Consider the following 576,716-nt stretch of genomic DNA (forward strand, 5'->3'; position numbering starts at 1 on the left):
ATAGAAGCCTTAGTCCCTTTGGGACCCTGGGAGATTGTCTCTGGATCAGCAACAGGGCTTTCGTAAAGGAATTTGTGTGAGTCAGGCACTCTATAGCATCTATCTGGTTTGGCTGGAGCAAGAGGCAGAGAATCTGGATTTAGACTAGATTCTAAATAAACATCATTCACAATGTCTAAAACTGGGGGGATAGCAAGTGGTCTGTGCTGGGGGAGTAAAAGAAACTCAGAGCCTTTTCTTTGAGTCAGAGTAGTCCTGACCTTCCCAGTGGAAAGGAGTAATCCTGTTCCTCAGAGGAGCCTGAGGAAATAGACACTTGATCAGAGGAGGCATAATCCTCATCTTGTCTAGGCCTTTTGTCGGGGGGGGGGGGTTGGAAACCCCTGATTAAAGAAATCAAATCTTCAGCCATTTTAAGCATCTGTTTCTTAGGCATGGGGCCTTGAACTGGAGACTGAAGTGCAGTCTTTTTTGGTTTTAGAGGAGTCTTAAGATAGCATAAGATTTTATGGTAAGAGTAGTCGGTCTGAAGACACCTTCTGAAACCAAAGGTGTTTCTACAGCACCGTCTTCTCCTTCTGCAATGTCATTGGTAGGGCCTAAAGAAAATGGCTGCGTCGGCCTAGAACTCTCTGCTAGAGAATCCGAAGTGGTCTGGTGTTCCGATTCTGCGGTAGCCAAGGGCTGCGTAGGCGCCTCACTGAAAACCGGAGGACCGGCCCAGCCGAGGCCTCTGAGTCTGGCTTGGATCTAGGCTGCCTGTCTTTATCTTTGCATTTTTTATGCACGCCGGTAGTCGGTTGCTCCGACGGCATAGTGTAATTAAATTTCCTACCGAAGTAGTGTCATGCAAAATCAAAGCGTCGCTTTATAGTTCGCTTATTGAACCTAGCACAAAACCGACAACCAGTGACATCGTGGTCTGGGCCTAGGCAAGGTATACAATAAGAATTAAAGTCCTTACGAGGTATTTGCTTCCCACAAGAAATGCAATTGTTAACTTTTTCTGACATTGGACTGAGGCAAGAAAAGGTTCCCCAACGGGGTACTTAGCTTTGAAAACTTCGGACTGAAACTCGATTCGAAAATCTCAGGTGTCGGCCAACTGACACTTGCAAACTGCTTCTGCTTCGGGCACCGCACGGCAAGAAAGACTGAAGAAAATGGCGTTGGATGCCTCATATACCCCTGATGTCAAGGAAGAAGCGACAGCAACCGACGCCGGACCAAGACTTTGGAATTCAGGCCAACTGCGGGACCGCCTGACGGCAGGATAACCCAAGTGTGATGACTGCAGCAGGGTAACACGATGAACATCAGGGGGCCACATGTAAAGAGAAATATAGCAGGATAAAGACTGCCACCCCACTAATTTACCCAGGACAGTTGTGCTTCAGTAACACTGAAGGACATCTAGTGTCAATACCTGTGCTGGCTGCCCACTCAGACTGCCAAGACTGGCACTGTATTACAACTTCCTTCAGTTTCAGCAGTCTGTCTTACCTCTGCTTTTCTATTTCCATGTGTACTTTCAGGAATGGAAAGAAGGCATCACAGGGGTAACCTCACCTATTATATCTTGCCATGACCTAAATACTCTTCTTCAAGAAACAGTCACAGCGCACTACAGACAGGGCACATATAAAAAGAAAAACAGGGCAGGGACCACCACTCCATTAATTAATCCAGGACAGGTATGGAGTTTCAGTGATGCTCACAACCATCTAAAGTGTCCCATACCTTGGCTGGCTGCCCACTCAGACTGCCAAGACTGGCACTGTCTGACACTTTCCTTCAGTGCCAGCAGTAAGCCTTATTTCTCAATTTTCTGTTTGCATGTGTCCTTTCAGATATGGAAACAAGGATCACAGGGGGAAACAGACCTAATGTATCTTGCCCTGACAAATACTTTTCCTGAAGGGAGACTGACAGAACTATGCAAAGGGCAAACATGAAAAAAAAAAAAAGCCTCACCTCTTGATTTTTCTAAGCGTCCTTTTAGGAATGAAAAGAAGGCACTGGAGAAACTAATGGAATCGGTCTTGCCCTGACCTAAATACTTTTTCGGAGGGCACATCTGAAAATTGAGAGCTTTACCTTTGCTTTTTTCTGTTTCCGTGTGTCATTTCAGGACTGGAAAGATTTCCTCACAGGAGGAAACTGGCTTAATGGCACTTGACCTTATCTAAATACTTTTTCTGAGGGAAGTGTGTGACAAGAAATCTACGCAAAGGGCACATGTGAAAAGGAAAAAGCCTTCCCTCTGCTTTTTTTTTTTTTGTTCACGTGAACTTTCAGGAATGGAGAGGCAGTATGACATGGGAAATTGACCCAACGTGTCTTGCCTGACCTAAATACCTTTCCTGAAGGGAGACTGACAGGAGAGCTACGTACAGGGCACCTGTGAAAAGAAAAAACCCTTAACTTTGCTTTTTCTCTCTCAACGTGTCTTTTCAAAACAAAGAAGGCATTACTGGGGGAACTCAACTGACCAAAATACTTTTCCTGAAGGGAGTGCAAAAGGATACAACTACTCATAGGGCAGGTGGAAAGAAAAAAAAAACCTTACATTTGCTTTTTCCATTTGCATGTCTCCCATGTTTTTTTTTTTTTTTTTTTAAACCATGTAATTTGTTCCTACCCTTTTCTAAAGATCCCAATTCTTTTACGTACATTCATTCCTTCTAATACAGTTGGTTTACTCTGATTTCAATTTGCCTGTAATTGCTTTTTGGTAGCCACCACAATTAAACTCGGCGAAACCTTACCATATCTAAGCAATTCAGATCCTGTACCCAGCTCAAAAAATCTTTTCCTTAGTCACACCAACTTGTTCACCCAGTATTTCTGAAAGAGTAGTCTGCAGGGAATTGTTTAAGCCTGACAGTTCATTACAGTCCTAAAAAATATATTACCAATTACCGCTTTCTTCCCAATCCAACCTGCAACATTTGCAATCTACTGGAGGAAAATTTCTTTCTGAAGTCTGCTTGGCATATAAAAATAACTACACAAATACTTCCAAGCCAAACTCCTAAATCTTCTAGACTTTGTTGCAGATTTGGGAGCCATACATAAATCTTCCCATTGTTTCTTTCTGACTTGCTTATCCAAGTCTCTCTTCTCAATCCTTTCTAAACTTCTCTGATTGATTCCTATAGTTATCATACAATATTTAACATACCTACTAATTATCCCTTTTTTAACAGCAGCTTCTGCTCTAGATTCAACTAAAAACTCTACCAGTGCTCGTCTTTCACTTAGGATCCCCCTATTCCTTTTTCTTTGCCTATACTCGGATATCAATCCTTGATGGGTATAACTTTAGGTTTTTCAAAACTACAACTGTGTTGCAGGAATAACATGCCCGGTGTGTGATACATGCTGGTAGGCTGCTACTTTCATGGAACATAAAAGCATTAATTATGGCCACATTGTATAACAACCAGAAGAAAATGTATAGTCTCCATTTGTGGGCTTTCCTTGCTTTTGGGTACTGTACCCTGAGCTTTGTGGCTCAGTTCACGCCATTCATGTAACTGATGTACATGTTTACAGCTGGTGGATATGACACCAGTGTTCTTGTTCCAGCATGCTTTTGCCTGCGTATGCTGGAGACTGACAAGGTTGGGTTACTATTATTTGATTGCAGAAATACTGGGTTGCTATGCTTCCATTCAGTAGCCAACAATGGGCCACTCTGCAACTGTATGTAGAACACTCAAGGTGCTTTACCAATGGTCAGTCCATTGAATATTAGAGGCCATCCTGACCTATAAATATGTGTGCATGGTTCCACAGCAGTAGAGGCCATCTTGCAGCAATTATTATGCCTGAGTGACAGAGCTAAATAAGTTAAGTAAATGTGACACTTCTTGTCAATCAATCCCCTAGTTACGTCTATTACAACTTGGTGTGCCAGCCCACCCTCAGTACCCAGCTCTGCCTTCCAGTGTACACCTGGAATTCATGTATGTATCCATTGTGAGTCTGCCTGCACCCATAACTTAATGGCACATCTCTGGCTTACCAAGCATAAACTATCTAAATGTCAAACAGACACAAAACATTGCTTCATCTTCTGCCAACTCACAATGCACATTGTACTGTGTCCTGTATGGAACGTACATGGTGTAGCTTGTCATGACCAAGGAGCCCTGAGGTAGGCTCTAGCAGTCGTTCCCAGTGAAAATTCTGCTGAATTTTTTTTTTAAACCGGTCTCGGGTTATGCACTCCTCCTATGAGAAGCAGCCATAAACATGTTTTTCCCAGTACTATATTTATTCTAGAACATTTACAACAGACATGTATATTCTCATGCCCAACAAATGTGTACGTCTCTAGGACATACAGGACTCCACAGCTTATCAAATTTGTTTGCTGCTGCCTGCTACTGTGCAGGACAGCAATTAGCGTCATCAGCAACAATGCAGCACAGCTCCTCTGGAAGCATCAAATTCATGAAGTAAATCACTTTACTACCTGAACTCAGGTTGATTACAGGGCTTACTAGACCCACAAAGTCATCAATGTGGGCTGCTGTGCGGAATTTTTCCCATATGATGTTCTCACATGGTGGGAGTGCTTGATGTGCCTTAGTGGGTAGCCTGGCATACTTTGGAATAGGATGTCCTGCATGTTTCATAGAAGGTGCTCTATGACCACTGGCAGTACCAACTGTATTGCATGTACTTGTCAGTGAAGTAACGCAAGACATTCTCGGCCGAGGCACCATCTCATCTCTGCTTGACAAAGAGCTACTTAAACTCTGATCTAGTGGGTTGTCTCCATCCCAATCCACATATTCTGGGCTGCTTTGCACAGTAGAAGAAACATCCTCAACCTTGTCAGTACTTGGACTGTCACAGACTATAGAGGACTTCATAGGTCTGTCAATAATACCATGCCCATTTTTGGGCACAGAGAGAGGCAATTTATGTGTAAAAATCAGATGGAGCTTGGTGTCTGCCCCAGCATTCCTTAAGAGTGCAAGTGGTACCTCATCTTCAGTCAGTTTTATCCTCACTTGTCCAATCTGCTGTGGCATGGTAACACTGATCTTTCTGGAATCAGCAGGACACAGACATCATCTTTACCAGTGGCAATATCTTTGCATAAAATCGTGAAAGTTAAATTTCGTCTGAGACAGTCTGTCTTCACTCTGCTTCACATTACATTGCGGTAGGTCTATATCCATGTCTGAACCACTTACATTACTATCAGAGTCCATTTCCTCTCCCAACAAGTAGATTTTGCTTGACTTCTGAATAGATGGGCATCTTCACTGAATGATGTCAAGATAGGTTACTTTACACGAACTTCCAGATGAAAAACAACAGCATAGAATCAAATGATATTCTACCCCTGGAGACCAGATCTAATTTGTAATGAGTAATAGAAGTATGGGGAGTAGTCCAAGTTGCTGCTGCACAGATGTCATCTATGGACACTCTGGATAGAAAAAATAAATAGGAAAACTGAAGTTGCCATGGACCTAGTTGGATGAGCTTGTACCAGTTGTGGTACGGTAATACCCAATTTGTTATAAATAAATGGCTAAAGTTACTTTGACAACTGGCTTTCCTAATTTCAGTTCTGCAAAGGAAACAAATTGGTCCGTTTTTCTAATGGCTTTTGTTGTATGCAGGTAAAAATAATTGTTTATGAACATCCAATAAATGTAACATATTCACCCTTATTTGCAAAATTAGGAAAGAATACTGCAAATTAATGGACTGATTGATACTGGATTCAGACACCACCCCGGGAAGGAAGGAGGCATTTGGTCGTAGCGTCACTATATCAGTGTGTGAAAGATCAAGTACGGAGGTTTTGAAGACGAGGCTTAAATCTCTGAAATTCATCTAGCACAGGTAATGGTTACTAGAAAAACAGTTTCCAAGTAGGATACCCAAGGTCACATATAGCTGCTGGTTCAAAGGGGGAATGCATTAGTGCCTGCAAAACCAGACTGACATCCAGATCCCATGGGAAAGTAGGGTCCTTAAACAGAGGTCTCAAAAAGAGTGCTTCGCAAAAAAAGCTCTGCACAACTTATGACAGGCTACCGAAGGACCTTCGAATCCAATGTGAAAGTCTGTTATCGCTGCTAACTGAACTTTAATGATTGAAGAACTAGCCCCCTCTTTAAAAGGTATGGTTAAAAACTCAAGTATGCTATGTATTGTGGCTGAAAATGGCTCAACATGATTTTGTGACCAGTAAACACTTTTTTTCCCATTTACTTGAACAGAGTTTTGTGTTGAAGGTTTACAGGGAAGAAAAAAAGGATATGTCAGACAGGGGAAGCCAGCACTGGTTGCTTGGCTATCAGCAGAATTGGAAAAACCAGGCCATCAGCCTGAGGTTTGATATGTCAAGATGGATCATGCCTATCACGTGAGACAGGAGGTCTAGAGTCGGATCCAGAATCCAAGGGTGGAGAAGTAAGTGAAGCCAAACGGAAACCAAATCTGTCGAGGCCAGTAAAGTGCAATGAGGATGATTTTTGCTCTTCAACACTGCAGCTTTCTGCAGAAATTTCAGAATTAATGGAATTGGTGGGTAGGCATAAAGTAGACTGGGGGGCAATTGTGAAGTACAGCATCCCTCTGTGATTCACCATATGAGGGGATTAGGGCAAATTAGCTGCTGCATTTGGTGTTTAGGGGAGAAGCAAAAAGATTGCAGCAAGGCTGACCCCACCGACAAAAAAATATTTCCTTCATGTTCTTGTTGAGAGACCACTTGTAAGGTAGAAGAATGCACCTGCTCAGTTGGTCCATCACACTGGACATCCCTGGAATGCACATTGTTATGACAAAGCAGTTGGATGATATTGCCTATTGCCACATTCTGTGCACTTCAACACAAGGGGGTAAGATCTGGTCCCTCCTTGTTTGTTGATGTACCAAACTACTGATATTGTCCATTTGAACTGCAATAGCCCCGAAAGAAGAACATCCTGGAAGCTCTCCAATGCTAAGAACACTGCTGTTATCTCTAGGACACATATGCCAAGTTATTCTCTTCAGGGAACCAAGTGCCTTAGATCGCTTCCCCCCAAAAATGCCCCCCCAACCCGAACTGGGAAGCATCTGCTGTCACTATCACCTTGGGCTGTGGGGGGGATGAAAGTACAGCCTTGTAGAACCTGATCTGATGGAATCCACCACCCGAGATCTCTCTTGCATATGAGTGATGCTTACTTGGGTTGATATGGATTGGTAAAGTATTGACCACCGAGTTGCTAACATCCAATGGAGAATCCTCATATAAAACCTGGCTAAAGGTAACTAATGCTATTGATGCTGGCATTGATCCAAGAGCTTGAAGGACCAAGCAGGCTGAAATCTTGGCATTGCAGATTATTTTCTGACCTGTGAAGAAGGCAGTGAAGCTGTCATTGACCGTGTTGAAAACTGCTCCTATAAATTCCAAATATTTTGAGTTGGTTGCAATGGAGAGACTTGTCATAGTTTATGGTTACTCCCAATGAGAACAAGTCTGGATAAAGAATAGTTCTGCAAAAACCTACCATAACCATAGATGTCCTTCTCCTCCCAAGGAGGAGGAAATGGTTTCCTTGGGGGTCTAATAAGAAGGACGCCTTTTAAAAAAAGTTTAACTTCCAGCATGGAAGCAAGTAGAGGAGACAGGCAGACATGTTATGAATACTGCAACATATAAATAGGACATCCTGATTTCTTGCCCTTAACTGATGTCTGGTCGGGGCAGTAATGAGCCAGTCATCTAGATTTGGAAACACTTGGAATCCCTGCAGTCTCACATGAGCTGCTATGACTGCCATGCATTTGGTGAACACCCTGGAGGCTGTGTCGAGACCGAAGAGCAGAACTCTGAAATGGTAGTGACTGAATCATAGCTGGAAGCACAAGTACCTTCTGGATCATCTGTTCATCTGTGTGATAGCATGGATCCCTGAAGGTATATAGAGCACATCCAGTCGTCCTTGCCCAGAAAAGGGGAAATGGACTTAACTGTGACCACCTTAAACTTGGTATGTTGAAATGACTTGCTCAAGTTGTAGAGTTCCAAAACGTGTTGCCAGTCCCATGTTTTCTTTGGCACTAAAAAGAACCTTGAGTAAGTTGTGGATTCTATTTTGTCTGGTGGGACCTCTTGGATGACTCTTTTCTAGCAGATTTTGTATTCGAATTGCTGCTTCTTCCATCTGACTGGGTGGAAAATCAGGGATTTGTCTTGAGATTGGAGGCGAAAGGGAAAAGGGCACTGTACAACCTCTGCAAATAACCCTCTGCACCCAAGTATCTTATCTCTAGCCAGGCTCTCTGGTGCAGGGATAAAATCAACCCCAGTTTGCTTCCAGAGGTGGGCAATTGGGGCTGCTTTCAGGAGCACTGGTAAGGTCGGTCAAAGAAAATATCTGGATCTCTGGTGTTGCAGGCCTCCTCTGCCTCGGGGGTAGCATCAACCACTAGAGTTCCCCCCTGCCCCTGGGGGAAATTCCTCCGAGTGTGACCTGGATAGGACCCATCTTCTGGTCACCTCTGAGTCCTTGAAAATGATCTCTGAGGGGGTTAAAAAAACATATGCCCACAGCGATAAAGTTTGTGGGGCTGAACAAGGAAGTGCCATCAAAGGGAGTATTAATGATGACTTGAAGGGCTCTGCAAATCACATAATAGCATCCAGGCATGCCTCCTGATGGAAATGCCTGAACCTGCTGCGCTTGAGGTTCCTTCAGCTACATGTGAAATCACCCTCATGGATGAATTTGAAATAGATTGCAGGGTTGCCATCTGAAAAGTCATGGATGCTTGGACCTCAGCAGAGACAGACCCTGAGAGGGTATTTTGAAAGTTCCTTGATCAAATTCCTCCGCAACCTAGCAGTATGTGCCAAATTATTCAGCGACCTTATGGTGAAGGTAGCTGCAGCACTGACATTTCCCAAACTTGCCCATTGCCATAGACTCTTAGGGAAATGAACAGTGGAACTCTATTCGGAAAGTTCCTTTTTGGTGTACGCTGCCACAGCCATGGCATCAACGGGCACCCTTTTAGCCCAAAACTATTTCTCTGAAGGTGGTGCCAGAATCTTCTCCAGTCTTCTGGGTATGGATTGAACTGTCAGGTTCCTTCCATGCCCACCAAGAGACCAACTCAATGAGCTCATTGACAGAGTAACCCAGGAGGTAGATGGGCCAGTACCAAACGCCTCCAGGAATATTGACTCATCAGATGAAGGGTTGCTGAGGGTCCAACCACCTCTCCTAATGAGACATCTTCTGTAGGTGAGTGTGGGGACACTTCAACTTCACTGAAGTCCATATCTTACGTGACAAGACTCTTGAGGAGAGTCCAACTGCTTCCTCTTGTACTTCTTCCTAAGGACCTCCCATGGGTGTTACAGGGAGATATAGGAAGAAATTGTAATACCCTGCTGGGAAGCCTGGTGCTCTCAGACTGGCTGTCCCTGTGGCCAAGAATGATGAAGCTCTAAGCGCGGAGGCATTAGGGTAGAAGGTTGAGGATCTGAGGGGGCTGGATCTGTCCATCCTGACGATGCAGAGAATACTCTCTTCACCACCTTAAAGGATGATCACTCGAGAGAGAAGACCCCAGCGCCGAGAAGGCAAGCTCCTGGACCTCTGTCCTCCCCTGTTCCACAGCAATCTCCCCAAGGAGGAAGCCAGAGCCGAGCTATCCAGTGATGAGTCCCCAAGACACAGAGATGGCTCTGACAACTTTGGAGTCAACTCCAACACCTTGGATCTGACAGGGCTTTGGCTCAGAGTCATTTGGAGCCAAATAAATCTGAACCTGAGCACTCAAGAGTAAGCTTCGGATCAGAAGATAAAGCTAACTTGGGATCTGAGCCAGATGGACATGGGAAGCTCAGATCCAGGGACTCAAACCACCACAAGGATCAGAAAAGGAGGCTGCAGTGGTGGTGTAGTTGGGCAGGTCTCCTGACCGGAGGGAGTAGGAGACAGCAAAACAACCATCTGAATCTGCGCCAAGATGAACTTCCGCATCATTCCTTTCATATCTTCTTCCGTAACACTTCTGGATGAATGATTTGAGGCAAGAGAAGGAGGCCTGGACCAATGACATTCCAGAAAGGGTAAAGGCAGCCTGGAAGGCACAGGGTCAATGGAAGGTGAGTATCTAGTCCTGGGGAGAATTAGAGGGCTTGAAGCAGTCCGAACCAATTGTTTTTGAATTAGATCCAAGATAGGTGGATCCATGATCTTTTTCTTCCTCAGATAATTGGATCCATGACTTTTTTCTTCCTCAGATCAGAGGGTGAAGAAAGTACAGTTGTGTACACTTACCATAAATGGAGATGTTCGAGTGTATTCACTGTTGCAGTCATTACATTTGGGTAATCTGCTGGCAGGTTGCCCTCAGTCGGCCTGATTAACAAAATCTCGGGTCCTGTGTCGGTTACTGTCCCTTCTTCCATGACGTTAGGGGTATAAAACATGCAGCCAATGCCATTACATCAGTTTTTCTTGCCCCAGATGTCAGGTGCCCCCAAATGGGGAGCAAAATAAAATTAAAAAATACAAAAATATACCTCCAACCAAAAGCAAATACACCAAAAAGGCTTTTAAGCATAGAAAAAGAAAGTAGAGGTATAGACCGAAAAAAAAAACAGGGCTGGAGGAAGGGTAACTAGGACTGCAACAGTGAATACATGAACATCTACATTTATGGTAAGTGTACACAACTGTACTATGTTCTTCATGTTTCACTGTTGCAGTCATTACATTTGGGTAGATTCCCAAAGCTATGGTTGGGAGGAGAAATTTATACAGCATTAGAACCAGCTAGAAGGCCCTGCAAGACAGCAGTGGCAAAGCCAGCTCTGGATTTAGAGAAAATTGGTAAATGATAATGCTTGGTGAAAGTATGTACAGAACTCCAGGTAGCAGCTTCTAGAATATCCCTGGTAGGAACACCTCTAAGAAAGGCTGCAGAAGTAGATGCAGTCCTGGTGAAAAGAGATCTGATCCCCTGGGGGATAGGTTTTCCATGGTGCTTATAGCAGAAATGAATGCAATGGCTTATCCATTTAGAAATTGTTTGTTTTGAAATAGCCTTCCCCTCTGCCCCAGCAGCAAATGCTACTAGCAATTGTGCAGATTTTCTTCGAAATTTAGTTCTGTCCAAGTAGAATCTAAGTTGTCTGTGCACGTCCAAGGAATGCAGAATCCGTTCCCCTTTGTTCTGTGGATTGGGATAGAAGGTTGGCAAATGAATGGACTGATTAAGAGCCACACTGGAAACCACCTTGGGCATGAAGGATGGATCGGTCCTCAGAGATACCCTGTCCGCATGAAAGATGATGAAAGGCTCCGCTGCCATACGGGCCTGTAATTCAGATATCCTTCTAGCTGAAGTGATTGCGAAGAGGAAGGCCGTTTTTCCAAGAAAGAAATTTTTAAGTCTGCAGTAGCAGCTGGTTCGAAAGGAGGTAGAGTGAGCTTCTCTAAAACAAAGAGAAGGTCCCAGGCAGGGGTAGGGGCTCTCCTGGGTGGTCTCAAGTTCTTTGCCCCTCTGAGATACTGCTTGAGTAGAGGATGAGAAAAGAGGGGTGGTTCTGTGTTACAGTGAGCTGAAATAGCTGAAGCGTGGATTTTAATAGAGGAAAAAGACAGGGCCCTTGTGAAGCATCTCAGTTAAGTATAGCAAAATCTGAGGTAAATTGGGCACTGCTGTGCTCATCCCTAAAGACTGGTTCCAGACACAGAATCTTTTCCATTTGTCAGCATAAGATATTCGAGTACTAGGTCTTCTCGCCTCCAAGATGACATCATCACAGGTTTGCTGAGGGATGCTAATGGTGATTTTAAGTGATTAGCCAAGCGGCAAGGTTCAATGTTGGGAGCTGAGGGTGCAGCATTTGGTTCTCCTGCAGCAAGGAAGGTGTCTGAGGCAGGTGCCATGGAGATATTTGTGACACAATGCACAGGAGTGGGTACCAAGTGTTGGCGTGGCCAGTCTGGAGCAATCAAAATCATTCTTGGTTTTTCCTGTTTGATGTTTAGCAGGACTTTGGAGAGCAGAGGGGGAAAGGTGTAGACTGATAGGTTTTTCCAGCTGAAGGACAGAGCATCCACTTTCCATGCTTTTTTGTGGGGAGTCCTTGTGCAAAATTTGTCCAACTGGTAGTTCTGGAGGGAGGCAAATAGATCTATGTCTGGGCTCCCCAATTTGCTTGTCAACATGTTTAAAATCCGTGGTTCCAGTTTCCACTCGTGTGGTTCTATGAGATTTCTGCTTAGTCCGTCTGCCAGTGTAGTCAATTTACCTGGCAGGAATTGAGCTTATAGATGCACTTGGTAGCTCAAGGCTGTGCTCCACAATGCCATGGCTAGTCTGCAGAGGGGATAGGAATGTGTACCCCCCCACACTTGTTTATGTACCACATAACCGTGGTGGTGTCCATCTTTACCATTAATTGTCCTGGAAGAATGTAGTCCTTGAAGGCTGTCAGAGCATTATGTACAGCTTACATTTCTTTTTGATTGATATGTAGGTGCATTTGGTTTGGGTTCCATTTGCCCTGAATGCACTTTCCTGCCAGGTGAGCCCCCCATGCATAGTCTGATGCATCTACAGTTAGGGTATGGGCGGCAGGGGGTAGTGTGAATGGCAGTCCCTTGTTTTGGTGGCAGGCCTCTACCCACCATAGGAACTCCAGCCATAGGCAAGGTATCATAGGAATCATTGTTTCCAGGCTGTGACAATGTTGACTTCATAGACTTTTTAAGTACCACTGAAGTTTCCTCATATGCAGTCTTGCATATGGAATTAGAAGAATGTAGGAGGCCATGAACCCCAAGGCTTGCAGTATTTGTTTTGCAGATAAGCAGGGTTTTAGTGGCCATTTGTTTGAAGTAAGTTACCAAATGAATTTGCTTTTCTGGCGTGAGGAAAGCCATATAGGCAGTTGTATTCAAGCTTGCACCTTTGAGAGGGTACCAGTTGAGATTTCTTTTCGTTTATGGAATATCCCAGACAAGTTAGAACCCTTTTTTTTACAAATGCCAGATGATTTAGAAGTGTGGCCTGGTTTTCTGCCTGAATTTGACAATAGTCCAGGTATGGATATATTTGAATATTTCTTTGCCTGCAAAATGCAATTACTGGAGCCAGGCACTTTGTGAATACCCTGGGCGCAGTAGACAAGCCAAAGGGCAGTGCAGAGAACTGATAATGCAAGTAGCCTGCTTTGAAGTGTAGGTATCTTCTGCAAGATTCCCTGATTGGGATATGCAGGCAAGCTTCTTTTAAATCTAGAGTTGCTAACCAGGCATCTTTGCCTAGCATAGGAAGTAATTGGTGAAGAGTCAGCATCTTGAATTTTGGAAGTCCAGAATTGGACGCCATGATTTGTCTTTTCTGGGTACCAGGAAAAGCCTGCAATAGAAACCTTGTCCCTTTTCCTCTTCTGGTACCGGTTGAATAGCCCCCATGTTTAAGAGGGAAAGCACTTGTTTTTGAGCCTCTGCCCACTGATTTGGGGGGGGGGGGTCTGGCCACCCATTTGGTGTTGGCAACATGTGGAAATCAAATCTGTATCCCTGGGACACTATATTTAAAACCCATTTGTCCTGGGTTATGAGTTCCTAGTTTTTTGCATGAAGAGCAATCTTTCCCCCCAAAGGGGCGGCTAAAAGGTAAGTGCTTTGTAATTTTAAAGGAAAGTCATTGAGACTGTTTACCATAGGGGGGGGTGTGTGTTGTTATTTCCAGATTTGGAAGTGGAGGCCCCCCATTGCTTAGTTCCGAGAGCCCCCTGGGACTGAAACCTGGTGCTTTTGGTGTGTCTGGGTTTGGCTTGAGAGGATCTGGAAGGAGCTGGAAAGGACCAATTCTTAGTAGGCCAGTGCCTACTAAATCTAAGAGGTTGCACTTGCAAGAAATCTTTTACAGTTTGCATAGATTTAGCTTTATCTTCCATCTTTTTTAGAACTTCTTCAGCCTTATTGCCAAACAGGCGGTCCTGATTTAAAGAAGCATCCAACAATTTTGCTTTAACATGGTCAGGCAGAGATTGCTCCTTAAGCAAAGCATGCCCTCTAAGCACAGACCCAGTAACAGCAGGCCTACAAGAGTCCTCTAAAGAATCAAAACCACATTGCAAAGTATGTTTCCAACTTGTTCAGCAGAATGCAATAAATCCTGTAAATTTTTATTTTCTACACAGAGATCAACATCATTTTCTGTTTAAGCAGTCCAATAAAATGCTGTTGATATTTTAACATATGAAATTGGCAGTTTAAAGCCCTGATTGCCAAGGTTGAGAAGTATAAACCTTTTTACCCAATCTGTCCAGCGCCCTGGTGTCTCTATCAGAAGGGGTAGGATTTTTAGCAGTAGAAGCCTTAATGCCCTTAGGCCCCTGAGAAATGGTTCCTGGATCTGCAACAGGATTTTTGAAGAGGAACTTGTGGGACTCAGGAACCCTGTAGTATCTGTCAGGTTTACTAGGAGCCAGAGGCAAGGAATCAGGGGCCATACTGGATTCCGAAAACAGTCAACAATGTCTAGTACAGGAGGTATAGCCAAAGGTCTATGCTGAGGTAGAAGGAAATCCCTAAGCCTCTTTTTTGATTCAGAATATTCCTGACTTTCCCAGTGGAAATGCTCCCTTAAGGTATGTAAAGTTTCCCCAAAAGAAAAGTCCTCGGGGGGGGGGGCAGAGGGAATGGAATCCTCAAAGTAGGTATGGACAAATCCAGGTCATTAGAAGAATCAGAAGAAACAGAGTCCTGATCAGAAGATTCATAATCAAGCTCAGCCCTAGGCCTCTTAGAAGGGGGGGGGGTTGACTACCCCTTATTAGAGTAATAAGATCTTTAGCCATTTTGATAATTTGTTTTTTAGGCATAGGGGCCTGAACATGTGGCCTGGGCGTCGGTTTTTTAGACAGATCGAGATTTAGGCCTTGGTATAGAAGGTGAAGTTGGTTTAATATGCAAGTCTGTAGGCCTGAATACACCCTCAGAAGCCAGTGCCTGCACAGTGGCTCCAGACCCATCCAAGGTAGACACATTCGCGGGTTCCTTAGGTGAAGTATCTCACAGCATACCGGACTCCAAATGGGTCTCAGTAGAGGCCTGCGAGTCAGTAGCAGCGGATATAAGGGGCTGCGAAAGCGCCTCACCGAGTACCGACGAACTGGCAACTGGCTTAGAAGTGTCGTCAGCAGTTTTGGACCTAGACGGCCTGTCTCGGACTATCTTTGCATTTTTTTGAAATCCCGGTAGTCGGATGGCTAACAGACGTCATTTCTGGATAATTAAACCGAGAACCGAAATATTTAGAGGCAAAATTGTACCGACGACGGATAGTGCACTGATTAAATAAAGCGCAAAACCGACAGTAAGGTACGTCGTGTTCAGGGCCTAGGCAAGGAATACAGTACAAATGAAAATCTTTATGAGGTATTTGCTTTTCACAAATAATGCAATTATTAACATTTCCTGACATCGGTAGGTAAGGAGCAAGAAAAAGTTTCCCCAACGCTTTAAGTTGAAGACTTCGGTTCTGAAACTCGAAAACGAAAATTTCAGGAGTCGGCCGACCGGCACTTGCGAACTGCTTCTGCTTTGGGCACGCACGGCAAGAAAGACTGATGTAATGGCATTGGCTGCATGTTTTATACCCCTGACGTCATGGAAGAAGGGACAGCAACCGACGCAGGACCCAAGACTTTGTTAATCAGGCTGACTGAGGGCACCCTGTCAGCAGATTACCCAAATGTAATGACTGCAACAGTGAAACATGAAGAACATCTCTGGGACCTTCTAGGATCCAATTTAGGTTGTTTCTTAGAGTGCTCCGAAGCAGAGGTGGATGAAGAAAGGCTTATGAGGCAAAACTTCATCCATTAAGGTTTATCTTTGGGGGATTAATCCCCAGATATAGTCTCTCCAAAGGAAGTCTAATAAACCTTTCAATATTTGCTTATTTTTTTCTTTCGTCTACAGGTCTGGGGTTGAAAGCTTGGCATATAGAGCAATACTCCTGTAAATGCTGGGCCCAGGCAATAAACACCATGTGTGGGCATCTGATAGTGGTAGTTTGTGCCCACATGACACATTTTTTAAATCCAGAAAGGCCTTTCTCCGCCATTATGGTAGAAACTACAACTAAAATCAAAGGTTAAGTAATACAGGCTTTTTTCAAATATACAGATTCGGCAAAGACAGGAAAAATTTACCAACAAGGGTAAAAAGGTACTACACCAAAGTGTAGAAAGGTAAGGGACAGAATAATTATATTTAGTGAAGACGGAAAAGAAAGGGAAATTACCAACTATGGTAAATCAGAGAACTATGCACTTGTATGAGGGCAAGAGTTAAAATGAGGTAATATAATAAAGATGTTACATTTTAGGAGATTTTAAAGAAAAATCACTTCTCTTTGAAAGCTCGAGAGCTAGGCTAACCACGTCTTTTGCGAAAAACGGAAAACAAGATCTGAGGTAGCTTAGAGTTGGTTCATTACAGGTAAGGGAGGAGCTCTAGAGCTTTTCGGTTACCACGAGCATTAGCAGTGGCTGAGTCGGATCCAAGGTTTGGACCCGAACCCATCAGTTAAAGATAGGATGAAAACTGACATCTGATCTATTGCATGGTACGATGTTCACTTGCAGTAATTCACAAGAATATGAAACCAATATCAGAGGCCATCATCAAACGCTGTACCTTGTCTCTGTGATGTAGAGGCAAAGTACTTGTTACCTTACCATGTTCCCTTACAGTTATTCCAAAAAACATGGCTAATCTGCAGCCACCTTCATCACTACTTACAATGGTCTACAATAAGGGGGGAAATAAAACCTTTGGCATGACTCCAAACTGACACCAACCAGACAGTCTAGGCACTATTTCTTGCTTTGAGTAACAGTTTAGATGAGAAGAATGGATGGGTGACATTCATGTTATTCCTACTTTTATGTAATGCTGGCATTGAGTAAAGTTGCAATAAATGAGCATTAGTTTTGCCGGTGACGAGTGGGTTGAGGACCCAGGCTACTACGACCTATACCAGGGATCCATGCCAACAGTGGAACGGGTATATGTGCCCCTATTGGCCAGTGGGTGCCTGCTATAAAGACCAGCAGCCCTGTATCAATAAGCTACTGGCCAGTCAGTGTCAGTTGCCCAGCCTGATGAAGAGCAGCAACTGAAGACAAAAACAAAGGTTTAACTTCTAATAAAGCAACCTCCAAAGTAATAGGTTCAGCAATCAAAAACTTACATTTGAGGCATGCAACCTTATGCCCCCCCTCCGCATTCTGCACATTTCTACAACCTTTTCTGCATCAAGAAAATAAAAGTTCTGCTTTCTCAGTCTTGCACAGTTACCAAATCTAGTGGAAATTTACAAGACTGAAAATTATCCTCTTCTTGACATAGCAAAGACAAGCAAGTTGGAAGCCTTTATGTGCAATCGGCCTAGCCTAAACATACTTACAAATTTTTTTACAAGGGGAAACTAATCTATTAGCAAACATATCTGCATCTATGTACGTATGTTTGTATGTGTACATGTGTGTCTATGCAAGAGAGCATGTAAAATATATACACAATCATGAATCTCAATTCAGTCCCACTCTCCAACTCAGTATAAATACCCCGCTTCCCACCCAGCCAAAAAACAAATTTGATATTATATATACATGTACATATACACACAAACACAGAAAAATAGTTATTTTAAGAGATATATGGAAAAGACAGTTCTATTACAACAGGCAATAAGGGATGGATATTTACCACTACTAGCAAGAAATAAACGCCAGCAACAAGGATGGACTGTAGATGGTAGTTTATTAAGTTATGAATAAACTACTCAAACACCAAGTAAGTTCCACATACCGGTTTCGGCCCGGATTCAAACCAGCCTTCTTCAGTGTATAACCATAGAACCAATCAAAAATAGAGGTGTTTATATATGACATACAATTCCATGATTGGTTATATAAACCAGTGACTCAAGCTAATAAATATTAAACATAATATTATGTTTAGTACACATGGATACTAGAATATCCCTAACATATTACCAAATTTCTAAAAAATACAATGACATATCGTGCTCAAAAATGCAATCAAAATATATATATCAGTAAATTTACAATATTTTATAAGTATTCATTTAATCCTGGATTGAGTAGAGCACCAAGTTTGGTGATCCACTTTTTTCTTTTAGATCAAGTTTGGTGTGCCAACCCCCTTTGTTGGTTCTGTCACCAATAATTTTGTCAATTATTGTAAAACAAAATTGTGCCTTATTATGTATCAGTGTGTGTTTATATAGTGCATTAGATGTTTTTTTACATGTAATGTCTCCAACATAAAATGAATGGCAGCCATATAAATGGCCCAATCTGTGTTGCAATTGGCAAAAAATTTTATATCAAATACCTTATTGCTGTTTCTGCTGGTAAACTCTTTTGTTTTTGCTATGAGTTTACAATTAACACAGTGACCAAGGGAAACAACCTATAAGTCTATCACCCAAAATGGTTGTTTGATATATGTTTGATAGAGAAGATTCAAAATGGTGTTTGTAATGATTGAAATAACCCGCTAAGTTTTTACCTTTTCGAAATGAAAATGAGTTGGGAACAATAGATTTAGTTTTAACATCTGCTTCAAGTATATTCCAATTTGCCTTGATGATGTTAATAAAGGTATTTGTGTTTCTACCATATGTGGTAGTGAAACGTAATGTGCTAGTCTTATTTGGTTTTTGCTTATATTTTAACAAGTTTGATCTATGTAAACCTGAGGCATAATTCAAAGCCATTGTAACATAACCTGAATTATATCCCCTATTTCTAAACCTGGTACACAAATCTTGAGCATGATGACCAAAACTAACATTGTCAGAGCAATTTCTTCTCATTCTAATGAATTGAGATTTAGGAATGTTTTTAGCAATGTGTTTTGGATGAAAGCTGGGCGTGGAGAATGGTATTATACTCAGGAAACTTCCTATAAGTTTCAGTTTTTAAAGTATTGTCCATATTCCTTGTTACCAAGACATCCAAAAAAGTTATAGATTTTTGATCATAACTGATGGTAAATTTGATTCCCCATTTGTTATCATTCAGATATTCTACAAATTCAAGGAGATATGGGATGTCCGATCTCCACACCATCCAGCAATCATCCAAATATCTAGATGTCAATATCAGGCAAAAAAAGGTTATGAGTAACATCATAGATCATAATGTGTTCCAAATAAGCCATAAATAGGTCAGCATATATGGGGCAAAGATGCCCCATAGCTGTACCATTAATTTGCAAAAAACATTCCTGATTATAAAAGAAAACATTTTTGGTCAATACATGCTCGGTTATGTTTAACAATAAAGTATTGAATCCTGGTTGATACATATTGGATTGATGTAACCAGAATTCAATAGCATCAAGTCCGGCCCAGTGTGGAATACTTGTATACAATGAGCTCACATCCAAAGTACAGAGCCACCAGTTTGAATCTAACTGCATTTCATCGACAATACTCAAAAATTGGGTAGTGTCCTGTATGCGAGATCTCACATAAGGTAATAAAGGTCTTAAATACATAGTCAAAAACTCAGAAAGTGGTTCTGTGAGTGAGCCCATGCCCGACACAATAGGCCTACCTGGTGGATTGAAAAGGTCTTTGTGTATTTTTGGTAGAAAATAGATGTATTGTCTAATGGGGTCAGGAATTGTTAAATGGTTCAATGTTTTCTTGGATATGATGCCATTATCAAAAGCTGAATGTAAAAATTCATCAATTTGTTTTTTGAAAACTGGTGTGGGGTCCAGTGGCATCTTGGTGTAATGAGGCATCATTTAACTGCTTATAAGCTTCATTATCATAATGACTCCAATCTAACACAACCACTGCCCCTCCTTTGTCTGCATTGATAATCACCAAATCCTTGTTTAGTTCTTCCAAACAAGACTGCTCAACATCTGTCATATTATTACACATAGGCAAACCATGATTGTATTGTAAATGTAATTCATTTAGAACACTGCGTAAAAATAAATTCACAGTAGGGTGCATGGGGGGTGTAAATGATGAACTATGGTATTTAAAGAAATCCAATTGTGTTGAACCACCATTTTCTTTGTCCTGAAAAAATAACTTAAGATTCATTAATCTACAAAATGAAAATAAGTCCTTTGTGAAATTATCCTCAGACACAAAAAACCCAGGAATGAAAGACAGTCCTTTATTTAATAATGATGTTTGTTCAGCTGTTAATGTGATTTTAGAAATATTATGTACATTGTTTACTTGTTCGACAACATTTGTAACAGGTTTTCCAGACTTGTAACTTTTTTTGTGCTTCCTGCCACCCCTCCTCCCTCTATGTTCCCTAAAGGGGATATATTGTTTTCCGTTTGGGGTTTGGGGAATTCAAAGTGGACTGTGTCTCCGTGTCTGTCCCTGATGATGTATCATAATCTGTTGATTCTGCATTGATACCCTTTGTTTTAAGTATGGATCTCGGGCGTTTCCTTTTAGATGAATATCTATTATTAGTTTTAATATGCCCTTCTTGAAATTTGACATGTCTGACATTTTTGAAAGGTTGCCCTTTTTCATAGTCCATGAGATCACAAGAAAATTTTTTGATTTTTCTCTCCTTCAAAATAGTTTCAAAACTCAATAATTCACTACTTAGTTTTGATAACAAAGTTGGAAAAAATGTCTCATTTTGATAGTTGCATTCTTGAATGGATTCAAGAACCAAGTTGGTCTCTTTATCAATAGTTCTGGTATAATAATCAGATAAGGAGCTAACAAACTTCATTGAATATTCCTGTTGAATTTTAGACCATTCAGTCATAAGGTTATCATCAGGATCTCCCACAAGTGGTTGAATTTTGACTCTGAGACCTCTTGGACAAATTCCCTTGGCTAAATATGCCTTCAGTAATTTGTGATGCCAAACACTAGATCTCAAAGCTTTCATATTTTTGTTTAAGTTTGCAAAAAGTGTTTCACATTTTTGTTCTGGTTTGATGGAAATAGTACTACCAGAAACCATGGTTTCATTGCCAATGCCAAAAGGTGCAAGGTCATCCTTATCTGATGATAGATCCAAAAGTATTTGGTTTAGATCCATAATTTTAATCTGTTTTTTAATATAAGTTATTACCACGTCCTATAAATCCTAGACAATAATGGTCATTATAGTGAATGCATAAATAATGCACACTATCTCCACGTCAGATACAGGACAATAATGGTATAATAAAATGAACCAAAGTCCTAAATGAAAAGAATGTTTGGCACCCAAATACCCAAATAGACAATCAAGAAATCCTATAAAAAAAATTTTTATTAGTGGTCTCAAAGTTCTAATATTCCACCGTTTTGTAAAAGCTGAAGGAAATTCAATGAAGTTTCAAAATTTAATCAACTCTCTTATAGATATTTTGAGACCAAATTTGTTGCTAAGAAATAGTATGTCAACAAGCTGGTGTTATGCATTATATTGGTGCTCATAAATAACATCTACCCCCTCAAATAACCTCTATAAGTACCTGGTGTATGGACAGTAATGTAATATAATCAGTCATTGTAACAAACAAATTATTAATTGTCTGATATTTATCAACTGATTGTTGACATTAGCATACATATACACACTACTAATCCCAAATTATTCTTGTATAAAAAAGTGGATTAACATGATTCATATTGTTTGTTGGCATAGAGAATTGGTTATATGTAAAAGGGCAAAATATATATAAAAATATATTTGCTTGTATGTCCCTAAAGTAACCACTAATGAGGCATAGTATATAAATATGGATGTTTGAACCCCAATACTTATGAAAAACACAGAGTTCACAGTATTCATCAGCTGGTGTTTGAGTTTACATGCTGATAGCAATATCCAAAATGTTGCTCATCACTAGTTGTTGTTTAACAAAAAGTAGTGATTGAAAAGAACATACAATAATACATCTCCAACTTATATTAATAATAAATATAAATGAGAAAGTGCCAATATAGTTTTAAATTGTTATAGAGACTTATTGCATTTGTAATGTTTTAAACATAGGCTACAAATAATATTCATTTGCATACCATCAGAACAGTTGTATAAATGCACTTAATGTTCATATACATGTCTTTCAGCAATGATCGCTAAAAAACAAAGAATACATATAACAAATAATGGCACTGTTGTAAATAGTAAATGCCCTGAATAATACTTTATGCCATCAATTACTGTGCCTGAAAGAAGACCATAATTAGGTAATAATTACATATAAATGCCATTGGTAACAGATAATAAAGCGGCCATGCAAAAAAATCCAACTTTCTTAATGAATGATAGTAATGTATTAACTGCCCATAAAAATGATTCACCATATAAATATTTTAACTATTCAGTACGATAAATTCCATACAACCAATGATGATATAAGGTGTAGATAGATATCAAATCACTTTACGGCCCCTTGAAAAGTCAGCATCATCATGTGTACTAAACATAATATTATGTTTAATATTTATGAGCTTGAGTCACTGGTTTATATAACCAATCATGGAATTGTATGTCATATATAAACACCTCTATTTTTGATTGGTTCTATGGTTATACACTGAAGAAGGCTGGTTTGAATCCGGGCCGAAACCGGTATGTGGAACTTACTTGGTGTTTCAGTAGTTTATTCATAACTTAATAAACTACCATCTACAGTCCATCCTTGTTGCTGGCGTTTATTTCTTGCTATTTAATTGTTCTCAGCCGTGCAACTCCCTACGTGCAGGAAATACTTGGTTGGTCTCATGGTATTTACCACTACTGCCAATAACCTGCAGAAACATGATAGAAGTCTTAACACAGCAAACACTGCACAGTAAGAACAGCTGATCACTGCTCTCGCTATTTAAATTAAGCATGCACCTAGACTAATGGCTGGGAGCTCCCAGCAAGCACAGGCAGGTACCACCAAAAGGGTAGCAGGTGTCTGCCAGTGAAAACTTGTCAAAATACCATGTGTCATATAAAGGAAACCCACAGACATTTATTAAATATATATAGATTTTTTATACACGTTATCATAACATTTCAACAAAAGCTTGGCTGAAATTTTATGCAATAGACCTTAAAAACTGAAGTAGCAGACAAGCATACAATTTTTATAATATTTAATGAACAAAGCAACAGTTGTATTTTCAACTACCTTTAATAATTGTCACTAAAGGACTATCACTTCAAGACTATGAAGCCCAGAGATGCAGCTTGTATTTTGAGTTCTGTGGTTTGTCTTTAAATCTATAAAAAACACCATACTCTTTTTGAAAGAGGAAATAGGGCCTTGAATATCTGAACAACCCCCACTAATGGTAAAGGGCACCAGTAGGATGCCTCATAATAAAAAGTATACCTCAACAGTGTAGCCAGCATTCATGTAAAGGTTCAGTGGCAGCCTTCAACCCTTAACGTAAGCATTATTTCTGAAGAAAGAATTTGCTTTTCAAGCTTCAAAGCTCAGGTTTTGTTGTAATGTGCTGAATCATTAGCAATGCATACATTTTATGCATTGATAATTTGGGAGTGAGAAAACAAAGGCCATTCGTGCAGTACACTGTAAAGAGATAAGGAGCATGTCTTCAGGATTAGGTGGTGCTACAATGTTTTAGCCATCATAACAGCACAGACAAACATGAGGGTACTGGCCACCTAAAGAAAGAATAGATGTGTATCATCTAATAGAATCCTAAACTGTAGAGCACATTAGAGGCCAGGATTATTTGCATGCGATGCCAGTGTACATTATGACATCTATTTATACTAAAACTCAAAGGACACAGGTAACAGCACGACTGACTATCATTTCTAATCAGCTGCACAGACATGTTATACAGTAAAAGTAAATGTTACTCATTTTCTTTAGCATAAGGACAACCATGCTTCATTTATCATCCAAAAAAGAAAACTCCCCACTTGTGATCTACCAATACTACTCTGTGCTTTCTTATATAATCGTTTCGGAAGTCTTGGGCACTTCTTGGACTACTTGCTCCATTCAAAAATTATATATATAAAAAAAATCACTGTCCAAAAAGTAATAGTACCTCGGGGCGCACATAAAGCTTAAAATGAAACTTGAAATACATTTTTTCGTCAAAATTCCGAAGGACAAATTTAAATGGCACCACATTCAGCTACCAGTGCATGTCAGGCTAGTAGCATTTAAGAAACAATGCTTCACAACACAAAAGAAAGAGGCTGCTGAGACTTGATTCTTTGGTATGACAGGGTACCAATTACTGAGAAGTTCAGAAAGCCTTATATTTATTCACAAACAGCCAAAGCAACTAATGCCACGAAAATAATAACATGAGGTACATGAAGATGTGGACTGCCAAGATGAAGTCTATTGCTCAGAGAAACTGACACTTGTCCAAGATTCCGAAAAGTTCTGAAAATAAGCAGGTCCGTGGCACTTTCCAAAATAAATTGGCACATGAATATAACAAATTACTCATCTTATTATATAGCTGTATTTACATGTATGGCAACTGTCTTCGTGTACACAACATAAAATACATTAAAACATTTTAAAATTGCCGATCTTCAAACCGCTAATTAATATGCATGAGCTGTTAGGAAACAGAACTAAGAAATTACAGTGCCAATTATTCAGCTGAAATCATCTGCCAGTCTCTTGAATACACACTTTCTTTGCTCTGCTGTCATGTGTTCACATGATTCCAAAACATTGGCAACTACTAAAGTTTGCTGAGTGGTTTTGGCCTTCACCCAAATTCTGCCATTCATTCCTATCACCATCTCAAACTGGTGAACTTTACCCAGTTCTGAGATAATGTCACAACTGGGAGACAAAAGTCTAAAAGAAAAAGAAAAAAATGTTAAACTGAATAAGAGCACATATTTTTCCAGAATCAATGTTCCACTCATTTCCTGCAGTCAAAAGAAAATTAAAATCATATATTCACTGTAATTTTATACACAGTACCACCATTTACTACTGTAGGTTTCAAAACCCAGTCATTTGCCTACACATCTGTAAAACTTGGAAAACTGAAAATGGGGATGGCAGCACCAAGGCTTTAACCCAGGAATGCAAGATCCCACAAAAAAAAAAAAAAAAAGTAAATGCACCCCAAACATCCCTCTCTGTGTCCTCATATCATGGACAGTTCATATTGTAAATAAAACCATAAAACAACTAAAGTAACCTGGGAAAATCAGAAAGTAGGTTTCATTTATTAAACTAGCTGGCAGAACCAAATCTAACAAGGCAGAAAAATACAGCAGCCTTCAGATGCAGTTTCATTAACATCACTCGAGGTAATTCTACATGCACACTATCAAAAAAGATACGACTACATGAAGCACATCAGCAACTACGCGCACATTTTTTGGGAGTACATTCACTAACTAAAAATAACATTATCTTTGACAAAATAAGAAGTTATGTACTCACCATAACGTTCCATCTGAGTAGATAAACTTCATTTGTTAGCAACCTATGGGTATCGGATCAGACTTTGGATCCGAGCCGGCAGTTTTCAACAGCTTAGATCCGAGCTCCTAGCTCCTCCCCCTACCCATAAACCCATGCCAACCCTGACTGACCTCAGATCAAGTTTGCCCCTAAAACAGCAACCGCTAAAGATAGATCAATATCAAAGACCATCTCTGAAGACAACAATGTGAACAATCAAGGGTCAGGGGGAAGGAGGGGGGGACAGTTACTAACAAATGAAGTTTATCTACTCAGATGGAACATTATGGTGAGTACATAACTTCTTAATCTGAAGTAGCTAACTTCATTTGTGTAGCAACCTATGGGACAGAGTCCCCAGCTACCTAAACCTTGGGCGGCCATCATGGAAGGATGTTCCGGAGCACTGCAGAGCCAAAGGATGCTCTCCCTCTGGAGATAATATCCAGTTTATAATGGTTGATAAAGGTATGAGATGAGGCCCAAGTGGCAGCCGAACAAATATCATCTAAGGATACCCTGGACCTAAAGGCAGCAGAGGTGGACATAGATTGTGTAGAGTGGGCACTGACTCCCTGAGATGCGGGCCTACCAGAACTTTCATAAGCCAAAAGAATACACTGCGAGATCCATCGAGACAATGGGACTTTAGATACCGTTTTACCCAAATTTGTTTTGGCAAAGGAGACGAACAACTGGTCGGATTGCCTATGACCAGATGTCCTGTGAATATAAAATCGAAGTTGTCTACGCACATCCAAAAGGTGTAGTTTGTATTCCCCTTTGTTCTGATGACTGGGGAAGAAAACTGGCAGGTTAATGGACTGATTAATATTTGACTCGGAAGCAACCTTAGGGAGAAAGGAGGGATTGGTCCTGATGTAAACTATATCCTTGTGAAAGGTTAGATACGGGGGTTTCACACACAGGGCTTGAATTTCAGAAACTCTTCTAGCTGAAGTGATGGCGACGAGAAAGACCGTCTTCCAAGACAAATACTTTAGATCCACTGAAGCTGCAGGCTCAAAGGGGGAAGCTGTCAAGGCCTGAAGCACTAATGTCAAATCCCACAGAGGTACCACTTCCTTTACCGGAGGTCTGAGCAGGAAGGTGCCCTTCATAAAGGTCTTGCACAGTTTTGAAGTGATCAAAGGACGCAGATCATGTCTGACATGATAGTGAGAGATAGCTGCTAGTTGAACCTTGACGGAGGAACAGCTAGCCCCCTGGTGAAACAGTCCTGATAAGAAGTCTAACACAGCAGGTAAGGGAGCTGTGAAGGGATCCAAGTTTTAACGCTCCGCCCAAATCGAGAAACGTTTCCATTTGCTACTGTAAATCTTCCTAGTAGAAGGCTTGTGGGCTGCTACTAGAATGGCTTTGACTGGGGAAGAGATGCTGGGAGTCATAGCTACGAGTGGAACTGGAGCAGCCAAGCTGTGAGCTTGAGACTGACCAGGTTCGGGGTTGGGAGACCCAGAGGGTGGGAGATCAGATCCGGGAGGGGATCTAGAATCAAAGGAGGATTCACCAGATGAGACCAAAGTTAAGGAAACCAGGTTTGACGAGGCCAGAATGGGGCAATGAGGATGATCCTGCTCCCCAACCGACTGGCTTTCTGTAGAAAAACTTTAGCATCGGGGAAGAGGCGGATAAGCATAAAGCAGACCGGGAGGCCAAGCATGCACCAGAGCGTCTCTCGGGGATTCCCTGACGTGGGGAATTAAAGCGAAATAGCTGTTGCATTTGGTGTTTGAAGGAGAGGCGAAAAGATCGCAACAGGGCTGCCCCCACTTGGCAAAAATCTGATTCGCTACCTGTGGATTGAGAGACCACTCGTAAGGGGAAAGGATGGTGCGACTGAGTCTGTCTGCCAGGATGTTGGACCGTCCCGGAATGTGCGTTGCAATGTGAAAACGGTTGGTGATCGCCCATTCCCACACTCTCATGGCCTCTCGACAGAGTGGGTAAGACCTGGTTCCCCCCTGTTTGTTGATGTATCAGGCAACCGACATGTTGTCCGTCTGGATCGCAATAGTCCCTACAAGAAGAAGGTCCTGAAGTGCTTGCAACGCTAACAGCACTGCCCTCATCTCTAGGATACTGATATGCAAAGAGGTCTCAGTGTTGTTCCACGTGCCTTGGACAGTCCTGCCCAAAGAGTGCCCCCCCAGACAACCCGAGGAGAGAGGCGTCCGTGGTCACAGTGGCAAGGGGAGAGGCCATAGAGAAGGGGCGTCCCGTGTGGAGGTCTGGAGATTGTAGCCACCATACGAGAGCCCTCTTGCAAGCCCTACTGAGGGGAATGGGATGACTCAGAGGGTAGTGACGAAAAGACCACTGGACTTGGAGGGTCCATTGCAAGACCCTCATGTTCAGACGTGCCATTGGCAATAAGTTGATTGCCGCTGCCATTGAACCTGGAGCCCTCAGGACCAATTCCGCAGGAGGAGCTGAAGATAGAAGGATGGCCCGCACATGAAGCCTCAGGGTTCGAAGTCGTTCTGGGGTTAAGAAGGCTACAAGATTGATTGTGTTTAACCTGGCCCCGATAAAATCTATGACCCGAGTCGGGGTGAGAGAAGATTTGTCCATATTTATTGTGATCCCTAGCCAGGGAGCAAAGCGAAGAAAATAGTTCCTGGCTGTGCAGAGTAGATGCCTTGTTGGGGCGGTCAGGAGCCAGTCGTCCAGGTACAGAAAAACCTGAATTCCCTGTAGCCTCAGGTGGGCCGCTATCACTGCTAACACTTTGGTGAACACCCTGGGGGCTGAGGTGAGACTAAAGGGGAGAACCCTAAACTGGTAATGACTGGCCCCTAGTCGGAAGCGGAGAAACCTCCTGGATAGTCTGTCCATGAGAATGTGGTAGTACGCATCCTTGAGGTCTATAGAGCACATCCAATCGTTCTCCCGTAAAAGGGGGAGAATGGATTGAAGAGTGACCATCCGAAACTTCTCTTTGGTTACTGACAGGTTCAACAGGGAGAGATCGAGGAATGGCCTCAAGTCCCCAGTCTTTTTAAGCACCAAAAAGAACCTGGAGTAATAACCCGATCCGAGCTAGTCTGGGGGGGGGGGGGGACTGTTGGATGGCTCTTTTTTCTAGTAGCTGCTGAATTTCCGCAGCTGTGGCCTCCCTCTGATCGGGTGGGACACCGGGGAGGTGCTTGGGGAAGAGAGGGGGGTAAGAGAAAGGAATCTGGTAACCTCTGGATATGATGCGAAGCACCCAGCGGTCTGCTGTGATGGACTCCCAAGCTGCCGGGTGCCTCGAGAAACATCCCCAGAGTGCCTCCAGAGTGGAGCAGTCGGGCAGCCCCTCAGGGCTGCTGCGTGGGCCGGTCAAAGAAGGGTTCTCTGGACCCAAAGTTCTTCGGGCCCCCTCTGCCTCTAGGGCGGCGTCCTCCCTGTCCTCCTCTGCCACGGAAGGACTGGGGATCTGGAGCGGGCTGGGACTGTTGCGACTTCCGGAACCACATCTTCTTCTGTCCCTTTTGGTTCTTGGAGAAGGACCTCTGGGGAGCAGAGAAGCGGACTCAGACGGCAGACAACGTCTTCCCATCCTTTTCACTCTGGACCAAGGTGTCGCGAATGGTCTTCCCAAATAGGGTAGTACCATCAAAAGGGGCATTTGTGAACGACGCCTTAAAGGGTTCCGCGAAATCACAATGCCGGTGCCAGGCCTGACGCCTCATGACGAGGCCTGCTCCGCTGGCTCTAGCGGCTCCCTCTGTCGCATGCGTAGCTGCATAGAGGTATTGGAAATGGACCTAAGAGTGGCCATATGGGTGGAGTACAGCTGTTTGTCCTCCGCCGACATGGACTCCGGGGGCGATGCAGCGTATTCCTTAATGAGATCCCGCTGCAATCGAATAATGTGTGCCATATAGTTCAGAGACCTAACCGAGAAGGACGCTGAACTAAACACCCACTTCCCTAAGCAGTCCAGCGATCGGGACTCCTTGCCCAGGGGCTGGACTGAGGGGCTCTCGAGCTAGTTCCCTCTTAGTGGCCACCACCACCAACATGGCATCTACCGGGGGACCTTTGCTCCAATGGGGCCTAACCGCAGGGGGACTGAGGATCCTGTCAGGGCGTTTCAGGACTGGCTCCACAGTGTCCGGCTCCTTCCACACCCTGGTGGTAATCAGGTCCACCAGGGGGTCATCCGGAGGGGACACCCAAGAGGTAGAAGGGCCTGCTTCAAATGCCTCCAGGAACACAGACTCGTCCAAGGACGGCTTTGGGGTAAACCACCCACTTCTGATCCTGAGCATTTCCATGATGTCTCCAAAGGAGATATCCTTGGGGGGTGACCTTGGGGAGCCTTCCCCTTCCTCCAAATCCGTGTCTTCAGTCAAGGGACTCAGGGGAGTCCACGTGCCTCCTCTTGCACTTCCGCTTGTGGGGGATCTCCTCGGGGGGCTGTCCGAGGAGGCCTCACCAGCAATATCCTGTTCCAAGGGAACGACCTGGGACAGTGAAGCAGGCTGTCCCTGGGGCCGGGTGATGGAAGTCGGATGCAACAGAGAAGGAGTGCGGGGTGGAGCCGTGGCAAGGACTGGGGGCCTGGAAGCAGTCGACAGGGCCCTCTCCACCACGAACGCAGAGGGAGAGCTGCTCTCTCTGGGATCAGAGAGCAGACCCTCACACGGATCCGACAGGTGGACTGAGGCCGGCGCCGAAGCGATCGGATCAGACGGACCAGTATGCTCAAACCTGGACGGCGCCGAAGGCATACTGAAACCCTCGGATCCAAAGCTCAGCCCTCGGCTCAGAGAGCTTGGATCCGACAAAAACGGACCCGACAGGCTTGAGGGAAGCGTTGAAGTATCCGAGAATGTCGGCACCGACCCACCCCCGGTTCCAAGGCTGCCCGGCTCCAAAAGCTCCGAACCCGGGAAGCGGGATGGAGAAGGAGCTACTGGGGCAAAGAAAGGGGTCGAGCTCCCCCCCAGAGGGGGGGGGGGGGGCAGGAGCACTCTCATCTGCAGTTGGGCCTGGAGGAACCTTCGCATCATCCGGTCCAAATCCGCATCAGAAAGGCTACGAGTGGATCTCGACGAGGCCATCGAGGCAGGACGGGAGTGCCGCCTCGATGACCTCGAAGGAGATCGGGTCTCCTCCTCCTCAGGACCCGGTGAAAAACATGGAGCCCGGAAAGCCCTGGAGGGAGAAGACCACTTAGCCAGGGGGGCCGACGCGGAGGCATCGGCCCTCCGCTTGTGGTGCTTCTCCCTCCTTTTGTCTTTCCTGGCCTCCCTCTCCTCCGGGCCTACAGCGGGAGGTTGAGTCCTGGTCAGGGGGAGAGAAGCAGGAGTGGCCGCCGCGGTGGAAGCTACGGTAGGACCGGAGGCCGAAGCCGAATCCGGGGGCAAGAGACCCACCAGGATCAGCTTGGATCTCCAGTCCTTAAGTGCCCTGGGGTTGAACGCCACACAGATGGAACACCCAGAGGAAAGGTGTCCAACCCCAAGGCACAGAACACACAGTGTGGTCATCAGCCGGTGAAAGCTTATTGCCACACTTGGTGCATTTAGAAAAAGATTGGTTTTGGGGCCTCAGACATTTAAGCTAAGGAGGACACACTCGTTAGGCCCCAACACACGCACACAGACCCTGACGAACCAGCGAGGGAGAGGGAGGGAAAAAAATATAACTAAAAATAGAGTTAACACTAGGGTTTACAGACCAAAGGGATCTAAACACAACACACTCACACTAAAGGATAGAAAAGAATAAAATTTTTCTAATTTTTTCCTCACAACTAACGACCAAGCCTGGAGCTCGAAAACCCAGCTGCTGACGACAAGCACGGCAAACTAGATCGGAGGTCAGTCAGGGTTGGCAGGGGTTTATGGGTAGGGGGAAGAGCTAGGATCTAAGCGGTTGAAAACTGCCGGCTCAGATCCGAAGTCGGATCCGATACCCATAGGTTGCTACACAAATGAAGTTAGCTACTTCAGATCTTAAATTCTCTCCATATAAAACATACTCTGAAGGAGAGCCATGACTTAAGAATTCTTATCCCTAGAGTCTGTGCCCAGTCCAGTGACAGGACTAATGTAGTTTAAGTTTACCACGGAACCTTCATCTTTCATAGAATGCAACACTGGAAATGGTGGGAAAGATGGCTTTTTTTCTATTTTTGGCTAAAGTTCCTGAGGTTCATACGAGCTGCAGAAACCTAAGTGGCTCACTGCAAAGTGATGTATTCCTGTACAAAAGGTTTTATAATCTATATGGAAGCATAATCCAGGAAACAATGAAAGAAGATCTCACAAATTGAACCAAATGAGCCTCGGGGAAAAAATGCCACCCACAAGGAAAGCACAGCAAAGAGAACAGCAAAATCTAAATTCAAGGTATAGTGGAATACTTCAATCAGAAACAAAATCAATGGAATGAAATAATCCAGAATCGGCAACCAAATAAACAAACAGTTTATTGATCTAAACGCTTTCATCCCCACCAAATAAACTGGGACTTCAGATAAAAAATATTAATGTCACTTCCTTAAATAGTTTAGTGGACCATATCAATTAAAACATCGCCACTAAAAGAGAAACACATCAATAAAAATTCAACGATGACAACACAATAAAGAAGTGTGTGTGTGTGTATGTATATTAGACAGACACACAGACAGCCTAAAATATAATACATAAAATTATTCACAACTAAAAGATTTCAACTTTAAAATTTGTCCAATGGAACTAGTGTTATTCAGCCCAAAAGGACCAGAGGCATGTAATTTAATCTGCCAATGCACTTCTTTTACTTCAGGCACAGTTTTCCACAGACCACCCCTGAAATCCTGCTTGACGATGTCTAAAACAAAAAACCTAAAGAATGTCTACAGAGCGCATTAGTTAAATTATGTTTTAATTGCATATAAATGCTCAAATATACATTCTTTAAGTAATCTTTCCATTATACTTGCATAGAAAATCAAGCTCATTTGGCAACTAATGACAGATTACACCTTTAGAACATTAGCATGCATCCCACCTTTGACATAACCAAAGTTTTGAATACAACCCCCCCTCTCCTTCATAAATAAATGAACATTGCAATCATCGTCCGCATTTGTATGTGCCCATTTTTTTGTATTATTATTATTGCTACTTCTGCTGTGGGGAACAGGCATCAGGTATACCCCATACACCAATAATTTCAAAACAATATCTGGACTACTTCCCACTGCTTGCATGTTTATCTACCCCATCTCAAAAGTTTTCCAATTTCTTCTAATAATCTGGGAGACACCATCAATGTTCCCATTGAAAGTAAGTATAAGGCTGTTATTGAGCCTAGTGTTTTGGACCTTACTTAGAATTTTCACCAAATATTACACCCCTAATAGTGAACAAGAGAGAAGATTTTGGTGAACCTCCTCAAAAATATTAGGGAGGAATTCTGTTGGATATCCCCTTCTCAAGAGCATGGATCTCAGTTTATCACTTTTCTAAACAATTCTGAGCTAGAAATCATACGACAAAGCCTAACCACCTGTCCTTTTGCTAAAACTTTCTTTTGATGGTAGGGGTCACAACTGCCAAAATGGCTGTTTAAATGCATAGATTTTTCTATATTCACTGGATACAAATTGCCAATTGTTAAAATCTTTAAATTATCTCTATGTACAAATTATTGAAGTACTAGTCAAAAAAATCCATCATGAATTTTATGAACAGTTGTACTGTTGACATATGAAAAAAATTCAAATAACTTTTCCTTGGTGTCCTGCCAAAAGATAACTACGTCATCCAGGTATCTACCAAACAGTGACCAAGTGTTTTGGTGTCCTGACTGCAAAACAAAAGTGTGCTCCCAGTGTGCCATAATAATAGCAAAAACTGGGGCACATGTGGCACTCATGGCAACACCCGTCTTCTGTTTATAAATCATACCATCAAAGTAAATGCAGTTATTATCCAGAAGCAATTCCATGAAGGTTCTTAAAACATTAACTAAATTGGTGTCCAATGTCTTAGCATCACTCAGATAATTATAAAACCATGATAAACCTATATCATGTGGAATCACCAAGAAAGATCCTTAAAATCAATTATAACTAAAATTGTCTTGTCAGCACATGTCCTGTCTGATACTTTTCAAAAAATCTCATGACTCTTTCTAAATGTATTTCTCCTGGCTAAGGACACCTTTTAACTTGACAAACTTAGCCACACCACAGCTTTTTAACCCCTTAGCATCAACTGTGGGTCAAAGGGGGTGGGGGGGTTCTGTCAGATTTTTATGCATCTTGGGAATACTAAAAATACCTTGTATTCTAAGAAATATTCAATGCGGACAGTTGTAATCATGTAAAGAAACCTGTTCTTGCAACAATAAGTCATTCAATAAAAAAATATTACTATAAGCTACATTCAACTGATTTTGTGATGCCTCTTATTAATCTATCAACAACAACATTTACATTTTCATAATCTGTACTGCTCATAATAACTAGGCCACCCCCCTTATCGAGTTTCATCAACCGAATGTTCTTATTCCTACAAATAGTTTGCAATATACTCATTTAACTCTTTGACTGAGTGTATTGAATACATCTATTTGTGTTTTGTAATGCCAAACAAATGTCATGTTCACAGTTTCTCAAAAAGAGAAATGACTGTGTGCGGAGGGGGGTTAAACGTGCTGGATTTATGTAAATCCTGATGAATGTCTAAATGCTGTGCATTAAAAAATAGAACTGAAAAGTTCAATTTAATAGTGCATAGTTTCACAACCAATATTGTTTTAATCAAATCAGCCTTCTTAGTGGGCACAAAAGTCATGTCTTTCTGAAATAAGTAAACAGTTTGAAGAGATAACTTGATTACTAAAATTGTAAGTTTTGAAATCACCATGATTAGTAATAACCTGAAAAATGTTACTACTAAAAGAATTGTTTAATTCATTTTCCTCTGGTAAAATGACCTCCCATTCAGATTCCTCCATTGTTCCTGTATTGGGGAATAATCCTTTGTTTTCTGTTTCTGGTTGATTAGTCTCTCAGATCTTCTCAGAGCCAGAGGTTCTAAAGGGTGTGATGTGGAGTCAATGGAAAGGTCATTGTGTTCCCCACCACCTACACCATCATCATGTTGATCATTATTAGCCAATGTTGGTGGTCTACAATATGCTCTAGTTCTCTCATAATCTACCATATCCCTCCATATTTTCTTTTCCTTCCTATACATGACTAGAAAACTTTACCTACCTTCTCTAACAGTTTGCCATATTCAGCTCTTTGAAAAGAAAATGCCAAATCCTTTTTAATGTTAAAATCCAAATGATTAATTTCTGCCTCTAAAAGAATCCATACGTTTCTGGTTGGATTTCATTAAAACTTTTATCAATTCAGAAATTGGAAAACTTTTGAGATGGGGTGGATAAACATGCAAGCAGTGGGTAGTAGTCCAGAAGTAGTGATGTTTAATATTTAACTGACGAAGTCCCACTTTATTTGGTAGGGATGAAAGCGTTTGGCTCAATAAACTATTTGGTTGCCCACTGTGTGGGTTATTTTGTTCCACTGATTTTGTTTCTAATTGAAGTATTCCACTACACCTTGAATTTAGACAACAGTTTTCTTTGCTGTGCTTGCCTTGTAGGCAGCATAGTTTCCAGAGGCTCAGTTGGTTCGACCTGTGAGAATCTATAGAGAAAACAGGAGATGTTTCAGCTATCCAGAAGACTACTGATCTGCCCCAGAGACACCAATATTGGGGATAGAGTTCTATTTCAACTACAACACAGTGAGTCAGCAGCAATACAGTGCGTTTGGCCTACAAATACCTAGTGCTCAGACATCCCAACTACAAGCATTGCAAAATCAAACAAAAGGAAAAAAGACTAATCACAAAAAACAATGAGGAAAAGGACGAGATCCAAGACTATCAGCAAACACAATGGAAGAGACAACTGGACAGTGAAATTTTCTTTTGACTAATGTAAAAAGATCTAGCACCAACTGCCATTTTACCTACAACAACCAGCATCACTGGAGCCTCTCCCATTACCGCAAGAACCTTGTGCTGAGGAAGTGAAGTGGTATGGAAAAAGGAGAACAATGACTGGAGATCCACCTATGAAGTGGGCAAAAAGAAGTTGTGTACCTACCATAACCATTCCATGTTTGTTGTCCTTCATCTCATCTTCCTTCTTACTGGTTGGGTTTGGAGCCGATCCTCGACTCAGACTCAGATTTACTAGCTCGAGAGCTTTTACTGGCTCGAGGCTACCCCTTATCCCAACATGCCTAGTGGCAGCTACCCAGATCTCATTTGTAATGGCCCACACTAGACATATGTAGTAAAAAAAATTTTTTTTTTTACTAAGCTCTTGTACATCAAGGTAGGAAGGAAAGAGGAAAAGACAATGTATGGTTAACTAACCTGGTATGTCAGCAGGAAACTCGGCCAGTATAACCAATAAAGAACTCCTCTCGAACCTCCAGGAAGGGGGGGACGCACGAAGGAAGGTGAGATGAAGGACAACAAACATGGAATGTTATGGTAGGTACATAACTTCTTTATGTTATATTGTCCCAGCTAGTCTTCATTCTTGCTGGTTGGGACCGCGTCCCCAGCACCTGGCTCTCAGGTGGCTCACTGGAACAAACTCTTCAGGACCGTGGAACCAAAGGATGCCCTATTCCGGGAGACCACATCCACTTTGTAATGAGAGATAAAGGTATGAGGATTTTCCCATGTTGCTGCTGCACAGATTGAATCTAAAGGCAATTTAGCTTGGAAGGCAACAGAGGTGGCTAAGGCCCTGGTTGAATGTCCTCTGGGTCTTCCTAGAAGCGTCTTTTTACACAAACCATATGAATAAGTGATTGTGTCTGACAGCCATTTTGATAAAGTCACTTTAGAAACTGTATAAACTTGCTTATTGTCAGCAAAGGATATGAACAATTGGTCTGATTTTCTGAGGTCTTTAGTCCTGTGTAAATAAAAACGTAATTGTTTATGAACATCCAATTGGTGTAATCTATACTCTGCCTTGTTGCCATAATTGTGGAAGAACACAGGAAGCTCAATGGACTGATTTAAGTTATACTCAAAACAAAGCTTTGGCAAGAAAGAAGGATTGGTCCTTAGAGATAGACCATCTTTGTGAAAAATGAGATACGGCGGACGAATAGACAAAGCATGCAATTAAGAAACCCATCTAGCTGAGGTCATAGCAACCAAGAAGAGGGTTTTCCAAGATAGAAACTTCAGGGGGCAAGATGCTGCTGGTTCAAAAGGGGACAGAACCATTGAAGCTACAACCAAGTTTAGGTCCCGGGGGGGGGGGGGTCTCTTACCGGGGGCTGTAAAAGTGTTGTACCTCATAAGAATGCTCTGCACAACTTATGGGACATAATGTTGGAACCCAAGTCTCCTACATGAAAACTGGAGATGGCAGCCAGATGGACCCTAACAGTAGCTGCAGCTGCCCCTTTTTCAAAGGTTTTGGCCAGAAAGTCAAGAATCTTGTGAACAGAAGGCGTAAAAGGATCAATGTTATTACTTTTGGCAAAGTAAGAGAACCTCTTCCATTTGCTAGTATAAATCCTCCTAGTAGTGGGCTTGTGGGAGGACACTAGGATGTGTTGTACAACAGGGAAAATGTTTGAGAGCCTGGCTAAGACTGGAAGTGGAGTAACCAAGCAGTCAGCTTGAGAGTTTGAAGGGATGGGTGAAGCCCGCCTGACTGATGAGTCAGGTGGTCAGGAACTGGGTCCAGTATCCAAGGCTCCAGTTGAAAGTGATGGCGAAGAAATGGAAACCATATCTGATGAGGCCAGTAAGGAGCAATGAGGATGAGTCTGCAACCCAACTATTTTGCTTTCTGACGTACCTTTGGAATGAGGGGGAAGGGTGGAAAGGCATACAAGTCCCAGAAGTCAATCGTGAACAAGTGCATCCCTGGGGGACTGTCCCGGAGGGGAAACTAAGGCGAAGTAGCTGCTGCATTTGTTGTTTAGGGGAGTGGCAAAATGATTGCACCATGGCTGGCCCCATTTGCAGAAAATCAAGTCCGTAACTTCTTGCTTCAGGAACCACTCGTGAAGCATGAGGATAGCCCTGCTGAGCCTGTCCGCTAACACGCTGGATTTTCCAGGAATGTGCATTGCAATCAGAAAATGTTGGGAAAACATCACCCATTGCCATACTTGAAGTGCCTCCCGACACAAGAGGTAAGATCTAGTTCCGCCCTGCTTGTTTATGTACCATACCACTGACATTGTCTATCTGGATTGCAAGGGTCCCTGTAGGTAGAGAGTCTTGAAGTGCTTGCAACGCCAGAAGCACCGCTCATCTCTAGGACATTGATGTGCAAATGGTACCATGACGATGCCACGTTCCTTGGACAGTCCGTCCCAGATAATGCCCCCCCCACCCTATCTGGGAAGGGTCTGTGGTCACTGTGGCTACGAAATGCGGGTCTAGAAAGGGTCTGCCCAGAGTCACCTGGGGAGAGATCAGCCACCATAGTAGGTCCTTTTTGCAAGATTCTGTGATAAAGATCATGTGTGACACTGGCAATTCCTGGAAAGACCACCGAGCGAAAAGAAGCTGCTGTAGAATCTGCATGTGGAAGCGTGCTAAAGGAACTAGTGTAATAGCTGCAGCCATTGAGACCAGTACTTGTAAGACGTGTCTTGCCTGCAATCTCGTCTTCTTTATGAGAAAGGAAAGTTGCTGACGAATGGTCGACACCCTGTCTTGAGGCAGTTTTGCTATCATGCGTCTTGTATCAAAGTCTGCCCCTATAAAGGTAATAGACTGACAAGGGAACACGGCAGATTTTTTGTTGTTTACAGTGATGCCTAACTGGGAACAAGTCTGTATTGTGTAGTCCCATGCTTTGATTAGTTGATGCTCGGTGGTAGCAGTGAGGAACCAGTCATCTAGATATGGAAACATCTGGAATGCTAGACGCTTCAGGTGAGCCGTGACCACTGCCATACACTTGGTAAACACCCTGGGGGCTGTGGTGAGACCAAAGGGCAGAGCCCTGAACTGATGACTGGCTCCCAGCCGGAAGCATAGGAAGCTCCTGAATTACCTGTCCATTTTTATATGGTAGTATGGGTCCTAGACATCTATGGAGCACATCCAATTGTCCTGACCCTTGAAGGGAAGAATGGACTGCAGTGTCACCATCCAGAACTTTGTCTTTTTTACCGATTGTTTTAGCTTGCTGAGATCCAAGACTGGTCTCCAGTCCCCTGCCTTTTTTGGAACTAAAAAGAACCTTGAGTAAGTTCCGGATCCAATTTTGTCTGCGGAGACTTCCTGGATGGCTCTTTTTTTCTAGCAATCTTTGAACCTCTAGGATTGCATGATCCCGAAGACTGGGTGGAACATATGGTATACGTTTGTCTTTTGAGGGGGGGACTGAGAAAAGGGAATTCTGTAACCCCTGTAATATTATCGAAAGTACCCATGTTTCTCTCGTGAGATTGCCAGGCTGCTGGGTACAGTGATAGTCTGCCCCCGACTGCCTCCAGAGGTGGACAGCCGAGCCTCCCTTCAGGAGTGCTGGAAGGGCCTAGCAGAGAAAGTATCTCGGTCACCCTGCTGTTGCGGACCCCCTCTGACACGAGGGCAGCGTCTTCCATAGTTTCCCCCTCTGCCTCTGGGGGGAAAAAATCACCACATGCCAGGCAAAGATCCCTGGGATTTTCGGAACCACATTTTTCTACTATTCTGACCTTTAGGATAGGGTCTAGATGGAGTGGAAAAACGGACCCCTATGGCAGAGAGAGTCTTGCAATCCTGTTCACACCTGGTGAGAGTCTCTTTTACCTGAGGCCCAAACAGGGATGAGCCATCAAAGGGGGTGTTGGTAAATGAAGACTTAAAGGGTTCCGTAAATTGACAAAGGCACATCCAGGAGTGTCTGCGTAAAGCTACTCCAGTACCTGCTACCTTACTCGCTCCATATGCCGCATAAGAAATGAGCCTCATGGAGAAGTTAACCACAAAGGTCAAGGTCACGAGCTGGGAAGCTGCCCTGTTCGCAACTCCCTCAGCTGTAGGATCTTGCAGGGTATCTCCTAGCTCCTTCAGGAGATCCCTCTGAAGTAGTGTGAAGTGTGACAAGTAATTCAGCGATTTGAGAGTAAAGGTCTCTGAAGAAAACATACGCTTCCCATACCTGCCCATCGTACGAGACTCTGTTCGGCAGATGGACAGATGAAGAAGTTTCCACAAGTTCCTTCTTGGTGGCTGCTGCCACCACCATGGCATCAACAGGGACCCCTTTTGATAGGAAAGGCTTCTCTTCTGGAGCTGTAATAAATTTATGTCTCTTCGGAACAGGTTCCATGGTCTCTGGAGCGCTCCACATCTTTCGACTCACTACAGACAAAAGTGGGTCGAAAGGCAGACACACCCAAGAGGTGGAGGGTCAGGAACCAAATGTGTCCAGGCATAGACTCGCCCTCAGAAGGGGCTAGGCACTTCCAGCCACCCCTCTAACGATTTCCAAGATGTCTGAAAAAGAGACATCCTCAAAGGGGGACCCTTTCGACTCATCAAAGTCCGTATCCGAAGTGATAGATTCAGGGGAGTCTAGAAGCTTCCTCTTACACTTCTTCCGAGGGACCTCCTCCGAACGTTCGGGGGAGGTTTTGAAAGAAGTGAGGGTCACTCAGTGGGGCGCCCTGGAGCACAGGTTCCCTACACTTGGCAGGAGGAGGGACAAAGGCAAGCACAGGCACCGACGGAGAAGGAGCCAATGGAGCAGAGGGTGGAGCACGCTCATCACCTCGAAGCCTCCACGGTCCCGAGTCGAAGGAGCCGCCAGCTCTGAGGCTGATGTAGGAGCCGAGCTCACCTGCGCCAAAGCTCAGACAAGGAGAGTGGGGTCGGACAAGGGTCTGATTCCACTTCCCCCCTCGGAGCCAGCGAAAGAGCTTCAGCGCCCAGATCCCTCAATGGACCGAGACATCGAGGAGATTTGACTGGTCGTCGGAACCGATGAGAGAGAAGAAACCGGCAGACAGTTCCACCACCACTACCTCCATGCAATCCGGCTCCGAGCTCAAGAGAGTCGGAGAAGGAATCGATGGAGAAGCTGGGAGGGCTGAAGGAGCAAAATCCTTATGGGCGGGGCTCGAAAGTAATTTAGCAAGTGCCTGTGACTTGAGGAGCCTGTTGACCACTCTCGCCACATCATGATCCAAAAGTCTGGAGGACCGAGAGGAGTGTGAAGAGGACCGGTGACTGCCCGCTCCAGGTTGCGGCAGATGAGATTGTGGAGCAGAATGTACCAGCTCCAAAGAGGGAGACCTTGATCGCTTATGGATCCAGACTGGCTCCAAGGACACATATGGAGCCTCTGAAGACTTAACTTTGTCTGAGCCAATGCTGGGGGCCGACAGAGCCGAAGGCTTTTCAGTGATTTTTGCCTGTTCCAAACTCGGAACCAATGGCTTAGAGTGTTTCTTGGACACTTTGGCTGGCTGAGGACCCTGAGACAAAGAATCCTGAGGGTTCTTCAGGAGGCCACATAAAATAAGCTTATTTTTTTCTCTCCTGCAGGACTCTGGAACTGAAAGCATGACAGATCGAGCAAGAGTCCTGCAGGTGAGCAGCCCCTAAATAATAAACACAACTCGTATGCCCGTCCGTAAGGGACATTTTCTGGCAACATGAGTCGCATTTTTTTAAATCCAGAGGGTTTTGATTCTTTAGACACAGTGAGCACTAGTCAGGAAAAACTTACACAAAGAAAAAAAGAAAACTATCACTAACCGCCTACAAGTAGAAACAGGCTGATGAAAAAGGAAACCTTATTTATTTATTTGATTTTGAAAAGGAAGGGGGAGAGCCTCTAACTTAAAAGTCGACTCCCCGATGGGAGAGACTCCAACTTGCATGGCAATCCCAGAAAAGAGTGAAGAAAGGGAAGAACCCTCTAATTTAAACAATCTCTAAAGGGGAAAGAAAGGCCTGAATAGAAAAAAACGATGGCCAAAGCCACCACAACAAGCAGAGAAAGGGGTTGTTAGACTAACGGGGAAAGATGCACACTAACGAGTCAATATAACTAGTAAATATATGAAGTAGCAATAACTAGAAAAAAAAAAAACACAACGTACAGTAGTAGCAATCTTGATGCTGCAAGCAGCAAATGAGATCTGGGTAGCTGCCGCTAGGCATGTTGGGATAAGGGTAGCCTCTACCCAGTAAAAGCTCTCAAACTATAGTAAATCGGCAGAGTCGGAGTAGAGGATCGGCTCTGAACCCAACCAGCAAGAATGAAGGTGAGATGGGACAACATAACATCAAACCTCAACTCCAGCATTCACAGAAGTAGTAGCCTTCTACTGAAGACAAGGGACCTAGGATCCACTGCAGCCACCAATAATGGGTCCATAGTAAAGTTAAAAAAACAGCTTAAATTATCAGAAAGCTACAGTGTTCTTCTTTATCAATTTTTTTCTTGATAATGTTTGGTTTCAGCCAAGCTTTTCTAATTACAGAAGGAACAGAATGGTTATTAGCTTTCTCTGTTAACAAAAGGCCTGTAAATTCTTTAATTTATCAGGGCTCGTAGTTGCATCATGATTACCTCCTAACAAAAGGAAAAAAGCAGCAAATATGGAAGCCTTCTAAAGGATCTGACATCCAAAAGAGCACTCGTTAGGTAATTTACTCTTGGGATATTGACAGAATCAGTATAAAGAAAGAAGAAACTTTGCAGTGTGGAAGGAGTGATGTTTACATAACATAATTTAGGAAGTGCTTAGTTCACTTAATAAAAATCGAACTGTAAAATACATGCTACAAAATAATCAAACAGAAAATAGTAGGTAGTCCACAGTTGACCTAAAAATGGAATATCCTTTTATTGAAACTTTTTTCGCCATTCATACAAAATTCCTGCAGTACTGATCCTTACAGCAAACATGCTCTCACCTCTCCTTTACTACTTTCCACCTTCATTTCCAACAGTTGCACACAGTGCAAAAAACTCGTATAATGTGCTGTAGTTGTAATAACTATTTTCTCATCAAGCCTTCAATACTGAACAATTTTTCATTAACCTTTCTGTCTCTGTCTAGACTCGGGTAGACTAGTCCATGGACCTTTTTCAACTAAGTGGTTAATTTTTATAGTCCTCTTCAGTCCTTCTCGGGTCTCTCTAACAAACTGATACAGAAACTACTTTAATTGTTCCCCTCACTCATGCCCAAAGAAATTGTGAACCACAATATGGCACAAGCAATACGGTCAGTCATTACCTTTATGGACTATGTCCTGTCAAGTGTGGATTCCACCATAGTTTACCTACTGCTAGAAGAACAAGATCTAAATTCACTATAGTACTCTACTATGAAGACACTTTCATTCTGCATCACTCTCCCATCACCCCTTCTTTCCAGAAAAGACAGTCAAGTACTTTGCAGGCAGGCAAACAGATTCCAACCTCACTAGATACATTTTAATTTGAACATCTTTCAGTCCATCTTTCATCATCTCCTCCTTTGTTTCAAATGAAGAGCTGATCCTTTCAGACATCCACCTTCATCCTTCCACTGGATAACTTACTAGTTTGCCCAATACTCATCCGATGACATTTCAATTTGTTGACCTTAACCTACTAATTTGAATCTTGGTGAGCAGACTTGATAACATGGAAAATCACAGTGGCTTGTGTGCTCACCAAAAGTGATTCACTGCCTGTGTTTTTTTTTTTCCTTTTCTCCACTGTTAAGTGACTGTAAAGTCAGTTTAAGCAAGTTAGAGGGAAGTTAAGTGAAAATCCACATATGGAGAAGAAATAAGGAAAGCCTCCTTCAAAAAATGTGTTATTTCTGAGGTGGTGAAGCTTTACCATCCAGTCAAAACTTCAGGCTGTTGTAACCACTTGTGTCCCTCTGACAGGGGGACAGGTGCTGTCTGAGGTTTCTTTTTTGGGGATAAATTCTTGGCTAGGCTTGTAAGGGCCCCAAGGCCATTAGCCTAGTAACCTCCTACGATCCTGTATTCAATAAAAGTCTGAAATCCAATGATCAGCTGCACCAAGTAGAACTATTTCTTAGCCACTGTTGCAATGTGGTCAAAAGCAAGATAATTACTTACACACATTCCATGGTCTCACCACATTTTTCATACTGAAGCAGGGTGTTGCGTACACCATAAGACAGATGAAAAGATTGTTCACCAAATGTGATGATGATATTGCACTTTTTAGCATTTAGTTTTAACACATTTTGAGCACCAGTTGTTGACATGCACGAGTTCCAGCTAAAATTTCTGCGCATCAGAGGGCCTTAAAGAACAGTTGTGTACACTTACCAAAAATGCAGATGTTAGAGTGTATTCACTGTTGCAGTCATCACATTTGGGTTATCTGCTTGCAGTAGCCCTCAGTTGGCCTGATTATCAAAGTCTTGGGTCCTGCTTCGGTTGCTGTCTTATCTTCTGTGACATCAGGTAGTCAGGGGTATAAATCATGCAGCCAACACCATTACATCAGTTTTTCTTGCCCCAGATCAGGTGCGCACACACACACACACACACACACACACACACACACACACACACACACACACACACACACACACACACACACACACACACACACACACACACACACACACACACACACACACACACAAGGTTATACCTCCAACAAAAAAGCAAATACACCAAAAAGCTTTTAAGCATAGTAAAGAAGAGTAGAGATATAGCCAAAAGAAGTCAGGGGGCTGGAGGGAGGGTAACCAGGACTGCAACAGTGAATACACTCCAACATCTACATTTATGGTAAGTGTACACAACTGTACTATGTTTTTCGTGTTGCAGTCATCACATTTGGGTTGATTCCCAAAGCCAAGGATGGAGGAGGAATTTAGATAGCATTAGGACCAGCTATAAGGCCCTGCAATACTGCAGTGGCAAAGCCAGCTCTAGATTTAGAGAAAATTGGCAAATGGTAATGCTTGGCGAAAGTATGTACAGAACTCCAGGTAGCAGCTTCTAGGATGTCTCTGGTAGGGACACCTCTGAGAAAGGTTGTAGAGGTAGACACAGCCCTGGTTGAATGGGGTCTAATCCCCTGTGGGATAGGTTTTCCATGGTTCTTATAGCAGAAGTGAATGCAATGGCCTATCCATTTAGAAATGGTTTGCTTTGAAATAGCCTTCCCCTCTGCCCCTGCAGCAAATTCCACCAGCAGTTCAGATTTTCTTTAAGGTTTAGTCCTGTCCAAGAAAAATCTAAGTTGTCTGTGCACATCTAAGGAGTGCAATATCTGTTCTCCTTTGTTCTGTGGGTTAGAAAAGAAGGTTGGCAAATAAATGGATTAAGAGCCACACTGGACACCATCTTGGGCATGAAGGAGGGATTGGTACTGAGGGACACACTGTCCGCATGAAAGATGATGAAAGGCTCCACTGCCATAAAGGCCTGTAATTCAGATACCCTTCTTGCTGAAGTGATTGCGAAAAGAAAAGCAGTTTTCCAAGAAAGGAATTTTAACTCTGCACTTGCAACTGGCTCAAAAGGAGGAAGAGTGAGTTTTTCCAATACAAAGTTAAGGTCCCAGGCTGGAATTGGGGCTCTCCTGGGTGGTCTCAAGTTTTTGGCCCCTCTTTGGAACTGCTTGAGCAGTGGGCGAGAAAAGATGGGTGGTTCTGTGTTGTAATGAGCTGAAATGGCTGAGGCGTGAATTTTGATGGAGGAAAAGGAAAGGCCCTTGTGAAGCATTTCAGTTAAGTATTGAAGAATCTCAGGTAAACTGAGTGCTGCTGTGGCCATCCATTGAATTTGGTTCCAGGCACAGAATCTTTTCTATTTTTCAGCATAAGATTTTCTACTACTAGGCCCTCCTTGCCTCCAAAATGACATCCAACACTTTTTACTGAGGGATGGTAACGGAGAGATTAGGTGATTAGCCAGGCTGCCAGGTTCAGGGTTTGAAGCTTGGGGTACAGAATCTGGCTCTCCTGCTGTGATAGCAGGGTAGGGGTCTGAGGCAGGTGCCATGGGGCTAGCAATGAGACACTGCACAAAAGGGGGTACCAGTGTTGGTGTGGCCAGTCTGGTGCAATCAGTATCATCCTTGGTTTGTCCCGTTTGATCTTTAGTAGCACTTTGGAGAGGAGAGGCAGAGGAGGAAAGGCATAAACTGATAGATTTTTCCAGCTGAAGGACAGAGCATCCACTTTCCAAGCTTGCTTGTGGGGAGTCCTTGTGCAGAATTTGTCCAACTGGTAGTTCTGGGGGGAGGCAAACAGGTCTATATCTATGCTCCCCCATTTGTTTATCAACATGTTTAAAGTCTTTGGTTCCAGTTTCCACTCGTGTGGGTCCATGAGATTTCTGCTTAGTTCATCTGCCAGTGTATTTAGTTTTCCTGGCAGGAATTGAGCCTGTAGATGCATTTGGTAGCTCAAGGCTGTGTTCCACAGAATCATGGCTAGTCTGCAGAGGGGGGTAAGAATGGGTACCCCCCTACTTGTGTATGTACCACATAACAGTGGTGTTGTCAGTCTTTACCATTACTTGTCCTGGAAGAATGTGGTCCTTGAAGGCTGTCAGAGCATTCTGTACAGCTAACAGTTCTTTTTGATTGATGTACAGGTGCAGTTGACTTTGGTTCCATTTGCCCTAAATGCACTTCCCTGCCAGGTGAGCCCCCCATGCATAGTCTGATGCGTCTGTTAGGGTTTGGGTGGCAAGGGGTAGAGTGAATGGTAGTCCCTTGTTTTGGTGGCAGGACTCTGCCCACCAAAGGAATTCTAACCGTAGGCAAGGTATGATAGGAATCATTGCTTCTAGATCCTGATAATGTTGACACCATAGGCTTATTAGATACCATTGTAGTTTCCTCATATGCAGTCTTGCATATGGAATTAGTAGAATGCAGGAGACAATGAACCCCCAGGCTTGCAGTATTTGCCTTGCAGATAAGCATGGTTTTTGTGGCCACTAGTATGAAGTAAGTTGTCAAATGAATTTGTTTCTCTGGTGTGAAGAAAGCCATCTGGGAAGTTATGTTCAAGCTTGCTCCCAGGAATATAATTTGATGACTGGGTACCAGATGTGATTTCTTTTCATTTATGGTGTACCCCAGACAAGTTAACACCTTTTGTACAAATGCCAGATGATTCAAAAATATGTCCTGCCTTTCTGCCTGAATTAGACAATCTTCCAGGTATGGGTATATTTGAATATTTCTTTGCATGCAAAATGCAATGACTGGAGCTAGGCACTTTGTGAATACCCTGGGTGCAGTAGATAAGCCAAAGGGCAGTGCAGAGAACTGATAGTGCATGTAGCCTGCTTTGAAACGTAGGTATCTTCTGCAAGATTCCCTGATTGGGATGTGCAGGTAGGCTTCCTTTAAATCCAGTGTTGCCAACCAGGTATCTTTGCCTAGCATAGGAAGTAACTGGTGAAGAGTTAGCATCTTGAATTTTGGAATCACTAAAAAGGTGTTCAAGATAGAAAGGTCCAGGATAAAAACGCCATGAGTTGTCTTTTCTGGGTACCAGGAAAAGCCTTGAGTAGAAACCTTGTCCATTTTCCTCTTCTAGTACAGTCTGAATAGCCTTTATGAGAGAGAGAGAGAGAGAACTTGCTTTTGAGTCTCTGTCCACTGATTTGGGGGTAGATCTGGCCATCCGTTTGGGGGTTGGTAACGTGTGGAAGTGAAATCTGTATCCTTGGGGGGAAAAAAGGTTAATGTACTCACCATAACGTTCCATCTGAGTAGGTAACTTCATTTGTCAGCAACCTGTGGGTTACGGATCCGATATGGATCCGAGCCGGCAGCATACCAAGCTAAAGATCCGAGCTCCAAGCTCCACCCCCTTACCCATACTACCCTGCAACCTCCTTCCAATCCTCAGATCACATTTGCCATCTGCACAAACAACAAAACAAACTAACAACCTGAGAAAACCTGACTCGGAAACAAACAAAACTCAAGCATCCAAACCTCGAGTTCAGCTAAATAACTATTCAGGTTAGGGGGAAGGAGGGAGGGACGATTGCTGACAAATGAAGTTACCTACTCAGATGGAACGTTATGGTGAGTACATAACTTCTAAATCTGAAGTAGTTAACTTCATTTGATCAGTAACCTGTGGGACAGAGTCCCCAGCTACCCAAAATCTTGGGAGGTCCTCACGGAAGAATATTCGGAGCACTACAGAGCCAAAAGCAGCCCTTCCTCTAGACACCAAATCTAGCTTATAATGAGAAATAAAGGTGTGAGAGGACGCCCAGGTAGCCGCTGGACAAATGTCATCCAGGGAAACTCTAGACCAGAAAGCAGCAGACGTTGCCATAGAACGCGTAGAATGAGCATGAACTCCCATTGGTTCTGGCAAGCCAGATTCTCTATATGCTAAGAGAATACAACTTGAAATCCATCTGGCAAGAGTCACTTTAGAAATTGGTTTCCCTAGAAAAGATTTTGCAAAGGAGACGAAAAGTTGGTCAAATTTACGAAAGACAGACATCCTGTGTAAAAAAAAAAAAAAAAAAAACGTAACTGTCTGAACATCCAGTAAATTAAGTTTATACTCTCCTTTGTTCTGGTAATTCGGGGAAAATAAAACGGCAAATTAATGGATTGATTAATGTTAGTCTTGGAAGCAACTTTGGGAAGAGAAGAGGGATTAGCCTGGGAGATACCCTTTCCTTGTGAAATACAAGGTATGGAGGTTTGATAGAAAGAGCCTGAAGCTCCGACACTCTCCTGGCTGAGGTAATGGCTACCAAAAAGGCAGTCTTCCATGACAAGAACTTCAACGGAAGCTGCAGGTTCAAACGGAGGCGCGACTAACGCCTGAAGAACCAAGGTCAGGTCCCACAGTGGGGAGAAATTTCTAATAGGAGGTCTCAAAAGAAAGGTACCTTTTAGAAAGGCCTTACAAATTCTGGTAGCAGCGAGAGAACCAAAGTTGTCCCCAATATGGAAATGGGAAATAGTAGCCAGCTAAAAGTAGATGAACTGGCCCCCTGCTGAAAAATATGAGACAGGAATTCTAGAACCGCTGGAATAGGAGCAGTAAAAGGATCCAAGTTCTTATGTGAAGCCCAAATGGAAAAACATTTCCATTTACTATTGTAAATCTTCCTGGTAGAGGGTTTATGTGCCACCACCAGAATGGACTTGACTAGAGAAGAGATGTCGGGAGTCCTGGTAACTAAGGGAACTGGATCAGCCAAGCTGAGAGCTTGAGCTCGTCCAGGTTCGGAGAGGCCATTCCAGAGGGGTGAGAGATCAGATCCGGGATGGGATCCAAGATCCAGAGAGGAGCTATGAGGTGAGACCGTAGTCAGGGGAACCAGACTTGACAAGGCCAGAATGGGGCTGTAAGGATAATCTTGCTCCCCAACCGACGAGCTTTCTGCAAAAATTTTATCAGCGGAAGTGGTGGATACGCATAAAGAAAAACGGGCGGCCAAGCATGGACTAGAGCATCTCTGGGGGCTTCCCCTAAAGGAGGAATTAGAGCGAAAAACTCGCTCCACTTCACAAGGCGATGCGAAGAGATTGTAGCAAGGCTGACCCCACTTGAGGAAGATCTGTTCCACTACGGAAGAATTCAGAGACCACTCACAAGGGAAGAGAATAGTTCTGCTCAATTTGTCCGCCAGAATGTTGGACCGACCCAGAATGTGCGTTGCTAACGGGAAGTGGTTGGTGGAGATCACCCATTCCCAAACTCTCATGGCTTTTCGGCAAAGAGGGTAAGACCTGGTTCCCTCCTGTTTGTTGATATAACAGACCACTGACATATTGTCTGACTGCATCGCAATAGTCCCCGGAGGAAGGAAGGCATGAAATGAAGGGCCTGCAACGCTAAAACGACCGCCCTCATCTCCAGTACATTTATATGCAGAACGGTCTTTGTCTGAGTCCACGTGCCTTGGACAGTCCTGCCCGCACAATGCCCCCCACCCTAGGCGGGAGGCGTCAGTGGTCACTGTGGCCTGGGGTAGGGGCATAACAAAAGGTAGTCCTTCCCGAAGGGCTCGGGATTGGAGCCACCACATGAGGGAGTTCCTGCAAACCCTGCTGAGGGGAATCGGCAAGTTTAGTGGATGGTGTAGAATGGACCACTGGACTTGCAAAGTCCACTGTAAAACCCTCATGTGCAGACGAGCGTAAGGGATCAGATTGATCGCTGCCGCCATGGACCCCAAAGCTCCCAGGACCAACTCTGCTGGGGGAGCAGGAGACTGAAGAAGAGCTAGTACATGTAGAGTCATGCTGTGAAGTCTGTCTGGCGTTAGGAAAGCCTTGACCTGAAGGGAATCTATTCTGGCCCCTATAAAGTCTATAGCCTGAACAGGTTGGAGGAACGACTTCTTGACATTTATAGTGATCCCCAACTGGGATGATAAATGGAGGAAGTCCCTGACTAGAGAGAGGAGATACCTGGTGGGGGCGGTGAGGAGCCAGTCATCTAGGTACAGGAAGACCTGTATACCCTGGAGCCTCAGGTGGGCCGCTACAACTGCCATGACCTTGGGGAACACCCTGGGGGCTGTGGTGAGACCGAAGGGTAGGACCCTGAACTGGTAATGACTGGCCCCCTAGCCGAAAGCGAAGAAACCTCCTGGACCGTCTGTCCATGAGAATATGGTAGTACGCATCCTTGAGGTCTATGGAGCACATCCAGTCCTACTCCTGCAAGACGGGCAGGATGAATTGGAGCGTGACCATCCGGAATTTCTCCTTGGCAACAAAAAGGTTCACCGGTGACAGGTCGAGAAATCGGCCTTAAGTCCCCCGTCTTTTTTGGCACCAGAAAGAACCTGGAGTAGATGCCTGATCCGGACTGGTCTGGGGGCACATGCTGGATGGCTCTTTTTTCTAACAGCTTTTCTATTTCCAAAGCCGTGGCCTCCCTTTGAGTGGGTGGAACATCTGGGAGGCGCCTTGAATAAGGGGGCTTGTTTATGAAGAGGACTGAATAGCCTCTGGATATTATCTGAACCACCCAGCTATCTGTCGTGATGGACTCCCATTGAGCCAGGTGCCTCGAAATATGCCCCAACTGCCTACAGAGAGGGCAGTCGGGCAACCCCTCAGGGCTGTTGCGCGGGTTGGTCGGAAAGGGGTTCCCGTGACCCGAAGTTCTTCGGACCCCCCCCTCTGCGCCGACGTCCACCTTGTCCCCCTCTGTCTCTGGGGGAGGAGTCCTGAGTGTTCTGGGTCTGCTGAGATTTCCGGAACCACATCTTCTTCTGCCCTCTCTGGTTCCTGGAGAAGGACCTTTGAGGGAGAAGCGGATTCAGACGGCTGACAGCATTTTCCAGTCTTTCTCGCTCTGGACCAGCATCTCGCAGACGGACTCCCGAACAGGGTAGACCCGTCAAAGGGTGCATTCACGAAGGACACCTTGAAAGGTTCTGAGAAATCGCAAAGCCAGGCATGACGCCTTAAGGAGATACTAGACCCGCTAGCTCTGGCGGCTCCTTCCGTGGCGTGGGAGCGTAGCCGCATAGACGTATTAGACACTGATTTTTGAGAGTGGCCATACGAGCAGAGAAAGTCCATTTATCCTCTGCCGACATGGACTCTGGGGGAGACTCAGCGTACTCTTTAACCAGGTCCCGCTGCAGTCTGATTACAGGGGCCAAGTAATTCAGTGCCCTAATAGAGAAGGTAGCTGAAGCAAACACCTGCTTTCCAATATGGTCCACTCCTTGTCAGGGGGATGGACTGAAGAACTGTCCTGAGCTAGTTCCTTTTTGGTGGCCGCCACCACCATGGCATCTACAGGGGAACCCTTGCTCCATGAAGCTCTGTCTGCAGGGGGGCTCAGAATCTTGTCGGTCCTCCTGGGGATCGGCTCTACAATGTCCGGTTCCTTCCACGCCCTGGTAGTAATCAAATTGACCAGAGGGTCGGCCGGGGGGGGGGGGCGCGCACCCAAGAGGTAAATGGGCCTGTGAACGCCTGCAGGAATACCAAGGAAGGTTTTTTTTTTGGCGGACCGCCACCTTTGGCGGAGCATTTCCATAATGTCTCCGAAGAAGACATCAGGGGGTGACTTGGGAGAACCTTCCCCTTCCTCCAAATCGGTATCCTCGGTGAGGAACTCAGGGGAGTCCAAGTCACTCCTTTTGCACAGGTGTTTGTGAGGAATCTCCTCGGGGGGTGTCACCAACAGATTCGTGTTCCTCCAGCAAAACTGGCTGGGGCATCAACGACACAGGCTGTCCCTGGGACTGGATGATTGAGGACAAACAGAGCTGCGAGGGAGTGGGGGCGGATCCTGAGGTCAGAGCGAGGGGTCTCAATCCTCTAGAGAGAACCCTCTCCACAACGTCGAATGCCAAAGGGGAACCGGCCTCTCTAAGACAGGTGGCCGGCACCCTCTGATCCGACGAAGGGATCAGTGTCAGAGCGGAAGTGCTCGGATCTAAGTGGATGGTGTGCTCTAACCGCAACGGAGCCGAAGACATACTTGCCCCCTCGGATCCGATGCCCGGCTCTCAGCCCCGAGAGCTCGGATCTGAAAAGGGATCCGATAGGCTCAAGGGTATGGCCGGCGTCGAGGTAGCAATAAAGTACAGTTTTGTACCTACCATAAATGTAGATGTTCGAAGATCCACATTGCTGCAGTCCTTACATATGGGTAGTCCGCTGTCCTCGGTCGGCCCGAATACCAAAGTATTAGGCTGACGTCGGTCATGGGCGCTCAGATCTGACATCAGAGCGTCAGGGTATAAAAGCACATGACTGACGTCATATCCTCAGTCTTTTCTTGCCCCAGATGTCAGAAGGCCCTAAAAAGAAAGGCCACAGCCCAAAAACAGGATACCTCCCAAAAACATGCCCAACAACCACCATCACCCAAACCATATAACCATGCCAAACTACAGAGGGGAAGGAGGGAGTTGACTGCAGCAATGTGGATGTTCGAACATCTACATTTATGGTAGGTACAAAACTGTACTATGTTCTTCATCTCACATTGCTGCAGTCCTTACATATGGGTAGAAACCCAAAGCAGAGGTAAAGGGAGGATGGCAAAATCATAAAGCATTAGGGGCTGCTAAAATGCCCTGTAATATTGCAGTGGCAAATCCAGCCCTAGACTTAGAATAAAGAGGAAGGTGGTAATGCTTGGAAAAAGTATGTACTGAACTCCAAGTGGCTGCTTCCAAAATATCTTTGTAGCTACCTTAGAAAGGCAGTAGAAGTGGCAGTAGCTCTAGTGGAATGAGGTCTGATTCCAGCCGGAATCTCCTTACCATGATGGGAATAAGAGAAAGAAATACAAAACCCAATCCATTTAGAAATAGTTGGTTTTGAAACAGGTTTTCCCCGAGAACCCAAAGCAAAAGAAACAAACAACTGCTGAGACTGCCTGAACCCCTTGGTTCTGCTCAAATAATAACGTAACTGCCTGTGAATATCCAAAGTATGCAAAATCTTCTCCCCTTTATTTTGAGGGTTTGCATAAAAAGTAGGCAAATGAATAGTTTGGTTCAAGGCCACACTAGAAACCACTTTAGGCATAAAGGAAGGATTAGAAAGATACCCTATCCTTATGAAAAATCAGGAAAGGTTCCACTGCCATAAGGGCCTGTAATTCAGAAACCCTTCTTGCAGAGGTAATGGCCAACAAAAAAGCAGTCTTCCATGATAAATACTTTAACTCGGCAGTAGCTGCAGGCTCAAAAGGTTGTAGAGTAAGCTTTTCCAACACAAAATTGAGATCCCAAGCAGGAGTAGGAGCTCTACGTGGGGGTCTTATGTTCTTTGCCCCTCTAAGAAATTGCTTAAACAAAGGATGGGAAAATAAAGGAGGGTCACAGTCATAGTGAGCAGAAATGGCTGCAGCATGAACCTTTATCGAGGAGAAAGACAAACCCTTGTCCAATAACTCAGTAAGATATTGAAGAGAAAAGTACAGTTTTGTACCTACCATAAATGTAGATGTCCGAACTGGATAGCATCTGCAGTCATAACAACTGGGTTGTCCTGTCGTCAGGCAGCCCTTCAGTCGGCCGGATTCCAAAGTCCGGGTCCGGCTTCGGCTGATGTCGCACTCCACCCGACGTCATCTCTGTTGGTCTTCGGGTATAAAAGCATCAGCCGACGCCATTTTCCTCAGTGTTTCTTGCCCCAGATGCCAGAAGCCCTCTTGCAGGCTAAAATTTGGATAGATGCCAATGTTTCCAAATAGATAGAGGTAAACACAACAATCAGCATGTATGTACATATATACAAACAAATACACCATAAAAGACTCCCCCCCAACAGCTAGCTATTAGGAGGGTAAACACCCTAGGAGTACCACAGAGGGGAAGGAGGTGACTGCAGATGCTATCCAGTTCGGACATCTACATTTATGGTAGGTACAAAACTGTACTATGTCCTTCATGGATGCATCTGCAGTCATAACAACTGGGTAGAATACCATAGCCAACTAGGGGAGGAGGTTAAAGGTAGATTATGATGTGTTTAGGATCCCTTGCAGTACAGTAGTGGCAAACCCTGCTCGGGATCTGGAATATAGAGGCAAATTATAATGCTTGGCAAATGTATGCACGGAGGTCCAAGTAGCCGCCTCAATAATGTCTTAGGTTGCCACTCCTCGTAAGAAGGCTGTGGTAGTGGCTGTTGCCCTTGTAGAATGAGGTCTTATGTTTTGTGGAATTGGTTTTCCATGGAAGGAGTAACAGAATCGTATGCAATTTCCTATCCATTTGGAGATTGTCTGTTTGGAAATAGCTTTTCCTTCTCTTCCTGTTGCATAGGCTACTAAAAGTTGGTCAGTCTTTCTGCTATTTTTTGTTCTGTCCAAGTAGTAGCGTAGCTGTCTATGTACATCCAAGGTATGCAGTATTCTTTCCCCTCTGTTTTGTGGGTTGGGAAAGAAGGTAGGTAGGTGGACTGTCTGGTTTAAAGATACTCTGGATACCACCTTGGGCATAAATGTAGGATTAGTCCTCATGGACACTATCTTGGTGGAAGATTAGGAAGGGTTGCACTGCCATTAAGGCCTGTAGTTCCGAAACCCTCCTTGCTGAAGTAATTGCCAGCAGGAAAGCAGTTTTCCATGACAGGTGTTGTAGGTCTGCTGTTGCTGCTGGTTCAAAGGGTGATAGAGTCAATTTTTCTAGCACAAAGTTTAAATCCCAAGCTGGCAATGGTGGTTTCCTTGGAGGTTTTACATTCTTGATTCCTCTGAGGAACTGCCTGAGCAAAGGGTGAAAAAACAGGTGGATCAAAGCTGTATTCTGCTGAAATAGCTGATGCATGTATCTTGATGGAGGAGTAGGACAGGCCTGAATGAAGAAGTTCGGCCAGATACTCCAGAATGTTAGGCATATCTATGTTTGACACATCTTTTCCTCTTTCCGTACTCCAAATGACAAACCTTTTCCATTTTCCAGCATAGTTCCTTCTTGTTGAAGGTCTGCGTGCTTCAAGAATAATGTCTTTTACTCTTTGGGAAAGTTCTGGATTAGCTGCTGCTATGTGATGTTCCATGCAGTTAGTTGCAAGGTTTTTAGGTTCGGATGTATGATGCTGTAGTTGTTCTGGGTTAACATCAAAGGCATCAGGGGTATTGGCCACATATTGTTCCGAGACATGCTCCTCAGTAGTGGGTACCAGTGTTGTCTTGGCCAGTTCGGAGCTATCATGATTATCCTTGGACGTTCTTCCTTGATTTTCAGTAGTACCTTGTGTATCAAAGGAAGAGGTGGGAATGCATATGCTGTTAGGCCTTTCCAGTTGAAGGAGAGCGAATCCACTTTCCATGCTAGTGGGTGGGATGTCCTTGTGCAGAATTTTTTGAGCTGGTGATTGAGAGGTGATAATAGGTCTATCTGTGGCATTCCCCATTTCTTTGAGATGGTCTTGAAGATGTCCGGTGCAGCTTCCATTCGTGGGCATCCAAGTGGTTCTGCTTAATATGTCTGCTAGAGTATTGTCTTTCCCTGGTACAAATATTGCCTGTAACTGGATGTTGTAGCTGAGTGCCAGGGTCCACAGCTCCAAGGTCATTCTGCATAGCGGGTATGAATGAGTGCCTCCCTGTTTGTTGATGTACCACATGACTGTGGTGTTGTCTGTCCTTATCAACTGGCCCTCCTTGAGAAATGGTTTGAACTTTTGGATTGCCAGTTTTACTGCCAGCATTTCTTTTAGGTTGATGTGCAGGTGAAGTTGATCCTGTGTCCACAATCCTTGCACGCATTTGTCCAGCATGTGGGCCCCATCCTAGGTCTGAAGCGCCTGTTGTGATGGTCTGGCTTGCTTGACTTCTGCGAAAGGGTAGGCCTGGGTTTGACTGGCACGCCTGAGCCCACCATAGGAACTCCTGTTTTAAGCATGGAATTAGTGGGATTTCTGTTTCTAGGCTGTGTCTGTGTTGGGACCATAAATTCTTTAGGTACCACTGTAGTTTTCTCATATGTAGTCTGGCAAATGGAACCAAGATTATGCATGATGCCATGAAGCCCAAGGCCTGCAGTACTTTTCTTGCTGTTAACTTTTTCAGTTTTGTTAGTGCCAAGAAGTAAAGAGGAAGTTCTTTTTGTTTTTCTGTAGTCAGGAATGCCATTTGTTTTACTGTGTCCAATTCAGCCAAGAATGTCCTTGTTTGGGATGGTATCAGCCTTGACTTTGTAAATTGACTGTGTATCCCAGTGCTTGTAGCAAGTAAATGACCCTTTGTAAATCTGTTGTCAGCTTGCTTTTGTTGTCCCCTTGTAGCAGGCAGTCGTCCAGGTATGGGTAAATTTGAATTCCCTGTAGTCTGCAATGGGCGATTACTGATGCCAGGCATTTTGTGAATACTCGGGCGCAGTAGATAAGCCAAAGGGCAATGCTGAGAATTGATAGTGCTCTGATCCTGCAAGAAATCTGAGGTATCTTCTGCAGATTGGTCGAATGGGACGTGCAGGTATGCCTCCTTGAGATCTAGAGTTACCAGCCAAGACTCCTTGCCCAGCATGGGAAGAAGTTGCTGTAGGGTCAGCATTTTGAATTTTGGGACAATGATGTATGTATTTAAGGTGGACAGGTCGAGAATTGGTCTCCAACTTTTTCCTTTCTTGGAACTAGGAATAGTCTGGAATAGAACCCCTTTCCTTGCTCTGCTGTTGGCACTCTTTCCACAGCTCTCATGTTTGCTAACTCCATTATCTGGCATAGAGCCTCTGTTTTTTGATTTGGAGGTAGATTTGGCATTCCTCTTTTGACTGGTAAAGTGTGGAAGTGAAACCGGTAACCTTGATCTATGGTTTGTAAAATCCACTTGTCTTTTGTTATGTAGTGCCAGTTCTTTGGAAATAAGGTTAACTTTCCGCCTAGAGGAGCTGCTATTTGTTCCCTGGTAGGCGGATTTAGGGTTAAGTCACTGTGGTTGTGCTGATGTAGTGGCAGAGGCTGTGTCTGCGCCTCTGTTGTTACTTTGCCACTGTCGTCCTCTGTAGGCACCTCCTCTGGATTGGTTTCTGCCTCTGGAACGTCTATTCCTGCCCCTTTGAAATTTTGTGGAGTCAGGAAAGGACCAATTTTTGGCAGGCCAGTTCCTGCTAAACCTTGGGGGTTGAACCTGCAAGAAATCTTTGACAGTTTGAACAGATTTTGCCTTTTCTTCCATTTTCTTCATAACCTGCTGGGCAGGTGTACCAAACAAACTTGTCTTGTCCATAGGAGCATCTAGCAGCTTAGCTTTAACATGATCCGTAAAGCTTGTTCCTTTAGCCATGCATGCCTCCTTATCACTGTGCCTGTCATGGCTGATCTAAATGAAGCCTCCAGTGCATCATAGCCACATTTTAAGGAATGGTTGCTAACCTGTTGTATGTTATTTACCATCTCTAATACATATTTCTTATCAAGAGATTCATCAGTGGTTAGTTTTTTAGTTAACTGATCAAGCATAAACTCTTGGTATTGTATCATGTGAAACTGACAGTTTAAAGCTCTAGCTGAGAGAGTAGCTGAAGTGTAGACCTCTTTACCCCATCTGTCTAATGACCTTGCTTCCCTTTCAGAAGGAGTAGGGTTTTAGCAATGGTCGCTACTGCCTTGGGACCCTGGGGTATAGTTTCTGGGTCTGCAAGTGGGGCCTTGTAAAGGTGGTGATGCGTATCTGGCACCCTGTAAAATCTGTCTGGTTTGGCAGGGGCTGGGGGTAAAGAATCTGGAGCGGAGCAAACATCATTGAAAGCATCATCCACCACAGAGAGAACAGGAGGTATAGCTAAGGGCCTGTGCTGTGGGAGGTGCAGAAAGGTCCTAAGTCTTTTCTGGAGTCTGAAAAATCCTGTTGCTGCCACTGGAACTGTTCTCATGGCATGCAAGGTTTCCCCAAAGGAGAATTCTTCTGGTGGGGAAGCAGCTGGAATGGATTCTTCAGCATCAGAATCTTCAAAATTGGAGAAGGGAGCCTCTGGCTGGTCAGTTATGTCTGATTCATCAGCAGATTCATCAGAGGACACTGGCTCAGGGGGCTCTGCCCTAGGTCTCTTCTCAGGGGGCTGAGAGGCCCTATCTGGGTGAGATTGAGATCCTCTAATTAAAGAAATTAAATCTTCTGCCAAAGTAAGCATTTGGGAACTAGAAGAGGGCCTGGATGTGGAGGGTTTAACAGGCACTGTTTTAGTAGTCTTGGCTGCTTTAGCCCTGGCGAAGGCCTTAATGGACATGGCTGCTGGAGGCCTAGCAGCACCACGTGCTGGGGTAGAGACATCCAAGGGGATGGTGTCTGATAAGTCAACCACCGTAGTGGGTAAAATTTCTGAGGTCGATTCAAGAGTTGTAGCAGGGGCCTCAGTTGTAGGAATAGGTTCAGCTGTACTTAGATCAGTTTTCGGTTTCGCCGAAACCGAGACACTCGCGTTTGCTTAACCATGGTTTCGCCGAAACCGCGGACCAAGTGTCGGTCTTTATCTTTGCTTTTTGGTAGATTGGGTAGTCGGAGGATCCGACGGCATAATGTACGCAAAATCAGAACCGAAAAACTGTTCTGCAACTCCGACCGACGCCTGCCGTCGGTTGAAAGAAGCACAGGCGAACAGGCTGCTACGTCGTGGGCTGGGCCTAAACAAGGCAGACAGTAAGAGTGGAAATCTTTATGAGGTATTTGTTTCCCACAGGTTAAACAATTGTTAACTTTTTCTGACATCGGCTGAGGCAAGAAAGAGTCCCCAACGGGTACTTAGCTTTAGAAGTCTTCAAGTAGTATTCGGTAGAAGTAATCTCTGGATCCGACCGACCGGCACTTGCGAACAGCTTCTGCGCCACGGCAAGAAAGACTGAGGAAAATGGCGCCGGCTGATGCTTTATACCAAGACCAACAGAGATGACGCCGGGTGGAGCGACATCAGCGAAGCGGACCCGGACTTTGGAATCCGGCCGACTGAAGGGCTGCCTGACGACAGGACAACCCAGTTGTTATGACTGCAGATGCATCCATGAAGGACATCACTTAAATCAGGCTTGGAAACATCAAAGTCCTTCGCTTTGCTCCAAAGAAAAAATCTCCTCCATTTATCAGCGTAAACTTTCCTTGTACCAGGCCTTCTGGCCTCCAAAATAACATTCAAAACTTGTTGTGGAAGCTGAGACCCTCCAGGGTCTAAAAAGTACAGTTTTGTACCTACCATAAATGTAGATGTTCGAAGATCCACATTGCTGCAGTCCTTACACTTGGGTAGTCCGCTGTCCTCGGTCGGCCCGAATATCAAAGTATAAGGCTGACGTCGGTCAAGGCGCATTTGACTGACATCAGGGTACAAATGCGCATGACCAACGTCATATCCTCAGTCTTTTCTTGCCCCAGATGTCAGAAGACCCTAAAAATAAAGGTCAAAACCAAAAGACAGCAAACAAACAACCAACCACCCTTGCACTAAGACTATGTACAATATATACAATATACACAATATTTACAACCCAACCCACACAACCACCTCTAACTACAGAGGGGAAGGAGGGAGGGTAAATTGGACTGCAGCAATGTGGATCTTCGAACATCTACATTTATGGTAGGTACAAAACTGTACTATGTTCTTCATCTCACATTGCTGCAGTCCTTACACTTGGGTAGAATCCCAAAGCAGAGGTAAGGGAGGATGGCCAAACTACAAGGAAGCAGGAGCTGCCAAAATGCCCTGCAAAACAGCAGTGGCAAAACCAGCCCTGGATTTAGAGTAAAGTGGTAGGTGATAATGCCTAGAGAAAGTATGCACTGAACTCCAAGTAGCTGCCTCCAAAATATCCTTGGTTGCCACCCCTCAAAAAGGCTGTCGAAGTGGCAGTAGCCCTAGTGGAATGAGGCCTAATCCCAGCTGGAATCTCCTTGCCATGATGGGAATAACAGAAAGCAATGCAAAACCCAATCCACTTAGAAATAGTTTGTTTTGACACAGGCTTGCCCTGAGAACTCAAAGTAAAAGAAACAAACAACTGCTGAGACTGCCTGAACCCTTTAGTTCTGTCCAAATAATATCGCAACTGCCTGTGTACATCTAAAGTGTGCAAAATCTTTTCCCTTTATTTTGGGGATTTGCATAAAAGTAGGCAAATGAATAGTTTGGTTTAAAGCCACACTAGAAACCACCTTAGGCATAAAGGAAGGATTAGTACGTAAAGATACCCTATCCTTATGGAAAATCAAGAAAGGCTCAACTGCCATAAGGGCCTGTAATTCAGAAACCCTTCTTGCAGAGGTAATGGCCAACAAAAAGGCAGTCTTCCATGATAAATATTTCAACTCAGAAGTAGCTGCAGGCTCAAAAGGTTGTAGAGTGAGTTTCTCCAACACAAAATTGAGATCCCAAGCAGGAGTAGGAGCTCTACGTGGGGGTCTTATATTCTTTGCCCCTCTAAGAAATTGCTTGAACAAAGGATGAGAAAACAATGGAGGATCACATTCATAGTGAGCTGAAATTGCTGCAGCATGAACCTTAATAGAAGAGAAGGACAAACCTTTGTCCAGTAACTCAGTAAGATATTGAAGAGCCACACTTAAATTAGGCTCAGAAACATCAAAATCCTTTGCTGCACTCCAAAATAAAATCTCTTCCATTTATCTGCGTACACTTTCCTTGTACTAGGCCTTCTAGCTTCCAAAATCACATTCAAAACTTGTTGTGGAAGTTGAGACCCTCTATGGTTCAAAACAGAATATGCCAGGCTGTTAGGTGAAGAGAGTGAAGTTTGACATTGAGCAAATGGCTGTCCTCCTGTGACAACAGGTGTGGAATCAAGGCAAAGGCCATGGAGGCTTCCGCCAGACTTCTCAGTAATGGGTACCAGTGCTGTCGAGGCCAATCTGGAGCTATTAAAATCATCCTTGGCTTGTCCTGTCTGACCTTTAGAAGTACCTTTGAGAGGAGAGGCAGAGGTGGAAAGGCATACACATGAAGATTGCTCCAATTGAAAGAAAGAGCATCCACTTTCCAAGCTGTGGGATGAAGCCTTTTTGTGCAAAACTTTGGCAGCTGATGGTTTAGTGGAGAAGCGAACAGATCTATGTCTGGAGTTCCCCATGACACTGTCAATTTCTGAAATACATGAGGATCCAATTTCCACTCGTGGGGATCCATAATTGTCTGCTCAACACATCTGCTAAGGAGTTCTGTGCTCCTGGCAGAAACCTTGCCTGAAGATTGAGCTGTAAACTGAGAGCAGTCTCCCACAAAATCATTGCTTGCCTGCAGAGGATAAGAATGTGTTCCCCCTTGCTTGTTGATGTACCACATGACAGTTGTGTTGTCTGTTAGAATCAACACCTGCCCTGGAAGAAGTAAATCCTTGAAAGCTATTAATGCAAACTGGACTGCTAACATCTCCTTCAGATTGATATGTAGATGTTGTAGTCTGGCAGGCCACTTGTCTTGTATCCACTTTCCATTTAGATGAGCTCCCCAAGCTTTGTCTGAGGCATCTGTCGTTAAAATCTGACTCGCCTCTGGCCGGGTCACAGAGAGTCCCTTGTTTAGGTGACATTCCTGAGCCCACCACAAAAATTCCTTTTGAATGCAAGGTATTATTTGAATGACAGTGTCCAGATCCTGGCAGTGCTGTGTCCATACATTTTGAGATACCATTGCAGCTTCCTCATATGCAGTTTAGCATTGGGAAGCACCAGAATACAAGATGCCATGAACCCTAAGGCTTGAAGGACTGTCCTTGCAGTCAGCCCGGACTGATGAGATAGTTGATGGAAGTAAAGGGAAAGATTCTTTTGTTTGTCCGGGGTTAAAAAGGCCATCTGGGATGCTGTATTCAGTCTTACACCCAGAAAGCACATGTCCTGAGAGGGTACTAGACTGGACTTTATTTCGTTCACAGAATAACCCAGGCATCTTAGCACTGCTATCACATATTCCAAATGATGAAGAAGCTCTTCCCTTCCTTGAGCCAGAATCAGGCAGTCGTCCAAATAAGGATAGATCTGTATTCCTTTTAGCTTGAAGAAAGCTATCACTGGAGCCAGAACTTTCGTGAACACTCTGGGCAGTAGATAAGCCAAAGGGCAATGCAGAGAACTGATAGTGAGAAGTCCCAGCTAAAACGCAGATACTTCCTGCAACTTAGTCTGATAGGAACATGAAGGTAAGCCTCCTTGAGATCCAAAGTTACCATCCAATGATCTTTGCCCAGCAGAGGTAAAAGCTGTTGTAACGTCAACATTTTGAACTTGGGAATGTCCAGATAAGTGTTGAGGATAGATAAATCCAAAATTGGTCTCCACGTGTTCCCTTCTTTGGTACTAGGAACAGACGAGAATAAAATCCTAGGCCCACTTCTGACATAGGGACCGGCTGTATGGCCCCTAGTTGAAGTAACAGAGAAATTTGCTTGTGAGCCTCTATACTTTGTTGAGGAGGAACGTCTGGCATGCCTCTGAAAGGAGGCAAGGTATGGAAATAAAACCTGTAACCGTGGTGTATGATATCCAATACCCATCTGTCTTGGGTAATTAAACTCCAATTTTCTTTGAAAAGTGCCAACCTTCCTCCCAAAGGTGCTGCCAGACGAGAAGGCTCTGGCAGCTGAAAAGGTAGGTCATTGGGTCTGTTTACGAAAGGACTGACCCCTGCCCTCACCAAGACTGTGCAGGAGAACTCCTGTTCTAAGCCTGAAAGAGCCCTGAGCTCTGCCCCTACCACGTCTAGATCTACCCCTAGACTGGGAATCATAAGAAGGATACGTCCACCCTTTAGCAGGCCAATTTCTACTAAACTTTGGAGGCTGAACCTGCAAAAAATCTTTAACAGTCTGCATAGACTTAGCCTTGTCTTCCATTTTCTTTAAAACTGCCTCAACAGGAGAACCAAACAACACATCAGATTGTAAAGGAGCATCTAAAATCCTTGTTTTAACATGGTCAGATAAATTTTGATCCCTCAGCCAGGCGTGCCTGAAGAACTGACCCAGTGGCAGCCACCCTAGAAGAGGCCTGTACAGCATCAAAACCACATTGCAAAGAATGCTTACCCACCTGTTCAGAAACATGTACTAAATCTTGTAACTCTTTACAATCAATACCTTCCGCCAGAGCATCAACCTTAGACTTCAACTGTGAAAGGAGATAGTTTTGGTATTTTAACATGTGAAACTGGCAATTCAAAGCCCTCATAGCCAGAGTGGAAGAAGTATAAACTTTCTTTCCCCATCTATCCAAGGCCCTGGCTTCTTTATCTGCAGGAACCGGATTCTTGACAACAGAAGCCTTAACACCTTTAGGCCCCTGGCTAACAGTTTCTGGGTCTGCCCTAGGACTCTTAAAAGATACTTATGAACTTCAGGCACCCTGTAATACCTATCCGGTTTAACAGGAGCAGGAGGCAAAGAATCAGGATTAAGAGAAGCTTCTGTAAAACATCTTCCACTACATCCAAAACAGGAGGTATAGCCAAAGGCCTATGCTGGGGTAAAACAAAATTCCTAAGCCTTTTCCTGGAATCAGAGAAGTCCTGACCTTCCCACTTAAAATGCTCCCTCATGGAATGAAGAGTTTCTGAAAAGAAAAATCCTCAGGAGGAGAAGCAGAAGGAGTAGAATCATCCACATCAGAATCAGAATAAGGAGAGTACTCCTGCAAGTCTTCGGTCAAGACTCTGAAACATCCAAGCCTGCTCAAAACTCCCTAGCTCAGGCTCCACCCTAGGTCTCTTATCAGGAGGGGCAAAGAACCCTAATCAAAGAAATCAAATCTTCTGCCATTTTAAGCATATGCTTCTTGGGCACAGTACCAGAAGAACTAGGGGTGACACCAGCTGAAGCTAAACCTGGCCTGCCTCTAGGAGAAACCTTGGAAACAGAAGGAGAAGGCCTAACCACCCTAGGCAGGAGGGAGTATAGTAACCTGAGAAGCCCCATCACCCTGACCTGCCTCCTGAGAGGCCACATCCTGCAACAACAAGGTCTCTCCCTGGGATCCCAAAGAAACCTCCGGTGGAACCACCGGCTCCACCGACACCTCTAAAGAACCGGCGTCCGGTACGTACGGCTCTTCTAGCCTAGGCTTAACTGCTTTGTCCTTGCGCTTCTGAAGAAGCGGGAGCATCCGACGGCATTTTATAATTGCACCGCTCAAGACTAACCTGGCACAATCTAATCTCCTCTTTATAGTGCGCTTATTGAATCTAGCACAAGAGCGACACCCAACAACGCCGTGCTCAGGCCCTAAACATGGAATACACAAAGTATGCTAATCTCTATCAGGTAGCTGTTTCGCACAAGAAATGCAATTATTCACTTTTTCTGACATCCGTTTAACCACTGAGGCAAGAAAAAAACAAAATATTCCCCAACGGGGTACTTAGCCAACTTTGACTCTGTCTGAAACTCCGGAATCGAAAAATTTCAGAACGCCAACCGGCACTTGCAATACTGCTTCTGAATCGGACCATGTGGCAAAAAGACTGAGGATATGACGTCGGTCATGCGCATTTGTACCCTGACGTCCTGATGTCAGTCAAATGCGCCTTGACCGACGTCAGCCTTATACTTTGATATTCGGGCCGACCGAGGACAGCGGACTACCCAAGTGTAAGGACTGCAGCAATGTGAGATGAAGAACATCAGAATATGCCAAGCTGTTAGATGCAGAGACTGAATCCTGACATTGAGGAAGTGACTGCCCTCCTGAGACAAAAGATGCGGAATCAAAGGCAGAGGCCATGGAGGCTCCCGTACCAAACTCCTCAGTAGTGGGTACCAGTGCTGTCGAGGCCAATCCGACGCTATCAGAATCATGGATGGCTTGTCTATTCTGGCCTTCAGGAGTACCTTGGGAATGAGAGGCAGAGGTGGAAAGGCATAGACATGAAGATTGCTCCAACTGAATGATAGAGCATCCACCTTCCAAGCTGTGGATGAAACATTTTGTGCAAAACTTTGGCAACTGGTAATTTAGTGGAGAAGCGAACAGATCTATGTCTGGAGTCCCCATAACACTGTCAACTTTTGAAACATGAGGATCCAGTTTCCACTCGTGAGGATCCACAATTTGTCTGCTCAACACATCCGCTAAGGAGTTCTGTGCTCCTGGTAGAAACCTTGCCTGAAGATTGAGGTGTAAACTGAGAGCATTCTCCCACAAAATCATCGCTTGCCTGCAAAGAGGGTACGAATGGGTTCCCCCTTGCTTGTTGATGTACCACATGACAGTAGTGTTGTCTGTTTGAATCAACACCTGTCCTGGGTGAAGTAAATCCTTGAAAGCCAAGCAAGGTATACACAATGTATGGTAATCTCTATGAGGTATCTGTTTCCCACAAGAAATACAGTTATTCACTTTTTCTGACATCCGGTTAAATACTGAGGCAAGAAAAAACCAAAATATTCCCCAACGGGGTACTTAGCCAACTTTGATTCGGTCTGAAACTCCGACTTTAGAAAATTTCAGAACGCCAACCTGCACTCGCAATACTGCTTCTGCATCGGACCATGCGGCAAAAAAGACAGAGGATATGACGTCGTTCATGCGCATTTGTACCCCGACATCCTGATGTCAGACAAATGCGCCTTGACCGACGTCAGCCTTATACTTTGGTATTCGGGCCGACTGGGACAGCGGACTACCCAAGTGTTAGGACTGCAGCAATGTGAGATGAAGAACATCTGGTAATTTAGTGGAGAAGCGAACAGATCTATGTCTTGAGTCCCCCATAACACTGTCAACTTTTGAAACACATGAGGATCCAGTTTCCACTCGTGAGGATCCACAATTTGTCTGCTCAACACATCCGCTAAGGAGTTCTGTGCTCCTGGTAGAAACCTTGCCTGAAGATTGAGGTGTAAACTGAGAGCATTCTCCCACAAAATCATCGCTTGCCTGCAAAGAGGGTACGAATGGGTTCCCCCTTGCTTGTTGATGTACCACATGACAGTAGTGTTGTCTGTTTGAATCAACACCTGTCCTGGGTGAAGTAAATCCTTGAAAGCCATCAATGCAAATTGGACTGCTAACATCTCCTTCAAGTTGATATGCAAATGTTGAAGTCTGACAGGCCACGTGTCTTGCACCCATTTTCCATTGAGGTGTGCTCCCCAAGCCTTGTCCGAGGCATCTGTCGTTAGAATCTGACTCGCCTGGTCGGGTCACAGAGAGTCCCTTGTTTAGGTGACATTCCTGAGCCCACCACAAAAATTCTTTCTGAATGCAAGGTATTATCTGAATGACAGTGTCTAGATCTTGGCAGTGTTGTGTCCATACATTTTGAGATACCATTGAAGCTTCCACATATGCAGTTTGGCATTGGGAAGCACCAGAATACAAGATGCCATGAACCCCAATGCTTGAAGGACTGTCCTTGCAGTCAGCCTGGACTGTAGAGACATTTGATGGAAATAAAGAGAAAGGCTTCTTTGTTTGTCCGGGGTCAAAAGGCCATCTGGGAAGCTGTATTCAGTCTCACACCCAGAAAGCACATGTCCTGAGAGGGTACTAGACTGGACTTTGTTTCGCTCACAGAATACCCTAGGCATCTTAACACTACCATCACATACTGTAGATGATGCAGAAGTTCGCCTTTGTGTTGTGCAATAATCAGGCAATCGTCCAAATAAGGATAAATCTGTATTCCTTTTAACCTGAAAAGGCTATCACTGGAGCCAGAACCTTTGTGAACACTCTGGGCAGTAGATAAGCCAAAGGGCAATGCAGAGAACTGATGATGTAAATTTCCAGCAAAACGCAGGTACCTCCTGCAACTGGGCCTGATAGGAACATGAAGATAAGCCTCTTTGAGATCCAGAGTTACCATCCAGTGATCTTTTCCCAACAGAGGTAAAAGCTGTTGTAACGTCAGCATTTTGAACTTTGGAATGTCCAGATAAGTGTTGAGGATAGATAAATCCAAAATTGGTCTCCACGTGTTCCCTTTCTTTGGTACTAGAAACAGGCGAGAATAAAATCCTAGTCCCACTTCTGACAGAGGAACTGGCTGTATAGCTCCTATTTGAAGAAGTAAAGAAATCTGCTTGTGAGCCTCTATCCTTTGCCGAGGAGGAACGTCTGGCATGCCTTTGAAAGGAGGCAATGTATGGAAATAGAACTTGTAGCCTCAGTTTATAATGTCCAATACCCATTTGTCCTGGGTGACTAAAAGCCAGTTTTGCTTGAAGAGTGCTAATTTTCCTCCCAAAGGAGCTGCCAGGAAGAAGAATCTGGCAGCTGAAAATGCAGGTCATTGGGCCCGTTACGAAAGGACTGGCCCCTGCCCTCACCTGCAGATTGTGCAGGTGAACTCCAAGTTCTAGGCCTGAATGTACTGTGAGCTCTGCCCTGCCACGCCTAGATCTACCCCTAGACTGAGAATCAGAAGAAGGGTAGGTCCACCCCTTAGTAGGCCAATTTCTACTAAACTTTGGAGGTTGCACCTGCAAAAATCTTTAACAGTCTGCATAGACTTAGCCTTGTCTTCCATTTTCTTCAAAACCGACTCCACAGGGGACCAAACAAAACTTCAGACTGTAAAGGGCATCCAGAATTCTAGTTTTAACATGCTCGGACAAATTCTGATCCTTAAGCCAGGCGTGCCTACGAAGAACTGATCCAGTGGCAGCCACCCTAGAAGAGGCCTGTACAGCATCAAAACCACACTGCAAAGAATGCTTGCCCACCTGTTCAGAGACATGTACTAAATCCTGCAATTCTTTACACTCTATGCCCTCTGCCAAAGCATCCACTTTAGATTTTAGCTGAGAAAGGAGGAAATTCTGATACTTCAACATATGAAACTGGCAATTTAAAGCCCTCATTGCTAAAGTAGAAGAGGTATACACCTTCTTACCCCATCGATCCAAAGCTCTAGCTTCCTTATCTAGAGGAACCGGATTCTTTACAACAGAAGCTAGAACACTCTTAGGCCCCTGACTAATAGTTTCTGGGTCCGCCCTAGGACTCTTATACAGATATTTATGAGCCTCAGGCACCCTGTAATACCGGTCTGGTTTAACTGGCGCAGGAGGCAAAGAATCTGGATTAAGGGAAGCCTCCGAGAAAACATATTGAACAACATCCAAAACAGGAGGTATAGCCAAGGGTCTATGCTGTGGTAAAAACAAGAATTCCCTAAGCCTCTTTCGTGAATCAGAGAAATCCTGTCCTTCCCACTTAAAATGCTCCCTCATGGAATGCAGAGTTTCTGAAAACGAAAAATCCTCTGGAGGAGAAGCAGAAGGAGTGGAATCCTCTGCATCAGAATCAATAAGGGGAAAATCTTGAATATCTTCAGCAGAAGAGTCTGAGTCGCCTGAGGCCTGATCCAAACTTTCCAACTCTGGCTCCACCCTGGGCCTCTTATCAGGAGGGGCATAGAACCTCTAATTAAAGTAATCAAATCTTCTGCCATTTTAAGCATGTGCTTTTAGGCACAGACCCTGAAGTACCTGGAGGGACACCAGAGGAAGGCAAAACAGACCTGCCCTTAGAAGAAGCCTTAGAAATAGTAGCAGAAGGCCTAACCACCTTAGGCATAGAAGGGAGAACAGTAACCTGAGAGGCCCCTTCAGCTTGACCTGACTCCTGTGTGGCCACATCCTGCAAAATCAAAGTTTCCCCCTGAGACTCAACAGAAACTTCAGCCGGATCCACCTGCTCCACTGTAGCTTCTGCAGGACCGGTGTCCGAAACGGACGAATCAACCTGTCTAGGTTTCAAGATTTGTCTTTGCGCTTCAGAAGCGGGCGCCGGAGGATCCGACGGCATATTATAATTACACCGCTACCAAAGACTAACCTAGCACAATCTAACCTTCTTTATAGTGCGCTTATTAAACCTAGCACAAAACCGACACCACGCCGTGGTCCGTCCCAAACAAGGAATGCAAAGAGAGTGATAATCCTATGCGGTATCTGTTTCCCACAAGAAATACAATTATTCACTTTTTCTGACATCCGAATTAACTGAGGCAAGAAAACAAAAATATTCCCAACGGGTACTTAGCCCAACTTGGTTTCGGTCTGAAACTCAGAATACGAAAATTTCAGAACGCCGAACGGCACTTGCAACGCTGCTTCTGCATCGGACCATGCGGCAAAAAAGACTGAGGATATGACGTCGGTCATGCGCTTTTATACCCTGACGCTCTGATGTCAGATCTGAGCGCCCATGACCGACGTCAGCCTAATACTTTGGTATTCGGGCCGACAGAGGACAGCGGACTACCCATATGTAAGGACTGCAGCAATGTGAGATGAAGAACATCCATCGGTGCCAACTTCCTGACTCTGAGGCTCCTCGGATCCGAAGACTCTGAAACCCGGTAGTGGATCAGAGAAGGAGCTATCTGGGCAAACAGTGGAGCTGAACTCCCCCCCCCCCCTGGAGTGGGGGGGGGGGAGGCAGAAACACTCCCATCTGCAGCTGAGTCTGTAAGAAGCGATGCATCATTCGGTCCATATCTGCCTCCGAGAGGCTTCTAGTAGATCTGGACGAGGCCGCCGAAGCCGGTCGGGAGGGCCGACGCAACGAGCTCAAAGATGGTCGGGCCTCCTCCGGCGAGAAGCGTGGGGAACGGGGCCATGGGGAGGAAGGCTTGGCTCGATGGGGAAGGGAGAACCTTGGCAGGAGGGGCCAAGGGGTCCAATTCGGCCTGCCGCTGGTGGCTTCTCTCTGTCTCTTCTCTCTTTCCTATCTTTTTTTGCCTCTCACCATCCCTGAGAGTAGGTGGGATGGTGAGTCCCAGACAGGGGAGGAGGGCCAGATGGTTGGGCAACTGCAGCCGCGGTTGTCGCTACAGAGGGAGAGGAGGAAGAAGAAGCAGATTCTGCGGGTAGGAGGCCCACCAGAATCAGCTTATTCTACCTATCTCTCAAGTCCTGGGGGTTAAAGGCTGCACAAATTTGGCAGTCTGAGGAAAGTTGGGCCACCCCTCAAGCAAAGAACGCACAGTGTGAGACCATCCGCTGGCGACAGCTTATGGCCACACTCAGTGCACTTAGAAAAAGTAAGCTTTTGGCTATCAGCCATACCCACACTCACACCTGAAGGTAAATAGGGGCCTACTAGGAGATAGAGATACGAAGGATAAGAGGGAGATAGATATTCGTTTTTCTTCTTAATTTATCTATCAATATAGAAAATACTACACACAAACAACTAAATACCCAAAGTTTTTATATATAAAATGGAAAATACTAAACTCGCCTGGAGCTCGAGGAATCCTATGTTTGGCAAAGCCGCGGCAAATGAGATCTGGGGATTGGAAGGAAGTTGCAGGATAGTATGGGTAAGGGGATGGAGCTTGGAGCTCAGATCTTTAGCTTGGTATGCTGCCGGCTCGGATCTGTATCGGATCCGTAACACACAGGTTGTTGATCAAATGAAGTTAACTACTTCAGATCTGTATTTAAAACCCATTTGTCCTGGTTAATGAGTTCCCAGTTTTTTGCCTGCAGAGCAATCCTTCCCCCTAAAGGAGCAGTCAGTTGAGAAGTGCTTGGAAGTTTTAAAGTTAAGTCATTGAGACAGTTTACCATGGGGGGGTCTTACTACTCCCTGATTCGGAAGTGGGAGCCCCCCCACAGCTTAGTCCTGTGCATACAGTGGGATTGAAGCCTGGGTGTTCTGCTGGTTCTGGGTTTGGACTGAGAAGGCCTGGAAGAGGCAGGAAAGGACAAATTCTTAGAGGACCAATGCCTACTAAATCTTGGAGGCTATACTTGTAGGAAATCTTTAACAGTTTGCATAGAATTAGCTTTTTCCTCCATCTTTTTAAGAACAACTTCTGCTTTGTTGCCAAACAAGTGGTCCTGATTTAAGGGAGCATCCAGCAATTTAGCTTTAACATGATCTGGCAAGGATTGCTCCTTACGCCAAGCATGCCTTCTAAGTACAGACCCAGTGACAGCAGCCCTGCAAGATGCCTCTAGTGAATCAAAATCACACTGCAAAAGTATGTTTTCCAACCTGTTCAGCAGAATGCATTAAATCCTGTAAATCCTTATTTTCAGCACAGTCAGGAATCAACATTTTCTGTTTAAGCAATCCAATAATATGCTGCTGATACTTTAACATATGAAACTGGCAATTTAAGGCCCTAATGGCCAAGGTTGCAGAAGTGTATACCTTCTTACCCCATCTATCCAGCGCCCTGTAGTCTTTATCAGAAGGGGTAGGATTTTTTGCAGTAGTAACCGTAATGCCCTTGGGGCCCTGTGAAATGGTCTCAGGATCCACAGTAGGATTTTTAAAAAAGAACTTGTGAGAGTCAGGAACCCTGTAATATTTATCAGGTTTTCTGGGAGCAAGAGGTAAACAGTCAGAGGCCAAGCTAGATTCCGAAAAAGCATCATCAACAATGTGTAGTACAGGATGAATAGCTAAAGGCCTGTGCTGGGGCAGGAGTAAGAAATCCCTAAGCCTCTTTTCAGAATCAGAGTAATCCTGGCTTTCCAACGAAATGCTCCCTAAGAGTATGCAAGATTTCACCAAAAGAAAAATCCTCTGGGGGGGGGGGGGAGCAGAGGGAATAGAGTTCTCTGCATCAGAATCCTCATAGGTAGACAAGGGTAAATCCTGGTCATCAGAGGAAACAGAAATTTCAGAATCCTGGTCAGAAGTATCATAAGCAAATTCAGTCCTAGGTCTCTTAAAGGGGGAAGGTTGGCTTCCCCCGAGTAAAGTTATAAGGTCTTCAGCCATTCTTACCATTTGTTTTTTAGGCATAGAGGCCTGACCATGCGGTTTGGGCGTTTGTTTTCTAGGCATGCTTCGAGTTTTAGGCCTTGAAGAAGATGGCGTCGGTTTAATATGCAAGTCAGTAGGCCTGTATACACCCTCAGAAGCCGGTGCCTACACAACGGCTCGGGACCCATCCAAAGTAGAGACATCTGCAGTTCCACAGTTGAAGCATCTCACCGCAGACCAGACTCCAAATGGGTCTCAGTAGAGGCCTGCGAATCTGAAGTAGCGGATATCAGGGGCTGCGAAAGTGCCTCACTGAGTACCAGTGAACTGGCGACTGGCTTAGGAGAAGCGTCATCAGCAGCTTTGGACCTAGGCGGTCTGTCTCTATCGTTTTTTCAGAATGTTGATGGCTTACCGAAGACATATCTGGATAATTCAGCAGAGTACCAAAATATTTAGAAGCATAAATATACAGACGACGAATAGTTCGTTGCTTAAATAAGGCACAAAACTGACAGCGAGGTACGTTGTGGTCAGCGGCTAGGCAAGGAATACATTACGAATTAAAATCTTTATGAGGTATTTGCTTTCCACAAGAAATACAATTATTGACTTTTACTGACATCGGTTTACAGCAAGAAAAAGTTTCCCCAATGGGGTACTTGGCTTTAGTTGAAGACTTCGGTTCTGAAACTCGGAAACAAAAATTTCAGGAGTCTGCAGACAGGCATTTGCGAACTGCTTCTGCTTCGGGCACCACACAGCAAGAAAGACTGACGTAATGGCGTCGGCTGCATGCTTTATACTCCTGACTACCTAACGTCACGGAAGATGAGACGGCAACCGACGCAGGACCCAAGACAGATAATCAGGCCGACTGAGGGCTACTGCAAGCAGATAACCCAAATGTGATGACTGCAACAGTGAAACACGAAGAACATCGATACTAAGTTTGCAGTCAATCTGCAACCTTGGTTAGTCAGGGATCTCCATTTGTGATCTGGAGATCTAAAGTAGATTCCAAATAGTAGGGGTCCCAGCACAGCTCCCCAAGTAACACCACTGGTCACCTTCATTTTACTGAGGGTGGACCTGCCACCCACACTACATGGGTTTTATTGCTCAGCCAATCTTCTACCCACCTAACTACAGAGGAGGAAACCTGGAGCTCATTCAGTTTATTGAGTTAGCATGTAGTATGATGTCAAAAGTTTTAGGAAGGTTGAGGTATGCTACATGGATAGCATGTAACAGTCAATGTTTTTTGTTACTCTCTCAAGAAGCTGACCAGATTCTTTAGACAGGCTCTACCCTTAATGCCAAACTGCTTAGCGTCAAGCCTTAAGACGCTATTTTTCATATGCTATAATATATTCCACGGCTTTGCAGTTGAAATTAGTCAGGCTTATGAAGCTGCCCAGGGTCCATGGTATATCCAGCCTTGTAGTGGCACCACAATAGTTGTGAGATATATTACATGGACAAAGCCAGTAACTAAGCTCAGGCTGAATAGCTGCAGGAGTGAGTCCACTAGGGCATGTTTCACATCATCTATCAGACAAATTAGTATATTATCAAGCCATATAGATAAAGTTACTCCTCAAAATGAAAAACATCAACAAGTGTTCTTTGATTATGATGGGGACTTAGATTCTGTAGGAAATATGGGCTTTGTACAGTTGTTTCAGGGTGAAATTTGCACTGACTTTGTTTGCTGGTATGTTTGCAATCTCTGTTGTATCACAGAAGGTTCTGCCATTTTGGATATGTCCTGAGTAATGCTGGGTGTTAAGTTTCCCAATGTAACTAAAGAAGGTCTTGTAATTGTCTTCAGCTTCCGATGCTAGTCTTAGTTCATGGAATGCCTTTGTATTCTTCACGGCATTTTAGTTCCTTCTATAGCGTTTTAATGTTAACCTGGATTTGAATTTTTTTCTTTTTGTTATGCAGTTAAGAAGCATATTTTTTTTTTTTTAAACACAGGTCTGCTTTACGTTTAAACTTCTTATTTTGTTTGTATCTGGTAGGGATTGCCAGATCAATACATTTATCTGTAATCTGATAGTTGGTCATGTTTAGTGCAATTCTGTACCTTTGTCATTTCAGTTTCTGGGTCTTAAGTGATTTTTGTCCCCAATTAATATTGACACGCCACTGCAATTACCAATGGGCCAAAAGGCATGGTCAGAGCAAACCCCTGGAATGGAATGAGCCTTTTTTGAACTTTCATATCAAGTTTCTGTAGTAACACAAATGTATGCACTCCAAATGCAGCAGAGCCTCAAAATCAAGCAATTTGTTAATTAGACTCCTAGCATTGAGCAGACACATCAACTTGGTCTGATGCTTGGTTTGTTTTCATTAAGTTGGAAGACACATTAGCTGAACTCTGCCAAAAAAAGACACTGAGGGTGGCAAAGACTTTAGCGAATAAGCAGAAGCCCTAGATACAGAGATGCAGCCATCCCTGTTAAAGCAAAAGCAACTGTCTAGCATTTCCTCTCATACTGATACACACTGGATTTTTCAAGAATGACACAAACTATGCAGCCAATCATCTTTTCCCTGTACTTTGACCTCAATACAGAAGGCAGGATTCTGCACAAAACCAGACTCAACTGCATTTGTGACATGCATGGAGAGCTGTGTTGACGTCAATGTACACACCCCTCAGGGTTCTATGCTCTAGGTCACTCAAACCCACATGGACCACTATCTTGTCATAATCATATCCATTAGGCTTATGGGTCTTTAGGGCCCTTAACACATCAAAGATCCTGAAAAACATCTTACTGTCGCTTTTTCTTTGTCCAGCCTCAGTGGAGTCTGTGTCTGACAATGGCGTCACCAATCATTAGTACAACTTGATTCACTAGTTCAGTTCAGGAATGGTTAATTATTTGGTGACAACTTTCTTTGTTAATGTTAACAGATATTGCAGTATTTTATTTCTGATGAGCCCCAGATTTAGTAGGTTATGGAGGCTTAGGCAGGGAATTTTTAAATAGGGTAGTGCACTGCGTATTTGGGTGAAATGCTGTGCTGGCATGTGTTGCTCATGGCAGGATGGCCTCCAATCTAGTCAAGTACTTGCATTTCTGTCATACAGATGGTGATGGGCTAAACAATAATTCATTGTCGGTGAGCAATAGGAAATTGTTACACTACTAGAATATACCAAGTACAATGAGGCTGGTAACTGAAGATGGACAAGCTGGCTGACCTTGCATTTTAGTCCAAGAATGCAGTAATTTATTAATGGGGTACATATTACTTATCCCTTTTTACACTACAGATATCACAGGAATACGGCTGAATACATTTTAAAATGTCTCATTTACAGTGCAAGAAGGAAAGTAATAAAGACAAGAACAGTTGCCAGTTACCCAATACAGTAATGTACTCAATATGAGTCTATATTAGACATTCAAACTTTCAAAAGTTCATCCATCACATGGTTGACACTATATGACAAAACTTTTAAAAGTTCAAACATCTAATAAAAAATAAATAAACTACACAAATAACCTACCTGAACGTTTTAAGCAGGGGGGCAAGCCCCCATGCACTCCCCCGCTCTTTAAATATACCAACTCAGAGATCGCACTACAGTACAGAAAAGGGAAATCTTCCCATTCTGCGCTGTATGGAGATCTCCGTTCAAACTTTCAAAAGTTCGATCACATGGTGTCGACCAAATGACAGCTGAACTTTTGAAAGTTCGCTCATCTAATATAAATGCCTCAAATATAATTCACATACAGTGCAAGAACACACCTACAGTTTATTAGTGGGTGCAAGACTTACAACATTTGTTGGTGGAGAACCTAGCTAGTAGAGAGCTGTATGGCACTGTGGGGAGTGGCATCCCTACAGTTTATACCAGCAAGAAGAAAGGAGCAACAGAAAGTAGCTAGCAATTAAGCTAAAACTGCCCACTTCCAGAATTTGGTAGTAGTTTCCTTCTCTATGACAGAACCACCACCAGCAGTTCTTAGAAGCTAGCACCTGACCAAAAACTAATTGGAAATCTAATAAGACCGCTGCAAATTTTCAAAAAAGCAGAGAAACACTCTAATGGTTAGTTGCCTATCTGGAGCAAAGACTGTCAGTATCACGCACGCACTGAATTCACTGGCAGTATCACGCACGCACTGAATTCACTGCACCACAGGTACCAATATGATTCTATCATATTCCATGTGGTTGTAAATAACCCAAGATGTACCTCACTGACTATATGAAGAGAGAAATTAAAGATCTTCTCTGAATATGTGTCATAGACAGGTACGTGTCTTGCACTGAACTTTCACCAAAGATGATGCAACAGAATGAACAGAAAATGATTGATTTTAATCATCAATGACAAAATGATTGACTTCAACAATTGGCTACGCTTCTGGTGTCATTCTAAGCGGATCCAGTATCTGTCTGCCTGGGATGACATGATCGACAGACCATGATGCTTTGCCAGAGATGGCCTGCACCTGTCGCCCTTGGGATTCCGAATACTGGATAAGGCTCTTGCCACCCTTATAGTGCTTTTTTTAGGAAAGGTTCAAATGACAAATTCACCACCGTAACAGGTACAAGCAAGCAAAATCTGAGGGTAATGCTACTCAATGCTAGAAGTCTAAACCTCAAAATGCACTCACTCAAGGCAGTCCTTAAAATGGAGAACATAGACATCTGCGCAGTGACAGAGACCTGGTTCAAGGCTCCAGAGAGCATCCCTGCATTACCAGGCTATAATTCATACCACACCTTTCAGCCACCTAAATTGGACTGAAACACTAAAGGTGGAGGCATGTCAATATTCATTAATGATATCCACACCTCCAGGCTAGTTGCTCAGCGTAATGCATCTGAGATTATCCAAGTGCAACTAACTCTGGGCAAGACCCCAATCTAAATTGTAGCTTGCTACAGATCCCCCACCATGCCCCAGGATTCCCACTCATTTCTTGATACAATAGAAAATATTACGGTACAACCCAACACCCTAATAATGGGCGATTTCAACTACCCCACCATTAACTGGAAAAACTACTCATGTACCAACTCTTTTGCTCAACATTTTCTGGAATTCATAAATTCCAATGCCTTGGATCAACTTATCCACACCCCCATCAGGGGCAGTAATATCCTTGACCTGGTCATTACCAACATGGGCGACCAGTGTTCCAAACCAGAGGTCAATTCTTCGTTGGTCAGATCAGACCACAAGCTAATCACCCTAAACATCCACTTCCCGCTCCCACCCATTAGGGAAACCACCATAAAAAAATTCTCCAAGGTCAACTTCACGCTTAAGACAGAAGTGGCAAACTTCACGACACCCATGCAGACGGGCAATAGAGGTACGACTGCTGAATCCAACACAAATGCACTTTATAAGCACCTACACGAGTGCATGGATCGTGCTACCCCTAACAGAACCAAGATGCTATCCTCCAAATAAGAAATCCAATCTGGTGGTCCACTGCCATAAACAAACTGTACAACAGAAGAAAGAAACTGCTGCAAAAAAAAAAAAAAAAAAAAAAAGTAAAATCCCATGATTGGAGGAACTCCCTGGTCAGCCTCAGTAAGAAGCTGAGATCCCTCATAAAATCCTCCGCTAGTTACGAAAACAAAACGCCGCCGTTTCTAAAGACGACCACAAAACATTCTATAGCTATGTCAAGAATCTCAACGGCAACACTCAGATCTGCTCTGAGTTACAGCACAATGGCACCAAATATACAGAACCAACTGATATTGTCAACATTCCTGCATATAGGCTCAGTGCTAGATTTACCCCCCTCTCACCCCATAGGCTCAGTGCTAAATTTACCCCCCCTCACCCCATAAAGGGCCCATCTCTATACTGGAAGAATGCAAAGTTCCTGTAATCATGGCTGCACAGGTAAAAAACACACTCTCCAAAGCCAAGAACACAACATCCATGGGACCAGACAACATCCTAGGCTGCATTCTACATGAACTACAGAACAAACTGGCACCCCACCTAAGTACCATGTTCAATCATAGCCTCACCTCAGGCTTTGTGCCCACTGAATGGCACACGACTATAATCCCACTCCACAAAGGGGGATCCACCATGGACCCCAAAAACTACCACCCCATTAGTTAGCCTGACGAGCCTGGTCTGCAAGGCCATGGAACTTATAAACAAAGACAAACAAAAACATTTGTAATCTCCAGACTCTGGACCTCACCCAGTTCGGGTTTGTAAAAGACAGATCATGTCTCCTAAACTTCTTTGAAGCAGTCGCCAAAGCCGTAGAGGAGGGTAAGGTGGTTCACGCAGCCTATCTAGATCTCGCCAAGGCTTTCAACACCATCCTCCACTCTGGAATTATAGATAAACCCACTAAACTAGGTATAAATCCCCATTTCACAAGATGGGTTGCCAAATGGCTCACTAACGGAACCCACACTGTGAAGGCAGCAGACTCCAAATCCACCTTCAGACCAGTGACAAGTGGAGTACCACAGGGTTCAGTCCTGGGTGCTCTCCTGTTTATCTACTTCTCTGAAGTACAAGCCAACACAGAAGGCCTTTGGCTAATGAAGTTCGCAGATGACTGCAAACTCGGAGCCATAATCAAAACTCCTAACGATGTGGACATCCTACAAAAGGGCCTCAATGAGACAGATGCCTGGTGTCAAAGCCATGGCCTCAAGCTCAATGCCAAAAAGTGCACTGTCATCCCTTTTGGTAAAAACTATGTACTCATGAACTACCACATAGGCGGTAGTCTACTTAACACCGAAAGTGTGATGAGACCTTGGGACACAGGTGGACAGTAGTCTCTCCTTTGATAATCACATCGCCACAGTAGTCAGGAAATCCTTCTACGTGGCACACCTTATCACAACAGGTTTTTCATACAGGGAAAAAAAAGAGATCATTGTTCCCCTCTACTCGTCACTCATTAGACCCACTACAGAGTGCAGCGCTCCTTTTTATGTACTTCACAAGACATCTACAACAACTGGAAAGGCCACAGAAATACCTCACAAAGAGGATTACCGGCCTCAAACAGATGCCCTATGCAGACAGTCTCAAAAAAACTCCAGTTTTACTCCGTCGCATATCACCTACTCAGAGACTATCTCTGCCTAACATACAAAGCTATGTCAAACCCAGAGCTGTTGGACATGCTCCACATAAAGAAACCCCAATCCCTCCGAGCTACACGCTCTAGGGACCTAAACCTTGTCACCACAATAAACAGAACATGTTGGAGGGATAGAGCCCTGTCCCAGAGACTTCCCATACTCTGGAACAAACTACCTATCTATATCAAACAAAGCTCCTCATTAGTACTCCAAGAAAAATCCTGATGACTGGATGGAAAATAGGAAATTCACCCCGGGTATCACTTCTGTGGCTCTGCTCGACAGGGCCACAGGAAAATAAATTTTCTTGGGTGGCGAAAGCCAGGGTACCTTTTTGGCTAGGCTTATATAGGCCTAGTACCTACCTATGAATAATAAGGCTTAGTTTCCAATGTCACTTCAGGAGGATTCAATATTTATTAGCATTGTAGGACATGGCTAATAGGCCATATTATTTTGCCAAGGATGGTCTTCACTGGTCCCCCACCGGGCTTTTGGATACTGGCTAAAACTTAGCCTCAAAAGGCTCTCTAAGAGGGTAGATAATGTAAAAATTGCAAAACTACCAACAGAAAAAAAAAATCTCACAGCAATCTTAAGGTGATGTTGCTCAATGTTAAGAACCTAAACAAGAAACTCCACACCCTACCAGTTCTCCTCACTCTGAAGAATGTGGACATCTGTGCTGTTACTGAGACTTACAGAAAAGCCACAGAAAGTGCTCCAGCAATGTAAGGCTATAGTGCCTTCCACAAATTTAGGCCAACAGCAGCACAGATAAGGGCTAAAGATGGAGGTGTCTTGATCTGCGCTAGCAACAAATACAAGACTAGCTTGGTTAAACAGGATCATGCCTTAGAGTTCATCTTCTTCCAAGTCTCCAGACATAGGTTCATAGGCAAGTAACAGACTAGCTGCCCTTCTGTGCCATTTTTTTTAAGCCTAGCCATTTTCTCCTGCAAAGGAGAATATCAAACCCTGCACCTTGGGCTTGACAGGTAAACACCTTAATCATTATGTTAACCCCACCCACAGGTCAGGACCTTAACATGTCCTGGCTAGGTAAAGGTCACCCTCAATAACCCATGAGCTCACAAATCTTACCTAGACCTACTTAGAGGCATCTACCATCCAATCAAATACCTTATTTATGGGAGACTTTACCTACCCCTCTATAGATGGGGAATGTGCACTGCCTCTGACTCGGACGCAACGTTTCCTGGACATTATCAGAAGGATCAAAAATACTGCACCTAAAACTCACCAACATAGGAAAGTACTGCACCCTCCCAGAGTCACATCCTCAGTGGTGAGGTCAGACCACAAAGACATATCCTTTATAATAAAATTCAACCCAGAAAACAACTATACATCCTGTCAAGCAATAGCTTGTCAAAATTCACGACTCCCCCAAAATCCAAAGAACAAATCTATCTATGCAGAATTATTCACAAAAACCTTGCTCAAACATGTAAATGGCTGCACAGAGGCTGCCGTACCTACCAGAAGTAACACCAAAAACAAACACCACAGGTGGAATCTTTATCTTAATGGGGTATATAACAAAAACAAAATTTATGGCCAAAATCAGAAATAGGAGTTATGTACTATAACTTGGCATCTGTGTTATCCTACATCATCATTCATTATGATAGGGTCTTGGATCAGAGCCAACAAAATACTACAGATGGATCCAAGGCTCTAGCGCTTCCCTTTCCCATGATGCCCTGCCACCCTCTGACCCCCAGACAGAGTTTGCTGCAATGCGTCTCCACACAATTCCCACCAGACTTGAGGAAAACTCCAACATTCTCCCTGATCTACAAGATAGGAGAATGGAGGGAGGGAAAGACGTGATGAATTATGACGTAGGATAACACAGATGCCAAGTTATGGTAAGTACATAACTCCTAATCTGATGTCATCATTCATCTCGATAGGGTCAGAGTCCCCAGCTACCATAAACCCTGGGAGGCCTCAAGGAAGGACATGCCTGAGCACCGGAAGCCAAAGGAAGCCCTGCTCCTAAAAAACAGATTAAGCTTGTAGTGAGAAATAAAATGTGTGAGGGTTAGACCAAGTGGCAGCAGCACAAGTTATCAACAGAAAGCCTTCCAACAAAGGCTGAAGAAATTGCTACAGACCTAGTGGAATGAGCCTTGGCATTTCTTGGAACCTCAAGGTGATTAAGATCATAGACCATAGAGATGCAGCTCGATATCCATTTAGAAATAGTGACCTTAGAAACTGGAAGGCCGCTCCTTAGATGAAAAGGCCTCAAAGAACTGTTCTGACTTGAGACAAACTTTTGTCTTACACAGGTAGAAATGTAACTGTCAGTGAACGTCCAAGGTATGTAGGATATACTCCCCTTTGCTGGAACAGTTGGGGAAGAAAACAGGAAGCTGAATACATTGGTTTAGAGACAATTTGGAAAGAGACTGTCTTTGTGAAAAATCAAGTAAGGAGGAGTAATGGTGAGTGCTTGCAGTTCTGAGACCCTCCTAGCCGAGGTTATAGCCACCAGGAAGGCAGTCTTCCATGACAGGAACTTGAAGTCACAGAAAATGGCATGCTCAAAAGGACTCCTAGTCAGAGAATGCAAAACCGCGTGAGGTCCCAAGGAGGTGAAGGGTCCTTAATCAGAGGTCGCAGTAGAAAACAGGAAGAAAAAGTAGAGTCAGAACTCATAAGAGTTGGGAATAGACGCCAACTGAAGCTTGATAGCGGAAAAACTTGTTTCGTTTGGAACACAGAAAACAAGAAAAAAAGTATTTTTGGCACTGAAGCAGAAAAGGAATCCAGATTCCTGCTCCTAGTCCAGATAGAAAACCTTTTCCACTTACTACTGTACACCTGTTTAGTGGAGGGTTTCTGGGAGGCTAGAATGACACATTGAATGGGACACACTAGCCTGGACGGTTTTATATTCATTGGAAATGGAGAAGCCATGCGGTTAGACGAAGGGTTGGGAGAGGAAGCCCCAACAGATGGGAAATCAGATCATGACAGGGATCAGTACCAAAGGTGGATTACTTCACATGAAACCAGATGAAGGGGAACCTTGGTTGACGAGGCCAGAAAGGGGCAATGAGGATAAGGGATTTCCTCAGGCGTAGCGCTTTCTGCAGGATCTTGAGTATCAAGGGAACAGGAGGGCAGGCATAAGAGAGATCTGGAGGCCAATCGTAAGCTACAGCATCCATTGGTGACTCCCCCTGAGGGGGAGGTCAGGGTGAAGTACCTGCTGCATTTGCGGTTGGCTGGGGAGGCAAAAAGGTCGCAGCACAGTTGACCCCAATGGTCAAAAATCTGCTTTGCCACTGAAGGATTGAGGGACCACTCATGAAGACTCGAGAAAGATCTGCTGAGCCTGTCGGCCAACATGTTGGAAACCCAGACTACATGGGTTGCAGTGAGGAGGCGGCCGGAGGACATCACCCATTTCCACACTCTCGTGACCTCTCTTGCTCAACAGATAAAAATGTGTCCCCCCTGCTTGTTGAGGTACCAGATGATTGCCATGTTGACTGTATGAACTGCAGTCTTCCCTAGAGAGAGGCAGTCCGGGAAGGCTTGAAACGACAGAAGAACTGCTCTCATCTTTACAACGTTTATATGCAACTTGGTCTCTACTACGGACCACATACACTGGACAGTCTTCCCTTGAAAATTCCCCACCCCACCCCAATAGGGAGGAGTCTATGCTCACTGTGGCCTAGGGAGATCCTAAGATTGAAGCCACCATTGGAGGTGACATTTGCACACATGCATCAGTTTTATGGTCACAGATGGGAGATGAAGCAGGGCCGACCACAGGACAGCTAGCACTCGCATGTGGTACCTGGCTAGGGGAATGAGATGAATGGCCGAGGCCATCGATCCTAGAGCCCAAAGAACCAGGTAAACAGAGGGGCATGATGGGTCTAAAATCTGAGTGACCTCCTCCAGCATCAGCCGAATTCTGTGCAAAGGTAAGGCTCTAATCTCTGAAATGGAGTCCAACTGATCTCCTATACATTTCAAATGTTGAGTGGGGATCAAGTTGGATTTCATGAGGTTGACTGCTATCCCCAACTGGTGGAAGAGGAAGAGAACATACTGAACTGCATGCATTAGTCGATGCCTCAAGGGAGTCATTAAGAGCCAAATGTTGAAGTACAGAAAGACCTGGAATCCCTGCAGTCGCAGGTGAGGGGTGTATATTACGTTATCAAACTTTTAAAAAAGTTTGAACGTCATATGGTCGAAGACGTATGATCAAAAGTTCAAAAACCTAAAAAAAATAAAATATACAGAAAAAAACCTATCTGACCATTTTAAGAAGGGGGCAAGCCCCTCTGCACCCCCACACTCTTTAAATATTCCAACTCCGAGATTGCACCATATGACGTTCGAACTTTTAAAAGTCTGATAACGTAATATATACTCGCAGGTGAGCCGCTACCACTGCCATACATTTAGTAAACACTGGGGGAGGCTGTGGTGAGACCGAAAGGTAAGGCTCTGAACTGGTAATGATTTGTTCCCAGACGGAAGTGAAGATGTCTCCTGGAAAGCCGGTCTATTTTGCTGTGATAGTTGTGTCCTGGAGATCCACACAGCACATCTAATCATCCTTGCGCAAAATTGGCAGAATGGATTGAGCAGTGACCATCTGCAACTTTGATTTCTTCACTGTAAGATTGAGCTTGCCGATATCCCGAACAGGATGTAGCGCCCCAGTCTTTTTTGGCACCAAGAAGAAGCGAGAGTAAGTGCCAGATCTTTTTTGTCCTGCTGGAACCGTTTGGATCTCTTTAGAAGAATTTGTTGAATTTCTTTGAAGGCCAACTCCCTTTGACTGGGTGGAACATCTGGGAGACAACACCTTACTGGAGGGAGTTCTGAGGAGGGAATAAAATAGACCATGGAAACGATACTTAACACCTACTTATCGGTCATGATGCCAGTCACAGCTTGTGGGTGTAGGGAAATTCAACCCCCGTAAACTAATAAACGAAAAGCAAAACGGCTATACAGGTAAAACCCAGTATATAAAAAGAGAAGTATATGAGAGAAAACACTATACCGGGTACCACACAATAACGTCTTTATTTAAACAGTAAAAGGAGAGCGCTTTCGCAACCGTTGTTGCTTCATCAGACAAAGAATTAACTGTTCAACTGCTTGTTTTATATCACTCTGTCAAAAAATTTTTTTCCAATTAGTGACATCATACAACTTTTGAAAATTTAAAGGCATATATGACAAGAATATTGTAAAATACGCATATAAATATAATTTTATTGACTGAGAGTGATATAAAACAAGCAGTTGAACAGTTAATTCTTTGTCTGATGAAGCAACGAAGGTTGCGAAAGCGCTCACCTCTCCTAGTTTAAATAAAGACGTTATTGTGTGGTACCCGGTATAGTGTTTTCTCTCATAAATTCAACCCCCCGACTGCCTCCAGAGCAGAGCAGTTTGGCAACGCTTCAGGAGCGCTGATAGGGCTGCTCAGAGAAGGGTTCCCTGGAGGCCTGATTTTGTGGACATCTCCCCCCTGCCCCAAAGGTGTCGTCGTCCATTGAAACCTCTCCCCCCTGCCTTTGGAAGAGGATTCATCAGGAGCATTCTGAAAGGGAGACTGCCTTACGGAACCACATCTTACTAGTTCCCCCTTTGGGTCTTACAGAAGGACCTCTGGAAAGGAGAAAGCTTGAACCCGACCGCAGTCAGTCTTCCTTTCCTGCTCATTGCGGGTTAAAGTGCCCTTCATGGAAGGTCCAAAGAGTGGCACCATCAAAGGGGCTATTGGTAAAGGACGCCTTTAAGGATTCCACAAACTCGCATAAACACAACCAGGCATGACGCCTCAAAGCAATGCCTGTGGCAGCTGCCAGAGAGGCAGCTTCCGCCACACTGGAAGCTAACCTCATCAAGGAATTCGGCAGGGAAGTCAGAGTGGATAGCTTGGGAGAAACATTCTTGAGGTCCTCAACCGGCAACAACTCTACAAGGGAAGTGGAAAGCTCTTGGACCAAATCCCTTTGGAAGCGGATAAAATATGCCAAATAATTTGTTCCTCCCAGTCCAAAGGTAGTCGAGGTGTATACCCACTTCCCAAAACAGTATCACCCAGGACTCCCTGTTCATGAATGGACAGTGGAGCAGTACTCTGCTAGCTCATTTTTATGGCAGCAGCTACCACGATAGCATCGATTGGAACTCCTTTGCTCCAGAAAGACAGGTCCACAGGAGGACTCGGAAACCTGTTAGCCCTTTTTTGAATAGGCTCCACCATGTCCGGTTCCTTCCAGGCTCTGCTGGTGATCAGATCCACTAACTTGTCAGCAAGGGGGGGGGGCCACACCCAGAAGGTAGAGGGGCCCATCCCAAAGGCCTTCAGAAATACGGACTCCTCTGAAGACTGAGGGCTGGGCAATCCTCCCTTTTGTTTCAAAAGCTCCATAATGTCTCCAAAGGAGATATCATCGGGCGGAGATCTGGGGAACCCATATCCTTGTTGAGGGGCTCTGCGGAGGGGGGGGGGGGCAAGTGCCGCCTCTTTCACTTTCTCTTACGATGAACCACCTCTGTTGTGGGCTCCCAGGAGACTCAGAAGAGACAAGGACTCCCACACGGGAGGAAGCCCCCTGAAGACTCAATCGGGAGGGCTGACCCTGGACAGGATGGTAGGCCTCACCGGCTAATGTAGAGAGAGGCAGGGAGGGACCTGGAGGTGCAGCCAAGGAAACTCCAGACCTGGAGAAGCTCCTCTCTACCACCCGGCAAGCTGGGGGGATGGAAGCGCGCCACCCCCCCCCAGCCCGGTCCAAGGGAAAAGTCCCCCAGAGGGGAGAAGTGCATCTGGAAACAGTTCCACAACCCCTGGATGACACCAGCCCAGAACTGTCGAAAGCGAAAGCACCAAGGGGAAGGGACCAGTCAGAAAAGATGGGACCAGTCCCCCCCCTCCCCCACGCATTGCTGGCATCGACCACTCTGGTACAGGGCTCAGCCCACTCTGAGGGAGGGGGAAAGTACAGTTTTGTACCTACCATAAATGTAGATGTTAGAGTGCTAATACAGCTGCAGTCATAACAGATGGGTTCTCCTGCCGTCAGGCGGGTCCTCGGTCGGCCGAATTCCAAAGTCTAGGTCCGGCGTCTGTTGTTATCGCTTCTTCCCTGACGTCAGTGCGACAGGGGTATAAAGGAACCAGCCGACGCCATTTTCTTTCAGTTTTTCTTGCCCCAGATGTCAGGTGCCCCCAGAAGGAAGGCAATACATAAATTTGTGTAATAAAGCAATGCAATATAATCAAAATACAGTAGTTGCAAGCAAATACACCATAAATGAATACCCCAATCAGGTTGTATGAGGATGTGTTAGCCTATAGGCCTGTCCCAAGAGGGGAAGGAGGGAGGGAAACCTGGACTGCAGCCGTATTAGCACTCCAACATCTACATTTATGGTAGGTACAAAACTGTACTATGTTCATCGTGCATACAGCTGCAGTCATAACAGATGGGTATAATCCCAAAGCTAAGAAAGGGGTGGTAGGCACTAGATGGAACTAGGAGGAGCCAGGATGCCCTGCAAGACTGCAGTGGCAAAGCCTGCTCTAGTTTTGGAGTATAATGGTAGGAGGTAGTGCTTGGAGAAGGTATGCACAGAACTCCAAGTGGCTGCTTCCAAAATATCTTTGGTAGGAACTCCTCTGAGGAAAGCTGCAGAGGTAGCTGTGGCCCTTGTGGAGTGAGATCTGATGCCTGTAGGTACAGTTTTGCCATGAAAAGAATAGCAAAAGCGTATGCAGTGGGCTATCCATTTTGAGATTGTCTGTTTCGAAATTGGCTTTCCTTGAACTCCTACAGCATAGGACACAGAGCTGTTCTGATTTTATGAAAGGCTTTGTTCTGTCCAGATAATAACGTAGTTGTCTGTGGATGTCCAAGGAATGCAGTAATCTCTCCCCTTTGTTTTGAGGATTAGGATAAAAGGTAGGTAAGTGTATGGCTTGATTTAAAGCTACCCTGGATACCACTTTAGGCATAAAGGACGGGTTGGTACGTAATGAAACTCTGTCCTGATGGAAGATAAAAGGCTGGACAGCCATAAGAGCCTGTAGTTCTGAAACTCTACGAGCTGAGGTAATAGCCAGAAGGAAAGCTGTTTTCCAGGACAAATATTGCAAATCTGATGAGGCAGCTGGCTCAAAGGGAGGCAAGGTCAGTTTTTCCAGAATGAAATTGAGATCCCAAGCAGGTATTGGTTGTTTTCTTGGGGGTCTTAGATTCTTAGCCCCTATGAGGAACTGTCTTAAGAGGGGGTGAGAGAATAAAGGTGGATCAGTGTTGTATTCTGCAGAAATAGCTGAGGCATGGATTTTGATGGAGGAGAATGAAAGTCCACTGCTTAGCAGCTCAGCTAAATACTGTAGTATTTGAGGTAAATTCAGTTTTCCAGGATCCTGGCCCTTTTTCTCATTCCAGACACAAAACAGTTTCCATTTTGCGGAGTAAGCTTTTCTAGTTGATGGCCTTCTGGCCTCCAAAATGACATCCTGCACCTCCTTGGAGAGTAGGGTCTGTTGTGATGCAAAGGAATCATCCATGCGGCTAGACTGAGTGTTTTTAGCTGGCTGTGAAGAGTTTTGAAGCTGTGCTGAGTCAGAAGAGGAGGCATTAGAGGCAGGGTCCATGGTGGTGAATGCGTCAGGCTCCTTAGTAGTGGGTACCAGTGTTGTGTTGGCCAGTCCGGAGCAATGAGAATCATCTTTGGTCTGTCTGCTCTGGTTTTCAATAGAACTTTGGGCAGCAGAGGAAGAGGTGGGAAGGCATAAACTGTCATTGATGTCCAACTGAAAGAGAGAGCGTCCACTCTCCAGGCCTTTGGATGAAAAATCCTTGAGCAGAATTTTGTCAATTGGTGATTTTTGTGGGAGGCAAAGAGATCTATGTCTGGCCTTCCCCATGCTTGGATTATTTCTGTAAAAACTTTTGGATGCAACTTCCATTCGTGTGGATCTGTCATATTTCTGCTTAGGTTGTCTGCCAGCGTGTTTTCCTTGCCTGGCAAGTACTGTGCTTGTAGTTAGATTTGTAAGTCCATGGCCATGTTCCAAAGTGACATGGCCAGTCTGCATAGGGGGTATGAATGTGTTCCTCCCTGTTTGTTTATGTACCACATAACTGTGGTGTTGTCCGTTCTTATCAATAGTTGACCTGGTTGCAGAAGGTCCTTGAAAGCTATAATAGCATTTATTACTGCTAGCATTTCCTTTTGATTGATGTGAAGGTGCTTTTCTTTTTGGGACCATTTGCCCTGAATGCACCAATCTGTCATGTGCGCCCCCCAAGCATAGTCCGAGGCGTCTGTTGTGATGACTTGATTTGCTTGAGGCTTGCTGAATGGAAGACCTGTGTGTTTGGCATGCTTGAGCCCACCACAGAAATTCCTTTTGCAGACATGGAATTAGTGGTATTATTTTTTCCAAACTGTGGCTGTGTTGAGACCATATGTTTTTCAGGTGCCATTGAAATTTCCTCATATGCAGCTTTGCACATGGGATTAGTAAGATGCAAGATGCCATGAATCCCAGAGCCTGCAGGATTTTCCTTGCAGTCAGCCTGGTGCAATTTGCTAGTGCTCTGAAGTATTGAGTTAGTTGCCCCTGCTTCTCTGGCGTGAGGTAGGCCATCTGGGTGTTTGTATCCAAGTTGGCACCCAGGAAAATTATCTTCAGAGAGGGTATTAGCCTTGATTTCTTTTTGTTGACTGTGTATCCCAGAGAGCTCAACAACATTATTACATAAGCCAGATGTTTCAAAAGAATGTGCTTGCTGTCCGCTTGGATCAGGCAGTCGTCCAAATAAGGGTATATTTGTATCCCTTGAAGTCTGCAGCAGGCAATTACTGATGCCAGGCATTTCGTGAATACTCTGGGCGCAGTAGATAAGCCAAAGGGCAATGCAGAGAATTGATAATGGGTTGAACCTGCAAGAAATCGGAGGTATCTTCTGCAATTTTGTCTGATTGGGACATGCAGGTATGCCTCCTTCAGGTCCAATGTTACCAGCCAAGACTCCTTGCCCAGCATGGGAAGAAGTTGCTGTAGAGTGAGCATCTTGAATTTTGATACGAGTAGAAATGTGTTTAGGATGGACAGGTCCAAAATAGGTCTCCAATCTTTCCCCTTCCTTGGTACCAGGAATAGCCTGGAATAAAAACCTTGACCTTGTTCGTACGTAGGTACCTCTTGAATAGCTTTCATGTCTATGAGATCTGTAATTTGCCTTTGAGCCTCTGCCCTTTGATTGTGTGGCAGGTTTGGCATGCCTCTCATTTTTGGAAGGGTGTGAAAATGGAATCTGTAGCCTCTGTTTATAATGTCCAGGATCCATTTGTCTTTTGTGACAATATGCCAATTCTTTGAAAATAATGTCAGCTTTCCTCCTAAGGGGGCTGCCATTTGAGTCTTGCTTGGCATGCAAAGGGGAAAGTCATTGGGCTTGCTTTCTGAATGATTGCGAGTTATCCTCTCCACCTCTTTGTGTAGGAGCTTGCCATTGTCTGCCTCTAAACGATCCTTGGGATTGTCCTCTGCCCCTCGGGCGCCTGTATCTGCCTCTTTGGGGTCTGTCCGTGGCTGGAAAGGACCAATTTTTGGAAGGCCAATTTCTACTGAAACGTGGGGGTTGTACCTGTAGAAAATCTTTCACAGTTTGCATTGATTTAGCCTTTTCCTCCATTTTCCTTAATACCTCCTCAGCATTAGCACCAAATAATACATCCTTTTGAAGAGGGGCATCTAGTAATTTAGCTTTGACATGATCAGGCAAGGTTTGTTCCTTGAGCCAGGCATGTCTACGTATGACTGATCCTGTAACAGCAGCTCTACATGAGGCCTCTAGAGCATCAAAACCACATTGTAAGGTATGCTTACCCACTTGTCTTGCACTATGCATCAAATCTTGCAACTCCTTCAAGTCTGGTTGTTCAGGTTGTGACATTTTACTTTTCAATTGTGATAACAAAAACTGTTGGTATTTTAGCATATGGAACTGTCTGACAGTTTAAGGCCCTCATGGTTAAGGTAGCCGAGGTATATACCTTTTTCCCCCACCTTTCTAAGGATCTGGAATCTCTCTCGGAAGGTAATGGATTTTTAGCAGTGGAGGCCTTAATTCCCTTGGGGCCCTGTGAGATGGTTTCTGGGTCAGCAGCATGGCTTTTGTATAGAAACTGATGTGAGTCAGGAACCCTGTAGTACCTGTCAGGCTTAACTGGGGCTGGAGGCAGAGAGTCCGGGTTAAGGCAGGCCTCCGAGTAAACATCATCTAGGATGTCCAAGACAGGAGGTATAGCCAGAGGCCTGTGCTGAGGTAGTAAGAGAAATTCCCTAAGTCTTTTCTTGGAATCTGAATAATCTTGGCCTTCCCAGTGGAAGTGTTCCCTTAAGGTATGCAAAGTTTCTCCAAATGAGTAATCCTCTGGGGGGGATACAGAAGGAATGGACTCCTCCGCATCAGAGTCTTCAAAAGGGGAGTAAGAATGTTCCTGATCATCAAGAGTGCTCTGAAATAATGGAGCCCTGATCAGAGGAGGGAGATTCTTCCTCCACTCTGGGCCTTTTGTCCGATGGGGGTTGAGAACCCCTGATAAGAGTAATTAAATCCTCAGCCATTTTAAGCATCTGCTTTTTAGGCATGGGGCCAGGAGATGGGCCCTGTGTAGCTTGTCTCTTAGAGTGCATGGCTGCTTTAGACTTAGTGAAAGCCTTCATGGAGAAAGAAGAGGAAGGTCTGAAGACACCTTGAGTGGAAGTAGACCTGTCCACATTTTGAGGTTCAACGCCAAGAGTGGCTTCTATATCTGTAGTCGAGGTGTGGGCCGAGGAGCCTGCGACCTCGGGCACGGGAGACACCGCCAATGAAGTGTCGTCGGTAGTCAGGGGCTGCGTAGGCGCCTCTCTGAGAACCGGACCACGTGTAATCGGCTTTGGCGTGGTGTCAGTAGAGGCTGCGGACCTCGTGTGTCTGTCCTTATCTTTGCGTTTTTTAGACAAAACTGGAGTCGGAGTATCCGACGACATAATATAGTTAAATGTCTTTCCAAAATAATGCTGGGCGAACTCCGCCCGACGCTTAATGGTGCGTTTGTTGAATGTAGCACAAAAGCGACAGACCGAGACGTCGTGGTCTGGGCCTAAACAAGGTATACAGAGGGAATGGAAATCCTTATGCGGTATTTGCCTCCCACATGAAATACAATTATTAACTTTGTCTGACATCGGTCTGAGGCAAGAAAAGTTTCCCCAACGGGGTACTTAGCTTTCAAGAAGACTTCGGTTTCAAAATTTTCGTAATTTCAGGAGCTGGCCGACCGGCACTTGCGAACTGCTTCTGCTTCGGGCACCGCGCGGCAAGAAAGACTGAAGAAAATGGCGTCGGCTGGTTCCTTTATACCCCTGTCGCACTGACGTCAGGGAAGAAGCGACGACAACCGATGCCGGACCTAGACTTTGGAATTCGGCCGACCGAGGACCCGCCTGACGGCAGGAGAACCCATCTGTTATGACTGCAGCTGTATGCACGATGAACATCAGAATAAGCATGGGTGGAGACCTCCCTGACCTACTGCTACATCCTGGGGAACGGATCCAATGTCTTGGAGCTGACTGGGACCTCTGTTTGGAGGCAGAAGGGACAGTAACCTCTTCAAAGATTATCATCGGATCCGGCGACCCTGTCGGATTCAAAGGCCTAACCGGAACAGCGGATGGATTCGAACTGGTCGGATCAGAGGCTGGCCTGATCATAGTCAGATACAATGGCCTCTGATCCAGAGAGACTCTGGATCTGAAAGACTGCTCTGCGTCTCTCAACTCCAATGGCCTCACATCCTAGGAGGACTGGGCTGGAGTCGGATCTGGGGACTTAGGATCCGACAGCCATGGTTTCTTAGAGGCAGCTGGCTGGAGGGAAGGGGTATTCCTCTTCGGATTAGAAGAGGAAGCCTTCGAGGGAGAAACAAAAGGTCCCCCCTTGAGCCAGTCGCGTTAACTGAAGTTTGTTGCGGTGCTCCTTCAAAGCCCTGGGGTTAAGTGCAACACAAAGGTTGCATTCAACCTCCAGGTGCAGAATGCCCAGAAAATATACACTCCTTGTGCACGTCAGACTGAGACATTTTCCAACAGCATGAGGAGCACTTCTTAAAACAGGCTGGTTTATCAGCCACAATCTAACCAACAAGGCTGACAAGCTACACTAAAGAAACTCCAACAATAGCTACTAACACAGCCCTAACAGTTACCAGAAAACGGGTGCCAAAACCCGAAAACTAATACAGGAAGGGAGGTAAACACTACAACTACTACAAAAAGCACTACACTAACACTACTCTATAAATTAACTAGACTTGAGAAAAAGAAAAAAAAAAAGGCACTTCCGAGTCACTGGAAACAAGACTACACAGGATACATGGCAAACGAGATCTGGGGGTCAGAGGGCAACAGAGCATCATGGGAAAGGGAGGAGCTAGAGCCTTGGATCTATTTGTATTTTTCTGGCTCGGATCAGATGCTGGATCCAACAACCTGTTGTGATGGATGACGACTTGGATAACATCAGATCAGCAACTTTCATAGACGCAAGACCTTTCCAATTCAATTAAACAATAAACTAAGAGGTCTAAAAGGCCAGTTATAAGGTCAGGATAGCCTCGCAGACCAAGTAAAATCACAAGACTGATGAATTTAATTCTAACGTCACTCCCCCACTACCCCCTGTGAAATAATTTCAAGCATCTCACCCAATCAACAGGGAGCAGGTCTTTGCCTCCCTCACTACAGACCAAAAACACTGCTTCAGTGGGCCTTAACAATATTCCTGGCTGCTTTCTAAAACAGCCTAAAATATGACCTAGTAGGACCACTTGAGACACTAACTACAGCCTCAAAACAGGCCATGTGCCACATGAATGGAGGATGACAATGATCATCCTTTTTCATAAGAGTGGACCATCAAATGACTCCAGGAACTACACTCATCACTCTGACAAACCTAATATGCAAAGCCATAGAACGAGTTATCAAGGAAATAATCAGACACTGGACCCATCCTAGTCTGGCTTAAGGGAAGGTCTTGCCTTCTCAAACTGGTAGACTTCTTTGAGATGGTCAACAAGGCTATAGCGGGGAAAATTGTGCATACCATTTACCTTAATCTGGCCGCGGTGTTTGATACAATACTGCACTCAAGATTTCTTGACAAACTCTGAGAACTAGGCATAAATCCTTACATATAACCTTCACACATCAGGGCACATACTGCCAAACACAACCAGGAGCCAAACATGTAACAGTGCAGTGAGCTCAAACACAGGCAACTGTGAAAAACACTTTTAATTAGGTTAAAATAAAGATAAAACACACACAGTATTGTAAAATATATATAAATTCCTACATAACTTGCTGGATTGCTGGCTGGCTCAAAAGATCAAACCCAATAATCAGTATCAATGAGACCTCCACCAGCAGGAGGCCGGCCACCAGCAGAGTTGCTGGCTACTGAGACTTGTCTGCATATATCAACTGGACATAAGCTGATTTAAGTATATTTTCTGCACTTATTTAAGATTTGAGTGAGTAATTATTGTGGGTCTTGGATTCAGTAAATAGTGTGTGTCTCTGAATCTCTGCAGTAGTTTCCCACCCACTCTCCCGGTTTCTTCTTGTGGCGTTAATCTTGGTGGCTTTGGGATTGCCCGCCCCTGCTGTAAAACTTTTTGCACACTCCTCCTGGACCCATCGCATTCGCTCACTCAACTGAGTGCAGTGAGATCATATTTTGATTTTGGATACTCTTACCAGTCCCATCTCCTCTGCAGTGTACAGAGAGAGCACTTGGGAAGGGCATTCCCCTATAGTATCTTAATCTGCTCTGTTTCCTCCATCTCAAAAAAAAAAAATATATTTTTTTTTGCACTTTATCTGCCTTACTGTATTTGTGTTTCTTCCTACTTTACCTTATTTTGCTTTTGCCTCTTTTAAAAGTACTCAATTAAATTTATTTTGCTGCCTTTATTACTGCTTGTTAGTAGCCTGATTAAATTTAACTAAATTTAAATTGGAACCTGTGCACAGAGAGAGCCTTACAAGACTATCTGCAAATATATAGAGCTGAGTATATTTTTCTGTATTATAGAGCTAAATTGTTGCTTAGATATCTGTTGTCTTACTGTTCTGCAAATATACAGAGATCAGTATATATTTTTCTGGTTTTATAATTTGCACTGTGATTCCTCACATCTCTGTTGAGACGCCCCCCCGTTCTTGGTTGTAGTTTAAATTTGGTGGCTTTTGCACTGCCTGCCCCACTGTAGATTTGATCTAGGACACTCCCCCAGTCCCATCTCTTTACCGCATTCTACCTAATAAACCCTTTCTGCACTTGCTTTTAGTCCTTTTTAATTTAATTACATTTTTTCAAACTGTGTGTGGACTAATATTGCTACATACTCAAGTGTGCCAACTTGCACTGCATGTGAATTGTTTTTACTACTGTTTTTGCTACTTTTCTGAAAAAAAAAAAAGGAAAAAAAAATGTAAGCCTGTTTCCTACCTTTCCTGTAATTAGTGTTCCAGATACAGATTTGCTGTATCCAGGACTGTTTGTAAGCTTCTGAGCCCCCCAAGCCTTTCTGTGTTGGAGGGAAGCCTTCTACCACATAGGGAGTGGTTCTGGCCCAGAATTTGTAGTTATTGGCCATTTGGGCGGTCTTCCATCTCTCTCAACTTTCTGATTTGAAGGCCTGCATTTGCACTTGTTTCTGTCCTGTAACTCCTGGGCCCATCTCATTTGCTCACTCAAAAAAAAAAAAAAAATGTTATCTCCTTTTACTGTATTTGTGTTTCTTCCTACTCTATTTTGCTTTTGCGTCATCTTAATAGTACTCAATTGTATTTATTACTGCTTGGTGTAACTCATTCTAAGCCTTTTAGTTTAAGCACTTGGGCTTCAAACCAGTGGTTTTACATTAAGAAGGTTTGTGGTCTGCACTGTAGTGGCAGAACAGGTAGCTTACATCCTTCTAAGTTGGGAACTGCTGATTGAGGGCTCAGTGTCTGTTATTCTAAAAGTGTATTAATTCTGATTTAAGCACTTGGGCTTCAGGCCAGTTATTTTACATTAAGAGGGTTCGGGGTCTGCACTCTTGTGGGAGGAGAGGCTGGACTCTGCCCTTCTGAGCTGGGAATTTCTGGTTAAAGGCTTATAGTGCCTGCATATTTGAACTGCTTCTTACTGAAATTGGTACACCTTGTTTGCTGTAGCATAGACTAGATCCAGGCCTGCTGAATCTAGCTTTGTTTGTATGCTTGTTTGTTTGCTTGTTATTTCCCTGAAACGCTAATTCCACCTAAAACGCAGCTTTTCAGCGCTTCTATGGATCCCTAGTGATATCTGCATTGCTTACTGTACTTATTTCCTTGTTTCACTTGAAAGTTACTGTTTGTCGTTTTTGCATTTAAGTCACATGTAACACATTGCATTTAAGTTACCTGGCACTTGCTCACTAAAGCAATTATATAAGTCAGCACTAAAAAATTAAAAGAACTACACCCTCACAAACTCCCCGTGAGTACCTTGTTCCCCACTGGCCCTTTTTTTCAATTATAAAGGAATTCCCAATAATATTCTAGCATGTCCAAAGGTCAGTTGTCAATCTCCTCTCCGGTCCAGCTGGTGAATCTGGGAATCTTGAGGCAATGTTACAACTGCCTTGTACACAGACAACCCTCTCCTCCTTCCAACAAATTCCAACACATGAGAGATGCAGCCATATAGCCAAACTGGAGGCTAAGCTCTCTCAACTCAGTACTGGCGTAACCAGTCAGGAGGAGAAGGAAACCACACTCACTACATTTCCAGTCTCACATAGACCTACCACGACAGCAAACCAAACACAAACACACAAAAACGTACTCGGAGGCTCTAAATAAAAATCTGCCTAAGCAGCAGAGACCTCCAAAGCAGACACCCAAGCAACCGCTACCCCAAAGCAAAACAAGTACAACACATAGCTCACAAAGCCAGTGTGCCGAACTGTCACAGCCCTTAAGGCTAAACAACACACCTGATACACTTGTAATAGGTGACTATCGTCAGGCACACTGACGTCCCGCTCACCAGGCTGAACAAGGAGAAGGTCACTGTGAGCTGCCTGTCAGGCGCTAGGATCCACCACATAACACAAGCACTCAGGTCACTCCAAGGCAAGTACAAATATGACTCGGTCATTGTCCATGCTGGTGTGAATGACCCGAGACGTACTTCCCTGGACTACATGAAGAGAGACAGAGGAGCTCTCTGAGCATGCAGCCCAAGCCGGTATGACCCTGACCTTGAGTAGCATCTTACCCTCACCAAGAATGATGCCACAATATGAAGACAAGATGATCAATTTCAACAACTGGCTTAAGTATTGGTGTCATTCAAAGGGGATCCAATGCCAGTCAGCCTGGGATGACATGCTCGACAAGCCACGATGCTTCGCTAGGGACGGCTTGCACCTGTCACCCCTGGGCTTTCGGATATTGGCAAAGGCTCTTGCTTCCCCCATAGTGCCTTAGGTACCACAAGGGATAAGAAACTAAGAGTAATGCTACTCAACGCCAACCTCAAGATGCACGCACTCAAAACTCTCCTTAGCATGGAGAACATTGATATCTGTGCAGTAAAAGAAACCTGGTTCAAGGCTCCCGAGAGCACCCCAGCACTACCAGGTTATACCTCATACCATGCTTTTCGGCCCCAAAACATGGACAGAGCCACAAAAGTAGGGGGGGGGGTATCAATATTAGTCAAAGATACCCACACCTCCAGGTTGGTGGCACAGCACGAAGCATCAGAGACTATCCATGTGCAGCTAACAGTGGGTAAAACTGTCCTCCAGTTTATAGCCTGCTACAGACCACCCTCCCAAACCCAGGAACCCCATTTGGCCTCCCTGAGAACACTGGAAAATATGAAGGTCTCTCCAAACACCATTATATTGGGCGACTTCAACTACCCAAACATAGACTGGGAGCATTACTCTAGCTCCAACACCCTAGCCCACAGGTTCCTAGAATTTATAAACTCAAATGCTATGGAACAACTTGTTACCACTCCCACAAGAGGGGAAAACGTACTGGACCTGATCATCACCAACATGGGGACTCTATGCTCCAGACCAGAAGTGTATCCCTCATTGGTAAGATCAGACCATAAACTAATCTCACTGGATATTCACATCATGACCCCACCCCCTGCCCAGAAAACCACAGTGAAAAACTTATCTAAAGCAAATTTCACACTCCTCAAAACCGAGGTGGAATCCTTCAAAGCCCCCGAGCCTGTGGAAAATACGGCCCGGACCTCAGAATCCTTTATAAACACATTCTATGAACACCTTCAGGAATGCATGGATCATGCAATCCCAAATAAAACCAAGACCCAGTCCTCCAAAGGCAGACGTCCTGTCTGGTGGACCCCAGCCATAAACAAGCTATACAATAGAAGGAGGAAGCTACTACATGATAGAGCAAAATCCCAAAAAGGGAAGGCATCTCTGATCAGTATTAACAAAAAACTACGGGCACTCATAAAATCATCTAAGGCCAGCTTCGAGAGAAACATTGCACAGGACACCAAGGATAATCACAAGGCTTTCTTTAGTTATGTTAGGAACCTGGGTGGGAATTCCCAGATATGCTCAGAATTAGTCCAAAATGACAAAAAATACATCGAACCCACAGACATTGCCAACATCCTAGCTGACAGGTTCAGCGCAAACTCCCCCCCCCACCAAAAGGGCAAATATCTATCCCAGCAGAGTGCTGCCCCCCTGACATCTCAGATGCTCAGGTAAGAACCGCCCTCTCCAAAGCAAAAAAACACAGCATCAATGGGACCAGACGGTGTCCCGGGCTGCATCCTACATGAACTCCAAGAAGAGCTAAACCCAAACATAAAACTACTGTTCAATCTAAGCATTACTACAGGATATGTACCCAAAGACTGGCGTACAGCAACAGTGGTCCCTCTCCACAAAGGTGGTGCAGGATCCTGGAAACTATCGCCCCATAAGCCTGACTAGCTTGGTCTGCAAAGCTATGGAAAGGATCATGAATCTCATAAATAAAGATATTGGGGACCTACAGACACTGGATCCTACCCAGTTCGGCTTTAAGGGCAGATCCTGCCTCTTAAACCTGGTCGATTTCATTGAAACAGTCACCACCAAGGCTATTGATGAGGGGAAGGTGGTCCACACAGCCTACCTGGACCTCGCAAAAGCCTTCGATACAATACCCCACTCGGGCATTATAGATAAGCTCACCAGCTTAAATATAAACCCCTATGTCACTAGATGGGTTGCAAAATGGCTCAAGGACAGAACCCACATGGTTAGAATTGCTGGAGCCATGTCAGACTCCAAACCAGTTACAAGTGGCGTACCACAAGGCTCAGTCCTGGGACCTCTCTTGTTCGGTATATATTTCTCGGAGGTACAGGCCAACACGGAAGGACTGTGGCTGACCAAGTTCGCAGATGACTGCAAACTGGGCGCCATAATCGACTCTCCAGCCGACACAAGCATCCTCCAAAAGGGCCTCAGAGAAACAGACTTGGCCTCAAGCTAAACGCCAAAGTGTATAGTCATCCCCTTTGGCAAAAACAAAGTGCCCACAAATTACCACATAGGTGGTAATCCATTAAGTACAGAAGAAGTAATTAGGGACCTGGGGACCCAAGTTGATAGCAATCTCTCATTTGACAACCACGTGGCCAAAGTGGTTAGAAAAACATTTTATATAGCCCACCTAATCATGAAGGGATTCACATCTAGATCAGGGAGGTTATCGTGCCTCTTTACTCATCCCTCATCAGGCCCATAATTGAGTACAATGCCCCTTTTGGGATGTACCTTACCAGACACCTGCAGCAACTGGAAAGACCCCAAAAGTACCTCACCAAGAGGATCAAAGGGCTCAAACAGATGCCATATGCTGCCCGGTTAAAGAAACTCCAGCTCTACTCAGTGGCATACCGCCTGCTCACAGGCGATCTGTGCCTGACGTATAAAGCCATGTCCAACCCGGAATTAATGGACATGCTGCACCTCAGAAAATCCAAATCCCATCGAGCTACGCGCTCGAGAGACTTGAACCTCAGCACTGAAATAAATAGGACATGCTGGAGAGACAGATTCATAACCCAGAGGCTCCCTTCACTCTGGAATAAAATCCCAGTCCAGGTTAGGCAGAGTCCCTCATTGACTCTCTTCAAGAGGAATCTTGATGAGTGGATGGGAGATTGTAGGTTTACCCCGGTTATCACTTCTGTGTCACTGTTAGACAGAGGCACACTATACTAACCTCGAAAAAGGGCATAGCAAAATTAATTTAAAATGGGTGGCGAAAGCCAAACACACTCTGGCTAGGCTTATAAATGCCCTAGGGCAGATAGCCTAGTATGAACCTATGAACCACAAGGCTCCCTGTTGGGCTCACTCCTGTTTAGTCTTGACTTCAGAGAAGTAAATGTCAATGTCAAAGGCCTCTGGCTCACCAAGTTCACAGATGACAGTAAACTGGGAGTCATTACAGATTCCCCATTACACCAGCATCCTACAAGAAGGTCCAACACAAACAAATGACTGGTGCCAAAGCCACAGATTAAAACTCAACACAAAGAAATGCATTATAGTGCCTTTTCGGAAATCGTCCACCGAAGCAAATTACTCCATCGATAAAACACCCTTAATAGCTGACCCAATAGTTTGGGATCTGAGAACATATGTAGATAGTAATCTAGCCTACGACCAACAAGAAGCCAAGGTGGTAAGAAAATCATTCTATGTCACCCAACTCATAAGAAAGGGCATGGCATCCAGGTCCAAGAAAGTTATAGTACCACTCTAAGCCCTTACGAGACTCATCATTGGATACAACGATCACTGTGGCACACATCTAACCACGCATTTGCAACAGTTGGGAACACCCTCAAAGGTTCCTCACCAGGAGGATTCAGGGTACAAATACTCTGCTCTATACAGATTGCCATAAGGCCCTATCTATCTCTGTACTCTATCCCCTACGGGTTACTGAGAGAGAAAATCTATGCCTGACATACAAGATGATGCAGTTCTGGAGGATCTCCTGTACATCCATAAACAAACAGCACCAGAAAGATTATATCAAAGGTTATGAACTTTGCCTGCAACATAAACAGAACATGCTGGAGAGACCATTGCGTCTCAAAGGATCCTTGCACTATGGAATAAGCTCCTCATCCACATGAATCAGAGGTCACCCCTGACCCCAGTCAAATGAAACCTTGAACATTAGAAAGGAAATCACAAATTCACCTTGGTCTGGCCCCCATCTCTCAGAGGTCAATAGTAAGTAAATTAATCCAAAACTACCCCCCCCCCCCCCAACACACACACACGCACACCTTAACTACTTTCTTAAGCTCCACCACTATACAGGCATCCAAGGTACTCTGAGTCAAACTTCAGAAGCCTTGCATGGCTAGGCTTATAAAGACCATGGTGTTCAGTAAGCCTAGTATAAGCCTATGAACCTATAACAGCAAGAAATAAAACGCTTTCATAACAGTATTTAAAACATGCAGACTGAGCATTCTAAAAACATGAGTATTAGATCAAGTTGTACAGAAATAATATAATTCATCTTATTTGTAAAACCTTGATTGTTGTAATAATGCATCACGCAAAACGTATAAAATAAAACAGAAAACATGTATATTGTACTAAATATACAACTGCTTTCAGAAGAAAGGCAGCAAAACTGTTAACTGAAATTAAGGCTGGAATTCGTATACAAGATGCACAGTAAGCAACAGACTCTTGCACAGCGCTCAGCAATGTACAGGGCATTTACAATTCACAGACCTTGAGACTAACTTCCCAACAGCTTGCACAACACAGCATACAGCAACACGAGTGGCTATATAAATACCAGTAAATGCTGTTAACAAGCAGGGAGATGAATGAACAACAACACACAAAAGAACTAAAACTGTGATTCATGGTCATTACAGTAAGATACAATGCAGATAGGAAAAAGCACATAAAAATATAGCAAAAGATTTACTTGGAGCTTGGCTGATGCAACACACACACACACACACACACACACACACACACACACACACACAAGGAATACATGGTCTTCCTATACTTGTGGACACACAAGGTAAGTGTAGTTCTTATCGTAGCAACAGGGACCCTTCACACTGACCAAATGGGAACATACACTATTTCCCTGGCTTTTGTTTTACAAATGGTCAAGCAAGTTGCTTGATGTCATGCTGCTACAAGTTAATAAGCACATACGGTTCATGAGGACACAAAAAGACAGAGCCAGCACTGTGTGTGGCTTCTACAATATTACCACAATGGGTGTGAGACAGCACCTGTGTGGCTAAAAAGGCACCATCCCTGTCCAAGTCTCATGACATGCAACAGGAAAGGCAGTCATTCTCTCAACTACCAGATCCACTGCAACACACAGAGAACACCCCTATGTGAATATGGGCAACATTCAAAATTCTCACAATTGGCATACACTGGACCTGTGCGCTAATTTCCAGTGAGGCGATTTCCTATAGGGTCAGCCTGCTTCTAACTGCGGACATCATGAGTATAATACAAGCTGGCAACATGAGTAGAATACAATCTGAGACACACACACCACATGAAGCTACTATTCTGCACCTTCACAAAAAAACTTGTTGTGTTTTGTTTCTAGATGATGCTGGCTACTCCTTTGAATCCTGGCTTGCCATCCCTATGCACAACCCTGAAACCATTACTGATATGAATTTTAACATTGCTCTTTCCCAAACACAGAACACATTACAGTGTGTCCCTGTGCAACTGAAGGCATGGTTTCAATACCTGGCCATATACGAGGATTCCCTACAGTACTCACTTGATACAGCTGGCAAGATATTTGTAGTCGGTGCCATGTTCCACATTTCATTACGTGGACCAGACTGGAATCCTGACTAAGTATGTTTATTACACCATCCACTAGCAGCAAGTAGCATATAACCCATTGATGGTAATCAGCAGCAGGATGAAGTATAGTCGCAACCATAGTCCCTGGACAACAGCAAACCACTAATATCTGGTTAACAACTCTGGGCCACAATGTCTGGCAGTTGGCATGCAGAATTAAGGCTATTCGCTATTAATGAGCTACTTCATGTGCTGCAGGGTTTGACTAACTCAGCCTTCATTTGCCTGCTGTGTGACCTTGAGTAAATCACTTAACAGTGCTTTGAAGCAGCTGGGAATTAAACTCATTAATGGTCCTCTGAACCATATACATAGGTTTATAAATAAACACAATGTCATGCACTATTCTTGTCAGGCTTTGTTGTTTACTGCATGGTCTGGTTTCATTGTCAGACATTAGCTGAACACAACACTGGATGGGAAGGTGGTGTCGGTCACGGTCATCACCATTTGCACAGGGTATCCGGAGAGAGAGAGTAACACTGTCATCACAGACTGGGTGGAGGAAGCAGGCTGAAATTGTGGGCACAGCATAGCAGATGCACAGGGGCCAGGGGAAAGAGTAACACTAGCAATAGGAACACACCAAAAGAGTAGGATACTGTGGGTAGTATCACTAAAATAATAGATGATGTCAGTGACTTTGTCAAACAGTTACATGGAAGGGAGCCACTATGTCTCTCACTTCTGATTTTACTTTGCCACTGACAGGGGGCATACTTCAAAGGCTTCCATCACTTGAATGGTGCTTTTCTTTTTTGACCTCAGCCTGCTGTACCTTTGCTGGTCAGAATGCACAGGGTTCAGGACGTCCAGTGGCAAGGATGCTGTGCTACTATGGGTCTGACCTGAAATATATTTATTGGTGAGTGGTGCCAGTCCTGAAGGTATGTTGTCATGACCTCCCATACTGTCCCCCATGAGGGGTACTAGGGTTTCTGACAGCTCCACACATAACTGCTTACCATGCTCCTTGCAATGGCCTATGTACCTGGCCTTCCTGTGTCCATACTCTACAATGGCCATGGACAACAGTGCCAATCTGTGCACACATGATGGTACTGGCATTGTGTGCACCACAGTCCTCACTATAAACATCTCTTCACAATGTCTGGTTCCCATATCTTCACTGAGCAACATCACAAAGTCCATGTAACACTCCTGCCAGGTCCATTAAGTACTGTGTGGCAGCAGACCATCCACAGACCACATTTCTTTGAATATGATGATCAATGCCCAATGATATCCACAGCCCAGGGGGGAACTGCTATGCTTGACATTCATTTGGCACCCGTGTTATGGAGCTATGACTGGTATGTCCACGGAGGAAGCAGTATGCACATCCACAGCTGCAGTTTTAGCCACAGATGGCGCACTTCTCAGGCTCTTAGCTACAGGAGATTCTCTCCTGCACATGGGATTGTATGGGCTCAACCTTTATATCCACAGCAGATGCTCTGCCTTCAGCCATACATTCACCCTATTTCAAAGGTTGCTTCCCACTCAAGAGGATGACACAATGTAATGTCAATGTGCCCTCTGACTGTGACATGTCTCCAGGAATCCAAGCATCCTCACCAGACTCTACAAAGATGTGCAAATCATTGTCTTGCCCGGTCTCTGCCATTGTTACATGTTACCATAGCTTCCACCTATGAATGCATAATGTAGAAAAAACAGTCAACACAATATGCTACAAGGGCCCCAGTGACATGCAGGACAGGGTCTATAAGCAGCCAGTTCCTTTTTATGTAATCTTCCCTTCTCTAGTGACAGCAACCTGTTGTACTCCTGATGTGGCTATGAAAAAAAATGTGCACTGCCCTCCTACTCTGTTGGGGTACAACCACCAGTGTACCACCTGTCCTTACAAACTACTGTTATACACTACTAACCTGGTCCATCAGCCACTGACACATTTGCTGAAAGGGTCAGGCCAGTACCAACATCTACATACCTGTTGGAGATAATTTCTGCTTCAGCCACGCCACCCAAATTATATAAGGAGCTCTTCCATGTCTGCCAGCTTAGCGGACTCCAGAGGTCCTGTGATGGACCATTCTCCTGCAGTCTTCTATGCTTTCTACTTGGCACCCTGGAGCATGTCAATCAAATACAAGCTGGAACATTGCACAGTTGTGCACAATCAATGCATTTATGTCCTGTGGAACAGACTGCCATACCTGGTTTTATAATGGTTGGTCTGCACTCCAACTACATGTCAAATGAAGTCCAAACGCCTTTACTATGCTAAAATTATCCAGCCTGTGTCTGCCACATCTTGTTGACATGCTGAATCTTTTTTTTTTTGTTACATGTAAATGTTGCTTTAAGTTAATAATGTTTACCAAAATACATCCCTGATAGGTGTGCATCCTCAAACTCAAACAATAACAACATTCAAAAATTATGCCTTGTGTTTACAGGGATTGAAGAGCAGTGCAAGAAATCCTCCAAAAGATTCACCAACATGTGAATCAGAGTCTGTCTCCTTTTACATTAAGATGGCATTTTTACAAGATATGGAACATTTATGACTGTCCCCTTTCCAGAGGGGCGCTACATGGGACAAATGCTGAAACTCAAGAAGTGTGACTAGGATCTGCCAGACAAACCCTCTGTATTGGTAATACAAAGTAAAATACATTATTTATCAAGTTAGAGTGGTCATTTTGTTGAGATTTTCCCTCCTACTAGAAGGGAGCATTAACATCAGTGGAGTGGTTACCTGCTGTGTGGATGGCTGTGTATGGTACAGCTCTAACAACCTTTTATGTTTACAAGCCCAAGAAAAAATTCCAGCAAGATAAAATGTCTCACCAAATAGTGCTGTAAAATACATCACTACTACAAAGACAGTCACATAAACGAAAGGAAACTGATGAACCAACCCAGGGCAGGACAAGCACATCAAAGTTCAATCCAGAAATAATCCAAAAAAAAGTATAAAACGTTCATTTTGTGAACGCTTTCACATTTTTACAATTGCTTCATCAGTCAATATTCTGTTGGTACAAAGACATTTTTAAAGAACTTCAACCAATAAAAATTCTATGACAATTAACCAATTAATAAATATCAATTGACTATTTCTCTAACATGTATAGTGGAAATAAGATACTAAACCTGGAGCGCTGCAAAATAACAAATTATATAACTAAAATGTATAAAATGTATTACTATCTAATGAGACAAGTAACCCTGAATACAGAACCTGCTGTACATGACAAAATTGTTACAAAAATAGAATGTATAAAATGTTATCACGATCCAATGATGCAAAGCAGCCTCAAATGCAAGACTTGCTGTGCATGAATCAAGCTAAAAACCGTGCAGTATAGCATAAGAAAAAGTACATTACTTATGGTATGAATTTTTTTTAAAAAGTCTTTGTACCAACAGAATGTTGTCTGATGAAGCAGTTGTAAAACTGTGAAAGCGCTCACAAAATAAAGAACGTTTTATACCTCTTTTTTGGATTATTTCTGGATTAAACTTTGAAGTGCTTGTCCTGCCCTGGGTTGGTTCATCAGTTTCTTTTCGTTTACCTTTTATGTTGGTCATGCACAGCTTGAGCACTTCTACTATGTGGTGTTGGACATCGCTTCTCTTGATGAAACAGTGATGGTACACCAAGCAATCTACCTAAACAAAAATATTTACACTATTGTCTTGGAACCATCAATGGTAATGTAGCATGATGCTTCACATCACACAACTGAGATGGACTTGTTCAAGTCAAAAACAGGATAGGAAAAATTCTCCTGGTTGCCAGGCAAAACAGATCAGTTATCTTTGATGTTCCCTGTCTGGCATTCAGCACAGAATACAATAGTGAGCAAACTATTTATGAAACAAGACCATTTGAAAAATTAGTCCTGCAAAAGCAGCTTTGGAAATTCACCCCCTGGAAAAGGGTAAAAAGTCTTCAGTGATGCTTCACAAGGAAACCTACCCAATGGTAACATTCAAGGAATATACACATGTACGACCGTCTTATGAAAGCCAGTGACTCAAAGTTACTGTTGCAATTAAAGTTATTACTACTTTATGCATTCATGGACCAGTTGCATTGATGTTGTTCTACTGACATCAGTTTCTTTTCTCATCTAACATAATGCAGACGTGCAAGACAAACGTCTGTTTGCTTTATTTTCACTGCGTTGGCCCTAACAATGAAATGGGAGCGGATTCATTTTTCTTTACAGGACTGACCACCCATGATGTTCCTTCAAGCTTCAACATAGATGGCTATACACAAGACACCTTCAAAAAGAACAGTCCAGTGATGTAATGAACCCAATAAGCTGTTTACAGAACTTCACATTAAACATGTTTAGATAGATGCCAGATGAAATAAAACAAAAAATTATCCACAACAGCACATTCTCAATGGGGCTTCAGAGACAAATGGAAGCTATTGAATGAAAAGACAGGTTTAGATCATTTGGACTCTATGATGAAATATCATGAAAGTGACATTAAAGAACTGGCACTAGAAGCCAAGAATATGTGCTCCTGAAGACTGAATCATCTCCTTTATTTGTCACTAAAAAGGCTGTACACCATCATCAAATCATCACTTAAGACATACACAGACATTTATACAAAATAAAACAAACTATATTAACATTCCCAGCTGCAAATGTTACACATCACATACACTTATTTACTTTTATTAATTTAATATTTAATGAGGATAGTCCGACCGGGTGATAAGACCATTTTCAGCAGAGTCCTGGGGAGAAAAGCTCCCCAGACAAATTTTACAAGATTTAGAGGAGGACAAAACAGAAATTATGAACATAAGAATTCTGCATCACAGGGAAACATTAACATCATGAGACCATCATAGGGTACATTGCTAAACATAACAGAGAATTGGATTAAATCTATTTAATAGTAGAAAATGGCAAAAGAGAGTAGACAGAGGAGGTAAAACACTAGACAGAAGCCAAGAAAAGAGGAAGTAGAGGCTAGAAGAGGAAGAGGTGAATGGACAGGAAAGGTGGAGAAAAAAAGGATGAGGTAGGGTAGGGGAGAAATGTTGGGTAGGAAGAAAGGAGAGAAATAGGGCAGGGATAAGATATAATGCAGGTGTATGAGAATATAATGGAAACATCTGGATGAAGAGGAGGAGAATAGGAAGAGGGTAAGTACGTGGGTGGATTATAGAGGAACTAGAGTGCTAAACAGAGGTATGAAGAGGTTAGCCGGGCCCAGTACACTGGCAGAGCCAATTGGTCATTAGGGACACTCAAGTTGTTTTTTTGACATGTATTGGGTCAGTAGTGGTTAATGTGCTCTGGGGGTAGAATTCCAGAATTCGGAGATGTAGCTGGAGAAGAGAGAGTCCTCTGTTTTGTTACTGGATTTGAAGACTTGTAGCAAGGATCTGTTGCAGGATCGAACAGTACGAGTGTTAGTGTAAGGTAAAAGCATAGTACAAAGGGCAGATTTTTTTTCAGGTTGATGAACAAGTCTGTGTGCAAGGGAGAGCTGAGTGCAAGTTAAATAGTGTGGTAGTTCTAGCCAGTTTAGTTGATGTAAGGAAGGGCAGTGGTGAGACCTGTAAGAGGAGTTAGTAGCATATTTGGCTGTTTTATTACAGCAGGTTTCAACCTTAGCCAGGGTAATTTTACTAAGGCTAGTGAAGATAGTGGAGGCATATAGTGGGGTGGGTAGAAGATGAGTTCTAGCTATAGCTCGTCTTGAGTTGTTAGGAAAGGTTTGATGCTATATAATGAGCCAAGTTTCATACGAGTCTTCCTGATGGACAGAGATGATGTCAAAGGCAATCCAATGGATAATAACTTGCCTTAACAATTTAGTTTGAGTTACAGCTGTTATTACGGTGTTGTCTGAGGAACAGATTTGGAAAGTTATAGGGGGAACTTGTGAATGGCTGGGTAGAACATTAACTTAGTTTTATAAGGGTACAGAATCAGTTGCGAGTCAGATAACCATGCTTCAACAGATAGGAAGGATTGCAGAGTAATACTGACAAGATCATTTAGGGAAGGAGCAGCAGAGATGAGAGTAGAGTCATCTGCATACTGAATGACCGAGGCTAGTGGAGCGGAAGTACTGAGTCTATTTGCAAAGATGATGAAAAGGACAGGACCAAGGATTGAGGCTTGTGGAATTCCCATGTTAATAGGTAGTAAGGTAGAGAGAGTTCATGCTGCCAATTGACAGCTTGATACCAACCAGAAAGGTAACTATGGAACCAAGTAAGAGGTGAGTGGCTGAGGTTAAGGGAAGATAATTCATCAAAACGTTTCTGATGGGAAACTGTCAAAAGCCTTAGATAGATCAAGAAAGATAGAGGATACTAGCTTCCCATTATTTCTATGTGGATTTATGGTACTAGTGAAACTGAGAAAGGCAGTTATGGTACTTTGATTTGGGCGGAAGCCGTATTGGACAGAAGGTTACTGGATAATAGATACTGTAAAAGTTGGTTGTGGACACACTTTTCTAATATTTTGGAAAGGGGTGTAAGATGGCAATGGGTCTATAATTAGAGACTTCAGTAGAGTTATCACCTTTGCGCAGAGGGGTAATAGAAGAAATTTTCCAGCTAGATGGAATGTAATGTTTTGAGATGGAGTGACTGATCAGAATATTGACAGAATGGCGATCGCATTGGTTGCAATGTTTAGAAATTCTGTAGGGAGGTTGTCTGCGGCTAAGGTGGTAGGTCTAAGTTTGGAGATTAGTTTTTTTTACAGTGTCTGCTGGAATGAGGCTAACAGAAAAAGGAATAGATGCCTTCATTAAAGATATTTGGGATATATGGAGTAGGTGTATTGTTGGACTTGGAAAGTGAATGAACAGAACCAGTAAAAAAAAAAAAAGTGAATTGTGTAGCAATGTTATCAATATTGTTTAAAGAAGATGGGGAGGGGGCTGATGAGTGTCCAGGCTGAAGGAATTTAACAGCAGACCAGAATTTCTTGGGATTGTCATGAGTTTGTTGCAACATGAATTTTTTTTTAAAATAAATTTTGACTCGAGACTTGGCTTTATTGTGAAGTTATCTGTATTGGTCTATATTCTTTTGGTTTTTGGTGGAATGCCAGGTGGACCAGGCTTTGTCTCTGTTTGAGAAGATGTATTGTATCTTTTGTTAACCAAGAAGCATAGTTAGACTTTACTCGTAGTTTTACAAGGTGCTAGCTTGTTTAGAATATCTAGAAAGGTGGAATTGAAGAACTGAACAGCAGCAGTGAGAGGGAAAGCTTTGAGTGGAGACCAATCACAGAGTAGTAACAGAGTGATAAAGTTGAAGTTCTTTTTGCTGCGAGTTTGATGGAAAAAGGGTTGCCAGGGGGGGGGGGGTAAATAGGATGCCTCCCTCTGTGATCATCTCACTATCTGACTGAAAAGCAGAGGTAGGTTTGTTTGTAAGGATCCAATCTAAAATAGATACTTTACTGGTAGTTTTGTCAGATCTACTTGTGGATTGGAATAATTGTGAAAAACCATGAAGATTGATGAAATTAGTGGGGTTATCACAGTTGTAGCAGTACCAGTTGGTGTTGAAGTCACCACCCATTTTGATAATTTCTTGTGAAAAGGTAACCGAAATCCAGTGAATTATTTCCTCAATTGTGTTAGAATTACTAGCGGGAGAAATCTTGACTGCTATTATAGTTGTGTGTTTATTGTTAATGTTTAGTTTGGTAAATAGAATTTCAGCATTACTGAATTTAGGGATGTTTGGCTGTATAAGCTCTAGTTGTAAGTTTTGCTTGTACATTATGGCTTTCCCACCACCACGTACGTTTTTTTTTCTGCCACAACAGTATAGGTTACAACCTGGAGGTAGAATACTGTTGTTCTTTATATCAGGTTTTAGCCAGGTTTCAGCGAGTATGGTGACATCTGGGGAGTATAGAGAAAGGCATAAGTGAATATCATTGACTTTATTCAATATGCTTCTTACATTCATACTGAGTAGTAGGAGGTTAGAGGATTTATGGGAGATGCGTATAGCGCTGTTTAAGAGGGTGGTAGTAGGAATTAGTTGTTGATTAGTTAGCCGGGGTTAAAGTGCATGTCTCCATTTAGTTTAAGAAGTGTAGTGTGCTATGATAGATCATTACTGAATTTGGTTAGAAGTTTGTTGAGTATATGAAGTGAATGTGATTTTGAGAAAGATAGAACACATTTGTATGGACAGTAACTTATGTAGGTTGCATTACAGAGATTAGAGGCAATGCAGTAGTTTATGTGGAGAGCGTGAAGCGAGTGCCTAATGTGGTGCTGAAAGAGTAGAAGTTGTATAGCTTACTTTGATAAGATGCAAGGTGACTGAAAATTATGAGTAGGGTTAAGGTAATAGTGTGAAAATATATATTTAGGTGAGAAATGAGTGGAGAGGTAGCCATGGTAAGGAGGGAGTAAGATGGTATAAGATAGAGAATGTAGAGGTGGTGAGATGGATTGGATAGAAGGAAAAAGATATAAAATCTGCAGGCAGACAGAAGTGAAAGGGACTGACATAAGAATAAGAAGTGAAAATGGATTATAGAATATATAGTGAGATGATCGTAGACATTCAGGGAGGGGAAGAGTGTTAGAAAGTGAGAAAATGTAGGATATATGTATATGAGAGAGAGAATTGATATAGGTGAAGGAGGAATAAGACAAGAATGGAAGAACAGAGAGGTAAAGGAGAGCTAGTTTAAGAGGAGTACAGATGAAGGGAGTATACTACAGGATAGAAGAAAAAAAGTTATGTACTTGGCATAACGTTCCATGCGAGTTATTTATCTCACCTTCATTCTTTACTGATGGGTTCGGAGCTGATCCCTCAGCTCCGATATGGCCAGTTGCAAAGCTTGAGGTCTTCAAATAGCTTGAGGCCAAGTCCCTATCCCATGATGCACCTGTGAATTACCTCAGATCTTGTTTGCTGCGTATACTAATACCATATGTCATTGTTATATTCCTAGAGAAAAGGAAAAGAAGGTTTGAGTAACCAGGATGGATCCAGCATCTCAGTCATCTACCAGCCCAGGAGGGGGAAAGAGGAGGGACGTTAAGCATGAAGGCGAGATGAACAACTCCCATGGAACGTTATGGTAAGTACATAACTTCTTTATGTGAAGTTGTTCTATCTAGTCGTTCATTCCTTACTGATGGGTAGCATCCCAAGCACCATCAACCTCGGGTGGCTCACGGGAGTATATTTCTCAGGACCGTGGATCCAAAGCAAGCCCTGTCCCTGGAGGCCTTGTCACCTTTGTAATGACGGATAAAGGTATAAGGTTTTGACCAAGTGGCTGCTGCACAGATGTAAATGGGAAGTCTAGCAGATGATGTAGAAACTGCTCTGGTTGAGTGAGCTTTAATCTTGTGCTGTAAAGGCATATTTGCAGCTGAATAGGCAAAAGTGCTACAATCAGATAACCATTTAGAAAGTGTTGTTTTAGCCACTGGTCTCCCTTTTCTGGAGTCTGAGAATGAAAAAAAGCTGGTCTGATTTCCTGAAATCTTTTGTTCTATCCAAATAAAATCTGAGCTGTCTGAACATCAAGTTTGTGCAGCATATACTCTAAATTGTTAGAATGATTGGGGAAGAAAACTGGCAAATCAATAACTTGGTTGAGATTGGTTTCAGTGCAAACTCTGGGCAAGAATGAGGAAGTGAAACTCTGTCAGCATGAAATATCAAATAGGGAAGCCTGATGTAACATTTGAAGCTCTGACACTCTGCGAGCAGAAGTGATAGCTACCAGAAAAATGGTCTTCCAGGACAAAAATTTGAGATCACAAGATGAAGCTGGTTCAAATGGCGAAATAATTATGCATGAGAACATAAAATTTGGATTCCATGGGGAATAGGGAGATTTCACAGGTGGCCTAATATGAAAAGTGCCTTTAAGAAATGCTTTGGATAACTTGTGAGACATGATATTCAAACCTTCAAATCCAAGATGAAAATTAGAGATAGCAGCCAACTGAACCCGAACTTTTGCTGCTGCAGCTCCTTTATAGAAAATCATAGCCAAGAATTCTAATATGGAAGCCATAGGAGCTTGGTAAGGATCAATATTTTTAGAGGCCCATATAGAGAATTTCTTCCATTTGCTCAGATATTGCTTTCTGGTAGAAGATTTATGAGGGGACAAAATGATCCGTTTTGTCTCACTGGAAAGGTTATGGAACCTGGCTATGATGGGAACTGGAGCAGCCAAGCTGTTAGCTTCAGAGACTGCAAAGAAGGATGAAGATCCCCTGACGGATGTGTCAGAAGGTCTGGAACTGGGTCCAGAATCCTCCACCAAATGAAATCAAAGGAAGGGGAACCAAATCTGACGAGGCCAGTGAGGGGCTATAAGTATGATGGTCCTTTCCAGGGATTTTGCTTTCTGTAGAAGTCTGTGTATCAATGGGATTGGTGGAAATGCATAGAGGAGACCCGGAGGCCAATCATGTACGAGTGCATCCCGGAGGGGGAATCAGGGCAAAGTAGCTTCTGCATTTCATGTTCATGTGACTGGCAAAAAGGTCACAGCAAGGCTAGCCCCATCTGCGGAAAATCCTGTCCACAACTTCTTTCTTGAGGGACCACTCGTGGGGCAACAAGATTGCCCTGCTCAGTTTGTCTGCTATCACGTTGGATCTCCATGGGATGTGCATTGCCAACAGAAAGCGCTGGGTGGAAAAGTACAGTTTTGTACCTACCATAAATGTAGATGTTTGAGTGCTAATACAGCTGCAGTCATAACAGATGGGTTCTCCTGCCGTCAGGCGGGTCCTCGGTCGGCCGAATTCCAAAGTCTAGGTCCGGCGTCTGTTGTCGTTGCTTCTTCCCTGACGTCAGTGCGACAGGAGTATAAAGGAACCAGCCGACGCCATTTTCTTCAGTTTTTCTTGCACCAGATGTCAGGTGCCCCCAGAAGGAAGGCAATACATAAATTTGTGTAATAAAGCAGTGCAATATAATCAAAATACAGTAGTTGCAAGCAAATACACCATAAATGAATACCCCAATCAGGTTGTATGAGGATGTGTTAGCCTATAGTCCTGTCCCAAGAGGGGAAGGAGGGAGGGAAACCTGGACTGCAGCTGTATTAGCACTCGAACATCTACATTTATGGTAGGTACAAAACTGTACTATGTTCAGCGTGCAAACAGCTGCAGTCATAACAGATGGGTAGAATCCCAAAGCTAAGAAAGGGGTGGTAGGCACTAGGTGGAACTAGAAGGAGCCAGGATGCCCTGCAAGACTGCAGTGGCAAAGCATGCTCTAGTTTTGGAGTATAATGGTAGGTGGTAGTGCTTGGAGAAGGTATGCACAGAACTCCAAGTGGCTGCTTCCAAAATATCTTTGGTAGGAACTCCTCTGAGGAAAGCTGCAGAGGTAGCTGTGGCCCTTGTGGAGTGAGATCTGATGCCTGTAGGTACAGTTTTGCCATGAACAGAATAGCAAAAGCGTATGCAGTGGGCTATCCATTTTGAGATAGTGTTTCGAAATTGGCTTTCCTCGAGCTCCTACAGCATAGGACACAAGGAGCTGTTCTGATTTTCTGAAAGGCTTTGTTCTGTCCAGATAACGGAGTTGTCTGTGGATGTCCAAGGAATGTAGTAATCTCTCCCCTTTGTTTTGAGGATTAGGATAAAAGGTAGGTAAGTGTATGGCCTGATTCAAAGCTACCCTGGATACCAGTTTAGGCATAAAGGACGGGTTGGTTCGTAAGGAAACTCTGTCCTGATGGAAGATGGTAAAAGGCTGCACAGCCATGAGAGCTTGTAGTTCTGAAACTCTACGAGCTGAGGTAATAGCCAGAAGGAAAGCTGTTTTCCAGGACAAATATTGCAAATCTGATGAGGCAGCTGGCTCAAAGGGAGGCAAGGTCAGTTATTCCAGAATGAAATTGAGATCCCAAGCAGGTATTGGCTGTTTCCTTGGGGGTCTTAGATTCTTAGCCCCTCTGAGGAACTGTCTTAAGAGGGGGTGAGAGAATAAGGGTGGATCAGTGTTGTATTCTGCAGAAATGGCCGAGGCATGGATTTTGATGGAGGAGAATGCTTAGCAGCTCAGCTAGATACTGTAGTATTTGAGGTAAATTCAGTTTTCCAGGATCCTGGCCCTTTTTCTCATTCCAGACAAAACAGTTTCCAGTTTGCGGAGTAAGCTTTTCTAGTTGACGGCCTTCTGGCCTCCAAAATGACATCCTGCCCCTCCTTGGAGAGTAGGGTCTGTTGTGATGCTAAGGAATCTTCCATGCGGCTAGATTGAGTGTTTTTAGCTGGCTGTGAAGAGTTTTGAAGCTGTGCAGAGTCAGAAGAAGAGGCATTAGAGGCAGGGTCCATGGTGGTGAATGCATCAGGCTCCTCAGGAGTGGGTACCAGTGTTGCCTTGGCCAGTCCAGAGCAATGAGAATCATCTTTGGTCTGTCTGCTCTGGTTTTCGATAGAACTTTGGGCAGCAGAGGAAGAGGTAGGAAGGCATAAACTGTCAATGATGTCCAACAGAGAGAGAGCGTCCACTCTCCAGGCCTTTGGATGGAAAATCCTTGAGCAGAATTTTGTCAATTGGTGATTTTTGTGGGAGGCAAAGAGATCTATGTCTGGCCTTCCCCATGCCTGGATTATTTCTGTAAAAACTTTTGGATGCAACTTCCATTCGTGTGGATCTGTCATATTTCTGCTTAGGTTGTCTGCCAGCGTGTTTTCCTTGCCTGGCAAGTACTGTGCTTGTAGTTCGATTTGTAAGTCCATGGCCATGTTCCAAAGTGACATGGCCAGTCTGCATAGGGGGTATGAATGTGTTCCTCCCGGTTTGTTTATGTACCACATAACTGTGGTGTTGTCCGTTCTTATCAATAGTTGACCTGGTTGCAGAAGGTCCTTGAAAGCTATAATAGCATTTATTACTGCTAGCATTTCCTTTTGATTGATGTGAAGGTGCTTTTCTTTTTGGGACCATTTGCCCTGAATGCACTGATCTGTCATGTGCGCCCCCCAGGCGTAGTCCGAGGCGTCTGTTGTGATGACTTGATTTGCTTGAGGCTTGCTGAATGGAAGACCTGTGTTTGTTTGGCATGCTTGAGCCCACCACAGAAATTCCTTTTGTAGACATGGAATTAGTGGTATTATTGTTTCCAAACTGTGGCTGTGTTGAGACCATATGTTTTTCAGGTACCATTGAAGTTTCCTCATATGCAGCTTTGCACATGGGATTAGTAAGATGCAAGATGCCATGAATCCCAGAGCCTGCAGGATTTTCCTTGCAGTCAGCCTAGTGCAATTTGCTAGTGCGCTGAAGTATTGAGTTAGTTGCCCCTGCTTCTCTGGCGTGAGGTAGGCCATCTGGGTGTTTGTGTCCAAGTTGGCACCCAGGAAAATTATCTTCCAAGAGGGTATTAGCCTTGATTTCTTTTTGTTGACTGTCTATCCCAGAGAGTTCAACAACATTATTACATAAGCCAGATGTTTCAGAAGAATGTGCTTGCTGTCCACTTAGATCAGGCAGTCGTCCAAATAGGGGTATATTTGTATCCCTTGAAGTCTGCAGTAGGCAATTACTGATGTCAGGCATTTCGTGAATACTCTGGGCGCAGTAGATAAGCCTAAGGGCAATGCAGAGAATTGATAATGGGTTGAACCTGCAAGAAATCTGAGGTATCTTCTGCAATTTTGTCTGATTGGGACATGCAGGTATGCCTCCTTGAGGTCCAATGTTACCAGCCAAGACTCCTTGCCCAGCATGGGAAGAAGTTGCTGTAGAATGAGCATCTTGAATTTTGGTACGAGTAGAAATGTGTTTAGGATGGATAGGTCCAAAATAGGTCTCCAATCTTTTCCCTTCCTTGGTACCAGGAATAGCCTGGAATAAAAACCTTGACCTTGTTCGTGCGTAGGTACCTCTTGAATAGCTTTCATGTCTATGAGATCTGTAATTTGCCTTTGTGCCTCTGCCCTTTGATTGTGTGGCAGGTTTGGCATGCCTCTCATTTTTTGAAGGGTGTGAAAATGGAATCTGTAGCCTCTGTTTATAATGTCCAGGATCCATTTGTCTTTTGTGACAATATGCCAATTTTTTGAAAATAATGCCAGCTTTCCTCCTAAGGGGGCTGCCATTTGAGTCTTGCTTGGCATGCAAAGGGGAAAGTCATTGGGCTTGCTTTCTGAATAACTGCGAGTTATCCTCACCACCTCTTTGTGTAGGAGCTTGCCATTGTCTGCCTCTAAATGATCCTTGGGATTGTCCTCTGCCCCTCGGGTGCCTGTATCTGCCTCTTTGGGGTCTGTCCGTGGCTGGAAAGGACCAATTTTTGGAAGGCCAATTTCTACTGAAACGTGGGGGTTGTACCTGTAGAAAATCTTTCACAGTTTGCATTGATTTAGCCTTTTCCTCCATTTTCCTTAATACCTCCTCAGCATTAGCACCAAATAATACATCCTTTTGAAGAGGGGCATCTAGTAATTTAGCTTTGACATGATCAGGCAAGGTTTGTTCCTTGAGCCAGGCATGTCTACGTATGACTGATCCTGTAACAGCAGCTCTACATGAGGCCTCTAGAGCATTAAAACCACATTGTAAGGTATGCTTACCCACTTGTTCTGCACTATGCATCAAATCCTGCAACTCCTTCAAGTCTGGTTGTTCAGGTTGTGACATTTTACTTTTCAATTGTGATAAAAACTGTTGGTATTTTAGCATATGGAACTGACAGTTTAAGGCCCTCATGGTTAAGGTAGCCGAGGTATATACCTTTTTTCCCCACCTTTCTAAGGATCTGGAATCTCTCTCGGAAGGTAATGGATTTTTAGCAGTGGAGGCCTTAATTCCCTTGGGGCCCTGTGAGATGGTTTCTGGGTCAGCAGCATGGCTTTTGTATAGAAATTGGTGCGAGTCAGGAACCCTGTAGTACCTGTCAGGCTTAACTGGGGCTGGAGGCAGAGAGTCCGGGTTAAGGCAGGCCTCCGAGTAAACATCATCTAGGATGTCCAAGACAGGAGGTATAGCCAGAGGCCTGTGCTGAGGTAGTAAGAGAAATTCCCTAAGCCTTTTCTTGGAATCTGAATAATCTTGGCCTTCCCAGTGGAAGTGTTCCCTTAAGGTATGCAAAGTTTCCCCAAATGAGTAATCCTCTGGGGGGGATACAGAAGGAATGGACTCCTCCGCATCAGAGTCTTCAAAAGGGGAGTAAGAATGTTCCTGATCAACTGAGGGCTCTGAAATAATGGAGCCCTGATCAGAGGAGGGGGATTTTACCTCCACTCTGGGCCTTTTGTCCGGAGGGGGTTGAGAACCCCTGATAAGAGTAATTAAATCCTCAGCCATTTTAAGCATCTGTTTTTTAGGCATAGGGCCTGGAGATGGGCCCCGTGTAGCTTGTCTCTCTTAGAGTGCATGGCTGCTTTAGACTTAGTGAAAGCCTTGATGGAGAAAGAAGAGGAAGGTCTGAAGACACCTTGAGAGGAGGTAGACCTGTCCACATTTTGAGGTTCAACGCCAAGAGTGGCTTCGGTATCTGTAGTCGGGGTGTGGGCCGAGGAGCCTGCGACCTTGGGCACAGGAGACACCGCCAAAGAAGTGTCGTCGGTAGTCAGGGGCTGCGTAGGCGCCTCGCTGAGAACCGGACCACGTGTGGTCAGCTTTGGCGTGGTGTCGGTAGAGGCCGCGGACCTCGTGTGTCGGTCCTTATCTTTGAGTTTTTTAGACAAAACTGGAGTCGGAGTATCCGACGACATAATATAGTTAAATGTTTTTCCAAAATAATGCTGGGCGAACTCCGCCCGACGCTTAATGGTGCGTTTGTTGAATGTAGCACAAAAGCGACAGACCGAGACGTCGTGGTCTGGGCCGAAACAAGGTATAGAGAGGGAATGGAAATCCTTATGCGGTATTTGCTTCCCACATGAAATACAATTATTAACTTTGTCTGACATCGGTCTGAGGCAAGAAAAGTTTCACCAACGGGGTACTTAGCTTTCAAGAAGACTTCGGTTTCAAAATTTTCGTAATTTCAGGAGCTGGCCGACCGGCACTTGCGAACTGCTTCTGCTTCGGGCACCGCACGGCAAGAAAGACTTTAGAAAATGGCGTCGGCTGGTTCCTTTATACCCCTGTCGCACTGACGTCAGGGAAGAAGCGACGACAACCGACGCCGGACCTAGACTTTGGAATTCGGCCGACCGAGGACCCGCCTGACGGCAGGAGAACCCATCTGTTATGACTGCAGCTGTATGCACGATGAACATCAGCCCACTGCTAAACTCAGAGAGCCTCTCGACAAAGGGGGTAAGAACCGGTTCCTCCTTGTTTGTTCAAATACCAGACCGACATGTTGTCTGTCTGAATCGCAATTGTGCCCAGAGGAAGAGAGTCCTGGAAGTACTGCAAAGCTAAAAGTACTGCTCTCATCTCTAGGACACTGATATGCAGATGTGACTCTTGGTCGGTCCATGTGCCTTGGGCGGTCTTTCCCTGAAAATGCCCTCCCCCCCCATCAGAGAAGCACCCGTGGTCACAGTGGCTGCTAGAGGGGTAGCACAAATGGGTGTCCTATCGTGAAATGGAGTGAGGTCAACCACCACTGCAGGTCCTTCTTGCAAGAATTTGTGATCAGTATATTGTGATCCATGGGTACCTCCTGGCAAGACCACTGAGTGAACAGAAGAACCCGCATGTGCATCCGAGCAGGTGGTATGGCTAGAATTGCTGCTGCTATCATGCCCAATACTTTCAGAACTTCTGATGTTGGTGCTTTGTGTTTTGATGACAGGATGTTGACATGTTGACGAATTTTTCCAAAGGAAGTCTTAACAGTGGTTGTGTCTAACTCTGCCACGACAAAAACAATATGCTGCAATGGCAACAAGGCAGATATTGCTCGAGTTGATTGCAATGCCAAGCTGATTGCAGAGTGACAGAATGGCCTCCCTGGCCTGAATGAGTTGATGCCTGGTGGTGGCAGTAAGGAGCCAATCGTCTAGGTACGGAAACACTTGGAATCCTAGACGCCTCAGGTGAGTCGTGACCACTGCCATGCATTTGGTGAACACTCTGGGGGCTGTAGTGAGACCAAAGGGCAGGGCTCGAAACTGGTAGTGCTTGGCTCCCAGCCGGAAGCGCAGGTGATCCCTGGATGGTCTGGCAATTTTTATGTGGTAGTACGCATCCTTGAGATCTATCGAGCACATCCAGTTGTCTTTCCCTAAAAAAGGGATGTATAGACTGAAGCGTGACCATCCGAAACTTCTTTCTTCACGTATTGGTTCAGTCTGCTGAGGTCCAATATGGGTCTCCAGTCCCCTGTCTTCTTTGGAACCAAAAAGAATCTTGAGTAAGTTCCGGACCCTGTTTGGTCTGCTGGGACTGGTTGGATGACTTTGTTAGCAACGTTTGGACCTCTATAGTTGCCTGTTCTCTGTAACTGGGTGGAATGTCTGGGATTTTTCTTACGATTGGAGGGGGTGTGGCAAAAGGAATGAAATCGCCTCTGGAAATGATACTTTGTACCCAGCTGTCTTGTTACTTTGAGCTAGGCATCTGGGTACAAAGACGAGCTACCACAGACTGCCTCCAGAGCAGGGCAGTCAGGCCTCCTCTCAGCAGCACTGGTAGGGCTTCCCAGAGAAGTGATCAGTCACCCTGGTGTTGTGGACCCACTCTGCCATGAGGGCGGTGCCTTCCATTATTACCCCCCTCCTCTGCCCCTGGAGGGGGGTTTACCGGATGTGTCCTAAAAGGCTCCTTGGGCTTTTCTGAACCACATTTTTCCTCCCCGTTGACCTTTGGGATAGCGTCGGGTAGGAGTGGAAAAATGGACCCCGATGGCAGACTGTCTTTCTGTCCTGTTCACATCTGGTTAAGGTTTCCTTCACTTTAGGCCCAAGAAGGGATGAGCCATCAAAAGGAGTGTTCAAAAAGGATGACTTGAAGGGCACTGCGAAGGAACACAAGAGCATCCAGGAATGTCTCCTAAGAGCAATTCTTGTAGCCGCTACCCTACTCGTTCCATCAGCTGCATAGGATACGAGACGCATGGATGAGTTGACAATAGAATTAAGGGTAACAAGCTGGGCAGCAACTTTGTCAGAGGCTCCTGCAGCCACTGCACCCTGAAGAGCATTTCCCAACTCCTTAAGAAGATCTCTTTGTAATCTAGTGAAATGGGTTAAATAGTTCAGTGAACAGAGAGCAAAGGTCGCTGAACTGAACATGCACTTCCCATATCCATCCATAATCCTAGAGTCTCTATTAGGAGGATGGATAGATGAGGAAGTCTCAGACATTTCCTTCTTGGTGGCCACCGCCACCACCAGGACATCAACCGGAACACCTTTAGTTAAATATGTTTTGTCCAGAGGGGCAGAAATAAAATTAGGCCTCCAAGAGACAGGCTCCATAGCATCTAGAGACTCCTACGCCCTTCGTGAGACCAGCTGCATCAACTCATCGAAGGGAAGAGTCACCCAAGAGGTGGCAGGCTGAGACCCGAAAGCCTTCAGGAGAACTGACATCCTCAGTAGGGTCTTTGGCCTGCCAGTCACCCCTCTGCCTAAGGATCTCAAGTATCTCCGCGAAGGAGATATCCTCAGAGGAGGACCGTGGGGACCCTTCTGACTCATCTAAGTCAGTATCCGATGTGACAGACTCCTTTGGGGAGTCTAGATGCTTACTCTTGCACAATCTCTTCCTGGGAACCTCATCAGCGGGGGCCTCTGGTGAGGTGTCTAGGTGCTTCCTCTTACACAATCTCTTCCTGGGAACATAATCAGCGGGGACCTCTGGTGAGGTCTCGGAAGAGCAGGGGCCAACCATTGGGGCTTCCTAAGGCTCTGGGTCTCTACACTTGGTAAGACTGTGTGATGCAGAAGCAGACACAGGCACTTTTGGGGAGGAGGAAGGGAGACCTGAGGTACAGGATGCCCTGGGAGACATGACTCTGCTCATGGCATCGAACGCACCTCCGCGCCGATGTGAGGGAGCCGACAGATCAGAGGAAACAGCCGACCCGGCACTGGGACAGTGGGCACAGAGCCCAAGGTAGGAGCCGAGCTCATCCGAGCCGAAGCCCCTAGAGGCAAAGCTGGAACTGACAAGTCGGTTTGACTGTCCTCCCCAGACCAGACCAGAGTGTGTCAGCTCCTAGAGTCCTTGATAGGCACAGAGGACATCAGAGTACACAGAGCCAAAGACACTGGAGCAGGCGTCGGCTCCGAGGGTTCCACTAACATCAGGTCTGCCTCATCCGGCTCTGAAGGACAAGCATGGCTCAGAGGAGGAATAGTAATAGTCGATGCAATGGTCTTCGGCTCCAAAGCAATTTTGGCTAATGCCGGTGCCGACAACAGCTTCTGTACCACGCGATCCAAGTCCAGATCTGACAGGCTGATAGAAGAGCAAGACGATAGTACCGAAGGTGGTACCGACTGGAGAGCTGGACTCTTCGGCGCTTTGGAGACCGGTTGCAAGACTGGGGACCAGCTCCGAAAGAAAAAGACAGTCGGCTCCGAAGGCAGTGGAGCCGAAGTTGATGACTTCTTCAATTTTGAGTCCGAAGACTATGAAGAACGACTGGAACCATCCTGGTCACACAAAGCTTCCTGAAAAGAAGGCTTCAACAAGCCTCTATCAATTAGTTTCCTAAATGGCACAATTGTCATGCACATGCAGAGCCCCTAGACAACAAACACAGTTGATGTGGCCGTCTGTGACTGACATTTTCTGGCCATACTCTGGGCACTTTTTGAACCCAGATTTGGGATGTCACCTATAGTAGATACAGAAAAATATTTACTGTTAAGCAAAAAACTACAACAGTAAATTTTCTCAATAGCAATACAGGCAATCCTTAAGAAAAGCAGGCTAAACACACACAAGTGATACCACACAAGCAGACTATGCAACAAAAACAGATAGCTGCTGCTAATAAAGAATAACCTTACTTAATACAGACAGTACTAAGAATACAGACAGTACTAAGCCTAAGAAAGCAAGATGTACCACATACAATCTCAGAAAATACAACTATGTAAGAAGAGACAAATGTCACTAAATAACCTTATCTATACCACGAGGTTTACTGTACAAGCCATATGTAAAACTTAAAGGCTAGACAGACCACACCTAGAAGAATTACTACTAACTAGAACTAAAAGAGGCCACCTAGCAATGTACTGTAAATGGTAAGGGAAAACACACTCAAGCTATAAAAGAGCTTTATAAACAATGCTAACTACGTACTTTACTATATCAGAAAACTTTTAGAAAAGGTTTTAAAGAAAAATTTTGCTTATCTGGCCCGAGCTAATGTCAGAACCTCTGATCTGTTGCAGCGGCAAACTAGATCTGAGGTAATTTACAGGTGCATCATGGGAGAGGGACTTGGCCTCAAGCTATTTGAAAACCTTGAGCTTTGCAACTGGCCATATCAGAGCCAAGGGATAGGTCCGAACCCATCAGTAAAGAATGAACGGCGAGATAGAACAACTTCACATCAGCTGTTGGGAATTTAAGAGGGTAGAGGAGTTTAAAGGTGTAGTGGTGTATGATTGGTGAGTAGGTAATTGGCGGGAGTGGCTAGTTACAGTTAAATGTGGGTGTAGTGGGGGCAGAGTAGGGGAGCAGAGTGAGCCCGTGAGGGCAAACTGAGCGGGTCGAACCGCTTTCAGTCTACCACAAGAAACAATCACAAGAACAGTTTAAGGCACTTGAGGGATAATACAGCAGTCGATAAGCAAAGAGTTCACAGAGAAGAATTTCCAGAGCATACAAACTGAACTATTGTTAAAAGCACTTCAGGGAGGGATAAGGACCTAGCAGTAGAAAACAGCAGGAGTGGAGGGGTTAGAGCTAGGAGAAATGGCTTGGTGATGTGCAGTCAGTTTAAATACAGATTAGTTATAGTTATATATTACGTAGATTAACATACATTAAATTTAAACATTTATTGCTGGCAGGACTGTGATCTCAGTTTTGTGACAGTATTCACATTCTGGGAGATCAAAAACTGAGTTTACAGCCATTTGAGCAATCTGAGGGCTTGCAACCACAGCAAGACAACAACCCTTCTACCATCAACAAGATTTATGTTTTAAATCACCACTAATCCAACATTACATTTAGTGATACATACCTGCCTTCCATCCAACCTTAACTCCTCCAAAATATTATACTGCATGTACTGTTCACACTATTTACATTTTTGTCTATGTAATGTTATCCTACAGTTTTCTAAAGATTCCACTTACACTTTGTTTACCTTTGTTACAACAGTCAATATGTCAAATGCAGTTAGTTTAGATTTTAATAGGTTCATAGGTAGGTACTAGGCTATCGGCCCAAGGGCCTACGTAAGCCTAGCCAACAAGGTTCTCTGGCTTACGCCACCCAAGAAAGTTATTTTCCTGTGCCACTCTCGAGCAGACACACAGAAGTGATCCCTGGGATATATTTCCTATTTCCCATCCACTCATCAAGATTTTTCTTGAAGTGTGCTAATGAAGAACTTTGCTTGACACAGATGGGTAGCCTGTTCCAGAGTATGGGAAGTCTCTGGGACAGGAATCTATCCCTCCAGCATGTCCTGTTTATTGCGGTGACAAGGTTTTAGGTTCCTAGAGCGTGTAGCTTGGAGGAATTGTGATTTCTTTAGGTGTAGCATGTCCAACAGCTCTGGGTTTGACATAGCTTTATATGTTAGGCAGAGATCACCTCGGAGTATGCTACGGAGTAAAGCTGGAGCTTTTTGAGGCGGTCAGTGTAGAGCATTTGTTTGAGGCCAGTAATCCTCTTTGTGAGGTACTTCTGTGGCCTTTCCAGCTGCTGCAGATGTCTTGTGAGGTACATTCCAAAAGGGGCGTTGTACTCTACAATGGGTCTAATGAGTGTCGAGTAGAGGGGAACAATGACCTCTTTTTCCTGGATGAGAACCCTTTTATGATGAGGTGTGCCACTTAGGACTTCCTGACTACTGTGGCGATGTGACTATCAAATGAGAGACTACAGTCCACCTGGGTCCCAAGGTCTCTTGCAACGCATTTGGTGTTAACTAGATTGCTGCCTATGTGGTAGTTCATGGGTACAGAGTTTTTACAAAAGGGGATGACACTGCACTTTTAGCATTGAGCTTGAGGCCATGGCTCTGACACCAAGAATCTGTCTCAGCGAGGTCCTTCTGTAGGATGTCCAAATCATTTGGGGACTTGACTATGGCTCCTAGTTTGCAGTCATCTGGGAACTTAGTTAGCCAGTGGCCTTCTGTGTTAGCCTGTACTTCAAAGTAGATGATACCAAACAGGAGAGGTCCCAGGAAGGAACCCTGTGGTACTCCACTTGTCACTGCTTTAAGGTCAGATTTGGAGTCTGCATATTTTACAGTGTGGGTTCTGTCAGTGAGCCAGTTGGCAACCCATCTTGTGACGTAGGGATTTATACCTAGTTTAGTGAGGTTAGCTATAATTCCAGAATGGGGGATGGTGTCAAAAGCCTTGGCGAGGTCAAGATAGGCTGTGTGAACCACCTTACCCTCATCTACGGCTTTGGTGACTGTCTCAAAGAAGTCTATCAGGTTCAGGAGTCATTATCTGCCTTTCACAAACCCGAACTGGGTGGGATCCAGAGTTTGGAGGTTACCAATGTCTTTGTTTACGAGTTCCATGATGATACGTTCCATGGCCTTGCAGACCAGGCTCAAATAGGTCGACAGTTCCCGGGATCAGTGGTGGCTCCCCCTTTGTGGAGTGGGATAACTGTTGCTGAGCACCATTCAGTGGGCACAAAGCCTGATGCGAGGCTATTATCAGTTTACCATGTCTCCATAAATATGGATATTGCTGAACAAATTCATGTGTGCACACAGTTTGTTTTATCTTCATTAATTTTATATCCCAAAAAGACTTGAAAACGGTTTCAAAATGTTCTAGAACACGGAGATATTCCTTTCTGGTTTTAATCAGGTACAAAATAATATTGTCTGTAAATAAAGCCAACTTATCCCTAATTACCATAACAATTATATCTTTGATTTTTCTGGTCGCTTATTTTCTTTGCCAATGGTTCCAAATATAACGCAAATAAACTTGAAAGACACCACCTCTGCCTGGTTCCTCTGTTCAGATACAACTTATCTGAGAGGAAACCTCCTACTTCAGGTTTTGCCTCTAATCCCTTATATCCTCCTAATTAACCATATTATTGTGGTCAGGGATTGCAAATACTTCCAGTGACCTACTCAAAATCCCAGCTTACTCTGTCAAATGTTTTCTCTGCATCAAGATCCACCAACAGCAGCAATTTCATATGTTCCGTTGTACTCCGGATCATTATTCCATTACTGTTTTCAAATGTTTGTTTCCTCTCCACAAAAGCACACTAATTCATATCTATGAATTTTACCAACACCTTTGCCATGTTTTAAGTTATTGTGGGCATTAACACTTCAAAATCATAGTTTAAATTTGAAATGGGTCTATATGAAGCAGTGCCCTTTTTTTTTTTTTTTTTTTTTTTTTACCATATTTAGATATTACAGCCATCACAGTTTTCTTCCATGATGTTGGTGCTGCCCCTCCTTTTAAAATACCATTATAGGATCACAGCAGATTACGAAGCTAATGGCCCTACAGCCTTTTTAGCCTAGCCATTCATGCCCTAATTTTCCCCAATTATCAATGCCTACAGGCTAGAACATTTCTGGTATATGCCTCTGCCTTAGGGCATCTACAGACTGCCTCTGTCCTTAAAGACCAGAGGTGACAAGCCAGGGTTGAATTTACAATTTCCCATCCATTGTTCCAAAGGCTTAGGGAACAGCTCCTTTTCAGATGAAGGGGGAGTCTGTCCCAGAGAAGTGTAGCCTCTCAGATGCATACCTGTTCCTCCAACACATTTTGCTTACATCACAGACAAGGTTTAGATCCTTAGATTGAGTAATTGTATTGCTGTTTTGCGAATATGGAGCAGATCCATGAGGGTTGTATTGGAAAGAATGCCTTGTATGTTGGGTATAGATCGCCTCTCAGTAGTCTGTAGGATACAGAATATAGAGACAGGGCTTTGAGGCAGTCCTCACGGGACATATTTACACCCTGTATTCTTTTCACGAGGAACACGTGTGGCCACTCCAACTGTTGCAAATTCCTGGTCAGGTAAATGCTGAAGGGTGCACTGTACTCTATTTTTGGTCTAATGAGGGCTGGCACCATGATCTCCTTAGACATGGATGCCATGCCCTTATAAGATGCACCATATAGAAGGATTTTCTCACTACCACGGATGCATGGAGATCAAATTTCAGGTTACTATCGACCTGAGTTCCCAAGTCCCTACCACTGGGTCTACTCTTAGGGAAGCATTCTAAATTTGTAGGGGGTGGTCATCTTCCAAAAGTGCATAATTATGCATTTTTTTGCATAGCGTTTTAGGCCATGATTCTGGCACCAGTTATTTGTCCATGCCAGACCTCTCTGCAGGTTATCTACATCTTTGGGGGATTCAATGATTGCACCCAGCTTGCAGTTGGTCAGCAAATCTGGTCAACCAAAGACCCTCTACATTTGTCCCGACTTCAGAGAAGTCTAGTCCAAACAGGAGAGGTTCCAGTACCAAGCCCTGTGGGTCACCACTAGTAACAAGCTTCTTGGTGGAAATTGACTCCCCCACCCTAACTTCAATTGCCCTGTATGTCAGCCATTGGGTGACATTGGGATTTGTGCATAAAATTTGTGAGCTTGACAAATGTCTTTGCCAGGTCAAGGTAGGCAGTATGTACAGTTTTGCCCTAGTCCATGTCTCTAATGTCCTTCTCAATGAAGGACATCAGGTTTAGTAGGCATGACCTGACCTTGACAAACCAAACTGGGTTAGGACGACTATTTGAAGATTTCCTATGTCTTTGTTGATCAGGTCCACAATAATTCTTTCCATGGCCTTGCATACAAAACTAGTCAAACTTATGGGTCTATAGTTCCCTGGGTCTGTTGATGGTCCACCTTTGTGCAGAGAGAGGACTGATGCATTCCTCCACTCCCTAGGGATGAAGCCTGACTCCCTAGGGATGAAGCCTGTCTGGCGACAGATTCAAGAGAGATTCTAGTGGGCTTGACAGGTCATGTTTCAAGCTATTAAAGGAGGCATCCTGGGATATTATCAGGAAAGTACAGTCGTGTACACTTACCATAAATGTAGATGTTAGAGTGTATTCAATGCTGCAGTCATCACATTTGGGTTATCCCTGCCAAGGTAGCCCTCGGCCAGCCCGAATATCAGAGGCTTAGTATTTCTGCATCGGTTGCTGTCACTTCAGGACTAATGTAAGGTCATCAGTAGTATAAAGTAAGGCAGCCGACACCATTACATCAGTTTTTCTTGCCCTAGCCGGTCAGGAGCCCCCCCAAGTAGGAGCCAGGTTCTGGAGGAAGAACCCCACCAGTAGAAAGTAAATACCAATATGTCCCTTGTAAGGAAAGAGAAGAAAAAAGGAGGATGGAGGGAGGGAAACCAGGACTGCAACAGTGAATACACTAACATCTACATTTACGGTAAGTGTACACAAATGTACTATGTTCTTCATGTTTCACTGTTGCAGTCATCACATTTGAGTTGATTCCCAAAGCTGAGGAAATGGGTGGAGACAGTCAAGGAAACTAGGGGCTGGCTAGGATGCCCTGCAAGACTGCAGAGGCAAACCCTGCCCTAGATTTGGAGAAGAGATGCAGGTGGTAATGTTTGGTAAAAGTGTGAGCAGATGTCCAGGTGGTAGCATCCAGGATGTCCCTGGTGGGGAATCCTCTGTGGAAAGCGGCAGAGATGGAGTGAGTCCTAACCCCCCCTTGGGGGGAGGCTTTCCGTGTTGTTTGCAGAAGAAATGGATGCAGTGTACTATCCATTTGGAAATGGTTTGTTTGGAGATGGCTTTGCCTTCTGCACCTGTAGCAAAGCTAACCAGCAATTTGGCTTTGCCTTCTGCACCTGTAGCAAAGCTAACCAGCAATTGATCAGACTTTCTGAAGGATTTAGTCCTGTCTAGATGGAATCTGAGCTGTCTGTGCACATCTATTAAGTGCAGGATCCTTTCCCCCTTGTTCTGGGGATTAGGAAAAAAGGTGGGCAAATAAATGGATTGGTTGAGAGCCACACTGGATACCACCTTGGACATGAAAGATGGGTTAGTCCTGAGGGATACCCTGTCAGTATGGAAGCTGAAGGGTTCCACAGCCATGAGTGCTTGCAGCTCGGAGACTCTTCTGGATGAAGTGATGGCTAGAAGGAAAGCTGTCTTCCAGGAGAGAAATTTTAGCTCTGCAGAAGAAGCTGGTTTGAAGGGGGGCAGGGTGAGCTTTTCCAACTCAAAATTAAGGTCCCAAGCTGGGGCTGGTGCTCTTCTGGGTGACCTCAAGTTGCTAGCCCCTCTTAGGAACCGTTTGATCAAGGGGTGTGAGAAAAGGGGCCGCTCAGTGGGAAAATGAGCAGAGACAGAAGAGGCGTGAATTTTAATAGAGGAAAAAAAGAGGCGCCACTGTGTAGTAGATCAGCTAAGTAATCCAGGATGAGGAGGGAGGGCTGTGCCGCATTGGCTCCCTTAGCCTGAATCCAGGTGCAGAACCTTTTCCATTTGTCAGCATATGACTTTCTAGTGCTAGGGCGTCTGGCCTCACGTACAACATCTAGAACCGGTTTACTGAGGTTGGCAGATTGATCGTGGGATTAGGGAATAAGCCAAGCCGCCAAATAGAGTGTCTGCAATTGGGGATGCATGAATTCCCCTTCCCTCTGGGTCAGGAAGTTTGGAATCTGAGGAAGATGCCATGGTGGCAGTGGGGACATGTTGCGCAGCAAGGGGTGCCAGTGCTAGCGAGGCCAGTATGGAGGTGTAAGAATTGTCCTTGGTTTTTCCTCCTTTATTTTGAGCAGTACCCTAGGGATGAGAGGTAGTGGAGGAAAGGCATAGACTGATAGATTGATCCAGGGGAAGGACAGGGCATCCACTTTCCAAGCCATAAACTGATGCTCCCTGGTGCAGAATTTGCTGAGCTGATGGTTGGTGTGGGAGGCAAAGAGGTCGACCTTTGGGGTGCCCAAATTCTGAGATATTAGGGTGAAGTTTCTTCTGTTGAGATGCCACTCGTGTGGGTCCAGAAGATTTCTGCTAACCTGGTAGTTACTGTGCTAACAGGTGGAGTTGCATGGCAGAGACTGTGTGCCAAAGGGACATGGCCAGCCTGCATAGAGCGTAGGAGTGAGCCCTTCCCTGCTTGTTGATATACCACATTACAGTGGTGTTGTCTGTTTTGATCAGGAGAGCCACTGGGGAGAGAAGGGGCTTGAAAGCTATCAAGGCATGCTGGACAGCCTTCATCTCTTTTTGGTAAATGTGCAGAGGGATTTGCTGTGGGCTCCATTGGCCCTGTATGCACCTGCCGTCCAGGTGTGCACTGCAGGCATAGTCTGATGCGTCTGTGGTGAGGGTAATAGCGGCAGGGGGGGCGGGTGAGAAAGGTAGTCTTTTGTTGTGGGAGCATGCTGTTGCCCACCAAAGAAAATCTTTTTTGAGGCAAGGAATTACAGGTATAAGAGTCTCCAGGTCTTGACTGTTGACACCAAAGACTTTTTAGGTACCACTGAAGTTTCCTCATATACAGTCTGGCATATGGAATGAGTAGTATGCAAGATGCCATGAACCCCAGAGCTTGCAGGATCTTCCTTGCAAATAGCTGGGGTCTGGTGGCTAGTTGAGAGAAGTAGGCTGTCAGGAATCTTTGCTTTTCTGGTGTAAGGAATGCCATCTGGGATGCTGTGTCCAGGCTTGCTCCCATGAATATAATCCTTTGGGTGGGCACCTGTTTGGATTTCTTTTCATTGATTGTGTACCCTAGGGAGGTTAGTAGGGATTTTACAAAGGCCAGGTGCTTGAGCAGCTTTTCCTGGCCATCTACCTGAATTAGGCAGTCGTCTATATATGGGTAAATTTGGATATTCCTTTATCTGCAAAAGGCAATGGCTGGAGCCAGACATTTTGTGAAAAGTGTGGGAGCAGTAGATAAGCCAAAGGGAAGTGCAGAGAACTGAAAGTGCTGAGATCCTGCCCTGAAACAGAGATAATTCCTGCACGATTCCCTGATGGGAATATGGAGGTAGGTCTCTTAGATCTAGGGTGGCTATCCAAGCATCCTTGGAGAGCATGGGTAGCAGCTGCTGGAGGGTGAGCATTTTGAATTTTGGGATCACCAGGAAGGTGTTTAGAATGGATAGATTAAGGATGGGGCACCAGGTGCCCTCTTCTGGGTACCAGAAAAAGTCTGGAGTAGAAACCTTGGCCTCTCTGCTCTGCAGGAACGTGATCTACTACCCTCAGAGAGCAGGGAAAGCACTTGATTTTGTGTCTCTGCCCACTGGTTTGGAGGTAGATATGGGAATCCTTTTGGGGTAGGAAGGGTGTGGAAAGAAAATGTGTATCCCTGGGACACTATGTTGAAAACCCAGCGGCCGTTGGAAATGGTAGCCCGGGTACTTGCGTGAAAGGAGAAAGTTTTCCTCCTAGGGGTAAGTGAAGGTGGGCAGAGGGAGGAGGGGAGTCATTGTGAGTTCTTACCATAAGGGGGTGGCTTAGAACTCCCTGGTTTTGAAGTGGAGGTAGTTCACTACTTAGATCTCTGCATTCCCTGCGGCTACTGTCTGGGGGTCTGGTTCCCCAGGGTCTGGGTAGGACTGGCTTAGTGGGAGCAGGAAAAGACTAGTGCTTGGTGGGACAATGCCTGCTGAACCTGTAAGAAATCCTTAACTGTCTGCACAGATTTTTGCTTTTTCATCCATCTTTTTTAAGACCTCTTCTGCCTTAGTGCCAAATAAGTTGTCTCTGTGCAAGGGGGCATCCAGTAATTTAGATCTGACATGGTCTGACAAGGGCTGTTCCTTAAGCCATGCATGCCTTCTAATGACAGATCTGGTGACTGCTGCCCTGCAAGAAGCTTCTAGGGCGTCAAAACCACAGTGCAAGGTGTGTTTAGTTACTTGACTTGCAAAATGCATTAACTCTTGTAACTCTTTAGATTCTGCACAAGCAGGAAAGGAAGACATTTTTTGTTTGAGGCGTTCCAGGGTATGTTGCGAAAACTTTAGCATATAGAACTGACAATTTAGTGCCCTGATAGAGTAGCTGAGGTGTACACTTTTTTACCCCATCTGTCTAGTGCTCGGGAATCCCTATCTGAGGGGGTGGGAATCTTAGCAAAGGTTGCTTTAATCCCTTTAGGCCCTTGAGAAATTACCTCAGGGTCAGCAGTAGGATTTTTAAATGCAAGGCCATGGAGCGTATTATCATGGAACTTATAAACAAAGACATTGGCAACCTTCAAACACTGGACCCCACCCAGTTTGGGTTTGTGAAGGGCTGATCTTGTCTCCTGAACCTGATTGACTTCTTTGAATCAGTCTCCAGAGCCATGGACAAGGGTAAGGTGGTCCACACAGCCTATCTAGACCTTGCCAAGGCCTTTGACACCATCCCCCACTCTGGAATCATAGATAAACTTACTAAGTTGGGCATTAATCCCTATGTCACCCAATGGGTTGCTAAATGGCTTACTGATAGAACCCACACTGTAAAAGTAGCAGACTCCAAATCCAGCTCCAGACAAGTGACAAGTGGAGTACCTCAGGGTTCAGTCCTGGGGCCGCTCTTGTTTGGCATCTACTTCTCTGAAGTACAGGTCAACACTAAGGGACTCTGGCTAACAAAGTTTGCAGATGACTGCAAACTGGGAGCCATTATTGAATCCCCAAATGATGTGGATACTCTACAAAAGGGCCTTACAGAAACAGATGCTTGGTGCCAGAGCCATGGGCTCAAGCTCAATGCCAAAAATGTATTGTTATCCCCTTTGGGAAAAAACATGTATCCATGAATTACCATTATAGGTAGCAGTACACTAAACACAGAAAGTGTGATAAGAGACTTAGGGACACAGGTGGACAGTGGTCTCACCTTCGATAACCACATTGCCACAACAGTCAGGAAATCCTTCTATGTGGCACACCTCATCACAAAGGGCTTTTCATCCAGAAAAAAGGAGGTCATTGTCCCACTGTACTCATCCCTCATTAGACCCATTATCGAATACAATGCCCCATTTGGTATGTACCTCTCAATACATCTGCAACAACTGGAAAGGCCTCAGAAATACCTCACTAAAAGAATCACAGGCCTAAAGCAGATGTCCTACGCTGACCGCCTTAAAAAACTCCAGCTATACTCTGTTGCATATCGTCTACTCAGAGGCGATCTCTGCTTAACATACAAGGCCATGTCAAACCCAGAGCTGTTGGACATGCTACACTTAAAGAAATCCCAATCCCTCAGAGCTACACGCTCCAGGGATCTAAACCTTGTCATCACAATAAACAAAACATGCTGGAGGGATAGGTTCCTGACCCAGAGACTCCCCAGACTCTGGAATAGATTGCCCATACATGTCAAGCAGAGTGCCTCTTTGGACCTCTTCAAGAGGAACCTTTACGATTGGATGGGAGAAAGGAAATTCACCCCAGGGATCACGTCAGTCGCCCTGCTAGACAGGGGTCCAGGGAAGTAAATAATGTGGGAAGAAATAGCCAGGGAATTGTTATGGCTAGGCTTGTATAGGCCCTACGGCTGATAGCCTAGTACCAACCTATGAACCTATGAAATTTGTGCGAGTCAGGGACTCTATAGTACCAGTCTGGTTTTCTGGGTGCAGGAGGGAGGGTGTCAGGAGTCAAGCTGAAATCCAGGAAAACATTCTCCACAACATCCAGGACTGGGGAGGATGGCCAAGGGTCTGTGCTGTGGAAGATCTAAGAATTCCCCGAGTCTCTTTTTAGACTGATGGTAGTGCCGACTCTCCCATTGGAAATGCTCCCTTAAGGTATGAAGGGTTTCCCCAAAGGAAAATCCTCTGGGGAGAGACGGAAGGGATGGAATCCTCTGCATCAGAATCCTCATAAGTAGACAGGGGTTGCATGTCTTCACATTCAGATGCATCAGAGTCATCACTCTTGTTCAGACAAATCTACAGGGGACATATCTCTTTCTTTTTGGAGGGGGTAAGCTTGGCTTCCCCTGATCAGCATAAGGTATTCTGTCATTTTAAGCATTTGAGACTGAGGTGTCTGTTTCTAAGGTGCGGTTTCTACCCTGGGCCTAAGAAACTCGGTCGTTTCCGAAAGAACAGTCACAAAAAAAAAAAAAAAAAAAAAAAAAAAAAAGTTATGTACTCACCATAACGTTCCATCAGAGTAGTTATACTTCATTTTTCTGCAACCTGTGGGTATTCGGATCCATATCGGATCCAAGCTGGCAACTTATTTTCTAGCATCTGCTCCAAGCTCTGAGCTCCAACCCCTACCCATAATGCACCACCATCTCCTGCCTTCCCTCGGATCAAGTTTGCTGCAACTGTACACATTAGCAACTCAGCCCAAAGAACACAACATGCTGATGTATATGAGAAGGTCAGGGGGACGGAGGGAGGGAAGGCTGCAGAAAAATGAAGTATAACTACTCAGATGGAACGTTATGCTGAGTACATAACTTCTTTATCTGAAGTAGTTAGCTTCATTTTATCTGCAACCTGTGGGACAGTCCCCAGCTACTTAAATCCTGGGAGGGCCTTATGGAAGGATATTCCTAAGCACCACAGAGCCAAAAGAATGCTCTTCCTCTGGAAATCAGGTCTCATTTTTTAATGAGAAATTAAGGTATGTGGATTTGCCCAAGTTGCAGCTGCGCAAATGTCATCCAAAGAAACCCTAGACCAAAAGGCAGCAGAAGTCGCCATGGACCTGGTAGAGTGAGCTTTAATTATACCAGGAGGAGATAAACCTTTTGCTTTGTAAACATACAAAATGCAAAGAGTGATCCATCTAGCTAAGGAAACCTTGGAAATGGCCTTTCCCAAAAAAGGTTTGGAAAAGGAAACGAATTATTGGTTGGACTTGCGGAATGACCATGAAGATAGAAAAAGTTGTCTATGAGCATCTAACAAGTGTTATATTCACCCTTGTTTTCATAGGTTCATACTAGGCTATCTGCCCTAGGGCATTTATAAGCCTAGCCAGACTGTGTTTGGCTTTCGCCACCCATTTTAAATTAATTTTGCTATGCCCTTTTTCGAGGTTAGTATACTGTGCCTCTGTCTACCAGTGACACAGAAGTGATACCCGGGGTAAACCTACGATCTCCCATCCACTCATCAAGATTCCTCTTGAAGAGAGTCAATGAGGAACTCTGCCTAACCTGGACTAGGATTTTATTCCAGAGTGAAGGGAGCCTCTGGGTTATGAATCTGTCCCTCCAGCATGTCCTATTTATTTCAGTGCTGAGGTTCAAGTCTCTCGAGTCCGTAGCTCGATGGGATTTGGATTTTCTGAGGTGCAGCATGTCCATTAATTCCGGGTTGGACATGGCTTTATACGTCAGGCACAGATCGCCTCTGAGCAGGCGGTATGCCACTGAGTAGAGCTGGAGTTTCTTTAACCGGGCAGCATATGGCATCTGTTTGAGCCCTTTGATCCTCTTGGTGAGGTACTTTTGGGGTCTTTCCAGTTGCTGCAGGTGTCTGGTAAGGTACATCCCAAAAGGGGCATTGTACTCAATTATGGGCCTGATGAGGGATGAGTAAAGAGGCACGATGACCTCCCCTGATCTAGATGTGAATCCCTTCATGATTAGGTGGGCTATATAAAATGCTTTTCTAACCACTTTGGCCACGTGGTTGTCAAATGAGAGATTGCTATCAACTTGGGTCCCCAGGTCCCTAATTACTTCTTCTGTACTTAATGGATCACCACCTATGTGGTAATTTGTGGGCACTTTGTTTTTGCCAAAGGGGATGACTATACACCTTTTGGCATTTAGCTTGAGCTCATGGCTCTGGCACCAGTTGTCTGTTTCTATGAGGCCCTTTTGGAGGATGCTTGTGTCGGCTGGAGTGTCGATTATGGCGCCCAGTTTGCAGTCATCTGCAAACTTGGTCAGCCGCAGTCCTTCCGTGTTGGCCTGTACCTCCGAGAAATATATACCGAACAAGAGAGGTCCCAGGACTGAGCCTTGTGGGATGCCACTTGTAACTGGTTTGGAGTCTGACATGGCTCCAGCAATTCTAACCTTGTGGGTTCTGTCCTTGAGCCAGTTTGCAACCCATCTAGTGACATAGGGGTTTATATTTAAGCTGGTGAGCTTATCTATAATGCCAGAGTGGGGTATTGTATCGAAGGCTTTTGCGAGGTCCAGGTAGGCTGTGTGGACCACCTTCCCCTCGTCAATGGCCTTGGTGACTGTTTCAAAGAAATCATCCAGGTTTAAGAGGCAGGATCGGCCCTTTAAAGCCGAACTGGGTAGGATCCAGTGTCTGTAGGTCCCCAATATCTTTATTCAAGAGGTCCATGATGATGATCCTTTCCATAGCTTTGCAGACCAAGCTAATCAGGCTTAGGGGGCGATAGTTTCCAGGATCCATTGAGGCACCACCTTTGTGGAGAGGGACCACTGTTGCTGTACGCCACTCTTTGGGTACATATCCTGTAGTAAGGCTGAGATTGAACAGTAGTTTTATGATTGGGTTTAGCTCTTCTTGGAGTTCATGTAGGACGCAGCCCGGGACACCGTCTGGTCCCATTGATGCTGTGTTTTTTGCTTTGGAGAGGGCAGCTCTTACCTGAGCATCTGAAATGTCAGGGGGGCAGCACTCTGCTGGGATTGATATTTGCCCTTTTGGTGGTGGTGGGGGGGGGAGAGAAGTTTGCGCTGAACCTGTCAGCTAGGATGTTGGCAATGTCTGTGGGTTCGGTGTATTTTTTGTCATTTTGGACTAATTCTGAGCATATCTGAGAATTCCCACCCAGGTTCCTAACATAACTAAAGAAAGCCTTGTGATTATCCTTAGTGTCCTGTGCAATTTTTCTCTCGAAGCTGGCCTTAGACAATTTTATGAGTGCCCATAGTTTTTTGCCAATACTGATCAGAGATGCCTTCCCTTTTTGGGAGTTTGCTCTATCATGTAGTAGCTTCCTCCTTCTATTGTATAGTTTGTTTATGGCTGGGGTCCACCAGACAGGACGTCTGCCTTTAGAGGATTGGGACTTGGTTTTACTTGGGATTGCATGATCCATGCATTCCTGAAGGTGTTCATAGAATGCGTTTATAAAGGACTTTGCGGTCTGGGATGCATTTTCCACAGGCCCGGGGGCTTTGGAGGATTCCACCTCTGTTTTGAGGAGTGTGAAATTTGCATTAGAGAAGTTTTTCACTGTGGTTTTCAGGGCAGGGGGTGGAGTCGGGATGTGAATATCCAGTGAGATTAGTTTATGGTCTGATCTTACCAATGAGGGATACACTTCTGGTCCAGAGCATAGAGTCCCCATGTTGGTGATGATCAGGTCCAGTATGTTTTCCCCTCTTGTGGGTGTGGTAACAAGTTCTTCCATAGCATTTGAGTTTATAAATTCTAGGAACCTTTGGGCTAGGGTGTTGGAGCTAGAGTAATGCTCCCAGTCTATGTTTGGGTAGTTGAAGTCGCCCAATATAATGGTGTTTGGAGAGACCTTCATATTTTCCAGTGTTCTCAGGAAGGCAGAGTGGGGTTCCTGGGTTTGGGAGGGTGGTCTATAGCAGGCTATAAACTGGAAGGCAGTTTTACCCACTGTTAGTTGCACATGGACAGTCTCTGATGCTTCGTGCTGTGCCACCAACCTGGAGGTGTGGGTATCTTTGACGAATATTGATACTCCCCCTCCTTTTGTGGTTCGGTCCAAGTTTTGGGGCCGAAAAGCATGGTATGAGGTATAACCTGGTAGTGCTGGGGTGCTCTCGGGAGCCTTGAACCAGGTTTCTGTTACTGCACAGATATCAATGTTCTCCATGCTAAGGAAAGTTTTGAGTGCATGCATCTTGAGGTTTAGACTTCTGGCGTTGAGTAGCATTGCTCTTAGTTTCTTATCCCTTGTGATACCTATGGAGGTGGGTTTGTCTTTTGAGCCTTGCCTAAAAAAGGCACTATGGGGGTAGCAAGAGCCTTTGCCAATATCCGAAAGCCCAGGGGTGACAGGTGTAAGCCGTCCCTGGCGAAGCATCGTGGCTTGTTGAGCATGTCATCCCAGGCTGACAGGCATTGGATCCCCTTTGAATGACACCAATAGTTAAGCCAATTGTTGAAATTGATCATCTTGTCTTCATATTGCGGCATCATTCTTGGTGAGGGTAAGATGCTACTCAAGGTCAGGGTCATACCGGCCTGGGCTACATGCTCAGAGAGCTCCTCTATGTCTCTTTTCATGTAGTCCAGGGAGGTACGTCTCAGGTCGTTCACACCAGCATGGACAATGACAGAGTCATATTTGTACTTGCCTTGGAGTGACCTGAGTGCTTGTGTTATGTGGCAGATCCTAGCGCCCGACAGGCAGCTCACTGTGACCTTCTCCTTGTTCAGCCTGGTGAGCGGGACGTCAGTGTGCCTGACGATAGAGTCACTTATTACAAGTGTATCAGGTGTGTTGTTTAGTCTTAAGGGCTGTGACTGTTCGGCACACTGGCTTTGTGAGCTGTGTGTTGCACGTGTTTTGTTTTGGGGTAGCGGTTGCTTGGGTGTCTGCTTTGGAGGTCTCTGCTGCTTAGGCAGATTTTTATTTAGGAGCCTCCGAGTATGTTTTTGTGTGTTTGTGTGTTTGGTTTGCTGTCATGGTAGGTCTATGTGAGACTGGAATTGTAGCGAGTGTGGTTTCCTTCTCCTCCTGACTGGCTTCGCCAGTACTGAGTTGAGAGAGCTTAGCCTCCAGTATGGCTATATGGTTGCATCTCTCACATGTGTTGGAATTTGCTGGGAGGAGGAGAGAGTTGTCTGTGTACATGAGGCAGCTGTAACATTGCCTCAAGATTCCCAGATTCACCAGCTGGACCGGAGAGAAGATTGACAACTGACCTTTGGACATGCTAGAATAGTATTGGGAATTCCTTTATAATTGAATAAAAAGGGCTAATGGGGAACAAGGTACTCAAGGGGAGTTTGTGAGGGTATAGTGCTTTTAATTTTTTAGTGCTGACTTATATAATTGTTTTAGTGAGCAAGTGCCAGGTAACTTAAATGCAATTTGTTACAGGTAACAAATGCAAAAACGACAAACAGTAACTTTCTTTCAAGTGAAACAAGGAAATAAGTACAGTAACCAATGCAGATATCACTACGCTGAAAAGCCACGTTTTAGGTGGAATTAGCGTTTCAAGGAAATAAGCAAACAAACAACAAGCATACAAACAAAGCTAGATTCAGCAGGCCTGGATCTAGTCTATGCTACAGCAAACAAGGTGTACCAATTTTAGTAAGAAGCAGTTCAAATATGCAGGCACTATAAGCCTTTAACCAGAAATTCCCAGCTCAGAAGGGCAGAGTCCAGCCTCTCCTCCCACAAGAGTGCAGACCACGAACCTTCTTGATGTAAAATAACTGGCCTGAAGCCCAAGTGCTTAAACCAGAACTAATACACTTTTAGAATAACAGACACTGAGCCCTCAATCAGCAGTTCCCAACTTAGAAGGATGCAAGCTACCTGTCCTGCCACCACAGTGCAGGCCACAAACCTTCTTAATGTAAAACAACTGGTCTGAAGCCCAAGTGCTTAATCCAAAAGACTTAGAAATATTAGCTACACTTTAATCAAATTACTACCAAGCAGTAATAAATACATTATACTTTAAAGAATGCCTGGATTAGTGCTCAAGAGAAGGAAGGCAGAGTCTCTCCTCCCACAAGAGTGCAGACCACGAAACTTTTCTAATGTAAAATAACTGGCCTGAAGCCCAAATGTAAAACAACTGGTCTGAAGCCCAAGTGCTTAAACTATACACCAAGCAGTAATAAATACAATTGAGTACTTTTAAGATGACGCAAAAGCAAAATAAAGTAGGAAGTAAAAGCAGATTTTTTTTCCCAGAAAAGTAGCAAAAAAACAAGCTGGCACACTTGAGTATGTAGCAATATTAGTCCACACACAGTTTGAAAAAATGTAATTAAATTAAAAAGGACTAAAAGCAACTGCAGAAAGGGTTTATTAGGTAGAATGCGGTAAAGAGATGGGACTGGGGGAGTGTCCTAGATCAAATCTACAGTGTGTCGGGCACTGCAAAAGCCACCAAATTTAAACTACAACCAAGAACGGGGGGGGGACCAGTTTCAACAGAGATGTGAGGAATCACAGTGCAAATTATAAAACCAAAAAAATATATACTGATCTCTGTACATTTGCAGAACAGTAAGACAACAGATATCCAAGCAACAATTTAGCTCTATAATACAGAATATTTTATTTTTATTTATTTATTTATTGCAGTTGGTTTGCCAGGATAGTCCACTGGGCCAAAATGAACCCGTTTTCAATTAAGTCCTGGGGAGAAAAGCTCCAAACAATCAAGGTTACAGTAGGTTATGAATGATAATTATACAAATGTAAAAAATATGAAAGAATTATACAATTTAAAAAAAAACAATTCAAGCAAACAATAACAAATAGTACACAAAAGTTACAACTAATACAAAGTAGTGATTGAAACTAACAGATGATACAAACTAAAAAGGAATAGTGCAAGTAAATATTTAGAAGTCATTTTGTCCTAGGATTCAAACACTTAAATGAGCAGCGTCATATATTCATGCAAATATCATAATAATATTCATGCAGATATCATAATAATAAGAATGGATGAGTTAGGAGTAATGAAACAGAGAAATGCTGGTGTAATCAGGGGAAGTAAGGAAGATGGGAAATGCCAGTGCTAGTTATGTGGGATGGGAGCAAGAGCATTCCCAGAGGGATACTAGATGAGAATGAAGAGATTTTTTTAAAGTAAAACGGTTAGAGCTGATACGAATGGATGGTGGCAGGGAGTTCCAGAGACGAGCCAGACCATAGGATAGAAGATTTTTGCCTGGGGGACGAGTTGATTTGTACACTTCTAATAGATTTTGGTAATTAGACCTTAATACTCTATCAGGTAGGTGCATTTTAAAGGCAGAAGTAAGGGAGGGACAGAGAGAGGGGTTGAAAATCAGCTTTTGTGCAAGAGTTAGTTGAGTATAGGTGAGAAGATTGGGTAGTTCTAGCCATTTTAGTTTTTGGAGAGAGGAGCAATGGTGGGTAGAGGACTTATGGCTGGTGGCGAACTTGGCAATTTTGTTGTAGCAAGAGGAAAGTTGTGTTTTCAGAGAGGACTGTAGATTAGTTAGAAGTGGAGCTCCGTAGAGAAGGGAGGGGATAAGAAAGGAAGTAGAGAGTAATTTTGGTGGCAGGAGTAAGGTAATGATTTTGTCGATAGAGCATACCTAGTTTTTGATGTGTTTTTTTGATATTTAGTTGTAAAATGAGAGTTGAATTTGAGCTGGTTGTCAATTTGGACCCCAAGTAATTTGGTCTCTGAGACCAGTTTCAGATGTGTGTTATTTTGACTAGTAATAGAGAAAGTGTTTATATCGAGGGAGGTGACTTTAGAGGGTGTAAAAACCATTAGTTTGGTTTTAGAGGCATTGAGTGCTAGGTGATTTTGTTTCATCCATTGCTCAGTGGTTGAAAAAGCATCTTGAGTAAGCTTTAGAAGTGTAGGGATAGATGTGGCAGAGCAGATAATAGTTGAATCATCTGCATATTGGATGATGTTTGAGAAATGGATAGAGTTGCAGAAGTCATTTATAAATATTAAAGAGGAGGGGACCCAATATGGAACCTTGGGGAACTCCGGTTGGGGTATTAAGAAATGAGGAGGTGGCCTTTTTCCATTTTACTGCTTGAAATCTATGGGATAGGTAGCTGGAGAACCAGTTCAAAGATGGAGATAGGTTAAGAGTTTAGTTAAAAGCAGGCTGTGTGAGAGAGATGTGGTAGGAGTTGAAGTTGGATACACTTTTCAAGGAGTTTAGAGATGGGAGGCAGAATAGCAATGGGGTGGAAATTAGTAACATTGTTATTGTTGCCCCCTTTATGTAATGGTATCCAGATTTGGGGTACTGTACATTCTTGGATAGAGCGGTTGATTAGAATGCTAATGGGGTAGGCAATTGCTTCAGCCGCTGTGCTAAGAAAGAAAGAGGGGATATTATCAGGAGCATTAGTGCATGGCTTCAGTTTTAGGAGGAGTTTTTTGATAGTAGAAGTGGGTATAGGCTTTAGTGAGAATAGTGGAGAGTGGGAAGAGGGGGTATTAGGGGGTGAGGAAGTGAGAGAAGAAGAGGTAGAGAGTTAGTGGATGAGAATGAGGCAGTGGTAGCAGTGCAGGGTAGAGTATTGGTGGGGGGGTTGGGGGTGAGGTGGAGAATGTGATACAGTTAGGGAAAGAAGAGGTTAATTTAGAGATGGAATCAATGAAAAAAAAAAAAAAAAGAGTTAAATTGTGTGGCTAGGTCAGTATCAGGAGCATTAGGGTCTGGGGTGGGGGTGTCTGGTTTGCTGGGGTTGAGGAGGTTAGAGATACTTTTCCAGAATTTCTGAGGATTTGTTTTGTTATTGTTTTGGAGCATGGAGAAGTAATTTTGTCGATCAGAGATGATGAGTTTTTTTACTTTATTTCAAAGTGTTTTGTATTCGTTATGGTTGAGGGTGGTCCTATTTTTCTGGAAGTGTGCCCAGGCTTTATCTCTATGCCGCATTGTTGCTAGTGTGTTTTTGGTAAGCCATGGGGCAGTTTTAATTTTTATTCTCTTTGTCCTTAAGGGAGCATGGAAGTCTAGAACTTTTAAGAATGTTGAGTTGAAGTGGGCAACTGCATTTCTAGAGACAATGTTTTTAGACAGTCCCAGTTTATTGCTTTTAGGGAATTATAAAAGGTTGATGGATTAAAGTTTTTTTGATTCCGGATAGTAATAAAATTATGGGTGCGATGTAGGAGTAAGGGGAGACGATGAGTGAAAGTGGGTAAGTGGTCACTAAGAGGATCTGGAAGAGTACCACTGTCGGAGAAATAGTGGGGATGAGAGACTAAAATCCAGTCTAGAATACTGCCACTAGACAGGTTTTTTTGAGGGGCGTGTTATAGAGTTGATTAGCTGTGAAAAAGTGTACAGGTTGATGTTAAGTGGGTTTGTAGGAGACTGAACGGAGGCCCAGTTAATATTCATGTCTCCTAAGATTGTTTCATTGCTAATGTTGTTGGAGAGCCAGGAGAGGATGTCTTAGAGTGCAGAAATATTATCCCCTGGGGGGATGTAGAGGGAAGCTATACATATGTGCTTGCGTTTGTTGACTTGTAGTGTTAGGAGTAGTTCAGCATTGTTAAATTGAGGAGTAGGTTTGTTATAAGGACTAACAGACAAGGAGGAGAGCTACTCCACCCCCTTTTTTGTGGGACCTGTCTTTTCTAATGATAGAATAGTTTGGAGGAATTATTTCAGAATCTTTTATATGGGATTTTAACCATGTTTCTGAGATGGATAGGATGTCAGGTTTATTATGTATGAGTCAGGCATGGAGGTTTGGGATTTTGTTGATTATACTTTGGGAGTTTAAGGAAGTAAGTAGTGTGGACTTGTCTGTATTAGTTGCGATGGGGGGGGGGGGGCTGGGTTAGGATGGATATCACCTGATAATAGACCGGTAACCAGATATAGGATTGGGTTAGAGAGGCAATTGGACAGTTTAGTGAATAGATTAGGTTCTATTATGATTATGGAATATTTACTAGTTACTATGGGGGTAGAATGTTTGTGAAAGGTGATCAGTTTATATGGGAAAAACAGAAGGTTTTTTTTATGGGAAATAGATGAGGAGAAATTGGGATGTGTGAGTTTGAGGGAGAAGAGGTAAGATGGTTAGTTACATGGAAGGGTTGTGAGTGGTAAGACTTAATGGGCTGGGTGAGGTAAGTAAAGATAGGATAAATTAAGAAGAAGAGGTAGTAAAAGGGAGATGAGGGAGGGTTTAGGTAGCATGTTGAAATGGGGCTACTTACAAGAGAGATTTACGTGTAGAGGAGCTGGTAAGTTCTTAAATAGTGGAGAAAGTGGAGAGTTGTGTAAGGATGGGTGTTGAAGTAATAATGGAAGATAATTGTCTAGGTGGGATAGTCTAGGAGAGGTGAGTGAGGGTAAATGTGGGTGGGAAACAGGAAATGGGTGTTCCCAGGTAGCAGGAGACTGATCGGTGTGGAATGGTAGTGGGTGTGGTTATGGGGTAATAAAGGTAGAGGTGCTGGGGGCAGGTGAGATTTGGGGGCAGGGTAGGGGAGCGGAGTGAGCCCGCAGGGCGAACGGAGCAGGAAGAACCAAGGAGGGCAGGAGAGGATCGAGAACCTATCAGTGGAGTGCTGATTGCTTAAGGGTAAGTGGAGGGAACCTGGAATTAGTAGGTTAGAGTGGACTATAATGTTTGAGGAGAGAGAGAGAGAGAGAGAGAGAGAGAGAAAGAAAAGTTAAAAGCGTAGAGATAGTACAAGAAGTAAGTGAATTGAAGTCAAAGGTAGTGGGGAGAGGATGCCACCTAGTGGACAAATTCTGAAGTGCACCTAAGCCACCAGGGCAGTCCCTGGACTAGATTGGACTGGAGAGAAAGGAGCAAGAGTGGAACAGGGAATTAGATGAGGGGGAAGAAGAGAGATGCAAAAATAAGAAAGGTTTAGGCTGCTAGCTTTCCTGGCAGGGAGCGTACTTAACACCTAGCAGGGCATAAAACTATAGCAGTTCAAGGCTTAACAGCAAATTCACATACTTCCTTGGAGTCTTCTGTGAGAAGCCTGGTTCAATTTCCAAGAGGGGATGAGGCAGCAGAGCTCGTTATAGTTGGCTGGGCAATTGGCTGAGCTTGTAGTAAAATTAGGGTTAGGTCTAGGTATCCACCCGGGCGTAATCACAGGGGATAATTCAGGGCAAAAAGCTGGAGCAGGAGAGAAAGTTGAGAGAGAAATAGCACTTTACAGAAAAATATACTCAGCTCTATATATTTGCAGATAGTCTTTTAAGGCTGTCTCTCAACACACAGGTTCCACTTTAAAATGTTAAAAGAGGCAAAAGCAAAATAAGGTAATAAAGTAGGAAGAAACACAAATACAGTAAGGCAGATGAAGTGCAGAATTTTTTTTTTTTTTGAGATGGAGGAAACCGATCAGATTAAGATACTACAGGGGAATGCCCTTCCCAAGTGCTCTCTCTGTACACTGCAGAGGAGATGGGACTGGTAAGAGTATCCAAAATCAAAATATGATCTCACTGTATTCAGTTGAGTGAGCAAATGAGATGGGTCCAGGAGGAGTGTGCAAAAAGATTTACAGCAGGGACGGGCAATTCCAAAACCACCCAAGATTAACACCACAATAAGAAACAGGGAGGGTGGGGAACTACTGCAGAGATTCAGAGACGCACACAATATTTACTGAAAGCAAGACACACAATATTTACTCACTCAAATCTTAAATAAGTGCAGAAAATATACTTAAATCAGCTTATGTCCAGTTGATGTATGCAGACAAGTCTCAGTAGCCAGCAACTTGATTTAAAATGGAAATGGGAAAGAAAACGGGTAGATTAATAGACTGGTTTATGTTTGATTCAGATGCCACTTTGGGCAAGAATGAAGGATTTGTATGGAGAGATACCCTATCCTTATGGAAGACCAAATAAGGACGCACGGCAGACAAAGCCTAAAGCTTAGAAACCCTCCTGGCTGATGTAATGGCCACTAGAAAGGCAGTCTTCCAAGACAAAAATTTTAGATCCACTGAAGCTGCAGGTTTCAAAGGGGGGAGCCACCAATGCCTGGAGGACAAAGGTAAGGTACCAAGAAGGCACAGAATCTTTCACAGGAGGATGCAAAAGAAAAGTGCCTTTAAGAAAAGCCTTACACAGCCTAGAAGAAGCTAAGGCGGTTATCTTCCCAAACATGAAAATTAAAAATGGTTGCAAACTGTACTTTCACCGTGGAGAAGCTAGCTCCTTGCTGACAGATACCAATCAAAAAATCTAACACCACTGGAACAGGGGCTGTAAAAGGATCCAGGTTCCTGTGAGAGGCCCAAATGGAGAAACGCTTCCATTTACTGCAATAAACTTTCCTAGTGGAAGCTTTAAGAGTGGCCACTAGTATAGATTTTACAGGGGATGAAAGACCGGGAGTCCTGGCAATCAATGGAACTGGAGCAACCAAGCTGTCAGCTTGAGGCTTGTCCAGGTTGGGCGGGCAGGCACCCGAAGGATGAGAGATTAGATCCAGGCAGGGATCCAGAATCCAAGGAGGAGCTAGAAGAGGAGACCAAAGGAAGGGAAACCAAACTTGGCGAGGTCAGAATGGGGGCAACGAGGATCACTTTGCACCCCAGTCGGCAAGCTTTCTGAAGAAACTTCGGACTGAGTGGTAATGGAAGGTAAGCATACAGAAGCCCGGGGGGGGGGGGCAAACATGGACTACAGCATCTCTGGGGGCATCCCCTGGGGAGGGAATCAGAGCGAAGAACTTGCTGCACTTCGCGTTGGAAGGAGATGAAGAGATTGCAGCAAGGCTGTCCCCATGCAAGGAATATCTCCTCCGCTACTGACCGTTTCAGAGACCACTCATACAGCATCAGAAAAGCCCGACTCAATCTGTCCTCTAAAATGTTGCGAGTGTCCCGGGATGTGAGTTTCAATCAGAAACCAGACGGTGGAATTCGCCCACTCCCACACTCTCATGGCCTCGCGACACAGGGGATAGGATCCGATTCCCCCTTGCTTGTTGACATACCACACACAACCAACATGTTGTCTGTCTGAACTGCAATCATTCCGAGAGGGATGATAGTGTGAAAGGCTTTCAATGCTAAAAGCACTGCCCTCATCTCTAGAACATTTATGTGCAACTTGATCTCTGTCTGGGACCACATGCCTTGGGACCGTCCTTGTCTGGGACCACATGCCTTGGGACCGTCCTTCCCAAACAGTGTCCCCCCCACCAGAGTTGGGAGGCATCCGCGGTCACTGTGGCTTGGACTGGGGATGACGCAAAGAGGCGTCCTGAGGCAACCTCCGGTGAACTTAGCCACCAAAAGGAGGGACGTCCTGCAGGTGTGACTGATCCTGAACAGAAAATCCATGGGCAGGGCTAACCAAGACCATTGGACCACCAGAGTCCATTGAAAAACCCGCATATGAAGGCGTGCGCAAGGAAGAATAGATATATAGAGGCAGCCATGGAGCCCAGAGAACATTGTTCACCTTTGGAAATTTGAGGTTCACTATATGAGCTATGTGACACCGGAGATGTAAGATCCTTTCTGGTGTTAAGAAAACTTTTAGCTGCAAAGTGTCTAGCCGTGCCCTGATGAAGTCTAGAACTTGTACTGGTTGCAATTGGGATTTGTGAACATAGACTGTAATCCCCAATCAATCTGCCAAGAGAAGAAAGGAGTCTCGGGGCCAGACACAGAAGACGCTTGGTGGACGCAGCGAAGAGCCAGTCGTCCAGGTATGGAAAGACATGAATTCCCTAAAGCCTCAGGTGAGCTGCTACGACTGCCATTATCTTGCTGGACATCCTGGGGGCTGTGGTGAAACCGAAGGGTAGAGCTCTGAACTGGAAGTGACTGGCTCCCAGCCGGAAGTGAAGAAACCTCCTGGAGCTTCTGTGAACTTTCATATGATAGTAGGCATCCTGGAGGTCTAACTAGCACATCCAGTCGCACTCTCGGAGATAAAGTAGAATGGACTGTAAGGTGACCATCTGGAACTTTTGTTTGGCGATGGACAGGTTCAAGGTTGACAGGTCCAAGATGGGCCTGAGGTCTCATCTTTTTTGGCACTAAAAAGAACCTGGAGTAAATACCTAATCCGGACTGGTCGAAAGGGACCGGTTCGATGGCTCATTTTTGAAGTAGCTTTATAACCTCTAAAGCTGTGGCCTCCCTGTGAGCTGGTGGAACATCTGGGAGGTGTCTTGTAGGCCCCAGCGGGGCAACAAATGGGATAGTGTAGCCTCTGGATATTATTTGTAGCGCCAAACGATCTGCAGTTATGGACTCCCATGCCGGTGGGTGCAATGACAATCTCCCTCAGACTGCCTCAAAAGTAGGACAGTTGGGCAACCCCTCAGGACTGTTGGGCGGGCCGGTCAGAAAAAGGTTCTCTAGACCCGAAATTACTAGGACCCCCTCTACCTCTGGGACGGCATCTATCTATTCCCCCAGAGGCAGAGGGGGACCGGTTGCCCTGAGACTCCCGGGAAAACTGAGATTTCCAGAACCACATCATCTTTTGCCCTCTTTGATTCTGTGAAAAGGACCGCTGAGGATTAGAGAAGCGGATCCCGGCGGCAGACAAAGTCTTCCCATCTTTTTTACTCTGGACAAGAGTGTCACGTACTGTCTTCCCGAAAAGGGAGGAACCATCATAGGGGGCATTAATAAATGACGCCTTGAAAGGGTCTGCAAACTGACACAACCTGAGCCAGGTGTGACACCTGTCCCAGCCGCTCCTTCTGTAGTGTGGGAAAGGAGATGCATGGACGTGTTCGATACAGACTTCAGTCTCGATATTTTCGCGGAGAACAGTTGTTTGTCCTGCTGCGATAATGACTCTGGGGGCGACTCAGCAAATTCTGAGACAAGGTCTCGCTGAAGCTGGATAACATGTGCCAAATACTTCAGCGCACGGATGGGAAAAGTCGCTGACGAATAAACTCGCTTCCCAAACCTACCCACCGACCTGGACTCCTTGTCCGGAGGGTGGACTGAGATAGTTCCTTCTTGGTGGCTGCTGAGACCACCATAGCGTCAATAGGGGCTCCTTTAGACCACTGTTGTCTGTCGGTGGGAGGAGAGAGGATCTTGTCAGGGCATTTGGGGATGGGCTCTACGGTGTCAGGCTCCTTCCATGCCCGCATGGTGATAAGGACCGCTTGCAGGGACACCCAGGAAGTAGATGGGCCCGTGCCAAAGGCCTCCAGGAACACAGACTAATCCGTAGAAGGTTTTGGGGCTGACCAACCTCTCATCTGGTGGAGAATCTCCAGGTCTCCAAAGGCAACATCTTCAAGAGGTGACCTGGGGGAACCTTCTCCTTCCTCTAAGTCTGTGTCCGTAGTGTGGGACTCAGGGGAGTCCAAGTGCCTCCTTTTGCACTTGCACTTATGGTTGTCCTCTTCAGTGGGACACTCCGAAGAGGACTCGTGAGCCTCAGGGGGTTCTTCAGAGGGAATAACCTGGGGGTCCTCTGGCACAGGCTGTCCTTGAGACAGGATGAAGGGAGTCTACGCCAAATGCAGCGAGGTCTGGGTGGAATCCGAGGAGATGAGCTGGGGTCTCAATTCCTGGGAGAGAACCCTCTCCACCACTTCGAACGCCGATGGAGAGCGTACCTCCTTGGCACCCAGCAAGGAAGAAGCCCTCCCCGAGCCCGAAGTGGGGCTCGGAGCCGAAGTGAGGGTAGCCTGAGGTCCAAGGGACAGTTTGGATCCAAACAAGCCGAAGAATCCGTTCCCTCGGGTCTGACTCCCTGTCCACGGCTCAGAGAGTCACCCGGATCTGAACTAGCCGGATCAGAGGAAATAGAGGTAACAGCTGGAGTCTAGGTTTGAGGAACTGTCGGCGCCGAGCTACCAGCTCCAAGAGTCTCGGATCCAAAAACCCAGAAACAGTCACCAAGATCAGGGAAGGAGAGATGGGGTGGAAAAAGGGCATGGAGGTCCCCCCTCCGGAGGGAGAGGGGCCTGGCAAGACTCCCATCTGTATTTGGGCCTGAAAAAAATCTCCACATCATCCTGTCTATGTTTACGTCTGACAGGCTCAGAGTCTATCGCGAAGAAGCAACAGACTCAGATCTGGCTGGTCTGTGCAGTAAGGGTGAGGAAGGCCTTGGATCCGAAGTTTCCAGCGGCTCCGGTGAGAAATGGGGTGATCGGAGTCATGGAGAAACTGGCCTTGAAGTCTTAGAAGGAGGGCTAAGGAAAGGATCCCTGTCCGGGGATCTCTTGCAAGGCCTATCCCTCCTCCTTTCTTTATCCTCCCTGCACCTTTCTCTGTCCTTGTGTCTGTCTTTCTTTCTGCTTGTCTGCCTCAGCACCAGAAGAAGCAGGAGTTTGAGTCCCTGTCTGGGTGGGAGTACCGGAGACTGTGGCTGAAGCAGAATCCAGCATAGAAGCAGGGAGAAGACTCTTGGCGACCAATCTGGCCTATCGATTCCAGAGGGCTCTTGGGTTAAAACCCGCACAGATAGCACACTGGGTAGATAAATGGGGCACTCCTAAACAAATTACGCACAGAGTGTGACCATCAGCTGGTGAGAGCTTGTTGGCCACACACTGTGCATTTTTTGTAGACTGATTTAGGCTGATCAGCCATAGTCCAAAACTGAATGCCACTCCCTACAGAAAGAATACAACACACACGCTGAGGAAAAGTGGGCCTAACAGCAACTGACGAGACAAAAAAAATTTTTTTTTTTTTTTTATGAACCGACGAACAAAGCGTTCTACTAATGGGGGAGGTAGGATACACTAACGATCACAGACACACTAAATAGGAAGAACAATCCCAACTTACTTATCCCTGAGCTCAGAGCAAAGGAGACCACGATGCTCACTATGGTACAGTAAACGAGATCATGGGAAGGCAGGAGATGGTGTTGCATTATCGGTAGGGGGAGGAGCTCACAGCAGATGCTAGAAAATAAGCTGCCGGCTCGGATCAGATTACCCACAAGTTGTAGATAAAATGAAGTTAACTACTTCAGATCATCGGTTTGTGTCGAGAATCGGTAGTGCGAAGGACTTCCTCGGAAGCTGGTGCCTGCTCAGCGGCTCCGAACCCATCCCAGGTAGAGACAACTGCAAGATCCTTAGTCGAAGAGTTTTGTGGCATAAGACTCCAAAAGGGTCTCTACAGTGGCCAGAGAAGCGGGCATTAGGGGCTGCGAAAGCACCTCACTGAGGACCGGAGAACTGATGACTAGCTTAACGGAAGCATCGCCGGTAGGTTTGGACCTGTGCGGTCTATCTTTACATTTTTTCGGAAGATCTGCTGTCAGATGGCTTACCGAAGCCATATCAGAGTTAGAGGACTGTAAGTGAAAATATCTAGCTGCAATAAGGGCCCAACAACATTGAACAAAGCACAGAAGTGACAGCAGGGGGGGGCACCGTGGTCTGGGCCTAAACAAGTGACGCAGTAAGAAAGTCTTGGTGTGGTATTTGCTTTCCACAGGTCGAGACAATTTAACTTTTTCTGACATCGGTTAGTACAAGAAAAAAGGATCCCCAATGGGGTACTTGGCTTTAGAAGACTTCAGCTTCAAATCTGTAAACGAAACTCAGGTAGCGGCCAACTGGCACTCGTGCGAACTGCTTCTGCTTCGGGCTCCATGGCAAGAAAGATTGATGTAATGGCATCGGCTGCCTTACTTTATACTATGGATGACCTGACGTCAATCCTGAAGCGACACCAACCAACGCAGAAATACTAAGCCTCTGGTATTCGGGCCGGCCAAGGGCTACCCTGGCAGGGATAACCCAAATGTGATGACTGTAACAGTGAAACACAAAGAACATACAACTGATGCAGTGTTTTTAGCTCTGGAGAAAGCAGGGAGGACCTGTTCTTTAGTGATAACTGGGGAGAAATGGTAGAGTATTTCCTGAGGGGAACTGGGTGCGATAGTGGGTGAAATTGGTTCTGAATTTACCAGCCAGCAAATGTTGAGACTGATTAGGGAGTTTTTTTTTGCCTTTCTGGCACAGCCCTACCTGCTTTTGGACAAATTATGTTCTTTTGTTGTACAATCTATTTATACTGTGGGTCCACTGAGGGGCTTGTTTTTGGAGTTTGTCCAAAGCTTACTTCTGTTTGGTACTGCTGTTTCTATGCTATTATTAACACGCTTGTTCAGGGTTTCTGTAAACGCTTTGGCATAGGCCACAGTTTTCTCAGAGTTTGAGGGGGCTTTGAATTTAGCTATGCCTTCACTTAAGAGGTGGTAGTGGGCCTTGGAAAAGTTCTTAAAGGTTCTGGAGTTTGCTGAGAGTTCAGCCTTTATATTTGACAGGTTATGGCTTTGTGATCTGACCAGTTAGGACATTATACAAGGGAGGTGTGTGCAACATTCTCCCATATGTGCTAGTACCACATCCAGAATATTTGCACCCCTAGTAATTAAGCAGATCAGCTGTTCAAGGTTGTATGCATGGACAAAATCCGGGAATCTTTGAGCCTGCATGTTTAGTGGTTGTGTGTGTATATCCCAGTCTATGGTGCGATTGTTGAAATCATCCATGGATATGGTGTGGTGCTAAATTGGGAGCGTCTCCAGCACATTCAAATATGTGGTACGGTTATCCTGGGTAATAGACAGGGACCTATAGCTAGCAAGGATATTGTACTGGACTTTACCCAAGGTTAGCTGGATAAAGAGCTCAAACATGTCACATTGTTTGGCCAGTTTAGAAGTGTGCTTACTTTATGATGATTGATCCACCTCCACCTCCTGTCCCTTCTTGTGCGGTAGCTGGTCTAAATGTAAATCATTATAGCTTTGTACTGTTGGGGTGCATTCCACAGATTTAAACAGTACCTCAGTAACTGCATAGATATAGATACTTCTCCAGGGTGAGGACCGCTTCCAGAGACTGCAGCTTCTTGTTAAGACTCCTAGCATTGAGCAGCAACACCTTTAGTTTATCTTGCATATAATTTACTATGTTGGAAAGTTTCAGATTGGCATCGCCTAAAAAAGGCACTACAGGGGGTGGATGGTGGATAATGTTTAGGGTAATATCCAAAAGCCTCAACAGGACAGGTACAGACCACCCTTTTCAAAGATGCATGGTCTGTCAATCATGTCCTCCCAAACTGACAAATATTGACACCAGTAAATAAGCCAGTCAATCATCTCTTTATATTGGGGCATCTTCCTTTGAGAGGACAGAATGCTGCTCAATGCTAGGCTCATCCCTACCTGGGGACACAGTCTGAAAGCTCCATCACGTCTCCCTTCATATAGTCCAGGGAGGTAGGTCTCAGGTCATTAACATCCACATGGACTATGACAGTCATACTGGTAGTTGTGGTTCAATGTCTTGAGTGCATGTGTGATCTGGCACATCCTTGCCCCCAATAGACAACTGACCATGACAGTCTCCTTGCTCAGTTTATCAGTCTCTCTCTCAATAGAGAGTCTCATGACCAATGTATTAGGTTGTGTGGAAGTTTGCCTTAAGGGCTTAGAGGCGGAGTCATTGTGAGATATGGTTGTGTGGCGTGTCCTAGGGAATGTTGTCTTTGCATAGTGTTTGGAAGGTTGCCAAAGGCAATTAATGGGAGTCTTTGAGGTATGGGTAAGCTTTCATTTATGGGCCTCAACATATGCAAATTTGAGCGTCTGATCCATAGTAGGAATTTTGCGTGTTACTGGCAACCTGCTTGGAGATGTCAGTGTCTGTATGTGAGATTTGCCTCCAAAGACATAATGTAATTACATCTCTGGCATACTGTGTCAGTCCAAGAATAAGACAGTTCCCAGTAAACATGAGACAATACACAATTCAGATTAACACTCTGAATACTGCAGTGTACATAATGGGATTATACGAAATACTGGTACCTCAAGCTTTAAGAGTCTAATGGGAGTGCCAGTTTGAGCCACCAGTGTCCAATAAAAAAATAGCACTGGGTGGGGCTTGCAAATTCCATTTACAGTAGGGGCAGGCAGCTAAAAAGGCACCAACTTTAAACGCACAAGAGTTGGGCAAGTGGGGAAAATCCAAAAATCAATGCAGTCAAACAGCAGTTTTAAACTCAAACCTTATAGCTGAAGAGGATACAGGTACAGTCTTGTAGCTATAGTGAACGATGGAACAGAATCTGAAGTGGCATTACTTTGTGCAAGCAGTTGTAGGTCGATGTCAGACTTGAAAAGGATAGTACCCTCCTCCTCTCTTAATCCTGGACCGTCGTCAAGAAAGTAATCATAGCTTGGGAAGTAGTGGTATATGGAGAGATCTTGTGGCTTAAGCCACAATTTTGTGGGGTCTATATTACTATATTACCAGATTACCAGATCAAAAACCCATTTCAGCGAACACCACAAGACCGACATTATAGCATGAACATAAATACACGAATCCCCTAAACCGCGAATTTTCAAATCTCAAACCGTCATAGTCGGCCAACACCACTGTGCTAAATACTACATACCCAAACATAATAAAACACATACATACACTAAACCTTACATACATTTCTATCTATGCACTTACCTTAACCCGCACCCTAACCCTAAGATCCGTAACCATCGCACACTTACCTTATGGAGCTATACATGAGCAGGCCAACCATGACAGTTCGACATTTCATTTTTCGCTGTTTTGAATGTTACGCGTTACTGTACTTAGCTATCGTGTCGGTCTTGTGGTGTTCGCTGAAACAGGTTTTCGATCTGGTAATATAGACCCAATTTTGTGACCGCAATGGATTTGGGGATTGTGAATAGAGACAGGAGAGCTCAGATTAACGAGAGGATTATGGGTGTGTAGTTCATAATTCGATACTGTGTTATTTACAGCTTTGTATTTAAAAGAAAGTACTACAGACAGGCCAAGGACACAGCAAAGAGTGCCACTATGACACACAGCTTCCTAAACTTAGCCATGACGTTTCTGGAGAACAGATTTGTTTATTCAGCCACAAACTGGTAATTTATTCAATTATACTACTGTTTATCAATGATCATCTTGCCAAATGAGGTAAAACAAAGTTGGTTAAGTTAATGCATAGGTTAAATCAATAATCAATGGACAACTGATTTAAGGTTCTTGTTTCATAATGATGTGCTGTACTTGAATATTTGGCTTATGAAGACCAACCCAATAGACATATAATGACCAAGATCAGTAAGAAAACAGTAGGCGACAGTTTCTTTCATTACAGGAGTCTGCATCCATCACGAAAAAATAAACTATCAAAGAGCAAGTAGTACAAACTACTAGGTTAACTGCAAAGGAGTTTTTGAAAGTGCATTGGCGGCCTTAACAAAAACAGCAAGGAGTTTTCCCAAGTCGGTGACAGTTAATAACAATGATGCTTTGATGCTCCTTTGGTCAAGTGAACAATGAACAGTGTTGGTAAAGTACAGTTTTGTACCTACCATAAATGTAGATGTCCGAACTGGATAGCATCTGCAGTCATAACAACTGGGTTGTCCTGTCGTCAGGCAGCCCTTCAGTTGGCGGTTCAAAGTCCGGGTCGGCCGGCTGATGTCGCACTTCACCCAGCGTCATCTCTGTTGGTCTTGGTATAAAGGCATCAACCCGGCGCCATTTTCCTCAGTGTTTCTTGCCCCAGATGCCAGTAGCCCTCTTGAAGGCTAAAATTTGGATAAATGCCAATGTTTCCAAAAGATGGGGTAAACACAAAAATAAGCATGTATGTACATATATACAAACAAATACACCATAAAGACTCCCCCCACCAGCTAGCTATTAGGAGGGTAAACACCCTAGGAGTACCACAGAGGGGAAGGAGGAGGGTAATCCTGACTACAGATGCTATCCAGTTAGGACATCTACATTTATGGTAGGTACAAAACTGTACTATGTCCTTCATGGATGCATCTGCAGTCCTCTTTAAATAGAATACCATAGCCAACTAGGGGAGGGAGGAAAAACTAGATTATGGTGTGTTTAGGATCCCTTGCAGTACAGCAGTGGCAAACCCTGCTCGGGATCTGAATATAGAGCAAATTATAATGCTTGGCAAATGTATGCCGGAGGTCCAAGTAGCCGCCTCAATAATGTCTTTGGTTGCCACTCCTCGTAGAAGGCTGTGGTAGTGGCTGTTGCCCTTGTAGAATGAGGTCTTATGTTCTGTGGAATTGGTTTTCCATGGAAGGAGTAACAGAATGGTATGCAATTTCCTATCCATTTGGAGATTGTCTGTTTGGAAATAGCTTTTCCTTCCTTCCTGTTGCATAGGCTACAAAAAGCTGGTCAGTTTTTCTGCTACTTTTGTTCTGTCCAAATAGTAGCGTAGCTGTCTATGTACATCCAAGGTATGCAGTATTCTTTCCCCTCTGTTTTGTGGGTTGGGAAAGAAAGGTAGGTAGGTGGATTGCCTGGTTTAAAGACACTGGATACCACCTTAGGCATAAATGTAGGATTAGTCCTCATGGACACTCTATCTTAGGTGGAAGATTAGGAAGGGTTGTACTGCCATTAGGGCCTGAAGTTCAAGAAACCCTCTGGCTGAGGTTGTTGCCAGTGAAAGGCCGTTTTCCCACGATGATAGATGCTGTGGGTCTGCTGTTGCTGCTGGTTCAAAGGGTGATAGTGTCAACTTTTCTAGCACAAAGTTCAAGTCCCAAAGCTGGCAATGGTGGTTTCCTTGGAGGTTTTACATTCTTGATTCCTCTGAGGAACTGCCTGAGTAAAGGGTGTGAAAAACAGGTGGATCAAAGCTGTATTCTGCTGATATAGCTGATGCATGTATCTTGATGGAGGAGTAGGACAGGCCTGAATGTAGAAGTTCTGCCAGATACTCCAGAATGTTGAGGCATATCTATGTTTGACATCTTTCCTCTTTCAGTACTCAAATGACAAACCTTTTCCATTTTCCTGCATAGTTCCTTCTTGTTGAAGGTCTGCGGGCTTCAAGAATAATGTCTTTAACTCTTTAGGAAAGTTCTGGATTAGTTGCTGCTATGTGATGTTCATGCAGTCAGTTGCGCGTTTTTAGGTTTGGATGCATGATGCTGTGGTGTTCTGAGTTAACATCAAGGCATCAGGGGTATTGGCCACATATTGTTCCGAGACATGCTCCTCAGCAGTGGGTCGAGTGTTGTCTTGGCCAGTTTGGGCTATCAGGATTATCCTTGGACGTTCTTCCTTGATTTTTAATAATACCTTGTGTATCAAGGGAAGAGGTGGGAATGCATATGCTGTTAGGCCTTTCCAGCTGAAGGAGGCCCGAATCCACTTTCCATGCTAGTGGGTGGAATGTCCTTGTGCAGAATTTTTTGAGCTGGTGATTGAGAGGGAAGCGAATAGATCTATCTGAGGCATTCCCCATTTCTTTGAGATGGTCTTGAAGATGTCCGGGTGTAGCATCCGATTGGGCATCCAATGGTTCTCTTAATATGTCTGCTAAATACCCGGTACAAATATTGCCTGTAACTGGATGTTGTAGCTGAGTGCCAGGTTCCACAGCTCAAGTCATTCTGCATAGGGGGTATGAATGAGAGCAACCTCCCTGCTTGTTGATGTACCACATGACTGTGGTGTTGTCTGTCACTTATCAACTGGCCCTCTTTGAGAAATGGTCTGAACTTTTGGATTGCCAGTTTTGCTGCCAGCATTTCTTTTAGGTTGATGTGCAGGTGGTGGCTGATCCTAAGTCCACGTTGCGCATGTAGCAGCGTTTCATCCTAGATCTGGAAGCGCGTCTGTGTATTTGTGATAGTCACAGCATGGCGACATCCTGCGAAAGGGTAGCCCTAGGTTGACTGGCAATACTTGAGCCCACTAACATGGAACTCCTGTTTTAAGCATGGAATTAGTGGAATTTCTGTTTCAGGATTGGGAATCTTTAACTTCTGTTTAGGGTGTGTTTTCTATCGTTTGGCATGGGGCAAGATATCCATGGCATGTGGAAATTGGGAGCGTCTCCAGCACATTCAAATATGTGGTACGGTTATCCTGGGTAATAGACAGGGACCTATAGATAGCAAGGATATTGTACTGGACTTTACCCAAGGTTAGCTGGATAAAGAGCTCAAACATGTCACATTGTTTGGCCAGTTTAGAAGTGTGCTTACTTTATGATTATTGATCCACCTCCTGTCCCTTCTTGTGCGGTAGCTGGTCTAAATGTATATCATTATAGCTTTGTACTGTTGGGGTGCATTCCACAGATTTAAACAGTACCTCAGTAACTGCATAGATATAGACACTTCTCCAGGGTGAGGACCGCTTCCAGAGACTGCAGCTTCTTGTTGAGACTCCTAGCATTGAGCAGCAACACCTTTAGTTTATCTTGCATATAATTTACTATGTTGGAAAGTTTCAGATTGGCATCGCCTAAAAAAGGCACTACAGGGGGTGGATGGTGGATAATGTTTAGGGTAATATCCAAAAGCCTCAACAGGACAGGTACAGACCACCCTTTTCAAAGATGCATGGTCTGTCAATCATGTCCTCCCAAACTGACAAATATTGACACCAGTAAATAAGCCAGTCAATAATCTTTTTATATTGGGGCATCTTCCTTTGAGAGGACAGAATGCTGCTCAATGCTAGGCTCATCCCTACCTGGGGACACAGTCTGAAAGCTCCATCACGTCTCCCTTCATATAGTCCAGGGAGGTAGGTCTCAGGTCATTAACATCCACATGGACTATGACAGTCATACTGGTAGTTGTGGTTCAATGTCTTGAGTGCATGTGTGATCTGGCACATCCTTGCCCCCAATAGACAATTGACCATGACAGTCTCCTTGCTCAGTTTATCAGTCTCTCTCTCTCAATAGAGAGTCTCACATGACCAATGTATTAGGTTGTGTGGAAGTTTGCCTTAAGGGCTTAGAGGCGGAGTCATTGTGAGATATGGTTGTGTGGCGTGTCCTAGGGAATGTTGTCTTTGCATAGTGTTTGGAAGGTTGCCAAAGGCAATTAATGGGAGTCTTTGAGGTATGGGTAAGCTTTCATTTATGGGCCTCAACATATGCAAATTTGAGTGTCTGATCCATAGTAGGAATTTTGCGTGTTACTGGCAACCTGTTTGGAGATGTCAGTGTCTGTATGTGAGATTTGCCTCCAAAGACATAATGTAATTACATCTCTGGCATACTGTGTCAGTCCAAGAATAAGGCAGTTCCCAGTAAACATGAGACAATACACAATTCAGATTAACACTCTGAATACTGCAGTGTACATAATGGGATTATACGAAATACTGGTACCTCAAGCTTTAAGAGTCTAATGGGAGTGCCAGTTTGAGCCACCAGTGTCAATAAAAATAGCACTGGGTGGGGCTTGCAAATTCCATTTACAGTAGGGGCAGGCAGCTAAAAAGGCACCAACTTTAAACGCACAAGAGTTGGGCAAGTGGGGAAAATCCAAAAATCAATGCAGTCAAACAGCAGTTTTAAACTCAAACCTTATAGCTGAAGAGGATACAGGTACAGTCTTGTAGCTATAGTGAACGATGGAACAGAATCTGAAGTGGCATTACTTTGTGCAAGCAGTTGTAGGTCGATGTCAGACTTGAAAAGGATAGTACCCTCCTCCTCTCTTAATCCTGGACCGTCGTCAAGAAAGTAATCATAGCTTGGGAAGTAGTGGTATATGGAGAGATCTTGTGGCTTAAGCCACAATTTTGTGGGGTCTATATTACTATATTACCAGATTACCAGATCAAAAACCCATTTCAGCGAACACCACAAGACCGACACGTATAGCATGAACCGCAAATACACCGAATCCTCTAAACCGCGAATTTTCAAATCTCAAACCGTCATACCGTCATAGTCGGCCAACACCACTGTGCTAAATACTACATACCCAAACATAATAAATAAAACACATACATACACTAAACCTTACATACATTTCTATCTATGCACTTACCTTAACCCGCACCCTAACCCTAAGATCCGTAACCATCGCACACTTACCTTATGGAGCTATACCGCAGACGGGCCAACCATGACAGTTCGACATTTCATTTTTCGCTGTTTTGAATGTTCGCCGTTACTGTACTTCGCGCTATACGTGTCGGTCTTGTGGTGTTCGCTGAAACAGGTTTTCGATCTGGTAATATAGACCCAATTTTGTGACCGCAATGGATTTGGGGATTGTGAATAGAGATAGGAGAGCTCAGATTAACGAGAGGATTATGGGTGTGTAGTTCATAATTCGATACTGTGTTATTTACAGCTTTGTATTTAAAAGAAAGTATTACAGACAGGCCAAGGACACAGCAAAGAGTGCCACTATGACACACAGCTTCCCAAACTTAGCCATGACGTTTCTGGAGAACAGATTTGTTTATTCAGCCACAAACTGGTCATTTATTCAATTATACTACTGTTTATCAATGATCATCTTGCCAAATGAGGTAAAACAAAGTTGGTTAAGTTAATGCATAGGTTAAATCAATAATCAATGGACAACTGATTTAAGGTTCTTGTTTCATAATGATGTGCTGTACTTGAATATTTGCTGTACTTGAATATTTGGCTTATGAAGACCAACGCAATAGACATATAATGACCAAGATCAGTAAGAAAACAGTAGGCGACAGTTTCTTTCATTACAGGAGTCTGCATCCATCACGAAAAAATAAACCATCAAAGAGCAAGTAGTACAAACTACTAGGTTAACTGCAAAGGAGTTTTTGAAAGTGCACTGGCAGCTTAACAAACAGCAAGGAGTTTTCCCAAGTCGGTGACAGTTAATAACAATGATGCTTTGATGCTCCTTTGGTCAAGTGAACAATGAACAGTGTTGGTAACTACATCATCATAAGAGACAACTCTGAACATTTTGCACATGAACTGAAAGCAGCCAGGTTACTTACTTATTCTGTGGAATCTGGTGCAGTTAAGGATATTATTATAAAATCAACTGCTGCATTATGGGAAATCCTAAAATGACTACCCAGACAGAACATCCCTTTTTAGTTAATACGACAACACTGAAATTGAAAGACATGTTTAACAAAAATGAGAGATCCCACCATATAAAGTAGGGCACCTTCAGATCTGAAGCATGTTCATAATGTAGACTTATTGCAAACATTTCTCATTAATACAGCCCAGTTAACAAGCAGAACCTATATAGCCCAGTAACATGCACAGCCTATAAACCAATGGGCCACTTTGAGGTTTCCAAAAGTATCGTTTGCATGGTCATTTGTAACTTCTGCTTGGTGCTTTACATACACAGTACTAATGTTATGAAAGTGTATTTACAAACTGTGCTATGCAGTACAGCAGAAAAGGTGCTACAAATGATTTCTACTGACATACCTTGTCACATAAAAGTTTTTATGACAGATCATGCTGCATATAACATGGTGGAATGTTGTGCAAAGATCAGATGTGTGACTGACAGATGAATTTTAACACATGCAGCCTGCTAGGTTTCAGCTGAATTAAAAAAAATAAATAAAAAGTTAAGTGGGTGGTAGGCTGGTGCAAGGACCCTTTTCAGCCACTACCCAGGTGCAAAGCACAAGGCAGAAAACAACTATATCACAGCTGTATAAATACTACAAATCTGTCATGTAAAGGATTTTTTTATAATTAGAACAAACAGATAAACAACATTTGTTAAAGGTTATATCATGCAATTAATGACCGAAAAAATATGTGTATGTACAAAGGGAAAAATTAGTGTATAGTGGTTAAACTAGCTACACGTTACTGATGTAGCATGTGCATCTGTACGTCTTCTTTAGGCACAGATGCCCTATATGGAATGTGTTGTACCAAAATTATACTACTGATTTCTATGAGGAGAGGGTTCTAGCTGGGGGGGGGGGCATCTTTAAGAAGCTTTTCTAGACGGAATTTGGGTCTTTGCAGATTAAGGGTATTTTTGTTGGCGTGGAGATTGCATGAGGATGTTTTGACTGAAAGCTTGTTTTTGAGAAGGAAAAAAATAACATTGTTGCAAGAAGTATTGCTCAAGCGGTGAAGGGGAATCAATTATATCATCGCTGTTTTACCCTACAAAAAGCTAAATGAGGGGTCAGATTTATGGATAGACATATTATGTTGGGGTGGTTTGGAGATATTGAGTATTAGCTGTGGAGTAAAGACAGGTAATTGGCTGGCCATCCAATGTCTACGAAGACAACCACCAAGCTGCTCTGGTCTTCTACATCAAAAAAACTTTAATGTACTTGATGCAAGATAAGCACTTTTGTCCCGCCACCTACAAGACTTCTACCTTCTTCCTAGGAGTCTCATAGGTGGCGGGACGAAAGCGCTTAAAATTTTGTACATTAAAAGGTTTTTCATATAGAAGACTGGAGCAGCTTGGTGGTTTTCTTTGTGGTTACAGTAGTCTGTTCATGCTTCGTTCAGTGACTGAATATTCTAAATATTCTACTATGTATAAGCACGCTTCTTGCCATGGCTCTCCTATCTATGAGGTGATTAAAGATTGCATAGATAGCCCCAGGAGTTAACATTCAGCAGAAAGCTATCAAGGCCCCTTAAAGGAGAACTCCACTCAAATGTCAAGTCTTTCATTCCCAAAAGTGATTTTCATGCCCTGCAGTCCAACACTAGTACCACATACAGAAAAAGTGCCATTTAATAATTACTCAACTCATTTTAAGCATGAACTTATTTCTGTTTGCCATTTTGTGAAATTTTTACATTTTCCTTTCCTATGTTTGTCATCTATCACATGGCAAGGTGAGGCAGAGTAAGTTAGATCATGGATTCTAACTGTAGATCCATTAAAAAAATGGCTGTTGAGCATAGGCATTTAAATGCGACTTATCTGAGATGCAATGCTGATGACAAGTAGCATAGCCTGGAGCTACAGTTTTGAGTCTGCAGAAAAGTAAATGCTTCAAGTTTAGTTTTCAGATTTCAAACAAGAAAATTTCCACCCACACATTAGTTTTTTTTTTTTTTTTTTTTTAAACTCTTCACAAATTAGCAGTCCTTCCCTTTAATCAAACCCAAAGAATGCCACGAAAAGGAAAACGTCCTGATTTTCTGTCAGGATTTGTTTTGATGTATATATTTTTTTTACCACATCGCATTTTCTGTAAAAATGCATAGCATCTTCTCGCTGCAGTATTTTCTGCATTAAATGCAATGTTTGACTGAAGCAAGTCAATGAAAATAAGTATCAAAGACTAATTCTAACGTCGTCTTCTTTCAGCTTTTCCCGGTTAGGGGTGACCACAGTGGATCACCTGTCCGCTCATGATTGGCAGTAGAGTTTTACAGTGTCGAGTTGCCAGCCCAGCGCACAACCTTCCACAGAAGGCACACACACACACACACACACACACACACACCTAGGGCCAATTTTGGAGTGTCCAATCCACCTACAGCATGTCTTTAGGATGTGGGAGGAAACCGGAGCACCCGGAGGAAACCCATGCGACCACAGGGAGGACATGCAGACTCCACACAGAAGGCACCCCAGCCGAGGACTGAACCGGAGAACCTCTTGCTGTAAGGTGACAACACTAACCGAAGACAACTACAGTGTTAAAAATACTGCAACAAGTTTTCTTATCCATATGAAGCAGAACTTGTCCCTGACCCTATTCAAAAATAACCTGGATGGGGAAATCAGAAATTTACCCTTAGACTAGCACCAATGCCCTTGTTGGACAGAAGCAAGTCTGTAAATGCACCGACTCTTAAACCCAACTAAATGCATCTGGGCAATTAATCCTAACACTTGCAAAAGGGAAAACAAGGTTATGCTTAAAAAGGTCCAATAAGGCTGTTAGCTGAGCAATCCCCTACGAGTGCAACACAAGCCAGCTTAGCCCAAGTACCATATATTAATTACAGGGATCAGATTTCTCGCACTTCAGAACAGCAGCTAATTCATCTAATTTTTCAAGCTTGCTATTCAAATGTTCCTTAAAATGCTGCATCAGTGAAGGATACAGGGGGGCGTCAAAAGAAGCAATGTAATGAAAAAAAGATAAGTAGTTCCATCACTGCAATGCTGTAAAACTGTTGGAGAGAGGGAGAGCGCCACAACAAAATCTAATCATAGGGATGCCTTTCTGTCTGTAACATGACACTACTGCACGCCAAAACGGCCTGAAAGTAATAACCACTTACAGCGATACAGAGGTATACATAACAAGAAACTTCAAGATAAGCTGAAAAGCAATTTTTTTAGTTTTTGATGTAGTTGGCCTTCAAACACTACTTTACACACGCCAAGTCTTCTGTTTAAGTTTCCTACTGGGGCAATTTTTACCACATCACTAAGCTTTGTGGTTATTTAATTGTTGCAGTGGCTTTTATCTATGGTTTGATATCTTTCATAAAAGATGAAAATGCTTACGCTTGGTCTTAAAATGAATCTGTTCCAGTAGTATGGTAATCTTTAACAACTTGTTTTAGTCTCCTCTGTCATCAAAAGTCATGTGGTCATACTGGAATAATATCTTCGTGTGGCAAAAAGTGAGACCTGAACAAAGGAAACTGGACTGGTCAATGCCAGAAACAGGTAGGGAAAATGAACCTGTACTTACATGCTTGTCATTGTCAGTGCCTCAAGAGGCGACATACTTGCTTTTGATGCTGAAAGATCAGAGGTCTGCAGGTTCTGCTCCCAACCCAGGTGCCTAGATTCATTTTTTCCACTACTGACAATGAACCTTAGCGTAAGGGGGAATGCAGAGTTACACATTGGTCCAGTCCAATGGAGTTTGTGGTAGCTCAAGTGACTGTTAAAGATCCCCAACACTTATCAAAAGGAGTGGGGATGCTTTAAACAGGTTACTCTTCATACATGTATTTAAACTTCATATTTATACACTTCTTAATTCACCATTAACTAAGCTTTCCTTTAGCCCACTACCCTACCCACCCCTTCTGTTACAACCATCTCCTAAAATGCTTTATTAAAGAAATAATTCAGCATATCTTCCCATCCACAGATACCATATTGTCACATTTTATCCTATCAATTTCAACTCTACTTCTTTTATATCCCCCCCATACAATCACATTTACATCAATCTTTTTAAACAATGCCATTTTTTGTTTTCTTTGGACACAGTCCAGAACATTTTTTTACTGTCCAAAAACAATGTCAGGATGCTTCTTCCATATTACAAACTTAACAGGATTTCTTCTCGTACCTACTATTTCATGTTACTTTTCCAGATAAAATCCTCCAAAAGAACACCATCTTCAATAAAACCCATCAGAGTCTGTCTTTATTTTCTTATACAATCTTCACCTTTCCCCTTTTATATATAATCCATTTTTCCTATAAGCTTCATCCTTCCTTCTACTCAATTTCCACTTCCACTTTTCTCTCAACTGCTAGTTTCCATGCCTCTTGTATATCGTGCACAACATTCCCACTACCTGGCCTATTTTTTTCTTGTTTCACTTTTAAAGCGTACAGCAAATGCTCTGATGCCATTAACACAACTCAATTTATAAAGTTTGTTTTCAATCTTGGCAGGAAAAACACCCCACCTAAATATGGTAGTTTTCCTACCACATATGTATGTACACAAGCATATTTCATTTATCATATCAAAAGTATATGTGTCCCACCAGTTATTCTCCATTTCCAACAACATCTCACTCGCCTATCACTACACATCTTCCAAACAGTACTTACAATGCACTTATTTCACTCTATTATGCTTTATCCATTTCTACCACATTCCTAAACCCTTCACCTTTCTGCTTACTTAAATGCAGTACTACACTTGCCCTCTATCTTCACTACCACTTCTTTCATTTGTTCCTTATTCTTTCCCAGAAATAAAAAATCGGCATATGAAAGTAACAAAGGCAGCATCATACCTCTCCTCAACTCCCACCCTGCTTCTATACCACTACAACATTTGCATAACCAAATTCAATGCAATGGCAAACACACACTAAGACACCCTTGTTCCACACCTCCATTAAAATTTTTCCTCTTTTCCCCGATACAATCAATTAAAATCAACACCCCCAAATTTTCACACATTCTTAGGACATTTAATCAAATTTTCCATATTCTTCCAAAATACCCCACATTCACCTGTGATATGGACTATCAAGTTTTTGCTGCATCACATGAAACCATGCTTTCATTTTTATAGTACTAGAGAAAAATGAAGTGCTTCTATTACAAGTACCATCTCATTTACTTGCCTGTTTTACATTACACACACCATCGCATGGTGCTGCTTCTATCAATCACTTTCTGTAACCATTTCTGAATTACCCTGATAAATATTTGTTAATCTGCATTACCCAACATTATTGGTCCCCAATTCATTACCTTCCTTTTCCTCTTTCTGTAATGATTTAAATTCCCTTGCCATACTGTCCTCAATCTCTTCATTCTAAACCTCACCAAAAGCATTCTTCAGATCAGACAACCCAATATAAAATCCATAACTCAGTCCATCAGGTCCTGGAGCTGATGCCTCCTTACCTTTTTTATTGCAATTTCTAATTCTTCTCTCAACTCCTCTAATTCACCCTACATCCTCTTTACTTTCTACCTACCTCAGCTCCATACGGTTCTCCTCGAACATTCTTTTTACATGCCATTTAACAATACCCATATTCTCTTACTGCCATATCCTTAGCCCCCCCCAATAAATTTTTTTCTACAAACTTAATGCCCATACTCTGTTCCAGCTTATACCTCACTACACCCCTCATTGGATTCATCTTCCCTTTAGTCCCTTTAACCTCTTTCTAAAAAGAGGATACACCTCTTCCTTCTTACCCTTCAAAAACGTCCGTTTAAACATAATCCCCTTAACCCAACCCCTATTTCACTCATAGCATTCTTTCCACATTTAATCTCTTAGTCTTTCTTCTGACAACTTCTTATAGTCTCCTTAACTCATTTTTCTCTTCTCCTCTCTTCAAAACAAGGACACACTTTCTTGTATTTTCTTTATATATTACCCAAAAATATGACCAGCTGCTGTAAAGATTTCGCAGACAAATTAAAGTCTCCATAACTGCTTTATTTCCCCTCTCATTCTTCATGATCTAACCTAACCTATCTAGTTCAGTAATATTACCTCCTTAATTTTTAATTCTCACAACCCCTTTCCCATACACCCATATGATCTGAAAATTCCACAACTTCAACACCCAGTACTTCAATATGTGCACCTTTGGAGAAAAAGTAATAAAAGCATTTTATTTTCTGTGAAGAAATCTTGGGCTATCAAACGCAGATAAAGTAGGTGTGCACTCTTGCTTTACTACCATTCGCTCTTGCAGGTCCCGACATTTCAAATGGTTATCTTTGTGTCCTTAAGAGCTTCCTCATCATACAATCAATGTTCATTTCAGTAAAGACTCTGGTCAACTTCTATGAGGATACCACCAACAGAGGCCTCAAGAACAGTCTTTTCTGTAAAACAGGAGAGTAGAGTTAAGGGCTCACTGGCAACGGTAAGAATCTAGCTTGAGGATAGGGGGATCAGATCCAACTAGTTGGTTGATACAACTTCAATGTTGTTTTATGTGCCAAACTTGAAGGATTACTCTAATTCGGAGACCTTTTTGTTGACTTCTCATATCTTCTCTCTTCCAATTTTCTCTTCAGATCCTCTCTGTAGACATTTCTACTTTCTTTGTTTCTCTTTAGACTTATCCCTTTCCCTGCTTTAATGCCAGGGAGGCTGAAGCTGGTCTAGTAGCAGAAGAAATCGTTAAAGAGGAAGATGATGAACACCTTGTCTGAGGTGGGAAGGATTTCTTTTCTGCCTTGAAAAGTCCTGGACCCAAAAGCAGCACAAATATCACAGCCAGCTTGAAGCTGGGCAATGTCTAAGCAATATACACAAAGACAGTGAGTGTCTTGAGGAGGAACTGTGCGTCTACAAACAGAGTACATTTTAAACCCTTGTGATTTACCTGACATTAGAAAAACTGGAATAAACCACAACTAAATTCTAACACGTATCAAACTATACTTCTCTAAAAACACAGTCACACCGAAAACCTAACAGCTAATCGGTTTCTAATAACCACCTTATAACTATCCTAAAAATATCTAAAGCTATACCCATGGAGCTGTGAGGCACAACGTGTAACCACTAAGCTGCCATACAATACTACAAACTACCCTATCTAAAAAGGAAGGGGGAGTCAAAAAACACTTTCACTTATCGTGCAAACCAGACCTCTGACAAGTCTGAAAGTTTTAGGTGGCAAATGAGATCACAGGTAACTTGAGTAGGAGAGGAGTAAGACCCTCAAAATCCACAGCTCTAGAAGAATGGGTCAAGGTTGGATCGGAGACAGTGAGAATTAGATGAAAATAGACATCATATCAAGTGTTTCTGCAGAGGGTTCCCCTCCTGCATTCCTATACCTTCTGCGTTATAGTGTGGAAAGGGCAAATTCCCCTAACCTCACTGTACTGCAATCTTGCACACAAAAAAAGTTCATAATATGTGATCAGCTAATTTTCAATCAGGTGTACCGACTTTTTTTCCTGTTCAACAAAGGTAACTTTTGATCACATGTATATTATGTCTCTACCTATCAAAAATGCCTCTCTCCATATATATTACATACATCTATACATAGACACATACATTATACATGCATGTACATACATATACACACGCATGTACATACATATACATACACGCATGTAAATTCATACATATATTCATACATTTTTATATGATTTATAATCATAATATAGAACGTGGATGCTCCGCATAAGGAAAAACGAATTACAGATGTCCGAATTTCTGTGTTGCCAAGCACACCATGTTCGAAAGTCGTATCAGCAAATGCTACGAATGAATTCTAAAAACTGCATAGAGATCACGGTACAGTGCGGTGTGGGATATTCATCCCTTTCCTCACTGTAGTACGATTCAGAGTTGGAATATAGTTAGCAGGGGGGTGTGGAGGGGGGGCCAAGCCCCCCCCTGCAAAACCGTGATGTTAACTATAGGAGTTTCACGTTAAGTGTGCTCTTATATAGTAGTCACGTGCTCTGTTCGACAACAGTGTCGAATCTGCTGAATTTGTTCAGCAGATTCAACATTGTGTGTAGTCGAATAATCTCACATTCGCACGTTTCTTCGATGTTAGGACCAGAACGATGTTTTGCAACCAAATCAACAGGAAAGCAAACAAATCCTGCAAACAGGCATAATGTCTTTAAAAAAGGAGCATTAGCAAACTTGTAATAGGAAAAGATTTCCTTTTTACTGATTCTCCAACAATAAAAAAAAGAGGTGGGGCACCTTTGGAAAAATAGCTTAATATCAGCAACAGAATATCAAAAGTGGCATTGCTGGGATGCATACAAGAAGCAGCTGTTGCAAGTGGTGGATACTTCAAGTGTGTGGAAAGAAGCCAGATAAGCAAATGAAAAGGAAAGTAGCGCCCTAAATGAGGATTCTTTTAAACATGGGTTATACAATCCGCTGTGTATTCCTCGTGAAGTACATAAATTACTTTGTCATTTTTTTTTTAGCTCATCTGTGAAACAGTTTCTCTCATCTTTGTAGGTCTTTACTCAAAATACTATAAAATTTTCACAATACAACTGTTAACTTACTTTCTAGCCAGACCGAGTGAAACTTTGAACATTAGCCCTCCAGGGCCAATCACACCCATTCCTACAGAGCGTCCAACGCTGTCGATGCAAACCAGTTCTGGTTCCATGTCTTTGTTAGCAACAAGAAACTGTGCATAAACTAGATCTCCTACCTATAACAAATCAATAAGTAAGAAAATGTTAATCAATCACAAACCACAATAATCAGTAAATACATCTGGACAATTAGTACAGCTGAAGTGTCCAATGCTTTGAAATATTTACTGCTAGCACCCTACATTTTACTTGTCAAAAATAACCTAGGAAACAATTTTGGATTGACACTGTCATTTACAGACAGACAACCGAAAGACTTGAGCCATCAGGCACTATTTAGTAAACTAAGGGCCTATGGTGTAGAGTGTAACATCATTAATTTAAGAGGTACATGACCACTTTTCTACAGTTTAGCATTGTTGCTAATATAAAACAGACAATATGTGAGGTACTCACCATAACCCTGGATATTCCAGACTACTTGAAAATACATTTGTAAATACAACCTTAAGGAAATTACACTGCAATGTCATATACAGCCAGACTAAAAGCAAAATAAATACTGACAGCCTGGAGTAACAGTGGGATTGAAGATTGAACCCCTCTGCTGCTACAAAGTAGTAAGTCTGAAGTCGGGAACTACATCAGATAACTTTATCATACATAAGAGATGCTCAAACTGTAGAAGGCACCTTTTACACACAGCTACTACCAGTGTGTGGAAGGAGATTGGTGTAAGCAACATACCAAGAACAGTCTTTTTAAAGGAATGCTCTAGACTCAGAGATTACATGCGATTTATAACCTTTGATGACAGCTTAGTGGTTACACATTCTGCCTCACAGCTCCAGGGTCCTGACTTCAATTCGGGCTTTACTCACAGTCTGCATGTTCTCCCCAGGTCAGAGTGGGCTTTTCCCAGGTACTCAAGTGAAGTTCTCCACAATGTGATTTGATTGGTCATAATAAATTTCCTTCTGTACTGCATTTACAGTTGTCCTTGAAGGCAGGACCATGGCTTAAACGAGTCCAAGAAGAACTGGTTCTGTCAGCATATAAAAAGCATAAGGACAATCAAATGTCACATTCCTGACAGGCGCCATGAACCACTGCTTTGCTAGAGTGGGCTTTCAATGTAACTATCAGGGACATCCCATGCTCACCATATCATAAAACAAAATTATCAGACTGCAAAGAAATGCATCTCTTGGACATGTTTTGCCACCCCCCCCCCCCAGCACCACAGGAAAGATAAGCAGTCCTAATGGGAGCTATCATGATGTAATAATGGCGCTATCTATACATTCTCTGATACCCAAAATACACTCATCTTCATTTGTCTGGGAAAAGGGGGGGGGGGGACTGGACATTAGATGAACTATACGATTTTTATGCTGGACATCTTATGGACACCTTATCCTTATGACAAACAAGCCAGGCCTCATAACTGGAAAGAGCCCATGGCTCGGAAAGACTTCGACCTGAAGTCCATTAGATTAGAATCCAATAACAATTCTAGCATGACATTACAATCACAGAGATAAAAGAGGCACAGTCCAACTGTATGCTGTAAGATTAAGGTTTTGAGAAGTTTATTACAAATTAAATCTCCTGAAGGACACAAGGGAATGGTCCAGTTTTACAGACTGACAATAAATCTATACAAATTCATAAAGTAAGCTTGAAATAGCTGAAAGATGTTCTTAATCCCAGAATGACTGAGACCCGTTTAGAAAAGGAAAAACAGCTGGAAAATAATTAATGGCATTACTGTGAAGAAGCAACTGTCACCTGGTCAATGGCAAAACCCTAGGTCAATTATTACTGTACATCTTAACAGAGCTATTCTGAGCTGCTGTTAAAAGCCTAACAAAAGCCAATGAAAGCTAGGATGCCCCAGCAGTAAGGAAAACCAATCAATTGGCTTGAAATGAAATATAAAAGAGCTGCTTATCAAGAATAGGAAGCTGCTTTAAGAGGCACTGAAGTTTCCTATGGGAGCCTTGGCTTCAAGGACACAAGAGGTGGCAACTAAGCCTGCGACACCAGAAAGGAACTAGGGAGAATCAGAATTATGCATTCCTGTCGGGTACAGGTTATGAAACAGAAAAACATTTTTCACACACCAGATGACCTACAACAGAAACCTTGTTTGAATGTCTAGGAATGGCTGCATTTTCTCACATTTTAACCCTCCCCCCAATCAGAAAATTTAGTGCACTAAAGTCTGCAGGGTCTTGGTTATCAGACTTACTAAAGTCACACAACACATTAGCAAAGTACAACTATCTTCTGAAGGTGACAGCTCACTCCCCAACCACTGAGCAAGGAGACCTCCTGCAAAAAATATCCTAAGGAAGGTCTTTACATAGATCAGCTACAACAATAAAAAACCCTGCAACAATCAAAAAAAAAAAAAAAAAAAAACACCTGCTAAAGCAATAAAAAAAAAAAAAACACCTGCTGCAGCAAACATTAGTGAGGCTCCTTGATGCGAGTTAATGCCGCATCTCAAGCGGCAAAATGCCATGGTGGATGCAGCCAGTGGACAGCTGGAATGTGTAAGGTTAAAGTACAAGAAACAAGAGAGGTCCAACCCCTGGAATCAGGGATGAAGATAATGCTTGGGTGATTAACCAATTAATGGCAGCATAATACTGGCAGCAATACATGTATAATGAATTTGTTTTGTGGCAGCTAGCACTTCCATGCCCAGAGCAAAGTTGTTCTGCTTGTATAACTTCATGCACTTACTTCAGAGAAACCCAGAGTTTCTACCAGAGTATCTACCTGGACAGAAACCACGGAAGAGAGAACAATGAGATGAACAGACCAGGTTAAGGATAATTCAGAAACAACTTTATGGAGGAAATGCGTGTTGTCACAAGTGCTGCACAAACTTCATGAAATAATCAAATATAATTCCCAATGCAAAAAGGCCTTGCAGCTCTAACAGCCTGTGAGCAAGGTGATAGCCACCGAAAAAAAGCAAACATTTTCCAAAACAATTCTGCAGAACAAGAGGGTCAAGTTGTGGGATGGGCAAGCTTGTACACAATGAAAATTAGATCCCAAAGAAGGGATAGGTTCTTCAAAACGTATGTGGAGATGCAGGCAGTCCCTGCGAGGACTGACTGCCTGATCAGTTGGTTAGTGGTCCACAAACCTGCTTCCACAATGATACAATGGACAGAAATAGCTGACATATGCACCTCTGAATGTGGAATAAATGTGACCAAACCATAGGTGTTTTAGATAAGTTTTAAGTGGTCCTGACCTACCAAATGGAGCATTAATGGGTACTATGCCACCCAAAAGGAAAAACTTTTCCATTTTCACAGCACAATTGAACCTAATGAAACACTTTTGCGACACCTTCAGTTATTCACAACATTTCAACTGGATGGTCTCATAGGATCAAAGGGTGAACCACAGCAGTCAGATCCTGAGGTGGATTTAGTGGTCACTCATTAACCCAAGAGAGTTTTCTATACTGCCAGGACTCCACAACCACAAAACTGGACCTGCTCAGCGACCAGGAGGAATTATTTTGGCCTTTCCTCACTGAATTCTGTAAAGAAGTGTGAAAATAGAGGTACTGTTAGGAATATGACCAGTGAACTGACAGATGCCCTAATGGAGATGGTCAACAGATCACTGTATGTACACAATGATTTTAACAGCAGCAAATGCACCCCTCTAGTTGGGGGGGGGGTGACAGGAAATATCCAGGGAATTACAGACCCATTAGCTTAATAAAAAAGTGGCAGGGGAAAATCATATAAAGAATCCTTCAGGGAAAGCTAGCTGTTTAACAACCATCAGGGCTACAACAAAACCAACATGGCAAAGAGGAGCCATCAGTCAAGCCTGCACTAGATCACAGATGAATATAATAAGAAAGTACTACCCAATACTTTCAAGGCCTTTTACTTGGTTCCACAAGGCGGATGGGAAATCTGGAAGGAGCTGCAGCAGGAACAAAAATAAGTAACTGAACTGCTGCATAGCTGTAAGACATGACAACACAGAAGGTTGATGTCAGAAATACAGAAAGTGACTACTGGAGTACACGAGGGGTCAAGGCTAAGCCTAAATTCAGTTTGTTTCAGATATACTTGAGGGAATACAAAACAAAACCAACACATTCACTAACAACACAAAGACAAAGTACAAGAGTGGAGGGTGGGAGCAGTCTAAGGAAGGATCTGCAAACATGATCCAAGTGTGCAGAAAGAGGGCAGTTGAGGTTCACTGCTCAGTCTGCCAACTGCAAAGTACCGCAATGGGGTCACCAAAACCCTGATGTGAAGTCATCAACTGTGAAAAGTGAAAATGATGACAAAAGAGCAGGGAGAGGATTTAGAGGTACTCTTCACAGTTGGAATGGACCCAAAAGAGCAAAGTAAAAGTACAGTTTTGTACCTACCATAAATGTAGATGTTTGAGTGTATACCCTGCTGCAGTCATCACACTTGGGTTATCCTGTCGTCAGGCGGTCCCGCAGTCTGCCTGAATACCAAAGTCTTGGTCCGGCGTCGGTTGCTGTCGCTTCTTCCCTGACGTCAGTGCGCCAGGGGTATACAAGAGGCATCCAATGCCATTTTCTTCAGTTTTTCTTTACCCAAATTTCAGGTGCCCCCCCAAAAGGTGGTCAGTAGATAGTACCAATAATAAAAGTTTAGCACAAACAAAACATCCCTCCAGCTATAAGCAAATACACCACAAAGGTTGTATCCGATTTTAAGGTATTGAAAGGTTTTAGTTAGGTCAGAGGGGATGGAGGGTAACCTGGACTGCAGCAGGGTATACACTCGAACATCTACATTTATGGTAGGTACAAAACTGTACTATGTTCATCGTGTTACCCTGCTGCAGTCATCACACTTGGGTAGAATCCCAAAGCTAAGGATGGGAGGTGGAGTCTAACAGGATTAGAGGAGGCCAGAAGGCCCTGCAAAAAGTACAGTTTTGTACCTACCATAAATGTAGATGTTCGAGTGCTAATACAGCTGCAGTAATCAGATGGGTTTTCAGCCGTCAGGCGGTCCCTCGGTCGGCCGAATTCCAAAGTCTTGGTCCGGCGTCGGTTGTCGTCGCTTACTCTTCTGACGTCAGTAAGACCAGAGTATACAAGACACAGCCGACGCCATGTTCTTCAGTCTTTCTTGCCCCAGATGTCAGGTGCCCCCAAAAGGAAGGCAATACATAAATAAGGCTTATCTACATATGCAAGCAATGCAATGTAATGCAAAATCAGTGTAAGCAAGAAAATAAAACATAGCAGGATAACCCAGTCAGGTGGTATGAAGAGGTTGTTAGGCCCCATGCCTTTACCAAGTGGGGAAGGAGGGAGGGAAACCTGTACTGGCAGCTGTATTAGCACTCGAACATCTACATTTATGGTAGGTACAAAACTGTACTATGTTCATCGTGCATACAGCTGCAGTAATCACAGATGGGTAGAGTCCCAAAGCTATGCATAGGGTGGTAGGTACTATGAGGAACTGGGTTGAGCCAGAATGCCCTGCAAAACAGCAGTGGCAAAGCCTGCTCTTGTTCTGGAATATAAGGGCAGGTGGTAGTGTTTTGTGAAGGTATGTACAGAACTCCAAGTGGCTGCCTCCAAAATATCCTTAGTAGGAACACCTCTGAGGAAGGCTGTAGAGGTGGCTGTGGCCCTGGTGGAGTGAGATCTGATACCAGTAGGGACAGATTTCCCATGATAGGAATAACAAAACCGTATGCAGTGGCCAATCCACTTGGAAATGGTCTGTTTGGTAACTGGTTTCCCTTGAGCCCCTACGGCATAGGACACAAAAAGTTGTTCTGATTTCCTGAAGGACTTTGTTCTGTCCAAGTAAGAACGTAGCTGCCTATGGATGTCTAAAGAGTGAAGCAGCCTCTCCCCTTTGTTTTGAGGGTTAGGATAAAAGGTAGGTAGGTGTATGGCTTGATTTAAGGCTACCCTGGATACCACTTTTGGCATAAAAGATGGGTTGGTACGAAGGGAAACCCTGTCCTGATGAAAGATGAGGAAGGGCTGCACCGCCATGAGGGCCTGTAGTTCAGAAACCCTACGAGCTGAAGTGATGGCCAGAAGGAAAGCTGTTTTCCAGGACAAATGTTGCAGATCTGTTGAGGCAGCAGGTTCAAAGGGAGGCAATGTTAATTTTTCTAGTATGTAATTAAGGTCCCAGGCTGGTATTGGTTGCTTCCTTGGAGGTCTTATATTCTTAGCCCCTCTGAGGAACTGTCGTAAGAGTGGGTGAGAGAATAAAGGAGGATCCGTGTTGAATTCTGCAGAAATGGCTGAGGCATGTATTTTTATGGAAGAAAATGAAAGTCCACTGTTCAGCAGTTCAGCTAGGTACTGTAAAACCTGAGGCAAGTTCAATTTTCTAGGGTCCTGGCCTCTTTTCTCATTCCAACACAAAAACCGCTTCCATTTTGCGGAGTAAGCTTTTCTAGTAGATGGTCTTCTGGCCTCCAAAATGACATCCTGCACCTCCTTGGAGAGTAGGGACTGTTGTGGTGTCAAGGAATTTTCCATGCAGCGAGGTTGAGTGTTTTCAGCTGACTGTGAAGAGTTTTGTAGCTGTTCTGAGTCAGTAGGAGAGGCATTAGAGACAGGGACCAGGGAGGAGTATGTGTTAGGCTCCTCAGGAGTGGATACCAGTGTTGCCTTGGCCAATCTGGAGCAATCAGTATCATCCTCGGTTTGTCTGTTCTTGCTTTCAAAAGCACCTTGGGCAGAAGGGGCAGAGGTGGGAATGCATAAACTGTCCATGCTGTCCAACTGAATGAAAGGCGTCCACTTTCCAGGCCTTTGGATGAAAGGTCCTTGAACAAAACTTTTCAGTTGATGGTTCCTGTGGGAGGCAAAAGATCTGTCTGGCCTCCCCACGCTTGGATTATCTCTGTAAACACCTGAGGATGTAACTTCCATTCGTGTGGATCTGTCATATTTCTGCTTAGAGTGTCTGCCAGTGTGTTTTCCAGTCCTGGCAAGTACTGTGCTTGAAGTTAGATTTGTCTTTCCAGAGCCAAGTTCCAAAGAGTCATGGCTAGTCTGCACAAGGGGTATGAATGTGTTCCTCCTTGTTTGTTTATGTACCACATTACTGTGGTGTTGTCTGTTCTTATCAGTAATTGTCCTGGATGCAGGAAGTCCTTGAAAGCTGTAATTGCATTTATTACTGCTAGCATTTCTTTTGATTGATGTGAAGGTGCTTTTCCTTTTGGGACCATCTGCCCTGAATGCACCTGTCCTTCATGTGCCCCAGGCGTAATCTGAGGCGCCTGTGGTTATGACTTGTTTTGCTTGCGGCTTGCAGAATGGAAGGCCTGTGTTTACTTGACATGCTTGGGCCCACCATAGAAATTCCTTTTGCAAACATGGAATTATTGGTATAATTGCTTCCAAACTGTGACTGTGTTGAGACCATAGATTTTTTAGGTACCATTGAAGTTTCCTCATATGCAGCTTTGCACATGGGATTAGAAGAATGCAAGATGCCATGAATCCCAGAGCCTGCAGGATTTTCCTTGCAGTAAGCCTGGTACTTTTTGCTAGTGTTTCGAAGTACTGAGATAGTTGCCCTTGTTTTTCTGGCGTAAGATATGCCATCTGGGTGTTTGTGTCCAAGTTGGCACCCAGGAAGGTTATTTTCTGAGATGGTGTTGGCCTTGATTTCTCCTTGTTGATGGTATATCCCAGAGAAAGCAGTAACAGTGTCACACATGCCAGATGTTCCAGTAGTATGCGTTTGCTGTCCGCTTGGATCAGGCAGTCGTCCAGATAAGGGTAAATTTGTATCCCTTGAAGTCTGCAGTAGGCAATCACTGATGCCAGGCACTTTGGCTTATCTACTGCGCCCAGAGTATTCACAAAGGGCAATGCAGAGAATTGATAGTGGATTGAACCTGCAAGAAATCTGAGGTATCTTCTGCAGCTTTGTCTGATTGGGACATGCAGGTATGCCTCCTTGAGGTCCAATGTTACCAGCCAAAACTCCTTGCCCAGCATGGGAAGAAGTTGCTGTAATGTGAGCATCTTGAATTTTGGTACAAGTAGGAATGTGTTTAGGATGGATAAGTCCAAAATGGGTCTCCAGTCGGTTCCTTTTCTTGGTACCAGAAAGTCTTGAATAAAAACCTTGACCTTGTTGGTGTGTAGGTACCTTTTGTATAGCTCTCATGTTTAGGAGCTTTGAAATTTGCAGTTGTGCCTCTGCCCTTTGATTTTGTGGCAGGTTTGGCATGCCTCTCATTTTTGGAAGAGTGTGAAATTGAAATTTGTAGCCTCTGTTTATAATGTCCAGTATCCATTTGTCTGTTGTGACAATATGCCAATTGCTTGCAAATAATGCTAGTTTCCCTCCCAAAGGTGCTGCCAGCTGAGACTTGTTTGGCATGGAAATGAGAGAGTCATTGGGTTTGCTTCCTGTATTGTTGTGCACTGTCTTCACCACCTCTTGGTGCTGGAGATTGCCATTGTCTGCCTCTATATGATCCTTGTGATTGCCCTCTGCCCCTTGTGCGTCTGTATCTACCTCTTTGGGGCTTGTCAGTGGCTGGAAAGGACCAGTTTTTTGAAGGCCAATTTCTGCTAAAACGTGGTGGTTGGACCTGTAAGAAAGCCTTGACAGTTTGCATAGATTTGGCTTTTCTTCCATTTTCCGTAGTATCTCCTCAGCATTAGTACCAAATAGTACATCCTTTTGTAAAGGAGCATCAAGAAGTTTAGCTTTCACATGATCAGGTAAATTTTGTTCCCTAAGCCAGGCATGTCTGCGAATGACTGATCCTGTAGCAGCCGCTCTACTGGAAGCCTCTAGGGCATCATAACCACATTGTAAGGTGTGTTTACCCACTTGCTCCGCACTATGCATCATATCCTGTAACTCTTTTAAATCTGGTTGTTCAGGTTGAGACATTTTGTTCCTTAATTGTGATAACAGGTACTGTTGATATTTAATCATATGAAACTGACAGTTTAAGGCCCTCATGGCTAGGGTGGCGAGGTATATACCTTTTACCCCACCTTTCTAGAGATCTGGATTCCCTTTCTGCAGGAGTGGATTCTTGGCAGTGGAGGCCTTTAATCCCTTGGGGCCTTGTGAAATGGTTTCAGGGTCAGCATTATGGCCTTTGTAGAGAAATTGGTGAGAGCTGGGTACTCTGTAATACCTATCAGGTTTTACTGGTGCAGGAGGCAGAGAATCAGGGTTAAGGCAAGCCTCCGAATAGACATCATCCAGTACATCCAAAACAGGGGGTATAGCCAGAGGTCTGTGCTGAGGTAACCAAAGAAATTCCTTAAGTCTTTTCTTGGAATCTGAAAAGTCTTGGCCTTCCCAATGGAAGTGTTCCCTCAAAGTGTGCAAGGTTTCCCCAAAAGAAAAATCCTTAGGAGGGGATACAGAAGGAATGGACTGTTCTGCATCCGAATCCTCAAAAGGGGAGCAAGAGTGTTCCTCTGCATCAGAATGTTCTGATAAAATGGATCCCTGATCAGAACAGGGAGATTCTTCCTCCACTCTGGGTCTCTTGTCAGGAGGGGGCTGAGAAACTCTGATAAGAGTAATTAAATCCTCAGCCATTTTAAGCATCTGTTTCTTAGGCATGGGTCCAGGAGATGGGCCCTGTGCAACAGGCCTCGTGGGATGCCTGGCTGCTTTGGCTTTAGTAAAAGCCTTTATTGAAAAAGAAGATGAGGGCCTAAATACACCATGGATGGAGGTGTACCTGTCCACATTAGTAGGCTCGACATTAGCAGGGGCTTCGGTTGTAGTCTGGGAAAGGGCCGAGGACCCAGCGGTCTCGGGTACAGAAGACACCGCCAAAGGAGTGTCGTCGGTAGTCAGGGACTGCAAAGGCGTCTCGCTGAGAACCGGACCACGTGTAGCCTGTCTTGGCGTGGTGTCGGCGGGGACCGCGGGTCTCGCGTGTCAGTCCTTTTCCTTGCGTTTTTTGGACAAAACTGTAGTCGGAGTGTCAGACGACATTTTATAATCAAAAGCTTTACCAAAGTAGTGTTGGGCGAACTCCGCCTGACGCTTGATAGTGCGTTTATTGAAGGTAGCGCAAAAGCGACAGCCCGAGACGTCGTGGTCTGGGCCCAAACAAGGTATGCAAAGGGAATGGAAATCCTTATGCGGTATTTGCTTCCCACAAGAAATACAATAACTTTTTCTGACATCGGTCTGAGGCAAGAAAAGTTTCCCCAACAAGATACTTAGCTTTAAAGAAGACTTCGGTTCCAATTTTTTCGTAATTCAGGAGCTGGCCGACCGGCACTTGCGAACTGCTTCTGCTTCGGGCACCGCATGGCAAAAAAAGACTGAAGAACATGGCGTTGGCTGTGTCTTATATACTCCGGCTTTACTGACGTCAGAAGAGTAAGCGACGACAACCGACGCCGGACCAAGACTTTGGAATTCGGCCGACCGAGGGACCGCCTGACGGCTGAAAACCCATCTGTGATTACTGCAGCTGTATGCACGATGAACATCTGCAGTGGCGAAGCCAGCTCTAGTCTTAGAGTAAAGTAGTAAGTGATCGTGTTTGGTGAAGGTGTGTACTGAACTCAAGTTGCAGCTTCCAGAATATCCTTGGTTGGCACCGCCAAGAAAGGCTGTAGATGTAGCTGCTGCTCTGGTAAAGTGGGGCCTTATGCTAGCAGGAACTGGTTTTCCATGGTGGGTGTAGCAAAAACGTATGCAATGTCCTATCCATTTGGAAATGGTCCTTTTTGAGATGGCCTTTCCTTGTGATGCTGTAGCATAGGATACAAAAAGCTGGTCAGATTTTCTGAAAACCTTGGTTTTATCCAAGTAGTAACGTAGCTGCCTGTGAAGGTCCAATGAATGCAGAAGTCTTTCTCCTTTGTTCTGTAGATTTGGAAAGAAGGTGGGAAATGGATGGTTTGATTTTAGAGCCACACTGGATACCACCTTTGGCATAAAGGAAGGGTTAGTTCATAGAGAAACTCTATCTTGATGAAAAATGAGGAAAGGCTCTACTGCCATTAGTGCCTGAAGCTCTGAGACTCTTCTGGCTGAAGTAATTGCTAGTAGCAGGGCAGTCTTCCATGATATAAACTTTAAGTCAGCTGAGAAAGCTGGTTCAAAAGGAGGTAGCGTAAGTTTTTCCAGAACAAATTTGAGGTCCCAAGTTGGTGTTGGTGCTCTCCTGGGAGGCCTAATGTTTTTGGCCCCAGTGGATGTGAAAATAAGGGAGGATCCATGTTGTAGTGAGCTGAAATAGCTGAGGCGTGTATTTTAATAGATGAAAAAGAAAGCCCTTTGTGTAACATCTCAGTTAAATATTGTAGACTCTAAGGTATGTCCGGCTGAAGGGTATTTTGGCCTTTAGCTTGGTTCCAGGCGCAAAACCTTTTCCATTCGTCCGAGTAGGCTTTCCTGGTGCTGGGCCTCCTGGCTTCCAGAATAACATACATAACAGCTTGTGAAAGAGGAGCTGGCTGGTTGCTTAGGTGATTTGCCATACAGCCAAATTTAAGGTTTTGAGCTGGCTGTGTAGAATCTGACTGTCTTGCTGTGTGAGCAGATGAGTAATTTGTGGTAAAACCCATGGTGGGCCCTGGGCCATATTCCTTAATAGTGGATACCAGTGCTGGCGTGGCCAGTCTGGGGCAATGAGCATCATTCGGGGTCTCTCCATCCTGACTTTCAGCAGCACCTTTGTGAGAAGGGGCAGTGGAGGGAAGGCATATACTGTCAGCATTTTCCAACTGAATGAGAGTGCGTCCACTTTCCAAGCTTGATGGTGAAATGTCCTTGTACAAAATTTTGTTAGCTGATAAAAATGGGGGCACCCAGACATAGACCTGTTTGCCAGCCCCCAAAACTAAGTTATCATTGCAAATACTTGTGGATCCAGTTTCCACTCATGGGGATCCATGATGTTTTTGCTTAGGTCGTCTGCCAATGTGTTCTTCCTGGCAGGAATTGAGCTTGTAATTGAACTTGGTAAGCCAGTGCTGTGTTCCACAAGGTCATTGCTTGCCTGCATAGAGGGTAGGAGTGTGTACCCCCTTGTTTATGTACCACATTACTGTGGTGTTGTCTGTCCTTATTGTAAGCTGTCCTGGATGTAAGAGGTCCTTGAAGGCTGTCAGGGCATTCTGTACAGCTAGCATTTCTTTTACAGTGATGTGCAGATTCCTTTGATCTGCAGTCCATTTGCCATGAACGCACCGTCCTGCCATGTGTGCCCCCCAGGCATAGTCCGATACATGTGTTGTCATAGTTTGCCTGGCTGGGAGTAAGGTGAAAGGCTGACCCTTGTTGAGGTGACATGCCAGTGACCACCATAGAAACTCCTGTTGAAGGCAGGGAATGATTGTTTCCAAGCTGTGGCGAGTCCATACGCTTTTTAGGTACCATTGTAATTTCCTCATATGCAGTTTTGCAAATGGTACTAGTAGTATGTCTTTGTTGCCATTGTTTTGAAATATTGAGTTAGTTGTAGTTTGTCTGGCGTCAGATAAGCCATCTGGGCCATTGTAGTCAAGTTGGCACCCAGGAATGTCATATTTTGTGAGGGCACTAGTTTTGATTTCTTTTCATTTACTGTGTACCCTAGGCAACTTAGGTGTTTTACAAAAGCCAGATGTTGTAAGAGAATGTCCCTTGCTTTCTGCTTGGATAAGGCAGTCGTCCAGGTATGGGTATATTTGAATTCCTCTGTCTGCAGTATGCAATTACTGGTGCCAGGCATTTTGTGAAGACTCTGGGCGCAGTAGATAAGCCAAAGGGCAGTGCAGAGAATTGGTAATGGGTTGAACCTGCAATGAAACGGAGGTATCTTCTGCAATTTTGTCCGATAGGGACATGCAGGTATGCCTCCTTGAGGTCCAACGTTACTAGCCAAGCTTTCTTGCCCAACATGGGAAGAAGCTTCTGTAGTGTTAGCATCTTGAATTTGGGTACATGCAAGAAGGTGTTTAGAAGGTCCAGAATGGGTCTCCAAGCATTGTCCTTTCTGGGGACTAGAAAGAGCCTTGAGTAAAATCCTTGGCCTTGCTCCTATGTAGGTACCAGTTGAATGGCTCTCATGTCCATGAGAGCTGTAATTTGTTTTTGTGCCTCTGCCCACTGATTGTGGCAGGTTTGGCATTCCTTTTATCCTTGGCAAGGTGTGGAAATGGAATCTGTATCCTTGTGAGATAATGTCTAGGACCCATTTGTCCTTTGTGACGATGCGCCAGTTGTCTGCAAAACGTGCTAATTTTCCTCCCAAGGGAGCTACCAAGAGAGTTTAGTTTTGCTTGGCAGTTTGAGGTTTAAGTCATTGTGTTTGCCTTCTAGTAGTTTGGGACCGGTCTTCTCCTCCCTTCTGTGTTGCAGTGCCCCATTGTCGAGGTTTGTAAGGGATTTGTGCTTGTCCTCTGCCCCTTGGGCGCCTGTATTTACCCCTCTGTGGTCTGTCAGAAGCTGGAAAGGGACAATTTCTGCTGAAGCGTGGGGGCTGTACCTGTAAGAAATCTTGGACAGTCTGCATAGATTTTTCCTTATCCTCCATTTTCTTTAAAACTTCTTCTGCTTTAACCCCAAATAAGACATCCTGCTGTAAGGGTGCATCTTGTAACTTTGCTTTAACATGATCAGGCAGAGTTTGTTCCTTTAACCAAGCATGCCTACGTATAACAGACCCAGTAACAGCTGCTCTACAGGAAGCTTCCAAGGAATCAAATCCACATTGTAAAGTATGTTTGCCCACCTGTTCAGCTGCATGCAACAGATCCTGCATTTTCTTGAATTCAGACTGTTGAGGGTGCGTGCTCATCTTTTGTTTTATTTGAGACATTAGGAATTGCTGGTATTTAAGCATGTGAAATTGACAATTTAGTGCTCTCATAGCTAGAGTAGCCGAGTTGTAAACCTTCCTCCCCCACCTATCTAGTGCTCTGGAGTCTCTTTCAGAGGGTACAGGATTTTTAGCCATAGAAGCCTTAGCCCCTTTGGGACCCTGGGAGATTGTCTCTGGATCAGCAACAGGGCTTTTGTAAAGGAATTTGTGTGAGTCAGGCACTCTATAGTATCTATCTGGTTTGGCTGGAGCAGGAGACAGAGAATCTGGATTTAGACTAGATTCTAAGTAAACATCATCCACAATGTCTAAAACTGAGGGGATAGCAAGTGGTCTGTGCTGGAGGAGTAAAATAAACTCTGAGCCTTTTCTTTGAGTCGGAATAGTCCTAACCTTCCCAGTGGAAATGTTCCCTCATGGTATGTAAGGTTTCCCGAAAGGAATAGTCTTCAGGGGGAGAAGCTGAGGGAATAGAATCTTCAGCATCAGAATCTTCATAAGGGGGAAAGGAGTAATCCTGCTCCTCAGAGGAGCCTGAGGAAATAGACACTTGATCAGAGGAGGCATAATCCTCCTCTTGTCTAGGCCTTTTGTCGGGGGGGGGGGGGGGGTTGGGAACCCCTGATTAAAGAAATCAAATCTTCAGCCATTTTAAGCATCTGTTCCTTAGGCATGGGGCCTTGAACTGGAGACTGAAGTGCAGTCTTTTTTGGTTTTAGAGGAGTCTTAAGCTTAGCATAAGATTTTATGGTGAGAGTAGTCGGTCTGAAGACACCCTCTGAAACTGGAGGTGTTTCTACAGCACCGGCTTTCTCCTTCTGCAATGTAGGGCCTAAAGAAAATGGCTGCGTCGGCCTAGAACTCTCTGCTGGAGAATCCAAAGCGGTCTGAGGTTCCAATTCTGCAGTAGCCAGGGGCTGCGTAGGCGCCTGACTGAAAACCGGAGAACCGGCGACCGGCGACCGGCCCAGCCGAGGCCTCGGAGTCTGGCTTGGATCTAGGCTCTGTCTTTATCTCTGCGTTTTTTATGCACGCCGGTAGTCGGTTGCTCCGATGGCATAGTGTAATTAAATTTCCTACCGAAGTAGTGTCGTGCGAAATCAAAGCGTCACTTTATAGTTCGCTTATTGAACCTAGCACAAAACCGACAACCAGTGACATCGTGGTCTGGGCCTAGGCAAGGTATACAATAAGAATGAAAGTCCTTATGAGGTATTTGCTTCCCATAAGAAATGCAATTGTTAACTTTTTCTGACATCGGACTGAGGCAAGAAAAGGTTCCCCAACGGGGTACTTGGCTTTGAAGACTTCGGACTGAAACTCTATTCGAAAATCTCAGGTGTTGGCCAACCGGCACTTGTGAACTGCTTCTGCTTCGGGCACCGCGCAGCAAGAAAGACTGAAGAAAATGGCGTCTGATGCCTCATATACCCCTGGAGCACTGACGTCAGGGAAGAAGCAACAGCAACCAACGCCGGACCAAGACTTTGGAATTCAGGCCGACTGCGAGACCGCCTGACAACAGGATAACCCAAGTGTGATGACTGCAGCAGGGTAACACGATGAACATCTGTGTGCTAGTACTTCCTGCCAGATTCAACTGTAATCCAAATCAGCAGTAACCAGAATGCTGGAGTGTATTACCATAGGATGGACTCCTAAAGGAAAATAATGTTCCTGTTCTACAGGGCACTGGTTGGGCCATACCTTCAATACAATGTGCATCTCTGAAAGCCATACAAGGAAAACATCAAGGTATCAAGAAACCAGAGGAAATTTGAAAATTAAAGCACATGGGAGGAAGGGGAAAAGGATATGGCCAATAAAGCTTTCAATGGACAGCTGAAGAGCTGGGGGTGGTATGAAATGGGTGTGCTAGCTCAATTCACAGAGATGTGAAAGGGGCATGTTGAATAGAAAGGACAGGAGGGGGCACAGGTAGCAGACTGTAGGGTCCAGCTGCACCCTGAATCTTCAAAAGTAATTTCTTAAACAGGGCTGTAGACCAAGGAAATTAACAGAATGGATGGTAGACACGGACTCTACAGAGAGATTTCAAGAGGGCATGAGACAGGTGGGGAAAGTGTAAACAGACTGGAACTACAGAGAGATAACAGAATCCTTCACACATTTACAGAGTAGACTATATAAATTTACATTCACTTTCTGCCACCAGTCAACTGTAGTATGATGTAAAGGTGTACAGGTATCTGTCTTGCATAGGATGAACTAGGGACCACAGCCCTTTTTTATGAAACAAAAGGAAGAAAGGAAATGCATTCCTTCAGGGAGAAAATGGAGGGGAAGGCACACACTGTCAGAGAACAGTGTACTGCAGAGAGGGGAGCTGTAGAAGAGAAGAGAAAAGAATGCATGCAGTCTGTATACATTGCAGAGGAGAATATGCAGACTCGCATAGAGTTCTTGACAGTGGACATGATGTACAACCCTAGGGGATGATGGGAGAAAGAATTAGGTGAGACTAGTGTTCTTTCGTGCGGTAAAAGTAGTGGAAAATACAGGAGGATGAAACAAAATGCAATATCACGAAAGATCAGCAGAGGGCAACAAGGATAATGAAAGCATAAAGGAAGCTGCAGGTATGTAGAGACCTGATCAGTTTACTGCAGATGTCCAGGCAACACAAGAAGTTAAATGTATGTATGCCACACAATTAACAGAAAGGGAACATGTAGAGCAATAGATCACTGGGGGAAAAAAAACACATCATTAACATGTATGACATTTAGGACAATCTGACAAACACTGGGTTTTAAACCAGCGTGTGTGTTTCGTAACACGTAAGAAATGAAATCATTTAAATCACTTGAACTGAAACAGAATTCTTGAAATATGTGTGTCTGCATCTGCTAAATATACTGAAAAAAAGTATTACTTCAATGCAGAATGGACACTGAATAAGACATTGTTAAATATGTTAAATATTTTGTGGTTTTTACAAACACATTTACACTATGAAAAACTTAATAAAAGGAAATGTTGGATTGAGGCTTCGGAGATGTGAGAGACTCTGATGGAACTATGGGAAAATGAAGCATTTACATTGTACTGTGAGAACAATGATGGGGCAAGGGGAAAATAACTACTACAGCCAGCCAAAAAGAAGTGTGATTTTAATCACAAGCGCCCCCAACTTAATTAACAAATAAAAGAATGTGGGGATGGGACATTTCGCAAATTAATGTGCACTAGATGTGCTAAAGAAGTACACTGGTGGATAGACTGTGTGAACAGGGGCAAAAAGAACTAGAGAGTGAGAGACTGAGTTTGGAAATGGTTTACCAGAGAACACAATGAGAATACATTTTTGGAAACAATACTGGAAAATATGAAGGTCTCTCCAAACACCATTATATTGGGCGACTTCAACTACCCAAACAAAGACTGGGAGCATTACTCTAGCTCCAACACCCTAGCCCAAAGGTTCCTAGAATTTATAAACTGAAATGCTATAGATCAACTTGTTACTACTCCCACAAGAGGGGAAAACATACTGGACCTGATCATCACACCAACATGGGGACTCTATGCTCCAGACCAGAAGTGTATCCCTCACTGGTAAGATCGGACCATAAACTAATCTCACTGGATATTCACATCCAGACCCCACCCCCTGCCCAGAAAACCACAGTGAAAAACTTCTCTAAAGCAAATTTCACACTCCTCAAAACAGAGGTGGAATCCTTCAAAGCCCCCGGGCCTGTGGAAAATACTGCCCAGACTGCAGAATCCTTTATAAACGCATTCTATGAACACCTTCAGGAATGCATGGATCATGCAATCCCAAATAAAACCAAGACCCAATCCTCCAAAGGCAGACGTCCTGTCTGGTGGACCCCAGCCATAAACAAACTATACAATAGAAGGAGGAAGCTACATTATAGAGCAAAATCCCAAAAAGGGAAGGCATCTCTGATCAGTATTAGCAAAAAACTACGGGCACTCATAAAATCGTCTAAGGCCAGCTTCAAGAGTAAAATTGCACAGGACACTAAGGATAATCACAAGGCTTTCTTTAGTTATGTTAGGAACCTGGGTGGGAATTCCCAGATATGCTCAGAATTAGTCCAAAATACACCGAAAGCACAGACATTGCCAACATCCTAGCTGACAGGTTCAGCGCAAACTTCTCCCCCCCTCCCACCAAAAGGGCAAATATCTATCCCAGCAGAGTGCTGCCCCCCTGACATCTCAGATGCTCAAGAGCCACCCTCTCCAAAGCAAAAAACACAGCATCAATGGGACCAGAAGGTGTCCTGGGCTGCGTCCTACATGAACTCCAAGAGCAGCTAAACCCAAACATAAAACTCCTGTTCAATCTCAGCCTTACTACAGGATATGTACCCAAAGAGTGGCGTACAGCAACAGTGGTCCCTCCCCACAAAGGTGGTGCCTCAAAGGATCCTGGAATTTAATCGCCCCATAAGCCTGACTAGCTTGGTCTGCAAAGCTATGGAAAGGATCATCATGGACCTCATAAATAAAGATATTGGGGACCTACAGACACTGGATCCTACCCAGTTCGGCTTTAAGGGCAGATCCTGCCTCTTAAACCTGGTCGATTTCTTTGAAACAGTCACCAAGGCCATTGACGAGGGGAAGGTGGTCCACACAGCCTACCTGGACCTCACAAAAGCTTTCGATACAATACCCCACACGGGCATTATAGATAAGCTCACCAGCTTAAATATAAACCCCTATGTCACTAGATGGGTTGCAAACTGGCTCAAGGACAGAACCCACATGGTTAGAATTGCTGGAGCCATGTCAGACTCCAAACCAGTTACAAGTGGCGTCCCACAAGGCTCAGTCCTGGGACCTCTCTTGTTCGGTATATATTTCTCGGAGGTACAGGCCAACACGGAAGGACTGTGGCTGGCCAAGTTTGCAGATGACTGCAAACTGGGCGCCATAATCGACTCTCCAGCCGACACAAGCATCCTCCAAAAGGGCCTCATAGAAACAGACAACTGGTGCCAGAGCCATGGCCTCAAGCTAAACACCAAAAAGTGTATAGTCATCCCCTTTGGCAAAAACAAAGTGCCCACAAATTATCACATAGGTGGTAATCCATTAAGTACAGAAGTAATTAGGGACCTGGGGACCCAAGTTGATAGCAATCTCTCATTTGGCAACCACGTGGCCAAAGTGGTTAGAAAAACATTTTATATAGCCCACCTAATCATGAAGGGATTCACATCTAGATCAGGGGAGGTCATTGTGCCTCTTTACTCATCCCTCATCAGGCCCATAATTGAGTACAATGCCCCTTTTGGGATGTACCTTACCAGACACCTGCAGCAACTGGAAAGACCCCAAAAGTACCTCACCAAGAGGATCAAAGGGCTCAAACAGATGCCATATGCTGCCCGGTTAAAGAAACTCCAGCTCTACTCAGTGGCATACAGCCTGCTCAGAGGCGATCTGTGCCGGACGTATAAAGCCATGTCTCCAACCCGGAATTAATGGACATGCTGCACCTCAGAAAATCCAAATCCCATGGAGCTACGCGCTCGAGAGACTTGAACCTCAGCACTGAAATAAATAGGACATGCTGGAGGGACAGATTCATAACCCAGAGGCTCCCTTCACTCTGGAATAAATTCCCAGTCCAGGTTAGGCAGAGTCCCTCATTGACTCTATTCAAGAGGAATCTTGAGGAGTGGATGGGAGATCATAGGTTTACCCCGGGTATCACTTCTGTGTCACTGTTAGACAGAGGCACAGTATACTAACCTCAAAAAAGGGCATAGCAAAATTAATTTAAAATGGGTGGCGAAAGCCAAACACACTCCGGCTAGGCTTATAAATGCCCTAGGGCAGATAGCCTAGTATGAACCTATGAACCTAAATGAAGAAGAGCAAATTTACAGGAAAAAAGGACTGAGCCATTAGGAAAATAAAAGTTCGATGGGAAGACTTTTGAAGTTCAAATGTCAAGCATAGAAAAACAAGAGAGATAATAGATCAGCAACAGTCAAAAAAGGAAAGCCATCAGAAATGTTCATGAAAAGAGAAGAGTTGACCGATACGAGTAACACAAGTTGTGCAGACAATAAGAACAGACAGGAGGTTCAAGAATAGCCACCTTGTTACACAACTGAGAAACAGGAAGACTACAGACAGTGGACTGTAGAATGAGGAACAGAGTAGTAAAGATCATAACTACGTGTTTGTATGGGTGACAAGGAAAGGGATAAAGTTACTTGAAAAACTGAAGTATTTTGGAGACTTAAAAGTAACCAAAATATCTCTATATTAAATGTAATACAAGAGCAAGAAAAGAAAGCACGGGCAGATATGAAACTTTCTAGACAGGTTATGGAAAGCTTCCGTATGACATTAGATAAGGAATGCATGCATAACTTATAGAAAAACAGGGAAAAATGGACTGTGCGCCATTTTCAAAAAGTTCAAGAAAGGGAATGCCCAGAATGTATCAGGTTCTTTCAGATCACACTGCAGTGTTGCCAATACTTGGAGGATGGACTGGATTTACAATACATAGACAGGGTGGTAGATATTTAAACACAAACATAAGGAACTTACTGTCAACTAGTGTTGAGACAGTGGAAAACAGGCGTACTGACAAAATGCATGATGTACTACAAAGCAGAAGATGAAGGGGATAGTCAGCTTTATAAAAGGGCAAAAAAAATATGAGATGAATGTTAAGACAGACTGGTTACAAAGACAATAATACTTAAAAGAATGAAAGAAAGTCAGCCCCTTTTAGGACAGCAAGTGAAATATAATGAAAATACAATGATAAGAATGAAACATGGGAGAAAGTTTGTAAGTAATCATACAGGAATTTTAAAAATAGGAATATGCAAGAAAAATGTACAAGTAACAAAGTAAAAGAAAGTAAAACACACAGGACGTGAAGAATTAGATATGGCCATAAGTAAAAGTAGAAGAGACAGTATCAAGAAGAGACAAAGGAGTTTTACAAAATATATGTGTATATTATATATAGACACGCACAAAAAACATATTATATATGCACATACATTGCGCACGCGCACACACACAAATGTTTCTTAAAAATAATAAATGAAAAGATGAAAAAGGGAATACACGATAGAATGAGGAAAAACACAAACATGCGTGAAACGGAAAAAGGAAAAATACTTGAAAACCATTTCTATGGGATTTTGATTATAAAATAATAACAGTATAACAGAACAGGGTTGCTGCAGTTTTTTAAAGTAGTAGTACAGATTGGAGTATATGAAATGAAAAGAAGAAACACTAAGGGAGTGTTAACATTGATAAATTGTGGATCGTATCAGAATGGGAACCACAAAAGTAATAGTAGCATGTGATATTGAGAAGGCATATGATAAGAGTTAATCACCGTCACTTATATGCTTATGGGACACAGAACAGTGTGGAATCTCGGGTACAGTGAAGGGGGTCACTAGAGAAGCATACGAGAAGTCATGGGTAAAAAGTATCACTTACAGATAAGACGTAAAATAATGCTGGGAAGGACATCAACCCAGTGTAGTATTTTAAGAGGGAAAATAATGCGAGTGGAAAAAAGTGGGACAGTGTACTACAGTGAGGTACATCTACATATTTCTGAGCTATGCATATATGTGGGACAGAAGTGATGATAAAAAACAAAACACTTAGTTCTCAATATATTAGACATATGAAAATAAAGTGGAGATGCAATTTGGATGCACAATGCTACTGGAGCAAGCAAGAGAGTGTTAAATTAAAAAAGAAAAAGGGGAATGAAGACAATGGATGGTAGATGAAGGCAACTGGTGTCAGAAGAGACAAAGTCAAACCTGAGGAAACCGTTCTTGATGAAGACAATGACTATGCCTTTAATATGCTGTACTTTGCTACTGCGTGCTGCCTTTGTGAAAAACGTATGTTCTTACCAATCATGCTCTTTGGGGAGATGCAAAAAAACACATACTATAATAGCAAAGTAATACTGCCAAAGATGCACTGTAATGCTCACTCCTATGAAAGTGTGAAGACTTTTGCTATACTTTCATCACAGTGCACCATTCACAGCTTCAGCAGCAATTGTGTAGTTTGCATCATAACTTCCGACGGCACAAAGCTGTAATTGGAGATTTTTTTGTTATACTGCTTTGCACCTGTCACCAAGTGACAGGTGCAAAACAGTACAAATGAAAGCCACAGAGCGAACATAGATTCTGCTGTAAAATACAAAACTAAGTACTACCAACCAAGTCACTTAACATAAGGAAAACAAAGGCTCTAAAGCAAGCAGTCTGCCTCCATCTAGTGGTCACAGTGAGTGCCTGCCTTGATTCACACAACTAGTCTTAAAGAACAAGCATCTTAATTTTGTATCTGATTCATGACAGGCAATGCTCTAGCAATCCAAAGCAGTTTCTAATGGTTGCAATATTTGTTTTATATAAAATATCAGCATTTAACAGTCCTGTAATAAGAAAGTACAGTTGTCTACATAACAGTTGTCACCCCCTCATCAAAAAAGAGGAATAGTGTAGGGCCAGATGGCAAGACTTTCAAGAATAGTGAGCGATGATGACACTTAAGTGCATACCCTTATTGGTTTCTTTTTAGACAGGGGATACCCCCTAAAGATGTTGTTAAAAATTAGAAATGAGGTTTTGGAGGAAAAGGAGGAGTATATATAAACCTATTTTAGGGGGCACCAACATTGATATGGTCCAAAAGAACATGAAGGTAAGGCATTAATTTTGAAATATAATAGTCATACTAGTGGAGTTGTTGAAGTAGTGAAAAAAACTTGAGATATAGTATTTAATGAAACTATGAGGAAGGATTTAGGAAATTTCCCCAAAATAAGATATTCTAGGGGAAAGAATATTAAAAAAAATTTGGAGGGAAATAGAACCATTTATAAGTGGTTCCAGGATGTATAAGTGTGGAACCTGTAAATTTTGCAGGTTCATTAATGAAGGACCTTATTGTAGTGGTGTCCAATTACACCAAGACCTTAGGGTGCCCTGGTAGGTGTAGATGGTGTTAGTTGCAATGCATTCTACGTAGGCAAAACTGTCCGTAGGTTAAAAGACAGGATTGCAGAACATCAGAGGGCTATCAAAAATAAGAACACCCATAATGCATTATACATGCATAGTACACAATGTGTTGATTTCAAGAAATTTATTTTCTTTGTGATTGACAGAGTGACATGCTTTGAAAGAGGTGGGGATGAAAGGTTGAAGGTGGAATTATTGGAATATAAATGGCAAATGCAACAACCCCATCAGGTTTGAATGAATATTTCTCTAAAACCTGTTTTAAAAGAAAGGGCCAACAGGATATAGTATAAAATAGGAGGTTATAAAGGTATTTTTACACCCCTACAGTCAATTATTAACATTATTATTTTTATTTTCATTTTTTTTCCATGTTAGTTTTATTTGGAGAGATATAAGTGTACTAAATTTAGACAAGATGTTTTATACACTTGTTTTAACAGCAAGTTAGGGTAATGTTTTTCATTGTGCATGGATATTTTCTGTGTTCATATCTATTTAACTTTAAGTAATTAATTATCTAATTTTCTATTGGTTGTGTTACTAATTGTTTGGGTATTTAATATGTGGTATGGATGATTTTCACTTTCTCTGATGAAGCCATTTGTAATGGTGAAAGCACTTAGCAAGTGAATTCGTATGTACTTTGGATTAAACGTCCGCCTAGTGCTTTGGACATGGTTCTTTGTTTTTTATTAGTTTTGTACCCTGTGGGTATACAATTTTGGGTTTTGTCTACAGTTACCATAACTGTCATCACCTGTGGGTTATCCCTGCTGTGGTAGCCCACGGCCAGCCCGAATACCAGAGTCAATGTTTTTCTGCGTCGGCTGCTGTCTGACGCCAGGTTGTCAGTGCTATAAAGGAAGCCAGTCGACGCCATTATATCAGTTTCTTACCCTAACCAGTCAGAGGCCCCGGTAAATATAGTAAAGTGGTCCTGGTGGCTAAAAGCCAGCATTAGCAGCTTATGTCTCCCTAAAGAAAGAAGATACAAGGGAGAATGAGGGTGGGAAACCAGGACTGCAGCAGTGAATACACTCGAACATCTACATTTATGGTAAGTGTACACAACTGTACTATGCGCTTCGTGTTTTACTGTTGCAGCATCACCTGTGGGAGGATTCCCAAAGCTGAGGAGAGGGGTGGTAGGATTAGTAAGAGTACTAGGAATGGGTCAGCATGCTCTGCAGAACTGCAGAGGCAAACCCTGCCCTAGCTCTGGAAAATAGAGGTAGGTGGTAATGCTTGGTAAAGGTATGGACAGAAGTCCTGGAGGCAGCTTCCAGGACATCCCTAGTGGGAACTCCTCTGAGGAATGCTGTGGAAGTGGAGGCTGCCCTAGTGGAATGGGTTTGAATAGACTGGGGGGGGGGTCCCCAAGCAATCTGTAGCAGAAATGGACACAGTGTGATATCCATTTGGAAATGGTTTATTTGGAAATGGGCTTCCCCTCTGCCCCTGGGGCAAAGCTGACAAGTAGTTGGTCCGTTTCCCTGTAGGGTTTAGTACAGTCCAGATAGTATCTGAGCTGTCTGTTTACGTCTAGTGAGCGCAGAATTCTTTCCCCCTTGTTTTGTGGGTTAGGAAAGAAGGTGGGTAGATGTATGGCCTGGTTGAGAGTTACATTAAATATCACGTTGAGCATAAAGGAGGGATTAGTCCTCAGGGAGACCTTGTCTGCATGGAAGATGATCTAGGGTTCAATGGCCATCAGTGCCTGAAGTTCTGAAACCCTTCTGGCTGAGGTGAAGTAAAATCTTCCAGGAGAAGTATCTTAGTTCTGCTGAAGCAGCAGGTTTGAAGGGTGGTAAATTAAGTTTTTCCAAAACATAATTCAGGCCCCAGGCTGGAGTGGATGGCCTTCTGGGAGGTCTGATATTAGAAGCCCCACTGAGGAAGTGTTTAATCAAAGGATGGGAGAACAGGGGGTTGTTCTGTATCAAAGAGCTGAAATGGCTGAGGCGTGGATTTTAAAAGAGGAGAGGCCACTTTTAAAGTACATCTGCTAGGGAGTCCAGGATAAGAGGGATGGAAGGTTGCGAAGTATTGCCCCCTCTGAACTGGCTCCATGAGCAGAATCTTTTCCATTTTTCCTGTGTAAGATTTTCTGGTGCTGGGCCTTCTGGCTTCAGTGATCATGTCTAGGACCTGTATGCTTAACAGGGGCCCCTTGTTTGCCTTGAGAGTATTAACCATGCTGATAGTTTTGAGACTAAGTCTGGGTGCATCACCCCCCACCACCACCAAATGAGTTAAGAGGTTTGAGATAAGGGGAAGCTGCCTGGGAGGCTGTAAGGTTAAGCTGTGCATTAAGGGGTACCAATCTGGAGCCCCCCTTAGTTTGATCAGCACCTTGGTGAATAAGAGGCAGAGGAGGGAATGTGTACACAAAGAGGGTGTTCCAGGGGAAGGTCAAGGCATCCACCTTCCATGCTAGGTGGTGGTACTCCCTGGTACAGAAGTTTCAGCGGATGGTTGAGATGCGGAGCAAAGGGATCCACCTCTGGGGTCCCCCACGCCCGAGATATTTGTAAAAAGATTTTTCTGTGGAGCTGCCATTTGTGGGGGTCCAGTAAGTTTCTGCTTAAGTGGTCTGCCAGGGTGCTGTTGATCCTTGGCAAGTATTGGGCTACCAGGTGTAGTCCCCATGGAAGAGGCAGTCATCCAGAGGTTCATGGCTAGCCTGCAAGACTGGGTCCCTCCCTGTTTGTTGATGTACCACATTATTGTGGTGTTGTGTTTTGATAAGGTGAACCCCTGGCTTGAGATGGGGTTTGAAGGATGTCGGAGCCTTTTGTACTGCCATCATTTCCTTCTGGTTGATGTGTAAGGGAAGGTGCTGGACATCCCAAAGACCTTGGGTGCACCTGCCTTCTAGATGAGAGCCCAGAGCTATGTCGGAGGCGTCAGTGGTAATGGTCTGCCTAGTTTGGCAGAGGGTGAAGGAAAGATCCTTGTTCTGAGATCAGGCCCCTGCCCACCAGGGAAACTCGGCCCTTATACAAGGGATCAAAGGGAGAGAGGTCTCTAGAGGTTGTGAGTGCTGACACCAAAGGTTCTTTTAGGTACCACTGAAGTTCTCATGTGGAGCCTGCCCAAAGGAATTAGAAGGATGCAAGATGCCATGTACCCCAAGGCTTGCAGGAACTTCCTCGCAGTGAGGTGACTTCTGGAAGCCAGCTGTATAAAGTAGAGAGGCAGGAAGCTCTGCTTTTCTGGGGACAGGAAGGCCATTTGGGATGCTGTGTCCAGCAGTGCTCCCAAGAAAATGATCTTCCTGGAGGGTGTTTGCCTTGACTTCTTCTCGTTGATGGTGTACCCTAAGGAAGTTAGGAGGGTTTTGACAAAGAGGAGGTCCTTGAGGAGCTTTTCTTTGCAATCTGCCTGAATGAGTCAGTCATCCAGATAGGGGTAAATTTGTATATTTTTATATCTGCACAAGGCTATGGCCGGGGCTAAGCATTTGGTGAATACCCGGAGAGCAGTAGATAAGCCAAAGGGTAGCACAGAGAACTGAAAGTGTTGAGAGCCTGCTCTGAAGCGAAGGAATTTCCTGCAGGATTCCCTTATGGGGATGTGGAAGTAGGCATCTTTTAGATCTAGGGTAACTAACCATGCAATTTTTGTCAGCATAGGAAGCAGCTACTGCAAAGTTAGCATTCTGAATTTGGGGACCACCAGAAAGGTGTTAAGAATGGATAAATCCAGGATGGGGCACCAAGTGCCCTCTTTTCTGGGAACAAGGAATAGTCTGTAGGGGACAGGTTCTACTGCCCCATGGGAAATGACAGTTTGGACTTGTTTCAATGCCTCTGCCCACTGATTTGGAGGCAAATCTGGGTACCCTCTTGGAATTGAGAGTTCACTGAAAGAGAATTTGTATCCCTGAAAAATTATCTTAAGACCCATTGGTCCTTTGTTACAGAAAGCCAATTTTGTTTGCAGAGGGAGAGCCTTCTAGTTTTTGGTGAGTGAAAAGAGGGAGTCAGAGTTTTTGCCATACAGAGATGGATTAGAACTCCCTGCCTTTGGAGTAGAAGAGGTCCACCGTTTGGTTCTCTGCTGTCCCTGGGATAGGAGTCTGGGTGGTCTGTCTCTGCAGGGCTTACCTTGTCCCTCTCTGCTAGGTGCAGAAAAGGACCAGTGTTTAAGAGGGAAAATTCCTGCTGAACCTAGGAGGTGGTACCTGAAGGGAATCTTTTAATGTTTACATAGATTTTGCTTTGTCTTCCATCTTTTTAAGCACCTCTTCTGCTTTTGCTCCAAATAAGCTGCCCGTATCCAAGGGTGCATCAAGTAACTTAGATTTGACTGGTCAGGGAGAGGTTGTTCCTTCAACCATGCAGGTTTCCTAATGACGGATTCTGACACTGCTGCCCTGCTTGAGGCTTCTAGGGCATCATTATCCACAGTGTAATGAGTGTTTAGCCACTTGACAAGTAGAGCGCAGTAAATCTAACTCTTTCGAATTGGCACAGTCAGGAAAGGTTGAAATCTTTTGCTTTAATAGTTCCAAAGTGTGTTGTTGATATTTTAACACGTGGAACTGACAGTTGAGTGCACTGATAACTAAAGGTTGCAGAGGTGTATACTTTTTTACCCCATCTGTCCAGAGCTCTGGAGTCCTTGTCAGAGGGAGTATGATTCTTTGCAGAACTAGCCTTAACTCCTTTTGGTCCCTGTGTAATGACCTCTTAGTCTGCAGCAGGATTTCTGTACAGGTATTTGTGAGAATCTGATACTCTGTAATACCGGTCAGGTTTTCTGGGAGCAGGTGGGAGGGCGTCAGGAGCTAAGCTAAATTCATGGAAGACATCATCAACCACCTCTAAGATTGGAAGGATGGCCAAGGGTCTGTGCTGGGCAGGTCTAGAAACTCTGAGTATTTTCTTAGACGGAGGGAAGTCTTGGGATTCCCGTGGAAGTATTTCCTGAGGGTGTGAAGGGTTTCCCCAAAAGGAAAGATCTTCTGGAGGGGAAGCAGAAGGAATGGATTCCTCTTCATCTCATAAGCAGTCAGAAGTTGTTCCTCTTCAAAATCTGAATAATCGACTCCTCAGAATCCTGTTCTGTCAGTGTTTCAGGAGAAAGGTCTCTCTTCCTTTTAGAAGATGTGACCAGACTACCCCTGATAACAGTGACAAGGTCCTTCGCCATTTTAAGCATTTGAGCTTGGAGTGGTGGAGCAGGAGTAAAATGATGGCAAGAGGTAGTTTTCTTAGGCGTGGCCTTGCCTTTGGGCCCAAGAGTATCCATCAGTGAGAGAAACAGTCGTCGGAGAAGACGTTTTTTGTCTAGAATCAGTAGTGCGAAAGACCTCCTATGAAGCCGGTGCCTGCATCGCAGCTCCAGAGCCAATCAAGGCAGACAACCAAAGGCTTGGAAGACGAGACAAAAGATTTCTGCGGCATACCAGACTCCAAAAAGGGTCTCAGTACAGGCATGCGAAGTATCTCACTGAATTCTGGTGAACTGATGACCTGCTTAGTGGTAGAGTTGGCAGAAGGCTTAGCCTTGTGTGGTCTGTCTAAATGTCTATGGATTGTTGGCTGATGGACATCATTTTGGAATCTGAAGACGGAAGACAAAAATACCTGGCTACAATAAGAGCTCTATGATGAATGATTCTTGCATTAAAGAGGGCACAGAACCGGCAACGGGGGACATCATGGTCTGGGCCTAAACAAGTGACACAGTATGAATGGAAGTCTCTGTGTGATATTTGCTTTCCACAGGCAAGACAATGGTCAAGTTTTTCAGACATCTGTTACTGCAAGTAGAAAGGATCCCCAACAGGGTACTTAGCTTTAGACGTTTTCAGCTGTAATTCAAACTCTGGTAGCGACCGACCGGCACACTTGCATACTCCTTCTGCTATGGGCTTCATGGAAAGAAAGACTGATGTAATGGCGTCGGCTGCCTTCCTTTACAGTACTTACGACCGGACGTCAGACAGCAAGCGACAGCACCTGAAGCAGAAAAACATTGACTCTGGTATTCGGGCCAGCTGAGGGCTACCACAACAGGGATAACCCTCAGGTGATGACTGCAACAGTGAAACATGAACATCATATCATAGTTTCACACCTGTTTTTCCAAGTCTTGCTTGCAGATTTTAAACTTGCTATATCATATTCTCTAGGACATCATCGGATGCGGACATATCAAAAGTAACTTCTTATTCCTAAGGTTCCTATTCCTAAGGTAAGTCAAACTACAACAGTCTGACCTCAAAGGTATTTTTATACCGGTCGTCCCGGTTTCTCCTACTGTACTCTTGCCGTCTAGTCTTTCCAGAACAAAGCTCTCTTTCCACATTTATTAAAGAATTTACACTATATAGCTGCAAGGTTACTCACATCATTACTGACATTTGTATTTCATCTTAAGCCATTCAACTATTTTATTCATTTCACTGTAATAAATATCTGTAGCAGTCTCCAAATTTTACTAGGCATACTAAGTATGCAAACCTGTACTGTCACAGGAATTATTTTAAAAATCACTGCATTCAACAAACTTAATGGATGTTAAAAGCTGTGTTTGCCAGGTGGCATCAACCACTGGGCAAACACACAACCTGCAAATTAAAAGGCAATGAAGGTTTGATGCATAAATATGTACTTCAACTAAAAGAATCCAAAAGTAGCAAAGGATGGATGGCCGTTAAAGCAGAACAGTTTTGTGACCTACCAAGGAAAGTCCCTTCAAAGATCAACCGATACAGAAAGAAATAAGATACATTCTTACTGTATTTACCTATGAGGGGATCCTCCTTGAGGGCTTTACTGGTGACAAAAAAGGAGATCAAATCTGTACGAGTGACAAAAAAAGAGCTTGTAAGCACTGAGAAACAGTACATTTATGTAGCCAACTTATTAGCATTTAGCAATACAGTTGGCATTAAGAGCCTGCAACTCTGGGTTTTTATTGAAAAAGAAATTCAAATTGGGATAGAAAATATACCAAGAACCCAGAAAGTGGTCCTTAATGTTAAGATTCTACCTGCTATATCCAGCATCAGGGGACCCTAACTAGGTGGACCTAAAATGGGATGCAACCTAAGCAATAAAAATTCCCAATGCCAGAAACAACCAGAGGACAGTCAAAGAAAGAGGTATAGAAGGCAAAGTCCTGAAGCAACAAGGGACCAAAGGAGGTTTGCATCTTGGGAATATCAGTTCAAAGCACTAACTCTTGGTGAAGGTGAGGTGAAAGCACCAACCAAGTTGCCATAATGTTCCCAGTGGAGAAGTTTTTAAAGCAATCAATGGAAATAGCCACACCCTTGTTGAAATGGCTTTCAACAAGGGCATTTTCCAAAAGCAAGCGTAATGCAGATAATCATTTAGAAAGGGCTTGCCTGGTAACTATCAACCAATTTTAGCTAAAGTGAAGGAGAGGAGCACGTTTTTCCACAATTTCTTCAAGCAGAAGCTGAGCCAACAGTGCATATTCTGGTTGTGAAGGTTTTCTCCTTTCATTTCTGCCCCACAAAAAACAGGAAGATGGATGGACTATTTTAACAATTCAGATAAGGTATTAAAAAAAGCGTTTAATACTTAAGACAAAACACACATACATTAACAAAAAGGAAAACAAACCATACTAACATTTTTGCCAGTTTACACACAGTATAAAGAAAGAAAATATGTAATGTATAAACCACAGTCCAACAGTACATAAAAATCACTCAATTCATGACCTCCCTTAAACCTAGCCCACTGTCCTGAACATTATTCTGCACATACTGTTAATTCCATTTCTATGTGAGTTGCTCCTTCCTTTTTCTAAAGACCCATCTTCCATTTTTTACCCATTTTATAATATAATATTCAGCACATGAAATACAGTTAGTTTAGACTTTGATTTCAATTTTCTAGTAACTGCTTTTTTTTTGCCAACCAACAGAATTAAACTCAAGGCCTTACCATGTCTAGGCAATTCAGATCCTGTGTCTCAGTTCAAAAGAATAATTTCCCTAGCCATTTGGTCCCCCAATATTTCTGTCGGAGGGCTCTGTAGGGAATTTTTTTATACTGACCAACTCACTACACTCCCCCCCCCCCCAAAAAAAAAAACACGTTTCCAGTTAACTCTTCTCCATTTCACCTCCAACATTTGCTATCTACCCAAGGAAAAAATTATTTGAAGTCTATGCAAACACTTGGTCCTAAACCCTCTGGACTTTGTTGCATACTCAGGAGCCATACACATGTTCTTCCCTTGTTCCCTTGAAAACTGCTTTTCCGGTCTCTTCCCTATCTTTTCTCATCACTTCTTACAGTTATTTGTATTATATATGCCCTACTAATCATCCAGCTTCTGTTTACATTTGAAGAAACTCTAAAAGAGCAGATCTTTCGCTTAGGACTCCCCTTATCCCTTTTTCTTCTCCTATACTCTGACAGCAGTCCCGGATAGGAAAGGCAGCTTCTAACCTGAAGTCCAAGCTTCTTCTTGGCCTCAGTCCACTCTATTACCCTTCCCTTTCTAATTATTTATTCTAAATACCTTGATTTGTTTTGCCCATTTTCTCCAGTAAATTCCAGCCCCCTCTTGCCTAGTCTCTGTACCCCCCTACTTGAAGTCATCCCTACTGGCAATATACTTGAGATATACTTGCTTGTTTATACACCTTATTCACTTTTGTTGTGGTCGAGTGAGTCAGTAAAATTGTCTGACGATTTTTGGGCTGTTCTGTGGTTCACTGCACCTCCTCCTAGTGTCCAGTTTTGATTTGACAAAAATCTTTCAACATTCACATGTTGGCTTAGTCCTTAGAATACTTTCTCCAACTTTATGAATTCAATAGACTGTAAATTCTGAGAAACGCTTTCAAAAGAAAATGCAGGCTAGTACTAAGGGATACCCAATCCTGGTGAAAGACCATCCATAGCTCCTTATGTGTAAAGGCTTTAAAGCTCTGGCATCCTGACAAAAAAGATAATTGCCAACAACAAAAGCATTTTCAAAAGATGCACTTGAAAAGCACTGAACCTAAAAGGTCAGTGTTGGGATAAGCAACCCTGTCATGAAGTTCAATTATAAACAAATGACCTTGCTTCCTTCAAAGGAGACTGCAGATGCAAAACCTCCTTTAAGAAACTGATTGATCACTTGGTGTTGGGTCACAGCTCTGCCCTCATAAATGTACAAATAGTAAACCTATGTACTATGGCTATGCACTAACAGAAACCTAAATCACACAGCACATCTAACACCTTACATGGGACAGCTGTCAGGTGGAAGGTTTCCCGACAGCTTCAACTCCCTCCAATACCAAACCTGTAGTTCTGAGGTATTTTCAGCTTTGCACTCATTCAACTGGGCTAAACTCTGTCACGATAGTTAATATGCACCTAAAGATTTTAGTGTGCATTTACTAAAGGTAATATATTATTTTTTTTTGTTTTCTTCTCAAGAGTATTCATCTGTTCGTAGTTATGCCGTTTGTTAGGGAGTTGAATCTTTTCTGTAGCTCAGTGATGCATAAGTTCAGTGTTGTTACGCTGTGCAGTAGCATGAAGTCGTCACAACGTAGAAGTCAAATGCCTTCTGTGTACCGATGCATCCTATTTGTGTACACAGTTAGGTAGTTTTAAATGGATCCTTGTGGTTACTCCTGCACCCAAGTTTTAACAACACTGCACTTTGTCATGCTACTGTTTGTATTCCCCAGGACATATGTAACAAATATTTTAGTGCTTGCATTTTACAGTGTACACCTTTAAAGCACTGTGGCATCAGTCTATGACTACGAGATCAAAAGCTTTAAGAAACCTAAAAAGGAAGACATATATATTACATATACCTGTGTATGACAGAAAAGTAAATGTATAAGGATCTTATACAGAAAATTACATAATACATTCAAAAAGATTCTGAAAACTGAAATATGGTTATATGTACTTTGAAGCTTTTTGCATATTGTACATCACTGGATTTACTAAGATTACCTGAAATAACTAATTTTATAAGTGAGAGGTGAAATCCGAGTGTTTTACTGCAGAGTCAGATATTTTACTCTGATATAAAGTACACTATTTTTCAAGATGCTTGAACCTAGGAGAGAAGAATGTGGTTTGAAATGAGCAATATGTAACTTTTAAATTCTGCAAAGGCTGTGAATGTTTTTGACTCAAGTTGAGTAGCAAGCTATTCCCTTTTAATTCAATGAGAAAGGATATATCATCATATTTAGGGTGTTATACAAATTTGATATACAAGCGCTTGTAATTTTAACATTTATTCAGCGCTTTTGTTAGAGTTATAAAATAAGTACACACCTTGATCTTCCTATTGTACAACAGTTTGGTAAGTTTAGACTGCCTATCAACAGATAACTGATATTTACAGATAACAGTCTTTTCATATCTTACTCCACTCTACTTGCATATTTAAAGATCTGGTTATAATAATGTTAAGTATTTCTAAATGATTTACTAGTTTAACAAATTACTTACCACATTTATTACTTGTGAGTAATGGAAGTGGATTATTAAACTTTAGTAATGGGGGATAGTTTTAAATGTCAAAATATGCAACTGAGTGAATAGTGCCTTAATTTTTATTATTTGTAAATCAGGGTAGTTTTTGGCTAGTTTGCCTTAGCTAAACAAACCTCAATTTGTATAATAAAAATAAATAAATAAAAAGAATTAAAAATTACTTGGACTACTGCTGGAGATAGTGTGTACTGCTACCACTGCCACCTGGTCCCCCACAATTTTTTTTTTATTTTGGACCAAGCAGCTAGAGAAAGGGAGTCTGTTCTGTAGAAACAAACCCATTATTCAAACATCTAACAGAGCAGAATCACAACTGAATAATGTGAAATATATTCATCATAAGGGTTATTACTGAAATAATTCATTACATGAATAAAGGTATAGCAGGCAATGAGCCTTTAGTTCCCAGTACTGGGTAGATGGCATAACGTATCCCTTACAGGACAGCCAAGCAAATCCTGCTCCAACTTTAGACAGACCATCCCACGTGGATATTCACTTTAACATACTCCAAATATTACAAGGAGAAGTTGCACAGATGCTTTGAGCATATAATATGCAGAATGCTGCAGTAACTGCTGACTTGGTGATGTAATCCTTCATCTCTCCAGCCAAAGCCCTGTTACATCTTTCATAACAAAATATAATACAGTTATATCAGCCAATTAAAGATTGTGGTGGTAACTGCTGACCTGGTTGAGTGAGCCCAAACCTCTCCAGTCAAAATGCCTTGCCATGTTTTCAAAATAAAAACATGATACAGTTAAGCCAGCAAACTGTAAAAGTTCTGGTTCATAACAGGTCAACCATGTTTTCCTTTCATTAATGACAAACTGGTAATCAAACTATCTCAGTGGTTTAATCATTTTAATGCACTGCACACATTGTCTGTGCACAAACAGTGTGCAACATTTTGCCCTTGTGTACCCGTTTAGGAAAAAAATCTGTACTTTCCTGCAACTTGATTATGTCATCAAACTGGGCAAGGTTCATCTACAGCACAGCTCTCCTGCATAAGAAAAACTTTTATTTATCACCGATAATAGCACGCAAGAGACTGCCATCAGAAAACCAATGTGAATTTCAATTATAAACATTCTCATTAAAGTACAATAATCAAACCTAAGAATAATGTTTTGAGAGAAGAAATAATATTTGGAGTTAGGAATGGATTGAGTCTATAAAAAAAACTTCCAGTAAAAGGTTAATCTTTTTGGTACTTGCGTATTATCGCAACCAGGTTCCCAAGAAGACAAGCAGCCCATTTCCAAGTCCTTCATGTACCGGCATATGTTCTCGCGGTTTCTTGCGAAACATGTATAATTACAGTGCTTTACACCTTTTGTATATTAACCTTTATAAAGTTTTTTTGATAATATGAGTCTCTAGGATCTTCCAAGCAATGAAAAAGATCCCATCAAATTATTTCAGCAATATGGCACTCTACCAAATAGTCGAGACTGCAGTAATGGTCATCCCATGAAGTTATATTGGGTCTATATTAGATCAATCAGCGTTCGCTTTTTTAAGCGTTCGCTGATCGACCTTATGTAAGCGAAAGCTTACAATCTCGAACTGTCAGATCAGCAATTGTTTTCCTAGGGAGAAGAAAAAAAAAAAAAACAAATCGCTGAACCAAAACACACACAACACAAGCACACCAAACAAACAGAAATCCACACACACACACACACACACACACACACACACACACACACACACCTAAAATCTGACACCTAACCCTACACTAAAATATGCACACACCACTAACTATCCACTTACATTAACCCAAACCCTAACCCTAAGGTCCATCACTATCGCACACTCACCTCACCCGCTCCCTAACTCACCTAAACCCGCCCTAACCCTCACGTCCACACAATCGCACACATACCTAACCCGAGCCCTAACACTCACATCCACACAATCGCACACTTACCTGAATCAGACCCGTAACTTTCCACCACGGCACTGAAAATACAGAAATGGACAACAGAATTCTTTGAGTTTCTGTTGCTTCGATATTTTTAACATTCACTAAAATAAGGTTGATCAATCAGCGTTTGCTTGTTTAAGCGTTCGCTGATCTAATATAGACCCAGTTATATTTTGGTAAACAAATTTTTTGGAAATGTAATGTTGACAAGTGTAACCAGCATGTGGGAATGCAAAGTGGGAACTGGTTTGAAAGCAGTCTAATTCCATTTACTACAGCCCTACGATTTACTGGTAGCGTAAAGAACTGACTTCCATACAATTCTGTGAATAACCAGATATGGCACATGTTAGACTGGAACAGTTACTTGAGACATTTGTGTTCTTCAAATGGAGGGAGAAGAAAATAAAATGCATCCTATAGGTGGCCCAGGACATATTGTTGAAATTGATGAAAGTCTGTTCATGAAGAGAAACAGTAACGCAGGATGTGTACTGCCGCAACAATGGATTTTTGGCAGTATATGCAGACAGACCAAAGAAACTTTCCTTGTAACTGTGCCTGACAAGAGTGCTACTACAGAAAATGAATGAGCACATTAAAAGAGGCAGTACAACTTATTCTGACGTTGTAGAGCTTACCAGACTAATGAACTGGAAGAACCTGGTTTCATACATGAAAAAGTAATCCATAAATATAACTTCATTGACCATGACACTGGCGTACACACTCAGGGTGTTGAACGTATGTGGAGTTCCGTTAAATAGAGAAATAAAAAACAGAGGTACAGCCCGTTACTTGGAGTCTTACCTAGCAAAATACATTTGGCGTGAGACTCAAACTGCCAGGAAAAAAAAAACACTGTTTTAAATGCATTAGGACAGCGAAAGCTGTCAACTTCCCACCACAGACCAAGAATTAGTCCCTTTAGCTACCGACAGACTTTACATTTCTGCTGTAAACCTTTCATAATACTAAATGAAAGTACACATTGCTGAATGTATACCTACTTTGTACATCTCGTTTTGAAAAGATGTACAACTGTGATTTTCATCCCTGGTAAAAGTAACGATGACTCTGAAGCAGCAGCCAAGTTTATTTTACATTACATTAAGTTATGTTGCTAAAGTTCGCCACTCGGGAGAGGAAATTTGCAGTTATTCCTCTTCCTACCTCATAATCAATGTACTGGTTTAAATACCCATTTTAAGGTTAAGATAACTTCTATCGCCAAAACATAAATTATGCCAGGTTGCAAACCTGGTTACGATATTACGCAAGTACCAGCTTTTTTAATGACAGGGACACATGGTGATCAAACTGCTGCTCATTATTCAAGGAGACTAACCTTACTTATTCAGAGGGTATTGCACTTTTGGGGGGGGAGGGTTATGAAGTGAATAAGTGCTTCCCTTTATATGTTCCAATGCAGTCTCCATCCAAAAGCATAGTCACTGCACAGATGATTTCCCCCCATGATAGTCTGAAAAACTGAAATGATCTACACTTATCAAGCATCCCCCTAAAACTCTACACACCTATTACCATTGCTCTTTGCTCTTTAGATGTTATGTGTCGTCAGGCACTATTTATGGAGAGGGACCCCCAAATATCATATTTAATAGCACTTTTAGGGCAGTTATTTACTACACTACTGATCTACATCAAATGTGCACTACAGATGCAGATGTACATACTGTAGTACTGACTCAATGAGTACAGTCTTTTCTTCAGCAAAGGAAGAAGATTAAATTATGAATTACTCATTCAGTTCAGAACATGGTCTGGAACGTACAAGGTACCATCCATTGTATACCTGCCTTTTAACAACTGCACTCCATTTTAGTTTAAAGTCAGGCAGGTCTTTAATGCAACCTCATACTATAGGAGACAGCATTTCAATAGGTCCTGTTCAACTAGTTATGGAAAACAAGTCTTTGGGCAGCAGTTTAACAAGGACAAAAAAAAAAAAGAAAGCAAATGAATATTAGGTGACTGAGCCAAACAATTAATGGTGCTTGTGATTTTAACAGCATTTCAATGTTGCCTTAATGTATGCAACTGCCACATGCAAAACATTTTATGTCCGTCACTATTCTTCATTTAACTTTCTCAAATGATAAAGTTGTATAACAAACAAAAACAAATCCAGTTCTTACTTGAACATTTGGTCTGTTTTTCTTTGTTGCACCTTCAAATGCCAAATAAGACAAAGAAGCTTGCTCACTACCTCCAATGTCAACTCGGAATATATCTCCGGCCTTTGCAGTCACAATGCCTATGACATACTCTCCTTTAACAGGAACATACTGAAATTATAAAAAAAGACAGAGTTAACAACACTGGTGTAAAGCCGCATAACATACATATAATAGCCCACGATTCTTTTAACACCAAAGTACAATAAACAAACAACTGTTAATGGGACATACTCACCACAGAAGTATCTCCAAGATACAAGCTCTAGCTGCAGGATGTATAAAGGTTTTTGCCTCCAGACAGTAGGATCACACTGCAACTTTCTTTCAACACAACTCCGCTCTTTCCCCTGGGCTATGAGTGGAAAACGGCCTTTCATTCCAATTGCTATACTCAACACTACATGTACATGTGCTTTCTCTGAGCTAAACAATATCTCTATTTTCTTACAGTGATTGCTGTAAGATAACATACCTGGCTGCCAGAGTTCTTTTGCAAGCATGAATTTCACGTAAAATTTCACACAGTGACTACAAACAATCCAGTATACATTTTCCATCCACATTTGTGACCAATACAAAGAAACACTGCCTGAACACAATAAAACAGTGTATGCCAATCCTTTGCATTAAATCTTTGTACAACTGTGGCAGACAAGCAGACTGCTAAACAAGCAACTCAATATCTCTTACCCTAGCACTAGGGCTAACTCTACATTTCTGTACTTTAGTGGATATACCTTTGGTAACTTCTTTTCCCTACTGAAGTTAAGTGATAACAGATTTTGAAGCACATTATAAACACAGATGCAAGTTGATAAATAATAAAACAAAGCGGACCACGAACTGCAGAATTCCACTTTAATAAAAAAGTTTAGCACTTTCGTCAGCTGTTCGTTTTACAGATGCAAGTTGAGTAAGTTGCTAGGCACCCTAATCCATTCGATGGTTTAATTGACTGCTAGTGCCTCCAGTTTTCTACATGGGTAAAGCAGCTCTATTTGCCCTCGCTTTGCTTGGGCTCAGTTTACTGCCCTACCACCACATTTATATCTACAAATCTTCACCCATCCAAACTGTCACACTACACACTCCCCCAGCCAACACTTCACCTACCACTTTATAGCTTTCACCTACTCATTCTATTCAGATTCTAACCAATCTTCTTTCCTCTGTCAAACTCTACCTGCCAAAGGTATTCACATTCCAACTAACCTCTTTCTTTTGTGAAAATTCCCACCGACCAACTACTTCCTATTTCCCAAAAATAATACACCTACCAAACTCCTATCTCCGGTACTACAACTCCCTTTCCAACACTATTACAAACTTTCTCAACTTAGTTTCAAAAACTGAGCCATTACATATCTCCCTTAGTCATACTGTACCAAATCTAATGAACTCGTAACACTCTTTCACATTCCTCCTAACCAACAAACACCTCCAAACACTCAAACAACTCTACCCATCCCATAACGGTCTCTCACATTTTATAATGTTACTCAAACTACTACTCACACCTCTGCCTTTATCATGCGTCTCATCCAACATTCTACCATCATAATCAACACTATCTACACTCAGATGAATTCCACATAAGGGTACGGACTCCATAAACAGCACCCTCTGCCTCTACAATAATCCTCAACTTATTCTCACCAGCAGCCATTCACCAAGAATAAACGTCTAGATCAGTGTCGTTACCTAACGAGCTAAACCCAATAGCACAAATGAAATACAAATGGCCAATCACCTACCTCCACTTTCTCTGCCAATTAACACTATGTGGTAACATCCACAGGCCCACAGAAACCACATTCTGCAACAAAGATTATATTCCAAAAAAAAAAAAGCTCTCTGGCTTACAGCTTTTTAATGTAATATAAACATTAAGTATCCAAGAAACTGCCAGAAATTCACGACTGTTTAGCGTATTCTTCATCTGACATACTCACAGCCACTGAAACAAGAAACAAAAGGATGAGGTAATGCTATCGACTGGTACAACATATTAAGTCTCGGTAAAACCAATAAGAAGGCACAATGACTGGCAATTACTTACAAAAAACTTCCTTAAATCTCAGTCTAAATTCTTATATCCTCAATTAGACTTGATAATCAGAAGACTGTATGCAGAAAAGGAATGTCAATATCCCAAGGTAACAATTCTGATATTGCTGAAGAATTTTTCTCCTGGGTTGCATCAAATAGTCTACAAGAAAATTACATCAGGTGATTTAAATACTGACCGACAATCCATTAACATGGACTCCTCCAGTAATACCATAAATTTGTATGGTCTCACTCCAATCATTTCCACTCCTACCAGATACAACTAGCAATAAGAAATCTATCATGGACAATATTCTCACAAACACTCCAAACAAAATAAAATTTCCACTGGCTCTCTCCTAGACGCCTTAAAGTGACCACCTGCCCACCTTTGCTGCAAGGGACCAAATTACTATTCATAAACAGGACTGCTACAACCATGTACACAATCAGTCTTCTTTCCAAAAAAAGACTCCTCTCCAACCTAAAATCTATCCACTGAAAAATATTATAAACTATCCAATTAGATGAAGCTATGCAACTGTTCAGCACAACTTTTCTAAATACACTAAATGAACATGCTCCAATTAGAATGAAAAAAGACAGGCAAAGCCAATCCAGCATCCTGTCTAGGAAAATAAAACAGCTCATGAATGAAACAGACAAGAGCTTGGAAAATGTGGAACTAAAATCTTCAGAAATACAAACAACTCAAACAATACTAAAAACAGGATCAAAACATAAAACCGCTTTCTACACACAACTACAGACTTCATAGACCAGAAACGTTTTGAGATATTTTGAATAATCAGCTGCTAAATCCTGGTCAGACAATCCATCCAATCCTCACCACAAACAAGCACTATTGCCAGTTAATCCAGCTCCATTTCATGCAGACAGTAGTCTCTCTCTCTCGCGCTCTCCTCAGCAACTCAAAACCCACACCTAACCCACCATCAGCAGAGCCCAAGCACCACCTCCTACCTACACTACCAAAAGACTTGTAAAACCTAATACCCACTCCAGTAGAATGCATCAAAATAGCAACTGATGCCCAGGGCTTATTCAGTTTCTGTTTTAAAAACTGTAACAGTAAGGAAACCCATGTCTCTGCGCTGTAGAAAAAAATCCTTCATTGCACCTTGCACAAGTGTCAGTTCTACTGACCTACAGCCATTCTACCACCTTTGTCTGAATTACTCAAAAAATATATCAAGCTCAATTGCTAACCCTCATTACTGACAAATCACCACCTCCCACACTGCAAGAATTCCATTCCATCACAGTACTTTTACCAGCCTCCCTCAGATTCGTCACCAGTGTAAATAAAGGCAACTCTGTCTTAATATTCTTCCTTGATCTGTCCAAAGCTTCTGATCCAGTTTCACACTCCAGGCTGATAAGGAGAGTAGCTCTCCAGGAACTGAACACATCTTCCATGTCTGTGACAGAAAACAGGCTGAATAACAGCAAAATGACATCACTTTCTTTCTGGAACAGTAGGTTCGCCATAAGACTCAAACTCTAGGTCCCTTGCCATTCAATATATTCATAAAAAAATCCACATAGTAACCAAAACTGCTACTATCATCCACTATGCAGGTGATTCAACCCTTATCTGCTCCACCAAAAACCTGGATAAATTACACGAATATACCCAGGAATCTCACCAACTACATGAACAAAAAACTCACTTCACTCTAACCTCCTCTAACAGCACTAAAGTTGAACTAGTAGTGTACCATACCATGTTTTTAGGGGTCTCCTTAAAGGGTCACTATGGGTGTAATATTTATTTTAGGTTTTCATCAATGCAAACCACCACATCAAAACCTCTGCTGCTACTACTAGGGTCACTATGGGTGTAATATTTATTTTAGATTTTCATCAATGCAAACCACCACATCAAAACCTCTGCTGCTACTACTAGGGTCAAACCATGCCCGATAGATTATGCCAGAAAAAGACCACCTCAATTTTCCCAATTCCAACCCTCCTATATGCATCTCCCATCTTCACAAAACTTACAAACTTCCTGAACAAATCTACAAAAGCAATGCTGCAACAAAACAGAAAAAATGTGTTGCTAATATCCCTTACAAATCCCCCCACTGTCTGGTTTGTAAACTACCGTGGAACAAACCTAACGTTATCGCAACTAATCACCAAACAATTTTGTATACAAATCTGATAAATATCACACCATCATTCAAAGACTATGCACCAGTGAAAATTCTTTGTGCTACTGATAAAATGCTACTAACAGTTACAAAATAAAAACAATGATGCTGTGTAATCTTTCTATTCTTGCTCCAAAATCTGGAAATTCCACCCTTCTTGGTCTCTCCTTTAAACTACAACTAAAGCAGCATCTAATGGACTCTTGGCTATGTCCTTTGTCCTACATCAGACTAACCTAGCTCCTATCCAACTGCCACCTTACACCCGCAATATAAAATGTACCACTTTTAACCAATGATCTAAGGACATTATTTCCATTTGCTCTGCTTACCTGCCCTACAATATTTCACTATTTCTAGCAACTCTCCATTTCTTTTTCATTTGCAAGCTCTTTTCTTCTTTCCAATTATTCATGGCCTTCTTTTAGTACACTGCTTACGCCTTTTTGTTTTTTGCATTCATTTTCAGATCCTGTTATGTTAAATTCCTACCTTTCTTGACAGGAATATTTTTGTAAACACAAAACTATGAGTATTTTTATAACCTTGTATTTACAGTTTCTTCTATTTTGCATTTTATTGTACTTGTGCATCTCTGTAATTTCATGGTAACGTTTGTCTTATTTTTCTGTTGGAGCTTTTCTCCCAGACCACATCTGAAAAGGAGTTACTGTTGCCCAGATGGACTCTCCAGTTTAAAATGTTAAATAGATTGGTAGATTTATCACTTAGCTCAAGGACAGAGACTACATTTCGTGCAATGGTCTTCTTCCAGCATTTCCCCAAAATTCCCTTTATAAAAGTGTGTTTAAACTACTTGGATTTTTTTACCCATTGTCAACGGATTCTTTTAATGAACTGAAAAGTGGTTTATTTTTTTTCTTTTTGTTGTTTTCTTCAGAGTGAATACCTGCTTTCCTGGCTTTTCAATCCTGGCTTCAGAAATCAGTAAAGTGCAATTGCGGCAAGCAAATGCCATTTAGAACCAAAAACAAAATTCTGAATTGGAATGGCATGCAAATATAAATTCACAGGTAACAGCCAAAGATTTGAAACAAGATTGGATAAGACGCAACTGCTGCTTCATTCAGTACAACAGTGGATCAAGCCACCACACTGGACAGAAACATTTCTTTCTTTAGGGTAGGAGAGATTACCTTATTTTGACAAGGACAGCAAAAGCTTAAAAAGTTAATTAGGTGGTAGTTGAACATGACAAAACTTGTTCTGCTTCAAAGAAAGCAATTCAGAATAAAGTAGGTGAAATGGCACACTCAAGATTGTTTTCTATGGCGATAAGAGTCCCCACTCCCTCCATACAGGGGGGGGTCCCGTCTTTTTATTATACTTAACTCCAAAGTCACTATACTGCACTGCAGAGGAAAATGAACTGATCTTTCTGCAACAAACAATGCTGGGGAATGTGTTTCTCATGCAAGTGTGCAATACTGCTTATTTGCATAACTGGCCCTCTGTGAACTGTCCACTACTTTCCTAACAGCACAGATGGTATGCCTGAAACAAATGGCCCTCCTTGAAGCTTAAAAGACACTACTGCAATACCACTCTGTGAACAACTGCTGCTCGCCTTACATCTCTGACAAAATGGCCATCACAGAGACTGGCAGAGTGGGAATGCTCAGGATGGGCTCTGTTTAAAATAAGCTTTAGTGACAGGGATTTGGAGATCTGGGACAAATGCTCATCATACTATTTCGAACTTTTAGTTCTAAAAGATACCTACAAATTGTATCAGCTGCTCAGCAATTCAAGTGACAGAACCAGCAGTTTTCACACTGTAGATCAGAGTAGAGCATAGACATTCCTTTAATGCCTTCACCTCCAAAACAGATCTTCAAATTTGTTTTTCTGAGATAGAACGTCCTTTCACAGATACCACACTGAGAAGCTTTAATTATTGCTTTTTCCAGGCATAGTAAAGCCTTACAGTACTAGGATTGTTGCAAAAAAATAAATAAATAAAAATAAATAGAAAATGGAAATCAAAGTCAAACTAGCTGTAACTGAAGTACTGAATATTGTAAAGGAGAAGCAAATTACACAGACTTTGTGGGAAAAACACATGCAGGATTATGTTCAGAAGTTAAATTTAAGGGAAGACAGGAATTAAGCAGTTTTATGTCAGTTTAAATGAAAATGGTTGAAATGTATGCAGTATGAAAATAAAAATAAATGGTAGTATGATTTGTTCTCTTTTCTATTACTGTACATGTACCTATGCCACTTCTTAGGTCACGTTTAATAAAGATATAAACAAAAAAAGCATTAAGCTGTCAACACTTGGTGGGGAGATGGGTCAGAATGCCACAGCGACAGCTGGACAGACCCAGGAAAATCAATTACTCAGTAAGGATAGAACAAGAAAACAAAAATCCACTGCACAATATGCCTGAAAAAAAAAAAAAAAAAAGTTTAGCACTTGCTTAACAGACTGTCATAGCTCTTAACCAGCAACCATTTTGAGGAAAAACATTGGTACTGCAACATGTATAAACAGTGCAAGTTTATAGCAAATAGTCCCTCATATTCAAAGAATCATTGGGCCTTTCTAAGCCTAGTCAAATCTTCTTGAAAGAATAATGATGTCCTGCATCCATCCAAACAGGGCATTGAGGGCCAGGCATTTATAAGCTACCTCTGTCCATAAGGGACATGGATGCCAGGCCCAGTGTTAATTACCTCTTCCCCATCCACTTATCTAGGTTGTGCTTAAACTGGGTAATAGACGAACTCAGCTTCACATGGATGGGAAGCCTATTCCATTGGAAGGACAGTCTCATCTGTCACTCCAGCACATTCTATTTAAGTCACAGAAAATTCAGGTCCTTAGATCTTTAAATTCTTGCACTCTGATTTTTGAATATGTAGGAGATTCATAAGTGTGGGGTTTGTGGATGTCATATTATTTCAATAGTGGAAAGTGCTATGGTACCCTATTCTGCAAGTAATAAAATGCTTTTTCAGCCACAATATGCAACAAACTGCATTGTTTTTATTTTACTTTTTTTTTGAAAGTCTGGGGTGAGAAAGTATTGCATTTTACTTTTTTTTTTATGTAGCACGGGTTTTGTGGGAATGCCTAGATAATGTTTCTGTGCTGTGCAAGTTCAAGTTTAATTCCCACCTCTAAAACAACTTCTTGTATACATGGGGAGATCAGGGAAGAGTACTCTATGCCCTGTTCAAGACCTCAACTGCTGAAGCAGTGAAAAAGAGCTTGCCAGAAAGATGGCCAGTACGTATAACATCCGATCGTGGACACCAGCAATAAAGGGAGCCTTCCTGTGTACAACAGGCCCTTTCACACAACATTAGTAGTTACGACTGTCTCCAGACCCAGAACCCAGCCCTCTATGGCAATCATCAAACTTATTCTGTGATAGAAGGCTGGTGAGGCCATGGAGAACTGAGTTTCAGATGACCTCAAAAAGCTTTTAACAAACCAGCCAAAGACTTGGAAGAGGAAAAGTGGGCACTACCCTGACTGTTCTCAGGAAGGATGCAAAAACACTGACTTGGACTGGACTCGCTGTCTTGAGGCACAAGGAACATAAAAAGTTCCCGAATCCAGAAGACATGTTAATCCCTTGAGGAGATTGTGCCAGATGGAGGTGGTGGAACTGGATCAATTTCTGTAGATAAGGTCACCTTAGCATTTAAATAGTCCTGTTATGGTAATCATGCAGGAATAAAATAGATTCATCTGGAAATACTGAAAGAGCTGGACACTACTGGGGAGGGTTTTGACTCGCATGCAATTTCAATGTTGTATAGAAGATGGCAGCAGTCGCAAACTCTGACAAGGGGGAGCAAGACAGATTGTTCCAGCTAAAGTGACACCACTCGCCTCAGGAAACTTTGGACTACTTAGAATAGGGTGGTGAAATGAAGACTTCATCAAAACATCAAGCTCCTGATTAAGATATAATGTAGGTTTTGTCCTGGATGTGAAACATTAGATCAACAATTTGTCCTACAAAGATAAGTGGGGGGGTCTTAGTTCAGAGAAGTCTGCAAAGGTCATATGCTTAAAAAGAACACATTAATGATGGACATTCTGATGTGCGACACCCAGCTTTGCATTTAAAAATCAAGACTGCAGTATCTCAGATATTTCTCCTTTGCCTAATGTACAGAAGTCTGGATTTATACATCTGGCAAAGTAACAAAGGCACAGCTCCCACTTAACATGTTTCCATTTCACAGGTTCTTACAATGCAACCAATCCAGTACATCATTGGAAGCCTAGGACTGACATTCCTTTATTTGCCCTCTCTGTTAATAATGTCCAAAGATGATAACCCTGTGGTGACTTTACAAATCTCCATCCTCTCATAATTGTTTGTTTTAAATTCAGGGAGTTGCTTTATGTGACACTGTGGGAACCCATTCCCCAAGGAGATATTCCCTTGGCAGAGATACCCACCATGCCAACAAGTTCTATTAATATTAAAACACTGGTTTATGTTATTAGTATTACCAGTTTTGCAGATATGCAAGACAACAGACAGAATACAGTCCCAGTCATACATTTGGAAAGTGAAAAACAGGTTATCGTGCCTGTATGAGACAAAACAAGAGGGCTGGCTCTTGTTCAATATAACCTAGACAGGATATGCCAAGATTTACTTTGGCAAGAATAAGTGGGCATTGGGATCTCTCAAGCCTATATTCTATCAGTGAAGTAAAGTAGGTGCAGGGGTTCCTGCTTCTCAAAGTACTACAATGCCTTTTTTTTTTTTGCGCATTTAGCAGTTGATCATCTTAACACAAATGGATGTATGCATCAAATGGAACATGAAATGACAACACAGAGCAAGTCTGCTGTCACTAGTAAACTTAGAGACCCTTGCTATTAGCCTGGACATCTGAGAAGTATAATCTGAATAGCAGTGGACCACTTGTGATTTCTTTTTTTTTTTAAATGAAGATGTGCCACCAACTTTTACAATATTGCTTCTTTCACTGAGCCAGTCTGCAATCCAAAAGGTTAGAAAAGTGCTGGCATGTATAAGAGTGTCAGAGGCCCTAGTCAGATCAAGGTAGGTGGTGTGCACTGACTGGTCATTTTCCAGTGCCTGAAGCACCCTCCCAAGAAAGTCCACCAGGTTCAGTAGACAGAACCAAGCCTTCACAAGGCCAAACTGGTTATAGTAACATGGATTAAAGACTACATATAACATTATTTAAGAACTCCATCACTTTGTAGAGGATGCTGGTAAGACTGACAGGTCTACAGTGTCCCTGGGTTAGTGGTGGATCTGCCTTTGTGTAGAGATACCACTATGGCTGTTTAAGCTTTAGGCACATATCCAGTAGACATGCAACGGTTAAACAGAATGGCAAGGTCGTCAGACAGGCTATGTTAAATGCCAACTAGAAGACGGTAAGGTATACTGTCGAGACCTACGAAGCACGCATTTTCCATTTTTGAGAAGGCATTTAGGATCTCTTCTGGGTTACTTCTTGGAATTAGTAGGGATAATCTGTAATGAGGATAAGCAGAGATGAAGAGTAAGGTGAAGTTAAAGACAACTTTCCTGCTAGCAAATCAACAATTTTTGTTGGATATGAAAAGACATTACCATTAGAGATCAAAATTATTCCGTGAACAGCATCAGGCTGAAGATTCCTTGCATAAAATATTCGGAACAGGTCATGCTTCTTTGCAAAACTTGATCTTATGCTTGAGCTCCAACCAAACCTTTGAGAGATAGCCTAAATTCACTCCATGTAAGGGTATACTCCTTAAATCCACTCCATGTAAGGGTATACCCCTTACAGCTATTACATTTTTTTAAATACTTCTGTTGTATACAGTATGTTTACAGCAGGATTCCACCAGAGGATTTTTTTATATAAACTGACCATCATAAATGTTGTGGTAAATGGGCTCATATACCTCTATGTACAAGTTCAGGAAGAAGTAGAAATCTATTGTGCAAGAGTCAGCTTTGGCAATTAGATCCCAAGCAGTAAGTGCTTTTAAATTTAACAATGTAGTGTCAAGAGGATCACTGAAAACAGCATTATCCTTACAACTCAACCCAACTTTATAACCAGTGTGGCAGCTGTTGCTCTGTGAAGCAGATGTATTGAATAAAAATAAGGATGAGGCTCATGGGAGGGGGGGGGGGGGCTGCCATCTCATCCAAGGGAAAAAATGAGGCAATAAAATTTAGGAAATTGTGCATACTTGTTATGTGATGTTCACCAGTTAACAGACAGAAAATTGAAACCACCCAGGATTACTGGAGTTAGTTTCAATGGGAGCATATTAAGTTGGTTTATGTAATTAACATGGGCAGTGGGGGACGTAGATTCTATAATATGCAATGATATGGTAATTACAATTAATGACATTATGATATCTACGAGTTCAAGGTCATTATGTTGGACTAGTCGCGTGGTTGCGGGGTTTTGGACAAATAAGGATACATCCAAACTGTCACCCGATGGTCTCAACAAATGTTAGGCACTAAACCCAGGCAGAACATTTTCACAAAACTGGAACCAAATTTCAATGACTACACTGACTGGTATGTGCTCAAGGTTCAGAATGGTTTCAAGGTCGGGCATGTTCTTGTTTAGACTTAGCAGTAAGGAGTGCTAAACTTAATATCAGGTCAGGCTTGGTTAAGTGGAAGGTCTAGAAGATGGACTATGCCTTAAAAACAAAAAGCTATTATGGGGATAGATACTGTCAGCTAATATGCATAAGCCTTGTGAGGAAAGGTAGAGCTCCCTCCCAAAAACGCAAGGACGACCGTTAGTCATTTCCTCCAAGGCTGTCACACACTACACTGATTTCTTTGTAATGACACTTATAAGAAAGCATACTGATGAACTCAAGTTACTTGCTGTTTATACTTGGGCATAATTTGCAGAAGTTGCAAGATGGCGCCCAAAACCAATCTCTTCCCAGACCAGGTCATGCACAGGGAGCTTAACCTTGTCTTCTCCATCTACCCTATGGCAGAGTGCCCAAGATCACTCACCTCAACATGGACAAATCACATCTTACAAAATTCTGAGAGGGATATGGAACTTCTAACATCACAAATCGTAACTGCTGAAAGACAGCTGACAATCATTCTGTCCTTAGGCTCAAAGACATTCCACTCAGCAGGTGGAATATATTTGTGAACCTAGTAATTGCCATCTATGACAAGGACATACACTCAAGCAGCCTTATGGGCTTAGACATGCCATTCGAAACCTTTTCTTGGGGTAAGCTTCATGGCTGCAATTTTAATTGCAGTGTGATTAGAAACAGTGGGCTGCGAGTATGCTGCTCACAGACATCATTCTAGGTCTTAATCCCCAGAATTAACCCATAATGGATCCTAAATGCCTTCTCAAAAATCAGAAAAATGCTTGCTCAGTAGGTCTCTACAATATATTTTACAATCTTTTAATTGGCATTTAACATAGCCTGTCTGAACTCCTTGCCATTCTATTTAACCTCAGCATGTTCACTGGATATGTGCCTGAAGCTTGGAGAACAGTCATAGTGGCATCTCTACACAAAGGCAGATCCACATGTACAAGTCTCACAGATGGTCTACGAGCAGGATTAGTCGGAAGGGGTCGCCTGTGTGTATATAAAGCAGTTAGTATACTGCTTCGTGATGCCAGCTGCTAACAGGCTAGTAAACTGTAGAGTGCAACTCCAGAATTACTGGGATTCAGGTACACATTTCATGATTAAAAAAAAAAGAATATGCCCTTACACAGTTTCACAGGTAACCTAGTATAATACAATATATGGGGTTTCTTGCAGAGGTAGGGTACACAAAGATCAGTTTGCAGAACAGAATATGTACAGTTTATGCAGTGCAAGGGCATACAACCCAGAATGTCTTGTAGGATTAGATACAAGAGTACAAGGTTTCAGGGCCATTGTTGTGTGTCATTTGGCACATTAATGTGAGAGCTGAAAGCTGTGCCCGGATTCTCAGAGCCAAGTTTAATACAGGACTCAATCAAGGGAGTCTCATCTTCCCTCTGGTTCACGATTTCACTGCGGATAATCAGGGTATACCAAATCAGTGAACAGATTATTGCTTTGTGATATACAAAAGATGTGGTCCTATTAACCTCAAATGATTGATATACAGTCAGGCAATAAAGCGAAATTAGTTTCAGAAAACAGAAATAGATGGAAGCACTGCCAAATAAAAAGGAATCTTTCATATTCATAAAAGAGTGGGCTGCTCTGTGTGAATGAGAGGGGAAGCAGCCACCACAAGCAGAGGAGTTGAAGTATCTTGGGTTCTTGTGAGGACTACATTCATAGGGGAGTCAGAAGACTGAATGATGGAAGGGTGCACTGATAGGGCTGTACACACTGTACAAAAATGTGGTGGTGAAATAAGAACTGGTCACCGGGATGAAGCACTCACTTCACCAGTCGGGCTATGTCCTCATCTCCAGCAACAGTCAAACTTTGGACAATGACCAAAAGAATGAGATTATAGAACTCACAGAAATAAGGCTCCATTACAGGGTAATAGGGCTCACTCTCTAGCAATGTACCCCAGCAATCCAAGAAGATTTCAGCACAGCCAACACAGAGGAATCAGTAGAGATTATTTGGGCAGCTAGTAAAGACATCAACATGGTAGTTATCAATGGAGGTGTAGCAAGCACTACCCACTGGGAAGAGGCCCTTGGAAAACCCATGGCACAATGGACATAATACAGCTTGCTTGGGACTGGAGAGCATCCCTCAGTATAAGCTAGTGACTGAGGTCGGGAAGAGAGAAGTCTGGTCCATTGTGCTCAGATTACCACCAATACAAATCTCACAAGGGCACACAGTTTAGAAAATTGGCGAGTAGGTGGATATATGTATAGATGGATGGATGGACAAAGAATACACAGAGCTGGACTTTTGGATGCATGATATGACATGCTGTCTAAAAAGAATTTTGGCAACATCTTCTCTAGTCTAAACTAATATCTGCAGTGCTTTATGTGCCGACCCAATGTAATCTGCAGCCCTAACCCAAAATAACTGCAATTTAAGACAGCTGCCTAGGTGCTCACCCCCTCAACTCATTCTATGCATAAGATATGAAAAAAAAAAAGGATATTTACTAACTATAGCATGGTCACTGTCAGGAAACATTTAATAAGGATAACAGTCTGTAACATCCCCAATTCAGCAATACTTCTCTCTTTCATCCCCCAATACTCTGTCTCCTACCAGCACACTTAACAGCACCATATGTTGGACAAGAACAGTGTACCCTAGACACACTGCCTCTAACTTCAACTCCCATGCAGTGAACAAGTACAACCTGCGGGGCAAGAAACAAAAGAGAGACAACAGAGCAAACAAAAATATTTAAAACAGAAATTTCTCAAACTTGCATGAAAGTCCATACATAGCCATAAACTGAAGAAACCATCTAAAACAAAGGTGGCTAGCAAGATGATCATAAATTATCACTGCAGAAGGCCCCTTGCACAGTAACTGACATGGTAAGTATACATGTCCTATAGATAACACAGCAAACTTTCTGCATGCATAATTCCTGGGACAATTCCAAAGGATGAAAGCGAAACCTTCCTGAAGGCCAGAGGTAGATGAAGGCCTTAAGGCTAAGGTTTAGAGCACTGAAGCACCAAACTACCAAAGAAGGTCCAGCCCTTGGAATCACAGTCCAAGAAATTATATGGCACAACTATCTACCACTACATTTTGACACTTCATGAGTTTTGACCCTATTTCGGACGGGTCGTTCACAACCTGATGGCAAAACACAATGATGTTAGCAACCTACTTGGAAAAGGTTTTTATTAGTAATCTTTTTCTATGGAAGAAAAAGAAACATTTTTTTCAGTCTTGTCAGACAAAACACTAGTAATGCGTATCCAGAGAGCAAAGGTCTCTCTCTCGCTTTCATGGACTCTGCCCCAGGAAGAAAAGGGAGATGAAACATCTGGAGCAAAGATAACAGAGACACCATTTTCAGGAGAAAACATGGGCCAGTCTAAAGGGACACACTATTCTTTTGAGAATAAAAGTGTTCCTAAAAATAACAGCTTGAAGCAGGCATGACAGCCACCAAAAGCAAAGTTTTCCGAAAAGACAAACTTCAGAGATATCAAATCAGCCAATTCAGAAAGAAGACGGCCAAGTATATCGGTCATGAAATTGAAGTTCCAAAGAGTTTTTCATAACAGACAGAAATGTAGAACTCCTTTAAGAAACTGGATAACAAGCCACAATGATCACAGTACTTAAGGTCATAATGTATACAGATGCCTAAGAAGCTGCATTTTAGCAGTGGAATAAACGTATACCACCTCATACTGACTGAAATACAATGGAAACAGAAGCAAGTGACTCAAAAGAAAATGAAGCACAGCATCATTCAGCTTAAATAAGGCACCTCTTACTTAGAAGAATAGGCCTGATAAGTGAAAGACTTTCTAGCAGTCTCACCACCTCAAACTCCAGCCGCAAGATAAGATGGGTGAAAAATCTAAAAATGCAGACATCTTGAGTTGGAGTTTGGTGATCACAACAGCGAGTGGGGTTTTCTCTGGATTAAACTGAACACTTCTTGTACTGACAGGGATCTCTGTGCCTAAACAGATATCTTTCTCAGCCACAATAGGGCAAGGAGGAGGAGTTTTGGTCTTTTTCTCTTAGCATCACAACTGCATGAGAAGTTGTAGGAACAGCGGAAAGCCCATATGGAAATCTTTCCAGTCATGGAAAGGAGAACATACATCCACCAAGAATTCTATTTGGCCTACAGGGCTACGCACGAAAGTGAAGAAATATGAACTCCCACATTGCAAAAGGGTCACATTCTGGAATGCATCATCAGTAGGTGATTCTATCAGACAGGATTCCTAAATCTACAGTGCCAATAGGGGCTAGTGCTGTGGGTCAGGAAATCTACTCCTTTCTAGCAGGATGTGCCTCATCCATAGCCCAGTGCCAGAAATGCTTCACCTCTCTACAAAGAGTATAAGCATGTGCTGCCTGCTTAAATACTACAAGAGCTAATTATCTGACAAAAATAGAGTAGCTCAAGACTCGACCCCCCCCTTTCCAAACCTTTCAAATCAAGCAATACTGCCTATAACTCCAGCTGAAGATTTGACCCTTAAATTGGCATGGTATGGGGGGGGGAATAATCCATCTATCTTAAGACAATATGGGAGGAGAACTATACAATCTGCAAGCGACATATTAGTCACCAGGACTTGTGACAAGTTCTGTTCCAGGAAAAGATGACCGATAAGACTGGTAGGAATAAAATCACCATTCCAAAGCCTGTTGGCAAGGGTCCAATACAATAAAAGAGGTCTGTGAAAATATGGGGACTATAAAACCTTTTACTCTTCATATTCCACTACAAGACGTGTGTCTGTGCGTATGTCTGTGCGTCTGTCTGTGTCTAGATGGAACCAGGAAGGAAAATCACCACCATTAGACCCAAAAAGCACAAGTGAGTACAAGCAAGGCCACTGCTCTACAAGCCTCATCTGCAAAATCAAAGGTATAAATTAAAGGTCCTATTTATGGACAATGACAAGAAAAGAGTGTTCATGTCAACCATAATGAAGATAATCCTGTGGGTTGATCTCAGAGGAGGAGATATTTTAGTTTTCAGAGATCACAGGGTCTACAACCACAGAAAAACTCAGTCCAAGAAAAATACCAGACTGTCCCTCAATGGGAACACCAAAGACATACACAGAGGAGGGCGCATACAAGATAAATTACCTACAAAACAGCAGCACAGTGGTGCAGCACGTAATGTTGTCACCTCACAGCAAAAGGTTCTCCGGGTCGATTCTCTGCTGAGGTGCCTTCTGTGTGGAGTGTGCATGTGTGCCCTGCATTTGCTTGGGCTTCTCCAGGTGCTCCAGTTCCCTCCCATTCCAAAGACATGAGTCTGGGGCATTTCTCCCATAGCCTACGCTGAAAATGTGCTCTGTCCTAGTCGGACTTTCCTGGTAAAAAAAAAAAAAAAAAAAAAAAATTAAATAATAAATACAATAAATAAATACACAAGATTAAAAAATAAAACATCTGGGTACACAGGAGAGATTAAATGGCGGCACTTTGTACTGAAATTGGTGCCCAACAAAGTACATCAAAAACCTCCTATTCATACCCTAGATACCTGCAATTAACAAGTTCGCCTTGTCCAGCAACAGCCCTGCATCAGCAGGTAGGGTTATGGTGAGCCAAAGACTACTATCTAGAGATTAAGTACCAAATATGCTTGTCAAAAGTCAATGAAGTTCAAAACCAGGCAATAGACTTCCATCCACCATAGTACAAGGAAAAGGGGATGTCCAAACTTAGTCCACTGACTGGTGGGGTGGGGGGACTTCTACATTTCCTCTGAAGAATAGCATCTGAGCCTCTCTCAAGACAGATTACTGAACAGATATCTTTCTAGGGAAAAAACTAAAAAGCTCAAAAATGTCATTGTTCAGGACCACATCTAGACCTCAGCTGCCCTTTGGAACAGGTCTCCAACATAGGGTGTACTTGGAGAACTAACCCACCTCCTATACAAAACAACCCAAAACTATAGTCAGGGCTGGAACTGCTGAGCTAGTAAAGAATCTGTCTGGGGAGAACTTCAGCACAGCTAGGAGGAGGCAACTCCACCTGACAGAGTTTTGTGAGTTTGTACTAGGCTACCAACCAACAAGATCTTTACAAGCCTAGCCATGCAAACCAACCTAGGTTTGCCCTCAAGTACAATGGACACCTGTATGGAGGGGATATGTTAAGAATGTAGCTAAGGTTATGTGCAGGGGTGGGGTATGCTAGTTTGGGATTAATCAACTTACCGTCAGCCATTGTAAAGAGACTGGGGGGGGGGGGTCAGACCAGGGGTAATATTTATGATCTCCTATCCAATGATCAAGGTTTCACTTGAAAAAGGGTCAGGAATGAACTCCACTTCACGTGGATAGGGGAGCCTGATCCATAGTGTGGGGATCCTCCGAGACAGATACGGTCTCTCCAGCACGTTTCATTTATGCCACAGGCAAAGTTCAGGTCCTTGGAGCCAATGTTCCTTGTGCTGTTTGTTTTGCAGATGTGCAAGAGGTCCATTAGAGATGGATCTACAGACGCCTTGTATGCCAGGCAAAATCACCTCTCAGTAACCTGTAGCAGACTAAGTACAGAGATAGGGCCCCAAGGTGATCTGTGTAGGACAAGGTATTCATACCCTGGATTATCCTGTTGCAGATGCCTAGTCAGGTACATGTCAAAGGGGGTATTGTATTTGATGGTGGGTCCAATAAGAGCAGAGTACAGTGGAATTGTAACTTCTTTGGACCTGGATCACATACCCTTGCTTAGGAGTTGGGCAACACAGAAAGATTTTCTTACTATCTTGGCTAAATATGTAACAAAGCAAACTGGTTCCGCACAGCAGGATAAGAGACACAAGTTCCTTTATTCAAACAGGGTAAGCGCTTTCACAGATGTAATCTGCTTCATCAGACCAAACAAGAATTCACTGCAGATACTCTCTAAAATACATTCAAACCAACCAATCAAAGCAATGATAGCAATTGCAATTACATCATATATACCTACTTAACACACACAGAAATACTTAAAACCATGTTACATACAAAATAAATAAGAATAAAATACTAAAATATCTAATAAATACAGCATAAAAATAAAAATGAATAAAATCCACATTAAGACTGAATATAAAATCAATGCTTAACAGCCCTAGCTTTAAGAAAGGGCTTCAAGGAAACTCTATTGTTTAATCCAGGGGGTTGGTCAGCTTGGAAATTCAGAATCCACTTTTGCTCATTAGACTCTGTTTTGTTTCTTGTATCACCTCCCCTCATAGTACTATGAACAACTTCCAACACTAAACTTAAATTTATGTCCTACTCCTCCTTTAGCAACATGTAGGGCTAGGGCACTAGTTTCTTTAATATTCCTAATGTCCCTAATATGTTCAAGTATTCTGTCCTTGAATACTCTGTTTTGCCTACATAATACGAAAAACATACAATGCAGTAGCAAAAATAAACTAGATTTTTTGTTTGACAATCTGCATAAAAGTTACTTTCAATCTTAAATCCTAGAGAGGGGTGGATAAACTGACCACCCATATGTAAATGACTGCATGCTGTGCATCTTCTACAGGTTAAGGTACCTAACCCGTCTGAATAAGGATGTAACTGGGTGTAATTATCTTGGCTAAAGGCCAAATTACTAACAATGTGTGTTCCCAAATCCCTAACTACTGGGTCAACACTTAGGGATGTTTTATCAATGGAGTAATTAGCTAGGGTGGACAACTTCCCAAAGGGCATTATAATGCATCTCTTGATACTGAGTTTTACACACACACACACACACACACACACACACACACACACACACACACACACACACACACACACACACACACACACACACACACACACACATGTGTGTGTGTGTTTCTATGATGGCTCCCAATTTACAGTCATCTGCAAACTCTGTAAGCCAGAGGCCTTCAACATTAGCCTTGACTTCTGAGAAGTACATGCCAAACCCAAACAAGAGCTGGCCCAATACAGAGGCTTGAGGTACTCTGCTGGTGAAAAGTGATCTCACCAGTCTTAACTTTTTGGGTCCTACCTGCGAGCCAGCCAACAATCCAGTGAGTTATGTAGGGATTTATACTCCATTCTGAGATCTGTCTACAATACTCGAGTGAAGTACTCTATCGAACACCTTGGCAAGGTCGAAGTAGGTGATGTACACGATTTCTTTTATTGTCCACAGTGCTGGTCACCTTCGTTAAGAAGTCTACCAGGTTCAGTAGGCAAGACCTTCTCTTGACAAAGCCAAACTGGAATGGGTCCAATGCCTGTAGGGTGCCAAGCTCTTTGTTTGATCATTTTCATGATCATTAATTCCATGGTTTTGCATAGTAGACTTGTCAGACTGATGGGTCTGTAGTTCCCAGGGTCAGCTGATGGTCCACCATTGTTCATAGGTGGATAGATGTTTACTAGACTAACAACTACAAGGGCCTTTTTAAGTCTAGCCATGCATCTCAAATCTCTGACAAGTTCTGCTACCCTTAAGCGTAAGTAAGGGCTGGTTACAAGCAGGGGCCTGGGAAATTAACCAGTTACAGGCTTGCATGAGTCAGGTGCCACACCAGGGATGAATTTCCTGTTCTCCATCCAACTGTCAAAGTTATACTTGAATTGGGTTAGGGAGGAACTCTGCTTCACATGGATGGGGAGCCCCTTCCAGAGACGAGTTAGTCTCTGGTTTACATAACCTGCCTCTCCAGCAGGTCCTATTTATATCACAAGCAAGGTTTTAAGTCTTTAGAACAGGTAATTCTGATGCTGTTTGTTTTGCATATTATGTAGGTTGTCCATCAGAGTGGGGTCTGACAATGCCCTGTACGCCAGGCATAGATCTTCCCTCAACAGCCTGAAAGACTGCATACAAGGATAGGGCCTTGAGGCGATCTGCACAGGCCATGTTACTTACACCCTGCATTCTTTTAGTGTGGAATCTCTGTGGACATTCCAATTGTTGGATATGCCTAGTTAAGTACATACCAAAAGGGTCACAGTGTACTCCTCAATGATAAGTTTGATGAATGCCGAATACAATGGAAGAATGAATTCCTTGGACCTAGAAACCATACCTTTGTTTATAAGTTGCACAACATAGATTACCTCACTATGCGATGGTCAAAGGCTAGATTACTGTCCGTGTGTGTCCCCAAGTCCCTGACTGCTGGGTCAAGTCTAAAGGGTGTATTGTCAATATAATAGTTACCAGGGGTGGGTGCATGACTTCCCAACATATACTATTATGCATTTCTTGGCATTTAGTTTTAGTCCATGGCTCTGACACCAATTGTTTGCGTGTCTGAGCCCTTCCTGGAGAACATTTGCGTCAATTTCACTGGCCTTGACTTCAGAGAAGGAAATGCCAAAAAGCAGCGGTCCCAGGATAAATCCCTGTGAGACTCCACTTGTGACTTGCCTTTTTGTAGACATGGACTCCACCAATTCTAAATTCCTGGGAACTGCCTGTGAGCCAGCTGGTTATCCACTGGGTGGAGAGAGATGACCGTTACAGCCCTCCACTCAATTGGTATGTAACCCGTTTTGAGACTGTAGTTCAAGAGTGCTTCTACAGATCCTGCATGGTCATGTTTGAGGCTATTTAGGATGCAACCAGGGATAGTTGGGGCCCACTGTCATGCTTAATTCCTACCAACAAATGCTGGATAGGCTGCAAGCACTATATAATAGGCTAGAATCTACAAAAAAAAAAAAAAAAATTATTGCGAGATATGAATGACTATAAAGCAGGGCATATTTTCTCCTGGGCGAAGGAAGAGCATAAAAATGTGATACAACAAACAAAAAAGGGGAAATGTATCAACTTGATCTTATTACAATAGAAAATATGCCAAGTACTAGCCAAGCAGTGAAAAATAGCCAATTTGAGCCATTAGTTCAGTCAGTGGCATCTCAACAAATGGACAGTAATTTTTTTTTTACCATACTGACTGATAGTACCAACCAACTAGTGAAAATGAAGACATCAATGAATATTCATCAGGAGAATAATGAGGCCCCAAAAGACATAGGGGCATCAGTGGACGTGGCCTCGACAGTCTAATGATGGGCAGCAGAAAAATGGTATGGATTCAACTGAAAAAGCAATTATGTTTTTTTTCCCAAGGTTCAAGCACCATTCCGGTTAGAAATACCAGAGAAAGTAGAGACCTACCAACAAAAGCAGCAAAGAAGTCGTTCACTACAGCAACAGACTAGCAATACCACAAACGGAAGAACAGCAGAACTGTTAACAGTTAACAGAACTAGTTAAATACTAGTGACAGAAAATGCAAGCTGCAGATGCCTGAACTGGCAAATGAATTTAGCGAGAGAAGATATGTAAACTCTATGGTGGATGAGCTAGTAAAATGAAGTTTTTAATAGTAGAACAGGACTAATAAAACCTATTTTAATAGTGACTATACCTGCAGTATAGTGAATAAAGAAGAATAAAATAAGGTTAGATATCCAACTACTTACAATACTAAGGACTAGGGAAGTAATGAAAATTATTGAGAATTGGAATATTTTGATGGCTATGCCAGAACTACGTCAGATACTTCATAATAAGCCAGATTTTACATATAGGAATTTAAAGAACTTAAAAATGCGATTGTGCTATAAAGACTTTAGGCATCAGAAGAGAGCTCAGAAAATATATACAACAGGCACACACATTTGAATTGCAGTGGCTGTACTGACATTTTTATGAAGAAGGACAACAATATGTACAACCATCCAGTTTCAAATAAAAAATATTTAAATGTGCAGCAACATGCAATACTACATATGTAATATATCTTGCTACCTGCCTAAAATGCCCTTCATTTTATGTTGGGAAAAGTACAAGGAAACTAAAGGAAAGAATAATAGAACATAAGTCAGAGATACGTAGGCAAATACAGCAGAATGCGTTACGTAAGCATATTTTGGAGAAAGGTACTGAGCACACCTTCAAATTTAGGGTGATAGAAACAGTGCATAAGCAAATAAGAGGGGGTGATGTTAATAACAGTCTGGTGAATAAAGAATATGCATGGAGCTTAAGACTCCAAGCAGATGTTTTACCAGTGTTGAATAACATGGTTAGTATTAAGCCAGTTTTAGCAACTAGACAAATGCAACTGCACTATGTATTTAAATGTGTGTATATACATGTTTTTTTATATTTACAAATAATTTGAACATGTGAAAATTTTTTGTAATAAATTATTTTATTAGACTGACAGATTTATTAAGTATATGGTTCTAGTATACATTTATAAACTGAGCTGAAAATATGCCAGTACCTTTTAAGGAACTGCTACATCTCTAAGCTAAAATGTTAACTGAATTATTGTAGAGATGATGTAATTAGCTGGCCGTGCTCACATGATTTTAGTCTTGTTTAAAAAAACTGAAAGAATGTTACAGACTGTATAATGCACTGAAGGATTTAGATCCGAAAGCTTTTCATTGATAAAGTACGGACGTACTTGGAGTTGGAATCTTTTTGTTATTCAAAAATTCTGCACTGGCAGCTGTGTTCTCAAGGTCTGTGGGAGCCCTGAATTTTGACAAACTGTTGCTTAAAAGATGTAGCTAACTTTAGAATAGTTCCTGTTACTGGTTTAGTTGGATTTTTCAGGTTGCATAAGACAGCTTTGTGAACCAACCTCACAAAAGAAGATGCGACATCGGGAGGAGGGGGTTCCTGGGGAATGCAACACTGTCACTGTCCCATGTTGTTGAGTACCAGGTCTAGTATGTTTGAACCCCTGCCTGGAGTGCACATTACCTGATCCAGGGTGTTTGCATTAACAAAGTCCAGGAAATGTGGCTGCGAGTCAGATGTAGTGTACATTTCCCAGTCTATAGAGGGCAGAATACAAGTAAATTTATTCCAATAGTCAGGAAATGTCAGAAGTAGGCATGAGATTCAAACTGCTGTAGCTAGCTATCTTCAAAATATTCTTCTCTGGAGGGGCAAATCATTTTTTGATGAAGTACATGCCAAGGAAGATATACAAAATGTTTCTCCAGCAATAAGTGAGCTGTGAAACAGGAGGAGATTCTGTTTCTTGTTCTTCTGGTAACGAGAGACAGAGAGACAGAGAGACAGAGACAGAGAGACAGAGAGACAGAGAGACAGAGAGACAGAGAGACAGAGAGACAGAGAGACAGAGAGACAGAGAGACAGAGAGACAGAGAGACAGAGAGACAGAGAGACAGAGAGACAGAGAGACAGAGAGACAGAGAGACAGAGAGACAGAGAGACAGAGAGACAGAGCCAGTGACATTCCCAACATTTCAATGGAAAATGCTGGAGAGAGAGAAGAAGGGAGTATGACAGTTGAATAGAAGAATCAAGAGTATGCTGTAAATGAAGTGGACACAGGATTTGAAAATGGGGATGAACAGGAATAAAACCAGTAATTTGGAAATTGACAAATGTGGGATTACAAAGCAATAATTACTTGTGAAATATGACAAAACAAGAAAATCTGGAAATACTGGACTTTTTTGGACGTGTGGGGAACTCTTAAAAGCATATGCCCTACTTCATGTCAATGTCTGGAAAAATACTTAGGGGAGGGGAAGAGGAGGGAGAAAGTTAACCAAGTAAAACATTTTTTTCTTAATAGTACTATTTTTATAGAGTATGATTTTCTTTGTATGCTATAAAAAATAAATGAGAAAACTAAGTGTAATGGGGATACTATTGTAAAAGGGTGCTCCTGCTTTTGCCTTTTTCCCTTCTTCTTGTTCAGTTTTAAGAAACATAGGCAGTGCAATGTAAAAAAAAAATTGGTTAAAACAGCATGACAAAAGAAAATGTTTTTCTCATTCTTGCATGGGGAATGATTGGATTAAGGCCCTTGGCTTGAACTAGTAACAAGTTTTAAGAGAAAAACGAGTAAATGACAGAGTACTGAATACTGTAAGACTTTTTTTCTGGCAAATAAGGGTATGTATCCGGTCCTCATGTCTCTATGGAGACAATCTAATACAGAGAAATTGGCTAGGACATAATGCTCTCTGAAAGCATTCAGGTGTTTCCTCAGCTGGGAGAGCTATAAAGGCAAGACAAAACTAGTCAGCACTTGGACGCGCAGCCTGCACAAAGTATGAGAGTGTGCTGTCACTTTGGGACATTTGCTCCTAGTAAGAAGGTAAAACTTCAATATTTGAAGATGTACATAGTTTAGGGTGTTTAGTTAATAGGTTTTAGGGGGGTGTTTATTTTTTGATATGAAAAGAACCAACTGTATAAAAGTTCACCTAACAAAACATTTTAATACAATGATGCTTTCTGTTGTTGTTGTGTCTTTCGGCTTATCCCGGTTAGGGGTCGCCACAGCAGAACTCCAGTCCCCTAATGCTTGGTAGTGGATTTTTACTTGCCGAGTTACCAGCCCTGACGCACAACCTTCAACGAAGGCACGCCCATTCACGCATGCCTCCACACAGAAGACGCTCTAGCTGAGAATCGAACTCGACAATGCTACTGCAGCACCACTATCGCGGTACAATTATGCTTTCTGTAATGTCTTTAAATGTCAACGGTCTCACAGATAAATACAAAAAAGTAGTGAACTATATTAAAAAAAAAATGTAGAGTGCAAATAGCTATTCTACAGGAGACATACTCGAAAAGAACTGAAAGTGTGAATTTGATAAAGGAAGCCTTCCAGGAGGCTTATTCAGCAGAATACCTGGGACAAAGGAAAACAGGAGTACTTATATTAATTGCTAATATAATAGACAAGGATAAAAAGATAATAATGGTACATTTGTAGTACTAAGAGGCTACTGGCAGGGGAGGAGGATTACACTGGCAAGCATTTATATTCCACCTAAAACTGCTATAATGGCGCTTAAGAAAATTCTGGGAGAAATAATCAGCTTTCAGCAAGGCATATTACTTGCAGGTGGGGAGTGGAATTTGATTTGCAGCAGTGAAGATGTTTTTGGGAGGCCCAAATAGAAAGCATAACAAAGGAGGGTAGACTTTTGAAAAAATGTATGAAAAATATTTGGCATTGAGGATGTCAATTCAGTACCTGGAGTTCAGAGTGAATTTACAAATTAATCCCCAAGATACTAGGCTAAGCAGAATTTAAATTTCACAGGAACATGTGCATTTAATTGAAGGTCTTGATATGCACCCAATAACTACTCCAGATCATGCACCAATAACTACAGAGTGATGAAATAAAAATGAGACACTGGTGCTTTCCTACTGTCTGTTGAGAGAGGAATTTAAGGAATGGGTAGTGGAAATTGCTCAGTTACTATTACAGAAGATAAACATTTCTTTTGAAAATACAACTAGGGAGTGGGATAAAATTAAACTGGAGTTTAAAAACAGGGTGGAAATAAAAAAGGGAAATATGGTTAAGTAGCAAGAATTACTTACAGGAACTGAAAGTATTGCAGAATAGGGGGGAATATCACAGAACAAGAACAGGAGCAACTGCAGAATGCTAAACAGAAAATAGAGAGATTACCTCAATAATACGGAGGAGTTTAGAAAAACTGCTAAGCAACTGTTTTTTGACAACTCTAGAGCACAAACATTTTTAGCACAATGACTCCGGCAACAGAAAATAGAAAGGGCCGTCGCAAAGCTTAGGTAGCCTATAACAAGGAAGGTAACAGCAGATCCTGTAACGGTATTAGAAATATTTCAGAAATTCTATGAAAGTCTTTATAAAGCAGAGAAATATGGAAATCAAGAAAGTACAAATGGAAATGTTTACGGACGAATTAAATATGACATGGTTAGTAATTGAGCCAATTCAACCTCCAACAGTTAGGATTGGACGAGATGAGATAAAAATGGTGATGTACAACCAATCTACAGTAAAGTTACCACGAATAGATGGTATTTGTAGGGGTTGCAAGGGTGGCCTAATCGTTAAGGTGGTTGCCTTACAAACACAAGGTGCAGGGTTTCAGTCAAACAAAGGATAATTGGGCTAGACTTAAAATGGCTCACAACGTCAGTTAGCCAAGTACTAATCTTTAGAAGCTAGGAGGGGGAAAACTGATGAAGTTCTGGAAGGTTTTGTTCAACAGTATTTTAAGAGGAGAAGTACCAACATCCTTGAAGGAAGCAGTGGTAGCTAAAATACCTAAACAGGGTAAAGATCCCTCATACCCGCCTTCATATAGGCCCATTTCAATACTAACCCATGAATATAAAGTGTTTGTGTCTATCGTGGCTAAATGAATGGCAAAAAGGTATGCCAAAAATTGATAATGTGGTTTTGTAGAGGGGAGGCAAACATCTAACAATATTAACAGAACATTGATGATCCAGATGGAATTGGAATTTAAGAAAATAACTCTGTTGTTAGTGAGGCTCGATGCAGACTAAGCATTTGACAGAGTAAGCAAGGATTTTATGAGCAGGCAATGGAGAAGCATTTGCATTCCCTGAAAAAAAATGCAAGTGATTAGGAGGATACATGAGCAATCGGAGGCGAATATTATATAGTGGGTGGGTCCCTCTCTAATAATTTCTGCTTGAGCAGAGGAAACGGTCCTCTTTCCCTTTTGTTATCTGCATTATATTTAGAACCACTGGCAAAGAAAATAAGGGACTCAGAAATGCAATGATATAATTGGTATTGTAGTCAAGAAAAGCTGTCCTTATTTGCAGATGATATTTTATACCAGACAAAACCAGACAAGGGACATACAGTGTTGTGGAACATTTTGAGACAGTTTCAAATCTCTTCAGGATACAAAATTAATGAAACTAAAACAAAGGCAATAGCAATAAATATTGTACCCACACACATTGGTTCAGCAATATCCATAGTTATGGGGACATGATAAAATGAAGTATTTATGAGTATGGATTGAAGATTATTCTGGTGTGGCAGCTAAGGATATGTGGGAAGTGACTAAACAAAAGATAATAGCAGTTAAAATGTTTTTAGTCCCTTTCATCTTATACACAAGTCAAGCATATTTTTATCAACCAGAGGAGAAGTTGTGGAAAGCAATTAATAAAGAGCTGAAGGATTTATCTGGGAGGTGAAAACAGCAAAAGTGAGATAAGCTGTTTCTTCCAACAAAACAAGTCTGATCGGGATTACCCGATTTGAAGGGGTATTTCAGAGCAACACAATTAAGGCTCCAATACATAGCACAAGAAGAAAACTAGAATTCAAAGTTGAAATGGATGATGATAAAACAGGGTGGAAGCTCAAGAAACAAAGAGACTAGAAGTTTGGCTGCAGACCTTTAAGGAGAACAATAATCATACAGATTGTATTCATAAAGTAGCAACAGTATTCTAAGAACTAAGCCAACACAGGAATGGAGAAAGGAGATTCTACCAACAGGGATGACTGCAATTAGGGATATAGACAAAAGGCAGGAGGGGGCAAGAATTTATTGGAAAAATACTTGCAAAGGAACCAAGGTATTAGGAGCAAATAACTAGAAAGGGATAAAGTAATACAATGGGAAAACTCAAGAATTTATTTAGACTGCAGGTTGGAGATGCCTTCCCTATCAAGGACAGTTATCAGAGTATAGGCCAAGACAAAGAAATAGGGGGATCATCCTAAATGAAAGATTACCACTGATAAGAGTCTGTAGTAAAACCTAGAACAGAAGCGGTCGTTAAAAAAAGAATAATTAGTAGAGCATATAAAATACTGCATGTTAACTATAAGAATCAGAGGTGGTTAGAAAATGATTAGGAAAAGAGACCGTGTAAGTAATTAACAAAGAAACAATGGGGGGTGTATCTGTCTCCCAAAAACAAAAAGACCTAGGATTTTTACTAGGATACACAAGTATTTTTTATACCTTAGACTCCAGAGAAGTTTTTCACTGTACACTACGGGGAAAAACAGAGGTAATTGGGAACATATTTTCTGGGAGTGTAATGAGTTGGCAAACTTTAAAGTTTCCCTGCGACTGCTTTGTCAGAGATGCTGAGTCAGCAAATGGTGTAACCAAGGAAATGATTTTTCTGACATATGACAAAGAATTGGAATTGTCTAGACATAATACCTTGCTGAGTCTAATTATGGTGGTTGCCAAAAAAAGCAATTACTAGAAAATGGAAATCAAAGTCACAACCAATTGTATTAAAAGTAGTGAATATAGTAACAGAGACAAAACAACTGGAAATGAAATCTTTAGAAAAGGGTAGGAGCAAATTACATAGGAAAAAAATTAATTGTGGGAACAATACATAAAAAAGGGAGGAATGAGGTTTAAAAGAAGGCAGGACTTGAATAATGTTTGACTGACAAGGCTCGAGTAGACACATGATGTACAATGTTTGCAAGTGGGACTGTGTCGATATAGTTTTTCATTTATATAAATGTATGATTATTAAATTATCACTTATGACATATGCAAAGATGTTTCTTGTTAAAAAAAAAACAAAAAAAACATTAAATGCGTAAATGCATCTGAACGTTATTGCTTACACTTCTGTATTTTTTGTTTGTGAAATGTTTTGTATTTCTACTAGGCTGATCCTGAAATTGGTCAGTATTGATCAGTGCACTATCCCGTGAATAATATATAAAAAAAAAAAAAAAAAAAAAAAAAAAAAGGTAAATGAATGACAGCCGTGTCATCAAAATGACATGTCACCATATAGAAGCCCACAGTAAAAACTATGTTAAGTGTCTTTTACCAAATCTTTAACACAACAGTCACAGAAGTCAGTCAGCTTTTTCAGTGCCTGATCTACTAAACAGGTCTATAACTTGAAAAAGTAAAAGAAATAACTGAAGAATCCATGATCTGAAATTCCAAAAGAAAACAGCAGCTTGCCTACTCAAATCTCTGTATTCCTTACCAAGTGGTACAGTGGAAAGGTGCTGCACTCTCAGGGAGATGTGTAGGACTGAAATGATCTTACAAGTAGGACTGAAATGATCTTACAAGTGTCTACCATGAAACATATAACCTGGATGTCACTTCCTGCTACAAGAGGATCAAAGAAAATATGCCTTTTTGGAAATCAAGGGAGTAGAGTCTTGACATTTCCAGGTAGTATAAGCAGCATCCATAGAGTGGGTTCCACTAGATGGGGAAAGCAACGAGAGCTCCTCACCCTTCTTGCCAGATATCGATGTTGGCATTTCTGGGAAAATAAACGAGTCAAACGAGTCATCATAGGCCAGTCTACACAACACTTCAACTTGAAAGTCTACCCACAGGAAAGGTCAGTTGGGGTGCAAGATTATTATATGTAGGAGAAGACTTGTCTTGCATCTGAGCTGATAACCACCTGGTCCTCTGAGACCTACCACAAGAACACTGTAGGAGAGGGAAAATTTACTCTCTTACCCCAGTTTTAGGATAGGACAGCACACACACACACGAGATGTATGAAGGGCTGAGCACATGATGGGCAAGTGCCAGGCAATAAGTAACATGGGTAGGGACCCAAAGAAGCACTCAAGGCAGTTGTACGATAGACGTGCATACAAGGCAAGGTGCATTAGCCTCGGTTTACTAAAGGAATACTCCTGTAAGTACGGTCTGACAAGACTTCAAAGATCTGGCAAATTCAATTTCTGGGGCTGCCATGCAACAAAGGAAGAGTCACAGAAGCCTCCTCCACAGCCAAAGTCCTCTTGAAAAGGGTGGGGAACAAGAGAATAAGACATGAGAAAAGGCTCCTCTGCCCCAACCACAACCACTGAGCATATGCTAGGGGAACTAAAGCTAGGGGAACTAAAGCTATAGTTCTATGCTTATGCCTCACCTGCTGATGTTCTCCAGACATTTCACCATGAGACATGCTGTGTGGATATCCCTAAACCTACCTAAAAGTAGCTACTTTTAGTGCACCACTTGTTATGCAAGGAAGGAGGAACACTCGACCCCCTGCTAATCACGGGACAGCTAATGACAAGCAAGAACCAAATAGGATGGCTTACACAGACTTAAAAGACGCGACTAGATTTTGGCCTCAGATTCCATCATCATCTCACACTGTTCCACTAATGTCCTTAATCACACAAGGGACACCAATGCTAAGCCAGCTGCTGCCATATACACAGCACTGAAGTACAAGCCCTTTCTCTTCCAAAGGCAACCGATATGAAGCACTGGCACATATGGCAGAGCCCGACGATGTGCTCCTGTAAACAGTACAGGCAGTACTGATGCAGGTCCTGGTCTGTGATTTGGCAACCACAGGGGCACCTAGAAGATTTTACTTTTTAAGGTACTGAAAGAACTTAATATCTGTCTCAAAATCCACGCACAGAGCAGCTTAAAAGAACCAAGGGGACCAGGGGCAAAGCAATCTCTCTTACACAAAGAGGATACAGCAAAACAAATTCTTCTGACAAGTAGTATCATGGCTCATATCAGTGGAAGGTGCAAAGGGACAAGAAAGAATAAATCTTGTCAAATTTGTGAAGATGAAAACTAAAACTAAGACTAAATTAAATTATCAACCATAAACATACTGGCATTTTTACAAACAGCAATTACTACTATCATGCAAGAGTATCCTGACCTGCATGCAGTTCAAACGAGATGAAATGCATCAGGCTCTAAAGTCAAGCAACCTCAAGAGTAGTTGGGTGAACTTATCTACCTGCATAAATCCTGTGGACCTGGCTACATGCCAAAGATATTCTCCAAGAGGCAGTACGTTCTCACAATACAGTAACTTTCAAGCAGGTGTTACCATATTCAGTATAAAAACAATTTAACTATAATATTATGCCCTGCTGCACAAATGAAAAAAAAAATCCAAGAGTTGTGACTAACATGATGTAATGTAAAGCAAAACTGGAAATGAAGTACCGTTTATCAAAGGAGCAACACTTCTTTGCACCCTCAACATACATGGTATGCTCTTGGAGTTAAGTAGGCAGTGGAACAAGATATTCTCCCACCCATTCCTATTAAGGGTGTGGGGATGCCTCACTGCAAACAAATTCATATGCATTGCTACTTACAAATGAAATTCCTCAACAGCATCTATTTTCACCTGGAACAATAAAAAGTTTAAAATGGGGAGATTTTGTATTAAATAATTATCATAAACAATATTAAAACAGCGTGCATTATAAGTGAACAAAGCTACAATCCGTATTATCAAGACAGCTAAATAAGAACATTTTAAAAAATTATATGTTCTGTTGAAGACAATGTTTTATTGATGTTCATGTTATATGGGCGGCACTGTGGTGTCCTTTTTTGTTTTTGCCAAATAAGAAACCTAAAGAAAAATCTTCACTTAAGTGAGGATTACAAAAACCATAACCCTAAATCCACAAACAAGCAATAATATCTTTATAGTGACCTTAAGCATTATTACAAAGAGGAAAACTTTCTAAACCTAAAAGATTTCTGAACTACTTTAATGCTAGCTCCCTAGACCAACTAAGTCAAGTCACAAGGAGGAGCTCAAATATACTGGACCTTGTGCTCACCAATACTGACACCCTATGGTCAACACATACATTTACCACATCACTGGTCAAATCCTGACCCCCTTTCAGTAACCATCACTGAGAATAAAGCCTGACTCGCCTTAAACTCACACAGTCTGTCATTAGACACTAATCTAATGCAATCCTAATCCAGCTAACTAATGGCCTGATTAAACTTAAGCACCCTCTTCATCTTAATGACCCCCATCATCTTGCACACTACTATATTTGTGGATAATTTCTACGTCTACCTGAAAGCATGCATAAAGGTATTTCTCCCCCATAAGAAATATGCACAATGCCAAATTCAGGATGAAACCCCCATGGTGGAATTTGTTCCTTTTACTCTATAGTTTGCTTATAACATAGCCTGTAAAAGCAAATTTAATACACCATCATTTAGGGATTAACTTAAAAAGATAAAAAAAAATAAAATAAAATCCTCCAAAATAAGTACAAATTGAGAATTGCTACCTCCGTAAAGACAAGCACAAAGCTTTCCACAGCTATGTCAGAAACCTTTACAGGTGATACCCAACAGTGTTCAGAAGTAATACATAACACTTACTTGTCCCTGGAGGTCCTAGCAAATGCATTAGATGACAAATTAAGCTCCCATTTTCCTCTCTAACTTCCCCAACTTATCAGCACACCACTCACTATGTTCATCTCAAAGCAGATCCCGAATGCTCTCTCCAGTATCAAAAAACACTTGTTCCTCTTGGGTCCTGATAATGCACCAGGTTGCCTTCTTGTCAGCTCCAGACACTGCCTGGCATAGCTCTCACCCAAACATGCAAAAATAAAAATGAGGGACGCTTAAAAACATTAATACTATTAAATCAAAGACATTGTTAGAATAAAAGAATGCAAATTAATATAAACTTCCTGAAGTAAAAAAAAAAATCTATAATAAAAAAGGACAATAAGACCATCTTTTCACCAGAAATCACAAGTTTTAGGAGGGAGTAAAAGGGACAAAGTTAAAATGAAAGTCAAAATCAGGGACAGTTGAGAGGTATGCTGCCTGCTCAGCCTCAAATTCCCCACTAGATTTGTGCCAGAGGAATGGAGAACTGTAGAAGTCACCCTGCTCCACAAAGGGGATCCACTACTGATCTAGGAAACCACAGACTTACAAGCCTGAACTGCCTTAATCTGCAAAGCAATGCAACACATCATTAATGAACTTGTTAATAAGGAGATGGGCAGTCCACAAGCCCTGGACCCAAGACAGGTTTGCTAATGGGACATCCTGCATACTGAACCTGGTGGGCTATTCTGAACAAGTCACTGATACTTTAACTTGGGTAGATCAGTCACACTAGCTATTTGGATCTGACCAAGATCACATACTATCCCACATTATGGCATTACCAACAAGCTAATCAAACTAAATTTAAACTCTACTCACTGGATAGCAAATTTACTGAGACAGCCTAAACTTAGTGAGGAAGGCACACACTGAAAATATTAGTTCTTTACAATCTCTATAAAGCATAAACATTGGCAATGACCAAATGATACAGTAGACATACTTACCTGCCAATGCAACTTACAAACAAGCTGTATGATCGATGTGCTAAAAAGGATCCCGTCTAAAGAGACTGACATAAAAACAGTAATTAGCCAAAAAAAGGAATTATATTAAAACCATGCAGAGTGAGCTTCTGGGTGCAGTGCACGGAGGTTGCACCCTTCATGCACTGTTCACCCATACCTACCAACTGTCCAGACTTTTGCCTCATATCTTTGTCTGCTCCTCATAAAATTGCTGTTTTCTAGCAAATCATTGAGGATTGAAGTCAGAAAATAACAGACATTTGAATTTCAGACATTTTCTTCAGAAAACCAGTGCTATTGCAAAATCGGTTATTCTATCAACTTCCTAAGCTTGGGAGCACAATATTTAAAAACTGTCCCAAGGATCTACTTCTCAGAGGTCCAGGCAAAGATAAAAGGCCTATGGCTGACCAAGTTTGCGGACGACTGCAAGTTTGGTGCTGTCACTGACTCCCCAAATGATAATATCCAAAAAGCAGGAGACCAGGATCCAATCCACGCAATATAAACGCTATATTTAATTGTCAAGTATCTTTCCTTTCATATGTTTTTAATCGCATTTTTTCTTTTTTACTGCGAGTACAATATATATGTGTGTGTGTGTTGCTCTTTCGGACTTTTATTAATTAGTTAGTTAATGATGACTAATTTGGTGGAATAGCATATATAAGGCTGTTGGGTAATATGCTGTGTTATTCTGAAGAAGTTTCTACTCAAGAAAGCGCTCAAACGTTGTTTGTGTGGATTGGATCCTGGTCTCCTGCTTTTTGGATATTACAGTCTGTGTGGAACTCCCCAAAGGATGTTAACGTACTTCAAGAGGGTCTTGCAGCAACAAATGACTGGTGCCAAAGTTATGGCCTTGAGTTAAATACAAAAAAATGCATCATACCATTCGGCAAAAACACAGCCCCTACTGATTACCACATTAACGGCAACCCCCTAAGCACACAACCTGTGGTGAGAGACCTGGGTACACAAGTTGACAACAATCTTACATTTGACCATCATGTAGCAGCAGTGGTCAGAAAAGCCTTTTACTGGGTTCAATCGCATAAGTAAAGGGATTGTATCCAGACAAAAGAGGGTTATTACCTCTCTGTACTCCTCCCTCATTAGGCCAACAATTGAGTACATTTGGTATGTACCTCTTCAAACACCTGCACCAACTGGAAAGGCCACAGAAATACCTCACAAAGAGAGTCCATGGCCTCCAATGCCTGTCCTATGTGGAATCAAATCACTATCACTCTATTCCGTATCACACAGATTGCTCAGAGGTGATCTGTGTCTCACCTACAAGGCAATCTCAGACCCTGCTCTACTAGAGATGCTCCATATCCGCAAGTCTAACTCCTCACGTAGCACCCGATCAAAAGGCTTAAATCTAATAGATGACATTAACAAACTTTCTGGAGAGAGAGGTTCATCTCCCAGAGGCTGCCCCACCTATGGAATAGACACGCCATACAGGTCAAACAAAGTAAGTCTGCCTGTACTTAGAATGAGGAGCTCAGTGATCTCAATCATGGTTACTGACCCCAAATGCCTTGTTAAAGAACCTCATTTCTGCCATTTGCTTTTATAGTCTCATGATCACTACATGAGAGGCTTTTACACCAGGATGTGGATGAGGAAATAGCTTGGTGAACTACTAGTTTTATCTAGAACTTGGCTCTTGCTTCACCATTCTAGTACAGTCTGGCACAATGGTTGAAGCTCTGTCACAGCTGCAGCCATCCATTTGTTCCCTTCACTCTTGCCTATGAACAAAACACCAAGTTAGTTAAACTTCTCCTCCCATGCATAGCGGTTTGCCTTTCACCTGCCAAAAACAATCTCCTATTCTTCCAGAAAATAATCTGCTTTGGAAGAGCCGATTTTCATTTTAGCTGCTTCATACTCTGTAGAACACTTTCCAGTGTTTGCTGGCAATCCCGTCAATGTGGGGTCATGAGGACAACATAATTTACAAGCAGGAAAATTCATGCCCCAAGACTGGACATTCTTCAAACCTTAACTCTGTCTTCCAATTCTGTCCTAGAAAACAGTGAACAGGAGGGATAATTGAGACCATATCTATGGTTGAATCCTCTACCGATCTGAACATGTTTGACTTGATGTGTGTGTACACAACTACGCCTCCTTAAGTACAGGGACCAAATAGTATGTAACTGCATTCCTACGACCCCACACCCCATACCTTAGAGAAGGCGTTAGGAGTGTATACATTTATATGGCTTCTCCAGATCCACTATGCAGAGCATACTGGTGAATTCCTATTTGTGCAAGGATGAAGATGTTGCTGTGATGGACTCAACAATGCTTATTACCGAGATTCATCTATCAAAAGAACTCTCTCAGGCTATCCCAGCTGTGAAGCAGTAACTCTGTCTAGTTAGAACACACCCTTCTGTCCCTTTTTCTGAAGGTAGAAATCACAATTGTTGGTTAGTCTAGGAGTGCTGTTTCCTATTCCTTTCACACAACATGGGGAAAAAAGTGTGCAAACAATGACATCCAAACTGTACCCTGCTATTTTAGCATTTTCAGATGGATTCTATTAATTTGTGTAAACTCAACAGTTGAATTATTGCAAGGTCCTTCTCTACAAAAATGGATCCAGTCCCACCTGCTGCTTCTGACTGTGCATCCACAAAGACTAGCATGTTCAGGAGTTCCTTCAATTGTTTCCTTAACCTTCTAACAGTGTCATCAGTACTGGTCCGAGTGTTTTGCACCCCTGCTGGGAGCAGTATAGACAGTGTCCACCACCAGTCACCTAATGGTTTGCCAGAAATTCTGTGATGCTATTCAAAGTTATTCTTCATGGTCTTGAAAAACTTTCCTCATACTTTTGGCTTTGGAGATGTGCTCTAGAGAGAAGAGGAATGAAGGTCAGCAGGACTAAGACAGAATATGTGTGTATGAATGAGAGGGAGGATAGAGGAATGGTGAGGATGCAGGGAGTAGAGGTCGCGAAGGTGGATGAGTTTAAATACTTGGGATCAACAGTTCAGAGTAATGGCGAGTGTGGAAGAGAGGTGAAGAAGAGCATACAGGCAGGATGGAGTGGGTGGGGAAGAGTGTCAGCAGTGATTTGTGACAGACGAGTACCAGTAAGAATGAAAGGTAAGGTCTACAAGAGGTTAGTGAGACCAGCTATGTTATATGGGTTGGAGACCGTGGCATTGACAAAAAGGCAGGAGTCAGAGCTTGACGTGGCAGAGGTGAAGATGTTAAGATTTACACTGGGTGTGACGAGGATGGACATGATTAGGAATAAGTATATTAGAGGGTCAGCCCAGGTTGAAGGTTTGGAGACAAAGCCAGAGAGGCAAGATTACGTTGGTTTGGACATGTGCCGAGGAGGGATGCAAGAGTATAATGGGAAAAAGATGCTAAGGATGAAGCTACCAGGTAACAGGAAAAGAGGAAGGCCTAAGATAAGGTTTATGGATGGTGAGAGAGGACATGCAGGTGGTTGGTGTGACAGAGCAAGATGCAGAGGACAGGAAGAAATGGAAACAGTTGATCCGCTGTGGCGACCCCTAACGGGAGCAGCCGAAAGAAGATGATGATACTTTTGGCTTTCACTTTTGTGGTTGTCACAGCTGCTGCTTTGCTGGATTGTTGGAACCATCTGACCCCTAGATATACACAGCAGACCTTGGTTATTTTTCACACAAATCCTATTCTAGCAACTTTCAAAGTTAAAAAGTGCAATATTTTAAAATCTATCCCTATTTTTTCAGCCATTGTATCCACAGTGTTAGGCTTTGTCCAGATTTTTTGCACTAAGAGGTTGACAGTTATGCATACCTCTCAACTATCCAGATTTTTGCCTCATATTTTTGGCCTATTCCTCATAAAAGTTGTGGTTTTCTGGCAAATCACTGAGGATTTAAATAACTAAATGTCATACATTTGAGTTTCCCCCTTCATTTCCTTCAGAAAATGCATGCTAAAACAAATGCTGTTATTGCAGCAACTTTCTAGGTCTATAAGGGCAATATTTATAATCTGCCCCTGTTTGGGGGCCTTTGTCTTCCCCATAATTTTAGCCTTTGTTCAGGTTTCTTGTGCCAAGAGGTTGAGAGGTACGGAAGCATGGTATGCAGTGCCCTAGTTGCTGATTATCTGGTGCATTTTAAGGGGGGGGATAGGGGTTCTGCATTCCATAGAGAGTGTCCTCCTTTGTTTAGGATACCTAGTAACTATGAACTTGTTGGTTTCTCAGTCATCCTCTATTGCAATATTACCAGTTTACCAATTATTTCTTTAATGTAATGCAGGCAATTAATTCTTCAAGAGCAGCAGGCACTGAATTGTAGAGGAAATGCTGAAATGTAAAGTTGTTGGCCAGTAACAGTCTCTTCATTAGTTACACGTTTATTTAAATGTAGAATTATTCAGATGAATTTTACTTCTGCAGATATTGTCCTTATTGACTAACAGTGGTGGGTTGCAATGACAGGTGTTTGAGAGGCCTTTTATGGTTAAAATATTCTGAAATTGGTAGTTTTGTCATTATTGGTTCATGCATTTTGTTTCATTGCTTACTGGAAAAAGGTTCACAATTACAAATTTAAAACATACTCCAAGTGTAAATGTTTCTATTTGCTTTTGTTTATCAAATGGCACACTGTGCTGTAAAATCTGAAAGCATGTTAAAAGCATAATTGCCTTGGGTGCAGAAGGCTGTGGATTCTACTCCCACACCATGTAGATGGAGTACTGATATTGCAGTGCCCATATGATTGTTGATTATATGGTGCATTATAAGGGGGATAGGGGTTCTACACTCCTGTTATGTCCTTTGTAAGAGATGCCTAGTGACTATAAGCTTGCTGTTTTTTTAGTCATTTCCAGTTGCAATATTACCAACTTACCACTTATTTAATGTAATATAGGCAATTAATTCTTCAAAGGCAGCAGGCACTGAATTTGTAGATAAAACATTGATATGTGAAGTTGTTTTGCCCGTAGCAACCTCTTCATTAGTTACAGATTTCTTTAATGTGGAATTCAGATGATTTTACTTCTGCAGAGATTGTGTGTATGGAGTAATATTGGTTGATTGTAATGACAGAAGTCGAATGATCTTTTATGGTTGAAATTTTCTGAAAAGGGTAGTTATTGTTTCATTGCTTATTAAAAGAATGTTTAAAACTACAAATTTAAAAACACTTTCTAACAAGTGGTGCTGGACTATACAAGGAATATAATTCAGTGCAATCAGGAAGGTGAATCAAAGAACAAATACATATATGCATGGCCCTAACAAATGTGTGCAAGGAGTCTGTTTTGAAAACAGCCCAAAGGTAAACTTAATTCTTCACTGGCCAGATGCATTTTCTATGAACGTGGGTTTTCATGCCATTTCAATGAATGTGTTTTTCCATTTCAATTAATGAGTTTCAAGGGCAGAAAAGTTTACTGCTTATGCTAAGTCTGTTTTCATTGAGTGACTGTTTAGCAAATGGCTACCTGTGTTTGTGCTACTTTATTTTAATATCTGTAATCACTGTAGAAGCAAATAAGAGAACAGTATGCATGGTAACTGGTGAGAAATAACCAAATAATGGAACACTGGAATGGCTGAGGAGGGGGCTGCTGCTGGGGGGGGGGGGGTTCTGCAGGAGGGGCCGCTCTATTTGACCATGATCCAGCTCTGGTATTTAAAGTAGAAAATACTATGCAGAGGTAGTTGTAGTTAAAGATACCTGGTAATGTAGTTATTTAAGGAAATGACTGGAGTTTTTAGTCGTTTTTGTGTTCTAATCATCTGCAACTGTTGTAGGCTACACACTCAAGTGTGCTAGCCTGTTCTGAGCATTTAAAGTGTTTTTACAATAAGTTGCTGTATTTTTGAAAAAAAAACAACAAAAAATATTCTTGTTTCCCACCTTTTCTAAGCTAGTCTAGTCCAGTTTTCAGGTTCTGCTGAATTCAGGGCTGTGGTGCAAGTTCCTGTGTTGCCCATACCTTACTTGGATAGAAGGAAGTTTCTCTGTTCACCAGTGAGAATGGGGAGCTTTGAGCAGCCTGTCCCTGGAGGAGTGGTCTCAGCCCAGCAACTAGTAGTTTATTGGCCATTTTGGGCTAATTTCTCTCTCATCTCCCTGCTTTAAAACCCGCATTTGCGCAGTTTTGCACTTGTATACAACTCAGCAAAGCTCCTAGTGGTGTCCTGCAAAGTGCTACAAGCAGTAGAGTGACAAAAAAGTGACTTTGGATTGATTTAAGTATCATTTCTCTGCATTTTTTTCTCGACTGCTAATTTCGCCTAAAACGTGATCTTCTAGCGTTTTTGTGCTCTAAAAAGCAATTTTTTTCTGCATACTGTACTTATTTTTCTGATTGCACTTGTAAAATCGTTTTTAGTCGTTTTTGTGTTTTAATCTGTTTAACTGTTGTAGGCTACACACTCAAGTGCGCTAGCCTGTTCTGAGCATTTAAAGTGTTTTTAGAATAAGTTATTGTATTTTTGAAAAAAAAAAAAAAAATTAGTTTCCCGCCTTTTCTAAGCTAGTCTAGTCCAATTTTCAGGTTCTGCTGAATTCAGGGCTGTGGTACAAGTTCCTGTGTTGCCCATACCTTACTTGGATAGAAGGAAGTTTCTCTGTTCACTTGTGAGAGTGGGGAGCTTTGAGCAGCCTATCTGCCCTGGAGGAGTGGTCTCAGCCCAACTAATAGTTTATTGGCCATTTTGGGCTAATTTCTCTTTCATCTCCCTGCTTTAAAACCCGCATTTGCACACCGCCGGTTAGCTAGGGTTAAACTATTCCCTGCTCCACGAAGTCTGCTCTTCAATTTTTCCCTTAGAACTAGTCAAACTCTCAACTTAAGCACTCAAATCTTTCCTTTTACAGTCCAGCACTTGCTCAAATCTCTTAATAAGCACTAATAAATGCTAGCACTACACCCCCCCTATACTATACATAAGAACAGGGCTCCCTATTCGTCCCTACCAGACAATCAGGAAAACAGTTCACTTTATCTGTTCAGGCATGTCCAAAGGGCAGTTTCAGGTGTACTCTCCAGTCCAGCTGGTGAATCTGGGCATCTTGAGGCAATGTTACAATTGCCTCATGTACACAGACAACCCTCTCCTCCTTCCAACAAACACAATGTATGGGAGAGATGCAACTATACAGCCAAACTGGAGGCCAGTCTCTCTCAACCCTAGACTGGAACAGCCAGTCATGAAGAGAAGGAAAACACTTGCACCACACTACCAGTCTCACAAAGACCAGTCATATCTGCACCAGCAAACAACACACAAAAACATACTCGGAGGTTCTAAACAAAAATCAGCCAAAGCAGCAGAGACCTCCAAAGCAGACATCCAAGCAACCTCCACCACCCAACAACAACCATGTATCACATACTAAAGTCAGTGTGCCACGTAATCACAGCCCTCAAGGCTAAATAACACACCCAATACACTCGTAATAGGTGACTATTGTCAGGCACACTGACGTCCCACTCACTAGACTTGAACAAGGAGAAGGTTACTGTAGGCTGCCTGTCGGGTGCCAGGATCCGCCACATAACACAAGCACTCATGTCACTCCAAAAAGGTACAAATATGACTCTGTCATTGTCCATGTTGGTGTGAAAGACCTGAGACGTACCTCCCTGGACTGCATGAGGAGACACAGAGGAGCTCTCTGATCATGTAGCCCAGGCCGGTATGACCCTGACCATGAGTAACATCTTGCCCTCACCAAGAATGATGCCACAGTATAAAGATAAAATGATCAATTTTAACAACTGGCTAAGCTATTGGTGTCGTTCAAAGGGGATCCAGTGTCTGTCAGCCTGGGATGACATGCTCGACAAGCCACGTTGCTTCGCCAGAGACAGCTTGCACCTGTCGCTCTTAGGCTTTTGAATACTGGCTAAGGCTCTTGCCACCCCCATAGTGCCTTTTTTAGGCATGGCTCAAAAGACAAACCCACCTCCATAAACAACACATGAAACCAAACACTGAGGGTAATGCTACTCGATGCCAGAAGTCTAAACCTCAAAACGCATGCACTCGAGGCACTCCTCAGTATGGAGAGAATCGATATCTGTGCAGTAACAGAAACCTGGTTCAAGGCTCCAGAGAGCACCCCAGCATTACCAGGCTATAACTCATACCATACCTTTCAGCCCCAGAACCCGGACCGAAATACAAAAGGCGGGGGTGTATCCATCTTCATCAAGGATAACCACACCTCCAGGTTAGTGGTACAGCATGAGGCCTCGGAGATCATCCATGTGCAACTAACAGGGGGCAAAGCTGCTTTTCAGATTGTAGCTTGCTAGAGATCACCCACATTGTCTCAGGACCCCCACTCAGCAGTCCTGAGAACATTGGAAAATATGTAGGTCCTACCAAACACCATGATATTGGGTGATTTCAGCTACACAAACATTGACTGGGAAAACTACTGAAGTACTAACTCCTTTGCCAAACGCTTCCAAGACTTTATAAACTCAAAGTGCCCTGGAACAACTGGTCACTACTCCCACAAGAAGCGACAACATATTGGACCCGATCATCACCAACATGGGGGATTAATGCTCCACACCAGAGGTAAACCCGTCGCTGGTAAGATCTGACCATACACTATCACACTAGACATCCCGACCTCACCCCCAGTCAAGGAAACCACTGTGAAAAACTTTTCAAAAGCAAACTTCACACTTCTCAAGACAGAGGTGGAAAATTTCAAAGCCCCCTTGCTAAAGGATAATGCTGCCCAAACCGCAGAATCCTTTACAAATGCATTCTATGAGCACCTACAGGAATGCATGGATCGAGTCATCCCAAGTAAAACCAAGACTCACTCCTCCAAAAAGAGGAAACCAGTATGGTGGACCCCGGCCATAAATAAGCTGTACAACAGAAGGAGGAAGCTATTACATGATAGAGCAAAATCCCAAAAAGGGAAAGCTTCCCTGATCAGTATTAGCAAGAAACTACGATCCCTCATAAAATCATCTAAGGCCAGCTTCGAAAGAAAAATTGCCACAGACTCTAAAGATAATCACAAAGCCTTCTTTAGCTATGTCAAAAATCTAGGTGGCAACTATCAGATCTGCTCTGAGCTAGTGCAAAATGGCAAAAAAAATACATTGAACCAACTCACATTGCCAACATCCTGACTGACAGGTTCAGTGCAAACTTTACCCCCCCCCCAAAAGGGCCCGTGTCCATCCCAGAAGAATGAAGAGCCACAGACACACAGGTGAAAACAGCCCTTTCCAAAGCCAAAAGCACAGCATCAATGGGACCGGATGGTATCCCAGGCTGAGTCTTACATGAGCTCCAAAATGAACTAAACCCTCACCTAAATTCACTGTTCAAACTCAGCCTTACCACAGGCTATGTACCCAAAGAATGGTGTACAGCAACAGTTATCCCGCTCCACAAAGGAGGGGCCACAACAGATCCTGGGAACTCTTGCCCTATAAGCCTGACTAGCCTGGTCTGCAAAGTTATGGAGCCCATCATCATGGAACTCATTAACAGAGACATTGCGAACCTCCAGACACTGGACCCTACCCAATTCGGCTTTGTTAAAGGCAGATCTTGCCTCCTTAACCTAGTTGACTTCTTTGAAACCGTTACCAAGGCCATAGATGAGGGAAAGGTAGTCCACACAGCCTACCTGGATCTTGCAAAGGCCTTGGACACCATTCCCCACTCTGGCATAGACAAGCTTACCAGCTTGAACATTAACCCCTATGTCTCGAGATGGGTTACCATGAGGAACATTAACCCCTATGTCTCGAGATGGGTTACCAACTGGCTCATGGATAGAACTCACATGGTCAGAGTAGCGGGTGCCACATCCGACTCTAAACCAGTTACAAGTGGCGTCCCACATGGTTCAGTCCTAGGACCCCTCCTGTTTGGTATATACTTCTCCGAGGTACAGGCAAGCACGGGAGGACTATGGCTGACCAAGTTCGCAGACTGAAAACTGGGGGCCATAATTGACTCCCTGGCTGACACAGCCATCCTCCAAAAGAGTCTCAGAGACAAATACCTGGTGTCAGAACCATGGCCTCAAGCTAAATGCCAAAAAGTGCACAGTCATACGCTTTGGGAAAAACAAAGTGCCCACGAACTACCACATAGGTGGTAATCCACTAGGTACGGAAGATGTAATTAGGGATCTGGGGACTCAAGTAGATAGCAACCTCTCCTTTGATAATCACATTGACAAAGTGGTTAGAAAATCCTTCTATGTAGCCCACCTAATCACGAAAGGGTTCACACCTAGATCAAGAGAGGTCTTTGTGCCCCTCTACTCGCTTATCAGACCCATAATAGAGTACAATGCCCCATTTGGGACGTACCTTATTCGACACCTGCAACAGCTGGAAAGACCACAGAAGTACCTCACCAAGAGGATCGTGGGCCTCACAGATGCCCTATGCAGCTCGACTAAAGAAACTCCAGCTCTACTTGGTTGCTTTCTGCCTTCTCAGAGGTGATCTCTACCTGACGTACAAGGCCATGTCTAGCCCGGAATTAATGGACATGCTCCACCTCAAGAAAACCAAATCTCTTAGAGCCACACGCTCTAGGGATTTAAACCTCAGCACAACAATAAATAGGACATGCTGGAGGGATGGATTCCTGTCCCAGAGACTTCCCTCGCTCTGGAATAGAATCCCAATCTATGTTAGGCAAAGCACCTCACAGACTCTCTTTAAGAGAAATCTTGACGAGTGGATGGGAAATCGTAAATTTACCCCTGGGATCACTTCAATGGCCCTGCTGGACAGAGGGTCAGGAAACTAATCTAGAAGGGAAGCGAAAGCCAACACATTCTGGCTAGGCTTATAAATGCCCTTGGGCAGATAGCCTAGTACCTACCTACGAGTGTCTTTCTTGGGGAGTGACCCTGTGGGTGTGGCTCAAATAGGGGTGTTTCATGACTATGGTGTGGGTGGGGCTTAAGGGGCACCAGAGCACTACTTCTCCTAGGGTGCCATTTCGGCTAAGGCCGACCCTGCCCTCACTGACAGGGGCAACAGGCAGGTGCTGATTGAGGTTTCTTTTTGGGGGATAAACTCTGACTAGACTTGTAAGGGCCCCAGAGCCATTAGCCTTGTAATCTCCAATGATCCTATGATTCAATAAAGCTTACACTAAGTGTACTCCGTTCTGAGTGAAGGGACAACAAAGGCATAGCTCACACCTTCTTCCTCCTAATTTTAGTTTGCCTACTGATTTTCTTGCAGCTTTAAATGCTGACAGGGATTCATACAGGTTACCACAAAGTACAGACTACATGTAAACTTAGTGTAATCTTTCTCAGTGGTAGAAAGCACAAAAACTGTGGTAGGGATGTTCTTCAATACATATCATGTACACTTAAGGATAGGCTTTATTGAATCTGGCAGTCCCTATTTATGGGCATTTGCCCACCCATTAATTTATGGTTTTGCCCAAATTTCTTACTCCAAGAGGTTGACAGCTATGTGCTCACCTAACAGCAATGAAAGAACTACAGAGGTAATACTGATACACAAGTATCCTCACAGTGAAATGATGAATATAATGTGCTGAGGTTAAGACTTTGTTGCTTTACACATCTGAAAAACAGTGAGGCTGAATTCTTAAAATAAAAAACTAGACGTCTTTAAGACAGCCCTATCTTGGAACACAAAAATGCTGCACGTAATAATGTAGGTTTAAGTCAAAAAGTGTTGCGTTTTGATTTTGTACAAGCACATATATGCCAATTTCGGTAACAAGTTAAAAATTTAACATTTTTTATTTATCAATATGAAATCGCCACTGAAGGTACAGTACTATAAAAAACACATCACGTTCAGCCAGTAAAGAAAACTACCAGCTAAACACTAATCACAATTAAAACATAAATTAAACTATTTGTAAAGGTAACATCTAGAGAACAAAAAAAAAAACAAAGTAAGTCTGAAATTAGTGTATTCAACGTTTTACTGTAATGTAAGAGTTAACGTGTCATTCTTTAAAGAATACGTTAATCTAAACGGAATGGAAAGCCTGATCATGCCCTCACCCTTTTCTGCTGTGAGTCCACCCAATACATATTGGGCTCCTTAAAGCGCAGCATGCCACTCTTACACACGACTATCTTAACGCCATCCCGCCTCAGGCCGGGACCACAGACCACCTTTTCCCTACGTGGTTGCTCCAGTAAACAGTCCTCGCGTTCGGGCACAGGAATTTCAAATGTAATTGCATCACCAGGTAAAACAACATCATTCACCTTCGGGCTGCTACTACAGAGTTTCATCGTACTAGCTTCCTTGCAAGCACATTACACAAGATTTTAACTTCTAAAAACTACGACTCCCAAACTCCCTGCAAGTGAAAATTCACAACATAACTTCTTCTAGTGATTGTGGAGGTCATACATATGCATAACTTGAAACTCGCGGCTAGATGGGCAAACTGCAATCCAATTACATCAAGCACAAAGCTGTCAATCGTAAAGTGCAAACCAATTACATCAACCACAGCGGTATCAATCAAAGTTAATGCCCGTGACAGTAGATACTTGCGTATGTTAATTGTGTCGGGCACGGCCAAACCTGCGCGTGCACTTGGCTGGTACAGTAGTTATTACTTTTAAGTAAAACATAACAATTCTTCTTATTTTTTTTAACAGGTGTAGACGCTGACACAGAAATTGAAAATAATATTTAAAAAAGTGTGCTATTGCACAAGTCTATAGCTCGGCAACGTCACTCGTCAGCATCGTACAACTGCCAATGAAACGGTCCACCCCATGTGACTTTTAAAAACTACCAAACAGTGAATGGTGGGAAGGCGTTAGAGTAATGAAGCTACTTGAAGATAGATGGCGCTTAGTGATTACTTCTGCTCTTAAGTTTCGGATGATGCGTCTGTAGAACGTGAAAATAGATAAACAACTTTATTAATCAAAAATGTGTTCAATGCATTGGACTGACGGCTTAAAGCAGTAGTTGTAGTTCCGATATCCGATTTCGTCTTGGAATAAAAACGCCTCCTATGGTAAGGGTATTGTGTTAATTTTGTTTTAATGGACTGGTTCAATTGGTTCCTTTTCGGCCATAGTAAGATGTTATTAGGTAAGCAAAGTAGACATGTATATTGACCGTAGAGAAAAGGCTCACATTTTTACTTTTTAAAATGGAAATAATTAAAATTCTGTTAAATTTATAACACAAAAAAATGTATTCCTAGTGTCCGCGTTATGTAGCTTCTCTGCCGTTTTCGTTGAAAAGCATCTATGCATAGCTGTCAAACCTTCCATCTCCAAAATGAGGAACACTCCCCTTCATAATGTGGAACACATACTAATGGCTTATTAACAACTTCAACTAGGAAGGTCATAGAATGGTTAAAATATGCTGATTTTACTTATAAAGAAGATCCTTTAATGAATTAATATGATTAATTTCTATTTACCGTGGATTTCACTTAAAAAAATTCCTAACACTGAATGTGTGACATACTCTTTCAATGTGGAACTTTGAGGAACTTCGAGGAACATGAACTTTTTAAGACCCCAAATGAGGTACGTTCCTCGTAATGAGGTACACTTGAGAGGTATGCATCTATGTACGAATACCTCTAATTTGGATTATTTTACCACTTGCTAGAAAAATCGGCGATATTGTAGTTGATGGCCTCACCAGATGCGCAGTAGCAAGCCCCGCCTAAAACCCACCCCCCTGATATGTCGTTCATGAATATGCATTCCCTCCGAATGTACAACCGAAGAAAAAGTGTACTTGACATTGTAATATGACAGTAAATATAACTGTAAACTGTTTACCAACATCTGTAATTGACAAGTTTTATTGCCCTAAAAATATATACTATAATCGGTGAAGAAACGAAACCGTCATCAGGCTTTTTAACGTGTAGCATTATAGTTCTTGTCAGAGTCGGAATGCATTGGTTCACTGTCCCAATTAATGTCTAAAGGGACGCTTTTTTTTTTTTTGTGCAGATGTCACAGCCGACTCTTCCTCAGTATCATTGGCACGATCTTTTACTAAGAACAGCTTTACTGGGCGATACTGTATTAACTGTTTGTGTACATTTAATATTTTCATATCATGTATGCACGAGCAAATTAAATATGCCCACTTCTGCACCAAACGAACTGGTGATGCTCTCAACTACAATATCGCTGAAAAGGCATTACAAAAAAACTGGGAAACGAAGACTACTCTCTCATTCAATAATGAATTTATCTGTTTAGCAAAATCAGTGTAGAATAACGAAACACTATGCGAATGAGTGTGACAAATTATTAGCTTGGGAAAAATTACAAAGCTTACGAGAAAAGTATGAATTGTATTAGACATGTTTTTAACTTTGTTTTGGGCTATGTACATAGTTTCATCAGATTGTTACTAATTGTGTAAATGATTATTTTATTTATTTTTTTTTTAATTTTTATTTGCTTTAAACTCCACTGCCAATCCTGAGTGAACAGGTGATCCACTGTGGCGACCCCTAACCGGGAAAAAGCCGAAAGATTTGCTTTTAAAACAAAACATGTATGCACATTTAACATAGCTCTCAACTGTCCAGATTTTCGCAGAATGGCCAGAATTTTGTTCAGTTCCTCATAAAATTTGCAGTTTTCTGGCAAATCATTGAGGATTGAAGTGACTAAATAATTCCAATGACAGACATTTGAGTTTCACACTTCGTATCCTTCAGAAAATAGATAATACACATCATCAAAGACTAACTAACCCCTCACCTAAACACACTGTTCAAACTCAGCCTGTCCACAGGCTACTTACATATAGAGTGGCGCACAGCAACGGTTATTCTGCTCCACAAAGGTAGAGCCACAACAGACTGCCCGGGAACTATCGCCCTAAAAGCCTGACTAGCTTGGTTTGCAAGGCTATGGAGTGCATCATCATGGAACTCATTAACAGAGACATTGGGAACCTCCAAACACTGGACCCTACCCAGTTCGGCTTTAAGGGAAGATCATGCCTCCTAAACCTGGTGGACGTTGAGACAGTTACCAAGGCTATAGACAAGGGAAAGGTGGTAAATACAGCCTACCTAGACCTTGCAAAGGCCTTTGACACCATTCCCCATTCTGGTATTATAGACAAGCTCACCAGCCTGAACACAAATCCCTACGTCACAAGATGGGTTGCCAACTGGCTCACGGACAGAACCCCCATGTTGAGAGTTGCAGGAGCTAGATCTGACTCTAAACCGGTTACAAGTTGTGTTCCCCAGGGCTCAGCCCTAGGACCCCACCTGTTCGGAATATACTTCTCTGAGGTACAGGCAAGCACAGGAGGACTATGGATGACCAATTCGCAAATGACTGCAAACTAGGGGCTATAATTGACTCTCCGGCTGACACTGATCGTCCAAAAGGGTCTCACTGAGACGGATACCTGGTGTCAAAATCATGGCCTCAAGCTAAATGCCAAAAAGTGCATAATCATCCCCTTTGGAAAACAAAGTACCCACAAACTACCACATAGGTGGTAGTCCCCTAAATACGGAAGACGTAATGAGGGATCTGGAGACCCAAGTAAATAGTAATCTCTCCTTTGATAATCGCATTGCCAATGTGGTTAGAAAATCCTATGTGGCCCACCTAATCACAAAAGGGTTCACATCCAGATCAAAAGAGGTCATTGTGTCCCTCTACTCATCAGACCCATCTTAGAGTACAACGCCCCATTTGGGATGTACCGTACAAGACACCTGCAACAGCTGGAAAGACTACAGAAGTACCTCACCAAGAGGATCACTGGCCTCAGATGCCCTATATGCAGCTCGACTGAAGAAACTCCAGCTGTACTCTGTGGCATACCGCCTACTCAGAGGTGATCTCTGCCTGACATACAAGGCCATGTCCAGCCCAGAATTGATGGACATGCTCCACCTAAAGAAAACCTTATCCCCTCGAGCCACAGGCTCTAGGGATCTAAACCTCACCACAACAATAAATAGGACGTGCTGGAGGGATAAATTCCTATCCCAGAGACTTCCTATGCTTTGGAACAATATTCCAATCTACATTAGGCAGAGCTCCTTGCTAACACTCTTCGAGAAACCTTCACGAATGGATGGGAAACAGACACTTTACCCCGGGGATCACTTCAGTGGTTGTGCTGGACAGAGGCATAGGGAACTAATCTAAGGGGGTGGCGAAAGCCAACACATTCTGGCTAGGCTTATAAATGCCTTTGGGCAGATAGTCTAGCACCTACCTATGAACCTATCGTGTTATCTTTCTAAGTTTGAAAGAGCAGTATTTAAAATCTGTCACTATTGGTCCTTTGTGTCGCCAATATTTCTGGCTTTGTCCAGATTTCTTGCATTGAGAGGTATGATGGACAGTGTTAGTTATGTCTTGTAGTTCAGTAGGGAGCAACTGTGGTCTTAGGTTCAGCTTCATCACTCAGCTAGATGTTTGCGCATTTAAGGCATGGTTCCATAAAGGACATGGCTGACACCACATATGCTTTTGGTGACTTAAACTGAACCTTCTAAAACTAGCAGCAAGTATTGTAAACTGAAATCAGTGTTGCAGTGACTCATGCTCACAGCTTAGATTATAATAAAAACAGTTAACTGGAGCTAATTCATAAAATGCAGATGATATTAAAGCTGTTAGTTAATCCCCCACCCCAAATGTGTGTGTGTGTGTGTGTGTGTGTGTGTGTGTGTAGCTTTGTTGTAAGACAGTGAAATGTTTGCATTATTGCCACGCATCTAAGAGATGAAGAGTGGTTGCAGAAGTGAAAATGAAATTTTTTATCTATTTTACACGCGCACTCAGGTATGTACACTCAGATGTGTTTTGTTTATAATTTCATAGTGGTGGATGATTAAACCCGTTATAGAAGTCTTTACGTCAGTAACGGTTGCAGCCATGAAGTTATCCTAGAACATAATTATTCATTAATTTTACTATGTAATGTTGGTCATACAGAATTAAACTGCATATTGTCGTCTTGTGGGTATAAATGTCTCCTGAGTGAAAGTGGAAGTGAACCTGTGCAAAGCTTTTTTTTTCCCCTGCAGATTTATGGCATTTGACTGTTAATACTTAATGTGCAGTATAAGTTGCAAAGAAGGAAAGGGAAGGAGATCTTTAGTGAAGTCTCTACTTCATTAAGTGCAAAATAAGGCATAACTTGTACATGGTACAATTTTTGTTTACCAGGAAGTACACTGATCGAGTAGACTATTTGCAGGTGTAGATCAGTGTGTATATTGTACCTAGTTATCCACTTAGTCTGAGAGCGTGTGCGTATAAGTTACTGAGCATGTGTCATATCGGTGCCATTTCGTGTAGTCAGTCAGTAAGTTTGAATGGGGATGCACATGTGAGAGTGTTAGAAGTAACAAGTCATTCAGTAAGCATATGAAGTTTGAAGTATATGTTCCAGTTACAGCTCCTGATGCGTTTATGTACATTTAAACGACATGAACGCATTCCACGCCTCAGTGTCTCCTTTGAATACACAAGACGTGCGACATGGTGTCAGAATGGGATCCAAACTTGAAGCAGCTCACAAACCATGAGGCGCTCAGTTAGAATTGGAGTAATGTACAGGAGCGAACTCACAAACAGGTCAGCGGTTAGTCACAAGTACTTAAATTTGTTTCAAAAGATTTTCAGTCAGCAGACATGTGGCATAGTATTCAAAGTGTTTGAAATAATTATAGTTATTCAAAATGTCTGAAATAGTGGCATAATTATTAAAGTGTTTGAAATAATCTCCGGTGTGTTTAAAATGTCTCCGGTGTGTTTAAAATGTCTAAAAAGGCTGTGATGTCTGATTTTTTTTTTTTTTCTCACTGTATGACTTTTTCGCAGTAACTAAGATTTTTTCAAAGTGTCTGGAGTATTCAAGGTATTTGCAGTGTTAAAATAAAACATTTGTGGAGAGAGAATTGTGCACTTGAGCGTAATTACATGTACCAAGTCCTATATTTATGTTTAAACGCAATTTGTTGTTATGGCAATGGGATTTCACAGACCTAAACCACTGTTAGTATTTGAGCAAGAATATGATATTTTCATACAGGTTGCTTTTTCTAATAGACGCACATGCAAGAACATTTATACATCTCAAGTTAGCTGGCTGAGAAGCCTCTGAGTGAGAGTGTTCATTTGTGTATGCACCTGCCATGTATGCAGGGGAGGGGGAGTACCAGCATATTGTGATACAGGAAGAAATGCAGGAAGACCCTGCATACTCTAAACATAAGTTTAGAGAAATGTGTAACCCTCAAATGAATATTACAATGGAATGGCACAGATTTTACACAAGAATTCAAAAGCCTGGTGAAACTGTTGCAGTATACATTACCAACTTAAGAAATAAAGCAAAAACATGCAGATTTGGTCATCTAAGGGAGGAGTTGATAAAAAAATGTCTTGTATGTGGTGTTAATAATGATGCAGGGAGAGATTTTGCCTCGAGATAGTGAATTAACATTGAGCAAAGCCATAGAGCTTTGTCAAATGCATGATATTATAGAAAAGCATATGAATATGCTCACAAATGAGAAAAGCATGTTTGCAGTATCTGCTAGTGTGAATGTTGATAGTGTGCAACAGAAAGTTAAGATGAAAAAGAAGTATAAACTGAAGGGTAGTGCCACATCCAACCTCCTTGTAATTGTTGCAATTGTGGAGGCAGTCGAGAAATGAAATGGGAAAAGTGTTTAGCTTTAGGTCAGCAATGTCACAAATGTAAAAAGTGGAATCCTTTCAAAAGGCTTTGCAAGTCTAAAGTGCCACAGACTTGTGTTAAGAGAGTATCCAAAGAAGCAAGTAGATCAGATTGAGACTGTAGCAAACTCCAAGAGCTGTGAGCAAACTTTCTATGTCTCTGTGATCGATAAAAGCTGGTGAGAAATTTGATTCAGTGAAGTGTGCAAAACTAGTTGCTTATGGTTGTGAAGATATTCAAACAGAAAGCACATAGTTCTTTCATGCTATTCTGCTGGAACAGTTTGAGAATGAGACCGATTTCATTTAATAAAGAGGTTCACCATATAAGTATGAATGACAAAGATAGTTTTAAACAGAGTATTTTTAGTGAATATGCTGATATTTTCAAAGACTAGCTTGGTAAACTTCCAGTCACATATTCTATGAAGTTAAACCATGAAGTAAGTCCAGTTGAGAGACCAGCACAGAAGATTCCAGTAGCAATTTACAGCAAAGTAAAAACAGAACTAGACAAAATGGTGGATTTGAGTGTCCTTACTCCAGTAGAAAAAACAACTGAATGGGTATCCTTTGTGATCCTCATAAGAAAAGCTCAAATGGTATTCGAATATGTATTGATCCAAGAGACTAAAGCACTTAAGTGTCCTCATCATCTGATGTGTACAGTAGAAGTGGTAGCTGCTGTCATGTCAAATTCCACAGTTTTCTCAGTCTTAGATGCAAAGAGCTCTTTTTGGTAAATTTTGCTGGATCGCAGATCTTCATTGTTCACTATATTCAGTGTACCACTTGGTAGGTGCATATTTTTGAGAATGTCATTTGGAATCAATTCTGCCAGTGAAGTCTTTCAGCGTTACATAGTACATGGATAACTAGAAAAAATGTGTTCCATTATAGTAGGCTATATTATTGTTGAGGGGCAATGGTGAAGATGAGCATGATAGAAATCTCAGGAAAGTTCTAGACCGTGCACATGAAGTAAATCTCAAACTGAATCCTCAGAAATGTAAATTCAAACTGAAACAAGTTACTCATGTGGGACTTTTGTTTACCAATTCTGGCTTACAACCAGATCCGTCTAAGCAAGCAGCAGTTCTTGAAATGCCAGTTCCAGAGAATTTCACATCTTTACAAACGTTTTCTAGGTATGTTCAACTATTTAGGAAAGTACATCCCAAACTTGGTGAGCTTTCTGCACCATTATGTGAGTTGGCATGCAAAAATGTAAACTGGTCCTGGTTAGAACCACACCAAAGAGCATTTGATATTCTGAAGCAGAAAATTGCCAGTCAACCCACATTGAGATGTTATGATGTTCACAAACCTGTAACTTTCTTGTGATGCTTCAAAGTATGGCCTTGGCGCAGCTTGCCTTCAAGAAGGCATACCAGAAGCCTGTGCGTCAAGAACCTTAACCCAAACAGAGATGCATTATGCACGAATAGAAAGAGAACTTTTGGCAGTAGTGTTCGGATATTCAAAGTTCACTGGTTATATTTATGCTAGACCTATCCAAATAGACTGATCATCAACCACTAGTGACAATTTTGAAAAAGCCAGTGCATACAGCCCCAGCAATTGCAATGCAAAATATTAACATTGCAAAAGTAATTTCAGTATTGTTTGCAAAAGGGGCAAACACTTGTACCTTGCTGATGCTTTGTCACGTGCACCAGACAAATGACAGAGCAGCATGAAAATGAAACTGCAGTCTTTGGAGTCATGGAAGTCAGAAATTTGTCATCGCGGCTTGATGAACTAAATCATGCAACTTCAGACCCAATTCTCCAAGAAGCTAAAAAACATTATCAGTCAAGGATGACCAACACACCAGTTTACCATTTGACATTCAGTACTATTTTTCATACAGAGATGACCTCATGATACATAATGGAATCATCATGAAAGGTCCAAAAGTGGTAATTCTTAAATATTACAACAGGAATATATCAAAATTTTGCATTGTGGTCACCCAGCTACTGATTCAACCAAATCAAGGACAAGAGGCATTGTATTTTGGCCTTCTATGTCCAAAGATATAGAGAAGGAAACCCTAGCATGTTCAGTTTGCAACAGCACCAAACTGCATCAACAAAAAGAACTACTTCCTGAATTACCATGATCGACGGTTGCTACAGATGTTTTTGAATGGAATGATCAGCATTACTTAGTGTTAGACTCCTATTCAAATTGGTTTGAAATTGACCTACTTCCTAATTTGACGTCCAAGACGGTCATTACAGAATTGAAGAGAACTTTTTCTGTCCATGGTAGTCCAGACAAAGCCATGTCTGTCTAACAGTGGTGCACAGTTTACAAGTCAGCAGTTCAAGAAATTTGCTGAATCTTGGGACTTTGTTCACATTACCGGCAATCTTGAGTATCCAGAATCCAATGGGTTAGCTGAACATGCAGTTCAGAGTGCAGAACATTTGTTGGAGAAATCCACAAGAGATGGTACTGATGTTTTCCTTAACTTACTCAATCTCAGAAACATTCCTCGGAACAGCTTGCTTGGTTCACCTGCTCACAGATTGATGTCCAGATAGACTAGAACAACTCTTCAGTTCAGTAAACAATTGTTAGTACCAAATGAAAAGAATAACAGAGTGGTCAAAGCTCCACTTTTGAGAAAATGTCAGTCATAAAAGTTGTACTATGGTAAGACCAGTAAATCCCTTAGACCATTACTACAAGAAGTTGTGAGAATACAGACATCTAAAGGATATGGCCAAGTGGGAATCGTGAAGAATATTTGTGAAGAACCGAGCTCTTGCATCATAAGCTGTTTAAAACTTTCATTTAAAGGCTCACTGCTGCTTTTCAGCTGTGAGAAACATTTCTGCAGTTTGTTCTAAGTAGTGGGGATATTTGTAGCATTTCCATATTCAGGCTTGTATTTGGGCCTAGTGTTTATGGAGGCTGTGTGTCTGAGCACATATTCAGGGACATCTTGGTTTAGCCAAAGCCATCAGGCATTTCAGTGAGAGAGAATTGTTTGAGGTCATTGGCTGACTGAGGTCACCTGGACTACAGCTTAGACTAAGCACCTCATTGGTTCTTTTGAGATTTCTTTCTTAAAAGCTGTCTCAAGTTTCAACCTTCTGTTACCTAAAGATGTTCAGTTGTGAAAAAAAAAATTTATCTGCTTTTACTGTATTTGTGTTTCTTCTTACTTTTGTTTTGCTTTTGCGTCATCTTAAAAATACTCAATTATATTTATTACTGCTTGGTGTAACTCATTCTAAGCATTTTAGTTTAAACACTTGGGCTTCAGACCAGTTGTTTTACATTAAGAAGGTTTGTGATCTGCACTGTAGTGGCAGAACAGGTAGCTTACATCCTTCTAAGTTGGGAACTGCTGATTGAGGGCTCAGTGTCTGTTATTCTAAAAGTGTATTAATTCTGGTTTAAGCACTTGGGCTTCAGGCCAGTTATTTTGGGTTCATGGTCTGCACTCTTATGGGAGGAGAGGCTGGACTCTGCCCTTCTGAGCTGGGAATTTCTGGTTAAAGGCTTATAGTGCCTGCATATTTGAACTGCTTCTTACTGAAATTGGTACACCTTGTTTGCTGTAGCATAGACTAGACCCAGGCCTGCTGAATCTAGCTTTGTTTGTATGCTTGTTGTTTGTTTGCTTGTTATTTCCCTGAAACGCTAATTCCACCTAAAACGCGGCTTTTCAGCGCTTCTGTGGATCCCTAGTGATATCTGCATTGCTTACTGTACTTATTTCCTTGTTTCACTTGAAAGAAAGTTACTGTTTGTCGTTTTTGCATTTGTTACCTGTAACACATTGTATTTAAGTTACCTGGCACTTGCTCACTAAAGCAATTATATAAGTCAGCACAAAAAAATTAAAAGCGCTACACCCTCACAAACTCCCCTCGAGTACCTTGTTCCCCATTTGCCCTTTTTTTCAGTTATAAAGGAATTCCCAATACTATTCTAACATGTCCAAAGGTCAGTTGTCAATCTCCTCTCCGGTCCAGCTGGTGAATCTGGGAATCTTGAGGCAATGTTACAACTGCCTCATGTACACAGACAACCCTCTCCTCCTCCCAACAAATTCCAACACATGTGAGAGATGCAACCATATAGCCAAACTGGAGGCTAAGCTCTCTCAACTCAGTACTGGCGTAACCAGTAAGGATGAGAAGTAAACCACACTCACTACAATTCCAGTCTCACTTAGACCTACCACGACAGCAAACCAAACACATAAACACACAAAAACATACTCGGAGGCTCTAAATAGAAATCTGCCTAAGCAGCAGAGACCTCCAAAGCAGACACCCAAGCAACCGCTACCCCAAAACAAAACACGTGCAACACATAGCTCACAAAGCCAGTGTTGCGAACAGTGACGGCCCTTAAGGCTAAACAACACACCTGATACACTTTTAATAGGTGACTCTATCGTCAGGCACACTGACGTCCCGCTCACCAGGCTGAACAAGGAGAAGGTCACGGTGAGCTGCCTGTCGGGCGCTAGGATCCGCCACATAACACAAGCAGTCAGGTCACTCCAAGGCAAGTAGAAATATGACTCAGTCATTGTCCATGCTGGTGTGAATGACCCGAGACGTACCTCCCTGGACTACATGAAAAGAGATATAGAGGAGCTCTCTGAGCATGTAGCCCAGGCCGGTATGACCCTGATCTTGAGTAGCATCTTACCCTCACCAAGAATGATGCCACAATATGAAGACAAGATGGATCAATTTCAACAATTGGCTTAAGTATTGGTGTCATTCAAAGGGGATACAATGCCTGTCAGCCTGGGATGACATGCTCGACAAGCCACGATGCTTCGCTAGGGACTGCTTGCACCTGTCACCCCTGGGCTTTTGGATATTGGCAAAGGCTCTTGCTACCCCCATAGTGCTTTTTTTAGGCAAGGCTCAAAAGACAAACCCACCTCCATAGGTATCACAAGGGATAAGAAACTGAGTAATGCTACTCAACTCCAGAAGTCTAAACCTCAAGATGCACGCACTCAAAACTCTCCTTAGCATGGAGAACATCGATATCTGTGCAGTAACAGAAACCTGGTTCAAGGCTCCCGAGAGCACCCCAGCACTACCATGCTTTTCGGCCCCAAAACTTGGACCGAACCACAAAAGGAGAGGGAGTATCATTATTCATCACAGATACCCACACCTCCAGGTTGGTGGCACAGCACGAAGCATCAGAGACTATCCATGTGCAATTAACAGTGGGTAAAACTGCCTTCCAGTTTATAGCCTGCTACAGACCACCCTCCCAAACCCAGGAACCCCACTTGGCCTTCCTGAGAACACTGGAAAATATGAAGGTCTCTCCAAACACCATTATATTGGGCGACTTCAACTACCCAAACATAGACTGGGAGCATTACTCTAGCTCCAACACCCTAGCCCAAAGGTTCCTAGAATTTATAAACTCAAATGCTATGGAACAACTTGTTACCACTCCCACAAGAGGGGAAAACATACTGGACCTGATCATCACCAACATGGGGACTCTATGCTCCAGACCAGAAGTGTATCCCTCACTGGTAAGATCAGACCATAAACTAATCTCGCTGGATATTCACATCCTGACCCCACCCCCTGCCCAGAAAACCACAGTGAAAAACTTCTCTAAAGCAAATTTCACACTCCTCAAAACCGAGGTGGAATACGGCCCAGACTGCAGAATCCTTTATTAAACTCATTCTATGGACACCTTCAGGAATGCATGGATCATGCAATCCCAAATAAAACCAAGACCCAGTCCTCCAAAGGCAGACGTCCTGTCTGGTGGACCCCAGCCATAAACAAACTATATAATAGAAGGAGGAAGCTACTACATGATAGAGCAAAGGAACCTGGGTGGGAATTCCCAGATATGCTCAGAATTAGTCCAAAATGACAAAAAATACACCAAACCCACAGACATTGCCAACATCCTAGCTGACATGTCCCTGTTGCTAAACCCAGTCAGAATTTCTGTGTCACTAGATCGGGTTGAATTTCCAGACCAAATCCAAAATGCACAGCGACTTGGACTTGAACTCTGTGTTTTTTGTTAAAATGTTAATATAATGTCTAGCTCTCAAAAAATGTCTCTGTTCTCCCGTTTGCATGTCTAACAAATTTAGAGGATGTAGATCAGTGTGTATATTGTACCTAGTCAGCCACTGTAGTCAGAGAGCATGTGCAAAATCGGTGCCATTTTTTTGCAGTCAGTCAGTTAATGTAAGCTTGAATGGAGATGCACATGTGAGTGTGTTTAGAAGTAAAAAGTCAGTAAGCATATGATGTCCGAAGTGTATGTTCTAGTTACAGCTTCTGGTATGTTTATGTACAATAAATGTCTTGAATGCATTCCTTCAGTGTCTCATTTGAATACACGAGACATGTGACAGCAGACGCAGCTCAGCTGAAGAAATTCACATAAAATAAAACAGTACTCATTCATAAATACCGAGTAATCAGAGTGGGTACAAAGTCCAGTAGGCAAAATATTATTAATAGAGGAGAAAAACAAATGTGGGTTAATTTTAATAGTAAATGTAGCAGGTGAAAACAGTGGATGGAATTTAAATGTGATGTAGGTAAATGAGGAAAAGTTTAAGTGATGTGTATGGTGAAAAAGCACTTACAGTCACTTTTTTGATGGTGTCTTTTGAGTTGTGCTGTGAAAGTGGGGAAAGGGGAAATTTCCTGCAGGTAGTTGGGGGGGGGGGGATTGCTATAGTCAGAGTACAGTAAGGGAGAAGGGGTGGTCGGTATAGAGCAGTTTAGTTTGGTGGGTCTAGAGTGAGGGATTCATTTTGAAGAAATGAGATTTTGAAGGGGTGGATTTGTTATGGAGTTTGCTGGAAGGCACCTGCTTGAAATAGTTTGAAGAGATTCTAAAAGTAGCTCAGCTCTAGAGAAGGTGATGCAATGGTGTTCTCTGGGGGGGGATGAACTGGCAGGTTTTAGAGTGGATGAAATTTGTTTTAGAGGTGTTGACATTGAGGGGGAACCAGTTGCTGAGCAAGAACAACTCCTTTTACCTAATGCAGCTTTAGCTGCTCTGGAGAGAAAAGGAGAGGTTTTCAAGGATCAGAATTAAGAGTTGAACTTTTTTCTTGGTGTTTTCATTGTGGTTATGGAATAAGTGTCTGATCCAGCTATAAGCCTAGGTATTTAAAGGGCATTTTTTTCTTTTTGGGGACCACTGAGATCTGCAGTTTTGAGATTTTACGATTTCAGCTTTTCTGTGGTTCCCAATATACTTTTTGTTTTGGAGGAGTTTAGAAGTAGCTTATGGTTGTTTAGCCAAAAAATAGGAGAACTGATGTCCTATTGAAGCTGGGTGTGAAAAGCTGAATATGATGGACTGGATTGAGGAGAAAGTGTAGTTAGGCAGCATAGGATGGTGGTTTGTAGGATGACGTTGGTGATCAAGAAGAGGAGGAGGAGTGTGAGGGCAGCACCAAGGATCAAAAGGTGGAAATTGAAAAAGGTTAATTGTGAGGTGGAGTTCAGGGATGAGTTAAGACAGGCACTGGGTGGCAGTGAAGAGTTACCAAATAGCTGGGTAACTACAGCAGAGCTAGTAAGGGAGACTGCTAGAAAGGTGCTTGGTATCACATCTGGGCAGAGGAAGGACAACAAGGAGACATGGTGGTGGAATGAGGAAGTACAGGAGAGTATACAGACAGAGAGGTTGGCAAAGAAGAAGTGGGATTGTCAGAGAGATGAAGAAAGTAGATAGGATTATAAGGAGATGAGGTGCATGGCAAAGAGAGCGGTGGCGAAGGATAAGGCTTATGAAGAGTTGTATGAAAGGTTGGACACTAAGGAGGGAGAAAAGGACCTGTACCGATTTGGCTAGACAGAGGGACCGAGCTAGGAAAGATGTGCAGCAGGTAAAGGTGATAAAGGATAATGAGGGAAACATACTCACAAGCGAGGAGAGTGTGTTGAGGAGATGGAAAGAGTACTTTGAGGGGTTGATGAATGAAGAGAATGAGAGGGAGAGCAGGTTGGATGATGTAGGGATAATGAATCTTGAAGTACAATGGATTAGCAAGGAGGAAGTAAGGATAGCTATGAAGAGAATGAAAAATGGAAAGGCTGTTGGCCCAGATGACATACCTGTGGAAGCATGGAGGTGTTTAGGTGAAATGGCAGTGGAGTTTTTAACCAGATAGGATGCCTGAGGAATGGAGAAAGTGTTTTGGTACAGTTTTTTAAGAATAAGGGTGATGTGCAGAGCTGTAGTAACTACAGAGGGATTAAATTGATCAGTCACAGCATGAAGTTATGGGAAAGAGTAGTGGAAGCTAGGTTAAGAAGGAACGTGATGATTAGTGATCAGCAGTATGCTTTCATGCCGGGAAAGAGCACTACAGATGCGATGTTTGCTCTGAGAGCGTTGATGGAGAAGTACAGAAAATGTCAGAAGGAGTTGCATTGTGTTTTTGTAGACTTAGAGAAAGCATATGACAGGATGCCTAGAGAGGAGTTGTGGTATTGTATGAGGAAGTCAGGAGTGTCGGAGAAGTATGTAGGAGTGGTACAGGATATGTACGAGGGTAGTGTGACAGCGGTGAGGTCTGCGGTGGAAGTGACGGATGCGTTTAAGGTGGAGGTGGGGTTACATCAAGGATCAGCTCAGAGCCCTTTCTTATTTGCACTGGTGATGGACAGGTTGACAGACTGGATCAGACAGGAGTCCCCGTGGACTATGATGTTTGCAGATGACATTGTGATCTGTAGTGAGAGTAGGGAACAGGTGAAGGAGACCCTGGAGAGCTGGAGATATGCTCTAGGGAGAAGAGGAATGAAGGTCAGCAGGACTAAGACAGAATATATGTGTGTGAATGAGAGGGAGGATAGAGGAATGGTGAGGATGCAAGGAGTAGAGGTGGCGAAGGTGGATGAGTTTAAATACTTGGGGTCAATAGTTCAGAGTAACTGTGAGTGTAAAAGAGAGGTGAAGAAGAGAGTACAGCCAGGATGGAGTGGGTGGAGAAGAGTGTCAGGAGTGATTTGTGACAGACTAGTACCTGTAAGAGTGAAAGGGAAGGTCTCCAAGAGGGTAGTGAGACCAGCTATGTTATATGGGTTGGAGACGGTGGCATTGACAAAAAGGCAGGAGTTTGAGCCGGATGTGGCAGAGTTAAAGATGTTAAGATTTGCACTGGGTGTGACATGGGTGGACAGGATTAGGAATAAGTATATTAGTGGGTCAGCCCAGGTTGGAAGGTTTGGAGACAAAGCCAGAGAGGCAAGATTACGTTGGTTTGGACATGTGCCGAGGAGGGATGCTGAGTATATTGGGAAAAAGATGCTAAGGATGAAGCTACCAGGTAACTGGAAAAGTGGAAGGTCTAAGATGAGGTTTATGGATGTGGTGAGAGAGGACATGCAGGTGGTTGGTGTGACAGAGCAAGATGCAGAGGACAGGAAGAAATGGAAACAGGTGATCTGCTGTGGCGACCCCTAACGGGAACAGCCGAAAGAAGATGATGATGATGATGATGATGATGATGAATTGAAGGATAACCATGTCATTTGTGTAAAGAGTGTTGGGAAGGTTTTTAATAGTGAAAACAGCAGTGTGACGACTAGAGCCCTGGAGTGCCCCTTTGGTAAGGGATGCTGCAGGTGGCAGTGATGAGACAATTTTGACTCTGAAATACCAGTTTAAGAAATTCTGGAACCAGGTGACTGTGTTGGAGCTAACTCAGATTTCTTAGATGGAGTGAAGCAGCAGGAGGTGGTCAGAGATCAATGAGTGCTTTTGAAAGGTTTCTTTAATCCGCATTGATAGAATCTCGTCTGTAAGTGACCATAGTGCTGTCATTGTACTCTGGCAAGCTCAAAATCCATGCTGTTTGAGTGTGGAGATGGTACTGTTGGGCGTATGTGGACAGTTGATTGCAAATTAGTTTTTCAAGTATTTTCTTAAGTGTAGAGAAGATGAGGCAAAAGTGGTAAGCAGTCTGTCGCTGAGGCTTTGATGACAGCACTTTTCCATATGTTTGGCACTGTGTTTTGAGTTGAGCAGAGGTTGTAAATGTGAAGAAGTGTGGTAAAAAAGTCTTTGCAGAGTAGAATGAACCATGAGTAGGCTGTCTATACCAGAGAGTGCATCCATGTCTGTGTTTTCTAGTAAGGTCTTGGGGATTTGTGAGTGATTCTTTCTTCTTAAAATAGAAGAGAAAGATAAAAGGAAGTGTGGCTGGGTGAGTTGGGTTGCGAGGTTGTGGTACTAATGAGGTGGCTGAATGCATTTAGAAAGAGGATGAGAATAGACCTTGAGAGGTCTGGATTATAGGGGAGGGAGGTGGGAGGTAGGATCTGTCTATTTCCAGCCAGTGAGAAGATTTACTTCTGCCAGAAGTGTGTGTTTTTTTGTCTAACAGAGCAAGTAGTTGGAACAATGTATGGTAGATTATAGAGGTGGGGATTTTAAAAATTATTTCAAACAAAGGGAGACATTGTGGCAAATAAAAATGGGGACGGACCAATACCCAGGGCTCAATGATATGGTAAACATTGTGTTTTTTGAAGGAGAGGAGACTTTTTTTTTTTTTTTTTATAAATAAATAAAAAGAAAAATAATGAAACACTTATTCTGGGTTTTTTTATGGGTTTTTGTATAGTTAATAGGTTAATGAGTGCATTTAATTGTTAATTGATTTATTTAATTGTTCTTTGACAAAAGTGAAGATTAAAATAGTGAAGATGCTAATTCTAATGAGTGTTCTTTTTCTTTCGCTGTTAGTCAAGGTGGTTTACAACATATTTTGTGTCTTCTTAACCATTGTCAGATTGGTGGTTGGTTGTTTTTTTTGTTTTTTTCTTGTGGTTCCACTTCCCCGATGGCCAATACAGCAAGAGATAATGTGAGAGACAAACTCCATACATCCAAAGCCTGAAACTTCTGATACCAGTATGTTGCGTCTTTTACTGAATACCATGGGAGAGATGCAGAAATCTCTAAGCCAACTTGTTAACAAGGAAACAAGTTTGTGGCTTAGAAGATGTCAGCTAGCGCTGAGGAAGACAGTTATTTATAAATATTCTGCTGTACACTCCCATGAGAAAGAAAGAAATATGAACTTTAAGGATGTGGCATCAATATTAAGCCTCAATTATGACCCGTTTGCTACAACTGGCCGTGTTCCAAATAATGATGCTGATGTAGATGAATTAAAAGGGCTCTGCAATGAAATAATCCTGTTATTGAGGAAATGCAGGGCTCTGGATATTGAGAACAAGTATTTTGAGTGATTTATTCATCTTAAAGTTATTCAAACATAGCACACGCATACCAGAGCTTGTGCATAACAGCAGTAGCTCCAAATTTATCTGTTTGGTTAATAATAATGTCAGGATATTAACATAACCTAAAAAATATCTTGTCAGGAACATCATTATATAGGTCATGCAGTTTTCACACAAAATATAAAAGGCATTTGTCACAGAGTGGCCTACTGGAACAAAAACACTACTATGCTTTAAGTTTAGAGTATTATTTTTATGTGACCTGTGGCTGTGTTCTCAAAATCTCTCAGATGATAAAAAAATATTTTAAATTCTCCTTTGAAAAGTAATGTAGTTTTCTGTTCCTCTGCTGCAGAGGTTATCAAAAAGTATGCTGGAAAGGGAATGTTGATGCAAGGAACCTCATCTTATCACTTGTGACCCAGGAAAATTTACATTTATATAATTTAATCAAACTGTATTAAGTTCACATTTACAAACATCATTATATTTCAAATATATTGGTATATATATAATATAAACTGAGCAGCATTACATAAATTATTCAATTCCTGCCCTTTTTCCTTTTAAACAAGAAACATCTTTGTCTATGTCATAAGTGATGGTTGAATAATCATACATTTGTGTAAATGAAAACAAACCACACTGACACAATCCTAGTTACAAGCATTTTATATAACAAACCATACTGACGCACTCCCATTTGCAAACATTATACATCACTTATGATAGACCCAATCATTTTCAGTCAAATATTACGTAGCTCATTTAAGTCATGCCTTCTTGTAAACCTCATTCTTCCCCTGTATGTATTGTTCCCACAATTCCCATTTTTTCATACGTAGTTTACTCCCTCCCTTTTCTAAAGATCTCAGTTCCACTTGTTTTATCGCAGTTACTATATTCACTTCTAGTATAGATGATTTAGATTTTGATTTTCCACTTTCTAGTAATTGCTTTAGTGACAGCCACCATAGTTGGACACAGCAAGGCCTTACCATGTCTAGGCAATTTGATTCTGTATCGTAGCTCAGAAAAATCATCTCCCTCATCATATTGATCAGCCCACCCAGCATCTCTGATATTGCAATCCCGTAGGGAATCCTTAATGTCCGCCAAATCACTGCACTTCCAGAAAATATGTTCCCAATTACCTCTTTCTTCCCTGTCGCACCTCCAACATTTGCTGTCTACCTGAGGAAAAATTCTCTGGAGTGTACTTTGGGTATAAAAATATCTATGTAAACATTTCCAAACAAAAATCCCAAATCTTCTAGATTTTGTTGCATATTTGGGAAATCTACATGTATCCTCCCATTGTTTCTTTGTGAATTGCTTATCCAGTCTCTCTCCCAAGATTTTTCGTCTCTCCTTTTCCACATTTTCTAAGGTATTCTTTAACCCCAATCCAGTATTGACAAAAACCAAAATAGTCGCAACAAAATGTAAGTAAATAGATATTTAAGAAGAAATGGCAAGGAGGTTCCAAAAAGATTTCCAGAAATGCCCAAAACCAAGGGCAATCCATCAACTTAGAATGACTATTCAAGGGACCTTGTCCCACTCTGGCAGCCCCTTTTCCCTTCCAGAAAGTGTAAATCTCCACATTTTTCATTGGTCATAGACAATTTCAGACAAATTGGTTCTGAAGATCATTCATCAAAGTTATAGATGGCAATAGGAAGATTTGCAGTATGTACTAATGGAGGCAATGAAGCCTCTTCTAGAAAATTGTATATTGGCAAATGCAAAGATTGTCTAGGGTTAGTTGTCCATTTTTATAATATTTGCATGCATTACTCCTCTGTCAATGTTCATTTATCAGCCATTTCAGCATGTCTGCCCATGGATCTTCTTCCAGTCCATGTTTGGGTCAAAATGTTTCTGAAATTGGCTATACATAAGATGCCTCCAAGAAACTGGTGACCCCTCCAGGGAATCTTAATTTTGTGTTAGAGAAGCTAACACTTACTCTGTTTGAACCAACTAACCTGACTGCCTTGTGGTTCTAAGACAAGAAGTCTGTTTCTTTGACATTTGCAAGAAAGGTGTCTGAGTTGCAAGCCCTTATGGTGAGACAACCCTATCTCATTTTCTGCAAAGAGAGGGTTTTTTTGAGAACTGATTCTTCTTTTGTGAATATCAACATGATTTATATAGCATGCTTGTGTTACAGTTCTAATAGAACTGTATGTCACGTGTATATCAAACTGGTCTGTACAGACGTGTGTTAAAAAGGTATTTTATAAAGTTCTTGTGCTTAGTGTAACTTCTGGAAGAGAACAGAAATGTGCATGCACTATTGTAGCTGTTTAAATGTATATATTTTAACAGTGGATACTGGAATACAGGAGGTTAACTTAAGAAAATAGCTGAAATTAAATTACTGTATAGGCTAGGCTGGTGGCATAACGTCTGTACTAGGGAGCTTTCTGTATTGTCCTTGGAGTGAAATAATAAATGTGGAAGAATGTAATTGTTTTATGATTCCAGCGTCTGCCAAAGATCTGAGGTCTATGTATTTTCACAGGTATATGCTAAATATTGCCAGCTTCCAGCAGTGGGGTGTTTTGCCTGGACTAGAGACAGATGACAAGAAATTTGTCATTCTGCACGCTATCCCACCAGTAATATTTGAGAGATTAATTTAAAAAGTCTTAGGCAGAGAGCATTCTGTGTTCTGTGTTGGACTTCGCAACAGCAAGACCCATTCACCACAAACCCTGCCTTGCTCTGTAAGTAAGTTTCTAGGGTGTACTATTTTTCTTTGAGTCTATCCTACAATGTTATTTTAAATATTTCCTGTGGTTTTTAACTCTGTCACTGTGAATATTTAGTTAGTATTGTCTTTTCTTTTATTAAATATATTTAAACCTTTCATTGTGGCTTTTATGTGTAGAGTTATTTAAGTTTTGAGAGTACTTTCATATTCATTTGGTGACGCTGTGTGGGCCACTCCTAATATTGCTATTGATCAAACTAGTATTTGTTTTAATATTAATATTACGTAGTAAGATTGGACACAGTTTAAGGGCTTTAAAGTAAGGAGTTGGCTGGTGGCAGTGATAACTCCTTTATAGTCTGGGCAAAAGGCGCCATAGCTAGTAAACCTGTGCCAGCCTTTCCCAGGTGTGTGTGTGTGTGTGTGTGTGTGTGTGTGTGTGTGTGTGTGTGTGTGTGTGTGTGTGTGTGTGTGTGTGTGTGTGTGTCAGCTTCTTGGACAGGGAGCACTAGTTAGAGAAGGTCCTGGAGGTCTTGGCTTGGCCACTCAGCTGAGATCTCCACTCTATAGCTGTGCCAGTGTGGAGTCTTATTGGGGATCTGGAGAAAGAGAGATCCATTTTTGAGTCAAAATGTTTATGAAAGTGGCTTTGCATAGGAGACCTCCAAGAAACTGATGACCCCTCCTGGGAATCTTAATTTTGTGTTTATAGAAGCTAACACTTACTCCATTTGAACCAACTAACTTGACTGTCTTGTGATTTTTTAATATGGAAATCAGTTGTTCTGACCTCTTCAAGAAGGGTATCAGGGTTGTCTCACCATAAGGGCTTGCAGTTCAATCTCATTTTCCACAGCAACAGGGTTTTTTTTTTTTTTTTGAGAATTAATTCTTCTTTTATGCCTAAAATGGTATCCAAATTTACATTAAGCCGATCTATTCATATCCGCATATTCTTTCCTGAACCTAAAAAAAAGGAAGAAAGGTTAATCCATATCTTGGATGTCCACAGACAACTGGGGTACCATCTTGACAGGACTAAGAAACAGAGACTAGTTAGCAGTGTAGTCCCCCATGGTTCTGTGCTGGACCTTTCCTGTTTGGCATCTACTTTTCTGAAGTAAAAGCCCATGCCAAAGGGCTCTGGCTGACTAAATTTGCTGACGGCTGCAAGCTAGGAGCAGTCAATGAATCCCTAAGTAACTAAGCCATCCTGCAAGAAGGTTTATCCCAAATAAATATGATGTTATATCCTTTGGGACGTTTTCTACCCCGTGCAGTACACCCCTAAGAGATGACTCAGTTGTTAGGGAACGTATGTGGACAGTGTCCTAATGTTTGATCAACATGTGTCCATTGTTATAAAGAAAGTTCTTCTATATTGCACAAATTATAAACAAAAGGATTGTGTCTAGATCTAGGGGTGCCATTGTCACCTTTACTCAACCCTCATTAGGCCAGTCATTGAGTATAATCCCCCTTTTGGGGTGTATATGTCCAGATACATGCAAAAACTGGAACACCCACAGAGATATCTTACTAAAAGGATAAAATGCCTGAACAGCCTGTCCTATGTGGAGCAACTGAAAGTCCTTTAACTATACCCTGTATCCTACAGACTGCTAGGAGGTGACCTGTGTCTAGAATATGTCATCCTCTGACCCAATAGTGATTTTACTGCATATAAGCAAGTCAAATGACACCAGAAATACTATGTCTAGGAATCTAAACATCTTTGCAGCATCGGAGGAAGGGCTCTGAGCTAACAAATCTGAGATATATAACATTAAGTATCCTTTTTTTTGCTTATTTCTGAGTTATTTATAGCACTTTTTATTTTACTCCTGTGTGTGAGGTATTAAGTTGAATTTTCTACAATTAAGCATCTGGTTGGGTTTGTTTGTTCTGATTTTTGTTTCCCACCCTTTTGGTATCCTGTTTTTATACTTGGTGGCTTTGCAGTTGCCCACCCCAGTAGTAAATTTGATCTGGGACTCTCCTCCCAGTCTAGTGTCATTACCTCATTCTACCTATTCCAGGGAGAACATTTGAGAAGGCCAACCCAGTTAGCTTCTGCTCCTCCTTTCCCCTTTCCACTTTACAAAAAAAAAAAATTCTAAGCTTGTTTCCTGCCTTTCCTATAAGTTGTCTAGTTCAGATACAGATTTGCTGTATCCAGGACTGTTTGTAAGCTTCTGAGCCCCCAAGTCTTTCTGTGTTGGAGAGAAGCCTTCTAGCTTAATTTTGTTTCTTAGAACTAGCCAGTTTTCTAGTTTCAGCACTCAAATCTGTTTCTTTGAGCTCAACACTTGTTCAGAACTCATTGTAGGCACTAAATAAGCTACAAATTACTATAGCACTCAACTTTCCTCACTTGTCTAGAGGAAAACAGTTTTTAGTACTTAATAAGCACCTATCCAGGCATGTCTAAGGGTCAGCTCCCGATGTTTTCTCAGGTGTACCAGATGAATCTGGGCATCTTGGGGCAATGCAGCAATTGCCTCATGTACACAGACAACCATCTCCTCCTACCACCCAACACTACAACCTGTGAGAGATGCACTTATATAACCAAACTGGAAGCAAAGCTCTCTTCACCCAAGACTGGACTAGACAGTCAAGAGGAGAAGGTAAACACTTGCACCACACTCATCACATAGTCCCTCAAAACCTACACCACCAAAACACATACATAGAAACACAAAACACACACCTGCATTCATGGAGGCTCTCAAAAAAAATCTACCCAAGCAACAGGGACTTCCAAAGCAGAAACGTAAGCAACCTCCAACCCCAACACAACCCAAATGACACATAGCCCACAAACTGTGTGCCACTCGACCACAGCCCATAAGGCATAATAACGTACCTAACACACTAGTCGTAAGTGACTCTATAGTCAGGCACACTGATGTTCCACTCACCAGGCTAAACAAGGAGAAAGTCACTGTCCGCTACCTGTCGGGTGCCAGGATCCACCACATAACGCATGCACTCAGGTCACTCCAAGGCAAGTACATATATGACTCTGTCATTGACCTGAGACGTACCTCCCTGGACTACATGAAAAGAGACATGGAGGAGCTTTCTGATCTTGTAGCCCAGGCAGGTATGACCCTAGACCTGAGTAGCATCCTGCCATCACCCATAATGATACCACATTACAAGGACAAAATAATTTCACTTCAACAATTGGCTAAGCTTCTGGTGTCATTCTAATGGGATCCAGTATCTGTCTGCCTGGGATGACATGATCGACAAACCACAATGCTTTGCCAGAGATGGCCTGCACCTGTCACCCTTTGGCTAAGGCTCTTGCCACCCCTATAGAGCCTTTTTTAGGCAAGATTCAAATGACAAATTCACCACCGTAACAGGTACAAGCATGCAAAATCTGAGGGTAATGCTACTCGGTGCTAGAAGTCTAAACCTCAAAATGCACTCACTAGAGGCACTCCTTAAAATGGAGAACATCAACATCTGTGCAGTGACAGAGACCTGGTTCAAGGCTCCAGAGAGCACCCCTGCATTACCAGGCTATAATTCATACCACACCTTTCGGCCACCTAACTTGGACCGAAGCACTAAAGGCGGAGGCGTGTCAATATTCATTAAGGATATCCACACCTCCAGGCTAGTTGCTCAGCCTAATGCATATGAGATTATCCAAGTGCAAGTAACTCTGGGCAACACCACAATGCAAATTGTAGCTTGCTACAGATCCCCCACCATGCCCCAGGATTCCCACTCCTCATTTCTTGATACACTGGAAAATATTAGGGTACAACCTAACACCCTAATAATGGGCGATTTCAACTACCCCACCATTAACTGGGAAAACTACTCATGTACCAACTATTGTGCTCAGCGTTTTCTGGAATTCATAAATTCTAATGCTTTGGATCAACTTATCCACACCCCCACCAGGGGCAGCAATATCCCAGACCTGGTCATTACCAACATGGGCAACCGGTGTTCCACACCAGAGGTCAATTCCTCGTTGGTCAGATCCGACCACAAGCAAATCACCCTAGACATCCACATCCCAGCCCCACCCCCCATTAGGGAAACCACCGTAAAAAATTTCTCCAAAGCCAACTTCACTCTTCTTAAGACAGAAGTGGCAAACTTCACGACACCCATGCTGATGGACAGTAGAAATACAACTGCTGAATCCTATACAGTTGCACTTTATAAGCACTTACACGAGTGCATGGATCGTGCAATCCCTAACAGAACCAAGATGCTATCCTCCAAAAAAAGGAAGCCAATCTGGTGGTCCCCTGCTGTAAACAAACCCTACAACAGAAGAAAGAAACTGTTGCAAAAAAGAGTAAAATCCCATGATTTGGAGGAACTCCGTGATCAGCCTCGGTAAGAAGCTGAGATCCCTCATAAAATCCTCCAAAGCTAGTTACGAAAACAAAATTGCCACTGATTCTAAAGACAACCACAAAGCATTCTATAGCTATGTCAAGAATCTCTGCTCTGAGTTACAGCACAATGGCACTAAATATACAGAGCCAACTGATATTGCCAACATCCTGGCAGATAGGTTCAGTGCTAACTTTACCCCTCTCTCATCCCCTAAAGGGCCCATGTCTATACCGGAAGAAGGCAAAGTACCTGTAATCACGGCTGCACAGGTAAAAAACACACTCTCCAAAGCCAAGAACACAGCATCCATGGGACCTGACAACATCCCAGCCTGCGTTCTACACGAACTACAGAACGAACTGACACCCCACCTAAGTACCATGTTCAATCATAGCCTCACCTCAGGCTTTGTGCCCACTGAATGGTGTACAGCAACAGTTATCCCACTCCACAAAGGGGGAGCCACCATGGACCCCGGGAACTACTGCCCCATTAGCCTGACAAGCTAGGTCTGCAAGGCTATGGAGTGTATCATCATGGAACTTGTAAACAATGACATTGGTAATCTCCAAACTCTGAACTCTACCCAGTTCGGGTTTGTAAAAGGCAGATCATGTCTCCTAAACCTGATGGACTTCTTTGAAGCGGTCACAAAAGCTGTAGATGAGGGTAAGGTGGTACTCGCAGCCTATCTAGATCTCGCCAAGGCTTTCGACACCATCCCCCACTCTGGAATTGTAGACAAACTCACTAAACTAGGTATAAATCCCTATGTCACAAGATGGGTTGCCAACTGGCTCACTGACCAAACCCACACTGAAAGTAGCAGACTCTAAATCTAACTTCAGACCAGTGACAAGTGGAGTACCGCAGGGTTCAGTCCTAGGTCCTCTCCTGTTTGGTATCTACTTCTCTGAAGTACAGGCTAACACAGAAGGTCTTTGGCTAACAAAGTTCGCAGATGACTGCAAACTAGGAGCCATGATAAAATCTCCTAATGATGTGGACATCCTACAAAAGGACCTCACTGAGACAGATGCCTGGTGTCAGACATGGCCTCAAGCTCAATGCCAAAAAGTGCATTGTCATCCCTTTTGGTAAAACACTGTACCCATGAGCTACCACATAGGCCGTAGTCTACCTAACACCGAAAGTGTGATAAGAGACCTTGGGACACAGGTGGACAGTAGTCTCTCCTTTGATAATCACATTGCCACAGTAGTCAGGAAATCCTTCTACGTGGCACACCTCATCACAAAAGGTTTCTCATCCAGGAAAAGAGAGGTCATTGTTCCCCTCTACTCATCACTTATTAGACCCATTATAGAGTACAATGCCCCTTTTGGTATGTACCTCACAAGACATCTACAACAACTGGAAAGGCCACAGAAATACCTCACAAAGAGGATTACCGGCCTCAAACAGAAGCCCTACACAGACAGTCTCAAAAAACTCCAGGTTTACTGTGTCACATATCGCCTACTGAGAGGTGATGTCTGCCTAACATACAAAGCTATGTCAAACCCGGAGCTGCTGGACATGCTACATGTAAAGAAATCCCAATCCCTCCGAGCTACACGCTGTAGGGACCTAAACCTTGTCGCCACAATAAACGGAACATGCTGGAGGGATAGATTCCTGTCTGAGAGACTTCCCATACTCTGGAACAAACTACTATCTATATCAAACAAAGCTCCTCAATAGCACTCCAAGAAAAATCTTGATGATTGGATAGGAGATAGGAAATTCACCCCGGGGATCACTTCTGTGGCTCTGCTTGACAGGGGCACAGGAAAATAATTTTCTTGGGTGGCAAAAGCCAGGGTACCGTTTGGCTAGGCTTATATAGGCCCTAGGGCCAATAGCCTAGTACCTACCTGTGAACCTATGAAAGTAAGAGGAAGGGACAACCTTTGTCAAAGCAGACTATTTCCAATCGGTTGTCTTGGACTCTTTCATTTTGTTATAATCACCAAAGCAGGGCTTTTCTGGACAAGGTTAAGGCCCAGTCTACTAGGCTGTTGGCTTCATCTGAGGCTTTTTGTAAATAGTTGGATTCTAGAAGTATTCTAGAAGCAACAACTTAGTCCTCTGTACAGTTCTCTGGGTCTAGATCAAGCTTTGCTAGGACCATTGTCCTGGGTCTCCTGGACCCTTCTTCATCCACCTCCCAAATGTTCTAAGCTAACGTAATCTATCCATGTAGCTAAAGCTGCTGCAGCAGTGGTCATTATGATGAACACAGTACAGTTACGTAAATCAACTACTAACAATAGATGTTTGAATGAACATTGGTGCAGTACCTGCTCTCTCCCTCCATCCCCCTTTTTTATGCCAGGGTGTGGACATTTATTTTTTGTTAGCCTTATCCTTCAAGGGCTTAGCCTCTCTTCCTAGCTTTGTCCATTCAGAGCTTAGCCTCTCTCTCTGTTGGCACAAAAGCTCTAAACCAGTCTTTTTAGTCAGCTCAGCTTTAGCTGTGTGGGGTTGTGGAAGGAGCTCTGAAGCTTTGGAAGTTGGCCGCCAGTTGTATGCTATGCAGGATAATAACCCATATAGCTAAGGCTACTGCAGCAGCGATCATTCAAACATCTGCTGTTGTGACAAGTTGCACAGTTGTACTTTTTTCATGTAGTAATTTCCTTGTATACACTGTTTATAGTGTCATTCCAGCAGTTCCTTCAGTTAATTACATGTGTGAATATTTTGTCAAAAAATGTAATTTGTTTATTATAGGTCAGGGTTTTGGCACTTTATCTTGTATCCCTGAAGCATTGTCTTAAATATCTGTTTAGTCGGTGGTCCTTGAGTTTAGTTTAAAAGGCTGCAGGTATTGGCTGTTGCCATACCATTGTAGGAAGATTCCAACAGACAGGACAGAGTCTACTTTAGAGACGGATGGGTGTAGTGAACTGGGTTTGTTTCAGTATTTGATTATCTTCTTTATGCTTAAGTCATAAGTTATAAGAGGTGGTTCTTGGAGAAGGTGGGCTTGCATGTTGTATGATCAGTTTATAAATATGTTGAGAGCAGCTGAACAGCTTGGCCTTTTAGTGGGAATCCACTTGATTTTACGAAAAAATTACAGTAGTGGGTTGTGCTGTATTACTGATGGTCTGAAGCAGGACTGTATAATATGAAAAGTTTATAGTGAAGTAATTGATATACAGTTTCATTTTTAGCTACAGATGTTCTGGTTTCAATTTCTAGGCAAAGGAAAATGGAATTTTTATAAGTATGCTTTACATGGATTATGTACTGTCTACAATTCCTTCAGTGTATAATTGTAAGTGTAGAGCTCAAAATTGGGCCTTGGTATTAGCATTGCATTGATTAATCTGTGGGATTTCAAACATTACAAAGACAATTTTTTGGGGGTTGATCATTTGTCTTGGGTTGTCTGTCCGAATAAGATGAATTATCATAGGAGAGGCTAGTATGGGTCCATGAGCAGATCCTTGGGAACACCTGTGATGAATTGCTCCTTGTCCAAGATGGAGTTATTCAGAGTGACTTAAATCTATTACTTAAGTAGTTACAGAATCATCTGATGATACCCAGTTCAAAATTTACATTTTGCAACATAGTTTAAATAAAAGTGTTATGAGTAAACATTTGCAAAAATGCTTGTCATATCAAGAAATATACCACCAGCGAGCAAACTGCATTTCCTGTCATTAAAAAAAAAACGCGGTCGTACAGCGGTAGCGTTGTTGCCTCACCAAGAGGTTCTCCTGTTCAATTCTCAGCTGGAGTGCCTTCTGTGTGGAGTCTGCATGTCCTCCCTGCGGTCGAGTGGCCTCCGAAAGACGTGCGTGAATGGGCGTGCCTTCTCTGAAGGTTGGGCATAGGGCTGGCAACTCAGCACCTTAAAAATAGACTGCCAGTCATTAGCGGACCGGAGTTCCGCTGTGGCGACCTCTAACCAGGAAAAGCCGAAAAGACAAACAAAGATCATATCTGTTACTCTGCGAGTGACTTTCTTAGTACTAAATTTTCCCTAAAACTGTGTTGTTGGGCATCAAGTAATATTCCATCATTTTGAATATTTTTTGTTCGATTTGTTTAACTTTTTGTATTAACAAAGTACTTTTAATGTGTTTGTATCTTGTTTGATATTCTACTTCCACTGTGAATAAATTATAAGTTTATGTATTATCTTTCTTATGTATTAGATATTGCTTTTCTGGAGCCCAGGATATGACTGGAAAGGGCTTTTAAGCCAATCCACCAACCTGATTAACAAATAGAAAAAAATAAAACTAATTATGCTCGGTGACAAAATGAAATAAAGTCTGTTCACAATGAGACGTACTAGTCCTATAAGCAGTATCTCATTTTCACACGAGCTTAAATTCAGTTCTTTACAAGAAAAAAAAAAACTGCAGCAAAATTTTGATAAAATGTTCTGTTAAAATTTGCGTCTGTTTTCTTGCTTAAGTATCTACAACAGAATACATTTGAACAAAACAGTATACCTCTTTGAGAGTGTTCACTGTGGTTAAGAGAACCTAAGCATTCAGTATTGATTTCAAATTTGTGAAGGTAGTGACAACTACTTACCTGTCTCTTCTGACAAAAGAGGAAGTATGGGACATCTCTGCTTGCTTCCAAGTGTGTGTGTACACAGACGGCTTCTTTCTGCAGGAATTAAAATTTGTATATAGTGGTCAATAAATTTGTCTTCTTGAAATAAACAGTGACAAAATACCTACAAAAATGAACATAAATATCCAAGAAGTGCGGAGTACACTGTTTTTTTCAAGTTAAAAAATGTCAAATCAGTTACAGGTTGATCCCTCAGTAAAGCTAAATAAAAAGATTAATAAGCAGTTGTTCAAACAAAGTTTTAACTTTGTTTTATTATTATTATTTTTAATATTTGGCCTAGTGGCACAGAGCAAGTGCTTAATCTGTAATTCCAGCAATTTGGGTTTGCTCAATAATGTCATTGCTAAAGGGCCAGAGGGCAAGTAGTGCGACTGGCCAGCTCTGTTTCAACATGGAGTTCTGCACTTTCAGACAGCTCTTCCATGGAGACTAAGAGACTAGGCAGGTATTGCAAGTGGTGGGAAGATGTACAGAAGAATATCCGCTTCAGTGAATGTATGTACCTGGAAGCATGTGCACATTTCTGTCATTTTATATCGTAGAATGTTTTATGCTGCTTTAGGAGAAATGTAAGCAGATGTGAAAGAAAAGTCTGCTGTTGCTGCAGTACACAGGACTCAAAAGTTCTTCCACCCAGTCCTAAGTAAGGCAAGTGAAGAGAAGACATAACTTGTGACTCAAATTCATCCGTCCCCCCACCCCCCGAGCACCAAACAAACCTTAGAGTAAAATTCATAAACTGCTCGAGCCTTTGCCTTGTGGTGTGAGACACTACATCTTCTAGAAACTCCAGTTCAGGTTGTGTTTCAGGTGGTGGAAAACTGGTTGAGAAAGGAAGACTTCTGAAATTAAAGGCAGCTTACTCTTTTAGGTGCAGCTCAGGCCTTATTAGCCAGTCAGGAACATGCAGAAATGCACATATTCACAAACTTCATTAATCAGTACACTTCCAAAGCCCCCTAAGAAAAGAGAAGAGTTGGATATGGTATATAAATATACAGTAGCACCTGGAGACTGAGGATCAAAGGTCACCAAGTAGATTTCCTCACTCCTGTTAAGCAATGATAGCAACAGATGCGACCTGAAGGATGACTTATTTATAGGTCACTGGGGAAGGGGGTAGAAAAGCTTGAAACTGGAAGAAGTAAATTAATCTTTACTACAGATACATTAACATATGCAAATGTAATACGATGGGTAGGTCAAATTCTGGGAGAGGTACACACATAGGAGCTGTCATACGTAGCCTTATGGAACTCCAAAGTAGCAAAACACAATACTTTTGACTTCTTTTTAAGATATGCCAGTAGGCCAGCCTGACCAGTTGGCATGTCATCCTGTGACAAAGAAGCCCCCCCCATTCATTTTAATGGGTGCAACTTCTTGTCAAACATCTTATTTGATAGTGTTGCTGTTTTTATTTTAATTTGTGTGTTGAGCAGGAGATGTATTGATCCTGTGCGATTTCATTTTTCTGCCACAACCTGAGTTTGCAAAGAAACATAACAAACTTCAGTGGTATATTCAGATAAAATCAACCAAACCACTTTACAAAATGACCTAAATGGTTAGATGACTAAATTAGTTTGATACTTATGGTCCATTTACCTTGATATTTGCATGTGTTTTTGCAAGTTAGGACTCTACATATGCTTTTTTTGTTTTGAGTTAATTGTGCCAAATTTAATAAAATGCAAGAAATTGTGCTTTTTAATGAATACGAACATTTAACCCTATAATGTAATGTAAATAAATTGATATGCACACTTATTAATTGAAGAAAGCAATTAGCATGTCTATTGTCTTTCTTTTTTGTGGTGCAGCGGTTAGCGTTGCCACCTCACAGCAAGTGGTTCTCCGGTTCGATCCTCGGCTGGGTTGCCTTCTGTGTGGAGTCTGCATGACCTCCCTGTGGTCATGTGGGTTTCCTCCCACATCCCAAAGACATGCTGTAGGTGGACTGGACACTCTAAATTGGCCCTAGGCGTGAGTGCATGCGTGAGTGTGCCTTCTGTGGAAGGTTGGCTGCCGGGCTGGCAACTCGACACTATAAAAACTCCACTGCCAATCATGAGCGGACAGGTGATCTGCTGTGGCAACCCCTAACCGGGAAAAGCCGAAAGAAGAAGAAGATTCTTTCTTTTTTGTTCTCCCTTGCCCTTGTCATACTTTCCAGTCTTCTACCCCAGTGCCTCATACCCATCTCTGGGTCTCCCAGACCCTCTTCATCTCGTAGACTAACACCAAGTTTTTTTTAGAAGAGGCCAACTTGGAATATAAGGGAATCCTGAAGAGTCATGCCAGCAACTGCTTCCATGAGGTAGGGGAGGGATATATATTTTTTTTCTCATGTTATGGCGTACCCCTTTGTTTCTCCCCCTTTTCACTCCCATCCTAGAACTGTCTGGCAGTTCCTCTTCCCTTCATGGACCACACCTCCCCTAAATGATCACCAAGATGAGCCTTTCCTGCCCCCCCTGAGATGGGCATGTCTGTTGGCTAATGAAAACTCACCCCAGGACATCAGGAGTCCACAAGTATCCTCATCTAAACAGTAGGATTCTTATCTACTTCTGACTCTTTTTAAAAGGGAAATGGGGGGAAAAAGCATTAACTCTATTTATTACAAAGCACTGCACAAGCATTGACACGTACATGTCCTGCACACATCCAGTGAGTTACAAAGCTTTCTCCAGCCATAGAAGACTGTGCATATGACTACACGAGTAGTAGTGCAGACATGTAATGCCACGATTTAAAATGGTTAACATTTTCTGTTTTGCTAAGAATGACCTAGGAGTAGATAATTGCTGTTATACATTGTATGACTAATGCAAGATTTACCCATGACTGTCTTTTTATTTAATTAGTCGAGCTTCACCCTAATGATCAAACAATGCCATCCATGGTTAATCCTGCATTACCCACACCTAGTCATGAGTAATTACTTAAATATAAAATGTGCATGCACTTGTGTAGTATAGTTGCATAGTACATCATAGTTGGTGTGTGTGTGCGCGCACGCTATTTTTTTTATTTTTTTTTTTTAAAGCCTTTTCAACCTTGGAATTTTTAATAGAGTTTAAAGCAGTGTAAGAGAAAGTCCTTTTTGAAAAATATTTGAAATATTCAGCAGTTTAGACATTATAGCCATGTTAGTGAAGAAATCATTTGTTTTCTTTAGAAAATGCTATCTCTGCATGATGGATTACCTCCGATCTAGTTTTCTGCCTGTAAGAACAGTAGCTTGGTCTCAGGCTGCATGGGTGTATCCTTTTGCAAGTGTTAGATTAATCTTGTTTCCCCTTTCCTCTTCTACCCTGGTGTGGTTATTTGATTTAGTAGTGAGTTTCTGGTGTATTTTTCTCTTGTTAGTAGTCAGGTTTAGGGAGTGTGTTTTCTGTTAGCGAGCTTTTCCTGCCATATGTGTGCTAGTCTGTTGATAGTGTGTTGTACTTTTAGTTTATCTGGCTGTTAGTTTTAATAGAGGTGTAGGTGGTTATGGAGAAGCATTTCAAGAAATGTGTAGTGTGTGGCCACAAGATCCCTTCTCAAAACATGCACAGCAAATGCATCAGTTGTGTTGTGGCCACTTACCCTGAGTCACAGCATGCTATCTGCAAGAGTTTTGGCACTCGTGCTGTAAATGAAAGGCCACATTGGTCCTCAAGGGTCTGTTGCTGGCTGGTGGCTCTTCCTTTTCTTCTGGTAAGGGTGATTAGGGTCATAAGGAGGGATCTGAGTACCCTAAATCCTCAAAAGGGGACTGATAATTGGTTCCCTCTTCATCTTGTCTGCTGGTGCCGAAGGTCTCAAGACCTTTGGCTCCGACAACTTCAATACTTTCGTATGATCCAACAACAACTTGGACCCAATCTCCCTCGGTGCTGACTGTAGGGGAAGGCTCCTTCACCTGCGCTAGGTGTCCCAAGTCTTTTTTTTTTTTCTCGAAAAGAGCTCCCTTGGGCAGAACTTTTCCACCCTTCTCACCCTCCATTCTGCGAGAGTCTTCTCCCGTTTCCCCTCTGAGAGTCTTCTTCAGAGTCCTCTTCTTCTCTGCCCCAGATCCAAGCTTCTCCAGTTCAGATTTGGCCCTCAGAACCATCCTCTAGCAGGCGAGCCTCCATGCTTCCATTGGTGGCTTTGTAGGCTCTATCATCCCATTCAGGTGGGAGTTTAAAACCAACTGACTTGGAGCATGTGATGAGGTCCTTTCTACAAGCCCAGATGCAGTTAGGGCTAATCTCTGCAGCTGCAGGTTCTCGACCTGAGGCTTTGGGTCTACCAAGTTAGTTTCCTTCCTCTGACCCTACGGTTCTGAGGTCATAGAATCTGTTTGCCTTTCCACCCCCTAGGGTCGGATCCAGCAGCTTGGCTGATTCCAGCTCCTACCCCAGCCTTGGTTTCCTGGACTCCAGCAGTTTTGGAGTTGAGCGGACCACAGAGCTGATGTGTCAAGATAGGGCTTTCCAACTCAAGTTCGGCAACTCGTGTTTCTTTGTCATCCCTTTCACTCGGTGCCTCTGTTCTTGATAGTTTGGCTTTGATCTCGGCATCAGGGCAGACTGGAGCGGCTCTGGAGTTGTGTATATCTTTTGGATCTCTGGATACTAGATATGCGGGCTCCAGGTTACAAGCTTCAGCCTTTGCCTTTGATGTTGTAGAGAGAATGCTGTCTTGTCAGGAAAAGGAGTGGTTGGCTGCAACTCATATCCCTCCCTCTTCAACATCTGTGCTTGTAGACATGCATCAGTCTGCATCGGGGCAATCCACTTCTGGTGATCTCCAGTCTGCCTTGCCTCTTCTGTGTCCGTCCCCCCGCCGCCACCTGGATTCTCCAGGACAGGAAATCTCAGGCAAGAGGAAGCAGCTGGATTCTCCAGATGAATCCCTCACTGCGAATACCGAACTTGGGAGAGGGGTCCCCTAAATCCCCCCCCCCCCCACGATGACCCCTGTTTTGGCTGAACTGCTGAAGCCCCGTCTCAAGAGGAGTTATTACTTTTAGAGGCATTCAGGGTGGGCCAATCCATGTCCTGGGTAATTCCCCCTCCGGATATGCTTATGACCTGGTGTACCAGAGGACTTGGAAGGATCTGAATACAGTGGAACCAATTCCAAAACCAACCTGACAAAATTCTGGCACCTTCTAAGGACAGGATTCACTGAAGTAAGGGTGCTGCTGGTGATGCCATTGTGGGGGCAGTGGCCACTAAGAAACATATCTCAGAAGAGAGTTCCTCTGTTCAAACCCCACCCCCATTAGGCAGTCTCAGGCATTTGAACAGTTAGGAAAGAACTCCTATGCCTCAGCCATATTTTGCACTGAGAGAGTTACACTCTCCCACTTGATGAGACTTCAGCGGGACATTGTATCGGAAGTGTCGTAGAGACTCAGTTCATATTCCAGTCTATTACAAAAGTATACATACATCCATCCACTTTCAAATGTGGCTGATAGTACATTTTGAGCCACTGATGCCAACATTGCCATGAGTCACCATGCTTGGATAAGGTTGTGTAATTTTGTGGACAACTTCAGAACATCCTTTGTTAATTCTCCCATGATGGCGCTTCACTTTTTGGACCTAAGGTTAAGGACACTTTTTTTTCAGAAGCAGGCAGGTCAGAATGACACTGTATGCCATTGGAATACATTTGCTACCCCTCAACAGACCTTCTCTCGGAACCAGAAAGGGGCAGATGTCTCTTCAGAGGAGCACACTAGCATTTTCAGGAAGCTCCTTCTGAAGTCCCCCCCCCCTCCGTAACGGAGGGGAGGGTATCCAAAATGTGTATCACCCACGTAGCAGGGGTAGTCCACAGAACCATGGCTTCTGCAGGACTTTCTCCAGCTGGCCTTTTCAGTGACCCTGAGGGGTTGTCTGACTCCAATTCTGGAGGCAGTCTGGGGGGTCATTTGGCTGTATACCCAGAAGCCTGAAAAGCCATCACCTTGGACACATAGGTGTTAATCATACTTTGACTTGGGGATGGGGTCCATTCCCATCATGGTATTAGAAACCCAAAAGACTTGGAGAAATTAAAGTGTTGAGTCCTGTCCGGAGGTTACATGATTCCATTTGTAGAGATGCCTACCAACATATAAAGATGATAAAGGCATTCCAGGAGGTTTCTGCACTTTCAGCTGTGAGTTGCTCATTACCAGTTCAGAGTGCTGCCCTTTGATCTTGCCACCTACCCCCCGTGTTCATCAAGTGCATGGCAGTCGTAGCAGCCTGGCTCGGGCTACAGGGGTTTCCGGTCAGAGCATCTTTAGTCAGGGCCAGGAACACCTTATTCAAGCTATGCAGTTCCTTGGGGATCACAGTCAGCCATCTAAAGTCCAGTCTTCACCTTGTTCAGACTCTAGAATTCATAGGTTGTCTCTTGGATACAGTCTGTCAAATTGAAAAACTTTCATCTTCCAGAATATCTACCTTTCATTGTTAAGCCAGTTCCTTCCGTTAAGCAACTATTTCCACCTTTTACATCGGAGATAATACGCATTGGCAGCTGTTAAAATTTCTGTCCCGTTCCCCAGTCTGTGATCCTGTTTCACTGTGGGAGTTGTCATTTATGCTTCAAATACTTGCTGCACCTCTGTCTGAGCTTTCCGCTATGGGTTACTTGAAGTTATTGTCTTGGAAAACTTTATTCTTGGTTGATGGCTGTTACCTCTGCCAAGTGTGTGTCAGAACTGCAGACCCCATCCTCAGTATCTCAGTATTTGGCTTTTCATAAAGACAAGGTGTCCCTCTGAACAGATCCTGATTTTCTCCCAAAAATGGCAACAGAGAACAATTTTAATTTGACTATTCACATGCCACTGTTCCTTCCTGAATCTTCCAGTAAAGGGAAGTATTTACTGCGTTGTCTCAACATCCATAGACAATTGGGGTTTTATTTGGACAGGACCAAATCTTTCCAGGATGGCTAGTCAATTACTTGCTTGTTTTTTCAAATCTCTGGTTGGGAGCACCACTGTCTATCTGACTGCATTTCATTTGGGTATAGTTTTGAAAGGGAAGGCCATGCCCAGTAAACAGGTCATTCTACAAGAGTTATGGCTACTTCTATGGCCCTTTTTCTCCAGAGCTGCTTTGAACAATGTATCTGAAGTGGTTAACTTCATTTGGTCTTCAACCTGTGGGTATCGGATCCAAGTTGACAGCTTTACCTAGCTAAAGATCCGAGCTCCTAGCTCCTCCCCTGCTACACATCCCCCCCATCCTCCGATCTAGTTTGCCGTGGCTTATAGCAGCTTCTAGAGACGAGCTCTTGGCGTGGGTGAGAGATTTCTAGTTTTATAAAACTTTCAAAATCGTTTTTCTTCAGGAATTTCTGTGTTGTGTGTGTATGGTTTAGCCCCCTTTACTGACTAGTATACTTAGTTTAATATTTTTGAGGTAATTTTTCTTCAAATTTGTTTTTCAACCCTCCCCCTAGTGTGCGAGTGTGTAGTGTGATGGCTGAAGGGCCTAAAGCCATTTTTTCTAAATGGACTGAGTGTGGTCATAAGCTGTCCCCAGCCGATGGCCACACTCAGTGCGTTATTTGCTTGGGGGTGGCCCATTTATCCACCAGCTGCCAGGTCTGTGCAGCTTTCAACCCCCGGGCTATCAGGGATAGGAGGAACAAGCTAATCCTGGCGGGATTGTTGCCCCCGGATTCTTCTTCCTCCTCTCCCTCTAAGGTACCGGTCGCGGTTGCAGCTTCCGTGCCTTCCGATCCCCCTCCCTTGTTGGGGACTCAAACTCCCTCTGTTTCTCAGGGTGAGGGGGACTCTTCTTCCTCTTCTAAAGAGAAGAGGAGAGATGAGGACCGGCATAGGCATAAAAGGCAGGCTGAGTCTCATCCCTCGGCCCCGCCAGCTAAGATAGCTAGTCCCGCTAAGAGGGTCTTGGGTTCTCGTCATTCTCTGCTCCGTTCTTGCTTTTCCCCAGAGCCGGAAGAGGAGTACCGATCTCCCTCGAGGCGGCCCTCCTCGGCGACCTCCTCCAGATCCACCAGAAGCTTGACCGACGCTGATTTGGACCGGATGATGCGTCATTTCTTGCAGGCTCAAATGCAGATGGGGGTGCTCCAAGCTTCCCCCCCCCTCAGGGGGGGAGCTCGGCCCCTTTCTTTACCCCGATCGCTCCCTCTCTGACCCGGTATCGGGTTTCGGAGTCTTCGGATCCATGCTGTTTTGGACCCGGGGATCCGGATCCATGCTGTTTTGGACCCGGGGATCCGTCGGTGCCGACAGTCTTGGTTACTTCGCCGACTATGCCCTCGAGCGTGTCGGATCCTAGCTCTCTGGGTCGAGAGCCAAGCGTCGGATCCGTGGGGGGAACTGTGTCTTCGGCGCCGTTTAGGTCAGAGCACACTTCCCTCTCGGGTCCGACCGCTTCGGCGCCGATCCCTGCATCGGCGCCGAGGGGGCTGCTCTCGGAGCCAGGGGAGAGCTGTTCGCCCTCAGCGTTTGATGTAGTGGAGAGGGTGCTATCGAGGACTTCCAGATCCCCGGTCCGGGCTGCGGATCCATCCGTCACCCCTGCGCATTTGGGCCTGTCCTCCGTCATCTGGCCACAGGGACAGCCTGCATCGGCGCTCCAGTTGGTTCCCTTAGAGGAACAAGACCCCGTGGGTGAGCCCTCCTCGGATAGCCCCACCGAGGAGGTTCCTCACAAAAGGAAGTGTTAAAGGAGGCACCTGGACTCCCCCGAGTCCCTCACAGAGGACACAGATTTGGAGGAAGGGGAAGGTTCCCCAAGGTCACCCACTGAGGATGTCTCTTTTGGAGACATGGAAATGCTGCGAATCAGAGGAGGGTGGTCTGCTCAAAAACCTTCCTCGGATGAGTCTGTGTTTCTGGATGCGTTCGATGCAGGCCCATCTACTTCTTGGGTGTGTCCCCCGGCTGACCCCCTGGTGGACTTGATTATCACCAGGGCTTGGAAGGAGCCGGACACCGTGGAGCCAATTCCCAGAAGGCCAGACAAGATACTTAGCCCCCCTTCTGATAGGCTGGCTTGGTGTAAAGGTTCTCCAGTGGATGCCATGGTGGTGGCGGCTGCAGGAGAGTTCCTTGGTCCACCCTCCAGATAAGGAATCTCGGACGTTGGACCACATTGGAAAGTGGATGTTTGCTTCAACTACCTTCTCTGTGAGGGCGCTGAACTATATGGCCCACGTTATCAGACTCCAGCGAGACTTGATTAAGGAATACACTGGTGCTCCCCCGGAGTCCATGGCGGCCGAGGACAAACGCACCTTCTCACCTCGCATGGCCACTCTGAAATCTATTACTAACACATCTATGCGGCTACTCTCCCATGCCACGGAGGGAGCGGCTAGAGCTAGCAGAGCAGGCATCGCTCTGCGGTGCCATGCCTGGATCCGCCTTTGCGATTTTGCAGAACCCTTCAAGGCGTCCTTCGCTAACGCACCCTTTGACGGTTCTACGCGCTTTGGCAAGACCGTCCGCGACACGCTGGTCCAAAGCAAGAAGGATGGGAAGCCGCTGTCTGCCGTCTGGTTCCGCTTCTCTAATCCCCAACAGTCCTTCTTGAGGAACCAGAGGGGACAAAAGAAGACGTGGTTCCGGAAATCACAGCAGTCCCGTCCTGCTTCGGATCCCTCATCCTTCAGAGGCAGAGGAGGACAAGGTGGACACCGGCCCAGAGGCAGAGGGGGGTCGAGGAATCTCGGGTCCTGAGAACCTTTCTCTGAGAGGCCCGCGCAACAGCCCTGAGAGTTTACCCGGCTGTCCCTCTCTGGAGGCAGTCGGGGGGCATCTGTCGGAGCACCTCCAAACTTGGGAGTCTATTACTACGGACCGGTGGATGCTCCGAATTATATCCAGAGGTTATTCCATTCTTTTTCAGAGTCTTCCCCCTCCTATGAAACGCCTCCTCGATGTCCCACCCGATCAAAGGGAGGCGGCAGCTTCGGAAATTTCGAAGCTATTAGAAAAAAGAGCCATCCAGCACGTCTCCCCCCCCCAGGCCAGTCCAGATTGGGAAATTACTCCAGGTTCTTTTTAGTGCCAGAGAAGACAGGGGAACTGAGGCCTATACTAGACCTCTCATCTCTATACCTGTTCATTCCCAAAGAGAAATTCCAGATGGTCACTCTGCAGTCTATTCTCCCCTTCCTACGGGAGAATGACTGGATGTGCTCCATAGACCTCAAGGATGCGTACTACCACATTCTGATGGACAGACGATCCAGGAGGTTCCTCTGCTTTCGGCTGGGAGCCAGTCACTTTCAGTTCAGGGGTCTTCCGTTCGGCCTCACCTCAGCCCCCAGGGTGTTCACCAAGGTCATGGCAGTGGTCGCAGCCCACCTGAGACTTCAGGGCATTCGGGTCTTTCCGTACCTGGACGACTGGCTCCTCACCACCTCCACCAGGCATCAGCTCTGCTTGGCCAGGGATTATACCCTGGCTCTTACTCAGCGTCTAGGTATTACTGTAAACCTTCAAAAATCATTCCTTCATCCTGTGCAGGTTCTGGAATTTATAGGGGCCAAGATAGATACACGCCATTCCAAGGCCTTTCTAACAGGTTGCGCAGTTTGTCTCTTCGTGGTTTGGCAATTCCCCAGTCCCCAGCCCCACCTGCAGAATTAGTCCTGAGAGCTTTGGGCTCCATGGTGGCGGCCATCGGTCTGTCGCCCTTTGCGTGGATGCGCATGAGAATCCTTCAATGGGCTCTTCAGGTCCAGTGGTCACTTTTGCTGCACCCCTTGAACATCCCGATTCCCTTGAGCAGGGTTTGCAAGGACTCCCTTCTCTGGTGGCTACACTCTCAGGAGCTGCGAGAGGGGAGACCATTCGTCATGCCTCAGCCCCAAGCCACGTTGACCACTGACACTTCTCGCCTCGGGTGGGGGGGGCATGCTATGGGCAGAACCATTCAAGGCTTGTGGGCTTCCTCAGAGACCGTTCTGCATATCAGTGTCCTGGAGATGAGGGCGGTGCTTTTGGCGTTGCAATCCCTAAAAGACCTTCTTCCTCCGGGAAATATTGCAATTCAGTCAGACAATATGGCTGTAGTCTGGTACATCAACAAACAGGGAGGAACCAGATCTTATCCCCTTTGCCGAGAGGCCATGAGAGTTTGGGAATGGGAGATCTCCACCAACTGCTTTCTGGTAGCAACGTACATTCCGGGCTGGACCAACATCCTAGCGGACAAGCTAAGTCGCTGGATCCTCACACCGTACGAGTGGTCTCTAAACCCATTAGTAGCGAAACGGATCTTCCTCAAATGGGGTCTACCTTGCTGCGATCTTTTTGCTTCTCTGTCAAACACGAAGTGCAGCGAGTATTTCGCTCTAATTCCCCCAATTGGGGAGAGCCCCACAGACGCTCTGGTTCATGCTTGGCCCCCCCCCGGTCTCCTTTATGCTTATCCCCCGCTTTTGCTCATGACGAAGTTCCTGCAGAAAGCCCATCGGTTGGGGAGCAAAATAATCCTCATAGCCCCATTCTGGCCTCACCAGATCTGGTTACCTTACCTGCGGTCTCACAGTGTAGTTCCTCCTTGGATCTTAGATCCCATTCCGGATCTAATTTCTCATCCTGTGGGATTACAACCCCCAAACCTGGGCGACCTCAAGCTCACGGCTTGGTTGATCAGTTCTGCTGATAGCAAGGACTCCCGGTATCTCGTCACCAGTGAAAGCCATTCTGGTAGCAGCACACTAACCTTCTACCAGAAAAATCTACGGTAGTAAATGGAAACGTTTTTCCATTTGGGCCAAAGACGGAGGCTTGGACCCTTTTACTGTCCCTGTCCCGACGATTCTTGAATTTCTGTCCCATATCTTTCATCAGGGAGCCAGTGCATCTACGGTTAAAGTACAGTTGGCAGCCATCTCTCATTTTCATGTGGGGGATGATGTAGGATCACTGGCTTCCACCAGGATTTGCAAAACCTTTTTAAAAGGCGCTTTTCTGTTAAAACTGCCAGTTAAATCTGTGGTCCCACCATGGGACTTAACACTGGTCCTACAGGCTTTGACGGGCCCTCCTTTCGAACCGGCCGCGTCGGCTCAGTTGAATTTTTATCTTGGAAAACAGCCTTCCTGGTTGCAGTTACTTCAGCCAGGAAGAGTGTCTGAGCTTCAAGCCCTCTGTATGAAACCCCCTTATCTAATATTTCATAAGGACAGAGTTTCTCTCAGGACTAATCCTTCCTTCCTCCCTAAAGTAGCCTCTGAGTCGAATATTAATCAGTCTATTAATCTGCCAGTGTTTTTTTTTCCCAATTTCCAGAACAAAGGGGAATACACACTACACAAATTGGATGTGCATAATCAACTGCGGTTTTATTTGCACAGGACAGCGACTAACCGTAAATCTGACCAATTGATTGTGTCCTTTGCCAAGTCTTCTTTGGGTAAGTATTACCAAAGTGACATTAGCCAACTGGATTTCACAATGCATCATTCAAGCCTATTTGGCTTCGAACAAATCGGTACCTTTGGGAATCCATGCTCGTTCAACCCGATCCATAGCTGCCTCTGCAGCGTTCTGGTCTAGAGTCCCTATAGACATATGTTCAGCAGCTACTTGGTCCTCCTCTCATACATTTATTTCCCATTATAAATTGGATATGATTTCCATTAGTACGGCTTCCTTTGGCTCTGCAGTGCTTCGGAATATTCTTCCTTGAGGGCCGCCCAAGGTTTCTAGGTAGCAGACCAAATGAAGTTAACAACTTCAGATAAAGAAGTTATGTACTCGCCATAATGTTCCATCTGAGTGGGTAACTTCATTTGTCTGCAACCGACCCCCCCCCCCCACTCCATTCCCCCTAACCAGTTTCGTGCTTCTTAACCAAGGAGAGGATTGTCCATTCTGTTGGGCAGTAGGTTACTGGCTTCTTTCGAGGGTCTTGTGGAGTCCCTATAGGCAAACTTGATCTGAGGATGGGGGATGTGTAGCAGGGGGTTATGGGTAGGGGGAGGAGCTAGGAGCTCGGATGTTTAGCTAGGTAAAGCTGCCGGCTCGGATCCGAGGACGGATCCGATACCCACAGGTTGCAGACAAATAAAGTTACCCACTCAGATGGAGCGTTATGGTGAGTACATAACTTCTTTTTGTGCTGCTTTTACTAGGGTGGGTCCTCTCACATTTGTGTCCTACTACAAATTGGACATTCAGTCAAGGTCTAGGGCCTCATTTGTTCCACCATATTGTGCAATGTGCTTTCACAGGACCTCCCTAAGGCTTTACGTGGCTTGGGACTCTGTCCCAAACAGAAGCGATAACATTGGATATGAAAGTTATGTACTTGCCATAATCGGTGTTGTCTCTTTTTGTCTGGTTCAACCTTTCCTCCAACCTGCCACCTGCCTTGTAGGCTTGTCTGCCAGTCATGGGATGATGGAGTCCTGGTTTTATTTATTTATTTTTTTCATTGTGATGGAAGCTTTTGCAGAGAGGGGCACACTCTCTCTATCTGAGGAAATCTTAGGCGAGGGATTATGGCTAGAGGAGGTGAAACTCTAGGGGATGGAATGTTTTAGGATATGGATGATCTTGGATCTGAGTTGGATCCAATAACACACAGGTTGAACCAGACAGCGACAACACACAGCTCTATCATTATGGTAACTACATAGCTTTCAGTTTGTTCCTTTCACGGTATTGATATACATTCAAATAAGAGTTATTTAACAGTGGGGAGACGGTTTGTTTTACAAATATTGCGAGATTGTATTCCATAAGCTTTGCATTATCGCCTCACAGCAAGAGGTTCTCCAGTTCGATTCTCGGCTGGGGTGCCTTCTGTGCAGAGTCTGCATATCCTCCCTGAAATCGCGTTTTTTTCCTCCCACATTCCAAAGACATATGCAGCACTGGGCACATTAAATTGGCCGTAGGTGCAAGCGTTTATGTGAGTGAGTACGAATGAACTACTCTGGCAGGGCTAGCCACTCAGAGGTGTAAATCTTGGCTCAAGATGATTGTCACTCTTGAAATGACACCCCGACCCCATGTGCAAAATGAGAAAAAAGGGGGATGAGGACGGATGGATGTATTCCATAAGCTTTGACCATATAGTAAGGGAGAGCTGTCCATGTCTTTTTGCTACCTTGTGTGGAGGGTTGTTGATACCTGCTTTAGAGGGATGTTATAAGAGGAAGAAGATTGTATGATTGGTTTAAGACAATTTTTTTTTTGCAACATGGCATTTTACATGCACGACAAAGTGTGAACATCCCTTTTTTGGGTTAGGTTGCTTTCAGGCTGGGAGCTTCACAATGTACTGGTTCCTACCATTCTGTGATGATTACAGTAAGTTTATTTATTTATTTATAACCCAGAGGCCACTCTCCCATTAACTATTATGTATTTCTATACATGATCACTGAATATCTGACAGTCAATGCAGAGGATTTAGACTGTGCTCTATTTCTGAATAGTTTGAGTCCTTCAGCCTTCTTTTGCCACATAACCAGTGATGTCTTTCCACATCACCGTTGTAGTATTCTTTACAAAAGGAATTCTCTGCCAAGGGTAGCCCAATGTCTGGCCAGTATATCAAAGCCTTATATTTTATAAAAGTTGTACGCCACACGTATGCTTTGTGCTGAAAGGGGTAAGGCATAAAGGTGATGTACAGGCATACATACCTCAGAACTTCTTTGCAGCCAGTCCAAACGCCATCATTGATAGTCTGTATGAATGCTCCTTCTTCTGTGCTGGTTATCGAGCCATGTTTTGGATAAATGCCCCCTTAGAGTGTCTTCTTATCTATTTTTACTGAGTTTATATGTCCTCTGGAAAAGGAAAATGTCCGTGTGGTAGGCAGATTCCCCTTAAAGATAGTCACGAGCAGTGTCTTTTCTGTTTGGGTGCTTCTCATGGCCATAAGCAGTGTTCTGTCTGCCAAGTGGTTTGTCCTTAAGACCGTATGCAGTTCTCTCCTCGTTTTCGATTTTATCTGTAGAACCACCATCTAAAATTTTTGGTTCAAGGTGCTGTGGCTGAATCTTCCCATCCTGAAGGTCAGCTGCCTGCCAAGAAAAAGGCAAAAAAACTCATGTTTGATTTGACTGTTCCTCCCACCTCCCCTGGATGTCTCTCTCGAGGCTTGTGAAAGCCCAGAGAATCACCCGGTTGCTGTATTGGATTCCTCTGCCCCGTCCCTGTCAGAGGCCGGCATGGGTCCAACTTCTTGCACAAGACTCTGCTAACATCCACCCCATATGTTTTGGGTGAACCTCAGCTGATTATTTCTGAGGGACCAAGGGGGATACCGCAAATCCTTGTTCAGGAGAAGATTCCCACTACGTTGGTTGAGTGTAGGCAAGGGTCTGAACCGCCTAGGGTTTTTAGGGTGGCCTTTTCCCCAGAAGGAAAAACAGAAAAATAAAAACACTTCCCCTGCTACTAAAGATCCCCAGCGTGAATAGCAGGATTTTACCCAGGGTTTGTTTAATGCCTTAAAGCCTCCTCAGGGAGTTTATGTGCCTGCTCATCCTTTCTCTTCTACTCCCCTTAAGAGGCCCAGAGAGCAGGAGTCATCTGAAGAGGATTTGAATTCTGAGGAAGACACACTGGCATACTCTGTCAAATCCCATGTTCCTTAGATTATCATTCCAGACTCCTCCTTAGAGTGACTCTCCTTTGGGAACACTATTTCTCATAAGATGGAATATTTAAAACGAGACCATCCTCCAGATTGATATTATAAAAAGAGGTATTATGAACTCCTCCAAATAGTCTCCTAAGTCCTCTGCTGTACCTCCTCTCCTGTCTTGGCTGTCCTAGATGCCCTCTCCTGTCTTGGCTGTCCTAGATGCATTTTCAGTAGCCTCTGTGGCCCCTGACTCTCAACCACCAGCCCTAAAAAACTTGATTGATTGTACATTCTTGTACAGTTGCCCTGCTGATCTTTCTGTTGTGTCCGTCTCTTATGACAAATCTTCTGAACGTTTGCCATCTACTAAACTACTTTCTTCAGTCAAGGACAGTAGAGCTATGGAATGTTTAGAGAAAAAAAAAAAATATATATATATATATATATATTGCTCCCACCCTGTGTTTGGGGGCTATTAATTACCAGACTGATATGACCAGGTATGTTATAGCCCTTCTGTCTCAAGCTTTTCAAGTAATCTCTGAACTTCCTGATTCAGAAGGGAGGTTCTCAGCCCTTTCTTTACTGGGTTCTACCTCTCAAGTGGCTCACTACTCTATTAAATGTAGTAATGCTGCAGCTGATGCTTCCTGTAAGGCTACTGCCTTTGTTTCTGTTTTGAGACCTTGCTCTTGGCTTTGTCTCCAGCCCTTACCTGATGAGCATCCAACAATTTAGCCATAATATCCTCTTAATAACAGGAACCTGTTTTGATTCTGCTGCTACTGCGCTTTTTAAGTCCCCCAGGGCAAGGGCAAGGCTTTGCAGGAATTGAAACTTATTTGTGTGTCTCCTATCCCCAAGTTCCAGAAGAATTATCCATCCAAATCTGCTTTTGTATGTAGACAGCCTCACCCTCCTCCTAAAGTTAAAGACTGGTTCTAGGCATGTACTTCCTGCTAAGTCTACTTAGACTCATGCTTCTCGGAAACCTCCTTTTCAAGACAAACCAGGTTCTTTCTGACAGTTTGCTTCCCCTTTCTCTAGGTTTGGCTCCTCATTCCCTTTGTCTGTCCTTGTCTCTTCCTAATTGGTTAAGGGTCACTCAGGACTTTTGGGTTCTGTCCATCATCCACCAGAGATACTTCATGGTGTGGAAATCCCCTCCTCCTTTTCTGGGCATCCCTCATCCTCTTCATGAATACCGTCCTATCTTTCTTTCCAGACCTGGCCTTTAGGCCCAGGGCACCATTAAAGTTAAAGTTATAGCCGCTGTGACACCCCACTACTGGAAATGGTAATTAAGGAGCCTCAGTCCTCACCACTAGCACCAGTGGGGGGCGTACATTGGGAGGATGACAAGCATACACCCAGTATTTCCAGATGCAGCTCTCTGCATAAAGTGCAGTTTCCCTTAAGAACACACAGAGACCAGTCAGTCTGGGGCTTTTTTCTCCCTCTTTCTCCAGATCCCCAGTTAGCCTCCCCACTGGCACAGCTATAGAGTTGAGATCTCAGCTGAGTGGGCAAGCCAAGACCTCCAGCACTCTCTCTGTCCAACCAGTGCCTAGTGTTCCTGCCCAGGTAACACACACACACACACACACACACACACACACGAGGTTTGATTTATGTAATTACACACACACCTGGGAAAGGCTGGCACGAGTTTACTAGCTATGCTCCCTTTTGCCAAGACTATAAGGTAGTTGTCACTGCCACTGGCCACGTCCTTATCAGCTACTTTAAGGGCCTTAACAAAGGGTGTCCAATCTTACTGTGTAATGTTACTATTAATCCAAATGGTAGTTTTGACCAAGAGCAAGGCTATTAGGAGTGGACCACAATGTCACCAAATATGCAAGTACTCTCAGAACATAAGTATGTCTCACAAATATCAGCCACAATGAAAGGTTTAAATCTATTTCATTATAAATAATAAAAGAACAAGAAAATACCCAGTATATAATAACAGTTACATCAGAGTTCAAAATCACAGGAAATGTTTAAATCAGTATTGCAGGACAGTCTTGATTTTAAATAAAGAAAAACATCTAAATTAAGCTCTGCTATATTCCTGACTATATCTAAAAGAATTATACTGTTCCCTAGACTTACAAAGCAAGTAGGCAGGTGTGCTGAGTAGATGTTCTTATCAGGTCAAAGACAAATACAAAATGCCATCTCTCTGAGACTTCCCAAATATTACTGCTGGGATACTTGACATTTCTTGTCATCTGACTTCAGTTCCCAGGCAAATAACAACAGCATTTATCCCTGAAAACACGTTTTTTTTCCTTAGATCTAAGGCAGATCCTGAAAGTCTTAAAACAATAAACACTTTCACATCTCAAGCCTAGTAATTATTTCTCTTCCAAGATAACACAGAGAGCTCCCTAGTATAGGCATCCTGTCTCTGGGTGTCATAAAGTAATTTCAGTGTTCATTTGTTTTTCTGAAATTAACCTCCTGTGTTCCAATTTCCATTGTTAAAATATATATATCTAAACCGTTACAATAGCGTGTATACATTTCTGTTCTAATCCAGCAGGGTACACTGTGGTCACACTTCTAAGCTCAGTACTGTACAAACCCTGTTCACCACACACTTCTGTACCAGCAGTTTGATATACACATAGCATACAATTCTAATACATTTGTAACACAAGCATATGAATCTTGTCGATATTCACAAATGACATATAATTTACAAAATTCCAGATAGCCTGGTTGGCAGTTTCTCTGCATCTCCTTTCTGACACCCCTTGCACAAACTGGCAGAAGAACCAAGGTATCGGGGGCAAATAATTAGAGGAGGAAAGATAACAGAATGGGAAGAGGCCAAGAATTTATTTGGACTACAGGCCAGAGATTGCCTTCCCTATCGAGGACTGATATCAGAGTGTAGGTAAAGAGAAAGAAATGGGGAGATTGAGTGAAAGACCGGCACTGGTTGAGTTTTTAGTAGAATCTACAACAGAAGCTGCTGTTAAAAAAGGAATAATGAGTAGAACATATATCACTCCTTGAAAACTTATGCCGAGGCACTAAAGTTTAATAAAATCTGTTTTAGCCTCTAGTTGTATAACCGTTTATTTTCCTTTTTTTTTTTTTTTTTGCATAATTATAAGTTATACAAGTATCAGAGCATGTTTGAAAGGATTAGGAAGAGAATTCAGATAAACAATTCACAAAGAAACAATGGGGGAATATATGCGTATCTCCCAAATGTGCAACAAAGTCTAGAAGATTTAGGATTTTTGCTTGGAAGTGTTTTACATAGGTATTTGTATGGATTCCCTTCAGTTGATCGAACTGCCAAAATGCAAAACGTTATATGTCCTAATATAACTGACATTTTGGAAGTTGAACAGAGTGAATGGAGAAAGTTGGCCCTTGCGGAAGGGAAATTTGCCATTTTCATCAATGTAGTGCGATCTCAGAGTTGATGTATGTAATTAACAGGAGTTTTTTGTTTTTATTTTAATTTCGAACTTCGGACATCTGCGGTGGTGCAGCAGTAGTGTTGTTGCCTCACAGCAAGAGATTCTCCCGTTCGATTCTCGGCTGGAGTGCGGGGAGTGCCTTCTGTGTGGAGTCTGCATGTCCTCCCCGCGGTTGGGTGGCTGTTCGAAAGACATGCATAAATGGGTGTGTCTTGGTTGAACGTCGAGCTGGCACCTTGGCATTCGTGAAAATCTACTGCCAATCATTAGCGGACCGGAGTTCTGCTGTGGCGACCCCTAACTGGGAAAAGCCAAAAGACAACAACACTTTAATTTCGGTTATATGGTCTCGGCCTGATAATGTTTGGCATTTTGACAGTTCAATCAACTGAAGGTAATCCATTTTTATACCCCAAGTAGACTCCAAAGAATTTTTTCTCTGGTAGCTAGCAAATGTTGGAGGTGTGATGAGGAAGAAAAAGGTAATTGGAAACATATTTTCTGGCCGTGTAATGAGTTGGCAGACATGAAAAATTACCTGCAGACTGCTCTGTCAGAATTCTCTATCAGAAGTACTGGGTGAGCAAACTGGTTTAACTGAGGAAATTAATTTTTTAAGCTGTGATACAGAATCGGAATTGCCCAGACGTAGTAAGGCCTTGCTGAGTCTAATTATGGTGGCTGCCAGAAAAGCAATTAGTAGAAAAAAGAAGGGAAAGGTGTGTTGTGTTTTTTAATGTTGGATGTTTCTGGTTCCCAGGAAGGAAGGCACCTGGAGGCCCATTCTGGATCTTTCTCAGCTTAATACCTTTTTGAAGGTTTCTTCCTTTCAGATGCTGTCCCTTCAAACCCCTGTTCTCTCTTCTTCCCCAAGCTTTCTTGGGCATCCTTCAGATCCAGGGATATTATCTTTATATTCGTATTCAGCTCCCTTTCAGGAAGTTTTTACATTTCTCTGTTTCTTCCTCACATTTTCAGTTCTCTTCTTTGCCCTTTAGCCTTTTCCTGCCCCAAGGGTATTTACCAAATTGCTCACTCCTGTCAATGCCTTTTGCAGGATGAGAGGGGTCCAGATCTTTCCTTATCTGGACGACCTACTCATTCAGGCTTCATCCCCTTCAGCACCTCCAGTTTATGGTTTGTTTCTTATAGTGTCTGGGGTTCACCATAACATTTCAGAAGTCAGTCCTGGTTCCTTCTCAGGATCATGTATTTTTCGGTTGCAGCATCCAGATCACTCCCATGCTGGCATCCCTGCCTCCACCCAAGGATCTCTCATCACCTTTTTTTCCATCCCTTCTTCCACCACTGGCTTCAGTCACGGCCAGGGATTTTCTCAGGGTGCTAGGATTCGTGGCCTCCACCATTCCAGTGGTCCCTCTAGCCAGACTCCATATGAGAAAATTGCAGTGGTTCCTAAAGTCAGTGTGGCTTCAACACTGTCATCCACTGGATTTTCTAGTTCGTTTCCTTCCATGCCTCAAACTCTAGTTTCAGTGGTGGATTCATCAGCTTTCCCTCAATGCGGAACTTCTTTTCAACCCCTAGTCCCCTGTCAGGATCTTTTTCAAGATGCCTTGGACAGGGGATTGGGAGCTTCCTTCAATTCCCTTAAGGTCCAGGGTCAAAGATGTGTTTCTGGACATTGTCCATCAGTGGGGTACTCCCACATGTAGGTCTTTTTGCCTCCCCTTTGAACAGACAAGTTTCTCTTTTTTGCATCAGAGTCTCAAGCCCTCTGGCTTGGAAGGCGGATGTCCTAGCTTTCCCTTGGAAGGGGATGTTTCTCTATGCTTTCTCTCCCTTACCTCTGATTTTGAAGGTCCTGTGTAAGATAAAGCAAGACTTCCCCCAAGATCTTGCTGGTGACTCCCTTTTGGCCCAGATAGCATTGGTTCCCCTTTCTTCGTCACCTAGCCAGGGGCAATCACCTCAGGTTACCTCACAGGGTGGACCTTCTCACACAAGACACGGGGTCGCTAATCCATAACTACTTGTCCACTCTTCAACTGATACTGTAGTTGATAGGATTTTGATCCCTTTTAGGCACCTTTTTTTCTGAGGACATGATTAGGGTTCTGCAGGAGGCCAGTAAACCCACTACCAGAAAGTCATATTTGTCCAAATGGAAGAGATTGTCTGTCTGGTGCCTTTCTCGTAACCAGGATCCATTTTCTGTGGGTATCCCTCTGGTTCAGTCTTATTTGTGTGAATTGCTCCATCTTTCAACTATTTCTGATCGTCTGCCATTGACGACTCCTTTGACCTTTCTCCTGCCCCAAGGGTATTGACCAAATACCTCACTTCTGTCATTGCCTTTTGCCTCTAGGTTTGAGGTCAAACAATTTCTTAAGGCATCCTTTATATCAGGCCTCCTGAGAAGCCTATTCCACCTTTCTGGGGCTTCAGTTTTGTTCTTTTGAGTCAAACTACTTTTGAGCTTGCAGCTTGAGCTTCCATGCAGCTTTCTACTTGGGAGACTGTTCTTCCTTTGGCCGTTACACAAGCTAATGGCAGTTCCTTGTTTCTTAGTTTTTCATAGGGCTAGGGTGTCTTCATCCTAATCCTTTTATGCCCAAGTTGGTTAATTAATTGTCTCTTAATCAGTCTGTTAATTTGCTGTCCTTTTTTCTTCTCCACAGTCTGCTAGTGAGAAGGTCTTTCAGTTTGGATATGCATGGACAGCTCTGATATTATTTGAATAAGACTAAGGCCATTCGAAAAATTTGAGGTTTGGCTGTTTCTAAGCAAACCATATCCTCCTAGATCTCAAAGACAATTTCTTTTTGTTGTTCCTTTCATGAAAAATGTCTTTTTACCTCTGTAAAGGCTAATTCTACTAGAGCTGTTGTTTCCTCTGGTGAATTTTTCAAAGGATTGGATAACAGTTCCATTGTTGGAGGCTGCTACTTGGACTTCTGTCCATACCTTCACTAAGCATTACAAATTGGATGTTTCCAGAGCAAGAGCTGGCTTTGCCAGAGCTATTCTGTATGGTTCTCCAGAAGTCTCCTCTGTGCCATCCTCCTCCCAAGTTTCCTCTTGAGCTTTTGTACTCTCCCTTTTGTAAAAAATACTGCAACAGTGATATGGAAAGACATAGCATACTTGTTAAAAATCTTACCATAATAGTAATTATACTAGATGTCCTTCTCTTCACTGTTGCAGTATTCGCTCCCTCCCTCCTTCTCCCTTCTGCTCTACCCTTTTCCTTCTATGTTCCTGGCCTGGAATTCTTTTCTCCTTCTCGATACACATGTTTCTTCTAGTTCTTAGGAATATTGTTCCTCCTGGCACTTTTCATTTCTGAGGTATGTAAGGATGTACGTCACAGTTATGCCCTACACCTTGAGTGGGGAGCATAAGCGTGATGTACAGCGTCTATAAAATCTAAGGCTTGGGTATGCTGGCTGGATGTTGGGCTACCCTTGGCAGGGAATTCCTCTTGTAAAGAATACTGCAACAGTGAAGAGAGGGACATCTACTGATGTGATAAGATTTTACACAACTGTACTTTCCCAGGTCACCCATGAAAAATAAGTTTTGTACACTGAATTTACTGGGTTAAGTGTTCATTTTGCATGAAATTATACACTAATACAGTACCAGCAGTTTTAACGTACTTGAACTCTCATGCTATACTGATAATGATCTTTGAAAAAATGCATTACACACCAAACATCCATCCATTATTTCAGAAATTATAAGGATAACTTATTTATGCCTTAGCATTACGGGCTGTGATACTTTTGTCTGTGTTGTGTTTGCAGTAGGCTGTGTACTTTGCAATCATTTTATACTGTACTGCGACATTTGATGTTATGTATTTCGCTTTACTTTGCAGGTGTGAGAAACTATGAAGTTATGGCCGAAGATGGAACAATTGATTACTCTGTCCATGAAGCCTGGAATGAAGCCACCAATGTTTACCTGCTTGTAATTCTTGTCAGTTTTGGACTGTTAATTTATGCCCGGAAGTGAGTAAATGACTTCTGTTAACCACTCAACAGCAGTAATGCAAATAAACATTGTAGGAGTTTGGAAACTAGTTTATGGCGGGCTTCTTTGATAGTAGAGTGATAGGTTTTGGATGAAGACTTGAATTCTTCACCATAATTTTTATTCAGATTATCGCTATTTCTGCAGCCTAAGCCAGTTAACAAATTGAGTTTGGTTATTTGCTCCCTTTCGTCCACTTATTTTGCAGAGTGGGGTTGAGTTAAAATGTTTGGTATTAAACATGGTACAGTAGTCTAATCCTGTATACGTGATACAGAGCAACAGAAGCACAGTCTCGTATATTTTTTTTATTTGTACTTTCGATATTTTTTTTCTGTTCTAAACAAGGTGGTTAACATTTTTACTGTGGATCATCAAATATTTAAGTTTGCTATAAAATACTACAAAAATAAGTAAAATAATTAGTTAACAGTAAGGGCTTTGTGTTTAACTTTAATGTCTTAAAAAATACCAACAAGTAACTGAGCATCTGAAAAATTAAAAAAAAAAATAGGAGGATGCATTCAGCATACTATGTAAATGAAGAGTGATTAGGCTAATAACTGAAGCACAATGACTTAAAATGAACGTTTAATTTATGTAATAAAATTATTTTAAAATAGCATGTATAATTATAATTAAATGCATCAGAAAATGTTCCACTACAAATCACACGTAAAACTAAAATCCCTGTAAATGCTGTTGTATAGTTCTAAAACCTGTTAAATAAGTCGGTAAGTGCCATATCAACCAACTTAGTCATATTTCCTAGGCATCCTGATTATTCAATTTACAGCATTCTGAAATATTCCTGTTTTTTTTTTCCTCCAAAATTTCAAATGGTTTAAATTTCAAAGTATTGGAAAGAGCACAACAAACAATAAGATGCTTCCAACTTTCTTGTGACAAACATTTAGTATCACAGTAATACCATCTGTGTATTTTGTTTGAGCCATTCAGCCAGAAACAGTGGTTTAAGACTGAAGGCATATTTAAAACATGTTAAAATGTAACCAAGTATATGCCTCCAAGCTTCCCAGTTCCTAATGTCACAACTAGCACTACTATTATGTACCCACCAGAGCTGAAAAATAAGTCAGAAGGATGAATTAAGAATGTAAAATACTTGAAAGAAAATGCCTCTTTCTAACATACTTAACTTTTATCTTGGGCTTTTTTTACCATGTGATATCACCTAGTTGTTTTTTTTTTCTCACAAAGCAGTGTTTGAAAGTTGTGCAGAATGGCTCCTGTCTTTGGAAGTTGGTGTTTGAGCCTGTGCTGAATTTTTAATATATTTTATTTATCATATTGAAAAACGAAAGTACAGCAGATCACTTATGCTACAGTGTATAACAAGGTTTGTTCATAATTTTAGATAAGATGCTCCATATACTTTAAATTTGTAAGCATTAACATATAAATCGAATATATACTTACATGGGGGCAAAGGTAATCCCATATATTCTTCCAAATGGACATCAGTACCCATCCCATGAGTTAAAAATTTGTACTGCTTGTGCTAAATTGAAACGATCTTAGACAGTTTTACTGCATGAGAGTGGGAAGTCACTCATTTGACTGAGCGCCATACAGTCTAATTTTAATTTTCTACAAATCAGCCAGAAGGTGAGGGTTACTTCTTATCTCAAGGTACAGTGTTGCCATCATTGATTATAGTAAGTAATAAGGATTCTTAGGATGCAGACATTTGCATGGGATATGGGGGGGGGGGACTTCATCATCCAAAAATGCAAAAAATTCTAAGTCTCCTAGTGAAATATTTGACTAAACGTTCAGCTAGTTTGTCCATCCTGTAGACTTACTTTCAACAAGTTACCCTAGACCATGTGACAACAGGAGTGAAATGCCCAATTGCCATGTTCTGTACTTACACTGAAGAAAAAGTAGTACTTGCTTGCACTGACATGTTTGACATTAATCAGAATTCTAAATTCTATGTAATATAATATTTGATGTTATATTGTCTTATCTCGCCCTCATTCATATTGGTTGGGTTCGGAACCGGCTGTGTACTAAAGCTCAAAGTCTTCCAGTTGACTCGTGGCTGAATCCCTATCCCATCATGCACTGGGAAGTTTGCTGCTAAACAGATTGGAGGTTTTTTCATATTGACCGTGGCTAAGTTTGGATATTTTACTAATTTTTTCCTATTTCTCCTAAGTTTTTTTTCATTAGTGTAGCATAGTATAGTTAGATATATACCTAGTAGTGTTTCTCTTTAAGATATTACAGTTTATAACATTTATCCGCTGTTGGATTTGAAGTTTGGCCATTGTTTCTCATCAAGCCTTGTTCCCTATCCGGTACTAACTTTTCACCCCACGTTTAGGGTTCACTTAAGCCTTTCCTTTCCACACTGTTTAATTTAGAAGTGTGTCAAACCTTTGCTCAGCTGTATTTTTCTACTTGGCTCGATAGTTAGCTTAGCTTGTGCCCATTTAAGTTAGATGGCCGAGCGCCCGTTTAATTGAGGGCAGAGCTAACTTGCTTCCCTCTGTATTTTCTCTGTGTGTTGTTGTTTATATATTATTACTCTATAGTCTATTACTGTGTGCTGTGTTTTAGATATATAGTCTTGGTGTGTGTGATTTAAGATGTATAATCTTAGCGTGATTCGTTTTTTGATATTTGTACACAGTTAAACAGTTACCAAACTAGTTGTGTGTTTTCTCTTAGTCTTTCGCTAAGCATAATGTCTAAGGAACAAAACAAGACAAAACCATCTGGCTTCAAAAATGCCAAAAGTGCTCCCAAATGTCCATAACCAACAGACAATAGTGCATGTATTTACTGTCTTGGGGCTATTCATAGGTGTGTACTAGGCTAATGGCCCTGGAGCCTTTACAAGCATAGCCCATAGGATTACCCTGGTATTGTGCCACCTGACCTTAGTTTCCAGTGCCTCTGTCTTGTAGAGCCACTGGAGTGATCCTCTGTCTTGTAGAGCCACTGGAGTGATCCTCGGGGTGAATTTTCTATTTCCCATCCACTCGTTTAGCTCTAGGGTTTTACAAGAGAGGAAAAATAAATTAAATTAATAGTGAGAGGACTTCTAAAGACCCCTTTCTCTGAGGCTTTAGAAGGTCAGAGCACCTCCAGCAAGTCCAAATCATCTTCCTTGTCACCTTCTTCAAAACCTGAGAGACCTGAAAAAAGACGTTCCTCATCTTCTTCAGGCCATTTGGAGCCACCAGAGAAGATACCAAAAATAACTTCTTTGGATCCGAAGAGATCTGGGTCCGAAAAGTCTCCTTCATTGGTGCCAAAGAACTCTGAACTGAAAAGTACAAAGTCGGAGCTGGTCCTCTGAACTGTCTACCCTACATTGAGATCACCTATATCACAAAGATCTGGCTCACCAACCCTTTCCTCTAGGTCCTCCAGAAGCCTTTAGGACGACGATGTGGATAAGGTGGTGTGTAGACTGTTGAAGATGCTGGCGCTGGCAAAACTCCTATCGGCTCCAGCCCAGCCAGTTTTGGAACCAGCAAAGACCTTTTCATCCACTTTGATTCTTCCTCTGAGCCAATCTGGAATATTGGAGTTGAAATGCCTAGAACCGATAGTGATAAATGATTTGGTTATGAGACCCACTGTGGGGCTTTCGGACCCGTTGTCTGCTCCGACATCCTCGGTGCCATCTGATCAAGGGAGAGGGGCTCTCAAACTGATGAGTGTGCTGTCTTCTCATACAGCTCTACACAAGGGGTTCTGACATTTTTCCCTGTAAGCTGTCTATGCGCCTCCTCAACCACAGGACAGAGGAGATTCTAGCCCTCAGGGGTAACCCATCTGGTGAACAACATTCTTCTGAAACCTCTCCAGAATACCCTTCTGAAGAGGGCCCACAGAAAGCATATAGACTCCCCTGAGTCTCTTACTCCTGACACTGACCTCGAGGAATCGGAAGGGTCCCAACGGTCGCCCTCTGAGGATATCTGCTTTGCAAATAGCCTCGAAATCCTTAAGGAAAGAGGTGACTGAAAGTCCATCAACCCTTCTGAGGAGGAGCCAGAGTACCTGAAGGCCTTTGGATGTTACCCTACAGCCACTAGTTAGTCAAAAGGCGTGGAAGTCTCCAGATGCAATGGAACCAGTCCCTCGGAGACCTAACAAATTTATTACAGCCCCAGATGACAAACTTTTTCTTTCTAAGGGCATTCCTGTAGATGTTATGGTGGTGTCAGCAGACACCAAGAAGGAACTTTCCGAGGCATCCTCATCTGTTCATCCACTGAACGAGGACTCTCGTACGATGGTCAGATATAGGAAGCGCATCTTTTCTTCAGCGGCTTTTACACTCGGATCGCTGAATTACTTGACACATTTTACAAGACATCATAGAGATCTCCTAAATGAGCTAGGAGATGCTCTTCAAAGTTCACTAGCTGCAGAGGCCTCTAATAAGGTAGCCTCTTAGCTATCCATCTTAAATTCAGTAGTGAACACCTCCATGTGACTCCTCTCATATGCAGCAGATGGAGCAAGTAGGGCAGTGGGTTCAGGAGTTTCCCTAAGGAGACGCTCTTAGATGCGCTTGTATAATTTTGCAGAACCCTTTGTCTACATTTGTCAACGCCCCTTTCAATGGTTCCTCACTCTTTGGACCAAAGGTTAAAGACACACTCACCAGATGTGAGCAGGAAGGAAAAACTCTCTCTGCCATTGGAGTGCATTTTTTCCATACTTTCAAGACCCTATCCCAAAGGTCAGGGGGGGTGTGGCTCAAACTCCCAGGGAGTTTTTCAAAACGCACGCGATGAATCTTTCCCCAGGGGTAGAGGGGAAATTAATAATGGCAGATGTCATCCTTGCGGCAGAGGGGGGTCCGCAAAACCAGGGCGACCGCGATTCCTTTCGTGGTAAGCCCTTCCAGCACTCCTGAAGGGAGACCCACCTGTCCACCCCTGGTGGCATTTGGGGATCGATTTTATCTTTGTACCCAGAAACCTGGCTATAAGTAACAAGAGACAGATGGGTACAAAGCATAATATCCAGAGGTTGCTCCATACCCTTTTTTCTTCCTGGCCCATACATAAGAAACATCCTGGACATTCCACCCAGTCAAAGGGAACAAGCAACTATAGAAGTCCGAAAGTTGCTAGACAAAAGAGTCATCCAAACAGTCCCCACAGACCAGATAGGCTCCGGAACTTACTCAAGATTCTTTTTAGTGCCAAAAAGAACAGGTTACTGGAGACGCATCTTGGATCTCGGCAAATTAAACAAATCTGTAAAACGGACCAAGTTCTGGATGGTGACACTGCAGTCAAAAATTGGATGTGCTCTATAGACCTCCAGGATACGTACTACCACATAAAATGGACAGGCCATCAAGGAGTCATTTGCACTTCCAGCTGGGAGCCAGTCCTTACCAGTTTCAAGCTCTGCCCTTTGGTCTCACTACACCCCCCCCAGAGTGTTCACCAAATGCATGGCAGTAGTCACGGCTCTCCTGAGGCTGCTAAGATTCCGAGTGTTTCCATATCTAGATGACTGGCTCCTAACTGCCACCAACAAGCATTTACTACAGCAAGCAAGAGACACTACCTTACATCTTTGCTTCCACCTGGGAATAACGATAAACTCAGAAAAATCTGCCTTGTTGCCATCTCAACATATTTCCTGTATAGGAGCAGATCTACACACAGTCACTATGATGGCAAAACTACCTGCAGAGAGAGTTTCTCTACTCCGACAACAAACTTCCAATCTTCTGTCAAAGACCAGAATGAAGGCAAGAACAGTTCTAAAAGTCCTAGGAACCATGGCAGCAGCGATAACCCTGGTTCCCTTAGCTCACATGTATATATTCGTTAGTGGCCCCCTATTCTCTAAATGGTCATTACAACAACTTCCCACGTCCTACAAATCAGGATTACGGAATCTTGCAAGAGAGACCTACGATGGTGGCTTCTTTCCAGTCATGCAATGGCAGGTCGACCCTTTTTCCCACAACAGCCTGTGGCAACCGTTACCACGGATGCCTTCCAGATGGGGGGGGGGCATTCAAAACCATTCAAAACCACCAAGCACCAAGGAAAAAGACACAAAAACGACTAAAACCAGTGAAAATTTCTATCTTTTAATGAACTCACAAAATCTCTAGCACCTCGGCCATCAGCCTTCCAGGAGATTATACCAGTAAAAAAAGGCACACCTTAACAACCTCAGTTAAGTCATAAAACGATTATTCAGTAAAATTATTACATCACAGGAGATATTTCCAGTTGCATTTCTGATTCAGGTCAGCAGGTGTCATGGTATTATATTTTAAAATAAAAACAGTATCTTTACACAGCAGCCTGTTTTTTAAACAAGTAACATTAGCAGCTTTGACTTGTTCCAAAATGCAACCTCTTAACTCTGTATAAACTCCCCCATGCACAGAATAAAAATGACAAGCAATAGGACTTTCTTCTCTTATTTTTTATATCTTGAATATGTTCCTGGAATCTAACCCTAAAAGACCTCTTACTTTCACCAACATAAAAAAGATTGCAGGAACACTTAAGTGCATACACTACCCCCATTGTATTGCATGTATATTCTGCTACTGGTCTAAATTTGTGACCATTAATTCTTTCAAAAAACCTACTAATGTATGGGCAAACTGAACAAGGGTGGGGGGTATTATCTGGGGAGGACGGTCCAAGGCACCTGGCAGGAACACAAGGCCCATTTGCACATCAATGTCCTAGAGGTGAGAGCAGTGCTGTTGGCGTTGCAGGCACTTCAGGACTCTCTTGTGCTAGGAACAATTGCAATTCAGACCAACAACATGTCGGTGGTCTGATACATAAACGAGCAAGGAGGAACCAGATCTTACCCCTTTTGCCGAGAGGCGCTCAGAGTATGGCAATGGGCAACATCTTCCCAACGCTTTCTGGTAGCAATGCATATCCCAGGGAAATCCAACGTGATAGCGGACAGACTCAGCAGGGTGATACTGATGCCTCATAAGTGGTCCTTAAAACAGCGTCTGTATAACGTTATCGAAAGTTTACTTAATTGAATCAATAAAGGTCTAACTTTATTGCTCAATTAAGTAAAAACAATCGAATAACGTAATAAAAAACTAAATGCCGTAGGCAGGTGGGCAAGCCCCCCTGCACCCCCACGTGGGGGGCTGTGCCCCCCACACACCCCTTGCCTAAATATACCAACTCCGAGACCGCACTACATTGAGATAAACGGAAATCTCCCCTTACTGCGATTTCCATTTACTTGCACAATATTCTTCCCTTTCGATGCTGTCTTGCCGACAATATCAGACTAGATATTGTCAGCTTACGACAACGTGAAGTAGACCCTTAAAACGAGAGATAATGGAGAGGATATTACAAAAGGTGGGGCCAGCCTTGCTGCAACCTTTTTGCCACCCCCATGAATTCCAAATGCAGCAACTACTTTGACCTGATCCCTCCCTCTGGGGGAGTCGCTAAGGGACACATTTGTACATGATTGGCCCTTGGGACTACTTTATGCATTTCTCCCCTTTCCTCTGATACCCAAAGTCATTCAAAAAGCCAGATCCCTGGGAAGCAAACTGATTCTCATTGTCCCATACTGGCCTCGTCAGATTTGGTTCCCCTCTTTCTGGCCTCATCTTCAGGAGGAACCGTGGATTCTGGACCCAGTTCCAGACCTTCTGACTTGTACGTCCGAAACACCCCACCCTTCTTTCCAAACCCTCAAATTGACAGCATGGCTGCTCCAGTTCCAATTATAGTCAAGCTTCATAATCTCACGCCAGCAGTGAAACATATACTAATCTCTTCGCATAAGGCCTCAATCAGAAAGTTATATCTCAGTAAATGGAGGAGGTTTTCGTACTGGGCTTCGACAATGACCTAGATCCCTTTTCTGCCCCAATCAGCTCTGTTCTTGAATTCCTGGCAGAACTATTTCATCAAGGCTCCGCTGCAGCTACTCTTAAAGTTCAATTAGCTGCAGTTTCCAGTGTTCATGTCACACAGGTTGTGCAAAGCTTTCCTAAAGGGTACTTCCTTACTAAGACCTTCTATTAAAGACCCTCTTCCACCTTGGGATTTAAATTTTGTCCCATCTAACCTAACCCTTCCTCCCTTTGAGTCGGCATCAACATGTGATCTCAAATTTTTATCATGGAAAACAATTATGCTCATTGTCATCACTTCTGCCAGAAGAGTCTCAGAACTGTAAGCTTTATCAATCAAACCTCCATATATGATCTTCCATAAGGACAGGGTGTCCCTTTGAACTAACCCATCTTGTTTTACCAAAAGTATACTCGGAAACTACTTTAATCTATTGAGCTGCCAGTTTTTTCCCTAATCATGGCAACAAGGCAAGAATATAAGTTCCATCAATTGGATGTGCATAGACAACTACGCTTCTATTTACACACAGCTAAAGACTTCAGGAAATCTGATCAGTTGTTTATCTCCGTTGCAGAAGCTAAGAAAGGTATTCCCATTTCTAAGGTCACACACACAAACTGGCTTTCAAATTGTATCACCTTTATTTACACTGCTAATAAGCGAGATCTGCCGTTTAGAATCAAAGTCCACTCCGCAAGGTCTATAGCAACATCATCTGCTTATCAAGCTAGACTGCCACTAGACAGCATCTGTGCCGCTGCTACGTGGGCACGTCCTCGTACCTTTATCACTCATTACAAAGTAGATTTGGCCTCCAGAGAAGGTGCCTACTTCGGTTCCACTGTCCTGAAGAATGTACTTCCATGAGCCACCCAGGAATTATGGTACTAGGGACGCTGTCCCAGCCAGTAAGAATGAAGGTGATATAGGACAACATAACATAAAGAAGTTATGTACTCACCATAGCATTCCATGTTTGTTGTCCATCTCGCCTTCATTCTTGCGTCCCTCCCACCTTCCCCCAGCCCAAGGCTTCTGGAGGGCTTGGAGGTTATTCCTTGTGGCAAGGAAGTTCTCTGACTTTCTTTGTTGTCAGTATACTCTTGAGTATCATACATGTAAACTCATTACAATGGTTATCAGTAAACAAGATCTGGGGAAGTACACCAGTGCATGATGGGAATCGGCCACGAGTCAAGTGGAAGACTTCGAGCTTTAATATACGGCCGAGTCGGAACCAAACCAGTAAGAATGAAGGCGAGATGTACAACAAACATGGAAAGTTATGGTGAGTACATAACTTCTCTTTTCTCCCTAAAATTGAGGGTCTGCTACAACAGACTGAAAAACATTATTCTGTGATGCATTTTCATGTTTTAGTTGACTCCTGCTGCATTTTCCTGTAGCCCAAAGTTCCATGGATCATATTGGCGCGTATTGAGTTGTGTGGGTAGACATGTGTGAAGTATTGTGTGAGGAAACGCTGTGAAAAACAATTCTGGAATTAGGGTATAGGGAGTGCTACTGTTGTGTTGGGTGTTATAAAGGGGATTTAGTGACTTTGTGTGTGTATATATGTGTGTGTGTGTATATAATATATATATATATATATATATATGTAGATATATATATATAGATATATATAGATATATATAGATAGATATATATATATATATATATATATATATATATATATATATATATATATATTGGTCTACTTCATATGGTCGTGATCGAAATTAATTTAGTCGACAACCAGTATTCAAGGCACTTAACAGGGATTTGCCCCCCTCCCCAATGTTGTGCAACCCTGGAGTTGTTATATATAGTTAGGGGGGGCACAGCCCCCCGCCTATTTTCATTTAAAAGCATGAAAATACAAGAACTACACATTTTAAACGAAAATAGGTGGGGGGCTTCGCGCCCTCCCCCCCACACCCCCCCCCAACTATATATAACCACTCCCAGGGTCGCACAACATTGGGGAGGGGGGCAAATCCCTGTTAAGTACCTTGAATACTGGTTGTCGACCAAATGAGCTGTCGACCAAATGAATGTCGATCAAATGATCTGTCTATCTTCTGAAGTAGACCTGTGTGTGTGTGTGTATATGTGTATATGTGTGTGTGTGTGTGTGTGTGTGTGTGTGTGTGTGTGTTATATATATATATATATATATATATATATATATATATATATATATATATATATATATATATATATATATATATATATATATATATATCTATATAATATATATATATATATTCATTTGATTTGCATGCATTTCAAAGTGCTTATTGAGGTATGTCATTATATTAGTATGTTAATGTTGTTTGTCCAGTGAATGCCACCATGCAATGGTGTGGGCACCTGCTCTCAAAGTCCAGCTTTTGACACTATGAATCACAGTAGGCTACATACTCACTGTGATATTTCATTAATATACATTGATTTGCCTACTGTCTTTGTAGTCCTGTGCAGACTGTGTTCATGGTTGTTAACTTTTTACTGTATGCAGTGTGGAGTACTACAAGATTCATTTCTGAGTCAGTTACTCTTCCCTGTGTTTATCCTGCTTCTTGGAAATTTTGTTAAGGGAGAAGTTTGTTTTTGCTTGTCCAGTTATTAGTAAGCCAATGATGAATGGCCTCTGAATCATCCATTAAGGAAGTCATATTGGCCATATGTTTGTGAGGAGAGGTGAGGTAAAGCTGAAGCTTGGTGCATGGCTCTTCATTATTTATTTATTTATTTATTTATTTATTTATTTATTTATTTATTTCAGTTTGTTAACCAGGAAAGTTCATTGGGCCAAGGTAGCCCTTTTTCAATGGAGGCCCGAGGAGGAAAGCTCCACACAGAAAGACAGTATACAGTGTATTAGTGCAGCATATGAGAACAACAGTTTAACATTCAATATACAGCAAGGCAAGATTTTACATATCTTGAAATATATGAGCTGAGTCAATCACTTATAAGATATTAGCAAAAACAATACATTTATGTTCATTTAATACACTACATGTATTTAGGCAAAGGAATTTGAGAGAGATGAATTGAAGCAGTGGCAGAGAGTAAAATAGAATAGGGATAGGTATCAGGAATTAGGTAGGATGGGTACAGGAAGTCAATCACTTATAAGATATTAGCAAAAACAATAAATTTATGTTCATTTAATACACTACATGTATTTAGGCAAAGGAATTTGAGAGAGATGAATTGAAGCAGTGGCAGAGCGTAAAATAGAATAGGGATAGGTATCAGGAATTAGGTAGGATGGGTACAGGAGCACTCCCAGAGGGAGCAGAGGAGAGAGTGGAGTAGGGTTTTAAAGGATGGTAGGTTAGGGGTAGTTCTAATGTAAGGGGGAAGAGAGTTCCATAATCTGACAAGGGAGAATGATAGTAGAAGTTGCCCTGGTGCGTGTAAAGGTTTGTAAAGTTCTAAGAGGTTCTGATTTGTGGATCTAAGTGTTCTGTGTGTCTGGTGAGGTTTTAGGGAAGAGGAGAGTGATGGACAGTTAGAAGGTTTGAAAATTAGCTTGTGTGCTGTAGTTAGTTGAATGAAATTTGGTAGCTTGGGAGTTCCAAACAATTTAGAGCATGTAGGGAGTTGCAGTGGTGAGTAGAGGATTTAGATCCTGTGGCAAACTTTGAAATTTTGTTATAACATGAGGAAAGTTTAGATTTTAGGGATGATTGGAGGTTAGAGAGTAGCGGAGCTCCATACAAAAGGGAGGGTAGGAGGTAGGTGGTAGATAGGAGTTGTCTAGAAGACAGAGAAAGGTAGCGCCTGTGTCGATAAAGCATACAAAGTTTTTGATGAGTCTTTTTAATATTGGTTTGTAGGTGGATATCAAATTTTAGCTGGTCCTCGATAAGAACGCCCAGAAATTTTGTATGCGGAACTATTTCAATAGTTGTTTTGTTTAGGCTAAGTATAGAGAAGGATGTTTTGTCAGCAGCATTATGCCTAGAAGGGGTAAAAATCATTATTTTAGATTTGGAGGCATTTAGGGCTAGATGATGGTCAAGCATCCAGGACTTGGTGGAGGAGAAGGCTTCTTGCATAAGGTTTCATAGTTTATAGTTTAGTAAAGGAAGAGTTTTGGCTGAGCAGATGATAGTGGAGTCTGCGTATTGCACCAGTTTAGCATTGGGGATCTTTTGGTGGAAATCATTGATGAAAATGTTAAATAGTAAAGGACCCAAAATAGAGCCTTGGAGTATGAAGGAAAGAGGAAGTGCAGTAGTTCCATTTTACAGCTTGTTCCCTGGCTGAGAGATAGCTGGAGAACCATTTGATAGACGAAGAGGAGAGATTAAGATGGAGAGTTTAGAAAGTAGAAGCACATGAGAGGCAGTGTTGAAAGCTTTAGATAAGTCTAGGAGGAGCGTAGAAACTATGTTCCCAGAGTCACGAGCAGAGATAATGATTTCGAGGAAGGAAAGAAGGGCAGTGGTGGTGCTATGCCCTGGTATAAACCCATGTTGGGTAGGAGTTAGGAGTTGGTTGTCCAATAGGTAGTGTAATAGTTGGAGGTGAATACATTTTTTGAGTATCTTAGAGATGGGGGATAGGATAGCAATAGGGCGAAAGTTGGAGATTGAACAGTTTGTACTTCCTTTATAGAGGGGGGATGATGAAGGCTTTTTTCCAGAGGTATGGCACATAGGACTGCTGAATGGAGCAATTGATTTAGGATGCTGATTGGAAGGGCTATGCCATCAGAAGCTAGTTGGAGAAATTTGGATGGAATGTCATCTGGGGTATTAGAGCAAGGTTTTAACTTTTGTAGGAGCTTTTTTATAGTGTGGGTAGGAATGGATTTGAGAGTAAAAGGGAAGGACTTTGGGTTCATGGATGTTAAGTTTTTGTTATCCGTTAAGTTGGGGAGGGGTGTTGTTAGGGAAAGAAGAGGTGAGTTTGCCTATGGAGTAAATGAAAAAGGAGTTAAATTGGGTACCTAGGTGGAGGTCTGGTGTGTCTGGGTCAGGGCAAGGGTTCTCTTTTTTGCCTGGGGATAATATTGATGAAATACTATTCCAAAATTTTCTGGGATTGGTTTTATGATTATTTTGAAGTTTAAGGTAGTAGGATTTGTGGTTAGTGGCTATTTGTTTTTTTTTTACTTGATTTCGCAGTTGCTTGTATTCGGCAAGAGAGTTTTGCATATTGGTAGTATTTCCAGATTTTATCTCTGTGATTCATAAGTAGTTTTGTGTCTTTTGGATCTGAGTCTTTTGGTTCTACTTGGGGCAAAGTGGTTAAGTATATCAGTGAAAATTCTATTGAAATGTGAGACTACGGCATCTAAAGGGAGGGACTTTAGAGGGTTTCAGTCTATCTGTTTTAAGGTGTTGAAGTTTTGCTTGTTGCGGGAGGTAATGTGTCTGTGTTGAAAGAGGATGGTGGAGGGGGAATGGCATATGTAGGCAGGGAGATGGTCACTAAGGAAGTCTGCGAGAGTACCACTATCAGAAACTCTGTTTGGGTGGGAGACTAGTATCCAGTCAAAGATGCTACCTGTGGTGTAATCTTTATTTGGTCTAGTAGGGATTTTGATTAGCTGTGTGAATTGATATAGGTTGATGCTTTGAGAAGGGGTAGATGAGTCAATGGAAGACCAGTTTATGTTGACATCGCTTAGGATTATAGTCTCACTATTTATGTTGGAAGTGAACCAGGCAAGTATATCTTCCAGTATAGGGATATTGTTACCAGGAGGAATGTACAGGGAGGCAATGCATAAAGTTTTATTGTTATTTACTTTGAAAAGGGTGAGGGTTAGCTTGGCGGTGTCAAATGAGGGTATGTGCATAGTATAGGGTGTTACTGTTAAGGAGGAGGGGATGAGTAAGGCTACTCCTCCACCTTTCTTTTGAGGTCTGTCACTTCTTATAAGTTTATAGTTAGGGGGCATAATTTCGGTATCTTATGTGTGGTTTTAGCCAGGTTTCTAGAGACAATATCAGGTTTGTTATGAGAGATCCAGGCGTGAAAAGGTATTTTATTACAAAGGGTTTTGGCATTAAGTGTGGCAAGGAGAAGAGATTTGTTGTGCAGGGGAGAGCTATGTGAATGTGGTTTAGAGGTGGAGTTATATGAAGGCCCTGGGTTAGGGTGTATGTCTCCAGAACGGAGGAGGAGGGTGATAAATTTTGAGTAGAGTATGGATAGGTATCTATTTTCTAATGGGTCATAGATGTAGATATTGGAACCTAATGAGGTGAGTTTCGTGGGTATGGGAAGTGGTTTACTAGGGGTAAGGAAGAGCTTCCTTTGAAATGGAAAAGATTCATTATGTTTGTAGAGGTGGGGGGAGGCTTGGGTTGTAAAGGGAAAGTCTTTTTTAATGTAAATCGCAGTTGTATGAAAGGGAGGGGATTGCTGAAACTGTGGGAGACTAGTAAGGTAGAGTAAGTAGAAGAGGATTAGGCTTAGAAATAAGGGTATTGCATAGGCAGATTTTGTTTGTGTGGCGGGAGACAGAGTATGAGTTAAGTGAGAAGGATGTGTAGGAAGAGAGATGGTTAATAAGTTTGAGAGGAGAGGATCAGAATGAAATGTGTGAGGGTGTATTCACAGGGATATAGAAGGGTGGAGTGGAGGGGGGGAAGGCAGTTGTAGTAGTGAGTGGATAAGGAGCAAGTGGGGGACAATATTTGGAGGGTTTGGCAACTGGCTATCCTGGGGTGCGTGCACTAATCGCCTAGTAGGGATAAGGTACAGTCAGTTATTCAGTAATTATTGAGGCAAGCAAGTTACATAAAAGCATACACCATCCCTCGCCGTCTAATCCAAATCAAACATCCACTGGAAAAATACAATGTCCGCTAATCTCACAAAGTACAAACATTTGAAAAAACAGAGAATGTCAAACATCCCATTCATTAGAACATTAATTAGACCAGACCTAGATACAAAAATGTCCTAGGTAGTAAGCTCACACAGGAATCCTAAACCTTTTTCTCCAGTAGTTTGCTTACTTTGATCCTAGGGCCTCTCATTCGAATTCCCCTTCCAAAAATCTTTTCTTCTAAAGCTGGAACTTGAAAGGAGGTCTGTAGGTCACATTTGTCCAAACATAAAGGAACTGTGGACAACATAGAACTTTTTTCAGACTGCATCTCCATTTTCAATGTCAAGAATAAACTGTGACAGCTCTCCAAGGTTTCTGCTACTCACAATAAAGCCACTGTTTTCTGCCACCTCAAACGCATGCATAAACTGTGTAGTACATTTCCTACAGGTCAATAATTTAAAACCTTCAACACCACAAGCGTTTTATTTACAAAATTCCTTAGGAAACTACAACTCCCACAAGTTCCCTTTTGCAGTATTTAGGGATGCCTCTCCCTTACCATGTCTTCCTTTTACTCTATTGTGCTTGTATAGCCTGGAGATTATATTCTCACTGTTGATTTATATGTGCATTCTCAACATTTTCCTTGATAATTGGTTAATGACTAGATGACCACAGAAGTTGTAACATTGTACTTTTCCTGGTCCTGTCTGAACTCTAGATTGGTCACCTTGGCTCCACCTTGCATGGCAAAGAAGCTCCTCATAAACTCAAGCTCCTCCTCTGTCCCATAATACCTTACTCCAAAGAGCCATCTCCAGATCTCATTGGCACAGTTAAAGCACAGTAACTTCTCTGATCAGCCTAGAGTAGTAGCATTTGTTGTATTTTATTATTTTTCTTTTTGGATCAAACTATATAAATTTCATCCTTTTTTGAGAGTTTCAGTTTTAGCAACTACATTGAATAGCATTTCAGGCCACTGTACCCCTTTTCTACATCTTTTCTGTCTTGCTCTTATTCCTTCCTGTCCTCCCTTCCTGTCCCTTGTCACACTAAAGATCTTCTATAAACATTGTTTTCTTCTGTGTTGATGCAATTGGAAAATTTGTTGTTGCCTTAAGAGTTCTAGGTATGAAAGTTATTGTGAGTTCTTACTATGTTAGTAGATATTCGCGCTGAGTCCTCGTTATGCAAAAGGAGGCTGACTTGGTTTAGTAAGTGTACAGAGAGTTGGCATAAGATTTCCCCTTAGGATTCTCATGACATATGTTTTTTGGGGTGGTTCATCTAGACAGTGTTTGCCCTGTCTGTAAAAAGTTTAGCTCCCTCACCCTCCTTACAGAAAGAATAAGATAGTCTTTAAAAGATTACTTTGATCTGAAGTGTTGGGGAAAAGACACAACTCAGTTTTCCAACCCAGATAAATCCTCTTTTTAAGCCCTCCAGGCCAGAGAAAGAAATAAACCTCTATCAGAAGAGTCTGGAGTGCCTATCTTGGAAACTATTACTCCCACTCTGCTTCTGATTATTCACACTTGCCAGGTCTTCTCCCAGTCCCTGAATGGAGTCATGCAGTACTTCTGACGGTTTACCAAGGAAAAAGGCAAGGGACTTTTCGTCAGTGAAGGAACTGTCAAGATTTCTGTCCTCTAGACCTGTATCCACATCCTCTTTATAGTCAGACATGTCCCTTAAGAGTCTGACTCCCTTGGAATAGAATGGAGACCCATGATGTCAGTTTTCAGCCTTTGTGAAGACCCAGCTACTGCACGATGTCATCTTGGCCTTTGCAGTTTACAGGCCAGCTTGAGATACGCATCCATCCACTCTCTGTACTGTTCTAACTCTGGCCCTGTTATTGTGTTGGTAGGGAAGAAATCAATGCTGGTGCCTGTATACATTTCCTTAAAAATCAGCAGACGATGTTTCTACCAACATCTTCATTCTTCAGCACTGACCTTGTCGACACTAATGCCCAGGGGCTGTGAGTCGAGCCTTTGGTGGTGATACAGACCACAATGTTGATGAGGTCGTTGTTAGTATTGGAGTACTCCCCCTTTGACCTCTCAGTGCCAAAAGTCAATGTTATGAATTCAACTTCTAACCCTTCTGCATGAAAAGTGGACTTTTATGTCATCTGCCATGTTGGTTCCTACCTGCTCAGTGCCAGGAGTGCCAACCCCAAATACAGTTGACCCATTAACCAGTGGAAGAAGCAAAGTTGTTCTGTGCTGCGATCAGTACAGACCTTGCTGATTCCACTCCAAGACCCTTCTGAAGCTGAACACTTCAATCGTCTGTGTTACCACTGGACAGATGAATCCATAGGTCCACATTGCTGAGATACAGGATGCCTTCATCTCTGGAGAGTTCGAATAACTCTCTTCTCCCAATCCACCCAGGATAAGGAGGTGTAAGAAAAAGCAGCTTGAGTCCTTTTTGGAGCCTCCCTTCTCAGCTGCAGATCTTGATGAAGGTGAGGTTTCACTCAAGTCCTCTCCTCAAGACGCTTCCTTTACTCTGATCTTAGAAAGGGGATTCTGGCCCATGGACCCCACTTTTCTGGAGGAAGTGCACTTAACAAGAAGCTTCCTCAACAGACTTGGTAGTGCACCACCAGATAAGCTAGTCGATATATAGTATGCTGGATGGGACCAAATGTGGGTGAACCAGTAACCTGCAAGCCAGCTAGTGTGCTGCAGGTCCCCAAAGATAGCACTGGAGTAAAGGGCCACGTGTGGACTCTAAAGTGTGCCTGCAGCTACCAAGAACGACATTCCAGAGGTTGCTCAAGCTATCCATCCCTGTAATAGGAGATGCATGATGATGGATAAGTTAGGGAAGGGAATGTATGCATCTAGTATGTTCACAATGAAAGCTTTGAACTACATGATCCATTTTGTTAGATTTCAGGATTTGGCTGTGAAAACTGCCAACACACTGAAACAGTTGCCTGTGGGGGATCTGAGAACCGCAATTAGAAACCCAAGTGGCATCTATAAATTCCTTCTCTTGACTGACCATGCATTTGAATTCGTAATGCAACAGACAATGCCAGTAGAGCAGCAGGCTCTAGCTTGGCCTTGGCAAACCTCTCCATGTAATAATATGCTGCTATCCCTGTAGCAGAAGACATCCCATTCATAATGGTTACATCTTATTCAAAAATCTCTGCTAAACATAATTCATTTTTCCATCCATGTTTTGACATTGTAAACTGCTTCTCGAAGTAAACGTTGTGGCGTATTCTTGCATCTGTAAATATGTATTTTTTAGCATATCTTTGTATATGTAAATAAGTTTTGTTTATTTCTTATGTGATCCTGTTCACCTGGGCTGTGTCTGCAGATAGCGACTGAAATTAGTGCACTATCCCAGTAAACAAATGTAAATAAAAATAATAAATAAATAAAGCCAGGCCTGGCTGCACCTTAACAGATTTTGTGAACCACATTAAGGAGGTCTTCGTCAGTATCCCCTTTGATGGCACCTCCTTGTTTGGGTAGAAGGAGAAGGAAAAGCTGCTGTAATGTGAAGTGGAGGGCATAATGCTCACAGCTGTTGGGATGAAGTTTTTCATACCTCAGATGATCTTTTCAGAGAAATCAAAAAGGTGCAAAACATGTATAATTCCATAAGTCCTAACAGTCCCAAATTAGCAAAATAAAAATCGAAGTGACCACCAAAGATAAAAACATGTACTTTAATCCAACAAATAAATGAATATACAATGGTGGCCTGAAAGAAAATTAGTCTGCAGTTCTTGTGGCCTGGTGGACTTCCAATCTAGCTGCTGCCCTAGAGGCATAGGTGATTCCAGCCATCAGGGCTTTAGGGTAACCTTTCAAGGATCTCATTGATATGAGTCCTGAAAAGTTGCCCAACTGTCCTGCTGTGGAGTCATTTGGGGAGGGGATGTCCTTTCTTTCAATTTGCCAGTTGGTTGGACATCATGTCCAACAAATGGATAAGGGAAGTTGTATCCAGAGGCTACTTTATTTCCTTTTTGAAAAATGCCCAAAAAAATGCCCTCGCATCCCCAGCATTTCCACCCTGAGAATATAGAGCAGTCTTGAAGGAAGTTGTGATCCTTCCACAAAATATAGACATACAAGAGGTCCCACCAGACCAGAGTGGGTCTAGGTATTACTCCAGATTCTTCTTGGTGCCAAAAAGACAATGGCACTCAGACTCATTCTCAGCCTAAGTCAACTAAACCAGTTTTGTTAAGGAGTCCTGATTGGTCACAGTGCAGTCCTTATAGCTCTGCCTGTAAGCAGGAAATTGGATGTGCTGTTTGGTTTTCCAAGATGCCTGCTAAGCCATCAAGAAGATTCCCTTCCATGCAGGAGCCAGACAGTCAGTTAATGAGCCCCAACATTTAGACTCGCTGCAGCCCCCCATGTATTCATAAGGTGCATGACTCCTTTCACGACCCAAATGGACTTCAGAGTATAATTTTTGTATATTTAAACAGCTGGCTCCTAGCAACAGCCACTGTGTGGATAACCTTCTCTTAACATGGCAGTACTTACTCAAACTGTGTAACTGTGTCTGCCTTTGGTCACTGTCAAAGTGTCAAAATCACAACTGGATCCATTGCAGACCCTGCTTTTTATAGGATTATGGTTGGATACAGTTATAGCGAGAGTAAGATTACCTCCATGCAAAATTTCTTCAATAATCACTGAAGTCTCCAGTCTTTCTGAAAACCAGCTAACATCAGAAGCTGCTTTCAAGGGGCTAGGCCTAATGGCCACCTCCATATAAATGGTTCCTTTTGTAGCATGACTGAATGTGAGGCTATTGCAGTGAACACTCAGAAATGAGAGGAATCATGCCTTTCAACCTGTAATGCCCATGATGACATTTTCAAAAACCTGCATCAAGAGCTTGTAATGGTGGACTGATCCACAGAATATGTCCTCAGGTACACTCATTGTTTGACCCATCCCTACTGACACAGTAATAATGAATACTTCTGTACTGGTGTGGGTGGGGGCATTATTTATATAAGACTGTGCAAGATATGTGGACTGAGCAAATGACCCAACTGCACATCAGTGTACTTCAAATGAGAGCAGTGTTCGTAACATTGCAGGCATTCCAGAACTTTCTTCTTGGAGGTGTGATATCCTTATTGCAAACAATGTAGCAGTGGTGTGGTATGTAAACAAGCAAGGAGGAATGTGTTCTTACCCCTCTATGTAGACCAGCTATGAGAGTTTGAGAATGAGCCATATGGTCACATACCAGGTGCACCCAATGTGACTGTACACAGGTTGATCAAATTATTGCTCCCACATGAATGCTCTCCACACAAATCATGCTTTTAACATATTCTAGGGATGGGGAAGACTATATTGTGATATATGTGCTTAGCCGTCCAACACCAAATGCCAAAAGTATTTCAGAATCATCCCTTGAGAAGAGGAGCCACCAAAAGATGCATTTTCTCATAATTGGCCCTTAAGCCTCCTGTATGTATTCCTTTATTGCTTTTGATAACCATGTTCCTCCAGAAAGCCAAATCATGCTCAGCAAAGGTCATTGTCATAGCCCCATTCTGGCCCAGCTAGATACAGTTTCTCTTGCTGTGGTGGTCTCTCTCAAAAAAAAAATAATTAAAAAAAACGTGTCTGCTATTGCAGCTGCCCAGGATGTTTCATCTGGATGTGTTTCCTTCATTTGACTGCATGATTTCTCCATTTCCAGTGATGGACGGGGATTAATTCTTCCCTAATTAGGTGGTTTATTTAATTACTGCATCCTAGACCCACTATGATGTGAATTAGCAAGGATAAATAGAGAAAATGTGCCATCTGGGTTTCGAAACAAAACTTAGACCCTACATCAGGAACCCTTGTCTGTGTGCTCGCCTTTCTAGTAGACCTGGTTAAGAAGACAGGTAGCTAGTCATTGATTTTAAGGTGTGACAAACGGAAATGCTGTCAGCCCAGCTAGCTGGAATTTTGTAAATAATTGTATGTCACTTGAAAATATTAATGTGATTTATATAGAAATGTGACACTGCTAGTCCAGCTGTCTGAAATTTTGTAAATAATCCTATGTCATTTGTGAATATTAATATGATTCATACACTTTTGTTACAAATGTAAGAGAACTGTATGTTATGCATGTATTAAACTACTGGTGCAGAAGTATATTATGTACCGAGCTTCAAAAATGTAACCACAGTGTACCCAACTGGAAAAGAACAGAAATGTATATAAACTATATTAGTAGTAGAAGTTGGAACATACAGATTTAACTTGCAAAACCTCAAGAAAATACGTGGAAATTGTTTTAAGATTCTGTTGTCTCTGTTTCAGCTCAGAGCAGACACAATGGCTAGAGCTAGAGTTTTTCCTATTGTCTTGAAACAGAAATAATTACTAGGTTTCAAATGTGAAGTGTTTTTATTGCTCTGTGACTTCCTAGCAGCTGCACATCTGAGAGAGAGGTATTTTTCACAGAAACGTTAAATTTTAAGTTTCTGTTAGCCTGTTAACTGAAGGCAGGTGACCAGAGTGATGTCATCCCAGCTAATCCAGCAGTAATGTGTATTAATTTAAGAACTAAGTGAGTCTGGGCATTTTGTATTTGTCTTTGGACATGGAAACACCTGGAAACATCCATCTTCAGCACATCTGCCTTGCTAATAGTAAGTAATTAGCGAAAAGTATTTCTTGGGTATAGATAGGAATATAGTAAAGATTAATTTAGATGTTTTCTGTATTTGCGACTGTCCTGCAATGTTGTTTTAAAATATTTCCTGTGATTCTGAACTCTGTAGTCACTGTGGTGTTATTGAGTGTTGTCTTGTTCTTGTATTATTTAATATTAAATATATTTAAACCTTTTAATTGTGGCTAGTTTGTTTAGAGATATTTAAGCTCTTAGGGTACTTGCATATGTATTTGGTGACACTGTACAGGTCACTCCTAAATAGCCTTGGCCTTGGTCACACTTACCATTTCCATTTGGATAATAGTAACATCACACACTTACCATTTCCATTTGGATAATAGTAACATCACACAGTAGGATTTGGTCACCCTTTGGGAAGGGCCTTATAGTAGCTGATAGTTTGGTTGGTGGCAGTGATAACTACCTTATAGTCTGGGCAGAAGTGGGCATAGCTAATAAACCTGTGACAGCCTTCCCCAGGAGTGTCTGTGTGTTTGTATACAAATCAAATCTCAAAGTGTCCGCGCGCGCGCGCGTGTGTGTGTGTGTGTGTGTGTGTGTGTGTGTGTGTGTGTGTGTGTGTGTGTGTGTGTGTGTGTGTGTGTGTGTGTGTGTGTGTCCGCGTGCGTGTCTCTGTGTGTGTCTCTGTGTGTGTGTGTGTGTGTGTCTGCGTGTGTGTGTGTCTGCGTGTGTGTCTCTGTCTCTCTGTCTGTCTCTCATGGGTTCATACTAGGCTATCTGCCGTAGGGCATTTATAAGCCTAGCCAGAGTGTGTTTGGCTTTCGCCACCCATTTTAAATTAATTTTGCTATGCCTTTATTTGAGGTTAGTATACTGTGCCTCTGTCTAACAGTGACACAGAAGTGACAGCCGGGGTAAACCTACGATCTCCCATCCACTCATCAAGATTCCTCTTGAAGAGAGTCAATGTGGGACTCTGCCTAACCTGGACTGGGATTTTATTCCAGAGTGAAGGGAGCCTCTGGGTTATGAATCTGTCCCTCCAGCATTTACTATTTATTTCAGTGCTGAGGTTCAAGTCTCTCGAGCGCGTAGCTCGATGGGATTTGGATTTTCTGAGGTGCAGCATGTCCATTAATTCCGGGTTGGACATGGCTTTATACATCAGGCACAGATCGCCTCTGAGCATGCGGTATGCCACTGAGTAGAGCTGGAGTTTCTTTAACCAGGCAGCATATGGCATCTGTTTGAGCCCTATGATCCTCTTGGTGAGGTACTTTTGGGGTCTTTCCAGTTGCTGCAGGTGTCTGGTAAGGTACATCCCAAAAGGGGCATTGTACTCTATTATGGGCCTGATGAGGGATGAGTAAAGAGGTACGATGGCCTCCCCTGATCTAGATGTGAATCCCTTCATGATTAGGTGGGCTATATAAAATGTTTTTCTAACCACTTTGGCCACGTGGTTGTCAAATGAGAGATTGCTATCAACTTGGGTCCCCAGGTCCCTAATGACTTCTTCTGTACTTAATGGATTACCACCTATGTGGTAATTTGTGGGCACTTTGTTTTTGCCAAAGGGGATGACTATACACTTTTGGCGTTTAGCATGAGGCCATGGCTCTGGCACCAGTTGTCTGTTTCTATGAGGCCCTTTTGGAGGATGCTTGTGTCAGCTGGAGAGTTGATTATGGCTTCCAGTTTGCAGTCATCTGCGAACTTGGTCAGCCACAGTCCTTCCGTGTTGGCCTGTACCGAGAAATATATACCGAACAAGAGAGGTCCCAGGACTGAGCCTTGTGGGATGCCACTTGTAACTGGTTTGGAGTCTGACATGGCTCCAGCAATTCTAACCATGTGGGTTCTGTCCTTGAGCCAGTTTGCAACCCATCTAGTGACATAGGGGTTTATATTTAAGCTGGTGAGCTTATCTATAATGCCCGAGTGGGGTATTGTATCGAAGGCTTTTGCGAGGTCCAGGTAGGCTGTGTGGACCACCTTCCCCTCGTCAATGGCCTTGGTGACTGTTTCAAAGAAATCGGCCAGGTTTAAGAGGCAGGATCTGCCCTTAACAAAGCCAAACTGGGTAGGATCCAGTGTCTGTAGGTCCCCAATATCTTTATTTATGAGGTCCATGATGATCCTTTCCATAGCTTTGCAGACCAAGCTAGTCAGGCTTATGGGGCGATAGTTTCCAGGATCCGTTGAGGCACCACCTTTGTGGAGAGGGACCACTGTTGCTGCACGCCACTCTTTGGGTACATATCCTGTAGTAAGGCTAAGATTGAACAGTAGTTTTATGTTTGGGTTTAGCTCTTCTTGGAGTTCATGTAGGACGAGCCGGGACACCATCTGGTCCCATTGATGCTGTGTTTTTGCTTTGGAGAGGCAGCTCTTACCTGAGCATCTGAGATGTCAGGGGGCAGCACTCTGTTGGGATAGATATTTGCCCTTTTGGTGGGAGAGGGGAGAAGTTTGCACTGAACCTGTCAGCTAGGATGTTGGTAATGTCTGTGGGCTCTGTGTATTTTTTGTCATTTTGGACTAATTCTGAGCATATCTGGGAATTCCCATCCAGGTTCCTAACATAACTAAAGAAAGCCTTGTGATTATCCTTAGTGTCCTGTGCAATTTTTCTCTTGAAGCTGGCCTTAGACGATTTTATGAGTGCCCGTAGTTTTTTTGCTAATACTGATCAGAGATGCCTTCCCTTCCCTTTTTGGGATTTTGCTCTATCATGCAGTAGCTTCCTCCTTCTATTGTATAGTTTGTTTATGGCTGGGGTCCACCAGACAGGACGTCTGCCTTTGGAGGATTGGGTCTTGGTTTTATTTGGGATTGCATGATCCATGCATTCCTGAAGGTGTTCATAGAATGTGTTTATAAAGGATTCTGCGGTCTGGGACGTATTTTCCACAGGCCTGGGGGCTTTGAAGGATTTCGCCTCGGTTTTGAGGTGTGTGAAATTTGCTTTAGAGAAGTTTTTCACTGTGGTTTTCTGGGCATGGGGTGGGGTCGGGATGTGAATATCCAGTGAGATTAGTTTATGGTCTGATCTTACCAGTGAGGGATACACTTCTGGTCTGGAGCATAGTGTCCCCATGTTGGTGATGATCAGGTCCAGTATGTTTTCCCCTCTTGTGGGAGTGGTAACAAGTTGTTCCATAGCATTTCAGTTTATAAATTCTAGGAACCTTTGGGCTAGGGTGTTGGAGCTAGAGTAATGCTCCCAGTCTATGTTTGGGTAGTTGAAGTCGCCCAATATAATGGTGTTTGGAGAGACCTTCATATTTTCCAGTATTCTCAGGAAGGCCAAGTGGGGTTCCTGTGTTTGGGAGGGTGGTCTGTAGCAGGCTATAAACTGGAAGGCAGTTTTACCCACAGTTAGTTGCACATGGATATTCTCTGATGCTTCGTGCTGTGCCACCAACCTGGAGGTGTAGGTATCTTTGTGAATATTGATACTCCCCTCCTTTTGTGGTTCGGTCCAAGTTTTGGGGCGAAAAGCATGGTATGAGGTTTAACCTGGTAGTGCTGGGGTGCTCTCGGAGCCTTGAACCAGGTTTCTGTTACTGCACAGATATCTATGTTCTCCATGCTAAGGAGAGTTTCGAGTGCGTGCATCTTGAGGTTTAGACTTCTGGCGTTGAGTAGCATTACTCTTAGTTTCTTATCCCTTGTGATACCTATGGAGGTGGGTTTGTCTTTTGAGCCTTGCCTAAAAAAGGCACTATGGGGGTAGCAAGAGCCTTTGCCAATATCCGAAAGCCCAGGGGTGACAGGTGCAAGCCATCCCTAGCAAAGCATTGTGGCTTGTCGAGCATGTCATCCCAGGCTGACAGGCATTGGATCCCCTTTGAATGACACCAACACTTAAGCCACTTGTTGAAAGTGATCATCTTGTCTTCATATTGTGGCATCATTCTTGGTGAGGGTAAGATGCTACTCAAGGTCAGGGTCATACCGGCCTGGGCTACATGCTCAGAGAGCTCCTCTGTCTCTTTTCATGTAGTCCAGGGAGGTACGTCTCTGGTCATTCACACCAGCATGGATAATGACCGAGTCATATTTGTACTTGCCTTGGAGTGTGTGAACTGCTTGGGCAGGGACACGAAGCACTGGTTGGACAGAGGGGGTGCTGGAGGTTTTGACTTGACCACTTTGCTGTGATCTTAACCCTATAGCTGTGCCAGTAGGGAGTCTTATTGGGGATGTGGAGAAAGAGGGTGAAACCAGCCCCAGACTGACTGACTGTGATCTCTGTGTGCTCTTAATGGAAATTGTACTTTACTGTGTGTGTACTTGTCATCCTCCCAATGTGTACGTCCTTCAGTGGTGCTAGTGGTGAGGATTGAGGCTCCTTTGATTACTGGGCCAGTGCAGGGGCATCACATAAGATATGTTTGATAGCAGTTTCATCCTTTCATTCAAGCTTTTCTCTGTCCTGTTAGATATCCCATCACACACACAGTTTTTTGGAAAATAATGTTTCACTCCAGAACTCCCCTAAATAGACCTGTTTTGAATCTGTGTGTGCTTGAGCTGATATAATACTGTACTTGAATTCCCATTACTTGCTTTTTATTATTTTATTTCCCAGCTGCTTATAGGAAGGTGTATTATGTTCCACCAAGTCTAAAGCACAAGCTGTAGCAGTAGTAATGGTAATGCTTGTGCTCTATTTTACCCACATAGATCTATGTAATTTCTGTCATTTACCATTTTATTCATTGCCTGGTTTAAAAAAATGTATGACACTGCCATTGTCAGACTTCTGTAGTTGTAGAAGTATTCAAGTCTGGTTTTTCCCATCCTCAGAAGTGATGCAGTTTGCATGTGAAACAGTTTTCGGGTTTCCTCCAATTGGTAGGATACTACAGATGATTTGCATCTAGAGTGTATTATTGCTGTGAATTCACCTTCTGAAGTGACTGATGCTCTGGTCTCTTTTTGCTGATGCTGACACAGCTTAGACTGCTGTATTTGGTTTGCATCTGCTTACCTGTGTACATGTTAAGCAGTTGACCATGTTTTCAGCTTTTTGTCAAACATTCCTCACATTAATAGTATATGGGCTGGTGCTTTTGCTAGTCTGCAAGTTTCTGCTTCAGTTTGATACATGTGGATTTATACCTAGGTACTGATTGTGCTGGATCACGCACACGTTTATTATATCTATAGCTATAAACTGAAATTTTGTTTGCCATTGATGCTTGAGCCTGTTCCCTGTTTTTTCCTAGATTCCACCCTTCTGGAAAACCCTAGAATTACCATATCCTTTTGTCTTCCAGTATAGCATGCAGATTTGTTTCTCCATGTCATCTTGTTGTGGTTTACTGGATTTGAGTTGTATTTGAATTTTCACCTAGTCGGTCTTTTTTGCTTGTACAGCAGTTCCTGTGTACCTAATTTGATCATCTTATCTTACAGTTTCATTTCATACAATTGATTTTGGCTATCAGCTTTCTGAACTAAATGTGAAATTTTGTTAAAAATCTTTTATTACTGTACAAGCTTTAATTTCTTCCTTTTTATTTCATCCTGGATTTTACAATGTAGCTGACTGATGTTCATCATGTTACACTGCTGCAGTCATTACACTTGGGTTATCCTGCCGTCAGGCGGTCCCGCAGTCGGCCAGAGTTCCAAAGTCTTGATCCGGCGTCAGTTGCTGTCACTTCTTCCCCGACGTCAGTGCGCCAGGGGTATACAAGATGCATCCGACACCATTTTCTTCAGTCTTGCCACGCGGTGCCCGAAGCAGAAGCAGTTCGCAAGTGCCGGTCGGCCAACTCCTGAGATTTTTGAAGTCGAATTTCAGATCCAAAGTCTTCAATAAAGCTAAGTACCCCATTGGGGAAACTTTTTTTCTTGCCTCTGACTGATGTCAGAAAAAGTTAATAATTGTATTTCTTGTGGGAAGCAAATACCTCATAAGGACTTCCACTCTTACTGTATTCCATGCCTAGGCCCTGATCACGACGTCACTAGTTGCCGGTTTTGTGCTAGATTTAACAAACGCACTATAAAAAGACGTTTTGATTTTGCTTTGCACGACTTTGGCCGAAGGTTCAATTATACTATGCCGTCAGATCAACAGACGACCTCAATACCGAAAAAACGCAAAGGCAAGGATAAAGACAGGCATCCGAAATCCAAAATAGACGACAAAACCTCTTCTAGGCCAGTCGCCGGTTCTCAGTGAGGCGCTTTTGCAGCCCCTGACACCCGCTACCTCAGAGCCACAGGCCGCTTCCGATTCCCACGTGGAGACAACTAGGCCTCTGGAAACTCAAGGTATTGGGCCTACGGAAACTAATCCCTCAGATGGGTCTGGAGCCGCTGAGCAGGCTTCGGCTTCTGAGGGTGTTTTCAGACCTTCACAACTTACCATTAAAACAGCCAAGACAAAGGTACCATTAAAAACAAAGAAACAAGTACAACATTTTCCTGGACAGTCCTCCATGCCTAAGAAACAGATGCTTAAAATGGCCGAAGACCTCATTACTCTAATCAGGGGTTCCCATCCCCCTCCTGAGAAAAGGCCTAGGCAGGATACAGACTATGATTCCTCTGATCAGGTTTCCATTTCCTCTGATTCCTCTTCAGACCAGGGATACTCTCTACCCCCCATGAGGACTCTGATGCTGAAGAATCTGTCCCTTCAGCCTCTCCTCCTGAGGATTATTCTTTTGGGGAAACTTTACATACCATGAGGGAGCATTTCCATTGGGAAAGTCAGAATTACTCAGAATCCAAGAAAAGGCTCAGGGATTTCCTTTTATTGCCTCAGCACAGGCCCCTGGCTATTCTGCTTGTGCTAGATATTGTGGATGATGTGTTCTCTGAATCCAGCTTATCTCCTGATTCTTTGTCCCCTGCTCCAGCCAAGCTAGATAGGTATTAGAGTCCCTGACTCTCTCAAGTTTCTTTACAAAAACCCTTCTGCTGATCCAGAAACTATTTCCCAGGGTCCAAAAGGGGTTAAGGCTTCCATTGCAAAAAATCCAGTGCCCTCTGACAGAGATTCCAGAGCTTTGGATAGATGGGGGAAGAAAGTATACACTTCTGCAACTTTAGCAGTAAGAGCTTTAAATTGCCAGTTTCACATGCTTGAGTACCAACAATATTTAATGGCTCCGTTAAAACAGAATATGCTTGCAAGCTCAGAAGCTCCTGATTGTAAAGAAATGCAGGATTTATTGCATGCATTTGAACAGGTGGGAAAACATACTCTGCAATGTGGTTTTGATTCTTTAGAGGCCTCTTGTAGAGCCGCAGTTACAGGTTCTGTGCTTCGAAGACATGCTTGGTTAAAAGAACAGAGTTTACCTGATCATGTTAAGGCAAAATTATTGGATGCTCCTTTACAGCATGATATCTTGTTTGGTGTTAAGGCGGAAGAGGTGTTAAAGAAAATGGAGGATAAAGCTAAATCTATGCAAACAGTCAAGGATTTCTTACAGGTACAGCCACCTCAGTTTAGCAGAAATTGGCCAACAAAGAATTGGTCCTTTCCAGTGTCACAGGCTACAGAGAGGCAGATATGCCCAAGAGGCAGATCTCAACCCCAAGGCTCAAACAGACAACAACAGTGGGGCACCTCAACTCCAAAAGGATTTGAGGACAAGTCTCAACCTTACAGGAAACGGTCACAATGACTTTCCCCTTCGTATGCCAAGCACATCCCTTTTGGAAGCCCCCTTGGGGGGAAAACTAGCACTTTTTTCTCAAAACTGGCAAACAATCACCCAAGACAAATGGGTTCTGAATATTTTGTCTCAAGGTTACAGGTTCCACTTTCATACTTTACCAAGGCTAAAAGGAATGCCAGACCTGCCACAAAATCAATGGGCAGAGGCACCAAAACAAATTTCAGCCCTCATGGACATGAGAGCTATTCAAAAAGTACCACAACAGAAACAAGGACAAGGATTTTACTCAAGACTCTTCCTGGTCCCCAGAAAGGACAAGGCCTGGAGGCCCATACTAGACCTTTCAATTCTGAATACTTACCTGGATATTCCGAAATTCAAAATGTTGACATTACAGCAGCTTCTACCCATGCTGGGCAAGAAGGCTTGGCTTGTTACTCTGGACCTCAAAGAGACATACCTGCCCCTGTCAGACAAAATTGCAGAAGATACCTCTGATTCAAAGCTGGTGCAATGCACTACCAATTCTCTGCACTGCCCTTTGGCTTATCTACTGCGCCCAGGGTCTTCACAAAGTGCCTGGCACCAGTAATTGCGTTTTGCAGACAAAAAGGAATTCAAATATATCCATACCTGGACGACTGCCTCATTCAAGCAGAGACAAAGGACATTCTTCTATAGCATCTGGCGTTTGTAAAAATGTTGCTAATTTCTCTAGGGTACACAGTAAACGAAAATAAGTCAAAACTAGTGCCCTCGCAACAGATTATATTCCTGGGTGCCGGCTTAAATACAACGGCCCAGATGGCTTACCTCACGCCAGACAAACAAGTTCAACTAACTCAATATTTTCAATTACTGGCAAAAAAGTCCCATCTCCCTGCAAGTAAAATTCTGCAGGCCCTGGGATTCATGGCATCCTGCATACTACTAATACTATATGCAAGACTGCATATGAGGAAATTACAATGGTACCTAAAAAGTGTTTGGACTCCACACTCTCACAGTTTAGAAGCAGTAGTACCAATGATTCCCTGCCTACAACAGGAGTTTCGATGGTGGGCACAGGCACGTCACCTAAACAAGGGTCAGCCTTTTACCAAACCCACAGCCAGGCAAACTCTAACAACAGATGCTTCGGATTACGCCTGGGGAGCACACATGGCAGGAAAATGCATTCAGGGCAAGTGGACTGCAGACCAGATGCATCTTCACATCAATCAAAAAGAGATGTTGGCTGTTCAAAATGCTCTTAACAGCTTTCAAGGACCTTCTGCATCCAGGACAATTATTACTAAAGACAGACAACACCACAGTAATGTGGTACATAAACAAGCAAGGGGGCACTCATTCTTATCCCCTATGCAGGCAAGCCATGACCTTGTGGAACACAGCTCTAACGTATCAAGTTCACCTGCAAGCACAATTCCTGCCAGGAAAGAAAAATACTCTGGCAGACGATCTAAGCAGAAATATCATGGATCCTCACGAATGGAAATTGAATCCACAAATCTTCAGCATGGTAACACAAAAATGGGGATGCCCAGACATAGATCTTTTTGCCTCCCCACTGAATTGCCAACTACAAAAATTCTGCACAAGGACTTACCACAAACAAGCATGGAATGTGGATGCTCTTTTGTTCAGCTGGAAAAACCTAAAAGTTTATGCCTTCCCGCCACTGCCTCTCCTTTCAAAGGTACTCCTAAAAGCCAGACAAGAAAAAACACAGATGATCCTGATTGCTCCAGACTGCCCACGCCAGCACTGTTACCCTATCTTAAAGAACTTGGTTCAAGGCCCACCATGGATTTTGCCTCAAATTCCACACCTTCTGATCAACAAAACAATCAGATCCTGCACGGTCAGTTCAAAACCCTAAACCTGGCTGCATGGCAGATACATTAGTCAAACGGGCAACACCTCTCTCTAAAGCTGTTATGGATGTCATTTTGGAGGCCAGGAGGCCTAGCACTAGGAAAGCTTACTCAGAAAAATGGAAGAGATTTTGCACCTGGAACCAGGCTCAAAGCCTTGACCCTCTTGTTCCAAACATTCCTCAGATTTTACACTACTTAACTGAGATGCTGGACAGAGGCCTATCTTTTTCATCAATTAAGATCCACGCCTCTGCTATTTCACCACATTACAACACGGATCCTCCTTTATTCTCTCATCCCTTGCTAAAGCAGTACCTCAGAGGGGCTAAGAACATAAGACCGCCCCGGAGAGCACCAACACCTCCTTTATTCTCTCATCCCTTGTTAAAGCAGTACCTCAGAGGGGCTAAGAACATAAGACCGCCCCGGAGAGCACCGACACCAACTTGGGACCTCAATTTTGTTTTGGAAAAACTGACCCTACCACCTTTTGAGCCAGCCAATACAGCCGATCTAAAATTTTTATCATGGAAAACAACTCTGCTCCTGGCAGTAACTTCAGCACGAAGAGTCTCAGAGCTACAGGCATTAATGGCAGTAGAACCTTTTATAATTTTTCATCAGGACAGGGTTTCTTTAAGGACAAACCCTACTTTTATGCCAAAGGTGGTATCTAGTGTGGCTCTTAACCAAACCATCCATTTGCCAGCTTTTTATCCAAACCCCCAGAATAAAGGGGAGAAACTTCTGCATTCTTTGGACATACACAGGCAGCTACGCTTCTACTTGGACAAAACAAAAGCTTTCAGGAAAACTGAGCAACTGTTTGTAGCATATGCGGCAGGATCACAGGGCAAGGCTATCTCAAAGCCGACTATATCCAAATGGATAGGACACTATTCGTTACTGCTACACACAGCATGGAAAATCAGTCCCAAATAACATTAGGCCACATTCCACCAGGGCAACAGCCACTTCAGCAGCCTTTCTCAGAGGAGTACCTACCAAGGAAATTTTGGAGGCTGCAACTTGGAGTTCACTGCACACCTTTACCAGCATTACCACCTGCCTCTCTACTCTAAATCCAGAGCAGGATTTGCCACTGCAGTTCTGCAGGGCCTCATAGCCAATCTTAACTCTTTTTATAGATCAGCCACCCAACCGTAGCTTTGGGATTCTACCCAAGTGTAATGACTGCAGCAGTGTAACACGAACATAGTACAGTTTTGTACCTACCGTAAATGTAGATATTCAAGTGTTCACACTGCTGCAGTCCAGGTTACCCTCCCTCCATCCCCTCTGAACTAGCTGAACTTATCTATACCTTTCTATCCTATACAACCTTTGTGGTGTATTTGCTTGTAACTGAAGGTATTGTTTTTTATTTTTTATATGTATATTTTTTATTCGCAATATGTATTGCCTACCTACTTGGGGGCACCTGACATCTGGGGCAAGAAAAACTGAATAAAATGCCGTCGGATGCATCTTGTATACCCCTGGCGCACTGACGTCAGGGAAGAAGTGACAGCAACCGTTGCCGGACCAAGACTTTGGAACTCTGGCCGACTGCGGGACCGCCTGACTGCAGGATAACCCAAGTATTAGACTGCAGCAGTGTGAACACTCTAACATCTACATTTATGGTAGGTACAAAACTGTACTTTTTTTCTTACCTCCTCTATACATTAATCAAATTAAACCATTAGTTTTTGTTTTAAGACCATTATCCTTCACTGGACTTGTAATTTCACTTTTAATTTCTGCTTCAGTCTGGAATTCCTATTTACCTGCTGGAGTACTATTTAATGTTTTGCTAGACTGACTTTATTTTTATTAGCTTTGATTGTTGTATCCATGTTTCAATAACTATATTGTTTTAGGTTTATATGTTGCAAGTTTTCTGACTAGTTTGTCATTATGGGATTGTTTCTTTCTGTACCAGGGAGAGTCTACTACTCATCATTTTTTACCACCTGTGCTATTGCTTCCTGTTTTTTTGTTAATGTACTGTAGCAAAACGTGACCATCTTAAGAAACAGGGGTGGGTACTTGTTGGAGACCACCAGGGTCTAAGACTCGGTACATACTTATTCGTTGTAGAGTCTGCCATGGTGTGAAATTACACTTGCACAGATCTTCTAAATTGAGTGATATACCATGGAGTCCATCATGTCATACAGTCTGGTTCTGATAAGTAAGAACTACATTTCTGAAGGATCTGCACAAGTTCAGTATCTTACTGCCAGATCAGTCTGTAACAAAAAAATGGGATTTTGTCAGACATGATGGTTGTTTCCAGCCTCATACTTATTGCAAGGACCAGGCCTGAGAACAGCTTTTGCCCTTGGTTTGCACCCTTAATTTCCCTGCAGTTCTTTGTGATGCAGTTCCCACATCCATATCAGTCTGGCTGTGTGGTTGCAGTTATTCTACCATTCAGCATTGAACTAATAAGGTTAAAATTAGTTTTGCCAATTTCTTTGAGATTGCAGTGAGAGTGGGAGCAAACCAGTGGTTCCTCCTCTTGCTGTCCACATAGTAGCATGTCGATATTCCCTCAGCAGTTACTCTGATTTTTTAACACCCCTGTACATGTTTCGCTCATGATGTCTTTCCATTTCACTGTTGTAGTATTCTTACAATAGGGATCCCTGCCAAAGGTTGCCTGTTGTCCAGCCAGTATGTCAAAGGCCTTAGGTTGCTTTAAGGTATGCCATACATCACACGTAGGCTCCTTGTGTAGCGTAGGGCATAAAGGTGACATCCAGATGTGCCATCCTCAGAACTTTGCCACCAGTCCAAATGCGATCGCTTGATCATCTGTTTAAATACCCGTTCCACTGCTGTTTCAACAAGCCATTGCAGATAAGTGCCTCATTGAGGTTCTTTTTAACTTGTCTTTCTTTTATTGTTGCTTCTGGGGTTTCATGTCATCCAAGAAGGGTAAATGCCAGTGTGGAGGACAGATTCCCCATAAAGACTGCCACAAACAGTGTTTGTTTTGCCTTGGTGCCTCGTACGAACATATGTCCTGTTCCATCCGTCGGACCTTTGTGCCTAAAACCCTTCATAGTAGACTTTCTTCTTTGGAGCTCTGTATTGAAAAGCAACATCTTAAGCTTCTTGTGAAAGACACAGTGGAGGGAAACATTCTGCTCCGAGGAACAGCCGTCAGTGAAGAAGGCCAAGAAGCCTAGACTGAAATCTTCTGCTGGTCAACCTCTACTGGTCATCTCACCTAAGGTGAGTGAATGCCTGGAGGTTCACCAGTCTTTTGTTCGATTCCTCTCCTGCAGCTGGGTTGGAGGTCGGTGGGGATCCAACTTTAAGCATGCCCAGGGAGGTATTGCAGATGTCCATTTCAGATGTTCAGGGGGAGCCACAGCTGATTATCTCCGAGGGCCTAGGGGTGTTTCTCAAATACTAATCAAAGAAGACATCCCTCCTACCATTATTGAATGCCGTCCTGGGTCAGAGCCTTCCAAACTTTATAAGGTGGACGTCCCATTGAAGAAAAAGCAAAAGTCAAAACATATTACTATTATCCCTGCTCCTAAGGATCCAGAGAGTGAATGGCAGGCCTTCACTCAGGGCTTGTTTAGTGCTTTAATGGCATTGAAAGCTCCAGCTCCCCCTTGGTCATCTACTCCCCTAAAAAGGCCCAGGGAACAGGATTCCTAGGAGGAGGAGCTTGACTCAGATGCAGAATCCCTTTCTTACTCTTCTCAGATTGCCTGTCCTTTGGACTGTGGATCTGAGAAAGAGGAATCTACCAGTCCTGATTGAATAGATTTTTTTGGGGGGACACGATCTATATGATGATGGAGTTCTTTAAATGGAATTGTGCTCAAGTTTCTGAGGTACATAAGATATTATGAGTTGCTGCAGATGGATTCTCATAAACCTTCTGCTGTTTCTTCTGTTTTGGCTGCCTTATTCGATGCATTTTCCAATCAATGCTTATAAGGCTGCAGATTCTCATCCCCCTGCTCTCAAGAAACTTGATAGATTCTGTAGGGTGCCTGAGGACTGTAAGTTTTTGTACAAGTGTCCTTCTGCTGACCCCGCAGTGGTGTCTATAGCTTCTGACAAGCCCTCTCAGTTGCTTCCTTCTCCCAAGTTACTGTCCTCTAATAAAGACAGCAGGACCAGGACCATGGAAAGTCTAGGCAAGAAGGTTTATACATCTGCTATCTTGGCTTTTAGGGCTGTCAGACTCCTATGTCCACGTATTTGCTGACTCTCCTGTCCCAGGCATGTCTGGTTAAATCTGATCTGCCAGGCTTTGATGGTAAAACGTCTGTCCTTTCCTTGTTAGGGACTTCCTCCCAGGTGGCTTGTCATTCCATCAAGTGTAGTTATGATGCAGCAGATGCTTCTTCTAGGACTGTTGCTTTTGGGTCTGTGATGAATAGGTATTTTTGGCTTTAGCTTCAACCTTTGCCTGTTATTAAGACTAAGTTGATGGATGCCCCTCTTGATGATGAACACTTGTTGAGTGAAACTGCTGCTATGTTTAAGTCCCTTCAGGATAAGGGCAAGGAACTTAAATATGTGTTTATTTCTCCTGTGCCTAAATTTCAGAGAAACTACCCCCAATAAGCCAGCCTTTGTTTGCAGGCAATCTTGCCCTCCTGCTAAGGCCAAAAATGGTGGTAAGTGAGCTCCTCCTTCTGCTAAGGCCGCTCAGAGTTCTGTGCCTCAGAAGTCTCCTTTTCCAGATAAAGCAGGTGCTGCCTGACTATCCTATTCTTCCCAGCCACTTTCCTCTGTCTCTTTGCCCCTCTCTCTCTTCCTGTTTGGCTACAGATTATTTGGGATTCTTGGGTCCTGTCCTTTATTCGCCAGTGATATTTCATGTTTTGAAATCCCTTCCTCCTTTTATGGGTACTCCTCAGCCCCCTCAATAACAACTCCTTTCCAGAGGTGCTTCTGGTTGACTCCGGGTACTATTCAAGAGGGGTTTATGTCACAAAGGGGAGGGAGCTTTACTCCAGGATGTTTCTAGTACCCAAAAAAGAGGGTACTTGGAGACCGGTTCTAGACCTCTCTCATCTAAACACTTTTCTGAAAGTGCCCTCCTTTCGAATGTTGCCCCTTCAGACTGTGTTCCCTCTCTTGCTTCTTCAGGCTTATATGGTGTCTCTGGATGTTAAGGATGCTTATCACCATATTCCAATCCATCCCCTTTTCAGGAAGTTTTTACATTTCTCTGTTGTTCCTGGCATTTTCAGTTCTTTGCTTTGCCCTTTGGCCTTTCTACTGCCCCAAGGGTATTTACCAAATGCCTCGCTCCTGTGATTGCTTTTTGCAGGGTTCAGGGGATCCAAGTATTTCCTTACTTGGATAGCCTTCTATTTCAGGTATCCTCTCCAGAGATCCTATTGCAAAATCTTCACTTTGCCATTTCTCTTCTTCAAAGCATGGAGTTCACAATGAACTTCAAAATGTGTTTTCTGACTCCTTTTCAGGACCATGTTTTCCTGGGATGAGTATCCATAATGTGCTTATGTTGGCATCCCTGCCTCCTCCTAAGGCCTTAACACTCATTTCCGTCTTTCAAATTCTTCTTCCTCTGGCTTCTGTAACAACCAGGAAATTTCTGAGAGCTCTGGGGTTCATGGCATACACCATCCCCATGCTCCCTCTGGCCAAACTGCACATGAGAAGGTTTCAGTGGTTTCTATAGTCAGTTTGGCTTCAACATGTAATTCCCCTAGAATTTGTAGCTCCTCTTCTACCTTGTCTAAAGAAGGAACTTCAGTGGTTAATCCCGCAGTTGTCTCTAAATCCAGGGCTCCCTTTTTGTCCCCCTCTCAGGAGCCGTTCAAGTACACTTCAGACATGGGATGGGGAGCAGCTTTTGGCTCCTTAAAGGTGCAGGAGATGTGGTTGCCTTTTCAACAGAAAGAGGGCATAAGTGTCAAAGAGATGAGAGCTCTTCTGCTGGCATTTCAGGCTTTTCATGTTCTGTTCTCCCTAGGACTACTCAAGGTATTTACAGACAATGTCACACTGATGTGGCATATCAACAAACAAGGGAAGACCAGATCTTGTCTTTTTTGCTGGTTAGCACTTCTAGTTGGGATCTTACTATCCAGTTTTAAGTCACTCTTCAGGCAGTTTTCATTCCCTCAGGTCAAAACATTGTGGCAGATAGTCTGAGCAGGTCCTTAACTCAATCCTATGAACTCAATCCTACGAATGGATACTTCACAGGGATGTGTTTCTGGACATTGTCCACCAGTGTGGTACTCCTCAAATAGATTTTTTTGCCTCCGTCTGAACAGACAACTTCCTCTGTTTTGTGCCAGAATACCAGGTCCTTTGGTTTGGAAGGTGGACACCCTACCTTTTTTCTTGAAAAGGGATGTTCCTTTAATCTTTCCCTCCCCTTCCCCTCATTCCAAAAGTCCTGTTCAAAATTCAGCAGGATGCTCCCAAAATCTTGTTAGTGACTCCCTTTTGGCTGAGACAGCACTGGTTCCCTCTTCTGCATTTAGCCAAGGGCAATACCTCACAGGGTGGATCTACTCACACAATACAAGGGATTTCTCATCCATCCCCGCCTGTCTGCTCTTCAACTGACACTATGGGTGATAGGGTGTTGATTCCACATATATACCTTTTTTTTCTGAGGACGTGCTTGGGGTCCTGCAGGAGACCAGGAAATCCCGCTTATCCAAATGAAAGAGGTTTTCTGTTTGATGTCTTTCTTTTAACCTGGATCCACTTTCTGTGGATGTTCCTTTTGGTTCTGTCTTAGCTGTGTGAATTGCTCAATGCTGGGTTGGCTTATTCGTCTGTTAAAGCCTACTTATCAGCTGTCTCTTCTCATATGTCTTTATCTCCTCCTCTAGCTTCTAGATTTGAAGGTAAAAAATTCCTCAAAGGCATCCTTCATATTAGCCCTCCCAGGAAGCCTTTTCCTCCTCCCTGGGATCTTAATTTTGTTTTGGAAAAATTGACTCCGGCTGCTTTTGAGCCTGCAACTTCAGCTTCCTTCCAACATTGCTCTTGGAAAACTGTACTTTTGTTGGCCCTTACTTCTGCCAGACGGGTGTCTGAGCTTCAGGTCCTTATGGCTTGTCCTCCTTTTTTGGTGTTTCATAAGGACAGGGTGTCCTTGCTTACTAATCCTTTTATGCTGAAGTTGGTGACCTGAGTTGTCCTTGAATCAGTCTATTCATTTGCCCACTGTTTTCCCTTCTAAGCCATCTACCAGTGAGTAGGTGCTGCACACTGATGTGCATAGACAACTCTGGTTTTATTTGGATAAGACCAGGTCTGTTAGGAAATCTGATCAGATTTTTTGTCTCCTTTCATCCCAGGTCCTTAGAATTAGTTGTGTCCAAGCAAACTATTTCTTCTTGGATTTCTAAAGCCATTTCTTTTTGTTATTCCTTTCGTGGTAAGAGCCTTCTTTCTTCTGTTTAAGGCTCATCCTACTAAAGCTGTGGCTTCTTCTAGTGCTTTTTTCAAGAGTTTGGATACTAACTCTATTCTTGAGGCAGCTACCTGGACTTCTGTGCATACTTTTACCAAGCAGTACAAATTGGATGGAATTTCCAGAGCAAGAGCTGGCTTTGCTAGGGCCATCCTTCAGGCTCTCCTAAAGAGCTCTGTTGGTCCTTTATCCTCTCTCCTTCCTGAGTTTGGCACTCTCTGTATTGTAATGAATACTGCAGCAGTGAAATGGAAGGACATAGTACAGTTGTGTAAAATCTTACCATAACTGCAGATGTCCTTCTCTTCACTGTTGCAGTATACACTCCCTCCCTGTACTTTAATGTTAGGGTTGAGTTGAAGTATTCCTGTGTATACTCAAGACACTGAAGTTTGCTAAGGTTGTTACCATATTTTTAGAGATGACTCTGGACATGGATTTTCAACTTGTTGCCACCAGGGATGGATCCTAACACTTAGAACAGTTATTTGGTTTGTGGTCAACCAGTCCTTGTTCTAAACCTGAGACTTGGGCTTTGTGCATTACATCAGGTTTGGACTGACCACCCTTGGACATATTAAAACCATGTCTTGCTTAGCCATCTGCATATCTGTAGAGCCACTGGTCCCGATAACTTGGTAATGGCTTTTAACAGTGCCCTGACTTCCTCACTTGACACTTTGGTCCCAAGCCATGTATGAGTGGGGCATCTTGTTCCACATGAACCATGGTTTGACCATGAGCTTAATGAGATAAGGTCCACTCATCAGAAGTTGAAGCAAAAATGGAGGCCGTTTTGTCTGCCCAAAGACCAGCTTGCTCTGAAGTACATCTTTTCAACGTATGGTTCTGAAGTCTTCCAGAAGACGTTTCCTTGATTTGTATAATGTCTCCCAAAGGAACTATTTGTCTGGGGAGATATCTGCAGGGAACAATTTGGGAGCACTGTTCAGGTGGTAAGGAGGTTGTCCATCATGTCTTACCACCCAGAAGGTTTTATCCAGTAAAAACTGTGATGTTGCTGGTTGGCATTTTGCTGCAGACTTACCCAGATTAGATTACCAGGCTTGTTTTCAGTTGTCTGGAAGACTCAGAAATACAAGGATATAATTGGTATAGTAATCGAGAAAAGTGGATTTTATTTTCAGATGGTATTATTTTGGAACTGGTAAATCCAGAAACGCCTCTGTGTTGTGGAACATTTTGAGACAGTTTCAAGTATTTTCAGAATACAAAAATTACAACAACTGTCTTTCGGCTTTTCCCGGATAGTGGTCGCCACAGCGGAACTCCGGTCCGCTAATGATTGGTAGTAGATTTTTACGTGCTGGCTTGCCAGGCCTAACGCACAACCTTCAACAAAGGAACGCCCACACACAGAAGATGCTCTGAGAATCGAACGTGCAACGTCTAATTGTGAGGCGACAACGCTACCGCAGCACCACCACCGCAGTATTTTCAGAATACAAAAAATAATGAAGATAAAAGCTATAGCTGTAAATAATATACCCACATAAGAATTGGTTCAGCAATACCCATATTTATGGGTACCTGATAAGTATTTAGGAGTATGGATTAAAATGCTTCTGTTATGGCAGCTAAGGATACTTGGGAAAAGACGAACAAAAGATGATACAAAAACTGAGAAACTGGAAGCTCTTGTGTATGGATATGGCTAGAAAGATACAAGCAGTGAAAATGTTTTTAGTCCCTTTAGTTTTATATATGCCTCAGGCATATTTTTATCAAGAGTGGAGAAATAAATTCTGGATAATTTTAATAAAGAGTTAAAGGAATTTGTTGTGGGGGAGGTGGGGGGGGGGGTCAAGTGGAACATATTAATCCCTCCAGTAGACCAAGATTAGGATTTTTAGGATTACCTAATTTGAACGGGTGTTTTAGAGCCACACTATTTTATAGTTTACCCTAGCTTCAGCATCTCCTCTTTCCATTTTAAAGTTCAAGAAATAGAGTGTGGGATTTCTCTTGAAAATCCTTAAGGAGAATAATAATCACACAGAATAGTATTTTCATAAAGTAGCAGAAAGTATTATAAGAACTAGGCCAACAGTAGAATGGAGAAAGGAGATTTTGCCAATAGGGATGGCTGGGGTACAAAAAATACTTAAGGGGGGGGGGCTGGAATTTACCGGAAAAAATGGCAAAAGGAACCAAGGTATTGGCAGCAAGTAACTAGAGAGGGAAGGGTAAGAGTGGGATGAGGCCAAGAAGACATTTGGACTGCAGGCTAGAGAGTGCCTTCACTACCAGGGATTGATATCTGAGAAAAGGAATAGAGGAATCTTAAGTGAAAGACCTGCTGTAGTGGATTTTAGAAAAGATTTGGAAGAGAGAGACTGGAAAAGCAATTTACAGGAGAACAATGGGTGGGCATATGTATGGTTCCCAGGTATGTAACAAAGTTCAGAAGGTTTATGATTTTTGCTTGCAAGTGTTTGCATAAGTATTTTTATACTCCAAGCAGACTTCAAATAATTTTTCCTTGGACATATAGCAAGTGTTGGAGGTATGATGGGGAAGAAAAGGTAACTGGGAACATATGCTTTAGGAGAAGTAATGAGTTGGCAGATTTTAAAAAATTCCTGCAGAGTACTGTGTCAGAAATATTGGATAAGCAAATTGACTGTAATTAAGAAATATTTTATGAGATAGGGACATGTGATCTGAATTGCCTAGACATAGTGAGATTCTGCTGGCTTCCAAAAAGAAATTACTAAAAAATGGAAATCAAAACCAACTGTATTTGAAGTATTAAATATTATAAAAGAACTGTTGAGGGATTTTTAGAAAATGGAAGAAGCAAATTACATGGAAATTATGGGAACAAGACATGCAGAAAAATGCTTGAGGGGGAGGAGTGAGATTTAAGGGAAGATAGAAATTCAGCAATGTATGTAATAATGGACTGATGATAGAAAAGCTATGGGATGTATAATGTATATAAACAGAAAAACATGTTAATATGGTTTATTTTCTTGTACATTTACCTGTATCTTAAGTGATAATTTAATAAAGATTTTTAAAAAGTGCTCAGCAGCCACAGGAAAAGAGCATAGGGAAGCCATTTAACACTCTCTCTTCAGAGTTGCAAAGTGTATTGGGTTCCATTGCTGCTCTTGGCTGGCCATTGTCTTTGTAGCAGCTGTTAGTATGTCTCTGCTTTCTAAGCTGGAAAGCACACACCACTTTTTATTGATCATTTTAAATTTTCTCTAAAATATTTGCAGTTTTTTTTTCATTTGCTCTTTGAAACATTCAATATTTGATAAAATAATTATATTTTTATATACTCATTGAATCTTTCCAGCTTGATATCCATGTTGATGTTCATACTTCCTGTGCATGGTCCTTCCCCTGCACTTGTTACAACTCCTGTCTGAACCCAAAATAAACTGTTGCTACCTCTACTGGTGGCTTCTCAGTCTTCTCACTAGAGGAGCAGAGTAATAAATGTCCATCAGCAAGATCAGTTCAGGGACTGCTGCCAATAATTCACCTTCCTTCTGTTTGAGCCATCCTCACCAAGGAGAAGGATAAATCTGTCGGGCAAGAGAAAGTCTCCTCTGTGGCAACAGAAATGCTAGAAATTCACTTCTGTACCCACATTATGCAAATTTATGTAAATTCTAGAAATGATACAGAATAGTAGGGATGGCTCAGTGGGCTTCCCTCATTTCTGGAAAAAGTCTTTCAGGAGGCTTTCTGGTCTCTCCTCCCCAGCATTCTGGCCTGTTACCTTTGCCAATCAAAAAGGTTTCTCTTTTAGTCAGGGAGGCTTTAAGAGACTGTTGTTGTGGTGCCCATCCCAAAGGAGGCCTGATAGGATCCCCCAGCCTCCTAAGAATTCAAACTGTTGAGTTTAAACTCCAGTCATTCTTTCTGCCATTGTTGTAGCAGCCCTTAAGGCTAACCCCTAATACCTTGTCAATTCATCCTTTGGACAAGGAGTTAAGGGAGGTGGGCTGTTTGGGACGTGAGAGTACAAGCCCTCAGCCTTTTCCATAAGAGCACTTTTTCTGAGTGTTTTGCTGGAATCCTGTGTTATCCTTGGCAGATACATTTATCTAACTAAATTGCACTTTTTGATGATTTATAACCACAGTTATGTTATTTTGCATTATTTACTGTGTCCTTAAACGTCTATTTAAAGTGCCGTTATAATTAACTATGTCTGTCTGCTAGTTTCTGTTGTTTGTGGGGACTCCCTGTACTTAGTTTAGTAAGTTAATACGGTTTCTTTTTGTACTTTCTGCTTCTCCTGGTGATTTTTGGTCTGTGCTGTAGTGGCAGTAGAGAGCAGCCTGATCTCTTTCTGAGCTGGGAATCACTTCAGAGGATCCTAAGTGTGATATCCAGCTAGGGCAGGGGACCATTGCGTTTGTTTAGTCAGTTTCTCTGTTTGTATAAAGTCGTTGCATTGGGGCGACATTGCTGTTGTGCAGCAGTGGATAACGCCACCCTGTAGGTATGCAAGCAGTTAGAATTGAAAATTTCCTTATTAAACTACTTCTCAAATTCACTAGGTCTTAGTTGTATGTAAAGCAACTAATTTACACATTGAGGACCACCGGCCTATGAGTTTAGCCTTAGATCATCTTAATAGAAGTCTGTACTCCTACACCATCCAACCTAGCCAACTTTAAGCCCCTTGTGTACCATCCCTTAGTGATCACAAGATAAAGATCTGTAACTGTGGATATTCACTTTTCTATTGTCTCTAACCAGTGTGGTGGATATGGGTATCCTTAGGCAGTGTAGCAGTTGTCTCATGATTCCTGACAACTACCTAAATCTTAAGTTCTCATATATCTTCAGTTTATCTGAAACAATACAGTATTGGTTGTGATTTATTGTGCACCTGCTTGATAAAAGATTTATTTTGATTTATATTTTGTTTTTTTACCTCTGATTTTCACTGGAAGAAAGATGGAACTTGTACATAGGAACGTTTATTTTTTTATATATTTTTTACCTCTGATTTTTGTTTGTTGTTAGAAAGAGATAGCAAAGTCTAGTCATTCCAAGAAGTTTATCCGGCTATACATTTGCTCAAACTATAAACAGAACAATCCCAGAGTTTATCTGAAACAACACAGAGTTGGTTTGTGATTTATTGTGCAACTGCTTACTTAGTAAGAAGATTTATTTTGATTTATATTTTTATCTTTGATTTCTACTGTTATAAATAGTTATGACTGCATGCACATCTAGCATTTTAGTGTGGCTGTCACAACTGGTATGGTTGGTCAGAGTGACTACTTTATGAATTATTTCCCCTTGTACAAAGTTAGCTCAGTGTATTAAATTTAATATTTAGTTGCATGTTAGTGAGATTTCCTCATACAATTTGACTTAAATTACTAATTGTTTTAATATCTATGAATTATGTTGTAGTTGATTTTGATTATTCTTTTGTTTTTAAAATTCTTTAATCATTTGCAGCTGAAAAATGGATTCCTTAAATGAGTATGTCATTAATTGTTTGCTAAAGCACAAGTATCTTGCATAGTAGTAAGTGTTGTATATATGTAAAGGTAACACCTGCTAACGTTGGAGATGTGTGTTCCTTAAATCGCAAGTTAGATTGTTTTGTTACTATAATTTGTAGCAAATCTACCCTTGCTAATGGTGATTGCACTTGTGCAATTGGCACAGCTTGGATAACCTTTTAGTTATGAGAATGAGATGCATATTAGGCAAAGGAACTGTCCGCTGTCTCATTACACACAAGCTCCTATTAAAAGCAGTATTACCAATAACAACTTTCAAATGCAGGATACAAGTATTCAGTAATCTGATGATTCAGAAGATACAGAAGAAAGTTAAAAAGGAAGAGGTTCTCCTCAAATAACTAGGAAGAAAAATAAATGTATTAATGGCTGTAATGCAGCGAGAATATATACTAAAAAGGACACTGCTTTGTTATGTAAGACACACATTAGAAGGAGTGGTAACATTGTTAAATCAGTAAAAAATTACAAGAAAATCCTAGCTAAGCTAGAGTTTTCACGATATGATTCCTTAAATCTGCTTGTAAAAGAGGATAATGCGATTATAAACAAATGACCCTGTTATATGGCAGTCCTGAATGCCCGTGACTTTTTTTCTTTTCAAGTCTTTTAATGGACAGATTCAGGCCAGTAAAGCCAAGGCTACAGAAACTGACATCGTTTTTTTTTCCCCCAACAGAGAAGGTAGAAGAAAAGGGCAAAGTGCAGGGTAAAAAGAAAATAAAAAAAATCAAAAGTGATCTTGGAGGGCTTGAAGGATATTAATGTAAGAAAAAGAGGAGAAAGACCAATGTTGACAACATGGTTCAAATTGTGGAAGTACAAAGACAGCTGGATGAGAATTCTATGCTTGCAAATGTAATAAGCAATGAGAACAGTGAGATTAATAAAGCTAGTGGTGATGAAGATTATTCATTTGTAACAATCGATAGAGCAGACATAACTGAATTAAAAGTTGGAGATTCTTCAGATCTTGTCAGAAGTGGTATATTAGTAATTGGGGGAGTCAACTACTAGAGGAACTGATACACGTGCATTGATCATAATGAACATTGAATAGTATTATGCTTGCCAGGAGCAAAAATACAGGATGTGAGCAAGGCCTTAGAATTCCTTAATACATAGACGTATGTAGCTGTTTTTATTCATGTTGGTACAAATGATCTCCTCTTCAAGGACTCTGTGATGGTAGGGAACTTGTAGCCCTCTTAGCATAGTTTGTAAAGGTGCCAGGAAGCATTTTTCACAAATCACATATAGAAGGGAGAGTCCGATCACTGTGAATGAAAATATTTTTCATGAGAAAAGGGCCCATTTCAGAAAATGGAAGTGTGTGAAACATCCAAGCCTAATTTGGGGCACACACGTGTAGACAAGATGGTATGCACTTGTTGAGACAAGGAGGAGAAATGTTACAGCAGATACATTGCAGTATTTGCCTAACACAAGACAGAATTTTTGCCAGGTCATAAATTTAACAGTTCACAGACAGCAACATCTGCTGTATCTGTGTTAGTTCTTAATTTAGGGTGGCCATGGTGGTGCAGTGTTAGCATTGCTGCCTCACAGCAAGAGGTTCCCTGTTCGATTCTCTGCTGGGATGCCTTCTGTGCGGAGTCTGCATGTCCTCTCTGTGGTCGCATGGGTTTCCTCCGGGTGCTCCGGTTTCCTCCCACATCCCAAAGACATGCTGTAGGTGGATTGGACACTCTAAATTGGCCCTAAGTGTGAGTGCGTGCATGTTTATGCCTTCTGTGGAAGGTTGGGCGCCGGGCTGGCAACTCGACACTGTAAAACTCCACTGCCAGTCATGAGCGGACAGGTGATCCGCTGTGGCGACCCCTAACCAGGAAAAGCTGAAAGAAGAAGAAGTAATAAAACTTTTTTAATGGAAAATGTGCTGCATTTCCACAAGATAGGTGGTGGTATTGTTTGTGAGACGTAGCTAAAGAGCAATGACTGGAAAACAATTCTGTCAGTATAAATGTTTTTACTGTAGTAGCACCTGCACCTGAGGAGGTCTGATGGGGTTTAAAGATTGTTATGAGACCTGTGATGATTACATGTTTGATGATGACATCAATACTGTGGATTGTGTAACTGTGACAGGAAAGTCAACTCTGGAACAGATAATTGTTGGAGTATACAAAAAAAAAATGTCAGTGTATGAAGGCCACCAAAGTCCAATGCTGATTACCTAGAGGAATTTATACCTTTCATGCATGAAGCACAGGAGGAAAAATTAATAGTGGCTGGAGTTTTAAATTTACCTGAAATGGACTGGAGTAATAATGAATCTGTTGTTGCCTTCATTTGCTCTCCAACCTATGTGTTTTGGATCAGAGCATCAGATCCGACTCAGCCGTATACCAAAGCTCTAGGCTCCAACATCTGAGCTCCTCCCCTACCCATGATGCTCCTGTCCTCCAAATCCCTCAAATCTCATTTGCTGTGCTTCGCTAAGCATCAGGTTCTTCCACTGTGAGCTCCTCAGAGTTGTTTTGTGGTCAGTGAGTAGAAATTTGTTGGCTGTTTTAGCTTAATTTTATAGAGTTTGCCTTCCCTGTCTGCTGTCTTCTATTTTCTGTCTTTTAGCATTTTCTAGTAAAAATTTTTTGTCTTTCTTTCCGACTGGCTTACAAAAAAAAAGTCTTCTTATCCCTGTAGATCTTTAAATTAACTGCTCTAACCTTATCTTGGGGGAGTGTGTGTGTATGTGTGTTTGTTTTGCCATGGATCACTGTTTTATCTTTCCAGCATGGCCAATCCAAAACCAGAGAGGTTTAGGAAGTGCAGCACTTATGGGACAAAGTCTCACTTTCGGATGTGCACTCAGAATGCGTGGTTTGTCTTGGGGTGGCTCACCTGGATTCGTCTTGTTCTTTCTGTGCCGGCTTTAATCAGCGGGCAGTCATTGATCAGTGCAACAAGCTTATTCTGAAAGGACTCCTTCCTAGCTCTTCTTCTCCAGCCACTACATTCATTCAGGGGCTCAACCCCCCCACTAAAAAACATAAAGAACAAAAGTGATTCCCCCAGTAGATCCCATCATTCGGGGGAACCTCCAGCCAAAACCTCCAGACCCTCAAGAGTCCACCACTTTGACTCCTGTACTCATCCAGGCCTCCCCTTTGTGCCAGAGCCGAAGCTTCTTCCAGTGACAACCAGACCCAAGTCCCCTCTCCTGCAGCAAACCAGGCCCTCTTCTAGGCTTGCTTAGTTAGCTTTTTCCATTAGGTCCTCCTGAAGCCTTTCTGAAGCTGAGGTGGGAAGTATGATGGTCAAATTTTTCAAGTCACAAATTCATCTGGGGATCTTCCCTATTCCGTCCACTCCTGGATCCGCAAGCAGTATTGCTATCTCTCCCTCTCTGATCTGACCCCAGATTTCCGAGTTATCGGGTCAGAGCCTTTTTGGAGCCAAGATTTCAGAGCCAACAGGTAAGATTGCCTCAACTCCAGTCTCCCTGACTTGCCTGGCTCCGACTGTTTCAGAGTCGAGCAATTCTCGAAGCCATAGCTTCGGCGTGTGTTCCAAGGGGTTGACATTGGCTATGAAATTTTCGGAGCGTCTCTTCCTCTTGGGGCTTCAGCATTTGATAGCTTGGCTACAACTCCTCACTGGGATCTAAGGTGGTTGGGGTTCGTGGAGCTTCCATGTCGACAGATTTGGCTCCTGAGAGGGGGGGGCTATGGTGTTCTGATCTCCCTTGGCATTCGAGGTGGTGGAGAGGGTTCTTTTTGCACCCAGAAGAGCCTCGACTCTACCTGCTTCAGACCCCAGCCGCCCTTTAGCAGTGTTTATTCCTGAGACATCTACTCTGTCCCCACCAGGACAACCTACTCAAAAGGACTTCCAGTCCAATTCCTGAGTGGAACTCCCGGAGGCTTCCGATACCTCCCTGGAGCACCCCACTGAGGAGTTTCCCTGGAAGCACCAGTGCAAAAGGAGACACTTGGATTATCCTTTGAAATCCATCACATAGGACACTAATCTCAAAGGGGAAGGGTCCCACAGACCGCCACCTGAGTATGTCTCCTTTGTAGATATCATGGAAATCTTTTGCCAAAAGGGTGGTTGGTCTTCCAAAAGTCCTAACCCAGAGGAATCAGTGTTTCTGGAAGCCTTTGGGTCAGGCCTATCTACGTTTAGGGTGTGCCCCCCCCCCCTATTGACATTGTGTCTGGCAGGGAGTGGAAGGAACCGGACCCAGTGGATCCAATTCCCAAGCAGCCAGATAAGAGCCTTAGTGCTCCTTCTGACTGCCCACCCTGGCTAAGGGAATTCCTGTCAATGCCATGGTGGTTGCAGATGCCACCAAAAAGGAGCTGGCCCAGCAAAGCTCCACTGTCCATCACCCTGACAGGGAGTCTAGGGCTTTGGACAGGTTCGGAAAGTGGGTTTACGTTTCAGCGACCTTCATATTGCAAGTGCTGATCTACCTGGCACACATAACCAGGCTACAGAGGGATGTAGTTAAGGAATACTCTAGATGTTCATCGTGTTTCACTGCTGCAGTCATTACACTTGGGTTATCCTGCCGTCAGGCAGTCCCGCAGTCGGCCAGAGTTCCAAAGTCTTGGTCCGGCGTTGGCTGCTGTCACCTCCTCCCTGACGTCAGTGCGCCAGGGGTATACAAGATGCAGCCGATGCCATTTTCTTCAGTCTTTCTTGCCGCGCGGTGCCTGAAGCAAAAGCAGTTCGCAAGTGCCGGTCGGCCGACTCCTGAGATTTTCAAATTCGAATTTCAGAACCGAAGTCTTCAATAAAGCTAAGTACCCCGTTGGGGAAACTTTTTCTTGCTTCAGACAGATGTAAAAGTTAATAATTGTATTTCTTGTGGGAAGCAAATACCTCATAAGGATTTTCACTGTTACTGTATTCCATGCCTAGGCCCAGACCACGACGTCACTAGTTGTCGGTTTTGTGCTAGATTTAACAAGCGCACTATTAAACGTCGGTTTGATTTTGCTCGCCATTATTTTGGCCGAAGGTTCAATTATACCATGCCGTCGGAACAACCGATGACCGGAATACACAAAAAACACATAGACAAAGATAAGGATAGACATCCGAGGTCCAAAACTGACTATGAAGCCTCTTCTAGGCCAGTTGCCAGTTCGCTGGTTCTCAGTAAGACGCATTCGCAGCCCCTGACACCCACTACCTCAGAGCCACAGGCAGCCTCAGACTCCCACGTGGAGATATCTGGGCCTCTGGAAACTCAAGGTATTGGGCCTGCGGAAGTTAACCCCTCAGATGGGTCTGGAGCTGCTGAGCAGGCATCAGCTTCTGATGGTGTTTTCAGACCTTCACAGCTTACCATCAAAACAACAAAACAACAACCAAGTCTAAAACTCCATTAAAGACAAAGAAACAAGTACAGCATTCACCTGGACAGGCCTCCATGTCTAAAAAACAGATGCTCAAAATGGCCGAAGACTTAATTACTCTGATCAGGGGTTCCCATCCCCCTCCTGATAAAAGGCCTAGGCAGGATACAGACTATGATTCCTCTGACCAGGTTTCCATTTCTTCTGATTCCTCTTCAGACCAGGGATACTCTTTACCCCCCATGAGGACTCTGATGCTGAAGATTCTATCCCTTCAGCCTCTCCTCCTGAGGATTACTGTTTTGGGGAAACTTTACATACCATGAGGGAGCATTTCCATTGGGAGAGTCAGGATTATTCAGAATCCAAGAAAAGGCACAGAGATTTTCTGTTATTACCTCAGCACAGGCCCCTTGCTATTCTGCCTGTGTTACATATTGTGGATGATGTGTTCTCTGAATCCAGTTTAACCCCTGATTCTTTGCCCCCAGCACCAGTCAAGCCAGATAGGTACTACAGAGTCCCTGACTCTCAAATTTCTTTATAAAAACGCTGCTGCTGACCCAGAAACTATTTCCCAGGGTCCCAAAGGGGTAAAGGCTTCCACTGCTAAAAACCCAGTTCCCTCTGACAGAGATTCAAGAGCATTAGATAGATGGGGGAAGAAAGTTTACACTTCTGCAACTTTAGCAGTAAGGGCTTTAAATTGCCAGTTCCACATGCTTAAATACCAACAATATTTAATGTCTTTGTTAAAACAGAAAATGCTTACAAGCTCAGAAAGTCCTGACTACAAGGAGATGCAGGATTTATTGCATGCAGCGGAACAAGTGGGAAAAGATACTCTGCAATGTGGTTTTGATTCTTTAGAGGCCTCTTGTAGAGCCGCAGTTACAGGTTCTGTGATTCGAAGACATGCTTAGTTAAAATAACAGAGTTTACCTGATCATGTTAAGGCAACATTATTGGATGCTCCTTTACAGCATGATACTTTGTTTGGTGTTAAGGCAGAAGAGGTGTTAAAGAAAATGGAGGATAAAGCTAAATCTATGCAAACAGTCAAGGATTTCTTACAGGTACAGCCTTCTCGATTTAGCAGAAATTGGCCTTCTAAAAATTGGTCCTTTCCAGTGTCAGACAGACCACAAAGAGACAGATACAGACGCCCAAGAGGCAGATCTCGGCCCCAAGGCTCTTACAGACCACGACAGTGGGGTGCTTCTACCCCAAAAGGAGGAGAAGACCAGTCACAACCTTATAGGAAACAGTCCCAATGACTTCCCCCTTCACATGCCAAGCACTTACCTTTTGGCAGCTCCTTTAGGGGGAAAACTAGCTCTTTTTTCACAAAATTGGCATATAATCACCCAAGACAAATGGGTTCTGGACATTGTGTCTCAAGGTTACAGGTTCCACTTTCACACTCCTACCAAGGTCAAAAGGAATGCCAGACCTGCCACAAAATCAATGGGCAGAGGCACAAAAGCAAATTACAGCCCTCATGGACATGAGAGCTATTCAAAAAGTGCCACAGCAGGAACAAGGACAAGGATTTTACTCAAGACTTTTCTTGGTCCCCAGAAAAGACAAAGCTTGGAGACCCATACTGGACCTATCTAGAGTACTAAATACTTCTGGCTGTTCCGAAATTCAAAATGTTGACACTACAGCAACTTCTTCCCATGCTGGGCAAGAAGGCTTGGCTTGTTACTTTGGACCTGAAAGAAGCATACCTGCATGTCCCAATCAGACAAAATTGAGACGATACCTCAGATTCATAGCTGGCACAATGCATTACCAATTCTCTACACTGCGGCTTATCTACTGCACCCAGGGTCTTCACAAAATGCCTGGCACCTGTAATTGCATTTTGCAGACAAAAAGGAATACAAATATATCCCTACTTGGACTACTGTCTTATTCAAGCAGAGAGCAAGGACATCCTTCTACAGCATCTGGCGTTTGTAAAAAGATTGCTCATTTGCTTAGGGTACACAGTAAACGAAAATAAGTCAAAACTAGTGCCCTCACAAGAGATAATATTCCTGGGTGCCAGCTTAAATACAACGGCCCAGATGGTCTATCTCACACCAGACAAACAAAGGCAACTGACTCAGTACTTTCAGTTGATGGCAACAAAAACCCAACTCCCTGCAAGAAAAATTCTGCAGGCCGTGGGATACATGGCATCCTGCATACTACTAATACCATATGCCGGACTGCATATGAGGAAATTACAATGGTACCTAAAAAGTGTTTGGACTCCAACACTGTCACAGTTTGGAAACAGTAATACCACTTATTCCCTGCCTACAACAGGAGTTTTGATGGTGGGCACAGGCATGTCACCACAACAAGGGACAGCCTTTCACTTAACCCACAGCCAGGCAGACACTAACAACAGATGCTTCGGATTACGCCTGGGGAGCACACTTGGCAGGAAAATGTATTCAGGGCAAGTGGGCCGCAGACTAAATGCATCTTCACATCAATCAAAAAGAGATGCTAGCTGTACAAAATGCCCTAACTGCTTTCAAGGACCTTCTGCATCCAGGACAACTATTACTAAAGACGGACAACACCACAGTTATGTGGTACATAAACAAGCAAGGGGGCACTCATTCCTATCCCCTCTGCAGACAAGCCATGACTTTTGTGGAACACAGCACTGACCTATCAAGTTCATCTGCAAGCACAATTCCTGCCAGGAAAGAAAAATACTCTGGCAGACGACTTAAGCAGAAACATCATGGATCCTCACGAGTGGAAATTTAAATCCACAAGTATTCAGCATGATAACACAAAAATGGGGTTGCCCAGACATAGATCTTTTTGCCACCTCCCCTCTGAACTGCCAACTACAGAAATTCTGCACAAGGACTTACCATACACAAGCATGGAAAGTGGATGCTCTCTCGTTCAGCTGGAAAGCCCTAAAAGGTTATGCCTTCCCACCACTGCCGCTCCTTTCAAATGTACTCCTAAAAGCCAGACAAGAAAGGCCAAAAATTATCCTGATTGCCCCCAGACTGGCCACGCCAGCACTGGTACCCAATCTTAAAGAACTTGGCTCAAGGCCCTGCATGGATTTTACCTCAAATCCCCCATCTTCTGACTCAACAAAACAATCGGATCCTGCACAGCCAGCTCAAAACCTTAAACCTGGCTGCATGGCAGATTACTTAGCCAAGCAACCAACACCTCTCTCTAAAGCTGTTATGGATGTCATTTTGGAGGCCAGGAGGCCCAGCACCAGGAAATCCTATTCAGAAAAGTGGAAGAGATTCTGTGCCTGGAACCAGGCTAAAAGCTTTGACCCTCTTGTTCCCAATATTCCTCAGATTCTACAATACTTAACTGAGATGCTGGACAAAGGCCTATCCTTTTCATCCATTAAGATCCACGCCTCTGCCATCTCGGCTCATTACAACACGGATCCTCCTATTTTCTCTCATCCGTTGCTAAAACAGTACCTCAGAGGGGCTAAAAACATAAGACCGCCCCGGAGAGCACCAACACCAACTTGGGACTTCAACTTTGTCTTGGAAAAGCTAACTTTATCTCCTTTTGAGCCAGCCAATTCAGCAGAATTAAAATGTGTCATGGAAAACTGCTCTGCTTCTGGCAATAACCTCAGCACGAAGTGTCTCAGAGTTACAGGCACTAATGGCAGTGGAACCTTTCATCATTTTTCATCAGGACAGGGTTTTTTTTAAGAACAAACCCTACATTTATGCCAAAGGTGGTATCCAGTGTGGCTCTTAACCAAACTATTCACTTGCCAACATTTTATCCAAATCCCCAGAATAAAGGGGAGAGACTTCTGCACTCATTGGACATACACAGGCAGTTACGCTTCTACTTGGACAAAACAAAAGCTTTCGGGAAAACTGAGCAATTGTTTGTAACATATGCTGCAGGATCACAGGGAAAGGCTATTTCAAAGCAGACCATCTCAAAGTGGATAGGACACTGTATCCGTTTCTACTACACACAGCATGGAAAAACTGTACCTAGCAACATTAGGCTACATTCCACCAGGGCAACAGCCACTTCAACTGCCTACCTTAGAGGAGTACCTACCAAGGATATTTTGGAAGCTGCAACTTGGAGTTCAGTGCATACCTTTACCAAGCATTACCACCTGCCTCTGTACTCTAAATCCAGAGCTGGCTTTGCCACTGCAGTGCTGCAGGACCTCATAGCCACCCCGAATCCTTTATAGAACCAGCCACCCAACCTCCGCTTTGGGATTCAACCCAAGTGGAATGACTGCAGCAGTGAAACACAATTAACATAGTACAGTTTTGTACCTACCATAAATGTAGATGTTCGAGTGTATTCACTGCTGCAGTCCAGGTTAACCTCCCTCCATCCCCACTTTCTTAGCTGGGACTTGTCTATACCTTTCTACCTATACAACCTATGTGGTGTATTTGCTTGTAACTGAAGGTATTGTTTTTATTTTTTATGTATGTTTTATTAGCAATATGTATTGCCTACCTATTTGGGGGCACCTGACATCTGGGGCAAGAAAAACTGAAGAAAATGGCATTGGCTGCATCTTATATACCTCTGGCGCACTGACGTCAGGGAGGAGGTGACAGCAGCCAACGCCAGACCAAGACTTTGGAACTCTGGCCGACTGCGGGACCGCCTGACTGCAGCAGTGAATACACTCGAACATCTACATTTATGGTAGGTACAAAACTGTACTTTTCTGTCCCAGGGTCCATGTCTGCCATGGAACATAATACCTTTTCCTCAAGAATGGCCACCCTCCAGTCTATTTCTGACATGTCCATGAGGTTGATCTCTCATGCTGCAGAGGGAGCCTCATGGGTGGCCGGATCAGGCATGGCCACCAAACACCATGCCTGGATGCAGCTGTATAATTTTTCGGAACCCTTTAAGCCATCCTTCGTTAACGCTCCCTTTGATGGATCGACACTTTTCAGTCCAACAGTTAGACACACTCTCCCAAAGTGAAAAGGAAGGAAAAACCTTGTCTGCCATCGGGATATGCTTCTCTACTCCACAACAGACTTTTTCCAGGAACCAGTGTGAAGGTAAGAAGTTGTGGTTCTGTAAATCACAAGGTCCTTTTCAGGACTCACAAGGAGACCTTTCTCCAAGGAGCAGAGGAGGAAATGGTTATAATGGCAGACACCACCCATGTGCCAGAGGGGGAGGGGGTCTGATGAAGCAAGGGTCTCCGTTCTTTCTCGGACAGATCTAGTCAGCGATCCTAAGGGATTGCCCAACTGCTAATCTCTGGAGACATTTGGAGGACATTTGTCTCTACACCCAGCAGCCTGGGAAGCCATCACAAAAGATTGTTGGGTGTTGAAAATTATATCCAGAGACTGTTCTATAAAAACCCTCGCCAAAAGAAATCCTCCCCGACCTTCCATGCAATCAACAGGAGGCTGTAGCAATAAGAGATTTCAAACCTGCTCACAAAAAGAGTCCTCCAGTTTATCTCCCCAGACCAGTTTGGATCACGCATTTACTCCAGATTCTTTTTAGTGCCCAAAAAGATGAGGGACCTCAGACCTATTCTAGATCTCACCTCTGTGAACAAGTCGTTTGGCAACTCGAAAGTTCTGAATACTCATGATACAGTCCATTCTTCCCTTCCTGCAGAAGAACGACTGGATGTGCTCCATTGACCTTCAGGACACATACTATCACATCAAGATGAACAGGTGCTCCAGAAGGTATCTCTGCTTCAGGCTGGGAGCCAGTCACTATCAGTTCAGAACATCGCTGATGTTCTTCGTGTTTCACTGTTGCAGTCATCACATTTGGGTTATCTGCTTGCAGGCAGCCCTCAGTTGGCCTGATTATCTAAGTTCAGAAATCCAAAACGAATTGACCACAAGCTCAAAAAGATGAAATGTATAAGTATTTAATACAAAGTGCTTTTCGTCACCAAGAGTACAGTAACTTCATAGATTCCACTTCCACTCCTTACCAACCCCAAGCGGTTGGCCAGACCTACCCCCAAATCAGTGGGCAGAGGCTCAAAAGCAGGTTCTTTCCCTGCTAAGCATCAAGGCTATTCAACCTGTCCCAGAAGAAGAATGGGGGCAAGATTTTTATTCAAGACTTTTCCTGGTTCCCAGAAAAGACCATTCCTGGCGTCCTATCCTGGATCTGTCTATCCTAAACACCTTTTTGGTAATCCCAGAATTCAAAACGCTGTCTCTACACCAACTGCTTCCAATGCTAGGCAAAAATGCCTGGTTGGCAACACTGGATTTAAAGGAAGCCTACCTGCACATCCCAATCAGGGAATATTGCAGAAGATACTTAAGCTTCAGAGCAGGCTACATGCACTATTAGTTCTCTGCACTGCCCTTTGGCTTATCTACTGCACCCAGGGTATTCACAAAGTGCCTAGCTCCAGTCATTGCATTATGCAGGCAAAGAAATATTCAAATATACCCATACCTGGACGATTGTCCAATTCAGGCAAAAAGCCAGAACATACTATTAAATCATTTGGCATTTGTAAAGAAATCACTAACTTCTCTGGGGTACACCATAAACGAAAAGAAATCACATCTAGTACCCTGCCAACAAATTGTATTCCTGGGAGCAAGCTTGAATACAACTTCCCAGATGGCCTACTTCACGCCAGAGAAATAAGTTTGACTGCCTACTTCAAACTACTGGCCACAAAGACCCAGCTATCTGCAAGGAAAATACTGCAAGCCCTGGGGTTCATGGCCTCTTGCATCCTACTAATTCCATATGCAAGACTGCATATGAGGAAACTATAATGGTATTTAAAAAGCCTATGGTGTCAACATTCTCAGGACCTAGAATCAATGATTCCTATTATCCCTTGTCTAAAGACAAAGTTCCTTTGGTGGGCAGAGGCCTGTCACCACAACAAGGGACTGCCATTCACTCTACCCCCTGCCGCCCAAACCCTAACAACAGACTCATCAGACTACGCATGGGGGGCTCACTTGGCAGAGCAGTGCATTCAGGGCAAATGGAACCAGAGTCAAATGCACTTGCATATCAAAAAGAAATGTTAGCTGTACAGAATGCTCTGACAGCCTTCAAGGACCACATTCTTCCAGGACAATTATTGGTAAAGATGGACAACACCACTGTTATGTGGTACATAAACAAGCACGGGAGGAACCCACTCATACCCTCTCTGCAGACTAGCCATGGCTCTTTGGAACACAGCCTTGAGCTACCAAGTGCACCTACAAGCTCAATTCCTGCCAGGCAATCTAAATACACTGGCAGATGATCTAAGCAGAAATCTCATGGACCCACACGAGTGGTAACTGGAACCAACGATATTCAACATTTTGAGAAACGGGGGAGCCCAGAGATAGACCTGTTTGCCTCCCCTCAGAACTACCAATTGGACAAATTCTGCACAAGGACTCCCCACAGACAAGCTTGGAAAGTGGATGCCCTGTCCTTTACCTGGAAAAACCTATCAGTTTATGCCTTTCCCCCTCTGCCTCTCCTCTCCAAAGTGCTACTAAAGATCAAACAGGACAAACCAAGGACAATACTGATTGCACCAGACTGGCTATGCAAACACTGGTACCCCCTCTTGCGCAGTGTGTCACTGCTGGAACCATGGCAACTGCCTCAGACCCCTGCCCTGCTGTCCCAGCAGGAGGGCCAGATTCTGCACCCACAGCTTCAAACTCTGAACCTTGCAGCCTGGCTTAATTACCTGATCTCTCCGTTACCATCCCTCAGATAGCAAGTGATGGATGTCATTCTGGAGGAAAGGAGGCCTAGTACTAGAAAATCCTATGCTGAAAAATGGAAAAGATTCTTTTCCTGGAGCCAAACTCAGGGGATGGGCACAACAGTGCCCAATTTACCTCACATTCTTCAATACTTAACTGAGATGCTTCACAAGAGCCTTTCCTTTTCTTCCATCAAAATTCATGCCTCGGCCATTTCAGCACATTATAATACAGAGCTAGCTACCCCTTTTCTCTGATCCACTGCTGAAGCAATTCCTCAGAGGGGCCAAAAACTTAAAACCACCCAGGAGAGCCCCTACTCCAGCCTGGGACCTTAACTTTGTATTGGAAAAGCTCACTCTACCTCCCATTGAGCCAGCTGCAAATGCAGTGTTGAAATTCCTTTCTTGGAAAACAACCTTCCTTCTAGCCATCACTTCAGCAAGAAGGGTGTCTGAATTACAGGCCCTCATGGCAGTGGAGCCTTTCATCATCTTTCATACGGACAGGGTGTCCCTCAGGACCAATCCTTCCTTTATGCCCAAGGTGGTGTCCGGTGTGGCCCTTAATCAGTCCATTCATTTGCCAACCTTCTTTTCTAATCCACAGAACAAAGGGGAACGAATACTGCACTCCTTGGATGTGCACAGACAACTTAGACTTTACTTGGACAGGACTAAGCCTCTCAGTAAATCTGAACAGCTGCTGGTTGTATATGCTGCAGGGGCAGAGGGGAAGGCCATTTCAAAGCAAACCATTTCTAAGTGGATAGGAGATTGCATTAATTTGTGCTATAAGTACCATGGAAAACCTACCCCACAGGGGATAAGACCTCATTCCACCAGGGCTGCATCTACCTCTACAGCCTTTCTCAGAGGGGTCCCTACCAGGGACTTCTAGAAGCTGCTACCTGGAGTTCTGTCCGTACCTTCACCAAGCATTACCACTTGCCAATATTTTCTAAATGCAGAGCTGGCTTTGCCACTGCAGTCTTGCAGGGCCTTATAGCTGGTCCTAATGCTATCGAATTGCCTCCTCCTTTCCTTAGCTTTTGGAATCTACCCAAATATGATGACTGCAACAGTGAAACATGAAGAACATAGTACAGTTGTGTACACTTACCATAAATGTAGATGTTTGAGTGTATTCACTGTTGCAGTCCTGGTTACCCTCCCTCCAGCCCCCTGACTTCTATTGGCTATACCTGTATTCTTGTTTACTATGCTTAAAGCTTTCTGGTGCATTTGCTTTTTGTTGTATATATTTGCTTCCCATTATGGGGGCACCTGACATCTGGGGCAAGAAAAACTGATGTAATGGCGTCTGCTGCATGCTTTATACCCCTGACTACCTGACATCATGGAAGATGAGACTGCAACTAACGCAGGACCCAAGACTTTGATAAGCAGGCCGACTGAGGGCTACCTGCAAGCAGATAATCCAAATGTGATGACTGCAACAGTGAATACACACGAACATCTACATTTATGGTAAGTGTACACAACTGTACTTTTGGTCTCACCACAACCCCAGGGATGTTCACCAAATGCATGACAGTCATGGCAGCTCACCTGAGACTGCAAGGATTCCAGGTGTTTCCTTACCTAGACAATTGGCTCCTAACTGCTCCCACCAGGCATCGACTTTTAGAAGCCAGAGTATACCTGTTCCATCTGTCTTCGACCTTGGGCATTTCTATCAATTTAAAAAAAAAGTCTCTTATTCATCCGGTCCAAGTCACAGACTTGATCGGAGCACATTTGGACACAATTTAATCTCTAGCTTTTCTACCTCCAGACAGGATTTCCAACTTGAGAGCTCATGGCAAATAGAAAATGGACACCCCAAGCAAGTTTTGTCCTAAGGGCTTTGTGGTCCATGGCAGCCACAGTCACTCTGGTGCTGTTAGCCTGTCTTTACATGAGAGTACTTCAATGGACCTTACCCATACAGTGGTCTCTCCTACACAATCCATTAAATTACCCATTCAGGATCTCAGGAGCTTGCAAACAGTCTCTCCTTTGGTGGATCTAATCTGACTATCTTCTCCAGGGATGCCCATTCGTCCTACCTCCTCCCACAGCCACTGTGACCACAGACGCATCCCAAATCAGGTGGGGGGGGGCATAATCTGTGACAAAACAGTCCAAGGGACTTGGTCCCCTCTAGAGACCAATTTGCATATAAATGTTCTGGAGATGAGAGCTGTTCTTCTTGTGTTGCAAGCCCTTCATTCCTCTCTCCCAGCCAGAACTATTGCTGTTTAGACAGACAACATGTCAGTGCTGTGGTACAACAAGCAGGGGAGGAACCAGGTCTTTCCCCTTGTTTCGAGAGGCCATGAGGTTGTGGGAGTGGACGATCTCTTCTATCTGCTTTCTCATAGCAATACACATACCGGGAAAGTCGAACATCCTGGGGGACAGGCTCAGCAGGACCATTCTGATGCCTCACGAGTGGTCTCTCAATCCCTCAGTGTCAGACATGATCTTCCAGAGATGGGGTCAACCTTGCTGCAATCTGTTCGCTTCTCCCTCCAACACCAAGTGCATACCGTTTTTTGCCCTGATCCCTCTTCGGGAATAATCACTGAAAGATCCTGTAGTCTTTGCTTGGCCCCCTGGTCTGCTCTACGCCTATCCTCCTCTTCTGCTCATTCTTCAAATTTCTGCAGAAAGCTCAGAGGTTGAAAGTGCCAAGTCATTCTGATTGCCCCTTTTTGACCCCAACAAGATGGTTTCCCCTTGCTTTGGTCTCCTCTATTTTGTCTACCTTGGACTCTGGATGTCTGTCCAGACCTATTCTCCCATCCCTCAGGACACTTCATCTGGCTCTTCCAAACCTGAAACTAATCGCTTGGTTACTGCACTTCCAATGATGGGGAGAACTTTCGGGCTTTCTTCCCCAATCGGAAAAAGTTTGATTGTGGCACACAAACCATCCAAGAGGAAGCTATACCACATTAAGTGGAAGAGGTTCTCGATCTGGGCTCATTAGAACAATCTAGATACTTTTTCTGCTCCAGTTTCAGCTGTGTGAAACTTCTTGGCACATCTGTTTAGTAACGGGACTAGATTTTCAACAGTGAAAGTGCAACTGGTGGCCATTTCCAGTTTTCACATCGGGGAAAATTCTTTCTCTCCAGCATCATCTAAATTGTGCAAGGCCTTCTTGAAAGATACTTTTCTCCTACATCCTCCTATTAAGGATTCTGCACTTCCTTGGGACCTCTCCTTGGTTTTACAGGCTTTAGTTTTGCCCCCCGCCTCGAACCAACAGCTAAGGTAGACTGAAATTTCTGACTTGCAAACCCATTTTCTTGGTGGTTATTACTTCATCCAAGAGAGTATCTGAGTTATAGGCTTTGTCTTGCAAGCCCCCATATATGATTTTTCACAAGGACAGAGTTACTTGTTACTTTGGGCACTAACCCTTCCTTTCTGCCCAAGGTCACTTCTGAGGCCAACATAAACCAAGTTATCAATCTGCCTGTTTTCGTCCCTAAATTTCAAAATAAGGGAGAGTATTTGCTTCTTATGTTGGATGTACATAGACAACTCCGCTTTTATTTAGATTGAACCAAAACCTTTAGGAAATCTGACCACGTCTTCGTATCATTTTGTAAGTCCAGGCTGGGTAAACCAGTTTCCAAGGTTACCCTAGCTCATTGGATAACTAGTTGTATTAAACTTGCGTATTCCACTAAGGGCATCCCCTTACCTTGCCACATTAAGGCCCACTCTACTAAGTCTGTTTCTACCTCTTCAGCCTTCTGGTCGAAACTTCCCATTGATGAAATTTGTACACCTGCTACTTGGTCAAATCATCATACATTTATTCCCATTTCAAACTGAACATTATTTCTAGGAAGAGGGCATCTCTGTGATCTGCATTTGGTTCTGCTGTGATCTGGAATATCCTTCCTTGAGGGCCTCCCAAGTTCTTCTGTAGCTAGGGACTCTACCCCACAGGTTGAAGAGCAAATGAAGGCAACAACATTAGATAAAGAAGTTATGTTCTCACCATAACGTTCATCTGTGTTTGTTGCCTCTCATTTGCTCTTCAGCCTTTCCTCCGTCCCCCTGCCTTTTGAAGGACCTAACAAAAAATTTTTGGACAGATACTTCTGTTCTGACCTTTGAGCTACTGAAGTATCCCTTCTTGACTTATTCTTTTATCTCTAACTAATTTCTTCCTGTTTGTTGGTATCATGATTATGTGATATTCTATGCTACAGAAGACTCAGTCTGAGGGATTTGGAGGAGAGGAGCATCATGGGTAGGGGAGGAGCACAGATGTTGGAGCCTACAGCTTTGGTATGTGGCTGAGTCGGATCTGATGCTGGGATCCAAAACCCATAGGTTCGAGAGCAAATGAGAGGCAACAACAAAGTATTAGTTTAAGGGTGTACACACACAACGAAGTATTAGTTTAAGGGTGTGCACACTTATGCAACTAGCGTATTGTACGTGTTTTTTTTTTTATATTTTGTCCCCTAACAGATTTGTTTGTTTTTTCAATTGAATTGTACAGGTTATAGGTCACATTTAAAGGTGGGAAAAGTTTTGAAATGATTTATTGTGGTCTCTCTTTTTTATATCACAAAAACCTGGCATTTTAACAGGGGTGTGTAAACTTATATCCACTGTATACAACAGTAATCAAACTGTATTAACGTGTTCACATTTACAAACATTATACTTCACATATATTGCTGTATATCATATACCCTGAGCAGCATTACATAAATTATTCAATTCCTGCCTTTTTTTAAACAAGAAACTTGTTTATTAAACAGTCACTTATGACACAGACAGTCACATATAAATGAAAACTAACCACACCGACCCAATCCTAGTTGCAAGCATTTTACATTACAAACCATACTGAGACACTAGGGGTTGCAAACATTATACATCAGTTGTCTACCCAATCATTTTCAAACATTACATAGCTCTTGTAAGTCCTGCTTTCTTTTAATCTTCATTCCTCTCCTGTATTCATGCAGTTCACACTTTTTCCTCTGTAGTTTGCTCCTACCCTTTTCTATATATCTATATTCCAGTTGTTTTATAGGTTCATAGGTAGGTACTAGGCTATCGGCCTAAGGGCCTACGTAAGCCTAGCCAACAAGGTTCCCTGGCTTACGCCACCCAAGAAAGTTATTTTCCTGTGCCACTGTCGAGCAGAGACACAGAAGTGATCCCTGGGGTGTATTTCCTATTTCCCAGCCACTCATCAAGATTTTTCTTGAAGAATGCTAATGAAGAACTTTGCTTGACATAATCTCTGTTATTGTAGTCATTGCTTCTAATATAGTTGGTTTAGATTTTGATTTCCATTTTCTGTTAATTACTTTTTTGGGAGCCGCCATAATTTCACGCAGCAAAGCCTTACCATGTCTAGGCAATTCCAGTTCTGTATCATAGCTCAGAAAAATCATCTCCCTCATCACACCAATCTGTCCACCCAGCATCTCTGACAGTGCATCCCGCAGGGAATCCTTAAAGTCTGCCAACTCGCCTCACTCCAAAAAAATATGATGTTCTTCGTGTTTCACTGTTGCAGTCATCACATTTGGGTTATCCCTGCCAGGGTAGCCCTCAGCCGGCCCGAATACCAGAGGCTTAGTATTTCTGCGTCGGTTGCTGTCGCTTTAGGAATGACGTCAGATCGTCAGTAGTACAAAGTAAGGCAGCCGACGCCATTACATCAGTCTTTCTTGCCGTGGAGCCCAAAGCTGAAGCAGTTCGCACGAGTGCTGGTCGGCCGCTACCTGAGTTTCGTCTACCGATTTGAAACTGAAGTCTTCTAAAGCAAAGTACCCTGTTGGGGATCCTTTTTTCTTGCACTAACCAATTTCAGAAAAAATTAACAATCGTGTTGCCTGTGGAAAGAAAATACCACACCGTTACTTTCATTCTTACTGCGTCACTTGTTTAAGCCCAGACCATGACGTCCCCTGCTGTCGCTTCTGTTCTTTGTTCAACGCCAGAACTATCCGTCGTTGGGCCCTTATTGTAGCTAGATATTTTCGCTTACAGTCCTCGAACTCCGATATGGCCTCGGTAAGCTATCCGACAGCAAATCCTCCGAAAAAACGTAAAAATAAAAGACAGAGACAACAGACTGCACAGGTCCACACCTACCGATGACGCTTCCGTTAAGCTAGTCGTCAGTTCTCCGGTCCTCAGTGAGACACTTTCGCAGCCTCTGATGTCCGCTTCTGTATATTCGCAGGCCTCTGCTGAGACCCTTTCGGAGTCCGGTATGCTGCAAAACTCTTCTTTGACTAAGCATCCTGCGGTTGTCTCTACCTTGGATGGGTCCGGAGCCACTGAGCAGGCACTGGCTTCCAAGGAAGTCATTCACACTACCGATTCTCGACACAAACTGATGTCTTCTTTCGTGACTACCGTTCTTTCAAAAATGACTGAGTTTCTGAGGCGCAGGGTACGAACCACACTGAAGAAACTGATGACCCAATCTCAGGCACCTGCTTCCTTGCCTCAGTCTCAAATACTTAAAATGGTGAAGACCTTATCATGCTGATCAGGGGAAGCCAAGCTACCTCCTCCAAAAGGAAAAGAGATCTGTCCCCTGTAGATGTTCTTCATGTTTCACTGTTGCAGTCATTACATTTGGATTATCTCCCTGCAGGTAGCCCTCAGCTGGCCTGAATACCAGAGTCTTGGATTCCTGCGTTGGATGCTGTCTCATCTTCCATGATGTCAGGTCGTCAGGGGTATAAAACATGCAGCCGACATCATTACATCAGTCTTTCTTGCTGCGTGGTGCCCGAAGCAGAAGCAGTTCACAAGTGGCAGTCTGCTGACTCCTGAAATTTTCGTTTTCAAGTTTCAGAACTGAAGTCTTCAAAAAAGCTAAGTACCCCATTGGGGATCCTTTTTCTTGCTCTTAACCACTGTCAGTAAAAGTTAACAATTGTCTTGCCTGTGGAAAGCAAATACCTCAAAGATTTTCATTCGTACTGCATTCCTTGCTTAGGCCCAGACCACGACGTCCCTCGCTGTCGGTTTTGTGCCTTATTCAACCCCCGAACTATTCGTCATCTGTCTATTTTTGCAACAGATTATTTTGATACTTGGTATAACTCTCCAGAAATGGCTTCGGTAAGCCATCCGACTACCGATATTCTGAAAAAATGTAAGGATAAAGACAGACCGCATAGGTCCAAAACTGCTGACGACACTTCAGTTAAGCTAGTCCCCAGTTCGCCGGTATTCAGTGAGGCGCTTTCGCAGCCCCTGATACCCGCTACTTCAGATTCGCAGGCCTCTACTGAGACCCATTCGGAGTCTGGTATGCCGCGAGATGCTTCTTCGACTATGGAACCTGCGGATGTCTCTACCTTGGATGGGTCTGGAGCCGCTGTGCAGGCATCGGCTTCTGAGGGTGTATTGAGGCCTACAGACTTGCATTTTAAACCAACGCCATCTGCATCCAGGCCTAAAACTCGACCCATGCCTAGAAAACTGACGTCCAAACCGCATGGTCAGGCCCACATGCCTAAACAAATGCTTAGAATGGCTGAAGACCTTATTACTTTAATTCGGGGAAGCCAGCCTTCCCCCTCTAAGAGACCTAAACTGATTTTCTTTCTGATCAGGATTCTGAAATTTCTGTTTCTTTTGATTACCAGGATTTGCCCTTATCTACCTATGAGGATTCTGATGCAGACGATTCCATTCCCTCTGCTTCCCCTCCAGAAGATTTTTCTTTTGGTGAAACCTTGCACACTCCTACGGAGCATTTCTGCTGGGAAAGCCAGGATTACTCTGACTCCAAAAGGAGGCTTAGGGAATTCTTACTACTTCCTCAACACAGGCCTTTAGCTATCCCTCCTGTTCTGGATGTTGTAGATGATGCTTTCTTGGAATCTAGCCTGTCCCCAGACACTTAACCTCCAGCTCCCAGAAGACCTGACCGGTATTGGAGTACCTGACTCTTACAAGTTCCTCTTCAAGAATCCTACTGCAGATCCAGAGACCATTTCCCAAGGTCCAAAGGGGTTCCTATTAGAACGACGAAAATGCATTTTGTCAAATGCGTTTTCGTCGACACACAGAGCGAACAGGCAAAACAGCGAAGCGGCTGTTCAGCGAATTCTTTCCCTGGGAAAGAAGTCGCTTGACCACTTTGTTGCTTTGCCGTGTTCTGCACTGTAGTGTGGTCCCTTTTACGGTATAGCTCCCGACCGTGAATGTGCAACAGTTACTGACCTTAGGGTTAGGCTGCGAATTAAAGTAAGTGCATATGTATGTATGAAAGTGTTTACTGTTTTTTTATTTTTTGCGTTTAGATGTATGGTTGAGTTACGTGTGCATGTGTTTTCAGCTGTTTACTTTTGTTTTGGGGGGGTAGAATTAGGGTTAAGGTAAGTGTGTATGTGTTTGGAACTGTTTACGTAAATGTGCAAGAGTTACTGACCTTAGGGTTAGGGTGCGGGTTAAGGTAAGTGCATATGTTTTAAAATGTTTACTTTTTTTTTCCGTTAGATGTATGGTTGGGTTATGTGCGTATGTGTAGTCAGTTGTTTACTGTTTTTTTGGGGGGGGGCACCAATTAGGGTTAGGGTACGTGTGTATGTGTTTGGATGTGTTTTTTTTTTGTTTTTTTTTTTTTTTGCTGCAACATCCTAGGGAAAGAAATCGCTGTTCTGTGGTGTCAACATTTTCAGCTTTCGCTGAAAATGTGTCGACGAAACATCGTTCGCTGTTTTAAGCGTTCAATGTTTCAATATAGACCCGGTCCAAAGGGCATTAAGGCTACTGCGGCCAAAAATCCTACCCCTTCTGATAGAGATTTTACAGCCTTGGACAGATGGGGTAAGAAGGTATACACTGCTGCCATTAGGACTTTAAATTCCCAGTTTCATATGTTAAAGTACCAGCACCATATAATGGGATTATTTAAACAGAAAATGATGATGATTCCTGACTGTGCTGAACACAAAGAATTACAGGATTTAATGCCTTTTGCTGAACAAGTTGGTAAACATACTTTGCAATGTGGTTTTGATTCTTTAGAAGCATCTTGCAGGGATGCTGTCAATGGATCTGTACTTGGAAGGCATGCTTGGCTTAAGGAGTAAAACTTGCCAGATCATGTTAAAGCTAAATTACTGGATGCTCCCTTAAACCAAGACCGCCTGCTTGGCAATAAAGCTGAAGAAGTCCTCAAAAAAAATGGAGGAAAAAGCTAAATCTCTGCAAACTGTTAAAATTTCCTGCAAGTACAGCCTCCCAGATTTAGTAGGCATTGGCCTTCAAAGAATTGGTCCTTTCCAGTCTCTTCCAGGCCTTGTCAGTCCAAACCCAGGAACAGCAGACCACCTAGGGTACAGTCTCAGGCTACTTACAGGCCTAAGTATTGGGGGGGCTCCCACTTCCAAAGCAGGAAGTAGTAAGACACCCCCCCTACAGTAAAATGTCACAATGACTTAAACTTAACCCTTCCAAGCCCTGCTCAACTGCCTGCTCCCTTAGGAGGAAAGCTCCCCCTGCATGCAAAAAACTGAGAACTCATAACCCAGGACAGATGGGTTTTAAGTATACAGATTCCACTTCCACACCCTACCAACCCCAAACGGTTGGCAAGACCTACCCCCAAATCAGTGGGTAGAGGCTCAACAGCAGGTTCTCTCTCCAAGTATCAGGGCTATTCCACCTGTCCCAGCAGAAGAAAGGGGGCAAGGTTTTTATTCAAGACTTTTCCTGGTACCCAGAAAAGACAGCTCCTGGCGTCCTATCCTGAACCTCTCCTATTCTAAACACCTTTTTGGTAATCCCAAACTTCAAAATGCTAACACTTCAACAGCTGCTTCCTATACTAGGCAAAGATGCCTGGTTGGCAACCTTAGACTTAAAGGAAGCTTACCTGCACATTCCAATAAGGGAATCTTGCAGAAAATACGTACGCTTCAGGGCAGGATCCATGCACTGTCAGTTCTCTGCACTTCCCTTTGGCTTATGTACTGCACCTAGAGTATTCACAAAGTGTCTAGCTCCAGCCATTGCATTTTGCAGGCAGAGAAATACTCAAATATACCCATACCTGGACGATTGTCTGATTCAGGCAGAAAGCCAGGACTTGCTATTAAAACATCTGGCATTCATAAAAAGCTTCTAACCTCACTGGGGAAAACCATAAACGAAAAGAAATGTCACCTAGTGCCCTGCCAACAGATTGTATTCCTGGGAGCAAGCTTGAACACAACTTCCCAGATGGGTTTCCTCACTCCAGAGAAACAAGATGTTCTTCGTGTTTTACTGTTGCAGTCATTCCATTTGGGTTATCTGCTTGCAGGTAGCCCTCAGTTGGCCTGATTAACAAAGTCTTGGGTCCTGTGTCAGTTGCTGTCCCTTCTTCCATGATGTCAGGTCGTCTGGGGTATAAAACATGCAGCCAATGCCATTACATCAGTCTTTCTTGCCGTGCGGTGCCTGAAGCAGAAGCAGTTCGCAAGTGCTGATCGGCCAACTCCTGAAATTTTCGTTTTCGAGTTTCAGAACCGAAGTCTTCAACTAAAGTTAAGTACCCCGTTGGGGAAACTTTTTCTTGCTCCTTACCGATGTCAGTAATAGTTAATAATTGCATTACTTGTGGAAAGCAAATACCTCATAAAGATTTTCATTCGTACTGTATTCCTTGTCTAGGCCCTAACCACGACGTACCTTGCTGTCATTTTTGTGCTTTATTTAATCAGCGCACAATCCATCGTTGGTATATTTTCACCTGTAAATATTTCGGTTCTCTGTTTAATTATCCAGAAATGTCGTCTGTTAGCCATCCGACTACCAGGATTCCGAAAAACGCAAAAATTAAAGACAGAGACTGGCTACTGAGGTCCAAAACTGCCGGTGACGCTTCTCCTAAGCCAGTCACCAGTTCGCCGGTATTCACTGAGGTGCTTTTGCAGCCCCTGAGACCCACTTCTTCTGATTCAAAGGCATCTACTTAGACCCATTCAGAGTCCAGTATGCCACGAGATGCTTCAACTATGGAACCCGCGGATGTCTCTACCTTGGATGGGTCCGGAGCCGCTGTGCAGGCACCAGCTTCTGAGGGTGTATTTAGGCCTACGGACTTGCATATTAAACCAACACCTCCTTCTTTACTTAGACCTTAATCTCGATCCATGCCTAACAAAAACGACACCCAGGACACATGCTCAGGCCTCTATGCCTAAAAAACAAATGATAAGAATGGCTGAAGATGTAATAACTCTAATCAGTGGTAGCCAACCCCTCCCCCTTTCTAAGAGGCCTAGGACTGAAGTTGATTATGATTCTTCTGATCAGGATTCTGTTTTTTTCTGATTCTTCTGATGATCTGGATTTGCCCTTACCTACTTATGAAGATTCTGATGCAGAGGACTCCATCCCCTCTGCTTCCCCTCCTGAGGATTTTTCTTTTGGGGAAATCTTGCATACTCTAAGGGAGCATTTCCACTCGGAAAGCTAGGATTTTTCTGATTCAAAAAAGAGGCTTAGGGATTTCCTTCTCCTACCTCAGCATAGGCCTTTAGCTATTCCTCTTGTACTAGACATTGTTGATGATGCTTTTTTGGAATCTAGTGTGGCCCCTGATCCCGTGCCTCCTGCTCCCAGAAAACCTGACAGATACTATAGAGTCCCTGAGTCCCACAAGTTTCCTTTTTAAAAATCCTATTGCAGATCCAGAGACTATTTCAAAGGGGCCCAAGGGCATTAAGGCTTCTACTGCTAAAAATCCTACCCCTTCTGATAGAGACTCCAGGGCGCTAGATAGATGGGGTAAGAAGGTTTACACTTCTGCAACCTTGGCAATTAGGGCTTTAAACTGCCAGTTTCATATGTTTAAGTATCAGCAACATGTTATTGGACTGCTTAAACAGAAAATGATGTTGATTCCTAACTGTGTGAAAAATAAAGAATTACAGGATTTAATGCATTCTGCTGAACAAGTTGGAAAACATACTTTGCAATGTGGTTTTGATTCATTAGAGGCCTCCTGCAGGGCAGCTGTTACTGGGTCTGTGCTCAGAAGACATGCTTGTCTTGAGGAGCAATCTTTGCCTGATCATGTTAAAGCTAAATTGTTGGATGCTCCTTTAAATCAGGACCGCCTGTTTGGCAACAAGGCTGAGGAAGTTCTTAAAAAGATGGAAGATAAAGCTAAATCTATGCAAACTGTTAAAGATTTTTTACAAGTTCAGCCTCCTAGATTTAGTAGGCACTGGCCGTCTAAGAATTGGTCCTTTCCAGCCCCTTCCAGGTCTTTTCAAGCCAAACCCAGACACAGCAAAAACCCCAGGTTTCAGTCCCAGGGGACACACAGAACTAAGCAGTGGGGGGGCCTCCACTTCCAAATCTGGGAATAATAAGACTCTCTCTTATGGTAAACTGTCTCAATGACTTCCTTTTAAAATTTCCAAGCACTTATTGACTGACTGCTCTTTTGGGGGGAAAGATTGCTCTTCATGCAAAGAATTGGTAACTCATTACCCAGGACAAATGGGTTTTAAATATAGTGTCCCAGGGATACAGATTTCGCTTCCACACGTTGCCAACACCAAGCGGGTGGCCGGACGTAGCCTCAAATCAGTGGGCAGAGGCCCAAAAGCAAATACTTTCTCTCCTAAGCATGGGGCTATTCAACTGGTACCAGAAAAGGAAAAGGGACAAGGTTTCTACTCGAGACTTTTCCTGGTACCCAGTAAAGACCATTCATGGCGTCCTATCCTGGACCTGTCTACTCTAAACTCCTTTTTGTAGATTCCAAAATTCAAGATGCTGACTCTTCACCAATTACTTCCTATGCTAGGCAAAGATGCCTGGTTGGCAACACTAGATTTAAAAGAAGCATACCTGCACATCCCAATCAGGGAATCTTGCAGAAGATACCTACGCTTCAAAGCAGGCGACACGCACTATCAGTTCTCTGCACTGCCCTTTGGCTTATCTACTGCGCCCAGGGTATTCACAAAGTGCCTATCTCCAGTTATTGCATTTTGCAGGCAAAGAAGTATTCAAATATACCCATACCTGGACGATTGTCTAATTCGGGCAGAAAACCAGAACATACTTTTGAATCATCTGGCCTTTGTACAAAGGGTTCTAACTTCTTTTCGTTTATGGTGTACCCCAGACAAGTTAGAAGTCACACCTGGTACCCTGTCAACAAATTATATTCCTGGGAGCAAGCTTGAATACAACTTCCCAGATGGCTTACATCACGCCAGAGAAACAAATTCATATAACAACCTACTTCAAACAAGTGGCCACAAAAACCCTGCTATCTGCAAGCAAATACTTCAAGCCTTGGGGTTCATGGCCTCCTGCATTCTTCTAATTCCATATGCAAGACTGCATATGAGGAAACTACAGTGGTATCTAAAAAGCCTATGGTGTCAACATTCTCAGGATCTAGAAACAATGATTTCTATCATAGCTTGCCTACGCCTAGAGTTCCTTTGGTGGGCAGAGGCCTGCCACCAAAACAAGGGACTACCTTTCACACCACCCCCTGCCGCCCAAACCCTAATAACAGAAGCATCAGACTATGCATGGGGGGCTCACCTGGCAGGGAAGTGCATTCAGGACAAATGGAACCCAAGTCAAATCCACCTGCATATCAATCAAAAAGAAATGTTAGCTGTACAGAATGCTCTGACAGCCCTCAAGGACCACATTCTTCCAGGACAACTAAAGGTAAAGACAGACAACACCACTGTTATGTGGTATATAAACAAGCAGGAGGGTACACATTCTTACCCCCTATGCAGACTAGCCATGGCATTGTGGAACACAGCCTTGAGCTACCAAGTGCACCTACAAACTCAATTCCTGCCAGGAAAATTAAATACACTGGCAGACAGACTAAGCAGAAACCTCATGGACCCACACGAGTGGAAACTGGAACCAAGGATTTTCAACATGTTGACAAGCAAATGGGGGAGTCCAGATATAGACCGGTTTGCCTCTCCCCAGAACTACGGACAAATTGTGCATAAGGACTCCCCACAAACAAGCCTGGAAAGTGGATGCTCTGTCCTTCAGATGGAAAAACCTATCAGTTTATGCCTTCCCCTTCTGCCTCTGCTCTCCAAAGTACTACTAAAAATCAAACAGGACAAACCAAGGATGATTTTGATTGCTCCAGACTGGCCTTGCTAACACTGGTACCCTTGTGCAGTGTGTCACTGTTATCCCCATGGCACCTGCCTCAGATTCCTTCCCTGTTGTCTCAGCAGGAGAACCAGATTCTGCACCCTCAGCTTCTAACACTGAACCTTGCAGCCTGGCTAATTACATAATCTCTCCTTTACCATCCCTCAGTAAACCTGTGATGGATATTTTAGAGGCAAGGAGGCCTAGTACTGGAAACTCTTATGCTGAAAAATGGAAAAGATTCTGTGCCTGGAACCAATATCTAGGGATGAGCACAGCAGCGCCCAATTTACGTCAGATTTTACAATACTTAACTGCGATGCTTCACAAGGGCCCGTCTTTATCCTCCATTAAAATCCACGCCTCGGCCATTTCAGCTCATTGTAACACAGAACCCCCCTCTTCTCTCATCCACTGCTCAAGCAGTTCCTCAGAGGGGCCAAAAATTTGAGACCATGCAGGAGAGCTCCAACCCCAGCCTGGGACCTTAACTTTGTCTTGGAGAAACTCACTCTACCTCTTTTCAAGCCAGCTGCTACTGCAGACTTAAAATTTCTTTCTTGGAAAACTGCTTTCCTTTTAGCAATCACTTCAGCTAGAAGGGTATCGGAATTACAGGCCCTTATGGCAGTGGAGCCTTTCATCATCTTTCATGCAGACAGGGTGTCCCTCAGAACCAATCTATCTTTCATGCCCAAGGTGGTATCCAGTGTGGCTCTTAATCAGTCCATTCATTTGCCAACCTTTTTTCCCAATCCACAGAATAAAGGGGAACGGATACTGCATTCCTTAGATGTGCACAGACAACTTAGATTCCACTTGGACAGGACTAAGCCTCAAAGGAAATCTTAAGAACTGCTGGTGGCATTTACTGCAGGGGCAGAGGGGAAGGCTATTTCAAAGCAAACCATTTCTAAATGGATAAGCTATTGCATTCATTTCTGCTATAAGCACCAGGGAAACCCTATCCCTCAGGGGATCAGACCTCACTCCACCAGGACTGCATCTATCTCTACAGCCTTTCTCAGAGGCGACCCTACCAGAAACATCCTAGAAGCTGCTACCTGGAGTTCTGTACATACTTTAACCGAGCATTATCATTTGCCAATTTTCTGTAAATGCAGAGCTGGCTTTGCCACTGCAGTCTTGCAGGGCCTTATAGCCGGCCCTAACGCTGTCTAAATTCCTCCTCCCAACTGTAGCTTTGGGAATCTACCCAAATGTAATGACTGCAACAGTGAAACACTAAGAACATAGTACAGTTGTGTACACTTACCATAAATGTAGATGTTCGAGTGTATTCACTGTTGCAGTCTTGGTTACCCTCCCTCCAGCCCCCTAACTTCTTTTGGCTTTACCTTTACTTTCCTTTACTATGCTTAAAAGCCTTTTTGGTGTATTTGCTTTTTTGTTGGAGGTATATCGTTGTACTTTTATATTTAATTGCTTCCCATTAGCGGGGCACCTGACATCTGGAGCAAGAAAAACTGATGTAATGGCATCTGCTGCATGTTTTATACCCCTGATGACCTGACGTCATGGAAGAAGGGACAGCAACCGACGCAGGACCCAAGACTTTGTTATTCAGACCGACTGAGGGCTACCTGCAAGCAGATAATCCAAATGTAATGACTGCAACAGTAAATACACTACATTTATGGTAAGTGTACACAACTGTACTTTTATTTGACAGCCTACTTCAAACTGCTGGACACAAAGACCCAGCTATCTGCAAGGAAAATTCTGCAAGTCCTGGGGTTCATGGCCTCTTGCATTCTACTAATTCCATATGCAAGACTGCATATGAGGAAACTACAATGGTATCTAAAAAGTTTATGGTGCCAACATTCTCAGGACCTGGAATCAGTGATTGCTATCATTCCTTGTATAAAGACAGAGTTCCTTTGGTGGGCAGAGGCCTGCTACCACAGCAAGGGGCTGTCTTTCACTCTACCGCCTGCCGCCCAAACCCTAACAACAGACTCAGCAGACTATGCATGGGGAGCTCACTTGGCAGGGCAGTGCATTCAGGGCAAAGGGAACCCGAGTCAGATGCACCTGCATATCAACCAAAAAGAAATGTTAGCTGTATAGAATTCCCTGACAGCCTTCAAAGACCACATCCTTCGAGGACAATTATTGGTAAAGACAGACAACACCACAGTTATGTGGTACATAAACAAGCGGGGGGGAACCCACTCGTACCCTGTCTGCAGACTAGCCATGGCTCTGTGGAGTACAGCCTTGAGCTACCAAGTGCACCTACAAGCTCAATTCCTGCCAGGCAAGCTAAATTCACTGGCAGACCTAAGCAGAAATCTCATGGACCCACACGAATGGAAACTGGAAACAAAAATATTCAACCTCTTGAGGAACAAATGGGGGACTCCAGAGATAGACCTGTTTGCCTCCCCTCAAAACTACCAAGTGGACAAATTCTGCACAAGGACTCCCCACAGTCAAGCTTGGAAAGTGGATGCCCTGTCTTTTACCTGGGAAAGCCTCTCGATGTATGCCTTTCCCCCCTCTGACTCTCCTCTTGAAGGTTCTGCTAAAGATCAAACAGGACAAGCCAAGGACAATACTGATTGCACCAGACTGTCCACGCCAGCATTGGTACCCCCTCTTGTGCAGTATGATACTGCTGGAACCATGGCACCGACCTCAGACACCTTCCCAGCTGTCTCAGCAGGCGGGCCAGATTTTGAACCCTCCGCTTCAAACCCTGAACCTTGCAGCCTGGCTAATTCCTTGAGCTCCCCAATAGCATCCCTCAGTAAGCAGGTGCTAGATGTCATTCTGGAAGCAAGGAGGCCTAGTACTAGAAAATCTTTTATGCTGAAAAGTGGAAAAGATACTGTTCTGGAGCCAGACTCTGGGGATGGGCACAACAATGCCCAGCTTACCTCGTATTCTTCAGTACTTAACAGAAATGCTCCACAAGGGCTTATCCTTCTCGTCAATTAAAATTCATGCCTCTGCCATTTCAGCATATTTTAATACTGAACCACCCCTCTTCTCTCGCCCCCTGCTAAAGAAATTCCTCAGAGGGGCCAAAAATGTAAGACACCCCCCCCCCCCCCCCCAGGCGAGCCCCTACTCCACCCTGGGACCTTTACTTTGTATTGGAAAAGCTCACTCTCCCTCCATTTTGAACCAGCTGCAACTGCATAGTTGAAATTCCTTTCTTGGAAAACAGCCTTCCTTCTAGCCATCACTTCAGCAAGAAGAGTGTCTGAATTACAGGCCCTCATGGCAGTGGAGCCCTTCATTCATTATCTTCCATGCAGACAGGTTTCCCTCAGAACCAATCATTCCTTTATGTCCAAGGTGGTGTCTAGTGTGGCCCTCAGTCCATTCATTTGCCTACCTTTTTCCCGAATCCACAAAACAAAGGTGAACGAATACTGCACTTTTTGGACATGCATAGACAACTTAGATTTTATTTGGACAGGACTAAGCCTCTCAGAAAATCTGAACAGCTGCTAGTTGGCTTTGCTGCAGTGGCAGAGGGGGAAGTCCATTTCAAAGCAAACCATTTTTAATTGGATAGCCCATTGCATTCATTTCTGCTATAAGCACCATGGAAAACCTACCCCACAGGGGATAAGATCACATTCCACCAGGGCTGCATCTACCTCTACAGCCTTCCTCAGAGGAGTCCCTACCAGGGACATCCTAGAATCTGCTACCTGGAACTCTGTACATACCTTGTACATACCTTCACCAAGCATTATTACACGTCCTTTTTTTTCTAAATCCGGAGCTGGTTTTGCCACTGCAGTCTTGCAGGGCTTATTAGCTGGTCCTAATGCTCTCTCACTCTCTCTTCCTTTCCTTAGCTTTGGGAATCAACCCAAATGTTATGACTGCAACAGTGAAACATGAAGAACATAGTACAGTTGTTTACACTTACCATAAATGTAGATGTTCAAGTGTATTCACTGTTGCATTCCTGGTTACCTTCCCTCCAGCCCCCCGACTTCTCTTGGCTCTACCTTTCCTTCTTGTTTGGTGTATTTAAGCTTTCTGGTGTATTTGCTTTTTGATGGAGGTGTAACATAACATATAATTGCTTCCCATTATGGGGGCACCTGACATCTGGGGCAAGAAAAACTGATGTAATGGTGTCGGCTGCATGTTTTATAAACCTGCCGTCATGGAAGAAAAGACAGCATCCGACGCAGCGGCTGCATGTTTTATAAACCTGCCGTCATGGAAGAAAAGACAGCATCCGACGCAGGAATTCAAGACTCTGGTATTCAGGCCGGCTGAGGGCTACCTGCAGGCAGATAACCCAAATGTAATGACTGCAACAGTGAATACACTCCAACATCTACATTTATGGTAAGTGAATACAACTGTACTTTTTGTCTGAACAAGAGTCAGATGACTCTGATGCATCTGAATATGAAGACATGCAACCCCTTTCTACTTATGAGGATTCTAATGCAGAGGATTCCATCCCTTCCACCTCTCCCCCAGAGGATTTTTCCTTTGGGGAAACCCTTCATACCTTAAAGGAGCATTTCCAATGGGAGAATCAGGACTACCCACAGTCTAAAAAGAGACTCTGGGGGAAATCTTAGATCTTCCACAGCACAGACCCTTGGCCATCCCCCCACTCCTGGATGTTGTGGAGAATGTTTTCCTGGAATCTAGCTTGACTCTTGACATCCTCCCTCCTGCACCCAGAAAACCAGACGGGTACTATAGAGTCCCTGACTCGCACAGATTTCTTTTTAAAAATCCTACTGCTGACCCTGAGGAATTTCTAAAGGGCATAAAGGGATTAAAGCTACCTCTGCTAAGAATCCCACCCCCTCAGATAGGGATTCTCGGGAACTAGACAGATGGGGTAAAAAAAGTATACACCTCAGCTACTCTTGCTATCAGGGCACTAAATTGTCAGTTCCATATGTTAAAATTTCAGCACCATACCCTGGAACTCCTCAAACAAAAAATGTCTTCCTTTCCTGCTTGTGCAGAATCAAGAGTTAAAAGAGTTAATGCATTCTGCAAGTCAAGTAACTAAACACACTTTGCACTGTAGTTTTAACGCCCTAGAAACTTCTTGCAGGGCAGCAGTCACCGGATCTGTCATTAGAAAGCATGCATGGCTTAAGGAACAGCCCTTGCCAGACCATGTCAAATCTAAATTGTTGGATGCCCCCTTGCACAAACACAACATATTTGGCACTAAGGCAGAAGTGGTCTTAAAGATGGAAGAAAAAGCAAAATATATGCAGACAGTTAAGAATTTCCTACAGGTCCACCCACCCAGCTTCAGCAGGCATTGTCCCACCAAGCACTGGTCCTTTCCTGCTCCCACTAAGCCAGTCCAGTCCAGACCCCGGGGAACCAGATCCCCCCAGACAGCAGCCACAGGGAATGCAGAGATCTAAGCAGTGGACTACCTCCACTTCAAAACCAAGGAGTTCTAAGCCACCCCCTTATGGTAAGAACTCGCAATGACTCACCTCCCCATCTGCCCACCTTCACTTACCCCCCCGTTGGAAAACTCTCCTTTCACGCAAGCACCTGGGCCACTATTACCAATGACCGCCGGGTTCTCAACATAGTGTCCCAGGGATACAAATTTTCTTTCCACACCCTTCCTACCCCAAAAGGGTTCCCAGATCTACCTCCAAACCAGTGGGCAGAGGTGCAAAGCAAGTCCTTTCCCTGCTGTCTATGTGGGCAGTAGAGCACGTTCCTGCAGAACAGAGAGGTCAAGGTTTCTATTCCAGACTTTTTCTGGTACCCAGAAAAGAGGGCACGTGAAGCCCCATCCTGGATCTATCCATTCTAAACACCTTCCTCTGGTGATCCCAAAATTCAAAATGCTCACCCTCCAGCAGCTGCTACCCATGCTGTCCAAGGATGCTTGGCTAGCCACCCTAGATCTAAAAGAGGCCTATCAGGGAATCATGCAAGAAATGTCTCAGTTTCAGGGCAGGATCTCAACACTTTCAGTTCTCTGCGCTTCCCTTTGGCTTATCCACTGCTCCCAGAGTTTTCACAAAATGTCTGGCTGCGGCCATTGCCTTTTACAGACAAAGGAATATCCAGATTTACCCATACTTGGGCAGCTGCCTAATTCATGCAGACAGCCAGGAAACGCTGCTCAAGCACCTGGCATTTGTAAAGTCCCTACTAACCTCCCTAGGGTACACAATCGACTAACAGAAATCCAAACAGGTGCCCACCCAAAGGATTATATTCCTGGGAGCAAGCCTGGACACAGCATCCCAGATGGCATTCCTTATACCAGAAAAGCAAAATTTCCTGACAGCCTACTTCTCTCAAATAGCCACCAGACCCCAGCTATCTGTAAGGAAGATCCTGCAAGCTCTGGGGTTCATGGCATCTTGCATACTACTCATTCTGTATACCAGACTGCATATGAGGAAACTTCAATGGTACCTAAAAAGCCTTTGGTGTGAACACACTCAAGACCTGGAGACTCTTGTACCTATAATACCTTGCCTCAGAAAAGATTTTCTTTGGTGGACAACAGCATGCTCCCACAACTACCTTTCTCACCACCCCCCGCCGCCCAGACCCTCACCACAGACACATCAGACTATGTCTTGGGTGCACACCTGGACAGCAGGTGCATACAGGGCCAGTGGAGCCCACAGCAAATCCCACTGCACATCAACCAAAAGAGATGATGGCTGTCCAGCACTCCTTGATAGCTTTCAAACCCCTTCTCTCCATAGGGGTTCTCCTGATCAAAACGGACAACACCACTGTAATGTGGTATATCAACAAGCAGGGAGGGGACTCATTCCTACCCTCTATGCAGGCTGGCCATGACCCTTTGGCATACAGCCTCTGCCATGCAACTCCACCTGTTAGCACAATTCCTACCAGGTTCTCTCAACTCTCTGGCAGACAAATTAAGCAGAAATCTTCTGGACCCACACAAGTGGCAGCTCAACAGAAGGAGCCTTCAGCCTAATAGCTCAGAAATGGGGCACCCCGAAGATCGACCTCTTTGCTTCTCACACCAACCATCAGCTCATCAAATTCTGCACCAGGGAGCATCACTGCATGGCTTGGAAAGTGAATGCCCTGTCCTTCCCCTGAGTCAGTCTATCGGTCTATGCCTCTCCTCCACTACCTCTCATCCCCAGGGTACTGTTCAAAATAAAGGAGGAAAAGCCAAGGACAATTTTTGTAGCTCCAGACTGGCCTCGCCAGCACTGGTATCTCTTGCTGTGCAGCCTGTCCCCACTGCCACTATGACATCTTCCTCAGATTCCAAACCTCCAGACCCAGAGGGAAGGGGAATTCATGCATCCCCAATCGCAGACACTCATTTTAGCAGCTTGGCTTATTACCTAACCCCCGATCAATCTGCCAACCTCAGTAAACAGGTTCTAGATGTTATACGTGAGGCCAGATGCCCTAGCACTAGAAAGTCTTATGCTGACAAATGGAAAAGGTTCTGCATCTGGATTCAGGCTAAGGGAGCCATTACGGCACAGCCCTCCCTCCCTTTCATACTGGATTACTTAGCTGACCTACTACACAGTGGCCTCTCTTTTTTTTTTCCCCCCTCTATTAAAATTCATGCCTCTTCTATCTCTGCTCATTTTTCCACTGGGCAGCCCCTTTTCTCACACTCCTTGATCAAACAGTTCCTAAGAGGGGCTAACCACTAGAGGCCACTCAGAAGAGCACCAACCCCAGCTTGGGACCTTAATTTTGTGTTGGAAAAGCTCACCCTGCCCCCGTTCGAACCAGTTTCTTCTGTAGAGCTAAAATTTCTCTCTTGGAAGATAGCTTTCCTTCTAGCCATCACTTCAGTCAAAAGAGTCTCCGAGCTGCAAGCACTCATGGCTGTGGAACCCTTCATCATCTTCTATGCTGACAGGGCATCCCTCAGGACTAACCCATCCTTCATGCCCATGGTGGTGTGTGGCTCTCAACCAATCTATTCATTCGCCCACCTTTTTTCCTAATCCCCAGAACAAGGGGGAAAGGATCCTGCACTCTCTAGATGTGCACAGGCAGCTCAGATTCCATCTAGACAGGACTAAATCCTTCAGAAAGTCTGATCAATTGCTGGTTAGCTTTGCTGCAGGGGCAGAAGGCAAAGCCATTGCCAAACAAACCATTTCCAAATGGATAGCACACTGCATCCATTTCTGCTACAAACATGGAAAGCCTCCCCCCCAAGGGGGTCAGGACCCACTCCACTAGAGCAGACTCCACCTCTGCAGCTTTCCTCTGAGGAGTCCCCACCAGGGATATCCTAGAGGCTGCCACCTGGACATCTGTTCACACTTTTACCCAACATTACCACCTGCCTCTCTCTTCCATATTTGGGGCAGGGTTTTCCTCTGCAATCTTGCAGGGCATCCTAGCCAGCCCCTAGTTTCCTTGACTGCCTCCACCCATTTCAGCTTTGGGAATCAACCCAAATGTGATGACTGCAACAGTGAAACACGAAGAACATAGTACAGTTGTGTACACTTACCATACATGTAAATGTTCAAGTGTATTCACTGTTGCAGTCCTGGTTTCCTCTCCCTCCATCCCCCATTTTTCTTCTCTTGCCTTACAGGGGACATATTGGTATTTACTTTCTGCTGGTCGGGTTCTTCCACCAGAACCTGGCTCCTACTGACAGGTTAGGGCAAGAAAAACTGATGTAATGGCATCGGCTGCCTTACTTTATACTACTGACGACCTGACGTCAGTCCTGAAGCGACAGTAACTAACGCAGAAATACTAAGCCTCTGGTATTCGGGCCGGCTGAGGGCTACCCTGACAGGGATAACCCAGATGTGATGACTGCAACAGTGAATACACTCTAACATCTACATTTATGGTAAGTGTACACAACTGTACTTTCCCAGTTACCGCTTTCTTCACTGTCACACCTCCAACATTTGCTGTCTACCTGAGGAAAAATTCTCCAGAGTCAACTTGGGGTATAAAAATATGTAAGTAAACATTTCCTAGCAAAAATCCTAAATATTGTAGATTTTATTGCATATTTGGGAGACATCCTTATGTCCTTCCATTGTTCCTTTGTGAATTATTTATCCAGTCTCTCTTCCCAATCCTTTCTAACCTCCTATGATTGAGTGTTATAGTTATCATGTAATGTTTTATATGCTTCACTAATTATTCCTTTTTTAATGGCAGCTTCTGTTCTAGATTCTACTGAAATCTCTACCAGGGCTGGTCTTTCATTTATGAACCCCTTATTTCTTTCTGTTTGCCTATACTCTGATATCAAACCTTGATGGGGAAGGTAATCTTTAACCTGCAGTCCAAATTCTTGGCGTCTTCCATTCTTATCATCTTTACTTCTCTAGTTATTTGCTCTGAATACCTTTGTCCCTTTTTTCTCCAATAAATTCCAGCCCCCTCTTGCCTATTGTCTATATCCCTAATTGCAGTCATCCCTATTGGCAGAATCGCCTTTCTCCGTTCCATTGTTGGCTTAGTTTTTGGGATACGTTTTGCTACTTTATAGATATAATATATTCTGTATGATTATTGATGTTCTTCATGTTTCACTGTTGCAGTCATCGCCTGTGGGTTATCCCTGCCGTGGTAGCCGTTGGCCAGCCCGAATACCAGAGTCAATGTTTTTCTGCATCGGCTGCTATTGCTTGTTGACTGACGTCAGGTTATCTGTGCTATAAAACAAAGCAGCCGACGCCATTACATCAGTCTTTCTTGACGTGGAGCCCGTAGCAGAAGCAGTTTGCAAGTGTGCCGGTCGGTCGCTACCAGAGTACGAATTTTCAGCTGAAAACATATAAAGCAAAGTACCCCATTGGGGACTCTCTTTTATTTTCTTGCACTAACCAATGTCAGAAAAAGTTAACAATTGTCTCGTCTGTGGAAAGCAGATCCCACACCAAGACTTCCATTCATACTGCATCACTTGTTTAGGCCCAGACCACAACGTCCCCCATTGCCGATTCTGTGCCCTCTTCAATGCAAGAACCATTCGTCGTAGAACTCTTATTGTAGATAGGTATTTTCGTCTTCTGTCTTCGCATTCTGAAATGGTGTCCATCAGCCAGCAATCTGTAGACTTTCCGAAAAAACATAAGAGATAAAGATAGAGACAGACCGCACAAGGCTAAGCCTTCCGACGACTCTACCGGTAGGCAGGTCGTCAGTTCTCCGGAATTCAGTGAGGCGATTTTGCAGCCCCTGATGCCCAATACGATATCTATGCAGGCCTCTATCAAGACCCTTTCGGAGTCCGGTATGCCACAGAAATAGTCTTCGTCTTCTGAGCCTTTGGTCATCTCTGCCTCGTTTGGGTATGGAGCCACGACGCAGGCACCGGCTTCTGAGGAGGCATCGTGCACTACCGATTCAAGACAGAAACCAACCTCCTCGCATCCGACTACCGCTTCTCTCAGATGGATTCTCTTAGGCCTAGAAGCCAGGCCACTCCTAGGAAATCTACCTCTAGTCTCCGTCTTACTCCTGCTCCACCTCCCCAAGCACACATGCTTAAGATGGCAGAGGATCTTATCTCCCTTATCAGGGGTAGTCAGGCCACATCTTCTAAAAGGAAAAGACACCCTTCTCCAGAAATACTGTCAGAACAGGATTCTGAAGAATCTGATTATTCAGTTTTTGAAGAGGAACAGCAGCCTGTTACTGCTTATGAAGACTCAGATGCAGAGGAATCTATTCCTTCTGCCCCCCCCCCCCCCAATCCCCACCAGAAGACCTTTTCTTTGGGGAAATCCTTCACACCCTTAGGGAACATTTCCAGTGGGAATCTCAGCACTTCCCTCAGTCTAAGAAAAGACTAGTTTCTGGACCTGCCCCAGCACAGACCCCTGGCCATCCCTCCTATTTTAGAATTGGTGGATGAGTTTTCCATGAATCCAGCTTAGCCCCTGACGCCTTCCCACTAAACCTGATGGGTATTGCAGAGTGCCAGATTCTCACAAATACCTGTACAGAAATCCTGCTGTAGACCCGGAGGTCATTACACAGGGACCTAAAGGAGCTAAAGTTAGTTCTGTAAAGAATCCTATCCCTTCTGACAAGGAATCCATAGCTCTGGACAAATGGGGTAAGAAAAGTATATGCTTCTGCTACCTTGGCTATGAGAGCACTCCACTATCAGTTCCATATGTTACAATATCAACAACACACTTGAACTATTAAAACAAAAGATTTCTTCCTTTCCTGACTGTGCCAATTCTAAAGAGTTAGCAGATTTACTGCACTCTACTTGTCAAGTAGTCAGACACTCTTTGCACTGTGGATATGACACTAGAAGCCTCAAGCAGGGCAGCAGTGTCAGGATCTGTTATTAGGAGACATGCATGGTTGCAGGAACAGCTTCTCCCTGATCATGTCAAGTCTAAATTAATTGCTGCACCCTTGGATAAGGACCGCTTAGTTGGAATTAAAGCAGAAGTGCTTAAAAAGATGGAAGACTAAGCAAAATCTATGCAAACAGTAAAAAGATTTCTTTCAGGTCCAACCTCCCAGGTTCAGCAGGTATTTCTCCTCTAAGCACTGGTCCTTTCCTGCACCTAGTAGACAGGGGCAAGGTAAGCCCCGCAGAGACGGACCACCCAGGACTTTATCCCAAGGACAGCAGAGATCCAAACAGTGGACCTCCTCCGCTAAGGCAGGGAGTTCTAAGTAGCCCTTCTATAGCAAAACTTCACAATGACTCCCTCTCCCCCCTCTGCCCTGCTTTCACTCACCAAAAGCTAGGAGGAAGGCTGTCCCTCTGCAAAACAATTGGCTTTTTGTAACCAAAGACCAATGGGTATTAAAGATAATTTTTTCAGGGATACAAATTCTCTTAAAAACGAACTCCCAGTTCCAAGAGGGTACCCAGACTTACCTCCATATCAATGGGCAGAGGCATTAAAACAAGTCCAAATTCTCATATCTCAGGGGGCAGTAGAACCTGTTCCCGTAGACCAAGCAGGCAAAGGCTTTTATTCCAGACTATTCCTTGTTCCCAGAAAAGAGGGCACTTGGCACCCCATCCTGGATCTATCCTTTCTGAACATCTCCCTGGTAGTCCCCAAATTCAAAATGCTAACTTTGCAGCAACTGCTGCCTATGCTGACAAAAAATGCCTGGTTAGTGACCCTAGACCTAAAGGATGCCTACCTTCACATCCCCATAAGGGATTCCTGCAGGAAATTCATGCGCTTCAGGGCAGGCTTACAACACTTTCAGTTCTCTGCACTACCCTTTGGCTTATCTACTGCACCCAGGGTATTCACCAAATGCTTAGCCCCGCCCATAGCATTTTGCAGACAGAGAAATATTCAGATTTACCCTTATCTGGACAACTGTCTCATTCTGGCAGAGTGCAAAGAAAATCTGATCCGGGACCTCCTCTTTGTCAAAACCATCCTTAACCTCCTTAGGGTTCACCATCAATGAAAAGAAATCAAAGCAGACCCCCTCCAGGAGGATCATTTTCCTGGGAGAACTGCTGGATACAGCATCTCAAATGTTCTTACTATCACTACTCTGCTTTACTCAGCTGGCTTCCAGAAGTCACCTCACAGCGAGGAAGTTCCTGCAAGCTTTGGGGTACATGACATCTTGCATCCTTCTAATTCCTCTGGCCAGGCTCCACATGAGGAAACTTAGTGGTATCTAAAGAATCTTTGGTGTCAGCACTCAGCTTCTAGAGACCCCTCTCCCTTTGATACCCCTGTATAAGGGCCAAGTTTCTCTGGTGGGCAAGGGCCTGTGCCAAGAACAAGGGTCTCCCCTTCATCCTCTGCCCTACTGGCCAGACCATCACCACCAACTCCTCAGACATGGATTGGGACACTCACCTGGCAGGAAGGTGCACCCAAAACCTTTGGAATGCCAAGCACCTTCCTTTATACATCATCCAGAAGGAAATGATGGCAGTACTAAAGAACTTGATATCCTTCAAATCCCATCTCAGGGCAGGGGTGGTCCTTATCAAAACAGACAACACCACTGTAATGTGGTACATCAACAAACAGGGAGGGACCTAATCTTACCCTCTGTGCAGGCTAGCCATGAACCTCTGGCAGACAGCCACCTCCATGGGATTGCACCTAATAGCCCAATATGTACCAGGGATCAACAGCTCCCTGGCAGACCACTAAAGCAGAAACTTGCTGGACCCCCATGAATGGCAGCTCCACAGAAAAATCTTTTTTGCAAGTCACTCAGGAGTGGGGAACTCCAGAGGTGGATCTCTTTGCTTTGCACCTCAACCACCAGATGGAAAAATTCTGTACCAGGGAGTATCACTGCCTAACGTGGAAGGTGGATGCCTTGACCTTCCCCTGGAACTCCCTCTTTGTGTACGCATTCCCTCCTCTGCCTCTTATCCCCAAGGTACTTATCAAGATAAGGGAGGAGAGGCCAAAGGCCATCCTCATTTGTCCAGATTGGCCCAGGCAGCATTGGTACCCCTTACTGCGCAGCCTGACATCTCAGCTTCCCAGGCAGCTTCCCCTCATCTCATACCTCTTGACTCAGGCGGGGGACTTGCAGACTCTCAAAATGACAGCATGGTTTATAATTATCACGGCGGCCAGGAGGGCCAGCACCAGAAAATCTTACGCTGGAAAATGGAAAAGATTTTGCTCCTGGAATCAGTCCAGAGGGGGCAGTTCCTCACATCCTTCCATCCCTCTTATCCTGGACTATCTAGTGGAGCTACTAAATTCTGGCCTCTCCTTCTCTTCTGTTAAAATCCATGCCTCAGCCATTTCAGCTAATTTCAATACAGATCCACCACTGTTCTCACATCCTTTGATTAAGCAGTTCCTCAGATGGGCTTTTAATATCAGACCTCCCAGAAGGCCACCCACACCAGCCTGGGACCTGAATTATGTTTTGGAAAAACTAACCTTACCACCCTTTGAACCTGCTGCTTCAGCAGAACTAACATACCTCTCCTGGAAGATTGCTTTCCTGCTAACTATCACCTCAGCCTGAAGGGTTTCAGAACTTCAGGCATTGATGGCCATCGAACCCTTCATCATTTTCAATGCAGTCAGCGTTTTCCTGAGGACTTAACCCCTCCTTTATGCCCAAGGTAGTATCTGGTGAGACTCTCAACCAAGCCATACATTTACCCACCTTCTTCCCCAACCCTCAAAACAAAGGGGAAAGAATTCTGCACTCACAAGACTTGCACAGACAGCTCAGGTACTACCTAGGCCGTACTAAAGCCTTCAGAAAAACAGACCAACTGCTGGTCAGCTTTGCCCCAGTGGCAGAGGGGAAACCCATTTCCAAGCAAACCATCTCTAAATGGATATCACACTGCATGCATTTCTGCTACAGATTTCATGGGAAACCTCCCCCTAAGTCTATTCACACCCATTCCACTAGGGCAGCCTCCACTTCCACAGCATTCCTGAGAGGAGTCCCCACCAGGGACATCTTCGAAGCTGCCAACTGGACTTCTGTCCATACCTTTACTAAGCATTACCATCTTCCTCTTTTCTCTAAAGCTAGGCCAGGGTTTGCCAATGCAGATGTTCTTCTTGTTTCACTGTTGCAATCATTACATTTGGGTAATCTGCTGACAGGTTGCCCTCAGTCGGCCTGATTAACAAAGTCTTGGGTCCTGCGTCAGTTGCTGTCCCTTCTTCCATGACGTCAGGTCGTCAGGGGTATAAAACATGCAGCCGACGTCATTGCATCAGTCTTTCTTGCTGTGCAGTAGCAGAAGCAGTTCGCAAGTGCCGGTCGGCAGACCCCTGAATTTTTTGTTTGAGTTTCAGAACCGAAGTCTTCAACTAAAAGCGAAGTACCCTGTTGGGGAAGCTTTCTTGCTCCTTACCGATGTCGGTAAAAGTTAATAATTGCATTACTTGTGGGAAGCAAATACCTCAAAAGGATTTTCATTTATACTGTATTCCTTGCCTAGGCCCTGATCATGAAGTACCTTGTTGTTAGTTTTGTGCTAGATTTAATAAACGCACTATTGAACGTCTGTACATTTTTGCTTCTAAATATTTTGGCTCACGATTTAACTATCCAAAAATGATGTCGGTTAGCAATCCGACTACCAGAATACCTAAAAAAACGCAAAGAAAAAGACCGAGACGGGCCGGGGAGATCCAAAACTGATGATGACACTTCTCCTAAGCCAGTTGCTAGTTCGCCGTTACTCAGTGAGGTGCTTTCGCAGCCCCTGATGCCAGCTACTTTTGATTTGCAGGCCTCTACTGAGACCCATTTGGAGTCCGGTGTGCCACGAGATGCTTTAAGTATTGAACCTGCAGATGTCTCTACCTTAGATGGGTCCGGAGCCGCTGTGCAGGCACCGGCTTCTGAGGGTGTTTTTAGGCCTAAAGATTTGTATATTAAACTGACGCTATCTTCAAAACTAAGGCCAAAATCTATTTCTATGTCTAAAAAACTGACGCTTGGGCCACGTGTGCAGGCCCCATGCCTAAAAAGCAAATGATCAAAATGGCTGAAGATTTAATTACCTTGATCAGGGGTAGCCAACCTCCTCCTGCTAAGAGGCCTAGGCAAGACATTGATTATGAATCTTCTGATCAGGATTCTATTTCTTCAGATTCTTCTTCTGAACGGGATTTATCTATACCTACTTATGAGGACTCTGATGTAGAAGATTCCATTCCTTCTGCTTCTCCCTCTGAGAATTTCTCTTTTGGAGAAACTGTACATACCTTAAGGGAACATTTCCACTGGGAAAGTCAGGATTTCTCTGAATCTAAAAAGAGACTTGGGGATTTTCTTCTTCTTCCTCAGCATAGGCCTTTGGCTATACCTCCTAGACATTGTTGATGATGTTTCTTCAGAATCTAGTATGACTCCTGATTCTCTGCCTCTGGCTCCTAGTAAGCCAGACAGATACTACAGGGTTCCTGACTTCCACAAATTCCTTTTCAAAAATCCTACTGCTGATCCTGAAACCATTTCTCAGGGTCCCAAGGGCATTAAGGCCTCTACTGCTAAAAATCCTACCCCTTCTGATAGAGATTGCAGGATGCTGGATAGATGGGGTAAGAAGGTTTGCACGTCTGCAACCTTGGCAATCAGGGCTTTAAACTGTCAAATTTCATATACTTAAATATCAACAGCATGTCATGGGACTACTTAAACAGAAAATGATAATCTCTGACTGTGTGGAAAATAAAGATTTGCAGGATTTATTACATTCAGCTGAACAAGTTGGAAAACATACTTTGCAATGTGGTTTTGATTCCTTGGAGGCCTCTTGCAGGGCTGCTGTAACTGGATCTGTGCTAAGAAGGCATGCTTGGCTCAAAGAGAAAACTCTGCCTGACCATGTTAAAGCAAAATTGATGGATGCTCCTTTACAACAGGACCGTCTCTTTGGTAATTAGGCTGAAGAAGTGTTAAAAAAAAAAAAAGATGGAAGATGAAGCTAAATCTATGCAAACTGTGAAAGATTTATTACAAGTGCAACCTCCAAGATTTAGTAGGCACTGGCCTACTAAGAACTGGTCCTTTCCAGTCCCTTCGAGAGCCGCTCAATTCAAATCCAGACATTCCAAAGGCTCCAGGTTTCAGTCTCAAGGAACTTTTAGAACAAAACAATGGGGTGCCTCCACCTCCAAATCTGGAAGCAACAAGGCACCTCCCTATGGTAAACAGTCTCTTAATTTAGCATTTGACTTTTAGCCGCCCCTTTGGGGGGGAAACTGGCACTTCATGCACGAAACTGGCAACTTATTACCCAGGACAAATGGGTTTTAAATATAGTATCCCAGGGATACAGATTTCATTTCCACACACTGCCAATCCCAAACGGATGGCCAGATCTGCCCCCAAATCAGTGGGGAGAGACCCAGAAACAAGTTCTGTCCCTCATGAATATGGGGGCTATTCAACCAGTACCAGAAGAGGAAAAGGGACAAGGTTTGTATTCAAGACTTTCCTGGTACCCAGAAAAGACAAATCATGGCGCCCAATTCTGGACTTATCCACTCTAAACACATTTCTGAACATTTCAAAATTCAAGATGCTGACTCTTCAACAGTTACTACCTATGCTAGGCAAAGATGCCTGGTTGGTAACTCTAAACTTAAGAGGCTTAACTGCATATCCCAATCAGGGAATCTTGCAGAAGATACCTCTACTTCAAAGCTGGCTACTTTCATTACCAGTTCTCTGCACTGCCCTTTGGCTTATCTACTGCGCCCAGGGTCTTCACAAAGTGCCTGGCTCCAGTAATTGCATTTTGCAGGCAAAGAAGTATTCAAATATGTCCATACCTGGACGTTTGTCTAATTCAGGCAGAAAACAAGGACATTCTTCTAAAGCATCTGGCATTTGTAAAAAGGGTTCTAACTTGTCTAGGGTACACGATAAACGAAAAGAAATCACAACTGGTACCCTCTCAAAAAATTACATTCCTGGGTGCAAGCTTGAATACAACTGCCCATATGACTTGAATTGGTGACTTACTTCAAACAGGTGGCCACAAAAACCCTGCTGTCTGCAAGACAAATTCTGCAAGCCTTTGGGTTCGTGGCCTTCTGCATTTTTCTAATTCCATATGCAAGACTGTATATGAGGAAACTTCACTGGTACTTAAAAAGTTTATGGAGTCAACATTGTCACAACCTGGAAACAATGATTCCTGTCATACCTTGCCTGCAATTAGAGTTCCTATGGTGGGCAGAGGCCTGCCACCAAAACAAGGGACTGCCATTCACTCCACCCCCTGCCACCCAAACCCTAACTACAGACGCATCAGACTATGCTTGGGGGGCTCATCTGACAGGAAAGTGCATTCAGGGCAAATGGAGCCCAAATCAAGTGCACCTACATATCAATCAGAAAGAGATGCTAGCTGTATAGAATGCACTGACAGCCTTCAAGGACTACCTTCATCCAGGACAACTAATGATAAAGACAGACAACACCACAGCTATGTGGTACATAAACAAGCTGGGGGGTACACATTCCTACCCCCTTTGCAGACTAGCCATGGCATTGTGGAACACGGCCTTGACCTACCAAATACAACTACAAGCTCAATTCCTGCCAGGAAAGCTAAATACTCTGGCAGATGAACTAAGCAGAAATCTTATGGACCCACACGAATGGAAACTGGAACCACAAGTTTTCAGCATGTTGACACACAAATGGGGGAGTCCAGACATAGTTCTGGGGTGAGGCAAAAAGATCTATCAGTTGGACAAATTCTGCGCAAGAATTCATCACAAAAAAGCTTGGAAAGTGGATGCTTTATCATTCAGCTGGAAAAACCTATCAGTCTTTGCTTTTCCCCCTCTGCCTCTGCTCTCCAAAGTTCTACTAAAAGTCAGACAGGACAAACCAAAAATGATTCTGATTGCTACAGACTGGCCTCGCCAACACTGGTACCCACTCTTGCACAATGTGTCACACCTTCCTCCGTGGCACCTGCCTCAGACACCTTACCTACTGTCTCAGCAGAACTACCAAATTCTGCACACTCTGTTCCAAACTTTGAATCGTGCAGTGTGGCTAATCAACTAATTTCACCCTTGGCATCCCTCAGCAAACCTGTGATGGATGTCATTTTGGAGGTTAGAAGGCCTAGTACTAGAAAATCTTATGCTGACAAATGGAAAAGATCTTATGCTGACAAATGGAAAAGATTCTGTGCCTGGAACCAATCACAAGGAATAAGCACAGCAATGCCCAATATTCCTCAGATTCTGCAATATTTAACTGAGATGCTTCACAAGGGCCTATCTTTTTCTTCCATAAAAATCCATGCCTCAGCCATTTCAGCTCATTACAACACAGAACCTCCCCCTTTCTCTCTTCCTCTGCTAAAGCAGCATCTCAGAGGGTCCAAAAATTTAAGACCTCCCAGGAGAGCGCCAACTCCTGCATGGGACCTCAATTTTCTTTTGGAAAAACTCACTCTCCCTCCTTTTGAGCCAGCTGCTACTGCAGACCTAAAATTTCTCTCCTGGAAAACAGCTTTCCTTTTAGCAGTCACTTCAGCTAGAAGAATTTCAGAATTACAGGCTCTTATGGCAGTGGAGCCTTTCATTATTTTTCATCCGGACAGGGTGGCTCTCAGAACCAATCCATCTTTCATGCCTAAGGTGGTATCCAGTGTGGCTCTTAATCAGACCATTCATCTGCCAACTTTCTTTCCCAGTCCACAGAAGAAGGGTGAGTGGATTCTGCATTCATTGGATGTACACAGACAACTTAGATTCTACTTAAACAGGACAAAATCTCTAAGAAAATCTGAACAACTGTTGGTGGCATTTGCTGCAGGGACAGAGGGAAAGACTATTTCAAAGCAGACCATTTCCAAATGGATAAGCCATTGTATTCATTTCTGCTACATGCACCATGGTAAACCATGGTAAACCTATCACCAAGGGGATCAGATCTCATTCCACCAGGGCTGCATCTACTTCTGCAGCCTTTTTCAGAGGGGTTCCTACCAGAGACATTCTAGTAGCTGCTACCGCTACCTGGAGCTCAGTTCATACTTTCACCAAACATTATCATTTACGTCTCTTCTCGAAGTCCAGAGCTGGCTTTGCCACTGCTGTCTTGCAGGGCCTTATAGCTGCTCCTAATGCTGTATAAATCCATCCTCCCAACCATAGCTTTGGGATTCTACCCAAATGTAATGACTGCAACAGTGAAACATGAAGAACATAGTACAGTTGTGTACACTTACCATAAATGTAGATGTTAGAGTGTATTCACTGTTGCAGTCCTGGTTACCCACCCTCCAGCCTCCTGTTTTCTCTTACTATATCTCTCCTTTCTTTTACTATGCTTAAAAGCCTTTTTGGTGTATTTGCTTTTGTTTGGAGGTATATTTTTTTGTGTTTTAAATTATATACATTTATATATTGCTCCCCATTTGTGGGGCACCTGACATCTGGGGCAAGAAAAACTGATGTAATGGCATCGGCGACATGTTTTATACCCCTGACGACCTGATGTCATGGAAGAAGGGACAGCAACCGATGCAGGACCCAAGACTTTGTTAATCAGGCCGACTGAGGGCAACCTGCCAGCAGATTACCCAAATGTAATGACTGCAACAGTGAATACACTCAAAACATCTACATTTATGGTAAGTGTACACAACTGTACTTTCTGCAGGGCATGCTGACCCAGGCCTCGGTCTATTAGTAATCCTACCACCCTTATCCTCAGCTTTGGGAATCCTCCCACAGGTGATGACTGCAACAGTGAAACACAAAGAACATAGTACAGCTGTGTACACTTACCATAAATGTAGATGTTCAAGTGTATCCACTGTTGCAGTCTTGGTTTCTCTCCCTCCTTCTCCCGTATTTCCTCTTTTCTTAAGGAGACATAAGCTTCTTATGATGGCTTTTTGCCACCAGGTCACCCTTACCATATTTCCTGGGGCTCCTGACTGGTTAGGGCAAGAAAAAGTGCTGTAATGGTGTCGGCTGCCTTGCTTTATAGCACTGACAACTTGACGTCAGTCAACAAGCGACAGCAGCCGATGTAGAAGAACATTTGACTCTGGTATTTGGGCTGGCCGAGGGTTACCACAGCAGGGATAACCCACCAGTGATGACTGCAACAGTGAATACACTTGAACATCTAAATTTATGGTAAGTGTACACAACTGTACTTTCTCCTTAAAGGTCTGCATCCAAAATCCAACTCTCTGCTTGTTTCTTGAGCCTCCCCACCCCATTTCATCATCATCATCATCATTATCCCTTACCACTTTGGATTATAGTTTTCTATACAGCACAGTGGTGCAGCAGTAGCGTTGTCTCCTCACAGCAAGAGGTTCTCCGGTTCGATTCTCGGCTGGAGTGCCTTCTGTGCGGAGTCTGCATGTCCTTTTTGTGTGGATTTCCTCCTGGTGCTCCGGTTTCCTCCCACGTTACAAAGACATGCATCTGGAGCATTTCTCCTCTGGCCTCTGCTAAAAATTGGCTTTGTTCCAAGTACGACTTTCCTGGTTAATAAATATCAAATTAAATTAAATAAGTAAATGCCTCCCTATGCTGTGTATAGGAGCCTTATCTCTGTAGCTCTGAAATACCCCTTCAGATCTGGTAATCCCAATCCACCCCGTTCTACTGGAAGAATCATCTTATACCATTTGACTCTTGAAACACACAAAGCGCTCCAAGTCTCCAAAAAACATTCCGGAACCCAGCGAAAATGCTGCAAATTCTTTATTACATGCTTTTGGTACCTCGGCTGAAAAGCCTTCAAGGAATAACATCACAAACTGCTGCAGCCTATTTAAATCCCAATTTTATATGCAAATTTCTCCATATTCACCTAATAGTTAAATACTAAATATCACCACTCAATTTTAAACGCACAGTTCCCATTACAAGAAGTGAAGGTGTGACACATTGTTAAATCCAAATTTTTCCCATACGACAAACTAAATATTATTAAATATATACTAGATATTAAATATATAAGTACGGACTTTCATAGCACTCTAATAATGCATATTCATCAAAATTATGTCAATACATCAAATTATTGTATAAAACTATAGATAAATATCAATATAAACAAAAACCTAGTATATCCCTGAACTAATAAATATTTTCCAATTCTATAATCTCTAATTGAATAAATAAATGAATTACATCTTTTATATACCCCAGTTTACCTCTAAATTCAACCCACGTGGATGCATGGTCCCCAAGTTAATAATAAGTTTAGTTTCCAACTTTAATACTCTCCGAATGAACACACACACCCCCCCCCCCCCAACCATATTACTAACTTCAAAAGGTTTGGCCAGGATACTAAAGAAGAAGTTATTTATATTTCCTTCATGAACAGAACAAAAATGTTGGGCCACTAGGCTCTCTAATCTCAATTTCCTGATATCGCCCAAATGTTCCAAGATCCTCAGTTTGACCTTTTCGTCTGCCCAATATACCACATGGTCGGCGAACAACCACAACCTATGATGTATATGACTCCACATGAGTCACACTTAAATTGATTTTTAATCCAAAATTTCTTTCCATTAATACACGTACCATGTAAATTCCTAATTCTATTACGCACTTTGCACTTTCCACAGGGAAAAGCACCCAAATTCCCCCCCAACATTTTTCTGTACCCTCTTTTTTTTTTTTTTTTCCCCAATAATAAATCTTTATTGTTTTATCATTTTCAATACAAATTTCAAACAAATACAAGATTAAAAATAAAAACCAACTAATGTATCTAACAATAACACCATAACATATATACAATATTTACATGAATGCTTCCACCTACAACACAAGTTTATACAAAAAGATATAAAAATAATTGAGATTAGTTCAAGTATTACACAATTTGTTGTTACAAAGTTCTCTTACAGTGTATAAATAACTCCTAATAGATTTAGGTTTAAAATATTACGCTAATATGATTAAACACTTGTTCCCATATTTTCGGGTTATTGTTATTTTTATTTTTGATGTAGAAGTAATTTGTGGGCTAATATATGTCTCATAGCTAGAATTTTAAAGTTATCCCATGAAGTTTGGGATGGGTTTAACCAATTAGTAGCTATATATAGTTTCATTAATAAGAAGATATTAATATTTATGATACTTTGTGATCTAGAAAGTTCTTTTGGAAGGATATGCAAAATCATAAATTTCCATGAAAGTGTTGTACTTTGATAACCCATCTTTTGAAGTTGTATTTTTAAAGAGTTCCAAAGTTTATAAATGCATTTGCAGCTCCAGAACATATGAAGAAGATCAGCAGGTTGGTCTTTACAGAATGGACAATTTGGGGAGTTTTTAGAATTGAATTTATGCAGGCTAAGGCGTGTATAATACGCATTATTCCATATCATAAGCTTGAGTATACATCAACTTTTGAAGAGAGATAGATTTTGTTGTCAAATCTATTGCTTTTATTATTTGATTTTCTTCTATCAATGGGATTTTCTCTTTCCAATATTTCGATAAAAGAACCTTATCCTGGAATTTAAACTCTTTTATTAATTTATTTATACGGTTATAAATTTAACATCTTGTTGAAGAGCTTGCCACAAATTTGAGCATTTGGTTAAATCCTCATCTCTGGGTTTAAAATTCTTAAAGTAGCTTATATAGAGTTCCCTAATTTGTCTCAATATGACTAGATAATTTTTAGGTAAGTTTAATTCTTGTCTTATTTGATTAGCTGAAAATTTGAGATATATGTAAATGTCAATTAAAGTTAAATGAACTATTAATGGGAAATGTTTAAGATCTATTAATTGATTATTTAATCTCAAGTTAGGGTTTCTATGAAAGGGTTGAAAGACCATCATATGTTGAGCAAGATCTAATGATTGAAATAAATGTTGTATAGATGTTATATATACTTTAATGTGGTCCATTATCCCATATAATTTCAGCTTATCTTTTCCTAGAAAGGGTAATGCTTTAGGATTAATACTCAAATTTAATATATGTTTATAATTCAAGATTACCCATGTTGGTGCCCACTTAGTGCTACATACATCATAATTAGTAATTCTTAGGAGTCTATTAGAGTTTATTATTAAATAGTAAATTTCAAAATTTGGTAAATCCAGTCCCCCTCTATTTTTTAGTGTCATTAATTTATCATACGATATCCTTGTTTTCCTTGGCTCCCAAATAAATTTAGCCAATTCTTTATGAATTTGTTTAAAAAATTTCTTCGAAATTGCTACTTGAGCAGATCTAAAAATATATAATAATCTTGGTAATATATTCATTTTAATAATTGAGACCTTCGCCAATGCTGGTAATCTTAAATTATTCCATCTCCCAAAATCAGATATTTGATCCCAAACTTTTTCTGTACCCTCTGATTCAGCAATTCTTTTAAATTGCTGAATCTGCCATACGAAAAAGTAACTCTGCCGGGGAATAGCTTTCCCACTACCTCATCTCTGTAAATCACTGGCCACAATTTATTAATAAGTTCCCTCACAATATTGGAGAAAGGGGAAAATTTCATGATATAAAATATATTCTTCTTCTCAACCAATTTATTCGAATGAATCTCATTACTTCCCACCCAGGGACCACTTCTATCACACTTTCTGGCTGTTACCCCTTTGACCCTGTCCATCGTCTCCTGAATGCAAACATTTTTGTAACCCCTCTTAAGCAGCCTATTCTTTACCTTGGAAAATTCCCTTTCCAATGTTTGTTTATCAGATGTATTAATAAAAATACATTTGAATTCCCCATACGGCAAGGATTTCAACAAATGCACTGGGCGAGAGCTACTAGCCTCCAAAAAATTGTTAGCAGCCGTTTCCTTATGAAACGGCCTATGTTGAAGCATTCCCTTGTCCACATAAAACTCAATGTCAAGAAATTGCATGGATTTCTCACTAGTTCTGTATGTAAACTCAAGACCAACAGAGTTAGAGCCCAACATCTCCATGAATTTCCCAAATTCACTTTGTTCACCCCTCCATGCAAATATTAAATCATCAATAAATCATTTGAACAAAATCACACTGTTCTTATAAAACCTTGTAGGATAGATGAACACATTTTCAAAGAATGCCGTAAATAAAATAGCATACAAGGGGACGAAAGCCGCCCCCATCACCATCCCCTCTTTCTGCAGATAAAATGATTGTTCAAACTTAAAATAGTTGTGTGTAAGGGCAAACTAGTAATTGACACACCCAAGTTGTGCGTGGATCTTCACCCATCATTTTCACAATTGCCATGCATGCACGTGGGTTGAATTTAGAGGTAAACTGGGGTATATAAACGATAATTCATTTATTTATTCATTTAGAAATTAATGAATTAGAAAATATTTATTAGTTCGGGGATATACTAGGATGTTATGTAGTCCAATCTCGCCTACATTCTTACCCGTGGGTTCAGAGTCGAATGTCGGCTCCAACTCGGCCATACATTAGCTCGAAGTCTTTCAATTGGCTGGGCTAAGATGGTATCCCATGCCGCACTGCTCTCTATCCCCAGATCTCGTTTGCCACTCTTGTAGCTCGGACGTGGTCTCGCTCTTGGCTATGGCTAAGTATTCTTTTCTTCTTTATAGCAGAGATGTTTTGCAAAAAAAAAGCTATTTTCATAGCTATTTGTGTGTGTATCTTTGAGCTGTTTTGTGGAAAAGTTGTTTTTTTCTTGTATTGGCGTGTTTTTTGTGGTATCCCACTAGCTGTTTCCAACGGGCAAGGCCCGTTTCAGTTAGAGGACCTAGTCTGTCCCCTCGCTTTCCTTTGTGTGCTGACTTAACTTCCCTTGGGCTAAGACCATTTAATTTAGAGGAACTAGTCCTCCCTCTTTACCTTGTGTTCTAGGACCGTTTAAGTTAGAGGTCTTTGTGATGTACTGTCTGTTTGTTCTGCTCCTGTGCCTGGTTGACCGTTGGTCTGGTTGTTGGGTTAGTGACTCAGTGTTTGTAGTGACTGTCTAAAGATACTAAGGAGCATAAGCCCTCTGGCTTTAAGAAGTGCAGTTATAAGATGTCTATCACTGATGGACACTCTTATTTGTGTGTACTGTCTGGGAGCGATTCACCTCCAGGAATCGTGTTGTTTTTGTCATGCTTTTAGCGGGTCTATATTAGATCAGCGAACGCTTAAAAAAGCGAACTCTGATTGATTGACCTTATGTAAGCGAAAGCTTCAATCTCGAACTGTCAAATCAGCGATTGTTTTCCTAGGGGAAAAAAATCGCTGATCCAGAACATACACACAACACAAGCACACCAAACAAACAGAAATCCACACACATACACCTAAAATCTGACACCTAACCCTACACTATGCACACACCACTAACTATCCACTTATCTTAACCCAAACCCTAACCCTAAGGTCCGTCACTATCGCACACTCACCTCACCCGCTCTCTAACTCACCTAAATCCGCCCTAACCCTCATGTCCACACAATCACACACATACCTAACCCGAGCCCTAACCCTAACTCACCTAACCCACTCTAACACTCACATCCACACAATTGCACACTTACCTGAATCCGACCCGTAACTTTCCACCACAGCACTGAAAATACCAAAGCAACAGAAACAGACAACCAAATTCTTTCCCTAGGAAAAAATTTGAGTTTCTGTTGCTTCGATATTTTTAACTTTCGCTAAAATAAGGTCGATCAATCAGCGTTCGCTTGTTTAAGCGTTCGCTGATCTAATATAGACCCGCTTTTAACCCGCGTGTTCTTCAGGAAAGGAAGAACAAATTGATTTTGAAGGGACTTCTGAAACCCTCCTTCGAGGAGGGTTTGGAGAGTGCTTTCAGCTTTAAGTCTTCTCCATCAAAAGCTAAATCTTCTAAGGCTAAAAAGCGATCCCCAGCTCCATCAGTATCCTCTGAGCCGCCGGAGAAAACAGCTAAATCTTCGATGATATCCTCTGCTCCATTGTCCTCGGGGCCGCAGGAAGTGTCCGTTTCTATGGAACCTGCTTCAGCTCCTATTCTCTCTGAGCCTGTTTGGAGCCGGTCGCCTAGCATTAGGCCGATATCTCCTCCTCGCAGGTCTCCATCAGAGAAGAGGGCTCAGTCTCCTTCCCTATCCTCTAAATCCTCCAGGACCTTATCGGATGTGGACGTCGATAGAGTGGTGCAGAGACTTCTTCAGTCACCGGTACTGGCTAAATTGTTTTCGGCTCTGACTCAGTCAGCTCCGGAGCCGGTCCCTCTACCTACATCAATACTTCCTCCTCTGAGCGCATCTCTGCTTTCGGAGCCAGAGTGCTCGGCTCCGTTTGATGTCCCTAGGTTGGTTCCGACAGCCCCTCCTGGCTTATCGGTTCCGACATTAGCTCCGACCCCGTCGGTGCCATCCACAGGATTCAGGACTCAGGACTCAGGATTCCTTGGTCGGACCCAAGGAGGATTCTTCGGGACACCTCTCGGCTCCTAGTCTCCCTCTTGGTGCTTCGGCACGGGGAAGCCTGACTCCTGTCTCTTGCTTCGGACCTGGTCCCTTCTGATCCAAGGTCTTCCATGGCTGGTCGACCTTCAGACCCGGGAGGACCAGCTTTCGAGGCCATGAGGAGCGCACTGGCCAGGTCGTCAGCGGCATCATATGGTTCGGTCACTCTGTCCCCTACAACACGGTGCAGGTCTCTGATCACCCTCTATCTCTTGACAGCGGAGCCCCAGGCCTCAGGGTACCCCCACAAGTGGTCCCCATATTTCTGAGGGCCCCTCAGAGTTTTTGCCTGAGGAGCCACCCAGAAAGAGAACGTGCAAGAGGAAGCACATGGATTCCCAAGATGAGTCTGCCACGTCCGACACCGACCTCGAGGAATCGGAGGGGTACCCTAAGTCATCCTCTGAGGATGTTTCTTTCTCTAACATCCTAGAGATTTTGAAGCAAAGAGGTGACTGGCCATTCAAAGCCCCCTCCAAAGAGGAGTCTGTGTTCCTGAAGGCCTTTGGTGCTCAGCCCTCCGCCTCCTGGGTGTCTCCACGCGAGCTTCTGGATCTGGTTTGTCGAAGGGTGTGGGAAACCCCTGACTCTGTGGAACCAGTCCCCAGGAGACCCAATAAATTTTTGTCTGCCCCTTCTGATAAGGAATTTTTATCAAAGGGAGTCCCCGTGGATGCCATGGTGGTGGCAATGGCCACCAAGAAGGAATTGGCTGAGACTTCTTCCACCGTCCATCCCCCTAACAAGGAGTCTAGGACCATGGACCGGTATGGGAAGCGTATGTTTTCTTCAGCAGCCTTTACTTTGCGGTCACTGAATTACTTATCACACTTTACACAGCTCCAGAGAGATCTCCTAAAGGAGTTGGAGACTATAACGGGTAACGTTTCTGAGGCGGTGGCTCAGAAGGTCAATGCCCGGATGTCTACCCTAAATTCTATTGCGAACTCCTCCATGAGGCTGATCTCTCACGCAGCCGAGGGAGCGAATAGGGCAGCAAGTTCAGGAGTTGCTCTTAGGAGACATGCCTGGCTGCGCTTTTGTCATTTCGCTGAGGCCTTCAAGTCTACATTCACTGAAGCCCCGTTTGATGGTTCCTCTTTGTTCGGAACCAAGGTGAAAGACACTCTCACTAGGTGCGAGCAAGAGTGAAAAACTCTGTCATAGGAGTCCATTTTTCCCTTCCCTCTGGGCCTTATCCCAAGGCCCAGAGGGGTGGGAAGATGTGGTTCAAAGAAATCACAGAGGTTTTTTCCTGATGCACAAGGTGAGTCCCCCTCCAGAGGCAGGGGAGGGGTGGTTATTCAGGCAGACGCCACCCTAGGGGCAGAGGAGGTCCTCGTAACTCGGGAGACCGCGATTCCTTTCGTGGTTCTCCCTACTGCCGCTCCTGAAGGGAGGCACGACTGTGCGTTTCCGGAGCCAGTCAGGGGTCGCATCTCACTATACCCGGAGGCTTGGCAAGGTATCACCCAGGACCAATGGGTTCTATGAAATTTCTGGAGGATGTATCATTCCCTTCTCATCAAATTCCCCTCCAATCAAGAAAATCCCAGATGTTCCACCCAGTCAAAGGGATTCCGCAGCTTCAGAGGTTTCAAAGCTGCTAGAAAAAGGAGCCATCCAACATGTCCCCTCAGACCAGATCGGATTAGGGACTTACTCCAGATTCTTTTTGGTGCCAAAAAGGACAGGAGACCTGAGACCCATTTTGGATCTCAGCCGATTGAACACCCATGTGCAAAAGTCCAAGTTCCGAATGGTCACTTTGCAATCTATTCTCCCATTGTTGGGAAAAGAAGTGTGGATGTGCTCCATCGACCTCAAGGATGCTTACTACCACATAAAGATGGATAGGGCATCCAGATGTCACCTACGCTTCTGGCTGGGAGCCAGTCGCTTTCAGTTTGAGTCCTGCCCTTTGGTCTCACCACAGCCCCCAGGGTGTTTACCAAATGCATGGCAGTGGTGACTGCTCACTTGAGACATCAGGGATTCTAAGTGTTTCCATACCTGGACGACTGGCTCCTTACTGCCACTGCCAGGCATCTGCTACTTCAGACCAGAGACGCCACTATCAACCTATGTCAACAGTTGGGCATCACCTTGAACTGGGAAAAATCTGCCTTATTGCCCTTGCAGCATGTCACCTTTATAGGCGCCGAATTAGACACCGTGCTCATGCGGGCGTTTCTACCACAGGAAAGAATCAGAGTCTTACAACAACAGATTTATGCCTTGCTCCCTCTGAGGAGAGTGAAGGCAAGATTGGTCCTCCAGTTGTTGGGGACGATGGCTGCTACGATTATGTTAGTTCCCCTGGCAAGGTTACATATGAGGCTCCTTCAGTGGCTACCCTTTGCCCAGTGGTCTCCAACGTCTTCCACTTTCTCACCTATTCTGCTCACAGACAGGTGCAGACAGGATCTCAGTTGGTGGCTTCACACCGACAACCTCAATGCGAGAAAACCCTTCATTCCTTCGCCTCCGGTTGCCACGGTGACCATGGATGCCTCCCAGATGGGGTGGGGGGGCATTATCTAGGCAGGACAGTCCAAGGGATGTGGCAAGAGCACAAGATGGAACTGCATATCAATGTCCTGGAGATGAGAGCAGTGCTACTAGCGTTGCAAGCACTTCAGAGCTTTCTTCCTCTCGGGACTATTGCAGTCCACTCAGACAATATGTCGGTGGTATGGTATCTGAACAAACGGGGAGGAACCAAGTCGTATCTCCTTTGCAGAGAGGCCATGCGAGTGTGGCAGTGGGCAGTGTCTTCCCAACGTTTTCTGGTAGCCACGCACATTCCGGGGAAGTCTAATGTGATCGCAGACAGGCTTAGCAGAGGTATTCTGATGCCTCACGAGTGGTCCCTGAACTGTCAAGTTGAGGAGCAAATTTTCTGCATTTGGGGTCATCCTTGCTGCGACCTTTTTGCCAGCCCCCCCCCCCAATGCCAAATGCAGCAGCTAATTCACCCTTATCCCCCGTCAGGGTGAGTCACCCAGGGACACACTCTAGTCCACGATTGGCCCTCCGATCTACTATATGCCTTCCCTCTGGTTCCTTTGCTGTCAAAGGTTATTCAGAAAGCACAATCCTTGGGAAGCAAAATGATTCTGATTGCTCCACACTGGCCTCGTCAAATTTGGTTCCCCTTTCTCCATCCCTATCTCATGGACGCTCCTTGGATTCTGTACCCACAACCAGACTTACTGACACGCATGTCAGGGCAGCTCAGTCCCTCTCTTCGGACCCTCCGGTTGACAGCTTGGCTACTCCACTTCTGTCATTAGTTTGGCTTCACCATTTTTCGCCGGATGTGGTTCATATTCTATCTTCCTCTCATAAGCCTTCGACCAGGAAGATTTTATTACAGCAAATAGAAGAGATTTTCCATCTGGGCACATGCCAAACAGATTGACCCTTACACAGCTCCAATCTCATCGGTATTGGAGTTCCTTTCTGTGCTTTTCAACCAGGGATCAGCTGCCGCAACCATTAAAGTCCAGTTGGCGGCGATTTCTACCTTTCACGTCGCAGACAAACCTAGTCTAATGGCACATAGACTCTGTAAGGCTTTCCTGAAAGGCACTCTGTTGGTTCGTCCTCCTGTCTCTGAACCTGTTATGCCTTGGGACGTAAACTTTGTTCTGCAGGGTCTTACTTCACCCCCCTTTGAGCCCGCAGCCACTTGTGATTTAAAATTCTTAACTTTCATAAGGACAGGGTTTCTCTCAGACCGAATCCTTCCTTTCTTCCCAAAGTAGCGTCAGTTAGTAACCTTAACCAATCCATTGAATTACCAGTGTTTTTTCCTCAGTTCGCAAACAAGGCAGAATTCAAATTTCATCAGGTGGATGCGCACAATTACAATTTTATTTGCACAGAACGAAGGACCTCAGAAAATCTGATCAGTTGTTTGTTTTATTTTCGGAAAACAGAATTGGGTCTCCTGTTTCCAAAGTCACGGTGTCTAGGTGGATTTCCAGTTGTATTTCTTTCATTTATACTTCAGGGGGAAGAGATTTACCGTTCTGAGTGAAGGCTCACTCTACCCGGTCTGTATCTACATCTACAGCTTTTCAGGCCAGATTGTCTATGGATGCTATTTGTGCTGCAGCTACTTGGGCACTGAGCCTCCCAGGATTTAGGTGCTGGGGACGCTGTCCCACGGGTAAAAATGTAGGCGAGATTGGACTACATAACATCAAGAAGTTATGTACTCACCATAACGTTCGATGTATGTAGTCCATCTCGCCTCACATTCTTACTTACCCCCCACCCACCCACCTTCCCCCGTCCTGGAGGATCTAGAGGTTAGGCCTGGTTTCAGAGTTCCCTTCATTCTTGGTTTGTTCTTCCTTCCTTAGGTGTTGTTATGCATGAAGAGTGAGTGCTGGTGCTCGCAGCAAACTCTGTCTGGGGATAGAGAGCAGTGCAGCATGGGATACCATCTTAGCTGAGCCAATTGAAAGACTAGAGCTAAAGTATGGCCAAGTCGGAGCCGACATTCGGCTCCAAACCCACGGGTAAGAATGTGAGGCGAGATGGACTACATGCATCGAACGTTATGATGAGTACATAACTTCTTGATTTTGTTTATATTGATATTTGTATAATTTTATACAATAATGTGATGTATTGACATAATGTTGATGAATATGAATTATTAGAATGCTATGTATTGATGAAATCAGTATTTATACATTTAATATCTAATATATATTTAATAATATTTAGTTTGTCGTATGGGAAAAGTTTGGATTTAACAAATGTGTCAGACCTTCACCACTTGTAATGGGAAATGTATGTTTAAAATTGGGTGGTGATTTTTTAGTATTTAACTATTAGGTGAATATGGAGAAATTTGTATATAAAATTGGTGGGATTTAAATAGGCTGCAGCAGTTTGTGATGTTATTCCTTGAAGGCTTTTCATCCGAGGTACCAGAAGTGTGTAATAAAGAATTTGCAGCATTTTCGCTGGGTTCCTGAGTGTTTTTTGAAGCCCACTTGACTCTTGCCATTTTCCCCTCCCAGATAGTCTTACAGCTGTTTATTAGTTGTATCCACAGCTTCTCCTCTGGTTGATTAAAATAATGCCTGATCTGTGTACAAGACTAATGGGACAAAAACATTTTAACTGCGTGTATCTTACTATCCATATCCATATAACAAATCTTCCATTTTTCTCAGTTTTTGTATTATTTTTTGTTTAGTCTCTTACCACATATCCTTAGCTACCACACCAGAATCATTTTTAATTCATACCCCTAAATACTTTATTTTGTCATGTCCATGTACATATGGATATTGCTGAGCCAATTCATGTGTGGGTACATAATTGACCACTGTTGCCTTTGTTTTAGCTTCATTTATGTTTTATCCTAAAAAGATTTGAAACTGTCTCAAAATGTTCCTCAACACTGTAATGTCTCTTTCTGGTTTTGTCAGTATAAAGTAATACCAATCATGTCCTTGAATTTCTGAGTCCCTTGTTTTATTTGCCAGTGGTTCTAAGTATAATGCAAATAACAAAGGAGAAAGAGGACACCCCTGCATGCCTCCTCTGCTCAAGCAGAAATTATCAGAGATGACCCCACTCACTTCAGTTTTTACCTCCGATCCCTTCTGTATCCTCCTAATCAACCTTATATTTTTTTCCAGGAAATGCAAATGTTTATATTGCCCTGCTCATAAAGTCGCAGTTTGCTCTGTCAAATGCTTTCTCTGCATCAAAACCCACCAACAATAATGGTATTTTCTTGCGTTCTGCTTCCCTCTGGATCACTAGTGTTCTGTTAATGTTGTCAAATGTTTGCCTTCACTTTACAAAACCACATTGAGCCGTCTCTATCAATTTTGGCAGTACTTTTGGCATTCTTTTAGCCATTATAGACATGAACACTGTAAGCATGGTTTAGTATTAAAATTGGCCTGTATGAAGCTGGATCTGATGGATCCTTACCCTCTTTAGGTACTACAGCTACCACTGCTTTCTGCCATGATGTTGGTACTTCTTTTAAAATACTGTTAAACAAAACCTTCCAGATCTTCATAATTTTTCCCTCCTAGCTTCCAAACTTACACAGGAATATCCTCTATTCCTGGGGACTTTACTGTAGAATGAGTATACATCACAATTTTTCTCATCTTCTGCTATCCTAACCGTTAGTAATTGAGCCTCATCTTCCTCTAACCTTGGCATATTTAATTTCTCCATAAACATTTCCATTTCTATCTTTTCTTGATTTATATATTTGTCTGCTTTATACAGACTTTGATAGAATTTCCAAAATATTTCTAATACATCTACAGGATCTTTCAAACTTTCACTCCCCTCTTGCTGCTGAGCGTCTCCTCTGCTGCGTGGGTACACCACATAGTCCCCTAGTGGATCTCTCCCTGCTCTTTGTTACTCCTGGCTTCCCTAAACCAACACTGAATTGCGGACCTCAGTATTACTCCAATTTGCTGAAAGTCGTTCCTGCTGCCTCCATCTATGCTAAAAGACAGAAAAGATTATAAAAGTGCCTAAGTACGTGTCCTACTGACTGACCTGTATAACATAACATCAAGTATTTTTAGTCACAGTCATATTGTTCTAAAATAGTGGTCAGCTCTTAAACTTTCTTAGTCTACTGAAAACAGTTGATATGTTATTTGCGCCACGTAGTAAAGACGCCAGCAGACCCAATACCTTCCTGCTTATCTATTCTTAATCTTCCAACTGTTTCTGTCCCATTTCCTATCCCACCTTACTCTTCCCTGGGTTTTCACTTTAAATACTACTCCTTTCTTCTTCATTCTTTTTCTCTCCCTGCCATACCCAGCATTTTCAGCCTGGCAAATATTTCACTCTGTTTCTGTTTTTGCCATTGCTGTTTGTTCATGTACTATTTTGTGCTCCTTGTAGGTCCTCCGGCTTCCTCCAAAGCCTCTCTGGAAGCTGATTTGCTGCACTTCACATGAATATTCTTTTAAATATATTCCCCAGTGCAGTCGGAGGCTTGTGTTTCTACTGTCAGCATTTGTTTGGTAATCTTGTTGATGTTCTTCGTGTTTCACTGTTGCAGTCATTACATTTGGGTTATCCTGCTGGCAGGCTACCCTCATTCGGCCTGAATTCCAAAGTCTAGGTCCGGGGTCTGTTGCTGCCGCCTCTTCTCTGACGTCAGTGCGCCAGGGGTATAAAAGATGCAGCCGACGCCATTTTCTACAGTCTTTCTTGCCGCGCGGTGCCCAAAGCAGAAGCAGTTCGCAAGTGCAGGTTGGCTGACTCCTGAGATTTTCATGTTCGAATTTCAGATCCGAAGTCTACTTAAAAGGCTAAGTACCCTGTTGGGGAAAATTTCTTGTTCCAGACCGATGTCAGAAAAAGTTAATAATTGTATTTCTTGTGGGAAGCAAATACCTCATAAGGATTTTCATTCTTACTGTATTCCTTGCCTAGGCCCTGACCACTATGTTGCTTGTTGTCTGTTTTGTACTAGATTTAACTAGCGCACTATAAAGTGCCGGTACGGTTTTGCTTTTCACTATTTTGGCAGAAGATTTAATTACACGATGCCATCGGATAGCCAATCGACTACTGGAATTCACAAGAAACGCAAAGAAAAGGACAGGCATATGAGGTCTAAAACCGACTAAGCTTCTACCAAGCCAGTCGCCAATTCGCCGGCTCTCAGTGAGGCGCTTTCGCAGCCCCTGACACCCACTACTTTGGAACCCCAGGCCGCTACAGACTCCCACGTGGAGTCGCCTAGGCCGCTGGAAGCTCAAGGTATTGGACCTTCGGAAACTATTCCCTCAGATGGGTCTGGAGCCGCTGAGCAGGCATCTGCTTCTGAGGGTGTTTTCAGACCTACTCAGTTGTACATTAAAGCGACTCCAGCAACAAAGGCAAAGACTAAAGCATCTTTAAAGACAAAGAAACAAGTACAACAGCCTCATGGTCAGGCCTCCATGCCCAAAAAACAGATGCTCAAAATGGCCAATTACTTTGATCAGGGGTTCCCATCCCCCTCCTGATAAGAGGCCTAGGCAAGAGACAGAATATGAATCTTCAGATCAGGTTTCCATTTCTTCAGATTCCTCTTCTGATCAGGAATACTCTTCCTCCCTATGAGGATTCTGATGCTGAAGGATCTATCCCTTCAGCCTCTCCTCCTGAGGATTACTCTTTGTGGGGAAACCTTGCATACCATGAGGGAACATTTCCACTCAGAGAGCCAAGATTATTCTGAATCTAAGAAAAGGCTCAGGGATTTCCTTTTACTCCCTCAACACAGGCCCCTAGCTATTCCGCCTGTGTTAGACATTGTAGATGATGTATTTACAGAGTTCAGTCTGACCCCTGATTCCTTACCTCCAGCTCCTGTTAAGCCGGACAGGTACTACAGGGTACCTGACTCTCATAAATTCCTTTTCAAGAACCCTGCTGCTGACCCAGAAACTATTTCTCAGGGTCCCAAAGGGGTCAAGGCATCCACTGCAAAAAACCCTATCCCCTCTGACAGGGATTCTAGGGCATTAGACAGATGGGGAAAGAAGATTTACACCTCTGCTACCTTGGCTATAAGGGCTTTAAATTGTCAGTTTCATATGCTCAAATATCAGCAATATATTATGTCACTGCTTAAACAGAAAATGTTGATAAATTCTGAAGGTGCAGAAAACAAAGAAATGCAGGATTTATTGCATGCAGCTGAGCAAGTTGGAAAGCATACTTTGCAATGTGGTTTTGATTCTTTGGAGGCCTCTTGCAGGGCTGCTGTCATGGGTTCGGTCAATAGAAGGCATGCTTGGTTAAAGGAACAAAATTTACCAGATCATGTTAAAGCAAAATTATTAGATGCTCCATTACAGCATGATACTTTGTTTGGTGTTAAAGCAGAAGAGGTGTTAAAGAAAATGGAGGACAAAGCTAAATCTATGCAAACAGTCAAGGATTTCTTACAGGTACAGCCTCCAAGATTTAGTAGACACTGGCCTACAAAGAATTGGTCCTTTCCAGTGTCAGACAGACGACAACGGGGCAGATACAGACACCCAAGAGGCACATCCCAGCCCCAAGGTTCATACAGGTCTAAACAATGGGGTGCTTCTACCTCCAAAAGTGGAGAAGACAAATCACAGCCTTACAGGAAACAGTCCTAATGACTTCCCCCTGCCTGCGCCAAGCACTTATCTTCTGGCAGCACCTTTAGGGGGCAAACTAGCACTTTTTTCTCAAAATTGGCACATAACCCAGGACAAATGGGTCTTAGACAGTGTCACAGGGCTACAAGTTTCACTTTCATACCCTGCCAAGGCAAACGGTTGCCCAGACCTACCAAAAAAACAATGGGCAGAGGCACAAAAACAAGTCTCATACCTCATGAACATGAGGGCCATTCAACAAGTACCAGAACAAGAGCAGGGACAAGGGTTTTATTCACGACTGTTCTTGGTACCCAGAAAGGACAAAGCCTGGAGACCAATACTGGACCTTTCTATTCTAAACACATATCTGGATATACCAAAATTCAAAATGTTTACCTTACAGCAGCTTCTGCCCATGCTGGGCAAGAAGGCTTGGCTTGTGACTTTAGACCTAAAAGAGGCATACCTGCATGTCCCAATCAGACAAACATGCAGAAGATACCTCAGATTCAAGCTGGCTCAATGCACTACCAATTCTCTGCACTGCCCTTTGGCTTATCTACTGCGCCCAGGGTCTTCACAAAGTGCTTGCCACCAGTAATTGCATTTTGCAGACAAAGAGGAATACAAATATATCCTTACTTGGACGACTGCCTCATACAAGCAGAGAACAAGGACATTCTACTACAGCATCTGGCGTTTGTAAAGAGATTACTACCATGTCTAGGGTACACAGTCAACGAACAAAAATCAAAACTAGTACTCTCTCAAGAGATAATATTCCTGGGGGCAAGCTTAAATACAACTGCCCAGATGGCTTATCTCAAGCCAGACAAACAAAGGCAACTGGCTACATATTTCAAACAGTTGGCAACAAAGGCCCAGTTAACTGCAAGAAAAATTCTGCAGGCTTTGGGCTTCATGGCATCCTGCATTCTACTAATTCCATTTGCAAGACTGCATATGAGGAAACTTCAGTGGGTACCTAAAAAGTGTTTGGACTCAGCATTGCCACAGCCTGGAAACAATAATTACTCTCATTCCCTGCCTGCAACAGGAGTTTCGATGGTGGGCAAAGGCCTGTCACCAGAACAAGGGATAGCCATTCACCTTACCCCCAGCCAGGCAGACATTGACAACGGATGCATCAGATTACACCTGGGGGGCACACATGGCAGGAAGATGTATTCAAGGCACATGGTCCGCCAACCAAATGCATCTACATATCAATCAAAAAGAGAAGAGATGCTAGCTGTTCTGAATGCCCTAACAGCCCTGAAGGGCCTACTTCATCTGGGACAATTACTGATAAAGACAGACAATACCACAGTCATGTGGTATATAAACAAGCAGGGATGCACTCATTCTTACCCCCTCTGCAGACTAGCCATGACTTTGTGGGACACAGCATTGACTTACCAAGTACATCTGCAGGCACAATTCCTGCCAGGAAAGATAAATACTCTGGCAGGCGAACTAAGCAGAAACCTCATGGATCCCCACGAGTGGAAATTGGATCCACAAGTCTTCAACATGATAGCAAGGAAATGGGGATGCTCGGACATAGACCTATTTCCCTCTCCTCACAACTGCCAACTAAAGACATTCTGCACAAGGACTTATCACAGACAAGCATGGAAAGTGGATGCCCTATCTTTCAGCTGGAAAAACTTAACAGTATATGCCTTTCCTCCACTGCCTCACCTTCCCAAGGTACTCTTAAAGGTCAGACAAGAGAAGCCAAAATGATACTGATTGCCCTAGACTGGCCCCACCAGTACTGGTATCCAATCCTAAGGAACTTGGTCTCAATGCCCAGCCTGGACCTTGCCTCAGATACCTCACCTACTGTCCCAACAAAACAATCAGATCGTGCACAGCCAACTCAAGACCTTAAATCTGGCAGCATGGCAGATAATGTAGTCATACAAAACACACCTCTCACTAAAGTGGTGATGGATGTCATTTTGGAGGCCAGGAGGCCTAGTACTAGAAAATCCTATGCTGGAAAATGGAAGAGATTCTGTGCCTGGAACCAGGCACAAGGAATTGACACAGCAGTACCAAACATTCCTCAGATTTTGCAATACTTAACTGAGATGCTGGACAAAGGCCTATCCTTTTCATCAATTAAAATCCATGCCTCTGCCATTTCAGCTCATTACAGCACAGAGCCACCAATCTTTTTTCTCATCTTTTGTTAAGGCAATACCTCAGAGGAGCCAAAAACTTAAGGCCTCCAAGGAGATCACCAATACCTGCATGGGACCTCAATTATGTTTTGGAAAAACTCACTCTGCCCCCTTTTGAGCCAGCCGCTACAGCTGATATAAAGTTTTTATCTTGGAAAACAGCTCTGCTCCTAGCAATAACCTCTGCAAGAAGAGTCTCAGAGCTACAGGCACTCATGGCTGTGGAACCTTTTATCATTTTTTATCCAGACAGGGTTTCTCTGAGGACAAACCCAACATTTATGCCTAAGGTAGTGTCCAGTGTGGCCCATAACCAAACTATCCATCTGCCTACTTTTTATCCAAGCCCACAGCATAAGGGGGAAAGAATTCTGCATTCTTTGGACATACACAGACAGCTACGCTTCTATTTGAACAGAACCAAAGCTTTCAGAAAGACTGAGCAACTACTAATGGCATATGCTGCAGGATCACAAGGAAAGGCTATTTCAAAGCAGACTATTTCAAAGTGGATAGGCCACTGCATTCGTTTCTGCTATTCACAACATGGCAAGCCAGTGCCTAAGGGCATCGGGCCACATTCAACCAGAGCAGCAGCCACTTCAGCAGCCTTCCTCAGGGGAGTACCAACCAAAGACATTTTAGAGGCTGCTACCTGGAGTTCAGTGCACACCTTTACAAAGCACTATCATTTACCACTCAGGCAGGCTTTGCCACTGCAGTCCTGCAGGGCCTTTTAGCCGCTCCTAATGCTATTTAGCTCCAGCCTTCCAACCATAGCTTTGGGATTCAACCCAAGTGTAATGACTGCAACAGTGAAACACGAAGAACATAGTACAGTTGTGTACACATACCATAAATGTAGATGTTCGAGTGTATTCATTGTTGCAGTCCAGGTTACCCACCCTCCATCCCCAATCTCTTTGCTGGAACATATCTACACTTCTCTAATCTATAAAACCTATGTGGTGTATTTGCTTGTAGATGAAGGTATTACATTTTTTGGTGCATGCATGTTTTATTGGCATATTTTTAGCCTACCCTTTTAGGGGCACCTGACATCTGGGGCAAGAAAAACTTAAGAAAATGGCGTTGGCTGCATCTTTTATACCCCTGGCGCACTGACGTCGGGGAAGAGTAGACAGCAACCGACGCCGGACCTAGACTTTGGAATTCAGGCCGACTGAGGGTAGCCTGCCAGCAGGATAATCCAAGTGTAATGACTGCAACAGTGAATACACTCGAACATCTACATTTATGGTAAGTATACACAACTGTACTTTCTCTCGCTGCTCACCTTCAGTATTTGGTTGGTGGCTTATTCTCTAGCTGTATACCTACAGTGCACCCCTCCCTTCTAACTCCTTGGCTTGTCCACTGACCTCTCTGATTATTTTTTGTTGTTTTTGTCTGGCTTTCTTGGCCAGGGTGCTAGCCCCGCTCCATTCGCTCCCCTATCCCCATTCTCACCCACCCCGTTACGTTTTCTTTTATGCTATCCACTCCCCTTCCTCTCCCATCATCTACTACAATAGTACTTCTTGTAAATACCAACAATTTCATCACTTCCTTCTCCCTTCCTTTACCAAATAACTACTCATTACTAGCTTTTCACTACATCCACTCTTACTTTCACTACCTCCCAAAAAAAACCTCCTACACAGATATTTCTATCCCCCTCCCTCTCAAGAATATGCAATATCTTATAGTTCCTACTTCACTCCTCTTTCTTCTTTTCTCTCTAACCTCTTATCACTATCACCTACCTTATCCACTTCTAAACTCTCCCACCTCCCATACCTCTAATACAAACTCCATCCCTTCCTTCTATAACATCTCTCCAAACCTATTCAGCCTCCCCAACTTATGTATCCATAAATTACCTAAAGTATCAATACTCCCTCCTACCTGTACATCCAGACCTAAACTAATCAAAATATACCTATGCATTATGTCACCCTTTCTACCCACAAATCATTTACTTATATCTGGGGACATCCACCCCAACCCTGGCCCATCTCACTTTCCTCCATCCCATATACCCCCCTCTCCCTCCAACCCATCATCTTCTCCAACAAACTCTCACCACCACCAGCCTCCAACTCCAACCCCACCCCTATCCAAGCAGCTAATTTTTCATTCTCTAACTATTCAAAGACTAACAAATAAAATCACTGAAGTCCACACCTGGATTGCTCACAGTACCCTCCACATCCTTGCACTATCTGAAACCTGGCTCAAGCCACATATCTCTAATAATGAAATTCTTCCACCAGGTTGTAATATCTACTGATCTGATATATTACAAAGAAAAGGTGGTGGGGTTGCCATCCTTCACTCCAACAACCTCAACCTCTCACTACACCCATCCCTGAATTTCACCCAGCTGAACTTATCCTTAACTGCCACCTAAACCCTCACAAAAAACTAGCAGTTGCCTCCATATATAATCCCTCCTGGTAACAACCTGCCCACCCTTGAAAGATCCTGTCCTGGTTCTCCCACAATATATCCTATGAAACCCTCGTCTTAGGGGATGTAAACGTGGACTGGACTAAACTCAAAACAGACTCTCCACAAACTAGTATGAAGCTGTATGGTTTCCATCAGGTAGTAACAACCCCTACCAGATTCCATAAAAACGTAGCTTCTAGTTCCATAATAGACTGGATACGTACCAACTCCCCTAACCTCTATCACAATGCCACTACTCTACCAGACCTTCTTAGCGACCACCTCCCCACATCAGTCTTCAGATACACCTCCCAACCCCCAAAACCTCCTCTATAGAGTATGTCGTAAACTTTCAAAACTTCAGTACAACCAAATGTAACTCTTTACTGTCTTCCATAAACTGGTCGCTCCTTAAAAATACCCCCCTAAATGAGGCAGTCAATACTTTCAATAACATGTTCCTGAATACCCTAATCTCTCACCCCCTCCAGAAAAATTTGTATAAAAAGCAATTTTGCCCCCTGGCTCTCCAAGGAAACCAAGTCATTAATGCCCAAGAGAGACAAAGCCTGGAAAGCATGGACTAAAACCATGGAACTATCCTTACTTAACAACTATAGACATCTCAGAAATCTCACTAAAACAAATTAATGCAGATAAAAAGTCCTTTACCCCTGGTCAACTCAATAGCAAATCTAACCCATGAAAGTTCTGGTCTACCATCAATAGGATTCTATCTCCAGGATCCCCCTCAAACCCCTCCACCTACCCTAACTCATCCCCTCTAAAAACAGCTACCTTACTCAATAAACACTTTATCGACACTATCCAGACTCTTACATCCATGAGTCTCCCTACTCCTCAACATACCCAACCTGACCCCTCTAACAATCAAGCTTTCTCTTTTCAGCCTATTTCCACTTCTTACATCCAGTCTCTTCTTCAAAAACTCAAACCTTGCTCTCCCTTCACTGACAACCTACCTCCTGCATTCCTTAAACTAGCTGCAAACTCCATTGCTTATCCAGTGCTTATCCAGTGTCTATACTCATAAACGGATCCATTCAAGAATCAGCCTTTCCAACCCTTTGTAAATCCTTTTATACAATCCCACTACATAAAGGGGTTAACTCCACTGACCCATCTAACTACCGACCCATAGCTATCCTATCCCCACTCTCTAAGATTCTTGAAAAATGCATCCACAAACAACTACTTAATCATCTCCTTAAACATAATCTTCTCACTCCTACCCAACATGGATTTTGTCCCCATCATAGCACAAATACTGCCCTGTTATCAGTCACCCATACCATTGCTGAGGCCCTAGATAATAACAATCTCATATCCTGTATATTCCCAGACCTTTCCAAGGCATTTGATACCATCTCCCGTCCCTTACTGCTATCTAAACTTGCTAGTCTCAATCTGTCTTCTTCCTCCCTTGCCTGGTTCTCTAGCTACTTATCCTGCAGGCAGCAGTCTGTCAAATGGCTCTCTTCCTCCGCTCATACCTGTCCCAACTGGTGTTCCACAGGGCTCCATCTTGGGTCCCCTCACAAATGACCTCCATACATCTTGTAAACAATCCTCCCTCATCCAGTATGCAGACGACTCTACTCTCATCTCCATCTCTGATAACATCCCAGAACTACATACTCTTACTCAACAAGCCTTTCTATCTACTGAACAGTGGCTAAGCAGTAACCTCCTCATCCTCAACCCAAAAAAGACCAAACTCTTACTATTCCTTCCCCGCTCCCTCTCTCTCCACAAATCTAGTTTCACCATAACTTCCTCTAACAACAATGTTATCAAGCCTGAAGCACACACAAAACTCCTTGGAGTCATCATTGATGATGAGCTTAAATTTAACATGCACCTTCTACAATCTATAAAGAAGACTCGCCAAAAACTAGGTGCCCTATACCGACATAAAAGATTTTTAACTCCTAATGCTAAACTCTCCCTAGCTGAAGCATTTCTCCTCCCCTCCCTTCTTTATGCTGCTCCAGTGTTCACCAGCATTCAAACTACTACCTTACTCAAACTCCAACAAACCTACCACAAGATAGCTAAATTCATCACAAACTCTCCTTACAATACACATCCCTGCCTAGCCTTAAACTCTCTCAACTGGAATTCTCCCACCTACTCTTGCTGTCACAACTTCAAATGCTTCATTCCATACGGTACAAACCTTCTTCATGCCCTGCTCTCTCTTCCCTCATCTCTATCAACACACCTACACGTTCTCTTCGCACCTCTTATCAAGACCTACTATACATCTACCAACCCATAAAAAGTGTAGGCAAACTCCTCTATAAATACTCCATCGCCCAAGCATGGAACAAACTTCCCAGAGATATCCGTTCCATCATTCATCCATCCCACTTTAAAGAAAAACTCAAACTCCATCTGTTTAACTCCAAAACCTGTCCCTGTAATGCTCCAACCTAATTTCTCCTCTACTCTTTTTTTCTGTACCTGCTTACCTTGTAAATGGTCTTCCCCTCACAAATAGGGTGGACACCTCCTTTGAATCTCTTTGACTCTCTAAATTCCTATCTTTGAACCACTCATTTGCTTGTAAATATGTAAATAAGCAAATGCCTGTTTCTTGCTAGTCTGTAAAATAAGATCAGTGCATTTATTTTACATGTATTCCTACTTATTGTATATTGTCTTCAGTACTGGTAATGCCAATGGTTTGTAAGAATCTTTTAACTTTCTTTTTGTGTAATATTTTACTGTATTATTGATATTGTATTGTGTTCACACGGAGCTTTTCTCCTTTGGTCTCCACAGAAAATGGGCCACAAGCCCACCTGGACTAACCCGGTTAACAAAAGTCAATAAATAAGTAATAAATCTCGTTACCATCTTTGTTATAGGCTCCCTAAGCTTCGCTATGGCCCTTCCTACTTTCTGTTGCCCAAGTCGTTGTGCTAAAAGATTTTGTGCTCTAGTGTTATCAAAAAACAGTTGTTTAACAGCAGTTTTTCTAAACTTGTGTATATTATCGAGGTAATCCCTTATTTTTTTGCTTGGCTTTCTGCAGCTTATCCTCTTCTTCTGTGAGATTCCCTCTATTCTGCAGTACTTTAAGATTTGTCAGTCCCTCTAAACAATTCTTGTTACTTCTCAAAATTAGATCCCTTTATTTTATTTCCACCCTATTTTTAAACTCCACCTTAATTTTATCCCACACTTGGGTATATTTTCAGAAGTATCCTCTTGAATACCTTCTGAATAATCTCCACTACCCATGCCTTAAATTCCTCTCTTTTTAACAGATAGATGAGAAAGTGCCAGTGTCTCATTTTTATTTCGTTACCCTGTGTTTTTATTGTAGTTATTGGCGCGTGATCTGAAGTAGTTATTGGGTGTGTATCAAGACCTTCAATTAAATGTACATGTTCCTATGAAATATGAATTCTAGCTAGCCTAGCCCAGTTTTTATATCTTGGGGAATAATATGGAAATTCACTCCGAACTCCTATTACTGAATTCATATCTTCCATGCCAAGTATTTTCATAAATTTCTTCAAAAATCTACTCTTTTTGTTATACTTTCCCTTCAGGGCCCCCAGACTTATCTTCACTGCTGCAAATCCAATTCCAGTCCCCACCTATAAGTAATATTCCTTGCTGAAAAATTATGATTACGCCCAGAATTTTCTTAAGCTCCATAATAGCAGTTTCAGGTGGAGTGCAAATGTTTGCCAGTATAGTCTTCCTCCCTTGCCAGTAGCCCTTTAGCACTACAAATCTGCCATTATTTTCTTTTTTATCTTCTATCACTGTTGGAACTCCTCTTGCAGTTAAGAAGTACTCTTGTTTTCCTTTGTCCCATATATTCTGCTGAATAAGCATGCTGAAAACCTTCCTTTATCAAACTCAGATGTTCAATTCTTTCCAAGGGTGTCTCCTGTAACATAGCTATTTGCACTCTACATTGTTTAATATAATTCATTATTCTTTCTTTTTTTTTATCTGGGAGACCATTGACATTTAAAGATACTACAGAAAGCATCATTGTATTAAAAAAATATTATTCCCACCTTTTTATGTATAACACATTTTTGTTAAATGTCTAGTTCCAGCTTTTGTGTTAACATGCATACACTTTTTGACAGGATAAACTTTTATATAGTTGTAATTTGTCATATCCATTTGAGCCTATGTCACATCTTACAAAACTTTTTTTTTGTTTTATTGAAAGCCCTCAAATAAAAAAAAACAAACCCCAATACCTATTAATTTAATATTAACACACAAACCTATGTACATTTTCAAATATTGAAGTTTTACTCTCCTAAGAGGAACAAATGTCCCAACTGACAGCTACACTGGAAGGCTTGACTTAACCTAAAAGAAAGATTATCCATGCTAAGACATTTGGTGCAGCCTGTACTTCTACTAAGTGCTAAATGGTTTTGTCTTATCTTAGTAGTGCTCCCAGCTGGGAAAACCCCTGATTGCTTTCAGAGAACCAGATCTCCAAGCCAATTTCTCTCCCACCCCCCACAGCCAATCACTCTCCACCAGACTATAACTAGTTTATCTTTATCAGATTGTCTCCATGGAGACATGAGAAACCGACAGCTAGTTTCTCATTCTGAGTTTCCTTGGAGACATTAGGGCCAGGTACAGAACTGCTTCTAAGCATACATTCATTTGCTAGAAAAGATCCTTATAATTATATATTATTTTTCATTTATTTGCTTTCTTTTAAAATGTGTTACTTAATCAATCTAAGGTCCTTAATCCAGTCATCCCCCCATGCAAGAATGAGAAAAATCATATTACCCTTTCTTTTGTTATGCTTTTTCAACCAGGCTATTTTTTACATTGCAGTGCCTACACATTTCTTAAAACTGAACAAGAAGAAAGGAAGAAGGGAGAAAGAAAGGGAAAAAAACACCAGCACCTATATACAATCCTCATTATGCTTAAAAATAACTGAGACTTTACATTATGGCATGCAAAGAAAATCATACACCACAAAAATAGTAGTAAGAAAAAAAAATGTTTTCTTTCCTTATAGATAACTCCCCAAAGCATTTTTCTGAACATTAATGACATGATGTAGGGCATATACTTAGTCCATCAGAAGTCCAGCAAATTCTAAAAAAAAACTTCAATATTTCCAGATTTTCCTGTTCTGTCATGTTTCACAGATCGTGTAATCCTACATTGTTACTGGTTTTATTACTGTTCATCTCTATCTTCCAAATGCTGTCTCATCTTCATGTCCAACATACTCCCGATACTTCTAGTCAACTCACGTGCTCCATTCCTTCTCTCCAACACTTTCCATTGAAACATTGGAAAGAGTTTCACAGGTACAGTCTCTCTGTGGTCTTTATTACCAGAAGAACAAGAAGCAGACTCTCCTTCTGTTTCACCCCTCACTTTTTGTTTGAGAAACTTTTGTATTTTTTCCTTAGCATTTACTTCATCAGAAAATGATTTTTGTTTCCCCACGGAAGAATACTTGATAGCTGTGTACAGCAGTTTGAAACTCACACCTGTGTGTTGACATTCCATGAATAGTGGAATGAATTTTACTCCTCTTCTGCCTGGTGTACAATGAGCAATCATTCTCCACAATTACATTGCTGTCTCCCACTTTTAGCATTTTGTTCTTTCACAGTTTTGTCAGAATCAGCTCCTTCTGCTGGTAGGATCTTTACTATTACAGATCTAGGTTACTTTTTCATAGCCAGGTTTAGAGCATACACATGATGTGCTCTTTCAACTAACAACTCTTGCTGTGGAATACCAGTCCAGTTGCTTGTTTGTGCTTTCATAAAATGAATGCAGTCTGTTCCTTCCAGCTTCTGTGGTATAGCTGAAATTCTCAGGTTTGCCCTACATGCTCTGTCCTCTAATTCTATTATTTTTAAAAATTTCTTCCTGAGCAATCTCATATTCAGCCAGCATTTTCTTCATTTCAGTCCCCCGAGTTTTACAGCTGTATCACCTCATCTGAATATCTATTTAAAGCTTCTTCCATTTTTTCCAGCCTTTTGTTGTTTGTGTTGATATACTCCATCAGTGTTTCATTTATTTTTACCAGGTCTGTGTGCAGTTGTCTTGTATCTTTCTTTAGGTTGCTGGAAGTCATGTCTAGAGTTTGCATTACTTTTTGCTGTACAGCTGCAGAACTTTCCCCAGTCAGTGTTTCTTCCTCACTTTTTGTAGCTGATTGTCCATGTGCTCTGTATTTTTTTCTGGCATCCAGGCAGTACACTCACTAGCTAGTTACTGAAATTTACCCATAAACACAGAAGTCTTCTGGTGGTCCCTGTTGAGTTTCTGTTTTCACACTGAAGAGCTAGAGTTAAGCTATTACTCAATGTGCAGCCATATTGGAAGGAAAATAAAGAGTAATTAGAAGAAAATGTATATAAAGATATTTGGTATAATAGGAAACTATTTTATAGAGATATAAGATGTGGTAGGAGTAACGACATACAAAATGATAAACTTATTCTCAAACACAATAGATTATAGATATAATTACAGTGTCTTATGCTGCACAGTTTGGCTGCATAAAGGGGATGATAAATTGTTCTACTAACATCCAGGTAACCTCAGATGCTGAAGTCAAATTAGATTATATTGAAAACGAACTGTGAAAACTGCTCCCAAACAAAGCACAGGAAGGAGACAGAATTGGTAGTAATGACCTGAGAGCACAAGTTTGGGGAGATTCCTCAAGATTGGAGGCATTTACTCTGTCTTTAAGGGAAAGGGGAATAAGAGTCATAACAGACCAATAATGTTACTTTCTTGTTGTGGAAAAATAATTGAGACTGTTATTTAGGATAAATTATTGTCCGAATTGGAAAGTTTGGAACTTTAAACCATGTATCAGCATGCAGCGTTTTAAATAGATCTATAACCACCTGTAACATGATGTCCTGTAACAATATAATATCAATAAACAAGAAACCAGAGCCAAGAACAAGTAATCGGCCACAAAACTGACACCACGAAGTTTAAATAAATCCACAAACTGGTTTTTAATATAAAAGCACACCCAACCCCCACGTATTAAGCAGCTTTCGCTAGGATGTTCCTAGCTTTGTCAAGTTATTAAAACACTCCACCATCTTGTCTTTAAATAGCAGCTTGCCATCAATTAAACAATTTGAATGATCAATTAAAAGCAAATTGAATTGTGCATTTTTTAAAAAAATATATATACATGAATGTATGTGTCTTCAAACAAAATGTTCAACATGTAAATTCATCCATTGCACAACATTAAAAAATTGAACCATTGAAAACTTTAAGTTAACCACTACTGTGTCTAAATATTTCATTAATATAATTAATGATCCCATAAGTAGACATTTAAAGGTTTTGTTTTACCAAAAACATTCGCCATGTATATACATAGTTAAATGCTTGTGAATAAAAGTCTCTACAGAAAGTCTACCAACCATATTCTAGACAAAACCAAAATGTGCAAATAGCATCTGTATGTAGCTATTGAAATGAATGCATGTGTGTGCAAAAGGTCCAGCAAACAATCAAATGTATAAATATGACCATCAAACCAGAGGAAAAGAAGAAGAGAGTAACATGTGCCTAAATAGACAAACCATGTATATATCCTAGTCTGAAACCACCTGAGCTAATATCTGGTAAGCATAATGTTAATAATAAAAGTAGTGAAAACATCTACTTATAATCTGGCCCTTCTTAACTTTAAAATCGGCTTTATGCTGATAGTATCATTTAAACCAGGCCAGCTTGCTGCATTTACTTAACACTAGCTCCTATATTCTAGGGTGGCTTCCCAATCCCCTCTCAAGTCCCTGTTGATCTGTTCCAGAATCATAAATTTAAAATTGTGTTTGGGACATCTCATACATTCTTCTCTTGATTTCCTTTCCGTCTTTCCAAAAAACTTTTGCAGAACATACACACAGCTAAATAAACCACCTCTCGAGTTGCATGTAAAATGCATGGAAACAACTCTCATTTTTCTAGAGGGTAGGTATATGCCTTTTCATTCAAATTGCGTGGCATTGATGACCGCACAGCATTTAAATGTGCCAGGCTTTCTTGAATTATCTAAGATTGGTTTTCTTTCAAACATATGTTTCAAATTAACCCTTTCCTTCTAACAAATTTGGTCTACTCGGTAGAATACTTTTAAATTCTTCATGTGCTGTTAAAGTGGCCAAAATTTTGTGATAGTTCTCTCAATGTCATCTGCTTGACTGCAAAAAGTGTAACTAAATTTAGGACCCATAAATTCATTGTTTTTTTCATTGATCTTGTCCTTTTCAACCACTAATTGATCCCTAATGACCTCTTTTCCCAATAAAGGGAATACAATGTACCTCTTTTAATATTCACTTCATTACATAGAACCTGAAATAAATCCAAGGGTAACCCCTTTCCAAAAACATTTTTGTAACAACGCACCTCGTTCTGAAAATCCTTCTCTGTACTACATATTCTCGAGGCCCTAATTAATTGACCTTTGAGAATCCCTTTTTGGGAAAGGGTGGGCACTTTGGAAGTGCAGAAAGTTGAAAATGAGGCCTTTCGCAAATTTTAGATTGAAAAGTTTTGTTACTATAATCCTTGTATAAATTCACATCCAAATAATGCAATTCATGTAATTCTGTTGTGTGGTAAATTTCAAGAAATTAGTTGAATTGTTTATGTAAGTTAGAAATTCAAGTACACTATTGTGGGTTCCCTTCCACAGGATGCAAATGTCATCCAGAAACCTCCTGTAGAATAGCAAGTGTTGATTCCAAGGGGGTATGAATACATTCTTATGCTCCCATCTGTGAAGAATGATGTTGGCATAAATGGTGGCACAAGGTGCCCCATTGCTACCCTTGAGCTGCTTGAAAAACTCCCCATTGAAACACACAATGTTGTTTTCCAACACCATACCCATGAATTCCACAATTAAATTAGTTAGATTTGAACCCAAGTCTGTTTCCTTCATAAAAAATTCACCAAACCATTGCAATCCAGTTTCATGAGGTATGCTTGGAAACAAATCTTTTATGTCAATGGTTACCATTAATGTGTCTGGCTCAAAACTGTTACATGGGACCTTTTGTAAGAATTCCCAGGAATCCCTGCACACATAACTTAACAAGTGTACAAATTTACTTGCTACATGCTCAATAAATTTGGATAGTGGTTCCGTTATGCCTCCACTACCATACAATCGGTCTAAATGGTAAAGGGTCGAGCCCTTTGTGCGTTTTAGGAATCCCAAATATTATGGGTGACCTGGGTTTAGGGACAAGCAAAAAATTAAACAATTTTTCATTGATAACACGTTGCCATAAATGGTCATTTAAAGAATACTTAATTTTGGACCAACAAATGTGCAATTCGTTTCTAGAAATCAGCATGTATTGACTGTCATCCTGCAATATTTGATGGAGATGCTCATCATAATTTTTCTCATACATAAGGACAATGCCCCCCCCTTTATCGGGCTTCATGACCCTTATGTTTTCGTTCTTTAACATCTGAATAAAGTCAAACTCCCCTTGCTGAAAATTAAATTTCCCAGACTGAGTATATTGTAAGTTCCTTAAATCATCCTCTACCAGCTGTTCAAAAAGCTTAATTAACAAATGCATCGGGGGATTGTATAAGCTTTTTCTGTCCAAGTCAGCAGGTGTGCACACTTGCTGTTTGAATAACTGATGTAGGTTAAGACTTCTAGTAAATAACCTAACATCAATTAAAGTAAGAGGTATGTTTGAGCCAGACACATTAATGGTAACCATTGACATAAAAGATTTGTTTCCAAGCATACCTCATGAAACTGGATTGCAATGGTTTGGTGAATTTTTTATGAAGGAAACAGACTTGGGTTCAAATCTAACTAATTTAATTGTGGAATTCATGGGTATGGTGTTGGAAAACAACATTGTGTGTTTCAATTGGGAGTTTTTCAAGCAGCTCAAGGGGGTAGCAATGGGGGCACCTTGTGCCACCATTTATGCCAACATCATTCTTCACAGATGGGAGCATAAGAATGTATTCATACCCCCTTGGAATCAACACTTGCTATTCTACAGGAGGTTTCTGGATGACATTTGCATCCTGTGGAAGGGAACCCACAATAGTGTACTTGAATTTCTAACTTACATAAACAATTCAACTAATTTCTTGAAATTTACCCACACAATAGAATTACATGAATTGCATTATTTGGATGTGAATTTATACAAGGATTATAGTAACAAAACTTTTCAATCTAAAATTTACCGAAAGGCCTCATTTTCGAACTCGTTTCTGCACTTCCAAAGTGCCCACCCTTTTTCCCAAAAAAAGGGGATTCTCAAAGGTCAATTAATTAGGGCCTCGAGAATATGTAGTACAGAGAAGGATTTTCAGAACGAGGTTGCGTTGTTACAAAAAATGTTTTTGGAAAGGGTTACCCTTGGATTTATTTCAGGTTCTATGTAATGAAGTGAATATTAAAAGAGGTACATTGTATTCCCCTTTATTGGGAAAAGAGGTCATTAGGGATCAATTAGTGGTTGAAAAGGACAAGATCAATGAAAAAAACAATGAATTTATGGGTCCTAAATTTATTTACACTTTTTGCAGTCAAGCAGATGACATTGAGAGAACTATCACAAAATTTTGGCCACTTTTAACAGCACATGAAGAATTTAAAAGTATTCTACCGAGTAGACCGAAATTTGTTAGAAGGAAAGGGGTTAATTTGAAACATATGTTTGAAAGAAAACCAATCTTAGATAATTCAAGAAAGCCTGGCACATTTAAATGCGGTGCATGTCATCAATGCCACGCAATTTTGAATGAAAAAAGGCATATACCTACCCTCTAGAAAAATGAGAGTTGTTTCCCCCATGCATTTTACATGCAACTCGAGAGGGGTGGTTTATTTAGCTGTGTGTATGTTCTGCAAAAGTTTTTATGTGGGAAAGACGGAAAGGGAAATCAAGAGAAGAATGTATGAGCATTTTTACGAGATGAGTAAAGGCAAGGAGACAAATGCGCTCTTTAAGCATTCCCTCATATGTCCCAAACACAATTTTAAATTTATGATTCTGGAACAGATCAACAGGGACTTGAGAGGGGGGGATTGGGAAGCCACCCTAGAATATAGGGAGCTAGTGTGGCAGCTTAAGTTAAATGCAGCAAGCTGGCCTGGTTTAAATGATACTATCAGCATAAAGCCGATTTTAAAGTTAAGAAGGGCCAGATTATAAGTAGATGTTTTTCACTACTTTTTATTATTAACATTATGCTTACGCACAGATATTAGCTCCCTAGGTGGTTTCAGACTAGGATATATACATGGTTTGTCTATTTAGGCACATGTTACTTCCTTCCCTTTCTCTCTTTCTTTTTCTTTTTCTTTTTCCTCTTTGGCCTTTTTTCTTCTTTTTCTTCTCTTCCCCCTTTTTTTCCTCTCTTTCTTCTTTTTCCTCTGGTTTGATGGTCATATTTATACATTTGATTGTTTGCTGGACCTTTTTGCACACACATGCATTCATTTCAATAGCTACATACAGATGCTATTTGCACATTTTGGTTTTTTGTCTAGAATATGGTTGGTAGACTTTCTGTAGAGACTTTTTATTCACAAGCATATAACTATGTATATACATGGCGAAATGTTTTTTGGTAAAACAAAACCTTTTTAAATGTCTACTTATGGGATCATTAATTATATTAATGAAATATTTAGACACAGTAGTGGTTAACTTAAAGTTTTCAATGGTTCAATTTTTTAATGTTGTGCAATGGATGAATTTACATGTTGAACATTTTGTTTGAAGACACATACATTCATGTATATATATTTTTTTAAAAAATGCACAATTCAATTTGCTTTTAATTGATCATTCAAATTGTTTAATTGATGGCAAGCTGCTATTTAAAGACAAGATGGTGGAGTGTTTTAATAACTTGACAAAGCTAGGAACATCCTAGCGAAAGCGCTTGTATTACGTGGTTCCTTTGGTGTGCTTTTATATTAAAAACCAGTTTGTGGATTTATTTAAACAATATAATATCAGCTGTAAATGAAAGGTTGTGTAGTGATGTAATTTATATAGGCTTAACTTTAGCCTGAGATTGGGTCATACACACACAAAACACTGTTAAATTAGAGCAACCTAAGTATTGATCTAATGTTGATGAGATGGATAGCTGTGTGGCTTACAAGTAAGGCATGGCAAGTATCATCCAACAGTTGGACAGGTGAAATTCTAGGTTACAGTCAAGGACGCGGTCCTAGGGCAGTACTTGTTTAGGTTGTATTATTTCAGATCTATCTTTTTCATTGGAGTGTCCTACTCTCTGTATGCAGACAACTTGAAAGGGGTAAACTGATTACATGTTTTACAAATTAGGGCATGTGTGCAAAAGAATTTGACTTAAGTTGACCATTTGGGAACAGGAGAGTAATTTGGTAATAAATACATCAAAAACTAAACGTATGATATTTGGAAGACACAGACTGAATGATGATTACAATTTCAGTCACTGTGCTGTATTAAATATTTCCATTTAAGGACCTGGGCATATGGGTAGCTCCAGCTTTGAGTCTTTCTAATCGTGTATGTTAATTGGCTAATGATAGTTATGGAACTACAAGTTGTATAAAAAGATTTATAAAAGTCTAAGATTTCAAAAAATTATGAAATCCTTGTTGGTAAGTTACACTAGACCCAACCCAGTGTATGGAATAACAAGATGGAAGCCTTTTAAGAAAGCAAGCATGAGTAAATTGGAAAGAATACAGCAGAAGTATATATACCAAGGGCATCCATGAATGTGAAATGTAGGTTATTATGAAATACTAAAATATCTGAACTTGTACAGTATCTGATATTTAAGAGGAGACCTTGATCTGGTATATAGGGCATTTTGATGGGAATGTTTAGGGTTATCAAAAAGTAGTAGAGAATTCTCAAATAATCCATGTAGAAGAGAGGAAACATGAACAAATGTGAATAAAACTTAGTAAGAAATATTTTAGAAGATTAAAATTAATACGGAAAACAGCACTGACATCTAGGAACAAAGTCCAAGCTGTAAACCAATTTGCTGTTCTTGTCCTTACTTGCAGTTTTGGAGTGATTGACTGGCCGTAAAAAGTGTTGGATCAGTTGGACAGAAAACGAGAAGGATACTTCATGCTTATCAAATGATTTCTAAAAATCAGTGTATACAAAGACTATATATTCCCCATTCAGGAGGAAGTATGGGCCTCCTCAAACTTGATTATATGTATAGAGCTGCAATCGTAGGACTGCATACATATCTGGTGACTTCATAAGACCCAAACGTAGTGAAAGTTTTAAAACATGAGGAGAATAAGCCTAAGAGGACTTCACAGCTTAGTTTAGCAGAAGCATATCGGTATCAAGCAGGAATGGAAATCAAACTAGAAGTAGATAAAAATTAGGCAGCAACTGAGTGTGCAAAAAAATGAATATAAGGTGAAGGATCAGATGAGAAGGCAAGAAATGTGGAAAATGCATAAATATAGTTGCAAGTACAAAAGAACTCCTGGAATGACCTCATGTTGATCAGGATTGAACTCTGGGAATGGTTAAGGAGAGGTGAATTTAAATCAAAAGATGAATGATTAGTATTGGCAGCCCAAGATAGCGGACTGCGTACAAGTTGCTTTTCAAAATCCATTGATCATGTGGGAGAAACAGACAAATGTAGGTTTTATAAAACAGAATTTGGAAACAGTCTCGCATCTTGTTGCTGGGTGTGATACACTAATGGCAGACTGACTGTATACTGAAAGGCATTATAATGTGGCAAGACTGTTGCATTGGGGATTGTGCAAACATTATTATATTGAAGTAGTTGAAAAACATGGAAACATGAGCTTAAAATCATTATAGAAAATTATGAAGTTTATATCACATGGGATCACCCATCATCAACAGTTCAAAAAATAGATGCAAGAAAACCAGATATAGTATCCATGAAAAGAAGACAAAAGTAGCATTGATCATTGAAATTGCTGCACCCAGTAACTACAGTGTCTTACGTACAGAGAGACACAAAGTCATAAAATATCAGGATTTGCAGGCAGAAACAAGGGCACTGTGGAAGAAGGATACCCAGACATTTCCAATAGTGGCAGGAGCAACGGGTCTTATAAAAAAAATAATTTACAATTGTCCCGTTCGATTCTCGGCTGGGCTTGGGAGTGCCTTCTGTGTGGAGTCTGCATGTCCTCCCCGCGGTTGGATATCGTTTGAAAGACATGCGTGCGTAAATGGGCGTGCCTTCGTTGAAGGTTGGGCGTCGAGCTGGCACCTTGGCGTTTCGTAAAAATCTACTGCCAATCATTAGCGGACCGGAGTTCCGCTGTGGCGACCCCTTACCGGGAAAAAGCAGAAAGACCAACAACAACTTAGATATGTCACCAATACATGTAACTCCATATGAATTGCAAAAGGAGTCCGTACTGGCCACATTGCAGTGCTGTGAAGAGTACTTCTGGCTAACATCAAAGATTGAAACAATACTTATTTCATAAACTTTAATAGTACTTTGATTTAGGAATGGGGTCCATTCCCGTCATGGTGTTGGAAACCCAAATTGCAAAAGGAGTCCATACTGGCCACATTGCGGGTGCTGTAAAGAGAAGTACTGGCTAATATCAACGATTGAAACAATACTTATTTCATAAACTTTAATAATACTTCGATTTAGGAATGGGGTCCATTCCAGTCATGTTGTTGGAAACCCAAAAGACTTGGAGAAATTAAAAAAAGAGATTATATAGGAACGAGAGATGTACAAATTGGCTGACTGATAGAGTAGCTGATGCATGGAATAGATTACCAAATTGTATGAAATCAGGCATAGTTTTAGATAGTTTTAAGAACAGCTTGGACACTTTTATTATAGGAATGACTATTTTGATGTACTAGCAGGCTAGAAGGGCTTTTATTGCCCGTGTCTGAAATGTGTGTGTGTGTGTGTGTGTGTGTATATATATATATATATATATATATATATATATATATATATATATATATATATATATATATATATATATAAAATATGGATCCCCTACACATCACTGAATCGCCACTTACCCGAAACTCACATGAACGAGCCGAGAACACTGACAGCAACAAAACACCGACTTCGAACTTGGCCAACCAGCTAGAACAGTAAACCGGAACAAAAGACAACCCATGTGGGGGGGCTAAGCCCCCCACACCCCCATGTGGGGGGCTGCACCCCCACACACCCCCTAACTAATTATTCCAACTCCGAGATTGCAATGCAGTGAAGGTAAGGGGCAAAGGTCAACATGCTGGCCGAGCAGTTGCTTACTGTTAGTTCCGAGTTGGTGTTCTAAGTGGTCGGTGTTTTGTGACACTGGAAGCAGGGCTCGTGCAAGCACTTATAATACCAATCCAGTTGTCGGAAACGCACACTATACTTGGAACCAGATACATGGGCTTACATATGCTGAGGCACTTCGGCTTCCCTAAAGGTCTTCCAGACATTATACTCAAAATAAATATCTTCAGCAGTCTGAAACACACTCAACCAAAACAACAGCCATGACGACACATGCAGCCACTTCTCACGGCATCTTAACCTCTAAGCACATGTTAGGTTGGCATAATAGTTAAGGTGTTTACCCTCGAGACACAAGGTGCAATGTTTAATTCTCATGTGGGGTAATTGGCAATACTTCAGATGACCCACAAGGGCAGTTAGCCTATTACTAAGGCAAACAACAGTTTAAAACGACCAAACAAGTTTAATACAGCTTGAGGGTCATCTCAAGCTTCTGTACAGATTGAAGGAAATAGGGAGGAGTAACAGTAGATAATGCAAAGCTTCAGAGAGGCACAGAAAACCTGGCTAAATGAATCCATTCCAGACTTTGCATTACATCTGCCTGGCTTTCAACTTTAGAGTGGACAGAGTATTGGAGACATCAGGGAAGAGTAAATGAGATTTCTTTTACATTTTCTGGTCGGAAAATCTCATCAATATTGCTGCAACAAACAGAATTGCATGCTAGAAAACAGGAAGGATCAGTAGCCATACATGTTGATTCAAATGAAACTTCTCAACCATTTTACCTCATAAGTAAAGCATTTAAATTAACTCTCATACTATAAAACGGCTATAAAAGAGAAATGAAGAGCCCAAATTATGGTATATGAACCAGAAGAGACTGCGCAGCATCACCTTAGGCCAGGAAACCAATAGTTTGATACAACTTTTGTGTGTTGCATAATTGACTGAAAAGCATTCAGAGACGTTATTTTGGCTTCACTGCACGTTGAGGGGATTTCTCCTTGCAGAGACACCATCTTGCTTCGGCGGTTTCAGCCAAGTAATGGATTTTATTTTTTTGATTTCAGCTACTTATTTCGGTGGATGGATTATTTTTTGTTTGGGACAACGCATCAGACTTTGATCGTGGGTTATTTTCTAGCAACTCGGATGTTTTCCTTGAACATCAGCGTTTTTTTATCTACACACTATCTGATTTGGTCAATACTATACTTTGGAAGGTGGTTATACATTTGGTGATTTCTTTCAGGGTACATACACCAAATGGGCCGCAGCTATATACATTGTCAGCAGGATTATTGCACAAGACTAATCTGTAACCGGAATTTCTACTACTATATTGTATCAAGTTGGGGTCATTTCATCATTTTCTGACTTAGTGTTATCAATATTTGGATCTTGTATGCACATTTTGGGTATTCTTTTTATATATTTTGCAAGAATGTTGGCATGTATTGCTATATCTTTGTGATAAGGGGCATGTTGAATGTTTCTTTTCATTACATTACATGTTGGCAATTTATGGGTCTCGCATTTTCTGACGTTTATATTTGAATTAATATTTAGTACAGGGGTCTGAGTTAGGAAACAAAGCGTCTTTGTATAACATTACAATTTGTTTATTGGCTTTTTAATCAGTTACATGATTGTACTAACTACGCACTGTTTTTAACAGGGGTTATGCTTGTGGCCATATATATGACTATTGCAAGTAATTGTCCTTTATTATTAAACAGCCTACCAACACCAACCAATTAACAAGCCTACTCCCACTTTAATTCATAACTACCTACTTACAGCCTTCCCCTCTCCCTTCACCCAGACATATCATGCAAGCCCTACTATCTCTCACTATCCTAGCCACATCCATACACACAACACTACCACCTAACTATACCTTTCACACAACACATACCTACACACACAAACACACTTAAATATTACAATCTGCTCCACATTATTCAAAAATAGCTCACTATTTCTCATACACAAGACACACACCACAACACCTCTCAATAAACGCATAGCATCTAAAGTTCACTCTGATCTAGCCTACGTTATAAAACTCAAAATATTCCTAAAAAAATGGCTATTAATCTAGAGACTTTCACCCCAACCCAGGTCCACTCAACAAACTACTTTCACACAAACAAGAATCAGAACTTTTTATCATTAACTTAAACTCAAGAAGTATATCCAATAAACTACATGACTTACATGCACTCATATCCCACTACTCCCCAGACATACTTTCTGTTACCGAGACTTTGGTAAAACCCAACACCCAAAACAATGAAATTCTACCCCCTGGTTATAGTATCCAAAGGTATGACAGAACTACCAAAAAAGGAGGTGGAGTTGCAATCTTATTTAAGAACACATTTAACCTCCAACCTCTGAACACCCCACTACCCAACTTTCTCCATGCAGAAACATTAAGCTCTGTTCTATCCCTTAAAAACAAAAAAAGGATTAACATCCTCTGCAGTTACATTCCTCCAAGTAATAACTCACCTGTAATAGAAGAAATTCTACAGTGGGCTACAACCATCCTGCCCCAAGAAAATATTATGCTAGGCGATCTAAACCTAGACTGGTCTACATGCAACTCCAACAATCCCTCAAACCATATCAACTTATTTGGTTTCTCACAATTAATCCAGGAACCCACCAGAATCGACAAAAAGACCAAAAAACAATCTATTCTCAACTGGGCTTTAATTTCCCCAAAGAAAACTATCATGTGGGCTACCTACCTGACGAACTAAGCGACCACTGCCCCACACTCCTACTTCAAAAACAGGTGAACGTACCCAAACCTATACAGTATAAGGAAATTAGAAATGAGCACAAGGTTTATCCACAAATTCTTAATAGAATACTACAACAGTGTAACTGGCATCCACTACAAACTCTAGCACTAGACCAGGCAGTCAACTATTTCAATAGTACTTTTATAAATGTTCTTAATATAGTCGCTCCCATTAGGAAACGTAGAATCAAAGTTAACTATGCCCCTTGGCTAAATAGGACCACTAAAGCCTTACTAAAAACCAGAGACAATGCCTGGAAGAATTGGAAAAAGAACAATACCAGCCAAATTAGACAACTATACCAACAACTGCGTAATCAGACCAAAAATCTAATAAAATTGGATAAACAAAACTACTTCCTTCATATCCAAAACAAACATTCCAAAACCCCACAGAAATTCTGGCAGGCTATCAATTCCCTTCTAAAACCCAGCAAAACTACTACCCCCGCCCCAAATGCTAATAATAACAATGACAGTATAACTTCTCAATTTAATCACCACTTTACAGAATCCATTCTCACATTATCTACTCAACTAACTGACCATAATCCTACACTTACACCAACAATAGATAACAGTACCTTACCCTTACTTACACTCTCACCTGTACCAACCTCTATGGTAAAAAAACTACTCTTAAAACTAAAACCTACCACCCTCGCAGCAGATGGTCTACCCACTAATTTCTTAAAATTAGCTGCAGAGTCCTTGGCCTCCCCTGTCTCAGTTCTCATTAACCGCTCCATACAAGAAGCCCAAATCCCCAAATTGTGGAAAATATCATACATTATTCCTCTTTACAAAGGTGGCAACTCCTATGAGCTATCAAACTACCGCCCCATTGCTATCCTATCCCCCCCTTCCAACCTCCTAGAGAAATGTATTCACATTCAAGTGATGCACTTCCTAATCTCACACAATCTCCTCTCACCCACACAGCATGGCTTCCGCCCAAATCATAGTATAACTACTGCTCTTCTGTCCTTCACCAGTCAGGTTAACCAACTGAGAAGCAACAATCACTTTGTATCAGCCCCGATAAAATTTTGTCCCCTCCTGCTAGTGATCCCCATTGGTTTCAGTAGATGCTTTGGTGGTGGCGGCCGTAACTAAAAAGGACCTGGCGGAAGAAAAAAAGCCAGACTGTCCATCCGCCCAACAAAGAGACCCGGGCTCTGGACAGAATAGGGAAGCGTACTTGTGCATCAGCGACCTTTGCAGTCAGGTCCCTGAACTATATGGCACATTTTACCAGGCTTCAAAGAGACTTAATTTCTGAGCTCTCTGAAACTTTGGCTGGAGCTGTGTCTGATGAGGTCCGTGACAAAGTGGCACCATCGAATCTATATCTAACTCCTCCATGCGCCTGCTATCGCAGTCATCAGAAGGAGCAGCTAGAACGGCGGGTTCAGGCATTGTTCTGAGACGACATGCCTGGATGCGATTGTGTAATTTTGCGGAATTCTTCATGGCTTCCTTTCTCAATGCTCCCATCGAAGCCTCATCGTTTGGACACAAGGTTAAAAGCACACTGGCCAGGTGTGAACAGGACGGTAAGACCCTTTCTGCTGTGGGTGTCCGTTATTCTTCCCCTCAACGGGCTTTCTCCAGAAACCAGAAGAGTGGGAAGATATGGCACAAAAAGTCTCAAGGTTCTTTTCGTGACACACAGGCCAAGTTCTCCCCTAGAGGCAGAGGGGGAAACTCACAGGGAAGATGCCCCATTTTGGGGCAGAGGGGGTCTGCATAACCAGGGTTCCAGGGATTCTTTCCCTGGCTAATCCTACCAGCGCTCCTGGAGAGTGGCCCAACTGCTTTCCTCTGGAAGTGGTTGGGGGTCATTTCTCTTTGTACCCTTCTGCCTGGCTAACCATTACCACCGATTCTTGGGTACAAAGGATAATAACTAGAGGTTATCTTATCCCCTTCGACCTTTGTCCCCCTCCCCTAACAAGCTTACACAACGTTCCACCCAGTCAAAGGGAAGAAGCAGTGTTGGAGATTTCAAAGCTGCTAAGATAGGATCTGGATTCTACTCGAGACTATTTTTGGGGCCAAAGAAAACTGGGGACTGGAGACCAATTTTGGATCTCAGTGTATTGAACAAGTTTGTAAAAGTGCAGAAATTCCGGATGGTCACAATACAGTCTATCCTTCCGCTTTTGAAAAAAGACGATTGGATGTGCTCGATAGATCTTCAAGATGCGTACTACCACATAAAATTAGACAGACCATCAAGAAGATTCCTTTGCTTCCGTGCAGGAGCCAGTCATTACCAGTTCAAAGTACTGCCTTTCGAACTCTCTACAGCCCCCAGAGTCGTCACAGCTCACTTGCGACTACAAGGATTCCAGGTGTTTCCATACCTAGACCCCTCCGCCCCCACCAGACATCTATTGGAAGAAGCCCTGGCATACTCTCTCTCCACTGCAGAAAGGCTAGGCATAACCATAAACTGGCAAAAATCCAATCTCACCCCATCTCAGTCCACAGAATTCACAGGGGTCATCTTGAATACAAAGAATTGCAGAGCATCCATTCCAGAGCACAGAATTCTAAGGGTAAAGCAGCAACTGATTCCAATCCTTTCAAGGGAGAAATCCACAGCTCATTCTGTTCCCCAGTTGGGTTCCATGGCAGCCTCAATTACAATTGTCCCCCTGGCCAGGTTTCACATGAGGCTTCTACAATGGCTACTGCTCACCCAATGGTATCCCTTTCAGTACCCTCTTTCAGCCAAGATTCGGGTAACTCACAGGTGCAAACAAGATTTAAATTGGTGGATGGCGCACAATCCATCACAATGGTCTTGCCCCTTCTCCCCCCAACAGCCCACTGCTACAGTGACCACGGATGCCTCCCTGATGGGGGGGGCTATTTCAGGGACAGGCAGTCCCAGGTACTTAGCCCGAAATTGAGGCCCATCTGCATATAAATGTTCTAGAGCTGAGGGCGGAGCTTCTGGCGTTGCATGCATTCCATCCCTGCTGCCGTCTGGGACTATTGCGATACAATCAGACAACATGGCGGTGGTCTGGTACATCAACAAACAAGGTGGAACCAAATCTTGCCCACTCTGTCGTGAGGCCATGAGGATATGGCAATGGGCGATGGCTACCAACCGTTTTCTTCTAGCAACGCACGTTCCAGGGAGTTCCAGTTTGATAGCAGACAGACTCAGCAGGTGTATTTTACAACCTCACGAATGGTCCCCGAATCCCTTGATAGCAGCAGAGATTTTTAACCTCTGGGGTCTTCCTTGCTGTGACCTCTCTGCGTCCTCAACCAACTACAAATGCAGCAACTATTTCGCCCTCATTCCCCCTCCGGGACAGTCACCCAGGGAAGCTCTAGTCCATGATTGGCCCTTGGGTCTGCTTTATGCATTTCCACCTCTCCCCCTTATTCCCCAGTTTCTGAAGAAAGTCCGCCGGTTGAAGTGCAAAGTAATCCTCATAGCACCATATTGGCCTCGTCAGATTTGGTTTCCCTTCCTTTGGCCTCACCTGCTAGATCAACCGTGGATTTTCTATCCAACCCTGGGGTTGATCTCCCATCCGCAGAATCTGATTCACCCCAACTTGAACAGCCTGAAGCTCACAGCTTGGCTCCTCCAATTCCTTTGATTACCAGGCAGAATGATCTTTCTTTGCCAGTGCGTGACCTTCTTATTGCATCTCATAAGTCTTCCACCAGAATTACATATCTCAGCAAGTGGAAAAGATTTACTTTTTGTCTGAAAGCAAAACAAGTAGATCCTTTTTCAGCACCAGTGTTGATAGGGTAGACAGATATTCCAGTACTATTTCAGTCTGGTCTATCTGCCTCTACCATTAGAGTTCATTTGGTTGCAATATCTAATTTTCATGATCGTGTCCAAGACTCTTCTCTTATGTCACACAAATTATGCAAGACTTTTTCATAAAAGGCATGAATCATCTAAAACCCCCTTTTAGAGAACCTACTCAACGATGGGACCTGTCATTAGTCCTACAAGCTTTGACAATGCCACATTTCGAACCAGCTTCTTCTTGCAACCTCAAATATTTGTCATGGAAAACCTTGTTTTTGGTCGCCATTACTTCTGCCAGACGCATCTCTGACCCTCAAGCCTTATGCATCAAGAGGCCATGTTTGATTTTTCATAGATATAGTGTCATTGAGAACTCATCCTTCCTTTCTGCCAAAAGTGATCTCTGAAATGTCCATTAATCAAACCATTGAATTGCCAGTTTTCTTCCCCAGTCATTCAAACAGAGGAGAGTATTGCCTACATACCCTAGATATTCACAGGCAGATTTGCTTCTACTTGAACAGGACTAAGGCTTCTCGTAAATCAGACCAGTTATTTTTGGCCTATTCTGGACATAGATTAGGATGTGCTGTTGCTAAGGCCACATTGGCTAAATGGTTAAAAGACTGCGTAACCTTCATTTATAGAAAACTTAATATTCCATTACCTACTACCATAAAGGCTCATTCTACAAGGTCGGTGGCAACTTCTGCTGCCTTCCATGCCAGAACCTCTTTACATGACATTTGTACAGCTGCAACTTGGGCTACTCCTCATACCTTCATCAATCATTACAAATTGGATTTGGCCTCCAGGGGAAGAGCATCTTTTGGTTCTGTGGTGCTCCGGAATGTCCTTCCATGAGAGCCTCCCAGGAACAAAGATAGCTGGGGACTCTCTCCCACATGTAAGGACTGAACGAGGATTAACAATATCAGATGAAGAAGTTATGTCTTACCATAACGTTCCATCTGTATTGTTGATCTTCGTTCAGTCATTACGACCCTCCCTCCTTCCCCCTCCAGTGGCTTCTAGTGAATTTCACCATCCGGTTCTGTTAGGTCATTTGACCAGAGGTAGCCTCTACCTTCTTTTGACTTGAAAATTCAGTCTGAGGTGACAGGAAGAGGGGAATTCTGGGTAAGAGTTTTTAGCTCGAGAGTTTATAGCTGGCGCGAGCTTGGAAGATGGCCGGCTCGGTTCCAAGGTCGGAACCGATACTCACATGTAAGGACTGAACGAAGATCAACAATATAGATGGAATGTTATGGTAAGACATAACTTCTTTTTACCAAGGTTAGGGAGCCTATAACAAGGAAGATAACAAGAGATCCCGTAGAAGTATTAAAAATATTTCGAAAATTTTATGAAAATTTGTATAAAGCAGAGAAACATGGAAATCAAGAAAAGATACAAATGGAAATGTTTATGGAAAAATTAAATATGCCAAGGTTAGAGGTAGATGAGACTCCATTACTAACAGGATAGGAAGAGATGAGATAAAAATAGCTATGTATGACCAGTCTACAGGAAAGTCCCCAGGAATAGATGGTATTCCTGTGCAAGTTTGGAAGCTAGTAGGGAAAAAACTGATAAAGATCTAGAAGATTTTGTTTAACAGTATTTTAAGAGGAGAACCAGCATCCTGGAAGAAGGCGGTGGTAATAATACCTAAAGAGGGTAAATATCCATTGGATCCAGCTTCATACTGGCCCCTTTCAATACTAAACCATGATTATAAAGTGTTTGTCTGTAATGGCTAAAAGAATGGCAAAAGTGATACCAAAATTGATAGATATCGATCACTGTGGTTTTGTGGAAGGGAGACAAACATTTGATGATATTAACAGAACATTGATGATCCAGAGGGAAGCAGAATGTAAGAAAATACCACTGTTATTGATGGGTATTGATGCAGAGAAACCATTTGACAGAGTAGACTCGTTCTTCACGAGCAGGGCCATGGAAGCATTTGCTTTCCCTGATACAATTATAAGGCTGATTAGGAGTATATATGAGGGATTAGAGGCAAAAATTAAAGTGGGTGGGATCCCCTTTCTGATAACTTCTGCTTCAGTAGAGGAATGAGAAAGGGTTGTCCACTTCCCCTTTGTTTGCATTATGTTTAGAACCATTGGCAAAAAAATAAGCGACTCAGAAGTTCAAGAATATAATTGGCATGGTAGTCAAGAAATGTTGGTTCTATTTGCAGATGATATTTTATACATGGCAAAACCAGAAAGAGACATTACAGTGTTGTGGAGCACTAGTTTCAGACCTTCTCAGGATACAGAATTAATGAAGCTAAAACAAAGACAGTAGTAGTAAATTATGTACCCACACACATATTGGTCCAACAATATCCATACTTATGGGGATATGCTAAAATGAAGTATTTAGGATTATGGATTAGAAATGACTGTGTTGTGGCAGCTAAAGATATGTGGGAAGAGACTAAACAGAAGACAATACAAACATTGAGAAACTGTAAGCTTTGTTATATGGATACTAAGATACAAGTAGTTAAAATGTTTTTAGTCCCTTTAGTCTTATACACAGGTCAGGCATATTTTTTATTAACCAGAAGAGAAGCTGCGGATAGCAATTAAAAAAAAAAAAAATTGAGTTGAAGGATTTTATCTGGGAAGGGAAGACAGCAAGGGTCAAGTGGGATAAACTGATTCTTCCAGTAAAACAAGGCGGACTAGGATTATCCAATTTGGCGGGGTATTTTAGAGCAACACAGTTAAGCATTGCACAAGCAGAAAACTATAATTCAAAGTAGAAAGGAATGATGATAATACAGAGGGGGATGCTGTGGAAACAAGGAGACGTTGGGATTTTGGATGCAGACTCTTAAGGAGAACAACAAAAATCAAACAGTATTATATCCATAAAATAGCAGGGAGTATTCGAAGAACTAAACCAGCAAGAGAATGAAGAAAAGAGATTCTGCCGATAGGGATTACTGTTGTTGGGGATATAGATAGGCAAGAGGGGGTTGGAATTTATTAGGAAAACAAGCAAAGAAACCAAGGTTTTGGGAGCAAATAACTAGGAAGGGAAAGGAAATAGAATGGGAAGAGGCTAAGAATTTATTTGGATTGCAGGTTAGAGACTGCCTTCCCTATCAAGGATTGATGTTAGAGTATAGGCAGAGAGAAAGAAATTGGGGGTCCTAAATGAAAGACCTGCACTGGTAGATTTTTTTAATAGAATCTGAAACAGAGTCTGCCTTTAAAAAAAGGAATAATAAGTACACCATATAAATATTGCATGATAATTGAAGAATCAATCAGAGGAGCTTAGAAAGGATTGGGAATAGAGATTGGATAAGCATTTCACAGAGACAATGGGGAGGGGTATATGTATATCTCCCAAATATGCATCAAAGTCTAAAAGATTTAGGATCTTTGCCTGGAAGTGTTTACACAGGTATTTCTATATCCCAAGAAGACGCCAAAGAACGTTTCCTCAGGTGGATAGCAAATGTTGGGGGCATGACGGTCAAGAAAGAGATGGCTGGGAGCATATTTTTTGGAAGTGTAATCAGCTGGCAGACTTCAGGGATTCCATGCAAAATGCTATGTCGGAGATGCTGGGTGAGCGGACTGGTTTGAGACCGACTTTACTAAAAGCAGTGAATGTAATTACAGATAAAACAACTGGTATTGGGATCTTTAGTAAAAGGGATGAAGCAAACTACATAGAAAAAATGGGAATTGTGGAACAATATATTCAGAAAAAGAACAAGGCAGGATTTGAATGAGCCATATAACGCTTAACTGACAATGACTAAATAGATTATAAATGATGTATAATGTTTGCAACTACAGTTTTAATGGTGTCTGTGATGTATAATGTTTGCAAAAAAAGAGCAAGAGAAAACCCTGCTCTCTCCATTGCAAGCATTGCAAAAATAAATAAATAAATAAATGTAGCAGCTAAAAATGGCTGTAAAACATACTCTGGAAAACAAGACGATAAGAGACAAAGTAGGCCTCATTTTGCCCTTTTTTTTTCTTCTTCTTCTTCAAATTACATACAGAAACTAAATCAAGAGTCTGTAATTCAGTTAACCTGTCTTTAAGACACCAGAAATCTGAATTGCAGTCCAGCAATGTAAATTAGCAAATCTTAATTGGAAACTTAAAAAGTACTTGTACTTTAAATTCAATAAATTTTGCAAAAGAGTAAGTAATTAAAAACTAAAACACACTTTGCTTATACCAGTTAAAGTTATAGAATGAGGGAAAAGTAGCTTAATCATTAACATTCATTGTTGTGCTGTGTCGGTTTGTCTTTTTTAAATAACTAAATACTTCTTGGGTTCCATGTCGGCCTCCATAGTTAGTTCCTTTGGCATGTTCTCACATGAGAATACTACAGTGGATCCTAACAGTTCAATGGTCAGTAAGACATCAGCCAGTGTAGACCCCTGTTCACATCACAGCTGTTTGCAGATGTTACATAGCATGGTGGGTTAATGCACAGGTGGTTTCCCAGGTCCACCCCTTCATACTTCCTTCTCCCAAAGCCACAGTGACTACATACTCCTCCCAACTGGGGTGGGGGACATTACTTGGGGAAGGACAGTCCAAGGCACGTGGACTCAGGCCAACCTTCCCATCAGTGTCCTAGAAATGAGAGCAGTCCTGTATGTGTTGCAGGAGTTTCAAAATGTTCTCCCTCTAGGGATAGGTAAATTTCAGACAGACATGTCTGTAGTGTGGTACATCAACAAACAAAGGGGAACCAAATCATACCCACTTTGCAGGGAGGCAGTGAGAGTGCGGTAATGGGTGATCTCTTCCAACTGCTTACTCTTTGAAATGCATATTCCTGGGGAAACCAACATGCTAGGAGACTAACTGAGTAGGTCCATTTTAATCCTGCATGAGTGGTCTCTCAACCAGTCAGTGATGGACAGGATCTTTCGCCAGTTGGGTCAACCATGATGCATCCTCTTTTCCTCTCCCCTCAATACCAAGTACGTCACCCTTATCCCCCAGGGGGGTCACAGAGAGATGCTGTAGTTCACAATTGGCCCTCCTGTCTACTATATGCCTTTCCTCCCACTCCTGTTATTCCCCAAGTTTATCCAGAAAGTTTACCAACAGAAGAGTAAGGTGATCCTCATTTCTCCATTCTGGACTTGCCAAGTATGGTTCCCTTTCCTTTGGCCTTGTCTTCATCCTCCATGGGTGTTGGATCCACTTCAGGACCTTCCGTCTCATCTGTCCAGGCTGGCTCACCTGGACATGCATGTACCACATGTTTTGTCCACTTCCAGTGATGACTAGAAGTTTCATGCTGTCCTCCCCATCAGTATGTCATCCTAAAAAGCTTCCACTAGGAAACATTATAAAAAGTAAATGGAAAAGATTCTCTATTTGGGCCCTTAAGAGACAGTTAGACCCCTTTTCCACACCCATTCCAGCTCTTCTTCATTTTCTAGCTTCAACAAAGGGACTAGTTATTCAACTGTTAATGTGCAGTTGGCTGCCATTTCAAATTTTCACTTGTGTAGATAACCTTAAGAAAGAGCTATGTAAAGTCTTCCCTAAGGGTGCCTTACTGCTTTCCCTGCCAGTAAAAGATCCTGCACCTCCATGGGACCTTACACGAGTTCTTCAGGCCCTCACTCAGCCCACTTTTGAACCATCAGCAAAATGGAGTTAAATTTTTTTGTTCTGGAAGACACTTTTTCTAGTTGCCATTACCTCAGCTAGATGGTTATCTGAATTCCAAGCACTTTCTTCTCAACCAAATTACCTGATTTTTCACAAGGACAGGGTTTCACTTCGGGCTAACTCTTCCTTTCTACCTAAGATAGTGTCAGAAGCTGGCCGCAACCAGTCATTCAACTTACCAGTCTTCTTTCCAAAATTCTCTAACAAGGGAGAAATGTATGTTTTCATTTGCTAGATGTTTGTAGACGGCTCAGATTTTAAATTCACAGGATTTAAAGCTTTCAGGAAATTAGAATAAATGTTTGTATCCTTTTGTAACGTGAAAATTGGCACAGCAGTGTCAAAAGTGACTCTAGCAAGATGGATCACTGATTGCATCACCTTTATTTACAAAAACAAAGGCCAGTCAGTATCAAAACATCCTAAACACTCCTCCAGGTTTGTGGCCACATCATCTGTTTTTTCTAGTCTAAAGCATCTATAGGTGACATCTGTGCATCTGCTACTTTGTCCAATGCTCCTACCTTTATAGCTCAGCTTTTTGTGTGGATCCTGGTATGACTTGAGATATAGTCTTGGCTAGCTTCTGCTTTGTGGGCTGCAGAGTTTTCTTTTCTGATTTTCTTTCCTGTTTTCCACCATTTTACCTTTTGTGTTTCTTACCCAGAAAATACTATTGGCTTCCTTTTCCACTTTTGGCATTGTGATTAAATAAGTTGAGGGAAAACTTGATCTCCGGTAACTCTCCAGTATTATAGATAAGGGGAGGAGCTCATCCGTCAAGTGGCCAAGGACAGCTCTGAGGGTCGCTTCAGTTGAGGAAGGGCAAAAACAAACAACACAGATGCAGAATGATGGTGAGTGCATAAGTATAATTTTGGCAACTCAGCTGTCTGGCTACCTAATGTCAAAGTGAGGAGGTCTTGGCATTTTCTGAAAGTAGAAATTGTGTTCTTGAAAGCCTCAAAGATTTCCTTAGTTGAACGATAGCGGTATTATGTCTTTGGTCCATGGAACTGAAGGTGTCTCAACATGATTTGGTTGAAGTAAAAATAACCGTCTTTAGTTTCAGATCCAGAGAAGTATTGCTTGTCTTGCCTGAATAACTGCCTTTTCATAATCGTTTTTTGCTATAGTCTGGATGTCTCTCTCAGATGCATGGTTTCAAGCCAAATTATGAATGATTAAGCATTCATCTTTATCCAGTTTGTCTGATCTGACTGTTGGGATGGAGCTGCCTGTCAAATCTGATTTGGTAACACTAAAGCTCCTAGCCTCAAGCTCCTTTAAGAATTTTTCCCTACCATAATCCCCTTGCGTTAATTTCCTGAGATACATTTGCTGCCATACTGATTCATCTCCCAATTTATTCACAACAGCGCTTACCGTTTCTTTGTTATTAGCTGTTTTTTCTGTTATTAAATTGGTTAACCTTTAGCTGTTGTGGTTGTGCGTCTCCTTTGATATACTTGTGGTCACACAATTCGTTAGCAGCAGCTAAGTGCTCCTTTCTTTCAGATTTACTACATATTTTGCCTCATTACTCTTTTGTGTCTTTGAAGTTCCTTTGGGAATTCTTTATACCTCTTTTTTTAGGTAGTTAATTCTCTTTTGTCTTGTCTTTGAGCCTTACCCGATTAAATTAAAAAAATCCTTTTTATAAATAAATATTTAGGTTATTTTAGTTATGAGCAGTATTATTCTGTGGTGCAGTACTTGTTTAATTGAAAATGAACAAGCAAAACAACTATGATAAGGCAGAAAGGAGCTTTTGTAAGTGCTTAAAAGTGGCCACAAGGTTCTGTCCCAGGGCATGCACTTCTTTTTTGTCTTGTGTGTGGCACTGACACATCTTTCTGCAGACGGTCCCATCTGCAAGACCTTTAGTCTTAGGTCTTTTTCTGACCATAAGAACAAATTAATTGTAAAGGATGTTCTTCCGGATCCATCCACTGAAAAACCCCAAATGGATAAAGAAAGAAAAAAATGTCTAAGGTTCAGAAGCTGAGGAAACTAAAGGCAGGCAATTCCATTCCCTCGTCCACACCATAGTTGTCTAGAGTGGATCCATAGACTCAACTGCCAATTTCAGAAGGTCCTTCAGACAAATCTCTAAACCTTCCATTAGCCACCGTTCTTCATTTGGAGACCTCCCTCAAATTCCTCCTTCAAGATCTGTCAGATCCTTCAGAAGTGTTGGTGGTGGTGACTAGGAAAGTATGAAAAGAGGCCTTATTAACACTTGAATTGGGTGTCATCCCATCTCCCTCTTTGTAGGGGGTATCGAGTTGGCTCTCCTACCTCCTTACTGGCTCCTTCTATGGTTCATGTTGTGGATTCAGTGGTCTTTAAGCATAGTCATCCTTCACAGTCCATATATTTGGAGCCAGTAGCGACTCAAGACTCTTTTCCAAACCACCCAATTCAGTTGACTTGAGACCTTCAACTTTGACCAAGTCTCTGAGACAAGTGCTTGATGCAGAGTCTTCATCACTGTCCTTGGAGCCATTCCAGATGGTTCCATTCCCTCTGTCAAAGATCTCTGCCTTCAAATTGTCAGTGCTGATCTCCTCCGCAGATCTGTCTGGGTCATTAGAGCTGAAAATGCACTCCTTGATGCCTCTTACATGAACTTCAGTTGGTATGGAGGTGGTGCAAAGAAGAGTATTTCCAGTATTGACTGAAATCAGGTTGGCATTCAGGGTAATGCAGAAGATGGTTTCTCCAGTTGGTGATTTGATACCACCTCCAGTGGTGCTGACCCCCCCCCCCATACCCTCAGGCAGTCTGTGTCTAAGCTGTTTCATCAGCCCTCCTAGGGTAGAATAGAGATAATAACTTCAAACAACCTGCACATGCTAATACAAAATCCTCTGAGAAGTTGGACTCCTCCCTCTAGACATTCTAAAAAAAAAAAGAGGACATGCAAGAGGAGGCACAGAGTCCCCTGTGGAGTCTTACATCAGACACTGACTTGAAAGATAGAGATGGTTCCCCACAGTCACACCATATGACACTTCTTTTGTATAAGTAGTAGAATTGATGAGACAAAGGGTGTCTTGGCCAGACCCACCTTCTTAGGATGAGGAAGTGTTATTTAAAGTAAGTCACACTGTAGTCTATACTTCTGGGGTGGTTCCTTCTGTCTGCCATCTCATTGATTTGGCTACAAGGAGGGCATGGTAGGAGGCTGATACATTGGATCCTATCCCAGAAAGCTAGAAAAGATTCTTCTCTCACCTAAATATGGAATTTTGTTTAGAAGCAGTAACCTTTTTTCACACGTACAGATTACTGTATATTCCCCCTCTAAGTAGTAGCAGTATCTGATGCAATGCATAGGGTTCCTGTTTTATTTAAAAAGGTCCAAACAGGAAAAAGGCGTGATAGTTGTGTGTTGTCTGAGAACACTGTGGCAGATGAGTGATATAGCAGGTGTTGCTGTTATCCAGATGGGAATATCAGTAGTGCTTTGCAAGTGACAGAGGGTTCTTGCTGACATAGAGAATTCCCAAAGAAAAAAAATCCTAGCATCCCTGAACACTGTCTAAAAATTATATGGTACAGTTGTTACTTGTGAAATATACACACACAAAACTGAAAGAATCTATGAAAATTCTGCATGAAAATGAAATACTTATATTAAAATTGTATCAAGTCAGATTGTGTAGAAATTTAAAATAAAAACTGCATTCGTAATATGCAAAAGAAAGTGTGTAACATGGAATGCAATTGCATTTTTCATTGTGAAAATGTATTGCAGCATGGCAATGGAACTGAGCCTTTTTTCTTGACTGTTTGCAGTTTTGCAGAGTCTGCTGCTTGAAGGTTCTGACTAGGTTACATTATGATTTTTATTTTCACATTAGCTTATTGAGACCGTTTCCCCACCCCCAACAAGTATGCAACTGTGGAAACGGGGAACAGTTTTTAACATTCAAACTAAAGCTATATGAAGTCCTGAATGGGTACTTGTAGAGAGGCCAACTCTAAAATATAAAGTAGCAACAGAAGTAGAGACGTTGCTGGAATTGTTTCTTTGCTTGCTGAAGGATGCCCTTGGAGACGGATCAAACTGTACAGCTTCTAAGGACTCTGCAGTTCCATTCTGGACAAAAGCCAGAAACATTTGGGCCAGAAGCAAATGGTTTCTAACTTAGATGTTAAATAGATTTTTTTCTGACCATTTCTGTCTCTGCATTTTCCAGCCTGCATATTTAAGCTGCTGTGGTACAGCGGTAGAGTTGTTGTTGCCATCACAGCAAGAGGTTCTCCTGTTCGATTCTCGGCTGGAGTGCCTTCTGTGTGGAGTCTGCATGTTCTCCCCGCGGTCGAGTGGCCTCCGAAAGACATGTGTGAATGGGCGTGCCTTCTCTGAAGGTTGGGCATTGGGCTGGCAACTTGGCACCATAAAAATATACTGCCAATCCTTAGCGGACCGGAGTTCCGCTGTGGCGGCCCCTAACCGGGAAAAGCCAAAAAAACAAACATTTTCTAGCCTGCATATTTACTTGGAAAGGAAATGCTTAAACTTCTTTATTTCTGGCATTATTATTCTGTGTTGAATGCTTATAACAGACATTTTATTTAAAGAAAAATGTTTGTGATAAAAGCTTATTTCACACCTCTGACTCAGAGTCTTGCACAAAAGACACCAGAAACTGAGACAGTTAGTGAAGCCAGTCATCTAAGAGGACTGCTTAAGTACAACAAGGCCTGAGGTCAAGATAGCTTCACAGGCTAAAGACATCCACAAGGGCTTCTACAGCTATGTTCAGAACATCAAAGGCAGCACACATCAGTGTGCCGAACTGCTATTCAGTGGTACCACCTTCACTGAGCAGAGCAATGTAGTGAATTTGCTGTTTGACAAATTCGGCTCAAACTTCTCCCCACACACTCCATGAAATACCTACTAGCATTGGGACAAAGAGAGATACTGCCAGCACAGCTATCTGGGATTTTGTAAATAATTATATGTCATTGGTGAACATCAAAATGATTATATAAGATGCTTGTGTCACAAATGTATTAGAACTGTATGTCATGTGTGTATCAGACTGCTGGTACAGAAGTGTGTGTTGAAAAGGTTTTTGCAAAGTGCTGTTTAAAATTATAACCACAGTGTGCCCTACTGGAATAGAACAGAACTGTACATGCAGTATTGTAACTGTTTAAATATTTAAACCGTGGAAACTGGAATACAGAAGGTTAACTTCAGAAAAATAGCTGAAATTAAATTACTTTATGGCTGTGCAGTAAAATATGGTATCTTTCAGTTTTCAGTGCACCAACAGACAATGTCTGTGCTGAAAAGCTTTCTGTATTGTCTCCAGAGTGAACTAATTACTAGTTTTGAAATGTGAAGGAATGCAGCTGTTTTATGACTTCCAGCATCTGCCAAAGATCTGAGGTCTATGTATTTTCACAAGTAGATGCTAAATACTGCCAGATTCCAGCAGTGGGGGTTTCACCTGGGGTAGAGTCAGATAAGAAATGATGTCATTCTGCAAGCTATCCCAGCAGTAATATTTGATATATTAATTTAAAAAGTCTTTTAGAGAGAGATCACTCTGTATTCTGTCCTGTACCTGGTGACAAGAACCATTCACTACATCTGCCTTGCTCTATAAGTTTCTAGGGAACAGTATAAATATCTTGGCTGTAGTCAGGAATATAGCAAAGTGTAATTTAGATATTTTTCTTTCTTTATTTCAGACTGTCCTGCAATGTTGTTTTAAGTATTTCCTGTGATTTTGAACCCCGTAACTGTAATTATATACTGAGTATTTTCTTGTTCTTTTATTATTATTAAATATATTTAAACATTTCATTGTGGCTGATCTGTCTAGAGATATTTAAGTTTGAGTACTTATATATTTATTTGGTGACACTGTGTGGGCCACTCCTAATAGCCTTGCTCTTGGTCAAGCTACCATTTGTATTAATATTACACGTAGTAAGATTGGACACCCTTTGTTAAGGGCCTTAAAGTAGCTGATAAGGGGTTGACTGGTGGCAGTGATAACTACCTTATAGTCTGGGCAAAAGGGGGCATAGCTAGTAAACCTGTGCCAGCCTTTTCCAGGTGTGTGTGTGTGTGTGTGTGTGTGTGTGTGTGTGTGTGTGTGTGTAGGTGCGCGTGTGTATATCAAACCTCAGTGTGTGCATCAGCTACTTGGGCAGGGACATGAAGCACTGTTTGGACAGAGAGGGTGCTGGGGCTCTTGGCTTGGCCACTCAGCTGCAATCTCAACTCTATAGCTGTGCCAGTGGGTAGTCTTACTGGGGATTTGGAGAAAGAGGGAGAAACCAGCCCTGGACTGACTGGTCTCTGTGTGCTCTTAAGGGAAATTGCACTTGATGCAGAGAGCTACATCTGGAAATACTGTGTGTGCACTTGTTATCCTCCCAGTGTGTGTCCCCTACTGTTGCAAGTGGTGAAGATTGAGGATCCTTGATTGCAGGTCCAGTGGTGGGTCATCACAAGCATAATCCCCTGAACTGTTAATAGGAACAGGCCCTGGCGTCACTCACAAAATCCTAAAACACAACCTCAGACAATATCCTGGGATGCCTCCAAAATAGCTTAAAACATGACCTGTCAGGACCACTTATCACTTTTCAGCTATAGCCCCAGAACAGGATTTGTACCATGAGAATGGAGGACTGAGAAAGTTATTCCATTTCATAAGGGTGGACCTTCAACCAACCCCAGAAACTACAGACCTATTAGTCTGAGTAGTCTAATATGCAAAGTCATGGAACAAATTATGGAAATGATCAACAATGACATAGGCAACTTTCAAACACTGGACCCAACCCAGTTCGACTTTGTCAAGGGAAAGTCGTGCCTACTAAACCTGGTGGACTTCTTTGAGAAGGTTACTAAGGCAATGGATGAAGGGAAAACAGTGCATACTGCCTACCTTGATTTGGCTAATGTGTTAAATACAGTACCCCACTCTGGTATAGTTGCAAAACTTACTGAACTGGGCATAAACCCCTACATAAATCACTGGATTGGGAGCTGGCGTACAGATATGACCCAGGAGGTCAAGATTGGTGATACCACCTCCACTAAGAGACCGGTCATCAGCAGGGGTACCACAGGGCTTCTTGCCTGGAATGCTCCTGTTTAGTATCTATTTCTTGGAGGTAAAGGCTAGTATCAAGGGCCTTTGGCTGACCAAGTTCACAGATGATTGCATATTGTGAGCTAACATATATTCCTCCCATGGCACAAACATCTTACAGGAGGGTCTAACACAGACAAGTGAATGGTGCCAAAGCAATGGATTAAAACTTAATGCATTATAATGCCTTTTGGGAAAACTGCCACCCAGGCTAATTACACCATCCATAAGACGTTTCTAAAAGCTGACCTGGTAGTCAGGGACCTGAGAGCATATATTGGCAGTTATCTGGCCTTTGACCAACATGTGACTAAAGTAGTAAGAAAATCATTCTATGTCATCCAACCTATAGTAAGGGCATGACATTCAGGTCCAAGGTAGTCATAGTGCCACTTTATTCAGCCCTTATTAGACCCATCATTTGAGTATAATGCTCCTTTTGGCATGTCCCTAACCAGACACATGCAACAGTTGGAACACCCACAAAGGTTCATTACCAGGAGAATCCAGGGTAAAAACGCACAGGGCTTTAAGGCAAACCATATAGGACAATCTGTATACTCTGTCTCATACAGGTTACTGAGAAGTGAACTATGCATAACATATGAAACATTGTCAGATCCAGCTCCGATGGACCTTCTGCACGTCCACAAAATGAAGATCATCAGAACCACTAGATCCAAAGATTTAAATTTTGCTTTTGATATAAAAAAATGTTGGCAAGACAGGCATGTCTCTCCGAGGATCCCCATGCTGTGGAAGAGGCTTTACATCCATGTGAAGCATATTCCATCCCTAACCCCAGTTTACAGTAGCCTTGACCAATGGATGAGAAATTTGGAAATTTACCCTGGGTCTGGCCCCCCCTGTCTCTGATAGATTGGGCATTACTGTCTGTCTCTGTGTAACACCCCCTCCCCATAACATCTAGAAACTCCCTAATTAACATGACCCTACTGATAAATCTGCAGTTGGATTAATTGCATGGCTAGGCTTATAAAGGCCTTGGTGGTCATTATTCTAGTATATACCAATGAATCCATTAGTTGGAAGGAAAATTTAATATCGCCTGCAGTTTTACTCTGCACTTTAGTTTCTTTTTGCTTAAAATATGGTCAACTCATTCATACCAATGGAGCTCAGAAAGTTTATACTGTACCTTCCAATGGGCGGAGCCTAAGCCTTTTGACAGAATCATTATGTCCTCACATTTCAAACAAATATTCATATTACTGGAACCACTGGGATTATGAAAGGAGTATAAATGGCTCTTCAGCACAAACTATTTTTATAGTGGTAATATTTTTTTAGGTTCTAGGTCTTAAACCGAATTTTATAAGTAATACTAAATGCAGTAACTATTACATTTGTAATATTTTGCAAACAATTTGAAATATCTCCGCAACCACTCAAGTTACACACATGTTGTCAGTAGCATTTTATTCATCCAGTTGAGAGCTTTCATATGAGGTTAAGTTCTGTCTGTGTTACTTGGTTGTTGAAATATTTAGACAAATGTGAATATTATATCTATATAAATTAATATCATAAAAACAACACTTAATATCTGTTTACCTGCACTAGACAGAGATCAAATATTAATGCAGTTGACTTTGCCATTGTGTAAGCTTTAAGATGAAATCTTTTAAAACCTTGTACATAGCATGGTTTTGGAATTATTGATGCAAATATGAACAAGCAATATTTGACGCCTAGAGACATCAGTAGGAGTTAACTGCAGATGCACCTGGAGGCGCCACTCTGATGTAATGAGTTAAAGTATGGTTTACTTACTGAAAGCATTCCTGCACTTTTTTTAAGCTTAACTTCTCACATTTTTTCATAGAGAAATTTGTTTCCATCTGCACAATATACCATATACATGAAAAAATTTGTAGTCTTTCATACAAGGTAATGTCCACAGTCTTACATGGACAGTTCATGCCAGCAGCTGTTAAGTTCCACAGTGTTTGGAGCTTTTCTTCACTGCCTGTGTTCCAGAGAGAAAAGCAGTATCAGTGGAAATATCTAATCTCATCTTTTTGGACAGTAATGCACTTACTGGAAGTATTCTGTTCTTTAAGTGAAGAATGTTACAGCCACTGATGATGATCATCATATTGATCACTGCCGCAGTAGTCTTAGCTATATGGGTTGTATCCTGCCAAGGATATAGCATCAGGCCAGCTTCCAAAGCTTCAGGGTACCTTCTACACATTACATCTAAACTGTCAAGTAGGTCGAGCTGTGGTGACTAAGTTTAGGCGTGAAGCCCTTCATTGCTTATCGTTGCGTAAGAGTGTGCTCTCCTGAGGCTTTTTGAAGATGGACTGTCAGCTTGTGCTTTCCTTTGCTGGGCAGATAAGCTCCCTTTGGAGAACAAAAAAATTCTTTTTTTTTATACTTTTGTTGATGTTTTATTTCTTTCCCCTTCAGGAAAGTTATTTTAAAGCTAGGATTTTAACAGACTGTAACATACTTTTAAACTGAGCACTCATATTTTTCTGTCAGTTTAAAAGTATTGCAGAGTAACTGAAAACATTTTTTCTTAGGAGAAACTGTGTTTAAAACACAATGCCAGCCCTACAAAAGAAAAATAATGTTTTACTTTGTTTTTTTCTGAAAAAAAAAAAAACCCCTGTTTGTGGACTAGTAGTATTTACCAGCAGTTGTTGCTTGTCTTCCCTGTGAAAGCGGCACAATTTTTGGCTTGACCATGGAATAGACTACAATTTCACAGACAGTCCTCCTTCCAGCCACAAAAAGAAAGTTAAGCAAACAGCCTTTACCACCACAACAGGCTAGCAATTTGTCTCAGGTGGGTGACTCTGTTGAGGTCATTTGTTGTACCTCAGACCACTCCTCTTTTACCCCAAATTCCTCTGGTGTAGCACCTACAGCCAGTAAAGACCAGGGGTTAGCCACGTCCTCTGCAACTGTTGGGTCCCCCTCTGGGCAAGGGAAGAGTCCCGCTTCTTGGTCCTAGGAGAGGGAACAGGAGAGGTTTCCCTGTTTTGTCAGAATGCTATGACAATCCCAGAGAAGCAGCTGCTGCCATTAAATAACATGGTTGGCCCCATTTTTCAAAAAAAAAAATAAAAAATTAGAAAACCAAGCATGTATCTATTCCTTCTCAAATTTCATTGAATAAGAGTAGTAGTAGTCTGGCTCCAGGTTTAATTCAGGCTATTGATATTTCTTGTAAAGTTTTTTGTGGTAAAAGAAAGGGCAATTCCTCTTCCTGAAGAGGAAGATGCAGGGAGAGATGCCCCCCCCCCAAACAAGATTTCTGATTCGGACTCTGAGGAGAGTTCAGTTTCTGGTTCTCCCTGTGGAGGGTTCTGTTTCTCTGAGACAATTGCTAGAATGTACCAGTGTTTTCAGTGGGAGAACACTGGGGTTTCTCAGTCCCTCAAAAGATACTTTGAGTTGTTGCAAAAGGATTTTCCAGAACGTCCATCCATTCCTACTGTCTGCTTTATTGGATGCATGTGTTATTGCCTTCAAATTTCCTGATAGTCCGCCAGCTGCTCCTAAAAAGTCAGGATGTATAAAGTTTCTCAGTCTTTAAAATTTTTATACATTTTTCCCAAACCTGACCCAGAAGATGCAGCTTTAATTGATCCCACTGCTGCTAAGCAGTTAGTTAATTCCAGTCCTAAGCTTTCTGATAAGGTTGGGAAAATTATTAACAGGTATGATGAAAAAGTGTATTAGTTACGCAACTTTGATTTTCAGAATTTTGAATTGTCAGGCTAATATGTTAACGTTTGCACCGACAAATTATGTAGGAATGTTTTTCATCCTGCAGTTTCTTCTTGTAAGGAAAATTCTGCTTTAAATAACTTTGTTTGTTCTATTGCACAGGTCACTTTTAATTGTTGACAAGTGTTTATGACTCCTTTGATAACTTCTTCCAACGCTATAGTCACTGGTGCTGTTTTGAGGAGATTTGCATGGCTGAATTCTCAGAACCTTCTAGATGTTAAAAATGAAATTTTAAATTCTCCCTTTGATAAAGATTTAATATTTGGCCCCCTCTGATGCCGAAGTGTTCGAAAAGTGTGATGAAAGGGGCAAGCTGATCCAGGGAATCTCTTAAGATTTTTCACCCTTCCTTTTTAAAATTGTCCAAGGGATTTTCTATCTCTTCATCTAATTTTGGCAAAAAAGCAGAATAAATAGTCTCAGAAAAGTTCAGGTAAACAGACTGTTAAGAAGTGGCAAGGAGGTTCCAAAATGGTCTTGAACCTTCCAAAATGAGGGCGAGTCCATTAAGTCTGAATGACTGTTAAAGAAACCTTGCGACCCCCTCCCACCCTGGCCCCATTTTTTCTTCCAGAAAGTCTGAATCTCCATTTTTCTCTTCGGCAACAGATTGTTTCATACAAGTAGGTTCTGAAAATCATCCTTTTCAAGGAGGTCATTCGTCATCTTCCAGATCAGACTCTAATTCCACCTGTTCATCAGATGTTGTTCCAAATAGTGATAGAACCAGTTCCCCCATCTCAGGTGGGGAAAAGTTTTTATTCAAGGATGTTCTTAGTGCCAAAGAAAGAAAATGCTTAGAGACTTGTTTTGGATCTTTAATTCCTAAGCCTGTTTGTGATAGTTCCCAAATTCAAAATTTTCACTTCACAACCTGTTACTCTTCTTCCTCTTTCAAGTTTCCTGATAACAATAGAATTGAAAGGTGCTAATCATCACAGCCCTGTTCATCCAGACTTCAGAAGTTTCTTAAGGTTTTGTGTCTCTGGATCACATGATCAGTTCTCTGCTTTATCCCTTGAACTATCCACTGCATCAAGAGTGGTCACAAAGTGTCTGTCTCTAGTTATACTATAGCTCATTGCAGGCTGCAGAGTATCCACAATTTTCAATATTTAAACTACTTATTTATCTTTGCAGTGTCTATTTCAAAGTGTTATGAATCTTTATTTCTTGGTTGAGAGATGTCTTGCGGAAGCTTGGAGTCCAAGAGAACATTCAGAAGTCTTTCATGACTCCTTCCTACGGGATTGTGTTCCTGGGACATGATCTTGACACCTTAGTTCAAGAGCTTTTCTTCCACAGAGAAAACATATCTTTATTTAAATAATTTCTAAGGGTTTCCACTCATACTTAGTCACTGTAAGAGAATATCTCAGGATTTTGGGTCTCATTATACCCCCTGTCAAGACTTCTCATGAGAAAGATAGTGGTTTCTGAAATCTCTTTGGTCCTAGCATCGGTACCCTTTATATTTTCAAATCACAGCTGTGGGGTTTGTCAGAAGAGAAACTGTTTGGTAGAGACAGCAGATATCCTTAAATTCAAGTCTCCCCTTCTCCCTCACTGCTGCAAAGCAGTCTGTACCACAGACACTTCAGACTTTGCTTTGGGAGCAGTTTCAAGAGGGATAAAAGTGCAGGGGTTGTGGGACACCAAGAACAGACGCAAGCACTTAAATATCAAGGAGATGATTGCCCTGATCAAGGCACAACTCTCTGAATGATCTTTGGTCCCCAGGACCTCTTCATGTGGTTACAGACTACCACATTCCTGTGGACCATCAACAAGTAGGAGGAAACTAGGTTTTACCCCCTTTGCAGACTAGCCATGTTAGCTTGGGATATAGCTACACAGGACAGTTCTCACTGTACAGACACCCTACACACAGACATCCTACATCAGAGCAAAATTATGTGGCAGACAAGCTGAGCAGGACCAGGGCAGACCCTCAAAACTGTACGCTAGATTGGGGATCTTCCCAGATTTAAGCCATCTGTGGGGAGTTCCTTGGGTTGCACCCCTGCCTTCTCTCTGAACAATTAACTGACAAGATTCTGTTCCGGGACTTCAGTGCAAGAAGGTGTGGGAGACAGATTGCTTTTCCTTTCCTTGGACATGAATGTTGCTGTCTGCTGTTCCACCCTTTCCACTAACATCTGGGGTACTTATGAAGATTCATAAGGAATTCCCTAAGATCATTATGGTGACTCCCTTCTGGCCCAGACAGCTATGGTTCTCCCTTCTTTTGGAAATGGCCAGGGGCAATTACCACAAGGTTCCTCACAGACTGGATGTACTCACACAAGAACAAGGGTGTTTGGTATACCCCATCATCAATCATCTTATGTTGACTGCCTGAATGATAGGGTCTTGATTCCTTTTAGGCATCTATCTACTGAGGATGTGCAGCAGGTATTAATGGAGGCAAGAACGTCTGTTACTTGAGAAAAACATACATTAGCAAATGGAAAAGGTTTACTAGTTTTGGCAAATCCAAAAAGTAGATAGTACAGAAAAGATCACTAGTAGATTGTATTGTAATAATGGTGGTCAGAACTGGTAGATAAAGTGGAAAAACATATTTACTAGCTGTTCCTAGGTTCACAGGTAAGTACTAGGCTAACTGCACTTGCAGTTTTAACCCTGACCAGTTTCTGTTTTTGTGTTCAAAATAACCTTTCCTATTTGGTTGTAGATTAGCCTTACCCATCCCATGGTCGATGATTGCATATTACTCCTAATGAGAATAACTGAGATCATACCACAGCTAACCTGAGGCGACCCATATTTGGGATGATGCATTTAGGAGCTGCTTCTATCCAGTAGTAGTAGTAGTAGTAGTAGTAGTAGTACAGGGGACATTCCTCTGGTACATTTTCTGTTTTCCATCCATATATCCAAGTTACACTTGAATATGAGCAGGGATGAACTTTGTCTCGTGTAGATGAGAAGTCTGTTCCAGAACAGTAGTATCCTGTGTGAGATATACCTGTCCCTCTAAACCATTATGTGGATGTTGCAGAACAGGTTTAAATCTCTTGACTGAGTATTTCTGATGCGGTTTGACTTGCTGATGTGCAGTAAAATCATCAGTAGTGGGTCGAAGTATGCCTTGTATGCCAGGCCAGGCACAGGTCTCCTTTTAGCAGTCTGTAGGGTACAGAGTATAGTGACAGGGTTCTGACTCTGTCCACATAGGCCATATTGTTTAAACCTTGTATCCTGTAAGTAAGGCATCTCTATGGGCATTCCAGTTGTTGCATGTTTCTGGACAGATACATGGGGCATTATAATCCATGCTTGATCTAATGAGGGCTGAGTAAAGGAGGACAATATATTTTTATCTAGACACAATCCCTTTGTTTGTAAACTATGAAATACAGAAGGACTTTCTTACAGCAGTGGACACACATTGGTTAAAAGTTAGGTCACTATCCACTGGGTCAAGTCCTAAGTGCATATTGTCAGTGTGGTAGTTTCCTGGGATAGATGACGCACAAAGGATGCAGTAATGCAGTGTTCCAGTCCCTGATTTTGGCACCAGTTATTTATTTGGAGCAAACCTTCCTGCAGGATGGCTAATTTTTTGGGGGATTCGGTGACTACACCTTGCTTGCAGTCATCTAAAAACCTTAGTCAGCCAGAGCCCTTTGGTATTGCTTTTTACTTCAGAAAAGTAGATGCCAAACTGTAGCGGTCCCAGCACGGAACCCTGGAAAACACTGGTCTCTTTTTGGAGATATTTTGATTATCTGGGTCCTGTCTGTGTGTCAGTTGGCATTCTAGCGGGTGACATAGGGATTTATTCCTAGTTTATTTAGCTTTTCATTTTGCCTAAGTGAGGAATTCTGTCAAAAGCTTTGGCCAGGTCTAGAAATGCAGGGTGTACTGTTTTGTCTTCATACATTACTTTGGTGACCTTTTCAAAAAAATCCACCAGGTTGAATAAGCATGACTTGCCCTTAATGAATGCAAACTAAGATAGGTCCAGTGTTTTGGACATTCCCTATGTCTTGGCTGATTAATTACAGAAGTCTTTCCACGGCTTTGCATAGGAGGCTGGTCAGACTTATGGGTCTGTAATTGACTGGTTCTGTGGAAGGTTCTCCCTTTTGCTGGGAAATAACTGTAGCAGTTTTCCATTGGCTTGGTACAAAACCTGTATGGAGGCTGAGATTGAACAGTGTTGTTAGGGTTGTGGCAAATTGTGCTTAATGCTATTTAACACTGATCCAGGGATATTGTTGGGACCCATTGATTCAGTATTTTTAGCTTTTAATAGCACTTTGACTTAGTCTCGCGTGATAGCTGGAGGCAACTCAGTTTCAGGTATATTTTAGGGAGGCAGATGGAGGGGGGAGAGTGTGTGCCAGAGCTAATTTTGTCAACCAGTAGGTTCGCTGTATCTTCAGCCTCAGTGTAGGTAACCTCATTCACAATCAGCTCAGTGCATTGCTGCATTGTGCTTTTGAGAGTATGAACATATCTAAAATGCCTTGTGATTGTATTTGGCTTTGGTAGCTATTTAAGCCTCAGACTTGGTTTTGGTGGATTTTATTAAGCTGTTACAATAAGAAGTGTAATTCAGGACAGCAGAGAATGCAACTGCTTAATAGTTACTTGAAATATGTAAACTATAACATTAACACTCAAGCAGATCATGTGTACTTTCTCCTCTTTCTTGCATTTTACTTCCCTGTATGCTTTTTGCTCCCCATTTCTGACATCCATCAAGCCTTCCCCAGTTAGACTTGGGCCCATTTTTTTCCTTTCATGCTTGGTATCCTAAGCACAAGGACAAGAGCCAGCTAGACGGATCATCATCCAGGCAACTGGGATAGTGTGAGCCCTTGCTGGCATGCCAGCAGTGAGGATGTTATTGTTTGGTCCTAACCCCTCCACTGAATGGAGGACATATAATAGTGTCACCGTGAGAACCTATATGCCTTCACCTTGCGGGTGCATGTTGCCTTACACCCACATAGAAGACTGGTATACAAACCTAGATTGGAGACCTGAATGCACATCACATAGTTGCTTTCTGTTGTGCCTCCCCTCTTCTGAGGGAATTGTGACATTATTGTGAGCCAGTCCTACCCTCTTCCACTGGGGATGGGTACAGCCATCCTTCTCACCAGTTCCAAAAGGTAGCTGAACTGCTAATTGAACTCTGAATTCCTAAAATGTAGTTAGGGCTTTGGCCCTTCATGTCAGCAGATCTGGCTTTCCTCCTACCATTGTTGTATGTAACAAGTGAGATAGATAAGTGTTACTGTGGTACAAATTTAGGATAACCTATGTCTTGCATTTCTGTGACATTTAGAAAGAGGTGCTGAATTAACTGGTGATGGCGTTACTTTCTCAGTGAGAGTAGTTCATTCACAATACAGTTGCAGGCACTGCTTCTGAATTCCAGAATGGATGACTGCAATGTTAGTTGAGATGTTCCTGGCATAAACCATGAATAATTTTGTTGGAAAAACAGGGTTTGACTTTAGCAGAGATGCAGGGAGTATAATATGCTGTCTGAGAAGCAGGTGGAATAGAATAGAGCTTGAAAAGTTTAAAATTGGAAAGGGCAAGATTAAGAGAAATGTGTGTTTGTAATGGAGTCTGTTCTAAACCAGTAGTGTTGTGTTGGAGATCTTATTTTGTAAAATTTAGTGGTAGCATTGCAGCGTAAGTAGATATAGGCACAAGTATTCTAATGCTTGTAACCCTATAAGAGTGTAAGGTTAATAATTTGTCAAGCCCGGAAAGCATTTCTGTTTTCATGTAAATGGTGCTGTCTGGTGACATCAGTTTGCTTATCAAACTTCTGACGCTGTTTTGGTAGTGGCTTCAAGTGTTTGTCGAGAGAAACCAGACTGATTTGGAGAATCCGTTCAAAGTATATAATTCTTTAAAAAAAAAAAAAAAAACACAGACCTATGTATGAGACCAAAGTGTGGAAGACTCAAAGCAAGTTGATATTTTGCAGTACTAATGAACTGAACATTGTTGTTACATGTCATTGCTAAATATTGACTGATTGTAGCAGTTTCTCAAAGCATTTCTTATATTTACTTTCAGAAACAAAAGGAAGATTATGCGAATATTTTCTGTACCTCCTGCTACTGAGACATTACCTGGAAATAACTTTTATGACAACATACAGAAAGTTCGCTTGCGCCAGCAGTTGGAAATGTATTACATCTGTAAGTTCCAAGTAATATTGTGTATTGACATATGTGCTGAACTTAACAATGAATTTTGTTTATTAAATTGTAGTAGTTTTGTTAATTGCTGTCATTATTGAATTGGTGTTTGTTATATAGTTTAGCTAAAGTGAAAAAAAAAGCTCCGAAATTGTACATCATTCAAAGAATTAACCTTAATTTTTACCATCCTGTGATATAAATTGAGTTACTCATCAAAATTAGACAGTAAATGAAAAATAGACTTCTTAATGTACCAGGTGCAATGTAAAGTATTTCAATAAATGGTGGTTTATTGTTGAATTTGTTAATGTGGACAACCACATATTACTGGTAATAAAGAAATAAGAGCGTACCAGTAAACAGAAGATTTAGCCATTACCGTAACCGTGTTGTAAAATGTGTTATCTGATGCACAGAGATTTCCAGCTGCCATTGCTAGCACTAGTGTTGCTACTGTTTGGCACATAAAACTTTCCTGCAGTGCTGACTCCCTCTGTCAAGTAATGTACTGATTTCTGCTCCTCACTAGGTCTTTTCCATGTGAAAGTTGTGGTTCAGTAAATTGTGCCAGGCTGCAACTAGCTATTTTTGGGTATCTTTTTATTACAGTAGTTCTCTCTAGGTAGGAACATTGGCTTTTTCTCGTCTTTTATAGAGGAATTTATTTTGATTTCAATAAGGTGTTTTACCCTCTTTAGGGTGATTAGATAGGTCTATGTTTAACTGCCAAGTAACATTTCCATCGAACGGCTAAACATTGAACCCTAACCATCGAACGTTCATTCAGCAAATGTTCATTTTTTCACCAAGGAAAGTAACTAGTTAGCCAACACTTCCCGTCTCTCAAAACACAGCATTTCAAACCTACCCAGGTGGGGAGCTTCAGCCCCCCCTCCCCCAACTATATATACCAACTCCATGATTGCACTACAGTGGGGGGAAAGGGCAGACGGGGAAGCGTTGCCAACTAGTTACTTTCCATTTCACCGAAATTAACATTGAATGAACGTTTAGTGGTTAGGGTTCGATGTTTAGCCATTCGATGGAAATGTTATTCAACGGTTAAACATAGACCTGATTTAGATAGATATCTTTAGCATATCAGTATTTTTTAACAAGAAACTTCTTTATTAAATTATCACTTATGACTTAGTCACTAGTCACATCGCCACAGTAGTCAGGAAGTCCTTCTACATGGCACACCTCATCATAAAACGGATCTCATCCAGGAAAAAAGAGGTCATTGTTCCCCTCTACTCGACACTCATTAGACCCATTATAGAGTACAATGCCCCTTTTGGAATGTACCTCACAAGACATCTGCAGCAGCTGGAAAGGCCACAGAAGTACCTCACAAAGAGGATTACTGGCCTCAAACAAATGCCCTACACTGACCGCCTCAAAAAAACTCCAGCTTTACTCTCTAGCATATCGCCTACTCCAAGGTGATCTCTGCCTAATATATAAAGCTATGTCAAACCCAGAGCTGTTGGACATGCTACACCTAAAGAAATCCCAATCCCTCCGAGCTACACGCTCTAGGGACCTAAACTTTGTCACCACAATAAACCGGACACACTGGAGGAATAGATTCCTGTCCCAGAGACTTCCTATACTCTGGAACAAGCTACCCATCTATGTCAAGCAAAGTTCTTCATTAGCACTCTTCAAGAAAATTCTTGATGAGTGGATGGGAAATAGGAAATGCACCCCGGGGATCACTTCTCTGTCTCTGCTCGACAGTGGCACAGGAAAATAACTCTTGGGTGGCGTAAGCCATGGAACCTTGCTGGCTAGGCTTACGTAGGCCCTTGGGCCGATAGCCTTGTACCTACCTATGAACCTATAAACATATTGTCATACTAGCTGCAAACATTGTACACCACATGTAGTCTACCATACAATCATTTTTGTTCGAAATTACATAGCTTATTCAGTTCATGCCTTCATTTAAACCTCATTCCTACTCCAAAACAGTATTCCTCGTATATTGCTCCCACAATTCCCATTTTTCTGTGTATTTGCTCCTACCCTTTTCCATCTGTTACTATATCCACTACTTCTAGCACAGTTGGTTTAGACTTTGATTTCCATTTTCTAGTAATTGTTTTTTTTGGCAGCCAGCAGAAATAAACTCAGCAAGATCTTACTATGTCTAGGCAATTACAATTCTGTATCACAGCTAAAAAAAATAATAATAATAATTTCCTTAGTTACATCTATTTGCTCAACCAGTATTTCTTGCAGAGTAGTTCACAGGGGAATATTTAAAGTATGCCAACTCATTGCATTCCCAGAAAATATATTCCAAATTACCTCTTTCTTCCCCATCACACCTCCAACATTTGCATTCTACCTGAGGAAAAATTATTTGGAGTCTGCTTGGGGTATAAAAATACCTATGCAAACACTTTCAAGCTAAAATCCTAAACCTACTAGACATTGTTGCATATTTGGGAGCCATACATATATACTGCCATTGTTTCTTTGTGAATTGCTTATCCATTCTCTCTTCCCATTCCTTTCTAACCTCCTCTGATTGATTCCTGTAGTTATCATGCAGTATTTTATATGGCCTGCTAATCATCCTTTTAACAGCAGTTTCTTTTCTTTCTAGATTCTGCTAAAATTTCTACCAGTGCTAGTCTTTCACTTAGGAATCCTCTTATTCTTTTTTTCTTTGTCTGTACTCTATCAATCATTGATAGGGAAGGCACTCTATAGTCTGTAGTCCAAATGAAGTCTTTTTCCTCTTCCCATTCTGTTACCTTTCCCTCTAATTATTAGGTCCATAGGTAGGTCCATAGGTAGGTACTAGGCTATCGGCCCTGGGGCCTATACAAGCCCAGCCAAAAAGGTACCCTGGCTTTTGCCACCCAGGAAAATTATTTTCCTGTGCCACTGTCGAGCAGAGCCACAGAGGTGATCTCCTATTTCCCTTCCAGTCATCAAGAGTTTTCTTGAAGAGTGCTAATGAGGAGCTTTGTTTGATATAGATAGGTAGTTTATTCCAAAGTATGGGAAGTCTCTGGGACAGGAATCTATCCCTTCTCCATATCTTGGTTCCTTTGCCAGTTTTCTGTAGTAAATTCCGGCCCCCTCATTCTTATTCTCTGTACCCCTAATTGCAGTAATCCCTATTAGCAGAATCTCTTTTCCCCATTCCTGCGTTGGCTTAGTTCGTAGAATACATTCTGCAGCTTTATGAATATAATATTTTGTATGGTTATTATTTTCCTTAAGGATCTGCATCCAAAGTATCAGTCTCTCCTTATTTCTTGAACTTCTCCCATTTCGTCATCATCCCTTTCCACTTTGAATTATAGCTTTCTGCTTGTGCTTTGTATAGAAGCCTTAACTGTGTAGCTCTGAAATACCCCTTCAAACTGAGTAATCCAAAATCACCTCCTTCTGTTGGAAGGATTAACTTATCCAACATGTCTCTTGCCCTTTTCCCCTCCCAGATAAAGTCCTTCAACTCTTTATTACAAGTTCTACTCTGGTTAATAAAAATATGCCTGACGTGTGTATAAAACTAAAGGGACTAAAAACATTTTTTTTCACTGCTCATATCTAGCTATCCATATCCATAAAACAGAGCTTTGTATTGTCTTTTCTTTAGTCTCTTCCTGCATATCCTTGGCTGCTATAGCAGAATCCCTTTTAACCCATAATCCTAAGTACTTAATTTTATAATTTTCCAATAAATATGGGTATATTAACCTGTGTGTGTGTGTGTGTGTGTGTGTGTGTGTGTGTGTGTGTGTGTGTGTGTGTGTGTGTGTGTGTGTGTGTGTGTGTGTGTGTGTGTGTGTGTGTAGTTTATACATAGTTTACAGCAATTGCTTTTGTTTTATCTTCATTAATTTTGTATCTCAAAAACAATTAACACTGTCTCAGAATGTTCCACAACTCTGAGATGTCCTATTCTGGTTTTATCATTTACAAAATAAGATCTGCAAGTAAAGCCAAATTTTCTTGATTACCATTATCAGTTATATCCTTGAATTTCTGAGTCCCTTATTTACTTTGTCAGGGATTATAAATGTAACACAAGTAACAAAAGGGAAAGAGGACACCCCTGCCTCATTTCTGTTTCCAAACAGAACTTATTAGAGAGGAATCCCCCCACTTTAATTTTAATCTCTAATCCCTCGTATATCCTCCTAATTAACCTTATTGTGTCAGGGAATGCAACTGCCTCCACTGCCCTACTCATAAAATCCCAGCCTACTCTATTGAATGATTTCTCTGCATTAAGACCCACCAGCAACAGTGGTATTTTCTTACATTGTGCTTCTCTTGGATCATCATTGTTCTACTAATGTTGTCAAATGTTTGTGTCCCTTCCACAAAACCTCACTGATCCTCCTTTTGAAATATTGTTAAACAAAACCTTCCTGATCTTTATCACTTTCTTCCCTCCTAGCTTCACTTCCACAGGGCTGCCATCTGTTCCTGGAGACTTTCCTGTAGATTGGTTATACATCACCATTTTCTCTCTTCTCTTCCTATCCTGTGAATAATTGAGCCTCTTCTACCTCTAACCTTGGTATATTGAATTCTTCCGTAACACTTCCATTTGTAGTTTTTCTTGATTTCCACATTCTCTGCTTTATACAGATTTTCATAAAAATCTATGAAATATTTCTAACACATCTACAGGATCTCTGGTTATTTTCCTTGTTACAGGCTCCCTAAGCTTGGCGGCAACAACTCTCCGAGTCGTTGTGCAAAAAGCTTTTGTGCCCTGGAGTTTTTATCAAAACAGTTGCTTAACAGCAATCTTTCTAAACTCATGCTCCTCCTCTTGTGTTGTGAGATTCCCCCTATTCTGCAATACTTTAACCTTTGTCAAACCCTCTAAATAATTGTTGATCTGATGTTGCCATTTTCATTCATTCCTCAGTAAATGGGACTCTCGAATCTGACTCTGCTGCTTTCTCCAGCTTACGGAACACAAACTCTCAAGAGCCTCCCTTACCCAAAATGCACTAGTCTCCTACCATACCTCATCTCTAGTTTGCTGCCTTTGCATATGGACATGGTCACTGTTATCTCTCGAGCAGTAGTAGTTTTTTGAGAGTAAAAGTAAAAATTTATTTATCTTTTTACCTTTTTCTTAGTAGTTTTCTGTGTATGCTCCCTTGTCTTTTCAGTACTTTTTAGTGCATTTCTGTAGTATCATAGTTGGTATTTTCCATTTCCTTTTTCTCCCTTCTACCTTTAAAGTATTTTCTTCTATTACCATTGTTAGTAACCTTTATCTGTCTGTGTCTAAAAAAAATCTTTTCTCTTCATTCTTTTAGAATGCATATGGCCTGTGGCTACAAAATTCCATTATCTGATGCACACACTGTTTGTTTATTGTTTAGGCCCAGCCCACCTAAATTCTGCCTGTGACATTTGTAAGGCCTTCAACCCTAGAGTCCTTTTTGATCAGAGGAATAAACTAATTTTGAGAGGATTACTCCCTTCATAATCTTCTGATACAGCATCTGGAGCTCAAACCCCCAAGAAATATGACAAAAAAAAAGTCAGAAAGCATTCCCCAGACCATACAAGTCCTTCAGCTCCGGGTTCAAAACCACATCTCAAAATTTCAAAACCTTCAGATCCAAGCTGTTCAGATATGAAGACAAAATTTCCCAATCTGACTGCTTTATATCCAAAAGCAAAAACTTTGGATCCGACCCCTCCGATCCGAAGAAGCATATGGCTAAGTCACCTTAGATCCACTCTCCTACAAGCTCGGATCTTGTTTCCTCTCGTGTGTCATCTCCTTTTCTGGAAAGGCATTATCATTCTAGGGCTTCGTCAATAGCTTCTTTTCGTTCCTCCACAAGTTTGACCAAAGTAGATGTGGACAGGATGATGAGGAAATTCCTCTCAACGCAAATTCAAATGGGGGTTCTCCTGGCTTCTACGCTATCAGGTCTGGAGACCTTTGCAAGTACTACCCTGCCTATTCTGTCTACTTCTCAGATCCATCCTTTGGTTTTGGAGCAGTTGGATCTGAGGATCCCGGATCTGTCCAAAGATCATTGCATCTTCGATGCCGATACCTTCTCTGAGTGGACTGGTTCCAAGCATATTGGAGCCAGATGACTCTTGGAACCATAATGTTGCTGCCAGATCCGAGGTGTTGAAGTCAACTCCAAGGTTGTTGGAGCCATCTCTGCCCCTCGGAGCCTTTGTGAAGGACAGCTCTGCTTCAACCCCTGTCTCATGTGGTTTGCCTTTGGGTCAGAAGGAGCTGACAGTCCTGAAGCATGCCTTCTCAGAACCGTTGGTATCTTTCTCTCCAAGGAATTCTGCTTTCGAGGTAGTGGGGGAGAGTTTGTCTCTGCTGCAAGAGAAAGGACTTATCAATCGTCCTCTGGTCCTACTTCCCAGACCCAGTTGTCTTTGCATCTTGAGCCTCAACTTCCTGCACCACAGGGACAGCCAGCCCAAAGTCTTCAGGATACCCAGCAGGATATGTCGATATCTTCTGATACTTCTATGGAAAATCCCACCAAAGAAGTCCCTAGGAAGAGAGAGTACAAAGAGTCTTTCATGGAGCATACTGATTTCAATGAAGGGAAAGGGTCTGCAAGATCACCACCTGATGACGTCCCCTTTGGAGAGACCCTACAGATCCTCAGGCAAAGTTGGTGGCTGGCCTACCGACAACACTTGCCAACAGGAATCATTCTGTGATGCCTTTGGAGCTGGCCCATCTAACTCCTGGGTGACTCCACCCACAGACAATCTCGATGGGTATGGAAGGAACCTGATTCTGTTGAGCTGATCCCCAAGAGACCAGACAGGACCTTGGCACCACCCAAGGATAGGGAATTTTGGAGCACCGCAGTACCAGTTGATTCCATGGTCATAGCGATGGCCAAAAAAAGGAACTTGCAGAATAAAGTTCCTCTGTTCATTTCCCTAACAGGGAGTTTAGGGTGCTGTATATGCTTCAGCGATTTTGCACTTCAGTTGCTGAATTATCTTCGGCACACTTCACCAGAGGGATTTGATTAAAGAACTTACCAAATCTGTCTTTGGGACATTACTTCTGAGACAGATTGCCTCACAGTTGGCTACCCTACATCTCACATGCCACTGAAGGTACCCCAAGGTAGAGGGGTTCAGGCGTTTCCATTAGGTGGCATGCCTGGATGCACCTGTGTGATTTCGTGGAGCCCTTTGAGTCTTCTTTTGTCAATGCTCACTGTGACGGAAGTTCTTTATTTGGCCCCAAGGTTAAGGATACACTATCCAGATGTGAGCAGTTTGGTAAAACCCTGTCTGCTGTGGACGTACGTTTTTCGACTCCTCAAAGGATTGTGTCTAGAAAGACTAGTCCAGTGAGTCTCTTAGTACAGCATTTGTGTACTAAGAGACTCACTGGACTAGTCCTTCACACTGCCCGATTTGTATTTTAACTGATTTGAGTTTGAGTTTTTGGGCATTTTCCTCCAGTTATTTTGACCTGGTCTAGGAATCAACAAGGTGGTCAAAAAATGTGGTTCAGAAAGTCCCAGGATTCCTTCCAAGAGGAGATGAGTTCCCCCCTCTGTCCATGAGGGAACTTATTGGAAGACTCTGCCCACACTTCAGAGGAAGCCCGCAAAACCAAGAGTCTAGAGATACCTTCTCTGACCGATCTTACCAGTGTTCCTGAAAGGAGGCCCGATTGTCCACCACTGGAGGCAGTCAGGGGTAGTTTATTCCTGCACCAGAGAACCACGCTAGAGATTACAAAAGATTCATGGGTCCAGAGGTTTATTTCCAGAGTTTATATAATACCCTTTTCCTTACCCCCCTTAACAGTAAACAAAATTCTCGATGTTCCACACAGTCAGAGGAAAGCAGCAGCATGAGAAATAGTTAAAAAAAATAAATAAATAAATAAGCTGCTAGAAAAAGAATCATCCAAGAGGCCCACCCATACCAGAAAAAGACTGGAACTTACTCAAGATTCTTTTTAGTGCCAAAGAAAACAAGGGACCAGAGACCAATTTTGGATCTCAGCATTCTGAATAAGTTAGTTCAGTACATCAAGTTCTGAATGGTCGTGGTTCAGTCCATTCTGCCTTTTCTGCACAAAGATGACTTGAATGTGCTCAGTAGATCTTCAGAATGCTTACTATCCTATAAAAATGAACAGACAATCCAGAAGATTCCTACGCTTCTGGCTGGGAGACTGTCATTAATAATTCAGAGCTCTTCCCTGTGGTCTCACCACAGCCCACAGGATGTTCACCAAATGCATGGCAGTAGTGGCAGCTCACTTGAGAGTGCAAGGATTCCAGATGTTTCCTTACTTAGATGATTGGCCCATAACCACTGCGACCTAGCATCATCTGATCAAAGCACGAGATTATTTACTCCAGTTATGCTGTCACCTGGAAATTACTATCAATCTCAACAAATCTTACCTAGAACCAACTCCGATATTGCAGTTCATCATAGATTGTTTGTCACAGCATCCTTGACTGCCACCCTTCCTTTACCAAGGTTACAAATCATATGATTCCAAGTCAAAAAGATCATCCAAAATTCTTCTCTTAGCTCAATTGATCCTTAGAGCATTGGGGTCAATGTCTGCTGCAGTAGTTTTGGTTCCATTAGCAAGATACATATGAAAATTCTTCAGTTGACTCGAGCGACTCAGTGGTCAGTTCTTCACCAATCTTTATCCATCCAAATCAGAATAATTCAGGAATACAAAAATTACCTCCTTTGGTGGATTTACTCTGATCAGATAATGCAAAGTTGCCCCTTCATTCTCCCTCAGCCCAAGGCCATAGTTACCATAGGCGCTTCCCAAATTGGGTGAGAGAGCACTTGGGAAAGACAGTCTAAGGCACATGGTCCCCCGAAGAGGCCAATAAGTATATTGGTGTCCTAGAAATGAGAGCTGTCCTCCTAGTACTGCAGGCCTTCCAAGACACTCTCCCCACCGGGCCTGTTGGTATACAGACAGATAATGTCAGTGGACTGGTACATCAACAAACAAGGAGGAGCTAAATCTTATCCCCTGTGTTGAAAAGCTTAGAGAGTGTGGCAATGGGCAATCTCATGCAATTGATTTCTGTTAGCAATGCGCATTCCGGGGAAATTTAAAGTGATAACTGACAATTTTAAGCAGGTCCATTCTAATACTTCACAAGTGGTTACTCAACATGAAAGTGGCGGCAAAGATATTCCGTCGATAAGGCCAACCTTGCTGTGACCTCTTTGCATCTCCCCTTAAGTTCAGCAGGTTCTTTGCCCCGATCCCCCCCTCCCCCACTGGAGGAGTCTCTGAGAGATGCTCCTCTTCACTATTGGCCCCCTGGTCCTCCTCTACGTCTTTCCCCCAGTACCTCTTATCTCAAATTCCTTCAGCAAGATTATTGATTGAAGAACATAGTCATCTTTATTGGCCTCATCAGATTTGTTTCCCCTTTCTTTGGCATCATCTGCTTCACTTGCCATGGATTCTAGATCCGGTTCCTGAGCTCTCGTCTCGCCTGAGGGATATGATGCATCCTGACATTTTAGGCCTAAAATTTAACCTCATTGCTTCTGCACTTTTCTATTGATAGCTAGATAACCCAGGCTGTCTTCCCCCATATGTCATATTCTTTTGTCTTCTTTTAAAGCTTCCACTAGAAAGATTTACAAAAGTAAATGGTAAAAATTTGTTTGGGCACTGCAAAATGACTGATCCTTTTTCAGTGCCAGTACCTAAAGTTCTTGAGTTTTTAGCTATGATTTTTAATGAAGGTACTACTTCTTCGCCTATTAAAGCTTTCTGCCATTTCTAATTTTCACATTGGAGTTGGAGTAAATAATTCGTCTTTAGCTTCTTGCAAACTTTGTAAACCCTTTATGAGGCTAACCTTTCTTCTTAGACCACTCTTTTAAAGATCCCACTCCACCAGTGGGATTTGAATTTGGTTTTACAATCTTTGACCCAATCTCCTTTTGAACTGTCAGAAAAATGTGAACTAAAATTTTTAACATTGAAGACTTTCTTTTTAAAGGCCATTACCTCTGTTGGAGTCTCAGAACTTCGGTCCCTGTCTTCTAAGCCTCCTTATTTGATTTTCATAAGGCTAAGGTACCCTTACAAACCAACCCATCCTTCTTTCCTAAGGTGGTGTCAGTATCCAATATCAATCAAACTATAGTTTTCTTTTCAAATTTCACAAACAAAGGAGAGTATATGTTGCACTTGTTGGATGTCCACAGACAGTTAAGTTTTTATCTACGTAAGACAAAAATTTTCAGGAAATCAAATCAATTATTTATCTCTTTTTTGGTTTTAAAATTGAGCAAACCAGTTACTAAATTAACTTTAACCAAATGGTTAACTGATTGATTGTATTTCCTTTGTTTACAAAAAAAATTGGGTTTGTATTTGCCAAAACCTTCAAAGGCTCATTCCACCAGGTCTATGGCAACTTCTTCTGTATTTTTATTCAGATCTTCCTTGGATGATATTTGTGCAACTGCAACTTGGGCTAACCTCCTATCTTTATTGCTCATGACAAATTAGATGTGGTCTCTAGGGGAAGAGCAGCCTTTGGCTCAGTGGTGCTCAGGAATATCCTTCCCAAGAGTCCTCCTAGGATTTAGGTAGCCGAGGAACTCTGTCCCATTTGTTGAGGAATGAATGGAAATGCCACCTTCAGATAAAGTTTTGTATTCACCATAATGTTCCATCTGTGTTGCCCATTTTCATTCCTCCTCAACTCCCCTTCCTCCAACGCCCTACCAGCCTGGAAGGATTACAAGATGCTAAAGGAACCAGTGTTCCTTTATTTGAGCTGGAAGGATTACAAGATGCTAAAGGAACCAGTGTTCCTTTATTTGAGCTGCAGATACTGTAATCTCATGTCCTTGTTGTTTGTTATTACTGTATAGGCTAAAAGGTCAGTAAACAAGTTCTGAGGTATGGTAGGAGACTAGTACATTATAGGTAAAGGAGGAGCTCGAGAGTTCCAGTGTTTCACTAGCTGGAAAAAGTGGCAGAGTCTGATCTGAGAGTCCCATTTTTCGAGAAAAAAATGAAAAGGAACACACATGGGGTGCTATGGTGAGTATGTAACTTTTTTTACTTCTTAATCGTATCTCTCTTTCTTTTATTTCTACCCTTCTTTTAAACTCCACCTTCATTTTATCCAAAATTTCTACTACCCATTCTAAATTCCTCTCCAGTTAACAGTTAGGCGAAGAAATGCCAGTGTCTCATTTTTATTTCATTACCCTGCATTTTTATTTTGGTTATTATTGGAGCCTGATCTGAAATAGTTATTGGATATGTATCAGAACATTCAATTAAATGCTCATGTTCCTGTGAAATATAATTTCTGTCTAGCCAAGCTCAGTTTTTGTATCTTGGGGAGTAATAATGTAAATATTCTCTGAGCTCCTATTACTGAATTAATGTCTTCCATACCAAATATTTTCATAAATTTCAAAAATATACCCTCTTTTTTATATATATTTTCCCTTCAGTACGCCCAGATACATTGTCACTGTTGCAAATCATATTCCAGTCCGCACCTATAATAATATCCCCTACAGAAAGCTGATTGTCTTCCAGAATTCTCTTGAGCTCCATAGTAACAGTTTTAGGTGGAGTATAATTACATGCCAGTGTAATCCTACCTTGACGGTACCCCCTTACTACTACAAACCTACAATTATCTTTTTTTTTTTTTTTCCCCTTCTTCTCTCAGTATTGGAGCTTCTGTACCAATAAGTACTTCCCCTTTCCTTTGTCCCAGATATTCCGCTGAATAATCATCCTAAAATCCTTTCTTTATCAAATTCACATGCTTGGTTCTTTCCAAATATGTCTCCTGTAGCATTGGTATTTGCAGTCTGCATTTCTTAATGTAGTTCACTATTCTTTCTTTTTTGTATATACCCGTCAGACCCTTCTCACTCAAAAATAATATGGAAATTGTTGCTGTAATGATAAACAAGTTATTCTCACCTAGTCTACATAACCGCTTTTTTAATGTCAAGTTTCAGCTTTGTGTTACATGCATACACTAATGTTTGTCAGGTTGATCTTTTATATAGTTGTTTCTTGTCCTATCCAGTTGAATCTGTCATATCATACAAGATTGTTTTGATGAAAACCCTCAAACAAAAGAACAAATGCACCCCCAGAACCCATTAACTTAATACAAACACGCAAAACTATGTACATCTTCAAATAATGAAGTTTAACCCTCCTAATAGGAACATTTATCCCCGATTTGACAGTTGCACTTAAAGGCTTTAATTAGATTATAATGAAGGTCATCCATGCTAAGGTGTATGGCACAACCTGAGCTTCTACTTTTAAGTGCTGTCTGTCTTATCTTTATTCCTATCCCAGATGTAGACAGAAAATATTATCTTTTAGCAATTGAAAGAAAAACATTTTCTGTTTTTATTACCCTTATTAGATTGTCTCCATATAAACATGATAACCAGATACACTGTCGCCTTCAGTTACAAGCTTCTCATGTTGCACTGTGAACATTTATTTGTTAAAGGAAAACTTTTTCTTACATTCGGTGTTTATTTACTTGTTTCCACTTAAAGCGTATTCTTAGATCAAGGCAAAGGCTGTAATCCAGTCATTCCCCAATGCAAAAGTGAGAAAAACATATCAGTTTTACTTGTATCCTGCTCTGTATACAACCTAAGATTACAGCCTGTTCTCTTAAATGTGCTATTGTCCAGGCTTTCTTCTCTTTTTACACTGCAGTGCCTGCATTTCTTAAAACTAAGCAAAAAGAAAGAAAGAAGGAAAAAAGGGCACCTGTGTAGTATGCCTATAACGCACAAAAGTAATTGAAAACACTTTATTATAAAATATGGAGTGTAAGTCATGAGTTATAAAAAACGTCCAGAACAACAATTGTTTTTCTTAGTTACCTCTTATCTTCCTCTTCCTTAATGTACTTTCAAGCATTCATGACATGAAGTATGACATATATTCTGGAGTCCCTTACAAGTTTAACAAAGTCAAAGTCCAAAATTTCCAGGTTTTCTTGTTCCGCAGTATTTCATAAATATGATTGATGCTTTGTATTATCGCATTTATTCATTAATTTCCGAGTTGCTGGTTTTCTTCCTGTTGAACTCCATACCCAACTCCAGTCTGTGGTTCAGTTCCAAACTACCCCTTGTCAGTCTACTCAACTCCTGTGCTTTTTTCTGTCTCAAGCATTTTCATTTGAAACATTGGAAAAGGTTTCACTTGCATAGTCTCTCTATGAGCTTTATTATCGGAAGAATAAGAAGCAGAGTCACGTTCTGATTGATAGCTCACTATTTGTTGGACAGACCTTTGTAGTTTCTCCTTAGCATGTTCTGTATTAAACCGTTACTTTGATCCTTCAGGAAAAACATTCTGAAGACTGCTGCATGCAGCAGCTTCAATTTCACATCTGCCTTTCGACATTCCCTAATTGCTGGAATACATTTACTACTCTTCTGCCTGGTGTACAGTGAGTAATCATTTTCCACAAACACTGTACTGTCACCAACTTTTAGTACTTTGTCCTTCTGCTACATTTTTTTTTCAGAATCAACTCTTTCTGCTGGTGGGATTACATCTTTATTATTAGAGATCTTGAATCCTTTCTCATGGCCAGGTTTGGAGCATACTCATAATGTGCCCTTTCAGTTAGCAACAGCTGCTGTGAAGTACCAGTCCAGTTTTTTATTTGTGCTTTCTCTGGTACAGCAGAAAATCTCAGGTTTATCCTGTGTGGTCTGTCCTCTAATTCTACCATTTTTTTGAAATATCTCTTTTTGAACAGTCTCCTACACGGCAAGCCTTTTCTTGATTTCATCGTCAGATTTTTGCAGTTTTTATCAGCTCATCTGAATATCTGCGTAAAGCTTCCATTTTTCAAGCCTTTTGTTATTTAAGTTGATATACTCCTTTAGTGTTTCATTTATCTTAATTTGTTGTGAACACATTTGACTTGCATTTTTCTCTAGATTACTGGCAGTCATGTCTTGTACCAAAGCTGGAGCTTGAACTGCTTTTTGCTGAACAGCTGCTTCTTCCTAGCCACTGTTTTCTCTTCAACTTTTGTGATTGATTTTCTTTTAGGTTCTCTGAATTTCTTTTCTGCTGGCATCCAGGCAATGTGCTTATTAACCAGTAACTGAAATTTACTCAAAAAGACAAATTCACTGGCTGTCTTTTTTTTGAGTTTCTGTTTTCACACTAAGAGCTGAAATTAAGCTGTTATTCAGTGTTCAGCCATTTTGGAAGTCTCTTTCATATCAGTTGTCACCGAGTCTTGGCCCATTTCGCAGTTGCACCTTGACTCATTTCATGATGTTCATCGTGCATACAGCTGCAGTCATAACAGATGGGTTCTCCTGCCGTCAGGCGGGTCCTCGGTCGGCCGAATTCCAAAGTCTAGGTCTGGCGTCGCTTGTCGTCGCTTCTTCCCTGACATCAGTGTGACAGGGTATAAAGGAACCAGCCAACGCCATTTTCTTCAGTCTTTCTTGCTGCGCGGTGCCCGAAGCAGAAGCAGTTCGCAAGTGCCGGTCGGCCAGCTCCTGAAATTACGAAAATTTTGAAACCGAAGTCTTCTTGAAAGCTAAGTACCCCGATGGGGAAACCTTTCTTGCCTCAGACCGATGTCAGACAAAGTTAATAATTGTATTTCTTGTGGGAAGCAAATACCGCATAAGGATTTCCATTCCCTCTGTATACCTTCTTTAGGCCCAGACCACGACGCCTCGGTCTGTCGCTTTTGTGCTACATTCAACAAACGCACCATTAAGTGTCGGGCGGAGTTCACCCAGCATTATTTTGGAAAAACATTTAACTATATTATGTCGTCGGATACTCCGACTCCAGTTTTGTCTAAAAAACGCAAAGATAAGGACCGACACACGAGGTCTGCGGCCTCTACCGACACCACGCCAAAGCCGACTACATGTGGTCCAGTCCTCAGCGAGGCGCCTACGCAGCCCCTGACTACCGACGACACTTCTTTGGCGGTGTCTCCTGTGCCCAAGGTCGCAGGCTCCTCGACCCACACCCCGACTACAGATACCAAAGCCACTCTTGGCGTTGAACCTCAAAATGTGGACAGGTCTACCTCCACTCAAGGTGTCGTCAGACCTTCCACTTCTTTCTCCATCAAGGCTTTCACTAAGTCTAAAGCAGCCATGCACTCTAAGAGACAAGCTACACAGGGCCCATCTCCAGGCCCCATGCCTAAAAAACAAATGCTTACAATGGCTGAGGATTTAATTTCTCTTATCAGGGGTTCTCAACCCCCACCGGACAAAAGGCCCAGAGTGGAGGAAGAATCCCCCTCCTCTGATCAGGGCTCCATTATTTCAGAGCACTCTGATGATCAGGAACATTCTTACTCCCCTTTTGAAGACTCTGATGCGGAGGAGTCCATTCCTTCTGTATCCCCCCCAGAGGATTACTCATTTGGGGAAACTTTGCATACTTTAAGGGAACACTTCCACTGGGAAGGCCAAGATTATTCAGATTCCAAGAAAAGGCTTAGGGAATTTCTCTTGCTACCTCAGCACAGGCCTCTGGCTATACCTCCTGTCTTGGACATCCTAGATGATGTTTACTCGGAGGCCTGCCTTAACCCGGACTCTCTGCCTCCAGCCCCAGTTAAGCCTGACAGGTACTACAGGGTTCCTGACTCACACCAATGTCTATACAAATGCCATGCTGCTGACCCAGAAACCATCTCACAGGGCCCCAAGGGAGTTAAGGCCTCCACTGCTAAAAATCCATTACCTTCCGAGAGAGATTCCAGATCCTTAGAAAGGTGGGGAAAAAGGTATATACCTCGGCTACCTTAACCATGAGGGCCTTAAACTGTCAGTTCCATATGCTAAAATACCAACAGTTTTTGTTATCACAATTGAAAAGTAAAATGTCACAACCTGAACAACCAGACTTGAAGGAGTTGCAGGATTTGATGCATAGTGCAGAACAAGTGGGTAAGCATACCTTACAATGTGGTTTTGATGCTCTAGAGGCCTCATGTAGAGCTGCTGTTACAGGATCAGTCATACGTAGACATGCCTGGCTCAAGGAAACAAGCCTTGCCTGATCATGTCAAAGCTAAATTACTAGATGCCCCTCTTCAAAAGGATGTATTATTTGGTGCTAATGCTGAGGAGGTATTAAGGAAAATGGAGGAAAAGGCTAAATCAATGCAAACTGTGAAAGATTTTCTACAGGTACAACCCCCACGTTTCAGTAGAAATTGGCCTTCCAAAAATTGGTCCTTTCCTGCCACGGACTGACCCCAAAGAGGCAGATACAGGCGCCCGAGGGGCAGATGACAATCCCAAGGATCGTTTAGAGGCAGACAGTGGTAAGCTCATACACAAAGAGGTGGTGAGGATAACTCGCAATCATTCAGAAAGCAAACCCAATGACTTTCCCCTTTGCATGCCAAGCAAGACTCAAATGGAAGCCCCCTTAGGAGGAAAGCTGGCATTATTTTCAAAAAATTGGCATATTGTCACAAAAGACAAATGGATCCTGGACATTATAAACAGAGGCTACAGATTCCATTTTCACACCCTTCCAAAAATGAGAGGCATGCCAAACCTGCCACACAATCAAAGGGCAGAGCCACAAAGGCAAATTACGGATCTCATAGACATGAAAGCTATTCAAGAGGTACCTACGCACGAACAAGGTCAAGGTTTTTATTCCAGGCTATTTCTGGTACCAAGGAAGGGAAAAGATTGGAGACCTATTTTGGACCTATCCACCCTAAACACATTTCTACTCGTACCAAAATTCAAGATGCTCACTCTACAGCAACTTCTTCCCATGCTGGGCAAGGAGTCTTGGCTGGTAACATTGGACCTCAAGGAGGCATACCTGCATGTCCCAATCAGACAAAATTGCAGAAGGTACCTCAGATTTCTTGCAGGTTCAACCCATTATCAATTCTCTGCATTGCCCTTTGGCTTATCTACTGCCCAGAGTATTCACGAAATGCCTGGCATCAGTAATTGCCTACTGCAGACTTCAAGGGATACAAATATACCCTTATTTGGACGACTGCCTGATCCAAGCGGACAGCAAGCACATTCTTCTGAAACATCTGGCTTGTGTAATAATGTTATTGAACTCTCTGGGATACACAGTCAACAAAAAGAAATCAAGGCTAATACCCTCTCGGAAGATAATTTTCCTGGGTGCCAACTTGGACACAAACACCCAGATGGCCTACCTCACGCCAGAGAAGCAGGGGCAACTAACTCAATACTTCAGCGCACTAGCAAATTGCACCAGGCTGACTGCAAGGAAAATCCTGCAGGCTCTGGGATTCATGGCATCTTGCATCTTACTAATCCCATGTGCAAAGCTGCATATGAGGAAACTTCAATGGTACCTGAAAAACCTATGGTCTCAACACAGCCACAGTTTGGAAACAATAATACCACTAATTCCATGTCTACAAAAGGAATTTCTGTGGTGGGCTCAAGCATGCCAAACAAACACAGGTCTTCCATTCAGCAAGCCTCAAGCAAATCAAGTCATCACAACAGACGCCTCGGACTACGCCTGTGGGGCGCACATGACAGATCGGTGCATTCAGGGCAAATGGTCCCAAAAAGAAAAGCACCTTCACATCAATCAAAAGGAAATGCTAGTAGTAATAAATGCTATTATAGCTTTCAAAGACCTTCTGCAACCAGGTCAGCTATTGATAAGAACGGACAACACCACAGTTATGTGGTACATAAACAAACAGGGAGGAACACATTCATACCCCCTATGCAGACTGGCCATGTCACTTTGGAGCATGGCCATGGACTTACAAATCGAACTACGAGCACAGTACTTACCAGGCAAGGAAAACACGCTGGCAGACAACCTAAGCAGAAATATGACAGATCCACACGAATGGAAGTTGCATCCAAAAGTTTTTACAGAAATAATCCAAGCATGGGGAAGGCCAGACATAGATCTCTTTGCCTCCCACAAAAATCACCAATTGACAAAATTCTGCTCAAGGATTTTCCATCCAAAGGCCTGGAGAGTGGACGCTCTCTCTTTCAGTTGGACATCAATGACAGTTTATGCCTTCCCATCTCTACCTCTGCTGCCCAAAGTTCTATTGAAAACCAGAGCAGACAGACCAAAGATGATTCTCATTGCTCCAGACTGGCCAAGACAACACTGGTACCCACTCCCGAGGAGCCTGACTCATTCCCCACCATGGACCCTGCCTCTAATGCCTCTTCTCCTGACTCAGCACAGCTTCAAAACTCTTCACAGCCAGCTAAAAACACTCAATCTAGCCGCATGGCAGATTCCTTAGCATCACAACAGACCCTACTCTCCAAGGAGGTGCAGGATGTCATTTTGGAGGCCAGAAGGCCGTCAACTAGAAAAGCTTACTCCGCAAAATGGAAACGGTTTTGTGTCTGGAATGAGAAAAAGGGCCAGGATCCTGGAAAACTGAATTTACCTCAAATACTACAGTATCTAGCTGAGCTGCTAAGCAGTGGACTTTCATTCTCCTCCATCAAAATCCATGCCTCAGCCATTTCTGCAGAATACAACACTGATCCACCCTTATTCTCTCACCCTCTCTTAAGACAGTTCCTCAGAGGGGCTAAGAATCTAAGACCCCCCAAGGAAACAACAAATACCTGCTTGGGATCTCAATTTCATTCTGGAAAAACTGACCTTGCCTCCCTTTGAGCCAGCTGCCTCATCAGATTTGCAATATTTGTCCTGGAAAACAGCTTTCCTTCTGGCTATTACCTCAGCTCGTAGAGTTTCAGAACTACAAGCTCTCATGGCTGTGCAGCCTTTTATCATCTTCCATCAGGACAGAGTTTCCTTATGAACCAACCCGTCCTTTATGCCTAAAGTGGTATCCAGGGTAGCTTTGAATCAGGCCATACACTTACCTACCTTTTATTCTAATCCTCAAAACAAAGGGAGAGATTACTACATTCCTTGGACATCCACAGACAACTGCGTTATTATTTGGACAGAACAAAGCCTTTCAGAAAATCAGAACAGCTCTTTGTGTCCTATGCTGTAGGAGCTCAAGGAAAGCCAATTTCCAAACAGACAATCTCAAAATGGATAGCCCACTGCATACGCTTTTGCTATTCTTTTCATGGCAAAACTGTACCTACAGGCATCAGATCTCACTCCACAAGGGCCACAGCTACCTCTGCAGCTTTCCTCAGAGGAGTTCCTACCAAAGATATTTTGGAAGCAGCCACTTGGAGTTCTGTGCATACCTTCTCCAAGCACTACCACCTACCATTATACTCCAAAACTAGAGCAGGCTTTGCCACTGCAGTCTTGCAGGGCATCCTGGCTCCTCCTAGTTCCACCTAGTGCCTACCACCCCTTTCTTAGCTTTGGGATTCTACCCATCTATTATGACTGCAGCTGTATGCACGATGGACATAGTACAGTTTTGTACCTACCATAAATGTAGATGTTCGAGTGCTAATACAGCTGCAGTCCAGGTTTCCCTCCCTCCTTCCCCTCTTGGGACAGGCCTATTGGCTAACACCTCCTCATACAACCTGATTGGGGTATTCATTTATGGTGTATTTGCTTGCAACTACTGTGTTTTGATTATATTGCATTGCTTTATTACACAAATTTATGTATTGCCTTCCTTCTGGGGGCACCTGACATCTGGGGCAAGAAAAACTGAAGAAAATGGCGTCGGCTGGTTCCTTTATACCCCTGTCGCACTGATGTCAGGGAAGAAGCGACGACAACCGACGCCGGACCTAGACTTTGGAATTCGGCCAACCAAGAACCCGCCTAACAGCAGGAGAACCCATCTGTTATGACTGCAGCTGTATTAGCACTCGAACATCTACATTTATGGTAGGTACAAAACTGTACTGTCCTGAGAATGTTGGCACCAGAGACTTTTTAAGTACCATTGGAGTTTCCTCATATGCAGTCTTGCATATATGGAATCAGCAGTATACATGAGACCATGAACCCTAGGGCTTGCAGTATTTTTCTTGCAGATAGCTGGGTTCTGGTGGCCATTTGTTTGAAGTAGTCTTTCAGATAGATTTGTTTTTCTGAGGTGAGGAATGCCATCTGGGAAGTTGTGTCCAAGCTTGCTCCCAGGAATACAATCTTTTCACTGGGTACCAGTTTTGATTTCTTTTTGTTGATGGTGTACCTCAAGGAAGTGGGAAGGTTTTTCACAAATGTCAGGTGCTGCAGCAGCAGTTCCTGACTGTCCGCCTGAATCAGGCAGTTTTCCAAGTATGGGTAAATTTGGATATTTCTCTGCCTGTAGTAAGCAATGGCTGGAGCCAGGCATTTTGTGAATACTCTGGGCGCAGTAGATGAGCCAAAGGGTAGTGCAGAGAACTGATGATGCATAGACCTTGCCCTGAAACATAGATGCGTCCATCATGATTCCCTTATGGGGATATGCATATAGGCTTCTTTTACGTCTAGGGTGACTAACCAGGCATCCTTGGCTAGCATAGGAAGAAGCAGTTGCAGGGTAAGCATTTTGAATTTTGGTACCACCAGGAAGGTGTTGAGAATGAAAATATCCAGGATTGGACGCCAGGAGCCCTCTTTCCTGGGTACCAGGAAGAGTTAGAATCCTTAACCCCTCTGTTCTACTGGAACCGGTTGAATAGCTCTGATATTGAGCAGGGACAGTACTTGGTTTTGAGCCTCTGCCCACTGGTTTGGAGGAAGGTCTGGAAACCCACTTGGGGTTGGCAGGGAATGGAAATAAAATTTGTACCCCTGGGATACAATGTTGAGGACCCACCGTTTCTGAGTGATGGACATCCAGTTTTTTGCATGAAGTTTTCCTCCTAAGGCACAAGCAATTGGGCAGAGCTGAGGAGTGGAGTAAAGAAGTCATAGTGCGGTTTTTGCATAAGGAGGTGGCTTACCACTCCCAGCTTTAGGAGTGGGGGGCACTCCATTGCTTAGATTTCTGCATACCCTGAACTGAAGTCTGGGTGGTCTGTTACCCCGGGTCTAGTTGTAGAAGGCCTGGAGGGGGCTGGAAAGGACCAGTGTTTGGAAGGGCAATGCCTACTGAATCTAGGGGGTTGCACTTGTAAGAATTCTTTAACAGTCTGCATAGACTTAGTTTTTTCTTCCATCTTTTTAAGAACCTCTTCTGCTTTGGTGCCAAACAGAGTCCTTATTCAAAAGAACATCTAGTAACTTTGATTTGACATGGTCTGCTCCTTCAGCCAAGCATGTCTTCTCAGTACAGAGACAGTGACAGCTGCCTGGCAGTATGCTTCTAGGTCGTCAAAGCCACACTGCAAAGTATGCTTGCTGACTTGGCGTGCAGTGCGCATAAGCTCCTGCAATTCTTTATTTTCTGCACAGTCTGAAAAGGTTGCCACTTTTTGTTTAATAAGATCCATAATATGTTGCTGGTACTTTAGCATGTGAAACTAACAATTCGATGCCCTAATAGCAAGAGTTGCAGAGGTATATACCTTCTTACCTCATCTATCCAAAGCTGTGGAATCCCTGTCCGAAGGGGTGGGATTCTTGGCTGTAGTAGCCTTGATACCTTTAGGCCCCTGGGAAATTATCTCTGGGTCAGCTGCAGGATTCTTGAAATTTTAGTGTCAGGTACTCTGTAGTACCTGTCTGGTTTCCTAGGGGCAGGAGGTAAAGTGTCAGGAATAAGACTGGCTTCCATAAAAATATCATCCAGGACAGGACGTATTGCTAAGGGCCTGTGTTGAGGCAGCTTTAGAAATTCTCTGAGCCTCTTTTTGGACTGAGGATAGTCTTGGCATTCCCAGTGATAATGCTCTTGTAAGGTATGCAAGGTTTCACCAAAAGAAAAATCCTCTGGAGGGGAGGCAGAGGGAATGGATTCCTCTGCATCTGAATCCCCATAAGCAGATAAGGGCATGTCTTCATAATCAGAAATTTCAGTCATCGGACTCCTGGTCTGTAGAAGCTGAAGGGGACAGGACTTTTTGTCTCCTAGCAGGGGAAGGCTAACTTCCCCTAATCAGCATAATAAGGTCTTCAGCCATTCTAAGCATTTGTTTTTGTGGCATGGGAGCAGGTGCATGCACTTTGGTCGTCAGTTTTCTAGGCGTACTGTGTACCCTGGGCCTAAGAATCTCAGTAGTTTTGGTTAAAAAGGAAGTCGTCGGTTTGAGTCCAACATCGGTTGAGTGAATAACTGCCTCAGAAGCCAGTGCCTGCTCAGCATCTCCGGACCCATCCAAGGTAGAGACATCCGCAGGTTCCATAGTCGAAGAGTCTCGCGGCATACCGGACTCCGAATGGGTCTCAGTGGAAGCCTGCGAATCCATTGAAACAGGCATCAGGGGCTGCGAAAGCTCCTCACTGAGTTCCGGCGGACTGGCGACTAGCTTGAAGCATCGTCGACAGTTTTGGACTTATGCCGTCTGTCTTTATCTTTACGTTTTTTTGGAATATCAGTAGTCTGATGGCTTACCAAAGCCATTTCAGACTACAGAGATCGAGAGCAAAAGAATTTAGCAACAAAGAGAGCCCGATGACAAATGGTTTGGGCATTAAATAAGGCACAAAACCGACAGCGAGGGACGTCGTGGTCTGGGCCTAAACAGGTGACACAGTAAGAATGAAAATCTCTGTGAGGTATTTGCTTTCCACAGGCAAGACAATTGTTAACTTTTTCTGACATCGGTTAGAGCAAGAAAAAAGGCTCCCCAACGCGGTACTTAGCTTTAGAAGACTTCAGGATTATTAAATTCGTAAACGAAAATTCTGGTAGCGGCTGACCGGCACTTGTGAACTGCTTCTGCTTCGGGCTCCTTGGCAAGAAAGACTGATGTAATGGTGTCAGCTGCCTGTTTTTATACCCCTGACAACCTGACATCAGTCCTGGAGCGACAGCATCCAGTGCAGAAATACCAAGTCTCTGGTATTTGGGCTGACTGAGGGCTACCTGCAGGCAGATAACCCAAGTGTGATGACTGCATCAGTGAAACACGAAGAACATCTTCTTTTTTCATTTACACACCTGCCTTCCATTAAACCTCACTCCTGCTCCTGAACATTATTCTATATGTATTGCTTCCACAAATTACATTTATTTTTATGTATTTTGCTCCATCTCTTTTTTTAAAGATTCCAGTATTTTGTATTTTTATGCCTTGGTACAGTCCTTCATCTTTAAATGATGAGTAGTATGTTAATTTTCAGCTTGCATTTTGTCTTTGTGATGTAATTTACAGTCTTGAGAATGTCTAGGCATTGCAAATGGTAATTTAATCTTTTTTCTTTTTATAGCCAGGAAGTATGATCAACAGCAAAACCAGAGTTCTGCTGACAGTACTCAACTTTTGATGGAGTGAATCTTAAGATCCGTCTCAGAGATCTGCATTTTTTACAGATAGAACTGAGTAGCGCTACTTTATTCATTATTTATTCACTACAGCCATGGGTTGAAATCTGTTTCACTTGAAGATACCAGGGTGACAAATAAAAACTTGCTGCCAGGCTGTACAGACATGGAAGAATGTGTATTTTACACTTTTCTTTGAATCTGTTTAAAAGATTTCTTACTTGCAACCATTAGTGTATTAAAAAGCATGATTCCATACAACTTGTAATTTGTATTCACTTTATTTACCTTTTCATGTTGTGGTAACTGTAGTAATCTTGAAGTGACACTGGATTTGTATTATAATCTTCATGGGTTGTAGATGTTCTTCGTCTTCCCTTGCTGCAGTCCTGACTATTGGGTATAGTCCGCGTCCCAGTCGGCCCGAATACCAGAGTATAAGGCTGACGTCGGTCATGGCGCCTTAGACTGACGTCAGTACGTCAGGGTACTAATGCGCATGACCGACGTCATTTCCTCAGACTTTTTTGCCGCATGGTCCGATGCAGAAGCAATTTTGCGAGTGCAGGTTGGCGTTCTGAGATTTTCCGAAACCGGAGTTTCAGACCGAAAACAGAGTTGGCTAAGTAACCCGTTGGGAACATTTTGGTTTTTCTTGCCTCAGTATTTAACCGGATGTCAGAAAAAGTGAATAACTGTATTTCTTGTGGGAAGCAGATACCGCATAGGGATTATCATACATTGTGTATACCTTGTTTAGGGCCTGAGCACGACGTTGTTGGTTGCCGCTCTTGTGCTAGATTTAACAAGCGCACTATTAAGAGGAGGCTTGATTGTGCTAGGTTAGTGTTTGGGAAGCGTTGCAATTATAATATGCCGTCGGATGCTCCGGCCTGCTTCATCTATGAAGCGCATGGACAAAACAGTGAAGTCTAGGGGTGAGGAACCGGCAGTCCCGGACGTCGGTCCTTTAGATGGCTCAGGGGAGCCAGAGGTTTTGCCAGGAGTCTCTATGGAGTCTCAGGCAAATACTTTACTGTTACAGGATGTGCCCTCTCAGGAGGTAGGCCAGGCTGACGGGGCTTCTCAGGTAACTGTTCTTCCCTCTCTTCCCAAGGTAGTTAGGGCCTCTCCTTCTGTTGCCAAAGCTTCTTTTAGAGGTAGGCCAAGTTCAGCTTCTGTGGGGGCTTCTCCTAGCATTTGGGGCTCTGTGCCTAAGAAACATATGCTTAAAATGGCAGAAGATTTGATTACTCTGATTAGAGGTTCTATGCCCCACCTGATAAGAGGCCTAGGGTGGAACAGGAGTTTGATAGTTTTGAACAGTGTTCACAGGCTTCAGAGTCTTCTGTGGAAGACTTGCAAGAGTTTCCTACTTATTCTGATTCTGATGTGGATGATTCCACTCCTTCAGCTTCTCCTCCTGAGGATTTTTCATTTTCAGAGACTCTTCACTCCATGAGGAGCACTTTAAATGGGAAGGCCAAGATTACTCTGACTCCAGAAAAGGCTTAGGGAATTCTTGTTTTGCCCCAGCATAGGCCCTTAGCTATTCCTCCTGTGTTGACTGTGGTGGAGGATGTTTTGCAGAGGCTTCTCTGAACCCTGACTCCTTGCCTCCTGCTCCTGTTAAGCCTGATAGGTATTATAGGGTGCCAAGCTCATAAGTATTTGTTTAAGAGTCCCAGGGCGGACCCAGAAACTGTTTCTCAGGGGCCTAAAGGTGTTAAAGCTTCTGTGGTTAAAAATCCTGTACCCTCTGATAAAGAGGCAAGGGCTTTGGATAGGTGGGGTAAGAAAGTATATACTTCTTCCACTCTAGCCATGAGGGTTGAATTGTCAGTTTCATATGCTGAAATATCAGAATTATCTCCTTTCACAATTGAAATCTAAGGTGGATGCTTTGGCGGAAGGTATTGAGTGTAAAGAATTGCTGGATTTGGTTCATGTGTCTGAACAAGTGGGTAAGCATTCTTTGCAGTGTGGTTTTGATGCTGTTCAGGCCTCCTCGAGGGTGGCTGCTACTAGTTCTGTTCTTCGCAGACATGCCTGGTTGAAGGATCAGAATTTGGCTGAGCATGTTAAGACTAGGATTTTGGATGCTCCTTTACAGTCTGATGTGTTGTTTGGACCGCCTGTGGAAGCAGTTTTAAAGAAAATGGAGGACAAAGCTAAGTCTATGCAGACTGTTAAAGATTTTTGCAGGTGCAGCCTCCAAGTTTAGTAGAAATTGGCCTGCTAAGGGGTGGACATATCCTGCTTATGGTTCCCAGTCTAGGGGTAGGTCTAGACGTGGTAGGGGCAGGGCTCAAGGTTCGTTTAGGCCTAGATCAGACAGTTCACCTGCTCAGACTTCTGGTGAGGGCAGGGGTCAGTCCTTTCGTAAGCAGAACCAATGACCTGCCTTTTCAGCTGCCAGTGGACTCTCGTCTGGCAGCTCCTTTGGGAGGAAGATTGTCTCTTTTCAAAGAAAATTGGGATTTAATCACTCAAGACAGATGGGTGCTGGATATCATTCATCACGGTTACAGATTTTATTTCCACACAATGCCCCTTTCAAAGGCATGCCAGATGTTCCTCCTCCACAAAGAAAAGAGGCTCACAAGCAAGTTTCTCAGTTGCTCCAGATAGGGGCCATTCAGCCAGTCCCTGTATCAGAAAGGGGCTTGGATTTTATTCTCGCCTGTTCCTAGTACCAAAGAAGGGGAACACGTGGAGACCAATTTTGGATTTATCTATCCTCAACACTTATCTGGACATTCCCAAGTTCAAGATGTTGGCGTTACAGCAACTGTTACCTCTGCTGGGCAAGGGTCAGTGGATGGTAACTTTGGATCTGAAGGAAGCTTACCTTCATGTGCCTATAAGGCTAAGTTGCAGAAAGTATCTGCGGTTTCGAACTGGAGATTTTCATTATCAGTTCTCTGCATTGCCCTTTGTCTTATCTATTGCGCACAGAGTATTCACGAACGTTCTGGCTCCAGTGCTAGCTTACTTCAGGCTTCAAGGGATTCAAATCTATCCTTACTTGGGCGACTGCCTGATTCTGGCTCAAGAAAAGGAACACCTTCTACAGCATCTGAAATATGTCATAGCAGTGCTAAGCTGCCTGGGGTATTCTGTGAGCGAAATAAAGTCCAGTCTAGTACCCTCTCAAGACATGTGCTTTCTGGGTGTGAGACTGAATACAGCAGCCCAGATGGCCTTTTTAACCCCGGACAAACAAAAGAGTCTGTCACTTTACTTCCATCAACTATCTCATCAGTCCGTGCTGACTGCAAGGACAGTCCTTCAAGCATTAGGGTTCATGGCATCTTGTATTCTGGTGCTTCCCAATGCCAAACTGCATATGAGGAAGCTGCAATGGTATCTCAAAATGTATGGACACAGCACTGCCAAGATTTGGACACTGTCATTCAAATAATACCTTGCCTTCAAAAGGAATTCTTGTGGTGGGCTCAGGAATGTCACCTAAACAAGGGACTCTCTGTGACCCGGCCAGAGGCGAGTCAGATTTTAACGACAGATGCCTCGGACACTGCTTGGGAGCTCATCTAAATGGAAAGTGGATACAAGACAAGTGGCCTGCCAGACTACAGCATCTACATATCAACATGAAGGAGATGTTAGCAGTCCAGTTTGCATTGATGGCGTTCAAGGAGTTACTTCTTCCAGGGCAGGTGTTGATTCTGACAGACAACACAACTGTCATGTGGTACATCAACAAGCAAGAGGGAACACATTCTTATCCTCTATGCAGGCAAGCAATGATTTTATGGGAGACTGCGTTAAGCCTGCAACTGACTCTTCAGGCAAGGTTTCTGCCAGGAGCACAGAACTCCCTAGCAGATGTGTTAAGCAGACAAATCATGGATCCCCACGCGTGGAAACTGGATCTTCATGTATTTCAGAAATTGACAGTGTCATGGGGAACTCCAGACATAGATCTGTTCGCTTCTCCACTAAACCACCAGCTGCCAAAGTATTGCACAAAGGGGTTTCATCACACAGCTTGGAAAGTGGATGCTCTGTCTTTCAGTTGGAAAAACCTTCATGTCTATGCCTTTCCACCTCTACCTCTTCTTCCAAAGGTATTATTAAAGGTCAGACAAGACAGGCCAAGGATGATTTTGATAGCTCCAGATTGGCCTCGGCAACACTGGTACCCACTTCTAAGGAGTCTTGTAAAGAAGCCTCCATGGCCTTTACCTCTGATTCCTCATCTGTTATCTCAGAAGGACGGTCATCTGCTCAATGTCAAGCTTCAATCTCTTCATCTCACAGCTTGGCATATTCTGTGTTGAAGCAGGGTAGGTCTCAGCTTCCTCAACAAGTTTTAAATGTGATTATGGAAGCTAGAAGGCCTAGTACTAGGAGAGTGTACGCAGAAAAATGGAAGAGATTTTTATTTTGGAGTACAGCAAAGAATTTGGAGATTTCAGAGCCTAATTTGAGTGTGGCTCTTCAATATCTTACTGAATTATTGGACAAAGGTTTGTCCTTCTCTTCCATAAAGATTCATGCTGCAGCAATTTCAGCTCACTATGATTGTGACCCACCTTTGTTTTCGCATCCTTTGTTCAAGCAGTTTCTTAGAGGGGCAAAGAATATAAGACCCCCACGTAGAGCTCCTACTCCTGCTTGGGATCTCAATTTTGTGTTGGAAAAACTTACTCTACAACCTTTTGAGCCTGCAGCTACTGCTGAATTGAAATATTTGTCATGGAAGACTGCTTTTCTGTTGGCTATTACTTCTGCAAGAAGGGTGTCTGAGTTGCAGGCCCTTATGGCAGTAGAGCCCTTTTGGTTTTCCATAAGGACAGGGTTTCATTACGCACTAATCCTTCCTTTATGCCTAAGGTGGTTACTAGTGTGGCTTTAAACCAAACTATTCATTTGCCTACGTTTTTGCAGATCCTCAAAATAAAGGGGAAAAGATTTTGCACACTTTAGATGTACACAGGCAATTGCGTTATTATTTGAGCAGGACTAAAGATTTTAGGCAGTCTCAGCAGTTACTTGTTTCTTTTGCTTTGAGTTCACAGGGCAAGCCTGTGTCAAAACAAACTATTTCTAGGTGGATTGGCTTTTGCATTGCATTTTGTTATTCCCATCATGGCAAAGAGGTTCCAGCTGGGATTAGGCCTCATTCCACTAGGGCTACTGCCACTTCAACAGCATTTCTAAGGGGTGGCAACTAAGGATATTCTGGAAGCAGCTACTTGGAGTTCAGTGCATACTTTCTCTAGGCATTATCACCTGCCTATATACTCTAAGACTAGAGCTGGTTTTGCCACAGCTGTTTTACAAGGCATGTTGTCAGCTCCTGCTACTTTATAATTTGCCAGCCTCCTTACCTCTGCTTTGGGATTCTACCCAATAGTCAGGACTGCAGCAAGGGAAGGCGAAGAACATAGTACAGTTTTGTACCTACCATAAATGTAGATGTTCGAGGATTCCCTTGCTGCAGTCCAATTCCCTCCCTCCTTCCCTCTGTGTTTCAGGGTGGTTGTGTAGGTGAGTTTACATGCTTATATTTTTTGTATATATTACTGTATATATTGTACATGTTTTTGGTGCAGGTTGTTTTGGGACTTGTCTTTTGGGTCTTCTGACATCTGGGGCAAGAAAAGACTGAGGAAATGGCGTCGGTCATGCGCATTAGTACCCTGGCGTACTGGCGTCAGTCTAAGGCGCCATGACCGACGTCAGCCTTATACTCTGGTATTCGGGCCGACTGGGACGCGGACTATACCCAATAGTCAGGACTGCAGCAAGGGAATCCTCGAACATCTACATTTATGGTAGGTACAAAACTGTACTTTTTGACTATTGGACAATTAATTCATGGTACATTTTTCACTATAATTGCAACATGTATAAAATGAACCTATTCTTTTGCCATATAATCTAGTCTAGTCTAAGTTGTATGTGGTATGGTTTAATCTGAAATATTGCAGAGTGATGAAAGACTTGTGTCCATGTAGTAAATAAGATTGTGAGCTAAGGAAACTAAATAATGTTGAAACAGTTGTGATGAAAAATAGAAGACTGGAGTCTTATAATGTCATATAAGCATTTACTATTGATTTGTCATTTGTAGATTTAGTCTACTCGTGGTCTTCTGGATACTTTTGTTTTTATATTTTGTAGGCTGTATTTATCATGTATCCTGTGTATATTTGTATTATGGAAGATCTTGAGTACAAATTTTGCCCTATTTATATGGATAAAGTCATGCTGATATATTGTTGCAATATAGTAAAAATATCTACATAAACCAATGTTAAGGATGGGATAGGATTCAGAAACCCCTTGTGTATGCTACAGTAACTCTGCAAACTGTAAAAGAGCAGGGTTCTTGTGATCCAGGTACGTTATATATTTGTGCAAGCCACCTCTTAATTTTGTAACCTCACCATCAGAGTAGTTGTGCAAATCCCCCCTCTACGGATGTTCTGATGTCCTTCATGGATGCATCTGCAGTCATAACAACTGGGTTGTCCTGTCGTCAGGCAGCCCTTCAGTCGGCCGGATTCCAAAGTCCGGGTCCGGCTTCGGCTGATGTCGCACTCCACCCGGCGTCATCTCTGTTGGTCTTGGTATAAAGCATCAGCCGACGCCATTTTCCTCAGTCTTTCTTGCCGCGTGGCGCCCGAAGCAGAAGCTGTTCGCAAGTGCCGGTCGGTCGGATCCAGAGATTACTTCTACCGAATACTACTTCGAAGACTTCTAAAGCTAAGTACCGCGTTGGGGACTCTTTCTTGCCTCAGCCGATGTCAGAAAAAGTTAACAATTGTTTAACCTGTGGGAAACAAATACCTCATAAAGATTTCCACTCTTACTGTCTGCCTTGTTTAGGCCCAGCCCACGGCGTAGCAGCCTGTTCGGCCTGTGCTTCTTTCAACCGACGAACGCTTAGGCGTCGGTCGGAGTTTGCAGAACAGTTTTTCGGTTCTGATTTTGCGTACATTATGCCGTCGGATCCTCCGACTACCCAATCTACCAAAAAACGCAAAGATAAAGACCGACACTCGCGGTCCGCGGTTTCGGCCGAAACCATGGTTAAGCAAACCGCGAGTGTCTCGGTTTCGGCCGAAACCGAGAAAACTGAAAGTACAGCTGAACCTATTCCTACAACTGAGGTCCCTGCTACAACTCTTGAATCGACCTCAGAAATTTTACCCACTACGGTGGTTGACTTATCAGACACCATCCCCTTGGATGTCTCTACCCCAGCACGTGGTGCTGCTAGGCCTCCAGCAGCCATGTCCATTAAGGCCTTCGCCAGGGCTAAAGCAGCCAAGACTACTAAAACAGTGCCTGTTAAACCCTCCACATCCAGGCCCTCTTCTAGTTCCCAAATGCTTACTTTGGCAGAAGATTTAATTTCTTTAATTAGAGGATCTCAATCTCACCCAGATAGGGCCTCTCAGCCCCCAGAGAAGAGACCTAGGCCAGAGCCCCCTGAGCCAGTGTCCTCTGATGAATCTGCTGATGAATCAGACATAACTGACCAGCCAGAGGCTCCCTTCTCCAATTTTGAAGATTCTGATGCTGAAGAATCCATTCCAGCTGCTTCCCCACCTGAAGAATTCTCCTTTGGGGAAACCTTGCATGCCATGCGAGAACAGTTTCAATGGCAGCAACAGGATTTTTCAGACTCCAGAAAAAGACTTAGGACCTTTCTGCACCTCCCACAGCACAGGCCCTTAGCTATACCTCCTGTTCTCTCTGTGGTGGATGATGCTTTCAATGATGTTTGCTCCGCTCCAGATTCTTTACCCCCAGCCCCTGCCAAACCAGACAGATTTTACAGGGTGCCAGATCGCATCACCACCTTTACAAGGCCCCACTTGCAGACCCAGAAACTATATCCCAGGGTCCCAAGGCAGTAGCCGACCATAGCTAAAACCCTACTCCTTCTGAAAGGGAAGCAAGGTCATTAGACAGATGGGGTAAAAGGTCTACACTTCAGCTACTCTCTCAGCTAGAGCTTTAAACTGTCAGTTTCACATGATACAATACCAAGAGTTTATGCTTGATCAGTTAACTAAAAACTAACCACTGATGAATCTCTTGATAAGAAATATGTATTAGAGATGGTAAATAACATACAACAGGTTAGCAACCATTCCTTAAAATGTGGCTATGATGCACTGGAGGCTTCATTTAGATCAGCCATGACAGGCACAGTGATAAGAAGGCATGCATGGCTAAAGGAACAAGCTTTACGGATCATGTTAAAGCTAAGCTGCTAGATGCTCCTATGGACAAGACAAGTTTGTTTGGTACACCTGCCCAGCAGGTTATGAAGAAAATGAAAGAAAAGGCAAAATCTGTTCAAACTGTCAAAGATTTCTTGCAGGTTCAACCCCCAAGGTTTAGCAGGAACTGGCCTGCCAAAATTGGTCCTTTCCTGACTCCACAAAATTTCAAAGGGGCAGGAATAGACGTTCCAGAGGCAGAAACCAATCCAGAGGAGGTGCCTACAGAGGATGACAGTGGCAAGGTAACAACAGAGGCACAGACACAGCCTCTGCCACTACATCAGCACAACCACAGTGACTTAACCTAAATCCGCCTACCAGGGAACAAATAGCAGCTCCTCTAGGCGGAAAGTTAACCTTATTTTCAAAGAACTGGCACTACATAACAAAAGACAAGTGGATTTTACAAACCATAGATCAAGGTTACGGTTTCACTTCCACACTTTACCAGTCAAAGAGGAATGCCAAATCTACCTCCAAATCAAAAACAGAGGCTCTCGCCAGATAATGGAGTTAGCAAACATGAGAGCTGTGGAAAGAGTGCCAACAGCAGAGCAAGGAAAGGGTTCTATTCCAGACTATTCCTAGTTCCAAGAAAGGAAAAAGTTGGAGACCAATTCTCGACCTGTCCACCTTAAATACATACATCATTGTCCCAAAATTCAAAATGCTGACCCTACAGCAACTTCTTCCCATGCTGGGCAAGGAGTCTTGGCTGGTAACTCTAGATCTCAAGGAGGCATACCTGCATGTCCCCATTCGACCAATCTGCAGAAGATACCTCAGATTTCTTGCAGGATCAGAGCACTATCAATTCTCAGCATTGCCCTTTGGCTTATCTACTGCGCCCAGAGTATTCACAAAATGCCTGGCATCAGTAATCGCCCATTGCAGACTACAGAATTCAAATTTACCCATACCTGGACGACTGCCTGCTACAAGGGGACAACAAAAGCAAGCTGACAACAGATTTACAAAGGGTCATTTACTTGCTACAAGCACTGGGATACACAGTCAATTTACAAAAGTCAAGGCTGATACCATCCCAAACAAGGACTTTCTTGGGCGCGGAATTGGACACAGTAAAACAAATGGCATTCCTGACTACAGAAAAACAAAAGAACTTCCTCTTTACTTCTTGGCACTAACAAAACTGAACAAGTTAACAGCAAGAAAAGTACTGCAGGCCTTGGGCTTCATGGCATCATGCATAATCTTGGTTCCATTTGCCAGACTACATATGAGAAAACTACAGTGGTACCTAAAGAATTTATGGTCCCAACACAGACACAGTCTAGAAACAGAAATCCCACTAATTCCATGCTTAAAACAGGAGTTCCTATGGTGGGCTCAGGCGTGCCAGTCAAACCCAGGCCTACCCTTTCGCAGAAGTCAAGCAAGCCAGACCATCACAACAGGCGCTTCAGACCTAGGATGGGGGCCCACATGCTGGACAAATGCGTGCAAGGATTGTGGACACAGGATCAACTTCACCTGCACATCAACCTAAAAGAAATGCTGGCAGTAAAACTGGCAATCCAAAAGTTCAAACCATTTCTCAAGGAGGGCCAGTTGATGATAAGGACAGACAACACCACAGTCATGTGGTACATCAACAAACAGGGAGGCACGCATTCATACCCCTATGCAGAATGACCTTGGAGCTGTGGACCCTGGCACTCAGCTACAACATCCAGTTACAGGCAATATTTGTACCAGGGAAAGACAATACTCTAGCAGACATATTAAGCAGAACCACTGGATGCCCACGAATGGAAGCTGCACCGGACATCTTCAAGACCATCTCAAAGAAATGGGGAATGCCACAGATAGACCTATTCGCATCACCTCTCAATCACCAGCTCAAAAAATTCTGCACAAGGACATCCCACCCACTAGCATGGAAAGTGGATTCGCTCTCCTTCAACTGGAAAGGCCTAACAGCATATGCATTCCCACCTCTTCCTTTGATACACAAGGTACTACTGAAAATCAAGGAAGAACGTCCAAGGATAATCCTGATAGCTCCGAACTGGCCAAGACAACACTGGTACCCACTACTGAGGAGCATGTCTCGGAACAATATGTGGCCAATACCCCTGATGCCTTTGATGTTAACTCAGAACTACAGCATCATACATCCAAACCTAAAAACGTTGCAACTAACTGCATGGAACATCACATAGCAGCAGCTAATCCAGAACTTTCCCAAAGAGTAAAAGACATTATTCTTGAAGCACGCAGACCTTCAACAAGAAGGAACTATGCTGGAAAATGGAAAAGGTTTGTCATTTGGAGTACGGAAAGAGGAAAAGATGTGTCAAACATAGATATGCCTAACATTCTGGAGTATCTGGCCGAACTTCTTCATTCAGGCCTGTCCTACTCCTCCATCAAGATACATGCATCAGCTATTTCAGCAGAATACAGCTTTGATCCACCTGTTTTTTCGCACCCTTTGCTCAGGCAGTTCCTCAGAGGAATCAAGAATGTAAAACCTCCAAGGAAACCACCATTACCAGCTTGGGATTTAAACTTTGTGCTAGAAAAATTGACTCTATCACCCTTTGAACCCGCAGCAACAGCAGACCTACAACACCTGTCATGGAAAACTGCTTTCCTGCTGGCAATTACTTCAGCAAGGAGGGTTTCGGAACTACAGGCCTTAATGGCAGTGCAACCCTTCCTAATCTTCCACCAAGATAGAGTGTCCATGAGGACTAATCCTACATTTATGCCCAAGGTGGTATCCAGAGTGTCTTTAAACCAGACAATCCACCTACCTACCTTCTTTCCCAACCCACAAAACAGAGGGGAAAGAATACTGCATACCTTGGATGTACATAGACAGCTACGCTACTACTTGGACAGAACAAAAATAGCAGAAAGACTGACCAACTTTTAGTAGCCTATGCAACAGGAAGGGAAGGAAAAGCTATTTCCAAACAGACAATCTCCAAATGGATAGGAAATTGCATACGATTCTGTTACTCCTTCCATGGAAAACCAATTCCACAAAACATAAGACCTCATTCTACAAGGGCAACAGCCACTACCACAGCCTTCTTACGAGGTGGCAACCAAAGACATTATTGAGGCGGCTACTTGGACCTCCGTGCATACATTTGCCAAGCATTATAATTTGCCTCTATATTCCAGATCCCGAGCAGGGTTTGCCACTGCTGTACTGCAAGGGATCCTAAACACACCATAATCTACCTTTATCCTCCTCCCTAGTTGGCTATGGTATTCTACCCAGTTGTTATGACTGCAGATGCATCCATGAAGGACATAGTACAGTTTTGTACCTACCATAAATGTAGATGTCCGAACTGGATAGCATCTGCAGTCAGGATTACCTCCCTCCTTCCCTCTGTGGTACTCCTAGGGTGTTTACCCTCCTAATAGCTAGCTGTTGGGGAGTCTTTATGGTGTATTTGGTTGTATATATGTACATACATGCTGATTGTTGTGTTTACCTCTATCTATTTGGAAACATTGGCATCTATCCAAATTTTAGCCTGCAAGAGGGCTTCTGGCATCTGGGGCAAGAAACACTGAGGAAAATGGCGTCGGCTGATGCTTTTATACCCGAAGACCAACAGAGATGACGTCGGGTGGAGTGCAACATCAGCCGAAGCCGGACCCGGACTTTGGAATCCGGCCGACTGAAGGGCTGCCTGACGACAGGACAACCCAGTTGTTATGACTGCAGATGCTATCCAGTTCGGACATCTACATTTATGGTAGGTACAAAACTGTACTTTTCATGATCTGCTTACCTCAGAAAGTGGCTGTATGCACATAAATGTTTGTGTACAACTGGTGCATTTGTCCCTCAACACTGTTATGATGGTCTGTCTGGGATCAAGTGGTCCTACAGGCCAACCCAAATCAAGGAAGTCTTTGTTCTATTTTTTTTTAGTCTCTTTTTTGGCCCTTGACCTCTTGTAGCCATCCTGTCCCTGTCTCCCAAATCCTGCATTCTAAGAGACTGGAAAGAGGAAGAGAGACCCTGGGATTTTGGCTGTCATGCAGTGGAGGTTAGGAAATGTTTTGTTTGCTCTTAACATTTTTCTTCCACATCAGACAAAAGATGTGGTGCAGTGCCTGCTATGCTGGAGCCATTTCAAATGCAAGCTTTACACACACTGATTTCTAGCTAAAGTGCATATATGTTTTTGGAGGGCTTGTGCTTCACAAGCTCCGTGTTGCAGCAGCTCCAGTATCTGGTTTTACTTAAAGCGCATTTCCTTTCTTAACACTACAGTGTTGGTGATGGGCATGTGGAGAGGTGGGCTTTATGGACTCCTAATGGTTGATCATAGCAAAAGTTATTACAGCCGCAGCTTATCAAAGTGATGAATTTAACCATGTGTCTTTTCCCCAAGGCTGTGTGATTTGGAGTTAGTTTATATTCGTAAGAGGGTGTGGGTGTACAGCTCCCCATGACAGTATTTTTCCATGGGGAAAATGTGCCTCTAAATTCATCAATATAGTAATTTACAGCTGTAATGAGTTGTGCCTGAGTGGCTGTCTAGGAAGCCAGGGTGTACAGATATTAGAGAAATGTAAACTGCTGTTGACAGGTATGTGGAAAGGATGGGAATTATTTTTGTTAATCTTACAGTGCTAGTGGTGTTGCCTGCTAGTGGCAGTGATTACACTGACAGAAATGAGTGTAGACTGAGGATAACAGGATGTTTACTATGTGGACAGGGAAATGGCCAATGGATGTGTTAAGGTATTAGTACCAAACAGCAATAGGGAGTAAGAGTCACTGGGGACATGTGTGTATACATGCATGTGTGTCCTTTGTACACTGTGTAGTATCAGTGTTGCTGCAGCTGGGGAAGAAAGGTGTTTGCATTGTGATGCTGTGGGATGTACCTTTATTACTGAGTATGGATCTACCATAGCTGTGATTCCCAGCCAACATCAGTGGCTGGGATAGTTGGAGGCCACCCTGGTGCCATTATGACCCTATGTTAACATTTTCAGCCAGCACAACATGGCAAGGATAGTGGATATTGGCAGTTCTTTTCACCAAACCAATGTTTTATGAATTCCTGTCCTAAATGTTGTCATTCTGTAGTGGAGTCAGTCTACAAATGAGTAAAATGTCAACACTATTGAATTTTAATTGTAGTTGCTGTTGCTTGATAGCCAGAAAGCTGTTTCAGCTGAAAAGAAGACCTTTCACTGTTTTAGCCACTGTTCAGTAGAGCAGCTGGATGTGATCTCTATCTATAGACTGACACTTCTTTTATAATTAACATGTATTGACAGCATTGTCGATGTTCATCATGTTTCACTGTTGCAGTCATTACTCTTGGGTTATCCTGCTGACAGGCTACCCACAGTCGGCCTGAATTCCAAAGTCCTGGTCCGGCGTTGGTTGCTATCGCCTCTTCCCTGACGTCAGTGCGTCAGGGGTATAAAAGATGCAGCCGACGCCATTTTCTTCAGTCTTTCTTGCCGCGCAGTGCCCGAAGCAAAAGCAGTTCGCAAGTGCCGTTCGGCCAACGCCTGAGATTTTCAAAATCGAATTTCAGATCCGAAGTCTTCATTAAAGCTAAGTTCCCCGTTGGGGAAACTTTTTTCTTGCTCCAGACAGATGTCAGAAAAAGTTAACAATTGTATTTCTTGTGGGAAGCAAATACCTCATAAGGATTTTCACTCTTACTGTATTCCTTGCCTAGGCCCTGACCACGACGTTGCTTGTTGTCGGTTTTGTGCTAGATTTAACCAACGCACTATAAAGCGTCGGTAACATTTTGCCTTTCATTACTTAGGCCTAAGATTCAATTATACTATGCCATTGGAGCAACCGACCAGAATTTCTAAAAAAAACGCAAGGATAGAGACAAGGACGGGCATCCAAGGTCCAAAACCGATGAGGCTTCTGCTAAGCTTGTCGGTTCGCCAGTTCTCAGTGAGGCGCTTCCGCAGCCCCTGACACCCACTACCTCAGAGCCACAGGCCGCTTCCGACTCCCACGTGGAGCCGACTGGGCCTCTAGAAACTCAAGGTATTGGATCCTCGGAAACTATTCCCTCAGATGGGTCCAGAGCCGCTGTGCAGGCATCAGCTTCTGAGGGTGTTTTCAGACCAACTCAGTTATATGTAAAGCCATCTTCAGCTTCCAAGCCAAAGACTAAAGCAGCTCTAAAGACAAAGAAACAAGTACAGCATTCTCCAGGATAGGCTTCCATGCCTAAAAAACAAATGCTCAAAATGGCCGAAGACCTTATTACTTTGATCAGGGGTTCCCATCCCCCTCCTGATAAGAGGCCTAGGCAAGAGACAGAATATGAATCTTCAGATCAGGTTTCCATTTCCTCTGATTCCTTCTCTGATCAGGAATACTTTCTTCCTCCCTATGAGGATTCTGATGCTGAAGAATCTATTTCTTCAGCTTCTCCTCCAGAAGATTTCTCCTTTGGGGAAACCCTACATACCATGAGGGAGCATTTTCATTGGGAGAGCCAGGATTACTCAGAATCTAAGAAAAGGCTCAGATATTTTCTTTTACTTCCTCAGCACAGGCCCCTTGCTATTCCCCCTGTTCTGGACATTGTAGATGATGTTTTTTCAGAGTCCGGTCTGTCTCTAGACTCTATACCCCCTGCACCAGTTAAGCTAGAGAGATACTACAGGGTTCCAGATTCCCATAAATGTCTTTATAAAAACCCTGCTGCTGACCCAAAAAACATATCTCAGAGTCCTAAGGGAGTCAAAGCTTCCACTGCTAAAAACCCTGTCCCCTCTGATAGGGATTCAAGGGCACTGGACAGATGGGGGGGTGGGGGAGTTTACACTTTTGCTACTTTGGCTGTAAGGGCCTTAAATTGTCAATTTCATATGCTTAAATATCAGCAATACCTAATGTCACTTCTAAAACAGAAAATGTTGACTAACTCTGAATGTCCTGAAACCAAGGAAATGCAGGATTTATTGCATGCAGCTGAACAAGTGGGAAAACATATTTTGCAATGTGGTTTTGATTCTTTGGAGGCCTCTTGTAGGGCTGCTGTAACGGGTTCTGTGATTAGGAGGCATGCTTGGTTAAAAGAACAGAATCTGCCTGATCATGTTAAAGCAAATTTATTAGATGCTCTATTACAGCATGATACTTTGTTTGGTGTTAAGGCAGAAGAGGTGTTGAAGAAAATGGAGGATAAAGCGAAATCTATGCAGACAGTTAAGGATTTTTTACAGGTACAGCCACCTAGATTTAGCAGGAACCTGGCCTTCAAAAAATTGGTCCTTTCCAGTATCAGACAGGCCACAAAGAGGCAGATACAGATGCCCTAGAGGCAGATCCCAGCCCCAAGGCTCATACAGGCCTAAGCAATGGGGTGCTTCTACCTCCAAAAGCGGAGAAGACAAATCTCAGCCTTACAGGAAACAGTCCCAGTGACTTTCTTCTACCAGTACCAAGCACTTACCTTTTACAAGCTTCTTTAGGGGGAAAACTGGCACTTTTTTCACAAAACTCGCACATGATCACCCAGGACAAATGGGTCTTGAATATAGTGTCTCAGGGCTACAGGTTCCACTTTCACACCCTGCCAAAGGCAAGAGGCATGCCACTCCTGCCATACAATCAATGGGCAGAGGCACGAAAGCAAGTTTCATCCCTCATGGACATGAGGGCCATTCAGTGAGTACCACTACAGGAGCAGGGACAAGGATTTTACTCACGACTTTTCCTGGTACCCAGAAAGGACAAATCCTGCAGATCAATACTGGACCTGTCTATTCTAAACACTTTTCTGGATGTTCCAAAATTCAAAATGTTGACTCTGCAGCAGCTTCTACCCATGCTGGGCAAGAAGGCTTGGCTTGTAACTTTGGACCTAAAAGAGGCATACCTGCATGTCCCAATCAGACAATCTTGCAGAAGATACCTCAGATTCATAGCTGGATCAATGCACTACCAATTCTCTGCACTGCCCTTTGGCTTATCTACTGCGCCCAGGGTCTTCACGAAATGCCTGGCACCAGTAATTGCTTTCTGTAGACAAAGTGGAATTCAAATATATCCCTACTTGGACGACTGCCTCATTCAAGCAGAGAACAAGGACATTTTACTAAAACATATGCCGTTTGTAAAAAGATTACTAATTTGCCTAGGGTACACAGTAAATGAAAAGAAATCAAAACTAGTACCTTCTCAAGAGATGATATTCCTGGGTGCAAGCTTAAATACAACTGCCCAGATGGCTTATCTCACGCCAGACAAACAAAGGCAACTGACTTCTTACTTTGAAATGTTGGCAACAAAAACCCAGTTATCTGCAAGAAAAATTCTGCAGGCTTTGGGCTTCATGGCATCCTGCCTTCTGTTAATTCCATATGCAAGACTACATATGAGGAAACTACAGTGGTATCTTAAAAGTGTTTGGACTCAACATTGCCACAGCCTGGAAAAATTGATTATACTCATTCCCTGCCTGCAACAGAAGTTTTGATGGTGGGCTCAGGCCTGTCACCACAACAAGGGACAGCCTTTCACTTTACCCACTGCCAGGCCGACAATAACAACAGATGCATCAGATTATGCCTGGGGGGCCCACATGGCAGGAAAATGTATTTAGGGCGCTTGGCCCACAAACCAAATGCATCTTCATATCAATCTAAAAAATGCTGGCTGTACAATATGCTCTGACAGCTTTCAAGGATCTCCTTCATCCAGGACAACTGCTGATAAAGATGGACAATACTACAGTCATGTGGTACATAAGCAGGGAGGCACGCATTCCTACCCTGTTTGCAGACAAGCCATGATTTTGTGGAACACAGCACTGACTTATCAAGTACACCTGCAAGCTCAATTCCTGCTAGGAAAGACAAATACTCTGGCAGACGAACTAAGCAGAAACCTCATGGATCCTCACGAGTGGAAACTAGATCCACAAATCTTCAGCATAATAACAAGGAAATGGGGACGCCCAGACATAGATCTATTTGCCTCCCCTCACAACTACCAACTACAGAGATTCTGCACAAGGACTTATCACAAGCCAGTATGGAAAGTGGATGCTCTATCATTCAGCTGGAAAAACTTTACAGTATATGCCTTTCTTCCACTACCTCTCCTCCTCAAGGTACTCCTAAAGGTCAGACAAGAGAAGCCAAAAATGATCCTGATTGCCCCAGACTGGCCACGCCAGCACTGGTACCAAGTCCTAAAGAGCTTGTCTCAAGGCCCAGCCTGGACATTGCCTCAAATTCCTCATTTACTGACCCAACAGAACAATCAGATACTGCACAGTCAACTCACAACTCTAAATCTGGCTGCATGGCGAATAATGTAACCATTCAGAACACACCTCTCTCCAAAGCAGTTATGGATGATATTCTGGAGGCCAGGAGGCCCAGCACCAGAAAATCATATGCAGAAAAGTGGAAGAGATTCTGTGCTTGGAACCAGGCACAAGGAATTGACATGCTTGTACCAAATATTCCTCAGATTTTACAATACTTAACTGAGATGCTGGACAAAGGCCTATCCTTTTCATCGATTAAAATTCATGCCTCTGCCATTTCAGCTCATTACAATACGGACCCACCTATTTTTTCACATCCTCTACTAAGGCAGTACCTCAGAGGGGCCAAAAACACAAGACCCCCAAGAAGAGCACCAATACCTGCATGGGACCTGAATTTTGTCTTGAAAAACTCACACTGCCTCCTTTCGAGCCAGCTAATACAGCTGAGATAAAATTCTTATGGAAAACAGCTCTGCTCTTAGCAATAACTTCAGCAAGAAGAGTCTCAGAGTTGCAGGCACTAATGGCGGTTGAAACTTTTATAATTTTCCATCCGGGCAGGGTTTCTCTGAGGACAAACCCAACATGGCTTAACTAAACATTGAGGGGATACTAATATACTCAAACACCAACTCACATTAACTCAAACGCTACTCATATATAGACCTGGAACCCCCAAACATCTAACATACACTATCCCCACAAACACTGAGTCAATAAATTCAAAACATAATGGTACCACTCACTCAAAGATCTCATCAACGAGAAAAATCTCATCACCCTCATCACCTAACATGATATATAAACTGTTCAACAGTGAAATCCTTCAAATAAACTGATCCCAGATCATAAACCTCACTGGTCCCATCTAATCCCCACCCCGCCCACAAAAAAAACACAATGAACCACAGTGAAAACTTTCTAAAAAAGCTTTCTCAAAAAAAACTGCAAAGACATTTATCAAGGCCCCTGAAACAGTGGAACACACTACAAATGCCCTGACATCTTACACAAAACCCTGAATGGCACCTAATCCCTTGCAAAGGCTTCCACAAAGGAGCAAGCTACTACACTTCCCAGTCAAAAAAAATCCGCCCATAAACACACCAAGAGGCCATAAAAAAGTAAAACTAAAACATAGATAAAAGCTACTAAAACAAAACTGAGAAAAAATATAAAAGGAAGGAATCTAAAATCATATAGATAAAAAACTCAAGAGCTCTAAAGAATCAGAAAAGGAGGCAAAGGAATCCAAAGAGCGACTCTAAAGAGAATCATCATCACTTATGCTTAGAATTACATAAACTAGAAATGATGCTCAAACTCAGGTTTTAGCTATGTGAAAACATAAGAGAATACAGGAAAAGCCTACATTCAAGCCCCTGATTGCCAACCAACTCTCTGACTGGTCTAGTGAGAACTTCCAACAAAGGAGAGATCCCAATGGAACAGATTGTAGCCCCCCAGGCATGTAACCGCCAGGTGGCAAACTGCCCCTCACTATCATGAAAAAAATGTACATAGAAACGTGCTGATAGGGTCGCTGGCTGATCCAAAGGACTCACCAAGAAGGACGCAAAGTTCATAGTTAGGACAAGCCTGCCTGGCCTCACCATATCACCTCGTGTGCCTCCATCGCCTTGAATTTGGCGACCATGGAGGGGAATGGCATGGTGCACCCACTGCCTAAGAATTTACCTGATTAGCCTGACAAATAAGACATTGGGAACTTTGGAGACTTTCATAATGGAACTCTTGGCTTTGTCAGCTGCAGATCCTGCCTCTCTAACTTTTCAGTTTTTTCTTTCGAGACAGCTCCTGAGGGAAAACGCAGTCCATTTTTTCCGGGAGACCCACACCCAGGACGCCTAACAGGACCCGGCACAATACCCATCACAGGGAATCGAGGTCAGAATCATCAAAAATAAGCCACTCATCAATCATCGAAAAACTCATCAGCTGCTAGAAAACCACAGGTCTTGACAGAATGGAGCAATCAACAGGCTAAGACTAAAAACCCACAGCAAGTGGTGTCCCACAGTGTCAGACTCAAAGGTCCACTCTTGTGGTCTTCTTACTTTTCTAAAGGTCTGTCCAACAAGGAGGGTTATGAACTTTAAAGTTGCAAGCAAACACAGGAGGGGCTTGAGCACAAAAGCGACAGATACACCTGCAAACTCCTATAGCTGAAAAAAGCCTGACAAGGATACAACTCCCTGGAGGCAGGTCGCAGAAATGGATAACTAGAACAGAGAAATGCATACAGTTAAACGCCAAAAAAACCATATCTACCGCTACTTAAAGAAAACAACTGAGCCACTCACCACATATAGGAGATCTGATGACCACAATTAAGCAGGAGCGAGATCTGGGGACCCAGGTTGACAAAAGCCTAAACTTGACACTGCTAATACAGTAGTTACCTTCTCATCACATCACCCACATCTAGATCAAGGGAGGTCATCTGTCCCTGTATTCATCACCCCTATTGAGTACTATGATTTTACCTTAATTTGAATGTATCGACATGCCCTGCTGTAGCAGACTGAAAGGCCCTGCTGCAAAAGAAAGGCCCCAAAAAAAACTCAAAAAATAAAGGGTCTCAAACCGACTGAAAAACTGCCCAGACTGATTCTCTCCAGCACAGCTTTGCTCTTTACTCATGACCTGTGCCTGACATATAAGGTGATGTCAAACCCAGATTTGATGAATATGTGACACCTCAAAAAATCTAGATCCTCAGAACCACAAAGGCGGGAGACTTAAACCTTGACAAAACCTTGACACGGTTATAAATAGGACGCGGCTGGAGGACAGACCCAGAGACCCCCTATGTGAACCCCTGGAACAAACTGGGTGTAGAGCACCTCATGAGCACTTCTCAAGTCAAGATCTTGACCAATGGATGGGAGGAATGGAGATTGCCAGGATATACCCCAGATTACTTCAGGCCACTGCTTGACAGAGGCACAGCAAAATGATTTTTATAGTTAAACTAAAAAGGGCATGAAGCCACATAACTATGGGCTAGGCTTATAAATGCCCTTGGGCAGATAGCCTAGTATGAACCTATGAACCTATGAACATTTATGCCTAAGGTAGTGTCCAGTGTGGCTCTTAATCAAACAGTTCATTTGCCTACCTTTTATCCGAACCCACAGAATAAGGGAGAGAGACTTCTACATTATTTGGACATACACAGACAGCTACGCTTCTACTTGGACAAAACTAAAGCTTTCAGAAAATCTGAGCAACTCTTAGTGGCATATGCTGCAGGATCTCAAGGAAAAGCAATCTCAAAGCAGACTGTTTCCAAATGGATAGCCCACTGCATTCGCTTCTGCTATTCTTAACATGGCAAATCAGTGCCCAAGGGCATCAGCCCACACTCAACCAGAGCAGCAGCTACTTCAGCAGCCTTCCTCAGAGGAGTACCAACTAAGGACATTTTGGAGGCTGCAACTTGGACTTCAGTGCACACTTTTACAAAGCACTACCACTTACCTCTTTACTCTAAATCCAGAGCAGGCTTCGCCACTGCAGTTCTGCAGGGCCTCATAGCCACTCCTAATTCTATTTAGGCCCAGCCACCCAACCTCAGCTTTGGGATTCAACCCAAGAGTAATGACTGTAATGACTGCAACAGTGAAACACGATTAACATAGTACAGTTGTGTACCTACCATAAATGTAGATGTTAGAGTGTATTCACTGTTGCAGTCCAGGTTTCCCTCTCACCATCCCCCTTTCATTGCTGGGACTTATCTGTACTTCTCTATTCTATACAACCTTTGTGGTGTATTTGCTCGTAGAGGAAGGTATTGTTTATGTTAGTGCGTGCTTTTTTATAAGCAGAATTTTAGCCTACCCTTTTGGGGGCACCTGACATCTGGGGCAAGAAAAACTGAAGAAAATGGCATTGGCTGCATCTTTTATACCCCTGGCGCACTGCCGTCGGGGAAGAGGTGACAGCAACTGACACCGGACCAGGACTTTGGAATTCAGGCCGACTGCAGGTAGCCTGCCAGCAGGATAACCCAAGAGTAATGACTGCAACAGTGAATACACTCTAACATCTACATTTATGGTAGGTACACAACTGTACTTTCTTTGAATGTTAACTTTTTTCTTGATTGTATTCTAATCGAGCAGATCCCTAGAATGAACTTCAGTTAGTTTGGCAAATAAAAGTATACCTGTAGCACATCATTTTAAAAGATACCACCTACCTGACCTGACTTCAGAAGCCATTTGCAGTGGCTAACTGGTGGGGATTTTCTCTTCTACTCCAGCTTTCCAATATTTTACTGTTTTGCTCCCATCTTAGGAGCACATGTCCCCCTGCTGGTCTGTACCCTGTAATGAATATATTTAGGTGACTCCATTCATTCTTATTTTGCCAGTCTCACAGTTTAGATTTCAAACCCAGTGTTCCCATTTTCAATGCCTAAGAAGCTAAAATCCTTGTGTATTTGTGGAAATTAGATTGTAATCCAGAATCTACTCTAACTCTGTGTGTGTGTGTGTGTGTGTGTGTGTGTGTGTGTGTGTGTGTGTGTGTGTGTGTGTGTGTGTGTGTGTGTGTGTGAGAGAGAGACTGACTGACACTGTTTCTTTTTGCTTTGTGTGGAGCATTATGTCAGGCAGTGCTATAAATGCCACCATTTCAAGACCGTTACTAGAGATGAAAAAGATAAAAATTAGAGGTCTTCCTCAGTTCTCATAAGAAGTTGAGGTTGTCCAGTGCAGGTTAATGCATAAAATCTCTTCATATGTTGTTAGTCCATTATTGTCTTACTGAGAGTAAGCAGAGTCTGAGGATAGATACCCAGTCATACTATTCTTAGTTGTAAATCCCAGTTGACTAGCAGCAGGTTTAACTCACATGTACCATGTGCATATGATAAGAAATCTGCAACGTGTGCACTTCTGGCAACCACTGTAGGTTGTTCACCCAGGACTTTTACTCTGCCTGTCCCAGAATCAAGAGACAGAAGCTTGCTCACACCCAGCCTGCATCTGTGGCGCACTCTGAGTTCTATGGTGTGGGATAAGTGGTCTTATGACTGTTTCTGCCCAGATCTCTTCTCAGGTCCAGACAAACTAGCGCATCTAGGTTGAGGATGATCCCCTATTTTCTGCACCAGCAGGGTCTGTAAGACAGATCCTGCCAATGGATGTTCACCAGCTGTTTGTCTGGTGGGACTTCTCCTTACAGGAATATATGCTGAAGGAACATGGTCTGATACCATAGTTAGGCTGTGTACTGACTTCTTCATCCCTAGTGGCACTTCTGATAATTGATGCTTGTTGTTTACTTGATTTGATGTAATTTGGATTAACTTGAATCTTCCTATTCTGGATTTTGGGCAAAGGGTCTATCCAGATTTGATTTTAGGCAAAGGAGTCTCCCTCTGTTTGTCCTGGGAAGGGGACTCTGAGATATAAGTGCCCCTCATCTTGGGCATACATAAGGATGAGTCCTCTCTACCCTATAGCTTCTATTCCCAAATGACCTGTGCTTTAATGACACTTTCAGGTTATGTCTTCAATGAACCCTTCCAAAAAAAGGCTAAATGAATATCAGGGTTGTAAAGAGGGGGCTTGGATAATCTCATTTATGAAACCTTTACTAAAGGAGGCTAATTCTGCAGCTTGTAAACATCTGAATTCTGTATATTTTGTTGCAAAGAAAGCAGATTCCTTTAACAAGTCCCCAGCTGAATGATATGGGATCCTAACAAAGTAACTTAAGACAAACCTTTTTGATCTCTGTAGTCCAGCATAGGTCACAGAACCAGAGAACCTTTGAACCTTACCCATGATAATAAGTCTGAATATCTAGACAAGTTGAGCAAGAATCTGTTCTGCCACACTAAGGCTGGGATCCCAACTATTTTTCTCAGTTGTCCAAATTAATTTAGTGGATAGTACCAGATAAGCTGGCAGTCCTTAATTCTTTGTGGTCAAGGAGTAACTATTTAAGACCCTTACCATGGCTTCTACTGTAGGCTTTTTTTGTAGTCTGCTGTAATTTTATTTGTGCTGATGTTATAAATAAGAAAGCGGGCTCTGATGTTAGATATGGGGTTTATGCCTTTCATTGATAATATAGTATAATATAATATAGTGATTAGAATGTCATGTGGAGCACAACTGTTCATATGATTTTGCTGCAGTGTACTTCTCATGGAGCTTAAACCACGTATGTTGTCTGTGTGTTATGTAAGACTTTTGATCTGATATGGTGCTAGTGTACGTGTGAAATATCTGCCAGATCTGCTGAAATATCTACTTGAATAGCCATATTGTCTGGAGTGTGTGTTTGGAACTACACGAGTCAAATTCACAATGGAAGTATGGCTCAACTGCATCTCCCAGGAAAGCTTGTGCTTCAAAAAGAAAAACAGAAGCTTTTGATTTAGAAATCGTATTTATTCCACACTGCAAGTGAATTAGATGTCAAATTTGAACAAAAATGTTTGTGTCTAAACATTTTTACATGCTGCTGGTGAAAAAGCTATAAAGATATTTAACTTTTTTACTTCACATGAGGATAAAGCTAGGATAGCATTACTTAAGAGGTGAAATTGGTCGTTATTGCCAGCCCTCAAAGAATTTGCCATTTAGAGAACATATATTTACAAGAGAACAAGGTCCTACATAGACTGTAAAGGCTTACGTTACAGAGGTGAATTTGCTGAGCTGCATAATTCTCTAGTAAAAGATACGACTATGTGGTGAATTTGGTAAGCTGCATGATTCTCCAATAAAAGATAATACTTTGTGTTGAAAGAAACAATAATGTGATATAAAAAAAATTATAAAAGGGGCAACCGATTAGGAGAACCAGACCCAACCTTATAAAAAACTATAGATTTGTGCAGAGCAAGTGAAATTACTACTGCAGAGCTTACACAAAAGTACTGACTCTGAAAAGGAGGTGTGTAACTTAAAATGAGAGTCAAGTGTTAAGGCAGAAATGTGAAATGAAGGCAAGGTAAAGGTACAAGTAGTGGACAAGACCGTGAAAGCCATGAGACAGCATACTGTAGCAAATAAAGGATCCAAGGCGGAAACCATATAAAGCATTGCATTTTTGTTAAGACTTTCAGTAGATGTGTTTTCAAGCATAGTAGATGCACATTGCTGTGCTTTTAATCAAGATTAAAGAATTGTGCTAGAAAAGGGAATTGTATAAAGGTGTGCAAGTTTAAAAAAAATGCAAATGAATTTATCTGTTGAAGAGAAATATGAAAATGAACTATTCATTGATATTGTAGAAATTAAAACATTTGCTGTATAATCTGAAAATACATCCAAGACAGTGAAACAGGTCTGCAAGGCTGCCAGTTTTTTTTTTTTTAGGGGGAAAAAAATTCTGACAAAAGAAATTATAATTTTTGTCTTTACTGATGGAAATCCCCTAAACCCTTGTCTATTCCTCCTGTCATTGGGACATTAAAGAATGCCTTTAATGCTGCTTGTTTTATCTGACAGCCAGACACTTGCACTTAAGACAGGCTTTATAAAGTACCTCAGGCACATTTATTTTTGTAATGCTGTAGCTGACCTATTTATTATTTAATAAAAGGCTCTGGCTCTAAACACCTTAGTGCCTCTAATCCTGTATCCCCAGAGAGAGATTCCAAGATCTTTCATATGTGCTGAAAGAATGTTTATACATCTTTCACCCTAGCTTTCAGAACAGTACATGTTTAAATATATATTGGCAACATTTGCCGACATGATTAAGGGAGTTACAGAATTGCTTTCTGACATCAAGTCCTCGTTACTGTCCATGATTTCCTCAGTCACACAGCCACTAAACATTCTTTGAAATGCCCCTGTGATGTTGCAGTGCTAGAGCTGCAGCAACTGGATCAGTGATGTGCAGATATGCATGCCTAAGATCCCAAGCATCCCTGAGGAAGTCAAGTCTCAAATTCTTACTGGTCCCCTTGATAAGGCAGTATTATCTGCAACTTATCTGCTGAAGTCCTGAAAAGATTTGATGAGTGAGGGAAACTGATCCAAGGGGTCAAGCAAATTTTTCAGTTATTTGTCCCCAGATATAACGGCCATTATCCTTCCAGCCATGGACTATTTTATAGAAAAACATTTAACAATCCCAACAAAAATTTGGAAAATAATTCAGAAAGCAATGGCAGGGAAGCTCTAAGAAAAAAAAAGAATTGCTCCTCAAGCTCAGTCTCAGTCCAAACAAAATGATTTACTGTGCTCCCTTCCCCACCCTGACAAATGTCTACAACCTTTCAGTTAATCTTTCTGTAAAACAAGAAACAGTGGATTAATGGGTACTAGAAATCATTCAAAACACGGACAACTGACAATGGGACTCCTTCCCTCCAAAAACTAGGAATTTCATTCTCACCCTCAAAATAAAAAAACACCTCTTTCATGTTGTTATTTCTCATGCTCTGCTGAGGTGCTATAGAATCTGCACTTGAAGATCAAGAAACAAAAGTTTATTCAGGAATATTTCTAATATCAAACAGAGGGAACCTGAAGGCTTGTTCTAGACGTGGTAGCCTTAAATCTTCACGGTAGGATTCCATTGTTCAAGATGCTCACACTGCAGTCTCTCCTTCCCTTGATTTCCCTTCCAAGCTTCTTGGTGACTCTAGACCTAAAAGGTATATGTGACCTTATTCCCATTCACAGAAATTTCAGATGCTTTTAAAGCTTTCTGGTTCAGATTTTAAGTTTTGCTCTTTATCCTTTTGGTCTATCCACATTCCCAAGAGTATTCCCAAAGTGCCTAGCACTAGTGATTGCTTTTTGCAGGCTTCAAGGCATTCACATATATCATTATTTGGGCAGCAGACTTTATATTTGGAGATAAGTTCAAAACTATAAATAATCTCTCCTCTGTCAAAAATCTGTTTCAAAGTCTAGGTTTTCACATCAGTCTGGAGAAATCTGTCATTCCGTTCCTCATAGTAACATTATTAGAATGCCTGCTAGATACTTCTCAAATGATGATTTACCTGCCTCAATAAAAAGTAACCAAAAACAGTTTTGTCAGTTTTTTCAGCAAACTCTGCAACAGGAGAGTATCTCAGGATTTTAGGATACATGGCCCCCACAGTTGTGATGATTATGACCAGTTTACATATGAGGCAAATTCAGTGGTCCTTAATTCTGTATTCACCCAGCACTGTCTATCCTTTCAAAATCTCTGTGCAGAACTTTCTAAAGAAAAAAAACGTCAATAGTACATAGACCAATTATTTTTGAATCCAAGTCTTAAATCCCCCCAACCCTTCCCAGTCTGTAACCATAAATGCTTCAGACTTCACTTGGGGAGCAGTTTTCAAGGAATCTAGGTACAGTCTTTCCAACTATCATTTCAAAAGAAAGCACATAATTGTTGAAGTGATGGCACTAACAAATGTTTTAAAGATTCTGAACCATTTATGGACTTCAAAACCTCCTTTGGTAATCACAGACAGCACTACTGTGATGTTTTATGGAAATAAGAAGAAAACACTGCATACTTAAAACCCACACCACCACCACCATCATGTAGAGTTGGAATTCAGCACAATATGTCACTTCAGGCTACTTGCATTCCATTCAAGTAGAGTACTATGGCAGGTCCAGGACAGACTGCAAGAAGTGGAAGTTACCCCTGGGGTCTTCTAGGAGTTAGTAAAGCCGTGGAAAATCCCCCAAATAGATCTGTTTACCTCCATTCACAATAGAGAACTGAAGAAATCCTACTCCAGGGTACCATGCAGAAAGGCCAGAAAGACAGATACCCTTTCCATCCCATGGATGGGAATGTTCCTATATTCCTTTCCCCCTTTCTGCTAATAACCAGAGATCTGAAGTTGTTTTCATTTGGTCTTCAACCTGAGGGACTTTGATCTGGCATGGATCCAACTTGGCTGTATACTCCAACACTGGATCCAAAGTCCAAGCTCCTCCCCTACTCATAATGCCCCCCGAACTCATTTACTGCTCGATTTAAACAGCATGAGTTTCCACTGCTCCAAGTTCCATAGTTCATGTTGCTTTTTGGGATTTATTCTTCTCCTTTTCTCTAGTTTTCTATCCTTGTAACCCCTACCATCTCCTTGCACATCTCTGCTTCGGTCTCTTTCCAAAAAAAAAAATCTTTCTTTTCTATTCTAGCACGTGTGTGTGCGTGCACACGTGTGAGTACTTCGGGCCTTCTGTTGCCATGGCTGACACCCCTAAGCTGGGCTTTAGGAAGTGTGCAGAGTGTGGGGATAAGCTACCACCCTCCGATACCCACACTCTGTGCGTTGTCTGAGAGTTTCCCATTTAGATTCCTCTGTTCGATCTATGCAAGTTTCAACTACTGAGCTTTGATCGACAGGAGGAACAAGCTTATTTTAAAGGGCCTTGTCCCACTTCCTGCAGAGGCTATTCATTATCTGCCCTGGCTTCTGGGACTCGACCTCCCACTAAAAAGCCTGGGGATGGAGAGAAGGCCCGTACTAAAGAGCAGGTTCAGCCTAGGATGAAGTCTCCAGAGCAGTCTTCTCGGCTGAGCCCCCATCTAAGTCCCACCCGGATCTGGGCCAGAGATCCCCTCGGCTTGGGTCTCCATGCTTATCTGACCCAGAGACCTCTTGGGCTCAGTCTCCAGCCGCTCTCTCTCCTCGGCGCCATTCTAGGCTGGGTTCGGTGGCCTCTTCAGTCTGGTCTGCTCGGAGCTTGTCTGAAGCCGAGGTGGACAGGATGATGTTGAAATTCCTTCAGGCCCAGATTCAGCTGGGAGTCTTCCCTGTTCCATTCCCTGCTAGGGCCAGGAGCCCGCAGTTCACCTTTCTATCATTCCTTCTCTGATCCAGCCTTCGGTTTGAGTCCTTTGGTCCGAGGTTCCAGGTTGTTGAGGGGTTGGCGCCGATGGTCCCTGGTACCTCGACCCCAACTGTTGCCTTGAATGACTCTGACATTTTTGGAGCAGACCAGCTCTCAGAGCCGTAGCCTTTGTGTTGGATCTGAGGGGATGGCATTAACTTTGAGGTTTTCGGGGGTCATCCCTTCCTCAGTGCCGGGAGGCTCAGCTTTGGCTCCCCCCTCAGCGCTGAGGGCAGTGGATCTGTCCTCGACCCCATCTGTTCTGCCTTCGACAGTCCACTTGATTTTGGCGTTTGAAGTAGTGGAGAGGGTCCTCTCGACTCCTTCGAGACCCTTGACACACTCATCCTTGGATTGTGCCCAGACTTCCTCTCTTTCTGGCCAGAGTCTTCCATCCTTCAGGGATGGCCTTCTGCCAGTTCGCCGCAGGAGGTTCCAATCCTGGAACTCCCCAAAGCTTCCAAATCCATCCCGGAGCCACATCGAGGAGCCCCCTCGGAATTTACATGCAGGAGTAGGCATTTAGACTCCCCACTGGTGTCTCTCACTGATGATACCAATTTGGAGGAAGGGGAGGTCTCTCCCGATCACCCCTGGAGGATGTCCCCTTTGGGGACATCATGGAGATCCTTCGGCAGCAAGGTGGGTGGTCTACCCTCAAGCCCAATCCTGACAAGTCAGTATTCCTGGAGGCATTTGGCACAGGACCATCTACCTCCTGGCTCTCAACTCCTTCGAGACCCGTGACACTCTCATTATTTTATTTTTTATTTATTTTACATTTGTTGACCGGGCTAGTCTAACTGGATATATGTCCATTTTCAGTAGAGGCCCGGGGAGAAAAGCTCCAGGAAATAACATACAATGTAACAAAAAAATAGCATAGAGACAGTCCTATGCAGCAATAATTATAACATCAAAAACAGTTTTAAACGGCTGTAGTTATAACGGAGAGTGTAAGCTAAAGAAATTGGTAAAGAAAATGATAAAATATAGAAGAATAAAATAAAAACATTTTTTTTTTTTTTTAATAAGGTACACTTATTAGGAACAAACAAGAGCTGGGAAAGATGTGCAGCATGTAAGGGTGATAAAGGATAGTGAGGGAAAGGTACTCACAAGAGAGGAGAGTGTGTTGAGTAGATGGAAAGAGTATTTTGAGAGGCTGATGAATGAAGAGAATGAGAGAGAGAGAAGGTTGGATGATGTGGGGATAGTGAATCAGGAAGTGAAACAGATTAGCAAGGAGGAAGTAAGGGCAGCTATGAAGAGGATGAAGAATGGAAAGGCTGTTGGCCCAGATGACATACCAATGGAAGCATGGAGGTGCATAGGAGAAATGGCAGTGGAATTTCTAACTAGATTGTTTAATGAAATTTTGGAAAGTCAGAGGATGCCTGAGGAGTGGAGAAAGTGTTTTGGTACCTATCTTTAAGAATAAGGGTGATGTGCAGAGCTGCAGTAACTACAGAGGGATAAAACTGATTAGTCACAGCTTGAAGTTATGGGAAAGAGTAGTGGAAGCAAGGTTAAGAAGGGAGGTGATGATTAGTGATCAGCAGTATGGTTTCATGCCAGGAAAGAGCACTACAGATGCAATGTTTGCTCTGAGAGTGTTGTTGGAGAAATACAGAGAAGGTCAGAAGGAGTTGCATTGTGTCTTTGTAGACTTGGAGAAAGCATATGACAGGGTGCCTAGAGAAGAGTTGTGGTATTGTATGAGGAAGTCGGGAGTGGCAGAGAAGTACGTAAGAGTGGTACAGGATATGTACGAGGGTAGTGTGACAGTGGTGAGGACTGCAGTGGGAGTGACAGATCCATTTAAGGTGGAGGTGGGATTACATCAAGGATCAGCTCTGAGTCCTTTCTTATTTGCAGTGGTGATGGACAGGTTGACAGATGAGATCAGACAGGAGGCCCGTGGACTATGATGTTTGCAGATGACATTGTGATCTGTAGTGAGAGTAGGAATCAGGTAGAGGAGACTCTGGAGAGGTGGAGATATGCTCTAGAGAGCAGAGGAATGAGGGTCAGCAGGGCTAAGACAGAATATATGTGTGTAAATGAGAGGGAGGATAGAGGAATGGTGAGGATGCAGGGAGTAGAGTTGGTAAATGTGGACGAGTTTAAGTACTTGGGATCAATAGTTCAGAGTAATGGTGAATGTGGAAGAGAGGTGAAGAAGAGAGTACAGGCAGGGTGGAATGGGTGGAGAAGAGTGTCAGGAGTGATTTGTGACAGACGGGTACCAGTAAGAGTGAAAGGGAAGGTCTACAAGAGGGTAGTGAGACCAGCTATGTTATATGGGTTGGAGACAGTGGCATTGACAAAAAGGCAGGAGTCAGAGCTGGATGTGGCAGAGTTAAAGATGTTAAGATTTGCAATCGGTGTGACTAGGATGGATAGGATTAGGAATCAGTATATTAGAGGGTCAGCTCATGTTGGACAGTTTGGAGACAAAGCAAGAGAGACGAGATTGCGTTGGTTTGGGCATGTGCTGAGGAGGGATGATGGGTATATTGGGAAAAAGATGCTAAGGATGGAGCTGCCAGGTAAGAGGAATAGAGGAAGGCCTAAGATAAGGTTTATGGACGTGGTGAGAGAGGACATGCAGGTGGTTGGTGTGACAGAGCAAGATGCAGAGGATAGGAAGAAATGGAAAGAGATGATCCGCTGTGGCGACCCCTAACGGGAAAAGCCGAAAGAGAATGATGACTCTTATTAGGAACAAATCTTAGTAGGTCATAGTTTACTAGTACACTTGTATAATTTATATGAGAGATAAGAATATTAAAGTAATTAAGAAGTTTAGTATTTGGAGAAGGTAGAAGATCAGAGACAAGAAAATGTTAGTCAGGGTTACAACAGAAGCATAACCAGTGGTTATTGAAGTAGTGTTTTAGATGTCTTTTAAAAAGTGGGAGAGAGGTCTGAGATGTAAGGTCAGGTGGTAATTGATTCCATACTTTTCCAACAGAGTTGAAGAACAAGGAATCACCTGCTAAGTTTTTAGATTTAGTAATATTCATAAGCATTTTGTTTGAGGATCATAAATTTTTGAGATTACTGTATGGTGTAATAAAGGTAGAGAGTATGGGAGTATTGTTGGGCTGATTAAGGGCCTTGTGAGTTAATGAGAGTTGGTGAAATTGTATCAGATTTGGAAGTTCAAGCCAGCCTAGTTGTTTTAGATTAAGACAGTGATGAGTTCTATAAGGGGAGCTAGTAGCAAATCTGGCAATGTTATTATAGGATATAGATAGTTTGTTGTTCTTTTTGGAGAGGTTAGTGTAGATAGGAGATGCATAAAGAAGGGTTGAGAGTAAATGAGTTCTAGCTATAGTGGATTTAGCTAATGGTGTTAGATATGGTTTTATTCTATAGAGGGATCCTAATTTTCTGTTGACTAGTTTTACTGTGGTATTTGTGAGGATCAAAGTTGAGGTTATTATCAATTGTGACTCCTAAGAGTTTAGTGGTCAGATCAGGGGAAATAAGGGTGCCATTATTAGATGTGAGGGTGAAGTGTAAAGGGGTAGTCTTTTGGGTAGGTGTGAAGAGTAAAAGTTTAGTTTTTTTGGCGTTTAGTAAGAGGCAGCGGTTGGAGAACCAGTTTTCTACTATATTGAAAGCTTTTTGTGTTTGGGAGTGAAGTTCATCCAGAGATGAGGCTGAGCAGACAATAGTAGAATCATCTGTGTATTGAATACATGTGGAGATGATTGATGTAAATGGAAAACAAGAGAGGGCCTAGTATGGAGCCTTGTGGGACGCCTAATGAGATAGGTAGATGATTAGATAGTGTTTTTCCAGAGTACAACCTGCTGTCTGTTTTCTAGGTAGGATGTGAACCAGTTCATGGATAGTGGATTTAGTGAGTGGGACTTTAGGATGTGTAGAAGGATTTGGTGGTTAACCATGTCAAAAGCTTTTGATAAGTCAACGAAGACTGCAGAGGAGAGTGTATTATTATTGCGATTTTCGTTGACACAGTCTGTGAAGGAAAGTAAGGCAGTAGAGGTGCTGTGAAAAGGTCTAAATCCGTGTTGACAGTTTGCCAGTAGGTTGTGATGGAGAAGGTGGTTCATTAGCTGTTTGTGGACACATTTTTCCATTATTTTTGCAGTTGGGGAGAGCAGCGCTATGGGACGAAAGTTGGACATTTCATTGGAGCTTCCACCTTTGTGTAATGGGATAATGTGAGAAATTTTTCAGATGGATGGGATTATACCTTCATTTATGGTTCTATTTATCAGTATGGAGATGGGGTAAGCTATGGCTTTAGATGCTATTTGCAGGAATTCTGATGGGAGTTTGTCAGCTGAGGGGAGTAGTTGGTTTTAGCTTTTGGGGAAGGGAGCGAATGTATGATGTGGGTACTGGTTCTAATTTGAATACTGGGGCGGACCTTGGAGGTGGGAGTTTGTAGTTTAGTGATATCAGGGGATAGGTGGCTGGCTAGAGTTTGGATAGTATTGGTAAAGAAAGAGTTAAAGGCATTGGCTATTTCAGTTAAATTGTCAGGGTTAATGCCTAAGGGGTTGGGGGTAATAGTCTCTCCTGGATGAGTAAGTTTATTAATAGTAGGCCAAAACTTTTGAGGTTCCTTGAGGGAGGATTGTTTTAGGTGAAGGTAGTAATTCTTTTTGTCTAGTATGATGGCTTTTTTTGTAATATTTCTTTCCTGTCTAAAGGTTAGATGGTCAGTTGAGTTCTTAGTAGTTCGCCATTTAGCCCAGGATTTGTTTCTTTGGATGATTAGTTGCCTAGTTTTGTTTGAGAGCCAAGGAGCAGGTTTAGCTTTCATTCTAATACAGCGCATAGGGGCATGGTGGTCCAGGATTGTTAGGAATGTAGAGTTGAAGTATTCAACTGCTTTGTTAATTGGGAGGGATCTTAGAGAAGACCAGTTACATTGTTTAAGGTCTGTTTGGAATTGTTCAGGGTTAAAATGCTTTTTGCTGCGAACTGTTCTAATAGTCTTAGGGAAGGTTGGGTTGGTTTTATGTCTGATTATGTATGTTAGCAGGTGGTCACTAAGGTCGTCTGGGAGAATTCCTGCAGTATGTTTGGTGAGGGCTATTAGTTAGAATCCAATCTAAGGTGCTTTCTTTTTTATTTAGTTTGTTGATTCTGGTGGGTGAATTAATAGCTTGTGAGAAACCATAAAGGGTAATGTGGTTGGAGGGGTTTGTATTGTTACATGAATTCCAATCAATGTTAACGTCACCTAGGACTATGGTTTCTTGTGGGAGTTGAGAGGAAAGACAATTGAGTATTTGTTCAAGTATACTAATGTTGTTACCTGGGGGGAGATAGATGCAGATAATATTTATAGTTTTATGTTTGTTGAGCTGGAGTTTTGAGATAATTATTTCACTGCTGAAGTCTAGAGGTAGGTTAAGATGTATGGTACTAAGTTGTATGTGTGCTTTATAGAGAATTGCTATTCCTCCACCTTTTTTCAATGTGCGGTCAACCCGAAAAATACTATAGCCTGGAGGTGTAATTTCGCTATCTTTTATTGTGGGTTTCAGCCATGTTTCTGATAAGCAGAGGATATCAGATTGGTGGACATCAAGGAGGGCATGAACATGAGGGATTTTATTGCATATGCTACGTATGTTAAGATGAGCGATGGAGAGTGAATTGGGTGGGTTAATAAGAGGAAAAGTGTTATATTTGGTTTGGGAATTATTTATAGTGGCAGGGATAGATGTTGGGCCGGGATTAGGATGAATGTCCCCATCTTTTAAGGTATGTAGAAATATAAAGTATTTTGGTTGGTGAGGTTTACAGTAAAAGTTAATTGTTTAGTTTTTAGCTTGTTATATTTAATGTGAACCAGTCTATGAAATTTAGCACTTAGGTAGGTAGGTTGAGAAGTACTAATTTGAAAGTTAGGTTGGTTTGATATAGTAGGTGTTAAAGTGTGTTTGGATGGGATATGGAGGGTGTAGCTAAGAGGTTCTTCATAGGAAGACAAGAGATAAGTAGTAGATAGAATTGTTAGTGTGATAAGTAATGGTATTTTTAGTAGGTAGGGCATGATTAGGTGGGATTTGAACTAGTGTTAGAGGTAAGTGTTTAAGGTTGGAGGGAGGTATAGAGGGTTATGTTAGGATGAGTTCTTGTAGGAGGGTCTAATTAGACAGGTAGGAGATAGGCGAATTATTGGTGGAAGAGGTATAGGTGTAAATGGGTGTGTAAATGAAGGGAGGAATATGATTGGAGTAATTTATGGTGTGGGTGTGTCTATTGGAGGGATAAATGTAGGAACACTGGGGGTGGGTGGGAATCGAGGGTAGGGGAGCAGAGTGAGCCCGCAGGGCGAACGGAGCGGGTACAGACAAAAGAGTGGACTTTCAAGGAGAACAATCTGTTAAGTAGGTGAGTTCAACAGGTAAGTCACAAGTGAGAAAGGGTGGGAGTAGGATTGTGAGACTAGCTGTAGGTTAGAAAGGGTAGCAATAGAGCAAAAGTGTAGGAGACAGTATGAGAGGGAGAAAGAGTGAGTTAAGGAGAAGCAATGACTAAGAGAGTGGAAAATAGAGGTAAGGTACAGCAGATGAGTGTAGGAATAGAATTGCAGATAGTTAGAGGAGAGGCACCAGTTAGTGTCTAGTCACTAAACAGCTTCAAAGATACACTTGCAGGGAGTCTGGTAATGGAGAGAGGGGGTATAGTACTACCTGAGAGGGAGAGAGAGGTTGGATGTAGGGGAATGTTTAAGAGACCAGAGAATAAGTGGTTTGGTAGATTGGCTGCTGGCAGTCCTGCTAGGGAAACTTGTCTAACCTAGCAATGTCATTAAACATTAAGATAAGCTCAAAGTTCTAGGATCTGTTGTAACACATACTTTCACTGTCTTGTAGTGGGCTGGTTTCTCAGGGAGCTGATAGATAAGGTTCCAGCTTGGACAAATATGTTGAGGCTTCCAATTGGTGAGGTCTAGTGATTTAGTACGGGGATGTACTGGGTCACAGGCTCGTAAATGAAAAAGAAAGGGTGGTGAGGTAGCAGCTTAGTAATGAGGAGGAAAGCATGACACACAAATTATACACAATTATATGAGTTAGCCATATTAATCATTAGAAACCCTTGGTGTATATAGTAAGATCTAGAAAGTACAAAAATGCAGGTACCCAAGGATTCAGAGGACAATATTCAAATGCAGTCAGGAAGCAACAATACACAAATGCAATCAGGAAACAAGTATGTGAAGAGCTACATTCAATATCTATTAAATTGTATTCAGCAATGGAAATTAGAATAAAATGTGTCAACAAGGTATCTATATAGAAAAAATACAATTATGTAGCTAGGATGGAAAGAGCGTCATATACAGCTTCTATACAATTGTAAACCACAGCAGTTCTATTTAAGTAAAAGTGTATTAACAACAGTCTTTAAGAACTCAATTTCAATAATCAAGCTAAAAATATTATCTATATAGGCATTATGAACTAAGGCTATTACAGTTATGCCTAGGCGAGCAGGGATAGAATCGCTAGGTAAGTACCCACATGCAGAAATGCTAACCAGGAGCAGGAATTGCAACAAGGGAGAGGGACACAGGAAACAACCGTTAGGAGCAGTTAGGATAAGATAAAAGGCAGATAAGGCACTGTAACCTATAATCAGCCAGGTACATGGCGATAAACACTAGTGAAGTGTTCTGTAGGTCTAATAAAAAAAGTAAGTATGGTAAAAGGAGTTCTAGGCGAGCAGAGATAGAGTCGCTAGATGAGCGGCCATGTGCAGAATGCCAATAATTAGCGAGTGGTTACAGCAGGGGCGCGGACCCAATAATAAACTGTTTAGCTGCATATAGAAATATGTAAAAAAAAAAAAGGTACATCTAAGCACATAGACAGTTAAGCATTTAGGGATTAAAGATTAGTAAAAGTACAGCTAGGTGTAATAGAGCCTATATGCAGTAAAAGTCTATCTAGGCAGCAGAGTGGAGTCGCTAGGTAAGAGCCTAAGTATAGCATGCTAACAAGTAGCGATCATCCTTGGATTGTGCCCAGACTTCCTCTCTTTCTGGGCCAGAGTCTTCCATCCTTCAGAGACAGCCTTCTGCCAGTTCGCCTTAGGAGGTTCCAATCCTGAAACTCCCCAAAGCTTCCAAATCCATCCCGGAGCCACATTGAGGAGCCCCCTCAGAATTTACATGCATGAGGAGGCATTTAGACTCCCCACTGGTGTCTCTCACTGATGATACCAATTTGGAGGAAGGGGAGGTCTCTCCCGATCACCCCTGGAGGATGTCTCCTTTGGCAGCAAGGTGGGTGGTCTACCCTCAAGCCCAATCCTGACAAGTCAGTATTCCTGGAGGCATTTGGCACAGGACCATCTACCTCCTGGGTGTGTGCCCCCACGGATCCTTTAGTGGAGCTTATCTCCACTAGGGCATGGAAGGAACCGGACATGGTTGAGCCCATCCCAAGGAGCCCAGACAAGGATGCTCTTCGTGTTTCACTGTTGCAGTCATCGCACTTGGGTTATCTACCTGCAGGTAGCCATCAGTCGGCCCAAAAAACAGTGTCTTGGGATTTCTGCATCGGGTGCTGTCGCTTCTTCCATGACGTAAGGTTGTCAGGGGGTATAAAACAGGCAGCCAATGCCATTACATCAGTCTTTCTTGCTGAGGAGCCCAAAGCAGAAGCAGTTCGCAAGTGACGGTTGGCTGCTACCTGAAATTTTCGTTTTTCAAGTTTTAAACTTCTAAAGCTAAGTACCCCATTGGGGATCCTTTTTTCTTCCTCTAATCATGTCAGAAAAAGTAACCGTTGTCTTGCCTGTGGAAAGCAAATACCTCACAGAGATTTTCATTCTTACTGCATCACCTGTTTAGGCCCAGACCACCATGTCCCTCGCTGTCGGTTTTGTGCCTTGTTTAACGCGCAAACCATTCATCGTCGGGCTATCTTTGTCGCTAAATTCTTACTCTCTTGCTCTCTGTATTCCAAAATGGCTTCAGTAAGCCATCGGACTACCGATTTTCCGAAAAAACGTAAAGATAAAGACAGCATAGGTCCAAAAACTGCCAACAATGTTTCCGTTAAGCTAGTCGCCAGTCTGCTGGAGGTTCCTTTGTAGCCCCTGATACCCGCTTCTATACATTTGTAGGCCTCTGCTGAGACCCAGTTGGAGTCCGGTATGGTGTGAGATGCTTCTACGACTATGGAACCTGCGGATGTCTCTACCTTGGATGGGTCCGGAGCCGCTGTGCAGTCACCGGCTTATGAGGGTGTTTTCCAACATTTTCCATTCGATGTTCGAATTAAACTGACGGTTTCATTTTTAGCTAAAACTGCAGAGTTTCTTAGGCCCAGGGTACACACTACACCTAGAAAACTGATGACCAAAGTGCATGCTGAAGCTCCCATGCCACAAAAACAAATGCCTAGAATGGCTGAAGACCTTATTACCCTAATTAGGGGAAGCCAGCCTTCCCCTGCTAAGAGACAAAGAATTGAGTTTCATTCTGATTCTACAGACCAGGAGTCTGATGACTTTGACCCTTCTGATTATCAAGACATGCCCGTATCAACCTATGAGGATTCAGATGCAGAGGAATCCATTCCCTCTGCCTCCCCTCCAGAGGATTTTTCTTTTGGTGAAACCTTGCATACTTTAAGACAGCATTTCCACTGGGAATGCCAGGACTACCCTCAGCCCAAAAAGAGACAATTTTTTTTTTAGAGTTGCCTCAGCACAGGCCTCTAGCTCTAACCCCTGTCTTGGATGTTGTGGATGATGTCTTCATGGAATCCAGTCTTACTATAGACACTTTACCCCCGGCCCCTAGAAAACCTGACAGGGACTACAGAGTACCTGATTCTCACAAATTTCTCTTCAAGAATCCTACTGTGGATCCAGAGACCATTTCCCAGGAACCTAAAGGTATTAAGGCTACGACCGCCAAAAACCCCATCCCTTCAGACAGGGATTCCAGAGCTTTAGACAGATGGGGTAAGAAGGTATATACCTCTGCAACTTTTTCCATCAGGGCATTGAATTGCCAGTTTCACATGTTGAAGTACCATCAACATATTATGGAACTAATTAAACAAAAAATGGGGTTACTTCCAGATTATGCAGAAAATAAAGATTTACAAGAGTTAATGCATTCTGCAAACCAAGTTAGTAAGCCTAGTTTGCAGTGTGGCTTTGATGCCCTAGAAGCATCTTGCAGGGCTGCAGTCACTGGGTCTGTACTCAGAAGGCATGCTTGGCTGAAGGAACAAACATTGCCAGATCATATCAAATCAAAATTACTAGACACTCATTTAAATAAGGACTGTTTGGCACCAAAGTAGAAGAGGTTCTTAAAAAGATGGAAGAAAAAGCTAAATCTATGCAAACTGCAGCCACCTAGATTCAGTAGGCATTGGCCTTCTAAAAACTGTTCCTTTCCAGCCCCTTCCAGGCCTTCTCAGTCCAAACCCAGGGAAACAGGCCACCCAGACTACAGTCTCAGGGTATGCAGAGACCTAAACAATAGAGTGCTCCCACCTCAAAAATGGAGTGGTAAGCTGCCCCCTTATGGAAAAAGCTCATAATGACTTTTCAATTATCCTTCCCAGTCCTGCCCAATTATTTGTGCCCCTAGAAGGAAAACTTGCCCTTTATGCAAAACACTGGATGTCCATTACTCAGGACCGATGGGTCCTAAACATTGTATCCCAGGGGTACAGATTCTACTTCCATTCACTGCCAACCCCAAGTGGGTTTCCAGACCTTCCTCCAAACCAGTGGGCAGAGGCTCAAAAGCAAGTACTTTCCCTGCTCAATAGCAGAGCTATTCAACCTATCCCAGTAGAACAAAGGGGCAGGGTTTCTACTCCAGACATTGCCTGGTGCCTGGAAAAGAGGGCCCTTGGCATCCAATCCTGGATCTATCAATTCTAAACACCTTTCTGGTGGTCCCAAAATTCAAGATGCTTACCCTACAACAGCTTTTCCCTATGCTAGCCAAGGATGCCTAATTAGTCACTCTAGACTTAAAAGAAGCTTATCTGCACATCCCCATAAGGGAGTCCTGCAGGAAATATCTATGCTTCAGGGCAGGCTCTATGCACCATCAGTTCTCTGCACTTCCCTTTGGCTTATCTACTGCGCCCAGAGTATTCACAAAGTGCCTGGCTCCAGCCATTGCATATTGCAGGCAGAGAAATATCCACATTTTCCCATACTTGGACGATTGCCTGATTCAGGCGGACAGTCAGGAATTGCTACTTCAGCACCTAGCATTTGTAAAAAGCCTTTTCATTTCATTGGGGTACACCATCAACAAAAAGAAATCACAACTGGTGCCCAGTCAAAAGATTGTATTCCTGGAAGCAATTTTGGGCACAACTTCCCAGATGGCATTTCTCACTCCAGAAAAACAGGTCTGTCTGACCAACTACTTCAAACAAATGGCCACCAGAAACCTGCTATCTGCAAGGAAAATACTGCAACCCCTAGGGTTCATTGCTTCATGTATTCTACTAATTCCATATGCAAGACTGCATATGAGGAAACTTCAATGGTACTTAAAAAAAAAACCTTTGGTGCCAACATTCTCAGGACCTGGAAACAATCATTCCAATTGTACCTTGTCTAAGGGCAGAGTTCCTTTGGAGGGCAGAAGCATGCAACCACAACAAGGTAATGCCTTTCACTCAACCCCTCGCCACCCAAACCCTGACAACAGATGCATCCGACTATGCATGGGGGGAGCACATGGCAGTCAAATGCATTCAGGGCCACTGGAGCCCAGGCTAAATTCTGCACATCAATCAAAAAGAGATGCTAGCTGTACAGAATGCTCTGACAGCTTTCAAATACCTAATCCTTCCAGGACAGCTGCTGATAAAAAAACAGACAACACCACAGTTATGTGGTGCACAAACAAGCAGGGGGGAACCCATTCCTACCCACTCTTGCAGGTTAGGCATGGCCCTGTGGAACACAGCCTTGAGCAACCAAGTGCATCTACAAGTTCAATTCCTACCAGGCAAACAAAATTCACTGGCAGACTACTTCAGCAGAAATCTCCTAGACCCACATGAGTGGAAATTGGAGCCCAACACCTTCAATCTTCTAATCCAGAGGTGAGGACACCAGAGGTTGGACCTCTTTGCCTCCCCTGAAAACCACCAGTTGAGCAAATTCTGCACCAGGAGCCCTCACAGCAGGGCATGGAAGGTGGATGCCCTATCCTTCCAGTGGGAAAACCTCTCAATTTATGCCTTTCCCCCTCTGCCCCTCCTCTCAAAAGTACTGCTCAAGATCAAACAGGACAGGCCAAGGGCAATTCTTATTGCCCCAGACTGGCCACGTCAGCACTGGTACCCATTCTTACACAGTCTGTCAACAGTGTCACCTTGGCACCTTCACCAGATTCCTACCCTGCTGTCTCAGCAGGAGGGACATATTTTGCATCCACAGTTGCAAACCCTAAACCTTGCAGCCTGGCTTATCCCCTGAATACACCACCAGCAACCCTCAGCAAACAGGTGCTGGATGTCATTATTGAAGCCAGAAGGCCTAGTACTAGGAAATCCTACGCTGGAAAGTGGAAAAGATATTGCTCTTGGAATCAGTCTCAAGGAAAGGACACAGCAGTGCCCTCCTTACCTCTAATCCTAGATTACCTAGCAGAACTACTCCAGAGAAGGCCTATCCTTCTCCATTAAGATTCATGCCTCTGCCATCTCAGCTTATTACAATATTGAGCCATCTCTGTTTTCTCACCCACTCATCAAACAGTTCCTGAGAGGGGCTAACAACTTAAGGCCCCTAGGAGAGCACCCACCCCTGCCTGGGACCTTAACTTTGTACTGGAAAAGCTCATGCTTCCCCCTTTTGAACCTGCTGCTTCAGCAGAGTTAAAATTCCTCTCTTGGAAAACAGCTTTGCTTTTAGCCATAACTTCAGCTAGAAGAGTGAGTTACAGGCTGTAATGGCTGTGGAACCCTTCATTATTTTCCATGCTGACAGGGTTTCCCTCAGGACTAACCCATCCTTTGTCTAAGGTGGTGTCCAGTGAGGCTCTAAATCAATCCATCCATTTGCCAACCTTCTTCCCTAATCCTCAGAACAAAGGTGAAAGGATCCTGCGCTCCTTGGGTGTGCACAGACAGCTCAGGTTCTACCTTAACAGGACTAAACCTTTCAGAAAATTTGACCAGCTGCTAGTCAGCTTTGCTACAGGGGCAGAGGACAAGGCCATTTCAAAATAAACCATTTCCAAATGTATAGCACACTGGATCCATTTCTGCTACAAGCACCATGGAAAACCTACCCCACAGGGGGTCAGACCACATTCCACTAGGGCTACTTCCACTTCTTCAGCATTTCTCAGGGGAGTCCCTACCAAGGACATTTTGGAAGCTGCAACCTGGAATTCTGTACACACCTTCACCAAGCATTACCACTTACCTATTTTCTCTAAATCCAGAGCTGGATTTGCTACAGCAGTCTTACAAGGCCTACTAGCCAGCCCTAACACTTCTTGACTGCCTCCACCCTTCCTCAACTTTGGGAATCAACCCAAGTGTGATGACTGCAACAGTGAAACACAAAGAACATAGTACACTTGTGTACACTTACCATAAATGTAGATGTTAGAGTGTATTCACTGTTGCAGTCCAGGTTTCCCTCCCTCCAGCCCCCTGGTTTTCTCTATCCTTTCTACCTCTCCTCTCTATGGCCATTTTTACTGGCAGTGGTATTTACTTTTTACTGGTGGTGTTCCCTACCATATACTAGCTTCCTATTTGGGGGCTCCTGACATTTGGGGCAAGAAAAACTGATGTAATGGCATTGGCTGCCTGTTTTATAGCCCTGATGACCTGACGTCATGGAAGAAGTGACAGCACCCGATGCAGAAATCCCAAGACTCTGGTATTCGGGCCAACTGAGGGCTACCTGCAGGCAGATAACCCAAGTGTGATGACTGCAACAGTGAATACACTCAAACATCTACATTTATGGTAAATGTACACAACTGTACTTTCTTAGTGCCCCATCTGACAAGTCCCATTGGTCCAAAGGGTCCCCAATCGATGCCAATGTTGGTTGTGGCAGCCACTAAGAAGGAGCTGGCTCAGAAGAGCTCCTCAGTCCACCCTCCAGAGAGGGCGTCTCGGGCAATGGATCATTTTGGGAAGCAGGCCTACACTTCAGCCACATTTGCCTTACATATGCTGATTTATTTAGCACATGTAATCTGCAGCGGGACCTGGTCAAAGAGGTTGCTGAGTCTGCCAAGGGTCCATGTCAGCAGAGAATGTCTTCTCCCGTATGGCCACCCTCACTTCTCTTTCAAATATGTCTATGAAACCTCTCACATGCTACCGAGGGTGCCTTGAAGGCTGTGGGGACTAGTGTGGCTATCAGGTGACATGCCTGGCTCTGGCTTTGTGCCTTTTCAGAGCCCTTCAAGGTATCTTTCACAAATGCTGCCTGCGATGGTTCCACCTTATTTGGATAAATGGTTCATGACAGGTTAACCCAGAGCAAGAAGGATGTGAAGACCTTGTCTGCTGTCAGGATCCACTTTTCCACTCCATAAAAATCCTTTTTAAGGAATCAGTATGGGGTCAAGAAGCTGTGGTTTCAGAAGTCTCAGGGTTCTTCCCAAGATGCTCAGGATACGTCTTTCCCAAGGGGCAGGGGGGATATGACAGGCACCGCCCTCATGGATCTGTAGAACCAGGGGTCTCAGGGTGTTTTCCTGGACAGACTCTTTCAGCAATCCTGAGGGATTGCCTGATTGCTTTTCTCTGGAGCCCTTCGGGGGGTGCCTGTCTCTGCACCCAACAGCCTGGGAGTCCATTACAAATGATCATTGGGTTCTGCAGATCATATTCAGAGGTTACTCTGTCCCCTTTCTTCATCCCCCCATTCCACCCAGGCACCTCCCAGATGTTCCACCCAGTCAATAGGAGGACCATAGAATTTTCCAGGCTGCTTGCAAAACGAGTCCTCCAGCCCACCCCCCACCCCCCAGGCCAGTCAAGATCAGGCATTTATTGCCAAAGAAAACGGGGGACTTAAGACCCTTTCTGGATCTTTCAACCCTGAACCTGTCCATTGCCAAGACAAAGTTTTGGATGGTCACCCTTCAGTCCATTCTGTCCTTCCTGCAGATGAATGACTGGTTGTGCTTGGTGGACCTCCAGGACACGTACTACCATATCAAGATGGACAGGTGCTCCTGGAGGTTTCTCCTCTTCCTACTGGGAGACTATCATTTTCAGTTTAGAATGCTCCCCTTTAGACTCACCACTGCCCCCTGGGTGTTTTGCTCTGATCCCCCCTGCGTGGGAGTCCCCCAGAAATTCTCTAGTCCATGCTTATCCCTCCGGTCTACTATATGTGTATCCTCCGCTTCCTGTTATTCCAAGTTCATTCAGAAAGCTTAGTGGTTAGAGAGTTCAGTTATCCTCATTGCCCCTTTCTGGTCTTGTCAAGTTTGGTTCCCCACTCTGTGATCTCATATAGTGTGTCCTCCCCGAACTCTGGATCTGATCTGATTTTGCACCCGTCAGGGGTTCCTCACTCAAATCTAGTCAGCCTAAAGCTCATGGCTTGGCTGCTCCAATTTCCATGATAGATAGGACTCCCAGGCTTTCTTCTCCTGTTAAGAAGATCCTGATTGTGGCTAATAAGTCTTCTACAAAGATCATCTACTCTAGCAAATGGAAGCATTTTTCGATCTGGGCTTCTGAGCATGACCTAGATCCCTTTACAGCTCTAGTCTCTGCCATTTTGGATTTTTCAGCAGATATTTGTAATCCTGGAGCTGGTTTCTCTACTATTAAGGTCCAGTTGGTGATGATTTCCAATTTCTGTGTGGGTGACAATTCGGCCTCCTTAGCTTCAACTAAACTTTCTGAAAGGTACCTTTCTTCTAAGGCCTCTGGTTAAGAACACCACACCCCCTTGGGATCTTTCCTTTATTCTGCAGGCTTTGGTTTCTCCCTCATTTGAACCAGCTGCCATAGTTGATTTGCAGTTTATGTCATGGAATACTGCTTTTTTGGTGGCAGTTACCTCAGCCAAGAGGCTTTCTGAGCATCAAGCATTATCTGTTAAACCCTCTTACCTTAGTTTTCCATAAAGAAAGTGTGTCCCTGCAGGCCAATCCATCTTTCTTGCTGAGGGTGACTTTAGAATCCAGTATTAACCAGGTCATTAACTTGCCAGTCTTCTTTCCAAATTTTCAAAATATAGGGGAGTACAAATTACACCTACTAGACATGCACAGGCAGCTGCATTTCTACCTGCATAGAACAAAAAGCTTGCATAATCGGATCAGCTTTTTGTCTCCTTTTCTAAACCCTTTTTAGGAAAGCACATCTCTAAGATTGGATTTCAGAGTGTATTTCTTTGGCCTATCGAGCAAAAGGTTTGTCTTCACCAGGACATGTCTGGGCATATTCTACCAATCAGTCTCTACTTCTACGGCCTTTTGGTCCAAGGTTTCTCTTGATAGCTGTTCTGCTGCGACTTGGGCCTTGTCACATACTTTCATTTCTCATTATAAATTGGATCTTCTGTCTAGGAGCAGGGCATAATTTGCCTCAGCCGTGCACTGGAATATCCTTCCATGGGGACCTCACAGGTTTTTTTTTTTGTTGGTAGCTAGGGACTCTGTCCTTCAGGTTGAAGACCAAATAAAAACAAAAACTTCAAATAAGTTATGTACTTAGCATAACATTCCATCTGAGTTGTTGCTTTTCATTTGTCTTCAACCATCCCTCCCCCTGCCTTGTTTTTGGGCTACACAGAGGACTGGACTGAAGAAACATAGACCCTCTTGTCCTAGCTAGTTTTCAGTATGTGGGCCTAAGTATGGTTGTGCCAGGTTTTATAGGGCTGTTGGCATTTTAGGTTGCTGCTGTTTCTGCAACAAACTTGATGTGAGGGAGAGAGGGGCATTATGGGTAGGGGAGGAGCTTGGACTTTGGATCCGATGCTGGAATATATAGCCGCTTTAGATCCAACTCCCTCAGGTTGAAGACAAATGAAAAGAAACAACTCAGATGGAACATTATGGTAAGTACATAACTTATTTTTCTTTTAAAGATCTAAAAGTCCTCTCCAAAATAATCTTAACTCCTTTTGTCCCAGACAACAGTGGCTTTCCTTTCTCAAACAAATGGCCAATGACTTTTACCACAAACTTCTTCGCAGGATGGACTTAAAACAGGACGAGGAAACTCTCATTCCTGTCAGTCTTCAAATTCCACATCTGATTGCCTGGTTGACAAGAGTTTTTGATTCTTCTCAGTCACCTTTTTCCCTGAGAACATTCAACAGGTTTAAAGGAGGCTAAGAAGCTTGCTACTGGAAAATCTTATTTGGCTGATTGGTAGAGCTTTTCTGGTTTGTACCATAAAAGGAACCAAAACTCTTTAAAGGTTGAAGCTCCTTTAGTTCTTCAGTATCCATGTGAATTAGATCTGGTTTTTACTGTTCTTCAATTAATATTCGCCTTTCAGCAGTTTGTGTGTGTGCCCTAAAGTGCTCTTTTTCCACCTTATCTCAGATAAAAAAATTTTTGAAAGGGGTACTTCATATTTGTCCATCTACAAAACAGGTGATGCCTCCTTGAGATCTTAATGTTATACTAAAAAAGTCTTGTTTTTCCTTTTGAACCAGCTGATTAGACTGAGATTTTAACATGAAAACAGTGTTAAAGATCTCTGATTTCAGCTAGGAGGGTTTCTGTAGCCTTATCTCAATTTTCATAAGGATAGGGTATCCATGAACTTCCAAGATGACTGCATACTGATCAATATTAATTTCAGTTATCCCAGCGTGAAAAGGAAGCCAAGAAATGAGAGTCAGTGATCTTTTTAGCATGAGTAAAATTCAGTTGCTTGCTAGTAAGTACCCTGCCTGAATATCAGAAAAGAAATGTAGAGAACCTGAAAGAAAATCAAGCAGAAAAGGTGAAGAGAAAAGACTGTCTGGAAAGAATCCTGCAGCCATCCAGCAGAAAGCAGTTCAAGCTTCAGCATTGGTAAAAGATATGGCTTTCAGCAATTTATAGGAAAAAGTAAATCAAATGTGCTCAAAGATTATTTAAATAAATGAATCACTGAAGGAGTATATCAACTCAAACAAAAGAATGGAAAAAAGAAGAAGCTTTAAATAACTTCAGATAAACTGATAACATTGCCAAAAGAGGCTGAAATGAAGAAAAGGCTGGGTGAGTATGAGACTTCTCAAGAAGAGTTGTTTCAAAAAATAGAGTTAGAAGACAGCACATGCAGAGAAATTGGAGATTTTCTGTTGTGCTAGAGAACCTGGAGGAAACAGACTATTAATTTTATAAAACCACAGATAAACGACTGGAATTTCACAGCAGGATATGTTAACTGAAAGGGCACATTGACTGCATACTCCAAACCTGGCCACTAGAAGGAAGCAGCCAACCTGTATTAGTAAAGATGGAATCATGCCAGCAGAAAAAAGTTGATCATGACAAAGCTATGTCAGAAGAGAAAATAATTAAAAATTGGAGACAGAGTGTTTCTGGAAAATTATTCACTGTACACTAATCAAAAGAGAAACAAATTTTATCCCAGCAATAAGGGAATGCTGAGAGGCAGTTGTTAGATTCAAGCTGCTGTACCCAGCTGCCTTCAGAATAGGGGAGAAAGTAAAAAAAAAATATCCAACAAAAGTGAGCCAGGAAACAGGAGGGGACACTGCTGCTTATTCTTCTCATAATAAATCTTAGAGAGAGAGGCTTTGTCAGTGAAACATTTTTCCAATGTTCCAAAGGAAAATAGAAAAAGCACAGCAGTTAACTAGAATAATCAGGAATACATCAGTCTTAAACCAGAGTATGGTGAAAAGGATGTGGAAGTCTCATTTATGAAATACTTTTCAAGAAAAAGTAACTGAAAAAGACAACTTTTTAGTGACTTTGCTAAAGTTGTGGATGAACTGCAAAGCATATACCCCACTTTATATCATTAATATTTAGAACAGTACTAAAGGGGAAACAAGTAACTGTAAGTAAAGCAGTTTTTGTTATTAGTTTTTGTATAAACTATTTTGTGATATAAACTGCATGTTATATATAGCAAAACAGTTTTGTGTAGTCAGTTTTTTTTAATGTGGGGGGAGACCCTTCCGTGACTGTATAAGTTAAAGATATTAAAGTAAACAAGTAGTTTTTTGGTTGTAAGAAATATGGCCTTTACAGTATAAGAAGATAAAGGCTGGACAAAAGCAAGTATATCAATGTTAATATACTGTGATTTTTAGGTCTGTATTACTTCATCGAAGAATCAGTTCAGTGAACGTCATTTTGGACAGCATTTTATTGAACATGCCTCGAACCATTCTGACTAAGATCACATTACAGTGGGGATTTGGAAATTTGCCCTTTCCCCACTGTAATGCAATCTCAGAGTTGGTATATATAATTAGTGGGGAGCAATGAATTGGATTTCTGATGAAATGCCGTTCGATGATCCAATTCATTGATGAAGTAATATAGACCCATGATCTTGGGCTGCTGGGGTGGAGTGTAAACATGTACACATTGTATTATATGTAGAATTAAAGATATGTTCACTTATTTTTACAAGAGTGAATGTCTAGATTAATGCCTTTGGCTTAAACTATAAACAAGTATTTTTGTAAGCAAGTAGGATTGAATATGAAGACAAAATGATGAAAGCCATGAAAAATGCCAAGCTTCTTGGAACTCCAAAGATAATTAGCTTGTTTTTCTCCCTCATTAGCAAATGTTCAGTAGGAGTCGAGAAATCTGTTGCTAAGGCAGCTACACGTTCTGTCCTGGGTAAAATATACAAGATTTATTGCTGCCTATTTTTGCATGTAGACAACCCGTCTGTAGGTACAAGCAATTAATCTTGAGAGTTCCAAGAACTCTTTGCTGAGGGAAATTTATTTTATTTCACATTTGTTAACCGGGTTAGTCCACCTGAGTTTGCAAACAAATCCATTTTCACTGGAGACCCGAGGGGAAAAGCCCCAGCAAACATAAGTAAAGATAAAGTGACAATATAAATAATCACAATACAAAATAATTGTAAAAAGAAAAGGTTATTAACTATTTGCATTGCATTGATAGTAGGCAACCCATTTTCAGTGGAGACCCAAGGGGAAAGAACCCCAGCAAACATGCATATGTTAAAGGTACAATGGCAAGCAGTTCAGCAAAAATAGTTTAAAATTGTGGAAAGTGAATGAGAAACTTCTCTGTCAGACTGGATACTTTAAATCATTTAACATAACAGTGTACAATTTAGTTTTATTTAAAGATAACCAGTGCACTTTTTCTTAGAGTTAAAAGTTATTGTTTTCTGAAAGTATACACACTCGTATCTGGAAGAGAACTAGAGATAAAAAAGAGCAAACAGCAATCATTGTAAGTGAGAATGTAGGCTATAGCATGTGCTTTAGCATAGATAACCTTACTTTTAGGTAGGTTAATGCCTGTTGATTTGGGACAATAATTCCTATCTGGAGGGTTCAACTTAATTATTGAATATGCACATAGTTGTGTAAATTTGCTCTAAGTTAATAGGGGATGGGGTATTTTGAAAATGTATTTAGTTTTTTGTTTGAGAATTTACATTAAAACAAAATGTCTTAAAAATGTGACATAGACTCAAATGGAGATAAGAAACAACTATATAAAAATATTAGCTTACCAAACAGTGTGTGCATGTAAATGAAAGTTAGAAATACACATTAAAAAAAACTGACATTTATAATAGTTGGGAACAACAGCTTTTTATCATAATGGCTACTTTATCCATATTGCCGTGGAACATAAATTACCTTACAGGTGTGGACCCAAAATACTATTGTATCATATTAAGAAATGTAGAGTGCAAATAGCAATGCTGCAAGAGACATTTGTAAAGAAATGAGCATGTGAATTGGACAAATGAAGGATTTCAGGATGGATATTCAGCAGAATATCAAGGACAAATGAAAAGGAGAGTAATTATAATACTTGCTAGAGGGGATCCAGTGGTAACAGAAAAGAGGAAAAGGCAATAATGGTATTTTTCCCCAAACACCTTTATTGAACTATCACTTATGACATAGACAAATTTATGTACATATAAAAGTAATCACATTATAACATAAACATTTTATTTCACATATATAGCTATACATCATGTATCCTAAGCAACATGACATGAATTATTCAGTTCCTGACTTTTTTAAGCAAGAAACATCATTATTAAACCATCACTTACTACATAGGCAATCATATATTTATACAAATGAAAACAAACCACACAGACACAATCCTAGTTGCAAGCATTTTACATCACAAAACATATTGACACACTTCCAGTTGCAAACATTATACATCACTTACAATCTACTCAATCTTTTTCAAACATTGCATTGCTCATTTAAGTCCTGTTGCCTTATAAATCTCATTCCTCACTTTATGCATTGTTCCCACAATTTCCATTTTTTCCTATGTAGTGTGCTCCTACCCTTTTTTTTAAAGATCTCAATTCCAGTTGTTTTATCTCTATTACTATATTTACTACTTCTAGTATAGTTGGTTTAGATTTTGATTTCCATTTTCTACGAATTGCTTTTTGGCAGCCACCATTATTAGACACAGCAAGGTCATACCATGCCTAGGCAATTCCAATTCTGTATCCTAGCTCAGAAACATCATTTCCCTTGTCAGACTAATCTGCCCACCCATACTTTCTGACAGTGCTGATATCCCACAGGGAATCCTTAAAGTCTGCCAATTCACCACACTCCCAGAAAATATGTTCCCAGTTACCTCTTTCTTCCCTGTCACACCTCCATTTGCTATCTGCCTGAGGAAAATTTATCTGGAGTCTACTTGGGTATAGAAATATCTATGCAAACATTTCTAGGCAAAAAATCCTAAATCATCTAGATTTTGTTGCATATTTGGGAGACATACATATATATCCTCCCATTGTTTCTTTGTGAATTAATTATCCAGTTTCTCTTCCCAATTATTTCTAACCTCCTCTGATTGATTCTTATAGTTGTCATGCAATATTTTATATGCTCTACTGATTATTCCCTTTTTAATGGCAGTTTCAGTTCTAGATTCTACTAAAATATCCACCAGTACTTGTCTTTCATTTAGAACCCCCTATTTCTTTCTTTTTGCCTATACTATCAGTCGCTGATAGGGAAGGCAATCTGTAACCTGCACTCCAAATAAATTATTGATATTTTCCCATTCTTTTACCTTTCCCTGTCTAGTTATTTGCTCCCAATACCTTGGTTCCTTTGCCAATTTTTCCAATAAATTCCAACCCTCTCGTCTATTTTCTATATGCCTAATTGCAGTCATCTCTACTGGCAGAATCTCCTTTCTCCAATCCCATGTTGGCTTAGTTCTTAGAATACTTTCTGCTACTTTATGGATATAATATTCTGTATGATTATTATTATTTTCCTTAAAGGCCTGCATCCAGAATCCCAGTCTCTCCTTGTTTCCTGAGCTTTCATCATCATCATCCCTTTCCACTTTGAAATGTAGTTCTCTGCTTGTGCTATGTTTAGGAGTCTTAACTGTGTAGCTCTGAAATATCCCTTCAAATTGAATAATCCCAATCCACCCTGTTCTTCTGGAAGAATCCGCTTATCCCACTTGAGTGTTGTCATCTTCCTCCCCCCAGATAAAGTCCTTTAGCTCTTTATTAATTGCTATCCACAACTTCTCCTCTGGTTGATAAAAATATGCCTGACCTGTGTAAAAGACTAAAGGGACTAAAACATTTTAACTGCTTGTGTCTTATTATCCATATCCAGCTTCCATTGTCTCAGTTTTTGTATTATCTTTTGTTTAGTCTCTTCCCACATATCCTTAGTTACCACACTAGAATCATTTTTAATCCAAACTCCTAAATACTTCATTTTATCATGTCCCCATAAATATGGATATTCCTGAACCACTTCATATTCTGGTACATAATTTACTGCTATTGCCTTTTTTTTTTATCTTCATTCATGTTCTATCCTAAAAACATCTGAAACTATCTCAAAATGTACCATAACACTGTAATGTCTCTTTCTGGTTTTAAGTATAAAATATCATCTGCAAATAAAGACAACTTTTTTTGACTACCATACCAATTATATCCTTGAATTTCAGAGTCCCTTATTTTCTTTGCCAGTGGGTCTAAATATAATGCAAATAATAAATGGGAAAGAGGCTACCCCCCTGCCTGGTTCCTCTGCTCAAGCAGAAATTATCAGAGAGGACCCCACCCACTTTAATTTTTGCCTCCGATCCCTCATATATCTTCCTAATCAACCTTATAATTTTTTCAGAAAATGCAAATGCTTCCATTGCCCTGTTCATAAAGTCCCAGCTTACTCTGTCAAATGTTTTCTCTGCATCAAGACCTACCAACAACAATCGTATTTTCTTACATTCTTCTTCAGTCTGGATCATCACTGTTCTGTTAATGTTGTCAAATGTTTGCTTCCCCTCCACAAAACCACACTGATCCATACCTATCACTTTTGGCTTTACTTCTGCCATTCATTTAGCCATTGTAGACATGAACACTTTATAATCTTGGTTTAGTATTGAAATGGATCTGTATGAAGTTGTATCTTGATGGATCTGTACCCTCTAGGTATTACAGCTACCACTGCTTTCTTCCAGGATGTTGATGCTTCCTCTCCTCTTAAAATACTGTTAAGCAAAATCTTCCAGATCTTTATCAATTTTTCCCTCCTAGCTTCCAAACTTCCACAGGAATACTGTCTTTCAGGGGACTTTCCTGTAGAGTAGTTACACATCACAATTTTTATCTCATTTCCTCCTATCCTAACCATTAGTAATTGAACCTCATCTGCCTCTAACTTTGGCAGATTTAAATCTTCTGTAAACATTTCCATTTGTATCTTTTCTTGCTTTTCATATTTCTCTGCTTTATAGAGACTTTCATAGAGTTTCCAAAATATTTCTAATACCTCTACAGGATGTCTTGTTACCTTCATTGTTTCAGGCTCCCTAAGTTTGGCAACAGCCCTTTCTACTTTCTGTTGCCTGAGTTGTTGTGCTAAAAGTGTTTGTGCTCTAGTGTTATCAAAAACTGTTGCTTATTAGCAACCTTTCTAAACTCATGCATATTATTGAGGTAATGCCTTATTTTCTGTCTAGCATTCTGCCGTTAATCTTCTTCTTCTGTGAGAGTCCTCCTATTCTGCAATACTTTAACATTTGTCAATCCCTTTAAATAGTTCTTGTTACTTCTTAATCATAGCTCCCTTTCTTTTATTTCCACCCTAATTTTAAACTCCACCTTAATTTTATTCCACTCCCTAGCTATATCCTTGATTCTCTGATTCTGATGTGGATGATTCTCCTTTCAGCTTCCCCTTTGGATTTTTTTTCACTCAGGGACTCTTGAGCAGCATGGAGCATTTATTTTAAATGGGAAGGTTTCTCTTGATTCCAGAAGAGGCTTAGGGAATTCTTGTTTTACCCCAGCATAGGCCTTAGCTATACCTCCTGTTCTGGAATGTGGTAGAAGATGATTTTGCAGAGGCTTCCCTGAATCCTGATTCTTTGTTAAAATTTCAGAATTAAGGGATTTCTAATTGAAATTATTAAGGGATAAGAGTTGCAGGATTATTGGATGGTGTCTACACAGGTATTGGGGTAAGAGTTGCGGTTGGGTTCATGCATGACAGGCCTTCTAAGCTCCTCGAGGGCGTGGTCCCTCGTCTCTTGTTGCTTGAGGTCAGGGTCCTAGCCAGAATTTAGCTGAGCAGTAAGACAAGGGTTTTTGGATGCTAAGGACAGTCCATGATTGTGTTTTTTTGTGTGATGTGGAAAGCAGTTTAAAGAAATGGAGGGGGAAAAGGTGAAGCAGTCAAAAAAACTCAGAATTTTTTTTTGCAGCCTCCTGAAAAGTTTAGTAGAAATTGGCCTACTAAGGGATGGACATATATCCTTGGGATTACCTCTGGGTCTATGAGTCTAGACGGGGTAGGTCTGGGGGTAGGGGTTCTTTTTTAGGCCTAGAACAGCTCAACCTCTGCTTAGACTTCTCAACAGGAGGGGGTCGTCCTAGACTTCTTCAACAGTCGACCTGCCTTTTTCAGCTGCCTGTACATTCTGAGCCTGGCAGCTCAGCTGAGGAAGGCTGTGTCTCTTTCAAAGAAAAATGGGATTTAATTACCCAAGACAGATGGAGTTCTGGATATCATTCACCACCGGTTACAGGTTTATTTCCATACCTTGCCTCCTTTCAAAGGCATGCCAGACATTCCTCAGGCAGTCTCAGTTGCTTTTGTTTTTGTTCTTTTGCTTTGTGTCAAAAGGCAACAAACAAACTATTTCTAGGTGGATTGGGTTTGCATTTTTTATTGCATCATTTGCAATGAATCAGGGGCAAGGGATTTCAGCTGGGGATAGGGCCTCATTAGGCCTCTCTCCACTGCCTTCAGCACAATTCAACTAAGTGGCACTAAAGGATATTTGGAGGGCAGCAGCTTGTACTTCAGTGCATACTTTCTCTCCTTCTTACTCCTATCCTCTCCTCTCTAACTCTAGGTCATTTTGTTTTTGCATTTGTTGTTTTGCAGCTTGTGTTCTTATGATTTGCCAGCCTCCCCCTCCCTTACCCCTGCTTTTCTGCTTTTTCTACCTGCCCAATAGTGGAATGCAGAGCAATGGAATGAAGAACATAGTGATCATAAATGTAGATGTTGTTAGATCCACATTGATGCACATGCACATTGCTCCTCCTCCTCCTTCCTAGGTGTGCTGTGTTTAGGGGTGTATATTCTGGTTATATTATTGTATATATTGTTATTATATTGATACAGGTATGCATGGAGTTTGTGGTTTTGGTTGGCGCCTTTCTTGTTCTTTGACTGACATCTGGGGCTGGGGAAGAGAAAAGACTGAGGAGTCATGCGGTGTGAGTACCCTGGCGTGTGGACGTATTTGAGTCCACCCCTTCTTGACCGACCCGGTCAATATACTTTGGTATTCGGGCCGACTGGACGGCGGACTACCCAATAGTTAGGACTGCAGCAATGTGGATCCTCGAACATCTACATTTATGGTAGGTACAAAACTGTACTTTATATTTTCAAAAGACATTTTTATCCTGTCTAATAGCTCCTGAATAATCTCCACTACCCTTTTCTTAAATTCCTCTCTCTTGAACAGATAGGTGGAAAGGTGCCAATGTCTCATTTTTATTTCATTACCCTTTGTTTTTATTTTGGCTATTATTGGCCCAGGATCTAAAATAGTTATTGGGTGAGTATCAGAGACCTTCAATTAAATACAAGTTTCCTGTGACATGTAAATTCTGTCTAGCCTAGCCCAGTTTTTATATCTTGAGGAATAATATGTAAATTTACTCTGAACTATTACTGAATTCACATATTCAGTGCCAAATATTTTCATAAATTTCTTCAAAAATATACCGTCCTTTGTTATATTTTCCCTTCTGGGCCCTCAGACACATCTTCACTGCTGCAAATCAAATTGCAGTCCCCACCTATAAGTAACATTCCTTGCTGAAAACTGATTATTTCTCCCAGAATTTTCTGAAGCTCCACTATAGCAGTAATAGGTGGAATATAAATACATCCCAGTGTAATCCTCCTCCCTTGCCAGTAGCCCCTTAGCACTACAAATCTACCATTATTATGTTTTTTATCTTCATCTATCACTAGTAGTGCTCCTCTTGCAATTAATATAAGTACTCCTTTTTTCCTTTGTCTCAGATATTCTGCTCAATAACAATAATGAAAACCTTTCTTTATCAAATTCACATGTTCAGTTCTTTCTAAGTGTGTCTCCTGTAACATAACTATTGCACTCTACATTTTTAATATAGTTCACTACTCTTTCTTGTTTGTATTTATCTGCGAGGCCATTTACATTTAAAGACATTACAGAAAGCATCATTGTATTAAAACGTTATTAACCCCCACCTTTTATGCATGACACTTTTTTGTTAAATGTCTAGTTCCAGCTTTTGTGTTACATGCATAAACTGTTTTTTTTTGGCAGGTTGAAGTTTTATACAGTTGTTTCTTGTCATAACCATTTGAGCCTATGTCACATCTTATAAAACATTTTGTTTTATTGAAAGCATGCAAACAAAAAAGAGACACATACCCCAATACTCCCTAAAACCCATTAATTTAATACTAGCACACAAAACTATATACACCTTCAAGTATTGAAGTTTTACCCTCCTAATAGGAACAAAAATCCCAAAATGACAACAACACTGACAGACTTGAGTTAGTCAAAAAGAAAGGTTATCCATGCCAAGAAGCATGGTGCAGTCTGTGCTTCTACTAAGTTCTGATTGGTTTTGTCTTATCTTTATAGCTCTCCTAGCTGGGAAAACCCCTGAATGTTTTCAGAGAACATCAACTGCCTTGGGAAAGCCCCTGAATGTTTTCAGTGAACATTAACTACATTGGTAAAGTCCCTGAATGCTTTCAGATAACATTATCTACACTGGGAAAACCCCTGCATACTTTCAGAGAACATTATCTCTCAGCCAATTTCTCTTTCCTTTTTTCCCCCAGCCAATCACTCTCCACCAGACTGTAGCCAGTTTTTCTTTATCAGACTGTTTCCATGGAAACATGAAGACCAGCTGCAGAATTGTCACTTGGCATTTGCTAGAAAAAGCCTCATAATATTCAATGTTCTTTTTCATTTACTTGCTGTCTTAAAACTTGTTGCTAAATCAATCTAGGGACCTGCAAGAATTAGAAAAAGTATATATTTTTTAAACATGACAGTGCCTACATTTCTTAAACCTGAACAAGAAGAAAGAGAGAAGAAGGGAGGAAGAAGACAAAAAGAACAGAAGCACCTGTTTTCATTCCCCATTACATTTACAACTAACTGAAAAACAAAACTAAACCACATGCCACAAAATTAAGTTATTCACCCTCCACTGATGCTTTTCCAGAGTGACATCCTTCACCATTTTTGGAGTAACTTAAATCTCCTTCTGTGATGTCAGCCAGTTCCTCTAAAAGCCTAACTGAAGATGATGTGCAGAGACTGGTGAGAAAAATCCTTCAGGCGCAAGGTATGACAGGAAGCACCTTAGTTCGTACCCTGATGGGTCAAAGATTCCATTCTTCACCTACTCCTCCTTACTTCCTTCTCTAACTTCACTTGAAGTGTCTTACAGACTATGTTTCTGAGCTGCCTGATGCCATCTGCATCGTAACCAAAGAATTCTTTATCTTCAGAACCAATAATTGCTCTGAGCTCTTCAGTTCAGTCAGAACTGGAGCCCTCTCATGGCCATATCTGTCCTGTCGGTTCTGAGGGGCTAGAGTTAGCTACTATGTTTTCAGAGCCTTCTCTGCACCTGGGGCTTTGGCATGGATCAGCTCAGCTCCAGCTTCTGTTTTGAGAGGGATCTCTTCAGAGCAGGAAGTGACCATGGCTTCCAGGCCTATGCTTTCAGATCTAGGGTCCTTTCCTTCTCTGGGTGAAGCAGCTTTTGAGGCTATGGAGAGAGCTATGACTGTAGCAGTCAGTCAGTTGACCTTTTCCTACTCGGAACACACATCACTGTCACACCTACATTCAGAGTCTCAACCATTGCCTCTACAGGGACAGAGAGTATCAAAACCTCAGGAATCCCAGGAGGGAATAGCCTTTTCTTCTGATACTTCCCCAGACCATCCCACTGAGGATGTCCCTAAGAAGAAGTGCATGAGGAAGCACTTGGATTCCCCAGATGAATCTATCACAGAAGAGACAGACTTGGATGAGGGTGAAAAATCCTCAAGATCAAGTTCTGATGATGTCTCCTTTGGAGACATCCTAGAAATCTTAAAACAGAGAGGGGACAGGAAGTCCAGTAATCCTTTGTCTGAGGAATCAGTGTACTTGCAGGCTTTTGGTACCTGCCCATCTACCTCCTGGGTAACTCTGCCTGCTGATGAGCTCATTGGATTGATCTCTCAATACCAATGAACCCATTCCTCAGAGACCTGACAAAATTTTCACTGCCCCAGAGGATAAACATTTCTGTTCAAAAGGTTTTCCTGTTGATGCCATGGCCATAGTGGCAGCAACAAAAAAGGAACTAGCTGACGAAGGCTCCTCTATCCATCCACCAAACAAAGAGTCTCGGACAATGGATATGTTTGGAAAATGAGTTTATGCTTCCACAACCTTTGAGTTACAGTCCTTGAAATTTTTGGCACATTTCACCAGACTGCAGAGGGTTCTTAAGGAACTTTCAGATACACTTTCAGGATCCATCTCTGAAGAAGTTCTGGATCTGTTGCTTCTCAGTTGGCTACCCTACAGTCCATATCCAACTTGTCCATGAGGCTCATTTCTCATGCAGCTGAAGAAACAAAAGCAGCGGGTTCAGGCATTGCCATCAGAACATATGCCAGGATGTGCTTATGTGATTTTGTAAGAGCCCTTCCGGTCTTCATTTGTCAATGCTCCCTTTGACGGCACATCCTTGTTTGACCCTAAAGTTAGACACTTTGTCTAGGTGTGAGAAAGATGGAAAGACCCTGTCTGCAATGGGCGTATGTTTTTCCACTTCTCAACAATCTTTTTCAAGGAATCCGTGAAGTAGTGGAAAGATGTGGTTCAAGAAGTTCCAATGGCCTTTTCAAGACATACATGAAGATGGTTCCCCCAGGGGCAGAGAATGGATCTTCAATTGAAGATACCACCCTTGCAGCAGAGGAGGCCCACAAAACCAAGGGTACAGAGATTCTTTCTCTGGCAGACCCTTTCAGCATTCCTGAAAGGAGGCCCAATTGTCTTCCTCTGGAGGCAGTCAGGGGTTGACTATCTCTGCACAAGAGAGCCTGGCTTGAAATAACATCAGACACCTGGGTGCAGAGGATAATTTCCAGAGGTTGTATTATACCATTTTCCCTTCCACCCCCATTTGCAAAAGAATCCCTGATGTCCCACCCAGTTAGTGGAATCAAGCAGTACTACAGATTCAAGAACTGCTAGAAAAAGAATCATCCAAAAAGTCTTGCCAGACCAGAGAAAATCCAGAACTTACTCAAGATTCTTTTTAGTGCCAAAAAACACAGGGCGCTGGAGACTAATTTAGTATCTCAGTGTTTATTGAGCAAATCAGTTTGACAGTTCTGGATGGTCATGGTTCAGTCCATTCTTCCATTTTTGGAACAGGATGACTGGATGTGCTCAATAGACTTTTAGGATGCATACTACCATATAAACATGGACAGGTGATCCAGAAGGTTTCTCTACTTCCGGCTGGGAGCCAGTCATTATCACTTCAGAGTTCTACCCTTTGGTCTCACAACAGCCTCCAGGGTGTTCATCAAGTGCATGGGAGTAGTCATAGTGGGTCATGGGAGACTGCTGGGACTCTGGATGTTTCTGTACTTAGACGACTGGCTCATTACCTCTCTGACCAGGCATCAATTGTTGGAGGAGAGACAGCAGGTTCTCCAGACATGTTCTTATCTGGGGATAACCATAAACTACAAAAAAATCTCACCTCAAATCAACTCAGACCTTAGAATTTATAGGCACTGTCCTGCACACAAAGACAGTAGCCCCTCTTCCTCCACTGACACTATGGAAAATCAGATCACAAGTCATGAAGATAATCAATAGCAAAAAAAGTAATTGCACGTTTGATTCTACAAGCCCTAGTATCCATGGCAACAGCTATAACTCTAGTCCCCTTAGCCAGATTTCATATGAGAATTTTACAATGGCTGCTTGCAATACAGTGGTCAATACTATACTAACCAATGTCAACTTTGATTACAATCGAGATCTGAAATAATGGATTTAATAGGAACAAATTCTACAAGGCTGCCCTTTCACCCCTTCTCAACTCAAGGCCACAGTGACCATGGACGCTTCCAAGTTAGGGTGTGGGGGGCATTATCTGGGGAACACTGCCCAAGGCACTTGCTCCCCCATAGAGGCTAACTTGCATATCAATGTCTTAGAGATAGCTTTGCAGGCCTTCCAGAATGCTTTCCTTCAGGGACAACTGCGATTCAAATGGACGTCAGTAGTTTGGTACATCAACAAGTAAGGAGGAACCAGGTTCTATCACTTGTCTCTCAGAGTGTGGCAGTGGGCAATCTAATTCAACCACTTTCTCTTAGCAATGCACATTCCTGGGAAGTCCAGTGTGATAGCAGACAAATTGATGCAAACTTCTGCCTCACAAGTGGTCCCTGAATCCAAAAGTGTCAGAGTGAATATTCTATCAATGGGGCTAGCCTTACTGCAATCTTTTCACCTCTCCCCTAAATAACAAGTGCAGTAACTACTTTGTCCTAATCCCAGTTCAGAGGGATTCACAGAGGAATGATCTCCACAATTTCTTTATGCCTTTCCTCTGATTCCAAAGTTTCTACAGAAAGCAATCGGGTTGAAGAACAAAGTAATTCTCATTGCATCATATTGGCCTCAACAGATTTGGTTCGCCTTCCTTTGGCCTCATCTAATTCACTAACCTTGGATTCCGGACTCTGTTCCAGACCTCCTGTCCCATCCGATAGGCAAGATCCACCCAGATATCTTGAACCTCAAGCTGACAGCTTGGTTTCTCCAATTTCATTAATAGCCAGACAATCTGTGCTCTCTTCCTCTGTCCAATACATACTTTGGGCCTCTCACAAACAATCTACATGTAAACTTTACATCAGCAAATGGAAAAGTTTGTTTTGGGCTTGTCAAAATAACACTGACCCTTTTTCATCACCTATTCATAAAATTCTTGAATTTTTAGCCTCACTATTCAATGAAGGGGCTTTGTCTTCTACTATTAAAGTTCAATTAGCAGCTATATCCTATTTTCATATTAGATTTAAAGACTCATCACTTGCTTCTCATAAACTTTGTAAAGCTTTTTTTTTGAGAGTTTCCTTACAAAGATCCAACCCCCTCAATGTGACCTAGATTTGGTGTTGCAAGCAATTACACAACCTCCTTTTGAACCAGCAGCAGATTCTGATCTTAAGTTTCTGTCCTGGAAACTCTTTTCTTAGTGACTATAACTTCCACCAGAAGGATTTCAGAAATTCAAGTTTTATTTTGTAAACCATATTTGATTTTTCACAATAATAGGGTTTCGCTATGAACCAACTCCTCTTTTCTACCAAAGGTGGTTTCAGAAGTCAATTAACCTACCAATGTTCTTCCCCATATTTGCTAATGATGTTGTTGTCTTTCGGCTTTTCCCGGTTAGGGGTCGCCACAGTGGAACTCTGGTCCGCTAATGATTGGCAGTAGATTTTCATGAACGCCGAGGTGCCAGCTCGATGTCCAACCTTCAACAAAGGCACGCCCATTTATGCATGTCTTTCAAATACCCACCCAACCGTGGGGAGGACATGCAGACTCCACACAGAAGGCACTCCCCGCACTCCAGCCGAGAATTGAATGGGAGAACCTCTTGCTGTGAGGCAGCAACGCTACTGCATTGCTTACACTTATTGGATGTTCATAGACAATTATGATTTTATCTTCACAGAACAAAGGATATCAGAAAATCTAATCAGTTGTTTATCTCTTACTCAAATACAAAACTAGTGACATTGGCTAGATAGCTCACAGATTGTATTTCTTTCATCTAAAACAAATTGAGGTTTGCTTTATCGAAACCTTTGAAAGCACATTCATCTAGAACTGTAGCAACATCAGCAGTCTTCTAGTCTAGAGCCTCTATGGATGATATCTGTGCAGCAGCAACTTGGCCTACTCGCCATACTTTTATAATGCACTACAAATTGGATCTGGTCACCAGGAGAAGAGCATCAATGGTGCTCAGGAACATCCTTTCTTGAGTCCATCCAGGATCTAAGGTAGCTGGGGACTCTGTCCCACAGGTTGAGGATAGAATGAAAGTTGACAACATCAGATAGAGAAATTATGTACTCAACATAATGTTCCATCTGTGTTGTCCATTTTCTTTCTTCCTCAACTCCCCTCCCTCCAATACCTATACCCTTGGATTCCTAGAGGAACAGATGACTAGCTGATTATTATCCTTGGTATATAATTGTGGTTCCAGATATAGTCTCAATAAATGTCTTGTGTCTAATCTTTCCTTTTGTCTACCAGCAAAACTCAATCTGAGGTAACTGGGATAGGTGCATTGTGGGTAAGGAGTAAGCTTGAGAGTTTTTTGCTTACCCAGAGCTATGGTAGTGGCCAAGTCAGGATCAAAGATCGAAACTGAACCCACAAGTTGAGGAAGAATGAAAGTGGACAACACAGATGGAATGTTATGTTCAGTACATAACTTCTTTATCTGATGTTGTCAACTTTCATTCTAATCTAGAGTCGCACAAAAATATTTTACTTTGTCCTCCACATGATAAAATCTTTTGGGTCTATCATGGAGCTATTGCTTTCTCCTCTACCTGGTAAAAGTTATTTGGCTGTTATGAGACGTAGGATGAGAATCCACTTTTACAGAGGCATTTTCAAAACCATTCTTGCAGCCTTGAAAACAAGAGAGTTAGTTACTGAATTGAGATAATCTGTAACAGACAATTCAAGGCACTTTTTGTATGAATCAGTTCTGACATTTTAAAGAGTGCTGTTATCAGAATGAGGGTATCACTAAAGAAATGCCATCTGGAAAGGAACCAGGACAACGTGTCATTTTTGTTACACCCTAAGGTGGACTACATCTGCATGAATTATGCAAAGACCTGGTCTTCCTCTTTACTAATATACAAATGCGACAAGAAGTCTGCTGAAGGAATTGCTTTTGTTTTAGCTGGGGGCAAGGTACTCAAAGTGTAAGATTCCACAGCAGGGAAAAATGGGTTTTTCCCTTTTAATGCTATCACCTATTCCACTGTGAACTACTTGAAGTCAGAAAAGGCCATAACAGGCTTCTTGCTGACAGACATCCCTGTGGAAGATATATACTTCACAAAGTACTAGGCTGGATGTTTCTTTGACTTAATTTCCAAATTCATATAGACTTTTAGCACTGGCTTGTTTGGTGGTGTAGGTTCGGGAAAATGACAGGAGGAGGGTTTGGCAGGAAAGGGCCTTCTCATGGAGCCTGTGTCATGTGTTGGCCAGCTGCAGGTAATTGGGAATTGTCACCATACACTGACTTTTCAACAACATTTTTGTGAGGCCTAGTAAAATACAGAGTGCTACATTGTTGCCAGCCTCCAGAAAAAATTCAACAGTTGAAACTTCAGAAGAACAAGACATTAAAATTAGGAAATTAATAGAGGGTGCCTCCAAGGAAATGAAATGTCTCCTTGAGACTGATGCAGTCTGTAAGGCTTTGGAACACATTGCCCCCTTCTGTAGACAGAAACTACATGCTTTATTTTCTGTGCTTCATGGGTATGAGCTTTTGGGTCCAAACAGAAGTAATTCCCATGGAGGATTTCAAAGGGTCAAGCAGCCCTTGGCTCAAAGTCAGGAACTTTTGGTGCTCCAGGAACATTTTTAGTTTTTTTACCCTACTTTTAAAATCTCCTTAGAATAAAACACCCTTTACAAGTTGAAAGAGGTGATCATCCACCAGATAGAACAGTAATTAATTTTTAAGTCTAAAGGGCCTTTTTAAAATAAGAACACTATTTACAAGGTGAAATGTAGTGATACTCGCCCAGAGTAAATGCTGAAGGTGAAAATACAGTGGAATCTGTCAACTGCAAGCACAATTACTAGTGGTATTTTCTAGAGGCAGCCCTTAGGAACAAATTTGAAGGAAACAAAGTTCATACCCACCTCAGTTGAGTAGAGGGATACAATGCTGGCTACAAATTCCCAATTAAATTAGCTTGATTGCTGGAGGAGCAAGGCAGGGGAAGTTGGGAGTGAAAAGCCAATGGCAATCCACCCTTACTGGTGGAAGTCAGGTATTAATCCAGTGCACCACCACCAGGAACGTGGAGGGATTGCTGGTTACAGCAACTGTACTGGCATGACTAATACAACGCAAACACTAGAAAGGCATGTGTAGCAGTTTTCCTTGAGCAATAGCATTCATTGGGGCAGGAGAAATCTTTCATGCTAGTGACAAACTGCCCAGTGCCTAAATCTTACCTTTGCAGGCTGCTAGACTCTTGCCCCATTCGGGGAAATGAATGGACTGTAAGGCTGTCACCATAGCTGAGGAATGAAAGGAACAGTAGGGTACCTGCTGCAGGTGAGAGTTAAAAAGGAAAGTTCATAACACTACAGTACTTAACACTCAAATAATCATAAAGAAGCAATACAATTTTTCCCAAAAGGGTACTTGGCCTTCTGGAAGTTACCTGTATAAGACAGATGGGCTGACTATTGAATGCTGCTATGCAAGAAAAAAAAATGTGGGCATAGGCTTCTTTTCCCTTTTTACCTGGTGTCCTAATGATGTCTTCAGTATCTGGGGAAAATGAGCCTGTCGGGGGGGGGGGGGGGGGGGCAGAGTGTCTAAAGCTCTGTAAGTCAGGTTGGGTAGGAGAACACCTGCCTGTGGTGAACTCCCATCTGTGATGATCTGTACTGTGGAAGTGATCTCCATGATGAAAACCTAGGAAAAGAAATGATAAAAGTACAGTAAATATGGAACAAAAGGCTGTTAGTGCACTTATTAAGCAGAAGGGAAAAGATGCATGCTGAAGAATGAAAATGCTGAGGTGTTCAGCTAAGGTATATGGAAACTGGATTTTTTTTGTAAAGTTATCTGTCCATATATTATATGAGGAGGAGAAGGAGTCTGGAAGTGTCCAAAAGAAGTAGGACCATTCATATGAAATGAGATTAAGATCGGGTGAAGGAAGTATGGAAGTGAACTTAGAAAGTACTGTAAAGAGAAGGAAATTGTGTGCAAGAGGACCAAAACAAGAAAATGACATTCCTGATGAACCAGGAGAATGAGAAAATGGTAAATCAGTTGAATAAAGTACTGTAGCTGTGGGACAGGTTAATTGCCAGCTAGAAGAACAGGGATGGTAATAGTGACAGGGTAGACCATGAGAGTAGACTTTGGAGAACAGTGTTAAGATGCTGGGATAGATTCAAGAAGAAAGTGGACATTATGCAAGTAACTGAGGGAATACTGAGAGCACTAGAAGATGGTAAGATAGGAAGGGAGGAAATGGGATAATGTATTCTGGAAACAGTGGTTGAAGAAGAGCAACAGATGAAGTGCAGAAAGTTTGGAAAAGCAAACCATGTGACTGATGACTGCAAAATAATTTAATTAAATATGAAAAAAAACTGTATCTGTCTGAGTTCTCTGCACAGACAAAATTATATTCTTTAACTCTGCTACCAGAATGATCAGTCTTCAGGAATGAGGCCAGAGATGTATTTTCCTAATTAATGAAAACCCCTCCGGGTCTGCGACCATGTGAATGTCCAACTAAAGCATACTAAGAAGTCCTTTGATAGGGCTTCCATAAGCCAACCTTCCAAGTTAAAGGAACACAAGAAATTTAGTCTCTTGTAAAGCTTCCAATACAATGACTAACACACTTTGGTAAGTACTGTGGGTTCATTGTAGAGATCAAACTGCAACACACTGTGGAAAATCATACACACACAATGTGAACTGAAGGAACCTGTTGTGGAGACCCAGATATTAGTTCAAGGAAAGGCATCTAAAAACATTATCTAGGCATTGTTCTGCAGAAAAGGCATGACCCCCGGAGAGTCTGCATTTAACATCTGATATGCTAAATGTGCTTGTTGAAGTCAATGAGGTCCAGAATAGGATGCAAGTCTCCATTCACCTCATTACAAAGAAAAGTGGATGGAAGTCTCCTCTTCCTTTCCAAACAAGGAAATATTTGAATATAACTCTGCCTTTACCTTAAGAAGGAAGAGGATCTGCAGCTCCTCTGTGAAGCGGTGTCTGTGCCTGCTCCCAAAGTCTAAAGAAACCACCTGGTCTCTGCTTGTGGTAGACCCAATAATTCAAATATATGAATGTCCATGACATCTGCAAACCATGGGTTCATAGTACTGGTTCTGTAAGCTTGGGGAAAACTCAAAGAGCCACCCTACTATGAATGGTCCTGCAGGGCAGACAGGACTACAGCTGCTGCATTGATGGAGTCCTTTTTTAGGGGGACCTGGACACTGGAATATCACCTGAAAATTGTAATTCTCATCATCCTCAGGAACTTTTTGGGAAATCAGAGAGATCCTCCATGGTGACCCCTTCTTTTTGAAATTGTTAGCCATGCTCTGTTAAGCTTGCCTAAAACAGGACATCAGCCTGGAAGAAGTCATCTATAATGGTCTACCTAAGTTCATTCTGAAATGCACAGCTGCAGCAATGGAATTTTACGCCCGGGGTAAAACACCCATTTGCCCACCCCTGCACCTTTAAAAAAAATCATGGCAGCTTACAAGGATCACAGTTGCAATCACTTATGAGAGAGCACCTTTAAAAAAAAAATCTTTGCAGTTTACAGGTTTCACAGTTGCAACCACTTGCAGTCTGTCAAATGTCATTTTTTTTGTTAGGGCAACTCCACAAATAATAAATTTATTAATTAAATAATAAATTAGAGATGTTTTATGTTTTGCAGTTATTTTACCACACTAAGCGAACTCAGCCCCTTAGTGACTGCTTGTAAGTTGTCAAACTTTATGTGCCTTTTAAAAGTTGGTACCTAGAGCAGGTTCCCCATTTACTCGCTCTTCCTCTGGAGCTGCTTAAATGAGGAGAGCATCAGACACACTTTCTGAGTTTGGCCTTTTCCTTTGCATGCTGACCTACTGACATAGTACTTTTGAAAGTACAGCATACTGTGTAGAAATCCAATACAGAAATTGTGAGAAATATCACTTCAAAACCTCCTTGGTCACAGATATTGGGGGGTCTGCCAGCTTTTCCATAGCTTAGTCAATAAGGGATGATAGGAACTGAAACACGTAAGACAGAAAAAGTAAGTGTTCCCAAAGCAATAAAGGAGAAGATCCTCTTATCCCTCTCACTCTGTTTAAAGCCTTTGAATTTGTATCATGTCTATGGTACCTATGCTGACATAAATACATAAGGATTCTGCAATGGGATACTCAAGTGAGTATGTCACTCCATTCTGCTGAGAATTTATAAAGGGCATCCACCTTCTTTGGAACAAAGTGAACTGAATACGGATACTCCTTGGCTGGAAATATGACATTGTATAGGACAGGTTCTATGGACAATGACCTATGGTTTTTCACCCAAATAACTGATTCAAGCAAGCCCGAGATGAAGGCAGAAGAGAGACAGACCAGTTATAGTGAACTTCATGAGCCTCAGATTCTCTGCAGAGGAAGGATCATCTCATAGGAGCTATAGGGGGAGACATTTTATAATTGTTTCAGAAACAAAAACATAAGGATCTGCAGTCACCTCCATAAGATAGTTAAAAAGAATACTCTTCAGACCCCTAGCTCCAATGAAGGATGGCCTAGGCTCACCTGATAAGTGAGAAAACAATTGTAAAAAAAAAAAAAAAAGCATTTGGCCATATTCTCAGACCAATAAACCAGAGATAATTGCCTAACAATGAGAGGTCTTCACAGGGCCTGACAGTTGCAACCAACTGTACTCTCCCCTCTTACCAAACATTTAACAGCAAATAAATGCCCAATTTGTGGTGCTACTATCCCAGTGTGTCCAAGTGAATTTTTAACCCCAGCTGAGTTTCACTCAGTTTAGGGGAAGCCAGTGGAGTACACTAACTGGTGTGGGATGTGGAGTTTAACCACTGGATCTTCACTGATGGGCTTGGCCATCTCATGGAACTGATTTCCTAAGCATGGTCATGCTCAAAATGTTTGAATGTTGAACAGTAGATATGGCTCTCCTGGTATGCATACCTTTGGTTGCCAGGGGTGCAGCTCTTGTGATAGTCTTATCATAGGTAGATAGTTGTGAAAGCGGGTATACATCAGTATGTCGAATAGTCTGTTCAGTGAATAACTATTTGTTGAACCCACTTAAGCAAAACGTCATTTTAGCAAACAATCATTTCAGTGAATTTTTTCACAAGGAAAAAAATAGTGGGCCAGCTACTGACCATAACAAACACTACACATTTTAAAACTTGTCAAAGTGGGGGGTTTCAGCACCCCCCACACACCCCAATTAAATATACCAACTCCGAGATCACAGTACTGTGGGGAAGGAGCAAATTCCTGATGATGGGCAGCTACTTCCTTTCCCCTTGAAATAATTCGATGAAATTTTTCGTTTAAGTGGATTCAACAAATAGTCATTCACTGAATAGGGTCTTCGATAAAGTGATATAGACCTGTGAGTGCACCTTCGTGCTAATTAGGAGGCTCTTGACTGACAAAGAGCACATGACCACTTTGTGAAATTATTTGGTATCAGGAGACTTTGAGAGATGCTGTCTTTTTTTTCAAACATATTTATTAAATTTACAGATATGACAAAGGCAATCTTACATTTATATAAATGAAAAACATACAAAATGATATCACTTTAGTTGCAAACAGTTTACATTACTGACAACATTGAAACAACTGTAGTTGTAAACATTATATATCACTCATACACCATCCAGTCATTGTCAGTTAAGCATTACATAGCTCATTAAAATCCTGCCTCTTAAACCTCATTTCTGTTCTGCATATAATATTCCCACAGCTCAGTTTTTACTATGTAGTTTGCTCCTTCCCTTTTCTAAAGATCCCAGTTCCAGTTCTTTTATCTCTGTTACTATATTCACTACTTCTAGTAAAGTTGGTTTAGACTTTGATTTCCATTTTCTAATAATTACTTTTTTGGCAGCCACCATAATTAGACTCAGCAAGGCTTTAATATGTCTAGGCAATTCCAATTCTGTAGCATAACTAAAAAAAATCATCTCCCCAGTCAGTCCAGTCTACTCACCGAGCATCTCCAACAGAGTGGTCTGCAGAAAATCCCAAAAGTCTGTCAGCTCATCACACTTCCAAAAAATATGTTCCCACCTACCTCTTTCTTATCCATCACACCTCCAACATTTGCTATCCACCTGAGGAAAAATTCTACTTGGGGTATAAAAAATACCTGTGTAAAGACTTCCAGGCAAAGATCCTAAATCTTCTAGACTTTGTTACATATTTGGGAGATTATCCCCCCATTGTCTCTTTGTGAATTGCTTATCCAATCTCTCTTCTCAATGCTTTCTAAGCTCCTCTGATTGATTCTTATAATTAACATGCAGTATTTTATATGCTTTACCAATTATTCCTTTTTTAATGGCAGTTTATGTTCTAGATTCTATTAAAAACTCTACCAGTGCTGGTGTTTTATTTAGGAGCCCCCTATTTCTCTATGCCTATACTCTGATATCAATCCTTGATAGGGAAGGCAATTTCTAACCTGCAGTCCAAATAAATTCTTGGCCTCTTCCTATTCTATTACTTTTCCTTTCTAGTTATTTGCTCCCAATACCCTGGTTCCTTTGTCAGTTTTCTCCAATAAATTCCAGCTCCCCCATGCCTATTAACTGTATCCCTGACCACAGTCAACCCTATCGGCAAAATCTCTTCTCCATTCTCATGCTGGTTTGGTTCTTAGAATATTCACTGTTATTTTATGAATATAATACTCTGTATGATTTTGGTTGTTCTCCCCAAGAGTCTGCATCCAAAATCCCAATCTCTCCTTATTTCTTGATCTTTCTCCCTGTGTCATTCCTTTCAATATTGTTTTCTGCTTGTGCTATGTATAAGAGCCTTAACTGTGTTGCTCTTGAGAGATGCTTTCTTATATGTCTGGCATTGATTCAGGATCACACAAAAGACACTCCTGTGGTGAACATTATGTTTAAGAGCTGAACTGTTCAAGCAGCAGAAAGGAAATAGATAGTGAAGGGGATGAACTCTCTCCTAGTCCACTGAGTAATTTAAGATGTGCAATGAATAGTGGTGAGCCCAACAAGAGTACAAAAGTTGGAGAAAATTCTAAACTGTGCCAAGCTGGGGTTCTCAGAACAGGAAATCCCACTGTAGAAGACCGCTGAAGTCAGATCTTCAAGTATATACTCATGTTTTGTTATTGGAAAACAGAATGATTTTGAAGGTGCCTCTGATAACGTGATTCATTTTGATATGGGATGCTGTGAAAAGGGTTATTTCATAATGGGGTAGCTAAATATTGTAGAATTCTGACTGAAAAGGGCTTGACTGACATAATACAGAGCACTGAAGTAGGCATATAGGATGTCTGGTAGTTAGCTCTGAGCTGTTAATGAGCTGCTTCCTGTAATGAAAGTTACAGGATTTGATTTCTACCACCTCCGTTCGCCTATTGTGTTACTCTAATTCGCTTAACCAGACAATGCTCCTGGGTTGCCACTGAAAAGGGGCAGTTGTGCCCTGTGGACTTGCTCAGTTAACAAAAATAAAAAAGGATTTAACATTTCAGATAATGAACATTCCTACAAACTAAAACAGAGATACTGCAGTTTATCCAAGGAATGAAAATCAGAAAGACAGCTGCTAAAGATTTCCCTAATGCAGCATTCAGTGCCTATCAACAAGTGAAAGCAAAGAGCAGGTAGAATCTGTACAGTAATAGTAAAACTTGGAAGTGAAATTCTAAGAATCTGAGAGTTCATGTAAAACTGCATCCCAGTGCCTCGCTGTATACTTGATGCACATCACTCACTGCTCTAATGTATGGAATGCCAAAGAAAATTGATATTAAATCTGTAAGCACCTGAAAATAAAGATACTGGCAAGACAATGACATTTTTTGAATTCCTTTATTAAGAACTGATTAACAACCAATACCACTTGAGACTTCCAAGATGACTGCACATTAAGTAACAGCTTAATTCTAGCTCTCCCATTGTGAAAACAGAAAGTCAGCAGAGAAGGCCAGTAGACTTGTATTTATGAGTACATAGTAACTGGCTAGTAACTGTACTGCTTGGATGCCAGGAAAAAAGAAATACAGAGGACATGGAAAAAATCAGCTACAAAATGTGAGGAAGAAACATTGACTGGAGAAAGTTCTGCAGCTGTTCAGCAAAAAGCAATGCAACCTCCAGACATGAATTCCAGTAAACTACAGGAAGATATAAGACAACAACACACAGACCTGGTTAAAATAAATGAAACATTGATGGAATATATCAACACAAACAACAAAAGTCTGGAAAAATGGAAGCATTTTTTAACATATATTTAGATGAGGTAACAATGCTGCAAAAATTAGAGGTTGAAATGAAGAAAAGGCTGGATGAATATGAGACTGCTCAGGAAGAGATTTTTCAAAATATAGTGTTAGAGGACAGAGCACTTAGGGAAAACACTAGAGAAGCTAGAAGGAATAGACTGCATTGAATTTATGAAAGCACAAATAAGCAACTGGACTAGTATCCATAGCAGGAGTTGTTAATTGAAATGGCACATTATGTGTATGCTCCAACCCTGGCTATGAGAAAGCAACCTAGACCTTTAATAGTAAAGATGCAATCCTACCAGCAGACGGATTTGATTTTGACAAAACCGGGGCAGAAGGACAAAGTACTAAAAGTGGGAGACAGCAGGGTGTTTGTGAAGAATGACTAATCATTGTAGACCAGGCAGAAGACAAGCAAATTTATTCCACTATTCGGGAAATGTTGAGATGCAGGTGTGAGGTTCAAACTGCTGTACCCAGCTGTCTTCAAAATATTCTTCCCTGGAGGGACAAAAGCATTTTTGATGAAGTACATGGTAAGGAGGAAATACAGAAGTTTGTCCAACGAAAAGTGAGCTGTGAAACAGAGAGAGATTCTGCTTCTTGTTCTTCTGGTAATAAAGACCACAAGAGACTGTACCTGTGAAAGATTTTCTAGTGTTTCAATGGGAAATGCTGGAGTGAAGGAAGGAAGCACAAATGCTGACTAGAAGAATTGAGAGTATGTTGGAAATGAAGCAGTGACAGGATTTGGGAGATGGAGATGAACAGTAATAAAACCAATAACTTAATGTGGGATTACAATTCAATAATTATACATTGGATTATGACAGAACAAGAAAATCTGGAAATATTGAACTTTTTCAAAATTTGTTGGACATGTGGGGGACTCTAAAAGCATATGCCCTACTTCATGTCATTAATGTTTAAAAAATGCCTTGGGGAGAGTAGGGTGATGGCAATAGTTAACTGTAAATAAAGATTTTTTTCTTATTAGCATTATTTTGTAGTGTATGATTTTCCTTGCATGCTATAAAGTAAAGTTTTCTCATTTATTTAAGTATAATGGGGATTGCAAACAGGTCCTGTTGCTTCTTCTTTTCTTTTTCCCTTCTCTCTTTCTTCTTCTTCAGTTTTAAGAAATGTAGGCAATGCAATGAAAAAAAAAGCCTGGTTTAAAGAGAATGACAAAAGAAACATTAATGTGCTTTTTTTCTCATTCTTGCATGGGGAAATGACTGGATTAAGGACCTTAGACTGACGTAGTAACAAGTTTTAAGAGTAAGCAAGTAAATGAAAAAGAATATTGAATATTATAAGGCTTTTTTCTAGCAAAAACATGTATGCTCAGTGGCAATTCTGCAGCTGATCTTCATGTTTCCATGGAGACAATCTGATAAAAAAAAAACTGATTGAAGGGAAAAAACTGAGAAGAGAAACTGGCTAGGACATAATGTTCTCTGGAAGCATTCGGGGGTTTACAAAGAAAGGACAAAACCAATTAGCACTTAGTAGAAGCAGAGGCTGCACCATGCATCTTAGCATGTTTAACCTGTGTGGCTGTCAGTTTAGGACTTTTGTTCCTATAAGGAGGATAAAACTTCAGTATTTGAAGATGTACATAGTTTTGTTTGTTAGTATTAGGTTAATAGGTTTTAGGAGGGTATTGGGGGTGTATTTGTTTTTTTTTTGTTTGAGGGATTTCAATAAAAAAAATGTTTGTAAGATGTGACATAGGCTCAAATGGATATGACAAAAAACAACTGTATAAAATTTCAACCTGCCAAACAGTGTATGCATGTAACACAAAAGCTGAACTAGACATTTAACAAAAAAAGGTGTATATAAAAGGTAGGAATAATAACTTTTTAATGCTGTGATGCTTTCTGTAATGTCTTTAAATGTCAACAATCTCACAGATAAATACCAAAAAGAAAAAGTAGTGAACTGTATTAAAAAATGTAGAATGCAAATAGCTATGTTACAGGAGACACACACAGACTGAACTTGTGAATTTGATAAAGAAAGGTTTTCAAAATGGTTATTCAGTGGAATACCTGGGACAAATGAAAAGAGGAGTGCTTATAGTAATTCCAAGAGCAGCTCCAGTAGTGATAGAATAGGGGAAAAAAAGATAATAATGGCAGATTTCTATTGCTAGGGAGCAACTGGCAAGGGAGGGGGATTACACTGGCATGTATTTATATTTCACCTAAAACTGCTTTAATTGAGCTTAAGAAAATTCTGGGAGAAATAATCAGTTTTCAGCAAGGAATATTACTTATAGGGAGACTGGAATGTGATTTGCAACATTGAAGATGTGTCTGGAGGGCCCAGAAGGTAGAGTATAACAAAGGAGGGTAGATTTTTGAAAAATTTATGAAAAGTTCTGGCATGGAAGATATGAATTCAGTAATAGGAGTTCAGGGTGAATTTACATATTATTTGTCAAGATATAAAACCTGAGCTAGGCTAGACAGAATTTACATGTCACAGGAACATGTGCATTTAATTGAAGGTTTTGACATGCACCCAATAACTATTTCAGATCATGCGCCAATAATAACTAAAATAAAAACACAGGGTAATGAAATAAAAATGAGACATTGGCGCTTTGTCACCTATCTGTTGAAAAGAGAGAAATTTAAGGAAAAGGTAGTGAAAATTATTCAGGAGCTATTAGAGAGAATATAAATTTCTTCTGAAAATATAGCTAGGGAGTGGGATAAAATTAAAGTGGAGTTTGAAAATATGGAAAGAAAGGGAGCTATGGTTAAGAAGTAACAAGAATAATTTAGCAGGACTGACAAATGTTAAAAGTATTGCAGAATAGGGGGATTCTCATAGAACAAGAAGAGGATCAACTGCAAAATGCTAAGCAGAAAGTAAGGGATTAGCTCGATAATATGCACGAGTTTAGAAATATTTCTGTTAAGCAACTTTTTTTTATAATAGTAGAGCACAAAAACTTTTAGCACGACTCAAGCAACAGAAAGTAGAAAGGTCTGTCGCCAAGCTTAGAGAACCTATAAAAAGGAAGGTAACAAGAGATTCTGTACAGGTATTAGAAATATTTTGGAAATTCTATGAAAGTCTATATAAAGCAGACAGATATGGAAATCAAGAAAAGATACAAATGGAAATGTTTATGGAAGAATTAAATATGCCAAGGTTAGAGGTAGATGAGGCTCAGTTAATAATGGTTAGGATAGGAGGAGATAAGATAAAATTGTGATGTGTAACCAATCCACAGGAAGGTCCCCCAGAATAGATGGTATTCCTGTGGAAGTTTGGAAGCTAGGAGGGAAAAGACTGATAAAGATCTGGAAGGTTTTGTTTAACAGTATTATAAGAGGAAGAGAAGTACCAAAATGCTGGAAGAAAGCAGTTGTAGTTGTAATACCTAAAGAAGGAAAACATCCATTAGACCCAGCTTCATACAGGCCCATTTCAATACTAAACAATGATTATAAAGTGTTCATGTGTATAATGGTTAAATGAATGAATGACAATAGTAATGCCAAAATTGATAGATATGGATCAATGTGGTTTTGTGGAGGGGAGGCACACATTTGACAACATTAACAGAACACTGATGATCCAGAGGAAGCAGAATGTAAGAAGATACCATTATAGTTGGTGGGTCTTGATACAAAGAAAGCATTTGACAGAGTAAGCTGGGACTTTATGAACAAGGGAATGGAGACATTTACATTTCCTGAAAAAAAATATAAGATTGATTAGAGGATATATGAGGGATCAGAGTTGAAAATTAAAGTGGGTGGGGTCCTCTCTGATAATTTCTACTTGAGCAGAGGAACCAGGCAGGGGTGTTCTCTTTCCCTTTTGTTATTTGCATTATATTTAGAACCACTGGCAAAGAAAATAAGGGACTCAAAATTCAAGGATATAATTGGTACGGTAGTCAAGAAAAGCTGTCTTTATTTGCAGATGATATTATTTTATACCTGACAAAACCAGAAAGATACATTACAGTGTTGTGGAACATTTTGAGATAGTTTCAAATCTTTTGGGGATACAAAATTAATTAAGCTAAAAGAAAGGCAATAGTGGTAAATTATGTACCCACACAAAAATTGGTTCAGCAATATACATATTTATGGGGCATGATAAAATGAAATATTTAGGAGTATGGATTAAAATGATTCTGGTGTGGCAGCTAAAGTTATGTGGAAGACTGTAAACAAAAGATAATACACAAACTGAGAAAATGGAAGCTTTGTTATATGGATATTGACAGTAAGATACAAGCAGTCAAAATGTTTTTAGTCTTATACACAGGTCAGGCATATTTTTTATCAACCAGAGGAGAGGTTGTAGAGAACAATTAATAAAGAGCTGAAAGACTTTATTCAGGAGGGGAAGATGGCAAGGGTCAAGTGGGATAAGCTGATTCTTCCAGTAGAACAGGGGGTATTAGGATTACCCAATTTGAAGGGGTACTTCAAAGCTACACAGTGAAGGCTCCTATAAATAGCACAAGCAGAAAAAATACAGTTGTGTACACTTACCATAAATGTAGATGTTTGAGTGTATTCACTGTTGCAGTCATCACAATTGGGTTATCTACCTGCAGGTAGCCCTCAGTCGGCCCGAATACCAGAGTCTTGGGATTTCTGTGTCGGATGCTGTCACTCCTTCCATGACGTTGGGTCGTTAGGGGTATAAAACATGCAGCTGATGCCATTACATCAGTTTTTCTTGCCCCAGATGTCAGGAGCCCCCAAAATAGGAAACAATTACATGGTGTGGAACACCTCCAGTAAAAAGTAAATACCATAGCCATAAGATATGGCCAAAAGGAGGATAGGTAGAAAGCATAGAAGAGTCAGGGGTCTGGAGGGAGGGTAACCAGGATTGCAACAGTGAATACACTTGAACATCTACATTTATAGTAAGTGTACACAACTGTACTATGTTCTTCATGTTTCACTGTTGCAGTTATCACACTTGGGTTGATTCCCAAAGCTGAGGAAGGGTGGAGGCAGTCAAGAAATAGTAGGGCTGGCTAGCAGGCCTTGTAAGACTGCTGTGGCAAATCCAGCTCTGGATTTAGAAAAGGCTGGTAAGTGGTAATGCTTGGTGAAGGTGTGTCCAGAACTGCAGGTTGCAGCTTCCAGGTTGTCCCTGGTAGGGACTCCCCTAGGAAATGCTGTAGAGGTTGAGGTAGCCCTAGTGGAATAAGTTCTGATACCCTGTGGGGTAGGTTTTCCATAGTGCTTGTAGCCGAAATTAATGCAGTGTGCTATCCACTTGGAAATGGTTTACTTTGAAATAGCCTTGCCCTCTTCCCCTGTAGCAAAGCTGACTAGCAGCTGGTCAGATTTTCTGAAAGGCTTAGTCCTATCAAGGTAGAATCTGAATTGTCTGTGTATGTCCAAGGAGTGCAGGATCCTTTCCCCTTTATTCTGAGGATTAGGGAAAAAGGTTGGTAAATGGATGGATTGGTTTAGAGCCACACTGGATACCACCTTGGACATAAAAGATGGGTTAGTCCTGAGGGAAACCCTGTCAGCTTGGAAAACAATAAAGGGTTCCACAGCCATTAGTGCCTGTAACTCAGACACTCTTCTTGCTGAAGTGATGGCTAGAAGTAAGGCTGTTTTCTAAGAGAGGAATTTTAACTGTGCTGAAGCAGCAGGCTCAAAAGGGGGAAATGTGAGCTTCTCTAGTACAAAGTTAAGGTCCCAGGCAGGGGTGGGTGCTCTCCTCAGGGGTCTTAAATTGTTAGCTCCTCTCATTAACTGTTTGACCAGAGGGTGAGAAAAGAGAGGTGGCTCAGTATTATAATGAGCTGAGATGGCCAAGGCATGAATCTTAATAGAAGAAAAGGATAGGCCTTTGTGGAGCAACTCTGCTAGGTAATCCAGGATTTGAGGAAGACGGGCACGACTGTTTCCTTTCCTTGAGACTGTCTCCAAGAACAGCATCTTTTCCATATTTCTGAATAAGATTTCCTAGTACCAGGCCATCTGGCCTCAAGGATGATGTCCAGCACCTGTTTGCTGAGGGTTGCTGGTGGAGCATTCAGGGAATAAGCCAGGCTGCAAGGTTCAGGGTTTGCAGCTGAGGATGCAAAATCTGTCCCTCCTGCTGGGACAGTAAGGAGGGGGTCTGATGTAGGTGCCAGGGTGGCACTGCTGCCAGACTGCGTAGGAGTGGGTACCAATGCTGGTGGGGCCAGTCTGGGGCAATAAGGATGGTCCTTGGTTTGTCCTGTTTGATCTTGAGTAGTACTTTTGATAGGAGGGGCAGAGGGGAAAAGGCATAAATTGAGAGGTTTTCCCATGTAAAGGATAGGGCATCCACTTTCCATGCTTGGCTGTGGGGATTTCTGGTGCAAAAGTTGCTCAATTGATGGTTTTGAAGGAGGCAAAGAAGTCCACCTCTGGTGTCCCCCACCTTTGGGTTAGAATGAGTTGGGTTCCAGTTTCCACTCATGTGGGTCCAGTACATTTCTGCTTAAGTCATCTGCCAGTGAATTTTGTTTGCCTGGCAGGAATTGAGCTTGCAAATGCACTTGGTTGCTCAAGGCTGTGTTCCACAGGCCCATGGCTAACCTGCAGATTGGGAAGGAATGAGTTCCCCCCTGCTTGTTTATGTACCACATAACTGTGATGTTGTCTGTCTTTATCAAAAGTTGTCCTGGAAGGATAAGGTTTTTGAAGGCTGTTGGAGCATTCTGTACAGCTAACATTTCTTTTTGATTGATATGTAGGTGAATTTGTCCTGGGCTCCATTTGCCCTGAATGCATTTGCCTGCCATGTGAGCCCCCCATGCATAGTCTGATGTGTCTGTTGTCAGGGTTTGGGCGGAGAGGGGTTGAGTGAAAGGGAGTCCCTTGTTGTGGTTTGCAAGCCTCTGCCCACCAAAGGAACTCTGCCCTTAGACAAGGAATGATAGGAATAATTGTTTCCAGGTCCAGAGAATGTTGGCACCAGAGTCTTTTTAAGTAGCATTGAAGTTTCCTCATATGCAGTCTTGCATATGGAATTAGAAGAATGCATGAGGCCGTGAACCCCAGGGCTTGCAGTATTTTCTTGCAGACAGCTGGGTTCTGGTGGTCATTAGTTTGAAATAGTTTGTCAAATAAACCTGCTTTTCTGGAGTGAGGAATGCCATCTGGGAAGTTGTGTTCAAGCTTGCTCCCAGGAATACAATCTTTTGGCTGGGCACCAGATGTGATTTCATTTTGTTGATGGTGTACCCCAGAGAAGTTAGAAGTCTCTTTACAAATGCCAGGTGCTGAAGCAGCAATTCCTGACTGTCCGCTTGAATCAGGCAATCATCCAAGTATGGATAAATTTGAATATTTCTCTGCCTGCAGTATGCAATTGCTGGAGCTAGGCACTTTGTGAATACCCTGGGCACAGTAGATAAGCCAAAGGTAAGTGCAGAGAATTGATAGTGTATAGAGCCTGCCCTGAAACATATATATTTTCTGCAAGATTCCTTTATGGGGATGTGCAGATAAGCTTCTTTTAGGTCTAGAGTGACTAGCCAGGAGTCATTGGCTAGCATCAGAAGCAACTGTTGTAGTGCAAGCATTTTGAATTTTGGGACCAGCAGGAAGGTGTTGAGAATGGACAGGTCCAGGATAGGGCACCAAGAGCCCTCTTTTCTGGGCACCAGGAACAGTCTGGAATAGAAACCTTGTCCTCTTTGCTCTACTGGAACAGGTTGAATAGCCCTGATACTGAGAAGAGAAAGTACTTGCTTTTGAGCCTCTGCCCACTGGCTTGGAGGAAGGTCTGGCAACCCGCTTGGGGTTGGCAGTAAGTGGAAGTAGAATCTGTATCCCTGGGATACAATGTTTAGGACCCATCGGTCCTGGACAATGGACATCCAGTTTTTTGCATGCAGGGCAAGTTTTCCTCCTAGGGATGCAAGTACGTGGGCATGGCTGGGGTGGCTGTACTTGTAAGAAATCTTTAACAGTTTGCATAGATTTAGCTTTTTCCTTTTTAAGAACCTCTTCTGCTTTTGTGCCAAACAAATGTTCCTGGTTTAATGGAGCATCTAGTAATTTTGCTTTGACATGGTCTGGCAAGATTTGTTCCTTCAGCCAGGCATGCCTTCTCAGTACAGACCCAGTGACAGCAGCCCTGCAAGATGCTTCTATGGCATCAAAACCACACTGCAAAGTATGTTTACTGACTTGGTTTGCAGAGTGCAGTAACTCTTGTAAATCTTTATTTTCTGCAAAATCTGGAAGCAACAACATTTTTTGTTTAATTAGTTCCAAAATATGCTGCTGGTACTTCAACATGTGAAACTGGCGATTTAAAGCCCTGATGGCAAGAGTTGCAGAGGTATATACCTTCTTGCCCCATCCATCCAATCGAATCTCTGTCCGAAGGGGTAGGATTTTTAGCTGTAGTAGCCTTAATACCTATAGGTCCCTAGGAAATGGTCTCTGGATCTGCAGTGAGATTCTTAAAGAGAAATTTCTGAGAGTCAGGTACCCTGTAGTACCTGTCAGGCTTTCTAGGAGCTGGTGGTAAAGTATCAGGAGTAAGACTGGATTCCATGAAAATATCATCTACAATATCCAGGTCAGGGGGTATAGCTAGAGGCCTGTGCTGAGGAAAGTCTAAAAATTCTCTAGTCTCTTTTTGGACTATGGGTAGTCCTGACATTCCCAGTGGAAATGCTCTCTTAAGGTATGCAAGGTTTCACCAAAAGAAAAGTCCTCTGGAGGGGAGGCAGAGGGAATGGAATCTTCTGCATCTGAATCCTTATAGGTAGATAAGGGTATGTCCTGGTAATCAGAGGGATCAGAGTCATCGGACTCATGGTCTGTTGAATCAGAAGGGAAATCAATTCTTTGTCTTTTAGAGGGGGAAGGCTGACTTCTCAAAATTAGAGTTATAAAGTCTTCAGCTATTCTAAGCATTTGTTTCTTTGGCATGGGAACTTGAGCATGTGCTTTGGTCATTGGTTTTCTAGGTATAGTGCGAACTCTGGGCCTGAGAAACTCGGTTGTTTTAGTCTGAAACGAAGTAGTCGGTTTAATACGAACATCGGAAGGTCAGAACACATCCTCAGAAGCCAGTGCCTGCACAGCGGCTCTGGACCCATCCAACGTAGAGACATCCACAGGTTCCATAATCAAAGAAGCCTCTTGTGGCATACCAGACTCTGAATGAGTCTCAGCAGAGGCCTGCGAATTTGTAGAAGCAGGTATCAGGGGCTGCAAAGGCACCTCACTGAGTACCGGCAGACTGGCGACTAGCTTACCGGAAGTGTTGTCTGCAGTTTTGGACCTATGCGGTCTGTCTCTGTCTTTATCCTTACGTTTTTTCAGATCAGTAGTCAGATGGCTTATCAAAGCCATTTTGGAATACTGAGAACGAGAGCGAAAGAATTTAGCAATAAAGATAGCCCGATGAATAGTTTGAGCGTTAAACAAGGCACAAAACCGACAGCGAGTGACGTCGTGGTCTGGGCCTAAACAGGTGATGCAGTAAGAATGAAAATCTCTGTGAGGTATTTGCTTTCCACAGGCAAGACAATTGTTAACTTTTTCTGACATCGGTTAGAGCAAGAAAAAAGAATCCGCAGTGGGGTACTTAGCTTTATAAGACTTCAGGTTTGAAACTTGTAAAATGAACATTTCAGGTAATGGCTGGCTGGCACTTGCAAATTGCTTCTGCTTCGGGCTCCTGCATGGCAAGAAAAGCTGATGGAATGGAGTTGGCTGCATGTTTTATACCCCTGATGACCTGACGTCATGGAAGAAGCAACATCATCCGACAAAGAAATCCCAAAACTTTGGTATTGGGGCTGACTGAGGGCTACCTGCAGGCAGATAACCCAAGTGTGATGACTGCAACAGTGAATACATGAAGAAAATCTATAATTCAAAGTGGAAAGGGATGATGTTGAAACAGGGGAGAAGCTCAAGAAACAAGGAGTGACTGAGATTTTGGATGCAGGCCTTTAAGGAGAATAACAATAATCATACAGAATATAATAGCCATAAAGTACCAGACAGTATTTTTAAGACCTAAGCCAACATGGGAATGGAGCACAAGATTCTGCTGATAGGAATGACAGCAGTTAGGGATATAGACAATAGGCAAGAGGGAGCTGGAATTTATTGGAGAAAACTGGCAAAGTAACCAAGGTATTGGAAGCAAATAACTAGGGAAGGAAAGTTTAATAGAATGGGAAGAGGCCAAGAATTTATTTGGACTGCAAGCTAGAGATTGCCTTCCCTATCAAAGACTGATATCAGAGTATAGGCAAAGAGAAATAAATAGGGGGCTCCTAAACAAAAGAACAGCACTGATAGAGGTTTTAATAAAATCTAGAAAGAAGCTGCCAATAAAAAACAAATAATTAGAGCATATAAAATATTGTATGATAACTATAAGAATAAATTGGAGGAGGTTAGAAAGGATTGGGGAGCGAAACTGGATAAACAATTTGGAAAGAAACAATGGGAGGGTATATGTACGTCTACCAAAGTATGCAACAAAATCTAGAAGATTTAGGATTTTTTGCTTGGAAATATTTACATAAACATTTTTGTACCCCAAGTAGACTCCAGAGAATATTTCCTCAGGTAGACTGCAAATGTGGGAAGTGTGACAGGGAAGAAATTTTCTGGGAATGTAGTGTGTTTGCGGACATTAAGGATTCCCTGCGGGATGCACTGTCGGAGATGCTGGGTGGGTGGATTGGTGTGACGAGGGAGATGATTTTTCTGAGCTATGATACAGATTGCCCAGACATAGTAAGGCCTTGTTGTATCTAATTATGATAGCTGCCAAAAAAGCCATTACTAGAAAACAGAAATCAAAATCTAAACCAACTATATAAATATGGTAACAGAGATAAAACAACTGGAACTGATATCTTTAGAAAAGGGTAGGAGCAAACGACATAAGAAACGATGGGAATTGTGGGAAGACTACATGCAGAGGATGAATGAGGTTTAAATGAAGGCAGGACTTAAATGAGCTATGTAATGTTTGACTGAAAATGATTGGGCAGATTATAAATTATGTATAATGTTTGCAACTGGAAGTGTGTCAGTATGGTTTGTGATGTAAAATGCTTGCAACTAGGATTATGTCTGTTTTGTTTTCATTTATATAAATGTATGATTGCTTATATCGTAAGTGATGGTTTAATAAAAATGTTTCTTGTTTAAAAAAAGGGGGCAGGAATTGAATAATTTATATAATGCTGCTTAGGTTATATGATATATAGCAGTATATGTGAAGTATAATGTTTGTAAATGTTAATTTATTACAATTTGATTACTTTTGTATAAATGTAAATTTGCCTATGTCACAAGTGCTAATTCAATAAAGGTGTTTTAAAAAAATATATATACAGTTCAGTAATAAAAAAAAACACTTTAGAACACTGCTACTCTAATGTAGTTCAGTAATACAACAAACATAATTTATTTTACATAATGCGGGTCTACCTTGTAGCAACTGTATTCTAAAGAAAATGCATACCAGACTGGAGGTTCAACAAACCTTAAATTCTATTCACCTATCACTTGTGGAGGACAGAACAATTATACTGCTTATCTATGAACTTTTGTCTCAAATGACCTATAGCAGTGGCTAGTAAAGGTTGCCTGAAGTCCTTCATCATAGCAATGACCTCTGCAATCTGTGGGGAGCTGCTGAGACTTCCAGCACATAGTGCAAGCTTTCTTTGCCAACAAAAAGAAGAAATTTATCAAACCAACATTTGGAAAGCTAGCTCCTGATTCCATTGAAAGGCCAATAAAACAAAAGGCATTGCTAAGGACAAATGGCTCCCATACCATACATACCAAGTGGTTACACAAGTCCAGCAAATTCCTCTTAATGGTGTGAAGAACTGAGCAGTGCCAACATACATGAATCCAATCAGTCCTGAAGTATTCCCCACACCTCCAGCATATTGGGCTAACCATTCAAAAAACTCTGTTAAGTCCATCAGGGGCATAAAAAGAAAACTTGAAAAAGTGCTGCCAGACAAAAAAATCTGTATCTACGAGACCTAGTGACATAGCAGGATATCACTAAAACCTTGGGCCATTGTTGGAGAGTAATAGTTAATATCAGGCTGCCTGCCATATTTGACTGTGGCCTCTAATGTTAACTTTTGTAGTAATTAACATCTTGTAGACATAGCTAAGTATCTTCTTTGAAAGAGCCCACCTGTCTCTACAATCCAGCAGCCACTGAATCAGCCTTAGGATTATCCCAAGCGGGGACCATGGCTATCCAGCTTTTACACAACTTCTATATCATGAGACCAAACACCCTGACAGAATCAGAATCAAAATCTAAATTAAATTTCTCAAAAAAACTTAAGTAATCCAATATTCTGTGGTTATTTAGTAACTGTTCCCAGTATATTAAATTCCTTGTACTATTGACCACACTAACAACTTGGGTCTTCACAAGGCCCCATTACCAATACGTGGGTCAAATTAGGCAACCAATGCTGAGTCTTGCATAGATCCATGACTCAATTAACCTGTTCAACGATTCTACAACCAGACCCAATCACAGGTTATTAGGGTGACCAGAGCACCCCAAGAGGGCACAATAGATCACCTTCAGTCCATTGAGAAGTGACCAAATCACTTCATTCCAGCCATTAACCATGAATTGAGAAAATAATCACTGAAACAGTCTTAAACTTCCTGCTGCAAGATACAACTCAGAGTTTGGGAGCCCTAAACCTTATGGCATAGTAGGGAGAGTAAGTATCCAAAGATATCCTTGTCTTAGAGCCTGCTCACACAAACTTTCTGACCAACTGAGTTAATTGTTTAAGTTTGTTTGGGAGTTAGGGAGCCAGCAGTCCTGGAGAATATTACATGATGCACGGAGAATAAGCCAATTGGTCGCTTGAACTCTCTGAGGTATGTTGAGACAGATTTCCTCCCAATGCTACGAAAAGCCTGAGACTTTCCTCATTATCTAAGTGTTATGTCTCTTAGGATCACCTGATTTGTATGTCAAGGTGGCAGCAAGTTTAATTTCCATGTACGTCAATTTATGGGTACTGGATAGGAAAGGGAACCTGTTCACTAGGAGTGGGTCCAAGTTCCAAGGAATAATTGATACAAAGCCCTTGGTTTCATCCTTATTAATCTTTTACTCCACCAACTTTAACAGTATTACAAAAAAAAAAAAAACATTTTATAGCCACACCCTAGGGGGTATAATTAGTAGGCTACAGCTGTTCAAGGCAAGGATAAAGGACTGGGGTTTGGAGGTCATGCCCATGCTGTTATCACTGCTTGATGCCATTAAATACAAGCATCTCATACAAAGATGTGGACATCCAGATGCATGCCACTGGTCTGCTAGTCAAATGACACCATGGTCCCTCGACCTGAGTCACGTCCCATAACCCTGCATCTCTAAATATACTAAGGTTGTACAACCTTGGAGTAATCTTACTCTCACAGTTCTGTGGTCTTGCTAATGTCAATGGCTTTACTTCAACTAAACATGGCAGTCAAACAGAACTGCTATCCCCATTTAAAGTACAGCTGATGTGATTGTAACTGATAAACAGCTTAAGATAAAAACTGAATGACACTGGAATATACACAAAACTAAAAAAAAATAGCATGGCAAAGCGTTTCAGAAGTGTTAACTCTGTCAGCAATGCTGCAAAGTGTTATGACAAAAAGCACACCATGCTAAATAGCTGTATATATAGTAGGAAGTGTCAGCTTAAGAAAGAGATGTATTTTTACTCCATCAGTTGATCTACTAGAGTATCTCCCTCAGCAGACCTGCAGTTTATTTTATCCTTTCTTCTGTTAAAGTTTGGCATTTTTGGAAGCTCTTGTGTGAGTGTACTTAGACCCCAAGTCCATCAGTTTCACTCCACCACTAAACTTATGCTCACTTCAGTGAAATTAAGAAAAAACACATTTCTTGGGATTAATAAATACCTCATCTGCAACTGCAGCCAAGCCAGCACTGTTTACATTGTGTGTGAGATAAGCAGCAATACCAATCATATATGCAGGTTTCCAAGTCACTGTGCATGGTGAGTAGGCCCTCATCATGGCAGTGGCACAGCCTTACAGATATATCGTGTCAGATCACGTCACAGATATAGTTACTTATGAACAGAAGAGGTAAATATTGAAGGTACATGAGTAGCCTAGATGTTGTGGCATGTTTGTACACACACAGTTTGATGATTTTGATATAAAATCTCTCTCTCTCTCTTTATATATATATATATATATATATATATATATATATATATATATATTCAGATAGATAGGTATATTTACACAGATACATGTGCACTGAATGGGAAAATAGTACTGATAGCTGTGGATAGCACAAAGAATATACTATAACAACAGAATCCACAGAGATGGACATAAAACGTGCAAATGGATGTGTACAGCAAAGTGTATCAGAACAACTGAATAGAGAAGATGATATGAGAATACATGAATATAGAAGAATAAGAAATCTACACAAGTGAGTGGTACATAATAAAGCATCATGATGTACTGACATCAGCATCTGAGCAGTGGACCTGTACTATAATGTGAATGTCATTAAACAAAGGAAAATATGAAAATGAGAGGTACTTCCAAGATGTCTGCACAATGAGCTTGATTTCACCTCTCCCAGTGTGAAAACACAAACTGGGGAAAAAAAAGACCATTAAAACTGTCATTTTGGGTAAAATTCAGTCACTGGCTAGTATTTAAACTGCTTGGGTGCCAGCAAAGAAGGAAATCAGAGTGTGAAAGAAAATCAACCAAAAAGGGGAATAGAGAAGTCTGGCTGGGAAGAATCCTGCACCTAGTAAGCAAAAAGTTCAATTTTCAACTTTGGTACAGAAGATGGCAACCAGTAATTTAGAGGAAAAATATCAAGCAAATGTACTCAGAGGTGTGTAAAATAAATGAAACATTGAAGAAATATATAAACTCAAATAAAAAAGATTGGAAAAATAGAAGACATTTTAACTAGCTATTCAGATGAACTGATAAAAGTACAAACAGGCTGAAATGAAAAAAGGCTGAGTATGCAGTTTCTCAAGAAGAGTTGTTTAAAAAATAAGAGTTAGAAGACAGAGTGGAACAAACTGTATTTAATTTCTTGAAAGTATAAATAAGTAACTAGACTAGTGTTCTGCAGCAGGATTTGTTAACAGTTAGGATACATATTGTGTTCTAAACTTATCAATTAGAAAACAGCTAAGACCTATATTAGTAAAGATGCAATCATACCAGTTGAAAAAGTTGATCCTAACAAAACTATGGAAAAAAGGAAAAGTATTAAAAATTGGAGACAATAGGGTGTGGAAAATGATTATTCGCTGATGACCAGGCAGAACAGAAAGAAGTTTATCCCAGCAATCAGGAAGGCTGGTGTGGAATTCAAGCTGCCGTGTCCAGCTGTCTTCAGAATAATTTGTTCTGGATTATAAAATACATTCTTTGTTGCAAAACAGTTTAAGGAGGAAATAAAAATAGTTTAGTCAACAAAGAGTGAGCCAGCAAGCAGGAGGAGACTCTGCTTCTCAATCCTCTGACAACAAAGTTCACAGAGAGACTTGCCAGTGAAACGTTTTCCAGCATTCCAAAGGAAAATGCTCAAGAGACAGAAAAAAAAAGCACAGGAATTGACTGAAGAATCAGTATTACCTTGTTCTTGAACCAGAGTCTGATGTTGGGAGATGGAAATCAGAAAGAAGACCAGCAGCACTGAAATTAGTGAATAAAATCAGAGACTATAAAGCATCATTCACATTCATATAATATGACTTTGCAAGAAAACATGACTGAGAAAGACTTGAATTTTGTTAACTTTGTTAAACATATGGGGGGACTGTAAAGTATATACCCCACTTTATGTCATTAATGTTTTAAAGGGCACTATAGGAGAAAACTGTAAGTAAAACAATGTGTGTTCTTATTAATATTTTATAAAACATTTGATGATGTAAATTGCATATTATATTGTAAAGCAGTTTTATATAACATCCAGTCAGAGATATTTTACATGTGGGGGTAGTCTTTGCAGTGACTGCTAGATATGTTAAAGATATCAAAGTAAACAAGTACTTTTTCTTAGTTATAAGATATATAGGCCTTACACTGTAACAAGATAAGAAAAGCTAGACAAAACCAAGTTTACAGTAAAATAATTTGATCTTGGGCGGCTTGGGGTGTAAAAATTTATTCATTATATTATATGCGGAATTAAGATAATTTACCTTGTTTTTTACAAGCATGAATGTCTGGATTGATGTGCTTGGCTTGAGCTGTGGACAGTTTATTTCTTTAAGGACTAAGTTTGAAAAATAAGTCAAAAGGATAAAAGGCATGCGATTGGGATGCAATGTTATTAGCCTGTTTTTTTTCCATTCTCAATACTCTCCATGAGACACATGAAGTCTCAAGATGAAGGCTTTTAACTAGGAGAAGTCTGTACATTGTGTTCTGAGTGAAATATGTTCAAAAGTTCCTTCAAGTATCTGCAAAGTTAGCTTTTTTTCTCATCGTTGACTAATTTTACTTGGAGACAAGCTGTCTACAGATGTAAGAAATTACTCTTAAGAGTTCTGAGTACTCTTTTCTAAGAGAAATGCAAAACATAAATGTACAGTGGCAAACAGTTCAGTGAAAAACAAGTCAAGTCTGACACTGAGGAATTGGATAAGAAATGGTAGTTTCTTCAGCAGCCTTAATAATTTAATACATTTAATAGAACATGGCACAATCTAGGTTTACTTAAAGATAGTCAGCTTTTTCTAACAGCTAAAAGTTAAAAGTTTTCTGCAGTCATGGAAGGTGTTTTTCACATCTGGGAGATGGATAGAAATAAGAAAAGTACAGTCCGCAATCAGTGTATGTGGGAACACAGGCTTTAACATATACTTTAGCAAGGTAACCTTAATTTTAGATTAGGAATGTCTATGGGTACAGCCATCAGTTTGGGGCAGCTGCTCCTATCTGGAGGGTTAAACTTTAATTGTAGAAAATGTACATAGCTTTGTGTGTTTGTGTTTTGAATTAATAGGGGATGGGAATTCTGAAGATGTATTTAGTTTTTTTGTTTGAGGGTTTTGATTGAAGCAAAAAGTCCTGAAAATTTTGATATATGTTTAAATGAAGATGAGAAGAAAGAACTGTATAAAAGATTAGCCTGACAAACAGTGTTTGCATGTAAGACAAAAGTTGGAAATACACATTCATAAGAACTGCCTTGTATAGTAGGAAGAATACAGGCAGTCCACTGGGTTAAGGACAAGATTTGTTTTTAAGTCTGTCCTTAAGTCAAAGTTGTATGCAGGTCAAAACATGCACATGGAACATTCTACCATACTGTACTGCAATACAGTACAGCACAACGGCCCATACAAAAAAAAAAAAAAAAGTATATATATATATATATATATATATATATATATATATATATATGTTAAACTTACATCTTTTTAAGCTCCACTTCACATTTCTGTACTACAGGAATCACCCACAAATGTTTTCTACACTTTCCTGAACTTTCAGACCTCTGCCAGACCTCCTACTGTCACCTAGACCATAGTGAGCTGCAATGTCATTTGCCCATTCTACTGTACAGTAATTGCACCAATAATGTGTACTGTACAAGCCAGCAGTCTTGACCAAACAGATCGCCAATACAGTGATCTCTTAACCAAGCAGATCTCTTGATCTCCATGAAGGCGGAAGTAACTGCTCTAACAAGATGTGGGAGCAGCTTCACAAACAGCGAAAACAGGGAAAAGAAAGGACAACATAATTCTTCATTTTATGGTAAGATTTGGGCAACTTTAAAGATTATTTTCACGTTATTTTGGACATTGAGGCAGCCATTTGTATTTATAGGTTGCCCGCATGTCGGATGTGTAACCCGGAGACTGCCTGTAAATAGCTTTCTATCATAATGACTACTCTGTCTATATTACCTGGGGATGTAAATGGTCTTACAGGTATAGACAAAAATGAAAGAGTACTAAATTATATTAAGAAATGTAAAGTGCAAATAGCAATTTTTCAGGAGATGCATTGAATAGAAATGAGCATATGAATTTGACAAATAAATGATTTCAGGATCCAGCACAATATCAGGGAAAAATGAAAAGGGAAATAATAATACTGATTATTTGAAGGGCCCTGACAGTAATAGAAGAGGAAAGAAGACAATAAATGGTAGATTTATGGTAGTAATTGGCTATTGGATTATGCTGGCATGTATTTGTATTCCACCAAAACTATTATGCACCTTAAGAATATTTTTTAATCACCTTTATTGTATTATTACTTGTGACATAGGCACATTTACATTTATATAAAAGTAATCAAACTATATTAACAGGTTAAAATTAACAAACATTATGCTTCACATATATTCTGCTATATATCATATAGCCTAAGCAATATTACATACATTATTCAATTCCTCCCCCTTTTTGTTAAACAAGAAGCATCTTTACTAAACCATCACTTACAACATAAGCAATCATACATTTATATAAATGAAAACAAACCACACAAACACAATCCTAGTTGCAAGCATTTTACATCCCAAACTCTACAGCTTAATTCAATAGCAGGAACTCAGACAGAACTTGTATATTATTCTCCAAGGTATAATTATTGGGCTAGATTGGACAGAAATTATATTTCACAGAAGCATGTGCATTTAACTGAAAGCTTCGACCCATATCCAACAACTATTTCAGATCATACAGCAATAAAAACTAATTACAGGGTAATGAGGAAACAATGAGATACTGGCACTGTCCTACTTATGTGTTAAAAAAGAGGAAATTAAGAAAATTATTTGAGAATTATTAGGGAGGATTGAAATTTCTTCAGAAGGGACAGCTAAAAGGTGGGATAAAAATGAAAATGGAGTTTAAAACAGATACAAGAGAAAGAGATATGGTTAAGAAGTAATATTATTTCTTTAAAGGTACTGACAAAGGCTAAAATATTGCAGAATAAATGGAACCTCACAGAACAGGAAGAGGAGCAACTGCAGAGAGATAAAGGAAACATAAGGGGATATTTGGATAATATGTGTGAGTTTAGCAAGATTGCTGTTAAGCAATTATTTTTTAAAACAACTACAGGGAACAAACTTTTTTTACCACAATGAATTAGGCAACAGAAAGTAGAAGGGCTGTTGCCATACTAAGGGAGTTTATTACAAGAATAATAAATGGAGATCCTACAGAGATGTTAGAGATATTTCAGACATTTTATGAAAATTTGCATAAAGTAGAGGAATGTGGTAATCAAAAAAGCACAAAATAGAAATATTTATGGAAGACTTAATTATATCAAGGGTAGAGTAAGATGAGGCTCAACAACTAGTAGTTAAGATATGAGAAGAAGAGATAAAATGGTGATGCATAATCAATCTACAGAGAAGTCTCCAAGTTTTATAGTTAGGAGGGAAGAAAGCAATAAAAATGTGGAAAGTTTTGACTATTTTGAAATTGAGAAAAAACATCATATTAGAAGAAAGCTGTGGTGGCTGCATTACCTAAAGGGGGAAAAGAACCATCAGACCCAGCTTCATATAGAACCATTTCAATTTTAAACCATGATTATAAAGTGTTTATGTCTCTGTTAGCTATTTGTTGACCGGGTTAGTCTGACTGAGCTGATAGCCCTTTTTCAGTGGAGGCCCAGGGAGAAAAGCTCCATATTTAACACATATGCAAAGTATAATACAGTGTTAAAAAGGTAGTTTGTAGTTGGGAATTAATAATGTTAGATTACATGTATGAAAAATACAGTACAGTATTAATAAATTTAGTACAAAGTTTACCGTTAATATTGTAAAGGCACCGAGGCTATATACAAAGATATACAATCTTCTCAGGAACACCTTTAAGGAAGTCACTACAGTATTACAAAGTTAGAATGAAGTTTCCCATTAATATTGTACAGGCACCAAGGCTATTTACAAAATTATACAATTCTTGTCAGGAACTCCTTCATTAAGGAAGTCGCTAGGTAGTAGCATAGAATATGAAGAAATGTTGGCAAGCATTTAGCTACTGGTTATTTAGTTTGCAAATAATTTTAGTCATAAGCATATTAGAGCAGACAGTTTGGTATTTAGAAGACAGATTTGCAGAATATGGAATTTAAGAGAAAGAAAGAGGAGGCAGAATGCTGAGGAGGTGGGGTAGATAGTTAAGGAGGGTGTGTGCAGTGGCAGGTCTAGGTGCTTCTTAGGAAGTTTTAGGTGGCAGTTTTGAATTGTTTCAGTTGTTTAATACTTCTAATATCCAGGGAGAGTTTGTTCCATGAGAGGGCAGGGGAGTAGCTATAAAGGTTTTGTCCTATTTTGCTTCTTGCTTTGTAGATTTGAAGTAGATTTTGATCAGTACTTCGAAGAGTCCTGGGAGGGGTGTAGAGGGAGACAAGAGAGGATGTTGGGACAGAAGGAAGGCAGATACAGGACGGAATGAATAACCTGAAGCTGTGAGGGAAGTAGCTGGTGGGCAAATTCTAGCCAATTTAAGCTGTTGAGAGAAAGACAATGGTGCTGATAAAGGATATAAGAGCAGTAGATGTGCTATGGGTGAAAACTGTGTTGTGTTGGGGTGAGAAGGTTTTCCTGTAGTAAGTAGTCTAGGATTTGTTTGTGCATGCATTTTCTAATATTTTATAGAGAGGTGATAATATTGCTATTGGGTTGAAGTTGGAAAGATCTGTGGAACTGCTTCCTTTGTGTATGGGTAAGGTAAATAAATGTTACCAGCTTGAGAGAACTTTTGATTCAGTAATAGAGTGACTGATAATTATAGAGACAGGAAGGGCAAGAGAGTTTGCTGCCTTCTGTATGAAGAGTGGAGGTAAATTATCAACTGGAGGGGGCAGGGTTTCAGTTTGAGAAGTAAGGATTTTATGCAGCCGATAGACACTGGTTTAAAAGAGAAATAATTTTTGGATTTAGAGGATGTGGGAAAGTCTGAATGGTTGACAGTGTGGGTGTCGGACGTGGTGGAATTAATCATTTTACTGATAAGAGTCAATGAAGTAGGTGTTAAAGATGGATGCTGTTTCTTGGGAAGTATTGTTAGGGCAGGGCTTAGAAGATGATGGATTACCTGAATGCAGTAACTGGTTAATGGAGTGCCAGAATTTCTTAAGGTTGGCTATGTGTAAGGTTGGAGGGTTATTGTAGAAATTCCTCTTTTCTTTGTTGAAGTATTTTTGGTAAGGTTTACAGAGCTCTTTATATTTCTGTAAGTGGATAGGGAGCATAGATTTAGACCAGATTGTCCATGCCTTATCTCTAGCTTGCATTAGGGAGTGAGTAGAATGAGTAACCCAGGGGGATATAATAGATTTGACTATTATAGTGTGTAAGGAGGCAAGGGAGTTGAGAATGTTTAGGAATATTGAGTTGAACTTTAGTACAGCCTCATCCAGTTGTAGACAAGGTAGAAAGGACCAACTGATAGCTGACAGGAGGTTGTTAAAAGTATCAGGATGGAAGTTAGTGAGTTTACAGCATTTGATGTATTTATGTGGTCTGTTATAGTGTGGGGAAAATCTTAGAACTTTGATCGGGGAGTGGTCACTTAGTGTGTCTGGTAGTATTTCTGGGTAGTGATATTTGTAAGGATCTGAGACTAGTATCCAGTCAATAATAGTACTGGAGTTGGATAGTTTATTAGTATGGGTAGGAGTAAAGATTAGGTGGGAGAAGCTATGCAAATTAATACATGAGCTAGGTCTATCCTGGGAGAGGAATAGCCAGTTTATATTGACGTCGCCCAGGAGAATGGCTTCATTAGTTATATGTTGAGAAAGCCAAGAAAGAATATATTCCAGTAATGAGAGGTATATATATATATATATATATATATATATATATATATATATATATATACATATATAGCTGCTACAGTTATTGTGTTATGGTCATTAATTTTACTTTTGGCAGTCAGTCAGTCAGTAGTTCATCTGGCAGGAAAAAGGGAGAAGTGTCAGTTAGAGGGTTAACATTGAGATGGTTAGAGTATGCAATGGCAACTCCTAAAGGCAGAAGTATTGCCAAAATTGGTAGCTATGGATTAATTGTTTTGTGAAGGGTAGGCCAACACTTGATAACATTAATAGAACAATGATCCAGAGGGAAGTAGAATGTAAGATAATACCACTGTACTGTTATTGTTGGGTCTTGATGCAGGAAAAGCATTCAACAGAGTAAGTTAGGATTTTATGAGTACAGCAAAGTATTTGCATTCCCTGATACAATAATTTAGATGATATATCAGAAGGATCAGAGGCAAAGTTTATTAGAGAGTTCTCCTTTAATAAACTAGTGGAACCAAGCAGGGGTGTCCTCTTTCTCCTTTGTTATGTACTGTATATTTACAGCCATTGGCAAAGAAAACAAGGGAATCAGAAATTTCATGATATAAATGGTATGGTAATCAAGGAAAGTTGGATTTATTTGTAGAAGATATTATTTTGTACTTCATAAAACCAGAAAAGGACATTTCCGTGTTGTGGAACATTTTGAGACAGTTTTATTTTTTTCTGGCTATAAAATTAATGAAGATAAAACAAAGGCTATAGCTGTAAATTATGTACCCATTCATGACATCTTTCAGCAATACCCATATTTATGGGAACATGACAAGATAAAGTATTTAAAGTATACGACAGGTAAGGATATGTGGGGAGAGACTAAACAAAAGATAATACAAAAAAGAGAAAATGGAAACTCTTATTTATGGATATGGACAGTAAGATACAAGCAGTGAAAATATTTTAGTCCCTTTAGTTTCATATACAGGTCAGGCATATTTTTATCAACCAGATGTGAAGTTATGGACAAATATTAACAAAGAGTTGAATACATTTATTTGGGAGGGAAACAGACAAAGTTAAGTTGGATAAGCTGATTCTCCCCCTAGAACAATGTGGTTTAGGATTACCTGATTTGTCTGGATATTATACAGCTACACACTTAAGGCTCATATACATAACACAAGCAGAAGGTTATA

The 576,716-nt window shown here is 42.5% G+C and overlaps 2 protein-coding genes across 2 annotated transcripts; one reads left to right on the top strand and one right to left on the bottom strand.

Annotated features, from left to right (window-relative positions):
- Positions 1 to 23,046: 23,046 nt before the first annotated feature.
- On the bottom strand, positions 23,047 to 251,217 carry EXOSC3 (exosome component 3). Its single transcript, XM_044059362.1, has 4 exons — positions 250,529 to 251,217; positions 205,583 to 205,732; positions 168,055 to 168,206; positions 23,047 to 24,896 (listed from the first exon to the last, which is right to left on the bottom strand). Exons 1-4 carry the CDS (start codon positions 250,763 to 250,765, stop codon positions 24,689 to 24,691), a joined length of 747 nt encoding a protein of 248 aa, XP_043915297.1. The 5' UTR covers positions 250,766 to 251,217; the 3' UTR covers positions 23,047 to 24,688.
- A 71-nt stretch (positions 251,218 to 251,288) lies between these two features.
- SMIM19 (small integral membrane protein 19) lies at positions 251,289 to 483,353 on the top strand. Its single transcript, XM_044059363.1, has 4 exons — positions 251,289 to 251,508; positions 303,046 to 303,178; positions 459,611 to 459,735; positions 483,038 to 483,353. Exons 2-4 carry the CDS (start codon positions 303,066 to 303,068, stop codon positions 483,100 to 483,102), a joined length of 303 nt encoding a protein of 100 aa, XP_043915298.1. The 5' UTR covers positions 251,289 to 251,508; positions 303,046 to 303,065; the 3' UTR covers positions 483,103 to 483,353.
- The last annotated feature ends 93,363 nt before the right edge of the window (positions 483,354 to 576,716 follow it).

The sequence above is a fragment of the Protopterus annectens genome, chromosome 17.part0, assembly GCF_019279795.1.
Source record: "Protopterus annectens isolate FY-2018-M chromosome 17.part0, PAN1.0, whole genome shotgun sequence".
Classification (NCBI taxonomy): Eukaryota; Metazoa; Chordata; order Ceratodontiformes; family Protopteridae; genus Protopterus; species Protopterus annectens.

Excerpts from the sequence above, each read along its gene's own strand:
- EXOSC3 (XM_044059362.1), bottom strand. The coding sequence starts at position 250,765 with ATGAAACTCTGTAGTAGCAGCCCGAAGGTGAATGATGTTGTTTTACCT. Across the intron at positions 205,733-250,528 it reads TGGACTCACAGCAGAAAAGG|TATGTTCCTGTTAAAGGAGA; the intron begins GTGAGGGCATGA and ends TTATAATTTCAG. Across the intron at positions 168,207-205,582 it reads AAAACAGACCAAATGTTCAA|GTAGGAGATCTAGTTTATGC; the intron begins GTAAGAACTGGA and ends GATTTGTTATAG.
- SMIM19 (XM_044059363.1), top strand. The coding sequence starts at position 303,066 with ATGGCCGAAGATGGAACAATTGATTACTCTGTCCATGAAGCCTGGAAT. Across the intron at positions 303,179-459,610 it reads CTGTTAATTTATGCCCGGAA|AAACAAAAGGAAGATTATGC; the intron begins GTGAGTAAATGA and ends ATTTACTTTCAG. Across the intron at positions 459,736-483,037 it reads GTTGGAAATGTATTACATCT|CCAGGAAGTATGATCAACAG; the intron begins GTAAGTTCCAAG and ends TTCTTTTTATAG.